General features: G+C 50.0%; 2 protein-coding genes, 2 long non-coding RNA genes, 1 other non-coding gene and 1 pseudogene across 8 annotated transcripts in view; 4 read left to right on the forward strand and 2 right to left on the reverse strand.

The window, feature by feature from the left end:
* The first annotated feature begins 17,289 nt into the window (after positions 1–17,289).
* Positions 17,290–450,547, forward strand: GRIK4 (glutamate ionotropic receptor kainate type subunit 4). 3 transcript variants are annotated; one of them, XM_058687070.1, is made up of 21 exons: positions 17,290–17,413; positions 143,025–143,130; positions 148,678–148,809; positions 271,262–271,426; positions 283,531–283,628; positions 288,201–288,366; positions 298,356–298,534; positions 303,120–303,173; positions 331,058–331,219; positions 341,341–341,493; positions 342,184–342,288; positions 365,662–365,769; positions 372,116–372,319; positions 404,442–404,555; positions 416,994–417,103; positions 421,048–421,221; positions 424,792–424,957; positions 426,491–426,716; positions 430,615–430,743; positions 445,125–445,243; positions 449,749–450,547. In XM_058687070.1, the coding sequence occupies exons 3-21, from the start codon at positions 148,728–148,730 to the stop codon at positions 450,103–450,105; spliced, it is 2,871 nt and encodes a 956-aa protein (XP_058543053.1). In that variant the 5' UTR covers positions 17,290–17,413; positions 143,025–143,130; positions 148,678–148,727; the 3' UTR covers positions 450,106–450,547. The 3 variants fall into 3 exon arrangements, with proteins under 3 accessions (XP_058543053.1, XP_058543055.1, XP_058543054.1); XM_058687072.1 differs by lacking the exon at positions 372,116–372,319 and having other exon boundaries at positions 17,291–17,413; XM_058687071.1 differs by lacking the exon at positions 271,262–271,426 and having other exon boundaries at positions 17,291–17,413.
* On the forward strand, positions 59,562–59,646 carry TRNAR-UCG (transfer RNA arginine (anticodon UCG)). Its single transcript has one exon. It is a non-coding gene; the product is annotated as a tRNA-Arg (tRNA).
* On the reverse strand, positions 414,851–419,500 carry LOC131486947 (uncharacterized). The gene is made up of 3 exons (XR_009249532.1): positions 419,026–419,500; positions 417,004–417,162; positions 414,851–415,051 (listed from the first exon to the last, which is right to left on the reverse strand). It is a non-coding gene; the product is annotated as an uncharacterized LOC131486947 (long non-coding RNA).
* Positions 450,548–480,932: 30,385 nt separating the features above from the next.
* Positions 480,933–506,156, forward strand: part of LOC131486949 (TAR DNA-binding protein 43-like) — a 172,203-nt pseudogene continuing 146,979 nt past the window's right edge.
* LOC131486951 (uncharacterized) lies at positions 489,538–493,211 on the reverse strand. The gene is made up of 3 exons (XR_009249533.1): positions 493,054–493,211; positions 491,889–491,989; positions 489,538–489,580 (listed from the first exon to the last, which is right to left on the reverse strand). It is a non-coding gene; the product is annotated as an uncharacterized LOC131486951 (long non-coding RNA).
* Positions 493,353–506,156, forward strand: part of TBCEL (tubulin folding cofactor E like) — a 77,522-nt gene continuing 64,718 nt past the window's right edge. Inside the window, exon 1 of one of the 2 annotated variants that reach the window (XM_058687076.1) lies at positions 493,353–493,485. The gene's annotated coding sequence lies outside the window, so the exon portion shown is untranslated. The remainder of the gene's footprint in view (positions 493,486–506,156) is intronic. The other variant, XM_058687075.1, reaches the window with a different exon arrangement.

Raw genomic sequence — 506,156 nt, forward strand, 5'->3', positions numbered from 1 at the left:
CGAGTCGTGAGATCATGACCTGAGCCAAGTCAGACACTCAACCGACTGAGCCACCCAGGCCTCTCTAGTTTTTCAAGTGCTTTCAGCCTGTCCTGGTGGAAAACAACCAGATCCCCATTTCTGTTCTTGCATGCAGTCTGGTGTGCCATGTTGTTTTGGTTGAAGTCTATGAAGACAATCCGGCTTCACACATCTATTTTAAAAAGGGGAAAAGTATTTTAATAGCTTTCTTCAGATGATTGTGGATCTTCTTGGATACCACACTGAAACTTTTGACAGGTAGTAGTTTCTTAAAAGAGCTGCAGTGTGGAATCTGAAGCCCCATCAGTAACATTTTTGTCCTTTGTCACACTAAAATCCATCAGTCCATTTCATACTTTAAATGGGTGAAGGATGGAATCTTTTACCTATGCATAATTTTGTAATATCCTGTATCAGTAATTTGGGAAACAGTGATTTGCCGAATTATGTAGGCCTTCAAATGTTGACCCTTTTTTTTTTTTTAATGTTTATTTTTGAGAGAGAACATGAGCAGGAGAGGGGCAGAAAAGAGCGAGACACAGAATCAAGAGCAGACTCCAGGCTCTGGGCAGACAGCACAGTGCCCGACCCCGGGCTCAAACCCACGAACCTGAGATCATGATCTGAGCTGAAGTTGGACACTTAACCGACTGAGCCACCCAGGCGCCCCCGTTTCTTTATATGGTATCCAAAGCTCACATTTATTGACCTCAATGACTGATCTCATCAGAAAGCTTCATGGTGCTGGACACAAATTTCCAAATCAGTAGTTCAGTGAAAATAGTTATGACTCTTTATGTCCCTGAAAGAGTCTCGGGGACTGCCAGGGGTTTGGAGACCATACTTGGAAAACTGATGGTGTGGTGAAAAGACCCTGAACTAAGACAATCCAGATTCACTTCTGCTTACTTGCTGTGTGACCATAAGCAGGTTCCCTCTAGATTCCATTTCCTCAGCCGTAAATGAGAGTCAATAATACTTAACGGAGTTGTTGCGAGGAGGGAATGAGAAATTTCCAGGCATGCGATTGGTGTCCAAAGATGGTGGTGGTGGTGGTGGTGTTTTATTCTAGGAGTTGAATGCGTAAAGCAGGGACGGTGAAAAATGATTAATGAATTTAGAATATGTAAATATCTCTCTTAGTAATGCAGCCATATTTCATGTTTTATAATGGTTTTGTATGTCCAAACTCTAGGCTCGTGTGTGTGTGTGTGTGTGTGTGTGTGTGTGTGTGTGTGTGAGAGAGAGAGAGAGAGAGAGAGAGAGAGAGAGAGAGAGAGAGAGAAGGAGGAAGGGGAGGAGAGAGTGTATGTTCATTTTTTCAAAATTCGTTGCTAGCCTCTATAATATACTCTTTTAACCTAATTGTTCTTTTAAATGTAAAGAAAGAAAGAAAAAACTTGATTTAGTAAGAACCTTGGTTTTTAAGAAACCTGTATGTTGGATGTGTGCTGCTTTGGTGTTACTGTCATAATGGGGCGGAGTGTGGTTGATAGTCGATGTTCCAGAAACTTCGAAATCATGTGTATGCAATGTGCTAGTAACTCCTTGGGTTTATCTTCCAGTTAAAGCTAGATCTTGGCTGTTTTGAAACCTCTTTATTTCCTTAAAATATATGAGCTGCTTATTTTTTTTTAACTTTTTTGTTTATTTTTGAGAGAGAGCGCACAAGTGGGGGAAAGGGCAGAGAGAGAGGGAGACACGGAATCTGAAGCAGGCTCCAGGCTCTGAGCTGTCACCACAGAGCCCAACTCGGGGCTCGAACCCACGAACCGTGAGATCATGACCTGAGCTGAAGTTGGACGCTTGACCGACAGAGCCATCCAGGCGTCCTGTGCTGCTTATATTTTTAACTAATGGGAAACTGAGTTATATTGTGGTTATTTAATGAGACTTCGTGTTTTATCTTCCTGAAAATGCATATGTTGCCATATCTACTGTAGTGAAGACCATAAACAATTTTCAAATTCATATGAGTATGAATTTCATATACTTTGAGACCTTTTCTAGAGAACCCAAACCCTGTAGCCCAGACATAGTGGCCTGGAGTCCCATTTGTGGCAGGGTTTCTGGGGTTTCTCCCTGCCTTCTCCTCCAATCCTTAGGGAGAGCCATGATAAGACCAAGGAAGCAAGACCAAAGTAAAGTTCTTTCTACTCTCTGCTCTTATATTATTAGTTCATTGTCTAACCTAGAACAAGTTATTTACCCAATCTGGACCTCTGTTTTCTCATCTTATACTGAGGAAGTTAGATGATTGTTCTCTTAGGTCCCTCCAGTGCTGATAGTCCTGTGAAATTGATAGCACAGGAACACAGAGGTAGAGCTTTGCTCTCTCGCTGGGTAGTCTCAGGTAAGCTCTATCCTTTCCTGACCTCATGTGTTTCTCCAAATAAGAATATAATTTTAACATCACTCACTGAAGTCTGTCCTTAGCAATGTTTTTCTCCCGTTCTTTGGAATCTCTTCTGATAGATGTCTCTAGTTCAGTATTATCTACAGTCTGATGAAGCATTATTTACATTTCTTCTTTTGTCCCAATCTCACTGCTGGTTTGTAAGAATCTTGGGGGCTTTGGTGGAAGCAAATCTGACATTCCCCGTTAGAGGAGACTTTTTGAGCATTGGCTGAGGAGAGACTGACAGATCTTACCTCTGTTCCCACTCGTGTCCTGAGTGATGGCCTCTTCTGAAAGGTTTATGAAATTTGGCAAATTCACAAAAGCTGAGTGCCCGGAACCTGAGGTAGCTGGATTGATTATTTAGCAAGCAAATGCACCATCAGAAAAACTGGTCCAGCCAGCAAAAATAAGTCTTAGAGAACTTGGAAGCTTTCATGCAATCAAATGTCTGTGAACTAACAGCTCAAGTGAAAGGAAAAGAGACACAACAAAACTGTCCCTATGTCTTGCCACCTATTGAAAGTAAAAGCCTCAAATTTTCTCCACTTTTTTTCTTTTCCTTTTAGAAAGTGGCCTCTTCAAGATAAATTCTAACTCCATTGGGCAGTCAGTGACATTTGGCTCAAAGACACAGAGAGCCTAACGTTTGCTTCCTGTGGGGGTATTTGCACCGTAAGAGGAGTATGCAGGGAAGGTTCTGGATCTTTAAATGTGAGTTATGATTGACTGGCTTATATTCTCAGCTTTTTTTTTTCCTGTCTCTTCAGAGAAGTTCTGAGCAGATTGCAGTTAAGACCGGGCACATGTAGGCAGATTAAAATCAGCAGGGATCTTTCTATCTTGGGTCAGAGTATCTTGGCAGCCATGACTTGTGGGTTGACTGATTAATTGGTCAGTGTATTCCTAGCTTTGTTTCAGAAAACAAAGAGTTGGAGGAGCAAGGTGTTTGAAATATTTGGGGGGGGGGGGAATAAAATATGGGCCTTAGAGGAAAGAGGCAAAACACCAGGATCCTTTACAGTATTTGTTACGAGGGCCTGTGATTTTTTTTTTTTTTTTTTTTTCTCTCAAAGTGCCTTCCTGATTTACCCCTGGCTCTGTTCCCACCACGACCAGGTCATTCCGCTCCTCTGTCTGTCATGCACATGGCTCCCTATCCCGTTTTCCAAAAAGCCGCTAGTTTCCTCGTGTCACTGGCCTGCCCAAGAACCATGGTGGCTTCATGGTGACTGCTGTGTGGAGACTGAACTCTGCTCAGTTTCTGAGACGGTCATAATTTATCTGGGCGACTCGATTTCCCTCTCCCAGCCATTGTGACCCTTCCCCTCCAGGAAGGCTCAGCCTCCTCCCCGCCTCCCTCACCCTGCCTCCCAGGTCCTGCCTCGACCTCGGCTTTTACACCAGCCTGAAACCTACCTGGCCATGTATGTCTGGCTTATCTTTTCGAGCTCACTTTTTTCATTTTTATGCAACTGCCAGTTGCTGTTCGCTTTGCCTCATTTTTTTCTGCAGTTGTGCTTTTCTGCTGCATTCCACCAGACCCCCCCTTTTCCACTTAGCAATACGAGTGTAGGCGAGTAGCCACTCTGCAGAGTAGTGTGCTACGTCTTGGGAGGATGAAAAGCAGGAGCTACAGCGCACTGTGTGCGAACCGCATGTCAGGTCCTACCCCTAAGTGCGTTACCTCTCATCTCCATGGGCACCCCAAGAGGTAAGGGGTCCCCCCCCCTTTTTTTAAATACAAATGAGGTAACTGAAGTTAGTAATGACTCTGATGATCCTCATGGAATAGTTAGAATTCAAGAGAAAGTCTGGCTTCCACCAAAGCCTTGTCTTTACAACCCTGCTGTGGAAATAGTTTCTTCCCTTAGAGGTGCCTACGACCGAATAGCGAAGACAGGTGCACGACTGTCACTCCTCTGTCGTTCTCCCTGACTGAATTAGAAGTCACTTATGCCGGACCAAGGGGCAGAAATTTACATTTCATTTCAGCTGCTTGATCTTGGGACAGGTTTGGACACAGCTGAATTCAAAAAAAAAAAAAAAAAACAAGGACAATTCCAGCAACTGAGTCAGAGTAGAGTGGAAAGGGGAGAGTTAGTACCTAGGGAGGCTGGCGGAAAGCTGTGGTAATAGCCAACGGGAGGCTCGAAGTCGCTCGGGACGGAGTAGGGGAAAATGGTGTCACTGAGGTACGATTTACAGATGTCGGCGTGTAAGTCACCGTGCGGGGGAAGGAGGAGTTAAAAGAAAAGACGGTCTCGTGGACCTGAGAGACTGGTGTTGCCATTAACAGAAGTGAGGAAGCGTGAAGGAGAGAGGCCGTGGGGAGAAGTTAGTTTCATTTGACACGTTGAGTTTAGACAGCAGCCTGTCAACAGAGACGTCCCCCAAGAAGCTGCAAGTGGGCTCTGGAGCGTCACTGTATTGGGTCATACCTGCTAGTGTCCTGGCTGGATATAGAACCGGAACACTGTGTCCACAAGACCTCGGAGTGCAAAGTACTTCAGAGTCCCATCAGCTGATGAACAGGTCAACGAAAGGTGCATCCACACGATGGAATATCATCCGGCCCCGAAAAGGAACGAAGGACGGGCACGTGCTACAACAGGATGGTCCCTGAAAACTCCACGCCGAGTGAAGAAGCCGGTTACAAAATACCACAGGGTGTAGGATTTGTTTACACGAAGTGTCTAAAATAGGCAATTCCATAGAAACAGAAAGCAGATGACCGGTTGCCAGAGGCCGGGACATGGGAGAATACGAATGGGTATGGAGGGATCAAAATGTTCTGGAATTCGACAGTGGTGATAGTTACACAACCTCGCAAATACACAAGCACTGAATCGTACGCTTTAAAAAGGGTGAGTTCTATGGCATGTGAATCATACCTTTTGAAAACTGGAAGAGAGGGGCGCTCAGTCGGTTGGGCGTCCGACTTCGGCTCGGGTCACGATCTCGCGGTTTGTGGGTTCGAGCCCCGTGTCGGGCTCTGTGCTGACAGCTCGGAGCCTGGAGCCTGCTTCGGATCGTGTGTCTCCCTCTCTTTCTGCCCCTCCCCTACTCGCGCTCTGTCTCTCTCTCAAAAATAAATACACATTAAAAAAATTTTTTTTAAATGGAAGAGAAAACAGTACCTCAAAGATCACATACTTTGTTCCCATACGGGGTGACTCAGCGCCTTCTTCCATCTCTGCTCCCACTCGTTCTCCGTGCTTAAAGAGCTCCTGTCACAGGGACCTGGCTGTCTCACACACCTCATGGGCTTGTGTGGATGAAAACAAAGCAATAAATGAATGTAAAGCGTGTAGTACCCAGCACGTAGTCAACACTTGATAAATGGCAACAATTTTTTCTTGCTTCTCGCCTGCCCTTTACAACACTAAGTACCTAGTAAGAGCTCAATTACCACACGTGTTTGGTCATCGGACGGCCTACAAAGCCCGTTGAAGCAATGACATTATTGGAATAATCTGTGAAAATGTGAAGGTTGGTGAGTGGTTTTATTTTTTAAAAAAGGCCACAGGGCTCCCGGGTGGCTTAGGCAGTTGAGCGGCCGACTTTTGCCTCAGGTCAAGATCTCACGGTTTGTGGGTTCGAGCCCCATGTCGGGCTCTGTGCCAATAGCTCAGAGCCTGGAGCCTGCTTCGGATTCTGCCTCTCTTTCTCTCTGCCCCTCCCCCTCTCACACTGTCTCTTTCTCTCAAAAATAAGTGAACATTAAAAAAAAAAAAAAAAAAACAAGATTTGAAAGAATCTCGATGGGATCTACCCTGAGGTGCTTTCGGATCTGGACCGCTGCATGACGGCCCAGCAAGATGCCAGGCGGGCTTTGTGTTTAGTTTCAGGCCCTCCCCCAAAGATCCAATGATATTAAGAGCTGGGGGCTGTCTTTGTTTAACCTAGACCCCCCCCCAAGCCTTCCTAATATCCCTATGTTTCTTGGTAACTGAAAGACAGAAAGGAAGATAGTTTGGAAAGTGAACGAGAGTAATGACGAGTCGTGTCGTAGATTCTTGTCCTAATCTCGGAATTTTTAATCGTGGTTTTGGCTACGGTCAGGCAAGAGCTAGGAAATGATGCGGCTCTAAAATCCTAGACAGGAGACAATCTATGTAGGTTCCACCATCTGGAAGATCTGGTGACCTTTTACAAGCCACTTGGTAACGTTACATTAGTCCAGCGTGGGCCTGTGTTGGCTGGAGATGTCTGGGTGACCTGTCGCACGGCTTCATAAAACACTGTAATAAACCCAAGCAGAGAAGCCTTCAGTAGCTCTGCCCCCGGGGAGCGTCCCTCCCACCTCTCATTTCCCCTGCTTCCTGCTGCCCACCCCGTACCCGCTCCCCACACGGGGCAGCTAGAACCTCGAAACACCGGTGTGCCTTTCAGGGGCTCAATACAACTGAAATGTCCCCACCTGCTCCCTGAACTGGCTGGTTTGTTTCCAGATGTCGCTGGTGTGAAACATTTCCCCTAATCGATGTCTGAACCTCCTCGAAATTCATGCGGCTAGGTGGCACACACCCTATTCAACGGAACTCCGCGGATGGGAAAGTAAACTTGACTTCTCTCGCCTCTGGAGACAGCATGGTATTTCTTATTATCCGAGGTTATTGTTCTGCTAGGACATTATTAATGAGCAGAGTGCCTGCTGGAGATGTCATTGCTCCTTCCTTCCTTCAGCTGCCAAACAGTTTGGAAGTAACTTGGAAACCAAACTTAATTTCTTGAGTCATCTCCTCTGGCTTCGCGTCTCTTTCTCCGTTGCATGCCACTGTAGATAATTTGGTGCCCTTATCTGTCCATTTCCTCTGACCCTCGCCACCGATAACATGATTAAACCCTCCACTCTGGTGCTTTCCATTTGCTTCAAATTATTTCTGATTACGTGTGCTGTATTTTCTTTATTTAGACCCAAGGTATAATTAGGGAAGAGAGCTGGACAAAAGAGTCCATTTTTTTCTTTCTCTCACCATGGTGTCGGGGTGAAAAATGCCGTCCGGCACGTCGGGTGAGATCCCAGCTGGCCCATGTCTTTTGTAGCAGCCAGAGGGGGGAAGCTGCCTATCTACACAAATCCAGATGTGCGACGGTAGCTTGTTTATCTTACTTTGTGTTTAATGAGATTCTTCAGATATTGCTACTTTGAAGCATTGCTTCTATTTTTATTATCTAACATTTATTAAATGGCAACCATGTGCTCTGTTAAACACAAAGAATAGTCTGGTTCTGCCTGAATTAAGAATCTAGAATGCATATGAGATCAGTTTCAATGCCGGCGACTAAAAATACACAGAGTGGACAGTGTATGTCGTCCTAGGGTATGTTTTCCAAATATTTTCTGTGCAATTAATAAACATTAGACCCTGCCCCTGGGCGAGACAGATACAAAACAAGGCACGAGATAAGAGAGATATAAATAAAATACACTGGAACTTACTTTAAAAGTAAGAGATGGATCTAAAAGTAAGATTTAGGGGCACCTGGGTGGCGCAGTTAAGCATCCGACTTCAGCTCAGGTCGGGATCTCGCAGTCGGCGAGTTCGAGCCCCGCATCGGGCTCTGTGCTGACAGCTCAGAGCCTGGAGCCGACTTCGGATTCTGTGTCTCCCTCTCTTTCTGCCCCTCCCCTTCTCTCTCTCTCTCTCTCTCTCTCTCTCTCTCTCTCTCTCTCTCAAATAAACATTTAAAATAAAATAAAATAAAATAAAATAAAATAAAATAAAGATTTAATTTTTGCTCTTGTCTCAAGTGATAGGTTGATTTTTCTAGCTACTTTGGGTTTTGGTCTTACCAATGTTTTCCATTCTCTCAAGAACGTTTTGATCTTTTCATTTGGCCCAAGGCAAAATTGGCTTGGCTCAGTTACAAGGCAAAAGCCTGGAACTTTAAGGAGCAGGAATTTGGACTGCAGCTCACTTAACCAAGAAGTGGCAGAGATTTGTTCAATTAAACACTTTGTTCCACAGGTTCTGTATGTATTACATCATGGGGGCGCCTGGCTGGCTCAGTCGGTAGAGTGTGTGACTTTTTTTTTTTTTTTTCATGTTTATTTATTTACTTTGAGAAAGAGAGGGTGCGCCGGCTAGAGAGAGAGAGAGAAAGGGAGAGAGGGGGAGAAGCCCAAGCAGGCTCCACACCGTCAGTACAGAGCCTGAAGCAGGGCTCGATCCCACAAACTGTGGGATCATGGCCTGAGCTGAAATCAAGAGCTGAACGCTCAACAGACTGAGCCACCTAAGCGCCCCACATGTGACTCTTGATCTCAGGGTCATGAATTCAAGCCCCATGGGCATGGAGCCCGCTCAAAATAAAAATTTTAAAACTGAACAAATAAAAAAAAAAAATGTATGTCTTACATCAGGACTGCAGAGCAGCGGAAGGGGAATTTTCTGGTTTAAAATCGGAAGATACAACTTGAAGGCTCATAACTTACTACTAAATGGCTTACTCTCCCATCTTTGAGATGCGGATGACAAGTGATGAACAACAGATACGATCGATGGTGCCTTGTGAGAGAGAGCGTGTTATAAACTGTGAGGTGTTGTGCCAGTTGTTAGTTCCTGCTGTGTCAGAGCAGGTGGGCCAGGTGCCCACGTGATAGAATCGAAAGGTATTTCTCTTGAGAATGCCTGCTATCTATTTGCATATATATGCAAGAGATTTATTTTGTTTTTAGTGAGTAGGGTGCATGGGCGGCAGTGTTGAGCTGAGGGCTGAAACTGACAGGGGCCAACTCCTAAAGAGATGCCTCTCCATGCCTCTCAGGAGTGAGGGAGCTTCTGGAGGGCAGGGACCGCGTCTACTCATGCGTGCGTCCCCAGCACCTAGGACAGGACCGGGCACGGAGCAGCCAGTGAGAAGAAATTGTTCACTAAAGCCAGCTGAGCCCTGAAAACCACGCCCCGCGGTAACTGTTATTTGACAAACTTTCTCCCCTCTGCCCCCACCCACTTCTTCATCCAACCATGTCACGAAGCAGATCTTATCTGTGAACGTGAAAAAAATAAAAATAAAAAAATCTTGTCTCTGCGGGTTGGGAGAGAGGAGACTCTCATTCTATTTTGGTTATTAAATGTCTACCGATCTGTGTGTAGGTATTTTACGCTCAGGGCTGCTTTTGCCTTTTTTTTTTTTTCTTTCCCCAATTTCATTTCTCTATTTTTCTTACCCCGCCAAGAATCTTTTTTTTTTTTTTTTTTTTTAATTTATTTTCAATGCTTCTTAACAGAATCTGAAGCGGGCTCCAGGCTGTCAGCACAGAGCCCATCGTGAGGCTCAAACTCACGGACCGTGGGATCATGACCTGAGTGGAAGTCAGACGCTTCACTCCTTAACCGATTGAACCGCCCAGGCGCCCCTTAACCCGCCCAATTTTTAAGTCGACCGTCTCACCTCTACTGCCGGCCTAATTAGCGTTCGAAAAGCAGTGCATTCCATCAGACTGGGGTGGGGGGGGGGGAGCGGAGGAGACCTCGGAGTCGATTTGTATTCCGAGGAACAAGGTGTTATTGTGCAGGCTAAGATTCACCAAAGTGCTTAATGCTTGAAAATGCAGGAAGAAAACCGTCCTTCCTGCAGCAGGTGCCTGACTCCAAGGCATAAAAGCAGTAGATATATTGAGATACGTGTTCATTTTCCTCCACTCACTGTTTTCCTTCCTGAGTGTGTATGCATGTGTGCGTGTTGTAAGAAGTCATTTAAAAAACAAGCACGACGTTCATCTACTCAGATTGGTCTTATTTTGGAACTGCCGTCCTTTCTTGTAAACAGATTTCCTTTTTTAACAAGGCCATTAGTGCTATTTACCTAATAACGCTTGAGTGTATCAATCATATTAATTTTGTCGATGAAGCATTTAAGAGATTATTGCATTTTCTAATATTAAGTATCTTCGCTACATTTAAAGGAAAGTGCCCATGCATCTAAACAGAAAAAAATGCATACGGCATGTTTTTACTTTTGACAATAGGAGTTACATTTCTCCCAAGATTGAATTTTATTTTATTTATTTATTTTTTTAGCCTTGGGCCAAGGAGACAGACTGAGAATCAAGGAATTTAGAGATGGAGGAAACCTCATTCAACCTCCTAATCCAATGCTGGAATCCCTTCTCTGGCAATCCTGGCAGATGGCCATCCATCTGCTTGTATACTTCCAATGCTGGGGAGCTCATTATCTCCTGAGGCGACTCATAAATTCTTTCTTATTTGAGCTAAAATTGGCCTGTAATTTCTATCCGTTTGTCCTGGTTATGGAGCAAATAGGAAAGGTCTTAAGTGTCACATCTTCCTTTAGTCTTTTTTCAATTAAGGTAACTGGATTCTTCTAAATTAAGACTCTTGCCTGGAATCTGGAAGAACAATAGTGGAAACAGCTGAGGGTTAAGCCATCGCAGAACACAATACTTGTCACAACTGTGGCTGGCTGGTAAGCACCCCCTCTAGGGGCGCCTGGGTGGCTCAGTAGGTTAAGTGTCTGACTTCGGCTCAGGCCATGACTTCACAGTCTGTGAGTTCGAGCCCCGTGTTGGGATCTGCGCTGATGGCTCAGAGCCTGGAGCCTGCTTCTGATTCTGTGTCTCCCTCTCTCTCTGCCCCTCCCCAGCTCTCTCTCTCTCTCTCTCTCTCAGAAATAAACATAAAAGAAAAAAGCGCCTCTTCTATATTCAAACTTGGGCATAGCCCACTACGTAGTACAGTTCTTGGATGTAACTCATCCCTCATTTAGCTAGGAGTCGTAAGAAATCTGTCCTGGGTGAAGAGAAATCCTACTATCTCATTCTTTTTACTATTCTGAATTCCTTCAGAGGGCACAGGCTCCTAAAACTCACTATGAGCGAAAATGTAAAGGTTTTCCTTTACAAGGGAAAATTAAGGGCACCGGAACATAAATTTTTGAAAGTAGGAACCATGTCCAGTTTTTCTTTCTGTCCCCCTTAGTGCCCGATATCATTCCTGGCAGATAGAAGCTGCTTGCTGATTTACTGGTTTGTTGAGCTCAAAAAGAGAACTGGCCAACCTTATGTTGAAATATACACGTATTTGGGAATGCACATTCACATGCATCTATCTATCATGTATCTTCCTACCTATCTGTAGAGAGACACATATATACACATACACATTTTTTTTTTTTTTTTACCTTTATACTATCCTGGGGTCATTTCATAATAGTTCATAGGAAGACTTAATGCCACAGTACAGACAAAACCGTTCTCTGGGTCAACTGCAGACCCTAAACACCTGGGGTAATGTGACATGTGGCATCTTATTCATTTATTTACTTATCTTGGCATCTTGGTATCCTGAGGTGGCTGGCTTGGGAAGGTAGACCCTCTCCTGTGTGCCCTCCCTTGCTAACGTGCTTGTGCTTTGCCCCCAGGTAGAATGTGCCCCCCTAGGCACCCCTATTCCTCATCTTCCCACCTCTCCCTCCTGCTCAACTGGATTGCCTTTTGTTATTCAAGTTACTCTTGTTATTGGAGATTGAGAAGGACAACAGTGGAAGGGGGAGAGAAAGCATAACTTCTTTTTTCCTATAATTTTAAAATTTTTATGTATTTATTGAGAGAGAGGCAGAGGAAGAGAGATTTTTTTCTTTTTAATATTTATTTTTTATTTTGGAGCGAGCCAGTGTGAGTGGGGGAGGGGCAGTGAGAGAGGGGGACCGAGGATCCCAGCGGGCTATGCGCTGACAGCAGCGAGCCCGATGGGAAGGGCTGGGGAGGGTGGGAGGGGGATGAGCGCGGGTGGGGGGGGGGGACTCAAACTCACCAACCGTGAGATCGTGACCTGAGTCACACACACAGCCGCCTGAGCTACCCAGGAGCCCCAAAAGTACAGCTTCTTTAGTCTTTGCCTAGTCTTCACCCAGTTTCACTTAGGTGGGCTTACCCCTTCCTTCCTCACAGTGATCTTTGTCCGATGTCCTTCACGCAGCTCCCTCCTGGAGCCAGAAGCCCTGAGTTTTAACTCAGCTTTGCTAGATAGAAACCACTTCACTGGTTTCTATCGATACCGTGGTATAATGGAACCTGCCTATACTGAGCGTGGGAGCAAATGAGGAAGGGTGGGTATGGAAGCGTAAAGCCCACCGCAAGTAAAATGCATTTTATCCTACGACCTTGGTACCGGTTACCAGCCTTCATGGTGCAGGTGAATGCCACTGCCCCTTTCCCACGCAGGATGCAGGTACAGTCGAGCGGCGGGCCTCCCGCAGCAGTATAGGTCTGTAGAGGCTCCAGGCAGAGCATTCTGGGTGCCCACCCAAGCCCGAGTGTGCTGAGGAACCTCGGTCCCAACGCTGGAATTGCCATAAGCCGCATGCCCCTGCCACCACCCCCACCCAGTCTGCCAGCCTAGACTGCGACCCTGCACCTGAGTTAACTGTATGGGAAATATCATACAGAAAACGACCTGGTCTCAGAATTGGGCCATAAGCACTAGGAGATGTACTACCTCTACGAACCCCAAGAGGCCAAGCCCTGGATTCACCTCATTTTTCTATTTCGTCTCCAGTGCCTGGCACGTAACAGGCACCAAAGATTTCCTGAAGAAGAACTGACTGCCATGGCAGCTGATCTCCTCTGCAGAGCAGTAAATGGAAACCGAGACACAGGGTGGGAACGAATCTGGTTCTTACATTAGGATAAGGAGCAGGACCACAGAAGGAGAGGCAGGTTGTATTCTGAGCGAGGAGGATCCAAGTTTTCGCTGCAATTTCAGTGTGAGCGGTATTCTGTATGTCTAGACTAAGCGAATGGAGATAAGAGAGGTTGGGGGAAGGGAGCTGCAGGATAACATAGTTGTCGAGCGGAGGTGGGGCTTCTTCCCCGTTCGACAGAGTCTTCTTCCGAGCAGGCTTGGGGGCTATGTACATCGAAACCCACATGCATACAACCCTTGGCCATAATGTCATTATGCAAAACCAACACTCAGCGCATCCTTTAAGGCATGAGTAAAAACTCGAAGTAAAATCAAAGAACAATTCTCTCTCTAATTTCAATTCTGCTTCTAAAGTGGTTCTGTTAGACATTATCCCTCAGGAATGAACCATTTATCCCCCACACAGGTGACGAGAAGGACACAGAATTATTTTCATGTAATCTGGAGTCTGAGCGTAGTATGCTAGCGGGGGTTGCTGCATTTTTAACACCGCGTGGCGATAAGGATATTCCGTCAGGCTCTTGCTGGCTTCACCCTCAAGCCCCTCAAGTCGAACCCCACCTTCAGCTTACGTTCGTAAAGGCTTCAAGCTTAGCAGGGACCCGTGGTTCCATACCGCCGGTCAGGTAATCCCATCTGGCTCATTTAGACCAGCGACAGAAGCAAATTTGATTTTCCAGAATGGCAGTCCTCCCTAGCCCTTACTTCATGTTGCTTCATTCATTCAACACAGTTACCAAGCACCTACTATCCCAGGCATTATGCTGTTCATATGGATTTTTTAAGTCCATACTCTCATTAGGAACTTGTGATCAACCTTCAAAGGGATCTTTGGAAAAGAGACGGTAGGCAAATTTAAGAACAGCTATTCTGCTTTGTGGATATACCTGAGGCTAACACAAAGAAGGGAGAAGCTAAAAATAAATCCAGGAGAACAAGTCTGTAGTCTTTTAGTGAACACAGACATGAAACAAGTAAGCAACCGTAAGCTCTAATAAGTGCAGGAGAATTCTAGAGAGGGGAGTAATTAATTCTGCTGGGAAGAGACCAGACAGCAGGGTAGGAGAAACTTCTTGTAGGAGGAGAGTCCTAAACTGGGTTTTGTGTATGTGTGTGTGCATGGGGGTGGGGGTGTCTCCAGGCAGAAACCAATGTGTTAAAGCAGAGAGACATAGACTAGGAGAACCAGAGAACTAACTGCGGGCAGCTTGGCCTTGATGGGTTATGAGACGGGCAGTGGTGGACGATGGGCGAGGCCGGAGAAGTCAGCAGGGAGCACATATGCTGAGGCGTGTTGGACTCAGTTTTACTCTATAGGTCATAGGGGGTCGTGGAAGGGTTTTGAGCTGGGGGCTCATTTTAGGTCCATCCCTCGGGCAGCCATTTGTGGGGCGTTAGGAAGCCAGTCTAAAGGCGGGGGCATCAGTTCGAGACTGCACTGGTTTCTGAGAGACAGTGGCACACTGATGGCATGTCCCATGAAGTCAAGCGTGCACAAGTCACTTGGTCACTGTGGTCCTCAGTTGGCCCTACCGATGCAGTGGGCTCGTTACGCACTAGTGATAAACCTCCAAAGGCACCTTTGGAAAAGACAGGGTAGGTAAATTTCTGATCGAGTGTTCTTCGTGGATATACCTGAGGCACTTTCAAAGAAGGAAGAAGCTATAAATAAATCCAGGAGCACAGACTCCTTCCTCAGATCCACTAGAACTCAGATCCACTAGACTTCCCCATGACGCCCAGGCTGTGAGGGATGCTTTACTCTGCTTTTTCATTCAAGACATCAGGAGCACCCGGGTGGCTCAGTCGGTTAAGCGTCCGACTCTTGATTTTGGCTCAGGTCCTGATCTCACAGTTTGTGAGCTCGAGCCCCGCGTCCAGCTCTGCACTGACGGTGCACAGCCTGCTTGGGATTGTCTCTAAGTAAATAAATAAGCTAAAAAAAAGAGAGAGAGAGAGAGAGAGAGACAGAGGAGAGCATCCTTGAAGGTAGCTGAGCTGGACCAGCCTCATTCCCCTTTGACATAGCCCCCTGTGGAATCTCCAAAATGGTCTGGGCTAACCTCCCCACCCCATCCCCACCCCCCAGCGGAGCTGGGGAACTTAGCTTGTCTGGAATCAAATTCTGATGGGCAAGTGGCACTGAGGTCGAGAAGTAAAGGAAGTAGAGAGCAAGCTGTGAGCACTCAGCAGCCAGAAGTAGAAAGAAGGCAGAGCCGGGGCGGGGCTGGCGCCAGGGTGGGGCTGACCCCGGCTCTCAACCATCCGACTTGGAAAGGGGCAGAGGCCTGAAGGGAAAGAAAGTCAGAATCACCCCCGCAGGGAGGGGAGCGACTGGGGTCCTCAGTAGGTCACTGCCCAGGCCACCTCAGACCTGTTAGCAATCTCTCTGACCTTGTCAAAAGCTCCTTCCCGCCTCCTTGGTTAATAGGCTGGAGCTCACCAGGCAAAAGAACAAGATGAAGCATTGCACTTCGTGTTTTTCCTCCCCCACCCGACAGCTTCTATCCTCTTGCTGATCTTGCACCCTTCCGGTTTAGGGCCCTGGATCCACGCTTGGCATTTCGGAGTTTGAAGTCACTTTAGAGATTATTTAGTCTGCTTCTCTCCGGTTTAGAGATGTGGAAACGGAAGCCGAGGGACGTGACGTCCCCTGCCCAGGAAGGATCCCAGGGATGCCCCTCTAATGTACTTGCTGCTTAGCCCAGGGCCGTCCTTCTGCCCATTTCGCCAAATGAGGCGCCAGCCCCAGGGACTAAGGCTGGAATTAGAACTGGATTCTGTGTAGCCTGTTCGCCCCCGGCGTGGCTGGTTTGCGGGGCTTCCTCCCCTGCGAAGTGGGGTTAGTGTCACCTTGCAAAGTTGAGGCCAAGGTTGTCGAAAACGACACTGCTAAGTGCGGCAGTCACGGCACACAGTAGGAGCTAAATAATGTCTTCCCCGAAGAGCATGCACCGCGCCAGCGTGTGGGGTGGGGGATGGGAAGTCAAGTCGGGAGCCACATTCCGGCCTGCGGCCTGGGTGGTAGGGGAGTGGGAAGAGCAGGACGGCTGGCCTTCCCTGGGGAATGCACTGACCACGAGAGTATCCCGTCCCTTCAAGCCCAACCGGTGGGGCTGGGGACAAGCGGCCCCCGGAGGGTCTGGTTAGGCTGTGGGTGTGCGGATAGTGGGTGTGGGGGCCCGGGCCGCCGAAGACGGGAGGGCTCTGCGATCAGTTCGCTCGTCTCCTCCCCAAGGCCCACGTGCGGGGTGGGAAAGAGGAATAACGTTTGAGGAGGTCACGTGGCCTCGGGCCTCCTTCCTCGGGATCGGGGCCCGGGTCCCCAGCCTCCTCCTGAGGGCACCCGCGCCGTAGTAAAACGCGCACCGCCCGCGTGTCAGACAGTTGGGTTGCCCTCCCGGTCCCCGCCCCTCGCTCCCTTGCTCCCTTGGGGCCCCGCGCTCCGGGCTGGACCGTGCGCCTCTCCCAGCCTCGGGGTCCTCATCCGTAACCCGAGGAGACGGCTCCTCCCCAGACGTTTGTACTCAGAAAGCAGCGCCCGGGACCTCCTAGACGCACGCTGTGCCTGTCTCTCCAGCCCCCTGGTTACCATTCGCTCTTCTGCCTCCGCCAGCGAAACCTCCCGCTCTCCATCTTCGCCGCCGCGGGGCCGCAGTCTCCGGCCCCCGGGCACGCTCGTCCCCCGTGCGCTTCCCACGCGCCCCACCAGGGGGCGCCCTTCGCCCGCCGAAGCCGGCCGGGCCCTAACTCCGGGGGCCGGGGCGGGCCGCCCCCCTCGCGCCGGGCGGTGCAGGGCGCGGGCCGCGCCGGGGTCCCGCCCTCGAGGTCGCAACACCGCAGCGCCCGCTCTCCCGTCCCGCGGCCGCCCGGCCGCGCGCGCCCCTCGCGCCCGGGCCCCGCGCCTCCCGCTCGGCCTCGGTACCCGCCCCCCCCCACCGCCCCCCGGGGCGGCGGCAAGTTTGCCCGCGGCCGCCCGCTCCTCCTGCGCCTCGGCTTCGGGGCGCGCCGGGCGAGGCTCGGAGCGGGCGCCCGGGGCGTGCGGGCCGCCCGGCCGCCGGGCCCCGAAGGGGCGCCCCCCCGGCCGGCGTGCGCGGGCCGCCGCAGTTCCGGCGCTGGCCGCCGGGCGGCGCCCCGCGCCTCGGCCGCGCTCCTCCCGCGCTGCCCGCTCCCCGCTCGCTCGCGGCCGGACACAGACTGCCTTCAGCTGCCGGCGGATCGCGCTGGGGCCGCCGCGGCGGCTGCGGAAGCAGGGAAAACCGGAAAACAACAGCCCGGCGGCCCGGCCCCAGCTCAACCCCCGGAGTGCGGAGCCGCCCAGGTAAGGGCAGGGCCCTCCGCGGCGTCCCCCCAGCCTGCCCCTTACGCTGCCCCCCGCGTCCCGGCAGCGCGGGCCCCGCGCGCGCCCCCTCCCGCGCCCGTCCCCCCTACTTCTGACGTCTCCGCCTCTCCGTCCCCCCGGGGCCGCTGCCCCGCACCCTTCCCTGCCCCCCGCCCCCACCGTCTCCCCGGCGCCCTGCCTCCCCTCTCCCGCCTTCAGCCCGCCGGTCCCCTGCGCTCGGATCCCTGCGTCTCCCGGGCTCTGGACCCCCCATCGCTCCGCTCCGTAGTTCCTCCAGTCTCCATCCCCGTTTCCCTCCCTCCGCAGCCCTCCTCCGGGCTCGCGGTGCTCCCGCTCTGGTCCTCCCCTTCCCCTGTGCAACTCCCAGCCCAGCGTCTGCCCCCCTGCAGGGCTGCCGGCCCCTGCCCGCCACCGGCGCGCTCCCCCAGCCCTCGTCACCCCCGCTTCCCGCCCGACCCCGGCTTCACTGCCCCATCCCAGCGCAGCCCCGGAGCCCACGGGGCCCCCCTCCCCCTTTCCTCGCTGCCATCTGCCTCCGCTGCCCCCTGCCCCTGCGCTGGACTCCGGCCACCACCACACCCCCACCCGACACGCCGGCTCGCTTCGGGGGACCGGCGTCCTATCAGGAATGACCCTCTTTTCCCTGGACTAATGAGGCTCCCACCCATCTCACCCTAGTTCACCCGAGTGGGAAGTGAGGGAGAAACTCTGGAGACCTGCATTTGGGCGTGTGATGGGGGAGGGGGCTGGAGGAGGAGGGGGGGGAGGGGAGCTGATTGAGATTCTCTCCAGTGAGGACTGGCAGAGCGGTGAGCTGCTCAGACCTGGCCAGGGTGGAGGGCCGGCTTGTGACAGCTGGGACAGGGGTTTCAAGGCACTGAGAGCACCTGTGTCTCTTTCCCTGGCTCCCTTGAGCTGAAGAAAGTGAGAGAGGAGGAGCTGGAGCCCGGGGAGAGTTGGCCAGCCGGCCGGGGAGGGGGAGGCCGCGGTGGGGGGCTGGGCCAGGGCCCCGGGGCCTGCCTGCCTGGCAGTGGTGGGGCACTGCGGCCAGAGCTTCTCCCCCGCTGGACCTTTGGCTGCACGGCTCTTGGCTGCCATCTTCCTCCTGGTGCTGTTGTCTGGTGATGCCACGAGGTGCCACCTCCCTGCCTCCCTCCAGTGGCTCTCCTGGGCATGTCTCCCAAGGGCCTGGGTTGTCTGGAAAGAGGAGGGGAGCTCTGGGCACGGCTGGGGCCCTTCGAGACCAGACCAAGTGGTCCCGGGACTGGCCAGGAGTACGGAGTCCTGCCAGGAACAGAGAGAAGTACCTCCACTTAAGCTCCCTATGGTCACCTGGGAGACGGGGACACTTCCCGGAGCATCTGCAAACAGCAGGCTGTCCCCTGGGATAGAGGCGGTCTGGGCCGGCAGTGGGCAGCTGAGAGAGCAGTGTGGTCCCACTTTGCTCCCTGAGTGTCTGTGCTCATGTGATCGGGGCGAGGGGTCTGGAGAGGTCAGCCGTGTTCCGCTCCCACCTGGGACGGAAGCCCCAGGAACTCCACCGGGCATCATCAGGCTGGTTGTATTTGCTGAAGCTGCAGCCCATGTCTCATCATTAATCAGGTTTATTATTTTCCACACTGGCTGGATGTGTTCCTCAAGGTCGCGACCCTTTGGAGAGTTAATCTAATATGCACACATTACAGTGTCTGGGTTTGTTTAATTTTCCGTATTTTGTTCATTTCTTTCGGAACGAACCTTCCGTGGGGAGCCATGGCCCGGGCTTGCCCACCAGCTTCCTGCCTGCGTGGCCAGCCCCGTCCCGCAGTCCTCCTGTGGGCCTGCCACCAGAGACCAGAGGCCAGGCTGGTCCCCGGAGCTCTTGGCAGTGCTGGGTGGGGAAGAGGTGGGGTGCAGCGGAGGGGTCCTGGGGAGGACATTCTGGTTTCTCTTTGTTTTCCCCCTCCCCAACCCCCCCCCCCTCCCCAGGCGTCTCGATCATTGGCTGACATTTTCTCCAGCACCAAAAGTTCTTCGTAGACACTGGGTCTGCATCTTGGTCTGGCTTTCCAGTCTGCTTTTCCCCGGGGATGGAGAGGGAGGGAACTTTGGTGGAGTGGGAGAAAAGTGGGGACCCTGGAGAAGAGGTCCCAGCCGCTGGGCCGCAGGGGCTCCTGGAAAGAGATGGAAGGAAGGGAGAAGGGCAGGAAGACCTGTCCTGGGTGAGGGAGGGTAAAGCTTGCTGGAAAGCAAGAGGAGCAGCAAGTAGGAAGTGGCGGTTGTGTGGCTGGGGTGGGGGGGCAGTGGCAGTGAGCGTGTGGGAAGAAAGCACCTTCTGTTACTTCTGCGTAGTACGAATCCCTTATGCGTGGAGCGAGTGCCACGGGTTTCCAAATGCTTCATCTGATCTCTACTAGGGCCCTACAAGCATTTCATCTGTACTGTCACCCTCAAGGAGGTATCGTTGAGCCCCCAGAAACCGAGGCTCGGAGAGGTCAGATGACCTGTCCGACGCCCCGCAGCCACTCCCGAGGCCGCCGGACTCCCGGCCCGGTGCTCTTGTGCCGCAACTTGTCTCCGCTCTTCAGCCCTCTCTCCCCCCATCCCATGTTTCGGTTCATCTTTACGTTCTCCGGTGTCTGCGCAACATTCTCTCCTCCCCGTGGGGTGGGCCGGTCGTTCGTCCCCACTTCCGCCCCAGGTCTCGGATCTGGCTGATTCTTGGTTCTGCACCCTCAGCCCCTCGCCTGGCTGCTCCAGCACCCCGGATGTCCGGCCATCCCCACCCCAGGCAAGCTCTTCCTCTTGACGGCCTCCTGCAGAGAGTTCCTGCTCCTCCCAGGCACTGGTCTGGACACCTCGGACCCCTTGGTTCTGTGTCCTTCTGCCTCCCCCACTCCACTCCTCTGCGCCTTACCCTCTTGGCCCTCGGTTCTAGACAGCGGTGCCCAGCCTGACCTTTCCTTGCCCACTGCCACTGTCCCGCTTGGGGCTAGCAGCTCACCCCCGGGTTATGCCAACACAGCCTCCTCCCTGGGCAGCCTACAGGCTCCGCTTCCCAGCACCTGCTGCCACACCCCCTTTCCTACGAAAGATGGTGCTTGTAACATGTGAGCACGTCTCGGGAGTCTCAGTGCCCCGCCCCACCCCCCAGGGTTCCTGGTGTCACTGTCTGAGTGCCCTTGAACAAATTGCTTAACCTCTCTGAGCCTCACTGGCCTCACCCATATAATGCTGAGAGCACCTGCAGCTGGGCTCCTCTTACGCTGCCAGCTCCTGCCTGCTACTGCTGCTTTATCCGTCTCTGTTTGTCGCCCACCCAGAAGGCAAGTCCCTTGAGGAGCCAGGCCTTGGCCTCGTGCCTTTTCGGTCCCCGGTTCCTCACCAAGCGTGCGCGGTCATTCAACACCCATAGATTGGCCCCTTGCTTAGAGTGGGAACGTAAGAAGTAGCTGTTGGTTGGTTGGAACGTTCGGTTACAGAAAGCAGGGTATGCCTTACGTTTAACACGTCCACCATGAGAAAACAATTTATGCCACAGTACCGGGCAAGGTAACCCGTGGGAAGGATGGAGGGCATCGGTTTGAGCACTGTATTGACCGCACGCTCTGCTCATTTCACGGAGTCGCCCCAGCTACCTGGTGAGTTACACGTGAGCACCTCCAGTTCTCCAGATGGGGGAGGGGCGCCCATCGGAGCCACGTCATAGTTCAGGGAGCGCTCCAGAACCCCACCACTCCCTTCCCCTCTCCCTGGGCCTCAAACTGGGAGGGAGCGGCTCTCTGCGAAAAGATTCGACACAGGTTTTCTTCGGACAGCTCAACGCTTCCGCCATTTACACACCTCCGCGAGGCAGGGCCCAGCGAAGCAGGTCTGGGGTTTGGGTGGGGAGCACAGGAGGACACACATGAGGGCTGTGTGGCCGCGCTCGGGCCACCGTGGTAGCTGGCGGCCGCATGGGGCTGGAGCTCGGTGAGGAGGAGGAAGGACTCGGTGGGCAAGGCTGGCTGCCCGGGCAGAGTGGGGGCCAGGGACATCCTGAGGGCCGGGGAAGAAGGGGCCTGGCTGGGCAGGGGCAGGGCAGAACTGACTCAGAGGTAGCCAGCCTTGAGAGCCGGAAGGAAAAGGTTCAGGTTGGTGCATCGGGTTCGCGGAGGAACCCTGGGCAGAGGCGTGAGGGCCCCGTCAGGGGTCTGAGGGCTCCGGGGGGGGGGGGGGGGGGGAGGAGGTGGCGGGAGAAGGGTGCATCTGAGTGGCGTTTCCAAACTACAGCAGAACGCACGGACAGATTGGGAACAGCAGCTGAGGGAGGGGCAAGTGTCGCCGAGAACTTTGAGATTTACAGCCCCCGAGGATGGTGATGCCGCATCAGAAATAGGGAAGCCAGAAGGGGAAGCCGGCCTGAGGGAGAGCTGACGAGTGTGTGTGTTCCCAGACATGCTGTGAGGCAGGCGGCGGGAGCATTTGGGGATGGAGCCTGGGTGGCCTGGGGACTCTGAGCAGCCCTGAGCGAGGCGGGCGCCTCCGACCTGGCACCGGGCTGCTGTGCGGGAAGTGACTCCTGTGTGTGTCACTCCGGGGGGGGGTGGGGGGCCCGAGCCCAGCTTCGCTGTGAGCATCGCTCACAGGAGTGTGTCCCCAGTGCCTGGCACTGGGCAGGTGCTACATGAGTATTTGTCTTATTAAGTGGCCCCAAGTCCTGTTTCACAAGTATTGGTTCCAGAGAGAAATTCCTGGTGGAACGCGGTGGGTGAGGAGAGGGGAGGAGGGCCGTGTGGGCCTTGGGCTTCCAGGAGTGGGGTGTGCCGGGGCTCCCCCGGCTGCCTCAGTTTACTCTTTGCGATCTCGGGCACATAACACACCTGACGTCACGGGGCGCCTGGCTCATGATGATCATCCTCTGCTGGCTCTCTGGAGGGGGGAGGTGGAGGGGGCACGACTCCCAGGATGGGGGTGGGGGGGTGGTGGGCACAGCCGGTGGTCTGGGAGAGCGGCTGCGGAGTGAACACAAGTTGAGAATGGGCGTTTAAGGGCCAGAGTTAAAGAGGAGGATTTAATAGAATGAGAAATCAATAGCCCAGAGGAGGCTAAGATGCAAAAGTGAGAGGCTGCCTACAAGGGACACTTAATGAAAAAGAAAGATTTTAAGAAGCCGTGGAGGATGGCAACCCCTGTCGGGGCGGCCGGGGTAGTTGCCGTTCTCCAGCCCGGAGGCTCCTGAGCAGGGAGACGGGGTCTCGGGAGTGGATAGTGCTGCCCTCACCTTTTGGGGGCAGCTCTCTGCTGCTCTCGGTCTTTCCGAGACACCCTTTTCCCTGCGCCAGAGGCTGTGTGGTACAGCGGTCGGCCACGCCTGGCCCCGATGGCACGGGATTCAAATCCGGGCCTTTCCAGCTGCAGCAGCGCGCCGTTGGGCGGGAGCGAAGGAGCCTAGGAGCAACCCAGCAGGTGCCCCGAAGGCCAGCGAATGGTTGCGGTCGTGGCTGTTACAAGTATGGTTACGTTTCCATCTTTAAGAGTTTCTCATAGCCCGGCTCGGCTCATGAGCCGCCACGGAATCCCGTCCCTGGCGAGGCTGGTGACGGGATGGGAGATGGGGCATGGCCCTTTGGGACTTGTTTTTGGTGAAGTCACTTGGTCCAAGTTATAAGGTGGGTAGTGACGGAGCTGGGGTGTCAGCCCAGGGCTCCAGGCTCCCCGGCCTGCGTCCTTTCCGGGGGGCTCTGTGGCCCTCCGCACAGGAGCGAGAGGGGAGGCAGTGAGCGACATCAGTAAACCATTTGGCCCCATCTTGGCATCCAAACCCAAGTGGATTGGCACCAACCAGGGGAATGATCTTAATTCTCGAAGGCTCTTAGATTGTGAACTCCTTGGGGGCAGAGATATGGCCTGTGTTTTTGTCTCTAGCAGAAGGTTCAAGTAGTAGGGACAAAGTGTAATAATAATAACAGCTAGTGCTTTTCAAATGCCTAGTATATATCAAGCACAATACAAAGCTCTTTCCATATCTTAGTTCATCCTCTTAAGAACTTTAACCTTGAAGATACTCTTTATGGTTCTATTATTATTTTAGGTACTATTTAGGGTACTGTTGTACCCATTTTATAGGTGAGGAGGCTGAGAGTCAGTGTAGATGATTAATTAGCCCAAAGTCCCCTAGCTAGTAAGTAGCAGAGTTGGAATTTGTACCCAGACGGTGTGATTTAAAAAAAAAAAAAAAAAAAAAAAAAAGGTGTTTTTTGTTTTTTTTTTTCATTAAGTAAACTTTACCCCCAACATGGGGCTCCAACTCACGACCCTGAGATCAACAGTTGCATGTTTTACCAAAGGAGCCAGCCAGGCGCCCCTCAGGTGGTCTGATTTCAAACTAGGTGTCAGAAATTTCTTTGTGCCTGTGTGGGTGCACGCACGTGTACGTGACACATGTACTGGGTTTCCCCTCACCTCCTGGAGTCCCCCTGTGGCTGCTTCACTGTCTTGTCCCCCATCTTGTAGGCAAGGAGGCCAGCTTGGAGGGGCATAAATCTTCCCTACACTCTGGTGCTTTGCTTGTCTTTCCTTGGCCTGATTTCGTTGACCCCCAAGCGAGAGGTCACTGGCAATGTGGGGGAATCGGTTAAAGACCACCCTCATCAGAGCTCCTGAGTGGGCCCTGAATCCTGTGTCAGTCTTTTCCATCCGGGCCAGGAGGGCCTGGGGTGGAAGCCAGACCAGGGCAGCGCCATGAACCGTTGACGAGACTCTCTCGTCGAGATGAGAAGTTTGAGTGTTGATGGAGCTCAGGTGACCCTTGGCTCCTCGAGGTCACAGCCGCCCCACCCCGCCCACACCAACCAGCATCAGTTTACCAACCATCCCCTTTAGGGCCCTGGGGCCCAGCTGGCTGGCGTGGCTACCTGCATCATCAGGAGGGAGGTCTCGCTGGGGTCTTGGACTCTCAGAGACGTGACGGGGTGTCTCTGGAAGAAATCTGATGGAGCACCCCTGTCACACTTGAGCTTGGTGATCTTTCCAGCATCTCCCCTAGCCTAGTTTAGTTCGTCAGATCATGATAGAAGAACGTCCCCCGCAAGATGGAGACAGGGTAGGAATTTGGGCATCTCTTTCTGGAGGCAGCTACCTCTCTCAGAGGCGGAGAAGACTAGAGGGAGGGCCAGAAGACCCCTGGGGAGTCATTTCCTGGGGGTGGTTGCGGAGCTTCTCCCCAGCTGCTCTCTGCTCCTGAGCTCCTGTCAGACAATCAGCCCTTATGCGGAAGCTGCCAGTGCAGCTTCCTGGTGGGGATCCCATAGTCAAAGGCTTCCAGTGTTCTTCTTGGTGATTTCTGCCCCTGCCCCAAGAATCTCTCTCAGAGGTAGATGGGGCACCTAGGGAGTATCGTCCCAGACTCTCCGAATTTCAGTAACTAGCTGAAAACCAGTGTTAATTTGGTGGAGAGGTTGGATCAGGTTCCAGGACTCCCGTCCCCCGCTCAGGGCTCTGTCTGCACACCCAGTGCCTTCCGAAGGTCGCCCGCACTCCGGGCAAATAGTGGAGGCAGTGGTCCTTGGGCGTACCTGCTCTGCCCAAGGTTGAGACTATTGCACAGAATCAAGCAGCATTGGTCCAGAAATGCCTATTTTCCTGCTCGGAAAACTGAAACCCAGGGTAATGAAAAATAGAGCCTCGTTCCTGGAAGGAACCTGATCATTTGTTCAGCATCCTACCTGATGCTGTCCTCTCATCTGCAGACAGGACGTCCGCTGGCTAGTTATCCAGCCTCGGCTGCCTCCTTTTCCTCCTGTTCCTCCTCTTCCTCCCCGTCTTCTGAACGCTGACATTACTGAGCACTTATTATGTTCTAGATGCTTTATGTATGCTAAGTTGACCTACCAACAACCAACCCTGTGAGTAAACTGAGGCCCAGAGAGATCCTATAGCTTGCTCAAGGTGATATACTAGTGAGTGGTATAAATTTGGCTGGCGGGGCCATGCTCTTGACCACTTGTGCGGCAGCTGGAAACGAGGGGTCGTGTGAGAACACCCAGCATGCAGTCTGGCATACAGAAGGCGCTCAGGAAATGCTAGCGATTTTCTTCAAAAAATACCAGAAGGTTTTACCTGATACTGAGCCAAGTCTACTTCCCATGGGTCCTTGTTCTGCACCCCTCCTGGGAACCCCAGAAGGCACTTCTACCCTTCTTCCTGTTCCAGTCCTCGGGCTGTGAAGATACCTCATGAGCAAGCGGCAAAGCCAGCATTCAGTCTCTTCCTCACTGGGTTGCTTTCCAAGACTCTTTTCCCCACACGGAGTCCCCTGCCTGGGAAGATCAGATGGCTTGGTGGAGCTCAGAGAGATGGCTAAGGCCAGGACGCGTGGGCGGGTAGGTGCCTGACCTTTGGCCACAGGGCTCTGCGGGTAGTGGCCACACATCCATTCCCAGTGATCGTCTCCTGAGCGCCTCTGGTGTGCCAGGCACGGCCACAGAGTGGCACTGACCGGGCGTGCCCCAGGACCGGGCCCTTATATGACGCGTGCGCAGACCCCTTCTGAATCTGTCCGGTGCTACGCTGGGCCTTGTGTCCTGGGGACAGGTGGCTGAGGACCGAGGTGGCCCCCTGCTCCTTTGAGCTCCTACGAGGCTAGGTGATGCTGCAGATACCCCGCCCCCTCCCCGAAAGGGCCAAAAAGTTCAGATGACCAAATCTAGTAGTACAGAGTGGGCAACTAGGTGGAGAAAGCTCACCAGTTTGAGCTGAAATAGCACCGTCCCATTCTCCTTTGAAAAGTGAGAGTCCTGCCAGAGTCCAAAGTAAATAGGCTGGAACATGCGATCTGCCAGGTGGGGTGCAGATTGGAAGTAACAAGGCCACCGGGCTGTGTGGATAGTGGAGAGTCGGGTGAGAAAGTGCATTTCCATCAGCGCGAGGCTGGCCAGGCAGGCGGCTGGCCGGCCGTCCCTCTGACCCTCTGCTCCTCTTTGGAGAGGGGGTTAGCCAAGGGGGATACTTGACCTGGGGCCTCGGGAGCTGGGACGGAGCCGCCCTTTGTCCCATGTTCCTAAGCCGATAACCGCTGCTGATCTTGTTGTGTCTTGTTGTGTCCATTGTCCCGCGTCATCACTGGAGCCCCGGCTGGGCACTGTAGGGGTTATTAGCTCCATCTGACCCAGGAGAGAAGGGGTGCTCCAGGAGCCGGAGTTACTTGCTTGCCTTGGGTCATGCAGCTGAACCACAGCACTGCCCTTTTTCCGCATCCATGGCTTCTCCACGGTGGCCTGTGCTTCTCCAAGGAGCCAGTAGGTGTCTCTGTTCAGCCCTCCAGCCTCCGCTGAGGAGGGACTTCCATTGGAGCAGCTCTCTTGGGGGAGGGTCAGGCCACACTCTGATGCCTCCAGGAGGTCAGCAGGGGTCATGGTCTGTCTGCCCTATGAGACGCAAGCTCCGCTGGCCCAGGGCCTGGGTCTGTTTCTCAGCATTGCCTCCCCAATAACTAGGACAGTCCCACCATATAGTAGGTGCTCAATAAATATTTGCAGAATGGTCGGCTGCTTTTGTGAGCCCCTTGTCTGCAGAGGCCGTGGATGTGGCATCCCTAAGCTAGGGATGAGCGTTAGTTCTGGAAAGCTTGGATGGGCTGCTTCAACTCAGACTTGTTCAGTTGTGAGGATCTCAAAATACATTTTCTCCTTGCATTGCGGGGTTAGCGTGACCCATAATGAACAGAACCAGTACAAACAGCAACTGTGCATGGCGGGGGGGTGGGGAGGTGCCAGGATGGCTCAGTTGGTTGGGCATCCAACTTTGGCTCAGGTCATGATCTCGTGGTTTGTGAGTTTGAGCCCCGTGTCAGGCTCTGTGCTGACAGCTCAGAGCCTGGAGGCTGCTTCGGATTCTGTGTCTCCCTCTCTCTCTGCCCCTCCCCTTCTCACACTCTGTCCATCTGTCTTTCAAAAATAAAAAAAGCGTTAAAAAAAAAAAAAAAAAGAGCAACCGTGGGTCTTCCTGGACCTTGGCCCTGAGCACTTCACGCCGTCCTTCAACCCAGCCGAGCCTGGCACGAAGGGCTCGGGGGACTGGACAGGGGTGTCTAGTGAGAACAGAGGCGGCCCATGCATGGGTGAGGGGCTCTGACTTGAGATCAGAGGGGTGGCTCGGGGAGCAGAGGCCTGAGCCCCGTGGATGCTCCTCCAGACACGCAGGGTGAGCTGGGACCGTGTGTGCCCTGAACTTCGTTCACTTCCACGTGGAATTAGCTGTGTCGGAGGGCGGTGGGCAGGGCGGGGCGTGGCTAGGAAGAGGGACCCAGGATGTAGGGGAAGAGAGGAGGTCCTGCTTGACCTCTCACCCCCTGGATTCTGGGGCGTGATCAGGAGCTACATGTGGAAACGGGCTCAGTGGCTCCGGCCACCTGCTGCTGGCCATGGTCAGCCGTGTCAGCCTGGTTTCCTCCTGTGCCCATTTCTGCTGATGGGTGGTCGTGGGCTGAGAGGGGTCTGGGGCCGGGCCTGGGGTGACTTGTATCCGCCGCAGGGGACTTAGGGATCAAGGGAGATTTAGGCCGACCATCTCGTTTTACAGTTGAGGGAACTGCTCGCAGAGGGGAGGTGACTTTGCCCAAGGTCACTCGGCTTGCAGAATCGGGGTTCCCCTGACCCCTGGTTTGCTCTTGTCTCGCGCCCCCTCCGACTCACAGGGAGCCTCCTTTCGAGCCAGGGGAGCCAGTGCCCTGCTCCACTGCCCCGCCCCTCCCTGGCCGGGACCCTCCCCAGCTTCTAGCCATCCATCCTGGACAGGGTGCCGAATGAGCCACAGATGCAGGCCCTGCTCTCTGGGACTTGTGATCCCAAGAGACGTGGGGAGAAGAGGCGGGGAGAGGCATCACACGGACCCACGGCAGGCAGTACCCATGGGCCTGTCGGGTACGTGCCCGGGTTAGCTGTGCGTTGAGATCCAGGGTCCGGGTTGAAACGCACAGAGCAGGACAGGCCGACGACTCTCCTCGGAGCGATCCACAGAAGCTTCTTAGAAGAGGGGACTTCCTGGCAGCATGAGTCCCTGTCTCTATTTACTGTGTAGCCTTAGTCATCTCAGTTACCATATCCGAAGCCTCTGCTCAGCAACAAAATGGGGACAATAAAGAGCCTCTTTTCCTAGGGCTTGGGGAAGAACAAATCAGGTAGCATCTGTGAACGGGCAGCTTAAATCATAAGGTGCTTTCAGTACATACTGTGTGACTTTATTTACATAAGATTCAAGAACAGGCAAGGCAATCTTCGGTAACGGAAGTCAGGATAGTAGTTACCCTTGCAAGGGGGCGGGGGGCTCCCTCTAGAGACTGAGACCTGCTCCGTGTCTTGATGTGAGAACCGATCATATGGGAAATTCACTGAGTGCTACGTGTACGTGCACTTTTCTGTACATACATTATACTTCTGTGTTATTTTGTTTTATTTTAAATGTTTATTTTTGAGAGAGAGACAGACAGAGCATGAGTGGGAGAGCGGCAGAGAAAGAGGGAGACACAGAATCCGAAGCAGGCTCCAGGCTCCAAGCTGTCAGCACAGAGCCTGACGCGGGGCTCGAACTCACGAACTGCGAGATCACGACCTGAGCCGAAGTCGGACGCTTAACCGGCTGAGCCAAGTATACGAGCCATATACTTCTGTTTTAAAAGTTTTTAAAAGTGGTTATAATGGCTAAAGTCTGGTCGCTTGAAGGGGAGGCCTGGAATGGCATTAATAGGAAATAGAAGGTGATATTTGTTGAACACATTTTAGGCAGGGTGCCGCCCCTTTCCTGTGCATTTTCTCATTTGATCCCTTACAACAAACCCCATTTTGCAAGTGGGGAAACTGAGGCTCGGAGAGGTGACGTAAACTGCCCCGTGTCACCCAGCCAGCCCGTGGCGGAGGGGGGCCCAGGTCAGGCGTGACTCCGGGGCCGGCGTTCTCGGCAGAGTGTGAAGGACGGAAGCGTTGCCCTGACCGCCTCCTCCGCTAACCGGGGGCGAGACTCCTGGCCTGTGCTGTCGTCGCAAATCCGACTGTGCCAGGCTCCTGCTGGGCCCGGCAGCTTGTGGTGGAATGTGCGGAGCGGCCACTGTTGCCGTGCTGGTCCCAATCTGGAGACGCCTCTAGAATGCGAGTCAGTGGGAAGCAGGAGCCAGAAGGAGCGCGTTTGTCTGGAGAGGAGCGAGCCGTGCCTGAGCTCAGTGCGAGGGTCTCCGGGGTCGCGGTGGGGAGGGGGCGGCGTGGAGCCCTCCGGGGTGGATCCCTGCCAGGTGAGAGAGGGGGAACGCAGTAGGAGGGAGCCGCTCTTCCTAATGTATTTGCATCTTCATAGACACCTTCCTGCTCAGAAGCCAAGGCACACGCTGGCATCTTCCAGCGGGCTGGGGGCTGGGGGGAAGATGGGAAGTCAGGTGCTTTTGTTGCCCGTATTATGTGGCTAAGTAAGTCAGCCAAACTCAGACTAAGCCACCCTGACGTGTGGCCTTGTCTGCCGGGAGAGAGGTGGCATTGTGTTTGTGTTTATATGCAACTGGCAAAACGGAGGAAGCCTCATTGTTGTCCAAGGTTTCCAATCAGATGGTGAAAAAGAGGGCCTGGTGGCTTCATTCAGGGTGCCGGAGGGCAGACAGCTCCTTTACCGGATGAGCCTGCTCACCTCCTCTGGGGGGCCTGCCCTGATTTAACCCCTTTCAGGCCTTTCCCGTCACATCGCGGCCCTCAGCAAGGACATATACACTGTGAATAGAGTAAATACATTTAGCAAGTTCTGGTTGTTTATGATTTACTTTGTCTGAGGTCTATCTCTGGGACACTGATCCTGTTACCCCCCCATTTGACTGGAGGCTGACTGAGGGCAGGGAGTATGAGGACCCTTCCTTTGAGCCTGTCTTGGGGATTCCATCTACTTACCCATCTGCAGTGCTCACTCTAGCTGCCCAGTGTAGCCTTGGCTCTCTGCCCCAGGATGTTTGCACATGCTGTTTACCTTGCTTGGAACCCCTTCCTCTACCTCCTTTCCTTCTCTTGCTTCACTCCTGTATATGGATTCCTCTTCCAGGCAGCCCTTTCCTGCTGCCTCCTCCAGCCTGAACGAGGTCTGTCTTGTGTGCTCCATAGCCTCCAGCACTCCATCCCTTTGGAGTCTCCTTGACTGGGCCGTGAACTCTGGGGAACCAGGGATTGGATTGGGCTGTCCTGGCCACTTCTGTGCCCCAGACTCCAACCCAGTGCCTGGCAGCTCGCAGCATGTTTGTTGAAAGAGGTGAGACCGTGGAGCGCCCAAGAAGGGAGCAAGGTTCCAGAGCTGCTTCTTCGCGAGCCCGGTTGCTGTGCCTGCCTGTGCCGGAAGGCTGCCCTTGTCTGTGACTCCTTCCAGCTGAGTATGAGCCCCCGAAACAGCTGCTAGAGGCAGGGGTCGAAAGCCCAGCCTGGGCGCCAGTGACCGCATTTTTTGCTCAACGCTGAGTTCCTGGCAGCTGCACACAGGTGTGTGTTCTGTGGGATGACGGTGTTCCACAAATATGCCTCGATAGCGAATGTGTGAGACCCCTGCAGGGAGTGGGGAGGGGACCGGGAAAGGGTCTGGCCATCATTTATCCTTCCATGGAAGCGGGTGAGGGTGGTACCCGTATCCTACGCTTCTTGGTAGAGAGAAGCCTTCCTCCCACGTGTCCCCCCCTCGGCCACCATCTCCGCTGCGGGCGTGCTTGCTTTTGGGTGCTCTCGTATCCAGCTTCTCCAGTTGATGCAACCAGCAACCCCGGGAGGTGCGTGTTACTGGCCCACTTCACAGATGAGGAAAGGGAAGTTCCGGGTGGTTTCGCAGGCGTGCTTGCACCGTGTCAACTTGACTGGTAAGCGGGAGAGCTGGGATCCTGAGATCCAGTTCGTCTGGCAGAACAGCCCTACCATAGCTGCCCTTCCTTCCAGGCAGCTCGGTGCCCTGCTTGGGAATCGGGGAGCCCCAAGGGTGAGTCCTCAGAGCACCTTCCGGTTCTTGCTTGGTGCCCGAGAGTCTGTGACCTTGGAAGGGCCTGTGTCCCAACCACAAAGTGTGGGTGGGAGGGGGAAGTCTGGCTTTGACGAATGGCCCTGTGGTCCCAGGACAGGCAGGGCTAATTCAAGTGCAAACAGTGTATTGGTATTTATTACTCATGCTCCACTGCTAATAAAATTTGAGTTTTAAAAATAATGGTGAGCAAATGAATTGGTCGATGGCCTGTGGGAAGAGGATGCAGAGAAGGATATTTCATGGAGCGGAGTGACAGGGGGACCTAGCTCCTGCAGGTTCCTTACGGGCTAGGGGATGGGAGGGACCGTTACTGGGGGCAGCTCTCCACTCCTGGTCTGCTTCGGGGAGTCGTTAATCTGCATGTTAACGTTTGTCAGAGAGCATTTGTCAATGGTGGCAGTGCCACCCTCCGGGCTGGGTGGATACCTCCCAGGTATCTATTTCAGTTACCTGTGCTTAAAATGCGTACTTTGGAAAGTCACTTCCTGCAGTGACCCATGCCTGCGATCAGTGGGCACCTCTGCCTTTGACGCCGGAGTTGGGACAGCAGGCTGGTTTCTGCCAGGCAGGGCAGGGACCTAAGGAGTTTCTCAGACAAACCGAGGGACAGACCGTAGGCTCCGCGATGTCAGAGTGTAGGAAGAGGGAGAGAGGGCCCTGGGGTGTTGAGGGGACTTGGAGCCGGAGAGCATTTTGGGGGTGAGGACAGCTCTGATCGTTAGACCCCTCTCCCCTCTCCCCTGCAGTAGACCGCACCTCTAACCCCTGTAATTCATCGGTCCTGCTTGCGTCTCAGGAGCAGCGTGGGCTGGAAGGAGTATACTTTAAGAAAGACAAGGCCTGCTACTCTGTGACTTTGAGCAAGCCATTGACTGATTGATTGATTGATTGATATTTAATAAATCATTTAATATTTATATATTATTTATTTAATGTTTATTTTTGAGCGAGAGAGAGAGAGTGTGAGCGGGGGAGGGGCAGAGGGAGAGAGGAGACAGAGAATCCAAAGCAGGCTCCAGGCTCTGAGCTGTCAGCACAGAGCCCGATGTGGGGCTTGAACCCACAAACCGTGAGATCATGACCTGAGCCAAAGTCGGGCGCTTAACTGACTGAGCCACCCAGGTGCCCCCTGAGCAAGCCATTTAACCTCTTTGTGACTTGGTTTCCTTCATCTGTAGAACGGGAATGATGAGACCTGGCCCGTCATAGATCAAGAGGGAAAACGGGGCCGCGTGAGCAGAAGGGAGGTGCCGGGCCTTCCGATATCTGGAGACCGCGCTCACACTTTCCTCAAGAAATTGCTTCGCTTCAAGCTGGGCTTCTGGAGGGCTTAGAAAATGGGAGGGGACTTGGGATTTGTGTGTGTAGGTAGTACGAGACAGCTTTCAGCATGTAGCTGTCGGGAACAATGGAAGGAGGAAGGGCATCTTCCTCTTCTCGCCCTCCCTGCCCCCACCATGCACCTGCTCCATAATGCTGCCCAAAATAGTGCTCGGACACTGGGCGTCACCAGTGCGCCGGACTGGGCGCTCTACACGCCTGCTGTCCAGCTCTCACCCGGCCTTGAGGTGGGCACCCGTATGATCCCCTCTTCCTGCAGCAGGAAACTGAGGCCTCGAGCTGTGAGGGGCCTCCCCAAGGTCACAGTTAGAATTGGGCTCTGCCTGGCTCCTTCAGCACCCTGTTGCCTCGAGGTTCCGGCCCAAGGATGTCATGCCCAGGGTCTTGTCAGTGACCTTGGGGTGTCCCCGTGAAGTGGCTGCCCTCCGTTTTCTCCCCTTGACTCCAAAACGGAGGCCTCCGTCCTGCCCTGTGTCTGGATGCCCTGAACGTGAAGAAGGATGTCAGTGCCCCTGGCATGTATGTTGCCTCCGAAGTGCCATGGTTTTCAGGGAGCTGGACTTCCAAAGGCTGAGCCAGGGTCTGTGCCCACTCGCCCGGTTGCTTGATTCTGATTTTGGCCTCTTTGAGTCTGTGGTTGTTTCTCCCGAGTCCTCAAGTGAGCTGGCCACCTGCTCTGAACATCCTTGCCCCAGCCCCAGGCCCGGCTCTCTGCATCTGCCCAGGCCCACCCTGCACCCCAGGGTCTCTTGATCTGTGTGTCCCATTGGGGTCTACCTGAGCAGGGGCACAGGGACCCTGCTGGGCTATCGGGGAATGTCCCAACAACTGGGAGGCATTGACTCAAGATCTTCCCTGAGGGGGAAAGGGTATTGTTTAGACATTGCGTGTAAATGAGTAATTTTGTAACTGTTAATTGAATGTCCATTGATTGCCTGTCAGAGGTTTGATTTAATCTGTCCTTCCCTTCTGAATCTCAGTAGACTGCTTAAACAGTTTGCTTGCTTGGTCCTCGTTTTTCTTTCCCTAATGCGGACTCCTCCCCTGCACCCCCCAACCTTGGTTTCATTTCACTGGCTTCATCATGAGCATCTTTTGTTTTCTGGTACCAGCCTTGGCCTCCCTGTAGCCACTAGTCTCTCCCAAGTGGATTCGCATGACTCATTTCCCAACTGGAGTTTTCTAAAGTATCTGGAGACCCAGGTGAGGACAGAGTCGGCCTGGTACATTTCTTTGGGGATTTAAATGCTTTGAGATGTTCTTTGGAAGACAGAGAAAAGGGGTCTGGAAACTTACAGGATGAGGCCTGGTTTTGCTCGTTCGTTTATTCGTTCGTTCGTTCATTCATTCATTCATTCATTCATTCGTTCATTCATTATTTTGGGGGCATCAGCTTTATAGCAGGCCCAAATTGCAGATCCCACATGTCCTTGGTAGAGGACCAGAGATAGGAACACAGGCAGCTGACCCAGGGATGCTGGTTCCTTCGGCACCCTTCTATCTCATACCTGTTGTCTGGCCCCAGGATGGCGGGCCAAGGGTTGGGTCAGTGACCTTGGGGTATTCCCTGCGGAGCCAGATTATGGAAGGTCTTATGTGTGTGCGCTAAAAAAGTTTAAACTTTATCCTGAAAGCTACAGAGAGCCGCTGAGAAATCTTAAATAGAGGAATAGATAGATTAGCTTTACTTTTAGAAATAATTGCTCTAGGGGCACCTGGGTGGCTTAGTTGGTTAAGCGTCTAGCTTAACCAGGTCATGGTCTCATGGTTTGTGAGTTCAAGTCCCACATCGGGCTCTGTGCTGACAGTGTGGAGACTGCTTGGGATTCTCTCTCCTTTTCTGTTCTCCCCCACCCCCTCTCTCAAAGTGAATAAATAAACTTAGAAAGAAAGAGAGAGAGAGAGAGGGAGGGAGGAAGAAAGAAAGAAAGAAAAAGAAAGGAAGGAAGGAAGGAAGGAAGGAAGGAAGGAAGGAAGGAAGGAAGAAAACCACTCTGGCTGCAGTATGGAGGATGGGTGGGACTTGACCCAGACCAGAGGCATAGAGAGCAGTAACCTAGTTTGGCAATGACCCTATGCAAAAGCTAGGTATTGACTAAGGCAGGGGGAGTGGGGGCTTTGGCGGCAAGGAGGAGGCAGGATACCTAGGGGTTGACTGCGTATGGGTGAAGGGTGGTGGGTAAAAGTCAAGTGTTTAGATGATTCTCAGATTCTTATTTTAAATTGTTTAAAATTTAATTCATTTTTAAAATTTACATCCAAGTTAGTTAGCATATAGTACAACAATGATTTCAGGAGCAGATTCCTTAGTGCCCCTTACCCATTTAGCCCATCCCCCCTCCCACAACCCCTCCAGCAACGCTCTGTTTGTTCTCCGTATTTAAGAATCTCTTATGTTTTGTCCCCCTCCCTGTTTTTACATTTTTGCTTCCCTTCCCTTATGTTCATCTGTTTTGTCTCTTAAAGTCCTCATATGAGTAAAGTCATATGATATTTGTCTTTCTCTGACTAATTTCACTTAGCATCATACCCTCCAGTTCCATCCACGTAGTTGCAAATGGCAAGGTTTCATTCTTTTTGATTGCCCAGTAATACTCCATTGTATATATATACCACATCTTCTTTATCCATTCATCCATCGATGGACATTTGGGCTCTTTCCATACTTTGGCTGTTGTTGATAGTGCTGCTATAAACATTGGGGTGCATGTGTCCCTTCGAAACAGCACACCTGTATCCCTTGGATAAATGCCTAGTAGTGCAATTGCTGGGTAGTAGGGTAGTTCTATGTTTAATTTTTTGAGGAACCTCCATACTGTTTTCCAGAGTGGCTGCACCAGCTTGCATTCCCACCAGCGGTGCAAAAGGGATCCTCTTTCTCCGCGTCCTCGCCAACATCTGTTGTTGCCTGAGTTGTTCATGTGAGACATTCTGACAGGTGTCAGGTGGTATCTCATTGTGGTTCGATTTGTATTTCCCTGATGCTGAGTGATGTTGAGCATTTTTTCATGTGTCGGTTGGCCACGTGGATGTTTTCTTTTATTTTTTTTATTTTTTTTATTTTTAAAAATTTTTTTTTTTTCCCAACGGTTTTTATTTATTTTTGGGACAGAGAGAGACAGACAGAACATGAACGGGGGAGGGGCAGAGAGAGGGAGACACAGAATCAGAAACAGGCTCCAGGCTCCGAGCCATCAGCCCAAAGCCTGACGCGGGGCTCAAACTCACGGACCGCGAGATCGTGACCTGGCTGAAGTCGGACGCTTAACCGACTGCGCCACCCAGGCGCCCCTCACGTGGATGTTTTCTTTGGAGAAGTGTCTATTCATGTCTTTCGCCCGTTTCTTCTCTGGATTATTTGGTTTTTGGGCATTGAGTTTGATAAGTTCTTTATAGATTTTGGATACCAACCCTTTATCTGATATGTTGTTTGCAAATATCTTCTCCCATTCCATCGGTTGCCTTTTAGTTTTGCTGATTGTTTCCTTTGCTGTACAGAAGCTTTTTATTTTGATGAGGTCCCAATAGTTCATTTTTGTTTTGGTTTCCTTGCCTCTGGAGATGTGTTAAGAAGTTGCTGCGGCCGAGGTCAAAGAGGTTTTTGCCTGCTTTCTCCTCGAGGATTTTGATGGCTTCCTGTCTTGCATTTAGGTCTTTCATCCATTTTGAGTTTATTTTTGTGTCTGGTGTTAAGAAAGTGGTCCGGGTTCATTCTTCTGCATGTCGCTGTCCAGTTTTCCCAGCACCGCTTGCTGAAGAGACTGTCTTGATTCCATCGGCTATTCTTTCCTGCTCTGTCAAAGATTAGTTGGCCATACGTTTGTGGGTCCATTTCTGGGTTCTCTGTTCTGCTCCATTGATCTGAGTGTCTGTTCTTGTGCCACCTTTTTTTAGTTTTTTAGCCAAAGGTTACAAAAATGTATTTTTTGAAAAATACACGGATAAATCTCATCAAAATACAGTCTGGTCAGAAGTCAACTTATCGTTATGATTCCCAAATCAATGAGAAATATCTTTGTTGATATTCCCTAAAAATGAGAAGGGAATGCCTGTAGCTGCTGCAGGGCTGGGTCTGGCTGCTGATGAGGAGACTCACTTACTGCACGGACCTTACACTGAAGACTGTTAGTTGATATACCATCCACTCACCAGCGTTATTTAATAGCATGTTTCCCCAAACACGGAAGAGACGCGTATCGAAACTCCACAGGGTGAAAAAGAAAGCATTCCTAGTACTTGGTAGCGTCTAGATGGGACTGCGAGGCTCATTAGCTACAGAATTCCTCACCGCGGTTTCCCCATCCAGGACAGGGTGCTTTCTTCTCCCCAGTTTTACTGAGATACAATTGACGTGTGTGTCTCCCTATGTAGGTTTAAGGCGTCCAGCCTGATGGTTCGACTTTACGTATATTGTGGAATTGATCAAGGAATTTAGGCAGCATCCATCAGCTGGTAGATAGATAAAAAGAGAAAGCAAAAAAGAAAAAGAGAAAGGATTTGCTTCCTTGTGATGAGAACTTAGGATCAACTCTCTTAATGGCTTTCTTGTGTAGCCTACACCCGTGTTAATGACAGTTGGCACATACAGGGCACCCTCTAGGACTTCTATTTATTTTATAATTGGAAGTTTGTACCTTTTGACCACCTTCCTCCGATTCCCCCTCTCTCTCCCTGCTCCCCATCCCTGGTGACCGCGAGTCTGATCTCTTTTTCTAGGCGTTTGGATATTTGCTTTTGGCTTTCTTTCTTTCTTTTTTTTTTAGATTCCACATATAAGCAACATCATAGGGTGTCTGTCTTTTTCTGCGTGACTTATTTCACTTAGCCTAATGCCCTCGCTCTATCCACGTTGTTGCAAAGGGCAGGATTTCCTTGTTTTTCGTAGCTGAGTAATACTCCACTTACGCCGTTTTCGTGTCTTTTCTCTTGCGAATAAGGCTGCAGCGAACACTGGGGTGCAGATACGGCTCCGGCATCGTGTTTTCATCGTCCTTGGCTGAATACCCCGAAGTGGGATGGCTGGATCATGTGGTGGCTCACGTTTTAATGTTTTGGGGCAGCCTCCATAGTGCTTTCCGCAGCGGCTGCACCAGTTTGCATGCCCACCAGCGGCGCACGAGGGTTCCCTTTTCTCATCACCATTTGCTGTCTCAGACTCTTCTTTTGGGGCAGCTGGGAGTCACTCACCACGGCCGGGCTGGGAGGAGAGGGGAGACCAGGAAAGGCCTCAGGCAGGGGCACAGGTTCCGCCAGGGGTTCCTCAGCCCGAGAGGCCTGAGCACGGTTTACTGGCTGAGGAAGATCAGCAGAGGTAAAGGGCTGAGGGTGCCTTCAGTTGCCAGAACTGAGGGGTTTCCTGGCACCTGGGACTAAACCTGGGATGTTCCTGGGCACACTGGAACGGCTGGTCATCCTGGGAGGGTTTACTTCCGCTGGCGAGCTGGTCAGTGTTTGACAAGGAGCTCTTCTGGAGGAAGCCCTGATGTGTGGTGTTTACCGAATGCCGTGGTGTGAACGCTCTTGCCGTGGTGTGAACGCTCTCGTCACAGTGTGAGCACCCGTGCATGGGGGGAACGGTCTTGCCACAGTCCATTTTAAACTACCAAGATGATGTCGCTGAAGGCACAGTTGGGAAGAAGTATCACACCTAGTCTTGTGAGCTGGTTTGGGCTTGCTCTGGCTCACATCAGGAGAGAACCAGAGGGGGGGGACCTGGGAGACCTGGTCCCTCGATGGGGACCAGAGCGAGGAGGAGGGGCTCTGGGTCACGGTTAATGCAGCGATTGGGCATGGATTTCAGACCAGTCCCGGAAGTGAGACCCCCGCCTGGAGGGGGTGCGATGGGCCAGGGACCAGGGCCGGGAGAGCGAAGAGATCAGCCTGGGAGGGCGCGTGACCCCCAAGGGCAGATGTGGCCAGGAGTGCAGGTGAAAATATTGCAGTTGGTTCTGGTTTGGGGAAAGAAGAAACAGTGACCAGGAGCCCTGCAGCCCCGGGGAGCCGGGTTTGGCAGGAGGGAGAAGCCCCATGGGGGCAGCCAAGGGCATATTTGGACGACCATGTCTGCGCTGTGACTTGGCTGCTAAAGGGGGCAGTGGTGAAACCCTCTTACCAAGCGGGCAAGGTCGGGGTGTGGATCAGCAGCGCTGGGCGGGCCTGAGGAGGCAGGGGAGACGTTGGCGGGGGCCCACCTGCAGGTTTTGGAGCCTCTTTCCTCAGCCAAGCCCCCCTCATTCTGATTGCAAAATTGAACGCCCAGCCTGGGAGCCGGCCCTCCCCCCAGGACTGTCCAGGCCCCCCGTTTGGAATAAGGCTCAGCTTGGAGAATCCCTCTCTCTCTGTGCTGCGCTTTGTGTCTGCTCTTGGGCATGTGTCGGGGGTGACCCAGACAACAGGAGCTGGTGCAGCTCTAGACTAATGACTTCTGGGGCTTAGGGAGGCAGCATAGTGGCCTCGGCATCGGAAAGACCTGAGTTTAAGTCCCCTCCTCATCATTTAAACTCCAAGAGACCTTAGTCAGGATGTTTAACTTCTCCAGTCCTCAGTTTTCTCCTCCACTAAAGGGGAATAACAGTAGCCCTCACCGTATAGACCTGTGAGGATTCGATGAAATAATCCATGGAAAGTGTTGGGCACCATGTGCCCGTGCGCACAGACATCGCTCAGTTCATGTTAGATGTGATCGCTGTGGACACGTGTCCCTTCCGGCTGTGCCCTCAGATGTTCTTTCGCATCCGCATCTACCTCCTTGGGTGAGTGGGGTGGTTTGACTCCCTGTCTCCACCGCTAGAGGTGGAAGGGAGGCAGCTGAGGGGCCCTGCAGTTTCTCCGAAGCCCTGTCCAAGTTCAGGGTCTTCTTAAAGGAACACCTGCTGGTTGGCATTCTGGTTGGCACCTTCCAGTGGCAGCTGAGAATGAGTCTTGGACTAGGATCCAAAGGGAAAACATCCCTGTCTGTCCCTCCTGCTCTCTATTCCCTCCCTTCTGTATTCCTCCCCACAGCACTTCCTATCTGCTAGTATGCTGTATATTTTACTTTTGTTCATTGTCTGTTTCCCCTCGCTAGAATGTAAGCTCCGTGAAAGCAGGAATATCTGTGTTGTATTCACTGCTCTATCTCCAGCATCAAAAACAGCCAGGGGCACCTACGTGGCTCAGTCGGTTGAGCGTCTGACCTCGGCTCAGGTCATGATCTCGCGGTTCGTGAGTTCGAGCCCCGCATCAGGCTTACTGCTGTCAGCACAGAGCCCATTTCAGATTCTCTGTCCCCCCCAGTCGCGCTCTGTCTCTCAAAAATAAATAAAACGTTAAAAAAAAAAAAAAGAACAGTCAGTGCCTGGTATACAGTAGGTATCAAGTAAATATTTATTGAATGAATTAGTAAGTGAAAGCCCCAGACAACCTGCAGACTTATCCTTGCTATTTTTGTCAGCTCTTACATCCCCGTTCCAGAATCTTTCACTGTTTATAAAGCCTGATCTAGACGGGCTTGCCATAGCGTAGTACAGACAGCTTGCTGGAGGCCCAGGAGGGAGGGAACAGATCATTCTACCTAGGGGGACCCTAGGGCACGATTCACAGAGAAGACGGTATTCAACTGGGCTTTGAAGGATGAATAGGAGTTTTCTGAGTGGGCAAGAGGACAAAGGCTGTTCCAGGCAGAGCCGGTGGTGTGAACAGAGGGCACAGTGGTAGAAAACGTGGTTCACGCAGTGGTGGGAATGGCATGTTCCCAGAGTAGTGGGGGGTCTAGATGTAAAGACGCTGTGGTCTAGAGGAGATGAAGTGTAAGGCTTGGGACGGGGTCTTGCCGATGTCTGTAATCATGCCTAGGGGGAGGCAGCCGTCGTTGAGAGCCCAGCGTCTGAGTCCGGGCTGCTTGGGTGCCCATCCCAAGAGAGCTCTCTCCCCCGCTTACAGCTGCAGGCTTCTGTTTGCTGCAAAGCGGGGATAATGGCCGTACTCACCTACAGGACTGTAGTGAGGATTAAGTGCGTTAAATCTATGAAGCACTTAGTACCTGAGCGAAGTGATATAAAATATTAACTATTATTATTACAGCAGGAGCTCAGTGAATACCGAGTTTTTATATCCACACCCTTGCACATATGCTCACATTTGCATTGCCACGCCTATTCACCCCTCGCTCGTGCACAACGAGCCGTCCTTAAGATAGGAAAACGAAGCCGTCACCTGCCTTCAAGTCAGCGGGCCTGGTGTTAATTTTTCGGCAGGAGGCACGATTTGTATGTGCATCAGGTATTTGTAAACTCAGCGGGCTCCTGCTGGCCGCCTGGCTGCATTTATACCTCGGTGGGACAAAGCCAGGGTTGCATTGGGAACCAGGACCAACAAGAGGTGACTGTAAACTCATTCTCCGGGGAGCAGTGGGAAAGCGTAGAGGCGGTTCTGGAAGCATCGCGCTGAGACATCGTGGAGAGGGTGAGAGGTGCTGGAAGTCTGCAGACAAGCAAATGTTTTCACAAAGAAGGAAAAGGTAGGTTAAAAAATATGATAAAACAATAAGTATGGTGCCCTCTTCCGCCAATATTTTGAAAGAGTCTGTGAAGCAGCTGGTTTTGGAGCTTTGGGAAGACAAGAGAGGCACTCACCAGGGCTGGGAGCAGTTCAGGAAGAACACGCCGGGTCAAAGCCCCCTCCCTTTCTTTTTCAAAAGCTTACCACGTTTGAGTATCTTAGACATGGGTGTCTTAATCTCAGAGGGTCTTAAGCCATGTCTTGATGGTGTCTTTAGGGATAAGATGGAAAACTGTAAAAAAAAGAAGGTGGAAGAGGAAGAGGAGGAGGAGGAGAAGGAAGGAAGGAAGGAAGGAAGGAAGGAAGGAAGGAAGGGAAGGCTATAAACTCCCCTGCGGTACAGACAGGTGGATTCATAGCTGGCTGAACAGTCGGACCCAGGGCATTGATTAAGGATGGGGGTAGACCTAGCAAGAACTCATATTTGTGTGACGAATGTTAACTGAGCCCTTTCTGTAGGTCTCTAGTGCCAAGGGCGTCATCCTTGGGTCCGTCCCGGGTGACATATTTATCGAGGTCTTGGATGGGGAGAGAGAAGGCAGACTGTCAAATTCACACGTGGCACCAGGCCGGCCAGGAAAGGGCTACCCCACTGGCTGACCTAATCAGCGTGTAGAACGATCGATAGGCAGAAAGATGGGCCCAAACCAAAGACGATGGAATTAGCCCTGAGCGAATGGGAAGTCTTGCGTGTAGATTTTCTAAAAAATCAATTACATGGTCGCAGGATGGGGAGGCCGGACCTCGCACATCCTTAGCAGTGGGGCTGACCACGAGCTCTGGCTGCCCAGTGCGTGCTGAGGACCACCGCGTGCTCAGCCGAGGGGCCTGTTCTCCACCCTGCACCCTCATGAGAGCGTGCTCACGGTGCTCTGTGCTCCGTGCCAAGAGTCTCGCTCTGAGACATGCTGACAAGTGCCGCAGTGCATTCCAGAGCAGGCTGGCAAGGTGGCAAGGGGCTGCAGGAAGGTGGGAGAGAAGATTCCCCGTGGCTGCTTCAGACGTTTGAAGGTTTGCAGTGTGGCTAAAGGAGAGAGCCTAACTTCTCTGTGTCACTGTCCCTTACTCTTTGCCCCACGAGTGGACATATAGGGCTCCTCCTTTTCTTTCCCACAGCCCCATCATCCTCTCCTTACCTGGCTACTGGATTGTTTAAAATTGAGGGAATGGAAAGCAGGGGGAAATGTGGGTTGCGGTCAGTGGGGAAAGCACCTAGCTGGAGAAGTGTAAATACACTACAGTCCCAGCTGCATAGCAAGCTTCAGAATAGTCAGGGTCACCTGGGTGGCTCAGTCGGTTAAGCGTCCTGCTTGGGCTCGGGTCACGATCTCACGGTTCGTGAGTTCGAGCCCTGCGTCGGGCTCTGTGCTGACAGCTGGGAGCCTGGAGCCTGCTTCAGATTCCGTGTCTCCCTCCCTCTCTCTGTTCCTCCCCCCTGCACATGCTCTGTCTCTCTCTTTCTCTCTCAAAAATAAATAAACATTAAAAAAATTTTTTTTAAACAAAATAGTCACTGTCCTTAATAGGGATGTTGCATTGCTACTTATTGGGCACAAAGACAAGGCAGATGCATGTGTATGAATGCGACCTCGGGGACCTCGCCAGAGCAGCTTCTGTACTGCCTAGGGGAGTCCTCCCTGGAACCAGACGCAAATGCCCCCTGGAAGTTCTTTCCAAACCCCACCCCCGTCCCCCGGACAGAATTAAGCCTTCCTTCTCTTCTGGTCTCCAAACACTTTCTACCCACGTCTGCCAGGTGTATGTGCATGTGTACATTATGGCCGTGCGTTTGCAAAGCTGCCCCCCCACCCCCACCACACCGTGGAACTGCCTTCCCCTCGTTGTCGCTTCCGTCTTGGCCCCACGCCACGCACAAAGTAGTTGCTCAATAATGAATGAGTGAATCTGTTGTAGAATAAATACACATTCTTCTGTGCACAGGTTGGAACGTATACTCATTTGTTCCTAAAAACCGCCCAAACAAACAAGCCTTTTCCTTGCTAAGAGGATGCAGCCAGGGTGGAGGGCAGGGATGTATAGATACTCGTATGTCATACAGCAAGGAAAACTACAGAGCAAGTTTGTGATTTATTGCCAAGGCCAGTGTTTAAATAAGAACCTCGGCCTAATTACTTAGCTTTAATAAACAAAAGTGTGTTTTGATGTCACAGCCACCGACTTTCATACATTACACAGCCGTAATGAGGGCAGAAGGCTTTCTTTGGAGACAGGAAGAAACAGGCATCTGACAGCACCCACCGTGTCTGAAGCTCCGCACATCCCTCCGGGTCTGTGCTTGTCTCCAGGTGGGTCTCCTTTCTCAGACGGGTTTGGTACCAGGTCAGTGGGGAGGGGGATGTTTGTGGAGATGCTGTCCCTTCCTGGGAAGGAAAACGGAGCACAGCAGTTGGTGACAGGCAGGTGCTTGTATAGGGAGGTAGCCAGTGTCCGGGGCCACCCCTGCCCCCACCCCCGTCCATACCAGGCAGGTGTCTGATTCCCCACCACGAGGTCTACCTTGCAGAAGCCTCCCTCTCCCAGGGCAGGCACATCCAGCCATTCCAGATCCTTGGGACTTAACATTCCAAGCATATTTCCCCTTTCTTTCTCCGTGAGTTAGAATCAATTTTCACATTAGTAATGAAATTGTCTGTATTGCATTAGCCATTATCATTGGCTTCCTTGCCTCTTAGGGCTGGCCGGGCACACTGCCTCAGGTTCTCCTTCTCCTTCTGAAGTGCCGAGATAGGCCAGGGGCTGGAGTTTGCTGCTTGTCTGAGACCTTTAAACAGGCAGCCTACTTGGTCAGTCACCTAGAGCTCATCCTAGCGAAGGAGGAAGTCAGGAGAAAAAGAAGGGCTCGTTTCTCCATGGGAGAGTCAGTGCGATTCATTGACAAGTTGAGTCTGCACAATGACAGTGGTGACTCCAGGCCAGGACTCAGGGCTCCGACTGTATCCCAGGATGGGCGAGGAGCCTCCCGGCAGAGGGAAGGCCAGTGTCCTCGCTGGGCCAGGGGCCAGGTTAGAGGTTTCTTTTCTCCTGACTCTCTGTGCTGGGAAATTCTGTGCAAGGGAAGGGAACTGGCCCTGACTACCTGCCCCCAAAGCTCCCGGGGAATCCCCAAGGCCAAAGCCACTTCCAGATCAGTTGAGAGGACTCAGGCTCTGGTTGGGAGAGGGCTCCCTAAGGTAGGAGGTTAGCACTGGGGCACTCTGCTGAGGGGAAGGTGCCCTTAGAGGGATCATCTCCCTGTAGGACGAGAGCACAGCCCCCCTTGCTGGGGTGCTGGGGTAGCTTCATGGGATGGTCCTGGGCCTTGCGTCACTATGGTCTTGAAGAGGTTCTAGGTAAGAGGTCCAGAAAATCACAGGGTGGACCCCTGTGGATGAACCGTGAGCATGTTAAACTCGCAGTGGTAATGGTCCCTTACCTTCATATCCGTGTCACAATGGGTCACCAAAGGAAGCCGTTTTGCAAACACAGTCTCCTTTGCTTTTTACAACGACACCATGGGAAAGAGTACTATTCGCCCCTCTTTACAGCTGGACTCCCAAGTCCAGTGCTCTGCCTGGGATACACAGTTGCCCCTTGTGGCCATTTACCGTGAGGGAAGCTGGCCAGGGATCTAACTGGAAGTATTTTAGGTCCCACAAATCCTATTTGATCCGGAGCTTAATTCGAGCTGCCATCGGCAAAGTTATTATCATTATCCAAGGTATTTAAAGTGGTTAAATATTCAGAGCCATGTCAGCCTCTCCCAGCTGAACAGGGTCGCCAGACACAGAAGGCAGATGCCTCCACTGGGAGCCGGACAGTGGGTCTCTGCAGAGGGCGTGTGTGCTGGGGCGGTTCAGTGGATCCCTTTGGGGGGTAAGGAGGCAGCCAGGTAAAGGGAACCGGCAGCTGTAGGCTGTTTGGCTCTTGAAGGCCTTCCAAGGTTGCTCACCAAAAGGAATTTAAAAATACTTGAGTTACTGTTGGGATGGGGGGGAGGCTGGCTATGACTTTGTCACAGGTGCAGAAAGTGTTTGGCAACAGACGGCATAGGGTAGGGCAGATGGGGATGAGAACAGAGCCCGTTGTGAGCTGGCCTGGCCTCGGTTCATTGAGCCCCTGTCCGTGATGGTGACCCCGGGTTTGTCAGAGGGTCTGGCAAGAGATCACCGAGGTCCCACAGAGCTGGGCATCCAGCCGGGAGAGAGCAGGGTGGCTTTATCATGAGAAAGTATGGCATGTTGCTTTAAGGGGGGGAAATAACCCAAACCACACAGTGCAGGCTCTCAGCAAAGAGGTGTGGTCATATTACCAAGTTTCTTCCTGAGGATGCTCACCCGGGGTTTGTAACCTGGGGTTTATTAGCACGTAGGGGTCACTGATAGGGTTCAGGGTTGGGGTACAATGTTGACAGCATTCATCAGGTTCTCAAAGAGGGCTGTAACCTCAAAAATACAAAGAACAGGGGCGCCTGGGTGGCTCAGTCGGTTGAGCGTCCGACTTCGGCTCAGGTCACGATCTCGCGGTCCGTGAGTCCGAGCCCCGCGTCGGGCTCTGGGCTGATGGCTCAGAGCCTGGAGCCTGCTTCCGATTCTGTGTCTCCCTCTCTCTCTGCCCCTCCCCTGTTCATGCTTTGTCTCTCTCTGTCTCAAAACTAAATAAACGTTAAAAAAAAAAATTAAAAATAAATAAATAAATAAATAAAAATACAAAGAACCACTTGTTTGTTGTATAAGGCCCGCCCCAACTGGCCCTGCTCATCACTTCAGTGTATTCCCCCTTACAACACCCCACTCCCCGCCCCCCCCCCCCGAAGGTTGGGGTCCAGGCACAGGGTTTAGGTATAATTTCTTTCTTTCTTTCTTTTCTTTCTTTCTTTCTTTCTTTCTTTCTTTCTTTCTTTCTTTCTTTCTTTCTTTCTTTCTTTTCTTTCTTTCCTCTTTTTAAATGTTTATTTATTTTTTTTTTTAATTTTTTTTTTTAATGTTTTTAATTTTTATTTTTGGGACAGAGAGAGACAGAGCATGAACGGGGGAGGGGCAGAGAGAGAGGGAGACACAGAATCGGAAACAGGCTCCAGGCTCCGAGCCATCAGCCCAGAGCCTGACGCGGGGCTCGAACTCACGGACCGCGAGATCGTGACCTGGCTGAAGTCGGACGCTTAACCGACTGCGCCACCCAGGCGCCCCTTAAATGTTTATTTTTAAGAGAGACAGGGAGACACAGAACCCAAAACAGGTTCCAGGCTCTAAGCTGTCAGCATAGAGTCTGATGCAGGGCTTGAACCTGTGAGCTGTGAGATCATGACCTGAGCTGAAGTTGGATGCTTAACTGACTGAGCCACCCAGGTGCCCCTAGGTATAATTTCTTGAATGTGCTGTGCTAGCTCAGGTTTCAGGGACTTTGCTGGTGTTATTCTGTCTTTGCCTTCTTCCCCAGCTACCGAATTCCTACTCATTCTCTAAAACCCAGTGTAAGCCTTTGCTGGGCTGTTCCCTCTGGGCAGAGCTGACTGCCCCTCCTTTGAGCCGCCACTAAACCTTAACCAACTTTCCTGGAGCACCTGTCACTCAGGGTGTTGACACTGTTTATTCCTGGGTCTGTTTCCCCAGATGACTAGGCACTTCCTCAGGGCAGGGCTGGTCCTACTCACTTTTTTTTTTAAGTTTTATTTATTGTGAGATAAAGAATGTGCACAAGTAGGGAAGGGGCGGAGAGAGAAGGAGACAGAAAGAATTTCCAAGCAGGCTCCACACTGTCTGCGTAGAGCCCGATGCAGGATTCGAACTCACGAACCATGAGGTCATGACCTGAGCCAAGGTCAGACGCTTAACCGACTGAGCCACCCAGGTGCCCCTGAGAGCACATTGGTGTGTTTGGGAGTCAACCCGAGCATGGAGCTCTGCTCACTCAAAACCACCTTGTCTTCTAGTCTTTAGACTGTTCTTTTGGCTGAAACTATATTAAGTCAATTTAATGGAAGGTTATTTTCCTAAGATACTTTGTTTCTAATTATAAAATGATAGATGCTCGTTGAAGATCGTTTAAAAATACAGCGAGGCAAATGTGAGAGGGTGGGAGTCTTCAATCATCCTACCATGGAGAGTAAAATTAATAACAGTAATAATGAGTGACATGTGTTGAAGAATTGTGACGTAGTAAGCAACCATTCTGAGGGCTTTAAGACATTATTATTATTAACCCTTATTCATGATTTCTTAGTTTTTACTCAAAAAAAAATTTTTTTAATGTTCATTTATTTTCGAGAGAGAGAGAGACAGAGCATGAGCTGGGGGCAGGGGGGGTTGCACAGCGAGAGAGGGAGACACAGAATCCGAAGCGGGCTCCAGGCTCTGAGGTGTTCAGCACGGAGCCCGACGCGGGGCTCGAACTCACAAACTGCCAGATCATGACTTGAACCAAAGTTGGTTGCTTAGCTGACTGAGCCACCGTGGCACCCCACCCTTCTTTATATGTGAGGAAAACAGATTCAGAGATGTCAAGTAACTGAGCAAAGGTCACACAGCCAGAAAATGAGGACATTTTAATGTACACAGTTTGGCTCCAGGACCCCTGCTCTCAGACTCCCTGTCTCTTATACGAAATAGCAACAGGGGCACCTGGGTGGCTCAGTCGGTTGAGCGTCCGACTTCGGCTCAGGCCATGATCTCGCGGCTCGTGAGTTCGAGCCCCACGTCGGACTCTGTGATGACAGCTCAGAGCCTGGAGCCTGCCTCAGATTCTGTGTCTCCCTCTCTCTCTGCTCCTCCCCCACTCACACTCTGCCTCTCTCTCTCTCACAAATAAATAAAAACATTAAAAAAAAATAAACATCACTCTCTAAAAAAAAAAAAAAAGAAAAGAAATAGCAACAGCTATACATTTTGAAAGGGAGGAGTTGAAGCTGTTTACTAGGTTTTAACTACTCAGGACTCCAGAAATCTTGATTATAATTGTCAGGTAGGGACCACCAATTCCAAGAATCTTTAGATAACAACACCTAGAGGTTCTTTAATTCAGGCTTTATGAAGACAGAGCAAGAGTTATTGAGAACCATTGAGCTGCACTCCATAATGAGAAGTTCATTCCGTTGATGCTGTGTGATGAGCCGTGGATGGAACAGGGTCCTTCCCGCCTCAGCGAGGGGCGTGGCTCAGGGCCTGAGGGCTTCACACTTCACCTGTGGGCCCCACGTTGTGGCCAGGTGCCCCACAGTGTGGCCTGGGTACCCTCACTTTCTCCCTGAGGCACCTCTGTGGCCAGCGACCAAGAATCCTTGGTCTTTGTGGTTGGTCCAGGTGTTGGCCCTGAGACACAGCAGGTTCTGTGTCCCCCGACCCCCCCCCCCCCCCAAAGGGTTCCTTGGGACGACATCCTCCCTCGCTGAAAACCACCCCTTACAGCATTAATTTAGCCATTTCAGACTCGTCGATTCATCCCCCGTTGATGGGGGTTTGCTTGTGGATTTCTCAGGGCTGCACCTCAAGAAAACTGGCCTAAAACTAGATGTGGTCCAGAGAAGTGATCAGGGGTGTGTTCCAAGGAGGCGGAGAGAGGGTAGGGAGGGTGACCCTGTGAGAACAGACCAAACAGTTTGGAACGATTCCCTCTGGAATAGCAAGGGACTTCCTGAGGGACCGTGGCCGCCCGCTTCCTGCCAGGCTGTGGGTGTGTGGCTTCTGCACCTGCTGTTCCAATCGCCCGGTTCCTTCTCCCCAGAGATCCACTCTGAGGAGGGGGGCTGCAGTCTGGGCCGCAGTGCAGCACCTTGAGGGGGCTGGGCACAGCATGACCCCGTGGGAGTCCTGCCACACAGAGTGTGTGGAAGGCGAAGACTGGAGTCTCTGGTGTGCACAAGCATGGTGCCTGGGGCCGTGGACACTTCCACGTGTCCCTGCCCCTTCTGAGTCACAGACACCCTCCCATCTACCTCCAGCTCCTTACTGTGTGGTTCCTAGGACTAAGGAGGGAATTTGGGGGTGCTTTAGGCCTCCACGGACAGGCTCCAAAACGGAAACCTAAGAAGTCTTATATTTCCAAGATTCAGAATCTTGCTGGAGAAACCAATTAGGACTTCGATCTCTAATCCCAGGTTCTGGGACCGAGCACAGCTTCCGAACGGTGAGGGGGCTCTGCCATCACTTTGGCCGTCCAGCTTAAACCTCCTGCGTGCAGAGGCTCCCCCCGGGAACCTCCCCCCCGGGCTCCAGCAGCTTTCCCTCTCCACGCTGGCGCCTGGTCTGCTACAGGCCCTTGCCTGGGCCGCCCCACTACGGAGTGCTCCCTCCTCTGTCTCCCCTCCTCCCCTCGTCCTCCTCCTCAGGCGCCGGTGCGGTGCTCTCCACCAGGAAGCCTCACTTGGAAGCTTTTCCTAGAAAACACTCCTCTTCTCTTGCCCCCTCAGCACCCCGGGCAGACCTCCACCGTGGCCTTTAGTGTCTTTGCTAGTTTGTTTTGACATCTCTCTTTGCAGCTAGACCCTGGGTTCCCGGAGGTCGGAGACCTTGCCTCGGGCATCTCTGCGTGTCTAGCTCCTAGCACCCGGGGACCTCAGCGGGCGGCTGGATGGCTGCAGGGACAGACAGACGAATGTGGTGAAGCAGAGCGGGACTCCCTCAGGCTGGTCACACCGGCGTGAGGTCTCACACACGCTTTCAAGACAGTAATCGGATGAGCGAGGGGAGAAGGTACCCGAGTGGGGCCTGGAGCTGGTGAGCCCAAAGCACGGAAGACTTCTTCCTGTTTCCAGCCACTCAGAGGTCGTTTTTAGTCCTAACAAAAACATGCGGGTTCTCTGCACGGAACATCAGAAAATCTTTCTGAGGGAGAGACCAGAAATTACATGAGCTCATCATTATTTTTTAATTAAAAGACAGCAACTGCTCGGTATTTGGTACATTCGGGCCCCTCCCTGTGGGTCCACTAGTGCGCTGAATTTATTTTTTATAAGAATCTGCTGTGAACCTGCTCGGTGGAGAGAGCCTTGTTAGAGCTTTAAGAAACTTCTCATTAGCGGGATAAATGTGCTGGGTGCGAGGGGAATGTGCAACGCACGGCTGCTGGGCTCCTGCCAGGGTGAGCAGGCTGCCTGGCCTTCTGTCGGGGGGACTCCCGAGTGTTCCTGAAGGAGCACACACGGGGGAAGGACGCCGGGGAGACGCATGCGCAGGCATCCAGCTGAGAGTCTTTACCTGGTGCCAGGATGCAACTCAGCCTGCCGCTCCTTCAGGCGTGCCAGACTCTCCAGAGGCCCCTGCTCGCCCCCCCCCCCCCCCCCCCCCCCCCGCCCTGCCTGCACCGGGCCTCGGGCCATGTTACAAGTGCTGGCTGTGGTAGGCGTGTAGATAAGTAAAAGGCCCGGGACACAGATGTCCAGGTGATGGGCCTTTAATTCTGACTGTGCGGCAGGGGTGGGTGAGGACGCACAGAGGACATTGAAGCGGAGCCTTGATCGTCAGGTAGAATTGCATGAAGTTGAGGAAAAGGCGTGGAGGCCGGGAAGGGATTCCAAGCAGAGGGAACACCCGAGCCAAGGCATGGTGGCCTGGGAATAGGAGGGGTGGTCAGAGAAGGGCGCACCACCTCGCTCTGCTGGACGTCAGGCTTGCGGGAGGGAGGAGAGGAGTAGCGGCTGGAGGCGGCGTGGTTCCCGATTGCCTTGCTGGGGGGGATCAGAACGTTCTTTTTGAGGTAGGAGGGTCTAAGGGGAATGACGGGACCCTGTTGGGGTTTTGGGAAGCGTATTGTGATGGCAGTATGGAGGGCCAACAGGTGGAGAGTGGGGGTCTCCAGAGAGACCTGAAGGGCACACGCCCTAAAGTGGAGGCACGTCCCTGGGCCGCCTACCCCAACCCCGAGACCCCTTATGTTGCATCAGCAAACTTCTTTGGGGTCAGACATTTTGTGCGGATGCACGACTCCAGACTCACGTTCTAGGCCAGAGAAGCGTTTTGCATGTCAGAGCCGGAATAGGCCCGAAGGTCACTCTCCCAGCCCCTTCATTTTACAGACAGGACACCAGAGTCCTGAGGGGTTGAGATTCATCGAAAGTCGCTCAGCAGAGGAGGCGGAATTTGCAGGGAAGAAAGGGCAAAGAACACCTGCGCCCATACGATGCCCGTCAGACACGCAGGCCCAGGCGCCGTACGTGGCCTGTGGTCTTGTGCGGGGCCGGGTCTTCCCTCTTCCCTGCTTCACCGTGGCAGGCAGCTGAGCGATCGTGGGCTCTGAAGGATGCTCTCTTCCCTGGCTGGTCCTCCCGTAAGAGACATGCCCCCTGGAGGCCCAGTTAGTGGCAGTTGTGGACAGATGCAAAGTGTAGCAAAGAAAGAGTGATAACATCCGGCCAGATGTGAGCGGTAGTAGCAGGTGTTGAAAGGGCTCTTTCCTTTAAAAGGATTTAGAGAAGGAGAGAGCAAGGGGAGGTACAGCCAGCATCCCGGCCCTGAGCCTGGAAAGGTGACGTGTCCGGAAATGCCGCTCAGCTCACAGCAGGAGCCTGGGACAAAAAAGAGCGGAGGCTGAGAAGGGCTGGCTTGGGGGCAGCCAGTGGAGTGGGGGGGGGGGTGGTCAGTCTCTGAGCAGACAGAGCCCCTTGGGCCTGAGCACCCCCCCCCCCCGACCCCTGACCCCCAGCTGCCCGGGGTGCCATCTGGAAAAGGCACCCGTGGATATCGAGGTATGAAGACGTAAGCTCTGCAACACCTCCAGCCACTCTGCTATCAATAAATTAGCTTTTATCATTTAAGCCAGTTTGAGTTGGGTTTTTTGTCACTTGCGTGGATTTGATTCCAAGTGCAATGAAAAGCCGTTAAAGGATTTTGAGCTGAGGGGTGACAGGATCTGATTTATATTTGAAAAATACCACTCTGGCAGCCATGGGGAGAAGGGACTGTGGCGGGGTGAGAGTGGGAGCTGGAGACCACTCAGGAGGTGGGAGAAGTGGCTTAAACACGGGGGCTGGTGGTGGCCGAGCGGGCAGATGCCACGGTCACGGTGCACGCTGGCATAAAATCAGCGGGACCGCCACCCACCAGTGATCTGGAGGGATGTGGGGCGCCTAGGAGGAGGACCAGGCTGCAAAGTGACATCTGACAGGTTTGAGGAGGAAGGGGCTGGGGTTTCTCCATCTGAGATGCTGATTATATGACCGAGTACAGAGATAACAGGTCAGCAGTCGGATGTGGGTCTCTTACTCAGGCTAGAGGTCCAGGTTGGGGAGTCGCCAGTGATTAGGAGGAAAGACGGTAATGTGCGGAGAAAATAGAGATGGGTGGGGACAGAGCCCTGGGGGCTGAGAGCCAGGCAGAAGTGGAGAGAGCATCATGGAGATAGGGAGCGAGGAGGCCAGGGCAGTGTGGTACCCAGCATCTCACGGTGGGGGAGGGCCTGGAGAATGGGGAGGGGAGGGAGCAGTCAACGGCGTCCATGGTGCTGAGGGGTCACACGGGAAGGAGACAAGTCCAGAAGTGTCTGCAGGGTTTGGCAATAGGGGGGTCCTTGGGGACCTTGATCAGAAGCCAGACAGGAGCTACGGAAGAGCAGACAGGAGGAAGGGACTGGGGGAAAGAGCGTGGGAAGGTCTTTGAGGGATGCTGTGAGCAGACGCAGGGACAGGAGTCGTGGCTAGGGGTTGGAATGGAAGGTGCCAGTGAGCGCGTTTTATTTTTATTTTTTTTATTTCTATTTTTTTTAAGTTTATTTACTTATTGAGAGAGAGAGAGAGAGAGAGAGAGAATCCCAAGCAGGCTCTGCATTGTCAGTGCAGAGCCCAATGCGGGGCTTGAACTTCCAAACTATGAAATCGTGACCTGAGCTGAAACCAAGAGTCGGATGCCTAATAACTGACTGAGCCACCCAGGTGCTCTGAGCGCATTTTATTTTTAAAGTCTGGAGACGCTAGAGCGCATGTGTATAGTGATGGAAATGACAAGGGGTACGGTGACCAAACTGATAATAGGGGAGAGGAGGTGACTTCCAGAATGAAGACCTTGAAAGAGGGAGGGGTTGGAAAACAAATGGGTTGGCATATAGTCGGACGGATGACAGAGAATGTGACAAAAGACGGAGGCAAGTCTGTAGACCAGGTGGTGGGAAGTTTAGGGGGCTCCCGTTGACTTGTGTTCTCAGTGGACTGGGGGTCAAGGCCATGAGCTACACGTGATGGGCAAAGGCGTAAAATGCCAGTCTGAGGGAGTTGGGGTCGCTCTCCCAGGGATCTGTGGGGGGAATTGCAGACAGGACAATGATGAGCGCCTATTGGAAGCTTCTGGTTATACACTAAGGTGCTAGTAGCCAGCTGGTCGTGTGGGTTTGTCCAGAAATGTTCGGGTGCTGAGGTGCAGGCATGGAGAAGATGTGTAGTTGAGGGCAGGGGGACTTGGGATTTAGCTAGGTGAGAAAAGGTGGGGAGGAAGGCGCGAAGGATTAGGGGTAATTTGCAAGGGGGATATGCATCATTATAACGCGGTATAATGATGCATATCCCCCAACTCTCTAGATAGAAGAGACACTGGAAATAAAGGTTTGGGGTCATCAGCTAACAGGCAGCAGTGAGGGTTTAGACAGATCGCCACGGGAGAGTGTGGGGTGAGGAGGAGGAAGGTCACTGACCAAACCTGAGAGTCAACACTTATGGGGTGAGTGGGGCAGCCTTTCGGGGAGACTGAGGGAGGAAAACCAGGCGAGGCGGTGCCATGGAAACCACAAGGGATGAGGAGATGCTGTGGCCAACCGTGTGGCTTGCTTCCAGGCAGTCCCCGAGGCTAGAATTGTCTACGTGGAGGCCACCCGGGAGAGAGGAGAAGGTTTCCAGGAGAGAGGTGGAGGGGCCAGCTGGAGCGGTGAAGGAAAGGGAGGAGGCAGCAACAGGGAGTGGGGTCAGAGGATCAACAGTGTTAGATACGGAGGGAACCAGACCCAGGTCTAGAGAAATGAGAAATCAGTTAATTTTCCAAGAAGCTGTAGGAAAAAGAAGTTATGATCTGAACTCGGGGGTTATATTTGGAACCAGAAAGCAGCACTTGTCTTCCTCAGGGCCTGGAGCTGTGAGTGAGAGAGTCCTCTGGGCCTGGAGAGGCGGGGAGAAGTTAAAAGGGGTCAGAGAACAGGCCAGGAGTGAGGACTGGTACTGTTGACTCTGAACAGGCCGAGTAACTGCGCGTTGCCTGCCCGTCTGTCACCTGTGCCCCGAGATTTCTCACCCTGTACAGAAGCTGACTGTGGGCTCCCAACAGATTGTGGGCTCTCAACACTGGCAGAGTAGGGGAGGAGCCGGGGGAGGGTCCAGGCCCCAGGGTCAAGGTCAGGCTGTAAACCCAAGAAACCACTTTGGAGGGAGGTGCTGCTGTGATGGGTTCCATGCAGGGACACTTACGTTAAGGCGGATGTTGTAGATTTCGCCACCCCCCCACCTACCTCCACAGCGCCCCCCTGGTACCTGTCCCATGCTATCAGCAGCCACAAAGCTCCCTGAATGAAAGAAAGGTGGATGAATATCTGACATTAAAAAACTAAGGTCAGGCCCAGACGGGATTAGCAAAAATATCCGTGGATTGCTCCAGTGTTTTGAACCCAGGCTATCACTGGCAGGGACAAGTTTCTGCTCTGAATAGTCGGCGGGGGCAATTCATTATTCTTTGCCATGAAAGCCTTTGCATGTGTCCTAGCTTGTTCTGCCCTCTGTTTTGGTGTCAGGGCGGTGGTCACATCTCCGTGTGGGACCACAGTGTCTCTCAGTCTTATAGCCCCCCCCCAACCCCCGCCCCGCACGGGCTCCTGCCTCCCCCTGGGTTTTCTTTTTCTCCAAGTTTCTCTTCCCTCTCCCCATGCTGGTGTGTGGCATAAAGTCAAGGGGGGAGGTCCGGGGCCCTGATCCCTTCCAGTCTCCTGTGAGGGGCTCCGTTGGAGAGCTCCTGGGCATCTTTCCGCCTCCTGCCAGATGAGGAATGTGCTCAGCTTGGGGGTGTGGGGAGGCCATCCCTGGAGGAGGTCTGGGGAGGAGACTGCAGCCACACTGTAATGCCGGCATCCTGGAAGGGTGGCCCACGGGAGCCCACTGGCAGGGCGGCTGCTCCAGCTGCCTGGGAGACCAGACCACAAGCTGCTGCCCACGTGCCCTCCGGGCTCTGCACGCTTGGGTCAAAGTGCAGGTGTCGTGGGGCGCCTGGGTGGCGCAGTCGGTTAAGCGTCCGACTTCAGCCAGGTCACGATCTCGCGGTCCGTGAGTTCGAGCCCCGCGTCAGGCTCTGGGCTGATGGCTCGGAGCCTGGAGCCTGTTTCCGATTCTGTGTCTCCCTCTCTCTCTGCCCCTCCCCCGTTCATGCTCTGTCTCTCTCTGTCCCAAAAATAAATTAAAAACGTTGAAAAAAAAAAATTTAAAAAAAAAAAAAAAAAAAAAAAAAAGTGCAGGTGTCGCTGTGCCGTTGACCCATCCTTATCATGACTTCATGCTTCGCTCCCACAAATGGAGACGTGAAGCCCCAGAAAGCATGGTGTTTCTGTGCTCTTCGCAGGCTGGGATTCCGAACGCAGAGCCCAGCTAGCGGCTTCCTGTTTATTCATTAGGTGTGGGAGCTCTCATTACTGAGTGGTGAACCAGAAGCCACGGTGAGGCAGCGGGGCCAGAGGAGGAGTGGAGAAGCATCTCCGCAGCTGACACAGCACTCAGAGGTCTGGCTTTTGTTTCTCTGAGTCGGATTTGCACCGAGGTTGCTAAGAAAGCTTTCTACCGGGTCTGCTATGTGCTCGGCTAGCCTAGCCAGCACTCCCAGACTTGCTCATCTTCCCTCAGTAGAATTCACAGTGGGGCTGAGGCTGCTGCCAGATGCACACAGCAGGCATCCCTCCCTCTCCCGGCCCACCTGCCTTTCCTGACCTACCCACTTCTAGGCAGTTTCTTTGGCAGATAGAATTGAGAAGCGTCCAGTGTCTCCATAGGGAGGTGGGAGGAGGGGCAGAGGCTTTGCCCTCCACCTGCAGTTCTGTCGCCTCCCAGGAGAACTGTGAGTGGCACAAAGTATGCAAGTTCCTTTTATGTCTGTCCCCAGCCACTCTGTCATCATGAGAGGCCTTGGGGCTTGTTCCCACCGTCACCGTTACAGATGCCCCTGCCCACTGAGAATCATGGCCGGGCTCAGGCCATTAGTCTCAGGGGCAACAGAAATTGCTTTGCCTTGGATTTGACGATTTAGGCAATGACAGCGTTTATACGGGCCCTTCCTACTTATGTAGAGGTCATATTTCTAGTGGTTTATTTACAAATTGGCTGTTGGCGACTTGAAACCGGTTCTTAGAGAAATACACTTTCCGGTGGTGATTAGGTTTCCATGCCGGCATACAAAGGGCTGTTGAACTTGGATGAAAGCCGGGGATCAGATAGTTGGAAGGGGTGGGCTATAGGTCAAGGTTTAAACTGAAGAGAAGATTGCCAGGGGTGGGGGTAAGCCTGGGTAAGGAAAAGGTTACTGCCCCTGGGTCCACATAATAATGCAGTCAGACTGGGGCATGCATTCATTCATTCATGATTCCTTTCATCTCATACCCATATGCAATTCCTGTTTTCTCCATCCTCAAAATACGCCCCAAATCTAACCCCTTCTCTTGGCTACCACCACCCCAGTCCCATTTGCTTTCCCTCTCCACCTCCCTGCTTCCATTCTCCCCCTCCCCATGCATCCTACCTGCCCCCCCCCCCCCGCCACGCCTATTCTTAATATCACAGCCAGAGTGAGCCGTTTACAATGTAAGTCAGCTCAAGTCATTTTGCCAGGATGACACAGGGTGCGTCCAGGAGGCAGCACCTACCCCTCCACCCCCTATCCGATCAATTCCGCTTACCTCCTGCCAACGCCACGGAGAGACGGGGATGAGGGTTTCTCTGGCACCTGCTTTCTTTTGGATCTGCCTAGTTTCCTTTCGTCCCTAGGTTCTTGCTTACTTCCTCAACATCCTGGGTGACATCTGTCTTTGGAGCGGGCTTAACACCTAGCCTTTGCTTTAGGACAACAAAAATGGCACCTCTTTCCTCTTACCTACTATGTATGCACACGAGAGGACAGGAGAACACTTCCTTCTTTCTTTCTTTCCTTTTTCTTTTCTTTTTTTTTTTCCTGCTGTGCTCCATAGGTTCATAATTGCAGTAATTCATCTCTTCTCCACTCTGTCCTTAATTGTGAGTGGCAGTCACGTTCCCGCCCCTGTGTCAGTCTAGCGCCTCTGATTCCTCCTCCTCAGTCACTCCCCCCTGCTCCATCTTGCCACCCTTCCCTCCTGGGCCTCCAGCCTCCCCTTCCTGGGGTGGGCTGACATCCCCCCACTCGGCTGACCCCTCCGGGCAGCCTCCTGCCCCTGGAAGGCACCCGCCTCCCGTTCCCGCTGCAAAGTTGGCCTGATAGGCTTAGATCACCCTGACTCTCAGGCAGGCAGCTGCCTCTTGGAGCTGCCCCGTGTCAGCCTCCGAGGCTGACTGTTTTCTCCTCTGCCTCCATCAGTGCGTTTCTGGGCCCTGTGTGATGACCACATAGAATTAAGGACTGCAGGAGCCCCTGGGGGTCATTTTGCTCTTCCCTTGCCCCCTGCCACTGGCAAGCACCGAGGACGAACCCTCTTCCCCGGCCAGGGCCTCTCACGTCCAGCTCATCTTCCATTCCCTGCACACCTCTTGCAGGCACCTGTCCTCGCGTTAGGGGAAAGAACGCTGTACTTCCTGCTGCTGGAGTCACCTGCCTCTGATGCTGCACTCCTGCCGTCCCAGCCTCTTCTCTTGACCACTTGTTTACGGTGTCTCAGCCTCTCCGCCGTCTGGGTGACGGGAGCACCCAGCCAAGACAATCTGAATTAATTTTGCAAGTAAAATTTCATCAGACGACCTATCAAGCGCTTCACTAAATCAAGACATATTACGTCTCGTGTGTGCCCTGGGCCCATTTATCATGAAAGTCAGCCTCTGAAATGCCAGACGAGCTTGGGCCAGAAAGGGAGAACATTCTTATGTGAAGTGAGAGGGGTCTTCCTCGTCTCCAGACCCGTGACCCCAGAGGCCTTTCTCTGCTCTTTTGTCGAGAAGGCATTGTTGGCGGTACTTGGGATTCAGGGTTAGATGGTCCGGAAACAGAACCCCTGCTTTGATGCTTTCTAGCTCTGCAGCTCTGAACAAGTTGCTTAACCTCTCTGAGCCTCAGTTTTCTTAAACGCATAAAATGGAAATAATATCTACCTTAGAGGGCTATTACGAGATTAAATGAGATGAGCCTACATGAAGTGTCTGTATTAGAGTAAGTGCTCGGGAAATATTAGCTCCTTTCCCCCTTATGAAGTAAGTAAAAAGCCTCATGGTTGTTTTTGGTTCATTCAGTCGTGCTGACGTAGAGGTATGAACAAGTGAGTCAATGAACAATGAACAAGTGAGTCGATGATGTGCCCGTGACGGTTCAACGTATTCAGTTGACAGAGGGGAGCGAGATGGCTTCAGGGGACGTTTTAGGTTCACGTAGAAAGAAAGCAGGCAGACGTTTTCACCTTTCGGACATGGTATGGGTTCCATCGGTGGGTCCCTGTCTTGTGTCTTATTTTTCTTCTTGCTCTGGCTCATCACCTGTGAGTGGGTGGTTTTACAGAGACTTCTGAGGTCCTTGATAGGGCCTCACCATAGTGATGAGCTTTGCTCACCAAAGGGACGCTCACCTTTTTGCTTTGTTGTTTGGCTTTGTTTCTGTCACCTTTCCAGGCAGCAGTTGACTAGATCCATTTAGGAGCAGGCAAAGGGAGGTAGAGGCACCTCCTTTCTTATGTGCTGACAACCTATGTTAGGATTCCTTCCAGAGAAGGAATGGTGGTGGTGACTCCGTGGGGGGTAGCAAAGACCCCCTTGGGCCAGGGAGGGGCAATTCTGCTCTAAGCTCGGCCTCCTGGGAGCTGGGAAAGTGAGGTCCTGGGCTCCCCAGGCCTGGTTTTGGAGGGGGCCCGGGCTCCCCAGCTTCCTCTATCTTCTCAGCTGTGAATGCATGAGGCATGTGGGCACCAGCACCCCTGTGAAGGCCGGTCATGTTTTGTCGGGTGCTTACCAGTGCTGCGTCCTGAGCAGAGAGGGCCAGACAGAATCTTTCCACCGGGAGCTCCCAGTCCTAGTCAGGCTGTGCTGCTTCACTACAGAATGAGTTACAGGGTATAACTTCCTTCTTTAAGTGCCAAAATGTGAAAAAATATATATATTTTGGCCACTTTAAACATTGCCATCCAAATGGCCACGAGATAAGTGTCACTAAGGGGCGCCTGGGTGGCTCAGTCGGTTGAGTGTCTGACTTCGGCTCAGGTCGTGATCACGCGGTCTGTGGGTTCGAGCCCCGCGTCAGGCTCTGCGCTGACAGCTCGGAGCCTGGAGCCCACTTTGGATCCTGTGTCTTCCTCTCTCTCCGCCCCACCCCTGCTCATGCTCTGTCTCTCTCTGACTCTCAAAAATGAATAAACGTTAAAAAAAAAAAAGTTTCACTAACAGGCATCTTTTTTTTTTTTTTTTTAAGTTTATTTATTTATTTTGAGAGAGAGAGGCAGGGGAGAGGGACAGAGAGAGAAGGAGAGCGAGAATCCCCAGCAGGTTCTGCACTGTCAGCACAGAGCCCGACGTGGGGCTCGAACTCACGCACCGTGAGATCATGACCTAAGCGGAAATCAAGAGGCATTCATTCGCTTAACCGACTGAGCCACCTGGGCGCTCCCTGTACACAGAACACAGTTTGATCATTTTTCTCATTACTCAGGGTCATTATGATAAACATGAGCTATCCCCCGGATATTCTGTGGCCCACATCACGTGGCCCCAAACCCCTAACTTCTTGGGTCCTTTGTCTGTTTCATGATCTTCTCCTCTCTCCTCTTTACCAGTTGCTTCTTGTCGCCCTTGCCAGCCTGCCTGCCTCCCTGGTCTTCATGTCCGTTTTTGCATTTAGTGTGAATAAACTCTGTCTGCATTAGGCATAGAGTGGAGTCTGGGAGGGTCTCTTATTTATTTTGAAGTCTTGTTTCTTCTTTGATCTCAGAGTTGAGTCCCCTGGGTAGGTGGTGTTATCAGACTGCTTTGTTTTGTTGCTGCATTGTTTGCACACATGTCCAGTTTGGGTTTTTTTGTTTTTGTTTTGTTTTTTTTGTTTGTTTGTTTGCATACATGCCCGGTGTTTAAGTTCATTTATTCAGACATAATTGACATTTAGCATGATATTAGTGTCAGGTGCACGACATAATGATTCGATATCTGTATAGATTGCGCAGGGATCATATATGACCAGTTTTCCAGATGGATTTTCAGATCATGGTAGACAAGAGACCTCACCTTCCGTGTGTTATGCTCTCCCCACAGCAGTGCTCCGTGTGTGACAGGGACCTCAGACATATGTGCACACTGAATTTATCAGTGAATCTACTTAATGAGATAGGAGATGAAATTGAATATAGCATAGAAGTACTACTTACTAGAAAAAGAGTATTTCTATCATGTGTACAAAAGAGACAGTATGATGGTGGGTAAGACTCGGTAAAAATTGGGGCTTTAATTTCAGCCCTTCCCTTTACTGGTTGGGTGATTTTAGATTACTCTGTGCCTCAGTTTCCTCATCTCAGAAATGGGATAGTGACAGTGGCTGCCTCACAGAGTTGTGAATTAAATGACAAGATAGCTGTTAAAATCGCTTAGCACGTACCTGGCATGTAGTAACCACTCGGGGATGTTAATAACAACGATAAAAAGCCTAAACGTTTGATTTGGTTTAGGAGAGTGGTGTGAGCTTCGTGGGTGGTTTTCTAGGGGTCATTCCTCTCTGCCCAGGATTTCCCCCTCCTCCTCTTCCCCTCTCCCATGCCTCTGGGAAGATCTTTCTTTGGCCTCGGCGCTAGATGGATATTAATGCAGAAATATGAGGGCTGGAGATTTCCACAGCCTTTGAATAATAGGCATTTGGAAAATTAAATATTTCTGTCAAGTATGCTATCAATCTTGGCTGTTTAGGAAGGTGAGAAATTAAAATTGCAAAACAGCCCGGGAGGGGAGCGAGTTGGCCAGCCCCCTGTGTGTGGTCTCCATAGGAGGGTGGCTCTCAGCGGCAGCAGCTTTGGAACAGGAACGCGAGCGTTCCCAGTTCCCCGGGGGGTTGAGGCAGGCAGGAGAGGGTAGCTTGCGGCAGGCTTTGAAGTTCAGCTCGTTTTGATGGAGACTTCCAGCCTTGTGTTCTAGATCTGCATCTGGGGGCAGCTCCTGCTGGGCTTGAAGCCGCCTTCTCTTCTTTCCCTCCTACTTTGGCCCTACTGCCCACCCACCAGCCCTGCCCACCCACCAGCGAGGCCCCCTGCCCTCCTGCCTCAGAGGAAGCGGGGGTGCTGCTGACCAGAGCCGTTCCGTTCCATTAGTTCCTTCTGCTGCTGGAGAGCCACTCTGGGCGTCCTCTGCCCCGTCAAAGGCAAAAGCTGTGAGAGGGTCTTGTGGAGAGGAAGGGCCTCCCAGACCGCACAGAGGAGCAGCACACATATTCCCCAGGGGTCAGGACACAGCAAAGACAAGGAGACGCGGGGGAGGCCTCTTTACATAGGACACTGTCTGTCTTCCAGAAGAACACGACCATTCCCGCAGCTGCTTCTCTCCTCCCCAAGCCCCAGGGTGGCCCAGAGACCCTCCGATTTATCTGTGTTTCTCTTTCCTGCTGCTTACCCATCCACGTATCGGGGTTTGACTCTTGTCTACACTGCATACATCTGATGTTAGGAGTGTGAACCAGCCCCCAGGTTTTGTGGACCCACATGAAACAGGCTACCAACAAACCAAAGCCCATCTGGGGGAGAAAGGCCAGGGCTGGTGAAGATACTCTAAGCCACGTGCTGTTCTTCCCTTCATGCAGTCACTTACTCAGCAAGCGTGGATAAGTGGTTGAAACATGCCCTATGTGCTGGATACCGAGGAAATACACGTAGCGGCAAGAACAGACTGCTTACCTTGTGCTGGGCATTGTGCGACATCCTTTAAACACATTAATTCGTTTAGCCCCAAGTCTTACGATAATATTGTTATCTGTTTTAGTTGCTTTTTTAATATTTATTTTTGAGAGAGAGAGAGACAGCATGTGTGCGTGGGAGAGGCGGGGGTGGTGGTGAGGAACAGAGGATCCAAAGCGGGCTCTGTGCTGATAGCAGAAAGCCTGATGCGGGGCTTGAACCCACGAACTGTGAGATCATGACCTGAGCCCAAGTCGGAAGCTTAACCAACTGAACCGCCCAGGCGCCCCCGTTATCCGTTTTAATAAGGAAGTGGTTGTGATTCAGAGAAATGAAATGACCTTCCCAGATGGAAGAGCTGAGAATCAAACCCATATCTGACTTCTGATCACTTTTGATCATTTGCCAGTAAGGCCTTGTTGAAAAGTCAGGAGGGAGCCGGGCTCTGCTCCTGAGAAGCTCAGTGGAGAAGGAGAACAGGTGAGTATATTCGAGGGGCAAACTCAGGGAATGGGGAGGGCTTGCTGTAGGAGGTGACACCTAAGCTGAGTCCAGAAGGATGTACAGGAGGCAGCCAAGGGAAGAAACAGAGGTGGTGCTGTTATGCCCAGAATTCGTGATCCCCAAAGACCACCAGGGAGCCGAGTCCAATGCAAAAGCAAAAGAGCCTTTATTTGAGCTAGCTCGAGCTCAATCCCCTACCTGCACCGACGCAGCGGTGAGATACCGGGGGAGAGAGAGCGAGTTTCAAAAGCACAAAGGTTTTATTGGGGTCTAGGGGCAGTTGGTGAGGTAATGGCTGTGGCCTCAGCTGATTGGCTGGGGAAGGGTCGGAGTCCTGTTACGCAGGTCACCGGGCGGGCGTGTTTTGATTAGGAAGTTTGAACAGGTGAGCGGGAGGTTACTCAAGGGGAGGAGGCGTGGTCAAGGTGAAGAACACAGAACAAGATGGAGTCGGCCGGCGTAGGCCCGCCCTTTCAGTGCATAGTAAGGCTGAGGGAAGAGCTTCAACAGACACCCAGAACTGAGTGAGAATTTGTGTCTGGGCAACGGCTGGCAGGCTGGAGCCAAGGTGCAAGAGAGAGAGAAGCCAGAGAGGTGGCAGAGATCAGACGTGAAGGGCCTTGTGTCAGGCTAAGGGCACCAGAAAGCCACCGGCAAGGATTTATCCATAAGGGAACAGGTTGAGATCCTCTGGGGATGGTAGGGTGGCTAGACGACAGGAGGTGGAAAAATCATGAGGCTGCGACAGATATTCACGAGAAATGTAAGCTGAAACTAAGGCTGCAAGTCGACAAACTTGAGAGATCTCTAGAAGGCAGAATCCACAGGACTTAGTGCTGATTAGATATTGGGCTGTCATGTGGAGAAAAGGGAGAAACTGGGTCTGAGGGACCAGGGTGGGCAGGCTGTCCCCAAAGACGTGTGGCCCACCTGCTTGGTGGCAGTGGGGATCCTCACCATGGACACGAGCCCTGTGCTGGCCTTATGTGGCTGAACTAGATGCATTCTGACCACTGGGCTGTGGGAAGCATGTGATTATTGAGATGTCAGTCATTCAGGCAGGGGCCCAGCTGGCTCAGCGCCTACCCCACCCTCCCCTCCCTGAGGCAAACCCCTTCTTTGTCCCTTACAAACGAAGTAGGCTCTTTCTGTATTGGACATATGGACGGAGTCTATTATTGGCCTCTTTTCCTGTATGGCCTAGGGGGTGCTTGGCCAGTGAGTACTGTGTTTGGACCTAGCTTCTCCTAGGTTACTAGCATATGGCCATGGGGAAGGCAGCTGTCGGGAAGCCTTCAGTGCAGGAGGGCCAAGTTCCAAGTTCTCCTATCCTCCAGCCTCTCTGGGCTCTAGGGGACACTTTCTAGGGCCTGGATGAACTAGTGTCCAAGGAAAAGCTTGTAAAAAAGAGATAAGACAACCCCTATATTTCCGGGTTCCGGGGAAGAAACCAGGGTGGGTGGGTGACAACCTGAACTTTCTGGAGTAAAATGTGAACTTCTATGAACTGAGGACCAAAAACTAAGTTCAGTCTGAGGCCAAGCTAGGCCAGCGGCTGGCAGGGAGCGGCAGCAGCCATCTGGTGGTTAAGGGTGGGATGGGTGCCCTTTGTTCACCATCCAGCAGGCTTCTTCTCTGGCTTAGCTGACCTAAGCACTCATGGAACTCTGGCCTTTGGTCCTCCATCCAAGGAAATTCCATGTGGCACTCCTGGTTATTGGCTCTGAATTCCCTGCCACCCTTCGTAGAGCTTCATAGAAGCCCACCTCTTGTTCAGGGAGTTTATGAATCCCCATCTGCCTGTTCTGGGATCGGTTGTGCCTCCCGGGCCTACCTTGAGCACCAGCCACCAGTCTCGTTTGACTCCTGACTGATGCCCGAGGGCCTGGTACATTATCTGTCCCTCCCGGAGTAATTGTGCCAGCTGTGTCTCATGAATTCAATACAGACTTCCAGGGAGCCTGTGGAAGCCTTTGGAAGTTGGGGGTTGGCGCGGGGTGGGAGTGCGGGGCGGGGGGAGGGGGTCGTCGTCGCCATCGTGGTGAGAACATATGCAGTGGGGAAGCTGGGGAGTGGGGCTTGGTGACGTCCGGGAGGAATGGATTGGTGGCCCGAAGGAAGAGCCCCGGGGCCTGGGTGTGGACGGCGCGGTGACCGGCCGAGCCTGGAGCCCCCGCCCGGCTCCCTCTCACCACGTGTGCGCTAGGCTTTCGTTACTCTGGCAACTCGTCCAGCTCAGACGGCGGCAGGCAGCTGAATCCAGCCCCTTGTTAGGGGGGAAAATGCTCTCATTGAAGCGCCCGAGCGGAGCTTCTGCCTTTTATTGCAACCGGCGCCACCGGCTTCCATTTGTAAACTTATTAGTGTGCGCGCGCGGCGAGAGGGCCCGGGAATCCGGGCTGCCGCGCGCGGGGCGACGGAAGGGGGCGACGGCCGCCGCATGCTAATCAGGGGGCCGGGCTGAGCCGAGGGGCGAGCAGGGGCAGCCGGCTGTGAGCGCCCCTGCCCCTGCCCCTGCGTTGCCCTTGGCCCTGTCTGCTCCGATTCTCCGACGTTACGCTACGCCAGGAGTGGGGTCCCAGCGACTCACGGTTGGGAAGGGTCTTAGGACCCAGAGAGGAGACAGGTGCTTCCTGGGGCAGGATTCCACCCCCCCCCCCCCCAACTCGCCCACCCATCAGACGCAAGAGACTGAGAGGCTTCCTGCCCTGGGGGGGTGGGGGTTCCCCAGGCCCTGGGCTCCCTGCAGACGCAGCCCGTGGGCGCTTGCCCACCCCGCGTGGGGAGGCAGCCTGCGCCCGGAATGACGATGCGCCCGCGCCTCCTTATTCTGAAAGGGCAGCGGCCCGGCTGCGGTAGCAGGTAATCAGCCGGACAGATGGGGCCGGGCGCGGAAGTAGATGTTCTCAGTGGAGACGGCCGCCCTTCTCCCCGCCTCGCGCCCTGAAGCCTCCCGAGTGGGATGACGAACAAAGCGTGGGCCTTCCGGAAGTCGGCTGCTTTGGACCCATCTCAGGACTTCGCACAAGGGCAGCTCTTTGTTTATAGCGCCTCTCTCCCCACCCCCGCCCCCCCCATTTCCTTCTCTCCCACCTCCTCCCCCTTTCCGGTGATCTGCTCCACGCGGGGGCGGGGCGAGGGGGGGGCCTGTCTGACACCCCCTCCCCCCTTCCCTCCGCCCCAGTCCTGCTTATCCTGCTGGGGACCCTTCACCAGGGAGGTGACACACGCTTGGGGCCGAGGCAGTGATGCTGGGGCAGGCGTGGGAGGACGGACTGCGGAGCCCGCGTCATCCGGCCCGTGGGGAGCGCTGTGCTGCTCTCCTGCCAGCGGGCGGAGGTGCCCGGCCACCACCGCCACAGCGCGCGCGGCTCTGCCGGCTTTGTCGCCACCAGCTGCTGACCTCATTAGGGCTCGTATCATGTAGGAGCGGGTGGTTAAAGGACCATAAGAACCAGAGCTAAGTGGCTGCGAAGATATTGACAGCCTCCCCGGAAACTCGCTTTCCAATGAGCTGCTGTATCCCCTCCTTTAATTAGCAGGAGGGAGCTGGACAAGTTGTTACAACTGCAGGGAAAACGATAAAAGATGGCTTTGTATTAGTGTGGCAAATTTTATTAAACTGAGAGAAAGGGTAACTGAAACATGACAGCCGTGTGTGTACTGCCTCCTGAATTTGTAATAACCCAATCTTGTTCTGAATCATCCCTGCGTTGGCAAACGGAATATAAAGCATTTAACAGATCCAATATTGTAGGAGGTACAACAGAGAACAGCCGAGTGGGGAGGGACAGGTAAGGGAAGAGGGCCTCCAACCCAGGGCAGCCTTCGCTGGTTAATGAGACCCGAGCAGAAATAGGGGGTCTGGCTCACGGCTTTGTCTCATTAATTACTCCTGTCTCCCCTGGCTCTTTCTTACATCTCGGCGTTTCCGCTTATAATTCAGAGGTAATATCTGGCCATAAGAGAAAACTTAACTAATAGCACATTAGTTGGTAGGGAATGGACAAAGCCATCTTTTCCTAAAGGGAGTAAAGTAAGACAGGAAATCAAGGGGAAAGAGCTGAGCTATGCGGCTGTTCTGGGCTTGGAGGGTGACTTTGGTACTTAAGCTGGAAGGGGGATGATGCCACGTTTAGTGAGCATTAGCTGTGGTGCCAGTGACTGTCATCTTGATGGACACGTGGGTGAGGCCCAGAGAGGTTAAGTCCTATATCCAAGGTTTGGTAACATTGCAGCTTTTGGTCTTGCACTTTGGGCCTTCAGACTCTAGGTCTCAGATTTTAGCTGAAAAATGAAAAGGGGGAAAAAAAAGTATTCATTGGTAGAGACCCTTCAGTGAGGAATTGTAGTTCTTGAACCCTAGGGGATTTCAGGATCTTCCGGTGGAGGTAAGATATTATTTACTTTCTGCTCTTTGGGGAAGTGACTGGTCCAGAGATGTTAAGCAACCTGTTGGGGGTCATCCAGCCTGGAGTTGACTGTGGAGAAAGGCGATCAGATCCCACATTCCTTCCTACTGAATAAGGCCTCAGACGTGAGATAAATCCATGCTTTTTAAAAATAGGGTCTAGGGGCGCCTGGGTGGTGCAGTCGGTTAAGCGTCCGACTCCAGCCAGGTCACGATCTCGCGGTCCGTGAGTTCGAGCCCCGCGTCAGGCTCTGGGCTGATGGCTCGGAGCCTGGAGCCTGTTTCCGATTCTGTGTCTCCCTCTCTCTCTGCCCCTCCCCCGTTCATGCTCTGTCTCTCTCTGTCCCAAAAAATGAATAAAAAACGTTGAAAAAAAAAATAAAAAAATAAAAAAAAAAAATAAAAATAGGGTCTATTTAAGATGATCGAAAGCTACATCTGTAGACTAAGCTTAACAGCGTCTTCCTGCCATTTTCTTCTCTCCTGTCCTCAGTGGAGACAGACGTGCAGATGTGGAGACATTCTTACTTGTCCCTCTTCCTAGATCTGAAGGCTGGCCTTTAAGGCTGACCTCTCCCCTCGCTCAAATTTTTCCTGCCGAAGACTGAGCTAGACCCTCTGAAGGGTTTTGCTTCCCATTCAGGAGTGATTAACATGTCCCTTTTCCCAGCACGGAGAGGAAATGAGCAAAACAGTTCTGTTAAAAAAAAAAAAAAAGACAAAAATATGTAATACAACCCCAGGCTCCAGTTTGGGTTTGCAAAGTGGAAAACAAAACAGAACCATTTTCCAGGTACTTTTATGTTATTGCCTCTATAATGTGCCCAAAAATATTTTCCAAGTGATTCATCTACAATCCAATAAGAACAACGGCTGTTGCCATTCGTATGAAAGGAGCCGGAGAGCATTAGTGAGCAATTTTATTTTATGAAGGGGAAGTGGCACAGGTGTTTGGAGCCATTTGCCTCAGGCATCAAGGACTGTGCCCGGGGCGTCTGTAGCTCCAGGCAGGGCAGCTGGCACTGTTGCAGGTTGGATAACAGACCAACCAGACAAGAATACCCCATGGTTAACTTTGGGACAGGGCTCCCCAGTGGTGGAGGCTTTTAACTTCAGTGCTCTGGTCTCCCGCCACTCAAAGATCTCTTTGTAGTCTGCTAATTTTCAAAAAGTATTGTTAACAGTAATAATTCACAGTTGCGAGGGACTTTGGAGTTCACCGCGCTGCCTTTTATCCATCATCTGACGGGATCTTGAGAACCACCCGGAGATTGAAACAGATACTTTCACCCACATTTTACAGATGAGAAAACTGAGGCTTCGGAAAGTTTACTACTTTGTCCACAGTAAGAGCCCCCCCTTTTTTGTCCCCCCCTTCTCATTTCCATATGTGAGTGTCCCCTCGTAAATTATTGGGGATTTTATGTTGAATTCTGGCTTGGAGCAGGAGGTGTGGGCTTCCCTAAAGGGTAACGCTGCACAGTGGCGGTCACCGGGACAAGAGGAAGGCTGTTAACTAGGAAACACGAATGGTCAAGAGCACGTCAGGGTGGCGGAGGAGAAACTTTGGGCCTTACTCTGGCGAATACAGACGTGGAGGAAGCCGGACTGTCTCCGTACAGATGGGCAGGGGCTAGGAAGGGTAAAGCGAGAGCCCCGGAGAGGGTCTAAGTGGACCGACAAAGGGCAGATTGGGTAGATGAGTGTCCCTCTTGCTCCTTTCCCCTTTGTATTTCTAGGCTGTTAGAAAAGTCTTATCGAATCATTCTAGTCTCATTAGTTGTGCTTTGGGGATTAAGGCAAAGGAACTGTGTCCACAGCAGAGCATTATTTGAAAGGGATGGTGGCTGTTTTCTGAGTCCATCCTGTTGGTGTCTGCAGTAATGAGTGGGACAAGATGCCGCTTAGGGGACAAGGGTAGGGGAAGAAAGAGCCTGCTGTCCGTCTCACTGGAAAGCCTCCCTCTACTGCCAACCGTAGAAGGTCAGGGTTTGAGGATTTTGAAACCTCATGGTACACCATGACACGAATATACTTGCAACTATACTGAACTGCACACTTAAGTGATTGAGATGGTAAACTTCATTTTGGGTATTTTACGAATAAGAAAAATCACTGATTGTAATACTTGCTCATAGTTATAAGTCAAAAGGCTTATAAGGGTTCTAACAACAGCCAGTATTTCTCTGCCTTACCCTTCCCTTACCTCTCAGCCTCCCTCCTTAGAAGCGATGGCTTTCAACTTGGTATGTTTCTTCTGACATTTACATACATACATAGGTCTAAATAATACGTATAGTGCGGTTTAATGCATTAATTATATTATCTGTTGACTTTCTCTTTATGGTAATGAGGATTTAGTTCTCTTACATTGCCGTCTCCTCTGACTCTTACCCTCTATATAGAATATTTAAATTTTAGTTAAATCAATACTCAGGATTTACATTGTGCCTATTTGAGTATTATTCACAGCAGAGTATTATATTGTGGTTATGTTTCTTTTTGTTTTTTTCTTTCCCTGAAGTTAATAACTGCTTTGTTTGGCTTAATTTTTTTGCTTTCATTTTCTTGGTACTTACCAGTAGCCTCTCAGGAGAATTTTCCTCGGGGCACCTGGATGGCTCAGTCAGTTATGTGTCCACCTCTTGATCTTGGCTCAGGTCATGATCTCACGGTTCATGGGATCGAGACCCACGATGGGCTCTGTGCTGGCAGCACAGAGCCTGCTTGGGAGTCTCCCTTTCTCCCTGTGCTCTTTCTCTCTCTTGCTCTCTCTTGAAATAAATAAGAAACTTAAAAAAAAAAAAAAAAGAAGAAGAAGAATTTTCTTCTAGGTCAGTCTCATCAGACACTTAGCTCCAACCTGCTCCCTGGAGACTTTGCCTCCACCCCGCTGTTGTGGCTGGATGACCAGTAAGGCTGTTATCCTGGGACTTTTCCTGGGACTTTTCCTCTTCTCTGGTCCCAGGGATTCCCTTTGCCTTCCTGCATACATTCCTTATTTCTAGGGCCTCACATCTTCTTCTTTTTTGGCTTGGAGTTTACTAGGAGTTTTCTCTGGTTCAGAAAGTGTGCAGTGGCCAAAGGCCTGGTGAGGACAGTTCGCAGTGTGGTGCTATGTGCCCTGGGCTGGTGCCTTCCGCACCAGGTGCACAGCACTCTCCTCCTCCACCCCCCCATCCCCCCGCCCCCCCACCAGCCTCCTGGGTAGGATCTCCTGCTTTCTATAGCCCCTGTGACCCTATTTCTTATCCCTTCCCCCTGCTGAAGCATTTTGATTTTTAGGAAGGCAGGGCCCCCAGACATGTCACGCTAGTGAGGATCAGAACTGTCTTGAACCCAGATCCACAGGGTCAAGTCCAGTGCTCTTCTTCCCTCTGAGCTGTGATCTGTGCTCCTCCTACCATGACCAGGACCAGTGCTCCCTGGTCCTTGCCACTGATCATCCCTCTGGTCTCACTCAACATCCCTCCCTTCTTCTCCCCTTCCTCCCTAGCCAGTCCCATTGTTGATGTGTGTCTTTCCAACACCCTGCGCTCTGGCCCGGTCCCTGTCCAGGGCATGGTGTCCCCCGGGGGAAACCCCAGAGTCTGCGAGATGACCCGGCATCTTATCCTTTTCTGGGTGGCCGGTCTGCTTGGTGCCTCCTCCCTTTGTCTGCCACAGAGCCCGCTCCCTCTGAATTAGCAGGAAGTCAGTGGAGGGGATTCCCTCTACAACAGGCCTGGTTGCCTTTGCCTGAAGAATTCGGGTCTGGATCAAGCAAGGGAAGGAGGAGCGCATCAGGGAGAGAGTCAGGCTCCTCTCCATCAAGTCCCTTGTAACTCAGTAGGTAGGCACGTGTTGTGGTGGCAAACAGGGTGGGAGAGGCTGTCTTCTTCACAGGCCGGCTCTGGGAGGACTTGCCTGGCCCTGCTGGAGGAGGCTGCCTCCTATCCTCTCCTTTTTCATCCTCTCCTAAAGCATCACCTTTCCTGGGAAGGTTTCCAGGCAGAGTGGAAGCAAGACGGCCATTCATGCTGGAAGTCCTGCACAAATACCATCCACAGATAATTCCCGCTCTGCCGTAGCTGTTAGTTTTCATCTGCCTCTCCACAAAACCTTTCTCCGAAGTGCTGAAGGGAACATCACTGATTGATTTGTGTCTTTCTCCTTTACATTTCCTCTGCTCCCTCCCTCTCCTTCTGATTGAGCTAGAAATTAGCAATGAAATGACCCAAGTAAGGCCATTAAATATTCTGCAAGGAGAGAGAAAATCAAGAGTGTACACCATTCATTCATTCATTCATTCACTCACTCACTCTATGGTATCTTACTGATCGAAGAAAGCTCTAGGCTCCGGTGTCATAAAAATCACAGCATCTTGCTGTTTGAGGTATTAAGTGTATTTAAAGCAGTGTGACCACTTGTGGACTGTAGTCACCCCAAGGCCACGAGCCCGGTTGGTTTTGCTCACTCGGTATGGGGCCCTCAGGATCCAACTTGAGCAGCAGGACAGACAGTTTGCTCAGAGTGAGAGCCCCATAAATGTTTGTTGTTGATGGTGATGCTTGATCAATAAAGCTAATCCTGCCATTGTCATCAGGGGATAAATCAGTACTCGCGTGTGTGAGAATTTCCCCTTGAACGTGTTTCTGAGGGTGCTTAATCAGGCTCTTTATGGTTTCCAAGAGCTGGGGCATGATGAAAAGGGCCTTGGCAATTTGCTGCTATGGAGAAGTTGAGCAGAAAACAGGGACTCAGTGAATTAGTCCGGGCCCCACCGCCCACCCATGCTACCCCACAGCTTCAGGGGACCCTGGGCTTCAGCTCAGCAACCTTCAGCTCAAGCTTGCAGGTTCTTTGATGTCAGCTCAAATCTTGTCTCCCAAGGAGGGGGGAGGAGGAGGTGGATGTCAGGATGGAAAGTTGGAACCGGAGCATTTGGGACTCAGATGGTGGGGAGCCGGTGTATGAGAGAGCAGAGTGGGAGGGGGCAGGGGGAGCGGGTGGGGCTAGACTTGCAGTCAGCAGGCTGTGGTCCTGGCCACCACAGACAGTGTGTGCATGGGCCTGAGCCAGGAGCCAGGGAGCCACAGAGGTCCAGGGCTTGGGGTTCAGGACCCGCTGCCAGCCCCTTCTGGGTAGGGGCGGCCTGGACCAACAGCTAAGCCTTTGCTCTCACTGTACTGGCTCTTCTGTACCTCAGAGGCCTGGACAGAAGTTGGCTGAAGCGTGGCTAATGGCAAGGCCTCGGGACTCCTGCTGACTCCTCTCCACCGGCTCAGTCCTGAGAGCCTCTCCTGGCACATCCTCTCGCCTCCGGGACCAACCCAGGGCCTCCAGGACAGACTCTCTGATGCGAGATTTAGTTCTTCATCACGTGCCTTCTCTGCAGCCTTATCGTAGGCTTCCTGAGAGCAAGTTGGGAACCCCTTCCATAGTCCCAACATGCCCTAGCATGTGTCAGGGTGTGGCAGGGGCTCCATACGTGGTGGGCGAATGGAGCAGTGGGCCACATGCGATATGGCTATGCCAGAATGGGCAGGGAACCGGGCAGAGAGCACCTATCCAAGATGGAGTCTCTGGGCAGGATGGACCGCCATGGTTATGGTGTTCCCTCAAGGCGAGAATGATGGCGGGATGGTAATAGTAATGACAGCAAACACTTGAACGGTGCGTGCTCTGCCCCAGGACCTGTTGGAGCACCTTACGCAGATATTTTTCATTTAATTCCTTTTTTTTTTTTCTCGTTGAGTTCTTAGTACAGCCCTATGAGGCAGGTGTTATTACTCCCACTTCACAGATGGGGAAATGAAGGCACCTGGCTTCCTCCTTGGCATTCTTCACGTCTCTCTCCTTCTGGAAGGCTCTAATGCCCTCCACCTCCCCATCACTGCGTTTCTTGCTCCTCCTGGCTGTTGGCTTGTCCCCCTTCCCTAGGACTGACCGTGTCTGGGCAGGGATCAGGCCTGTCTTGCTCATATTGCAGCCCCTGGTGCCTGGCGTGCAGTGGATATGGAGTAGATGCCCAGTAAATGGGTTTGAAGGAGTGAATGAACAGACCGAGAGCATCCTTTGCTGTCCCTCTGCTGAAGCACCCCTCGATCAGTCCACAGGGGGGGAGCTCTTTCTTCTGTATTTCCCCACATTGCCCACTGAGCAGAGGAGTGGCCCAGAACCAGGCATCTCTGTTCAATCCGTGTCTGTTGAGCACCTGTCGTGTGCCCGGGTCCATAGTGAGTGACAGGGAAGGGGTCCCTGCCATCGAGGGGTTTCCCACATCTTCTGCAAAAGAATCCCTTCCCTTGAATTTCTCCTGAAGCTCTCCTGTGCTTTTTTGAGTCCCCCCCCCCTCCACTTTGCCTTCCGTGAGTTCTAGGAAAGGGCACATGAGGGCTGTTCCCAGTAGCCTTCAGAGGACCCTGCCATACCCGCCCCCGCCCCTTCCCTCAGGTAGACAAGCTGAGATGATTCAGTTATGCACATTCGTGCCACGACCCTTTGCTTGCTCCGTTTGAGGACATGCGTATTTTTGGCAAAATCTGCAGCGTGGTAAGTTTTCTGCTCAGCCTGGGGCGGGCCGGGGGTGTCTTTCCATTTGTTGTCTCACGCCTCTCCTCCCCTCTCCTGGCCCAGCCACTGCCTTTTACCTGATTTAGTTTTCGCACCTGATTGGGTGGCTCCTCAAGAAACCCACCTGCATCACTTCCCTCGGGCATGTGGGTCTTAGCACCACCCTCCAAGCCCTCCTTCCCCACCGTGATGTTTTGGCAGGAGATGCCAAGGGTTTCCCGAATGGGGTGTGCTTGTGAGAGTGAGTGTGCTGGGGGCACGTGCCTCACACACTGACCCGGGTACCACTGTATGTACAACTCCTGCTCTTAGCTGGTTCTCTGCCACTCTCCCTCCAGAAACCGCCAGCCCCTCTGACCTCCTGCTCGGCATCGCTACGGATGCCGGCAGAATCCGGTGTGGGCATCCAGCACCCTCCACCCTTACCTTGTGCTGATGAACTGATCAGCAGAAAGCTACTGAGGGGGGCCCTGAGCAGACTGGCTCAAAGGGGGTCCAGACGACATTCAGCCATCACTGGAAGATACAGCCCCTTTTGTTTTCTAGGAGGCGACCATAGGAAAACAGAGTATGAATGGTCATAATTTACTGGGCTCCTGAGTGAATTTGTATATCATTCTGATTATTGAATGTGTTGCCTAATTGTAGCTATAAAAAGGAATGGTCCGTCTTCCCCATGAAAGCCTGGTGCTGGCTAATTGTTGTTTAATTAGTTGATTCCAGTGGTCGAGGGGTGAGTTTGGAATTATAATTACAACTCCTATTATTTCAGGGAGATTGCTGAATTAATTAGTGGGACAATAGGATTCTTCATTGTTGACATCTTAAGAATCCATAATAATAACTTTAAACTGGGTTGCGATAATGGAAGTTGGTAATAGATTTGTCTTCTCTGCTGGGAGAGGCTGGACTTCGGGAGGACCAGGGCCTCCCTTTCTGCCCCCCCTCCCAGGAGAGGGATGGGAGTGTGGAGAGGCAGGGGTTCTTGACTTGGTGAGTTTTGACTGGCCAGGGGTGGTGGAGGAAGTAGGGAGAGATCACACAACTGTGCTTGGCTTTCTCATGACCTGAGCAGGTGGAGGCCAAAGGTAATGGGAGATGAGAGAGAAGAGGAAGGGAAGGGTCCAGCCAAGAATGTGTAGGGTTTAATTCAAGGGTCGATGAAGAACCTTGCTTGTAGCTCTGGTGATCATGGACAGCCATGCTGGCCAGGAGCAAGTGGCAGTGTCTCTGGAGAGGCAGGCCCAAATGGTGACATGGCCAAGGTCATGCAGGGAGCTGTTGGAGCTGGATGGGTCCTCGTGAGCCTGTGTTCCCAAATCCCCTCTGTGACTACCAGCCTGTGCCGTGCCAGGGACAAGGTTGGCTGCTGTTTGGTTCCAGGTGACCTTCTGCTTAAGATCTTACCGTAGCTCCCGCTGGGCATGCCCATGTTGGGGTGGGGAGCTGGGAGGATTCTGCTCCCTCTTCTCCTAAGCTTTGCCCTCTCCTTCCCTCGTCATTTTCCTCCTCTCCCCAGGAGTCACCAGAAGCATCTTCCATTCTGGATATAAAAGAGAAATACTGCACTGTTGCTTCAGCAAGAGAGGTGATAATGAGAATATAGGAGAAACTGTTTATCCAGGTAGTTAATATATGAATCATCTGAAGGTCACGTGGCATCTTTCTTTCAAAGAGAGATTCTTGTCCCAGCCTCAGCTGCGCACGTGGAGAAGTAGGGTGGGGTACGGTTTAGTCCCAGATTCTGTATCTTGTGGAGTCGAGCCGTTAAGCAAATGCCTGAGATGGAGGGCGGCCAGGTGGTTTTCTGGGTGGGTGAGTGGGTGGTGGCCTCAGAGTCTGAGTGTGGGAGGGGGTGAAGTCCTGTGGAAAGCACAGGATGGGATGACAGACATCTCTTGGTTTGGAAGGACCTTCTTCCTTTAGTTTCTGAAGACAGTTGCCCAATGAAAGCTGCATGGGACCCCATTCCAGGCAGCATGTCTTGGGTGCTCATTTTCCCCTTTTCCCCACCCGTGTCCCACTCTGCTCTTCCAGGGCCAGGTATCCACTAAGGGAGTAGGAGGCCCCGGGGAGCTTCTCAGAAGGCAGATCATTAAGATTTAACGGGACATTTCCTGCCGGACAGGGGGCTCTTAAGATGCAACTAATTTAGATAGCTAGGGGATCACAGAGTCGTTTCACCTGTCGGCTAGCAAAGGCCAGGCGTGAAATTATGCCAGTCCGTGCTGTTCTGTCTCCAGCCCTGCACAGCCTCACCCCTGGGCTGCAGCTGTCCTGGCCCAAAGCAGCTGCTGGGCAGCATCTCTCCACCCTGGCGGCCAGGTGTTGCAGCACAGCCACACTGCGGGTAGTTAACAGTGCCGAGAGCTTCACGAGGATTGGTGATGCCGAGCAGGGCCCAGCAGCCACGAGCCCCTGTGCAGTGCACAGACTCCTTGGCTCTGGCCCTGGGGACCACAGCCGCAGCCCAGACATCCTTTTGATCCCCTTGATCCCCTGCAGCGGGTTTTCCAGAGCCTTGATCTGTCAGGATCCTACCCTTTTGGCAGAGTGAGCCGAACAGCTGAAGGGAGTGAGTTAGAGAAGGGGGTGCAGTGTGCGAATGCGTGCATGCGCGTGCATGCGCGTGTGTGAGACAAAGAATCAGACGGGCAGACAAAGGGAGAGAGACAGGGCAGACCGGGAGAAGGAAAGAAACAAGGCTGGGGGGGCAGGGAAAGAGTAGGCCGGTGCTTGCCTTCCCCAGAGCAGGGACGTGTGGTCAAGGCTGGTCTCCGCCGTGAGTCTATACCCACAGGAACCTGGAAATAAGAACATGGAGGGGCCCAGGTGGGCACAGTCCACAGTCCTCTGGGGCTCTCTGGTCTGCGTCTCCACTCTTGGGCTGAGAATGTGCTGGACTAAAGACCTCCAAGAAGCCAGAGAGAGGAGGGGGGTTTAGAGCTGCCCGTAGGCACGCGATGGAACCAGCTGTAGGTGTGGACCCCAGAAGGCTCTGCCACTTACAGTGGGGGCGCCCTCTCTGAGGTCGCGTAAAAGTGAGGATGCTGTTGCCAACCGCACGGGGTTGTCACGAGTGTTAATGAGACAACACAGCAAAAACTTCTGGGACATACCGGGCAGCGGGCGAGCTGCTGTTAGCCACCTTCCCTTCCTTCTGTAAACAAGCTGCCTAGTCACACACATGCTTGGCTCTTAGTCCAACACGGTATAATCAGACTCTGGAACCCGAGAACCATTTTGGAGCTGCACAGCAGGATGGGGGAAGGGGGCTGGGCGCCCCCTACAGTGCCCTGTCATGTATTCCTCCGTCTTGTGTGGCCCACCTCCACAGGTACTCAGAGTGAGAGGTGGAGAGGGTTGCTCATGCCAATAACCCCCCAGCGGCCGGGTTTGAGCCCTGGCTCTGCCCCTCACTGGCTGTTGCAAGTTCTGGGTTAGGTGCTCCCACCTGGGGGGGTGGGGGGTGGGGGGTTGGACATCCCGCAGGCAGCGCTGTGCCTTCCCCGTGCCTGAGTCACGTCTCACCCCAAGGCGAGTGCCCTGGAAGGCTCGGAGGCAGATTCCTTCCTGAAGATACCAGGAAGTCCATGCAGACTTTGTGCCTGCCCTGGCACCGAGGATTCTGGAGAGGCTAAGGCTGGCATGATGGCATGTAGGGGGAACTGGCGGGGCACCTTTCCAAGGAGGTGACACTTTACTCTTAGACCTGGAAGGTCAGAAGGAACCCCACACACGGAGGTCAGGGCAGAGCCTTCCGGGGGAGGGGGATTAGGCTGGAGCAAAATCCCCCACGTAGGTCATGCTTGGTGTCCTTGAGAGACAGAAAGATGGCCAGAGTGGCTGGCTCGCGGCACACAAAGGGGAGGGTGTGCGGCCAGAGCTCCAGGCGTGGCCTTGGGGGCCCGGAAGGAATTTTGGATTTTGCTCTCAAATGAGACGAGGAGACAGGGGAGTCTTAAGTAGGGGGTGACATAATCTGATTTATATTTGAAAGTAATTCTGACTGCTCTTTAAGAGTGGACTATAGGGAGGAAAAGTCAAGAAGTGACTGAGTAGCAGGCTGGCTGAAAGCTGACAGAGGCTTGGGCAGAGGGCGGCCCTGGTAACAACGACACAAGCCTATCGGGCAGGATTCAGATACGTGTGCTTTCCTTTTTTTTTTTTTTTTTTCTTTTTTATTAAGGCCCACTTTACATGCACTAAAATTCACCATTTAGCGTGAAGTTCTGTGAATTTTGACAAATGCCCACATTGTGTGACCATCGCCAGTCAAGATATGCAGCGTTTCCCATCGCCCTGCAGATTCCCCTGGGCCCGTTTCAGCCCCTCCCCTGCCACCACCCCTGCCAGCCACTTGTCTGGTTTTGTCCCTATGGGTTTGCCTTTTCTTTTTTTTTTATTTTTTTAAAAAAAAATTTTTTTTAACATTTATTTATTTTTGAGACAGAGAGAGACAGAGCATGAATGGGGGAGGGGCAGAGAGAGAGGGAGACACAGAATCGGAAGCAGGCTCCAGGCTCTGAGCCATCAGCCCAGAGCCTGACGCGGGGCTCGAACTCACAGACCGCGAGATCGTGACCTGAGCTGAAGTCGGATGCTCAACCAACTGAGCCACCCAGGCGCCCCTGGGTTTGCCTTTTCTAAAAAGTCATGCAAACGGAATCATACAGGATGTAGCTTTTGGAGTCTTAGCACCATGCGTTCCTTCACTTAGTGTCACGTATTTGAGAGTCAGCCATGCTGCTCATAAATGAATAGTTCACTCCTTTTTACTGCTGGGTAGTATTCCATCTATGAAAGTTCTGGTTTATTCATTCACCACTTAAAGGACATTTGGGCCGTTTTTCATTTTTGGCAGTTTCAAGTAAAGCTGCTGTGAACTATCGCATACAGATTTTTATGTGAACGTAAGCTTTCATTTCACCCGGCTCAATACCAAGAGTGGAAATCCTGGGTCATCCGGTGAGCGCGTGTTTAACTAACCACTGACCTGTTTTCCAGAGTGGCTGTGCCGTTTTGCATCCCCGCTAGCGATGTAGGAGAGTTCTATTTGCTCTGAATCCTCGCCAACACTTGGTGGTGTTCTTTTTTTTTTTTTTTTTTTTAAAGTTTATTTATTTTTGAGAGAGAGAGAGAAAGAGAGCTGGCGAGCACAAGGCGGGGAGATCATTACTTGAGCCAAAATCTAGAGTCAGACACTTAACCAGCTTAGCCACCCAGTTGTCCTTTTTTGAAAAAAATTTTTTTTTCAATTTTAAAAATATCTTTCTCTATTCTAATGGATAGGTAGCGATACCTCATTGTGGTTTTAATTAGCTTGTCCCCAGGGACTAATGATGTAAGTATCTTTTCATCTGCTTATTTGCGGTCCGTCTGTCTTCTTAGGTGAGGTGTCTGTTTAAGTCTTTTGCACATTTTTGTATTGCTTGTTCGTTTTCTTATTGTTGAATTTTGAGAGTTCTTTATATATTCTGGATATAAGTTCTTCATCAGGGATGTGATTTGCACATATTTTCTCCCGGTCTGTGGTTTGTCCTTTTCTGGTCTCCCACACCTGCTGTCTCTTCCTCTCTCTTAAATCATAAGACCCCAGGATATTTATGAAAATAGAAGGAAGACTAAAACCTCCTTTTATCTTTTATAATATTCTTTTATCACAAAATTTTATCATAAAATAATTCTTTTATCACAGCCCACTCCTCTGTTGTCATTCAGACAATGGTTTCAGAAGACAGCCTCTATGAGGCTTTTATCTTGATGGTCCAGATTTTGTAGTTTCTATTTTTTTTTTTATTGTAGTAAAAATAACACAAATTTAGTATCGTGACCATTTTTACCTGTAAAGTACCAGAGCACTAAATACGTGTATACTGTTGTGTAACCAATCTCTAGAACTCTTTTCATCTTTCACACCTGAAATCTTACACCCATTAAGTAACAGCTCACTACTTTCTGCTACCCCAGCCGCTGGCAATGACCGTTCTTTCTGACTGTCTGAATTTGGCTACTCGTTAAGTGGCATCATTCCGTATTTATACTTTAGTGACTGGCTTAGTTCACTGAACACCGTGTCCTCAAGGTATATAATCCATGCTATAGTATGGGACAGATTTTCCTTCGTTTTTAAGTCTGAATGATATATTCCATTGTATACACATACTACTCTTCAAATGTCAGTGGACATTTGGATTGCTTATACTTTTGGATTATTATGCCTCTATAAAATTGGGTGTAAAAATATCTCTTTGAGACCCTGTTTTCAACTCTTTTGGATTCTTTTCATATCTCTTAACAGTGCCTTTGGAAGAGCAGAAACTCTTAATTTGATAACGTCTAATTTGTCATTTTTTTTCTTTTATGGCATGTAGTTTGGTATTGTATCTAAGTACTCATTGCCCAATGCAAAGTCACACATATTTCCTCCTATGTTTTCTTCTAGAAAGTTTATAATTTTAGATTTTTTTGGTTTGGTCCATGATTCATTTTGAGCTATTTTTATATATGGTGAGGGGTATGGTATGGGTTAAGGTGTTTTGTTTTGTTTTGTTTTTTTGATTGTGTGTGTGTCTGTGTGTGTGTGCACAAATGGATATCCACGTGTTTCAGAACCATTTCTGTTTTTAAAAAATTTTTTTTCATGTTTATTTTTGAGAGAGAGAGAGAGAGAGACAGAGCATGAGTGGGGGAGGAGCAGAGAAGAGAGGGAGACACAGAATCCGAAGCAGGCTCCAGGCTCCGAGCTGTTGGCACAGAGCCTGACATGGGGCTTGAACCCACAAATCGCAAGATCATGACCTGAGCCCAAGTTGGACACTTAACCAACTGAGCCATTGGGCCCCCCTCAGAACCAATTCTTGAGAAGATTATCTTTCCTCCACTGAGTTTCTTTTACTTTAGATATGTTTTTGAGATGGGATTGTTAGGATTTGTGTTTGGCTGTGGAACACGAGGGAAAAAAGAGAGGAATTCAGAGTGACTGAGTGTTGGCTCAAGCATCAGGTTGGATTATGGTGCGATTTTCTAAGATGGGGGAACATAGGGGAGAACAAGTTTGGGAGCTGGGAGTTTGGAGTGATGTTTTGGAAAAGCCCATGAGGCAGAAGAACATTTGGCAAGGAGACAGCTGACAAAGGAGTCTGGAGTTCAGGACAGAGGTAAAGGCTGGAGATATACGTTTTGCAAGTCACTGGTGCATAGAAGCAGGTCAGCCAACACGTAGAGTGCCATGCGCCCAGCGCAGCAATAGAATTGTGTGCAGGGGGTGGTGGGGCTCTGGGGCAAGGCATAAGGTGGGGAGCACGGAAGGACCTTAGGGGAGGTCACGTGAGTGGGTCTCAGTGAGTGAGTAGGAGTTTGCCAAGAGAGGGCTGGGGAATGGCATTTCAGGGGAGGGATTAGAACGTGCACAGGTGGAGGGGCGTAAAGCGTACGTTCTTCAGGAAACTACAAAGAGTTTGGAGAAGCCAGAGGAAAGACGCATGGGCAGGAGGATGGGGAGGGGATGAGTCTGGAAGAAGACAAGGCCGATTCAGGAAGAGCCATTAGTTAGAGAGCAGAGTTTAAACTTTCTCATGTGGACATTGGGTGAATGAGTGACAAACTTTCTGTGACGTCTTGACCATCCCTCTGTCGTCACGTGTTTGTTTCAGGTAAAGAACCAGGGCCATAGGGACCAGGAGACAGGAAGCAGGAAGGTCAGGGAGGAGGAGTTTGTTCATTGTGAGAAGCAGAGTGTCTGCACTTGACAGGGGTTGGAAGGATGGAAGGTTGGAGATGACGGTGAGGACATTTAGGACAAGTACCCTCCTCTTTTAGTGTCCCCTCTTTCTGCCCCACACCAGCAAGACTTATCCTTCTGAGTTGTAGAGTGTGTTTGTCCCTAGGGATCCCTGATTAGCTGAATCTCTCTGTGCTTTGGCCTTCCCCAAACCTAATGTGCCGTTGAAATCAAGACACCTGCTCGTTTCTCCTGTGCCCGGGCATGGCAGTGAGGGGGGGACCAGACAGGCCTTCCGTGGATGGGTGATGGGTCTGATCTTCATCTGTTGGCCTAATCAGACCCTGTCTGTCCTGACAGGAATACAGATGCGATGCTTCTTCTTCACTCTGTCTGAAATTGCTTTGTAATAACAGTAGGAGTTAGAGAGGCATTTTTATTGATTAAACAATCGAGGCGATTTGTCTTTACAAAACTGAAAATATAGAGGTGTCTCTTTCTCCCTCTGTATACATTACGCATGCTTATTTATTAGAGGCAACAGTCTCTGCTTATAATCAAGCTGATGTTTATGATGGGGCTGCTTTACAATGCCAGGCTGAGATGATATAATGGGAGCTGGGGTGAAAAGAAGCCTCATGTAATGACACTGACAATCAGGGGTGAGAGGCCCCCAGGGAAGGCGGCGCTGGCGGGGATGAGTGGTTGCAGGGAATCGTGGAGCCATTTTGATATGGAAAAGGGATTCTTCTAATGTCGCATGGGGAGAACAACATGGCTTTGGATCGGATGGCTCAAGGTTGGAATCCTAGCCCTGCCGTTTATTGCCTGTGTCACCTCGGAGACGTTACTTACAGTCTCTGACACCCCAAATAGGGATAAGGACATCTAATAGGATGGCCTATGTGAATCGCTTAGCACCGCATGAGACATAGGGACAGAAGGGAGTTACGCTCTTTCTTGATCTCTCCAGAATGGGGTTCCGGGTCGGGGTGGGCGTGTTAAGGTGCTTGGGACGGCAGCTTGTGTACCGGGCAAGTCGGAGCTGCTCAGGATTGAAGTTCGGGCCCAGCGCATTCGTCCCAGATCCTGCTTGCGAGGCCAGCCTGCTGGCTCACGCAGCAGGCACGCCTGGTGTTGGGCCCGGATTCCCGGGCCAGGTACCGGTTAGCTGCGGTGCTGGGTGTGTTTTCACGGGGAGGCAGCAGGCGGCTGGAGGTTGGTGAGCTGCCTTTCCCACTGGGTGGGTGGATCATGGCCTTGTTGGACAAGGATGCCGTGCTGGAGCAGCCGGCTGCATTATTAAGAGATCTTTCTAATTCCAAACTGATATGGCGTAATTGTTCCAGCCCTGCAGGGCTCTGTATGAAAACCGCTGGCAGTCACTTGGCTCCCGGGTTTGCTAAATCGTATTCATGAATTCAGTTTATCACCCTGGATTGTGAGCCTCGGCCCACAGACAGTGGGCATGCAGACTCAAGAGGGCGGGCGGCTGGAGGTGAGCAAGACAGATGTCCGGAGCACTCATCTCTGCTGTTTTGTGGCTGGACTTGGCCTGCCTTTGGGGACGCCCAGAATCCAGAGGGAGGCGAAAGAGCTTAGGTGGGGCTCTCTTCATGCTTCTGTCCTCAGGTTTCGCGGTGCCTGGATTTGGGGTCCGTGGGGGCAGAAGTTTCTTGGAGTATGGTGTTCTTGGTGTTGGGAGTGTTAGGGTGAGGTGACCACCCTGCCAATCAACTCTCCCTCTTACTGCCTGGCAACTGATCAGTAAGTACATATCTGGTACTTACTGTGTGAAAGCACAGAAGGGGATAGGGTTTCACCGGGAGGAGGAGGCAGCAAGTAATACAGAGTCTTTACTGGCTAATCTCGAGTAGGTTTTCAGAGGGCAGGGAGTTACTGTGAGCTAGATGAGTGAGGAAAGTCTTACAGCAGGAGTGGGGTCTGTAGGATTCAGTTGGTGGGGTGGCCTGAGAGGCATCCCAGGAGTCAAGGGTGTAAGCCAAGGACAAAGTGTTTGGAATAATGAATGGAAGAGTTTGGTGTCAGGGAATAGTGCGGGACAGTGTTCTCAACATTGTAGGATACGAAGTGGCATCTCTGGCCTCTACCCACGAGGTGCCAGTTATATCCAAGCCTTACAGCCCTGACTTGTGACAACCAACTGTGTCTCTAGACTTGCCAGACATCTGCATGCAGAGTTGCCCCCCAGTTGAGAACTGTGGTGTAGGGGATAATCAGAGATAAGAAGAAAGGTTGGCTGGGCCATGTCTGGAAGGGCCTTGAGTTTCACAGTAAGAAGATTGGGACTGTATATAACCCAACAACAGAAAAAAAATCAACCTGATTGAAAAATGGGCAAAAGACTTGAACCGGCATTTCTCCAAAGATCAAAAAAGGGCCAATGAGCATATGAAAGGATGCTTGATATCATTAATCATCAGAAGTGCGAATCAACATCGCAGTGAGATATCACTTCACACTCAATGGGAAGGCTACTGCCAAAAAAAAAAAAAAAAAAAAAAAAAAAAAGAAATACTAAGTATCGACAGGGGTGTAGAGTTGTGCACCGTTGGTGGGCCACAGTGGAAAACAGTAATAGGATTCCCCCCAAAATTAAAAGGACAATTACTGTATGATCTAGAAATCCCACTTCTGGGTATATAGCCAAAAATAATTGAAAGCAGGATCTGAAGAAATATCTGCACATCCATGTTCATAGTGGCACTATTCACAATAGCCAAGAGGCGGAGACAACCCAGATACCTAGTGATGGATCGGTGGATAAACAAAATGTAGCACATACATAGAATGGAATATTATTCAGCCTTACAAAAGGAAGGGAATTCTATCACAGGCTACAACATGAGGACATTATGCTAAGCGCTATAAGCCAGTCACAAAAGGATGAATATGGCTTGATTTCACTCATACAAGGTATATGGTCAAGTTCATAGATAGATGAAGTAGAATGGTGGTTGCAGAGCTGTGGAGACGGGACAAAAGGAAATTGTTGTTTAATGGGTACAGTCTCACTTCTACAAGAAGAAAAGTTCTGGAGATCTGTTTCACAACAGTGTAAATAAACTTCACACGACTGACCTGTGTGCCTAAAATGGTTAAGAGGGCAGGTTTTATGATATGTGCTTTTTACTATAATAAAAAAAAAAAAGAATCAAACAAAGAAAAGACTTAATTCTGGAAATAACGGGGAGATATGGGCAGGTGATTCAGAGGTACTACTGTGCAGCCATCACCACCATCCATTTCCAGAACTTTTCCAACTTTGCAATCTGAAGCTCTGTACCCATTAAATACTAACTCTCCATTCCTTCCTTCCCCAGCCCCTGGGTCACCATTCTTCTCTTTGTCTCTATAAATTTGACTACTCTAGCTCTCTCATAGAGAGCCCCTCCCTTTTGTTTTTTGTTTGCCTTTCTTTTAAACATTTATTTATTTTTGAGAGACAGAGCCCAGGCAGGGAGGGGCAGAGAGAGAAGGAGACACAGAATCTGAAGCAGGCTCCAGGCTCTGAGCCGTCAGCACTGAGCCCCATGTGGGGCAGGAACCCACGACCTGTGGAAAACAGTGGAAGGATCATGACCTGAGCTGAAGTTGGATGCTTAACTGACTGAGCCACCCAGGCGCCCCAGAATGTTTGTCCTTTTGTATCTGGCTTATTTCACTTAGCTTAATGTCTTCAAGCTCTACCTTTTCATTAAATGTTTTTATTTATTTTTGAGAGAGAGAGAGAGAGAGCGAGCACAAGTGGGGGCGGGGCAGAGAGAGAGGGAGACACAGAATCTGAAGCAGGCTCCAGGCTCTGAACTGTCAGCACAGAACCTGGCATGGGGCTCGAACTCACAAGCCATGAGATCATGACCAGAGCTAAAGTAGGACACTTAACCGGCTGAGCCACCCAGGCGCCCCACGCTCCACCTTTTTAAAAGCTGAACAATATTCCATTGTGTGTGCATACCCCGTTTGTTTACCCTTTCATTCATCGAAGATTCCCCCCCTCCCCGGTTCTTTCGTCATCAAGAGCTTTTGCTCAGTTTGGAACTACCTTCTCTGCCAGGGGTCACCAAAGTCAGATGCAGTATGGCACCCGGCTGGCTGGTAACATAAATGTCACAAGCAGGCCAAGTGGAAGGCAGTTGTTCAACAGCTTGTATTGGGCCCAAGAATGACCCCTATCTAGTTATACTAGCTAAGTGGTTCTCAAGTTTTACCGGGCATCCGCATCATGTGGAGAGCTAGTGAAAACACAGATTGGGTCCCACCCCCAGAGTTTCTGAATCAGTAGAGAGTCAGGAATTCTGATGAATAATTCTGATGCTCCCGGTAATTCTGATGCTGCTGGTCTGGGAGGGCCATTCTACTTTGTAATTTTAACTCACTGCCCAGGCCAAACAAGACAGCTTGCAGGCTGTAGGCCTCTTCCTAGCAGAGGTCAACATCCTACCCTGGCCACCTTCTGAATGGTGAAGACCTACCTTGGGAGGGCTTGACAGTTTGGAGGCTCCTACTTTTGGCCCAAGATAGTGTCAGGAACTCCTCTTGGCTCAGCCACTGGAACCTCCTCCGTGTTGGTTACCATGTTTCGTTCTACTGGGCCTCTTGAATAAGATGAAGCTACTGGGCTGGAGGGCAGAGCTCAGAGTGTTGGGAAAATGCACAAAGACACTGAGCCTTTGACCCTTTAGCTTTGGGAGCATTTCCTGTTTGCACTCTGTGCCTGCCGGCGGGGGGGACTCAGGCAACAAAACATGACCCTTCCCACAGAGGATCCCCTTGGGCCTCTCACCACCCCCTGCCTGCATTGCCCGTCTGTCCGTGATAATGGCTGTCCTCGGCAGGGCAGAGCACATTTGTCTCTTTTAATATATATTTAAAAGGTATTGATAGCCAAAAGGGCCGGGGGGACCCATGCACAGCCCTGCCTCGGCAGCTGGCATTTTCCCATGTAAAGGCTTCTCTCTCCTTCGCTCCCAGAAGGCCAGAACAGGAAAGGGCCTTAAAGGTCATTCGACCCAAACCCTTGAGGCCAGAGAGGGAGGTAAGGGTCACAGGGTCACTACATCAAGCAGGGGCAGAGTCAACCCTGGGACCCTGGTCTTTCTTACTGGTGCATCTTGCCAATTCAAGGACATACCCATGGAGACCTGGAGGTCTCAGTACCTTGGCTCTTTCTTCTTTCTCTTTAGTGTTTTCACCTCCACCCCAGCGCCTGCCCCTGACGCTCCCTCTGCTTCCTCTCAGCTGCCCCGCCCTTCCCCCCAGGCCCTCGTGCCTCACTTCTTGAGTTCATCCTGCCTGAGCAGGACATTTCCTCACGGCCTCTGACTCGGTCTTTCCTAGGGCAATAGAGTGAAACTGTCACGCAGGCCCTGACGTCCTACCTGGAACAAACACTTGGCTTTGTGTATCAGCCTGGTGGCCTGGGTCTGTGGTCCCAGACGAATCCTTAGTTATTAATCCCCTGCACCCTGCGCTCCAGCCACCTGCTGCTGGCCTGTTGTCTCCCTCACTGCTGTACCTCTAGGCTGTGCACAGGGCCTGAGATGTAATTGGGACTCCGTGCGATTGTGGAGTCATTAAGTGGGTGCATAGATATGCTTTGTTCCTTCCCTTGATTTGGATTTGGGTGTCTTCTTGGGAACTCCAAATCCGACCTTACAGGGACTCATGCTTGAGCGAGTGACCCATGTCAGTGGGATCTTAGGCCCTTAGGAGGCAGCCTGTGCCACAGGGTCCCTTTCTCCAGGCCCCACCTAACCTTCATTTGTGGCACACTGACTAATGCCAGGCACCTGCTAAGTGATTCACACCCATTGTTGATTCTCTCAGCAGCCCCTGAGATGGGTAGGGCCATCTTTATTGGTGCTGAGAGGTTGAGGAACTTTTAAGGGTCTTGCCTTAACTAGTCCTCGGCTCCCTCCCTTCCTTGGCTTTCTGGAGGCTGTTCTTGAACCGAGGCTTGAGACAGTCACTTCCTTCTGGTCTGGAGGGGTGAACAGAGGCAAATCACCCCACGTGGAAGGATCTGGCCCTATCTGGGGACTGGGCTGTCTCACCCCTCTTCCCGGGCCTACAGCCGGCCTCTCGCGGGCGGGCCTGGGCATGACGGTGCCCCTGCTTGGCAGGGGAGCGAATCCATCACCGGGGCCATCCTACAGCCACCTTCCCTGAACAAATCTGTGCCATTCCATGTCACCTCACGCTCCTCCTCCTGAGGTCTTCTCATCGTAGCCAGAGTTCTCATGTCGTCAGTTTAGCCTAACAGCGTGTTGGAAAGGTGAACCCCAGATGACTCAGGGTGCACCCCTGCTCCCTTCTGCCCTTCCCACCCTCCCCTCTCCTGCCGCCTCTCCTCGGAAACTTCTCTAGGTCAGGGCAGTCACACACAGCTGTCCCCTGTCTTTGTCCGGGGGCTCTGGTGTTTGTTTGAGGCTCTGGATTGATGCTCACAGACCAATGTTTTTGGTGCCAGGGAAGTGCTGATACTTCCGCTTTGCTGAGTTGCACGGTCCTTGTTCCGGGCCCCCCTTCGAGCTCCCCCTCCTCATCTGTGTTTGCCGGCACAGGAGCTTGGCCCATCAGATGAGTCAGGGGAGAGATCTTGGAAGAGTAATTAATTTGAGCAGACGCGTGTCAGTGTCCTAGGAAATAACAAGATGTCGGTACAAATCACCTGTGCTTGCTCTGACCACACAGCTCCAGGAATGCAGGTGGGGCCCTCTTTAGGAAAACCCACTAGGTCAAGGCCGTTTGCATCATCATCAAAAAAAAAAAAAAAAAAAAGTCACTTTACAGAAGGATTTGCTGCTAGGTTCCTTAAAATCGGAGCTCTGTTAGTTTATGTAACTGGTTTACAGGTCATTAAGTACTTGACAGAGAGGCTTTAGGGACCGGAAAACTTTATGTTCGAGCTGAAGAACCAGTGCCAATTACAGATTCTTCAGAAATGAAGCATCTCAGAGATTGTGTGTAAGCCCTTGGGGACATGCTGTCTGGCTTGCCAAAACATGGCCGCACTCACCCTTTTAGAGATGGTTGCCGGGGATTCCTACAGAAATGTACCTGTTTTTCTTTAATGATGGACCCTGCGCTACTTTCCCGATTGATCCCCCCACTCAGCGCTACATCCCCTGGAGGCCGTTAGGGGTGGGAATGCCCCGCTGAAAATCAGGGTTCAGTTCCTGACCTTAGAAGATTTTCCTGTAGTCTGCTGCTTCTCTAGTAGACTCCCGCTCTGCTCCCCAAGGCTCCCTTGCTTACCTTCTCTCACTTCGGACCTCCCTGCTCCCCTCCTACCCCCTCTCGGGCCGAGCTCAGCATCTCTCCGCAGAGGATGCGGACCAGAGCCTGCTCCAGCTCTGCCCCTCTTCCTGGCCATGAGCGGAGTCGTTGGCACACTGGGCCCAGCTCCCTCACCTCCCAGTCACTCTCCTGCCCGCTTCAGTCTGACCTCTGTCCCCACCTCCCCTCCCCCCTGGGCAGGTCACCGGTAGCTTTCATGTGGCCCGGTCCCACGGACCCTTTGCCCATCTTGGCTTCTCAACAGCATTCGGCACCCTCTTCTGCTTGGAGACACTTTTTCCAGGCTCTGGACACTGCACTCCCCTGGCTCCCTTCCCACCCCGCCTTGTGCTTGTTCCTCCTTTCCTCTCGTCTAGATATCGGATGTCCCAAGTGTCGGCCCCAGGCCGCCTTCTCTTTCGCTTCTGCGCTCTCTGTTCTTGCTAGGTGAGCGCACCTGTTCCCAGGCGCTAAATACCATCTATACAGATGACTTCCAGATTCCTCTCTTGAGCTCTGATCTTGCAGTTCCTTCCGTGTACTTGGATTTCTCATTCAAATGTCCTACAGGTATCGCAAATGTGTGTATATATACGTATATATATATACGTATATATATACGTATATATATATATATATATATATATATATATATGTATATATATAATCCCCCAACAACCCAAATGCTTGATTTCTTTCCCCAAATCTGTTTCTCCTTCAATCTTCCCCTGTCTCACGAAATGGCGTCCAGCAGTTTGCAAGGCCAGAAACATGGGTGTCATCTCTGACTTCTCCCATCTCTCACCTCCCATCTCCTATCCCATCACGTCCAGCCGGGGTACCTCCCGCATGTGTCTCGAATTTATGCCAACCCCCCTACCACCCATCAGTCCAGGCCACCGTGTTCTTTCCTGACCTAGGACAGTAGCCTCCTCCTTGGTCTCTCTACTTCCGCGTTGGCTTCCTGTCCTTCCCTTAGCACGGCATTTTCAAAACATAGGCCATTTCATGTTACTCCTCTGCTTAAAACCCTTCAGTGGTTTTAAGGATAATGAATAAAATCCTGACTCCTTGCTGTGCCTTATGAGGCTCTGTATGACCTGGCCCATCCTTGTAATTATCCAGCCTCAGCTTGTGCCCTCTTCTTGATTTGGTTGTCCTCCAAACAGCCATTTCCTCTTTCCTCCCATCTTCCATTGTAGCAGAAGCCTGATTGTGTTCACACAGAGGGGATTTTTTCCATGAAAGTGGTGGTGGTATTTTCAGGGGAGATGAGCCCTTCCCTCCACCTCCGTGCCAGGAGGGTGATCATGGTAATGCCATGACTTCAGTGCCAGTGATTGGTTTCATGGCGGGTGTGTGATTGGTTCTGTGCCTTGGGACTCAGGGAAATGTCTACCGGCAGCTTGTAGGAAAGGTGGGAGATTTGTGCATGGAGTTGTTGGCTCCATGGCACCCTTCCTGCTTCTCAGATGCTGGGTGAGGATGTGGTCCTGGACACCATGAGGCGAGTCACTGCCAATGCCGAAAGGGTACAGATGGGGGAGCAGGTCCCCAAAGACATGATTAAACTGCAGAATCCAGCCTGTAATCGACAGTCTCCTCTTGAGTGGGATAATAAATATCTTTACGGTTCCGGCCACTTATCGGAAGGCTTTCTGTTGCTTACAACTGAACCCATCCTCACTGATACTCTTCCTCCACTAGCTGTGTCAGCCCTTGGGCAGGCCACGCTCTTTCCTGCCCCAGGAGGTTTGCACATACTGTCCCCTCTGTTTGGATCCTCTCTACCTGGTCGTGGCCAGCGCGTTGGGTCCCACGTTGCCTCCCCATCAAGAGATTTTCCTGCCCCTGTTGTTTCTTTGTCTCTGCTCTGATGAGTTTCGTTGGTAGCCTCTAGCACATTTTGATAGTATTTCTTGTGTTGTATTCTTTTCTTCCCGTCTAGACTGTGAGCTCCACATGGGCGGAGACCGCGTCTCTTGCACACTACTTTGGCCCAGTCGCCATATACAGTACGTCACGGAGAGAAGGTCCTCAGCTCCTGTGTTCACTGATCGCGTGAATGGAGGAACAGTCTGATCCATGCTAACTCTCCCACCTTTGTCCTCTGCTACTCAGTGACATCTCACACTTTGTACCCTAGCTGTGCTGCCCTATGATATTATAGTTTCTAGAATGTTCTCTAGTCTCTTTCTCTCTAGACCTCTGCATGTGCCTGGCACAGATCTTTCTTCTTCTCACAGATACTCCCAACACTTCCGTAGGTCTTGGCTGAGATGCAACCTCTTCCCAGAGCTTCCCTCCCCAGACCGTGTTCTTCCAGGATGTTGTTCTGACCCAGCAGAGCCCTTCCTGGGCTGTAGCATAGGTCCCTAATTGTCTGCCCCCTCCTCTGACTCTGAGCTCCTTGAGGGGCTGCCTGTTTATCCCTTTGTTATCACTGTACCCCTAACACCCAGCTCATAGTAAGTATTCGAAACTCGGTTGCTGAATTGATTTCCTCTAATGTTTCTGAGTGCTCCCTGTGTGTCCTACGTTGTGCTCAGTGTTCGGGATACAAAGATGAATAAGAAATTGTCTCTCTTCTGACATTCTAGAAAGGGACACCACCCTGGTAACCAGTAGACATAATACAGTGTGGTGAGTGTGGGCAAAGGGGCTGTGGGGACACGGATGAGGGAACAGTGAGTTATGCCTGGATAGTAGGATATGGGGAGCCAGGGAGAGCTTCAGAGATGAAGTGGGGAAACAGCCGGAGTAGGATTCCAGCCCACAAAGTTATTTCCAAAGAGGAAGGATGAATATCTGTATTTATGTATCTTTGTTTATGTCTGGGTATCTGTGTCTCTAGAATGTATAGAAGAAGGGGCCAGGGTAGGGAGGTAAGTGGATGGGGGGGGTGGAGTCTGAAAAGGGGCTTCAGCAGCTAGACATGTGTTCCATCCAGTTTCCTCCTCACCTGGTGCTTCTTTATGTGTAAATACTGGGACGGGGCATCGGAGGGCGGTGGGGGGGCGGGGGTTGGGGGGGGTGGTTGCTTCAGGACCTTGGCTTGGTCAGTGGCTACTCTCACACAGCTGGGAACACACCAGCCCCACGCCAGTCCAGCCTCAGGTGACTTTGTTCCTACAGTCCCTGGTCGCCAGAAGCATCTCCATTCACCTTGGAAGGCTGACCTCTTTCCTCCTGGGTTCCAATCTGGTTCTGCTCCTTAGCTGCTGGGTGACAGGGTGCAAAGCCCCTCCCGCTGTGACAGGGTGATGATGCTTCCCAAGTGGGGTTCTTGAGAGGACTCAGGGGGATGCTGAAGCATGCAAAGCACTCTGGGAGCTCCGTGATTGCTAGATCCCTCCTTGCTCATCCCCTTCTTGGCTGGCTCTACCCGACAGGTGTTGCCCTCTCCCCTGCTCTTGCCTCAGCCCTCCAACTCCCTCAGCTGAACCCCATGGCGGACAGCAGAGTCTCGGTGTAACGTGAAGGCAATTTCTTTCGCTGCTTCTTTTTAAACAACAAAAATCAAATTGCCTCTCCGTCGTACTTGGCTGCCTCAGCCGAGCGCCTTGCCAACATTTTACATTAAGGGATCTGCGGGGGTCCTCCAGGTTGTGGGCTGTGTGTGTTTTGCCTATTTGGTGCGGCTCCCACTTTGTCTAATTTCCTGGTACAGTGCAGCATGCTAATTTTTTTCTCCTCAGGTATGAGAGGAAAAGGGAAATTGCGGCTCTGGATGAGTCCCTCCTCAGCGGCCTCCTTGCGATGCCCCCAAAGTCGTGCTGTAGCCCAATTAGAAACCTGCTTGGCTTTTAGGAGCCAGAGTGCCTGCCGACGAAGATTCCTATTCTGGGCCCTAATTACCGCTTGATGGAATGAATAAAGACATTGTGTTTTCTGCATTTTACTTACAGAGTTGCTGATGCAGTGAATGTTGGATGAAACGTCTCTTTCCTCCAAAGAGATTAAAAACCAAGCGCCTCAGCGACTGATCCAAGTGGCTGTCTTGGCGACAGATTCCCTCCTGCCCCTGTGTGGCCCTGCAGTTTAAGCTGATCTGAGGTCAGGGAGCGTGGGTCCTAAGAGGGACCTGCACTTGATACTCTTGTGTGCATCAAGGTGGAAGGACCCCTTGGCCGTCTAGTGTGGCTGAGTACAAAGGAGACGAGGACTTATGGAGCGTTTGCTGTGTTGTCCAGGGTTTTCCCATCCATTCTGTCGTTTCCTTCTCACAACGACATTTTGCAAGAGGTTGCCAGCCCCATTGTGAGGGTGAGAAGCTCGGAGTCAGGATCCTGCCTGAGGCCACACACAGCTAGCAGGTGGCAGAATGGTAGTTTGAATTCAGCCTTCTGGTGCTGACTTTATGGTCTTTCCTCACTGGCCCCCGGACGCTTCCTGGCCTGCTTGGTCCAGTCCGCCTTAACCCTGAGGGAACCAACCAATTCTTTTTCTGAAGAGTGGATGGCAAAGCGTGGTGGTTAACGTCCACTGTGTAACAAACCTCCCCCCAATTTAGTGGCTTAATGCAACAAACATGGGGCGCCTGGGAGGCTCAGTGGGTTGAGCGTCCGACTTCAGCTCGGGTCACGATCTCACGGTTCGTGAGTTCGAGCCCCGTGTCGGGCTCTGTGCTGTCAGCTCAGGGCCTGCTTCGGATCCTCCGTCTCCCCAACTCTCTCTGCCCCTCCCTTGCTCATGCCCTCTCTCCCAAAAAACGAACAAACATTAAAAAACAAACAAACATTATTGTTTTTCACAGCTCTGTGTTAGCACAGTTGTTCTTTTGGTTTGGACTGACTTGACTAAGGCAGGGTCTGGGATGGCCTCACTCAGTCTCTGCTGGGGCAAACACCATGGAGTCTCCCCCTTTCCCAAAAGGCTATTCTAGGCCTCTTTTTCCATATATATTATAGGTGGATGTAGACAGAGACACAGGTACAGATATCCATCCTTCCTCTTTGCCCGTAACTGTCAGTGTGAACCCTATATTTACTCGTTCACGTGGCAGTAGAAGGTTCCTCGGAGCAGAAGAGGGAAATCCTAATGGACAACCACTTTTAGAGCTTCTGTTATTTTATGTCAGCTCATATCTGGTTGGCCAAAGGAGGTCACATGTCCATGCTCAGATTCAAGAGGTGGAGAAGAGACGCCTCTTAACTGGAAGGGCTAGAGAGCCCCATGACAAAGGGCATACGTCCAGCGGTGGGAAAGCTGTGAGCATTTTGCGATCTCCCATAAAGAGTAATGTTCTTCAGAAGGCTGTGTCTCGATTCCTGGTCCTGTAAACTAAGGGCTTGGAGAGGGGGGCCTTATGGACCCTCTGTATCTGGACAGGATGTCACCAAGGCTGTGCCAGACAGATGTTTCTTTTCTTTTTGTAACGTGCAGAGAGTGAGAAAACAGCACCTCCCTTTGGTGGTTTTTCCACAGCCTCATAACTGGCCATTATCTTCCATTATTTTTTTCTTTCTCTGGACCAGACGCTTGAGAGTCCATGTTTGGACTTGGTGGTAGGGCCCGTTCCTGCTCCGTGGCTTGTGGCTGCAGGCATGATGGAGGGGACAGCTCGGTGCTCCATGCCTCATCCTTTTTCTGGGGCTCACGCCTGCTCTCATTTCTCCGTCTGAATTTTACATATTTCCACCCCCATGATCTGGGAGATGCAGACCGGAGAGTTTTAGGCTCATTGAGGGAGGGAGAGGTTCAGAGGAATCAGTGTAGTGATTGAGTCTCTATCTATCTTGCCAGCTCCATCTCAGATCCTGTATTCCTGGCCCACCAGCTCTCTCCTCCAAGGCCTCCAAGGCCATAGTGACCTGTTTTGTGAGTAGAAACCGCTCTCATCGGAGATTTGTGGCCACCAGTTCCAAGGCAGCCTGCCTTCGGCACTTTTGGGGCGTGGGCTTCATTTCAGGGTTGCTTCTGAAGCTCTCCTTCCAATAGGGAGAGAACAGGGCAGTAGGAGGTATAAGCACCTTGGGCCTTTCCCAAGCTGCACCTTCTTGGGATCTGTCACTCTGAGAGCAAGTCAAACACAGCAAGGCCCCGAAGGCCTGTGACCCAAAGGTGAAAGGCTTTGGGGCTGCTTAAAACTGTTGTCTGGTTTTTGGTTTTATCCTTTCTGGCCTTGGCTTGAGCACCTAGCACAGGGCCCAGGAGAAAAGCTCCAGAAGGGAACTGGAATTCACCCCTCGACCCCTGTGCTGGTGGCTGAAGCCCTCTGGCGGAAGGTTCTAGGGAGGACGGTGTTGGCAGCTCCCATTTAGCTGGAAATGTAACTGGTGGAAGGGGGGGCGGGGAGGTGAGGCCCTCGGTGTGGGGGCCCTGAGGCTATCTCACCAAAGGCTACACTGTTTGCTCTCAGAGGACGCAGCCTCTGGGGGGGGTGGGGGGAGGGGGAGGGAGGCACCCAGCCCCTCCTGGCCCCAGGCTGACTCCTTAGGCACCTGTACTGTCAGACTTTATGGGTTGCTCAGAGCCTAGAGAGTTTTGAAAAGGTGTTATGAGGGTGGGGTTTTTTTTTTTCCCCCTTTGTCTTAAAAAAAAAAAAAAAAAAGATAAAGTGTTTTCCTGCAAATGAAATGTCAGATCAGCTTTGTTGGCCCAAATGGCAGCCTTCCAGAAGCAGTGCCTCAGGCTAACCCCGGGAAGGTGGGGTTCCCACTCTCAGGGCCTCCCCACAAGGCCTGCCTGGTTCTTGTCTGTTCCTTCAAGAGGGCTGAGGAGCGACGTGGGTCTTCATTTTGCTCCTCCACTCGGGGCTGTGTGGAGATCCCCTTCGGGAACATTTTGTATTATGTATTAAAAGTGAAATCGGGGGAGGGGTAAATCTGTCGCTTGCTTCACATACCCAGAGAGGTCGGGGACCTGGAAAAATAAAAAAAAGATCGAGGACTCACGAGAACTCACCCAGCTCCCTCATTTTGGGCCGGAAGGGCCTCGGGCAAGTGACCCCCGATTCGAATCACACAGAACATCCGTGGCACTTTGTTTAAAGATCAGATCCCCATGTTCAAGGGGGAGGGAGGCCATAGCGAGGAGGGGAGGCTTTTTCTCCTTTGCTGGCGATTTGCAAGCAGCTTGTTTCTTAATTGATTGTGTGTGTGGTGGTGCCTTGTTGTTGTTGTTGCTGTTGTTGGAATCACTCCCAGAAGTAAAGGGGCTGAGATGAGCAAAATAAATAAGGGATAAACAGGCCCATCACGTGGGGGAAGCGGAAAGTAAAAAGCCACTGAGAGTTTGGGGTAAAACTGACTCAAAGCTGAATGGGGCACAACTGAAGCTGGCCCGGATGTGTTCTTCATCCAGAGTTAATGAGACGGAAAAATAGCAGCATAAATGATGCAAACCTAGGGCGCGTTTCCATATTTTGTTTTCTGCTACCGTGGGGCTAAGGGGTTGGTGTTTTCTTTAAACGTGGAGCCCCGGGCTTGGGGTGGGCCCCGACTTTTGCAGGCCCCTGCGGGCCCAGAGGACTGAAGTGGAACTCTAGCCTTCTGGGCCATTGATCCTCGCCTTTGATTTTGCCTGGGTCCCTGCCACCCAGCTCAGGCACCCGCCAGGTACCCTGGGGCCGGCTTCCGTCTGCTCTCATCCTTCTCTTTCATCTGGGCATCTCCTTAAATTTCCAGCTTGCACCACTTATGGTATTGATGCCAGAGCTCCTGAGGGCCAGCTCCATGCAGATTGGCCCCTCCTCTTCGGTTGTTACCTTTGACAGGCCTTGGACCCCCCACTTCTGGTTTCTCTGTAATGATGAGGGTGTAGGAAACATCCTTTTGCGATTCTCAACTGGTAAGCATTTTTGCTTCCTGGGGCCAGTCTCCATTTAGTGGATAAAATAGAACTCTGTAGGAATTGATTGCCACCCTGCTGACTTCTCACAGGCCGGCAGCCCCATTCAGAGACTGCTAGGCCCTTTCTGGGACTGGGTGAATGGCCCTAATGGGGACTGCCTGAAGAGGAAGGAAGGGACCGGCTTGGCATCACAGCCCTTTGGGGCGGGCATTGATAGCCCATTTTGAAGATGAGAAAATAACGGCCCAGAGAAGTGATAGAGCACACACCGGTCTTTTTTTTTTTTTTTTTTAATGTTTATTTTTGAGAGAGAGACAGAGCATGAGCAGGGGAGGGGCAGAGGGAGAGAGAGGGAGAGAGAGAGAGAGAGAGAGAGAGAGAGAGAGAGAGAGAGAGAATCCCAAGCAGGCTCCGCACTGTCAGCACAGAGCCCAACATGGGGCTCGATCCCACGATCCATGAGATCCTGACCTGAACTGAAACCGAGAGTCAGATGCTCAACTGACTGAGCCACCGAGGCACCCCCTTACTGTGTTTTCATTAGTATTTCGTTAATACTAGAAACATGTCCACCGTGTTCAGTGCTAACTCTGATAAGAGAGGTTGAAGGCAGAAGAGAAGGAGGAAGAAGGCTGAGGAATGATTTTTGACTGGGGGCTCTCCAGAGCTGAGATCACAAATTGGGGGCAGGGGGGTTGGGTCCCATGGGCAGACGTGCTTTGTCCAGAAATGCCGTTCCTTTGAAATGACTTTGAACATCTTTGGGCAGGGAGGCACTTTCCACTGAGGCCACAGGCCCACCTTTTCCCACTGCCACCTGCCTGCCCAGGTCACACTTAACTTTATTGGCTTGGCTGGCTCAAGAGAGTGATTCTACACATCTCTCCCCAATTCCGCGTTCAGTGACATCAGGTTGGTAGCTTGAAATTGGCCATTTTGGGCCTACTCACAGCATAGATATCAGCAAACACTACACATCAGAGCTTTTTATTTATTTGAGTTAGTTTATCACTTGAAAGCTGGTGTACCTGCACCCCACTATGGATGGGCTTTCATCACTTGCTCTAAAAACCTCTCCCAATTTGTTCTAGCATGTTCACCTAAGTTAGTTTATTTAATTCGGTCTCATTTTCTTCTCTCAAAAACTCTGCATGGGGGATGTCATTGATCCTATCTTGAAGACAAAGAAATGCATGTAGGGTAGGGCCAGAGCTGGCATTCAAAGATAAGTCCTTTGCCCCCTTACCGGCTTAGCTCCTTAGTTCTCAGCTGGGGGCAGTTGTGCCCGTCAGGGACATTTGGCGATGTCTGAAGACATTTTCGGTTTTCACAGGTGGAGGTGGCACTCTTGGCATAAGTAGACGGAGCCCAGGGGTGCTGCCGCCCCTGCTACAGTGCACAGGGCAGCCTCCGCAGGAGTCATCCAGCCCCACGTGTCAGTGGGGTCAAGGTCAAGGCGCGCTGGCATAGCTGATGGTGCCCCATCGAATATTTCCCTTCTTTTCCTGTCTCAGGGAGAGAGGAACTAAATGAAGATAACTTTCATTTTGGCCGGGAAGGGGGAGCACTGTCTGGGAAGAGCTGATGGTCCAGCCACGGCAGATTTCAGAATGGGGCTGGTTCAGCCCTGACTGGTGTAGGCGCAGACCAGGGAGTCCAAATAAGCTCATAGTCACCACCAAGCAGTGGGAGCTGTGCCCTGAATGGAGAGACATGGGAGGATTTCACAAGTAAAAGAAGTAGGGGGAAGGTGATAATAAGCAGAAAGAGTTCCTGTCCTAAGAAGGACAGCCAGCCAGCTGGATTCTGTTAGCCCTAAAATCTGAGCTGGAGAAAAACGTAGTCACAATTCAAATGAGAGGTTTAGAGGGGCCACATTGGTGGTTCCCAAATCTGCCTCATTGTCAGAATAGGCCAGGGAATGTTAATAAGGAAAAAAAGGGGCGCCTGAGTGGCTCATTCCGTTAAGCGTCCGACTTCAGCTCAGGTCATGATCTCATGGTCCATGAGTTCGAGCCCCGTGTCGGGCTCTGTGCTGATAGCTCAGAGCCTGGAGCCTGCTTCTGATTCTGTGTCTCCCTCTGTCTCGGCCCCTCCCCCACTCATGCTCTGTCTCCCTCTCTCTCTCAAAAATAAATGTTAAAAAACATTTATAAGGAAAGAAAATTTTTTTAAGTTTATTTATTTATTTTGAAAGAGAGAGAGCGTGCACACACACACGTGGGGGAGGGGCAGAAGAGCAGGGAGAGAATCCCAAGCCGGTTCCGCACTGTCAGCACAGAGCCGGATGCGGGATTTGAACCCATGAACTGTGAGATCATGACCTGAACTGAGGTCAAGAGCTAGATTCTTAACCTACTGAGCCACCCAGGTGCGCCATTGTAAGGAAAAAAAACTTTACATGGCCAGCCCCCACCCCAGGCTTAACTGGAAATACCAAGAGCGAGGCCCAGAACTCATGAGTTTTCAAAAATTTCCAAAGTGATCGTGATGATCCACCGGGTTGGAGGTCCCCTGGGATAGATGGATGTGAGGGCCACTCAACATCCAAATGAGTATTTGAGGGAGGCTAGGAATCAGTAGTCATTCATGCACCAAATGTTTGAAGACTCGCCCCAGGCAAGGCTCTGGGCTTGCTGCAGGAGGGCACATAAGCCGGCTGTCCTCTAGGTGAGCACGGGATAGTGTTAGGCACGGGTGACAGTCGCTCTGAGCCTTGTTTTTCTCACCCGTTGGACAGGACAGGTACTACTTAGAGCATAGGGTCTCCATGAAGTTGACTTCAAAGAACAATGAGAAAACCATCAGCAAGTTCCTAGCTGAGCCTCTGGGCCGTCATGGTGTGTCCAGACTGTTCCAGGCGCTGAAGGATATTGAAGTGAGGGAGACCTGGTCTCGATCACCAGAGAGCTTAGAGTGTGGTAGGGAGGTGGGTGTGTAAGTCCCCAGCTGTCACGTACAGAACACCAGGCCGCACTGTACACAGAGTAACACGTGCCCTGCTTCCCGTGGGTCTGGGGCAAGAGCATACAAGGCCAGGGGAAGCCGCTTAGAGAGAATTCCCAAGGAAGTTGCCGGATTTTGCAGGATGAATAAAGTTCTTTAGACAAGTAAGGTGCAGAAGGCTTGTAGACAGCCAGCGCGGAACGTGCAAAGGGGCAGGGGTTTAAACAAGCTGTGTCCCGGGGCCTCTGGATCTCACCTTCCAGAGTCTCTAGGCCCTTCATTGTTGCCCTCTTTTTCCCTCTTTCTTCCGTCTTTTCCTCCTGGGGAGTGGCACATATCAGGTGCAGACACTCGAAAAAGTTCATCTGCTCGGTGCTTGATTTATCGTTCAAACCTTCGGTAACCGATTTCCAGTCTCATAAAATATTAAATACATCCATATATTGAATATCACATTTTGATATGTTTTCACGCCTCATTTGCCACTGAAGTCAAGGACAGACTCACATTTTTCATGGCATGGGGCCCAGATTTGTCCTCGTACGGTATTTTATTATATCCCCTTCCCCACCCCTCTGGTGCAGACCCACATTCCTCGGTGTCTCACTTGAACAGCCACCCTGACAGCCACTTGGCATGGACCTGTGAAGGCCCAGGGCAGGGAGGCCACATATATCATCTCCAGGAAAGGTTAGTTACATAGCACTGTAAACATTTGCAGAAGGGCAAGGTCTCTGCCAAGCATCTCCAGATCCCACATCAGACGGTGGCCAAGCCAGTGGCAGAGGGTGAGGGGAAGAGGCTGTATGGTCGTTCTTTCCATCCAGTCCTGCTCTTATGCTTTCAGCCGACATGTAATGAGCACCTCGTGAGTGTCGGGTCCTGGGCTAGGCCTTGGGGATTTTAAGATGCTAAACCATTCGCCTCACCTTCAAAGAGAAAGGTATGTACGCCATTCAGGGCACAAGAGTGCCCCAGGGGTCCAGACAGAAGCATAGGGGCTGTGAGTGTGGAGAGGAGGGCATGGAATTCTCTCGTGGGGGGTCTGGGGGGGGGAGGCTGATGGGCAGCAGGAAAGACTTCATAGAAGGAGTGATCCTTGAGCTCGGGGACTAAGAGTAAGTGTGCAGAAGGAACAGGGAGGATGAGGACGTACCATGAGGGAGTGTGTGCTGTGGAGGGGTGTCCGGGCACTCGCCAGGGGCTGCGGGCAGGGAACTGCCAGCATCTGTGCGGTGGGTAAGCGAGAGGGGCATGTGGAGAGTGATTCCCAGGATAACGGGGTGGTGACGCCATTCAGAGAGAGAATTTAGGAGGAATAATCATTTGGGAGCAGAAAGGGGGTTGGCTAGTTCAGCTTGGGCGTGTTGAGTTTGGGGTGTCACAGGGAAGCATCCAGCAAGCGGCTAATTGATGGGATCTGCAATTTACGAGAGGGATGTGGGCTCGAGACACAGATTTGAGCTTCATTTGGGTAGAGACGCGGCCAACGCCATGGGCTCAGATGAAGTCACTTACAGTCATGTAAGGGGTGAGAGGAGCTGGTGACTGAGGAAAGAGCTGGGGAACACGAGAAATTATGGCACGAGCTAAGGAAGAAAAGCCACCTGAGGAGTGACCAGAGAGGACAAACAAAAGCCAAGTGAGACCGCAGGAACCCAGGGAGGCAGTTTCCAGGAAGGAGGTGGGAGGAGGTAACAGGGGCTACCAAGAGACAATGAGATGGGACTGACAGCATCTGTCGGGCAGTGAGGAGGTCAGTGAGGGGACTCTAGGCTGGGGGCGGGGGGCGTTCTCAGTTGAGTGGGGGGAGCAGAAGCTAAGAGCAGAGGCAGTTGTGTGACGTTTATGAGCAAGGAAGTGTCAAGGTCAGTGTGGCATTTCAGAAGATGTTTCTGGAGCTGGCGTGCACGATCGGAGAGAGGAGAGGCAGCGAGGAGGCTGCTTCAGGCATCCCGGGTCCTGGCCTGGAATGTGGCAGTGGGCTTAGAAGAGAGGAGACAGATGGGCGGCAGCTTGTGTGGAAGACTTGATAGGGCTCAGAATCGCTAGGCTGAGCGGGGCGCTTTTATGGTGGCTCTCGGGCCGGCCCCGCTGGTCACACTCTGCTGGGGGCTTTGCAGACTCTGCTGTATCATGAGTGTGTGTGTGTGTGTGTGTGTGTGTGTGTGTGCGCAGAGGGGCGGGGGGTGGGGATGGTTTCAGGGCTGAATGCTGTTGTCATTGGCACACATAGTTGCTGCCCAACCCCTACCGAGAGGGTGACCTTGGCCGCGCTCCTAACCCCTCTGAAGCTTTTCCTCATTGTGGGGAAAACAGTGATGCTCACCTCCCAAGTTGTGAGGCTCCAACGGCTGGTATTTTCAAAGCGCCGCATGGGTTGTGATGACCTGTGTGGGTTTTTAACTATCATCAGGACCCGCGTCTTTGGGAGGCCCAGGACGGTACCTGCCGGAGCTGATCCTGCTCTCCTGCCCTGCTTCTCTGCTCGCTGGGCCCCGAGCACCCCCCAGTCGCACCCTTTTGGAAGCGCCGTCGCGTGCTGACCTTGGATGCTTCCCCCTCAAGGTGGACAGGCCTGGCTGGATGGCAGCCTGTGGATAAAAAAGTGACCTAGCAGCAGAAGCCTTTTCTTCTCTTCCCTCTTCCATTCAGGGCTGGTCGGCAACCCACTAGCAGGGAGCTTATTGAATCTGATTTGCTGAAGTACAATAGCAAATTGATTTTGTAGCCACCAGCGCCTGTAACAAATTCCGAGTGAAGTTTGGATAGCACCATTGTGGGGTAATGACATTTTAATTGCGTGTCATATTTAGTCTGGCTATGTTTTGGAGGCCTGGGGCAGAGGCCCAGCCCCAGCCTCTCCCTCCCCCGCAAGCCCAGTCTGTGTGTCCCCTATCAGAGGTGTTAACCCCCCTTGCCCAGCTGCCTCCTGCCTGGGGGGCTGGGCAGTTGGGGGTGACGCTGGAGACCGCTCTGGGCTCAGATTTCCCCCCCTTTCTCGCTCGTCCTTTGTTCTTCCCTCACTGCTGCTGCTTCCTCTCCCTCTTTGTACTGTTTTACAGACCTGCCTCCTGCCACTTTGTCCTCCTATTGCCTTTTCCTCTTCCACACTCAGTTTTTCTACCCCTTCTTTTTCTGATCTTCCCTCTAACCTGCTGTGTGATCTTGGGCATGTCACTTACCCTCTCTGAGCCACAGTCCTCTCATTTATGAAACCAGGCAGTTAGGCTCGTTGGCCTCTGTGATCCTTTGGTGTGGATTCGATTCCTCCACGTCCCTCTCTCCCTCCCCCGTGCCTTTTGCTCCCTCTTTGGATTTCTCCCCCTCGCTTCTTGGCTTCAGTTGTGCTTTTTATGACCAGCCTGCATTTGGGCCAGGCAGGGAGCAGGACCTTCCGCTCTCCATGGTACGGGCCTAGGCTGCCTTTTATGGCCTCTGAACCATCCACAGGAGACGGATTTAGGAGACAGCCGACTGCTCCCCTCCCCCAGAACAGCCGAGTAATTGAAGAAAACATGAATGTTAATGATGCATTTAGCATTTGGAAGTTAGAGGGGTGATTAATATGTTGTAAGTTGTATATTAACACCTTCACTGTGGCATAATGAAGACAAAATATACACTCTGAGATGAGATTGTTTATTCTCTTGTGCAGCACTCCTGGATCCCGGCCCCTTAAGCCTGAGAAAACACCGTGTTGCTGTGTGTGTGCAGGAGGGAGTGGGTGGGAGGGACAGCTTTCTGGCATCATGGGTCCTGCTAGTGAGCTACCCCTCCCACCTGTCTCTCACCTGGCCCAGGAGCTGGGAGCGGAGGGCGGGGGAGCATGGCAGGTGGAGAGCTGGGGTCAGCGGGGGACCAGACGGTGGAGAACGCTGTTCTCCAGAAGCAGCGTGCCCGGAAGACGATGTGGCATGTTCTTCGTGGCTCGTGGAGCAGACTCTAGGCGTTGCAAGGAGCAAACGGGGTGCATCTTCAGACAGCCCCACTTCAGAGAGGGTGAAGTGAGGAAAAACAGGGAGATAGGAACCCCTGGGGCGTCTTGAACTTCAGGGACTTTGGGGATTCACCCTCCTGCTCTGGGGAGATCTCCCCTCCTGGATGGGAGGTCCTTGCTAAGTCATAGGCTGGCCCACATGAAACATGTTGATGGGACACTCTGACTACATTCTTTTTCCCTGTTGGTGCCTTGGTCAGGCCTTTTAGACTAGAGCCAGGGGCGCCTGGGTGGCTCAGTTGGTTGAGCGCCTGCCTCTTGGTTTCAGTTCAGGTCATGATCTCATGGTTCGTGAGTTCAAGCCCCGCGTCGGGCTCCGTGCTGACCGTGTGGAGCCTCCTTGGGATTCTCTCTCTCCCCCCCCCCCCTCTCTGTTCCTCCCCCTACTTGTGTGCTCTCTCGCTCTCAAAATAAATAAATAAACTTAAAAAAAAAAAAAAAAGACTAGAGCCAGAGTTGGAGAATGTCAGAGCAGGGAGTCTTGAAAGAGCCTGCCATAGTTGATTGATGGAAGTGGGGCACAGCTTGAGGCAGAACCAGGGATGCCAGACCGGAGAGCTAAGGCTGGGGATGGGTCCCCCCCCCCCCGCCCCCCGATGGCATCGCTCCTTTGGCTGCGTGGACCTGTGGATGGCTCAGTTGTGCAGGGTGGCCAGGGAGGAATTCACGTGTGACCGTCCCCTGCAAGTTCCAAAGTACAGAACAGTAGATAGTATGGGCACAGTGGGCACAGATTTGAATCTCAGCGCTGCCGCCTATGGGCTGCACGGCCATGAGAAAGTCATTGTTTTATCCAACGAGGCACTAATACTTCAGATGTCATGCTGCTACGAGGACCGCCTGTATCCCCAAACAGACCTACTCCACCGTGATCGGAAGTGGTGTGTGCGTGCACGAGGGGGTGTGTGAAATACCAAGCACGGTTTCTGCCACCAAAAGGAGGCACTCCAAAACTGAGGCTACCAGTGGTGCATTGTAATTCTTGTAATTCTTGTACTCTTGTCATCATCGTCTGCTTGCGTGGCTGCAGCCTGCCCACCCACCTCCCGCCTGCCCTTCAGGATTGAACTGATCGCCTCCTCTGGGGCTGCTGCCTTACTGCCCCCCGCCCGCGTCTGGATGTCCCCCCTCGTGTGTGTGTGTGTGTGTGTGTGTGTGTGTGTGGTACAAGCATTTATCCCTCTGCATTGTCGCCAGACTGTGCTTGCCTCTCTTCCCCACCTGACCGGGAGCTCAGTGAGGGCAGAGACCGGGCCTCGCCCTCTCTGGCATCCTCGGTACCAGCCTTTGGTAAATGTTCAGGCAAAAGAATGACTGATCTAACTGCAGGCCTGGTGAGCACAGCGTGGAACGGTGCCAGCAGGCCTGAACGTACCAGCTTCTCATTTTCCAAGATTAATCATCAGTTTTTTCATGCTTGGCGGGGAACGCTGTGCTTTTGGGGCTCAGGGTCCCCTCGTAGGGACGGGGAGCCCGAGACCCAGCTTACCTCTTTACAAGGCCAGTGGTACCTTCGGTCCTGCTGCTTCCACAAAACCATCCCGGCTAATTCCATCTTTTCTGCTCATTCTTTTGGCTTCCTTGTCATCTTACCTTGTCCACCGCTCACTTTGCTTACATAGCCTATTTCCTGCAGGCTCTTTGGGGATATACCTTATCTCTATCCCTGTTGGACACCTCTTGCCACTTTGAACTTTCAGGGTATGTCTGTAATAGACTCTACTATTAATATCGTCTAAATGGTGTTTCATTGAATAAATGAATGAATGAATGAATGAATGATTCCTTCCTATATTTCTAGTACAGGAACCTATCAACCTGTTATCTCATTTTTTGTTATGCTAATTTTCTTACTCCTCCAGGGTTCTAAGCTCTCAGAAAGTGAGGATCTTTTGAAATACTTCTGTGTCCTCAGAGTACTGGACAAATAGTGTTTGTGTTTTGTTTTGTTTTCTTATTATTTTTTTTTTTTAATTTTTGAGAAAGAGAGAGTGAGATCAGGGGAGGGGCAGAGAGAGGGGGAGAATCCCAAGCTGGCTCTGAGTTGTTAGCACAGAGCCCAACATGGGGCTTAAACTCACGAACCATGAGATCACGACCTGAGCCAAAATCAAGAGTCAGATGCTTAACTGACTGAGTCACCCAGGCTCCCTTGGGCAAATAATGTTTAATGGGTAATTAGTTACTCATTGATTTCTTCAAATTCTCTATCCTATTAAGACTTTTGAAGAAAAAAAAAAAAAAACCTTATTAGCCTTGCTAAGGGGTGACAGCATTCGAAAGAATTGACTGAGCCTGAGTCCCAGCGATGAAACATATGGCATGTAGGATTCAACATGATGGGTAGAAATCCTAAGAGTTTTTCTGATCATGCCCTGATAGGCACCGACTACATTAATGAAGGCAAAAGATTTCAGTTGAAGGGAATTATTAGACTTGACAATGGAAGTTGTAAATGTATCCCTCATTAACAGCTTGGTTAATTGAGCTGCCTCCTGGTGGCTAGTGACTGGCACTGGGGCTATCTCTGTGACATCTGTGGAAGGAAGAGGGGACCTCTGCTTGCTCTGCTCCAGGCTGAGACCACGCCATGGCTCTGAGCTGCCATCACGGGTGGAGTCCTGGGCTAGGGGCTCTTGTGGGCATGGGGTAGGGAGCATGGGGCAAGGGAAATGACCTCTGAGTCCAGGGAGGCGAGCGGGGCCGTGATCACGTGATGTGAACCTGAGCGTGCGTGAAAAAAACACTCCAAACAGTCACGCACCTAGGAAGCGTAGAGCTCTGCGTGTGGGCGGTGGGGATTCTGGGCTAGATAGTCATTTGAGCCGGAAGGGCCGGCCTCTGCCGGGTCATCTTGGGGTGTGAGGATAATGGGAATGATCACCACTATCTGTATGTAGTCGTGGGTGAGAGAGCAGGGGTTCTGGAGGCTGGAGAGACCTACGCTTGCAGCTGAGGCCAGCCACTTCCCAGCTGACTGACCTCGTGTGAGCCACTTAGACCCTTTGTTTCTTCATCTCTTGTGTGGGGTATTCTAGTAACTACCGGCACACCCGTTTTATCGTGCTTCGCTTCACTGCACTTTGCGGATACTGTGCTTTTTACAAGTTGAAGGTCTGTGGCAGCCCTGCCTTGAGCAGGTCTGTTGGTGCCGTTTTTTTCCAACAGCGTTTGCCCACTTTGTGTTTCCATGTCTCATTTTGGTGACTGACAATATTTCGAATTTTTCATGATTACTATGTTTTATTTATGACGATCTGTGTGATCAATGATTACAACTCACTGAAAGCTCAGATGATGGTTGACATTGTTTTAGCAATAAAGTATTTTTTGTTACCATTTTATTTTTTTTTATTTGAGAGAGACAAAGAGTGAGCAGGGGAGAGGGGCAGAGGAAGAGAGTGTGGAGCCCCACATGGGGCTCAATCCCACGACCCTGGGATCATGACCTGAACTGAAATCAAGAGCCGGATGCTTAGCCGACTGAGCCACCCAGGTGCCACTAAAGTATCTGTTTTCATGTTTATTTATTTTTAAGAAAGAGAGACAGAGAGTGCGAGGAGGGGAGGGGGTAGAGAGAGAGGGAGACACAGAATCTGAAGGAGGCTCCAGGCTGTGAGCTGTCAGCACAGAGTCTGATGTGGGGCTTGAACCCACAAATGATGAGATCGTGACCTGAGCTAAAGTTGGATGCTTAAACAACTGAGCCACCCAGGCGCCTCTAAAGTATTTTTTAACTTAGGGACATACATTGTTTTTTAGACATATTGCTATTGGACACTTAGTAGACTATAGTATAGTGTAAATATGACTTCTGTATGGACTGGGAAACCAAAAAGTTCATTTGACTTGCTTTATTGTGATCCTTGATTTACTGAGCTGGTCTGGAACTGAACCTACAACGTCTCTGAGGCTTGCCTGTATTTCTCTGCATCTTGTAGAAGGAGACGTGGCTCCCCAGCTGGGACTAGAACCCGGGTCTTGTTAATTCATGTCTTACACTTTTCCACACGCTACGGCCAAGGGAAAGGGGACCGTGTCTGTTTAATTAGCTAATGTTGGTAAGAGCTTTGGAGATACACAGCTCTCGATAAGAGCTAATCCTCTTAATTCTGCATAGGGCTAAAGTGTGAATGGAATGTACGAGGCAAATAGCACTGAGGGAGTTGGCCAGGAGTGCAGGGCAGTCCAGAAAGAGAGGGAGGGAGAACGCGTTTGTGCATTTGTGTGTGCATACATGTTCCTACGTGTGTCTGTGCGTGTGCGCGCATTATGTATGCTCGCCTTGAGGGTGCTGTGGAAATGATGGAAGGGGAATAATGTATCAGCTCGGATTTGGGGGAGACGCCCTCCATGTCTTTCCATTACGGAACCTGTGTGATTCTATCCTTGGTTGGAAGGTGACCCCAGATTTGGAGACAGGGAAGCTCTTGCGTTCTGAATACACATCTATGTGGTCCAAGGGCATGATCTAAGAGCCTGGCACAGGGTGGGCCTTCTGCAAGCCTACCCACTCATTGTCTCAGGATGTCTGGTAGGATTTAAAAATTGGCCTGATGCATCCTTCTGGCGACGTCAGCAGCCCTGCTGTAACCTGGAATTGGGGAGTGCGTGAACGCTCTGTTCTACTTTGACTCAGTGGTACACGACCTTTTCTCCCAGCGTTCAGTTTTGGTCTTACGGGATTGGTGGGTTCACCCTCTCCTCTGTTCCGTCCTTCTCTCCATGGGAAGGCTCTGCCCACGTCCTTGCCAGTTTCTTTCCTCTTCCCTCCCTCCTGCCCCCCTGCTAGGTGATGAGAGCAGGCCCTCGCCACAGGGCCCGGCCCACACCCTGTGTCAGGCTTGCTCCCCAGAGGCCCATCTGGGAAGAAGACCCTAAGTGCAGGTGGTTACTCGGGAGGTGATCCCGGGGAACCATCATTTGCCTGAAAAACGAGAGCAAAGAGAAAGAAGACAATAGAGCAGGTTCGAGGTTGTCACTGTGGGCAACCAGCACCCAGACCACTGGGGACTGTGAGGGATCCAGCAGAGCAGTGGGCAAGGTATCCCGTTGGCCACTGACTGTACACTGTGCCACGTCTGCCTGTGTACGTGGGCTGCGTGGGCTGCAGAGACCAGAAAGTTCTTGGGTGAGTCGCAGGTGCCTGCAGCTGGAAGTTCTCGGGTCGCTGAGTGCGAGGGGCGGTGGGCGGGGCCCCCTGGCTTCTCCCGGCCACTCTGACCCGTGCTTGGCCCCCTGGGGTAAGGGGAGCTCCTGCGGCCGTCCCCCGCTCGCACTCAGATGCCGGCCACCATCTAGGCTTAGGAGCATTTCTGCAATTTGTATTTCCCGAAGAGCCTGGCAGTGGTGATCTGATTTTTGAAAACCGCAAACAGGCAATCATTTATCTAGGGTTTCCTGTGTGCCCAGACAGCGTCCGAAGTGATTTTCCTGCACACCTCACCTTCGTTCTCGTGCTGTTCCGCTAAAACAGGTCTCATTATGCTTATTTTCCATTTGAGGCGACCGAGAGGCGCGGGGTGCTTAGGTGGTTTGCCCTGGTTCATGCAGCTGGTAGGAGGCAGACCTGGGACTCTAACCAGGCCCTTCGACCCGCCCTGCACAGCTCTCCCGCTTCGTCTCAGGCTCTGGGGCCCTGCTTATGCCGGCGGGCATGTCGAGGTGCTGAACGGGCTGGGTGGGCCTCCTTCTTCATTGACACCCATATGAGATAGAATTGGTCTCAAAAGTCCGTTAATTACCCCCTGGATTATGGATTGATCGGTACCTGCACCTGGATGGATGGAAGCCGCCTTTAAACCAGGCTCTGAGGCATGGCCCAGCCTCCGGCCCTTTGATGAATTTGTCTCTGCCTGGCAGGGTCTGGCAGCTGCCCGGGCCCAGCTCTCTCCTCCATTCCAGGAAGCCCGGCTATGCCAGCTCCTGCTTGTCACTCTCTTTGTCCCAGGGAGCCCCTGGAGATCTCTCAGTAACACACTCTACCTGTTGGGCCTGGCTGGCACTCCCCTTGCCCCCAGGGCCTGCTGCAGTCACTTTGTCATCCGGCTTCCTGATTGTGGCTCATGGACCGAGGGTCCCAGGGCCCTCTTTAACTGGGTGCTCAGTTTTCGTTTTAATCGTACAGCTGAGGAGCCCTGGAGTAGGAGATCTTGATTTAAAAGCCACTAATTGCTTGTGTGTCCTTGTACTTCTCTTCTCCGGCCCCTAGTTTTTTCATGTGATAAGTAATAGAATCCATTATCCCTTGTAGGTCGTAGATCCCAGGGGTCAGGGAGACGTAGGATGTGACTGGGTTACACCAAGGGCAACAGGCTAACGACTGATTTCAGACCCAAGTCTCCCTTGGGTCCTGGCCATCTGCCAGCCCGCAGTTCAAGCACCCAGGGTTCTTATAACAGTCACAGAGACCTGGGGTCCTGCCTGTCCTAGGAGCTTGAAAAAATTGCTGGCCATTGATCTTTTTTTTTTTTTTTTTTTTTTTTTAATATTTATTCACTTTTGAGAGAGCGCAAGCAGGGGAGGGGCAGAGGGAGGGGGACAGAGGGTGTGAAGGGGGCTCTACACTGACAGGCTGACAGCAGCGAGCCTGATGTGGGGCTCGAACTCACGAACCATGAGATCATAACGTGAGCCAAAGTTGGATGCTCAACCGACTGAGCCACCCAGGCGCCCCACTGCTGGCTATGGATCTTTATGGGGGTAAGGGGCAGAGGGAAAATGTGGAGACCCATGCATGCCTAGTGTGGCTGGGGAGAAGGGCTGTGGATGAGGCCAGATGTGAGCCACTGGAGCTTGGGCCAGCCCCGGGAGCGGAGGGGCCAGAGGAACAGACCAGGCCATGATGGATTGTACCCACTGGGCTTTAGGGTCAGTAATCCCTTCACTGAGGGATCCCAAGGTACGGCTTAGCCAGAGCTAAGTCATAAAGATAGCACTGGAGAACAGAGCTTTCATAAGGAGGTCCGGAGGAAGAACCCATTAGATTGTTCTTTCAAATCGGCTATGACAGACATGGCCCTCTAGGAGCCATTAGGAGCTCTCTCTCTCATCAGATGCAAGCTGGCTACTTTGTTCCAGAAGATTTGACCCTAAGCTGTCCAGCCAGGGTGGATGGAATAGGAGGTTGGCCCTACAGTGCCTCAGCCTGAGCTGGGCTCAGCTAGCATGCCCGAGTGTCTTCAGCCTCCCAGCCTGCCCTCAACCCAGCCCTCTCTGGACACCGTCTCTGCTTTCCCAAAGAAGAAAGCAACATTGACCGAGCCACCTGTTAGGTGCCTGGCACTGTGCTAAACTCTAGGGGATTCACCGGTGGGTCAGACAGAGACCCTTCCCTCGAGGGGCTTAGCTCCTCCGATGGGCAGAGACAGGACATGTGCACATGTTCCTGGCATCTGTGGAAGATGAATACAGAAGAGGAGAGAGTGCCGTGGACTGGGATATAGGTGAAAATTCCCCAGGATTCACCAGTGTGGTGGGGAGGGTGGGGAGGGGGTGGGGTTTCTCTCTAGGACGACGGCATAAGCAAAGGCCTGATGGCAGGATCGTGTCCCGGCCCAGCATGGATGAGCCAGGGGAAATGAGGCTAGATCTGTAACAAGCACCTGGGAACAGTGGGCAGCTGTAGCCCATGTGCCAGAAGGGAGGCAGAGCCTTGCGTGGGCGGTAGAAAGCTTGGAGCCGGACAAACGCCAGGTGCCGAACCCCTCCCAAGAATGGTCAGCAAACGCAAGGTCAGCAGGTGAAGCCAAGTTGAGCAGACAGGTTGCAGACATGAGACCAGGCTGCTCAGATTTTAGCAGATACCCCTGTGCATCAGGCAATGAACCGATGAGCTTTTCTCGCTCTGAACAAGCCTGTGATACACCGTGATGGCCTGTGCGAGTGATGCCAGTCTCCACCCCTCCGCATCAAGCTCTTTTTACCGGGCTCGGGGGTTCCTTGAAGGCCCCCCTCAGCCTCTGCTAGATTGGTCAGAGGGGGTTCCGGGAGTGAGAATAGACCAGTGCGGCCGGAGCAAAATTCGCTTAGGTCAGAAATTCTCCTTGCCAACCTTTTCTGAGCCCCCTGAATGTTGGTGAAATGTTACACATACGTAGTGATGTGTATTTTTCTGGAAAAGAGTCTGAAACTTTCAGTCAGATTCTCAACATGGCCTTTCCCCCTCCACCAGACGGCTAAGGTTTAGAACCGCAAGGAGGACCGTCAGAGCAGCGTTCTGTCTGCCTCCCTTTGCATTGTATTCCCGGGTCCAGCCCAGCACCTGACGCTTACTCAGTGCCTGCCTCGGCCCCTTGGGCCACTACAACAAAATACCGCACACTGGGTGGCTCGGTAACAACAGGCCCTTGTTTCTCACACTTCTGGAGGCTGACAGTCCAAGGGCATGGCAAGTTCAGTATAACCATCTTTTCACTCTAACCTCACGTGGCGGAAGGGGTGAGGGAGCTCTCTGGGGCCTCTATTATGGCCCTGATCCCATTCACGAGGGCTCCGCCGCCATGACCTAATCACCTCCAAAGTCTCCCCCTTCCCGATGCCACCACATCGGGGGTGAGGATTTCACCATACGAGTTTGGGGGGCGGGTATATTCAGTTTAAAGCAGTGCTCAATAATTGTTGGATGACTAGATGATTAAAAGGCATAATGGTGCATGTGGATGGGGGAAGCTTTTAATGCAGACGTTTACAGCCCTGTGGAACACTTCTTGTTCAATTTATTTAATAAGCATTTAGTTAGCGCCTGCCATTTGCCGAGTGTTATAGAACTATTACTGCCTCAGCGACTACCACCACTCTGTCTGTGCTTCTTCCAGCCCCTATTTATTAGGCCTGCGTGATGTGCCAGGCATTGTGTTAAGCCCTCTGCAAACACGATCTCGTTAATCCTTACAACAGTCCGGTCGAGTACATATCACTACCACTCTTTTACAGACGAGGCTCAGACAACAGCTAAGTCACTTGCCCGAGATCACACAGCCAGGAAGCGGAAAAGCTCGAATTCCACTTCAGATCTGCCTGACCCCAAAACCTGCATCCTCAGGTTAATTTCAGGGCTGGGTGGCTCAGTGCTGAAAACAAGGACTCCTCTAGCCTCGTCTCTGTTGCTGCATATTGGCTGAGTGATGCCATAGAGCGGTCTACACGGCCTGCTCAGCCCAGAGCCCCTATCAGCTAGGGAAGGAACATCACTCTGAGTCCTGGGTGAGGTCAGGAAAGCTGGGGGCTGCACTGAGTCTGGAGGGTTGGCGGGTGACCCCGAGGGTCCTCTCCCCACTCATGCCTTCTTCGCGGTCCATTTTCTTGTCTCTGATCAGCTGGCTGCTTGGAGGTCTGCAGGCCCCTTGCCAGATGGGATCAGGGGATCGGGCACTTGGAGCTGTCAGGGAGAAATATTGGAATCATTTGAACAGGTAATCGTAGGATATTGTGAGCTTGTTTGGTGCAAAGAAAGCTCATTGGCGCAGAAAGCCTCTCCCAGATAATCAATGGGCATTGCATCTGGGGGATTTCCTGTGGGTTGGACACAAAGGAGGCTTATGTAGGGCCCTGGGATTGGGACAAAGGCCTGGGCTGGAAAGAGGCCACCAGGAGTGGTGGCCGTGCTGTCTTAGGGGGAGTTGGAGTTAGCGTGCCTCTGCCTTAGACTGGCAGTTGAAAGACTAAGATCTAGTCCCATCTTGGTTATTTACTAACCACACGGCCTTGGCCAAGGCATTGTTCTTTGGGCCTCAGTTTCCTCCTCGCTGAAAGGAAGGGGCTTGCTTGCGTGATTTTAGTCCATTCACTCTACACTTCTGTCATCCCTAGATGCTTCTCAGCTGGGGCAGCAAAGGGCCTTTGTAATAATTAACACGGCATGGGGTATAGTTTGTGCTTGTCTTCATGTGTCTATTAGCCACAACAGCAAATATGGAACAACTAACGTTCCTTTAGGACGCAGTACACAGGGACTCTGTGGGACAGGAGGCCTAAAGAGGGTAAGTGACTTGCTCCAGGCCACATAGCCTGCAGGGGGCAGAAGTGAGTTGCTTGTCTGCACTTGGACTCCAACGTCCGGAATCTCAGCCAGAGAGATGGGCCAGCTTTTCCATCTTTCTGATGTGATCCAAGAAATACGTTTCAGAGCCCAACCCGGATTACCCACAGATAGTTGTATTATCAAACTGAAATACTATGTCTGTGTGCTGTGAGGGTTCCTATCTTCATCGCTCTTGGCTTTGTCTTTTCTGGGTGTCGTTATTGTATTAGTGTCTCGTGGCTGCCGTAACAAGTGATCACAAACTGGGTGGCTGAAAACAGCAGATGTTTATTCCATCACAGTTCTAGAGGCCGGACGCCCCCAGTCAAGAATTGTGTGTTGTCAGAATTGTGTGCCTTCCAGAGGCTCTAGGGGAGAATCTGTTCCATGCCTCTTCCAGCTGCTGGGGGCTTCAGGCCTTCGTTGGCTTCTGGCTACATCACTCCAGTCTCTGCTGCCTGGCCACACGGTCCCTTGTGTCTCTGTGTCACGTGGATACGTGTGATCCCATTCAGGGCCCACCTGAAAACCCAGGGTAAGCCTTCCCCCCAAGGTCTTCGGCTGAATCAAACCAGTTGCTATCTAAGGTAATATTCCCAGGTTCCAAGGATTAGGATGTGGACCTAGCTTTTGAGGGACCACCTTTCATCCCACTACAGTTAGGGACTCGTGTATGTTTCAGTGTTTTTCCATCCGTTACCCTCACTATTCTTGCTCATCAGATAGGACCCCAAACTAATAAACACTGTATGTTAACTATACTGGAATTTGAAAAAAAAAAAAAAAATCAATGAAAAAAATACACAAAATTAAAAAAATATTGGATACGCCCTTGTTTTTTTTTTTTTATTTATTTTTGGGACAGAGAGAGACAGAGCATGAACGGGGGAGGGGCAGAGAGAGAGGGAGACACAGAATCGGAAACAGGCTCCAGGCTCCGAGCCATCAGCCCAGAGCCTGACGCGGGGCTCGAACTCACGGACCGCGAGATCGTGACCTGGCTGAAGCCGGACGCTTAACCGACTGCGCCACCCAGGAGCCCCATGGATACGCCCTTGTTAGCCTAGGAGCAATTCCTTGCTAACTGGTGCAAGACGTCACAGGCTTACCTGGGCATTCCTTGCCCTTGCCCTGGAACTTGTCCAGGCTGCCCTGATTTCTCTCAGCGGTGAGCACTGTTTCTTTGTGATACAGTTCATCCTATGTCATTACAAACATATACTGGTTGCAATCTACTTAACTGATTTCAAGGACCCACAGTTTGAAAATTACAGTGCTGGGCTATTCTGCCTTTCCTTGTCCTTCCCCCAAATTTCAGGAACTTCTTTCTCCTCTGGCTGTGAAGCACCGGCAAAGGCAGAGCCATAGCTCCATTCGCTGGCCCTCCCTTGGCCCTAGGACCCCTGGCTGACGGCCTCCCCTTTCTGGGCTTCAGCTGTCTCCTCCCTTCCCCTGCTCCCCCCTCCCCCACGTCCTCGCCTCCCCATTCTGCCCCTCTACATCACTGTCGGGCCTCCGCTTTGCCATTCTAAGAGGCTAATGTGAAAATTGCTCACAGATGGCACAAACAATATGGAAAAGAGCCTCTCTCTTCATTAGAGCAACACAATATAGTGTTTTTAAATGATTAAATTGTTATCGCAATAATTATGCCAAAATCCAAACATCTCCGTGTACTGCTTCAGCCTCTCATCAAGGGCTCCTGAGGCCCCCCGTGGGGGTCCTCAGGCAGCAACACCTACAGACAACCCAAGGACGGGTGGCCCAGTCCTTTCTGTGGCCTTCAGTGTGGCACCTGTGGACAGAGTTCTGGGCTGTGTGGTTGTGCTCACTGCAGCCTCTCACCTGTAACCAGGTACAAAGGCTGGGCCCCAGGCCAGGCTCTAGCAAATTTTTGCCTTTGGTGGCCTCCCTCCCCCAGCAGTCCCCTCCTGGCCCCCCATCCAGGCTCTGCACTCTAAATAGCCCACAGGTGCTCCTGGAGGTCTCGCCTGCCTCTCTGCACTGGCCACCCCAGAATTCCTGGTTGTCTCAGTACCGTCTCTGGAGCCAGCTGGCACAGAGGAGGGAATGCAAACTGAGTGAAGTCCTTCACAGGACAGACCCTTGATCTCTTACCCTTCCCAGAGTATTTTGCATTTTTTGGAATGCCTTGGGAATTGCTGGCATTTCCACCTTCCACCTACCCGTTAGTGCGGACCCTCAAGTCTTTCTTCCAGTACTGTGAACAGGCTCCCGCCTCCCCTCCTGCCCCCCAGCCCTGCCCCGCCTGCTGCCCCAGAAAAAAAGCTCAGAAAACCACACCAGAGAGAGACCGCTTCATGCATCTGGTTATCTGATGGGGAGGCCATGGGGTGGAAGAGAGACTTCGGTAAGGTGAAATGCACCCGTGTTAAATAAAAGTAAAGACCAGCAATCATGAGACTTCATTTTAAACAAATATTTAGAAATAGACTTTAATTTCACAGTGCGATCAGCTGGGAAAGAGATCGAGCGGGAGGGCAATAAGGAAGGGAATGACCAAGGAGCAGCTGGGAGGGAAAATGGAGCTAGAAAGAGAAATGAGTGAATTTTTTTACGCTTATTTAGAGAGAGAAAGAGAGTAGGGGAGGGGCTGAGAGAGAGAGGGAGAGAGAGAATCCCAAGCAGGTTCTGTGTTGTCAGTGCAGAGCCTGACATGGGGCTCGAACCCACGAACTGTGAGATCATGACCTGAGCTGAAATCAGGATTCGGACGCTTACCAGACTGAGCCACCCAGACGCCTGGGTGAATTATTAACAGACTGCTTCATTTTAGGTTAGGCATTCAGTGTTACTGCCTCTTGTCATTAACATTGGAAATGACTGATGGGTCAGCTCTTCGGCTGCTCTTTCTCTTTAGATCTTGGAGTCCCCCCCCCCCTTTTAATAGGGACCGCGCCATCTGTCCAGTAGAGGAAACGTTTTGGTCGGGGTTTCAGTGGACAGAAGTTCCATCTGGCCTGTGTTGTCTTATGTATTCATCCCCGGTTCCAAGCAGAGTGCCAGAGATATGGTGTCAGCAGGGTGTCTGGTGGGAGGTGGTGGGTGGACCGGTGAGTCAGCACTTCCAGGTGGAGCTGACACGTGGGGGGACCCACTGGTCAGCAGGGGGAGACGGGCAGATGAGGGTGTGGGGAGGTGTCCGTGGTGGCCACCCCTGCCCCGCCCCAGGCTCTGATGCACAGACACCGCTCCACACCCCTTGCATTCAGATTCTACCTCCGATTAAGGGCCCTGACACAATATCTGAAGAAATATGAAAAGCCAAGTTCATCTGCCAGGATAGAATTACATTAAGGAGGATGAAATTAAAGGCTTTTCATGGAAAGAGATCTCTAGGATAATTTGATGGAAGACTTTAATTATTTCAGAGTGCCCCCAAAAAAAGATGCTTTAAGAAAGAATTCACTTGGGGGAATCACATAAAAAGGTTATGTATGAGTACCTCTTTGAGTTGTTACAGCTGCTATTGATCTAGAGCCTGTTGGCAGTCCACGAAAGGGGGCCTCAGTTCCCTGCCCGTTCCCCTACATGCTGGTGACATGCCCCCAGGACTCTGCCCCCAGGGGAACAGCGACCAAGTCATGGAATGTGGGTTTGAGTTACTCTCATTAGACACCAGGAAGAACTCTGAAGCCATTTTACCTGTTTGATTGACTTGGTGCAGATACTTTTTTGGAAGGAAACTGGTGAGCATCCCGTGCCACCGGAGGAGGAAGCATGACTTGGTGTTGAGTGGGAAGGCAAGCTGTTCAAAAGGTTGTGCTGTCTCAGGACCACACGGGGTTGCGGTCCTAGGACCCTGTATCCGATGGCCTGACCGTCTTTCCACCACCAGACCAATACTGCCTGCAGATGAGCTCCCTTCTCAAGCTCACCTTGATCCGGGCTTTCCCCGGGGAGCACCGGGCCCCGAGAGACCCCCCCAGGGTTCGCGCCGCCCATCACTCTGTCTGAACCTCCATCTGGATCCAATCTCAAGGATGGCCAAGCTGCTGTCCAGCCCTTGCTCTGCACCTACAAAGTCTGGAAACCCTCTCGCTGTTCTGTCAGCCCATGCCTCCTTGTCCAGGGCTTTTCAGGAGGATGGTAAGGTCACCTAGCCAGAATGTTCTAGGGCAGAACACAATAGAATGTTTGCATGTACCTGATGTGATTGGCAGAGAGCCGGCCTGAGCACTGACCAACACCGATGGTCAGCACACCAGTTCCCGAGTGCCACCTGGTGCCTGGAGGCTCAAGGGTCTCTTCTGCCCGAGGCCCCAGGCACACGAGTCAGTGGCACCCAGGAGCAGACCTGGCCGTGCTGATCTATTCTTGGGAGCCCCTGGGCCGGTACTGGGGGTACAGGTGGGTTTGTATGGTTCACTGGCCATCTGCGTCATAGTCCAATTTATTTACTGTGAATCCCCAAGGATAGAACATAGTAGGTGTTTCACTAATATTGGTTGATGAATGAGCATCATGGAGCTTAAGTTACTCCAGATCTTTATTCATAAGAAGTTACACCACTGGCCGTTTACTCGCAGAACTGACATTAGATGGGAGCCTTCGCTCTCTTGGTCTTCCTTCCCCAGAGGAAAAGGCGCATAGCAGGTGCGGGGAGAGCACCAGACTGAGAGCCGTAAAGCAGAGCTCTAGTCCCCGCTCTGCCGGCGTTGGCTGTGAACATGGGCTCTTCACCCAAGTGTCCATCCGTGCTTCTCTGCAGTGGGGTGGGCGGGCTCCGCTCCCTCCCCCCACCCCGGTTCTGGAGTTTTCTCTCCTTCTGTCTTCCCTGCTCCCTCCTGGGCCCCGTGCCTCTGGTAGCGCCAGGCTGGGCAGTGGGATGAGGCCTGCAGGACCAGCTGTTGCCAAGTCCCCTCCCTGTGGTCCTCACCTCCTGCCTGCTTGCCTTGTATGACCGGGGCCTTGCCATCCTTCTATCAATCTGCTGCACACACACAACCCCGGGGCTGGCCAGAAGCTCCTGAACTCCCAAGTCACCTCCTGGGGAGAAAGGCCACCTGTCCTGAGGGGCAGGCACTGCAAAGCTGTAAGTACAGCTCTTGGCCCCCCGGCTCCTGGGCCCCAGGCAGCGTGAGCACGCGGCCTGGGGGCACCTGCTAGAGCCATGCACAAAGGCCTGACTATCCTTGCCTGGAGCAGCTGAGCCAGACAAGCAGAGAGGAGCCCTTGAGAGAGGCCCCCATCAGTCTGCGCACTCCCCAATTCCAGCAGGATTCCAGCAGAGTGCGAGTTGGGGAGGGGCAGAGAGAGAGGGAGATACAGAATCCCAAGCAAGCTCCAGGCTCTGAACTGTCAGCACAGAGCCCGACGCGGGGCTCGAACTCACGGACCGTGGGATCATGACCTGAGCCGAAGTCGGCTCATTCTTCAGGTCATAACATATCCCCGGCAGAATAAATGGTGAGGCACACTCCAGAGAAAACTCCTGAGCTCAAGTCAAGGTGCTGCCCACAATCCCCGTGCCCCTTCATTCCCCTGAGCCTCAGTCTCCCTATCTGCACGATGGGCGTAGAATGCCCACGATGTGATGATAAGGGGAGAGCTTGTGACAGTGCTTTGAAAAGCGTAGCCTTGGGGGAGAGGGGGCAGCCTGCGGCAGGGGTGCTAAAGGAAGGCTGGGGGAGGGAGGGAGGCCTGCTCCATGGAGGGGGTGCTATAAGGGTGGCTTGGATGCGGGGAGGAACTCCCCACTTGGCCAGCTGGTGGGTAGAGGGAGGAGGGTGAGTGGGCTCCGTCTTTATCCCCTGGGCCTTGATGTGACATCTCTGACCCTGGCTGCTCATGGATTTGAGTGCTGTCTTCTCAGCTTAGAGGAGTTATTTATCTTGCCCTGGAAATATATCTTCAGTCCCTGGCATCAGGAGACCCCAGCCACCCCTGACACCACTCACTGCTTCTTGGCTGCCCGTTCCCTTGGCAGAAATGAGGATTCTGACTCTTGAAAACCTGTTTATTTGGTGTTCACTGGGCCTCTCTGACTGTCACATGCCCCTTTGGGTGAGAGCATCCCTTGGAGACAGTAGGTTCCTAAAGCCAGGAACTGGGTTCCCAGCATCCCCTGGACAACACATAGCCTGTGCGGAGAGCCAAAGCCCGTGAAGCCACAAAGATTGGCAGCTGCATCCCGGCACCGTGCGCTGGTCCATGTTATTGTCAGATGGAGGAGGAGAGGGTCTTGTGGGAGCCTGCCCCGCGGGGCCCAGGCGGGCCCCGAGGCCTTGGCAGTCTCGTCAGCTTTTGGGGTGGGAGGTTTCTCCAGAAAGGGTAAGAAACCCCATGCTCAGTTCTCATTTTTTCCCTCCTACACCATGAAAAATAAATGCGAAGTAAAGAGGGTTTCAGGGAAAAATGCATCCCTCTTCCCTCCTTCCCTCCCTCCGTCCTTCCTTAAATATTTATTGAGCAAGCTGTGTATGCCTTACATTATGCTAGGACATCGGGCGTGAGGAGCGTGTCTCCTGCCCTCTCAGGAACTCACAGCCTAGTCCGGGAGATGAAATAACCACCAAACAAGGTAGTCAAAGCAGGCCTGCACGCACGGATGGCAGTGCTATAGCCATTCTGGCCTGGGCCAGCTTGGGGAAGCCCAGTGGAGTCCGGGAGGGCACCATGGAGGAGGTGGCCAGAGTTGGGCCTTGGACGATAGTGGGGGTTTGGAGAGGTGGGAAGCACGTGGTGAGAACAGAACTGGTTCAGGGTGGTGGTTGATGATCCGAGTTTGTATCCTGTCTCTACCACTGGATGCCCATGTGGTCTTGGACAAATCACCTTGCTACCTGAGCTTCAGTTTCTTCGCTGCAAGAAATGGGGGCAATTACCAGTATCTCCCTCATCGGCTTGTTTGAGGATTACGTGAAATAAAATCCCAACCACGTGGGGCCAGGTTGCTCCAAAGTCAGCACACCTTTAAGAAATGGTAATCACTGTTTTTCCCACCGCTGCCGGTGCTGTCCTCTGCCCTTCCCTTCCAGCTGCTCCCCCTCTATGCTCCTCGTGCTCTCCCAGCCTCCCTGAATCTCTCTTCTGGGCCACACGTGCACCTGGTTATGTGCTCAGGCCTCTGGCCAATCCCCTCTTCCCAAACAGAGGAGGCCAGAGCACCTCTAGCAGGTGTGAATAAACCCAGCTTCCCTCCTGCTCTCCTCCAATCGTCCTCCCCGGCAGAGAGTTTCCCCGCCAGCCCGCTGTTGTTTGTATTGACAGCTCCAGCCACCTTGGCCTCCCTGGCATCCCCCCCATGCTGGGCAGCTGGGGAGCTGGCCTTTCGCTGGGAGAGGCGGGATGCTCTGCCCTCAGAGGCACTGTCTGCCCACCCCCTCTGGAGCCTGACATTTTGTCTGCACCAGGCCAGAGGCCTCCGTGCTGATTGGACCTGGCCCAGCCTTCCTAGTGTTAATCCAATATCGTGAGCCTGCGGTTTGGACTGGCAAAACTCTGGTGCAGAACGCCCGGCCCAGACGCGAAAGGTACTCGGTGGTTGTGCTGGTGGCAGGGGCTCAGTGGGCCCAGGGCGGGGAGCACCCCTTCCCGGCTGGGGTCTAGGAGCCCACTGAGCTCGTTCCGCAAGTCAAGTGGCTGGAGAGTTGCCTCTCTTTCCTCCCAGCCCCAGGCTGCATGGCTGTGCCTCTTCCCTGTCCTTCACAGCCTTGGCCGCCTTTCACCTGTCGGTCTCTGGGGTGAACAGAAGGCCCTTCAGCCCAGACGTGCGAGCCGAGCCCCGCGGGAATGGGCAAGCCAGGCCTCCAGGGGCCCGCTCTTTAGCTCAGACAAAAGGCTGCCTGACCATTTTGTGATAATATTCTGAGAGTGTTTCGGAAACAAACTGAAACATGCTTGAAGGAGAGCAGTGAATCACAATCTTGGGCTGCGTGTGTTCCTGGCAGCCTGCTGGGAGGAGGAGGCAGTCCAGACTTTGAAGCAATACCTGTGCCGTGGTTCTGAGCTAACAGCCGTCTCCACCCGTCCCAGCGCTGCCAAGAAAACGTGACATCCGAAGAGACGCTAGCTCCTGACTCTTCTTCTCAGGGCGCCAGGCTGTGTTCTGGGTGGCTGGGACCCTGTCTCACGAGCTCCCGGTAAGGGAGAAACTCTTGGGGGTGAGCTTCTGTTATGGTTCCTGAGTCCATATCATGTTGAGCTAATGAGGGGCACTTGGGTGGCTCAGTCAGTTAAGCATCTGACTTCAGCTCAGGCCATGATCTCACGGTTCCTGAGTTCGAGCCCTGCGTCGGGCTCTGTGCGGACAGCTCAGAGCCTGGAGCCCGCTTCGGATTCTGTCTCTCCCTCTCTCTGCTCCTCCCCCACTTGCGCTCTGTCTCTCTCAAAAGTAAGTAAATGTTAAAAAAAAAAAAAATTAAAAAAGAGCTAATGATTTAGTTTTGCCAACTTTAAAATTATTCCACGTCCCTTTGTGCATTACTATCAGGTGCTGAGGAAGGGTGGTGTGGGATGCTGGGAAGTACACTGACCAGGTTCTGGAGTCTTGGCTGTGGGATCTTGGGCAAGGCACCTTCTCTTGTTAGACCTGTTTCTTCCTCTGTGAGATGAGAACGTGTGCCCAGGTGACGTCTAAGTTCTTGGAGAAGCCCTCTGGCCAAGGAGATAAGAATGTGCAGGGGCCATAGCGTTGGATGGTTTAGGTCCAGGTCCCTGCTTTGTCCTTGACGAGCTGGCTAGCCCATCTCTGCCTCACTTCTCTTGTTTGTAGAATGGGAGTAATCCTAGCACCGGCCCCTCCCGGGCTTTCGTGAGAATTAGTAGAGATGCACAGAAAGCATGGAGCGCAGCGTTTAGCTCGGAGACAGCACCCCAAACATGTCAGCTGTCACATCTCTCATTGCCAGCATCATTATCATCACCATGCCTTCCATTTCTGACAGTGCTGGCTGCCAGGCTGGTTGGGAGTTCCAGAACACTTCTCAAACTTTAATGTGCTCAGAAATCACTTGGAGACCTTGTCAGAAGGCAGATTCTGGGGCGCCTGGGTGACTCAGTCGGTTAAGCGTCCAACTTTGGCTCAGGTCATGATCTCGCCATCTGTGAGTTCGAGTCCCTCATCCGGCTCTCTGCTGACAGCTCGGCGCCTGCTTCGGATTCTGTCTCTGTCTCTCTCTCTCTCTCTCTCTCTCTCTCTCTCTATGCCTCCCCTGCTAGTGCTCTGTCTCTCTCTCTCTCTCTCTCTCTCTCTCAAAAATAAATAAACATTAAAAACAAACAAACAAAAAGAAGCAGTGGAGCCCAAGGTTCCACATTTCTCACCAGCTCTGGGGTGATGCTGCTGCTGAGGTCTCTAGGCCACGCTCTGAGTAGCCAGGGCACAGGTGCACATCTCGGGCATCGAGGCACAGATTGGGTAGACGTGTCATCCAGGGCCAGGCCTCCGAGCGGGACGGGAGCCTCTTGGGGTCCAGGAAGAGATGTGACAAGTCTCGTAAGTTCAGAAACCCAGTCATCGGAGGAGAGAGAGGATGGAGGCCGGTAGGGGCCATGAGGTCAGGAGAGGTCTTTCCCCGCTGACGTCACGAAAAAGAGTTTGAAGATGATCCTTTCCTTGAACTCTTAATTCTCATAATTTAGGGCTGATTGTTATGACGGCCTTATGAGTCTTGGGCTTGCCTCTCAAATTGCGTTGAAAGCTCTTTGAGGACGAGGGTCTGTGTCCTATCTCTTCTCACCCCAGAGCTCCCCAGAATCTATCTGGATTTGCAGGAGGTGCGCGGGACACATCGGCCCGGAGCCCCAGCCTCGGAGCTTGGTGGGGTGCGGGGTGAGAACGTGGGCTTTGGAACCGGGTGGCCCCGGCTGCAGGCCGGCACGGCCACGTACTGTCACGCAGCAGGCAGGGGCACGCGCCCTTCCCTCCGCAGGCTTCCTCATCTGGAAAACTGGGGACGGGAGCAGCCACCTGTGAGATTCATGGGGATTAGGTGACAAAGCATGTGAAGGGCCCAGGTCATGGCGGGGCTTCCGTACCCGGTTGCTCCCTTTCTGTCCTCCTCATCTCCCTTCTTTATCTTCACCTGCATTCTCAAGCTGCAGCATATGCCTTCTTGGCATCCTGGAGCCACTTAGAGCTCTGTGCTCATCTCTAGGGGCTTTGCTGTGCCGGCCAGGCCTGCCTCCATGTTCGCTCTAGGCCGTGAGTCACGAAGGTCTGAAACTTGTCCCGCTTTTCCTGAGTGCCCCTCCCCTTTCTGCCCGCCCCCAGGTCATCTTGCAGAAAACTTTTAGGAACCGTGCTCAGTGCTCGGTGCGGTGCTCGAGGTGCACTGCCCAGGGAGTCCTGCGGGGGGGGGGGGGGGGGGGGTTAGGGGGAGGGGTGGAGAAGCGCCAGCTGAATTGGGGATTCCCAGTCCCCTGCAGGTGTCTGCACCCAGAGCCTCCAGAGACCTCTGTGTTCGTGGGTGAACAGGCCTTTCTCCCGGAAACCTGGGCACGTTCGTTCTGTGTGCCAAGAATGGGGACACTAAGGTCCATTTCTCTGCGGGGCGTTGCTTCCTAGGGACGCCTGCGTTGGGGGAGTCACCGCTAATGCCTCACCAACTGTCCATGTCTGTCACCCTCCTATTAGAGTTCACACGTGGCTTCCTTCTTCCTCGCTTAGAGCCTGTGAGGCCCGCCACGGCATCATCCTCATTTTATGGACGGGGAGACCTAGTAGTCACCGGTTCACTCAGGGACACAGATGGCAGCACCTCTGCCACCTGGCTCTAAGTTCACTGCCTCTTGCCTTGGGTAACAGCTGCCCTCGGGGCCACTGGTGCCATGGCGAGGACCGGAGTCAAGCAAGAGCGCTGTCTGTGCGGTGACAGTGATTTCCGTGCCTTCTTGGCCTGAACCTTCACTTAGGATGAAATGCCGTTGGCAGGGTAATTATCATCATCGGCATATATTTAAAGCGCTTAAATATTTGAAGGCATGTGAGGCTCGCGCAGCTCTCTGAATCAGAGAGGCAGCTACTCGGGGGCCCATCTCCTAGGAATCCCAGCCCTTCCTGATTAGGAGCAAACGGCAGGCCCTCTTGCGTCCAGCAGGCTCCGGCTCGTCTCTGCACTCCCGAGCACGGGTGTGTTCTCATGTATTGATCTTAAAATCTTTTGGGGGCGCCTGGGTGGCTCGGTCGGTTAAGTGTCCGACTTCGGCTCAGGTCATGATCTCGCGGTCCGTGAGTTCGAGCCCCGCGTCGGGCTCTGTGCCGACGGCTCGGAGCCTGGAGCCTGTTTCGGATTCTCTGTCTCCCTCTCTCTCTGCCCCTCCCCTGTTCACGCTCTGTCTCTCTCTGTCTCAAAAATAAATAAACGTTAAAAAAAAAAAAAATCTTTTGGCTTAGAAGTTTCCAGCACGTTACCCCGCATCTGAAGTGAGACTGCTGCACCTGCCGTTGGTGGTGTTCAATTAGGGACCCGAGAAGCTATTCACTGTTACTATTCTATGATCAATTCTAAGCGCGAAAACGGTACTGATGGAGCTTTTTCAAGTAAAGGGATTAAATGAAGATGAAAAGCTTCCTAGGTGAAAGGGGAAGGGCCGTGTTGGGGTGTGGGGTGGGGGCAGGGCTGGGGCAGGGCATGTGAACCCCTCTCCCCTCTGCCGGGTTTTGGTGGTGGTCGCCGGGAGGAGCCAAGCAGAGGCAGAAAGAAAGCACGGCCGGGTTGGGAGATTTTCATGCGAGTAGCATCCCACTCGCAGAACATCTACCATGAGATGTGCAAAAAAGGCCGCCGCAAACCTCTTAGCTTATGCAGCTGAGTAGCTGTGAGCATGTGGGGGTAGCGTAGCGGTTAGCAGTGTGGACTTTGGGGGGGCCAAACGTGGGTTCAAATCCCACATTGCTTCCACTTGGAACCGTGTAATGTCAGAACAGCAGCGGCACCTTGCCGAACCGCATCTCTAAAATGGGGCCCTTCAGACCTGCTTGCACTTTGTGGGAGGATTAAGAGCGATAATGTACGTAAAGTGCTTGGCGTGGTGCCTGACATGTTGTAAGTCACCTAATAAATGCCAAGAGGTGGACTGTGGTGCCCTGTGCTTGATGGCACTCTCTTTGTCTCTCTCGGAGGTGGTTAGAGTATTTGTTGTTGAACGTGACAGCTAAGATTCGCTGAGACCCCGCTACATGCCAGGGCCGCGTGTGAGGTCGCACAGCCCATGGAAGGTGCGGGAGGGATTCACGCCTCCTTTCTGTCCGTTGCTGCTGCTTCCCAGGTGGGAGCAGAGGTAGCCCGGAGAGGCCTCCACCTGTTACACGCAGTCTTCTGCTCCCTCAGGGGTCCAGCCCTGGTTAGCTCCCTGCAGAGCCTGTCTGTAGGGCCCTGCTCTGGCCTTTCTGGAAGGAGCTCTCCCAGGTGCAAGACTCCCAGCCTGGCAGCTTGCCTTCCCCTAGAGGCACTTCAGAGAAAGTCTTTGTTCCCCTGGGGATCTATTCAGGGCAGAGTCTGTCAGACGGGGGACCTGTTGCTATGTCTGGAAAACCCACTGATCTGGAGACAGCAGGTTTGGGAACAGAGTTGGGAGACCATAGAGGTTCATCTCCAGAGCTCTCATGAGACCCTCACAGGTAGGAGGGGGACGATTCCCAGCTCCCAGGGGTTTTCTCTCTCTTCTCTCTGCCAGTCTCCTTGTCCAGCTCAGGGAGCCAGCGGGCGCATGACTGCCTGGATGCCGGAGCAGATGGCCAGACCGGGTGGCCTTTATCTCCTCCTTCCCCGGGGAAGCTAGAGGCCACCGTCTCCCCCACCCCCTCCTCAGTTGCGCTCAGTCTTGACAGCCAGGGAGCAAAGCCTGGGAGAAAACGGACCACTGGGACCCCGGGACCTTGAACAGTCATGGGATTTATTTCCTTCTCTTTTCCCCTTTCCGGACTGAGAAGATGGGAGGACAGTAGGGGGCAGCTAGGTGTGGCCAGAAATCCCTTTGGAGCCTTAGGTCGTGGGCTCCAGCTCTGGCTACTGTGAATTTTTGTCAGAGGTAATCTGGTGGTGGGGTCACACACCTAGCAATTCCCTCCTGCTCAGGAGCGGAGAAATATTTGGGTAATTCTTAGAAACGACGGAGCTGCCCAGAGCACGCTAAATCAGCTACGTAAACTAAGAGGCAGAGGTCAAAATCCTGTTTGTTCTTTGCCAACCTGCAACTGCAGATTCCCTGGCGAGCTGTGCGTGGACACACCCGTGACCCCCGCCAGCTTCCTTCTGCCCCGAGCATTTGTACGTTTCTTCGTCTACTCCCTCCAGGGCCCCCTGCAAAAGGTGCCTCCCTGTACCGTGCCCCTTTCTCCGGGAAGAAGCGAGAAACTCAGCATGTCATACGGCCTCCAGGTTGAGCAGTGGCTTCAGGTGCTGTAAAGGGCGCTAGGGAGGTGCCCGCCATTGATGTCTCCTTGTTCCTGCCCAGTAGTAGTTACGATTTTGAGTTCAGGCAAATCCACTTTATCAAAAAGGAAATCCCCCAGGGAGGGGTAGTACTGTGGAACTGCTTGTAGTCATGGACAATTTAGTATGACTTAATTAATCTGATGCTTTCGGTGTGGCTACAGAGAGAGAGGTACAGCGTAGAGTGGAAGGGGCATAAGGTCACTTGGGTGGTAGCAGAGGGATAGTGAAAGAAGGGAGCCAAGGGCATTGAAGATGAACAGGATCTCTACTTTGCCAGCTTATCTCTCATTTGTCTAAACTTTAAAAAAAAATTTTTTTTAAATGTTTATTTTTGAGAGAGAGACAGGGTGCGAGTGGGGGAGGGGCAAAGAGACAGGGAGACACAGAATCCGAAGCAGGCTCCAGGCTCCGAGCTGTCAGCACAGAGCCTGACGCCGGGCTTGAACTCATGAACCGTGAGATCGTGACTTGAGCCGAAGTCGGACGCTTAACCGACTGAGCCACCCAGGCGCCCCTTAAAATTTTTTTAGTGTAAACTTTTTCATGGAAGTCTGTCAACTGTATAAACAAGTAAAGAAATCATAAGAGTACGGGTTTGAAATTTTACAAAGTGAACACACCCTTATCCAACACCTGGGTTGAGAAATAGCACAGTTGACTCCCCACAGACGCCCAGCTAGTCCCTGGGACCCCAAGGTCTCCACTGTCCTGACTCCCAGTTTGCCTCTCTTTGAACCGTATGAACTCAGAGTCCTACAATACGCATCTCTTGCGTCTGGCTTTCTTTTGTTCAACCTCCTCTTCATGGGATTCATCCATGTTACGGTTTGTTTTCGTTGCTGTGTTCCATTGTGTGGATATGCTGTAGTTTATTGATTTTGTGCTTGGTCAGCGTTGGGATGTCTAGTTTTTGACTGTCATGAATAATGAGGCCTTGAAGGTTCTTGGACGTGTCTTTCTTGTAAGTTATTTACTTTGAGAGAGAGTGTGCATGCACGCGTGCACATACACACACACGAGCAGGGTGGGGACTGAGGGAGAGGAAGAGAGAGAGAGAATCCCAAGCAGGCTCAGCTCTATCGGCACAGAGCCTGACGTGGGGTTCGAACCCACAAACTTGAGCTGAGCTGAGGTCAGGAGTCAGATGGTTAACCGACTGAGCCACTCAGGTGCCCCAGACATGTCTGTCTGTCTTAGTTCTCTTTTACACCTCAGGGTGGATGGTGTTCTCCTGGGAAGCCTCCTCTGACCTCCATCTCCAGGGGAACTTAGGATCCCCCCCCACCCCCCGCCCGTTGCCCCCTCCATGGCACTCTGTAGTACTCCCCGAGGGCAGGAGTGTTGAACAGCAACATTTTAACTCCTTAGGCCGGTGCGTGGCACTGAATAGATGCTCAGAAGTGTTGGTTGAACAAATGAGTGAACAGATTTGCTTAGGGCTGGTCTTTATACCAGCTGGTCTAAGAAAAGCAGTTTAGGAAAGCTGTATTGGGTCATCTTGGGGACCGGCCAGGATTCCTCCCTGGAGACGGTGTTGATCTCTGCGTCCTGAGTCCCTGAGAATGGGACTGGAGTTTAGGACCGTGGTCAGAGATGTCTGGCTGGGCAGGAGCAACCTTTTCTGGAAGTTTCCCAGAGACCCGGAGACTCAGCTCATACAAAATGAGCTTCTCCCTCCTTTGTGTCTGAGGACCCCGGTGCCCTGGGCTGCCCTGGACGTAGGCCTTTGGTAGCCGGCTGGGAGGGAGGAGTCAGGAACAACAGAAGAGAAAAAGAAGATGCAGGAAGGAAGGGAAAGCGGGGGTGGTGGCAAGAGGGAGAGCAGACACGTGAACAAATATTTTTCCTCTCCTTCCCAGAGGCAAGGCTCGGAGCCTGTGATCTCGGGGGAAGCGAGTGACCTCGTGTTCGGACTGTATTGTTTTCACTAGCAAGTGACAAAGTGGAAGCAGGAACATGAGGCTGTAGAAATACAATGTCAGGGTGCCCTCGAGGGATGGGCTCCTTTGCCCACCCCCCCCCCCCACCCCCCCCCCCCCCCCCCCGCCTCAGCGCTTGGCCGATCCCTGTCGCAGCCCGAGTGAGAAGCTTCTCGGGCTCCCTGGCTGAGCAGTGTTGATTGAGCAGGCTCTTCTTTATTCATACACCTTTCGCTGAGCTGCATAGCAAATACGCTGTAAATTTCAGTGCTTTAGAGAGAGCTTGATGCATAAAACAGGACTACCTCCCCTAATATAACGGAGGCTGGTCAAATTCCACATCATACATCAAAGCTATTTGGGGTGCCACTGCTGTGTTTCCGAAGTAAACATTACTTCTCAAAGAGGATCCACACCCAGAATAATGACTTCTTGGAGTGCTCTGAGGCTAAACCTGGTTTAATCTATTCATTTGGCTCAGCCCAGTTTTTTTCCCCAGCGAGGAGTGTGCTAGAGTGCTTAAAGCCCCCACTGCAGAAGGCTTCTTCCTCCTGAGCCCCTTTGCCTGCAAAACCGCACCTCCCCTGTTCCCCGTTATCTTGTTCCTGGCGCCGGCATCTAAATCCCCATGTTATGCATGTATTTTCATTAATTTAACAATTAGGTCGTGCTCACTATCTGCCGGGCCCTCTTTTAAGCTCTTTAGCAAATACTCACTTCACCTTCACGGCTCTAGGCAAAGGCACCTATCTTGAACCCCATTTTCCAAACAAGGGAAACGAGGCACAGAGAAGTTAAGTAACCTGCACAAGATCGCACAGCTAGTTGGTGGTAGAGTTGCAGTTTGTCCCCAGAGTCCGAGCTCTTCATTACTATGTTCTGCCGTCTCTCAATTACGTCTTCTAAAGTGGCATGATAACCAGGGGCCCACCTTTTTCAGCAGTGAGAAATAGCTTTCTGTGCCTTTCTTAACATCCTTCCTATCCGAGATGGCCCCTTGACCTTAGAAGAGTAGAGGGTCAGCCCCTGGGAAGGAAGTCACACCTGCACAGGGCTCAGCTGAATCCAGAGCACCGCGGACAGGTGCAAGAGTGAACTTGGAGCTTAGGCCCAAACGGTCTGAGCTCTGGATGGGAGAATTCCAAGGGCTCGCTTTTAACTGTCTTCCTGGTTGACAGATGTGCCACAGGTGCTCTTGACCGTCCTGGGGTTCGCTGTCCCTTTCTCCTGATGGTTCGTCCCTCTGTTCTTTGGGGGTGGGGTGTCATTCTCTCCCTGGCCACCCGAGTTTCTCCTCTGGTGGCACCAGCATCCACACAGTTGTTCATTCTAGAAGCCTGGAACTCCTTCCCATTTCTTCACCATCCATGACTTATCACCAGGTATGTTAGTTCCACCTCCTAAAAAGGTCTCCGATGCAAACTTGCCTCTCCCTGTTGCTACCTTAGTTCGGGTCGCCCTTAGATCTCCCCAAGACCTCGGCTCCCATCCAACCGATCGCCCCAGACTCCAGATTTAACCCTCTAACACTGTTTTCAGATTGCAGTCGGAGTGATTTTTCTAGAAGTAATTAATTCTGATTGTGTCACTCGCTTAGTTGTAACCGTTCAATGGCTCACATTACCCTTAGGATAACATTCAAATTTCTAAGTGTGGCTGCCAAAGCCTTAGATGGCAGGGTCCTGCCTCCCTCTGGGCATCATTTCTCGCTGCTTTCAGATCCCCGAAGATCCCTGTTTCCTCTCCCCTTCAGGTCACTCCCCTTCCCTCTGGCTGACTTTAGCTTAAACATGCTTGCTTCTGAGGAGTCCTCCTGATGCCCCGACTGTGGCATGGGGGACCCCTTCCCAGTGTTCCCATGGCAACCAGGCCACACTTCCTCCATGATAACACTGTGCACCTCGTATTTGAATTTGATGGCCGTCTGTATGTTTATCTGTTTTCCGCATTGTCATGTGTCCCCGGCACCTAGTACGGGGCTGGTTTGTGGAAGATAGTAAAAAAAACCAAAACATTTTAGGGGCACCTGGGTAGCTCAGTCGGTTGAGTGTCTGACTCTTCATTTCAGCCCAGGTTGTGAGGCCAGGGTTGTGGGATTGAGTCCCACGTTGGGCTCTGCATTGAGCATGGAGCCTGCTTGAGGCTCTCTCTGTCTCTGTCTCTCTGTCTCTCTCTCTCTCTGTCTCTCTCTCTCTCTGCTTCTCTTTCTCTCTCTCTGCCCCTCTCCCCTGCTTGCGTGCATGTGTGCGTGCTCTCTCTCTCTCTCTCTCTCTCTCTTTAAAATAAAGGAAAAACAAAACCCCAAAACATTTTAGTAGTACTCACTACGTGAAAAGGGTGTTGATCGAGGCAGGAGACTTGGGTTTTAGAGCCTGCTCTGTCTGGCACCAGTTCTCGACCTTGATCAAGTCATTTACCCTCTCTGAGCCTCGGTTTTGTATCTGTGAGGTGAGGACCATGTATTAGGTGATTTCTAAGGTCCCTTGCGGCACTGAGATCCTGGGATCTGTCTTCACCAAGAGTTAGCTTTCCTTCACTCTCTTGATTTTCCAGGCTGTGAGGACCCGCCGTCACCCTGCCCTTCCGTCCGTCTTCCTGTCCCTTCGGGATGTGCTGATAAGCAGAGCCTGGCTTCCTGACTTCAGCTGGGCTCTGACACAGCCTTGGGTTCTCCTTGTATCCAGGACGAGAACGCCTTGAAATTCTCTGATGCCCTTCTCACTTCATCTTGTTTGCTGTCAGAACATTGTAAATAGGAAGCTTCTAATGCTGCCTTTGTGTCTGAATTGTCACAGGAATCGATAGGAAGTCCTCGAATCTTCATGCTCCTGAGGCCTCCCTTCCCCCAGCAGAAAGAAATGGGAGACTCCTGGAGGCCACAGCCCCCGCCCCAGAATACACACAGCCTTATCCGCCCTCTGAGGATAGAGTCTTAATACCCACTTACTGCTCACGTGTTTCTCGTATTGCTTCACTACATTTATTGAGCACCTTCTGTATAGTAGGCGTTGCTCTAGGTACGTTGGACACATAAAGAACCAAGCAGACAAAATTCTTTGTCTTGGGGAGCTTATTACGTTTTGGAAGGTGTGTGTAGGGGCAACCCGTATACATGAGGAACATAAATAAGGCAGTAAATTACATAATAAGCTAGGAAGTGGTAAGTGCTCTGGGAAGAAAGGAAAAATAGAACAGGGAGAATGAAGTTGGGGTCTAGAAGAAGGCGAAGGCATGTGCCAGTCTTCCAGGGAAGGATGTTCGAGGCGAAGGGCAGAACCCATGCAAAGGCCCTGAGGTGGGACTATGCATGGAGTGCACGAGGAACTTGGGGGACTCAGGGTTACACTTCAGAGCGCAATGCCGGGTGCATAGTAGGCCCACCACCAGTATTTATGGGAGGGTCTAAGCACAGACTTCTGGGCCTGCAGCCAGACGGGCCGCAATTCATCAGACCGGTGCCATGTACTAAATCTTCTCTGCTCCCGTGGGAGAAGCTGGCGGGTCTGAGTCAGACATGCTGTTTGCATCCTGGCCCCTTGCATATTAGCTTTGTGATCCTCGACCAATCGCTTGCCCTTGCTGAGTTGCTGTTTCTTCGTCTTTGCAGGAGGGTTCTGACGAGGGCCTCAGAGGGGTTTTGTGGGACCGGATAGCGAAAACACGTGGAAGAGGCTTACTCACCTGCACATGCATGGCGCAGAGTGGATGCCCAGTGATGTTAGTCCCCGGGACACCCTCTCCCTAGTCTTTGGGCCAAACGTTTATTTTCTCTGAGCCTCGGTTTCCTCTTCCAGAAACAGTATAGTCATTACCAGGCTGCCTTCTGCCTAGACTCCAAGTCAAAGGACGTAGATAATAGTACTTCCAACGCAGATGGCCAGTTTCCAGGGGCAGGGGACCGTGTTTATGTGTGTATGCACAAACGTGTGTGCCTATGTGTATAAACGTGTGTAAGATTGTGTGTGTGTGTGTGTATACTTCGGCAGGACCCAGGCGGGTTTCTCTTTTATGATTCGTAAATGCTTCAAGGGCGGGGACCCTGCCATTTCATATAAGACCTTACGCGTCTCACGCACACTAGGTGCTCAGTAAATCCTTATTGAATGAATGAACTTGTGCTAATGGAAATGCTCTTTGCTGGATTAAACGTGTGGACAAAATCAGTAGAGCTGTTTGCTCCCAGGTAATAGGAATGTGGTGCCGTTGCGAATTAGATTTGGAATATATTTACTGGGCACTTAACTATGTGCCAGGCACTGTACTGAGCACTTTATATGCATTTCTCGTTTAAAACTGCCAACGGCCCTGTGGGGTAGGTGCTGTTACGTTGCTGTTTTTTTTTTTTTTTTAATTTTTTTTTAACGTTTTTATTTATTTTTGAGACAGAGAGAGACAGAGCATGAACGGGGGAGGGGCAGAGAGAGAGGGAGACACAGAATCGGAAACAGGCTACAGGCTCCAGGCTCCGAGCCATCAGCCCAGAGCCTGACGCGGGGCTCGAACTCACTGACCGCGAGATCGTGACCTGGCTGAAGTCGGACGCTTAATCGACTGAGCCACCCAGGCGCCCCTCGTTGCTGTTTTATAGATGAGACATCCGAGGCTGAGAGGTCAGTGTCTTGACCACAGCTAGTAAATGGGGGAAGCAGGGATTGGAACCCAGCCTTCCGGAGCTTGCACCTGCCTGAAATGTTACTGCCCCTTTTCATCGTCTGATCTCTCAGGAGGAGGAGGAAGAGGAGGAGGAGGAGGAAGGCTGCCCTTGCAGCGAACCCCGGGAGGAAAGTCCCTTCAGTAAAGGCATTTCTCAGGTCATTGGCAAATGACCCTTTGCAGTAAAAGGGGAAACGAGGAAGGGGTCACCTTGCCAGCAGGAGACCATGAACCATGAAGATGGTCAAAGACAAGGCTTGCATTGTGCTGTGTGCCTGAATTTGTCCTTTTCCTTTCGGCTTCAGAGCATGTTAAGAACTTGGTGGAAATATGAGAGCCTTGGGCCTCATGTTTCCCTGTTAGATGCCTAAAACCTGGCTACACGTATATGTAGATGCACATGTGGTATGCAATGCACGTCTGTATGAAGGGTGTGTGTGTGTGTATCTACAGCCTTCAAGATGGGCATAATGGTCTGTCTCTACAAAGCCTCCTGAGGTGTGCTTGGGTAGCGCTGGAGCTCTCTGCCTTATAGCAGCACTGCTTTGGGCCTTCGCTGAGTGACTGCACAGCCTAGCCTTTGCCCAGTGACCGATGTCTCTGCCTATCTCTCCTTGAAAGCACGTCTGTGTCATATTAGCTTTTCCCCCACTTGCCCCTAATGCCTAATAAATGCATATTGGGTGTATGGATGAGCAGATGAACGGTCTTCGTGCTACCGTGGCCTCCACCAGCTTTGGTGAGCCCGTCGTCTACCCCTGGTCACTCGTGTGGGGGCTGGTATCACGGAGGGTGCCCTCCTGTGGGGTGGAGCCCTTGGCCATGCTGGACATCCTTGGCATCCAAGCTCATGTAGGAGTATCAGGCTGCGTGGAGCTGGATGTTCTTCCCTTGCTCTCGGATCTGTGGAGGTGCTGGCCTGGACAGCCAGCTGTGGTCTGCTGGAAGACCTTTCTTCTGCAGTTCTGGAGTGTTCCCCATCTGGCGCCTGCTGGCTTCGCGTCCCCTTGCCCGCTGGCTTCTCCTTGGGTCTGTATGGAGAAGGAAAGTGTTGGGAAGTCGTTCCTCCCCATGTTTAATGTGTTCCCTGCCTGCTGTGTCCCCCTGTGCTCAAGTTCCGGACAATTACCCTCCTGCCGGGTTTTGTTGCTGAGCACAGCAGGTGGGCCTTGTTTGTAATTCACTTGCACCATTAACGCTGGGTTAGCGCCGCCGTAAGGGCGACTGATCCACTCTGTGCCCCCCAGCCCCAGATGCCACTTGATAGCAGGATGTTAGATTGGCTTGGGGGTTGAGGCATTTCAAAGCTCAACCTGAGGTGCTTTCTCCAGGTGAGAACTACGAGAAGCTTGATGTATTGGCAGTCACAGAGCGCTCCCAGTCCTCCACACTAATGGGAAATCTGTACCCAAATACCAGTCCCCTCAAATCACGGTGATTTGGCTCGGGACGATAACAGCAATAGTCACAATAACATAGTAACAGCTCTCAGGAAGCTCGGTACCAACACTACTAAGATCACAGCGAATCTTTGAAAGCCGCCTTAGGAACGTCTCCCATCTTCTCCATTTTGTGGGCAGGGAAGATGAGGTTTGGGGGAGGCTACCCACTTTCCCAGGGTCGTTGCTAGTAAGAAGCAGAGCCCCGGCTCAGAGAATGGTCTGAAGTGGACACAGAGTTTGTGCTCCTAACCCCTGCCTTGTCCTGCCTTCCTCTGGGAGGAATTATGTAGAGTTTTGTGGATGGAGATGGGGGGCAGGGGGGAGATCTCCCAGCTTGCCATCCTAATTGTTTTTTTTCCCTAGCATTGTTACTAAGATGAGTCACTGAGTGGAGGGTGGTGGTGGGGGCGGTGACGGATAGGATTAAAACATCCTCTATAGGTTCACTTTTATTAATTAATCGTACATTCATTGAGCTCTAACTAGGTGGAAAATCTTGTCTTAGGTGTTTTGGAGGAAACAATGGTAAATCATTCATCTGTTCGATCAATCTGAGAGACGGGGAGTCAAGCGTGTATTCTAGAACAAAAGACCGAGAATAAAACGTTGGGGGTGGGGACGGAGGAGGTAAGGAGAAACCAACCAGAGAGATCAGTTTAGAAGGAGACCTTCCTGACTTTCTGATCACGTGTTATGAAAACGTTTTGGGGCCCCCCTGTGACACAGGGCATGTCGCACTGTCTGCTATTTTATGGGACACTGAGGGGCAGAGAGACTTCGGGACCCGGGACACCACGGTCCTGCAGGGAACAGCGGCAAAGCCAGGTTTGAACACAGGCCTCCTGACCCCAGGTCCTCCTGACCCCGGTCGCTCTCATTTGGGCCCTGTCCAGTCTCTGCCAAATGTTTGATGATCCCATGTCCTGCTGAGGCCGCAACTCTGGAGCTGCCTCGAGCGAGCTCTGCTTTCCTTGGAGATCCGTGAAGTCTGCGTCCCTACCCAAAACTCGGTGGCCCAGAAGCTTTGATTTCCAGTTTGTGGGAAAATCTAGTACCCTAATGTTCAGGCAGTGCGGGGTCAGTTCCCTTCAGGGACGACTCGCCCCCCATTCACAGCCCCTCACATGTGGCTAAGTGCCCACTCACCGACCTCCCTGCTGTCCAGGCCATCTGGCACACCTTGGGCACGTTGATTTCCTTAAAGCGCAACTCCAGTATTGGCCCTCCCTTGCCCAGAAACTTTCGGCGGTTCATTATTGCCTGGAGGATAAAGTCCAAGCTCCTTAACCTTCTAGAATCTGACCCCAACACTTACCTCCCTCGGGATAGCGTGCTTCTGCCAAGTGGGTTAGTCACTGTCCTTTGGACACTGTCCTTTGCTTTTCCTGGCACGTGCTGGAAGGTCTCCTTTCCTAAGCAGCGTGCGCCTCAAGGCTCAGCGTGTGCCCACACTGTCCAAGAATCGTGCTCACCTGTCCAGGCCCAGGGATGCTTTCTGCCTCTGTCTTCCCAGTGCTTCTTTCCCGTTTGGCGGCGAAGGCTGCCCTGCCTTGTGGAAGCCGCTTCGTTACTGCCCTGCGTCCTGCATTTACCAGTGTGCTGCTTATGACCTCCTACTTCTCAGTGAGCTCCTTGAGGACAGACCGCACATCCGAGAGGTCCGATGGCCCGTGACTGCCCAGCACATCACTGAGTGTGCGGCGTTTAGCCCCGCCCAGGGGGCAGCCTCATTGGCTGCCTTTCTCTCCCGTTCTGGCAGCTGGAGCTGGGCTCCCCTGGTTATGTGCCCGTTTTACCACGGTCCCTGGGTGGGGGGTATTGAGTGTGGAGACAGCTCCCCTGCTTAGCTAAGGAAGTCATATTTCCCCGAGGCCGCCCTGAGACTGTGTATGCCCCCGGACTTCCAACCCACAGACTTGCGTCGTGTGCCTGGAGATTCCGTGACTTCTTCTAGGTCATGGCGCAGGGAAGGTGATGGGACATCAGCAGGCTGAATGAGAGCTGTGCTCTCTTCTGTGGCGTGGGACAAAGGCAGAAGCCCAGGGCAGCCGCTGGAGAGGATGCCCTCTGCATTCCTGACCCCCACAGAGACTAGCTGAATACAGCGGCACCCCCAATCAGGGTCTCCTTCAGGGGGAAGGCCCTCCTTTTGCCCAGGGCTTGGGATCCAGCCAAGAACTAGAGCTCGTGCGTGTATGGGGTGCTCAGAGGTGAGCGCTGAGGCCGCAGGTAGGCTGGGATGGTGGGTGGTAGCTGGCAGAAGTGGGGGGAGCAGAGGGGAGGTGAGTGTTTGGCTTGGAGTGTGACTGGGACGGGACTGTGTCCTTGGAGCAGGCTCCAGGGCCAGCTCAGAACAGCCACACCTGCTCTTCTGGCAGCTGGTGACAAGTGGCCCGGAGAGGCCGCGAGGGACCTGGGCAGGCCCAGCAGTCAGTCACTGAGCACTTGAACCTGAGGTGTTCTTAGCCTCACTGTACAGAGGAGGGGACCCAGGCTCAGGGACGTAAGCAACGTGCCCACCTGAGAGCCAGTCGTTGAGAAAGTTGGGATTCTTTATTGTTTTTTAAATTATTCACCAGATTTCTTAATTGAAAAAGCAGTCCAATCTCTTAACACGCACACAGTAGAGAACACTTCAGAATGAAAAGCAAGTCTCCCCTCCTACCCTGACTGCAGTTCTAGAACCCTCTCCAGGGGGCAACTGGCCAGCAGCCGGTGACTCTTCTCTGCCTCTCACGGAGCCTGGTGCCAGGAGAAGGCCATTAATGCTAACGGAGCTGGAGGGCAAGGAAGGGGTAGATGGACCCTGCACGGGCTCTTAGGTGATTCCCAGAGATCGTGCTCAGCTTGCGTGACACCCACACAATAAGCCCAATTGCTTTGCCTCTTGAAGGGGACACCCCTTACTTTTTGGTGCACCTTTATTTTACAATATCTAGCTTCCTTATCCTCCTCACCCTGATTCCTCCTGTACCCCTGGGAGTACAAGGGGGAATGTCCCAGGCTTCCCCGAGGAATGAATACACCTAGGGATAGCTGCTTTGTCCCCTGTTCTGGCTAGGACTTAGGAAAAGATGACAGGACCTTACTTTCTGCCGATGGGGTCAGAGACACCGAAAAGACTGGTATGCACATGACTGTGGACAGGACAGACGCAGTGAGGTCTCTACTTGGACGTGGTGGGGCCAGTCCAAGGGACAGCTCTGTGTCTGGGACCCAGCAGCTCTCAGGTCCGGGCTTTCTTCTTTGTCACGAACATCAGAGCACTTTCCTCTGGCTTTAACCTCGGTGGAGCTGGGACAGTGTCTGCATACCATCACCTGTGAATCTATAATAACCCAGCTCTGGCTTCGGATGGTTAAATTCTGATGCACCTCCCCTCCCCGCGTCAGGCAGCCCCCACCCAGCCTAGCCTTCTCTTCTCCCAGGCTGCACGGCCTGCCCTTTCCAGATCTCAGATCTCCGTATGCAAGGTTGCAGTGGCGACAAGCCTCTCCAGGATAGCCCCTCTCCTCCCAGACACCCAGACAGCAGGAGAGGGAGAGCTGTGTTTATCTGCAGGTAATTAAAATGCTGTCCTGAAAAAGCAGCTTCTCTCTGCAACTGCCTTGTCCCCTGCTCACTCTCTATTCCTCTGTGGACACTCTTGCAAGGTCTCTCTGCTCTAAATGTGTTACCAACGGCTCTGGCTCTGGGCAATTTTATTTCAAAGCCTCGGCTCACGTGGTCTCTGCTAGGAGCTCGTCTCCCCCAGGGCCCAGCCTAGTGGCCTCAGATAAATGCCAGGGACATTTTTCACCATCCAGAGCCAGTCTTGCCCTTCATATCCGACCCCTGGATCCTCTTCCTGGCTCACTAAGGCGGGTGATTAACTCCCCGTCTTCTCCCCGGTAGCCATGTCCTTTGCACCGGGAAAGAGATCCATATGCTGTGGCCTCCTCACCTTGCCTGTGAAGGAAGCTAGGTCCCGTAACGAGGTTCATGGAGGCAGCCGGCATTAGATGCAGAGCCATATCCGGGACCTGGGGGCGCCTGATGAGGGAGACTGGACGTAAACACAACAGATACACGGAGATGTTTCTGTTTTCTAGCCTTACGAATCCCCTGCCATTTCCTTTTTTTTTTTTTTTTTTAATTTTTTTTTTTTGACGTTTATTTATTTTTGAGACAGAGAGAGACAGAGCGTGAATGGAGGAGGGGCAGAGAGAGAGGGAGACACAGAATCTGAGACAGGCTCCAGGCTCTGAGCTGTCAGCACAGAGCCCAATGCGGGGCTTGAACTCACGGACTGCGAGATCATGACCTGAGCCGAAGTTGGTTGCTCAACCGACTGAGCCACCCAGGCACCCCGCCCCTGCCATTTCCTAAATGCACTGCGCTGGCCTCCACCAGCGGTCTGGGTCTCCTCCGTGTCGTTCCTCTGTCTGGGATCTCCTTCTCCCTGCTCCCTCTGTCCCCATTGAGAGACCTGGCCAACTCAGGTCGAACATCCTGTCCTCAGGGAAGCCTTCCCTTCCTGCCACATGAGGTCCTCCTGTCACACACTCTGTAGCGTCCTGCACTTTTCCTTCATTGTCTGCACTTGTGGCACCTGTGCCCTGGCTGTGGGATTAATATCCCTCCCCTGACTGTAAGCCCCAGGGCCTGGACAATGCCTGCTGGTAGACACTCAGTGGAAATATTCTGTTGAATGAATAAAGTATAAATCCTGTGGCGGTATTAAGCGTATTTATACACCTTGGCCAGGCTACCGGAAAGGAACGCTATGCACACCATTTTGCTTAGAAAGCATTTCACTCACCTGCAAAGTAGCGCTCTGCTCATTCACTCATTTGGTCCCCTTGGCAACGCTATAAGGGGGGTGATAGGAGTAGAATTTCCCCACTTTACAGAAGAGAGGTTAAGAGATGGGGCCAAAGTCAGCTCTCCACCGCCAATCCCTGATCTTTTTCCTCTGCTAGGCTGAGTCTGAGCGAGGAAGGAAGACTAACTTCTTCAGGGAAAGCTTGTGGTATGGCGTTGGCTTGGAGTAGCATTTGGCAGGTTCTTACCGCCCCCCCCCCCACCCCGCAGTGGCAAGAGGCGTGGGAGCCCATCTTGTTGGGAGAGGATGCAGGTGTGGTCCAGGGTACCTGTGTACGGGACCGGAGGGAGCCCGGAATGCGGGTGGAGAGAGGAAAGAAGGGAGGTTCACGTTGACTAGTTCAATAGCTTTTCGAGGGAGGTCCGATTGCCCTTGGTTTACGTTTGTGGAAATGAAGCTCTCAGAGGTTGAGTAACCAGCTTAAGGACACGTAGTGGCGTCCGGGAATGGAAGCCAGGGACGTCTGTTCTGGTCCCTGGTAAGAGGCAGTTGTTTAGAAGTGGACTGAGGGCATCAGTCTGATACCTACACAGGAGGCGGCTTGGAGGGGAAAGGAGACTGGCTGTTCACCATGTCTTGCTCATTTGTGTCCAAGAATTGGGGACAGCCGTCCCTTGTCACGTGTCCTGAGTACTAGCAGATACCTGGGGTTGCTGTCCTCCCTAAATGTCCTCCCCTGATATCAGGCCTGGGCTGGGCCAGCCACGGCTCTGTATTTCATCTTGCTGAGTCAGGCCAGGTCCAACTCTCAGGGCGACACAAGCCACCTTTGGCTAACCTGGCACAGTCTCATCACAAAGTCCTGGGAGCATCTCCTGATGGTAAATGGTAAAAACTGAGGACACCTGGACCGATCGTGTTGCCAAGGGACACACTCAGACTCATTTTTCCGTTGCTTGTGTCTCCTGATTTGAAAAATGTGCAGATGGGCCCTAGATCTCCTTGGATTCGACTCCCCTTCTCCAACATCATGATAATCATTATCATCACTTGCAGTATTTCCTCAAGTATCAACTGTGTGCCAGGTTTGGGATAGGAGAGAAGGCACGTGTAGAGGATAGTAGGACTAGGTCCTGGAGCTGGTGGCCTGGGGCTCCCGTTGGCCAGGCGAGTTACCTTAGTAGATCTCACTCAGCCTCCCCCCTTTGGTTTCCATGTCTGCAGGTGGAGAGAACGAGAGTATCTGCCTCACAGGGCTCTTCTGAGGAGCAGTGGATCTGAAATAGTACTTTGCACAGACGAAGTAAATACTCAGCACATATTACCGCAGAGTGTAATTCCTAGAACTGCGGAATGGCACAACTTAAAAGAACTTAGAGATCGTTGACTCCAATTCCCTCATTTTACAGAATGAGAAACTGAGGCCCGGAGAGCTATCTCCCAGAGCCAGTGAGCACCCAGGTCCCTGCCTCCTGGGACAGACCTATGTCCTGGTGTCATGCTACTTGCCAGGGACACAGAATACTTATGCATGCTGCCCAACTGTATCAGGTCTTGAAGGTTGATTCTCCCTTAAGGAGGCCATGGGGCCTGGGGGTGGGGGGGCCTCCACTCCCCTGTCCTGGCCACCCTGCCATCCTGCCTCCCTACACACTCTGTCTACGCTGTTGGCTGCTGCTGGGAGTTTCTCCCAGCCGGGGGGCGGGGGGGGGGGGTCAGAACAGCAGAGAAACTCACATCCATTTGTCTTGAGGAGCCTGGAGCATCATGAGGAGTAATCAAGATCTTGTTGCCCACACATGAGAGGAAACCTGTAATTAATCTGGCTGCCCCTCTGATTTCCTCTGTCCTCCCTGCCACCAAACACCATCTGGTAGCTGTCAGCCTCCTCTCGGACCCACCCTGGAAAATCACGATTAATAGCGTAACCGGCCCGTGAGGACGAGAGAGAGACCAGCAGAGGGACTGCTGACAAATCGGGAGATGAGAGGCCATTTAGCACAACTGGGCCAGGGGGGTCCAGACGGCGTGCTCGCTGCCTGAACACAGTGAGCCATGGGCAGGCTGTGCGGTCTGTGAGTACGAACTGACACTCTTGGGGATCTACAGGCACACCTACTAAGCTTCTCCTTGGTATAGGCAACATGGCATGTGTGTCAGAAGGATACCCAAAAGGGATGTTCCCTTGCATCCCATCACAGTCTGGTGATGGAGAGAGAGGGCACCAGTAAGCGTAGAGTTAAAGAGCCTCTCGCCCATTCGTTCACCCATTTCATGAGGTGTATTTGCAGCCATTGCGCCAGGCGCTGTCCAGGTGCTGGAGGCGTCGCAGTGAATGAGAGGGAGAAGGTGTCGCAGTGAATAAGAGGGAGAAGTCGTCGCAGTGAATAAGAGCGTGCATTCAAAATACAAGCATGGGGGCTCCTGGGTAGCTCAGTCGATTAAGCAACCAACTCTTGACGTCGGCTCAGGTCATGATCTTGCGGCTCCTGAGTTCAAGCCCCGCGTCGGGCTCCGTGCGGACAGTGTGGCGCCTGCTTGGGATTCTCTCTCTCCCTCTCTCTCTCTGCCCCTCTCCCCCCTGCTCGCCCCTCAAATAAACTTAAAAATTAAAAAAAATATATAAGCATAGGGGGCGCCTGGGTGGCTCGTCATTTAAGCAGCCGACATCGGCTCAGGTCAGATCTCACACTCCGTGAGTTCGAGCCCTGCATTGGGCTCTGTGCTGACAGCTCAGAGCCTGGAGCCTGTTTCAGATTCTGTGTCTCCCTCTCTCTGACCCTCCCCCGTTCACGCTCTGTCTCTCTCTGTCTCAAAAATAAACACTTAAAAAAATATATATATATAAGCATGGAAGGGGGGCAGTCAGAGATGTCTGGAGACATCAAGGAATCCTCTGCCTTGAGGAAGCCGACCCGTCCTGAGATTCTAAAAAAAATGGAAATTAGGTTTTCCTTTCAGAAGAAGTGGTGACGTCTGCTTTTTGGTGTTTGGATGAGGAAACATCTTGGGCGGATAAATGGTAGAGCAGAGCTGGGGCTGTACGTAGCACGTCTTCCCAGCACTCGTGGGGCAGTGTGCCTGCCATCAGGTACTACCTGCCACGGTGGACGGTGGGAGCTGGAGGTTCACGGGGGAGCCTGTGCCGTGGAGAAATTGGGTCTAGATTGGGAGTTCCTTGTGGGCAAGGGCTCCAAATGTAAGTCACAAGGGAACACTCCATGCTGACAGAGCTTTTTCCACATGCATTAGCTGACTGGATTCTTTCATTATTTCCACAGGTATTTTTTGAGTGCCTACTATGTGCCAGCCTGTGCGAGGCATTGGAGACACAGGTGGAAAATTCCAACGCGTTCCCTGCTCTCCTGGTGCTCATCACCCTGTGAGGTAGGCATTGCTGCTCCCATGTAAACCGATGAGGAGGTGGGCTTTGAAGGGGGAGTCAACTACTTGGGAGTGTTCCCTCAGTGAGGTTCAGAGCCAAAACCAGCCTGGCTTCCAACCAGGTGTGGCCCGATGGGCAGACTACCCGTGTCTAGAACCGTGCCCTCAGTGACACAGGAAAGGGCTTTGTTTGGATTCTCTGCCTTCTAGGTTCCCAAAAGTACCTTAGTGAGGCCCGGCTCTATTCAGGTGAGGACTGTCAGAGACTCTGGGAGATCCGAATCCATACTTAGATACCTGCTTCGAACTTAAATTCTGCCCGAAAAGAGCAGTGAATGCTTGTTTCCCTCCCCATGCTGTGATTACTCTTTGCCCGGATCTATACCATGATGTCTGCGTAGGTTGTTGGTTTTAACCGCAGCAAATGCACAAAATGGACGAGTCAGACCGGGAATTTGGTTCATGTTGGTGTAAACTCAGCAAATGCCTTTTTACAAAATGCCTCCTTTGTTATTATTTTTTTAAGTAAACTGTCGCCAACGTGAGGCTCGCACTCATGACCCCAAGACCAAGAGTTAGATGCTCTGACTGAGCCAGCCAGCCGCCCGCTCCAGCAAATGCCTTTTTGATGTCATCTGTCCATTTATTCATTTGCCCAATGTTAGTTGAACACCTGCTATGTGCCAGGTAGCATGCTAGGTGCTTGTCACAGTCCCTGCCATCACTGCTGCTGGTTCTGTGGGAAGATAGCATCCTCGTAGCAGGTTGTGTGCCCTGATGAGGAATGTTCCAGGCCTGGTGGCAGCATATGGGGACGGGATCACAGAAGAACGGAGAGGGGAAAGAATGCAGTTTAGCCTATAGAAACCCAGGCCACCACGGGTTGAAGCCATATCCAGTGTGGAAGCTGGCCCAGAGGTGACATGTTTGAGAAGTCGGGGCTCAGGCTCTGCTAGAGTGTCAGGTGCGGGGGGGGGGGGGGCGGTAGGGACAGGTGAGCGGGAGCCAGGTCACGAAGGGCTTGCCTGTTGGAGTGAGGAGTTTGCCCTGGATCCCTGAGGCAGCGGAGAGCTCAGGGAGACTGGGCCTGGAGGTGTCATGATCGTGTTTGGGTTTTAGTAAGAATCCCCACCCCCAGCCGAATGGGGAGCCACCCAGGGAGGGAAAGACCCGAGGGAAGGAGGCCAGGAAGGCTGCTATTGCCAAGGTCTGGGTCCCTGCCGTAGAATACCCAGATGGGGGGAGCATGGGAGTCCGTGGTGATGCAGAGAAGGTCACAGAGGCAGAGTTGTCGGCAAGTAGTGACTGCTCAGAATGGGGTGTGGGGAAGGAGCAATCTGGGGCGTCTCTCAGCTTTCTGGCTTGGGTGATGAGTGGGGTGTGGTGCCGCCTACAAAGAAGGAAGATATAGGAGGAGCAGGTGGCGCGCGTGGTGGAGAGGATACCTTTTGCCTGGGACGGGGAGCGTTTCAAGTGCTGTGCAACACCGGTGAAATTTCAGGAGGCAGCTGTATTGTGCATTCGGCAGAGAGCTGGGCATGGGATGCTGATTTGGAAGCCACACCACGCAGGTGGTAAGGAGCCACAGGAGGAGGAGACATTCCCCAGGGAGGGACAGTGTTAGTGGAAAGCGGGCCTTGGTGCAGTATCCCCGGGATCATGTCTTTTTTATCCCTAAATTATTTAAATGTTTTTGGGGTGCGTGGGTGGCTCAGTCGGTTGAGCATCCGACTTCAGCTCAGGTCATGATCTCGCGGTTTGAGAGTCTGAACCCTGCACTGGGCTCTGTGCTAACAAACGGCTCAGAGCCTGGAGCCTGCTTTGGATTCTGTGTCTCCCTCTCTTTCTCTCTCTCCCCCTCCCCTGCTCATGCCCTCTTTCTCTGTCTCTCAAATGTTAAATAAAAAGTACTAAAATATTTTTAGTTGAGGGGCTACTGGGTGGCTCAGTCAGTTGAGCGTCCGATTTTGGCTCGGGTCATGATCTCGCAGTCCATGAGTTTGAGCCCTGCATCGGGCTCTGTGCTGACAGTGCAGAGCCTGGAGTCTGCTTTGGATTCTGTGTCTCCTTCTGTCTCTGCCTCTCCCCTGCTTGCACTCTTTCTCTCTCTCTCTCTCTCTCTCAAAAATCAATAAACATTTAAAAATGTTTTAAAAATATTTTTAGTTGTTAACGGCTGCCCTCTTTGGTTCTAAGACCAGATTCATCTAAACATTAAAATGAAAACAAGACCTGAAATTTTGTTGTGCTTTTTGGCAAAGAATCTGAAAGCTTCATCTTCTTGTGCTCGTATGTAAGTGGTTAGGCTAGACAAGAAAAGCCAGTGGAGTCAGAGACCTGGCCAGCCCTGGCTTTGCCCCATAGCTGCCATGTGACCTTGAACTGGGCACTTCACCTTTCTGGGGCTCAGCTTCCTCACCTGTAATAGAGTTTGTCCTGTGTGTTAAATAAGAAAGAGACTGTGGAAAGAAGTTTGCAAACCACTGAGCGTTACAGTCATGTAACAAGATGGCTCTCTTTATTCCTGTAAGGTTTGAGAGGAGATTGTTTTCTTTGTGCCCTGGGTTATACAGTCGAGGCTGAAGAGCAGCCTGGGACCTCAGACATTGTGGTCCTCACACGTGGTCTCCAGAATTAGCTAGGCTTCCGCCGCGAACGACAGAAGTCAGGCCCGCACGAACTGGGTGTAGTTGTGTCATCAAATAGAATTTACACAGGCTAATCTGACACCTATTTAGCAGTCTGAATAATAATTACCATGTGGCGTGCTGATCGGGCATAAATGGAAGGCATTTGACATAAATGATTATGGTTAGTATTGCTTTTATATAGCCTAACCAGCTTTTTACAGTTCTTTCCTCTTTGACCGTTTATTTACCCATTCAACAAATATTTATGGCAGCTGTAATATATGCTGGGCCCTGTTCCGGGCCCTGAGGACAGAGGAACGAGATTTCTGCCCCGTCCCCCACCTCCTTTGTTGGAGTTTGCATTGCACTGGGGAGACAATCACCGAACGATCAACTTCATCCATAATGAGTAAGAATGTCAAGCTTTTCTTGAGACGGTATTTGCCATAATCTGTCATTGCACCAATACCCATGAATTAAAGGACAAAGGTTCTGGGCCGGATTGGCCAACAAGTAGAGCTGTCTTTGCCTCTGAACTTTACCTTTGTTTCCCTCTGACTGCCAATAGCAGGGTGATTGCTTGAGGCCTTCCATCGGACAAGTACAAACTGTGCATCTGCTGTGTAAAGTGGACTCTGGGGATATAACCTGGCACGCTGGCAGCTGTCCTTGCCCTTAGGAAGCCCACACTGATCCCATGTGTGTGCACATAAAGGCAGCAGCAATGGGGAGACGTTCTGTCAAAGCCTCTCTAGGCCGCTGCAGGGGTACATAGAGAGGGTCGGGATTCTGGCCAGGGGCAGGGGTGCAGGAGAGGAGAATCAGGCAGAGCGAACAAGGTATGCACAGGAAACTGCCAAGTGCTGGGTGTGGCTGGAACATTGAGTGTGTGTGGGGTGGAGGGGGATGTCGGTAAACAGACTTACCCGAGGTCTGTAACACACACACAGAAAAGTGAACGTAATCGTAAGTATAGAGCTCCGTTTTCACAAACTGAACACCCTTGTGTAACCACCACCTAGAGTAAGAAACGGGACATCGCCAGCACCCCCAAAAGACCCCACCTGTTCCCATCCAGTCACCGCCCACCCTCAAGGGTAACCACTTGCTGGACCTCTAACAGTTGTACTTTAAAAAAAAAAAAAAGTTTATTTTTGAGAGAGAGAGAGAGAGACAGTGCAAGCAGGGGAGGGGTAGAGAGAGGGAGACACAGAATCCGAAGCAGGATCCAGGTTCCGGGCTGTCAGCACAGAGCCCGACGCCGGGCTTGAACTCATGAACCGTGAGCTCATGACCTGAACCAGAGTCGGATGCTTAACCAACCGAGCCACCCGGGCGCCCCTGTTTTCCTACTTTTTATAAAAAGAATCCTATTGTACGTACTGTGCTGTGCCTGGCTTCTTTTGCTCAAATCACGTTCATGAGATTTCATCCGGACGGTTACGTGTGGTTGTTGATTGTTGATTTTCATGTCCACGTTACATTCCATCATGCGAACGTACTCTGTATTTCTCCATTCTGCTACTGGCCATCTGGGTAGTTTCCAGTTTGGAGGAATCCAGAGAGCGCTGCCACGAACATTCTAATCCATCTCTGGCGAGCATATCCATGCATTTTTGTTGAAAAGACACTCCTTGTGGGGCGGCTGGGGCATTAGGGTAAGTGCAAAACTCCGGATTTCAAGAGCATAAAGACCAGTTTTTCTAGAGTCGTATCCACGGGCTCCACATCCCTGCCCGCATTCCGTGTACTGTCCTTTCTTTAGGTCCTTCCACTGGGTGCATAGTGTTAACTTACTGTGGTTTGAAATTGCATTTCCTGATGCCCAGTGAAGCTGAGCGCCTTTTCAAATGTTAAGAGACATTTGGATGTAGTTATTAGTGGGATACCTGCTCTAGTCCTTTGCCCATCTGTCTATTGGGTTGTCTGTCCAGGGGGTGGAGGAAGAATCATTTTAATACTACTTTCCTAACCCAGGGTGACCCGGGATTGGCATAGCCAGGTGTTTCCTGGCCCCACCTTCACCCCACTGATGGGCTGCAGCTGGCAGGCTATCGACTCGGTTCTCAGGGTGTCCGAGAGGTCTCAGGGAGGTCCCCCCCGCCCCAGTCCCCTCTCTAGCTCTGGTTCTGACGTCAGAGGCCCACCTGCCTCTGGAGGCAGAGGGGTTGGCGCAAGAAGGATGGGGAGGGGTTGGTTTTCAGCAGGTAGCAAGAGCAGGTGTGGAAACCAGCCAATGACCTGGTGTGCGTGCTTCTGTCCTCAGCATTTGCTGAGAACGGACCTCTCCCGCGTGTGCCAGGGAGGGACTGTTGTTGTATAGCCTGGCCGCTTGTCCGGCGTTATCTCGATGTGCAGGACACCTCTACCACTTGGCTGTTGTCCTGCTGGTCTTACCCGTGAGGACACGGAGTTGGGTGGCCGAGAGAAGTCCTCAGGAAGGCCACCTAACTAGCATGTGGAGGAGCAGAACTCGAACGCAACGCCGTCCCCACTCCACTCCCCAGCGAGCGGTGTGTGTAGTGTGTCCCAGGGCCGTGGCACCGCCTTGCTACCCCTCCCTCCTCTGCTCGCTCATGGCTTCCTGTGTAAGAGCGGATGAAGGTTTTCATCCCCCGTTAGAGAGATTTAAGAACGGTGGAGCCCCACGCATCATTTAGTCACCTTTACACCCGTGTGCCCCTGATCTGATCAGTGGGATGGAGTTAGGACCTGAGGCTTCCGTGGGCCTGGGGACAGGGAGGAAGGACAGAGGCCCGGAGCTGGCCTGGAGCTCTCCCGCCGGCGGTTCTGGTGGGGCTTGCGGGCCCTCTCCCCGGTGGCCCTCTGGGCACTGCCTCTAGTCACTGGGCTGGGTGGGTGGCTACCTAGCAGGGGCACGGGACTCACCTGCTCCCCACCCCTCCCCATTCTCTCGCAGAGTTATGTCATGCCCAGACCAGCAGAGGGCTCCATGAGGATTCATAGAAGATGCCCCGCGTCTCGGCGCCTTTGGTGCTGCTTCCCGCGTGGCTCGTGATGGTCGCCTGCAGTCCACACTCCTTGAGGATCGGTAAGTGCTGCTCATACGGCCCCCTGGGGACAGCCCAGCCCTGGGGGATGCCTCCTCCTGTTAATCCCAGGTGTCCACCGGGGACATCTGGCCTCACACTCTGCCCTCCTGAGTTTAGCCTGGCTAGGAGGAGTGGTGGCAGGGGGCGGCCGACAGGCGCACAGCTCCGGTCTGGTCAATGTGCCCAGCCCCCTTGTGAGACTAAGGGTGCCAAGTCCCCAGTTGCAGTGTGTGAAAGTCTCGGCCTGGCGCATGAAGGGGCAGCTGTTAGGGGAAGGAGGAGGTTGGGAGGAGCTGTGGGGATTCCAGATCCAGGGCTGGAGATCAGGGAAGAGATCTCCCCTCCCCTCCCCTCCCCGGAGAGTGTGCCTCAGATCAAGTCAGGGAGTGCTCTTAGTGACCCTGGCCAACTCCTTGGCGGGGCCCTTGACTTGGTATCTGGCTTGATTCTGGAGAGGGAAGGCAAGGCCCCTTCAGTGACACATGTTCTCTCCCTGGCCTTGCTGCTGCTGGGATGCCCACTCAAGGCGTGGGCGGGCAATGCTGCCACCTGCCCTGTCAGCGACCTCGTCCCTAGAGCGAGGACTGGGAGTGCCTGGGAAATCAAGTGCCTCTTCTTCCCCAGGACCGAGCAAGGCGCGTTAACTGCAGGCTGAGGTGCTGCGGATCTGGGTCCCGGGGACACAGCGTCAGCCTCAGGGACAAGGAGTTGGTTCGGTCCGGCATATGCTGTGTGGTCGTCTGATGGCCCGGGACTGACGTGGAGTGTCAGGGATTGGGGAATTGTGTGTGTGTGGATGGGGAAGGGGGTCAGTGGGGACAGAAGGGGGCACAGCAGTGAGAAGCCCAGGCATGGTGGGTCGTTGGTCCTAGGAAAGCTGGTTTAACAGCGGGACCCCTGGAGCAAGGCTGGGCAACAGCCCTGGAAGGTAGGTCTCAGACCTAGGCGAGTTATACAGACGGGTACCGATGCCCCTCTTCCCACACTGAGCTGCGGAGGGGGGGAAATGGGGTAGTGTCAACAAGGCAGGATCCTAGATCCTAAACCTGAACCTGAAAGCTTTAGAGGCTGATACGGAAGGAAGCTATCATGACGCCGAGTCCCAGGGAGTTGGCTTTTAAGCTGCAGCGTTTCTCCGGCTGCAATCAGGACTGGTCCACAGTCCCAGAGGTTGGCGTGCTGATGGTGGTTGGGGTGCCCAGGGTGGCCAGAGGTGAGCCAGAAGCCGAGACCTGGCGAGACCATGCACCACGGGCCAGAGGCCGGCCTGCATCTCAGCGAGCTGTCCCGTGTGAACTTGTGGGCTCATTTCGCCATGCATATGCAGCAGTAGCTGATTGGAATCAGAAATGCAGACAGGTGACTTAGTTCTTCCCCTCACCCTGCCCTCGACGCGCCACTCTGCATGCTTAGAGAAAAGGAATTAAAAAAACAAAACCTTCCCTCCCTCTTCCCCATTCGTTTCTACCGAAACTTCAAAACCTAATTTAATTCTGCTTAGCAGCAATGCAAAACGGTTCATCTCCTTAAGATGCTTAATTTATAAGATGCCTACAGTTGTTCAGCATTTGCTGCGAGGTTTTCTCCCCCTCCAAATGAGTGGGTAAAGCGGTAACCCATCAATTTCCATTTGTCGCTAATGGGAAGCGGAAAGGGATTGAGCCAGAAACGGCAGCGCCTCACGGCCTTGGCTCTCCTGACACTTGTTCTCTGGGAGGGAAGCAGAAAGAGGAGCTGACAGAGCCCTCTCTTGGCTGCTACGCTGACAACGGAGGGCTTCAAAGGGACCGTTCGTGCTCCCATACCCACCCCAGCATCGCTGGTCCAGCTCTGTCAAGACTCTGTTGGCCCTCTGTGTTTTGGTTCACGCCAGGCCACTTGCAGCCGGTTTCCAGCCAGGCTGGAAGGTCAAACCGGGCCGATCCCCTGCAGAGGCCAGGAAGCGGAGTTAAGCCAACAAAGAGAAAGAAAAGAAAAGGGAAACCAGAGCCACAGTGCCAGGACCCGTTTTGCCGTCTCCTTGGTTATCCTGGGGGCCGGGAGCTTTTCTAAAAGTCTCCTGAACCTAATGGATGGAAAGGTGCTAATTACTGTGGGCTCCGGAGGGGATCTGGAGTGGGGCAGGGATGGGAAGAGAAGTAGGTCAAGAAAACAAGTAGCTGTGCTTGTCAGCGGGCAGCCCTGTGCACAGGGGGCTGGGCCAGCACGGGTGGTGGGGGGTGCAGGAGTCTCCCCCGACCTGCAGAGGGTGCTGTTCATCCCCTTTCCCGCAGGGTCACGTCTCCCTGCATTTGGTGATCTGGGCTCCTTCCAAACCCCTCCGCCTCAGGATAGATAGCTCGGAGGGTGAGGCTGTGTGAAGGGGTGAGGAATCTCAGAGATGAATTGCCCGTCCTGTTCCATCCTCAGCCCTGCTTGTCCGCCGGTGACAATATGGATGTTTGTAAAGAGGCGGCCAGACCCATTACCGTGCCTGGGGACGGCTGCTTTTCATTCAAGTGAGGCACGGGGCGGGAGATACAGCCAAATTGTCTATTACAGTGCCCGGTGTTTACCCCCCGAATGAGGTTTTGGGTAAGAGAAAGGGATTTTATTTATGACTGTGAGGCTGCCTGCATAAATTCCCCAAACTCTCACACATATGTCAGCCCCCTTCAGTCATCTGTCTTCTGAAAACGTCTTTTGATTTTGCTTCTGTCCCTCTGGGTTCTCTGAGTGATGACTGTGGGAGCCACAAGTTAGTAAGTGCTCAGAGAAGACCCCACCCCATCTCTACAGCCCGTCATTCCTTCGAAGGTTCATCATCCTATCTTAGAGCCATGAAGGATTCTGAGGATCCCATTCTCTAAGCTGCTCACTTTATCCATGAGGAAGATGGCCTAAAGGGGACATCGCGAGTAGGTGGCCGGGCTGATGGCAGCCGGCACTAGAACCCAGTCTCCTGGACTCCTCTTACACTGCTTTCTTTGCCGCCCACTGGCGGGGTCCCCTGGCCACCGGGGAAGCAGGTTCACTGTCAGCAGTGTTGTCTCTGGTGGTTTTCTCCCATCCTGTTCCTGACATGAGCAAAGGTCACCCTTGCCCAGAACACATTGAGTACTCAATGTGCTTAAGTATTGAGTACTTAGCTTTCCAAGTATTCCAATACTCCAAGTATTGAGTATTAGCTTTCCAGACTGTCTCCTGTTACTCCTTCCTCGGCCCCTCTTTCAGCCACACTGATTTGCTGTTCCCCAACTATACCAGGAAGGTTGACTCTGGGCTTTCCCCACCGGCCTCGCGTGCCTGGGACCAGCTCTTCCCATTCCGTCTTCTCTGCCTGGAGAACGACCACCACTACTCTTCTTTCTCCTCTCTCTCTCCTCCCTCTCTCCTCCTCTCCCATCACTGCTCTCCCTGGCTTAAGTAGCTCTTCCTCTGCAGAGTCCTTTCTCGCGATTACCCCGTCCCTCCTGGGGAGAAATCATCTCTTACCTGCCATTTTCCCATTCCCTGGTACTTAACGCCTGTTCCAGCACCTACTGGGTTGTAGCTATTTTGGCCTTTTCCCACCAGACTCTGAACTCCAAGGGCGATCGACCTTGGACACACTTCGCGTATCCAAGTGTATCACTCAGACTCAATGAATGGGATGTGCGGATGAGTCCCTGGCCCCTTGCAAGACCTGCTTCCCCAAGAACATGCTTGGTATTGTCGTTTTAAAGTACTGTCTTCTGGTCTTACGTATATACGATTAAAGGCATAGACCTACTGGAGGATGGGGAAGAGAAAGGAGAGAGAGGAGAAGGAGAAAATGTCCATCTGTCATTGACAATGGAGAAGAGGAGTGGGCTAAGGATCCTGATTGGGTTCCAAAGCAGATTTTGGCTGTAATGATAAGTACGGTGATATAGTTCTCCATTTATTAATTCGCTGGACTGGTGTTTGTTGAGTGCTCTGTGCCAAGCACTGAGGATATGGGAGCAGGATAACAATCACCAGAGTACCTCCTGCTCGGACAGGCTTTTACTCTCTGCCGGGCACCGTGCTAGTATTCACAGATTTAGGGCAATCTTCATGTCAGAATTAACGACCCGATGTTACAGATGAAGACACAAAGGCTCGGAGAGTTTAAAGGACTCGTCCAAGGTCACATAGATACTGAAATTTGAACCTGTCCCCAAAGCTGTCTCTTTCTACTCTCCTTCACTGTGGCTGGGACACCCCCAGGGACGGTAGGGATATCCCATTTTCCGAGCGGTCATACTAACTCTATCGTGTTCTACCTGGTAAAGGATTTGACAGATGGAGCCATTGCTGATGGAGTTCTAGCTTCTGGTCGACTCTTCTACCCGCAAATAAGTTCCTCTGGGCACAGAGAAAGCCCATCTCGCAGATGGGGAAACTGAGGGCTGGGGATTTGAGAGCCTTGCTCGTCGTGGCACAGAAGTCCTAAGGAGTGTGGGTGGCATCAGACCCACCAGCAGGTTTTGGAGCATTTGGATCTCTTTCTTGTTTAAAGTTTCCCTGGGTGGTAAAGTAGCAAGAGTCTGGATTTATTTGACACTCTGCCTTACTAGGACACCCAGGCGCTTTACAACTACCATTTTTTACTTGGTTGGTTTCCCCCAATGAGCTCCAAGTCCTGGAGAGAGAACGTTAAACATAGAACATTCAAATGTTATGAAGATGGAGATAATAAGAGAACTGGGGGAGGTAAGAGGGAAGGATAAAAAAACAGTTTGTTTGTTTGTTTTTTATCCTGTTCTGCCGTGTATTAAATATATCTGACACACGGAGATCCAAATCTGCCAGCTGAATTCTGTGTCTTGCAAAAGATTCACTAGGGGGTGAATCTTAATGTTGCCACGTGATGTGATTTATGGAATTTTGATGGGCACGTAACTTTTCATCGCTTTTCCAAATTGAGTCACCCATATAGGCAATCAATTGGTCTTTCACATTAGTGACAAATAGAAATTGATGACTTTCTCCTTCATCTGTCTCCTAGAAAGATTTCTGAGACACCGCTCTCTCCCCTGCCCATCACCCTAGGGGATTTGTGTCTGCCTTATTACGTCCGTATTCCTGGGTCTAGCACCGTGCCTGCCCCATAGTCATACTTTCTAAATGTTTGCTGGATGCATGAACTGATGGCAAGTTTTGAAACTTGAGCTGACCTGTCAGATTTCTCCCTCCCCAGATATTGGTCAGTGCTCAAAAAAAGCAAGCAGCTTTATTTAACAATAAGTGTATAACATGTAATTGGAAGAGTAAATATCTTACCAAAAAAGTCTGTGTGTGTGTGTGCGCACGTGTGTGTGTGTCTACAGCATGTATGCTTGTCCAAGGCTGTCTCCCCCTGCCTCCTGACTCACCCCTGCTGCTACAGCTCCAGTGGGGAGCAGGGAGCCTCAGCTGTATCTACGCAGGCACCCAGGCCAGTGTTCTGTGTGGAGTCACTCAGCCCACGATGTCATCACCTGCCTTCACCTGCAGCCTGTCTTCTTCCAAGAGCCTCACACAGGATGCCTTCAGGAAGTTTAAATTCTTAGCCTTTCCAGAACGCTTTTGTGAAATACGGCTTCCGGCCACGGTCTCTTCTGCTGACAAGTGGGGATTGAATTTGGTACAGACGGGCTTCATTTTACTGATAAGAAAAACCAAGTTCCCAATCAGGTTAGCAAAGGGCCCCTTTGGCAGGTGTCACAACTCCTGACTCCCAGGTGCCTGGTGGCATTTGTGCCGTGGTTTGCAGTGTTTAACGTGTTCTTACACACGTATGAATTCAAGTTCCCCAACAACCTGCAAGGCAGGTGGGAGGGAGCACATCTAATGGAAGAAGATCCTGAGGTTCCCAGAGTTTGTGACTTGCCCAAGCTCATACGGAGGAGAGTGGTGGCTTCAAAGGGAGGAGAGGAGAGGAGAGGAGAGGAGAGGAGAGGAGAGGAGAGGGCACAGCCCAGGTGGTGGCTGAGCGGTTCTGGTGAGCAGAGGCAGTATAGACAGCCAAAGTGACAGAGTCTTGAATAGCTTGTTGGCAGTATTCTCTTGATGGGTGGGACGGAGAGCCACCAGAGGCCAGCGTGCCGACACCCAGGACCTCATGAAATCAGGCTGAGCTGAAGGAGATAGGCAAGTAAGTAGGAAATGTTGTGTTTTCTTAAATACATCGTGACTGATCTCTGGGACAAAACCGGGAAAGGTCCCAGGAGCAGGGCTATCAGAGCGAAGGGACGGTCTGGTGTTCCCGGATTATGGCTAATTTTGTGTGGCTGCCTCTGTTCACTTGTGCAAGAACAGCCTGCTTCCCCCTGGGCTCTCGTTGTGCCCCTCACAGTGGGAGTGAATCGTTAGCAAGCTCTATTTTTGGGGGGGGGGGTGTAGGGAGAAGGTAGAAATTATGGAAAGAAATTTGGATTTGATGTAAAGAAACGCTTGTTAGATAGATGGAATGACCCGTGCTGGGTACCGAGGCTTGTACAGCTCGAGGTGGCCACAGATAGTTTGGACGGGGATTTCAGCATCCAGGTGGGGGTTGTGCCTGTTACCTCTAAGACCACTTTCAACCTGGGATTCTGGGATAGAATGCTTTGGCCTTTGGTCTGTTCTCCTACTCCCATAGGGAGACAGTCCATTATCATCGTGTTCTTATTAACAGCCATTAATAAGCCTTAGGATGGAGGTGACCATCTACTGAACTTAGGCCATGACCTCATTTGGCCCCAGTTGCATGGTCAAGCCAGATAAGACACAGAGCCTTGCGGATTCTTTTCACTTCGTCAGTGGAAATTTGTCTAGGTGTTTCTTGTCTCCCTGCGGCCGCTGATGGGGGAGTCGGAGAAGCATGGGCACCAGTGGGAGCTGTTGCCAGACCTCAGCCAAGTGCCTGGGTGCGTGTGAGCCTGAGTGGGTGGGAAGCACAGGTGTGCACGAGCAGAGCCCAGACATCCTACTCTCAGCCTTGTGGCTTGGCTCCGGGCAAGACAGCGGCCACACTTACTCTGGCCTGCGGGAGGAGGCATGTGATCCGTACCAGCTTGACGGGGCCTGGGCCTTGGCTGCTGAGGAACGCTGGGCATCGGGAAGGATGCAGACACCTGTCAGGCTGCTCAGCGGCCCCCCCCCCCCCCCCGTGTCGTCTTGTGTGCTTCTTCCCGTGGAGCTGAGTCATGGGGTCCAGCTGTCATGGTGGCTGGGTTGGCGATGCCCACGAAGCCCACACCGCCGAAGAGGGCCGTGGAAAGGGAAGAGAGCCCAGACCAGCTGGGGCACAGCATGTGCCTGTGTTGGCATACCCAAGCCCCTGGCCGGGCAGATGGTGCCACTGTGCTAGATTTGGGAGGCGCTGCAGCCCTGGCTGGGGCTCTCTGGCGTTGAGATTCTCTGTGTGCATTACCCTTCTCGGAGGAGAGGTTCACCATTCTGAAACTCTACCCCGAGGGCAGACATTAGCCACATGCTCTCAGCTCCTCTGGCTCCGTGTGCTCCTACTGAGGAAACCTGCGACTGGGGGGCGAGTGACCATCTGTGGCAACCCATGACAGGGTCCCTGTGGGTCTCTTTCTCTTCATCCCTTCTGCTAGGGCTCACCCAGGTGTCTCCCATGGCTATTCCAAGTTTATCGGCAGCTGGCGGCCAAGGGAGAACGGAGCCAGGTGTGTTGTGGATAGCACTGGGGTTGGCTCTGGAAGGTTCCAGCATCGTGTAGATGTCGATGCCAGAGCATGGGCTCTAGCCAGACTGTCTGGGTTTGAGTCTGAGCTCCACCCTTTACTGGTTGCATGACCTCGGGCAAGCACTTGATAACTCAGTGCTTCTATTTCTTCATCTATAAGGTGGGGCAACAGGAGTCCCACCTCAGGCATTTATGAGAGGCCGGTAAGTTGCCACACAGAAAGCACTCGGAACAGTGTGAGGCAGAGGATCCGAAGCCGGCCCTGCGCCTTCTGCAAGCCCGATGTGGGGCTCGAACTCGTGAACCGTGAGATCATGACCTGAGCCAAAGTGGGATGCTCAACTGATTGAGCCAACCCAGGCGCCCTTCCCCTTTTCCTTTCAGCAGCGTTTTCTTAAAATTAAAAAAAAAAAAAAAAAAAAAAAAAAAAATTATTTTTGAAAGAGAGACAGATACAGAGTGTGAGCAGGGGGAGGACAGAGAGAGGGAGACACAGTCTGGAGCAGGCTCCAGGCACTGAGCTGTCAGCACAGAGCCTGACACGGGGCTCAAACCCACGAACTGTGAGATCATGACCTGAGCCCAAGTTGGATGCTTAACTGATTGAGCCACCCAGCACCCCCTCCCCACTTCCCTTTTTCTAAACCCTGCTTTAAATTCATCTCTTTCTCAGAGCTGAGCATCCTCACCTGGTTGGGAAAGCTCTTGCTTCCAGAATCTTCCATGCAAGTCACACGAATGTTCCCTTGCTTGTGCGTGTGTTGTCATTGATGCGTACCCATCTGTCCCTTATTTGAATTCCATCGACCCCACAAGCCGAAGAGCATCCTGATGAGCTCTGTCGTCCCCCCCCCCCCCCCAACCCAGGTGGGCTTCCCACACTGGGATGATGGTGCCAGGTCCTGGCTAAGGGATCTGAAGGCTCTCCCATCTTAAAAACCACCCTAGTCCCACATCCCTCGTCAGCTAAGCCGCTATTTCCCTCCTTCCCTTTACATGGAAACTCTGCAAGAGAATTGCCTGATCAAAGCTGCCTCCATTCCCTCTTCTCTCTTACCGTCTCAGTAGGACCCCCTCCCAGAACGTTGCCCCCGCCAGGGATGCCCGCCTGGCTACATCCAGTCATCTGTCCCCAGGCCTCATCTTACTAGCAGCACTGACGTAGCTCCTCACTCCCTCTTCCTCAAAACACTTCTTGCTCTTGACTTCTGGTCACACTCCTATCTTGATTCTTGCCCTGCCTTGCCGGCTCTTCCTTCTCAGTGTCCTTTGCCGGTTCCTCCTCAGCTCTCTGACCTCTGAATATGGATGTGCCGTAGGGTTCTAAGACAGCTCCCTCCACACCCGCCCTTTAGACACCTCATTCAGTCTCAGGGCTTTATGGGTTTATGGCTCTCTCCTCTCCTGTCCAGCTCCCACCTCTCCCCCAACTCCAGACTCCTGCCCCTGCTTACCCTCCCCATGTGGATGGCTAAGAGAAACCCAGACTTGACATATCCAGAATCGGGGTGTGGATTCCTCTCCCCGTGCCTGCTGCTCCTCCCATCTCCGCCATGTCCTGAATGGGAGTGCCATTCGATCTGTTTGGACTCAGACCCCAACCTTTGGAGTCACGCTTGACCCTGTCTTTCCCGGACGTCCTCTCCACCAGATAATCCCATTTGCTCTACTTTCCAGCTCTCCCCAGAGCCCAGCCGCTTCTTACCACCTCACAGTTGCTTTCCTGTTCCAAGACGGTATTACCTCTCACCTGGGTCACCGCAAAGGCTTCCTGCTGGTTTCTCTGCTTCCCGCTTTGCCCGGTCACTTTTGTTTCTCAAAATGGCAGCAAGAATGGTTATTTCGGAACGTAAGTTGGATCCTGTCAGTCCTCTGTTGACCTCCCCAGGGCCTTCTCATCTCACGTCAGCGTAAAAGGAAACATCCTTCCAGCGTCCCACAAGGCCCTCCACGATGTGCCCCACCGCTGTGTTACTTTTCCATCCCATCTCTTACCACTCCGTCTCTTGCTCACTCCAGACCAACCCCGACCCCACGGGTTTCCTTGCTTCCTCTCAGACGTGCCAGGTATGCTCTCACCTCAGCGCTTTTGCATTTGCTGGGCTCTCTGCCTAGAACTCTCCTCCCTGGATGTCTGCATGGTCCGCTGTCATCTCCTGCAGGCCACGCCCTGCCCCACAGTACCCCTCTCTCTCTCCCTCTCTCTCTCTCTCTCTCTCTCTCTCTCTCTCTCTCTCTCTCGCGCGCGCGCGCGCGCTCGCTCGCTGGCTTGATTTTTTCTATGGCGCTTATCACCGCCTGACAAACTGGTCCTACTTGCTTATCGTCTGAGTCTTCCCGGCAGGAAAAGCCCTTTGTTTTGTTCTCTGCTACTTCCCCAGCATGTCAGATAGTGCGTGGTGTATAGAAAGTGCTCACTAAATAGCTACTGAACAAATGAATAACGTGGCCCCAAGGGACGCCCCAAAGGAGCTTCACATTTGCCAGCTATTGGAAACCGGGGACGATGGTCCTCTCCCTTGACACAGAAGCAGTTCTGAACAAGTGCCCCTTTCTAAGTGCTGGTTCCCTGTCCCTGTGTTCTCTGATCCCTGCAGCAAACCCCGGGTCCTGGGGCCAATCTTGATCCCATTCCGAGGAAGCCTAAGCCAGCAGTTTAATGACTCAGCATCACGGTGAATCTTGGCTGCTGGTCTTACTTCGTCCCCTCAGATCCAAACACCAGGCTGGTGACTTACAATCATCCCCCACCTGTGCTGCCACTGCGGTGCTCAAGCTTCTGTCCTGTCATCAAGTCTGAGACCTCACTCTGACGTTTTGCCTGTGCGCAAGCTCCCCTGCGCCTGTGGTCGGGCCTTGCTGGTCTCCGTCTTCTGAGGGCCTGGGGACCTGAATCCGGACCCAGCCTCCCGGCTGCGACCCTGCCACCTGCTTCCAGCTCTTTCCTGACGCTTCCGGCATTGGCCAGGGTACCTGCCTGTTGTCTGCCAGCAGATTTTCCCGGTGCTGAACTCCGCCTGTCCACTTGTGCTGAGATTCACAAAATCTTGACGGTGGCAGGAACCCCAGTCTAACCCGTTCCACTTTGAGTAGTGCCGACTATGGGTTTTTCTTTCTACTGAGCCCACATCTGTCTGTCTGTGCCTTCCACCTACTGTCCTAGCACTGCCCGTCCCTCAAGAGCATGCAGAGCCGGTCTCTGTTCTTCCCGGTGATGGCATTTCTGAGATCTGTAACACTGTCATTTCACAGCTCCTCCTGTCTCCCTTTTTTCCAGAGATGCATCATCAGTACCTTTGTTCCTTCCTTCTCAGCATCCTGGTCACCCTCCTCCGAATGGGTTCTTTTTCTTCTTCCCAGTTTGCGTGTGGCCCCCAAATCACAGGCAGGCCCTCCCCTTAACTGCTTCCAGTCGAACGCAAGCACCTGTTCCAGGCTGGTGGGGTCTGGTCTCCAGGTTCAGAGCCCTTGGTGGACCCATTCCCACCAAGCCCTGGCTGACCAGTCTTTGGGCTAAAGGACGTTCATCTAGGTCGCACCTATGCCTGTGAAATGTCCCCCCTCTGGCTCTTCACAGGCTAGGCTTTGCTCTCAACACCCAGAGCCGGTGTCACTCTTGCAGCAAGATGCTCCAGTGTCACCTGGGTAAACACACCTGTGTTAGGGAGCCTGGTGCCGGAGGTTTGCTGAGTTGTCACCCCTGTGGCTTCTTCCAAGATCTGCTTTTCCCATCCTTTCTAGTACATGGTCTTTCAAGCAGGGAGTGACATGGGCAGGGGAGGGAATGCCACTTTGCTGGCAACACTCATATATTCACCCCAGTGGCAGGGATCTAACAACATGAGACTTTGAGCTTTCAGCTCACAGATGAAAGAACAGGGATTTTCCCCGAGATGACAGAAAAGGGAAACATACAGCCCTGGGGGCCTCAGCAGGAAGCTCTGCTAAGGAGTTGTTCCAAAGAGGCACCAGCCATCAGTTTGTGTGGGAGGAGAATTTCACCAGGTGGCCCCCAACCCCATCCCCCGCCCACCTGCCACCAGCAGCCACCTGGAAGTCTCAGACCAACAGACTTTGGGCAAGTGGGCGAGCTTTGCGAAGATCACCAGTAAGGAATTCTCCTTGCACTTTGTGGAGCTCTTGGGGTTTCTGAACCTAAAGGGACCTTTACCTGGAAATGGTGGTTGAATGCTAATTTCCCCGTCAGAGCCAATTTGGAAAAGCCAGAGAGCCAAAGGAATTAAGATTGTTAAGTGGACGTAAGTGGAGTTCGTGGAAATGAGTGAAGGCATCTGTGGATTGCCCCTATTGGAACTCTTCCCGTGTTTAATCAGCTTCTGCCTCATTGGCCCAGAGAGCAATGTTGGCCCCTGGGCAGACGGGGGCCATGCTCTCTTGGAGGGCCGCTGCTGTAGGCTTGGGGTGGTAGCATGGGGTGGGAGGCTCCCTTTTGGGTCATGAGCTAGTGCCTGTCTTACTGGGAAGCCATAAGGGCGGTCCCCTCGGGGAGCTTGGAGTTCACATTTGAGGCTTCATATCCTGGGCACTAGGGAACAAGTCGGCGTTGGATTAAAAATTCATGGTTATGGGGGCGCCTGGGTGGCGCAGTCGGTTAAGCGTCCGACTTCAGCCAGGTCACGATCTCGCAGTCCATGAGTTCGAGCCCCGCGTCAGGCTCTGGGCTGATGGCTCGGAGCCTGGAGCCTGTTTCCGATTCTGTGTCTCCCTCTCTCTCTGCCCCTCCCCCGTTCATGCTCTGTCTCTCTCTGTCCCAAAAATAAATAAAAAACGTTGAAAAAAAAAAAAAATTAAAAAAAAAAAATTCATGGTTATGACTCTCCCTTACTGTCCATATTCCTTTAAGCAAATTACACCACCTTTCCTGCACTCAATTTCCCATCTGTACACAGGAGATAACAGTTTGCCATTGGACGTTATTGCATTAATTGAGAGGAGATGTGTGAAGTGCTGTGCCTGGTGTGTGCATCTAGTAATACGTAAGAAGCGTTAGTTCATTTGTTTTTTGTTTCTTTAAAAATAGCAACAGTTGGCTCAACGTCGTGGCAAACATCATCTTGGGTCTCGTCATGGGGTAGCGGAATGCGGATGGGCTTTACTGACAAAGTCAGAATTGAATTACAGTTTCAGCATGTGACCTTGGACAAATTACTCGGCAGCTGTTTTCCAGTATAAAAGGGGAGTAATATTACTCAACCTGGATGATTGTTGAGGCTTATGTGTGTGATAACACATGCAAAATGGCTAGCACGGTGCCTGATAACTAATAGGTCAATAAATAATAGTTATCAGCAGTTCTATTAATTATTACTATAATCACAATGATTACGACTGTAGTTTTTCTATTGCTGCCATAACAAATTACAATGAATTTAGTGGCTTAACCAAGAAAAATTCATTATCTTCCAGTCTGTAATTCTGCAGTCCAGCATGGCTCTCGCTGGGCTAAAACTAAGATGTCGCCTGAGCTGTATCCTTGTTGGAGGGCTCTAGGGGAAAATCTGTTTCCTGCTCATTTGAGTTTTTGGCAGAATTCAGTGCTTTGCAGTTATAAAATCAAGGTTTCCGTTTTATTGCTGGCTGTCAGCTAAGGCTGCTCCCAGCTTCTGGAGTCTGCCGCATCCCTTGGCTCGTGGCCCCTCTCCTCCATCCTCAGAGCTGGGGGTCAAGTCATTTTCACGTGGCAGCTCAGCCGGGAAAGGCTGTCCGAGTTTAAGAACTCAGGAGATTATATTGAGCCTACTGGGATAATCCAGGATAATCTCCCCATTTCAGGGTCTATAACCTAAATCACATCTGCAACAGTAGATGAAACGTAACATACTGGCAGCTTCCAGGGATTAGGGGGTAGATGTCTTTGGGGGCCATTATTCTGCTCCTCTGTTTGGACAGCCTCCAAGATGGGAGGCTGAGCCACTGGAAAGCCTTCTCATGAGGAGTGCCTTATTCAGGGGACAGTACCCGCACTCGGAAACCGTCCCCAAGTCCAGTCCTCGGCCCACGTTGCCTGACTCCTCTCACGATCAGCCATCTCGCAGGAGAACCCGGCAGTTGAGAGCAGCCAAGCCAGTGCATTTCCTTGCTGGGTGGAGGGAGCTCGATAGGACGGCCAGGTGACTGTGACCGAGATTGTACCACATGGGGAGAGAGAGCCGGGAAGAGACTGTGTAACAGGAAGCCCTTCATCATGTTCATTTAACATGTCAGGGTTCTAAAGGAGTAACCTACAAGCTGAATGTCATTCTGAGGCCATGGTAGGTGGGCTCAGCTGGGCTTGGCTGGGAGGGCTGTGTTTATTTCCTGCTACAGGGCCCGGAGAGAATAACATCCCCCAGGGGCTCGCCTGTCATCCTTCCAGAAAGGGACAGATCCTATAGTGCTTTGAGAAACAACATGATGTAGGAGGTACTGCTCTGGGCAAGGAATTTGGAGACCTAGAAGCTGGTGCAACCTGTCTCTCCATCCCCTGGTACTTACTGAATGCTTTATTGAATGCTGACAGCACCCTGCAGTGGGCCAGCCTCTTCGGAAGTGCAGGACAGAAACTGTTTGGTGAATGTTCTAAATAGGAAAAGGCAGGACTCTCAGACATGAAGGAGTTCGTAGGGCAGTACAAAACAGGGAGGCATCCAGGGCTAGAGGGTCAGCTCTAGAATTAAACATGGTGACAGTGGTGGTCCGGGGGCCATGGGCACATAGGCATTTTGGGCTCGTTTTGCCTTTCCATCTCCCGCTTCCCTCCAGAATGGGCTTCATGGGAGGGTGATGGACCAGCCCTTGAGAAGGCCTTGTCACAGGAGATGGAATGGCATCCATGTTTACCGAGCCCCTAATATGTGCCCATCACTTTCTATAGATGGCATAATTTAAATTTTGCGAGAGTCTCCAGAGGTAGATAATGTTGATAAGAGGTAGATAAGGTTGATAATGTCTGGTATTTAGGTATGGAAACCGAGGCTTGGAGAGGCTACGGTCACTCAAACAGAATCTGGAAGACCGTGGGTTTGAACCCAGGTTTTTGGCGGCATCCCTCTATTCTGTCCGCCACACCAGCTATCTCCCTTTCCTGCTCCCTGCTGTGGTGCCCCCCCCCCCATGGAGCCCCTGGGGGAGGTGCGGGGAGAAGGTGGGCATGAAAAGGTTCACCCAAGACCCCTGGGACACCTCAGTTCTTTAAAGGAGCAGAAGGCAGACACGGTACCTGTGCCCTCCTCCGTGTCCTACCCTTGCAGGCTTCCTGTTCAGACATTTGGGAGAGAGAAATTAACTCAAAATTGAACCATAGGAGTAGCGCTGAAGGCACCTTTAGGCTAAAAATAAGACCAGAGGCTGTACTGCACAGAGGGACGAGTCTGCATGCTGCCTTTATTTATAGCCACTTATTTATTAGATTCCAAATGATGTTTAACCAGGAATCATATGGCAGTGATCTTTGATTACTTATGCGGCTAATGGCTGAACATATATTATTATCGCTATTTATTCAGCCCTGTTAAATGTACCGGGTGCTTCTTTTCCTGGAAGGCACCGAGAAAAAGGGCCTGGAGAATCCTTGAGAAGTACGATCAGCAGGAGACCCCAGGGGAAGGAGAATAGAGGAGGTGGCTTGGCAGGTGGCCCCACAGAGCAGGCAAGGGGTCTCATCGAGAGTTTATATAAAATGGGGCAATCCGTTGAGGTAGAGGGAGTGGTGATGGGGGTGAGAGGGAGTACTCTAAAAGGGAGAGAAAAGTTGGGGGTAAGATTTGGGCCTCTGGGGGCCAGAAATGTCTAGGCTTATAATAATAGCAATGTTTATTGAGTATTGATTACATGCGAGGGACATGTGCTTTTCAAAATTATTTAATCTGGGGCACCTGGGTGGCTCAGTGGGTTAAGCATCTGACTCTTGATTTTGGCTCTGGTCATGACCTCACAGTTTGTGAGTTTGAGACCCGCATCTGGCTCCGTGCCGACAGCGTGGTGCCTGCTTGGGATTCTCTCCCTCTCTCTGCTCCTCTCCTGCTCTTACTCTCTGTCTCTGTCTCTGTCTCTGTCTCTCTCAAGGTAAATAAATAAGACATAAAGATTAAAATTATATAATCCTGTTGTCATATCCATTTTACATAGATGAGAAAGCTGAGGCTCAGAGAAGTTAAATGACTTACCCAAGGTCACACAGCTGGTATGAGGCTGGAGCCCCGTCTGCCTCTGGAGACCCTATGCCCGTTATACCAACCTGCCTGACTTCAAAACCAGTGCCCTTCTCCTCTTTGGACCAAGCTTAACTTTTTGAGTAAACAGCTTAGGAAGAGAATGGAAAGCTTCTTGTCCGTGGAGGCTGGAGTCCTTGGCTTCCCTGTGCTCTCCTGCGGTGCTTGACAAGCCATTCAGGATGAGACGTCTGCGGTCCCCAGGGTACAGACCACTTACCTAACATAGACCTGGGGGGCCCCTTAGGGAGGGGCAGGGAATGTGCCATTCGGGATGCTGAGGAAAGGTTTCTCAGATGGGTGGACCCCATCGTGCCTAAACCACGGAGTGTGGCAGCCAAGACCATGGAAAGTGACAGGTGGCGGGGATCCTGGGCACTTCCAGGCCCCAATGCACCAGGATCCAAAGCCAAGGCTTCCCCACCCGGGTATTGGAGGAGAGCGGGACCTGCCTCATGGGGAGAAATTGGCTCACTGACCTTCTCAACACCCACTGCCACCCCTCCCAGCCCCTGGCGCCCTCCCTGTCACCTCTCACTTACCCACTCTTTCGTAGTCTTGTGTTTCTAGAGGAAAGTGCAAACTTCTTTTCAGGCTATCTGAAGCCTTTGTAGGCAGGCTGCAGACTTTCCAGATGGCATCATCGTTCGGTACCACGCCTTCCTCCCCATGTCTCCCACATGACCACTCACTAGCATGCCTCCCACCCGCTAGACACATGGGAGTCTCCAGAACACCCTTGCCTCTCAGGTGTCTGGGCCTTTGCTCCCTCTGCCTGGAATGCTCACCCTCTCACCTTGCCGGCCGGTGGGATTTTAGTCATCATTCAACGGCTTGCTGACCCGTGAGCTCCTCCTGTAAGACACCTCCCTTTCCACCCTTTCTAGCTCCAGGACTTTTGCCTCTCCTGTGTACCCATTCCACGGTGTGTGTGACTCAAGAGACAACAGCGATGGGAGCTTTTTAGGCATTGGTTTCTCTTATTACCTGCACTCCCCAGGCCTTGCTCATAGCAGGTGGTAAATAAACATCGCTGGAATGAATGAGTAAATGAATGACTCATTCTTATCCTGGGCTGCTGTGGAGGAGGAATTTGTTCCACATGGGACCGTATACCCACTGGCTTTGAAAATGGGGACATTGGGGCAGGAAACAGGGACTAAATGAGCTAAGTTATGCATCTTGAAATAGAACAGCAAAGAGCCTGGAACATTCTGGTTGGGGGAAGGGGGGAAGCTGTTAACTGGCTGTGTCAGAGTTTGGAAGGGAGGAAGAGACCTGGGAGGGGGATTTCAGGTGCGCCCTCCCCATACCTCGTCCTATCTATCTGTCACTACAATGTGCTGTCTCCAGCCTTTCTAGTTATAGTGGAAGACGCTGCGTGAAGCATTTGACCTTTAGAGATTGTATATGCTTGTGACCCGGCATCCCAGGGGCCCCCTGCCCTGCTTGGCTCTGATGCCCGAGCCCCACCCAGGGAGGTGCCACCCCACAATGGAGTGGGTTGGCCTCAGGCTTTGTCACCCTTTTACATCTTCCCTCGGTGGCCTTCCCTTTGTGCAGACGCGGCCAGCGGCTGCCTGGGGGTTTGGCCAGATGCCAGGGGGCCAGGGGACTTGAGGAGAGGCGTCTCACAGGGTCAGATCGGGTTGGAGGGAGGGGTAGAGAGGGGTCGGGGGACAGCCAGGCTGCGGCGGGAACGGTGACTGGAGAAACTCAGGGCTTGGGAGGGAAACCCAGGAGGAGAACGAGTCCCGGGTTGCGGGAACTGCTGACTCTCTGGGCCTCTGTTTCTCAAGCCGTGGTCGCCTCCAGCCTGGGGTTCGGTGTTTCTGTGCAGTTCTCGTCTCTCTCGGGGCTGCAACAGATGCATCGTAACCTCCCTGCTGTCCTCCTCCTCTGCTGTTTTCTCTTCCCTCCCTCTCTTCATTCTGCCCCTCCAAGTATTTACTGTCCACCTGGGTCTGGATTATCCCCTGATTAAGTGCCATTTAGCTGTTGGCTGCCTGTTCGCTCAGTTTTATAGACACATTCAGCGTGGCACAGAGGCCAAGGCCTGATTTTGGAGAGGGAGGGTAATGAGAACAGAGCACAGCGGCGGCCCACTTAGATTGGATTTTAATAAAGTTTCCAGCTAACCTAAATCATCCTCGTCACGGGCCGCTTAGAGACCGCCAACCGTGCCTGTCTGCCCAGTGCTGCCTCCCCAGGCTGGGGCAGGCAGGAGAGTGCAGCACTGGGGCTGGGGGCCTCGAGGTGGGGAGCCCTGTCGGAGAGGACGTGCCCGTCCCCAGCAGAGGACCCTCCTTGCCGGCAAGGGTAGGGCTGTGGTAAAGGCTCTCCGAGGGGAAGCCTGTGGCCTTGCTCTTGGAGCAGCTGTTAATTAGTTGCAGATGATGAGATAATTCATAAAAATTAGCAGTGATTTCCTTCATTGTGTTAATATCACCGGGCAATAAAACTGCTGTTAAGGATGACTTTTCTCTGCATCGAGGAGCAGGACGACGTCAAGGAAAAAAAACAGCCCTCCACAGGGGTGGAGGGGGAAAAAAGGAAAACAGAATCGGGCAGAGAATGGCTGGGGGAGCGATTTCCAAGCTTTGGCTGGAATCATCAGAACGAAGTCAAATTGAAATGCAAATCCTGGTGTCTCTCAGAGCACTGGCTGGGAAGACAATTTGGTGGTGTCACCTTGGCGTTGATGGGCAGACAGTCGGGGCCACGGGGAGGGCTTCCCTGGCTGCCCAGTGGGAGGAAAGATGCCAGCAAGCAACCAGAGGCTGTGGCTGCAGCCTCTGCCCCAAGAAGGCCCTTCCAGTTGGCCTGGAAATTTCCAGGAAAATTCTCCAGAGGGGGGGACACACTTGCCTTTGAGGCCTATGAGGCATGATCTAGCCTTGACCCCCTCCCTCTCTCCCCGAGCTCTGCCCACACCTACCTGACACCAGTTTCTTCCCTGTGCCAAGAGCCTTCCTGTGTCAGGGGCTTACACACACACTGTTCTCTCTGTCTAGACCATTACTTGTCCTGCTGCCTTTTTTTTTTTTTTTTTCCCCCAATCTGGCCGACTCCTATTCATCCCTCAGGTAAGATATCATTTCTGCAGATAAACCTTTGGACCGTACTTCTAGTTCTGGCCCAGTCCCCACATTGGAGATGGGGAGTGAGGGATAGATGGATAGAGAGTCTTTTCTTGGCTTAAACCCTTCCTTGGTTGCCCGTGACCTCCAGGAGAAGGTCCCAACTCAGGTGCATGTGGTAGCAATTTTATAGCAGGATTCATTTGCTATGGCCGCCATGACAGAGTGTCACAGACGGGGTGGCCTGCACAACAGAAATTTCTTTTCTCACAGTTCTGGCAGCTGGAAGTCTAAGATCACTGTGCTGGCAAGTTTGGTTTCTCCTGAGCCCTCTGTCCTTGGCTTGCAGATGGTCACCTTGTCACCATTTCCTCACGTGGTCTTTCCTTCTGTGCAGGTGCACTCCTGGTTTGTCTCTGTGTGTCCAGAATGTCCTCCTCTTATAAGGACACCAGTCAGATCGGATTAGGACCCACCCACCCCAATGAGCTCATTTTAACATTCGTCACCTCTTTAAAGGCCCTCCTTCCAAATACAGTCACACTCTGAGGTATAGGGGGTTAGTTAGGGTTTCAGCATATGAATTTCAGGGGACACAGGTCAGTTCAGAGAGTCCCCCTACTTACCCCCCCCAGTCACATTGCCACTCACTCTCCCAACTCTGGGCTGTGCTTGACACACCCAGAACATGCCACAGTTTTCTACCTGCCACCGCACCCAGAACGCTTTTGTCCAAAATTCTCTAAAATGCAGTTTAGATGTCACAGTCCCCATGCAGTGTTCCCTGATACGTTCTCCCCTCCCTCCTAGTGCTCACACCCTTCCTCAGTGTCATCATGCCTCATAAGTGCCTAGTGTCTAGCAGGTTTGTTTATGGGTCTTTCCTGAGCTTGTCACGCTCTTTTGACTAACGCAGAGTGGGCACTCCCTAAATTGCCGAGGGAACAAATGAACGAGTGAGTTGAAAGATCAAAAAATAGTTTGGGGGTACCATTTAATAATCCAGGCCAGAGATGATGTTGGCTTACAATCTGGGAACAGTAGAAGAAGTGAATCGTTCTTTTTCAAGTGTCATGATCTCATGGTTCGTGGGTTCAAGTCCCATGTCAGGCTCTGTGCTGAGCTCAGAGCCTGGAGCCTGCTTCAGATTCTGTGTCTCCCTCTCTCTCTCTCTGTCCCTACCCGCCTCGTGCTCTGTCTTTCTCTGTCTCTCAAAAATGAATAAGCAATAAAAAAAAAAAAAAACGAAGTCGAATTGACCAGTCTTGGTAGTAGATTGGACGTAGAGCATTAAGGAAAGGTCAAGAATGACCAGGTTTCGGGCTTGAGCAACTAGGTAGCCAGAGGTATTATTTATTAAGAAGGGGAGAATGGAAGAGGAGCAAGCCTGGTTGGGGTGGAGGATAAGGGGAGATCAAGGATTCCATCTGGGAATCCACAGATGTCCGGGTGGAGATGCCAGAGTGTCAAATGGAAATAACATGTTAAACTCAGACGGGAAGTCTTGGACAGATATATAAATCGGGGTGTTGTTGGGAGTCTTCTAGGGAGGGAACCATGTGGAGGGCCTATGACTGAGCTCAGAGAAGAAAGATGAGTCAAGGCTCAGGGGCCACCTTGCACAACAGCCATAGTCTAGTGCAAAACTAAAGGACTTTGGTACGAATCTTAACCAGCCCCAAGTATTTTAACCAGCAAGAAAGAGTGGAAAGTTGTGAATTTTGTGTCTGAGGAGCATATTGGCTGATAATGCTAGGTTAGCCATAGAAAAGAATTGTCTTGAAAAACCAGTATTTCTTTTGATGGGCCAGTTGATACTGTGGTTAGTGCAGCCTGCCGTCCTGCCCTGGATAAAGTAAACGTTAGTCTTGGAGCGTCTATTTGCCAGGCTGGGAGACGTTTTCCCTAGTGATGTGTTGTAAGATTCTCAAGGGATACATCATGAATGCAGACTTGCAGGTAAGTACAGAGCCTTTCCAGACCATTAACAAATTCTGCTAAGCATTCTTCTTTCCTGGGAAGAAAGAGTGAAACAGATAGAATATGCACTTGATTTAATTGACGGCTGATTGATCCAGTCACTCGTTCATACTCAGTGTTATGGGCAAACCACAAGTCAAGGTTGAGAGGAAAGATAGTATTTGATTCCCTGACCTCTAAGAGCTTGGGGAGATAATACTAACACGCATGAAAAATTGAATGAGGACGCAAGACAATTTAATAACTATAGTAAGGCAAAATATTTTAAGTGCCCAGTGGATAGTAGAGACAATATATGGTATAAGAGCCTCGCAGAGGGAGAACTCACCCTCTATCTCTGTTGAAGTAGTCAAGGGAAGCATTTCTGTGCTCACCTGATCCACTTTGGGAAAGTGAATAAAGGGTGCTCTTTAAGGCATCTAGGAAGTCCAGATGGGATGGGATGGAAATCTCGCCTGTGCTTCTGTTGGAAGATGACGTTTAGATCTGCTGCCATCTGTTGGTGAGTGTGGAGAGGAGCCAGGAGTACGGTCCTCAGGTGGTAACAACGAAAGCTGCCAAGAGGAGCCAGGTGCTGTTACCTAGCTGTCTGGGATAAGGTAGCCTTGGTCTGGTCCATCGTCATGAAAAATATGGTTCTCAGACTAGCAGCATTGACATCACCTGGGAATATGTTAAAATGCAGGCTCTCAAGCCCTACCCCAGACCTACAAAACCAGAATCTCCAGTGTAGCCAAAGCCCCAGGTGATTCTCATGTTCATTCAATTTTGGAAAACACCAATCTAGTCCTGGTGACTTAAGAATCTTCTGGGCTGCTTCCCAGACTCTCCTTTCTGGAAATTCTGATTGGTAGGACTGGGACTAGAGTTGGAAATTCATATTTTTGAAAAACATCCCCAGAGGATGCCTGCCACCGGGAAAGTTTTGAAATCTCTCGGTTGTGCCCACATCCTTGGGTCAGGCCAGCTTTCTCACCATGCGTACACCTTGCTGTTGGCTTTCTTCTCTCCATTGAAATCAGAAAGTGCTAAATGGTGCTTTCTTGGTCTTCCTCCTCCCATCCTTCTTTACCTCTTGGTGACTGGTGCCATTTTGACTACGCCTTCCTTTTTGATCTCAATTTCCATTCGAATCTCTGTTGGTAATGGTTTCCATCAGACCAGAGTCTTCCTTCTCACTTTTTCTACTCTTGACTCCTTTTTTGTCTCTCTTCGGGTTATTCTTCTTCCTTGAGTTCTTCCTGCTTCCCTCACCCTTTCTGGGCTGTCTTTTCCACTCTGTGGCTGTAAATACCATCTCTGTGTAAACAACTTCCAGATCATCTGCCACCCTACCCCTCTGCAGCTCCAGCTGTGTGCAGAAGGTCCCACACTTATTGATAGGGCCACTCAGGCCATGGGTCAGTAATGCTACCCTCAGAGGCGGTGAGTGTATAGGCTTCAGAACCAAATCCGGTTGGAATAATTTGTATAAAATGATAATACGTAGCAAATGCTTAATAAATATGAGTTTCTTTTATAAAAAAAGTTATTCATGATTGATAACTCTATCCAACTGAACTCAATTCCTTGTACCCACCCTGCATTTTCTTAGCTCTGTGTCTTTGCTCATCCTCTTTCCTCTGCTGGGATTATTTCCAATTTTGCCGTCTTTCAAGGCCAAACTGTGTTGCTACCTTGGCCAAGTCTGTGATCAACTCAATCCCAAATCAGCTTTCACGCAAACTCCTGTACTTCTTTAACTGTCACTCCGATGGTGCTTGAATCACATTATACCTCGTATGGTCATTACTTGGGTACATGGCATCTTCCCTGGGAGACTGAAATCTCCACTCGGGCCAGCTTAGGACCTTACGATAGTTTTATTCTCTAAAAGGCGTAGCACTGTGCCTGTCCATCCCGTGCCAGGGAAGCTCAAATGTCCTACTGGGAGGGGATGGGCTGTGTTGGCTTTACATGTGAAAGTTAATCCATTACTCTCCATTCCGTATACTAGCAGAGTGTGGAGAATCAAAATACCAGACTGTCCTGATATTACTGCCTTTGGGTTTGGAAGGCATTGAGGTATTTGTGCTTTAGATTTACCTTGCTGATTATGTTTCTTCTGGCATACATTAATATGGGTGTGCATTCCATGAGCATACACCATCTGGAAACCAGAAGGGGATGATCCAGAAGCATGCTGAGCAGGGGGAGAAGCTAGGTTAGGATTTTCAAATGTCCTGTGGGGATAACCCGCAGAGTGAATACTCAACCCCAGCATAACTGAGCATTGGCTGCTTTACTATTATTCCTGTCTTAGCTTTCTCTGGTAAAAACCCTTTATAACACTACGGGCATCAGTCAAGGGCATGCGAATTACTTGTCATAAACAGAAAATACTTTAGGTGATGGAGCTGAAACACTTGCTTTTGAATTGATGTCAGACTATTATATAATATGGTACCTTATATTTGTGTAATGATTGGTCATTTATAAAGAGCTTTCGTGTATGTTATTATATCTTCCTGATGCCCTGAGGTAGATAGAGTAGCTCTCTAGCCTGTTTGACAGATGGGGAAACCAGGGTTCAGGGAAGTAAAGTGACTTCCCAGGCTCTCTTAGTTAGATACAAGCAGAACAGGGACCACAAGCCTTTGTCTTTTTATTCTTGGGTCCCAATGCTTTTCCCACTTTACCGTGTTCCTTTAATGAACTTCCAGTTCTGTAAGATGTTTATTATTATTCACTTGTGACATTTCCAGGTGGTTCCAGGTGTTTCCAATTTTCTGGTGAAATTCATTGTTTTCATCTATCTTGCACATTCACTTTCCATTTTTGAACAAATTCATCAAAAGTCCTTTTAACTCTGATATCTGAATCACCCATGGATCTGTTTCTATCATCTGTTGTTGTTGTTGTTTTTTCCCCTCTTGGATTTTGGTCATATGGTTCTATGTCTAGGTATGCCTAATAATTTTTTTTTTTTTTTTATTGAATGCTAGGCATTGTATAGGCTATAGACACTGTAATCTTCAAGAGAGAGTTCACTCTTTGCTAGGCAGAGTAAAACTAATGATCTTAATCCAATTAAAGACTGAACTGAGTCCAAACTGCGTCGTGTTTTGATATGGCTTAATCTACTTCTGATTCACCCCTTCCCGAGGGAGTAGCCAGCCAGCGTTGAGAGCCTGGCGTGTTCACTGGTTCCCTTCTCTGCTGGGTCCTGATTCTAGTCTTGTCTCTTCAGTACCTTGAAACTACAGGAAAATCTCTGTTTTGATAGATGCTTTGTGCTTAGGTTGTTTGTTTGTTTGTTTGTTTTTTGACCTTCTGCTCCATCAGCTTGAGAATTCTGTAAATGACCTCAGGGGAAAACTGGCCATGCATTTGAAGTCGTTTAGATTTCTAATTTTCTCTTTCTAGTCCTAACTCTGTTGGAAGCTTTGCTGGCTTTTTTTTTTTTTTTTTTTTTTTTTTTTTGGTTCCCTAGCCGCCACCCGATGCCAGTGCAAAGCCTGGCCTTCCAGCCTCTCATCCTGTGCCCAGAAATGGCAAATCCCTCCAGGTTAGAAGCTACTAGAGAACATCATAGGGAACATCAGCTCACCTCCCCTCACTTTCCTCTCTCTGTCATCGTAGCCTCTCTGATCCTCGTTGCTCCAACAGGTCTATGCTGCCTTAAAACAGAAGATTATTGTATTTTATTTATCATTTCTCCTTGTTCTCAGTGGAAGTATTGATCTGCCACATACTATCCCATCCTAGCCGGAAGTAGAAATCAAATGTTTATTATTAACGTCTAAGAGCCACGGAATTTACAAAGGCAATTCTTAGCTGGGAGTCTTGATAGGTGGCCCAGCCTACTGGTGTGAACCTTCCTGGAGGCATTCACTAGAGTGTCTAGGTTGCCCGGCCAGGAAGATGCCGGGAAATGGATGGGTTGTAAGCACGTACCCGGGAGGAAGGCATTCATTAGGCTGAGGAATGAGCTTTCGGCAAGCTCAGGAGGCCTCGCCACTCCATCAGGTCTCTAATGATTTTTGTCAGAGTGTTAATCCCCGGGGTGAGCAGCAGCATTTTGATATCAGCAAACAGATTGTGTTTCAGCCCAGATAACCCAATATGGAGTCCTGCATGAGAGCTGAAACTAATTTGTCATATTTTAATGGGGTGGAGAGAGGCTAGGCGGGATAGCTTACAATGGAAGTAGGGCGATGGGGCTCACTGTGAGGGTGGGATGGCCGAGAGGCACTGGACAAGGGACTGGCCCCTGTGTGGACCCCATTGGAGTGTGCTCATGTGTGTGGGTGTGAAAGAGAAAACGCATGCACAGAGAGTGCTTCCGGGATGTTCCCTTCTATCACAGAACCCTTTATGGGTGCCCAGTCTGGACCAGGTCCCAGGAATACAGAGATAAATAGAAGACCGGAGTCCAACCCTTAAGGACCTCACAGTCTGATGGTAGAGGTTGACAAGTAACCAGATGACTAATAACAGAGGTGCTGGGTTCTGGATGCAAGAATGTCCCTGTGGCATTGGGAGCACAGGGCAGGGACAGGGCTTGGGTGGGCCAAAAAATGCTTGAGCTGACCTCCGAAGTGAGCCGAATGGATGGGGTGCAGAACATTCCAGGCAAAAGGAACAGGTTGAGGATGTTCTGCTCCAGTATTGCTATAACGTGGCCATAATTTTGCAGAAACAGAATTCCCATGGTCACTGCCGTTACCCTGGTCTTTCCGACCTCTTGCCTGGGAGAACATTCTACCTGCCTCCCATCTCCTCTTCTTGAGTCTGTTGTACACCTTGAACCCGTGTTTTCTTTCTAACATGTAGACCTGGCCATTGTTCACAGCTCAAGAACTTCTTGGGGCGCCTGGGTGGCTCCGTCGGTTGGGCGGCCGACTTCGGCTCAGGTCGCGATCTCGCGGTCCGTGAGTTCGAGCCCCGCGTCGGGCTCCGTGCCGACGGCTCAGAGCCTGGAGCCTGTTTCGGATTCTGTGTCTCCCTCTCTCTGACCCTCCCCCGTTCATGCTCTGTCTCTCTCTGTCTCAAAAAAATAAACGTTAAAAAAAAATTTTTTTGGGGCGCCTGGGTGGCGCAGTCGGTTAAGCGTCCGACTTCAGCCAGGTCACGATCTCGCGGTCCGTGAGTTCGAGCCCCGCGTCGGGCTCCGTGCCGACGGCTCAGAGCCTGGAGCCTGTTTCGGATTCTGTGTCTCCCTCTCTCTGACCCTCCCCCGTTCATGCTCTGTCTCTCTCTGTCTCAAAAAAATAAACGTTAAAAAAAAAATTTTTTTTTTAATTAAAAAAAAAAGAGCACTTCTTAGGGTTTATAAAGTAAAGTACCTAATAATTGGTGTGGGTTAAGCTCTTCTGCGATCTGACCAACACGTACTTCCCTTTTACTGTCCTCTTCTGCACCCTCCCCCATCCTACCCTGGGGCCCTGTTCTCTAGTTTTACCGGGCCACTCACCCTTCCTGCAGACATGCAGCTTTCTCCTGACCCGCTGGCTTCGGCTTTGTTCATGGCATTCCGTATAACCGACGAAATTCTACTCTTTCCTCGACACCCAGATCGTATGTCACCTCCTCTCTGAAAACTTCCCTGATCCTCCCCATCAGAATGATTCATTTCTCCTCCGAGCTACCTGATAGTTGGCTCTTCCTTTAACAGACATCCCGTCCTGCCTCTCTTACTGTGTTTTGTGCCGTCTATTGGTAGCAGCCCCGACCTGCACCAAGGCAATCTCCTTGAAGGCAGGGAAAATCCCTTTTTCATCTTGTAGCCTCCATCAGCCTCACAATGCCTGTGCGTTCCTGGTGCTCGATAAATATTTATTGATCGAATGAATAAATGAGTATTGAATGGGCTTTCTATGTGTTTTGCTCCAGGTGTCTCTTATTGTAATTAAAGTTTTTTTTTTTTTTGAGTCAATTTCAGGCAAAAAGCAAGATAAATTTTATGTGAGCTTTGAGAAGCGCTGTAAAAATGATTTATGGTTGGGTGGGAGGATCTGTGCAAACAGGTTGGGGAGATGCTCACAGGCAGCGTCGGCCCGAGCTTGTGCAGAGGCACAGCTGCCCCTCGGCAGCCATAGCCAAGGCCGGAGGCCCTCAGGCAGAATGCCGCGCACCCCCACCCCCCCCCCCCACCCCCGCCCCAGGCCTGGGAGAAGCTTTAGAGTGTGGTGGTCAAGTACTGCATGAAAATGCTCACTCCTGAGAGTGTGTTAGGGTGCTGGTGAGTAGCATTCACATGTAATAATACTCTGCAGCCCCGTGTTTGGGGATGGTCCTTTTGTGTGGGGCTTGTGCTCTTAGGCACATTTGCACCGGTGGGGATAGCTCTTGTCTAGCACGTTCTGTCACTGCAACCCTGGCAAAGCCCACACGGGGCTCAGACTTGTGACCTTGGCCTCCTGGCCTCATGCTCCAGCCAGCCGAACCAACTGCCGCAGCAGGAGCTGGCTGCACCTGTCTCTCTCTATTTCAAGAGCGAAGTTGACGCTGGGCAGCTGGGCACCGGGAGCCAGGGCCCTGCCCGTCATGAGTCGGATGCCTGGAGACAGCAGTTCAGCGTGGAGAGTGAGAACATCTTCTGAGCAGCCGAGATGGGTCCCGAAGGGGCCGTTTCTCCCAAACGGGGACAACAGCCCTGGGACCTGTGGCTTTCACTTTCTGATGACTTGGCATCGGCAGCCAGGTGCCTTGTCCCCTAACTCCCCCCCCCTCCCCCAGAACACACACACCAGCCATTGTTCCCAAGGTCCAGATTTAACTTTCTCTTATTTTAGTTTCAGGCCATTTCTTCTTTTAATGGTGTCCCAAGCTGCCTGAAATAATTCTTGCCCTTCTTTTATGTGGCTCTGTCTCGCATATTTATGGGAAGTTATCATGTCCTCGTAGGGCCCAGTTCTCTGGTTTCCACATATTATGTGCCTTTAACCTCCCTTTATAGGTCAAGCCTCCTAATTCCTTTAATCATTTTTATTACCTTCCGTCGTATTCAGTCTCCCTCCTTAGCTTCTTGTAAAAACAAGAGGGCGCAAACTTCAGAGTGTGTTCCAAGAATGACCCAAATGGGGGGCAGTCGGGGACCCCTGTTTTGGAGGCTTTTTGCTCCTTTCCCCCCGATGATGCTCTTGTGTATTTCTTGTTTTACCTTGGCCTCACTGTTCTCCAGTCATCTACCCTAAACTTTACCTTCCCGTACAATGGGCTTATTCTCACTGTGACCCAATTCCCCGACTTGGGATGGGGATTAGGAGTCTGTAAGTGTGTAGATACTAAGGTCGGGAAGACTGAGAGTGGACGGAGGAGCGAACCAGCAGGTACCAGTGCCTGGGCACTGTGGTGTCACGGGCACAGTGTGAGACTTCCACATGCGTTATCTCTGTGATTCACACATAAGCATATGTTGCTGCCTCCTTTTTGCAGTTAAGGAACCTTGAGCTCAGCATTGTGAAGCTGCTTTCCCTAGAGTATATAGCTAGTGAATGATGCATCTGGGATCTGAACTCAGGCTGTGAGGCGACTCCAAAAAAGTCTGTCTTTCCACTCTATGCAGCCTCTTTTTTATTATTATTATTATTATTATTTTTTAACCTTTATTTACTTTTGAGACAGAGAGAGACAGAGCATGAATGGGGGAGGGGCAGAGAGAGAGAGGGAGATGCAGAATCTGAAGCAATATGCAGCCTCTTTTAAAGAAAGTGGGAGAGAGGGTTTTGCAGAGGGAGTAGCATTAAGTTGAGGACTCTGTTTCCTTTGTCTTCATTGAACCCAGCTTCTGGGGGCTAGTGGCTTTGTTCTGGCATGGTCTGAGAGGAAAAAAAAAAAAAAATCCAAACAACAAACTCACTTGTTTTAGTCCTCATGCCTGTATCCTGAACTCAGGTTATTCCCGCCTCTTGTGCAGTGGGACGCACGTGCCTCCAGCTCCCCTGCCCTTGGCCCGAGGGGCACATTGGAGCCCCCCACGCACTGTAGAGCTGGGTGGAGCACATTCTTTAGCCTAGAGTTTAGGAATTTTCACCATAGGTTGACACTGCACCCAACCTTTCACTGCTCCCCTCTGGGGCTGCTGTGAGGGTACCCTCCTCTGTTGTGTGCATTGGATTGGCCTGAGCATGGCCTCTCTCTGGGTGGCCTCCCATCCCATCCTTTCTGAGACCAGCCAGACAACAGAGGGAAGACAGGATGGCCCAGCATGGACAACTAGCCAAGTTTTAGTGGTACCGGCTATAATGGCTGCCTTCCCTGTTGCACGGTGGGAGGTAGGGAAGGGTCTACCATACCGGTGTACATGGTGGGACGTAGGAAGGGTCAACTGTGCTCGTGTACTTGGTGGGAGCTAAGGAAGGGGCCACTCTACTCGTGTCCCCACACCCAGCCTGTCATAGGAGTAGACCCACAAGAGCAGTGCCCCGTCAGAAAATGTCACGGGAAAGCCTTGGCTCGTCCATGGTGGAGACACCCGTCTGTTCAGAGCACCCTCAGCTCTGGGGAAGGTGTTTGAGGGGGTCTCAGTTCTCAGAAATAACTGCATGGGGGCACATGCACTCACTTCAAAACCCAACTGTGGTCGTCGTGCTGGTCTTTTTGCTGGGCATTGGCAAGACAGATGAGTAAGACACGGGATTGGTGTTCAAGGCGTGTGCAGTCTAGTGGGAGAAATGACACACAGATTATGATAACTCAGTGAGGCAGTTGCAGGGAAGGAGATTTGCACCGTGGAACCGGAGGCAAGGTGCCCACCAGCCTAGAACAGGGGTGGCAGAGGCTGGGATGGCTTCTAAGGGAGATGTCCCCTGAGCTGGGTTTAAAAGAAGATAGAAGGATACTCCAAAGGAGAATAAAAAGTAAGACAGTAAGGGAGTCAGGGATGTGAGGCTGGAGAGGAATCCAGGGCCAAGCCATGGAGACTCAGTGTGCCAGAGAACTTTGGGAGTAACAGCGAACTCTCAGAGAGGGGTTAGGTGAGGAGAGTGCCTTGGAAATTTACATTGTATTTATTTTTTAATTTTTAATGTATATTTATTTTTGAGAGAGAGAGAGAAAGAGAGAGTGAGGGACAGAGCATGATCAAGGGAGGGGCAGAGAGAGGGGAGGACACAGAATCTGAAGCAGGCTCCAGGCTCTGAGTTGTTAGCACAGAGCCTGATGCAGGGCCCGAACCCACGAACCATGAGATCATGACCTGAGCTGAAGTCGTATGCTCAGCTGACTGAGCCACCCAGGCGCCCTAGAAATTTACATTTTAGACAAGTCATCTCAGCGGTAAGCTGGAAGGCATATTTGAGGCTGATAAAACTTTACTTTTTATGTAATTTTTTAAATGTTTATTTATTTTTGAGAGAGAGAGAGGGAGAGAGGGAGAGGGAGGGAGAGAGAGAACGAGCAGGGGGAGAGGCAGAACGAGAGGGAGACAGAGGATCCAAAGCAGGCTCTGCACTGACAGCAGAGAGCCCAATGCGAGGCTTGAACTCATGAACCATGAGATCATGACCTGAGCCAAAGTCAGACTCTTAACTGACTGAACCATCCAGGCGCCCCAGAGGGTGATAAAAAAGACCAATCAAGAGAAGGTTATAGTAGTCCGTCCGTCCTTCCTTCCTTCCTTCCCTCCTTCCTTCTATCCATCCATCTATCTATCCATCTATCCATCCATCCATCCATCCATCCATCCATGCATCCATCCATCCATCCGTCTGTTCATTCATCCTTTGAACAGGTATTTACCCAGTATGCGTCTGGTACTTGGAGAGTGTTGAGTATGCAGAAGAAGGTAAGAAAGGCAGAGTCCCTGCCCTCCAAAGCTGATCTAGGAGAGGTGAGGAGACCTGGACCTGTCTTATAGAGCAAATAGAGGAAGGACCATGAAGTAAGGAGTCGTTCTGGAGGTCCATTTAGTAGGATTTGGTCATCGATTGGGCGGGGAGGTGGTGAACATGAGGGAGGAGGTAAGGATGTCTCCCATTTTCTAGTTAGGATGACTGTAGTGGCTGAGTCAGGAGGACATCTCCCATTACATCCCTAGCACTCCAATTAAGTATATAACCTGAGGAAGAGCAGTATGCCTGTCCTGCAGACTTAGCTGTGAGACAAGTTCACTAGCACCATCCCCTCTTTTCAGCCCGACCGCCTTTTATTCCCAACCATAAAAATCCTGGAGCTGCCACTGGGTGCCTGGGTGGCCAGATGATCCATCCAATGAGGCAGGCATCCAGCAAGGGGCAGGCAGTGAGCGGCAGATGTGGGGGACTGCAGGTGCCCACGGACATCTAAGCAGTACTGGTGCAAACACTGGATGCATAGCTCTGGGACGTGAAGGAGGGGTCTGGATTTGAAGCATCGCTTCGGCATTGTCGGCCAAAGAAACTATGAGAGCAGACAGCATGGCTGGGGGGAGAGTGGCGTGGGAAGAAGGACGCCGGCCTAAATGTCAAGATACCTTGGCTTGAATCTCCGCTTCGCCATTCATTGGCAGTATGACCTGAGCTCTTCCCCCTTGGAGAGCCTTGGACGCCCTCATCTGTAAAATGAGATGATCAGACCAGGTCAGTGTTTTCCAAACTTGTTTTTAGTGGTTCAACCTTTTGTGCAGATAAGATCACACACAGAATCCCAGGAGGTAAAGATGGGACCGCTGTGGTCAAAGCCAGAGCATCAGCGGCTTAGGGATGAGGTTCCCTTCTCCCTGCCTCCCAACACCCCACTGTGGCCCCCAAGGGTATTGTGGGGAGCACACTTTGAGAAATAGAAATTAATGAGGTTTTTGAGGTCCCTTCCATCCAGCACTGGCCTCCTGGAGCCTGATTCATAGGTCACTTGGGTGTGGTTAAATAGACACTTGAATCTCCCGGAGGTCACAGTGGGGCAAGCGGGAGGCTAAGGAGAAAGAGGAGGCCTGGAGTCTATTCCCACTCCCCTCCAACAAACTCAGGATAATTTGTATCTTTCTGTAGCCTCATTAAAATCCAAGCCCTTTAATTTGTTTCCCTTTAAAAAAAAAAAAAAAAAGAGAGAGAGAGAGAGAAGGAAAGAAAAGCAGCACAGACCATAAAACACTGCAGCCTTCCCTGATGTTTCCCCATTCCCTCCTGGAGTTCTTATTCTTCCTAGTTTATCATCCTCAGGCTTGATCACAGGAACCTTATTATTTCCTTTTCCCCTCCAGAGCATTTAGGAAGGTTAAAAAAAAAAAAAAAAAAAGAAAACCAAAAAAAACGATCCTGAGCTTCAGCTGAGGCTACTTTCTGCTTCTCACCCCCTGCCCCCCACCCCCCGTCGGAGGCCTGTACCATCTATGATCACAGTCCCACGGGAGGAGACCCACAGACCCCCTGGCTAAGAGCCCTCCTCCCGCTCCTCCAGGCCCAGGAGAAGGTGGGGGAGGGATCCCTCACACAAGCTAAGCTGCACCTGTAGACAGAAATGGGTGACCTGTGCTCCTAGCTGGGAGTTTACAAACTGTTGCGTGACCCCAGAGGGGCTGTCGATGGGCCGGTGGCCTTCAGCTCTGGTGGCCCTGGGCTTGTGCTTGGAGGCTTTCTGTCTGCCACTACCCAACCACCGCCCCGCCCCGCCCCGCCCCAACTTCCAGCCTGTCATGGCGTCAGTCTGTCCTTCCAGAGAGGCCCTGGCTCTCCCTCCAGCCAGGGTGACGGCCATGACCTGCCAGTGAAGGGCCTCCTGCGGCTTGCCTAGGGATTGTTTGTTTCCAAGGCACATATTTCACCCAGGCCCCCGTGAGAACGACTCACTCTGTTCTCACTGCGAAGTTGGAGGGAGGTTTCTCTGGCCACATCGAGACGTTAGCTCTTCGGTGCCAAGGGTGCTTCAGGCCATGCTTGTCAGAAATTTCATTTATGCAGAAGAGGGAGAGAGGTCAGCCTGCGGGATCTGGCCTGGAAGGCAGCCACGGGTGGGGAGGGTGGAGACGGGCAGAGCCATCCCTGCCTCGTTAGCGCAGCCAAAGCCCCGTCTTGAGCTGAAGCGGCGGCAGGCCGACGCCCTTGGTGACCAGGGTGAGTTGCAGTGTCATTAGCAGAGCAGTCTGGCTGGATGTCGATCGGCCCTGTCGAGGCCTGGCGGGTTGGCAGATGGAGTCACCATGCAGACCACTGCCCGTGGACCCAGCTGTGTGCCGCCCCCAAGGAGCCCTCTGACATGAGAGCACCGGCGTGGGCCCGAGGGACCTCGCACCAGTCACACAAAGCCCTGCTCCGTGGTCTGCCAGGTGGAGGCAAGCACGAAGCTCTCACATGCCTCTCACATGCCTGGGGGCCTGGACACTCTTCTCCTCCCGAGGGGACCTCCCTTCGTGCTCTTCCTGAAGCCCCTGTTCCAACAGCAGACCTCCGGCTCTCCCTCTCCAGCAGAGGGATCTGGGCTACCTTCTTCTGCAAGATGGGAGCGCCTCTGTGACTTGTCCTACAAATGACAATAGAGCTAACGAGATCTAATTGGCTATTAAAGGAGAAAGGAGCCCTATGGATGCTGCAGGCTAATTAACCCTGGGAGTGCAGAGCAAGAGGATGAATCTCCGCAGGGGCTGTGTCTGAGCATGTCTGTGCCGAAGTGTGTCTGCCCCAGTGGCAGCCAGGGAGAGACACGCACCCACGTGGTATCTTACAGTCCTGCTCGGTGGGCAGGGAGGGACAGGGCCCAGAGCATCAGACCAGAATGGAGCCTCAGAATCAGATCCTATGCACTCAGTTCTGCAGATGAGGAAACCGAGGCCCAGGGAGGAGGTGGGACTTCCCAAAGCTACAAAGCCAGCTGGAGCCAAGATTGAACTTGAGGTTTAGGAAGGTCAGTCTTCCCTGCCTCGCGTCTGGGACGATGTGTGCGGGTCCCACACATCTTGAGGTGTTCAGGGTCTAACGAGGGAGGCGGTCTCTACGGATAATTATAACCCAGTACGCACGGCACTGGAGGCACGATCTGAACTGAGTAGCAAACGCTCCGCTCTGCCCAGGTGTACAGGAAGGCCTCCTAGGGAAGGTGAAGTCTAAGCTAAACTTTCAGCAAGGTGGTTCTAGAAAGAAATATCAGGGGAGGAGCCCGGGAAGCTCAAATTCAGTGAGGCCCAAAGTGAGAGACCTGAGGTCAGAGAGGGGCTTTGAAGCCCTGTGTCCAGCATGGAGTCAAGGTGTTGTCCTGGGAGCGGTGGGGACTCGGTGTAGGTGGGGGCTTCCTCATGATTCTATTTGGAAGAGAACCAGGGGCAACCAGATGGACTTGGGATGGCGCTAAGGCAGCACCAGGGAGAGCTGGGATGAAGCCAGTGCTACAGGCCAGGCGAGGGATGTTGAGGCTTTGGCCAAGGAAGACAGTGGCAGCAGGGATGGACGTGAGGGGCAGGAAGACACCCGGGGTGACGCCCAGACCCTGGCACCTTCAGCAGCGACAGCGAGCCTGCTCTGCTCTCTGGACCGTCCTTGCCAATGAACGGACCTCCCCCCGCCCCCCAAGCCTGCCCCCCCCCCCCCCAACCCCAGCTCATAGGCTGTCACACCTGAGCAGAGGCCTTTACAGATCTTCTGGTCCAACTCCTTTGTGTCTCAGAAAAGAAACAGACCCAGGGAGTAGATAAGACGTGTGGAACAGCCCCACCTCTGGACCCCTGATGTGGCCCTTGTCCTGTGTCACCGCTGGACTTCACTGGTGTTTGTGTGTTTCCTCTAATGAAAGAAGCTGCCTTCTGCCTCCACCCACCCAAAGTCACCTTTGTCCCCAACTTTTTCTCTTGGTCCCTCTGGTTGTGGCCCTCCAGTCCCATCCAGGGCCAGCTCTGCCTTGCAGTTCAACTGGGATTAAGCGGCCAGTTCTATTCTCGAAGGGGGGACCGTTCGAGCCCTTGGTTGGCTGTGCTAGTGAAGGGGGATGACAAGGGACAGCCTGAAGCATCAGCTCACTGCAAATCCTAAATGCCTGACAGCACGCTGTCTTCAAACTTGTCTCACAAAAGTCTGACCTTTAGGACAGCATGCGTTCCTTTAGCGCCCGCCAGCTGCCAGAGGGGAGGGAGCTCCGGGGTTCCAGATGAGCTAGGAGCGAGCTGCAAAGCACACAGGGGGACAAGTTCGCCGGCCGCAGAATGGCTTTTGGGAAGGTGTCAGCAGCACGCTCAGGCATGTGGGCCACTGCACACTCCCAGGGTGGGATTTGTATTGGGGTGGTGTGGGGGTGGGGCCCGTCCCTCTGGGAAGGGCTGGTAGCAGTGAGTGGGGGGGCCCAGAGTGGTCTTGACAGGGGGTCTCAGCTCCTGCACTAACTTGTTCTTCTCTTGTTCCAGGGTCCCAGGGGTAGGGGGTGGAGTGATTTGGCCAGAGCCAAAGTGATGCCACTCGCCTCTCTGGCCTTGTGTGGCCTTTTTTCGCAGTTTCAGCCCAATCCATTTTATAATGAGTCTTTTGTAAAAGGCCACTTTGTCCTAAAATGAAATTTAGAGACAGTATATAACCTTTCTGCACACGTGACTTAAAAACACATAATGTCTTAGATATAAAGGATAAGTTAAAAGGAAGTAACAAAACGGATTTCAATACATAAACGCCTAGTCATTACTACACATGGAGGGCAAAAATGTGCCCCAGGTTTCCAGAAAGCCTCGTAGGGGTTGCTGTTAAGAACCGCTGGCTTTGGAGTTAGAGGGACCCCCTACTCACATTCTGTCCCTGGCCGCCGATTGCTGCGTGACCTTGGGCCAGTGAACCTCTTTGAGCCCTGGCTCCTCGTCTGTAAATTGCACATAACCGTGGCCGCCCCCCGGGTGGATGAGACCTTAACAAGATGCAGGATTTCGGAGCTCTTTACATGGGGCTGACTTCCCCCCTGCTTCTGCTCCAGATGCCCATCTCCAGGCAATATGCATAATATCCTTACCCTCATCTTTGTTCTGTACTTCACCTTGGGAAGCGATTTTGCTTGGTCATGCCATGACGCCTGGGTTCCCCCACCCCTCCCCCGCCCCCGCCACTCCTCATCTCTTCGGCTCCCGTCCCACCATCCCAGCGGGCCACTACCTGCTTCTTAGTTGCCCTCCAGCCCCTCAAACCTCCCTGAGCTTCTGATGGTCCTGAGGCTTGTTTGGTTCTGCCACCCTGGGACGGAGGGAGTACAGATCTCAGGAGCCCATTTACCCCACCCTGAGTTTATATGTTTTATATATTGTCAGTGTGTTGTTGTAATCAGGGCAAGTGGGCTCTTGGCTTTCATCTGCCCCCAGTGTGGTGGCGCCCCAGGTAAGAGTTTTTAATTAACACTCCATTACCCTTCTGCTGTATATAATGGGGAGAAACCCTGTCTGGCTCAGGGAATTCTTCCTGCGGGCATCACTGGCAGCCCCCAGCACATATTCTGTCTCCTGCTTTATGGTTCCCATCGCTACTAGGTGTTAATAGAACAGTCACTTCAGTTCGTATGGCTGCGTGTGGCCCTCTGGCCCCGGGTGGCAAGGTGCTGTCCCACTGCCCTGATCCCCTCTTGGTGGCTCATGCTCTCCAGCCCCATTCCTCCAAAGCCTGCGGCAAACTGTACTTTCTGAGGAAAGATCAGGCTGGCTCCTCCAGGGCCCTTGCCCTTGAGCTTCTGGGCTTGGGGCCACTGGTGACCACGGAGGCCTCCATAGCCCCATGAAGTGTAAGGTCTATACCAGGGCCTCTTGGTCCATTTATTCACCAAGCAAATATTTATTTAGTGCCTCCTCTGGACTGAGTACTGTTCTAGGCACTGGGTGTGAAGCGGTGAATTAAAACAGTCATCCCCGCCTCATAAAGAATATAAACAGTGAATTGTGTGCATTGTATGTGCAGGTACAGGTGTGCGTGTATCCAGTCTGTTAGGGGTGAGTATTAGGGAGAAAAATGAAGCAGGGAGGGGGGGCTGGGGAGGGTCCGAGGGAAGGGGTGTGACATGTCAGGGTGGCCGGGGAAAGCCTCACCGAGAAAGTGACATTTGAATAGAGGCTTAAAAGAAGTGGCAGAAGGAGCCATGCGGATGTGAGGGGAAGAGCATGTCAGAGGGGGAACCAAGTCCAAAACCGCAGAGGCCCCCGCCAGGCAGGAGCGGGCCTGGCCCCTTCAGGGCACGGCGCGGGGACCACGTGGCTGGTTGGCCAGGAGCAGTGGCAGAGCTGCAGGAGGTAAGGTCAGAGATGTGGATGGGAGGCTCCGGGGGAGAGATGTGGGCGGCTGGCACAGGCAGCAAGAACGGGTGGCGTTCTGCACAGATTTTCAAGGTAAACCCAGCAGAATTTCCTGATGGCTTAAACAGGAGATGTGAAAGAAAGAGGGGAGGCAAGAGGGACTCCGGGGCTTTTGGCTTGGCTCCGGAAGGGTGGAGTTGGCGTTTGCTGAGACGGGGAAGGGACCTGGGCCGGTTTCAGAAGAAGTTGCTGCCTGAGTTCGGTCTTGGGCTCAGTCTGAGAGGCCGGTCAGTGGACTGGCGGCTGGCATTTGAAATGTGAGTCTGGAGTTCAAGCCCTGGACTGTGCTGGAGATACAGATTTGAAACTTATCAGCCTACAGATAATGCTCAAAGCCGTGACCCTAGGTTTTTGTGGCTAGAGAAGAGGACCAAGGACAAAGCTCTCGGTGCTTTGACAATACGAGATTAAAGAATGGGTGTGCCTGGGTGGCTCAGTCGGCTAAGCCTCTGACTTGATTTTGGCTCAGGTCATGGTCTCATGGTTCGTGAGATCAAGCCCTGCGTTGGACTCTGCCCTGGCAGAGCAGAGCCTGCTTGGAATTCTCTCTCTCTCTTTCTCTCTCTGCTCCTTCCCCCCTTAAAATAAATAAATATTTTTTTAAAAGATGAAAGAAAGAAAGAGAAGGAAGGAAGGAAGGAAGGAAGGAAGGAAGGAAGGAAGGAAGGAAGGAAGGAAGGAAGGAAGGAAGGAAGGAAAAGAGATTAAAGAGATGGGAAGGTGCAGCCAGGATCTAGCAGCAAGAACCAGATGAGTGTGGTCTTCTGGAAGCCAAGGGAAGAGTGATCTGCTTTAACAAATGCTCCCAAGAGATCCAGTAACATGCGGACTGAGAGGTGGGGCTCACTCCTGTGGGTATTTTTGTTTCACTTTGCTTTTTAATGCTCCCCATTGTCTTCGCTCCATGGGTCACAGTCTGGGAAAGAGTAGCTGAGCCAGGGGTAGGGATGTTTCTGAAGGGCTGAGCCCTGCAGAAAGCAGCTTGGGGGGAAGGCCGGGTAGAGGTCAGGGGAGGAAGACCTATTATATCAAAAGGGAAAGAAGAATACATTAGCACACTTGTGAGTTCGTGATCTCATTTTACTCCCGCGGCAAGTCCTGTTAGGGCAGTATTTGTAGTGTTATTCTCCTTTTCAGATGAAGAAAATAAGGTGCAAAGAGGAAACGCAGCTGCCTTTAGGTCTTAGACTCTTTTTTTTAAGGTTATTTATTTATCTTGAGAAAGAGCGCACATGCGAGTGGGGGAAGGAGCAGAGAGAGAGACAGAGAATCCTAAGCAGGCCCCACACTGTCAGTGCAGAGCCAGATGCAGGGCTCAAACCCACAAACTGTGAGATCGCAACCTGAGCCGAAGTCAAGACGCTTAACCAACTGAGCCACCCGGGTGGCCGTGGTCTTGGACTTTTAAATCCGTGTTGGCTGATATAACTTTCGGCAATGATGGAAATATTCTATGGATGCTTTGCCTAATATTGGATCTATGGGCTATGTGTGGCCATCAAGCACTCGAAATGTGTCTAGTACACCTGAGCTGTCTTATCAATTGTGTTTAAGTTAATTTAGATTTAAATTTAAAGAACCAGGGGCGCCTGGGTGGCTCGGTCGGTTAGGCGTCCGACTTCGGCTCAGGTCATGATCTCGCGGTCCGTGAGTTTGAGCCCCGCGTCGGGCTCTGTGCTGACAGCTCGGAGCCTGGAGCCTGCTTCGGATTCTGTGTCTCCCTCTCTCTCTGCCCCTCCCCCGTTCATGCTCTGTCTCTCTCTGTCTCAAAAATAAATAAACGTTAAAAAAAAAAAATGTAAAGAACCACCTGTGGCTAGAGGCCACGTGAACGGACAGTGCGGTGCTAAGTGGGGAAACCTGGATCTCTGACCCAAGGCCTCGGGTCTTCTCAGTCTGCCCTCTGCTTCCCAAGAAGGTAGTAGAATGTTCCAAAGAGGTAGCCTGGCCTGAGCTGATGGATATGTTTTGAAGAGAGCAGAGGGGGAGAAGGAGATAATATATACAACTTAAGGGCTCACCTAGACTTGTTGTGTTTATTGGTCAGTTGATAGGTTCTCCAGCGTGCTCTGAAGCCTTTAGAGCCTACTGCTCAGCTCAGCCCCAGCTCTGTGGGCTGGGTGAACCGGAGAGGAGCACATACCTACTATTTGTGATCATTTGTAAATCCTGCTGTCCGTCCATTTCCTCTCCTTGTTGCAGCTTTCCTTGTCTCTTGTATCTCCCCAAGCAATTCCTTTGAAATACTGTTATTTAAGCCTCTTGGGGGCCACTGAGGATGTACCTGGTGTTCCTGTCACTGTCTCATTAACGTCTGTGTCCTGCTTTCTGAATCACTAATAGATTCCTGCAGGCAGGTGAATTATGCCAGGTCCTGCTTCCGGGTCAGGGTGGATACAGATACAGGATGCTTTGGTGTAAGGAGTACTGGTCTCCATCATCATTGTGTCATTAGAGCCTAGAAAGGTGCTTTGACAATTGGGAGAGCTCTGTGTATCTCTATTTCATAATCGAATGGTTAACCTTAGACTCATACAGTCTCGGTTCAGGTTTCTGGTGTCCATCCGCGAGCTTCGTGGCCAAGTGCAAAATACTGAGCTCTTTGAAACTCGGCCTCCTCACCTATCAAATGTGATAACAGACTTTCTTGTGTTCCCGTGAGGATTGAATGAGGTAATAACTAGAGAAGTTTTTGCATAGTGCCTTGCACCTATCAGGTGCTCGTTAAGTGATAGTGTTTTATGGTGATGTGCGTTTGGTTCATTTTTCACTAGACTGGGATCTTCTGCAATGTAGGGACTGTATTTTACTTACCATTGTCCTCTGTAGCAATGCTGTAACCGTATTAGGATCTTTAAAAGAGCCGTATGATTCATTGCTTGCTAGGCACCTCTGGCCCCCACTCCGGAGATACAGCTGAATGAGACATGGACCAACAAACAGGGAGCATTTAGGTGAGCCCAGGCTTAGGGAATTCATAGCTTCTATCTCAGTTTGGGAGCCTGCTTGTAATTTACAGACAGTCTTACTGCTTCTCCTCCCCAAGGGGCCGTTGAATTTCTTTAGATTGCAGGGCTGTCCTGGATAGTTCACCTACTAGAATGTAAGCTCCAGGAGGATATTTTAGTCTGTTTTATACAGTGTTGTATCTAGAGCAACACCTGCTGTATATGGTAATTGCTCAATAAATGTTTGTTGAATGAAGGAATGCCCCACAGGTAGGTATGAGATGCAATATTTTATACAAGGGTCTGTAAACTTTTTTTTTTCCTAAAGCGCCAAATAATAGATGTTTTAGACTTGTGGGTTATGTTGTCTCCGTTGTGATTTACTCAGTTCTTCCATGATAACATACAAGCAGCCATAGACAAATGAGCAGGGTTATGTTCCAATAACACTTAATTTACTAAAACAGGTAGCATGTGGTATTCCAGTTGTCCCAGCACCATTTGTTGAAGAGACTGTCCTTTCCCCATTGAATAGTTTTGACACTCTTGTTGAAAATAAGTTGGCCATAGATGTTTGGATTCATTCTGGATTCCCAATTCTATTTCATTGGCTTACCTATCTTTATGCTAGTACCAGAATGTTTTGATTACTGTAGCTTTGTAGGTATTTTTGAAATCAGACAGTGTGAGTCCTCCAACTTTTTTTTTCCAATATTGCTTCCAATAGTCAGGGTCCCTTGCAATTCTATATGAACTTAAGGATCAGCTTTTCCATTTCTGTAAAAATGCCATTGGAATTTTGATAGGGATTGCATTGAATCTGTAGAATGCTTTGAGGAATATTTCTACCTTAACAGTATTAAGTCTTCTAATCCATGAACATGGGATGTCTTTCCATTTAATTAGATCGTCTTAATTTCTTTCAGGAATGTTTTTTAGCTTTCAGTGTACAAATCTTTCACCTCCTTAGTTTAATTTATTGTTAGCTATTTAATGCTTCTTTAATATTTTTTTTTTAATGTTTTTTATTTATTTATTTATTTATTTTTGGGACAGAGAGAGACAGAGCATGAACGGGGGAGGGGCAGAGAGAGAGAGGGAGACACAGAATCGGAAACAGGCTCCAGGCTCCGAGCCATCAGCCCAGAGCCTGACGTGGGGCTCGAACTCACGGACCGCGAGATCGTGACCTGGCTGAAGTCGGACGCTTAACCGACTGCGCCACCCAGGCGCCCCTAATGCTTCTTAACATTAACATGAATAGAAATGTTTTCTTAATTTCTTTTTTAGATCATTCATTGCTGATATCTAGAAACACAAGTAATTTTTTAAAGTTTACTTATTTCTGAGAAAGAGAGAGAGAGAGAACGAGCAGGGAAAGGGCAGAGAGAGAGGGGGACAGAGGAACCAAAGTGGGCCCTGTACTGACGGCAGAGAGCCCAATGTGAGGCTTGAATTCACAAACCATGAGATCATGACCTGAGCCGAAGGCAGACACTTAACCGACTGAGCCACCCAGGCATGCCTAGAAACACAACTAATTTTTTTTATGTTGTTCGTGTACCCTGCCACTTTGCTGAATTTGTTTATTAGCTTTAGTAGTGTTTTGGTGGATTCTTCAGGATTTTCTATACATAGGAAAAGGTCATCTGCTAAGAATGTGTTTGGGCCCCTACTTCATTCCACATACAGAATTGAACTCAAAGTGGATCAAAACCCTAAGTATAAGGACTGAAACTACAAAACTATTAAAATAAAACATAGGGGTAAATTTTCAGGACCTTAGATGTGGCAGTGGATTCTTAGATTTTACACTGAAAGCATAAGCAAAAAATAAATAAATTAATTAATTGGATTTCATCAAAATCAAAAGCTTCTGTGGAATCAAAGGACCTTATCAAGAAAGTAAAAAGACAACTTACAGAATGGGGAAAAATATTTGCAAATCATATATTTGATAAGCATTTAGTATCTGGCATACAAAGAACTCAATGACAAAAAGACAACCTAATTTAAAAATGGGCAGTGGATTTGAATAGCCATTTCTTCCAAGAAGATATACAAATGTCTATCACCTGTGCACGAAAAGATATTAAACTTGACTGGTCATTAAGGAAATGCAAATCAAAACCTCAGTGACCTACTACCTCACACCCACTAGGATGGTTCTACCTTAAAAATAGAGAAGCATTAAAAAACACACAGAAAATAACAAGCATTGGCAAGGATGTGTACTGCTGGTGGGAATATAAAATGGCGCAGCCACTGTGGAAACCAGTTTGGCAGTTCCTCAAAAAGTTAGACGTTGAATCGCGATATGGTCCACCAATTCCACTCCCCAGTAGGTACCCAAGAGAAATGAAAACGTGTGTCCACACATATGTTTGTATGGAATATCTTGTATATGATATTCTTGTATCATATGTATATGAATGTCTCGTATATGACTTGTATATGAATATCCATAGCATCAGTAAGAGGTGGAAACCACCTAAATGTCCATCAGCAGATGAACCGATAAGCAAATAGTGGTCTGTCCGTACAGTGGAATATTATTCATCCATAAAAAAAGGAATGAAGTCCTGATACATGCTGCAACATGGATGCATCTTGAAAACACTATGTAAAGAGGTCAGTCACAAAGGGACACATATCTTATGAATCCCTTCATGTGAAATATCTGAAATAGGCAAGTCTCTAGAGACAGAAAGCAGGTTAGTAGTTGCCAGGGGATGGGGGGACGTGGGATGAGGGTGATTACCGAAAGGGAATGGGGCATTCTTTTGCGTGATGAAAACGTTTTGAAACTAGAGAGAGATGGTTGCACGACATTGTAAATGCATATGCACCAAATGCCCCTGAGTTTGGTGCACGTGTATGAAGTCCCTTTGAAGCACGTGTCTGAAATCAGATGAACTGTATGAATTTCACCTCAAGTAAAAACACGCAGGTGGCAGGATTTGGCCCGTGGGCCATCATTAGCCAACCCTTGTTCTAGAGCACTGTTTCCAAACTGCAGGCCAGGACCCATTAGTAGGTTGGGACATCAATTTAGTGGGTTGCAACCAGTAATTTTAGTAAACTAAAAAAGAATGGACTAGAACACACCAGGGGCATCCTAGACAGCGAAGAGTTATTGTCTCATGAAGTAGTCTTTCAGTTTTATACACAGAGGTATGTGGGTCTTGGTTAATGATGTGATAGATATTTTTTTTCCCCGTGGGTCATGGTTAATAAAACTTCAAAGCCACTTTTTACACAGTTCCGCGACCTCTTTTTTTTTGGGGGGGTGGGTCAAGTTCAATGCCAAAGTCCAAAGCCAATCTTCATTTTCCACTCGGCTTCTCCAGAGGCCTAGTGTCTCAGACTACTCTTTGACATCCTCCTGTAGCTGCTGTGAGGCCTCCAGGACCCCCTTACTCCCAGCACTGGGTCCCAGAACTGCTTCCTGCTGTCCAGCCTGGTCTGAGCATTGCACAGTTCCATGGTCATGGACCGTGACCAGGCCCATTTGGTATCCACTCAGGGGAAGCACAGAAACCTCCTCCTGTGCCTGTTTATGGAAGTTTGATGATCCACCCTGAAATCCACGCCTCTCCCAGGAAGGGATGGAAGGCCCAAGGTCCGACCCTGACCTACCCCCAAACCTACCCCTCTAGCCGCTCTGTGTAGGTTTCTTGTCAACATTCAGACCAGGTTTCTTCTGGTCTCCTGTCCGATTCAGCCCCCGTGTTTTGTTCATTTCCTGCTTCCCCACCTCTTCCATTGTGACTGTGTCCATTGCTGGGGCTCTGAGGGAGTGGGTGTGAATGTGCACGTGGGGATGTGTTCATGGGTCTGTACGTGAACCTCTGCTCAAGTCTGCCCTGAGTCCCTCCTCTTCTGCGGAACACGGGAGCACGGAGGCCATTGGATAAGCCACACGGGCGAAGGGACGGCAGCTGGACTCCTGGCTGATAGGCTGTGTGTGGTGGTTTCTGAAGTTTTAGGAGCACAGGGAACCCCTTACAGGTTGATTTCTGGCCCAGGAAATACTCAACCCGCTGGGATCTTAGTCACACCAGACAAACGGGAGCAGGTGGTCTGTTCCATGCCATATCAGAGCACTATGGAAGGTTGAGAGAGGAGGGCTTAAGAGCAAGGCCCTGGGAAGCTGTTGGCTGAATTGATGGCGGCCAGTCCCAGCCCCTCTGTGGGCTGCCTGCCCGGGGGGGTCTCCTGATTTCTCTTCGGGGGCCTTGTCCCTTACAAGCACTGTTCTTGTTGTCATCACCATGTTACCATACCGGATTCTGACACCACATGGCCACGGCCTGACACTATCTCAGGCACCGTGAAAGGAATAAATAGCCAGGGATCCTCTCTGACTCTTGCAAAGATCCTGAGGCTCCTCAGAGTTCTCGTTATAACCAAGCAGGGCTTTTTTGTGTTTATCAACATCGAGCCCCCCACGCCCAGGCTTGGGTGAACCTGCCAGCACTGGGCTCCTCGGGAGGATGCTGCATCGTGCTGCTCATTTACAGAGACCTGGAGACAAGGAGGGGGGTGTGTGTGAGAAAGTATGGAGACAAGAGCTAGCTCTAGAGAGCTACAGGGCGGGGGCTGTGGACCTGAGCTAGAACCACATGCCCTGGGAGCTGGAGCTGGCAGCTCTTAATGTATCACTTCATGGGCTGAGACCCCCTGACTTGGCCACCAGCCTGCCAGGCACAGCCCCTCTGCGCAGGGCAAACCGTCGAGGGGAAGCCTGAGGAGGGACCTGTCCAGGAGGGCAGAATCAACTCTGAACTGTCCCCCTGCAGATTCATTTGTCTCTTTCCAAGAATCCATATGGCGTCATAACCTCAGAAAGCCCTCTCGGTGACAGACTGGCAAAGGTAAGGGAGAGGGACTGATAGGCGGGACAGCCAGAGTGACTTAATACAACTATAGTCATTTATTTCGCTCATGAACCTTCCATGAGGCAAGGCTCAGTGGGAGTGGGTTCAGAAGGCTCGTCTCTGCTCCATGATGCATCGACCGGGGTGGCTGAGAGTAGGGTGTATGTGTGTGAGTGTGTGTGTGGACCTAGACCATCCGCTTCAACATGGCTCACTTAGGTGACTGGGAGGTTGTGCTGGTTGGAGACCCATCCAGAACTGAAGACCAGGGACCTCTCTTCTCCTCCGCACGGACCTCTCCATGTGGGGTCCTCCTCAGGCTGCCTCAGCTTCCTCACAGCACGGCTGCTAGGTCCCAAGACTGAGCAACCCCGGAGAACTGTGCAGAAGCTATATTGCCTTTTATGGTTGACCTCACAGAATCACATAGCATCACTTCCATCATAGCCCAATCCACCCCCCGGCCCCAGACTCCGGAGGAGGGCCACAGACCCCACCTCTCAATGGGAAGTGTGCCAGGGTCTCGTCATGAGACAAGCATACGGAATGGGAGGTGTGACCATTTCTGGAAAATACGGTCTCCCTGTGAGCCATGGAGAAGGAATAGTCATTTGGATGTCATCACATGCTCGGAACCCTAGGGGACTTGGTGATGTAGTAATGGGTATAAAGGCGAGGTGCTGAGGAAGCGAATCTTGGCCACAACCCTCATTTCTGCTCTGGGTTGGGAGGGGGGCACAGGCATGAAGCTTTCGATCTGCTTCTTTGATACATGCGAGAGACCCTTTGTGAGAAAAACGCGAAGTGGGATTTGTGTGTGGTGAGTCTCCCCACCCCCTCCCACCTCTATCTCAGCTCACCAGAAATCCCTGATGAATAATCCTGATCAGGGAGAAACCAGAAATATCTTCCTACTTAACAGCCAGGCAGAGGCGGGGATGAGTGTGGGGCTCGGAGGTATAGCCCGGCAGCTGGCAGATTGGCCAGCTTCTGGTTTTTTGGTTTTTTTTTTTTTCCTCCCCCTTTTGAATCTCTGGGCCCTGGAACGGAGCCACATCCAGGGAGATGCCCTGAGCCCGATGCTCCTTGTGGGAATGTGAACAGGCTCCAGAAGACAGAGGCAGCTGCTCGTTCCAGAAATGAAGCTGCCCCTCCAAAGGTTAATTGCCCTCAGCTGTGTTGGGCCAGAAAACAGTCGCTGAGCCCCCACTGTCCTTCTGATGTTCTCCTCTCTGGCTGCTGCACAGGCTGAGGCTCTGCTGTGAGGCAGTCCAGTGCTCTGTGGCCGACAGCCGAGGACTGCTGTCCGCAGATGCCCCTTTCCCGTCTCTCACCCCCCACCCTCTCCCTCACTGAGGGAGGTTTGCCTGGGTGTTCCTAGGACTCCAGCAAAGCCAGCTGGCTCCTTGCTAATGGCCCAGAGCCTGAGCAAAGTCTGGGTGGTAACTTTTACCTGCTTGGCCTAGGGATATTTATAAAACCCAAGAGCCTGGGGGCAGACTCTATGGATGGGAGATATATTAATAGCCCTCAGGAGGACTGCCAGCTTGGAAACTCAGAGTCCTTTCCGGTCCGTGTTTTTCAAAGGGCGGGTGGGGGCCGAAGATCACCTATTTAGAATCTTCCCTGGAGAACTTCTTTCAAACGCAGACTTGCAGAATCTTCACATCTGGCATTTGCATTTTAACGAGCACCCCAGTGATTCATGAGAATCCTAAAGTTTGAGAGCCAACTGTAGCCCCTCCCCCAAATCTAGAATGCCAGCGTGCCCACTCTGTGACTTTGGTTGTGTTGGGTGCCAGAGACGTGAGGGTAATTAAGACATGGTACCAGCCAGGGAAGGGATACTCCAGAAATAGTTCCAGAGATTTCTGGACTAAGTGTTATCATCTGAAAAGGAGGCTTCATTTCCTTGACCCCTTTCATCACCTTCTACCAGGGTTTTGGAATTATTTCCTAAGGGATTCTCTCCAAATGCTAACTAGCTTATAGAAAACAAAAGGTCAGTTTGATAGGAGTCCTGGGGAATTAATGCCATCTGGTTTTGCAATGTGGGATTTTAATAGTAACCATCCTTACCTTGTATATGACACCTTTGACTATCCCTGCAAATAGACAAATCTAGAAACTGTTTCATACACAGAATGCTTTGGACAGCTGTTCACGCGTTTCCCAAAGCTCCTTCCTTTCTGAGGCTCTTTGAGGTTTTCCGGTTACACCAAAGAGAGTTTTCAGTTTTCCGAAACAAGATAAAATAAAACAAACAAACAGAAAAAAAAAAAAAACAAAAAACAAAAAAATCCAGAGTCGCGTAGAAGAAAGAACCCTGGACAGAGAGTAAGATGACCAGGAAGTCCTCCCTTAGCCACTTATGACCCATGGGACATAGAGTGTGCCTTTCTGTCTGCATTTTCCCATCTGCCACACTGATTACCCCCTCTCCCCACCCGCCCCGCCTCCCTCATAGGGATCAGACGGTGCGGTAGTCACGCGCATGCAGCACGTTCTGATAAGTAAAAGGAACTCTTGAGTTTTGTTTCAGAGATGCCTCTGGTCGCGGCTGAATCGTGGCCAGCGAGAGGCAAGACAAAAACAAAATGAAATGACTGACCCCAAATCTTAAATCCTGATGCCATAAAGTACCAGTGTCCTGTGTGCCGATGAATCCTTACCGCAGCTTTGAGCAGTAAGGAGGCCAGATGTTCTCTGTACAGCGAGGAGATTGGACTAGATATTTTCTGGGGCATCTTCCAGCCCTAAAATTAAATAACGCCGTTACTTGTCAGATGAGAAAACTGAGTTGAACTGAGCCGGGGCATGGGGAGGTGAGGAGGTCTGACTGAGACACCCGGCTTGTGAATGACAAAAGTCAGGATGCAGCTGGGGCCTCTGGCCCTCCACCCACATTCTTCTGGTAGACCGTGCTGTCTCACGCTGACCCCTCACCGGCCAAGCAAATATTGGTTCTGAGTCTGGCCCCAGTTTGGGGTAAACTGGTCCCCGCTTCCGGCTGTGTAAGGCACCAGCTTTGTGGGCCCCTTTCTCCTGATCACTGCCACTCACCACTCACCGTAGAGCATTTCTTAATTGGTTGGAATGAATGGGGGTTTCTGTGAGCAGGGGGCGCCAGGTACCCCTGGTATTTCTCCCAGGAAGAAAGCGCACCTCCAGACTCTGACTCCCCAGTGGGTCTGACCTGCACAGATAGAGACCTGCACACACCGCCCCCCCCCCCAACTCCCCTCCTCTCTCTCAGCCGCTTTGCCAGCTTTGGAAAGCGGGATGAACTGTTGCCGCTTTACTACTTTAAATGTTAATGATTTGTATTATTTTAAAATCTTTTTGGGTGCCCAGAGGCCTCTTTGCCGGAGGCCCAGTGAGTCAGGAAGCAGGTAAATAAATAAACCGGGAGCCTTCAACAGACTCCAAGCCTATCATTCTCTGGAGGGCAGCGTAGAACCTCCCAGCTGTACCCAGGATGCCTGTAGGAGGTGGGGAGGGTGCCCTGGCTGCCGTAGGGCTCAGGGTGGGCCCCGCTAGGTTGTAAGAGGCGGTGAGCACCTCTGTGCCAGAGCCTGTTATGTCCAGGAAGCATGCCTTCCTCGAGAGACATTAAATATTAATAGCAACAGCAGCAAGTAGAGGCAGAAGGTAAACACAAGTGAGGTATAAAATGTTCATTTTAAGAGCAGCCGTGTTCACTCCTCAGAAGGAGCATTTCAGGCATAGGGCAAAGGCATTTATCTTCTTGGGGCTTCACATTTTCAGTGGGCTGGCCAGGTTGGGGTGGGCATCCTGCATTTTATCTGTCGGCCCTAGTTAGAGACCTCCTGGGGACCCTCACCTGTCTCTGCCACAGGCCTAGGTCAAGGCGTGCAGGGGGAAGGAGCATATTAACCCTGGTGTGGTTCATGCCTCTGGGCCTGGCGGTGTTGTGGATCCATTTCAAATACTGCCAAGTCACACCCTGGAGTGGGGCGTGTTTTCACTGAAGGGGCATCTCCCAGGATAGCCCAAGTTCAGGAAGATAGAATCCCAGGGCAGAGATTCCCGTGACAGAAGGGAGACCATCTTTTCTAGTGTCTGGCAAAACCATATCAAACAGATCAGTCTTTCCGGTTTCCCAGGAAAGAACTTCCCCAGATGTTGCTGGCAATGGTACTATCCAGTGATAAGGTGTAGCTAGCTAATGCATCTGGAAGCTGCAGGAGTCCTGTTGGCTTGGAGGGGAGAGGCACTTCCTCACCAGAACTTGAGGTCAGGGCAGAAAAGCCTCAAAGGTGACATACGACCCAGAGGAGACAGGAGGGGTGTTCTGAAGGGATGAGAAGCCTAGAAGTCCTGGGTCCACCCAAACATACTGTACTCTGAGTCCCTTCACTTAGAATCCGGTTCATTCATATACTCATGCATTCAGAAATACTTATTTTGCACCTGCAGTGGGCCATGCACGGTGCCAGGTGCCCCAGAGACGGTAATGGACAGACCTGCCAAGGTCCTGCCTTCCTTCAGCCTTCATGCGGCAGAGACGTTAGATTAGTAGGTGGTAACTGTAAAACGTTTAAGTGCTCTGGTACTGAAAATACTTTGTGCTAAGGGAGCTGGGGTACAGGGGCACCTGACCTGCTCTTGCGGATGCTTTCCGGAAGCCTCCTCAGAAGAGCTGTTGGAGACGCTGAGTCCTGATGTCCAGCCATGTGGTATGCTGGTTTGGGCGCTGAGCGGAGAGGAGGCAGAAGTGGCAGAAACTGTGTCCCGAGAGGCAGGACTTGAGAGAGAAAAAGGAAGGGTGCCTGGGTGGCTCAGTAGGTTTAAGCGTTCGACTCATCGTTTTGGCTCAGGTCATGGTCTCGCGGTTTTGTGAGTTCAAGCCCCGTGTCAGGTTCTGTACCAGCAGCGTGGAGGCTGCTTGGGGTTCTCTGTCTCCCTCTCTCTCCCTGCCCCTTCTGCACTTGGCCTGCTGGTCTCCGGGAGCATCTCAGCCAAAGAGGTCTGTAATCGTTGTTCTGCTCAGTCAGGAACTCTCCAGCACAGTTCTGTGCTTTGCAGAGGCAATATCAGCTGAGGCCACAGATTCTCACATATTTGCCGTCTCCTAAATGCCTCCTCTGCTTAAATCCTGCCAGGGACAGGTTGCTTGCTGCCTCTTGAGCGTCGGTTTTTCCTGATGTCGAGTCCAAATCTGAGCCTGTTGCTTCCCTCTGCAAGCCCTGGTTTGGCCCTCACGGGCCTAGGGAAGCGGGTTCTTAATTCTTGATGGTCCTTTACACCCTGGAAGTCGGTCTCCATGCCCCTTCCAGATCTCCTCTTCCCAGGATGAGTATTTCTTTTTTTTTTTTTTTTTTTTTTTTTTTTTTTTTAACGTTTATTTATTTTTGAGACAGAGAGAGACAGAGCATGAACGGGGGAGGGTCAGAGAGAGGGAGACACAGAATCTGAAACAGGCTCCAGGCTCTGAGCTGTCAGCACAGAGCCCGACGCGGGGCTCGAACTCACGGACCGCGAGATCATGACCTGAGCCGAAGTCGGCCGCTTAACCGACTGAGCCACCCAGGCGCCCCCCAGGATGAGTATTTCTTGCCCCTTCAGCCACTTGTCACGTGGTTTGATTCCTCTCTGTGTCACTAGGTGGACTCTGTCCTCATCTAGTTTGTCATTGTCCTTCTGAGAGTGGTGACCACCCTGGTCACCGTGTTGAGCATTAATCCGGCTAGAGTCGAGATCAGAGAGGCCGTCCCCTCCCTGACCCACACGCTGTGCTATTAACACAACCCAAATTGTGCTTTTTAAAAAATAAGCAGCAATTCGTCACCGTCGGTCCTTATCACGCTTGTGGTTTTAGTAACGAATGAGGAAAGCCCACCTGTTTCTGTAAAAAAAAATTTTTTTTAACACTTATTTGTTTTTGAAAGAGAGAGAGACAGAGCGCAAGCAGGGGAGGGGCAGAGAGAGAAAGGGAAGCACAGAATCTGAAGCAGGCTCCAGTTTTCCAGCTGTCAGTGCACAGAGCTTGAGATGGGGCTCGAACCCACAAACCATGAGATCATGACCTGAGCCGAAGTGGGACATTTAACCGACCGAGCCACCCAGGCGCCCCCACATCTTTTTCTTTTAGTAAACCTACCCAAAGTGTCCCCCTGTTTATAGGCCTGCTATTGAATTCTAGAACCCAAATGTAAGACTTTGCATTTTCCGCCTGAGATTTTATTTTGTCGGGTGCCCTCAGTATTCTTTTCCTCTGGTCCTTCTGAATCTGGGTCCTGTCACCTGACAGGCTGAGTGCACACCCTCCCAGTTTTGTGCCCTCTGCAGATTTGATCGGCAGGCTCGGGGGGTGGTGCTCCTGTGCCGTGAGCCCCCAGACCCTGGCTGGTAAACTCCGTATGGGCTCAGGAAGAAGGCTGCGTGGGCCCCCCGCCCCTCGTGGCTGACACTGGGCTCCTCAGTCACTGTCATGTGGTAACTGGCAAATGCAAAAGCAGCAGCGTGTTTTGTGCTTCGAGCCCTTTCCCAGGCTAGGTTTAATTGCAGTGGGATTTATGGCCGGGGCTTGTAGGAGGTAATAGATGTGGCTGTGTCTCTTTCATCCTTGCTGGCTACAAAGGATTTCTCAGGGAGGAGGGGAGACAATGGGACCAGCTCTGCAAGGTGGCCACAAGTGACTGGATGAGCTGCGGCCGCTAAGGTCGTCCTAGGAGATGTACAACATGAATATTCATGGTTCCGTTTGCCTAGGTGGGACATCGCTAGCCTTATCTCTTCACAGCAGCCTTGGAGAGGAGAGAGAGGAGGGCTCGAGTCTCCATTTTACAGAACGGGAAAGTGAGTCGAGAAGGGATTTGCTGCCGATTCCCGGTCGCACTGAGAGGAACAGAAGGGAGGCTGGGATCTGGGTCTCAGACCCTGATCGTCGTACCCCAGAGCGCACAGCATGCCCAGCATTACTCACAGCATTGCACTTCTGCTCCTCTTCCACCTTTTCCGTGTGAGATAACCGGTGTGACGGGCATGCTTTAAACTGACGCCTGGTGGTGCTGTCCACAGTGTCCGTCGTTAGGACCGAGAACGTGCTGTCTCCAAGACACGGTGCCGCACCCCACACGGGATGCCATGTGCGTGATGCGCTATCCTGGCTTTTCGGTAGGAGTGATGTTTAATGATGTCAGGAACTCACCCGTCCTGGAGGCTCTTCTTGAGTTTATATCCACAATTTGGGGCTTTGGGAGAAAGGAAAGTGCTGGTGCGTGTGTCTGTTGCAAACAGGAGTAAAGACAAGGGGCTCTCAGAAGGAAAAGACTGATATCTTCCTTTCTCCTTCCTTCCCTCCCTCCATTCATTTATTCTCCCAGTTACATTGCCTATCAGCAACTATTTATTGAGCACCTATTGTGTATCAGGCACTGAACCACATGCTGTGGACCCAGTGGTGAGCAGGCAGAAGCAGTCTGTGGCCTCTTAGGACTTAGAATCTAGAGGACGATACAGAGGACTAAGCGCTGATTGAAAAGTGTCAAATACGTCCCTCCCAGGGGAAAGGATGGGGTACCGAAGGGTCACTTAGCAAGGGCCTGTGGCCTGATCAAGCCACTAGAGAAGCCTTCCTAGAAGAAATCGTGACATAAACTGAGAACTGAAGTTTAAATAAAAAGTGGGCGTTGGCACGGGTGTCGAGAGCATGGAAAGGCAGGGCCGTCAAAGGGAAAAGCATGCTCACAGGCTTGAGTGAGAGAGTACCTGATATTCTCATGAAATGTAGGGGTGGGGGAAGGGCAAAGAGATGGGCCTGGAAGGGTAGATAGGGACCAGATCATAAAGGGCCTCAGCAATCCTGTTGAGCAGGGTTGGACTTTAGCCCTAGTACAGGGGAAAGCTACTAAAGAGTGAGAAGCAGGGAAGAGCGTAATCAGATTTCTTTTGAGAGACACTGCCGCAGCTGCAGTGAGGAGAGCGAACTGGAGGTGTTCGGTTTGAGTCCTGCCGATTCTGAAGTGCCTCTGGGCTTCCCAGTGGGGCTGTGCCTCCTGTGGGTAACTTCATATGCACGTGGATCTGGAGCTCAGAAGACTGATGCAGCTGGCGATAGGGATTGACCACGTCTGTGCTCGCACGGGGTCACGAGCGCTGGTCCAGACCAGGTGCTGGGAGTCTGCTTTTCAAACTGTAATTGAGGCCCTGGGGGTGGATGCTCCCACCAGAATGGAGCAGAGGGCCGGGGACAGAATCCTGAAGAGACAGGATTCCCTGCCTCCCGTAGCAGGGCAAGCAGATAATCCAGGAAAAAGAAGCCCTTTTTGGAGTCATAGCCAATGAAAGCTGTGAGTCCTCTCTCAAAACAAACAAAGAGACCAGAAGCTCACTAGCCTCCCAGAGGCTGGCCCAGAAGCTCACGAGCCTCCCAGAGGCTGGCCGGTGAAGTCCATCCCATCAGAAGAACCCGCAGCCCTGGGCACCTCCCAACAGGGGGCACGGATCTCTGCTCCTTCACCCTCCTCTCCCTTTCCCCGATTGTCTGCCCCCGCCCCTTCACATTTCCTCTTCTAGACATTCGTTTTCCCCACCGATGACTTTCCAGTCAGGTATGGAGAATGACATTTGCAAAGGGCTCTAGGATTCTTGAATCCCGGCGGCCCCAAGCCACTGGAAAGGAAGCATCACGCTCCTACAGCGTTTTCTCTCGCGCCAGGCTCCACAGTGACTCGCTGGCTGGCTGCCGTGGGGGCAGTGGACTCGGGCACAGAGAGTCTCACTTTGCAGATAGAACGGGAGAAACTGAAGCAGAAAATACGACACGGCCTCCTCTGGGTTCCAACTTTAATTAAATTCAAATGAATTTAGCCTCCTCTTCCTGAGCCTTTTCTTTGTGGGGAGCGCAGTGGATTCCAGGCGTGGGAAATAAACCAAGCAGAGGCACCCAGTCAGTAACAATCTGAGCAGAGAAGGGGCTTTGGGGTCGCTTAAGAACTGGGTGCATGGGAAGTCACCATGAGGAGAGTGGGGCCAGAGGGTAGGCGGGAGCCTGATGGCAGTGATCTTAGATACAAGGAGGGCAAGGGGTCCAGACTGTTCTGTAGGGCAGTAGGGAGCTGGCCACAGTTTCTGAAATGGGAGTGACCGTGTCAGAGCTGAGGCGGAGGAACCAGAGCCTGATTTGCGGAAGCTCAAACCTGGGTTGGTGCAATTACAGAACTCATTAATTTACCCAACGTGACTCGAGTGCCTGCTATTTGCAGGCTCAGATCGCAAACCAAAGGACGCAAAGAAAGGATGCAGTCAGTGCCTTCAAAGAGTTGGCAGGCTGGCTGGGGAAACAGAAACGCAGTGTGACCAGTAGACAGGGAGGAAGGAAGCTCAGGCCCCTGGCCCGCCCCCACCCCAGCCATCACTCACCCGGCACAGGATCCCTTCCAAGAGGGCGAAGAGAGAGAGAGAATCTTCTCCTCCAGGGGCTCGGAGAGAAAGCATCCCTGAGTAGACCCCTAATGAGGGGTTCACGGGGAGGGGTGGTCTGCTGCATGATAGCTCCCTGAACCACGTTTAGTGGGTTCGGGCCCTGGTACAATGGCCTATTTGCACAACCCTGAGCTGGGATTTTAGCTTGAAGGGTTAGAGATGGAGTCTTGGCAGGGATTAGGGGCCAAATCTTATAAATATTTGCTGTGGGGACCACTTCATACTCAAGAGGGGAGGGGATGGTGAGGAAGCAGCCCCTGGTGCTCAGACTGGCAGTCTGGGGTCCAGCCAGAAGATTGCCACATATGACCGAATGACTTCTAAATGATGGGCGCCTGGGTGGCTCAGTCTGTTAAGCATCCAACCTCAGCTCAGGTCGTGATCTCCCAGCTCGTGGGTTCGAGCCCCGTGTCGGGCTTTGTGCTGACTGCTGAGAGCCTGGAGCCTGCTTTGGATTCTGTGTCTCCCTCTCTCTCTGCCGCTCCCCTGCTCAAGGTCTCGGTCTGTCTCTCTCTCCCTCTCAAAAACAAATAAACATTATTATTTTTTTTTTAACTGGAGGCCAAATGCCCCATGCTTGTGGCAGACCTGGCTGCCTTTCTGGAAGCCAGGGGGCGGGGGGAACTGTCTGGCTGGGCTAAGGCAGCAGCAGGCAGGACTGAGGGCAGAGAAGTAGGAAGGGACTGCAAACACGGGTGGTGAGCAGCCCTGTAGGGCAGGAGCAGATGCTTCCAGAAAAGTGCTCTGGGATCCTGTTGGAAGTGCTCATACTGTCAGCAGGGTGGGGACCCTGCCACCCCTCTGGGTTTCTTCTGCCCTCGTGCAGTCTACTCCTGACTCTGCTCTCAGGTGCTGTGAGCCTGCCAAGGCCCCAGCAATGCTAAGGTGGTGCAGAAGGACAGGGTTCGCCTCCCCTCTCTTCCACCCCCACCCCGACCGCCTAGTCTGTTTACAAGGACCGTCTAGGGCCAGGAAATTCGAGCCCCAAAGCCAAAAAACTGGGTTCCAGAGTTTGGTTTGTGTCTGTGGCTATAGCAGCTGACCTCTTCAGTCCCCATTTCCTTGAAAGAAGGGAAGGAAGAATCATCCTGCTTCCTGTCTCACCAAGATGACGTGAGGAGGCTGAACGAGGTGGTAAAAGAGCTCTTCGGTGGAAAGCACCCTCCCCCCTCCCTGTGTGTGTGTGTGTGTGTGTGTGTGTGTGTGTGTGTGTGTGTGTAGGGGCTTCTAGTGCAGAAACCTAACCCACGGTGACGTTCTGGCTGAATGTGCACGTATGGGGACTGAGCTCCGCGCGGTGCTGGGGCAGAAAATCACCAAGGCGCACCTCTCAGAGCCTCACTGGTGCCAGCTGTGTCCCCTGAACTGAGACCATCGCCTGCTGCAAGAGGGCTTGGGGAAAGTGCAAACAGAATTAAGTCAGTGCGGCTTTTCCCCCTTAAGTGTCTGTCTAGACACACACATGGTTCCGGGAAAGGAAGGTCATAAGTCATGTGCTTGCTGCTCTGGGTGCTGAGAAGCCTGTGGTCTCCCTTCTCTTCCGATGCCTTCCTGCCTTCTGATGCCTTACCAAGAACAAAGACGGGGCTCAGTGCTGGAGCCACGAGACAGCGGCCCCGAGACTGTCACTGGAGTTCCCAAGGTAGCAGCACGCCGTCTCCCAGTGCCTCTGGAAGGCAGTCGGGGCCCCCCGGACCCCTCTCCTCTGCCTTTACCAGGGCATTCTGGAAGGGAATGCAGCGGGGAAACCTCCCTCTTGATAGACTGAGGAGTGATGCGGCTAACGTGTCTAAGTTGCTAAAGCATCCATATTCAGAAGGGGATGCTGGCCAGTTTCCATTTTCCCTGAGGACTGAGCGAGAAGAAATAGACGTAGACAGCCACAAGCCGGATTTAGGCTGAGGTTAAGAAAGAGCTTGGTGTCGTTGAATAGAGCGATTTTGCCCGGCTTCGTGCTCCTGCTTCTCTTTGGTATTCTAAGCTGGGGACACTTAACCTGCAGCTGTAAGTACAGCCTTGTCCCAGCATGAGATTAATCCTGGCCCCAAGACGGAAGAAAGGAGGGAGAGCATCAAGCACGTATTGAGCGCTGCCTGTAGGAGGAAGCTGAGCATAGTGCTTTTTTACCTCCTATGCCGTCCTCAGCTCGGACAGAGAGATGCACGTCCAGGGCTGGAGTCTGATGCTCCGGGAGGGTCAGCCCCCCTGCTGATGCCTGTCTCCCAGCACACGGTCCGTCCACCAGCGCCCTGCCTTGACTCAGTCTTGCCTTGCCTTGGCCTCTTTGCCTTGGGCCCTTACGTCGAGGCCACAGGAAGCTCCTTACTCTGTCTGCGGCCTGCCTCCCTAGCTGGCTGCCTGGACCTTGTTCCCCTTCCCCATCATCCTGGCTGGTTTCCCTTTCATGATAACTCTCCTCTCCATCCTTCATGACTGGCTGAGTCTAGCTTTAACAAGAGTTGCTAAACCCGCCCCCCCACCCCCACCCCCGGTCCTTTCTAGAACGAGGTAGAGCTTTAAAGAAGGAAAACAACGGGTTTTTAACATACAGAAAGAGTATAGCAACTTGCGTAGACACACGTGAGGCAGTGTTTCCTGTCCTCTGGCCTCAGAGGTCATTGGGGTGGGGGGGATTAGTTGCACAGAAGGCCTCCTTCCGGAGACTACCTCGTAGCAGGTGAAGGTTTTAGAGTCAGATCTAAATTCAGATCCCAGCTCAGACACTCCCCTGCCTGTGGGACCTTGGATCCCCTGCCTGACCCCTCGGATCTTGAATGCTGGCTCTTCTGGTAAAGGGAGACTGATAGTGATACCTGTCTCTTAGTTGTGAAGATGGGCTGAGATGTGCAGTCAGGCTCCCAGAGGCCTGGCATCCTCGTACATGTTAGTGCTACCTCCTGCTTGCCCTTCTCGTTTTCCTTCAGGCCTCAGGGGTCCAGAGTTATCTGTAGACACCCCTTCCCATACGAAAAAGGCGTTTCATTTCAGAACCAGACGCATCGGCACGGGAGAGCTAGACACGCCCCTCTCCCACCTCATTTTCAAAATCGGAATTTACGAAACAGAAAACTAATGGGCAATGGCTAGACATAGAGCGGAAGGGACCTTCTTTGTGCATGGAGGTTTTAGCTAGATTCCTTCTGCTACACAGCATCCTTGCCCGTGTGACAGGCCGAGAAGAGAGGCTGAAAGCGAAAGGCGAAAACATGAGGAAATGTTGGGAACCTTTGTTTCCTACGGGATCAGTTAGAGAAAGGGATAAGTAGACCAGAAAAATCAGATTTGGGGAAACTGAGATTTGATTTATAAAAATTCAGGTTCTTTCAGGAAACAAATTTATGTAAAGCAAAGTGCACCTGAGCTGAGGAACAACACTCTGCTGCCCCATATCTAGAAAGTGGAGCACACTGTGTGCGTGTGTGTGTGTGCGCGTGTGTGTGTGTGGAGAGAAGAGAGGAGGGCAGGGGGGAGATTGAGAAGCAAGGGCTCCTGCTGGCATGACCATTAAAATTACTCCTCCTGGTCACAGTCCTAGCACATTAAGGTCTGCCGAGGCAGGATCGGTCATGAAATTGATCAACACCGTGTTTTGTGCTTGACTCTGGTTTATTGTAGACTGTTTTCTCCAGACATCCTCTGATGTGTCTTTGGCCGTGAGCAAATACAGATTTTCCCACCATACTCCAGGTCTCAAGGCTGAGTCCCCTGCAGTTTTACGGCCATGGGGGAGAAGGGGTCATTTGGGGTGGTGCCGGAGAGCGCCCCCCACCCTGATCCCAGGCCTGGACAGTGTGGGGGGCAGGCTGAGTGTGTGTGTGTGCCCTGCCTTGGTCGGGATTCCCTCAGGGAAGGCAGTAAGCTCTCCAATGGGAAGTGATGGTGCATAGCCATGTGTAGTTGGAGGTGGGAGTGGTGGCAGAGTGGGGGGAGGGGGGGAAGAGGGGAGGAGCCAGCACAAGGATGAGCATTTGGGACTTCATATTTATTTGGGGAGGGCAGAGGCCGGGGAGGGGCAGGGATGGATGTAGACTGAAGATTTTAGTTATGTGTTAAGAATTTTACCATGGGGGGTGCCGTATGCGTTGGAGGGGCTGCAATAAAGGAAATGAACAAAGAGGTAACTGCTGTGTTTCTGAGCGTGATGGAAGGACAGAGGAGCCAGTAGGTGGTGGAGGAAGAGGAAAGGAAGAGAAAAGAATGGGGGACAGAAGAGAGAGGGGTGAATAGTTGAGGGCTGCTAAGTTATAAAAACTGGATGAGTTTATGTCCTCGTGCAGTCATTCATTCACTCAAGTAATGGTTACCGAGCACCACGTGTTCGGCTGAGCACCGCAGGGAGGATGCGGCTCAGGCTCTCCTGAGCTGACTTGCTAAGGGCAGGTCCGTAGCCACAAAAATGGGCAATTACAGTCGCTGTGGGCCACCGGTTGGGGAGCTCGGGGAGGTGGTTTAGGAAAACTTTTTGGAATAGGTGACCTCTAAGTTGTGAGCTAGTCAACCAACCCAGATACTAGAGTAAAGGCAAGAGAAATAATGGACACACACGAGGCCACCCACTTGGCAATTAAGACATCGTGGGTGACCGTCAGGAGAGCAGTTTGGGGAGAATAAAAGCTATGACAAAGGCAGTGTTTTAAAAAATACAGTGTGTTACTAGAAAACTTGAGGTATTGGTGAAGCCAACAGATCAGGAGATGACTCACAGGTCCCCCAGGGGCGGGGACATGCCACACCTTGGGGACACATGGGGAAACACCAGGGCCAGTCTGGAGGCAGGGGAGTGAGGCTAACATGTGGGCAAGATCCGTTGTTGTGGTTTTGTGGGAAGGGAGGGGTGAGGCAAGGTGAGCAGGCTTTGGATTGGCTGGTTTGAGTCATTCCTGTGAGTTGTGGAGCAGAGGGGCTGTCCCCCGTTGCCTGGGATGATGAGGGCAGGTGGACGGTGGCCTGGAGTGGAAGAGCCCAATAAAGGAGGTGGTTGGAGGTGTGGGCTCAGGATTGGCTGGTTTGTATTTGAAAAGTAATTATCTATCATCTTTAGGAATTGGCTGACCCTGAGAGAGGGTCAGTCCATCTGTGGCCTGTAAGGCCCCAGAGGTCCAAGCCTCAATCCAGAAAATGACAGACATGGTTAATACAGGCAGTTAAAGGAATCATCATAGATAACATTTTTTTATAAGATTTATTTCTTTTTGAGAGAGAGAGAGGGCGCAAACGAGCGCAAGTGGGGGAGGGGCAGAGAGCCAGGGACAGAAGACAGCAGCGACCTCAATGCAGGGCTCGAACTCACGAGCCATGAGATCATGACCTGAGCTGAAGTTGGACGCTCCACCGACTGAGCTACCCAGGCGCCCCATCATAGATAATATTTAATGACCCTGTCTATGTGTCAGGTACTCTTCTCGGTAATTTACAGGTTTCAGCCCAGTTTTCACAGCATCTTTAGGAATGAAATACTAGTTTACAGATGAGGAAACTGAAGTTAGCTTGAGCTAAGGCACCCAGCTAGGAAGTGGCTGGAGTCCCACCCAGCACTAGGCTTTCGGGCCAGCTCACCCACTGTGCTATGCCGCCACCCTAGTGGATGCCCAGCAGGTTACCGCAGGGCGCAAGTGACATTCAATCAGCCCCAACCATTTTCACTCCAGGGGAGAATTTCTTGCTTTTCTGTGGTGGCATTTTTCTTTTTCAGAACCCTCTGCTTGATCCTACCGCTTCCACCGTGATAGAAGTAATGGCATTTTGCAGCTGGATTAGCTGAGGATCAGAAAGATTGTGAGGCTTTTCCGAGGAGGCATCTTGATTCAGTTGGGAGCCAGCCTCCTCACTTTGTCTGAAAGGAACTGGCGATTCCCACCCTGGGAGGCAGGAACAGGCTTCCCCCAAACATTGCCCTTTCTTCATTTGCATGCACACAAAGTGTCTCCAGGCTTCAAGGAATCTTTTGAAGGGGTAAAGACAGTCAGTACTGAAGCCTTTGGAGCATTGAGTGAACCCAAATGAGATTTACTTGTTAATCATGTTTTCCTTAAGGAAGTTTAAAGGAGGCGGTAACTAGCAGGGCTTTATTCAGAAACACAGCCTTTCAGTAAATGGTGCCTCAGTAGCAGCACCGTAAACAAAAGATTTTGAAGGTTCAAATTCTGAAAGGCTGCGGTGAGCTGAAGAGGGAGAAAGGAAATAGTGAGGACTGGGGTATAGGTTTCCATTTCTGATAACTGGCCTTCCTTCCTGTTTGGGTGGCTAAGGCCCCAGGGTCTGTAACAATCTTCAGTTAGTATTGGCTCTTCTTGAAGGTACCCTAAGCGTTTCGTTTAGAAGCTGGAGCTCAGGCCCCAGCCTGGGCAGACCCTCTAGAGGTCTATGGTGTGAAGTGTCTTCCTTTACCCCTTAAAGGTGATTAGACAGGCAGCCTTCAGGAAAGACTGAGCCGTAAGTGTTCTGTAAATGGGGCAGCAGAGTAAGATGGGGAGAGTTGGCGGAGGGGGGTGGGAAATAGCCCCTGAGAATCCCTGTACTTCTGGTCATCAAAGAGGACCTCAAAGGACCTTGTGGTCCTCAAAGAGGACCTTGTCAAAGTCAGGACAGTTCGCAGCAAGAATGGCCTTGATTTCTGATTTTGTCACAAAGTTGCCTTGCCCAGACTTGCCTGCCACCTTCTGGGCTTCCTATCCCACATGCAAATAGGCACTTGCCTCCAATACCCTTTGCCGGCGATTTCCACCCATTGCTGTGCTTGGGCTTTGTCCCCATCCCTTGGCTTTTGTGCTGACCCTCAGCAGGAGGGGACAGCTGCTGGGTCTCCCTTGTGCATGGCCTGTGAGAAGTCTCCTCGTTATTAGCACAGGGAAGGTAATGGGTAACAATCAGGTCAGGACTTCGAAGCCTGTCATTAACCAGCCTTTAATGAGCTCTACAGCCTAGGGCAAATCATTGAATCAGAGAGTGTCAGGACTAACAGGCCACTGAGGTTCGAGGAGAAATGTTCTTGCCCTGGGTCACACAAATATACCCAAGTGGTCAATTTCAGGTTTTGGAACCAGATCATCAACCTAAATGTTGGTTTTTCCATATAAAGTCCCATATAGTTTCCCACGTGCTCTCCTGCTTATTTCCAGAACTGGGTCAGTAAGTCTTGCCCAGCCTTCCTCACAGTGGGCAGGGCATCTGAAAATGCTTTGAAGCTAAGAAGCTTTGTTACCAGTGTTTCTCAGTGGGGGTGGTACCGATTTTTTTTTAATACTTTAATAATTTGAGGTATAATTACATATAGTAAAATTCACTTCCTATAGTGTACAATTCTGTGAGTTTTGACGAACACATATGAGCATTTAACCCTCCACTGCAATCAAGATATAGGCCAGTGGCATCACCCCCTAGAAACTCCCTTGTGTCATTTTGTTGTCAGACCTTCTCCCCACCCTAGCTCCTGACAGCTATTAAACTGTTTTCTAGCTCTATAGTTTTTTTGTTTGTTGTTTCGTTTTGTTTTTTGCCTTTTCCAAAAGATCATAGAAGTGGAATCAGGCAGTGCTATAGACTGGTAGATGGTTAGGTTCCTGAGGCTGGAGCCCTCATGAATGGGATTAGTTCCCTTATAAAAGAGGCCCCAGAGAACTCCCTCTCCCCTTCCACCATGCTAGGACATAGAGAAGACACGACCGTCTGTGAACCAGGAAGTGAGCCCTCCCCAGAAACTGAATCTGCTGGTGCCTTGATCTTGGGCTTTCCCGCCTCCAGAACTATGAGATACAAATTTCTGTTGTTTACAAGCCATTTAGTCTATGGTATTCTAAGACCTACAGTAGTATAGCCTTTTTTTCAGTCTGGCTTTTTTTCACTTAGCATAATGCATTTGAGAGTCATTTGTGTTGTTGCCTGTAACAGAAGTGTATTTCTCTTTATTGCGACATAGTATTCCATTGTATGGATGGGCCACAGCACGTCTGTCTATCTGTTCACCAGCTGAAGGACTTTTGGGTTGTTTCCAGTTTTTGTGACCATGAGCAAGGCTGGTATTTTACAGTAATATTAACAGAGGAGACATTTTGTCACTGTGTTGGGTCACTTCTGGCTTCACAATGATTGAGGAGGGAGCATTACAGGTGTTTAATGGGCCAGCACTCTACAAGTTTCAGGAGAGTCCACAATGAAGACGTATCCTGCTTCCTGCAAGACTTAGGTGTTCTACTGGACATGTTTGTAAGTGATAAACTTACTGACCTATAAATACCTGAACCTAGACACGAAGTACATTTTATTTATACATACAGAATATTTTTTTGGAAAAGCTGAGCATGCATTGAATTTTCCACTAATGTAACTACTAAGTAATTTTGTTGTGTTCTGAACTTTACCAAAACTTGTTCAACGTTTTGGAAAATTCCATCACTCTTCATTAGTGTAGCCAACTCAGCATGTGGCCTTTGAGTTGCTAACACAATGTTCCCTGTTGGTCTGAATTTATAGTTGCTGTGCTCACGGTGATTCTGCATAAGGTGCAAACATCTACTTCATCGTGTCTTACGGGTTAGTCATACTCAAGTGTTTGCATAATAAAATAGTTCATTATAAATTACCTGTGAAATTATTTCTTTGTATTATACAGAATTATGTGGATTTTCAAACACAATGAGACAGATGTGTGCGGTTATATATAAATTTTATTTCAGAATAGAAAAGGTGTGTTATAAAATACTGGTTTTAGAAAGGGAGTGTTGGTTCTAACAGAGTTCATGACTCTTTACAGGAATTAGGTGGTCCAGACACTTTATCCAGAAGCCTAGGCAGGGCCTTGTCCTGAGTGAAAGGTTGAGGCTGGCAGCTGGCAATTTTAGGAAAATATTCATGTTCTAGAGTTTGCTGTGGCAGAGGGCTTGGTTCCCTTGGCCACATCCAGAGGTATGTGGAAAAATAATTCACTAATATTCATTGAGCACCTAATATGTACCAGGTGGTATCACTGTCCACAAGGAGAATTTTCACGGTGGTGGTGGAAGATCTACATGCTGACAATATTTATATATACGAATGAACGAAAAAGAGAAATACAGGCAAAATGCTAAGAGTAAGATAAAGTAGTGAACAGTTTTGCCTAGGGTATGAGTTCAGACCTATATGATGAGGAAAAGGCAGTGTTAGCAAAAGCATAGGGGAATAGCATTCCAACCAGAGGGAACAGCAGGGGTAAAGGCCCTGAGATGAGATGCATATGAGGCTCTTTGGGGGACAAAAAAAACAAAAACAAAAAACAAGAGCAGGTGTCTGGAACAGAGAGAATATAGAGAAAGTGGAAAGAGATGGAATCCAAGGAAATGCTATGCTCCAAATTAGGCAGGGTCTTACGGGCCATGGTGAGGTGTTGGAATTTGGCGATCTGCAGTGGGAAACCTTTGGGTTGTGTTAAACAAGGGAATGACATAATGTGAGTTATGCTTTAGAAAGACCACCCTGGCTGCCCTGAAGGGAGAGTGGAGGCAGGGAGGCCAAAAGTCTAGAAGAGGAGGCCTTGACCAGGGCAAAGCATGGAGGCGGGACCTAGTAATTGAATCAGGGATGTGTTCTGGAGGGAGAATGGCCAGGGCTGATGGAGATGGTGAATTTGGGGTGTGAGGGTAAGAGGTTTTTGGCCTGAGCAATTGGTGGGGGGGCGGGGGGGGGGAGGAAGTGGTACCATTTATTGAGAGGGGGAAGAATGTTGGAGATGGTAGATTGGAGGGGGGAAATTGGCTTCTTTTGGCCAAGTTAAGTCTGAGGCACCTAGTAGACTTCCATGTGGCCATATCGATTAGTAGTTGGGGTAGATGAGGTCAGGTGAGACATGCGGCCTGGAGATAATATGTGAAAGTTAGCAGGAGAGATTTTGGTGAGATAGTGGTGGCACGGTTTTTGGACCTTCCCAAATCCCCACGTAAAGGAGACAGACAGAACAATGGGAGAGCAAAGCCAAAACCCCGTAGGCAACAGTGACAACGAAACTAGGTGATAGGGTTTCCCCCATGGAGTCCCAAGTTACAATAAGATGGGGAGGGCCCATGAAACAAGTAGAAGACTTGTTGATTGGTTATTGATTATGTCCATACCTGGTTATTGATGTCCATACCTGATGAGCAGGGAGGATAGAGGAGAGATGGACCTGAGATCAGGAGAACCTCCAAGTAGCAACACATGTTCAGTGGAGATTCTGGTGGGGCACTTCGAGAAGAGCAGCTGAAATTGGGGGGCCGCCTTGGTTCTGCTCCCTACAGTAGTAGGTGAGGGCAGGAAGTCCAGCACGCAGGCCGAAGGGGCTGGGATGGTTCCTGCATGTTCTTGAACCTGATCTGCCAGGGCTCCCTGCCAGAGTCCCCACTGGAGAGCAACTGCAGGGGTTGGAATCAAAACCCAAAGCGTTGGGGGAAATCCTAATAAAGTCCAGGTAAGAGATGGGGGAAGAGAACAGGACCAGGAGATCTCAGCAAGCAAGCCTCTGTGTTTTTAACATCACATGAACCGTACAAGAGGGAGCTCTGTGGAGTTAGAGAAGGCACCTGCACGAAGCTTCTTTATCAAAGTTCAGAAAAATTCATTTCACACAAAAATGAACTGGTTGTATCCAAACCCCATAAAAGTTCCTGTAAGAGAGAATGAGAGTAATATCCCTGCAGGCAGTGAAAGCGGGTGTGTCCAAAGCAGGAAGACCTGCTCCAAAACAAAACAAAACAAAACAAAGCAAAACACAACAACCCACTAACATGCTGTTTCCACAATGAGCTTAAATTTAGCAGTGATACCAGACATGAAACCTAACACAAATCGGGATTAGAAAAACTTAGAAATTTAGCGATAGCATTTAAGAATTCAGGGCACCTGGGTGGCTTAGTTGGTTAATCATCCAACTTTGACTCAGGTCATGATCTCCTAGTTCATGCGTTCGAGCCCTGCATTGGGCTCTTTGCCCCGATTCTGTGTCTCCCTCTCTCTCTGTTCCTCCCCTGCTTGCATTCTGTCTCTCTCTCTCAAAAATAAATAAAGACGAAAAAAAAAATAAAATAAAATAAATAAAGACGAAAAAACTTAAAAAAAAAGAATTAGAAATAAGAGAAAAAAATATTGTTTTACAGATAAAGACTAAATGACAAAGAACATGAAAGCAAATAAACATTGTCAATAATGCCTTATGAGAAATAAAAGACGTAAAGGAGGAAAACAAAATTAAAACCAAAAAGAAATCAAGAGGTAACCATGGTTTGAAAGAAAGTGACAAATATTGAAGAAGGCAAAGAAGATTCAATATGTGGGTGATGGGTATCCCTGAAGAAAAAAACAGAAACAAAAAAATTACAGTGAGCCAATGAAACAAATCCTAAAAATTAGAATTCAGGAAAAAAATCTCCTGACATTAAAAATATATGTATATTTAAAGCAGCACATCGGAAAAGCACACTGTACATTTGAAAATACTGACCCAGAAGGACCAAGACATATTCTAGTGAAATTCCTGAGCTTTAAAGGAAAAGAAAAAAAAATCCTTAGGGCATCTAAGCAGAAAAGTAAGTGACTGATACGGGGAAGAAAATGATACTGTCATCAGACTTTTCTGCAGCCACATGTTATGACAGAAGAAAATGGAGTGACATATTAAAGGTGCTCCAGAAAGAAAATGTGAATGTGAGAGCCAAGGATTTTATACTCCACAAGATTGACCTTCAAGTATTAAGAGCACAAACTATTGTCAGAATAGCGTGTAAGAACTCAGAGAATTTTGTTCCCACAAGTCCTTCCTCAGGAACCTGCTAGAGAATGAGTTCCGATAACCAAATGACCAGAGACACATTGACACGAGCCCGGGAGTGAGCATTAAACATGCAGTTCCTTGTATCACCAGAACTATGTGAGGGTTGGAAGGGCTGTAGTATACGATGCAATGTCAACATGATCTGACAGTATAGACATAGTCTTAAGAGAGGCAGGGGGCACCTTGGTGGCCCAGTCGGTTAAGCGTCTGACTTCGGCTCAGGTCACGATCTCGCCATTTGTGAGTTCACGCCCCATGTTGGGCTTTGTGGTGACATCTTGGAGCCTGGACAGAGCTTCAGATTCTCTGTCTGCCTCTCCCCTACCTGGGCTCTCTCTCTGTCTCACTCAAAAATAAATAAACGTTAAAAAAAAAAAAGGTGGAAATAGAGATAACATTTCCAAAAACATTCTAAGACTTTTTAATAATCATAATTGCACATAGTAATGTTTGTATTGATACTGTTAGTCTGAGACTGTTGTATGTATGGTGTGGGATAAAGCAAATGAGTCATTCTGGGTTGTTCTAATTCCATCATTGCTGTCTCCTTGTAAGCCAGGATTGTCAGTGTAAAAAGAATGGAAATACAGATCATCAATAGTGTAGAAGGGGCTGATAGTATAGTATAGAAGTAGTAGAGAAGGTAAAAACCCTGTTGACCTGAATTGCATTTTTTATTTTATAAATTTCGCGTGCATGTTTTATAGACATTGTATTTATATGTCATACATAATATATGCAATATCATAGCTCTATTTTATTTTGCCGCCCCTGGCTCCGTCCACTGAAAAAGGCATAGAAACTGACCAAAAGATGCAACCAGATTATGGTCTTGCTGCACCATTTCCCACTAAAAAACCAGGGCTGCCCGGAGAAATGGCATATTCCCCAGGTCTGGGCAGGAAATATACAAAATAAGACTGGAACAGGTGATGTCAAAGGCCAACTTAAAGAGATTCCCGTTGGTCAAGGTGACAATGTGAGCTTTAATAAAGATAATAATTGCAGTGAATTGAAACCCATGTTTAAGCACGGGCTTAATATGTGTCTATCCGTGAGTCCATAATGACATTTTTTAGGTTTATTTTTGTTAGTAATCTTTATACCCGACGTGAGGCTCGGAGCTGTGACCCCGAGATCAAGAGTCACATGCTCCACCGATTGAACCAGCCAGGTGCCCCCTCATAACGACATTTTAAAACTTACCTAATTGGTCATTATCTGAGGATGACAGGGAGCTAATCTGTTACCTTGAAAACCAGGTAAATAAAAGGCAATGAGCACGTCTGCTATCTTTCCTCTATGAACTGTGACCCTGGGTAACCAACTACTAGGTGGACGTAGCGTCTCTGTGTAAAATGATCCAGGCTGATATATGAAAACTAAAGGAAATATGAATTAATGGATCTAGGTTTAGATTTCAGACACTGAGCAACAACAGTTGCTCATACTGAAAAAAGAACAAAAGGCAGACATTATATGCCTCGTGACGAAAGGGCATAGCAGCATTGCTTATAGTCTCGGCTAAAGGTTTGGACTTGAGCTTGATGCAGCCTCTGGATGGGAACACAGACAGTTGCATGCTGAATTGCATTAGGAGTGTGCAGGCTTCAGATTCCAGACTGTGGGAAACCCCACGGGCAAACGAACGGGTAGGTTGTAAAGAAAAGGAGGAGACGAAGGAGAAATTCTGTAAGTTGAAGAATATTGAAAGAATTTCGAGAAATGGGCAAGACTAAACTACAGTGTCACGTGGGTGACAAAACCATAAAAGAAAAAAAGGAACCCAAGAGATTACTATAAAAGTCAGGAAAGCGGCTATGCTCAGAGGAGAGGATGGGGCTCTGGTTGGGTTGGAGACCAGCAGGCCTTCTGGATGGCCAAGAGAGTTCTAGATCTTCACCTGTGTAGTTATTATGAGGGCATCCACCTTGTAATAACTCACCAAGCTGTTTACTTGTTTTGTGTGCTTTTCTGCGTTTCTCTTTTATTTTACAATAAGCAGGTAGAACAATATATATTTAATGTTTATTCATTTATTTTGAGAGAGAGAGAATCCCAAGCAGGCTCTGTGCTGTTAGCATGGAGCCCGATGAGGGGCTCAAATTCATGAACCATGAGATCATGACCTGAGCCAAAACCAAGAGTCGGACACCCAGGCGCCCCAGAACGATATTTTTAAGTCATGAATCTGTAAGTGGAATTTAAAGCCACGGGAATGGTGAGGTCACCTGAGAGAGTGTAGAGAGGAAAGACAACCCAGGGCTGAATCTTGGGGGCACCCCAATATTTGGAAGTCTGGGATGAAGGAGGGATTGAGAGGGAACAGCCATTGAGGCAGGAAAGCGAAACCACAGCTAAGAAGAAACAGATGAGTGAGCTCTCAGGGAAGCTTCAGGAAGAAGGTATTTCACTGATGGATGTATCTGAGAGGCTAAGCAGAGTGATTACCCATGGGCTTCAGAGCGTTGGAGGTGATCGGTGACTTTGGCCAGGGCCATCTCAGAGTGGAGGAGATGAGCCCAGAGGGTTGTGTTGAGGTGAGAATGGAAAGTGAGATGGAGACTATGAAGACCATGGTTTCAAGGGCACATTGTGTGATATAGAAGAGGGGCTGAGGGATGGGTCAGCAAAGCCCTTGAACAACCTTAGTGCCAGGCAGCAAGGGCATCCTACCCAACTCCATGACATGGGCATTCTGCCCAGAAGATGAGCTACATGGCATATTCTTCTGCCAGAGTCCATCACCTTCCACCCCACAGCCCACCCCACACCCTGCCCCAGCCAGTGACCTGGAGCAAGCTGGTGGGGGGCCAGCTGGTGTTTTCCATGCTGGGCAAGCGGGGCCTGAAGGGCAGGAGGAACCATGCTTGTTGGCAACAACAGACAACTGTCGGGAGGATGCTACTTGGCTCAACGAGCCATCGGCCCGGATTTCTGATCTCTGGTACCACCTGCTTTGGCAAAGCTGAGAGAGCCGGTTCTCCCCGCGTCTTGTTCTTGTTCATGCCTTCCTTCCGAAGCTCAGCAGTGGCCCTTTCTCATCTCGATGAGACAGGAGGGCCTGGAGCCTGATGACAAGGCAGGCGTGGAGCGGGGGTCTGCTGTTGGAGACGCAGCCAGTGGGGAGCCGGCTCTGACTTGTCCAAATAGAGAAGCACAGTAGCCCTTTGTTCGTTGAAAGATCAGAGCCAAAATGTTGGGGCGGAGAAACTTTAACAGCACGTCCGCCCACCCTGCAGCCACGCACCCTCAATGGTCAGGGGCACTCGAGCAGGATGACATAGTGATACAGAGCCAGACTTGGGGTTCCTCATCCGTATGGAGATAGTGTGGAATACCCACCTCAGAGAACTCCTGTAGGAGTGAAATGGGTTGCTGTCTCAAAAGTACTTAGGACGCAGCTTGCCACACAGGGGGGCCAGCTTAGCTGATCTGGCCCCGTAAGCTTTCCATGGGTGGTCTGGACATTTCTGCGGTGCCTCCCCAGCAAGCCTTGCTGCACCTCCCAGAGCTCTCACGGGGCTGCAAATCTGCACATTCGGCCTGCTCACTGCCCCGGGGAGTCGTAAGGTGCAAGGGCGCCAGAGGAAGGTTTCTGTAAACGAGAAAACTGAGGCCCATAGGAGAGAAATCCTCCTTTTCTCTTTTGCTTCTAGAGTTTTCTCTCCATTCTGATTTTCTGGGAGACAAAATGTTTTGCTATCTCCTCTAAATACATCGGAGCCAGAATCGTACACTGCTTTGTGGATAGATAGCCTTTCGATCCTCAGGTGGCAATGCTCAGCATTAGTTCTACATGATACAGTTGTTGTCTCGTACTTGTGGTGAATTTACACGGAACTGGCCCAGTCCCTGCCTGTCTAATATCTAAAGGGCAGGCCTAGGCTAAAGGTGACTCTTGTGGCTGTAAACAGAATCGCACTAACAGGACCACACGCCCACCAAACCCATTGCCCGTGTCAGAGGACTGTGCTCCAGCCAGCAGACCTCACATGTGCTCCAAGCCTGTCCACCAGAAAAGCCCATCTGGTGGCCAGAGTCTGTATTTGGTAAATGCAGATGGCTGGTTTGCATGACATTGAACAGCTTGGGATCTGGACTCCATGGGCAGTTGGCTGAGCCTGTGCAGATCCAACCAGATGTCTGGCATCACATAGGTCTAGCTTGCTCTCTCTCGCACCCCCACCCCCTCCCCTTCTGAGCCCACTCTCAGCCTCTGGGAATTTTAATAAAATGCCTGAGCCTGGCGGGACTCTAGAATCTACAATCTGTTATACCTGCGCATAGCAGTGGGTTGTAGTTAGGCCACTGGGACAGTCACATGCTGCCCAGGCAGCTGCTTTTGATCTGAAGATCAAGGGGACTGAGGACAATCACAGCTGGTGTCTCACAGAGGCAGTGGCTCTCAGCCCCAGACTCCCCACCTTCACATGAAGGGCAGAGACTCCAGCTAGAGTAAGGGTAAGGGCTGGGGCATCCGCTCAGGAACCTGCCGACCCCACATCATCCACGGCTGCCCCATGGCCCTGTCTCAGCCGGGCCTCTGAGCATCACGACCTGCCGTGCACCCCACCCATAGAGAGTGAGGCCCAGCAGGCGGAGGGCGGGGGAACTGCCAGGGAAGCAATCCAACATTGTCTGGTGACCTGGGTAGCTATCTCGGGTATCTGCCTGAGATCCTGGCTTTCCCGGGTTCCCTGCCACTGTGTTCCCACGGAGCGGGAGGGACTTTTCTCCTCCTTGTGAGCCGGTCCCCTTCCTTGTGAGTGCCTTCGTTAATGCATCTATAAAGTGCGGTGGCCTCCCTCAGCCTTCTCCTGGCCATGTGCTTTGCAAAACGCTCTGATTATGGGCCATCTCCTGTGTCTCTTCCACCTCTCCTGTGCACCTTCACCTTACCAGGGAGACAGCGTCTCCCTTTGGTTTTATATGAACCCAAGGGCTGAGACTGCTTTGAGGGACCCGACCCTCCCCACCCTCCCCACCCTCCCCACCCTCCCCATATCTCTGACCCTTCCAGGTCAGACATAAAATGCCTCTGTTCTCCTGGGTATCCGACACATGCACATGCCCACGTATGCAAATACTCACACATATATATGCATCACAATCATTGTCTTTCCCTCCCTTCCTTCCTTCCTTCCTTCCTTCCTTCCTTCCTTCCTTCCTTCCTTCCTTCCTTCCTTCCTTCCTTCCTTCCTTCCTTCCTGCAGCCAGAACCTGTTGAGTGCCACTGAGCCTTGTGGTAGATGCTGGGGCTTGAGAGAGGAGGAGTAAGATGAGTCCCTACCTGCCTTGGGGGAATGGTCAGGCTGAGAGAACAGGCCTGGAAACACCCACTGGCCCCAAGCAGGTGCAGCAGTAGAGATGTAGAGGAATGTACCTGATCTGGGAATCTGGAGATGGGGATCTCATTCAGGAACTGAGGAAAGGTTGGGTATCATCAGAGTTAGCATAAGGACGGTCCTAGCCCTGCCAATTACTGTGGAGTTGTTGCATAGATGATGTGTCTAAGGAGGCAACACAGGGTTTAACACGGACGAGGTCTCACAAATGTTTTTTTGATTTATATTTTTTGACTTCCTAGCTTTATGCCCTTGAACAAGTTAGCTAATCTCCTTGAGCCTCAATTGTCCCATTTATAAAATGGGACCAATCTTATCTGCCTTTAAAGATTACGGTCAGGACAAAATGATTTACTGCAAATGAAAGAGCTTCAGGGTGTGAACTGGCCCCTTCACTGTAACAAACGACATGGCACTGTGTGGAGGGAAGTCAGGATCTGGGTCTGCTGCAGGGAATGACAGGTTTGGTCCTTTTAGGTGCTCTGCGGAAGGACTCTCGCGACAGCGACTTCAGGAGTGCGATTCTCCCAGCCCCTGGTCTCTCCCATGCAATGGCTGTAAAGCACTTTGCGGTGACAGAGCCTTTCATGAATACTTCCTAATAAATACTTCCTAATAACAACAACCTATTTCCAGAGGGAGTGGGGCTGGAGGGAGCATTAAAGAAACTGTTGGGGGTCTGTTAAAGCCAGGCTCCATCAGACTCCGCGTGGACTCGGGAATGTTCAAGAAGCTGTGTGGGGCTTCAGCCGCCTCCTTTCCCCCCACCAGGCCTGGACATGGGACCGAACCCAGGATATCACTGTCCTCAGCTTATGTCGCTCAGTGTGACTTTTGGTTGTTTATGCATTTTGCTTTGGGGTTTTAATTAGTACCAAATGGGCGGGGAAAAAATGCTGAAAGCCTTGTTCTCTGGCCGGTGCGGGGAGTAGGGCTGCAAATGGTGACAATAATAATGTCAGCCACCATTTACTCGGCGCTGGGTCTCTGGCAAAACAGGTGGCGGCCTCATACCAACTACGGACTGACCACCCAGGGGATGGAGTGTTGTTTCTCCAGCGTGGAGGAAGCAGGAAGAGAGATAGGCGGAGGGAGTGGGGCGGTACGGGGTGGAGGGAATGGTGTTGGTAAAAATAAAGACTCATGAGGAGATGTATGTGGAAGGTAGTGCTGGAAAAAGCAACCGTTCTAAGTGGAATATTAATGGAATCCATTTTCTTGCCGTCTCCTGCAGGAACGCTTTGGAAGTGCAAGGGAAAAAATCACTTTGCAGTAATAACTGTTATTTATATAAGAGAACAGCATTGGATAGATCAAAATGTGAGGTTTCAAGGTAATAACTGGACCCTCACAATCATCATTATCCATTTAAAAGGCAATTTCTGGGCTAGAACATTGATAGAAATAAATGGCCCAATCCTACCATGGTGGTAAATAAATTTGTGTTTCACTTTTATGATTTGATTTTATTCTGAATTGGATGGGCCTTGGGGGCTGAGGGAGTTGGGTAGGGGTGTAACTAGGAATGACCTTGGCCCGAAGCATCTATACTGATGCCCAAATATGACTGTTGGGGAGAAGCCTCGAGATTCTATCTTAGTCCCAGCTGGAGGGCAAACAGTGGAAACAGGAGCAATTCCTGCCAGAGTCTGCTGGACTCTTCTAGAAAGTTTACTCCCAGCCCCTGTGGTTTCCCTTCCCCCACCTGCCAGCTTAACCACCATGGAGGAACATTCCTCCAGATTGTTTCCTATTCATACTAAATCTATATACTTTTCTTCTTTCCAAAACAAACGGGGAATCGTCCTCTATGTATTGTATTGCAATTGGCCTTTCCCACTATATTGTGAACAGCTTTCTATTCAGTTTATATAAATGTACCTACTTCACTTTAAAAGTTACATGCTCTTCCTTTATATGAATATTCTGTTGTTTAAGTAACATTCCCCTTTTGATGGACATGTGGGTTGTTTCCATCCTTGTTCGAGTCTTTGTACACTTACGGGAGCTTTTCTGGAAAGTAATTCTTTGAAGTGAAAGATTGGGGTCAGAGGGTATGAACATTTTAAATTAGAATCAACTAGAGCATTACTGACCTTGAAAAACGGGACCAGACAACCTCTGTCCCATACGTCAAAGGGATTCTTGTGATGTCAGACAGGTGGGCAAAATTGTGAAAGATCTTTCTGGAAATTGGTGCTTTTGCTTATTTAGGGGTCAGGGCAAAGGTTGAGAGGGAGACGAAGCTGGGTTTGGAGTACAGGATGTCGAGCCCCATCCCCACTGATGATGTCAGTGATGTGACCTGGGAGGGATTCGAGGGTAATGGGAGCCCCTTGTGCTACTTCATCTGGTGACAGTAATACCTGCCACTGAACGCTAAGCCTGAATGAAGCCCTCAGGGCTCGCCATCCAGCATCAGGACTCGCCACCCAGCACCAGCACTGGGATTCGAATGGTGCTATTAACTCATGATTTTGAGTGTGGTTTTTAACCCCTCCCTGGGTCAGATGGACACCATCGTACACACAGCTCACAGAGCTACTATATGGATTGAATATTATTTTTTCTTGTAATATTGCTTTGTAAAGTAGAAAGCGCTCCTTAAATGTCAGTGTCTTTATTGATAACGCATCTGGGGTTGATTTAAAGCGGACCAGTGTTCTCCCTCCTCCTCCAGCCTCCCCCACAGTGCCGAGTGTCCTAGGACCTAAAGAGCAAGGATGTCTTTTTGTTCCTCTTTGCTCGCTGACCTTGGGAAAGTTATCAAACTTCTCTAAGCCAGAATGTCATGTCCCCTTCTGAAAACTTGAAGGAAACACAGTCGTTTAAGGAGCTCAAACTTGTGATCCGTGGCGTCTTTTGCCAGAGAACATCCATCTAGTTTGGTACGTGTAAGCAGAGGTGCTCTGCTGACTAGAGTGTGGGTTAGATAGGTAAGGAGGTAGGATGGGTAGGGAGGGAGGACAGGCAGATAAGCAGATAAGACAGAATAGTCAGGTAGGACGAGTAGGGAGGTAGATACATAAGTCATGGGAGCAAGATGAGCCGTGCTAACTGCTGCTTCCTCCAAACCCCTCTTCTGTCCTGCCTAGAGGGGAGGGCTCTGCGCCCTCAGAGACCAAGGACTCAGAACGTGGAGTGCTGGCAGAGAAGACACCCTAGGAGCCAAGGAACTGTCCAAGGTAGCAGACTGGCAGTAGCTTGCTTGCACACATCCCAAAAGGTGGAATGAAGTTGCCATTTGTAATCAGCCGTGCTGTGGGGGAAATCAAGAAATATGCAGGAGTTGCAGGCATCAGATGGAAAGGTCTCTTCCGTCATCATCAGGAAACCCAGATTCCTCAGAAGAGAGGTGGTAGAGCTCAGGCTTTCTCACCTTTTCTTAGCGTATCACTCAGTAGAATTTCAAACACAGACAACTCTTGAATTTATGAAGACAGGATGTATGAAGGCAGGTGTTGGAAGAAGGGGACAGTTCAACCGCGTGGTTGAGGCTCTGGAGTTGGAATTCCTGCTGTACCACTGGTAGGCTGTGTGACCTTATGTAAATCACTTAACCTCTCTGAGCCAGGGTTCCCACATTTCTAAAACAAGGGATAATAATACCTTCCTACCAGGCTTGCTGGGAGAATTACATGAAGTAAAATGCCTGGAACCTAGCAAGCTCTCAGTACCGGTGGCTCTGTGAGGTAGAGTACCCCTGAAGTAACAGCTATGTGTGTGCCGTTGCCCAACTCCCAACAACCAATTAAGGTCCACAAACTCAAGCCTTCCCCAATAGCAGCAGGCACTGCCTTGATGTGCTAACAACCCCTAATGAGTACCATGATCATCAGTTACACAAACAAGCAATTAGTGGGCGAGCGGAAGGCGCTTCTTCAGCGTATCCTTTTCATCTGCTGGTCGTTAGCTCACATTAGCCGGAAGCTGTTTAACTAACTGCATGTCCTAACAGGCGCCCGGCGACTCAGTTCTGAGCAAGACCTGGGCATCCCCGGCCTGTCTCAACACGCCGCAGTCCTGTCTCCTCTGAGGGTTTGTGGCAAACCGAGTCTATGTTAGGGGTGGTGAAGGTGTCTGGAAGGAGGCCAGGGAGTGATGGAAAAAGTCCAAAACCCCCATAAATGGATTACCCTAGATGTAAAGTCAGGAGTGTTAAGGTGGTTTGAGGCTCATGAGAAAGTCAGACAAATAGCTAAGGCTTTAGAAATTGCTTTAGAAATATTCAGAAGAGTCCGGAGGTGTGTGTGAGCGGGGAGAGGAGGCATACAGGCTTCCAGGACTCCTGGTTCCATATGCCATTCGCCATACTTGAGCTTAATGACTTCTTGCGAGCACAGCCCAGTATTACTGTTAATATGTTTTGTATTGTGGTTAATATTGTGCACACTATTGTCAGATAATTTAATCGGCATTTTAACATGGTTTCTAGAAATGGGCACAGGGCCTGGCACAAAATCTTCGTGCACAGACACACACACACACACACACCCACACACCAATTCTGAAGGCTCACCCTCTCCAAGTATGCTTTTCAAATAAGACCCAAGGTGAGGGCCATGTAGGTTTGAATCCTTAACATGATGTGTGAACTTGACTGTTTGCAGCCCAAGCCCATGATCCAGTAACTCAATGGTTTAATTAAGCTTATCACTGCTACCCCGAGCCAGGTGCCTCTGTGGATTAATGTAGCTAATTCAGTATCCTCTCTAAGAAGCACGGTCCGGAATGTGATTCTGTTCTGAGAACCAGCCTTCAGCCTCTCCATTCACCACCGAACCTGGTTGGGGGGTTTGCGGTCGTTTCCGAAGGTGGTCTCGGGAAGCCTGCGGACAGGTGAACCCCCCCCCCCCCGCCCCCTCTGTGGCCCTCCTCAAGCACTTGGCTGCTGAGTCCACCAGACACACTCCTAGCCTCCTCCTTCTTCCTTCCATCTCCCTCCGCCCCTGCTGAGCGCTTTTAATTTGCTTGAAATAATTGATTCTGTCTTCTTCTTGTACCTCATTTTCTGCTCGCTTTTTTTTTCTTTTATCACTTTTAAACCTCTCCTTGATATAAGCAGGCCCCCATGTCTGCAGGGAGAAGAGAGAGTTGGGTATGTGTCCTGGGCTGCTGTGTGGCAAACAGATGCTGTGATGTTCCTCTAGCACTGAAATCCACCATTTCCACTTCCCCAGTTCTCCATTATGCACTCGTGACTGCATGGCTGTGACCCCGGTTTCTTGAAAGCACCCAGCACATGAGAGAGTAATGACTAGCTGGAGAGAATGATGAATGAATGAATGAATGAATGAATGAATGAATGAATGGAACGTGCCTTGTCTTTTTCTGGCTCTAGTTTTTGTACCTGGCTCTCATCTGATGCTGAATGCCCCTCTCACTCCTACTCATCATTCACAATAGGACTCCAAACCTACTTCCTCTGCTGTCCATTGGATGTCATCTCGTTCCAAACTCTCATTTCGAGAAAGAGTAAAGTGACCCCCACCCCCACCCCCACCCTAGAGTCACCTTTCCAGGATTATCTCACAGCACACCTAGGGCAAGACTTCAGATCCTGAGACTCCTCTGGAGCTACCTGCCTCTCTCTCCTGGCAACTCGCCACTTGTTTTCTGTCTTTACTGGTTATTTTCCCCCTACAATTATTTAAGGAGTGGCTGGGGGATTGGCATCAGGTTATTGTTCTTTGAGACCCTTCACAAGATAGATGGCAGTGTTCGCTACCCAGTATTGAGCCCTCCATTAATATTTGTCCGTGCTTATGAGGATGATATTAATATCTTGCCTCTGAGAATTTCGGTGTCTCATAGATGTGCTGTAGCATTTTGCATGTGGAAGATAAGGTTTCTATTGAAACCACTGGACAGTGAATCACCCAGGGTCCTTTGGGAGCAAGAGAGGCTGGGCAAGCTTCAGCCTTCCATCTGCCTAGGATTATTATAGAAATCTGCTTCTCTTCCCCGGCACCTCTTACAAACCATCCCTGTCTTTCTTGGGACAATGGTAATGCCTTTTAGCCAAATTCCAGGCAGTCCATGTCATTGGTATGTGTGTCAGGAGTGGGACTGGGGAATTGAGCCCAGAAGAGCTTGAGAACCTCTTAATCCAATCAGCCTCCTATGGATGGTCTGCTGACCATCCATTGCCTGGATTGAAAACTTAGTGGGTATCTGTTTCTAACTCATTGGCTTGGGCTCAGGGGCTGTTCTTGAGTGTTTTAAGCCACCCTCTCCTCTTTCGTCTTATTGCCCCCCGAGCCTTCAGCCTAGGGTGGGTGTATTTAAGCAGGAGTGAGAGCTGCATGGGTTTGGGGGTTTTGTAGGCAGAGTCACAACTGTACTCGGCCCCCCCTTGTACTGGTTTGTGCTCCCGTGAGTTCTGCGAACACTTCCTCCCTCTTCTCCCTGCCCATCACAGTCTTCTGCTGATCTGGTGTGGCTGGGGAGGACACAGAGCCCTCCCGAACTCCAGATAGCTGTCCTGTGGACCCGGACAACCGTGGTGCCAGCTAGAAGAGAGCCCCCCCTCGCTCCCGTGGCCCCGGGTGCTGTGGGCATGACTTGGGGGAGGGGCTGCAACACGACCAGTGGGCTTCTCTTTGCCCAACTCTCATATGGTGATGAGGAGCTCCAGAGAAGCGAACAGCCCTGCCATTGTCCCCGTGTACCCCCATTTGTGGAAACCATGCTGCCGTGTGGATCAGATCAACCTGCTGTGAGCTTTCCAGGCAGCAAAACAGAGCAGAGGAGCTCCCCAAAAAGAGTCAGACCCCAAAGGTCTGGGTTTGCTCAGCTGAGACTCGGAGGCTTAGCCAAGTGCAGTTAGCACAGCCCCACAAAGGAGAGGCAGCCAAGAGACGGGAAATACCCACCGCCACTCTGCAGAAGGGCAGTCCCACTGAGGCAGCCGCGACATGACTCCCCAGGGGAGGGCTAATGGGCTCTGGCGGGGTGGCGAAAAGTTTCGGAATTACTTGAAAATTTGCTTTTATTATTTTGTTTTGCTGACGGATGAGAAAGAGAAATCAATCTGGCAGTAGGTCCCAAGTTTGATGTTGTGCTGTGTGTGCGAGAGCCATTTGTTAATGGGCTTTCTTGGCAGTGCAGGGGGAGCCGAGGGGAGGCCAAAGTCTGGCGTAGAGCATCCCTAGGTGTTCGCTCTGCGCGGAGCCTCAGAGGTCCTGGTGTGACCTCCGCGTCTTAGAGGTGGAGAAAGTGAGGCAGAGAGAGGCAGTGACTTGCTGGAGTTGACATAGCTACTTTGTAGCAGAGTTGAGACCAGTACCTGAGGCTGTCCCCCCCCACCCCCCCGCCGCCAGCTGATACCACTCTGTGGAGAGACGAGGGATAAGCTACTGAGCACAAAGATGGAGCCTCTTTGTCTCTCCCATGACGACGGTCATTAAAAACATGTTATTGAGGGGCACCTGGGTGGCTCAGTCCGTTGAATGTCTGACTTTCGATTTTGGCTCAGGCCATGATCTCACGGTTTGTGAGTTCAAGCCCCGCATTGGGGTGCGCCCTGACGGTGCAGAGCCTGCTTGGGATTCTCTCTCTCCCTCTCTCTCTGTTCCTCCCTCTCTCATTCTCGTACACAGGCTCCTCAAAGTGAGCTCTTCCATGTGCCATTTTTTAAAAATGGTATAGGAGTCTACTGATGAGCTATTCTGTACTGAGTACTTTAGATAAATTATTCCACGTGATCTTCACCAAGTCAGGAGGTAGGCATTATTATCCTCATCACCGATGAGGGGATGGAAGTTCAGAGAAATGAAGTCATTTGCTCAGAGTCCCGTGGCTGGCTTGTGGTTGTGTTAGGATTTGAACCCGGCTCTGCAAGGCTCAAAGAAACACATGGGCAGTCAAGCCGGGTTGCAACCGCTAAAGTTAAGCAAGAAGTCTCCTTGCAACAATGTTTGCATCAGATGTGACTGGTGCAGAGGAGGCGGGGCGGGGGAAGACTCCAGCAGGAGAATCTCAGGGGGAGAGGAAGCTATGCTTTCACCTTGACAAGACCCCCTCTGGGCTTGCTCATGACCCAGGCCCCCTCCCCATGCACAGTGAACCGGCTCTCCCAAGCACAGAACCCATGCCTGGCAGGAAGGAGCAGAGCCCTGCCTGTGGCTGCCAGCAGGAAGCACGTGGCAAGGAGGCTGCTGAGTGGAGGGCAGAGGACCAGGCAGGGGGTGCTGCAGTGCTATTACAATTAAAAAAGGAAAAAAAAAAAAAAAAAGGAAGGGGGGAAAAAAAAGAAAAAAAAAAACCCTTGGTGGTTCTTTGGCTCGGAATCCCAATTTGCATCTCATCTGGGAGTCATTTGCATAGGAAGCCCTATCGGTAGCTTTATGAAATAAAATAAATAAAATGAATGGGCTGGCGAAGCTGGCAGGCAGACTCCCAAAGCCTGTGCTCTGAGAGGGGAGTTATTGCTTTGTTGGGCTCTCCTTAGAGTTCCCAGGAGCCCTTGCTGCAAGGCTCTTTGTGGGGGCAGGGGAGGGGCGGGATGCAGCTTTGAGGGAGCAGGCAGGTCAGGGTCATGGTAGGGCAGCCACCTGGACCCGGTAAGAGCAGCCCCGCTGTTCCAGCAGAACACAGGTCTGCAGGTTGCTCCCGGGCCCTGCCCCTCCCTTCCCAGCTCCGCGGGCCTTCCGGGCTGGGCTCTGTGCTTTGAGAACGTCGCTTCTCCAAGACAAGGGAGCACAATAGTCCTCGGCAAGCTGGTCGAAACGAAGGTCCCCTGGTCCCAGCCCAGGGACTGACGTGGTGTGTCAGGAGTGGGGCCCGGGGATCTATCTGTACCTCCAGCACATAGCTGGGGGCAGGGAGCTCACCGTTTGAGGACCCCTGCTCCCAGGCACTGGGGTGGGCTCTGATAAGACACCCAGTGTTCCCCACCGGGTGACAGCATCCTCATACCAAGCCCTGCCCTCACAACCTGAGAAGAAGAGATGACTGATGAGGAAAAGACCCTCCCCAGATGGGCCAGGATCTGCCCAGGGCCACTCAGCCAGGGAGCAGGAGAGTTTGACGATCTCGTTCTTGAGGGGCGCCTGGGGGGCTCAGCCGGTTAAGTGTCGGCTCTTGATGTCGGTTCAGGTCATGGCCTCATGGTTCGCGGGATCGAGCCCCGCCTCGGGCTCTGTGCTGGCAGCGTGGAGCCTGCTTGCGATTCCGTCTCTCCCTCTCTCTGCCCCTCCCCTGCTTGTGCCCTGTCTCTGTCTCAAAAGAGATAAATAAATATGAAAACAAACCCTTAAGGTGTCCTTCCTGAGACTTCAGATCCAGCTCTGTCTTAGTAGAAGTCCTTGAAAATGAGGCGGCGGCTCTCCTGGAGGTGGTCCGTGTTAACGAGTGGGGAACAGAGGGCGTCACTGTGCAAGGGGAGTCATCCTCAGCATGGTGGCCCCCTCCCATATTGCCGGATGCTCAGCCCGCCGGAGTGGGGCCAGCCCATCATCGAGGAGTGGCTCAAAGACCAAAGGAGTCCCAGTGGGATGGGGAGTGGGGATCTCCGCTCCCCTCTTGAGTTCCGCGGCTTCTTCTCATGCTCCTGGATAGTCTTACAAAGCTGGCCTTTGAATGAGTCCTAAAAGGTCATCAGTTTAAATTTGTGTTTCCCTTTTAATGTTTTTGTTTTGTTTTTTTTTTTTTTTGAGACAGAGACAGAGCATGAATGGGGGAGGGGCAGAGAGAGAGGGAGACACAGAATCAGAAGCAGGCTCCAGGCTCTGAGCCATCAGCCCAGAGCCCGACGCGGGGCTCGAACTCATGAACTGTGAGATCGTGACCTGAGCCGAAGTCGGACGCTCAACCGACTGAGCCACCCAGGCGCCCTGTGTTTCCCTTTTAAAGGCACCCCACTTTTGTAGATTGACTGTCTCATGGCCCCCTCTATGGCAGCCAGGTGGCAGGGAGCTCATAGCTTCGCTGAGGGGCCAGGCTCCCGTTCAGAGATCTCCTTGTGGGTGCTTCTCTTCTGTTCTGCTCTCTGGTCCTGAAAGCAGGGGAAAGGGCCACCTGTTGCCATTGTTTACGCAGCCAAGGCGCAGAGTGTGACCAAGAATGTGACACAGAGCAGGTTTCGGGGCTCGTTTGCCTTCTCTGCGCAGTGCGGTCGAGGAGCCCCTGTTCCATCCTGGCTTGGAGGCTGCAGGGATGCCGGAATTGGCTGGAAGATGCCCTTTGGGTGCCCCTTCCTGGGCGTGCCCCCCCCCCCTCCATCTTGCAGCCTCCAGGGAAGTCATCCTGAGAGTGTGGGTTGCTCCTCTTACCATGTGCTTGGCGGGGGGTCGGGGGGATGGGGGGAGGCTGAGTGAAGGATGGGTGATTTGGCGACGACAAGAAAGCTCTGGAGCTTTGCCCGGCTTTCCCCAGAGCAGAACAGAGCTGCTTTGCCTGAGCCCTACTCTGCATTCAGCCTGTCTAGGTGAATCTGAGAGGTCTCGAGGGCGTCCGGCCAGAGGCTGGGGAACAGAGGCAGATACCGAACCCTGGGCCAGCAGACAGCAGTGTGGGCTGTGCGTGTGCGTGTCTGTCTGCCTGCCTGCTGGGAGAGACAGAGCGAGAGAAAGTTAGGGTGGCTCTGCCTAGCGATGGGAATAGTAGACAGGCCATCAATACTGGAATCTGTGCCATTGTCATTCACCAACTGCAGCCTCGGACAAGGCGTTTAGTTTCAGTGGCCCTCTGTTTCCTCTTCTGCACAATAGAGATCATAACCGTCCTAGCCAGTTGTGGTCAGACAAAAGTAAAGTAGGTAAGCGTGTCCCCTCTAGATGCCAGGAGATCATGACCCTGATGATACTGAATTCAAACGAGAGTCTCCATACCCCGTTTTCATGTTGGGCTGAAATAGTCGTGACTTTCAACGCAACGAAGATGTACTGTTCTACACCCAGCCCTGTTTTAGATGCTGGAGGGGATTGGATAGGGAAGATACAGCTCAAACTCTTGTTTTCCAGAGTTAAGAGTCTTAAGAGTGAGATGTCAGAAAAATGAAATCGTCCGAATCTGTTTTGTCTTGTTATCTGGAGCAGCTTTGCTGAGATAGGATTCATAAACCTTGCAACTCATCACTTAAAGTAAACCAGTCCGTGGTTTTTAGCATGTGTGCAGATGAGTGCACCCATTAACAGCATCACTTCTAGAACATTTGCATCACCTCAAGAAAGAAACCTGGTACCTTCTTTTTTTTTTTAATTTTTTAATTTTTTTTTTTTTAATTTACTTTTGAGACAGAGAGCATGAATGGGGGAGGGGCAGAGAGAGAGGGAGACACAGAATCGGAAGTAGGCTCCGGGCTCCAAGCACAGGGTCCGACACGGGGCTCGAACTCACGGACCGTGAGATCGTGACCTGAGCCAAAGTTGGATGCTTAACCAACTGAGCCACCCAGGTGCCCCTAAACCCGGTACCTTCTTAGCAGTCATTCCTCAACCCCCTCATCCCTCCCAGCCCCTGGAAAACACCCGTCCAGTTTCCGTTTCTGTGGATTTACCCGTTCCGGATATTTCACGTGAACAGTATCCTACAAAATGTGGCCTTTTGTGTCTGGCTTTGAACGTGTCATGTTTTCAAGACTCACCCTTGTAGCATGTGCGAGGACTTCATTCCTTTTTATGACTGAATAATATTCCATGGTGTGGATGTTCCACGTTTTATTTATCCATTCATCTTAATGGACATTGGAGGGGTTTTTTTTTCCTGCCTTGTGGCTAACGTGAATAACACTGCTCTGAACGTTAGTGTCTAAGTTTTGGGGTGGACACATGTTTTCGTTTCTCTTGGGCCTATTTCTTGGAGTAGCATTTCTGGGTTATATGGTAATTCTGTGTTTAACTTTTTGAGGAATTGCCAAACTGTTTTTTTGAAGGGGCTACACCATTTTACATTCCTGCCAGGATGTGTTTGTCCTCATCCTGTCTCATGTGGTTTTGATTTGCATTTCCCAAATGGCTAAGGATGTTGAACATCTTTTCATGTGCAGATGGGCCATTTGTATATCTTCTTTGGAGAAATATCTATCCAGATCTTTAGCCCATTTTTAATTGGGTGATTTGTCTTTTCATTAAATTATAGGAGTCCTTTATATATTCTAGATACAAGTCCCTTACCATATACATGATTTACAAATCTCCTCTCCTTTTGTGTGGATTGTCTCTTCACTTTTTCAGTGGTGTCCTTTGAAGCAAGATATCAATCTGAATTGCAAAAAACGTGTCCATGTTAATTACATTGAAACCCCATTACTTTGGGCTCTGGTAATTTGGAATTAGTCAGGGCAGAGGTTCAAAGTCCATTTGTTCAACAGACAGTGATTGAGATGGTCTCTGGTCAAGGCCTGGGCTAGGCACGGAGGATAGAGGGGCAAATGGGGTGAATAGGGTAGTGCCTGCCTTCGCAGTCCACAGTCTGTAGTGAGGAGAACATTCACGCGTTATCCAGCCAGTGGGCTGAGCCCTGATGGCAGAGCCCTGGGGAAGGAAGAGCTAACTCTGCTCTTCAGAAAAGGTTTGCTAAGCAAATGAGCAGTGAAAACCATTTAGGAAAACAAAGTGCTTTTGGAGAGCCCCTCAATCCCCGTAATGGCTTTCATGGTGATGCTAACGGAAGACACAGTTGGCCTTGTCCTCCTGTCCTGGGAGGCATCTTGGCCTGGTTGCTTCTGCTGCGTCTTGTGAGGTCCCAGACATTCTATCATCTTGGCTCCTTACGATGACCTGGCGGGTAAACTGTTACTGTCGCTATTTACAGAGGAGGGAACTTACTTGGGGAGGTTAAGTGGCTTGCCCAGGGTGGCGGAGGTTAATTGTTGGGGTTGAGTGCTGGACGTGTGCTTCCCCCAGCGGCATCTGTTTACGGGATTCCAGACCCCACCCGTGGTGCCTTCCCTAAGACAGGAGGGATGCTTCCGGCCTGATGGTAAAGCTGGTCCCCGGCACCACCCGAAACTGATGGATGGCATTGCTCTTGCCACACCGGCCTGAGGAATAACAGTTTAGTGTAGGCGCCCTCTCTGTATCGTGCCTCACACTCCAGCAAATGGCTGGAGCCCGCCCTCAGATCCTCTGTGGGCCCCAGTGTCTCCCGGCACGTCTCTGACTCCTGACCCTGAAGTCCTCTGTGGTGTCCTAATGTGGAGGAAATGTGTCCCCCTCTGCTGCACAGGGAAGGAAACCGCACTGGCTTCTCTGCTCAGTATCCTAAAGAAAACCTCTCTCTTGTTTTTGCTTGTTCTTCACTGCATGCCCTCTAGGATTTGACTCAAAGTGTAGGGTGATATCCATGAGCAATGCTGGACCCCAGATCATTTCTCTTCCTGCCAGTTCTTAAACGCTTAAACCAAGCTTACCATCACTCTCTCTCTCTCAGGGAGAATTTCCTCTCTTGTGTCTTCTCAGTCCCTCATGCAAAATGATCCCAGTAGTCCCACCCTGTAGATCTTCCAGATTTGCTATTGACCTGATGTGAGCACACAGCTCGGATTCTGGCCCCTGGGCGGCTTCATTTCTCCAGAGGCAGGAAGCAGGTTTCGGGGAGCGTTTAGGCCTACCACACCCGGAGGCTGCGACCCGGCTACCTTCTCTGCGGACTTGATGCAGCCTGGATAACTCCTCTCCCCTTCCACTTTGCCTCCCACTGTACAAGGCACCTGCAGCCAGACATCCCAGCCTATGCTCAGCTCATTTCCTGCCTGAAGAACACAGTTCAGTGGAGCTGATTTTTCTGCTCTTGAAGGAGGTACAGAATTCCACCCTTGAGTGAGCCCCATGTACTTGCTAATCAGCTCAATGGCCCGTGAGTGTCTCATCGGTGGCACGGCAGCAGCATCAGGTGGGGCTGCCCCCTCTCCCGGCAGGGGAGAGCCTCCAAGAGTGGACCCAAGAGGCCACTGGTGGCGTGTCCTTGGCCATCAGGAGCCACCAGCCCTGCAGACACCAGCAGACTCCCTGAAAGCAGCCTTTGGGGAGGCAGCTGCTAGGCTGGGCCTGGTGTGTGTTGTGTACTGGGCCATGATACTTGTCTTGGGCCTTTCTGGAAGGTAGGGTGACCTACTGGAAGGAGAATGGGCTTCTTGCCAAATCGTGGCTTGACTTTTCTCAGGCTATGTCTTTGGGTAAGTCCCCTAACTTCTCTGAGCCTCGGGTACCTTATCTGCGAAACGTGGATGATGGTACTGTCTGTCTCCCAGGGGGTTAGGAGGCAGAACTATGTAACGAATGGAACATTCCAGTGGCCCAGGGAGGCCTCAGTAACCATTAGCCTCTCTCTATCCATCATCAGCCTACCTCCTTAGCTATAAAAGGGAGAAAACTTGTGGGGTCAGGGGGCAGCAGTGAAACCTCAGTCCCCCAGCCCTCTCTGTTTTATTTTGGGGGTTGCAAAGTAAGACTTGGTCTCCACAAAAGGGGGAGGGCTACATTCAAACACTGGTTTTCCTTCTCGGGCGTGGAGCCACCGGTCTGCAGTGATCAGAGAGCTGTGACCATGTCTCACGTGTCTGTGGAGGAGAGACTGGATGAGGGGAAATGCTGATTCCATGCGGGTCCTGCCCTCTGGGCTTCTGGGGGTGGGCTTTCCGCACTCCCAGCACTGGATGCTGTCAGAAAACAATAATGAAAGATTTTGCAGATCCCTTGCAGTTGAGAGAACTGACAGGGTGGAGCCCACTCTTGTAGCCAGCAGTGGGGAACCATGCAGAGTAACTGGCCCCCACTTCACCAGAGAGAGGAATTATTTCCAGGACCAACAATGCAAGTGTCAGGGATGGTGGTAGCTCCCCGTGCAGGATAAAGGTCGGGCTGAGCTGCGAGCCAGGGGATTGTCCTTGGCCTCTATGGGACCCCTGAGGACCCATTTGCCTGGACATCCCTTACTCTCAGTGCAACACAATCTGTGCCCCTTAACACTACACTGGGAGCAGGGGCGGCTCGTTGTTCAGCAATAGGACACAACGTGGGTGCAGGACCTCCCCTGCACCACACCCCTGCTTTTAGCTATCTGCCTCGCTTTTCCCATTCTGAGGACCTAGGGGGCCCTGTGCCTAACATCCGTGTTTCCGGAGTGTTTTTGCAGACTAGCTACTTTATTCTGGAGACTTCTGAGGACCTCTTAGTGCTTTGCCTCTATATTTGTCTTTTCCCCAAAGGCTATAAACCAGCATTCCACAAGCTTTAGGTTTAGTCTAGTAGGGTATGACTTGCCTTTTTTTAAGTTTTTTTTATTTTTTTTTAATGTTTTATTTATTTTTGAGACAGAGACAGAGCATAAGCAGGGGAGGGGCAGAGAGAGAGGGAGACACAGAACCCGAAGCAGGCTCCAGGCTCTGAGCTGTCAGCCCAGAGCCCGACGCGGGGCTTGAACTCACTGACCTTGAGGTCACGATCTGAGCCGAAGTCGGAGGCTGAACCGACTGAGCCACCCAGGCGCCCCATGGGTATGACTTGCTTTAGAGAAAAGGGTACCATTGGCAGATAAGTTTGGAAAATGGCGCATATTACATTCCACTCTTAGCAGCGCCGAATCAGGGCCTCAGCGATGCCCAGCAGTGTAACGAGGTCTCTGAGAAATCCTGCGGTGAAGACAATGGCTTAGCTTTGTTCCTTGGAATTATTTAAATCTCAGACCTTGCACACTTAATAACAGTTGAGTGTCTCTTGACTATATAGGTCGTATATGACACGGAGTGAAACATTGCAGAAGACAAAAGGGAGTAGCTGAAGATAATCACCGGATGTTAATTGGTCTACACAGGCACGAATAAATGAGAATGTCTCGGGTGTCTTACCTAATGACATCTCATGGGACACTGCTATTCCACAAAATATAGGCAGGGAAATGCTGCTTATATGCCGTTTAGATAACACCTAGTTACCAGGCACCGCGTTGGGCACTTAGGACACAGCGGAGAACAAGACAAACATGGTCTGGGCTATAACGGAGCGAGAAGACTAGCAAGGAGGCAGGGACAAACACTTAATGGTAGATGCATGGTGTGTGTTACAGAAGGGTGAGTCCAGGGCTCTGTGGATGGGGACAGTGTATAGCCCTGGGACATTACCTAGTCTAGGACATCACAGATGGCCTTCCTAAGATGTTGTTATTTATCGTGAAACTCGAGGGATGAGCAGGGCTGACGGGACAAGGGACAGGGAGAGGAGAACCTTCTGGACAAAGGGAATAGCATGTGCAAATGGCCAGAAAATTGAGGGTTGCTTTAGTTTGCAAGTAGCAGAAAACCAAACCCAGTGCAGCTTAATGGATAAGATAATGAATCGGCTTCCACAGCAGGAAGTGGAGGGGGGGGGGGCGGGCGGGAGCCATTGTTGTTTGTTTCTGGTGATTCAGTAATGGCAGCAGGGATTTGGGTTGCTCCCACCTCTTGAGTGCGCTGGCCGTGGCATTGGCTTTATCCTGAGATTGGCCTCCCCCTGATACTGTGGGCTTTCAGTAGCAATGTTTTCAGGTCTAGCACGAGAATGAGCACCAGACAGAGTTCTCTCTCCACGAGTCTTAATGGGCCAATTTGGAGCAAGCTAACCACCCTGAACCAATTATTGTCATGGGGGAATGCCTGGCTCTGAATGGCTTAGTCTGGGTTCTTACAAGAGAAACACTGGTAAGAGAGTACTGTGATTGACTTAGACCAGGAATCACCAAACCTTTTTATTTCCATAAAGGGCTGCATAGTAAATATTTTAGGCTCTGTGGGCCATACAGTCTTTGCATATGGTGCTTTGCAGCACAAAAAGCCACAAAGACAGAAGCACATGAACATAGCTGTGCTCCAATGAAACTTTATTTATGGGTATCGATATTTTAATGTCGCATCATTTTCACGTGTCACGAAATAGTCTTCTTTTGGTTTTTTTTTTTTCCCCCCAACCATTTTAAAATGTCACAGTTCTCAGCCTGCAGGCCGTCCAAAAACCCTCACAAAAGATGGGTGGCAGGCTAGATTCGGCTCACGGGCCACATAGCACGCTGACTTCTGATTTAAACTAATCCCAGGGCAGGGTTCAGTCCCTAAACCATGTTGCTGTCATACAGTGTGCGAGGCGGGTAGAATGGATGGGGAGACAACCTCAGTGTCCTTCACTGGGACTCTTGAGGGGCTGCAGGAAGTGGCTTGACTGTGAATATGGGACATTATAACATCTGGGCAGTGCTTCGTGGTGCACAAAGGCTTCGTCAACAGCGCGCAGGCAGCTCTTCCCCTTCTCCCTGCCTGGGTACTGCCATGACACCCTCCCAGCTTAACTAACATACCATTTAAAGCGTGAGTTTTGGAAATCGGTGCCTGGGCCGTCTCCCTGACATTTCCCAGTAACATCAAAATGCGTGCATGTTAGCAGGGCCTTCGTGAGCGCGGGACCCCCACTTTTGTTGCCAGACCCTAAGGAGCGCCTGCAATTAGTAAGAAGTCCCCGGAAGACTCACCAGGTTTGCAGCCCCCCTGGGTGCAGTCGGGGAAGCAGGAAGGTTGAATGATTCTCCTTTATAGCGAAGGCGTGGCGTACAAAACAAACACACACAAATCTTTCCAAACTCTGCGGTGCAGAGCCACTCGGGTGGCAGTGGCATGATAAAACGACCTCAACTCCCAGCATCTGTTTATGCCACACAGTGAAAGTTAATGAGGGCTGACCCTCAGCAAAACTGGGAAGTCAACCAAAGTGCAGTTTCTGACCCCAGCTAGCTTTTCTGAAGACGCGTTCCTGCCGTCAGAGGCAAACTCTTCCCCGGCCCCATCACCCCATCAGGCTCTGTGTCCTCTCTGACCTCGCTCTGTCCTTTATAAAGAAGGATCTGCCATTGGCCAGTCCCACTGGAGACTGGCTGGCAGGGTGTGCTTTGCTTTGAATGAATTTCAGGGTTTTTTTTTTCCTCACCCTGTGTATACATTTTGGTATTTTAGGCTTAATTTTGTATTTCATGCGATGAGACTTTGTCTCTGGGGCAGATAATTTCTGGCCAAAGCAAGCACGTGGTGGGGATCGATGCTGGGAGAGAAAGGGCAGACGTCACAGCAACATCCGAGAATGTTTGGGTTTTATTCTATTGTTTACAGGGTGCGTATGCATGCCTGCACGCACACCCACTGTTTCTCACAAAACTCTGGGAGATAGTAAGGCAATGATAGTGTTGTTGCCATTATGCCCATTTTCTAGGTGAAGAAACTGAGGTTCAGAGAGACTAGAAGCCCAGAGTTGCTCCATAGCTAGTGTATTGGTGGGACAGAGAGTTGAACCTAGAAGTTCAGACTGTGTCAAAATGTGTGAGATGCCGCTTCTTTCCTAGCCCCTGACCATCATTTCTTCCAGGCCTGTTCATCAGGACAGCCATAAAGATAAATCTCATTAGGAACTTTCACAGCTAATGGAGTCACCTAGCTAATCCCAAGGCTGATGGGGCTGCAGCTATTGAAGGTTCATCCGTCCTTCTTCCTTCCCTTTTTCTTTTTTCTCTTTTAGCTCATGGGAGTAGGAATAATAAATATTATGTCATCATGGGGCACCTGGGTGACTCAGTTGGTTAAGCGTCTGACTCTTGGTTTCAGCTCAGGTCATAATCTCACGGTTTCGTGAGTTCAACCCCCGTTTCGGGCTCTGTGCTGGCAGCACGGAGCCTGTTTGGGATTCTCTCTCTTTCCCTCTGTCTCTGCCCCTCCCCCACTCACACTATCTCTGTCTCTCTCAAAGTAAATAAATAAACTTAAAAAACTTTTTGCAAAAATATTGTGTCATCACTGGCTTGTAGTCATTCATTTATTGTGTCAGCATTTATTGGGCACCTGCCACATGCTGGGCTCTGTGCTGGGCACTGGGGATGCCAAGAGGAGAGCTGTATGCCCTAGCCTCTAGCATATGGACAATTACCATGCCGTGCTTAAGCATTGGGATGGAAATTTGGGCAGGGAACAGTGGCTCATGGGGAAGGACATCTGCCCCAGGCTCAGAAGGTCAAGAAAGGAGTTGGTCCCGAAGCTGAATTTGGTGAATAGCCAAGGATATGCAATAAAGAGACCTCTAGTCAAAGAAGGTGTGTGTGTGTGTGTGTGTGTGTGTGTGTGTGTGTGTGTGTGTGGTGTATGTGCGTTTTACATGGGACAAATGAGAGCGTGTTATATTCTAAGGGGAAAGAGGGGTGGGAAGGTGGAGTTAGGAGACAAAGCATGTGAAAAGGTGGAGAAGGGCAGGAGCTAAGATATTGCTGGAAGTCTTGGTCTTACACAGGTGAGGGGTGTCTCTTCCCCTGGGACGGTAAAGAGAATATGCATAAATATTGATGCATTCATTCACTCATATCATCATATTAACTCATCAAATATGTATTTGCTGTGATGGGCCAGCATTACTAGGCTAGGTAATGAGGATATAAAGTTGAAAATAATGAATTCAATACATATTTGCTCAGCCTCTATCTGCTGTGTGCTACCCTGACAATAATAGCAATATGTATTAAGTGTTCTGGTTTTCATTTGAAGATTTTTGCACGTGTTCATTTAATCATCAGCACAGTAGATGCTAATGTTATTACTGTTTTTAGATGGCTAAACTGAGGCATAGAGATTAGGCGACCTGCCCAGTGTTATATAGTTGTAGATGGCAAGAATAGGCTTTGACCCTGGTCAGCCTGTGCTCTGACGCCCATGCTTGATGCTTGTAACCACTGAGAGTACCGTCTCGAGGAGCTTGCAGACCCGGGGGCGGGGGGGTGGTAGACAGATGTTCAGGCAAACAATTAAAGTACGGCAGATGTTTATTTCTGGCAATATGGCTGGCTAGATAAACCGAAAACCCCTCTCCTAGAAAATACCAAGAAATGCTGGATAAAATACAGTAACAAACCTTTGAGCTGTAACAGAACAAGAAGGAAAGTAAGAAACCCACCAGGGACCGAAAATGAAGAGAAAGCAGAAAAGTGAAGTGGTAAGCATGTAAATTGATGCTGTGGCAGCCTGGAAAGGGGAAGTAGGGGCATTGCTAGGATTCAAGAAGTTTGGATTTCATTGGCCATGAAGAGGTAAGAGGCAAGACCTTGGAACTGTGTAAGACAGAGTGTTAGAATTGAGAATCCCACATAAAGACGCCCTCAGTGAAATGGGACTTATAAAATAGTCCACTCCTAAGCACAGGGTGATAACTTGGGCACTGAGTGAGAATAAATAGTCTCTCTGAGACTTTATAACCAGGGGGTACCCTTAATGGGCTTGAGGTTTGAATTTATACTGCCGGCCCAAGAATTAGCAAGTTGCAACATCAGTATAAAAAGTGGTAGCAGGCTGGTAATGATCCCAAAGCTCCTGACCGCAAAGCAGAGCCCCACAAGTGGATAAATCTCTCAGCCCTGGCTGCAAAGGATTTCCACAGATAAAGCCCATGAACGAGAGTTCGCAAGTGTAGCAGACATCAGGATCAGACCCTCAAGAAGTACAACTTGAAAACATTGGACTTCAACAAGACATTAGACCAGGTGGACTTATTAGACATAGAACAGTCCGTCCAGCAGCAACAGGATACACATTCTTCTAAAGTGCGCAGAGGACATTCCCCAGGATAGATCACATGTTAAGCTCAAAACAAGTCTTAATAAAGTTGAGAAGATCGAAGTCATATCAAGCATATTTTTTTAACCCATAATGGTATGAAACTAGAAATCAATTATAAGAACAAAACCGGAAAATTCACGAATATGTGGAGGTGAAACAACATACTACTAGATGATGAATGGGGCAAAGAAGAACATTAAAGAGAAATTCAATATCTTGGGATAAAGAAAACTGGAACATACTAGAACCTATAGGGTGCAACAAAAGCAGCTCAAAGAGGAAAGTTTATAGTGATAAACCCCTACATTGAGAAAAAAGAAAGATCTCAAATAAACAATCAAATTTAACAACTCAAGGAACTAGAAAAAGAGGAACCGACTGAGCCCAAAGTTAGTAGAAGGAAGGAAATAACAAAGATCAGAGCAGAAGTCAATGAAATAGAGACTAAAAAGACAACCGAGAAGAAATGAATAAATTCTTAGAAACATACAACTTACAAGATTGAATCATGGAGAACTAGAAACTCTGAACAGACCAAGTACTGCTAAGGAGGTTGAATCCGTAATCAAAACCCTCCCAGTAGGCAAAAGCCAGGACCAGATGGCTTCACTGGTAAATTTTCCCAAACCTTTAAAGAATTAATACCAACCCTTCATAAAGTTTTCTAAAAAGTAGAAGAACAGGGAACACTTCCAATCTCATTTTATGAGACTTTACTTCTTTACCTGAGATCAAAATCGGACAAGCACACTACAAGAAAAAAAAAATATTACAAGCCAATATCCCCAATTAACATAGATGCAAAAATCTTCAACAGAATAGTAACAAACCAAATTCAGCAGGACATTAAAAGGTTTATACATCACGATCAAGTCGGATTTATTCCAGGGATGCAAGGATGGTTCAACGTTAGCAAATTAGTCACTATGATACATCACATTACTGCAATGAAAGGCTGAAAATCATAAGATCATTTCAGTAGATGCAGACATCCTTTCGTGATTAAAAACTCTCTGAGTATAGAGGAAACATACCTCAACACAATAAAACCGCATGAGACAAACCCACAGCTAACATCAAACTCATTGGTGAAAAGCTGGAAGCTTTTCTTCTAAGATCAGGAATACAACACGCATGTCCACTACTCTTATTCAACGTGGTACTGAAGTCCTAGCCAGGGCGATTAGGCAAGAAAAAGAAAAGAATATCCAAATCAGAGAGGAAGAAATAAAATTGTCTCTCTTTTCAGATGACAAGATATTATATATTGAAAACCCTAAAGACTTCACCAACAAACTGTTAAAACTACAAACAAATGCAGTAAAGTTGCAGGATACAAAATCAGCATACAGAAACTGGTTGCATTTCTATACACTAACAGTGAACTATCAAAAAGCAAAACTAAGAAAACAATTTCCTTTATAATAGTATCCGAAAGAATAAAATACGTAGGAATAAATTTAGCAAAGGTGGTGAAAAATCTGTACGCTGAAAACTATAATTTATGAAAGGAATTAAGGCAAATGGAAAGATATTCTGAGCTTGTGGATTGGAGGAATTAATATTGGTGTAAATCCATACTACCCAAAGCAATCTATAGATTCGGTTAATCTCTATCAAAATCCCATGCCAATTTTTACAAAAATAGAAAAAAACAACCCTAGAATTTGTATGCAACTAAAAAAGACCCCTACTAGCCAAAGTAAAAGCTGGAGGCATCATACTCTTGATTGCAAACTGTATCACAAAGCTAGAGTAGCCAAAACAGTGTGTACTGACTTAAAAACAGCCACATAGATCAATGGAACATCATAGTCCAAAAATAAACCCGTGTGTGTATGGTCAATTAATTTATGAGAAAGGAGCCAAGAATATATAATAGAGAAAAGAAGGTCTGTTCAAGAAATGGTGTTGAGCAAACTACAGCCACATGCAAAAGAATGAAACTGGACTTCTGTATTACACCATACATAAAATTACGTCAAAATGGATTAAAGACTTAAATTTAAGCATTGAAACTGTAAAACTCTTAGAAGAAAAAATCGAGGGTAAGTTCCTTGACATCGATCTTGGAAGTAATTTTTTGGGTATGAGACCCAAAGCAAAGGCAACAAAAATAAAATAAGTGGGACTATATCCAACTAAAAACCTTCTGCACAGCAAAGGAAACAAAAGGAAAAGACAACCTATGGAATAGGAGAAAATATTTTCAAATTATATATGAAACATATGAAATCATATGTGAAACAAAAAACAAAAGAACTCAATCTGATGAAAGTTGGGCAGAGGAACTGAATAAACATCTTTCCAAAGAGGTCATACAAATGGCCAACAAGCAGTCTGAAGGCAGAATTTCTTCTTCCTTGGGAATCTTAGCCTTTTTCTTTTCTTTTTTTTTAAGTTTATTTGTTTAAGAGAGCAAACAGGAGCAGGGGAAGGGCAGAGAGAGAGGGAGAGAGAATCCCACACAGGCTCCACACTGTCAGCGTGCAGAGCCCGATGTGGGGCTCGAACCCACAAACTGCAAGGTCATGACCTGAGCCAAAATCCTAAGTTAGACGCTTAATCGACTGAGCCACCCTGGCACCCCTTTAGTTTTTTTCTTATAAGGCCTTCAACTGATTGGATGAGACCCATCCACATGATGGAGAATAGTCTGCTTTATTCACGGTCTACTGATTTAAATGGAAATCACATCCTAGAAAATGCTTTCACAGTGACATCGACTTGTATTCGACCATGTATCTGGGTACCATCACCAACCTGACACACAGAATTAACCATGGCAAAGTGGGACCTGATAGCCTGTGTTCTCTCTGTCATCTGTAAGGCAAGGTAGGAGAGTGGGGGGTCAGAGATACAATGGTAGGATCATGGCATGGGGTTGCTGAGCCATGTGGTGGCCCAGCTGAGGGTAGGTGAATGAGGGAATGGATGAATGAATGGATGAAAATCTAAGTGACCGCGGAAGGACTAGATGATGCTAGCATGTGTGGCCCCTCTGCCATTGAGGTGGGACAGGAGATAAAGACAGAGGTAGGTGCAGCTAGGTGTTGGGGGTGGGGAGGAAAATGAGGGAGCCCAGCATTTCTTCCTTCCCACCCCTTTCTCTGCCCTGGGCACCCTGGGTTGCTTTATGATTTCAATACTTTTAGCTTCATTTGAGTTGGTATTGGATGAGAGCCTTGTGACATGACACACCTTATCCCATGTTCTGGAACGCCCCTGGGCCTCTGCCTGTTCGCACCTGGTCTGTTGACAAGCCTGGGGCCCCAGCTTCCCAGAATGTGACGTGGATTGAAGAATCTGGACTCTCACGTGTGAAACCGCATGCAAACCACACAAGAGGAACCCCTAAGGGGGAAAGGCTGGGGATGTGCATAGAGGTGCGACAGGGGTTAGGTGGCTAAGAGGCCTGGAAGTTAGTCCCCACTTTTCCTTTTGCCACCTGTTTGACTTGTGCAGACCTAGGCTACCAATACTGGCCCCTTAGACCTCAGCAGGTTACCTAAGGATCTAACGAGGTCACTTCGCAAATTATAAAACATGACAGTAGTGACAGGAACTGTTTGCGGATATTTCATGGGTGCACGGAGCGCAGAAAAGGGGAATTTCCAGTGCGTCGGTGGAGTGGCATGGGGTAGAATAGGTCTCTGACGTATCATCCGGGAGAAGACCTTTACCGTGCACCTGCTGTATTCCAGACCCCATGGGGGCCGCTTGATATGCGGCTTATTTAAACCGCATGGAGACTCTAATGGCAAACCCTTGGGTCAGACAAACCATGCGCATTGCCCAAGGGCCAACACGAAATGGTAGAGCGGAAAGTGGAGTTTGAGAGTACGTGACTGTCTCCCCATCACACAGTGCACCCCTCTTGGGTTGTTTGCGAGGTATTTTTATTATTGTCGTTAGGGCTTGGAGATGTAATGCACAGCATAGTGATTATAGTCAACAATACTATACTGTAAACTTCAGAGTTGCTAAGAGACTGGATTTTCATTGTTCTCACCACAGAAAGAAATGTTAAGTGATCCTAATGTTAGCTCAGTGGTAATCATATTGCAGTACATAAATGTATTACACCAGCGTGCCTACACCTGAAAGTAACACAGTGTTATATGGTAATGATATCTCAATAACAAAGAAAATAAAATATGGTCACTGGGGTCAGGCCGAGCCTCTTTTGCCACTCGGTGGTCCCTAGGTAGACAGTTGACCCTGTGGTGCCATGGCAGGCTGGGAGAACTTCCCTGAAAAAGCGTCTGGCGTGACTGAGAACCTGGGCACCGAAGCCTTCTTATGAAGAGTATTAACGAGGGGGCGCCTTGGCGGCTCAGTCAGCTGAGCGTCTGACTCTTGGTTTAGGCTCAGATCATGATCTCACAGTTCACGAGTTTGAGCCCCACGTCAGGCTCTGTACTGACAGCACAGAGCATGCTTAGAATTCTCTCTCTCCCTCTGTCTCTGCCTCTCACTTTCTCTCTCTCTTTCAATGTAAAATAAACTTTAAAAGGGGGGTGGTGGTGTTAACGACGCTTAATAGACCTGTCAGAGAAAGGCCAGCCTCTAAGCCAAGTCTGATCTGCCCTGAATCATCTGCTCTGTTACTGCCATGCAGACGCTACTTAACGGTGCCCTCTGACGAGTTCATGAATTAAATGTTGTGGGATGGCAGTAAAACGGCCCCGTGCTCTTCTCTCTTCCTGCACCTCTGGCACCCATGTGGGCCACAGTGGCAGGTGGCCAGCGCCCCAGAGTCCTGGTGCATTAGGGGGCCAGGCATTCTCCCACCCGCTGGGCTTTGCATCCCCTTCCTCTTTGCCTGACCTCATTAGGAATCTCGGATTGGTGGCCTTTACAGAAGGGACAGCCTCCATCTCTATCTACTCCAGTCTCTGTCCCCAAGGCATGGGGTGGAGGGGGGGGTGTTGGTGGTCACTGGATGTTCTTGAACAGGATTTAGGCTCTATTAGTGATCTGCCACTGCATAACAAATCATCCCAAAACTTAGTGACGGAAGCAGTGTTTATCGTCTCATGCGGTTCTTGGGGTCAGGAATCCAGGGGCTGCTTACCTGGGTGGATGGGCTCAGGGTCTCTCACAAGGCTGCAGCTGTGCTGTTGACTATGGCCGCTGTCAACTCTAAGCTCACACACGTGGCTGTTGGCAGACCTAGGTTCCTCGGTGCCTATTGGCTGGAGGCTTCAGCACCTGACCTTATGGGTCTCTCCATAGGGTTGGTCGATGCACAGCAGCTTGCTGTCCCCAGAGCAGAGCCTGGGTGGTGGTGATTGGGGGGGGGGGGGGGGTGGTGTGTGTGTCCCTAAGATGGAACATGGTGTCAGAAGTGACATCCCATCACTCCTATTGTCTGCTGCAGGGCAGACCAACCCTGGTAAGGTGTGAGGGCTGTGAATCCCAGGAGGCTGACGTCATAGGGGCCACCTTGGGGGCTGACTAGCAGAGACCTGTACTGGGACAGCAGCTAGGGACCTAGAAACTTTGCCTGGAGGTCTGCCCCAAGTACTGTTAACAGGTTGCTCAACTAGCACCTTTGAGATAAAGTTCAGATTCCCTCATTTATTTAAAAAAATTTTTTTTGTTTATTTTTGAGAGAGAGAGAGAGAGTGAGAGACAGAGCGTGGGTGGGGGAGGGTTAGAAAGAGACCAAGATCCAGAATCGAAAACAGGCTCCAGGCTCCCGGCTGTCAGCACAGAGTCCGACGGGGCTCAAACTCAGAAATTGTGGGATCATGACCTGAGCCAAAGTCGGCGCTTGACCAAATGAGCCACCCAGGTGCCCCGAGTTCAGATCCCTTTAAATGGCCTAAAAGGTCCTTCACAGCCCACCCCCCTCACCGCCACCACCACCAGCTTCGTTTTCTCCCTTCTCTCCATTTACCCCCGGTCCCTGCTGGATGAACAGGGTGCTTTCATGTCTCTGCCTGTGGACTAGGCAACTTCCCTTCCCCAGCCAGTAAGTGTATATTTCACGACCCGGTGTAACTGCCTCCTGCTCTGTGAAACCTTCCTGGATGACCCCCCACAGAAAGTGGAGGTCTCTCCCCAGCACCCCAGAGTCCCTGTATATGTACCTCTACTACAGCATCGACTCCTTCCTCACTGACAAGTATGGCTCCAGGGCCTGCTGTGTGTCCACTGCTCTGCCGGGGCTGGAGACCTAGCGGGAAACACAACAGACAAAATCCCCACCCCTCCCACAACCCTCTCCCCACAGGTTTACGTGGCAGTGGGGACCAGCCCGCCACATATAAGGAAACACACGGTGTGCCGGATGTTGATAAGTGCTGGGGACAAAACCGATGCACAGCAGGGTGAGGGGAAGCGTCGGAGACAGTGGAGACAAGGGGCTATTTCCTACTCGGTGTTCTACTGCCACGCGGAGCAGAGACCCGAAGGAAGTGAGGATTGACTTGGGGAGATAGCTGGAGAAAGAGTGTTCTGAACCTGTCACGTTGGAAAACGTGCTTTCATTTCATTTCTGGATGCTCCTCGATGGCAGGGACCGGGAGCACGTCGACTCGGCATCCCCACTGCTTAGCACAGTGTTGCCTTGTAGAAGCTTGAGGAACAATGAGTGTCCTTTTGATGAGTGGGGGGCTGAAAAGTGTGAGAGACGGGATCAGACACCCAGCGAACTCCCACAGACTCCAGGACGACTGATGTGGGGAGAAAACCGAGCGAGAGAAATTTGTTTTGAGGATTGAGGGCTTGCTCCGTTGTACATCCCTATGTTTTATAGACAGAGGTGAAATGAACGTGAATTTAAATAAAGACTTTAGTCTGTATTTAATGATGCAGTTATTAGACTGCATTTGGCAATGCGTCCCCTGACATAAAGTTTTAAAATCAGCCTTTTCAAACACTAAATTACCCTTTGGGTCTGCCAGCTCTAATGATAAATAAAAGCGCAAGTCGACCTCATTACCCTCAGATTCATGGAGTGGGGTAACGTTTGGGAGATTAACCGGTTCTGGGTGCTGAGGAAGGAAAGTACTAAATGATAGATTCTGATGGCGAATCAGGGGCTGGAGCCACATTTGCAACCAAGTTCATTACGCAGAGGTCGATGAGCCTTTGTTTCTAATCAGTGGGAACTCAGATCCCTCCACATTCTTGTAACAGAGTAGCCTGTGGATGCCTTTGGCTCAGGCAGCTCGGTATAGCAGACTACTTGGAGGCAAGGGTGGGAGAAAGCACTGACTCAGAAGAGGTGGTCTGAGATGTCTTTGTGAGTCCAGAGAGTGGGTTCCCTGGGAACCTGTCCAGCCTTGGATGGGACACACCCCTGCTGCTCATCTGTCAGCCTGGGGAGGGGTGAGTGCTGGCTCGGTAGAAGAGGTGCACCAGAACCAGTTGTACCTTCCTTCAGGAGGGAGGGGAAGGTCTTTGAGAAAGGCGTGGTTGGCTGAGTGTGATTCTTCTCTGCCCCCTGTGAAGTCCCTGGGAGGTGTGTGTCCAGTGACACAGAGGAGGGAACAATGGCTGTTGGAGGAGATGGTCCGTAGGCCTGTGTGGGCCAGGAGGAAAGCAGAGGAGAAGAGAAGCTCCCATAGGCCCTGTCTTTCCTCATCCTGAAGCCTAGACAGAGTGGGTGGTCAGGATGGGGCAAAATACAGCTGGTGGGTGAGTCCATGAGGAGGGGAGAAAATTTCAGGAAAGCGTCCCCTTTCAGTTCGAGTTACTCCGGTGGGTGGGTGGTGAAGGAAGAGAGAGAGTTGGGTTAATTGCCAGCCAAAGGCAAGAAGACATGGATGCCTCATGCTGGCAACCAAACATTCTAGAACATTCTAGAACTCTGTGTCTCCTGGGAGTGAGAGCCTGAGCCCAGAGTCACACAGATCTGGATTCAAAGTCATAGTGAAAGAGGTCAGACCCCTGATTTCAGGGGTCTCTTTTCTTTATCATCATCTGTAAAATGGTAACCGTAATGCCCACCATATAGGGTTGTGGTAAGTGAAAGTTAAGAGGAAAAACATATACAAACTTCTGGGCACATGGTAACATCCAGTAAATAGTGCTTTTTCCTCCTTTCCCTAAATCATGAGAGAGGAAGCCTCCTCAAGTCAAATAATTCTTTCTGTCCCCTCCTCCCTTCCCTGCCTTCTTTCCTTCCTCTCAACTAGCCAGCTACTATTTATGCATCACTTAGCACATTAAAGGTGATTTACTACACAGAACATTCTAGGAGAAGCATTGTGATATACTGGGCAGCGTATTGTAGTGGAGCAGAGGATCTGATGTTTGCTTCTAATCCCTCGACACGTCAGCTGCGTGTTCTCGAGTGGGCTTAATCTTTCTGGGCTTCTTCGTACTCATCTATGAAAGGGGGACTGGTGGGATTTTACTGTTATCTCCTGGATTAGCACAAGATAGATACACGTGAGATTTGATGGCTGGAAGTGCTTTGTAAGCTATAAAAGAACACATAATTTTTTTGTGTTTTTTAAAAAAATCATTTCTAGGTGTGGTAACATATACATAACCCAAAACCACCTTCATCATTTTTGCGTGCACAGTTTGGTGGTATTACGTCCATTCACACTGTTTTGCAACCATTGCCACCAGCCAGTCTCCAGAACTCTCTTCCTCTTGCAAAACTCCGTACCCGTGAAATAATAACTCCTCGTTCCCCGCATCCTCCAGCCTCTGGCAACTACCTTTCTACTTTCTGTCTTTATGAAGCTGAACACTGTTAGGTATCTCATATCGTGGAATGGTACAGTATTTGTCTTTCTGTGTCTGGCTTTTCACTTAGCAGAATGTGCTCGGGGTTCATCCATATCGTAGCACGTGTCAGAATGTCACTCCTTTTTAAGGGCGAATAATATTCCATTATATTTATATGCCACATTCTGTTTATCCGGCCATCTATTGACGGATACTTGGATTGCTTCCATGTTTTGGCAATTGTGAGTAATGCTGCTATAAACATGGCTGTACAAACATCTCTTTGATATACACCCATATACATCAAACTCTTTTGGATATATACCCGGGGGTGGAATTGCTGGATTAATTCCAAGGTACAAATACCTCCTTGATATATACCCGTATAGATCAACTTTTTTGGATATATACCCAGAGGTGGAATTGCTGGATTAATTCCAAGGTACAAATATCTCCTTGATATATGCCTGTATAGATCAACTGTTTTGGATATATACCCAGAGGTGGAATTGCTGGATCACATGGTAATTCTGTTTTTAATTTTTTTGAGGAAACCCTGTACTGCTTTCCCTAGCGGCTGTACTGTTTTACGTTGCCACCAATGGTGCACCAAGGGATCCACTTTCTCCACATCCTCACCAGTACTTGTTGTTTTCTGGTTTTTTGTTTTGTTTTATTTTTTGTGTGTGTGTGTTTTTTTTTTTTATAATAGGCATCCGAATGGGTGCGAGGTGGAAAGAGGACACGATACTAGTCATTCCTATAAGCAATAGATTTAATTGTAACTTACCTCCTTCAAAACAAAAAATAGAGAGGGATTGGAAACAGATTGATGAAGATGGGGTCCCTCCCTGGTTAGAGGTCATGGTTTAGAAGGGATCTGAGATTCTCTGATGAGTGTGTATATTACAGGTCACTTGTAAACAAAATCTGTATGATGGCTGGGCAGTGGGGAGTGGCCCCTTTGCCTGGGGTGACCACTGAAGGTGCGTGTGAGAGTTCGTTTTGGAGCCAGACCTTGAGAACAACCCGGTTTTCAATGCATCGAGATTGCAGAGGAGGGATGGAGTGGTGCATAGTCTCCAAATGGAAATGGCGTGGATCGAAGACATATCTCGGAAAAGAGTCAAGTTTGTTCAGGGTGTGGTCCCTGGAGTAGCGATGTCTGCAGCTCCTGGTAAGCTGTTAGAAATGAAGGTGCGGGGGTGCTTCCCACACCGATACTGAATCAGAAACTCTGGGAGCAGGACCTGGCAGTCTTTGCTTTCATACCCCTCCAGGGGCTCCTAATGCAAAGCTCAAGTTTGTACAGAGGAGTAGAAGCTGATGAAGCTGGGCGTGGGTTAGAGGCTAGTTTATGAAGCGTAGAGCTGGGCCAGGGAGTTCTGGCTCTGCTTATAACCCTCCAGTGCCTGCCCGTTGCAGCCAGAATACGATTCAACTTCTCACCATGGCCCATGAGGCAATATGATCCCCTCTGTCTCCCTCTTCACCTTCTTCCATTCTTCCCCTCATTCACTAAGCCACTGAGCTCCAGCACCTGCTGAGGCCTTTCTTGTCGGGCTCCTTTGGCTCGGAATGGCCTTGCCCTCTTCCCCATGGATGGCTTCCTCCTCCTCCTCATTTACCTCTCAGCTCAGGTGACGCCTTTTCAGAGATGTTCCTTCCCTGACCCCTTCCATCGTGGTGTACCCTAGTTTTTTATGGCACTTCCTGCTCTCTGCAGTTATCCTGTACGTCTTTCTTTACATGCTCGTTGTCTGCGTTCTCCAACAAGGGCGTGACATCTTGAGTCTGGGTCTCAGTCCAGCTCACCGGTCTCTTTCACAACCTGGCACCGAGTGGATATCCATTATTATTTTCTTCATTCCGTAGACCCTGGGATGCTTTTAGGTGCTTCTGAATAGTGAAGGTGACACCCTCAAAATGCTGGCTGGGGGTGTGGAGCAGGAAAGGAGGGGAGCTGCTGAGGCTAGAGTGGAGTTGTGAGGTGACAGGGGTCTAAGCTGGTGGTTCTCCCCGGGGGGCAGCCTGCCTCCCCCTGCCCCAGGCCAACGGCAGTATCCAGGGGCGTTGGGTGGGGGAGGGGGGGCTGTGACAACTGGGGAAGGTGCTACGGGCATCTAGTCATGGTGGCCAGGGTGCTGTTAAACTTACTACGTGCCCCCCACCCCACCCCCGGAAACCCCCTATAGCAAGAACATTCCTGGTCCAGGTATCCGCAGTGCTGAGGCTGAGAAACCCCGCGCCAAGCGGGCTGGTGGTTGCAGGAGTAGAAAGAAAAAAAAAGTGAATATTTTCTATTCAACAGGGTACGATTTTGTCCTCATCTGTGCCTGCAGTTGTGACTTTACATCTTTCTGGCAACAGAATCAGCAGACCCCAAGCACAGAAAATTCCCCTGGGAACGTGCGTGTGTCATACTTTCGCCCTGTTTGACTTGGCGCCTGTCTCACACTCTTGTTGATCCTGCTTTTCTCCTTCTTGTCCTCCTCCTCTTCCTTCTCTCCCTTCCTCCTCCCTTCCTCTTCCCTTCACCCTTTCTCTTTCCTCTTGCTTTTTCTTCCTTCCTCTCTCTGCTTCTTCTCTCTCTCTCCTCTCTCTCTCTCACTTAACTGCTCATTATGAAGATTCGGAGTTTAGTGGGTTTATGGTCTCAGTCCTTAATTTTTAAAGCAGGTAATTGCATAGTCTATACTAAGTTAAATTTACTAGCTTTTTCCTTCTGTGGCATATGGCATCTGAATGGGGGCTGCTTTTTATCTCCTGCAGGTTAGTGCTATTTCTTTTCCCTTGTCCCTCTGTACGTTTGAATATTCTGATGATGGCCACAGCATTGTCTTCAGGAAACTCAGCCAGTCAGGCGTGAGGTTGCCAAGACCCAGATGTGGTCTGCCGAGTCCCGCCACAGAACCTGGGCAGATGCCCCTGTCAGCGTGTCTCACTCCCGTGTCTTGGGCTGCTCGTCCGGACCCTAGGTGGCAAAGGCTGTTGATCTCCCCTGACGGGGCCACCCAGCCCCTCCTCACCATCCCCTCCACCAAGCACTGCCTCCATGATTCCCCAGGGATACCCTGAGGTGCCCAGGGACACCAGCTAAAACGGAAGTTAGTCTCAAGGAGAAATATGGCACACGTAATGAGTTTTTGAGGGAGGATAGACCTGAGAGGTATTTGTTCTGGTGAGGTGCTACGGAAGATGTTTGAGACGTCCGTGGACTATGTGGGAGGTGCCAGCCTCTGGGAGGCTGATGGGGAGTGAGACAGAGTTCCTACCTACGTTCTAGACGGAGGCTCCACGGGAACACTGCTTTCCAGCACAGCGAACAGTGACTGTCCTCCCCAATCACAAACAGGAATTACAATGTGAGTCAGAAGTTTGACACATTTTGTTGATATGAAGCTCCTCTCTTCCCACATTAGGAAGAAGGCAACAGAGCAGCTGACATTATCTGAATTTTTTTTTTTTTTTTTTGAATGAATGAGCAAATGAACATTCTGTTCTTCTCCCTTTGTGAGGCCCTAGCTTACTCTCTCAACCCCACTGTCCTCCTGGACAAATGTTCCCTGTCCGGGTCTCACTCCCAGGGGGGATGAGGACAATGAATAGGATCCATTATTTGTGCTTTGACCTCCTGGGAAAAGAGACAGGTAACCATAAGGCGGAAACAGTCAAAGTCATGGCCTTTTGGATTTTTCTGGCCATATTCTTACAGAGAACTCAAAGCTGTTCTAATCGGTCATTATCTCTTACTTGCCCTCTTTGAGCGGAGAGACGTCAGCATCATCCACAGGTGCCAGACTTCTAGTTCCCCTTGTAATTGTCATTTCTGATTGGAGGTGACGAGGTCCTGCGCTATAAGCTTTAGGAGGCATGACCCTCCTTTCTTCACACTCTTGGGGAAAATGCAGAGACAAACACAAGAGCCCCTCAGTCCTCTAATGGCTTAGGGTCTCTCCATAGACTCAGGGAGGGGGATGAGGTAATGATGATGTAACCAGATGAAGACTGATGGGGGAGAGTCACAGACCATGTGGAGCGCCGGTGACTCAGAGGTGGAGGGATTCTGGGGGTGGCACCTGCCCGCCTCCCCGCCGAGCTCACCTGGAAGAGTCTGCCTGGCACATTGCCTGTGCTGTCGGCCTCGCTCCCCACTTTTGTCTCCCCAGCCAGTCCCTGAGTCTTGGAGATCAGGGGCCCGTGTTGCTTCGTGTCTCCACCTCCTGTGTTCTCAACTGCGTCTGCTCTGCTAGCTCATCGACTTGAACTCCCCCGGACAGTGAAGCTGACCCGGGCTCAGCGTCCTCTGGACGCAAGGCAGACCTCCCTGGCATCCTTGGATGCGCTAGACCCGTGAGGGCTCCCACCAGCCCCCATCACTCCCTGAGCCTCTGTCTTCCTTCTGCTTTAGCCCATAACTCGGCCAGAAGGCTGTTACCGGCAGCTATTAGAAAAGACAAACAGGCAACTCCAGCACCCACTAATTCTCTCCCCTGCCTGGCTCTGTGCGCAGGGAGCCTCGAGCGTGGGTATGCCAGGCACTGCCCTGCCACCATCGTGCGTCTGGTCCAGCCAAAGCCGGCCAGGGGAGCTGCCACGGGCGAAGCCGGTGGCTCCCTCTGTGACCATGAGAACACTTGGGGCCTGTCCTCCCCCAGAGAGAACCCAGAGGGAGACGGCACAATCCAGACGGAGAAAGGAACGGCTTCGGGTTAACTGGGAATATCAATGGGGTATGCAGAGACCTTACCGAGTGGCCGTATTAATAAGGCACTAAATGCAGATGTAATTGCTGGTTATGGCGGGGACTTTATTCATAAATTTCGTCCTTGTGTTAACTATGGGAGCATGAAGGATTAAGGGATGAAGTTAAAGGTGAACCGTGCTGTGAAAGTCCAACAGTCAACACACATCAGGCCCAGGTCTCTTGACAAGTCTGGAAGGCACGCGTGTTTCGTGTCTGCCTGGATCTGTGCTGAGTCCAGTGGAGGACACAGGAGACGATGGGACGTGGTTCCTGCGCTCGAGGTGTTCGCCGTCCAGAGAGCCACTCGTGGCGCCAGGAAATGGCACTGTGCCCCCCTCTCGTGTGCTGGCCCCCACCGCCCGTCCTCCCTGGGCTCACATCCCCCTGCCGCTCTGTGCTTTCTCCCCAGTTCGTACCCCCTCTCCGGACCTCCCTGTGGGCCCTCTTCAGCTTGACACGGAGCTCCATTCTGTGGGGAACCCAAATCTGTCCCATGGAATGCTTCCCTTTCACCTGTTTCCGGGGACAGCTGTTCACCCGAGAGAGTGGCAGATGTATTTCCCTGCTTCCCAGTGCAGCCCACAGACCTTCCGCCCGTCCTGCGGTGTCCCCCAGGACGTGTCTCCATTCACCTTGCACCTGCCGTTGTCGTGCACGGCTGTGATCCCTGGCTCACCGCCTCCTCTCTTCTCTACCTCTCTGTTCTCGCTGGATCATCTGTGTCCATGAGTCCATCCCTCTAGTCCCATTACCTTGAGGATACTTAAGGGACACCTCCAGCGGCCTTCTCCTGTCCACATCACTGTCTAATCCACCCCCTGGATTGTGGCAACGCTTGACCCTCTTCTGCCTCCGAAACCCTAAATTTCAAACCCCACAGTCTTCCTATCTACTCCCCCCTTTTCCATCTTGCTCCCACTGGTAACGCTCTTGCCATATCCACATGTCCAAGTCCTATGCAGCCTCTCAGCCCCGCAGGGTCTGTTCATTTGGATAACCTTTTGTGGGTTTCACCAAACCCTTTCCTGGTAGTGCCTTCACCTCCTTTGTCCCCTCGTCCTGCCCTCCCTCCCAGTAACTCCCACTGTTGATACTTCTGGCATCTGCCTGCCCTGAGGCTGCTTGCAGAGAGACACCAACTTCTCTGCCTTTCCACCTGGCCGACACAAAGACATTTATTTACACGTTGGAGCGCCTCTTCTAAGCCTGAGCCTGAAACCGTCTCCCCCATCTGTGCAGTGACTGCTCAGAAGGTGACAGTCTTGCCTCTTTTCAGAGAAAATAAAGCTCCCAAGCTCAGTCTGTCTCAGCCCCCCTTCCCCCAAATGGTTATTTAGAGTCGTATCAATTAGTGTTACGTTTGCATGGTCTAGGATGAGAGGCACTATCTCCTGAGCGCTTGAAATGCGGCTTGTCTGAATTCAGATGTACTGTTGGGTACAAAAGATACATTGGATTTTACAGTTTTAGTATGAAAACGGTGCAAAATATCTCAACGATTTTATACGTCTATATATATTCGATGTTATTTATGTGTCTTGAGAGAGTGCGTGAGTCGGTGGGGGAGGGGCAGAGGGAAAGGGAGAGAGAAAATCCCAAGCAGGCTTCATGCTGTCAGTGCAGAGCCCATCATGGGGCTCGAACTCCCACATGGTGAGATCGTGACCCGAGCCGAAATCAAGAGTCGGATGCTTAACCGACTGAGCCACCCAGGTGCCCCTCAACAATTTTATATTGATTAGGTATAGAAATAGTAATACTTGGAAATTTTGGTTAAATAAAATGTATTACTTAATTTCATAATTTCACCTGTTTATTTTTAGGGTTTTTTTTTTTTTTTTTTTTTTTTTTTTTAGTTTTTATTTCTTTCTTTAATTTATATCCAAGTTAGTTAGCATATAGTGCAACAGTGATTTCAGGAGTAGATTCCTTAATGCCCCTTACCCATTTAGCCCATCCCCCCTCCCGCAACCCCTCCAGTAATCCTCTGTTTGTTCTCCATATTTAAGAATCTCTTATGTTTTTGCCCCCCTCCCTGTTTTTGTATTGTTTTTGCTTCCCTTCCCTTAAATATCTTTTTACTTTTTTATTTTTTTCAACGTTTTTTATTTATTTTTGGGACAGAGAGAGACAGAGCACGAACGGGGGAGGGGCAGAGAGAGAGGGAGACACAGAATCGGAAACAGGCTCCAGGCTCCGAGCCATCAGCCCAGAGCCTGACGCGGGGCTCGAACTCACGGACCGCGAGATCGTGACCTGGCTGAAGTCGGACGCTTAACCGACTGCGCCACCCAGGCGCCCCTCTTTTTACTTTTTTAAATGTGGCTCCTGGAAAACCCTAAGTTACAAACATAGCTTGCGTTGTATTTCTGTGGGACAGCACCGAGCTGGAGCATAGGCTAAGTAAGCTTCAGTAGCAAAGAGACCGAACGTGTCGAATTTCAAAGATCGAAGGGTATGGCTCAGGAGTGTGAGTGAGTCTATAGGTCACTCATGATTCAGGGCTGGCTGGAGGGGAGCCAAGAAGCCGTGTTGCCATTATCAGTCTATAGTTCCCCTCCACTCCATTCCTACTGTCACCATTTCCAGTTGGCAAAAAAAAAAAAAGAGAAGGAGCGTCTAGGGCATGGGGATGGCCCGATGGTCCGTGGTTACTTCGACTCAAACTCACGGGCCCACTTCAGCTCCAGACCTCCCCCAGCTGCAGAGGACACTGGGAAATGTGGTTTGTAGCTGGGCAGTCACGTGTCCAGGTAACACTGAGGGTGTTTTATTGTTAAAAGGAAAAGAAAAAAGGAACCCCTGGTGGCCAGCGAGCAGTCTCTGCCATGGCTTTTCCCTTCCCTCAGCCTGCATGAACCTGTACCCTGTGCTCTAGGCTCTTTCTTACTGGCCTTTTTGCAGGACTTGCTTCCAAAAGTGCCCCCTTGCTGCTGACATTATCCGCTTCTCCCTCCCCTCGGGCTCCTTCTTCTGAGCCCCTGTCCTGTGAATTTATAGCCCCTTCCCTTGGGCAATGTGACTCACTCCACCTCCGCCCTAATCACGCTCCTTCCCCAGAAGAGAGCTATACCTGACTCGTTGGCCTTCTTAGCCCCTTCTCAAGCAGCTGGGTCTGCGTGCTGCCCCCACCCCTCCCCTCAAATGGCTCTCACCGGGGTCCCTGGTGACCTCCTAGTTGCCAAATCTCATGGAAAATTCCCAGTCCTTATTTCGTTTGACTTCCAGCCGGCCTCACCACTGCGTCCAGCCTCTCGCATCAGATTCCCTTTTTCCACATTCTCCCCAGGTGTCGAGTCCCCAGGGTCTTTGACTCGACCCTCCTCTCTCCTCACTGGCAGATCCAAATTGTCATTGCCAGCCTCGTCCTGCGCTCTCCCAGGTCTGCGTGTCCAGCCTGGATGGTTCTCTGGGAGCCAGGCCAGTGACTGTCCGCTGCTAAACGGTGTGCCCCAAACTTAAACAAGTACCACCCCAATCTCATCATCTGCGCCCTTCTCCAGAAGCAAAACAGAGCAGCCTTCATCGTTACCCCGCTGTGTTCTTGATGTTGGTCAGTGACGTCACCATCTAAGTAGTCAGGCCAGAAGCCCTTTGTGTCTCCTCCTACCCCTCCACAGCCGGCCACCCTTGCCTTACACCTCGTGAATCTTGCTCGGCTCTGCCCCCCCTTCTTTGATCCTCATTGTCCTGCCCCTCAATACCTGCCTCACCTCTTTTTCCTGGGCTATTAAAGTCACCCCCAAACTCACCTTCCCTATTCAAATTTCAGTTACCACCCCCCTGTATCTTCAGTGCTGTGAGTGATGGCGCTAAAATGCAAATCTGATGATGTCACCGTCTGTCACAGGTCCTTCTGTTGTTAACCTTCCGGGTCCCTGGCAGGACAAAGATCCTTCCTGCTCGGGCTTCTGTCCTCCCTTCCAGCCAGTCCCGCATCCACTGAACCAGCCATGCCTTTGGGGGCTCTGCACACTGGAACACGCCTCAGTTCCCTGCCTTTCTAGGGAGCTCACAGGCCTACTTTGAGGCTGCCTCTTCTGTGAAGCCTGGTGCGTAGGAGGCACTGAACACGTGTGTGCGTGAGGCCTTCCCTAAAACGTCTCTCTCTTTCCCAGAAAAGCTGGGGGCTTTGTGATTTTTCTCCGTTACACCGCTGAGTGTCTCCACCCCTTCCCGGAAATGTCTTTGAGAGCCAAAGACCCAGTCATAGTTTTCTGCCAGTTCCCAGTGCACCTGGATGGCTCATGGATGGATCATAACGGGGTTCTGTCCTATTACTTACCATATTGGGTTGTGGCCATTTGATTTGATGGCCCTATCTGGACGCTTTGAAAGCAGAAATACATCTCACCCGTCTCTGTGTACATAGTGCCCTGCTTAAGATTGATGCTTAATAGGTATTTGATGAATTAATAAACAAAGGAACGATTAAGTAGATGGATGCATTGCCTCTGTCACTTACAAAGCACCGGGTTAAGTGCTAAATGAATGGCACGGACCGTGAGCACGCTAGGGGATTGGAAGAGGGCAGAATCAGCATGGGCCAGAGCAGTCCAGCACGTGCCTGGGTCAGGGCGCCGGACTGTGGAGGACGGGGGCACCAGGCAGGTGAATCTGCAAATGCGGAGACGCTGGGTTAGCGCAGGAGAGCCTGGAGGCGGGAAACAGGTAAAGGGTATTGCGGGAGAGAGGCAGGGCTGGTGGCAGGGGAGGCAGAAAGAGAGCAGGGGTCCTCGGTGAGCAAGTGGAGTGGCCAAAGGGCCAGAGAGAGTGCAGGACGGCTGTGCCGTGGACCACGTGTAAGAGAAGGGCCATTCACTGAAACTGGGAAGGCAGAAGGAGCCGCCCGTTCTCTGAAAAGATAATGGGTTACCTTTGGGACATGGAGTTTGGCGGGACCTCCAAGGAGACATTTCCCTTTAGCACCCAGAGATAGGAGTCTGGCGTGGAGATTGGGCAGCGGGGCAGGGGATAGGGGTTTTGGAATTACCTACCTGCGTAGAGCTGTTAGTTGAGAATGAATCCTTCAAGGGAGAAAGTACACAATGAAGAAAATGTGAACCGAGGACTGAATGCGGAGGGTGAGGTCTGGGGAACACTGCCAGCTAGGGCTGTATGAAAGAGGGAGGAGGGGCGCCTGGGTGGCTCAGTCAGGTAAGCATCTGACTCTTGGTTTCGGCTCAGGTCATGATGTCGTGGTTTCGTGGGTTCGAGCCCCGTGGTGGGCTCTGTGCTGGTAACACGAAGCCTGCTTGGGATTCTCTCTCTCTCTCTCTCTCTCTCTCTCTCTCTCCCTGCCCCTCCCCACTTGCACTCTCTCTCAAAAGCAAATACATAAACTTAAATGAATGAATGAATGAATGAATGAATGAATGAATGAATGAGGGAAGGGAGTTGGAGGCAGAGCAGGGTTGGAGCAAAGGTGACCAGAATGAAAATCAGACTAGTGTCATAGCACGGATGTGAAAACACGGCAACCCCAAAAAAGCCTCCAGTCGCATATGACTCAGAGCCTCAAAACCCTAAAAGGCCACAGAAAGACCTTTGGATCTGGAGGGAAAGAGAACCTTGGTGATTTCTGGGAATGAGTTCAGCGATGGCGGAGGCTCAGGACAGAGAAGATGCAGAGGAATTGGAGGCAGTAGGTATAGACCACAGAGTTTTTTTTTTTTTTTTAATTTTTTTTTTTCAACATTTTTTTATTTATTTTTGGGACAGAGAGAGACAGAGCATGAACGGGGGAGGGGCAGAGAGAGAGGGAGACACAGAATCGGAAACAGGCTCCAGGGTCCGAGCCATCAGCCCAGAGCCCGACGCGGGGCTCGAACTCACGGACCGCGAGATCGTGACCTGGCTGAAGTCGGACGCTTAACCGACTGCGCCACCCAGGCGCCCCATAGACCACAGAGTTTAAAATGTCTCATTTGCTGAGGGTGAGGAGAGAGAGTGGGGAGAAAGTGGGAAGGAGTCAGAAGAGCAGTAACTTTTTTCTCATCACGGCATGTTTTTTGAAGTTGAAGTATAATTTGCCTACAGTAAACTGCCTGTATTTTGAAGTATACAATTTGGTAAGTTTTGCCATACGTACACCCTTCACACCATCACCACGGTCAAAGTAGTGAAAGCTTTCTATTTTCAAATGTTTATTTTGAGAGGGACAGAGAACAGGGGAGGGGCAGAGAGAGAGAATCCCAGGTAGGGCCCCACGCTGTCAGCACGGAGCCCCTGTCTGGCTTCCTAAATTCCGTTTTGTCACTGAGTAGTCTTTTGTTGTATGGATATACCACAGTGTATTTACCCACTTCCCTCTTGATGCTTGTTTCCATCTTTGACTATCACAGAGCCAGCTGCTGTGAACATTTATGCACGAGTCTCTGTTTAAACCCAAGCTTTCCTTTCTTTTGGATAAATACCTCGGAGTGGAATGGCTGCGTCATATGGTTGGGGCATGTTTCACCTCTTAACGAACGATCAAACTGTTGGGGCTCCTGGGTGGCTCAGTCGGTGGAGCGTCCCACTTCAGCTGACGTCATGATCTCACGGTTTATGAGTTCAAGCCCCGCGTCGGGCTCTCTGCTGACAGCTTAGAGCCTGGAGCCTGCTCCGGATTCTGTGTCTCCCCCTCTCTCTCTCTGCCCCTCCCCCACTCACACTCTGTCTCTCTCTCAAAAATAAGTAATAAAAATAAAAATAAACGATCAAAGTGTTTCCCAAGTGGTTACACCATTTTACATTCCCGCCCGTAGCTTATGAAAGTCCCAATTCTTCCACATCGTCGCCAGCTTGATGTGGTTGAGCTTTTTAATTTTAGCCATTCTAAAAAGATTTATGGTGACATCTTGTTATGACTCATGATGTGGAGCAGTATATCTTTATATGTTATTCACCACCCATGTAACTTCTTTGGTGAACTGTCTATTCAAATCTTTGCCCGTGTTTTAAAAAGTTGGATTGCTTGATTTCTTATTATTGAGTTTTTGAGAGTTCTTTGTATATACTGGATGTAAGTCCTTCATCACATATATGCTTTCTGTGTAATATTTTCTCCAAGTCTGTGGCCTGTCTTTTCTCCCATTCATGGTGTCTTTGGAAGAGCAGACACTTTAAATCTTGATGAATTCCAGTTTGTCAGTTGTTTATTTTATGGGTTTTGCTCTTGGTGTCATGTCTAAGAAGTCTTTTCTAATTAAAAGCCACAAATATTTTCTTCTAGAAGTTTTATGGCATTAGGTTTTACATTTAGGGCTAGGATCCATTCTGTGTTAATTTTTATACATAGCACAAGGCAGGGTTGGGAGTTCTTTTTTTTTTTTTTTTTTTTTTTTTTAAACGTATGGATATCCAACTGTTCCAGTACAATTTGTTGAAAATACCGTTTTTTTTTCTAACTGTGCTTTTGTCAACATCAGCTGGCCATATACGTATGGGTCAGAGTAGTAATTTTGAAGGAAGGATTAGAAGTTGGCATAACATCCCTCAAAAGCCAAGACAGATTTGGCTTAAACATTTACGGAGTGCCTCCTGTTGTCAGGCAGGATGCCAGGCACTGGGGATAGAAAAGATTCAAGAGGGGAAGTTAAAGATGAAACTGATCATTGAAATAGAGTATAAGATGCATGGGATTCTATGGGGATGCATGCTTGCCGCCCTTGATCAACTTCTGTGTTCAGGGAAAGCTTCTGGAAGGAGGGGGCGTCTGAGTGGAGGACTCATTCTGAATAAGAGTGATCTGTGAGCAAAGGTGGGAAGTCAGAAGGAAGAGCCTGAGTAAAAACGTGCAGGCACTCAACGGCATGTGTGTGGGTTTAGGTGGTGCTAGGGTAGTTTGGTATTTCCAGAAGGTAGAGAGGGATGAGCAGAGAAGCGGAACATAAGGTTCGAGAAGGAGAGCCAGGTCTTGTCTGCCATGCCAAGGAGTTCCATTTATTTTGAGACTCAAAGCTAAAAGCAGGGGTTTGCACCTTCGAGTGACGGGCAGCTGTGTGTGGGCATGATGGGGGACTGCCAGGTGGTGGCGGCAAGTTTGGTGGGAAAACCAGAGTCAAGAGGTTGCAGTTGAGTAGCCGACATGAAAGGACTGAACTTGGACCGTGGTGTTGAGAGGGAGAGCAGGGGACTGATTCGGGATACAGTGAGGGGCAAAGCCGGGGCCTTTGGAGGTAAGGAGTTGGGGTGAGGCCATGATGCTTGTGTGGCTGGTGCTGCCATTAGCTAAACCCAAGGAGAACATAAGAGGGAAGAGGATGAGTTTGCCTTGAGTCTTAATAAATTTGAGATGCTTATCAGACATTTACGTGGAGATGTCATCAGGCAGGTGACCTAGGACATCCTCCTGGAGGGGGCTGTGAACAAGATCACTTAGGAAGCTTCTGAGGGAGGCAACAAGAAGGCTCTGCACAGACCCTGGGGCCTCACCAGTATTAAAGGGTAGGCAAGAGACTGGACGTTGAGAGAATGGTCAGAGGAGCAGCAAGAAAACGCCAGGGACTTCTTGTCATGGAAGCCAAGGAAATTGAGGGTTTCAGACAAAAGACTCAGAACTTGGGACTCGAACACTCAGCACCCTCAGGTTCAGAGGAAACTGAGACGCAGCTTAACCAAGTGGTCTGGCAGCTCACAGGCTGTGGACCCAGGCTGCCATCAAGAGCTGTGTGACCTCGGGCAAGTTGTTTCCACCTGCCCCTGTCTCTGTTTTCTCACCTGTAAAACGGGACCGTAAGCTGTGAGGTTGTGTGGAACTAAGCGGAGCAATCATACGATGTCCTTGGAACAGCACCCGTCAGATACTAAACAACACTGCCAGCTAGTGATGCGGTTAGACGGAGAATCAAAAGCGTGCCCTGGCTTTGCACACATGGTTGTTGACAGTGACTTTGTGCATACAGTCCGAGTGGGGTGGTGGGGGCACAAGGCGGATTACAGCAGTTTAAGGGAAAATGAGATGAAGTGAAGTTAGCAACAGTTGAGTAATCACTTGAGAAGTCTGGCTCGAATTGGAGGTAAGATGGAAGGGACAGTCAGAGGGTCACACATGGTCACAGTGGTCCATGGAGGGTCCCTGTGGGAGGGGAGGGCCTGAGCACGTTTTAGCAAAAGGGAATGAGCTGGTCTGGGGAGAGACTGAAGGTAAAGGAGGGAAGGGAAGTGTGGTGAGAGGCAGAGGGTCAGGAGAGGACAGCTGGGCATGGTGAGGTGGTGGGGCGGGCGGGGAGGCTCTCCTAGAACCAGAGACCTCATTATCTGAGCCTATTGGAAAGGGGCACCTGGCTGGCTCAATTGGAAGAGCATGTGACTCTTGATCCCGGTGTCATGAATTCAAGCCCCACATTGGGTGTAGAGATTACTTACTTACTTACTCACATACTTACATGAAAAAAAAAAAGGTGGGGGCACAAAGTGAAGGCAGTTCCAGAAAGTGGCCTCGGATTAATCTCTCTGAGGACTGGGAGAGGGGGTGGGAGCTGGGCAATGGCTGGAGGTGAAGTTCCAGGTTATGGGCTCACTAGTGTGCCCCCCCCCCCCATTCATATGCTTCTTCTTTTTCTTTAATGTTTCTTTATTTTGGAGAGAGAGACCGAGTGTGAGCAGGGGAGGGGCAGAGAGAGAGGGAGACACAGAATCTGAAGCAGGCTCCGGGTTCCGAGCTGTCAGCACAGAGCCCGATGCGGGGCTCGAACCCAAGAATCCTCAGGTCATGACCTGAGCCCAAGTCCAACATACTTCAAGACTGACCCGCCCCCCTGCAATTCATATGTTAAAGTCCTACTAACTAAGAGACTGCCTTTGGAGATGATGTCTTTGAAGAGGTAATTAAATTAAAATGAAGTCATTAGGGTGGGCCCTAATCCAAAATGACAAGTGTCCTCATAAGAAGAGGAGATTAGGATACAGATGCAGCTGTGGAAAGACCACGTGAGGACACAGGGAGATGAACTGAGGAGAGAAGCCTCCCGAGAAGCCAGTTCTGCTGACATCTTGATCCTGGACTCCTAGCTTGCAGAACCGTGAGAAAAGAAATTTCTGTTATTTAAGCCCCCCCGCCCCCACCCCCCACGTCTGCCCCAGGAAACAAATACAGTCCAGAATGTGAGGGGGAGCTGGCCGGGCGAGGCCAGGGGCAGACGGCAGTCCTGTGTTGCACCCCAGGTGAGGAAGAAGGGTGTGGGTTTCTGGCGGAGCGACCCACACGGCGATGTGACCTCCTCCAACAGGAAGGATGACAGGGACCATCAGGGGTAAGAAGAGAGCCGCGAGAAGTCAGAGGTGAGCATGGGAAGCTGGTGTCAGGTGAATGGTGATCCCGGGGCTGGGGCTCAGCCTGGGAGCAAAGCTGACTGGTTCCCTGGAGGCTCCAAGCATCTCTTTCTCTGAGCACAGGGCTCGAACAGCTGCGGGCGGTGTTACAGATACTGCCTGTAAAGGCTCTCCCGTAATTCTCTGCAACACCCCCCCCCCCCCCACCTTACAGAGATAAAAGTTATCAAAGTGCTTGGAAATCAAATCTTGAGTAGAGAGATTCTAGAAGACCCAAGGGATTAAAGGAGGCTGATTTTTCCAACCTGAGGGGTGATTTCCAGGCTGTTGAGAATTCGAGGAGGGAGAGCTGGTGGACCGGCCCCCAGGTGCCCTAGAGGCCCCCACGCGGGCCCTGCACCCTGCAGTGCTGGTTCCGAGGGACTGTTCTCAGTCTGAGCGATATCTCATGCTTCTGCACCCCCTCCTATTATTCACTCACTCAATAACCATTCATTAAGGGCCTCCGGCATACGTGTCTGGAATCGTGAGGGTACAGAGATGAATTTGGCTTGGCCCTCACCCTCAAGGAGCCAGCCGCCTCCGGGAGAGAAGACGGATAAACAGATAGGCATAATAAAAAAGTCAAAAGTGATGAGTGTCTCATGAGAGGTACAGAGAAATTTCTGTGGGAGTTTTAAGGAAGAGGGAATTAATTTGGGATGGGGAACCTGGGAGTTTCAAAGGAAGGAGATCACTCTGAGCTTTTAAGGTTCAATCTAGTTGAGGGAAGTTACAGAAAGACCTCGATGTTAAGGTAAGCACCCTTCCAGGGCAATGAGTGGTCGCTGGGGAAATCTCAGGAGAGTACTGGGCTGGGGAAGTCAAGGAGGGCTTCTTGGAAGAGGTGGGTCTGAGGAGGAAGAAGGAGGGTCCTTATAAGGAAAGGAGGAATAGGGGTGGGGCCAGTGTCAGCAGAGGCAATGAAGGAAAGAACGTAGGCCAGTCCTGGTCCTGATATAGGGGCGCTGCCACTATGGGGGTGAAAGGGAGTGCTCTGTGGAAGCCAGAGTGCAGAGGCCCCGATGCCATCTTAGAAACTCAAATGGGACCAACCATTGGATAATGGGGAGGCCTGAGAACTTTGAGCAGGTCAGTGATAATCATGGCCACACTCATTGGGTGAACCAGAAGGGAGTAGAGTGGGCAGAGCCAGGCCAGCCAGCCCCAGGGGAGGTGTCCTCTCTGGAGTAGACCTCGGTCTGGGTCTGGAACATGGAGGAGACCTTGGAGGGGAGGTGGGCACAGAGTCGGGAGGCCACCCTTTCCTTCGCATGAGCCTGAAAGGAACTCTGAGAGAACTGGGCAGAGGTAAAGCTCTTGGCTTGTGGGGAGAAAGGCCCAATGTAAGGGGTCACCAGCTCCCTGGGCATGAAAGAGGCATGTTGAGGGCTTATTGTGGAAGAGTCCCTGGGCACAGAGTCCCCATGGCCGGAAGCATGAGAAAGACCCTGGCCCCTGATTGCATCTCTCCATCTCAGCCTTGTCCTTGCTGTAGCCCCCGATCTCCCAGCCGTAATTACCATGCTTCCTCGTTGACTTCTCTGGAGAACCATCCCCGGGGCTGGACGATGTGCCAGATGATACTGTTCTTCCTTAGGCAGGCGGCTAGGAACTCTGAGCAGCATCCTGGAGTAACCGGACAGCCAGGCCTGGGGGACAGGAGCGTCAGCTGCTCACTCAGTCCTGAGTACGCTGCTCTCCAGACACACACGGGGCCCCTCTCCAGGGACTGCCAAACAGCAAGCCTGCTCTTGGTGACTGCCTGTTGGGGACATGTTCCTCTGGTGTCCTAAGAGCCTGAGCCTGTACCTCATCCTTTGTGCCCACAGCACCGGAATCTGGGTTCTGACCTCAATATGGCCGAGGCCAACCAGCCACCCAGTTGAGGCTGTTCCCAGACAGGAGTTGATCATTGTCAAAAACCTAAAACCTGAATTGAAAAGTGGTGCCCAGAACAGCATGGAGGTTGGAGAGAGTTGCAGAGTCCCTTCGTTGAACCCAGTGGGGAGGAAAAGAAGAAAGAGGTGCTCAGGGGACCTCATATGCCCCTTAATATAACATTGCCACATTCCCTCTTCCTCACCTGGTCATGATCCCTCTGTCTCCGGGTGTGTCCAGTGATGCTCTGTGAGTTGATTATGTGGTGTTCCATGGCTGGCGGCTGTCCTGTACATCTGGGTTGGTGTTGGCACATTTTCCTTGTCATCTCGGGCCACCATAACGGAACACCACAGAGTGGGTGGCATCCACAACGGACATTTATTTCTCACAGTTCTGGAGGCTAGACGTCCAAGGTCAAGGTGCCAGCAGACTCATTTTCTGGGGGGAGCCTGCTCCCTGGCTTGCCTTCCTGCCACACCCTCACACCGGGGGAGAGAAAGAGAGAGCTCTCTGGTGTCCCTCCTTGCAGGGACACTAATCCTCTCAGAGCAGGGACTTAGCCTCATGACTTCATTTAACTTTCATTACCTCTGAAAGGCCCTGTCTCTAAACACAGTCACTTTGGAAGCTGAGGGTTCAACATGTGAATGTGGGGGGGGGGGGGGGGGGGGGGGGACACATTCAGTTCCCAGCATGTGTCCTGAAGGTGTGCTGTCGAGGAGAAGAGACCCGGAACAGGCGATCATATGTGTGTTGCCTCCTGTTGGTCCAGGTGGGATTGTGTCCTTCGTGTACTGACGTGACAGAGACAAGTGAGGCGTCGATAGCATGAGCCTGATCCAAACATCGCTGAGGGAGCTCCCCCCCGCCCCCCGCCCCCCTAGAGGGCTGAGCTCCTTCCCAGACTTACAGGGGACGTGGGCATTTTCCGAGAGATTGTTTTAGTAATTTACTTGGTTACAAGTGATTTACTAATATTTACAAGGTGATCGATGGAAAAGTTGGGGAGAGCGAGGTCATATGGCCCAAAGAGAAAAAGGCTCCCAGTTTAGAAATTTACTAGGGGTTGGGAGCATTAGCTAGGGGAATTTCCAGAGGCCCAGGGTCCTGTCTATTAGTGTTTCAGAGTTGATTTGCCTTGATGAGACTTTCTTTTTTTAATGTTTTTTTTTTTTTTTTTAACTTATATTTTGAGAGAGAGCGGGAGCAGGGGAGGGGCAGAGAGAGAAGAGGACAGAGGATCCAGAGCAGGCTTCGTGCTGTCAGCCTGTCAGCAGCAAGACAGCAGCGAGCCCGATGCGGGGCTCGAACTCATGAACCTCGAGATCTTGACCTAAGCCGAAGTCGGACACTCAACCGACTGAACCACCCAGGGGCCCCAAGACTTTCTTTATGGTGTGTGAAAGTCTCGTGCACCCTGTTGCGATGGACTGAATTGTGTCCTCCCGAGATGCATGTGTTAAATCCTAACCCCCAAGATGACGGTATTAGGAGGTGGGACCTTGGGGAGGGGATTTGATTTTGATGAGGTCACAAGGGTGGGGGGGGGGGCACTTACTTCCGTGATGGGATTAGTGCCCTTCTGAGAAGAGTCCAGAGAACGTTGGACTCTTCGCCATCTGAGGACCATGTAAGAAGGCAGGTGTCCGCGATAGATCCCAACCATGCTAGCTGATCTCAGATCCCCCACCTCCACGACTGTGAGGAAAAAATGTTTGCTAGATAAGCCACCTAGTCTGTGGTTGTTTGTGACAGCAGCCTGAGCTGATTGAGACGCACCTACCTGGTACACCCCCTTCTCGGCAGCAAATTCCCCTGAAGACGAATTGCACCGAAGGAAGATGAGCCTTGGTTCAGGGCCCAGGGTCTACGTGAGGTTGACCTGGGGTTACCTTTTGCCTCTACCGCTCACCAGCCCTGTGAATTGGGGCAGGTCCCTCGACCTCTCTGACCTCTGTTTTCTCATCCTCAAATGAGAATAACACACAGAACACACACTTCTCACAGAGGTGTTGCAGAGATTGAGTGAGATCGTGTCTACTAAGCACTTACGCTAATGTTGTCACTGAATAAATGCGTGCCTGCTAACGTAAAGCTCGCGTGCCATGGATCTAGTCCCTCTTTCCCGTGACTTGTGTGGGATGGCTCTGCCCATTCCTGGCATTTCAGATGTCTCTTTTCCATGCTTTAAGGCTAGACTAGTGATTTCTAATTCTATTTTATTTTATTTTATTTTATTTTATTTTATTTTATTTATTTATTTATTTATTTATTTATTTATTTTTTTACTTTATTTTACTTTATTTTATATTATTGTGTTTTATTTTTTTTTTTAATGTTTACTTATTTTTAAGAGAGAGAGAGAGAGAGCATGAGAAGGGTAGGGGCAGAGAGAGAGGAAGACAGAGGTTCTACAGCAGGCTCTACACTGTTAGCCCCGAGCCCGATGCAGGGCTCGAACCCACAACCTGTGACATCATGACCTGAGTGCCCCCTATTTTGTTTTTAATGGTGCGACTTTTTTTTTCTCCATATCGAGTCTTACGTGGAACCCCAAATATCCAAAACTGATGGGGAGGTGTGCTGGTTGAAGCTGGCGTGGGCTGGAGACCTCCATGTGGCCTCCCCCTCTGCTTCCTAATGGGACCCAGGGCCCTCCAAGGAACACCTTTTGAGAATCATTTCTGTAGGTTGCCCTTCTTTTCTCTTCCCAGGGTCCTCCTCCTGGGCCAGCCCCGTACAATCGTTTAGATTTTTGCTTCCCAAGTAGTAGTCTCATCCTGGTCTCGCTTTTCTGAGGCCACCTGGGCAGGTGTTGTGGGTGTCCTCAGGCTCTTCAAACACACCTTTCTAGCCCTTTGGCCACTCAGGCAGGTGGTGATCACGCCAGGTGTGTGAGGACTTTGCTACTTAATTCACGGAAGCCCACTTAAATGCCTACGTCTTTGGACGCACCTCCGTTGCCCAATGTATGGCCCAACCTGTGTCAATGAATCTGATTTTCATCATTCAACAAGGCAATGCGTATAAATACATCCACAAATCAGAAAAAAAAAAGCTTTGTAATATTCTGTGTCCTGGTTTTTGGTTTGGAAAATGGGTCACAGTAGGTATGGGAGCAGGATCCAGAGAAGACAGCATGGGACCTGGGTCTCTTCAGTCCACACCAGCCACAGAGATTCAAGGGCCACGAGTCAGTGAAATCTACTTGGCGCGATTCCCCATGATGCTTTTCTGAGCCTTCAAACCTCTGAAAGATAAACTTCATATTTCTCCTTTTTTTTTTCTGTAACAGCTTTATTAAAATATAACTCAGATACCACACGATTCACCCACTAAAAGTATACGACTCAGTGGTTTTTAGTATAGTCACAGCATCATGCATCTATCACCATAATCAATTTTAGAACATTTTCATCACCCCGAAAAGAAATGTTGTGTGTGCATTAGCAATTACTCCCCCATGCCATCCAGCTTTTCCACCACTGCCGCTAGGCAACCACTAATCTACCTTCCACCTCTGTGGATTTACCCATTCTGGAAATTCCATATAAACGAATCATCCAATGTGCAGTATTTTGCGTCTGGCTTCTTTCACTTAGCATCATGCTCGCGAGGGTCATGCATGTGTTGTGGCATGTGTGAGAACTTCCTTCCTTTTTATTGTCACGTACCGTTCCATTGCGTGGATGTACCACATTTAGCTTATTCGCTCGTCAGTTGATGGGCATTTGGAGTTTTCCACTTTGGGGTTATTATGAATAGTGCTGCTCTGAGCATTCACATACGAGCTTTGTAGAGATGCTCGATTTTGTAACTTCCTCTGCCAAGAGAATGAGCGATATCCCGAGCTCGATTTGTTGAGTGTTTATACCATGTGCCAGGTACTATGTTGAGCACTTTGCATACACTCTTCCCGTAATCTTCACAGAAGCCCAAGGACTGGGCGCTCTCCCCATTTTCCAAGTGAGGAAACTGAGGTCTCGTAGCTAATTCAGGATGGAGCTGGGATTCGAACCTAGGCCTCTGTGCTACCTGAATAGTACTTCCGGAAGTTGGGCAGCTATCGGTACCACCTCCCTCCAACCATTCCTATTAAGTCACACCGATGAAATCCGTGTGATGTGTCACCCACGTACGTTATCTTACTGAAGTCACACACCAACCCCCGGAGGTTCTCTTACTACTCGTAACACTCAGTGAGGAAAGGAAGTTCAGAGAAACTGCCTTGCTCACCGGCTGCCATGGTTCGTCAGTGTCTGAGCCGGGAGCACCCGGGTTCGGCAGGACCCTGACCCTGCTCCTTCGTGCCACAGCTCTCCCTCTCATGCCTGGCTTCCTTTAACCCTCTCATCTCAGGGAGAGTTTCGCAGAGGCCCAGAATGCCATTTTCACAGGACAGCCACTGTCTCCCTTCCTTTGCACACGCGGGCCGGTGTGCACATGTACATCCAAGCGTATCACCACGCCTGGGTCTCAGGACCTGGTACACATTGGCCCCCGGGGCCCTGCTATGACGTGATGGGGTTCCTGAGGTAGAGATGCACATTAGAATTCATGGCTGCACCTGGCTACGAACCACGACCCTTAGCACGTAGAGAGCTGGCTTTGGGAATAGTTCCGAGGACGGCAGGGTGGAGGGGGACGCGGGGAGCTGCCTGGAAGAGGAAGGTGGCAGTGGGGGGAGACTGGAGAAAGAGGAGGGTGACGGGAGAGGGTACCAACTGTCTCCGTGTGGTTGCCTGCCCACAGCTGCTATCTTGGATGACCCCATGGAGTGCAGCAGAGGGGAGCGGCTCTCCATCACCCTGGCCAAGAACCGCATCAACCGCGCTCCTGAGAGGCTGGGCAAGGCCAAGGTCGAAGTGGACATCTTTGAGCTTCTCAGAGACAGCGAGTACGAGACTGCAGAAACCAGTACGTAGAATGGGCAGGGCTGCCCTCTGCTTTCCTTGCTGGCAGAGGAGGGGCTGATAGTGTGAGCTGTACCCAACACCAGGCCTGCGATCAGCCGTTCCCGAGAGAGGGAGAGAAACATGCACCAGGAGGCCCCACAGGGCTTAGTCTGAGTGAGGTCCCCAGGTTTCGTTGCCAGTTATGTGTGGAGTAGAATTAAGACAGGATACTTATTCGTGCATTCACCCACCCATTCATTCCTTCATCTATTGATTCATCCAACTCCTGGACGTATCGTACGCAAACCGCTGAATGAAACCTTGTGTGTGATTAAGAGAGGTATGGCCAGCCCAGGGCCAGCTTAATCCAGGCACATCTGATCACCCGTCTTGCAATTTTGTGGTGAGGGCAGCACCGTGGGACTTGGGATGGAGTTTGGCTGTTGTGTGGGTGACCTTGGACAAGTTACTTTTCCCGTTTAACTCAGTTTCTTCATCTGCAAAATGTGAGTGCTAGCCTCTACTTTGCAAATCTTGCAGGTTGGTGTGAGATTTAAATCACTTAAAATAACACACAACCCTCTGCAACAGGTCGCTCGAGTCACATGCGTGGAGCCCCTACTATGTGCTAGGCACTGATTTTGACGCTACTACCCTGAGAGCTAGGTGTTATTGGCCCCACTTTATAAGAGAAACAGAGGCTCAACGTTGAGTATCTTAACGTTGAATATCTTGCCCATCCACAGAGCTAGCTGAGGGCTGAGCGGGTCCGGAAGCCTGCATTCACGTGGTCACCCTGCAAGGCCGGCACCCCGTCTGCTATGCCCTCCCTGGAATTCTCTGGTGTGTTGCTGGTATCCCCTTGACGAGTTTACAGGATGAGCTTCCCACTCGGTGTGCTGGTGCTCGTAGCTGAGCTGGAAATGAACAACCCCAGTGCAGAGGGAAGGAGAGGAGCCTCTCAGCCCAGAGAGGTGATAATGTCTCTTCCCCAAGACTTTGCCCCGTCTCCTCCCTTTGTAACACACGTCAGCCTTTGGTTACGCTCACTGGCAAAACCGGACTAAAATAAAAGAGCCACCTGCTCAGGTGTACATGTGAGACACCTGGTCTTCTGTGTGTGGACTCAGCACTGCTCTGATCTGGACCATTAGTGTTGCAAGAGAAGAGACACATCACACTGGCCCACGTGTGGTAGGGAGGACGTTGTGTGGCTCCGGAGAGGGCAGGAAGGGAGGAAGCCTAGGATCTTTGTCTCATAGCTCCTTTATGGCTCTTGTGATATCGAATCTGTGCTGTTCCCTCTCTGGCTTATTGCTTTCCCTGGCTCATTCATCATGCACCTGTTCCATAATGGCCATGCAGGCCCAATGTCTATTTATTCAGGAAACTTTTAGTGAGCATTTACTCATTTTCAGGCATGATTCGGAATATCATGCATTGGGAACGATGCAGAAAACAAGGTAGACACGGTCCCTGCCATCAGGGGTTTACAGTCTCTGCTCAGCGTGCACGTCAGTGGCAACTTCCCTCGGCACCTCTTGGTTTGAATTTGCAAGGTAGAGGATCTGATGGGTCCAGCTCATCTTGCCATGGCAGATGTCACAAGTCACAGGTGTTGGCCAGATGGCCTGATAACGACCCTTGGGGAGAGTGAACACTCTTAGGGACCATACAGAACAGGACTGTTGAGTCCAGCAGGATCTATTGACACAGATTCCTACGGACAGGGGAATGAGGGAACAGGTACCGGAAATAGTCCTTTGCTTATTCACTAGTTCAGTCAATAAATATTTAGTGAGTGCCTCTTGGACTCTCTTCTCGGCAATGGGGATCCAGCAAGGAGCAGATGGAAATCCTAGCTGTCAAAGAGATGAAATTCTAGTACAATGAAAGGAAGATTCCAAATGTCTCTACACCTTTTGAATGAAATCAGAAATAGCAGCAACGTCTTGTGAGATCTCCTAGTCCAGTCTGTCGTGGATCTTTGTCTAGGAGGTTGGGTCCCAGACAAGGATCTAGGTTCCTAAATAGCTTTGCGGTGCGTACTTTGAAAAGCCAGCTTCTCCCTCCTTCCCTTTGGTTTCTTGGGGCAGAACAGAGAGCACAGATTGCCCGTTGTGGTTGGGGGTCATTAGCAGATGTAAATTTCCTCTCCCAGTGACCCATGCAGCCTGTCTTAGTAAAGTCAATACATCTAAAATATTTAGCCAGATGAATCAGGGGAATGAAGGAAACGGATACTTTTATTCCACGTTACAGAGCTTTGGGGCGTCTTTTTCATGCCCTTCTTTTAGGCGCAAGTATTTTATTAGCTAGTAACCCATGGTTCAGCTTTTACATCTCACTGTGTTTGAGGCATGATTAGCATTTGTTAGAAACAGCGTTTCTGGATCTTTCTACCCCAAAGGCCTTTCATCTGAAGCCAGAGCTGCTTCCCCACAATGGATTTTAAACACCACCCAGATAGTTCATAGGAATGTTCCAGCCCAGCTGTTTCCCTCCCGAAGTAAGGGAGAGAACAGGCGGTGGGTTAGTGCTCTCGGCTGATTCCAGGCAGGGACTGGACTTCAGTGGCCGTGTTGGGGGAAGGACATAGGAGGGAGATGGGGTCCCCGGATCAAGGAGGGACGGTAGATCTGCAATCCCTACTTTGGGGAGTCTGTGTTATAAAGAGTGAAACATAGATATTAGGATCAGACCGGTCAGTTTTAAATCCTGGCTCTACTGTTTATTAGCTATGTGTGCATAGGATGTACTATAGTTTCCTTGTTTTTTTTGTGTTTTTTTTTTTTAAGTTTATTTTGAGGGAGAACATGAGCAGGGGAAGGACAGAGAGAGAGAGGGAGAAGAGGAGAATCCCCAGCAGGCACCGCAATGATGTGGGGCTCAAACTCATAAACCAGGAAATCATTACCTGAACAGAAATCAAGAGTCAGATGCTTAACTGCCTGAACCACCCAGTCACCTCTACAGTTTCCTCGTTTGTAAAATGAGGGTGATGGTAATATCACCTCCTAGGGTCGCTCAGGGCACAGCATGAGTCGGTGGAGGTGAGATGTTTAGTACCGTGCGTGTTACTGGTACTCGGTAAACGGCCCCTGTGGACTTTGTTGTTGGCTTTCTTTCCTCGTCTCCTTTGAGCAGGCTTCCTTCCTGTCTTATCATCCTCTCCCTCTCTCCCGTGTTCAGACTCCAGCCACCTGGAGGTGACAGCACCGTCTGCCTCCCAGCTCTTCTCGAGTGGCCTGTCTTAATGTCAGCACGCCTCACGGGGCGTCCGCCGTAACTGGACATTCCCTTTCCCTTTCCAGTTTTCCGGACTTGATGCACCTGACAGCGTGGAGCCTTTGGAAGTTGTGATGGGCCACCCAAAGCCAGCTGCTGCTCAGTGTCATGGGCTGTGTTTTCCCCAGGCTGGTGGCCCAGGGCTAATTTGCATGATTAACTTAAAACTATCTGAGTCAGTCTGGGGCCCTGAGCAATGCCCCCAGACTCACACCTGTCACCCAGGAGCTCTGGGAACGGCCAGGAGCTCTGTTCCAAGGGGACGAAGGAGACGCCAGCGGTTCTTGGTTATGGGAAGCAGAGGCCAGCTCGAAGTTTGCGGTAGCAATCCAGCAACGTACCATGTTGTCCACTTTCAGGAGCAGTAGGTGGGTTTCAGAAAGTTCTGGATAGATCACGCTTTAATGAATTATGTTCGGGGCGGGACTATCCATTGAGGAGAACAACGACTCTTTCAAGAATCTAAGATCTCAAAGTGTCAAGAAACCGAAGATGCTGACGTCCAGGGTTCCACTTCCTCATCTGATGGTTGAAAACCAGGCTGGGAGATGGGAAGGACCAGACGGGGCATTAATTAACAACAACCCCAGACGCTGGAAAGTTACAAGTGCAAAATCACCTCCTCTTGTCTCTGGTTCACTTAGATTTTCAGATAGTGGGTTTATTTAAAGTGAGGGTCGCCCGTAAGGCTTCCTCAAGCCCACGTGGGGTTCCCTTCACCCCTGCCCTGTCACCGTCATTGCCTCGGGCTTCTTGATGTTTGGCTTCCCGACTCCCTCCGCGCAGCCCGCAGATCTGAAATGAGAGGGATGGACGAGACCTGCTAGGTCATCTCTTTCCCGCCTGGCCCTTTCCCTCCCTGCTTCTGTATCTTATCTGCACCTCAGCCTTTCTCGTGCAGGGAGGTTCCCACAGGCCTTGCCCGGCTCTGTTCCACAGATCAGCGCGTCTCCCGCGGCTGGCGTATCCGAGCTTAACTGAGCGCCCGCCCCCTTATCACCCAGACGCCCGGAGGCACTGTCCCTGCTGCTGCCAGAGCCAGTTTGAAGTTTAATTTACTGCAGAGCCAGAAGCAGGGGCCTCCCTGTCAACCCCTCGCCTCTGCCTTGGCTTGTCTCAGTGAGGCCAAGCGTGCTATCAGCTGTCCACACTGTTTCCCCTGGAGACCCAGAGGCGCACTGGTTATCCGGCCCCACGCGGCCCCTGTGCCCGTGGAGAGGAGCACGGCGTGGGGTGCTCGGGCCGCAGGGTTTTGCTCTTCCTCCATGAGCTCCCGAGCTCCTCACAGGCTCCAGCGGCATGACCTCGGGTGATGCAAAGCTGCCTCCAGTAAGTGAGGGCAAGCGTTCCTCCCATCAGTTCAGTAGACCAAATCCAAGTCCGCGTCAGGGGAGAAAGTGAGAAGCCAAGAGAAAGTCTTATGAACGGCGATGAGTCACTCAACAAACATCCCTCGCTGCCCCCTCTCTGAGCTCCCCACATCCCATGTGTGTACCGTGGACTCAGAAACGCATTGAAATCATCTGGTCCAACCTCCTCATGGCTGGGGGGCAGGGGGGGAGACGGAGGCTCACAGTCTTTCCCAGGAGGCAGTTAAAACCCAGAAACGTCTGAAACGTGACATAAAGTTCAGTAGCTGTGCCGCGTGGCTCAGACGTGGGCAGAGGGCGGGTGGGAATACGTAGTGTTTAGCTGCAGCTGGTGGTCAGATCGTGCCTCTGGGCTGGACTTGGGAATGTTTGGTGGGCAAAGAGAAGAGAAGGCACCCATGCGGACTGCGCGGTGGCACGGGCCAGCGCTCGAGGCAGGAAGCCACACTGGCTGGGGGCACAGTGACAGTTGGGCGTGGCTAAAGCAGAGAGTTTCTGTGGGGCAGAGTGAGGGCCGGGGTTGGAGAGCGGTGTAGACTCGGGGTCAGGTTCTGGAGTCGGACGGGCCAGGATCCTAATCCTGGGCTCTGCCAGCACCTTGGGCTTAGCTCCTGTGCCTCAGATTCCTCGCCTATAAAATGAAGATAATAAAAGTTCTTACTTTAAGAGGGGTTGTGTGTGTGTGTGTGTGTGTGTGTGTGTGTGTGTGTATTAAATGAGGCGATGGGCTGACAGGACTGAGAGCAGTGCCCAATATAGGGTGAACTCTCGATAAATTTTACGAAGCAGCAGCAGAAGTAGGAGTAGAAGGAGAATTCGTATACCAACTTCTCCCTCGCAGGGTGACTGTAAGAATTCAGGGCGCCGGCCCATCTGCCAGCCCGGCGCCTGGCACGTGGAATGTCCCAGTAAATGGTGGTGCTGTTCAGGACCAGGCTGAGGGCTTTCAAGAGACGCCCTGGGTGGGGGGAGCCAGCGGCACTTCTGAGTTCTCTGACCAGGGAGAACCCTCCCCCCACAGCGCAGGACGGTTCAGAGGCCTGGTGCTGTCACCGTCACGTGCCCCCTTCGTCAGCTCGGGGGTCAGCAAGGCCCCCCATTCAGCCCTTGTCCGCTCTCGGAGGGTTAAGGATGGAGCACACTCCCGCAGGCTCTGGCACAGGCTGGTTCTTCCAGGGTGATGGAGGCCGTTGTTTGCTTTGCTCCGGGACAGTCAGGCTTCGCTTTGCACTGGGTTTGCCGCGTAACCAGACCCAGAGACCCTGTCCTCCCGCCCGACTTGGGCTTTAGCATCGCGAGGTGTTTTGACCGGAAGGGGGCTCGGAGTTCTCCCAGCCCCCGCTGGTCCACCTCACTGTCACCTCCCCGTGGCCAGGCCTGTTCACCAAGGGGCTCAGGGAGCCACTGAGTGACTCATCGAGTGCCAGGCTGTGAGTGAGGAGGACCCTGCCCCACCCAGGAAGCTGCCCCTGCCCTGGAGGGCCTTGTAATCAGCGATGCCTACATTTAACCCCTCTTAAGCCGTCTGCATCACAGACAGACCCTTCCTCTCCCTGTAAAGACTCAAGAGAAGGACTCGGGGTCAAGGCCAGAACTGGCATCTTGAGGGGAAGAACCACCCCATTCTCCCCTTACAACACCCCATCATGGTCTTTTTTTTTTTTTTTTTAATTTTTTTTTTCAACGTTTTTTATTTATTTTTGGGACAGAGAGAGACAGAGCATGAACGGGGGAGGGGCAGAGAGAGAGGGAGACACACAGAATTGGAAACAGGCTCCAGGCTCCGAGCCATCAGCCCAGAGCCTGACGCAGGGCTCTAACTCACAGACCGCGAGATCGTGACCTGGCTGAAGTCGGACGCTTAACCGACTGCGCCACCCAGGCGCCCCATGGTCTTTTATTCCAGCAGCTTCTCTGACCCTGGTCTTCCGATGCCTCTCTGCTGGCTGGGAAACTTTGTTGCCATGGCAATGTCATTCACGTCTCCATTCCCTCTCTTCCCTGCCCCCCTGGGAGGCAGAGGTAAGGTGCACCTCCCTCCCCAGCGGTCCCTCTCACAAACTGCCCAGGGCTGTCACGCAGCTGGCCCGGGCCCATCGAGTCAGCGTTCCAGAGGTTTCAGAGCTGAGGCCCTTTATAAAGTTTCCATTTTTCTTGAGCAAGGCATCCTTCGTAAGGAACGAAAGAACGATTCCCAGACCCCAGGAGGTCCCCAGGCCATGGGGATTATTGGATCATTTTGGATCATTTCAATTCAGTTGAGCAAACATCTTTTGGACAGTTCCTTTTTGTCAGAACCGAACTAATGTGACCCAAGCCCTCAAGGGATTCCCAGTCTATTGTGGGAGATGGACAATGGATGGTCAGAACGGCACAGGTCCACAGACCTCTAAGGCTGGATGTTTTTAGAATCTAGAACTTTCCAGCTACGGGAAAAGTCATGAGGTGCACGCACCATGCATCAAGTAACCTCTCTAGCGGGGCTTCGGGCAGAACCCCAGACTCAAATAAATGCATACTTACGTTCAAATATTCGCATACTATAAATAACCTCACATCTGTCTGTTTCGATCAGATTTTGCCACCAAATGAGCTTGATGAAAACCATCCAGTTTCAGAGCCTTTTGGATTTTTGGAATTGGGAATAAGGGATTGTAGCCTTCTAAAAGAATTTATTTTTAGGAGAAGCTTCTCTCTATTGAGGCCCAACATAATGAACCAGCTTGGGGCAGAAGCTGGCCAGGAATTCAGAGAACAGGGAAGGATCTGTCTCAGCAGCTCCAGGGCAGGACTGACTCAGAGCCACAGTGTGATGTGGTAGAAGGAGGGGGAAGTGTGTTCTTGCCTGGGGGCAAGGTCTGAGCTGGGCACTGGAGGATCAGTAGGAGTTTGCCAAGCCGAAGGGCAAGAGAGGGCCTAGACCACGGTCACCTGGGGGCGCGAATAGTGCTAATGGACTCCTTCTCAGAAAAGTGTTTTTAAATGAATAAGATAGAAAGGATGACCAAGGAAACCAGTTATATGGCAATGAGTTAAAAATATTTGTATAACGATATATTAACAAATGTGCTTCTTCATTAAGGTATTAAATGGCCACACCTAGCAACAGGTGCAACTGCTGGCCTGATTTTGAAATAATGATATAAATGTTATCTTGAGATTATCTGAAGCACTGCAACGTGGCAGGAAAAGATTTGGGGTGTCCGTTGGTGACAAAGTCACACGTACTGTTGAGATACTGTGGTTATCGCCTGTGTTCACAATTGAAGGAAATGCCAAGTTTTACTTAGGAGAGAAATTAATGATGTCGCTTCCCCCCCCAAAGTGTTCGCAGACCACTGACTTCTACCCCCCAGATCTGAGGCAGCAGGTTAAGAATCCCAGGTCCGGTCAGGGAGAACTACTTGGGACCAGGCTCGAGTAGGAAAATTGGAAGTATGTTCCTGGTGGGCTGGTGTGGAATAGTCAGTTGTGCGATGGGAGGAAGGGCTGGGAAGGTAGTATCCTTTTTTTTTTTTTTTAATGTTTATTTCTGAGAGACAGAGTGTAAGCAGGGGTAGGGGCAGAGAGAGAGGGAGACACAGAATCCCAAGCAGGCTCCAGGCTCTGAGCTGTCAGCACAGAGCCTGATGTGGGGCTCGAACTCACAACCTGAGATCGTGACCTGAGCCGAAGTCGGACGCTTAACCGCCTGAGCCACCCAGGCGCCCCAGGAAAGGTAGTATCTTGAGGAAATCACACACATTTGAATTTTACTTCCTCCTTGGAAGAAACTTTTTTTTTTATGGCTTCTGTATTTTATAATGACATGTTATAAAATGCGTAGATGCTCATTATAGAAAGTAACAGAAAAGAAGAGGGGGAAGAAAATCATTCAATGTCGAACTGGCCAAAGCGATCCCCATTAACGTCCCAGTTAATCACCGTGGGACGGTGGGAGGCTGCAGGGTGCCAAGGTGAAGGTGCCGACCTGGGTTCAGGGACTGAGGGTGTGAATCCCGACTCTGCCCTTTAATTTTTCTGTCCCACTCTCTCATCTGTAAAATGAAGTTGACAGTCATAGTTCCTATCTCATCGGGTCGTTATGAGAATTAAATACGTCCGTTCATATAAAGTGCATAATTAGCTCTGAGTAAATGCGGGCTTTTATAACATCTTACAGTTGTTCCTGAGTGCCTGTTTTTTGTATTTGCTTGGTTGTAGCCTTCATGTAGATATATGTATAATTTCATATCCTGCTTCTTTCTCTTAATATTATTTCATAAATATTTTTAATACTGTCATAAACTGTTCCTAAGCATTTTAAATACCTAAATAATACTCCATGTGGGTATATGACCGACATTTAAGGTAAGTGTTCCCTTATGACTGGACCTGTAGCTTATTTCCAGTTTTCCATGGAACGTGTTGAGCAGGCAGCAGGGTGGTTCAGCAACTATTTATTGAGCACATAACTATGAAGCACAGGCCCTGTGTTAAGTATGGAGGATACAGAGGTAAATAAGACAGGCTTTCCTCTCTGCCATGGACATGATGGGTGCGTGATACCAGAGCGAAGTCCCCGTGGCAATGTCTGGCAGGTGGTTGGAACTTGACCTTTAACCCAGGACATAGGTCGGAGTACGGGATCACCTGGGCAGGGAGGAGAGTAGAGGTCAAGGCAAGGGTGAGATTGCCCGGGGAGAGGGAGGCACAGATCAAACCTGGATTTAGCAGGTGGAGAAAGGAAGAGGAATCAGCAAAGGAAGTGAAGAAGACTGACCAGAATCAGGGTTGGACGGTTATGAAATTCAAAAGAACACAGCAGTCAGCCACATCAGGTGCTGCAGAAAGAGAATGGGATGGGAAAACTGCTAAGAGGTCACTGGTGACCTCGGAAAGCAGATTCAGTAGAAAGAGATGGGATGGGGGTCTGGACTGGAGGGGTGGGTAGGGAGGGGTGGGGTGGCTGCAGGGAGCTGGGGGGGCTTCGAGATAGCAAAATGGGCACCGAACAGGATGGGGTCAACACACTTGAATTCCGGTGCTGGCTCTGACCTTTGTTAGATGCCTGACTCCTCTAAGGAGGAGTCACTGAACATCCCTCGGGTGGTGTTTCCTTATCGGTAAAATCAGGAACTAAGACCCACTAAGGTGCAGGAGTCTGACGGCCGACGAACTTAGAGCGTCTAGTGGCCAGTAAGAGTTAAGCTGGCTGAGATCACCTGGCCTAACTTACATGCCAACTGCTTCAACTTGGAAGAGCAGTCTTCAGAGATGAAGCCGGCTTGTGGCTACTTTGTCACTGGGAATGTTTCAGAAACAGTACAGATGAGCTCCGCTCGGGTACCCACGGCCTGCAGCTGAGATGCCCGGTGTGGCGGGATCCCTGCGTGAGCCTCAGGCTGGGAGGACAGCCTGTGGTTTGTGTGTGAAACGGCAACACTGGGATTTGGACTCTGGTGCTCCCCCCGTGAGGGCCCATGAGGGCCATCACGTGGCTGTGTGGACCAATGTTTAGGACCCTACCCTAGGAGAAAGAACGTCTAGGTTGCAGGTGTGGCTTTGCAGCCGCCTCCTCAGTAAGGAACCTTGGACTGATCCCTTAAGCTCAGTTTACTGGCCTTGGAAATGGCTCAGCCTGACTCTTGACGTGAGTAGGAAGAAAATGTGTCCAGAGTCAAGTTTCGAGTTTTGCAGTGAAGAATGCCTTGCAGAGTGTCCGGGAACCTCAGTGCATATTCCAGCGGGCGACTCTTGGGTTCTGGTACCACGGTCAGGTTCTCTCTGTCACCTCCTTTTTCTCCCATCCTTTGGTGCTCAGTCTGTAGCGTTTTAAAATCTGAGATTCTCTCCTCCTCCTCGAATTGCATAGTCATCCATCCCTCCACTCATTCGTTCAATGACTGTGAGCTGGGCACCTAGAAAACCTTGTGCTGGACACCGAGGAGGTGAGAAGCGGGGTCTTAGAGACAAGTATGGCTCAGCTGCTGCCCTTACAGGGTTTGAAATCTAGTGAGAGCAGAAAGACATCTAAGCAACAAGCTGAATTCGGCACATTTACAAGCGTCTCAGTACAGAGGGATCCACGAGGGGCCTCAGGGGCCCTGGGGGAGATGGGGAAGATTAATTCCACACAAAGGAGCCGGGGAAGGTGTAAGGAGGAGGGCATTTGAGGTGCTCTTTGACAGGGTGAGTGTCCAGAGTAGAGGAAGGAAGGGCTCCTTCTCCGTGGGGAAGCCCAAGATCACAAAGGGCCCAACACACTCAGGGAAGCAGGTGCACCAAGCTGGGGTCTAGGTGAGCAAGAGTGACAGAGGATGCCATCGAGACATGAGACTCCTCCTTGCCTCTCTCTCTCTCTCCCTCCCTCCCTCTCCCTCCCTCCCTCCCTCCCTCTCCCTCCCTCCCTCCCTCCCTCCCTCTTGTTTTCTCTTTCTGCTTATCTCCCTCCTGCTCCCTTGGCTTTAGCTGAGTCTGATTTCTTCTCTCTGTATCCTCTCTACCACCCTTTGTCCCACTGCTTGTCTGCCTTTCTTCCTCCCCTTCCTCTTTAAATTTTTTTTTATTTATTTTTGAGAGAGAGAGAGAAACAGAGCATGAATGGGGGAGGGTCACAGAGAGAGGGAGACACAGAATCCGAAACAGGCTCCAGGCTCTGAGCGGTCAGCACAGAGCCCGACGCAGGGCTCAAACTCACGGACCGTGAGATCATGACCTGAGCCGAAGTCGGACGCTTAACCGACCAAGCCACCCAGGCGCCCCTCCCCTTCCTCTTTATTTATTTATTTATTTTTTTAAAATTTTTAACGTTTATTTATTTTTGAGACAGAGAGAGACAGAGCATGAATGGGGGAGGGTCAGAGAGAGGGAGACACAGAATCCGAAACAGGCTCCAGGCTCTGAGCTGTCAGCACAGGGGCCCGATGCGGGGCTCAAACTCACGGACCGCGAGATCGTGACCTGAGCCGAAGTCGGCGCTCAACCGACTGAGCCACCCAGGCGCCCCTCCCCTTCCTCTTTAGATTTGAGGGGCTGACAGACTGCACGGCAGGTGACCGTTCTGTGAGCTGGGCCCTCAGCCCCCGAGGCAGCCATGCTGAGGCTCCCAGCACCCTCGCTGCAGGTCTGGCAGGATGGAATCCGCAGGTTTCCGCTGTTAGCCCCCGTCCTTCAGTGACAGCCAAGACAATTTACACACCCTGTTGGCTGTGGCCGTATGTTGTCATAACCTGGGTCATTTCCTCATTTAATACCTTCCATAAACTCCAATAAAGCTGTCCTGGAGCCCCATAGTCCAGAAGAGGAGAGGCACTGAGTTTGGAAAGGTGGGAGGAGGCTGGGGGGAGAGTGGCGGACGGTGAGGGTCCTGCAGGTGAAGGTTGGGCGTGAGCCTGAACCCCAGGCAGGGGAGCCGGCCCCCATCCCGCCTGATGAGTGCCTTGTTTCCTTTCCTGCTGCCCACGCTCCGTCCTGTTGCTGGCCGCAGTGTGTCAGATCCTCCCCAAGGGGGTGGTCGCTGTCCTGGGACCCTCCTCCAGTCCGGCCTCCAGCTCTATCATCAGCAACATCTGTGGGGAGAAGGAGGTGAGTGCTACGCCAACCTGGGGACTGTCTCTGGGCTGGCAACCTGTGCCCTGGGCCCAAAGATGTCATGGATTCTCAAGGTCTGGAGGAGCCCATCGGGGCCTGGTTGGTGTTACCAACAACAGCAATAGCAAAACAGTGAAAAGAAGTGGTCCTTTGTTGGGTACTTACTTTTCTCCAGGCTGTTTGGGTGGAGGGGACACGGAGGGGAGATTTCACAACAGGACTTTTAAACTGAGCTGCTCTGGGTCTTTGCGTCCCCGGGCGGGGCGTTGCGGGGGTGGGGGGTGCCTTGGAGGTGATGGGTGGAGGGAGAGGCTGTGGACACCAAGAAGACAGAAGTCTGAGCTCCCCAGGAATTGCTTCATGATTCTGTTTAGATACGGCGATTCTGGCAAAGAATGCCTTTGCGGGGGAGGCACTGCTACGTTTTATTGCTAAAATAAAGTTTGAAACTCTTGCTGTCTAAGTTCTCTAGGAAAAGGTTGTCTTTGGTTTTCTTCCCCATTCACCAATTCCAGTGTTTACTTCTTCAATCAGTGAATTCTTCCTCAGGTGTCACCTCGAACTTGAGCTTCCGTCGTTTCAGTGTTGAGATCATTTCCACTGGTTCCAGTTCCATGGGGGATAAAGACAGTTGGGGATGAGTTTCTGAGTAATAGCCTGCTCTCTGTTCCATCAACTCTCTCCCTCCTTTTCCCCTGGAGAAAACGAACTCGAAACTTTGTTGTTTCGCTTATTGCTGGAACCCTTCCTAGTTTCTCCAGGAATCTGTCAGTCTTCCCTTTCACATACATCCCTGGGAGACAGTGGCAAAGTACCCCCTCAGCCCTTCTCTGCCCCGAAGAGCCTTCTAGCCAGGGTCCTTCGAGAACAGACAGAGCTTGGTGACGGGAGGTGCAAGGTCAGGAGCCGGGGAGAGGGCAGGGCAGAGGGACAGAGGAAGGAAGGATCAGTCTTGCACCTTTTCTGGGGCCTGGAGGCTCAGCCTTCCAGGAGCAGTAGCTTTGGGAGGATCTGATTCTAGAAATAGGAGAAAATCCACCACGGGACAGATACTGCCTCAGCAAGCCACCCCTGCTGCCTATCCTCCATCCTCTGGAGCCTAACCCCCTCCCCCCCGGTCCCCTGGAGCCTACCACCACCCCCCTACTGTCCCCTGGAGCCTACGCCCTTAATGTCACCCACTTTTCTCATGGTCAGAAGAACGCCCGGCGAATCCCTGAGTCTTTGCCCAGATATCTATCTTGCCTCTTCATGAACCCACTCTCAGAATTGTTACCTGCACTTTATTTTTTTATTAATTTTTTAAATTTAGTTTTGAGAGAGAGCATGTACAAGTGGGGGAGGTGCAGAGAGAGAGTGGGACAGAGGATCCAAAGCGGGCTCCACGCTGACAGCAGAGGGCCCGATGTGGGGCTCCAACTCACAAGATCCACGATCATGACCTGAGCCGAAGTTGGACGCTTAACCGACTGAGCCACCCAGGCGCCCCGTTACCTGCACTTTAAAGTGTTTTGCCGTCCTAGCTCTAGTCCTGTGGCTGGTCTTGTCCCCCCACCCCCGCCTCCCCAGCCCTGGGCCACTGCCCTATAGGCTAAGCCCCCTGAGCCTTCTTGCCACAGGCCAGGTCTCTGTGGAGAGCTCCCCATCCCTACCCCCTCAGATGTCCTGAAAGATGACTCTTGACTCATCCTAGGCCAAAAAAGGTGCTTCTGTCTTCACTGCATTCCCCCGCCACCCCTGTACTCAGCCCCCCCCCTCCCCGATCTGACAGGCCTTGGCCCCAGGAAGTTAGAGCTGATGTTTAATTTAAATCTTTCTTGCCGTGCTCCAAGTAACAGCTCAGATCTCTGGCAGGCTGTTATTCCAGCAGTCCCTGTGATCTTCACCAAGTGAGGTTGCCAAGACTTCAGCTCCCCGTTTCCTCTTTTCTCCTCTCACCCCCCTCCCCATCACACTGCCTCACTGTCCCTTACAGTCACCCCCCAATCCCCACTCCAAAATGGCCTCCTCATGGGGTTCAGTGGATTTTTTTTTTCTCTCCGCTAACACATATCCCTTAACCCTGTTTGGCATTTCAGGCCAGAGGCAGAGACCCTGATTTATAACCGTGTTCCCCACCCTGCCACCCTGGCCCCTGTGCCACTGACCAGCCAGACAGGTTGTGCTGCCCAGGGAACAGCCAGCCGGTTACCCCTCCTTTGTCTGGTCATGTCCCTTCCAGAGCATCCTTTCCTTTCCGTTCAGATTATGCATTTCTTTTCATATTTTATGAGGCTGAACTGCCTCACACTGATTCCCCTCCGCTCCAGGGAAAAGAAATGGAGTTCTCACCGAGGAGTTCGCTTTCTGCCTCACCTCTCCTTCCCCCACACACCTCCACAATGACTTGCTGGGATGCATTTGCAATTGGAAATCAATTACGGATTGATCTTTGTCCTAGAGAGAGAATCAGCTGGATTGGCCCGGGCCATCCCTGCCTGGGCCCATCAGAGCAGCTGGCTGGTTTTCCAGCCGCCTGCAAGATGGCCGGGCTGTGCGGGAGACTTCCCACCGACTCCACTTCCTGGGGAGGCCCCTCCAGCCTCACCCCTGCACGGAAGAGTTTCAAGAGCTTTTTCAGGAGCCCCTAGATTTGGGGAGAAAAGGGGAAGGGAAGCAAGTAGGCATTACTGGAACGCTTACTTCATGTTAGGTACTGGGCCATTGTGTCCTCCATACACAGGCTCTCATTTCATCCTCCCCAAAATCCTAGAGGCACATATCATTCTCTCCATCCTAAGGGAGCATAGATAGGTTACGTAGTTTGCCCCGAATCACACAGCAGAACCTGGCTGCAAACGCAAGTCTATAACGTGGAAAACCCATTTGTCCTTCACTTTCCTGAATATCCAGAGTATTTTTCCTGATCCATCCATCCATCCATCCATCTCTAGGGTGTCTCTAAGGTTCCACTCTGTTGGGGGTGAGTTAGCTGGAACCGCGTAGGCTGGGTGGCCACACAGGAAGCGGCTAGCCAGCCTGGCCACCCTGCCCCTGCCTGGCCTTGGCGTCCATCTTGCTCCTTGGTGAACGGTTTCTCCTTTTAAGGTGCATTTGTTCTTTTTAGATTGTATGGGATGCAAAATACAAGCTGGGAAGAAGGACCCCTTGTGACACCCCTTAGATCCACCTCACTCTTCTGAGTCTTGTCTCATAACTCGCCAGGGTTTCTCCAGGTGTGCATTTTTCAGTCTCTGCTAGAAAATATTGGGTGCCCTCCCTGTGGTTCAAGGGCTAATCCTAGTTGAATTCAGGAGTTTCCTGATTTCTGCTAAATCTTCGCTCTCCCCTGCCCCCAGTCTCAGAGGAGCTCTGGTCTCTGGCTGACCTCTCCCAGAATCTTAAAAGGACAAGGTAGCAGACCCCTATAAACACCGTCTCAACATTATCCCAGACTTCAGACTGGCCCAGGCAAAGAAAACGTCTGCAGTCATTTCTGAATAACCCACTCTAGGAGCCGGTGAACTCACCACCAGGAAGTCCTTTCTGCTGTCTACCCCCAGTCCCGCTTGCTTTAACATCATTCCAAACCATGCTGGCTGTACCTTGGCCCTCCCATAGTGCACTGGTCCTAAGGAAGGACACGGGTTGAGGTTTCCTGAGTCCGTCTCTGATAGACGCAAGTAGCCTTCAGCTCTCCTGGCTCTGGCTACCAGGGATGAGGGTGACAAAAGCAAATCAAGGTGGATGGCAGCTTATTACGCTTTAACTTTCCTATTACCCACCCAATAGCCTAAGCTGCCAATAAAGCAGCATCACAGCCTGTTAATATCTCTTCCCAGGAGAAGAGAGGCAGCAGGCAGGGGCAGTGCCTGCCGGAAAGATCAGTAATAGACGCGGAGAGAAGCTGACACGGTCCTAATGAAGCCAGAGCAGGTTTTTATTTACCTGGCTCTGTTCAGAGGCTCTCTGGATGGCTCCTTAGCCTGCGGCAGGCGCTCCCTACTCCATGTGTATGTCTGTGCAGGCACCCGGTCCAGGCTGTCACATAGGAAGTTTGTTGGGAGCTGGTGTATACACTTGTCGGCCAGGCTGGTCTGATGGGGCTCCTTGCTTAGTCCCCAGGGCAGTGTTTTTCTCTTTCTGTCGTCTCTGCTCTGATTTATTAACTGCAAATAAAATACCATAAGGATTACGCCTCCACGAGCCTTTTGTCTGGCTGCCTTGCAGTGGGCAGTTGTTCTGAGAATAAAGACCTATTGTTTTGGCCTCTCAGGGCCACAGACCCCAGCTCCAAGGCCCACAGTATGTTTATACGGGTCTCTGGTGGAAGGGGTTCTCATCCTGGGTGGTCCTGTTTTAAGCACTGTCAAGTCCAACATCAAGGATGTCATCTTGTCTTCTTCCTCCGGTGAGGGTCCCGAAACCCGCAAGCTGCGCCTCCACCGACGTGCGTCAAAGGTCTCCCGTAGGCCTTCTTCTTACGCGGAAGAATCCACCGTCCACAGCCTCGCCTCACTCAGGCTTGCTGGCTTTTTCACTCATCCTGGATCCTCCCTGCTGCCTATTCTTTGCTCCTCCTCCCAGGTCCCCCATTTCAAAGTGGCCCCAGAGGAATTTATCAAGTTCCAGTCCCAGAGATTCACAACCCTGAACCTCCACCCCAGCAACACCGACATCAGCGTGGCTGTAGCTGGGATCCTGAACTTCTTCAACTGCACCACGGCCTGCCTCATCTGTGCCAGAGCAGAATGTAAGTTTCCCCAGCCGGGCTCCACCCTACACAGTCCTGGCTTGTGCATTTCAGCCTGATCGATTTGCCCCTGGCTGGGAGTAAGCCAGGTTGGGGAGGGCTCCCTCAGATGGCGGGGATGATTCCCATGTGTCCTTGGCTGTTTGTCTATATGGTGGCGGGGAGGGAGGGAGAGAGAGACATCCAGGAACACCCTTTGCCAGGCATGGGCGGAACAGAGAGAACTGGGTTACAGGGAGACTGGCCAACCTCCAAGCCTTTTTGCATCCACAAATTCCCACATTTTCAGCCTCATTGTTAAGGAGCTACAAAAAAGAGAGAGAGAGGGAAAATATAAAATTGGATGCATTTTGTACTTGATGGGTTGCAAAGCTTCTTCCCCTGGAGAGCGGGTTTTGCTGATGGAACGAGGTCCAAGGGCAATTCCTGATAAAGCATTTTTTTGCAAATGCAGGTTTTAGAAATACGGTGTCTCTGACTGTCAGACGATTTGTAACATAAATTTAGTGTTTATGAGATTTAGCTAATTTAAGCCAGCACTTTGCAGCAAATCTGTGCATCTGTGTGCTCCCAGTGACAGCTGTGTACCCACATGTGGTCAGGCAGGTGCTGGCCACTACCTGCCCCTGGGGCCCAGTGCCCGAGCCCCAGGCATCTGTGTCCTGTGCACCTCGCCTATGTAGGCCTCACCCTGCAGGGCTGGGTGGGCTCTGTTGGCAAAGGTTTGTCACCTCCCATCGTGGCTCCTTTTTTTTTTATGGGTTCCCCGGACTGCTCTGCATGCTTAAGTCTTTTCTCTACCCCGAATCGCTACAGCATCTGTAAACAAAGGCCCTTTCCCTGTCAAGGGTCAAAACCACCTTCTTTATCAGGCACTTGCACCCCACGGCCTCCCCGTGATGTGTATTCATTCCCTTATTCGCATAAACACAGATGTATGATTTACTCGGTGCTACCCAAGAAACAAAGTAACAGTCCCAACCCTGTGTGCGTTCTATATAGTTTCTTTAATTATTACAAGGACCCAGTGGGTTTGGAGGTGTTGGAATTCCCCCATGTGGAAGGTAAATAAAAGTCAAAATCCAGTTCCTCAGGCTCGTTGGCTGCCTGTGGACAGTGCAAACACAGAACATGTCGGGCATCCCAGAGAGCTCTATCGGACAGCACTGCTTTAGACGAGAAGTGTTTTGTGGCCAAAATAAAAAATGAAAAGGAGAAACGTTTGGATAAACACTTCATTCTGTTTCCCCCTCGTGGAGATTCACAGCACACATTAGCACGGATGCTCTGAGTTGTCCTGTGGCCAAAGCAACCACTTACCTCTTCCCTTCCAAATAGTTTTGACCATGAGTCCCAAAAGGCTGCTGATAGAAAAGCCCACCGGATGCTAGTAGTTGATAGAAGGGAGTTGGGCAACGTCGCATTCCACCAGCTGGCCCTCCTCGTACGGCATCCTCGAATCGCTGAATGGTGTCGCAAACTCAAGGATTCTCCCCTAGAAATGTTTGCCAGAGACCCACTCGGGCAGGACCGAACTGGTGCCCTCCATGCATATGGCAGGAATGTTAAGAGACAGAGGGCAGGCCGTAAATCTCTCCTGGCAGAGATCCTCCTGCAGCCCTTCCCTAGTGCCGAGTCCAATGTCTCACCAGCCTGATGGGAAGTTCTTTCTTACGTCTAGCCTCAGTCCTTCTTGTGCGTAGGGTGAGCCCTGCTCTCTCTGCTTCAGCTCTTCCTGGGAAGGAAGTTACTCCTCTGTCATTTAAGCACCTACTGTGCACTGAGCACTGTGCTAGAGTCTGTTGCCTCCTAGACCAAGGTTCTTTCCCTTAGAATCACAATATTCCTTGACATTCATACGAGTCCTTGCAGATGGCAAAGCACTTTCAATTACGATTTTGCCATTCCATTTCCCTCCTCCCCGGTTGTTCCAGAGCCAAGAAAACAGAGTCTTGAAGCTGCTCGGGGACCTGCTTGAGGTCGCACAGCTGGTGCGAGACTCTAACTCAGGTCCTCTGACTCTGAGCCGGAATGTCCTCCTCCACGGCCCCTCCCGCCCTCCTGGTCTGCACAGACAGACTCAGAGCCCCAGCTCAGGGTGGGCACGTTGTCCTTTGAGGGGGCAGAGCTCTCTCTGGAGCAGCGTGTCCCCTCGCTCCCTTGAGCGGGATGCAGGATGGCCGTGCCCAGACCCCGTCCTGAGAAGGATGAGCCTGCCCAAGTCCCAGAGAGGCCGGGCCACAGCCCAGGAGGGACTCATCGACCACACAGTGCTGCCTCTGCTTGAAGAACTCATCCATTGAGGCTTGCTGAGTGACTCCGGTCCCACCCACCAGGGCCCAGGGAAGGGCGGGCAGCGCAGGAGAAGTTCAAGGGCAAGGAGGATTAAAATCTAATCAAAGGGTGAAGAAATCAGGGACTGAAGGGAAATGTAGCTCAGAGCTTCGGAGGAGAAACTCTGCCATACTTCCTTATTAATGCAGGTCCAGGAGACACTGCAATTTGAATTAGGAACAGGCATCTAATTCTATTTTCCAGCCATCAGAATTAGGCATAACAGAGATCATTCCATGGGGAATCATACCACTCACTCTCCTTCTCTCCAAAAGTAGATTTTTAATAAGCGGGTTTTGGACCAAGTAGAGTTGTATTGTGTTTTACATTTTTTTTTTTTCTTGAATCGGGGGAGAAAGAACACCCACAAGTGCTTAGTTGTAATGAGGCTGGGGGAGAGGCAAGGGGCCTGGGCATGCCATATTGGTCATCACCATTGAGCGTAGGGGACGTGGCTGTTTGGGGGCTTCCAAGGAGAGTTGGGGTTCCCACCATGGCCCCTGAGGCCCCATTGGTGAGATCACCCAGCCTTGACACACAGTAAGCTTTTGAGACGCTCGGGATGGACCCAGAGCCTTAGACTCCCTTTGGTCACAGGCATTACGTATCTTCCTGGTACCTTTGTGTGAAGTTCAAATCACATGTATATTTCTTACGTTCGCCTTGGCGTTCTTTCTAAGTATTTACGCTCTCTGTGGCCATGTCGTGTGCCGCTATGCCTTCTGCCACCTGTTTACTTCCTGTGTGACCTTGGGAAGGTGACTTAGGAACTCTCTAGCCTCCTGTTGTCTTGCCTATAGAGTGGGGACAACGACACGTCCCTGGAAGGATGGCCGAGGGCATTCAATAGGATGACATACACCGAGCATGACACGGCAGCCACACTTAGGAAACAAGAGGCACACGCCAGTTTTCCTTCCCTTCCTTCTTGGAGCCCGTTTTTTTTTTTTTTTTTTTTTTTTTCTAATGTTTATTTGTTTTTGAGAGAGAGAGAGAGAGAGAGAGAGAGACTGAGTGCGTGCGGGGGAGGGGCAGAGAGCGAGGGAGACAAAGAATCTGAAGCAGGCTCCAGGCTCCGAGCTGTCAGCCCAGAGCCCGACGCGGGGCTTGAACCCGCGAGCTGTGAGGTCGTGACCTGAGCCGAAGTGGGTCGCTTAACCGACTGAGCTGCCCGGGCGCCCCCGTTGGAGCCCTTGTGAACAACGCCAAGTCAGGACCTGGAGCACAGCCACCAGAGTTCAGCTCTGTCCTCCTACTGTCCCTGTGCTTGCGAAACTCAGTCCAGGTGGTGGGAGAGGAGCAGACTCCGATCCTGGGGAGGAGGCACAGCTGGAGAGAAGTGCAGAATGTGCAGTAAAAGAGAACCGTCTTTGGAGTCAAACCAAGCTGCTCCGCCACTCAGGAGCTGTGTGATATCACGCACATCACTGTGCCTCTCTGAGCCTTAGTTCCCTCCTATGTAAAGTGGGAATAATACTGCTTTTCAGGGCATTCGGGTGGAAGGTATGGGGGCCCAGAACATAATAAACATTTACTCACTGTTACTTTATCCTGTAATTGAGGTCATGGCAGCAAGGAGTGGAGGAGACCCAGGGCCCCTTGTGAAAATACTGGGGCACTAGTGGACCTCTCCATGCCAGCCCCAGGAGGCACTCACTGTGGGAGGCCTTATCCTCATAGTGAGAAAAAAATTAACCATTTGTTGAGCACTCACTATGTGCCCAAAACCCTGCTAAGGCTTTTTAAAGTATCCCATTTAAATCTCACAATAATGGGGGTGCCTGGGTGGCTCAGTGGGTTAAACATTCAACTTTGGCTCGGGTCATGATCTCACGGTTCGTGGGTTTGAGTCCCGCATCAGGCTGTGTGCTGACAGCTCAGAGCCTGGAGCCTGCTTTGGATTCTGTGTCTCCCTCTCTCTCTGCCCCTCCCCTGCTCACACACTCTCTCTCACTCTCTCTCAAAAATAAATAAACGTTAAAAATAAATAAACAAACTTCGTGATAACCACAGAAGATGAACTCCATAAACATTCCTATTAGATGCATGAGGAAAAGAGAGATTAAGTGTTTTAACACACATGGTTCTTATTACCTCCTCCCCCTGCTTCTCCAAGTACTGTGGAAAAGGCAGAAGAGAGAGACCTTTTCTTTCCTCCTTCCAGGAGACAGCAGGAGTGCAGAGGCCAGGCTCTTCCCACACCCACCCTTACCATCAGAGGAGATGGCCCACAGAGCCAGGCAGGGCAGAGGACAGCCCTCCTGTGAGCAGGAAGCCTCACCTCGTCCCCCAGGCCCTGTCTCTCTCCTCCTCTGGCTCCTGTAGCCTGGTCTCCCCTGCCTGGCCTCAGGGCCAAGCCCAGCTGTGGGATGAGACAAAAACCAAGAAGCAGGTGAAATGCACCATTCAGGCCCTTGAACTTGTTCTGTGCCTTTTCCCTACTGGCAACACCGTAGACTCTCATTCCCATCTCTCCGTCAGGATCTGCTGCCAAGGAAAGGTCTGAAAACTGAAAATGACACACCCTGAGGCCTGTGCGGCCGGCACGGGGAGAAGGGAATGGAGCCTTTCCAGGTTCAGGGCAGTGGGTGCAATGGTGAACCATGTTATCTCCCTAAATCCTTGCTCCAGACCTCTGAGGTCACTATTATATCAGCTGCCTCCCACAAGATGTCAAAGTGCTGTCTGTTCTGGGAGTATTAGCATTTTTCTAGAACCAAAGCCCGTAGCCAAGGGAATCAGCCTGTGGAGAGAGAGGGATGCCAGTCGAAATGGGTGTTTATTCTTTTTTTTTTTTTTTTTTTTTTTGATACAAGGGTCCTCTGTGCCCCTGTAGACCCATCACTTAGGTATTTGTGTCCTTGTCCTACGGCCCTGTCCAACCCCGGCTGTGCCTTTCACAGCTCTTCTCTCCTCCTCCCGCCCTGCCTGGCCCCCTGCCTTCCGGTTGCAGAAGCCAGCCTCCCTCCTTCTTCCCAGAACAGCCGGCCTGCTGAGGCTCTCATCGATCCATCCCGTTGCATCCTGAGCGAGACTAATGGGTTCCCCAGGTCCCTCTCAGCCCTGGACTTGGCAGGCAGACCTGCTGCTGGGCCAAGGGCCCCGCAGGAGAAGAGGGCTGGGGTAGAGGTGGAGGGGAAGCTGGGAAGAGAACAGCTCTTAACCCCTCTGGTGGCAGCAGCAGCCTTCGGCGAATCCCTTAGTGCCATTAAACAGATCGCGGGGAAGAGAATGACGATTGGAAAATGCCACACTGCGCTGAAAAACTCCTAATGTTCCTAGTGTAACTAAACCACACTTTCCCTTCTGCAAATTCCTTCCACTGCCCGGAATAAAAAAGAAAAAGGGATCCCTTTCTGATTCATAGAACTGAAGAATCCCTAGACTGGAAAAACATCAGTGTTCTTCTAGAGCAACTTACCATTCCCTGGGTTAATTCACTCTCTGACAGTCATCAAGAGGGGCTTCAGGCTTTCCTTGATTACCTCCAGTGACGGGGAACTCACTACCTTATGATGCAGCCCACTGCATCTTTAGACAGCTCAGACAGAGGTTCTTCCTTAGGTTAAGCTAAATCTGTCTCCCTGTGACCTCCATCCACCCTGTTCTAGGGTGTCGTCCTTCAGGCTGCCAAGAGCAAGTCTGTCTCTTCTTAAGCCAGGCACCCCCTTCCTTCAGCTGCTCCTCAAGTGGCATGGTGTCTGTTCCCCACTTGGCACCGCTGCTCCCCTGCTCTATTGAGATGTAGGGTCTCTCTCTGCGCCCCCCCCCCGCCACAGTCTCCCAGGGAGTCTTCCCTGGGAGTCTTCCTTGGGAGTCTCTAGTTCAGCCCACCAGCCAGCACTGTGCCCCCTGCCTCACGCTGGGTGTGTGCAGAAGAGTTTGAAGTGGGATTCCTACCCACCACCATGAAATACTGAGTGCTTATGCATATACTATAATGTATATACCTATATGCATGCGTATACGCTACCAAATATTTTACATAGTTTCTAACCAAGAGCCGTATTTTGCGGATTGGATAATAAATCTGGGAAGAGGAGGAGATGGGATGAAAGGACAGTTAGGATGTGAATGGGTGGGGGAGGGGTCGAATGGAAACCAGAGTTGTGAAGCATCTTCTAGGGGACCGGATACTGCTCTGCTTTACTTGACATCCTCTTACTAACCCTGTAAGGTAGTTGTTATCCTTACTTTACAGGTAAGGACACTGAGGCGCTGGGGGTGGCAGGGGCGGGGGGGGGGGTGGTGGGTAGAGAGCCACCAGAACTAACCAATCCCAGCAGCACCGGAGCCGGAACTCACCTGCCACCCTGTTCCCTGTCTGCTGCTTCCAGCCTGGGAAAGGGGTGACGGATCAGAGATCCTGGGTGGGATGCAGAGCCCTCCGAGCACTCGCTGCCCTTCTCCCCTCCCTGTCCCCACCCTGCTTCTCACTCAGCATGTGCACAGTATGCTGGAGGAGATGGGTGGGGGGGTGCTACTTCCTTGTTGAAAGGGCAGCAAAGCACCCCAGGGGCAGTCGGGTGAGGCACGCTGGGCATTAATTGAAGCAGGGTCCCCAGTTTATCTCACGTCTAGGAGGTCTTCCCTGGAAGCTCAGGGCACCTGCCAGTTTTAAAAGGATGAACTGCCCCTATGCTGCCCTGGCCAAGCGTCTCCATGCTCTGCCTAATCCCCGTGGCATCCTCCAAGCTTCCCCGTCTCGTCCCGCTGAACTGCACCGCCACTCCGAGGAATCCCAGGGGATTTGGCCTCTTTCCCAGCCTGACTCTAGAGACTCTACAGACCCTCCCTGCTACATTCCAGGACCAGTAGCCTTGCCCTCTGTCTCCACTCCCTTACTCACCCCTCCAGCTGCCCTCTCCCCCATAGCATGCCCAGGCAGATCTTTTCTTGAGCCAAAGAGATGGCCAGCATTCCAGGAGCACCGGCTGTGGCCTCCCCTGCCCCCCTTGTATAGGGTCTTTGGGGTCAGGTGCTCTGACCTTTGTGCAGGTGGGGTTTTGCTTTTCATGACCTCTGAGGAAGGCGTGAATATTCTCCGGGAAGGTGAATATTCTCTCCATTTTACACACAGAACTAAAAGAGGCTGCCCCGTGGAAACCCAGATGATTTAGCCCATCAAACAAAATATGGGTATGGTGGGAACCTTGTTATAGACTTAGTTGCAAGTCCCTGCGCTCTAAGCTCCCAGAGGGCAGGGCCTGTATGATACCTCTTCTCTGCTGACGTCCTATGGGCCCAGTGCCTGGCTTCTTGGGACACACAGATGTTGGTTGAACAGGCTTGGACTTTAGTCCCTTTTTATTCGGCCTCACTGAGCCACACCTGCCTTTGAGCTGTTGTGGGGATGAGTAAATGCGGAAGGAACAGTGAAACCACACATTCCAGCATCTCAGTGAGTTCTCCCCTGTTACACCCATTTTGCAGATGAGGAACGGAGCCTCAGAGAGGTTAGACGACTTCTCAAGATCACACAGCTGGTGAGGGTCAAGCCCCTCCTGATGGGGGTGGTGGTGAGGGGCTGCAGGGGGCACAGACAGCAGTGGGAGTAGAGGTTCACAAGTCTCCTTCGAGACCCTGTGGGGGAAGGAAGGAGAGGCCCACTGGTTCTGGAACCTCTTTTTTTTTTTTTTTTAATTTTTTTTTTTAACGTTTATTTCTTTTTGAGACAGAGAGAGACAGAGCATGAATGGGGGAGGGGCAGAGAGAGAGGGAGACACAGAATCGGAAGCAGCCTCCAGGCTCTGAGCCATCAGCCCAGAGCCCGACGCGGGGCTCGAACTCGCGGACCGCGAGATCGTGACCTGAGCTGAAGTCGGACGCTTAACCGCTGAGCCACCCAGGTGCCCCATGGAGCCTCTTTTGAATGACCGCCCGCCCCTCCCAGAGTTTTCCCTTCCTGCTACAGCTGCCGGCTTGCCGGACCGCCTTGTTGGGACCCATGGTGGGAGGATGGGGGTTGGCACTACCTTCCCAGAGCCCCTGGCTTCATTGCCGGGCCCTTGGGCTCCACCCTGCCACCTCATCCTTGTCAGATAACATGCCGGGTGTGGGGCTTTCGTCCCCGAGTCCAGAGATGTAAGACACACGCCCCCGAGCCCCTCCTAGGTTCTGTGTGTGCTGCTGCTTATGCGTATGTCCTGAGAGGCACCCGGTCTCATGGGAAGAGGGCTGGCTGGAGATGACAAAGTAGGGACTCTGGTCCCAGCTGCGTCCCTGTGTGACTAGGCAAGTTTCGTCATCTCTACAAATCAAGGGAGGTCGAAGAGATGCCCTTCAGAGCCCTCCCCGCGCCGCCCTCCCAGTCTCTCTCTCTCCTTTTGATCTTTGAGGGTCGGGAGGGTGAGGAATCTGCACCAGGGGAGTCTGGGGTCATGTTCAAGACAGGCCTGCAATGAACATCCTGTAGCTGGGGCAGAGAGCGGAGCCCAGGGGCCTTTGGTTAGAAAGCCAGTCCTTCCTTGCCATCCAGGGTATGGAGCCGGGTCCAAGAGCCTCATGTTTCCCTCTGTGTGTGGGATTAAAATGCATCGTAGGATTGTGGTGAGGACTTAGAAAAGCCACGTAGAATATTTAGCCCATTTTCTGGAACAGAATAGAAACAGAATCAGGATCCAATAACTGTTACTCTTGTCGTTGCTTTTGGGAACGAATGCCTTTGCTTCTCTTTCCGTTGGAGTTGAGACCAGTGTCTTCCCGGGAGACCCCACCCTCCACCCCTCACACACACCTTCTTCCTGGCCTGCCTTTTCAGAGGCAAAGCTGAATTGAGACCCTTGTGTCGCAGTGATAACATTCCAGAAACCCTCCTCCCACCCCTGCTCCTAGACAGCAGACAGCTGGGGGGAGGGGGGGGAGGTGGTGGTGGGGAGAGTCCTTCGCTCACAATCCTGTATTTTCGCTTTGTTCTGGGCCCACGTTATTGCCTGCTGGAGTGCAGTTCAAAGCCTGTCCTCTTATCATCATAATGTTACCTGGTCTTAATGCAGCCACCCTGCTCTGAGGAATTCAAAGGGTTTTGTTAGGCCTGTTAACTGGGCCTTATGATCTTGAGGAAACGCCTCCCCCACATCTACATGAAAACAAAGGCTGGGCTCTTGTAGGGCTAGATGGAACATCTGTGAACATCCATGGGCGTTCATGATGGGTGAGGCGTGGGCCTGAGCACTTTACAGATTATCTCAGTTAGTCCTCGCCACCGTCCTGGGAGCCGGCTGCTGTTACTTTCGTTTTTCAGATGAGGAAACTGAGGCCAAGAGCCCCGGCCACATGAAAAGGTCACTTCATGAGTGGGTGGCCAAGTTAGGGGGAGACACCAAGCCCGCTGGTCTCTGAACCCTGGTCTCGGCCGCTCCCGAGCGCTGTGGGAAGGAGAGTGGGCCCTCAACCCACTCGAGGGACCTCCGTCTCTCTTTAGAAGAGCCTTGCTGAGGGCTTTGGGGGAGGCCATAGGGGCTCGGGAGCATTCTTTTTACTTTAGAAGGACTGTCGAAGCCCACAGAGGTTGAGACGCCTGCTCGGCACCCGGCCGTAGGGCCGGACCCACGACCCCGCCTCCAGCCCCGGTCTTTGCTTGTCTCGCTTTTGCTCCAGTGTCTCCCCAGGCAGCACGGCGGACCCTCAGGGGCTTCATCCTCTCTCCCCTCCAGGCCTTTTAAACCTGGAGAGGCTGCTGCGGCAATTCCTTATCTCCAAGGACACACTCTCCGTCCGGATGCTGGATGACACCCGGGACCCCACCCCGCTCCTCAAGGAGATCCGGGACGACAAGACAGCCACCATCATCATCCATGCCAACGCCTCCATGTCCCACACCATCCTCCTGAAGGTGGGAGCCGGGCCGGGTGCGGTGGGCGGGGAGCATCCTTCTCCCTCCTCCCTCTCTCCTCCTGAGCTGGTGCCCTGCTCCCTCTTTGCCTTGGGTGTTCTCCCTGGGTCATGGCCTCCGAACCCTGGCAGACTTCTCTGTGCTTCACTTGCAATGGATGGCTCCTGCCAGCTGAAAGAAAAAGCAGATTGAGGATGATGTTATAAAAATATTAACTCCTGGTGCAGCCGGGCGGGCAGCCCCCAGCTAAGACCCTGCCAGGGTTGGTGGGTTCCCAGGAGGGGCCGGGGCAGTGGGGGCAGGGCACTTGGGGCAGAGGCTATGTGCCAAGTGGTTCAAAAGTACTTCCATATTTTGACAAGCTGGGCAGTCCCGTGAGTGTGTACCATCCTCTGTAATCCCCGTACGGTGTACTAGTTTGCAGACTGCTGCTGTGTCATATCCCAGCATAATCCTCTCGATGACTGTGTGGGGCCGGTATCCTGTCTTCCCTCGACAGATGAAGACACTGAGACTCTGGGAGAGGAACGGCTTTGTCCGAGGCTCCACCAGTGAGGAGCAGAGCCGGGCCGGTACCCGTTGTCTCTGACAGCTGATCAGTTTCTTCTACCTACCCCTCCTCAGAATACAAGGGGCAGGGTGGCGGTCCCTGGATCAGAACTCACAGTAAGAGAACCTGGAGCTCTGTGAGTGAGGCCCATCTGAGAACGAGAGAGAGACAGAGGAAGACCAAGAGAGAAGTCAGGTGCCAGGGGAACAGCTGGAAACATCTGGGCAGCCTCAGAGTCCCCTGCCACCAGTTCCTGGGCTGGTGGCTGGGCTAGCCATGTAACCCCAGACAGACAGACCCTGCTGCGGGCTCCTCTGTGGCTCCCAGCAGCTCCCCCAGGCACACTGGCCTCTTCCAGGGCCCCTCTAATTGCACATTTAAACTCAACCTGCCATCTTCCACTGGGGGAGCGAGGCTCCTTGTTAACCTCTGCCAAGCTGTGAGGAGCCCGCCAGACACTCAGCTGATTGTCTCTTCCTCCCCTTCCCCCTCTCCCTCTCCTACCCACCCCTCCTCAGCTAGTTTTGGTCTCAGAGTTAATAAGAGATTTGAATGAGTTCTCTGAGTACTGAGTTTCTCTGAAACTCCCTTCAGCCCGTTGCTATAGTAATTTTGCACAGCTCCAAACCCACGTCTGTCTGGGAGCATATACTCCAACTCTCACACATACACACACACACACACACACACACACACACACTCAAACAGAATTTTTTTCTGTATTTCTTTTCTTATGTCTGGGCCTATGATCAATGAAGTTATCAAGGATGGAAAAAATCCTCTAGGTTTTAGGGGAAGCTGGGGGCAGGGAGTAAGATAATTGTCCCCTCCCTTGCAGAGAGCAGTCAGGACAATGCACAGTCCCTGCTGCAGTAGCCAGAGCCCATCCCTGGACAGCCTCCAGGCTGAAGCCTTTTGGGGGCATCCCTTATAATGATAGTGTAATAACCTCCGGAATGCTTTATGGCTCCCCGCATGCGTGATCGGGCTCTTTTATTTTCTAATAATATGTCTATCGTTGAAATTTTAGAAAGTACAGGGGCGCCTGGGTGGCTTGGTCGGTTAAGCATCCGACTTCGGCTCAGGTCATGATCTCACGGTCCATGAGTTCGAGCCCCGCGTCGGGCTCTGTGTTGACAGCTCAGAGCCTGGAGCCTGTTTCCGATTCTGTGTCTCCCTCTCTGTCTGCCCCTCCCCTGTTCATGCTCTGTCTCTCTCTGTCTCAGAAATAAATAAACGTTAAAAAAATTTTTTTAAAAACCATATAACCGTTCTCACCTCTATTCAGTTCAACTTTAAAAAAAAAAAAGAAACTTTAGAAAGTACAGAAAAGCACATAGAAGCAAATAGAAATCATCATAGCTGCTTCTTTCTTTCTTGAAGCCTTGACTTTGAGGTCTGATAGAGAAATCTTACAGGGACACATGGAAAAGTAAGACATTCCGTCACCCAGAGACAGCCACTATGAAATTTTGTGGTCTATCCTATCTACCTTTGTAGACACATTTGTTTGTTTTCAAAATGATCGTCGCACGGCCCATGTACTTCTGTAACCTGCTTTTTTTCCCACTCAACGATGTGCCATGCGTTTTGCTTTGTGTCGTTACGTATTTGTCTGCAAATATTTTAATGGCGCATCATTTCTTATCATGTGGGCATACCATAATTTATTTAACCATCCCTTTATTGTTGGAGGTACAGGTTGTTTTCAATCTTTTGCTGTAATAAACAATGTGGGATGCGCATCTTTGTACATAAATCTTTATGCACGTTCACGAATATTTTCTTATCATAAATTTCCAGAAGTGAAATTACCGAGTTAAAGATATGCATGCTTTTAAGGGTTTTGATATGATTTGCCAGATTGCCTTTTAAAAAGGCCATAACAATTTATACTCCCATAAGTGTATAGGTATCTTATGGCACCCTTGCCAATACTGGGTATTTTCATTCACGACACTTTTTTGTCAATGGCTGTGCTTTTGAAGAAAACTCTCCCCGTAGTGACGATTATTGGCAAAGGGTTCTGCTGGGTGACCAGTGGCAGGCTTTCCTGGGACCACTTGTTGCCCTCAGCCCCTGTGACCTTAGAACCAAGCCCGTCAATGACGAGCGAGGCTTCGGAAACCAGTTCCCTTTGTTTCCGTTTGACTTCCTAGTGCCCCCAGCAGGGATGCCCTGCATCGGGTCTGGGCTGGGGCTGCAGGCAGCTCCTCTCCAGGGTTACAGCACAGCCCTGGGGGCTGGGGGGTGGGGCTCCATGAAGGATGGATTCAGTGTGGGAAGCAGTGTGAGCAGAGAGCCCAGGGAGCTTCCGGAAGGCTCGGTGTGCACACGCAAGCCTGGCCCTGGAGCTTGGCAACACTCTGCTTGCTGTCTCTCGATTTCAGAAGGATTTGCAGAGTAATCCCCTACTTTATTGAGCAGCTGTTCCGGCAACAAACTTCGTGTTTACCCAGAATTCCGGTCTTAAAAACCAAGGATCTCTTGTCTTTTATCTTTGGGTAGCAGACTTCACAAATGGGTTTTAACTATCTGACGGTGCCCCCTCCCCGTCCCCTGGCCCTGCCCATCCCTGCAACCAGGGGGCTCCCACCCATCTAGGCAGTGATGAACCCGCAACGGCACTTTTATATGGACTGTTGCGGGGGGTGGGGGGGGCGGGGATGGGCATCAGGCCATACCAGCCTCTTGGGAGTTGAGGAGGAAGCAAGGCCTCGAGCCCCATGTGACCGACCCCAGCACCGTCTTGCCCTGGTGTAGAGCCCTTCTGTACTTCGGTCTCCAGTGGAATCGTGGCAATAGAAGGACTCCAGCCTGCTCTTAAAGGAGTCTGTGGGGGCTCCTATAAGAACGTTCACAAAGTTACCAGAGTTCCTCAAGAGAAAAACACTTTGTAAGAGGAAAATGTAATCACCCTGGCCCTTGTTTTCCCCTCACGCACCTCCATAGTCACGACAGAAGCGGTTTCCCAGTGGCCCTGGGGCTGCAAGATACATGATGAAAATCTGTCAGAAGGCATGAGGACCCTGGGGAGAGCCGGGCTCATTACTTACCTGATCTACTTGTCGGCTTCTGTGGCACCTGTCATGCTCAAAGCCGGGCACACTGACGGGGGGAGGTTGGTGTGGGGGACCTGTGATGGCTACAAAGATCAGACAAAAGGGAGGCTGTTCTGGAGTCGCAGCCTCCCAACTCTGGGACGATAACACGCGGGTGTGCTCTGATCAAGGGTGAGGCATGTCACAAGCAGCTTGTTCCTTACTACTAATAAAGGACCAAAGTTTGCAAATGATTCACTTGTTTCCTACATTACTGCAGATTCAAAGACTCTTAGGAGCCTGGCTCGCTCGCATTTGTCGGGTTGAGTTAATTTGGGAATTGCCTACAACCCACAGACTCTCCCGACTCTGCCTCGGCCCCTGAGAGTTGTCAGTACCTCCATCAATATCACGGTCCTCTGGGGGAGAGTATAGTTTGGTTAAAAGGACTGAAATTAGGCTGCCTGGCTTTAATTTCATCTTTTTCCACTTATGAGATGTATGATCTTGTACCAGTTCCATAGCCCTTTGGTGTTTTGATGTCCCTGGCTGTCAACGTGGGGGGTGGGGGAGGAGTCATAGTGCCTACCTCATCGACTTAACCCAAGCGAAATGCTTTCTAGTGCTTGGCCCATAGTAAGGAGTGGGTACGTATTAGCCATTGTTATTGCTAATAGTTTGGGAGATAATTATTTTAGTCTGTTTTATTATTTGCTTCATTTCCCTTAAAGTCATTTTGGTTTCCATAATATCTGGTTATATCCGTGGGAATGTGTTGTGCATGAGAACATCAGCTGCTGTGAGTGTCACTGCAGGGGTGGAGAGCAGGGTGGCAGGGGAGAGACCCTCCACCAAGTCATCCTCCAAGTCAAGGGCAATGTAAGAACCGAAGGGAAGGGGGTCAGACAAATGGCGGACACTTGGAGCCCTTACTGCTCATTCACTTCTAGTGGGTTTTTGTTTTCTCTCTAATCTCCTTCTCTTCCCTTTGCAGGCAGCTGAACTCGGGATGGTGTCGGCCTATTACACATACATCTTCACTAATCTGGTAAGACATTTTCACAGCTCACCTCCTTGGCACAGAGTATCAATAATTAGAGTCAGCGGGGTGTGACGGAATGAAGCCCAGGAGATGGGGAATGGGGGAAATTAAAGCAGAGGAACAGAAGCCAACCAGAGAGGCAGGGCATTCTAGAAACATGGAAGTCCAGGAGCTACTGGGATTCTCATCTCAACAACTCTTAGCCTTGGGAGGGTGGGAATTGGGGGAGTCTAATGCCTCCATCCAAATGCCACCAGCTACCTAGCATCGAGTCCTCTGGTGGATGTGTCTTCTCTGTAGGTCCAGTTACTGGCCTGCAGTCCAACCATGGATTGTCAGACCCTTAATGCTCAAAGGTAGGACAGCCGGGCCACAAAAGTACACATCGTACGAGGTTAGAACCGGATGCACCTACTGAGGCTGCCTTTGCCGAATCCCCTTATTTTGCAGATGAGAAAAACAGGTCTATAGAAATTTTATTGACTCAGGTTGGAGAACTAGCTTTTGCCACACACTGTGTGCTCTTCAACAAGCATGGAGCCTTGGTTTCCTTATCTGTAAAATGGGGATAAGAACAGATATGTCAGAGTTGCATGATTTAATCTACACGGAGGCATTTTGAAACTGTAAAATACTAAGAAATATGCAAGGTTGTGGTGAAGGATGGACACTCAGTAGAAGGAACCTCAGAGAACTGGTTTTTAAAAAAATGTTATAACTTTACTTTGAAATGATTATAGATTCACAGGAGTTGCAAAGATAGTACAGAGAGGTACTGAGAGGTACCATGTACCTTCAACTGAGTTTCCTCCATTTAGTTACATCTGACATAATTGCGGTATGATTATCAAAACAAGGATATCAAAATATCCAGTCTATCAAACCTGTGTAGATATATGTAAATCCCACTGTAACCAAAACGACCCCATCTCATCACCCAAAGATCTCCCTCATGCCGCCATTTTGTCTCACCCGCCACCCTCCCTCCCACCACCTCTAACCCTTCACAACCCCTAATCTGTTCTCCATTTCTACAGTTTTATAATTTTGAGAGTGTTACATAAATGGAATCATGCAGTGTATGACCTTTTTCACTCAGTGTGATGCCCTTGAGACCATCCAAGTTGCATGAATCAATAGTTCGTTCTTTTTTATTGCTGAATCGTATTTCTCGGTGTCGATGTACCACGGTTTGCTTAACCATCCACCTACTGAGAGACATTTTGGTTGTTTCCACTTTCTGACTGTTACAAACAGAGCTGTCATAAACAATCATTCAGAGAAGAGGTTTATTTTATTTCATAAATGCGTGGATGTCGAGATCACTTAGCTCGGTGGCCCCTTCATGCAGATGTGCTTTTGACCACCTCTTGTGTAACAGGGACCGGGCCAGGCATTAGGGAGGAAAATGAGAATAAGAAACCAAGCCTGCCTTGGGAAAACTCAAAGTACCTACTGCAGTGCAAAGGGGTAACTTCTAGTAGATGTGTAGACAAAGCACTCTAGATCCTGGAACAGGGGCCACTTGCTCAGTGTGGGACAGGCAGGACATGCTTCACCGAAGAAGAGGCCTTTAGGCTATGCCTTAAAGGGGGTTAAGGGTTTTTTCTAGATTAAAAAAGGAAGAGCGTTCTGCCTAAGAAACAGCATATCCACGTCTCTGGAGGTTTGAAAGGACATGGCAAGTCCAGGAAACAGTGAGTCACTTCAGACTTACTGCCTGCTCCAGGATGGGCATGTTAGCTAATTACTGTTCATTTATCTATTTACCTCCATCCTTGAAAGTTACTTATTGAGAGGATTTAAGGCCGATGTCAATGAATTTTAAGATCCCTGCTAGGTTGGGGAGCAGAACACGACATCTACAGGTTTGACTCTTAAATCTTAAAGTGAAAAAGGCTCTGGAGAAGTTACAACCTTCTCAGCCAACATATGTGATGGGCGATCTAGGGGATCATGCAGTGTCCCTCCTGGATTTAGGGACCTGCTTTCCTGAAATGTCCTGCACGGTTGAGGAGATGCCTGCTCACAGAGACAGGCTGGGACTCTGTGATCTGTATTCTTTTCCAGCTGTATGTAGGTTCTTATGAAGAGCCCTTTCTCGGGGCTGCTGTGGAATTGCTATCCCTGAAGCGTGCGGAGGCCTTTGCTCTCAGAGTCGAGACATTTTGGAGGAATCGAGTGTGGCTTCTTTTCTGGTATAGGGACTCCCTCAACACAGGCTTGCCAGAAAGCCATTCAGCGTTTCCCAGTTCACCACCCCCACCCAACTGCCTACTCTGTTGTTGGAATTTTTTTTTTTTCAATGCTTAATTCTTTATTTAAAGAGAGAGCACAGTGGGGGAGGGACAGACAGAGAGACAGAGACTCAGAATCCGAAACAGGCTCCAGGCTCTGAGCTGTCAGCGCAGGGCCTGACGCAGGGCTCGAACTCTCGAACCGCAAGATCTTGACCAAAACCAAAGTTGGACGCTTAACTGACAGAGCCACCCAGGCGCCCCCTGTGGTTGGGATTTTTAATGGAGTCCTAGCATACATATGGAAGACCACACGAATCATAGGTGCACAGATTAGTGAATGTTTTTCAGGTGATTGCACCTGTGTAAGCAGCACCCAGATCCAGCATTAGAACACGGCCAGCACCCCAGTCCCTCTCATGCCCCCTCCCAGTGACTACCGGGCAAAATGTAGAACAGGAAGAATTTCTTTGTTTGCTTATTTATTTTTTTCCTATCCAGCACTGCTGCTGTAAATCATGGCATTAACATGTAAAAAGGGAGAAAAGGATTAGACTATTCCCAGAGCAATGCAGAAGTATTTGCTTAAAGTAAGGAGGCATCTGGGGGAGCCCGGGGAAGTTGGCAGCAGAGTAAAGGGAGATGGAAGTACAGTCGGGTTCCATCTGGGGAGCTGGGAAGTGGAGGGAAGAAGAGGGAAGAGGCAAGCCAGGGGCTGCCTCATGCACCCCCGCCAGGGGTGCCCCCCACATTGGGCAGCCACGTCAGCAAAGGAGGACAAAGTTAAGTAGCAAGTCATAGCTGTGACTTAGCAGATGGAAGGAGGCCAGTCATTTGGAATATGAGTTCCCAGGACAGTCACCAGAACGAGGTGGAGTTGCTTGGCTTGGAGATTTTTAAGAACACATCACCCACGCTATGTACTGCCACTGCTGCTTTTCAGGACTGATAATAATGAGTGTGACGATTTATCTCGTGGAGAAAAAGCACAGGCCTGTGAAGTCAGGAGACCCAGGTCTCTGCCCCACTCTGCTTTATACGCTGTGTGGCGTTGGCGGGGGGAGTCACGCTGACTCTCTGAGCCTGTTTTCTCCTTTGTAAAAAAAAAAAAATGAGGATGATAAAACCTCACAAGTTTGTTGTGAGGATAAGTCAAAACTGCATTGTCAATTGAAAAGTACTGTGTGTTTTTAAGGCATTGTATTTGTTTTATATATAACACTGTGATACTTGCAGCTTTCAAAGAGCTTTCTTTTCTTCGGGGGGCCCGAAACTGAACGTGATGAGCTCTGGGAACATGCCTCAGTCAGAGAGTTCTTTGAACCTGGAATTAACAGGACTCACACAGTTTGTAAGTTTGCAAGGAAAAATTAAAAAAAAAATTATATCTGTATGAGTGATGATGGCTGAATAACATTCAAGAAAATAGGAGCAGAGCCATTGCAAGAATCAGTGGGAGAATATTCTGGAAGCCTCTCGTTAGTGCTTTGGCTTTCTAGAAAGGACAGGCCCCTATCAAGAGTAAAGAAACTATTTGTAAGTCCGTTCTTCCTGCCTGGTTGCAGTTGAAGCCTTGGAACAGAGAGGGAGGGGCTTCGTACAGAGGGAATGAGTTCCCTCCATGTTTCTCACATCCCTTTCCCCCACATACACATGCCGCCTGGACTTTAATAGTTATATATTCCTTCTCTGAATTCCTCGGGGGTAACCATCATGGCCCAGCTCTCTGAATTCTGCCACAGTGATGCAGCGGGTGCTCAGATTAGCTTTTTGAAAGCTACCACCGTGAGCTGGAAAAGCACGGGCCTTGACATTAGGCAGATGTGATTTAGCACTCTAGCTTGACCAGCTACCGGCTGTGTGATCCTGTGCAGGTAACTTAACCTCTCTGAGCCTCAGACACCTCATCTGGAAGTGGACGCTCCTAATACCTGCCTCTGGAGACGATAACCACATAGCAACCGCCTCACCATACGAGTTTCGTAAAGAGAAGGTATTATTTTTAGAAGTCCTATTTATGCTTCCCATGTGTTAAAAAGAACAGGCGATACTTATCTGCTACCCAGCCTCTAATGGCCTGTAATAGTGACTCCTGTAATGCCATCTTATTTATTTCCAAGGGATGAATAGAACTCGGTTAGTTACTATACATGGCTGAACTGACCAGAGTAGGGTTTGTTTGTGTTGGTAATTACTGAGTAATTGATCAGGTTCTCATACTTCATTCCCTTCCAGGCATTAAGAAGGCTGATGGATACTTCCATTTTTAGTTTTTTGAGGAACTGCCATACTGTTTTCCAGATGGCTACACCAGTTACGTTCCCGCCAACAGTGCGTGAGGGTTCCAATTTCTCCATATCCTCACCACCACTTATTCTTACCTTTTTTTGTTTCTAGCCATTCTGACAGGTGTGAGTTGGTACCTCACTGTGGTTCTGCTTTCGCATTTCCCTGGTGATCAGTGATGATTGAGCATCTTTTCATGTGTCTGTTGCCTATCTAAATACCGTATGGTGCAATAATTCCACTTCTGTCCATATTTACCCAACAAAAGTGAAAACTCCAGTTCAAAAAGATATACACACCCTCTATGTTTATTGCAGCATTATTCCCAACAGCTAAGATATGGAAGTAACCCAGTGTCCATCGATGGATAAATAGATAAAGAAGATTGTGTGTGTGTGTGTGTGTGTGTGTGTGTGTGTGTGTGTGTGTGTGTGATGGAATATTACTCAGCCATAAAAATGATGAGGTCTTGCCATTTGTGAGAGCACAGATAGGCCTAGAGGCTATGATGCTAAATGAAATAAGTCAGACAGAAACAAATACTACGCGATTTTATTCATATGTGGAATCTAAAAAACAAATCAACAACAAAAACAGAGACTCACATAGAGCAGAAACTCATGGTTGCCAGAGGAGACGAGGGTGGGGGGATGGGTGAAATGTGTGAAGGGGATTAAGAGGTACAAACTTCCAGTTACAAAAAAAATTTACATCATAGGGATGAAAAGTACAGCATGGGGAATATAGTCAATAATATTATAATAACTTTTTATGGTGACAGATGGTGACTACCCTTCTCGTGGTGAGCATTTCATAAAATATATTATTGTCAAATCACTGTGCTATACACTTGAAACTAATGTAATATTATATGTCAACTACATTTCCATGAAAAAATCAATGGAAATTAAAATTTTTTTTAATTTAAAAAAAGAAGGCTGGTTGATTTAGGGCTTCTGTAATAAATGAATTCGATTGACTGCTCTAGATTTGATCAGTTGATTGCCCATCATAAGAGCTGGGAGAAAAATATCCATCATGAATCAAACTTCTAACCCATCAATTTAGTTGACCCTATAGAAAGCCGTTTTTTCCCTCTGTCGGGGTCTGGGCAGCAGGAGACTGAGTGTGCCAGTCCCGAGCTTTGGGGGCCAGGGGTGACTGACACAGGGAAGGAAGTGAGCCAGAGCTCGCTGGCCAGGAGGACCATGCAGCTACCATAGACAGAGCCAGGGAGGCCTGGACAGGTCCAGGGAAGAGCCAGGTCTGGTGGTACAGCAGAGGCCGAGGCTCAGTGAAGGAGTGACAGTGAGATGTCAGGCAATGAGAGAGACACTTCAGCGAGATGGGAGAGACCAGGGTATAGGGACAGACCCTCTCCTGACCAGAGGAGGGTGTCATTGGTGGGAAATTTATAGATGTTGGAGGCACACAGTTGTAGCAAACAGCAAAACAGATGTCCAGGGCTTTTATTTACACATCTATTTCAGAATGAGATTTGGGATAGTTTGTACTGGGGTCAGAGGTTTGGTGAAACAGCTTCTTGCCCTGGTTCTGGTTCTGATGGGTCGCGATTTAGTCCCAACAAAGCAAATCTCTAATGAACAGGTGGGAACAGGCCTCTGCAGGTACCTGGCTAACGTGGGAGCCCAGGGCAGAGGAGTGGTAACTTCATAACTTTTAAAACTTTAATGGAAAACTACGAGCCAGGATGTTCATTTGGCCAGAGATCAGGACAGGAACCAGAAGGAAGCAAGTCCTGGCAGGTAGACCAGAGGGAGGGTGAGAGTCCAGACCCAAACAGGGAGCAGAGCAGGGCAAACAAGAAAATTACTTGGCATTAATTACATTCATAATGTCATACAACCATCATCACTGTTTCTAAAACTTTTTTTTTTTATCACCCCAGACAGGAACTCTGTACCCATTATGTAGTAACTTTGTCTCTGTGCCTTAGCCTTTCCTCGATATTTCATACAAGTGGAATCATACAATATTTGTCCTTTTGTGTCTGGCTCATTTCACCAGCACACTGTTTTCTAGGTTCATCCATGTTATGGCAGGCATCACAGCTTTATTTTTTTTTTTACTTTTTTTATCTGGGAAAATACACAAAACATAAAATTTACCATTTTAGCCCCTTTTAAGTATACCACTTAGTAGAAATAAGTACACTCACATTGACGTCGTCACTATCTGTCTCCAGAACTGTTTTCAGCTTCCTGAACTGAAAGTTCACACACCTACTGCACAATAACTCCCCGTCCTTTCTTCCCCCCACCACCCTGCCCTGACCGCTGGCAACCATTGTTCTTTCTGTTGCTATGAATGTGCCTGTTCTAAGTACCTCTCCAAGTGGAATTATACAATATTTGTCCTTTTGTGTATGACTTACTTCACTTGGTGTAACGTCTTCAAGGTTCATTCATGTGTCAGAATTTCCTTCCTTTTTAAGACTGAATAACGTTCCATTGTATGTGTAGACCATTCTGTTTATCCATTCATCCATCAGCCGATACTAGGGTTCCTCAATTTTCTGGCTATTGGAGATAATACTGCTATGAACGTGAGTATATAAATATCTGTTTGAGTCCCTGCATTCAGTCGTGTTGGGTATAAGCCGAGGAATGGAATTGCCGGATCAAATGGAAATTCTATGCTTCATTTTTGAGGAGCCCCCCAAATATTTTCCAGAGTGGCTGCACCATTTTTCATCCGTACCAGCAATGTGTGAGAGTTCCAGTTCCTCCACATCCTTACCAACACTTGTTATTTATTCATTCATTCATTTATTTATTTATTTATTTATTTATTTACTTACTTACTTACTTTTTAATAATCACCATCCTCATGGGTGTGAAGTGGTCAGATGTGTTTCTTATTTGTCTCTGGAGTTTGCAAATCAAAAGAAGCAAGGCTTCTTTGTTGAAGAATGGCTGAAGTTGAGAGTCCTACTGATTAAGAAGCTTTGTGAGGAGAGAAAGTAGCCAGTGTGTTAAAAACCCAGTCAGAACTGGTGAAAACCCCCAGGTCAGGAGCTTCCTGGCTGTGTGCCCCTTGAAGCTCTTGGGGACCTCAGTTTCTTCATGTGTAAAGCGGGAATAATAATATCCATCTCAAAAATTTCGGGTGAGATTAAAAATCAGCTATTGATAACACTTTGCATCTGGTAGGTCATACCAACTGCCATAACAGATAAACCCTTAAATCTCCTGGCTTTACACAACCGAACTATATTTCTCATTCAACTCAAGCCCCCAGAGGGTGTTCCTGATAAGTGGGCAGCCTTCCATAATGTTGTTTGAGGGCCTAGGCTTCTTCCGGCTCTTAAAAATGTCCTCCTAGTGGCCCGGAATGGGAGAAAAACATGGCGGATCAGACACAGGAGGCTGTGAGAGCGACACACAGTATTTCTCCTCATGATTCCATTGGCTAGCACCCAGTCACATGCCTGCACCTACCTGCCTACCTGCCAGCAGGGTACTGTGCACCCAAGCAGATGAGGAAACGGGTTTGGTGATCCGTTAGCCACACCGCCACATTATTAAATTATTAATCATTGTCACACATATCTTTCACGTGTGCTGGAAAAACGATTAGCGTGCGAAGCCCTGGCAAGTCTGTTTACGGGACAACTGATCGTGCACGTGGAAGTCTGACTAGCACCTAGTCATAAGGGTGTCCGCTCCCTTAGAACTAAAAGGGTCGGCCCCTGGAGTGCGTGTCCAGGATGGCGGTCCCGTCTGGCACCTCCAGGTGGGGGCACACTCAGGACTGTTATGGATTCGCCGAGCTCGTTCCCCTCTGGAGTCTGGAAGGAGTCTCTGTCCTCCACTCGGCCTCGGGCTTTGGCAGAGGAACCACTGTTCGGCAAGACTGATGGAAATTCGGACAGAGGACGCGAGGAATTAAGGGCCTTTGGGCAAAGCCCAGCTGGCCGCTGAGACAGCAGAGATGTCGTCTGAAGAGAGAAGGTGAAGGAGGAGGCACAGTTTGAGCTAATAAATCTGGAGGGATTACCAGCTACTAATGAACCCAGGGAGATTTGCAATCACCGCCTAATAGAAAAGATAAAATCACCCTAATCTGTTGCCAGAGACTACAGATGGGCCCGGTGCCAAAGGAAGGAGCTGCAGCCTCTGGGGAGAAGCGTAGAGAGTTAAGGTTAAGGGTCACGAGTGGTGAAATGTCAGCGAAAGGCAGGAAATAGTTGGGCCCTGGGCTGGCAGGTGTCGGTGGCATGGCTAGCTGGGTGCCGTGATCACCGATGCACTGTGGTGCCCCAGGCCGGGCCTACACCTTGGTGCTCCTGGTCCCACCATTGTGCCGGAGGGCAGACTGCCATTTGTGGGGTGTAGAGAGAGGCCACGGCCACCGCAGAGTTCTTCCCTTGGGGAATCTAGAGAGAAGGGGCTGGGTGCTGGCCGTGCCATGTTGGGAGACATGGGGAGGGTTTGCAGCGGCAGGAGCCCTCGTCAGATAGAGGACAGGCCAGAGAAGCAGCTATGACTTCTAGTTATAGCCCTGCTGTGAACTAGCTGAGTGACACAGCAGTAATGATGGTTGACTTAGTGAATACCTTCCACACTCAAGGCTCTGTCGTTAGTGCTTCTCGGTTATTCTCTCACATGAACCTCAAGACCATCCAAGCGGAAGGCACTGCTTTATTCCCATTTTAGGGATGAGCTAGTGGAGGCTCCTAAAACTCAAGGTAGTAGAGCCAGGTCATGATCCCAGGTGGTTCTAGCTCTTAACCACTTCATTCTATCACATTTGTGCCCCCCGTCGGGCTTCACTTCCTCATCTATAAAATGATGAGGTTGTGGGCACCTGGGTGGCTCCGTGCTTGAGCGGCCGACTTCGGCTCAGGTCATGACCTCACAGTTGGTGGGTTCGAGCCCCGCGTCGGGCTCTGTGCTGACAGCTGGGAGCCTGGAGCCTGCTTTGGATTCTGTGTCTCCCTCTCTCTCTGCCCCTTCCCCACTCACGCTCTGTCTGTCTGTCTCTCAACATAAATAAATAAGTAAACATTAAAAAACATTTTTTTTTAAATGATGAAGTTGTATTAGGTGATCTCTCGGGGTCTTTCCAGCTCTGAACTTGTTTTATCCTACACCCTGCCAGGGGCATTCCACATCACAGCACCCTCAGACTGAGAATGTTTCCTGGAGGTGAGGGAGAATGACCATGAACTTGGAGGGCCTGCATGGCCCACGAGAGCAGTTTCTGTTCAGCCAACAGCTCCTCGGCTTCCCAAAGAGTAGCCAGGTCCCAGTGAGTCCTTGCAAGGAATAACCCTTCTAAGCCCCTGTCTCTGTCTTGTTTGGGCAGAATGAATATATGCAGCCAGTTTTTCTCCTCCGAGTTCATTTTTACTGTCAAGCAGACCAAGCCTATGTTTATTCTTCTAAAGGTCTATCAGAGAGATTAAGGAACTGGAATTGCTGAAATGATTACAGAAAGGGGAGCCAGGGCAGACAGGGAGGAAGAAAACCATTGATTCCAGAGGAAGTGCTCACCGTCCGTCCCTTCCGATCCTTGCTTTGGTGAGCCAACCTTCCCTGTCTTTTTTCAGATCTTACTTAAATGTCACTTCCTCAGGGGGGTCTCCCCTGATACCTTCCCAGCACCCTGTGTTCCGTTCACAGAACATATTTGTGAAGGACGTGGAACTCCTCAGTGGGCTGCCAGTAAACATTATTCCCTTCCCTTCCTTCTTTTCCGCTTCTCTGTTGGGTATGTCCATCCTTAAACCTGTTTCCCAATTTATTGCCTTTAGTTTTATCAGAGCTAATATCAGAAACATTTCACAATTGGCTTCTCACCTAGTTAGAATGACAGTTCCCACGGTGCTCAAACGTCTTCTGTATCTTAGTCTTTTACCAAAAGCACACACCATACAGGTACACACTCCTGCACACACACACATGCACACACAGAGCTAGCCAGCAGCTAACAATCCATCAGTCAGACAACTTTCTAGTGCCAGAGCAATTGATTCTAAAGTGTAGTTCATTGCAAAATTATTAAGTCAATCTACATACTTCACCTTTATTGAGCCTTCTAGAAGAACTACCCTGCATAATACAGTACACTTTGGTGGATAAATATGTTTTTAGTGTAACTAGGAAAGGAGTAATGGAGTGGAAGCTCCCCATGTGTCTGTCTGAACCTCCATGGTACCACCCCCCTCCAAGGCCAACCCTATGACGTAGCGGGTCCGGCAGTATCGAATGTCTCCTGGGCACACACGTGGGTATGCCAGCATCTTAAGGAGAAGCTCTTAACTCCAAAATTGTGCTCTCTGGCTGCTGACCCCCCTGTGCCTGCGCTCTGAGCTAGGTCGCTGGTACGGAGGGGGTGTATTCAGAAAGAGGAATGGCAGGGAGAATTGGAAGGAGATTTAGGAGGTATTGACTGAAGAATTATTCGTTGCAATTGCACTTGGGGAGACTGTGGCTGACTGCTGGAAGCCCCTTGGCCCGAGTTATAGGATTATAAAGTGGTTAGTCAGCCGTGATTTAGCGACTTACCTTTGGAAAATGCTAAAATCGACTATACTTATTCAGCAGAGATTTATTAAGTGCCTACTGTATGCTGGGGAATCCAAGCAGCCGCGTGGTGGGGCTTGAAGAGCTCTGTTTGTAATTGTGAGGTATGGAAGGCCAGAGGAGGGGAGCATTTGGTGCTTCTTCGGGAGCGTGAAGAAAGGTTTACAGATATGGCTTCCTTTCATCGTGTTTTAAAGGATGGTGAGAAATGAGAGTGGCTGAGGGATACGTAGGCAGAGGTAAGGCATGAGTCTGAGCAAGGGTGTGGTGGCAGTAATGCGGCCGGAGCGAGGGAGTGGGGTGGAGACAGATGGAACCAGAGCCGGCAAAGCCAGGTTTGGGTCAGATGACGTCCCATCTGCCCCGCAGAGTTGATGGACTTTTTAGCATTGGCGTTGGCATTGGCAGGCCCAGGATCTTGTCTTGGCTGTCCCACCAACTGACCATGCGTGTACCCTTGAACAAGTCCTTCCTCCCCTGGCAATAAACTAGAGGGTCTTCAGAGATCTCTCGACTCTGAAATGCTGTTGACTTCATGAATTGGACTCCATTTATATGATAATGGCTGAGTGACTTCTCCTGGGCAGCATGTTTACCACGTGAAGTAGGTGATTTTCCTCCACACGGCTTTTCAGTGTCTCTGTCCACCTTGCATATCTCTCCTGTGGCCCCCACAGGCCAGGTCCCCACAGTGGGACCGAGCACCCCTGACTCTTGAGCTGTGTGGCTCTCTTACTTTCCCTTGCCCGGAAGTAGCCATCCTGTCCCCTGTGCCCAGCCTGCTTCCCCAATGGATGACGGGCCTCCCCGGTCTCAAAACTCAGTTTGTGCCAATATGGTAATGGATGAGGATAGCATCGAATTTGGGGACCTTTGAGAGCATCTAGCTAAATCTTGTCATTTCACAGTTGTGGACATAACTGAGGAGGGAGTTACGACTCACCTGAGCTCTCCTAGTGAGAGCCAGGAGTGGGGACCGGAGGTCCCCCAGCCCGCAGGCCCACACGTTCACTGGATCAGCACTGACGGAGGACTCACTGTGTCAGGGATGCAACAATGAATAAAGTTCTGTCGTCGAGGAGGTCACACTAGATGGGGAGATAAACCCAAGTAAATTATTGTAAGTTAACAGGTTAAATAAAGTGAGGAAGATATTCCCAGGGCGTTATGGGACCATCAAACAAGGCGCCCTTGGCCTAGCCCGACAGGTTCAGGGAAAGCTTCCTGGAGGAGGCTGCACCCCAGGGGCCTTTAAAGAATCTCTGGGGATTAGCCAGGTGGAGAAGGGGGATGGGCAGGACGTTCTATCTAAATGAAGGATACACACAGTTTAATGCCTTAGACAACATTTGCTTTTTAACCAAGGCCTTAACCAAGGAAGCAGATAATGTGGAAAATTGTGAAGTTGGTGAGGAAGGTATTTTGGGGTGGGGAGAACCTTTCAGAGCCTTCATTCCTCACACAGGCAGCCAGCTTTGCTGTCCTGTGTAAGGCGGGCGGAGAGGGGAGGTTGAGTCCCAAGTGGACCCGAGTTAACACCTCGAGTGTGGACGTAGCTTGTCACAAATGCCTGAGACACTTGAGGCTCACGTGGATAGCTGTCAACAGTTGTCCCCCTGCAAGGTGATGGGCACTGCTGACCTAAGGAGAGAAGTGAAGCCAGGGCTGCCTGGGGAAAAGTAGGGAGATTGGGCCGGTCCTATAGTGGGGTGGCCCTGATGTGCTCATGAAGCCAGCTACTAGGAAGTATCTGACGGACGAACGATTCTGCCCCGTTCCTTGTCGTGAAGCAGGCTCAGCCTGGACTGGCAGAGTGGCCCGTCCTCTGCTCTTCTTTATTGGCAGGACCTTCAAAGCCCGAGCCCTGGGGAAGGAAAGCCGCAGGCGGCTGTGGTGGCCGTCAAGGGGGCAGATGACAGAAGGCACGGGTCCAGACCCGACTCAAGGTACCAGGTGGTGTAGATTAACTTCAGCTGGAGCTCCAGCAGCCCTGGGGCGGCAGGACTCGTGTCTAATAGTCAGTCCTCCTGTGTTACTGCTGCTCTTCAGATGGCCACCCCTGCCTCGGAGCTTCTGAAACTTCCTCTCTCCTCACTCTTGACCATACCCGGTAGGGGGCTACGGACCAGGAGGCGTTTGAATCGAGCCACGGCCTGCCTGGGCTGGCAGATGTGTGGCTATGTTCACCAAGTCACGTTGGGCGAGGACCTTCCCCTTGGCCAGCCCGGGTGACCGAGAGAGTCATCCCGAGCTGCCTAGGAGGCTTCTCCAAAAACTACCATATTTGAGATATGCCGCTCGTGTTTCTTCATCTGCTGTCTACCCAAAGCAAGAGTTGGTCTCAGCCGGGGCTGATTAATCAGTATATCTGAGGGGGCGGTGGGGGAATGAGGCACTGTGGTCAATTATCCTGGAAGAACCAGGCACCGGTAGCAGGGATGCGGGATCATTGAAACTGGAAATGACCCAGTTAGGCCTTTATCCCAGAGCTTGGGTTGGGGGAGGAGCCCGGCATCTGGGCTTCGCGCTGGGGTCTGGTTTTTAAAGCTGAGTCAGGAGCTTCCAGATGCACTTGAATCCTTACCACGTGGGGCAGGGGATGCAAGAGTGGAATGAATATTGCCAGGAAAATCGATGGAAACCGGAGAAGCATTCGATAGGGGGTTTTGAGACCCTAGCGGAGGCGGAAAAAACTGCTTCACATCGGAGGAGCCAATTATCAGACAACCCCTTTGCTGATGTTTGACAAACAGCATGACAGTGAACGTGGGTCCCGCGGGGCTCCCAGAACTAAGGTTGAGATATTTGTGTATCATCCGTTTAATAGTAATTGAAAGTTGTTCCCTCTGTCTGCTCCAACACGCGTACCCACACACGCGCACACGCTCATCTACGCCTGTGTGTGTCGCCGACCGGGTGCACCAGACTGTGCATATGAAATCAATCAAATTGAAATAAGAAGTAGACCCTGGGGACTCCTCTGGTTTAGAATCTCTGGAAACGTAATGGAAATGGACCCCTGTGACTGCCCAGGCCTTCTGTGCAATAGAGCTTTGGGAGAAAGGAAGACTTGCCTTGCCCTCTGTCACAAATTTGTTAACGATTCAGAAGTGCCATTAATTCAGTGAGAGAGGAATCGGTCTCCCCTTCTGTCCGGTGACCCAGTAGTCCCCGGTCATGTCCAATCACGGGTCTGATCGTAAAAATCTACCCATTTACAGGGCAGCCTGGGTGGCTCAGTCGGTTAAGCATCCAACTGTTGATATTGGCTCAGGTCATGATGTCACATGGTTGTGACATGGAACCCTGAGTCGATCTGTGCACTGACAGCGGGGAGCCTTCTTGGGATTCTCTCTTTGCCTCTTTCCCCCCCCCCCCGCCCCCCCCCCCCACGCGCAGGCACTTTCTCTCTCTCTCTCTCTCTCTCAAAATAAGTAAATATTTAAAAAAGAATCTACCCACTTCCATAGCTGGCAATGGAATAGTGATCGCTTCCTGATTCTGAGTACCACCCATGTGCAGACACCGTCCTAAGCATTACGTCCAGGATCTTGAGTCCTCAGAATATCACCACCAGATAGGTGTTCCAGTTCTACGAAGCAGGAAAGTGAGAACCAGAGAAGTTTGAGAGCCCGGTCTGGGGTCCTTCAGTCAACATGTGCTGAGCTTGTGGAGCTGAGAATTTGCCCGTGACCTCCCAGCCCACACCTTGTCCTTATCACACTGATCTTTATTGCTTTTTCCGTGCTGTGTTAATTTTCTGTTGCTGTGCAACAAATAACTCCAAAGCAGCTTAAAATAACCCCGGTTATTAGCTCACAGTTCTGTAGGTCACATGTCCAGCATGGCGTGGCTGGGCTCTCTGCTCGGGCTGAAATCGAGATGGTGGCTGGCCGTTTTCTCATCCGCAGTTCGGGGGCCTCTTCCAGGCTCATTTCTGTTGTCAGGATTCATGTCCTTGTGGTTACAGGACTGAAATCTCTGTTTTCTTCCCAGCTCTTGGCTGGGGATTGCTCTCAGCATTCAGAGGCCACTCTCTGGTCCTCTGTGACATCCCGATCTCATCTCACTAACAGAACCTCCTTCTATGTCAGCCTTTCTCACACTTGGAATCTCTGTGACTTCCTCGTCTGTAACCAGCCAGAGAAAACTGTTTTGTTTTTTTTTTTTAATTTTTTTTTTAACGTTTTATTTATTTTTGAGACAGAGAGACAGAGCATGAACGGGGGAGGGGCAGAGAGAGAGGGAGACACAGAATCGGAAGCAGGCTCCAGGCTCCGAGCCATCAGCCCAGAGCCCGACGCGGGGCTCGAACTCACGGACCGCGAGATCGTGACCTGGCTGAAGTCGGATGCTTAACCGACTGCGCCACCCAGGCGCCCCAAGAGAAAACTGTTTTTAAAGCGCTCAAGTGCTTAGGTCAGAACCACCTGGATAATCTGTGCCTTATAACATAACATAATCTTGGAAGTAGAACCCATCATAGCCCCAGTCCTGACGAGAGAGAGAGTGAGTTGTGGGATGGGGGGGACTCTTGGGGGGCCACCTTCCAATCCTCCCTACCACGCTGCCAACCTTGTATGTTGGTTTATTTCTTTTGCCATCTGTCCCCGCCATTACCTGCTGAAAGGATAGACGAGATACAGCCGTGGAACCAGGAAGAAGGGACTGGAGAGTCTTGGGACAGGAAATGACATATCTCCTGAGATGTGATACAGCCAGGTTCTCCTTGCTGGCCCGCTGCAGGGCTCTGGGCAGGGAGCACCCCAGTTCCTGCTGGTGGTCCGTAAACCAGCCCCAGAGAGAAGATTGAGAGCCGGAGAGGGAAACTGAGGCCACTTGGCACTGCATTCGCACCACAGAAGCTCCTGGTCCTGAGGAATTTGGGCCCTGCTGAGAAGAATGTTTGGGGTTTACTGAATGTTTGGAAAGCATAGGGAGTCTGAGAATAAAAGATGTTATGGCAAATCGTATTATTATTATTATTATTATTACATTATAAGTGCTATTGTATTACAAGCACCATTAGGAGTATCAAGTAATGTTATTATTAAGCAATCCAGCTTCTCTGTCACCAGCATCAGGCTCCACTCAGTGTCAGAGGCATCAGCAGCTCAATTAATCACCATCCGAGGCTCCCCCCAGCCCCGTCTTTGCGGTTCTGACACCTCACGTTCCCAGCCCAGCAGTGAACGTGACATCTGCCCAACCGGGTGAAGCCTCCGGCAATAACCCCCATGGATTTCAAAACTGGATTTATCTTGCCCAGGAGTTAAGATCTTCTGGAAACCATTCCAGATGCTCTCTCTTGCTTGCAATCCTTCAGTAGCTCCCCATTACCCTCAGGATAAAGTCCAAAGCAGCCTCTTACGAACCTCCCTCTCTGGGCTTTACCCTGCCCTGTTCCCCACCACCCATAGCCCGCCCCAGCCAGACTGAGAGACGTACAGTTCCCTGAATTTATCACACACCCTCGCTCCTGGGGCTCCGGGCTCCTCCTCCCACCTCTCCATCCGGGTGGCTCCTGCTCTTCTGTCAGGCCTTGTCTTGCAACCAGCCCTCAGCTTAGGAAAATCCACAGAAATTCTGATACAAGGGACCCCCTTGATCCGTACCCCTAGCACTTGTACTGACCAACTGTCTGGGACTCGCCTCCGGCTTGCCACCGAGTAGGTATATATAGACCTTGAAGACAGCGACAGGCTTTGTTGTGTATCTAGTGCCTAGTGGGATGTGTCATCTATAGGAGATGCTCATATCTTTTGTGCAACGAATGAGGTAAAAATGGCCAAGATCTGAAAGTCTCCTGGTATTACAGTTCCCTCCCCTGTGGGAAACAGTCTGAGAGCCCGGTGGCCTGGGTTCTGGTCCTGCCTTAGTCACATTCGTCCTGACTGATCTTGAGCATGTCAGAGACAGCGAGAGTCCCAGCCGCTGCGGGAGCCCGTCGTTTTGGTCCTGCTGCAGAGATGCCGAGGGGCAGAGTCAGTAGGAGGCCAGGGCTACGGATTGACTGCATCACTCACCTTCCTCAGAATCTCCTTATGTCCCTTGTGAAAGGGATGCCTCGAGTCTCTACGTGCCTGAGGCTAATGAGTTGGGACCTGGGAAGAGGGAGGTTTAGCGCCTGATGTGGAGATGGGAGGCCTGATCAATGGATCCTGAGTGCAGGGGACCTCAGAAGTAAGGAATCGATGTCTGAAAAAGAAAGCAGACCTGCAGAGAAGCAGTAGCAATCCCCAGCCTAAGGGGAGAGCACAGTGTCCACTATTTCTCATGTCAGTTTGACCCACAGAGGTTTCAGCTTCACAGTTGATAACCACTTATTGAGTCCCAGAGGCACAGAACAGATTTCTAAGTGCAAAACGAAGACGGTCACGGCTGCTGGGGTGGAAATAGGAAGGTCTTTCCCCCTAGCCTCTGCCTTCCTCTTCCTGGGAGCAAATGACCAAAGGCTTTGGAAAGGCGATCCCACCCTGACGGGTGTTTACAGGTGAACGTTAATTCATTTAACGAGTGTATATTGAGCATTTGCTAAGCACAGGCATGGGGTAAGGTACAGGGAACAGATCAATAAACGAGACGGAATATGGTCTGCATTTGAAGTCCTGTTTGTGGATTCGTGTTGGGAAAGAGAAGCGGAGAAGGGACTGGGTCCCTGGGAGGAACAGATACGCGTGTTTAGGTCACGGGGAGAAATGAATAGGAGGCATATAGGGAGAAGAATCCAGGAGATCTGGGGGCTGAGAGGTTTAGGACCAAATCTCCCATTAAATGGAATTCACTGACAGGTATGAATTAGCCTCCCAGCTGCTACTTTCTTCAAAGCCCTATTCCACAAAAGCGATTGCCCAGCCTGCAGAGAGCAGAGGCTTTGATGCAGATTAACAGACAGACAGAAACCGGGTGTGGGGAGGGAGGGGATGCACGGGTACCCACCGCTCTGGACTCCTCATGGCTGGAGCCATCAGGGCTTTCCTGAGACAAGCTGAGAGGGCACTTATGAGACGGGGGTCTGGGACCTGGCCTCCGCCATGCCTTGGGTCCCCGGAAAAAATGAATGGATATAGCCATAAAGAAGAGCCTCGGGAAGTTGAAAGGTCCATGCTGTCCATGGGGTAAGGTGAGGGACAAGCGGCCAGGCACTCTCTTCTTAGGTTCGTTCAACCAAAAGTGTTGGCTTCTTTCTCTATGTCATGCACCAGTGTAAGTGCTGGTGATAGGAGCGCATTTGTCTCCAGGGCACCCAGTCCTTGGAAGGCAGCTTTGGACAAACTCACGTGATATAAAGTTCTGATATATGTAGATCTACAGTGGTGGCCGGGTTGAGGCAAGGGCTCGTCCCGCCTGTCTTGGGGGATGGAGGAGGTCAAGGTGAAGAACGAACAGAGGAGTAGACAGGGTTCACAGCATGAAAAGACGTGTGCGTAAACCTATGTTTGTTCTTGCCCTGTTTGCGGTCAAGAGCATTGGGAAGTTGAGGGGGACTCGTGATCAAAAGTATAGTTTAGGAAGATCCTTCCAGCAGTAGCCCCGAGAAGGAGCTCGGAGAGATGTAAACGGCTTAGTTGGTAGTCCAAGAACAAGCTGGTGAAGATCTGAATTGAGGCAGAGGTGGTGGGGATGGTGGGCAGGCGAAAGATGCAAGAGATGTGGAGGATGTAAAATGTTCTCGGTGACCAGGAATAAATGCGTGCACAACTGAATGAGATGGGCAACGTGAGAGAATGGAAGAAACAGAGAAGGAGTTACAAATTCTAAACTGAACGGCAGGTGGATGATGGTCACGTTCACCAGTAGGCAACCAAGGGCGGGAATCAGATGGGGGAGGAAGGATCAGGAGTTCAAGTATGGGAATGATAAAGTCTTTTTTTTTTTTTTAATTTTTTTTTCAACGTTTTTTATTTATTTTTGGGACAGAGAGAGACAGAGCATGAACGGGGGGAGGGGCAGAGAGAGAGAGGGAGACACAGAATCGGAAACAGGCTCCAGGCTCCGAGCCATCGGCCCAGAGCCTGACGCGGGGCTCGAACTCACGGACCGCGAGATCGTGACCTGGCTGAAGTCGGACGCTTAACCGACTGCGCCACCCAGGCGCCCCTGGGAATGATGAAGTCTTAAGGATATCTTGCATTAGTCCAGCTTCATCATAACAGCCTAGGAAGTTGGAATCTTTTGGTGTTCTCAGTACTCCTGGGGTGAGAACATAAAAGGCCGTCGGTCATGGGGGCACCTGGGTGGCTCAGTCAGTTGAGCGTCCGATTTCGGCTCAGGTCATGATCTCGTGGTTTGGGAGTTGGAGCCCCGTGTCGGGCTCTGTGCTGACAGTTTGGAGCCTGGAGCCGACTTTGGATTCTGTGTCTCGCTCTCTCTCTGCCCCTCCTCTATTTGCGCTCTCTCTCTCTCTCTCTCTCAAAAATAAAACATAAAAAAAGTTCTTAAAAAAAGGTTGTCAATCGTGAGCAACCTCAGGGAAGGGCACATGTATTTAGTTTATCCTGTGCCTCTTGGTGACCTGGTTCTGGGTGCACAGTCGGGAGAAATGGGATAATAAGCACTGATCTTCTATGCCAGTACCCGGGTCTTAATCCTGTGTCTGTCTTTTGGGTAAGACACTTAACTCCCAGGCACCTTGGTTTCTTCTTCCCGCAAATGGGAATATGAATGGCCTTGTGGGGACCAGAAGTGATCTATGGAAGTGCCTTGTGATCTATGCAGAGCCGTGACGACAGAAGCAGTGAATGTTATTAACTCAGTAATAAATAGATGTTTAATAAATGACTTGGGCTTTAGGTGAGGTAGGCTGCTGGCCTCCCCTCTCAGGCAGTGAGAGGCCAGGGCTGGGCATGGAGGTGAAGGGATCAAAGGCAGAGTATTGGGCAAAAGCAGCCACAAAGCAAGGGTGTGTTTGAAGACACCACTGTTAAGAATAGAAACCAGGGGCACCTGGGTGGGTCAGTCGGTTAAGCGGCCGACTTCAGTTCGGATCACGATCTCATGGTCCGTGAGTTCGAGCCCCGCGTCGGGCTCTGGGCTGACAGCTCAGAGCCTGGAGCCTGTTTCGGATTCTGTGTCTCCCTCTCTCTGACCCTCCCCTGTTCATGCTCTGTCTCTCCCTGTCTCAAAAATAAATAAAACGTTAAAAAAAAAAATTAAAAAAAAAAAAAAGAATAGAAACCAAAGAAAGACAGAACCCAACTAGGTCTGGGTGGCAGAATTCAGGGAGATTCCAGAGGCCATCAGGCATCAGAATGGCACGTTTTAGGGGTTGTCCATGGGCGTGGCAGGAAGGGAGCTGTTCAGGTTCTTGGGCCACTGCCACGGACCACCAGGAGCTGAGGGTTTCACGCAGGAACAGAGAGGCTCGCCTTTGTGGCACAATCTGGGAGCCTCCGCCCCATGCTGCCTCCTCGCTGCCTGTTAACGATGCCTGAAAGTGCACGCAAAATGCATTCCTTGAGTGATTTTATTGTTACTATTACTAATGCTAATCACTCAAGGAGTTTGTATCTTCCTTTGAGTTTGTATAGTGCTTTTCCTGTACATGATCTCTTTTAAGCCTCACTGTGAAGTGTTTTTTTCCCCTCACTTTGTAACGAGAAAACTTGTCTAATTAAAAGAGATAAAAATAAAGAGATTAAAAAATGTAAAAAGCAAAGATTGGTTTCGGAATATGGGATTTCAGTGAGGAAAATCGAGGACAAAGTACCAATAGATAGTATGTGCCTTAAAACGTTATAACTCTACATTTATGCCTGCTCTGTCCAGAACAATTATTCTCCTAATCGTTTAATTAAACCAATGAGGCAGCTTTGGCTTTCACTGCCTTTCTCTAGGCACTAGGGACGCAGCAATGAGCGAGAGAGCCGACAAGCCAGCAGGGAAGCGTTTGTGGCGCAAACGATGGTGAGCGCAGAGGCGTCTTAGGGATGGCTAAGGGTCCTGAGCAACTCACGCAAGACGGCCAAGTTCACGAAGCTGCGTTCACTGCCCGCTTCTCGATGCACCTCAGCCACACACATCTTCAATCATACCGCCTTTCTTTCCACTTCCTTCCCACCTGCTGCACCCTGGGGTCCGCTCACTTTCCTTCTCTGGGCTCTTCATGCTGAGCATACGTGGTGTGGCACAAACCTTGGCTCGCCCGTGCTCTCGAGGCCGTCGTTTAGTTGCTCGGTCTGGGACCCCCATCAAGCCCCAGACCCCTTCCCTTTGTGATTACAATCCTTCTCGTGCCGAGATTTAGTTGATGTGTGGTAATCCCTTTACTCAGTCTATCATTGTCCGTTTTGTAGCTGCAAATCTCATCGGTCTTACGAGTCGTGTGTTCTGAAATCAGTTTTAACTCCATTTTGCTGGCAATTCTACCGCCTTATCCCAGTGAACTCATAGCACCCCTGACCCTTGGTGGCTCTCCCCACCGCGGCCGCACAGTGGTGAGTAGTAGGTGGTATGAGAACACGGAGCCCTGGCTTCGAAGTCAGCTGGGCCTGGGTTTGAATCCAAACCCCTTTGTTGACAGCTGTATGGCCTCAGAGGAGCCACATCACGACTCTGGGCCTCAGTTCCTTCAGCTACATGATGACTGTGGTAGCTTCTATGTCATGGGGCTGCTGTAAGGATGGATTGAAATCCTGCGTGTGAAGTGCTTAATTCGGCCAGGCACATAGTAGGCGCTCAATTAATTGTAGCAGTTGTTATTATTGTGAATATTGCTTTGTCGTAATTATTTATGGTTGGAAGATCTGGAACGCCAAGCCTTCTGTCTTGACACAAATAGCCACACCAAGCAATTAACACCTTATGGCAACTTATTTAGCAAAACTTTTCTCATTTGACGAGTAGCTAAGAAAAGCTTCCTGAAGAGTGAGGGGGAAGAGAGGGAGAGAGGAGAAACCCCCAAGCCCGATATTTCCCTTTGTCAGGATCCAGCTGTAGCGTGGGGAGCAGGAAGAGGAAAGAGAAGGGGGCAGCGTGGAGGAGGGACGGCATTTGGAGGGAAGAGAACTCACATGTTACGAATGCCTACTCTGCGCCAGCCACATGCCATGGATTATCCCTGCAGGGCAGGTATTCTCTGCATTTTACAGGTGACCAGGCAGCAATTCAGAGACGTTACTGACCTGCCCGAGATCACTCAACTAGTTTGTGGCCAGTCAGGATTAGAACCCAGGATTGTCTTATTTCAAACCCTGTGTTCTTTCTGCTGCACCCTAATGTCTCCTGATGGGACTGCCACACGGCACAACTCCAGCGGCCACCCCTCACACTGCCATCGATGTAAATGGCCCCTGGGGGTTGTGCAGTGGAGTGGCCACGTCTCCTGAGATCGGATGTGTGGCCTTGGTTAACAGGCTGTTAGAAAGGGGAAATGATGAAGGCCTGACCTGGTGGGATTGGAAAGGGAGGGGTGGGGGCGCCTGGTGACTCTTGATCTCAGGGTTGTGAGTTGGAGCCCTACATTGGGTGTAGAGATTATTTAAAGGTACAGTTTTTGGGGTGCCTGGGTGGCTCAGTTGGTTAAGCGTCCAACTCTTGTTTTTGGTTCGGGTCATGATCTCACGGTTCATGAGTTCGAGCCCCGTGTCGGGCTCTGTGCTGACACTGCAGAGTCTGCTTGGGATTCTCTGTCTCCCTGTCTCTCTGCCCCTCCCCTTCTCTTACTGTCTCCCTCAAGATAAAAAATAAATAAATAAAAATAAATAAAAAGAACTTAAAAAAATAAAATCTTTAAAAAAATGGGAAGGGAGGGACAGACTTAAGAGACATTCGAGGGACGTTCAAGAGACAGATTTGACAAAGTTGGCAATGGACTGGATGGGGAGTTAAAAGATGAAGGAAAATTTGGAATTTCTAGCTTATGTAGCTGGGGGAAGAGTAATATGCTACTGGGTTAGAAATACAAGGGAGAAGGGGCTGTAGGGCAAATAGAACATCATAGAATGCCATTTCCGCTACTTCCCCGTTTGACGCGGGCCCAGGCCCAGGTGATGTAGGATGAGGTAATAGACTGCACCCGGGGGCCTCTGTTTGGCTTTCTGCATTTCTCCTTAGAGAACTGAATCTGGACCATTCAAACCTCTTGCGCTTTGTGCTCTAGTCGCCCGACCTTGTCCCCGGGCTCACAGCCTGCCTTTGCTCCAAGCTTGGCGGCTGGAGAGCCATGAAGTCTCTGCAGCTGGCACGTGAGCAGATGCCCGTTGGTAGACCAGGACCCTGGAAACGTCCCACCGGCTGGAGAAAGTGAGGGGACACTCAGACGGGTTGTGCCACTCGTGATGATGACCTCTCCATGGTGTTCTCAAGCCCTGCTCCACGCCTGTTCAAAATACCCCCCATCCAAGGGTAACCCTGAATTCGTTCACGACATGATCTTCAGCTGTAGCTATCGAGTTCCCTGCAAATCATTGCATACTCAAGAATGCGCACACACGCCCTCACCCGTACGTGCGTGCATGCGTACACATTTAAGAATGTCCTGATGCGAAAGCCAAGTGGTAAGAAAACAAGCTGTCAAGAATGTGTCTTTTGAAGTACGATAACGTGACGCGACGTCCAGAGGACAGGCGGGGGGTGGCGCAAATTTTACTCGTGTTCTTACGCCTGCTTTAGGAGCAAGACTGTGGATTAGTGGTAAGAGTTAGGCGCGCTGAGGACCCCAGGGTCCTCAGTCAATGAGAAACATCTTCAATCAACAGTCCTCAGCCAACATTTACCAAAGAGCCTCTGGGTATCAGGCCCTGCTCTAGGTGCAGTACAGAGCCTGTCACAAATTCATTCAGACTTGGAGTAACGGAAGATTTGGTCTTGGCGTCCTCTGCCATTCGGCTTTACCATTTGCTCTTCCCCCTGCTTTCCCGCGGTGTCACAACGATGGAATCCACTCCCATTGGGAGTGGGGACCCTTAGGATTTCCCTTCCTGAAGCACTTACAAGAAGAGAATGAAGGCTCCTGTAAGAATCTGCCCCACCCCACGGCTTCCAGTCCTTCCTCTCCTTTCAAGGAAGGTTGCAGCCAGCCAGGCTGTGTGGTTAGGGGAACATAGGGAACCCAAGGGAGCCAGGTGTGCATTCTTAGAGCCTGTGGTGGGCAGCAGGAACCAGATGGCTTTTAATCCCCTCCAATCCTCAAATGTGGGAACTTTAGGAAATATCCCTCTCAGCAAAATGTTCCCACCGCTTGATTTGGGGTTTATAATCCATGTTTGCTTGAATGCGTTTAGAGTAGCGTTTCCCTGAGTACATTTTGTAGAGCACTACTGTGAGACACTCAGGTTTTGGAGGGGAAAAGCGTTCCATGGTCAATATGTTTGGAAGGTTCTGGGTTGAACAAAACGTAAAGGAGCTGCTTTGCTGGAGGACGTCTTTAAGCCTTTAACATGCTAGCGTGTGTTACGAATCGTGAAAAGGCAGGTGTCCTAAGCAGTCTGTTCTTACCGTAACGTGGAACCTTGCTGTGGTGCAATTCCTGTTAACATCCTGGAAAAGCTAGTGTCCTGAGGAACACACTTTGGGAAACGCTGGCTTAGAAGATGTTCATTGTATAGAAACTGGCGGTTTTGCATATTCATTTAGAAATCAGCCTTCAACAGCGGCAGGAGAGGCCAGGTTTAGACATAAAGAGGCACTTCCTAACCGAGAGGGCACTCAGGGAGCAGAGTCTAAGAGTGTCCCGGGAAATTTTGATAAGAGAACACACCGCCCCCTTTCTTGTCCTTCCACAAGCTCTCCCGTGAGTCATTATAAATAGATTGAGTTATCAAGGAAGCTGCTGGATCTTTTTATCTTAAGGGGGCCTTTGAAAAAGGATATAACTGAGGGATGAGAAGGTAGGAATTAAAAGCAAAAAGACACCCTGGCTGACTTCTGGAGGGGCTGTCTCTAAGTGTCGGTAATTAACTCATTCATTCTTCCTCTGCCCAGAACACAGAGTTGAAGGAAACGCCTTTCCAACTCAGGTTTCCACAGCAAGTGGAACTCAGGTAGAGGGTCAGAAGCTGCCTGAGATCTCAGGGTCGGACTTTGGTCAGTGTCATACGTTGAGCGCTTCTGTGTGCCCAAGACGATGCCAAGCCTTTTGCACGCATTCGCGGAACCTGGATTTGAACACCAAAGCCCTAGTCACTCTATGCTCTTATGGCCTCTGTGAGTCTGCAGACACCTGAGACGTCAGGGCTCCCTTGAGATGAGCCTCCTTCTGTCAGCCTGCGTGGGGGAGAGGAGGAAGAGGGGGAGAGATGATCTGTGGCCACATTGACAAGGAAACCAAGGGAGAGGGGACATCTTCCAGCTGGTGAGGCCCCTCAGTTGCCTGACAGCAGCCTGGCTCTTTGTCCCGCCACACCCCTCCCCTGCCAGATGCATCCCTCCTTAGCCACCTGTGCCTTGTGCTGCTGGGAGCCCACGGTGCATGGACAGCTGCCCTGTTTGAGAGCTCGGAGATCGTATCGGTTTATGAATCAATACGTTCTCTGAGGTGTCTGTGTTCCCCTAACGGGAATGTGGCAGGATCTAACATCTACCTAATCCTCATCCGACTCCACGCTGTCAGGGATGAGAGGCTCCAAAGGAATCTTTGTAGCTTCGGTCTGTAAGCTGCAGTTTATCAGGCTAGACTCTGGGCACGGGAGATCAGACCTGTGGCCTTGGCAGTGGCTCTAGATGTGAGAGGACAGGCCAGGGGCCTGGAGGAGCTAAGTCTTAAGGAAGGGAGTCTCCTGAAGGAAAGCAATGTTTCTGCCCAGCCGGAAAGTAAGCCCCTGGCACCTCCCATCTGTCATGTCAGGCAGAGTGGCCGATGGGTTAGTCCTGGGGTCCATAACTACTGTGTGCCCACGGGGTGTGGAGCCGTGTGTGAGGTACTCAGAGCGAACGGGTGACGAATGTGACTTCAGTGTGTGAAAGTGACCTGACTTGCATTCGGAGAATTCTTCCAGGAGCAGGATTGGTGAGCTAAACCAATCCACACCCTCTTGCCTGGTTTCCTTGCCTAGAGCCTTAGAGGTCCTGGACGCTGAGCTCAGCCCTGCCTGAGGAGGGCGATTCTTCTCCCTCTGACACGGACTAGCCTTGATGGGACTCATGCCCGCAGGTTCTAGCTTGCTGAGGGATCGGCTGGCTCCGGCCCAGGGATTGCAAGAGGGCCACGGGTCCTGGGAGAATTCCCTTGAGTTTCTAAACGTCACTGCTGCGCATGGGGTTTCTCTGACTGCCTCTTCTAAAGTAGCAGCACCCCGCCCCCCACTACGGCCTCCCATAGATGACCAAAATTATATCTATTTATTTACGGGCTTACAATCTGCCTCTTCCATTAGCCCACAGGCTCCTTGAGGGCAAGACACGTGTCTCTCTTGTTCGTATCTTCTGTACCCAGAACATCCTTTGTGCCTGTGTCTAGCTCATGATAAACACTTGAATGTCTGTTAAATGAATGGAAAAAAAATATAACAAGTGAAGGCACAACCCTCCGTGCAGACCGGCAGGTTGAGATTCTTCCACAGCAAACTTGGTTTGGCCACTCTTCTGTTGACAGTCCCCTTGGGTCCCATCACCTACAGGAAAAAGCCCCTGTGCTCTGGCCTCTGCTGACCTCTCCGGCCTTATTTCTCACCATCCCCCACGCCCCTGCATCCCACGTGCTCACCCAGTGACTCCCAGACATTCGTGTGCAAACAGCCTTGGCACCTGCTAAAAACGTAGACTCCTGGGCCTCAGCTCAGGTGATTCAGATGGTGTTGGGTGGGGCCCAGGGACTGTCACTTTTTTTTTTTTTCCTTTACCCCGTTACCTGGGAGGGGTGCCTGGGTGGCTCAGTCAGTTAAGCATCTGACTTCAGCTCAGGTCACGATCTCACGGTTCGTGGGTTCGAGCCCCGCGTCGGGCTCTGTGCTGACACCTCAGAGCCTGGAGCCTGTTTCGGATTCTGTGTCTCCCCCTCTCTCTCTGCCCCTTCCCCGCTCACACTCCGTGTCTCTCTCCTTCAAAAAATAAACAAACATGAAAAAAAAATTTAAAATAAATAGTTACCCGCGAGACTGGGGCACCTGGGTGGCTCTCAGCTGGTTAAGCATCCAACTCTTGATTTCCGCTCAGGTCATGATCTCATGGTTCGCGAGTTTGAGCCCCACATCATCGCGCTCTGTGCTGACAGCACTGGGCCTGCCTGGGGTTTTCTGTCTCCCTCCACTGCTCATGCTCTCTCTCGCTCGATTTCAAAACTAAATAAATAAACAAACCAAAAAAAAAAGACAGCCGGGAGAATTCCGATGGCAGGTGCTCTGGAGACCACACTTTGAGGAGCCATGCCCGGTCAAAGTACATCGCAGGCAGCTGGCTGGGGGGGGGGGGGGGGTCACACTTCCTCACCTCCATGCCTTTGTATCACGGCCACTTCTGTGTGGCATCGCTTTTGCCCGTCTACATTCCCCACCCAGAAAATGCCTCTGCCTCCTTCAAGACTCAGCTCAGGGGTCGCGTCTTCTTTGGACACAGCCCTGCTTCCACCAGGCACGTTAGTTTTGTTGTTTTCTTTCCTCTCTCCGTACAGCACGTGTCGCACACACCTCTCTTAGAGATCATTCCGCTTTTTTCGCTTCTTTTCTCCTCCCCTCCCTCAACACCGTGAGCCCTCTGAGAACAACTCGTGGTTCTCTCTGGACCCTGAGTACCGAGCAGGGTGCCCACCCGCAAGTGTCCGTTGGACCAGAAGTCCTCCTGGTCCCCCAGATGTGCCCCCCACATGCGCCCCAGCCAAGTGCGTCCCCACACCTCTTCCCTGGCTAACCTAACCCTCTTCTCTGACTGCCGGGTCTTCCAGGAGTTCTCGCTCCAGAGAATGGACAGCCTCGTGGATGATCGTGTCAACATCCTGGGATTTTCCATTTTCAACCAGTCGCATGCTTTCTTCCAAGAGTTTGCCCAGAGCCTCAACCAGTCCTGGCAGGAGAACTGCGACCACGTGCCCTTCACTGGCCCTGCGGTAAGTACCTGCTGGAGCCCCCGGTGCCCCTTCACCTGCACACACACACACTCCCTCCTAGAGCCCTGCCCTGCCCGGCCCCACCCAGCTCAAAGAGAAGTGTGTACGGGTGCTGGGAAGTGGTTACGAGAGAGGTTTGACGGGGATGAGCTGTAAACGGAGAGGTTGGTGGAGGGGAGCAGGCCGACCGCCCTGCAGGGCCACGGAGCCGTCGTTTAGTGATGTCTGCGCGTCCCCTATGGCCAGACTCCCGGTCGTGCTGTTGCTGGGGCCTGCCTGAGTTTAGGATCCAAGAATCCTCTGATTGTGGGCACCTGGGTGGCTCAGTCGGTTAGGCGGCTGACTCTTGATTTTGACTCACGTCATGGTCTCGTGGTTTGTGAGATCGAGCCCCACGTCAGGCTCTTTGCTGACAGTGTGGAGGCTGCGTGGGATTCTCTCTCTCCCTCTCTCTCTGCCCCTCCCCTGATCGTGGGCACTCGCTCTCTCTCAATAAATAAACATTAAAAAAAAAAAAAAAAGAATCCTCTGAGTGGAAGGCACTTTTGGTTCATCTGCTTCCTCATTTTTCGATAAAGGAAACTGAAGCCCAGACTGGGAATGGGGGTAAGGGTGGGGCCGTGGAGGTCTTGTTCAAAGTCTAACGCCAGGGCTTTTGCAGGGCAAAATTCGAGTCGGAGACTCCTGATTCCGGGTCCACGGTTCTCTCCATCACACTGGACCACCGCCCTGAGTAGGTCCTCATCCGGGGAGGCTTCCTTTATGCCCTCACCCACGCTCTTCCTCTCTGTACTCCCTTCCCCTGCGGCGTATGTGATGGAAGGGAAGCCGTCCCTGGCATACTCCGCTGGGTTCGATGTCCTTACTCTGTGAGGACAGGTCAAGTATGTGTGCTCGTGTCCGTCTGGTAAAAGGCAAGTTCTCAGGGGACTGGGATTGCCTGGCTTTCTAGGTCCCGTCCCAGCCGTGTGACGTGTCACTCCCGCGAAGCCCCATAAGACAGCTCAGGTGATGCTCACATAACTTTCTGAAGGAGCTGCCGTCAGTATCTCCACTTCACAGCTGATGAAACTGAGGCCCAGAAAGGTTAAGTGAACGGCCCAGGGTCACACGGCTAGTGAACAAAGGAACGAGCATCAGAACCCAGTTCAGAGTTTTAACTCCTCGGCCATCTTACCTCTTTCTAGGGCCATCATTCTCCTGCCTCTGTCAGTCGGCCTGGCGAAGTGAAAGTAGTCAGTGGGTATTTGTCATACGAGTGAGTAAGTGAGGCAGGTGGAACAGTGAGCTAGAGATAGAAAGAACCGGAAAAGAAGTAGGCCTGAGAGATGCAGGGGAATTGGGCACCCCACTGGAATGGGACATTCTGTGGCTTTTAAAATGGGAGCCATATGGGGCACCTGGATGTCTCAGTCAGTTGAGCATCCAACTCTTGATTTCGGCTCAGGTCATGATCTCATGGTTTGTGGGATCGAGCTCCATGTTGGGCTCTCTGCTGATGGCATGGAGCCTGCTTGGGATTCTGTCTGTCCATCTCCCTCTCCCTCTCTCTCTCTCTCTCTCTCTCTCTGCCCCTCCCCCACTTGTGCACATACTCTCTCTCTGAAAGTAAGTAAAAAATGTAAAAAACATGTAAAAAATAGGAGCACGCCTGCCTCTGATACACGTCCGGGGCAAGGACATTTCTGAACATCTGCACGATGGACACCTAAGGGGTTGGCCAAGGCGGTCATCCAGTGGCAGACTTGCTGAAGGCAAGGGCATGGACAGAGTGACCTCCCAGCAAACACTGTACTTCTTTGATTGCATAGCCTGGTAGAAATCTTAGGGAGGAAGAGGTAACTAAAGGGTCAGAGCTCATGCAAAGCTCAGGGGGCTTTGATCAAGGAGCAGGTGGGAGAAGGGCACTTGAGAACTGAGTTTCAGGAAAGGCTTAAGGAGCACATCCCAACAACGTATGTTAGACCCAAAAGAAGTGAGAGTCCGTAGAAAGGAGTTGGCAGGGGTGAAACATCTGAAGAAGGGGGATTCTCACTGCCAGTAGATGCGTTAGGGACAGCGCGGGATGTCTTCAAGCACAGTGTCGCGGTAGGACCAGGTACATCCCTCCCAGCCGGATGCAGGCCTGTCTTCCCGGTCCTGCCACCGTGGCTCCGGTATTTGAATGAGGCTGACGGACCGGAAGGACTCACAGCATAACATCAGGAAAGGAAACTGCTGCCTGCTCTCCAACCCAGGCTGTCCCACGTTTGGCATCTGGCCCTCGTGAAATAAAAGTTCCGTGTGACGTATTTCCAGTTACTCTCTGAGGGTCTCAGCCCTTCCATCAGCACTCACGGTGACCACAAGCAGGCAGGCGAGAGGCCTTCCCTGGGACCCAGTGGGGGAATTTGTAAGGACCCAACGAGGAAGCCAGCCCCGTGCCTCTCACGGGTCTCTAGGGCTGGCCGTGCTCACACGTGCCGAAGAGAGTACTGGCCTCGGAGGCACAGGATCTGGATTTAAATACCAGCCTTGCCGTTTTCTTGCTCTGTGATCTTGGGTCGCAGTTTTGTAACGCTTCGGGGCCTCAGATTCTTCTTCATCTGTAATTTGGGGCTGATTATGCTAGACCACTTTAGAAGATTCTCGGGAAGATAAAGTGGGCTATAATGCTGTCTTCAAGTGACAGTTACTCATTGAATGGGCTTATTCAACATGCTATCTGCCAGCCACTGGGATAGGCATCAGTAAATACATCAGGTAGCTTTTGCTAGAAATGCTGTGTAACGACCAGCCCCTAAATCTCACTAAGCGTGTAACGCGAGGCATTTGTGCCGCTCGTGCATCGGAGCACCTGGGGGGAGGGGGGAGGGATTAGCTCCGGATTCCTAATCTGGCCGGGGATCAGCTCGTCTAAACAACTCATTCAGTGAATCTGGGCTAGGGCAGTTCTGCTCCACATTATCTCTCCTGCTTCCCCTGGCCCAGCAGGGAGGCCAGCCTGGCATAGTCTCCTGGTAGTGGTGGCAGGACAGTAACAGATCGAGTGGTAACACACCAGACCTCTTAATCAGTTTCCCAGAATGTCCCCTGAGAGGGATGCTGCTCCCCCTGTGGAAGCAGAGTGAAGCCCCTCAGTTCCGCCTGGAATGATCAGGGAGGGCATCCCAGAGGAGGAGGAAGCCAAGACTGCCCTGCTGCTCACTTAGTGTGTGAGACGCTGTGCCGGGTGGAGCCGGGGCCGCGTGTCCTGTCACATGGAAGCAACCCTCCTGACCTCATTTTTCTCCTTCCCAGTCCCAGTCTCAGACCTCCCGAAGCCTCAGCACCTTATGTTCCTCAAGAATGTTGGGGGGGCATTCAGGGAGGGGGCGTGTCCAGAGGCTCCCTCCATGCTGGGGGTGGAGAACAAGAGTACAAGCCTATTTCAGAGGGGAGGTGTGAGGAGCTTAAGGGCAAGCCTGAGACCTAGCCCCGGTCACCGGGAGGGGACAGCCGGTCCTGGGTCCCAGATTGTGGTTGTACCTCAGTCGGCTTTCTCTTGGCCAAACCCTGTGGTTTTCTTGCCAGCAAAATCGGGACATGTGTTCTTTCTAGCTCAGGGGACCGGGGCACTCCCTTCCATTTGTTTCATCCGTGCACAGAGCCGAAGACTACGGCAGCACTTCCCACGAAAGTATCCCACCCCCACCTCCTTTTCCTCCTTACGACATCCCAATAGCCAGCGAGAGTGGTCACACACCCCTCCGTGGCAAATGAGGAAACTGAGGCACGGAAGAGTGAGATTAGAGCCTAAGTCTGCCTCTCGGTGCCAGGAGCCTTGCACCCATGGTCTCGGTGCAACCCCTCCCACCCCCCAGAGAGGGAAGGGAAAGTGTTACAGAAACCCCTCACCTGGAAGAATGTGGAAAGAAAGGGTGAACAGCTTCAAACAGCAACAAATCCTTCTCAAGGATTCTCACTTAGCAACTGCCTTTTGAAAAGCGGTGCTTCTTCCTGTCTCTTTGGGGGCTGAAATTCCCAGCACAAACAGCCCAGCCCTTTCATTTGCCGGGGAGCTGGAAGGCGAGAAGTAATCATGTTCCAGGAAGGCACAGGCTGGTTCTGTCTCCCCTTCGAGCTTTCTAAAAAGGCTGCAGCCAGCAATTCCATGGGGACCTGCTCTCTGCTGCCTCCAGGGCCCTCTTCTTTCCCCCCTTCTCCTCTGCCCTCAGTCTCAGTTCCAATCTCTCTTCCTTCTCGTGTCTTCTCCCCGCAACTCTTCCCTTCCCCCCCTTGACATCCCCCATGACTCCTTTCCCTCCCTTTCTCTTCCGCCGCCTCCCCTACGCCCCATGTGCCTTCTGCACTCGTCGCATTTCCGAGCTGCTGGACTCAGGGGTTCAAGCTGGGTGTGGCCACCCGGGCCCGGGCGGCACCACCAGCTGGCTGACCGCAAGCCACACCCGTGCCCCCTGCCCAACACTGTGCAAGCTGCAGGCGGGAGAGCCGAGGATGGAGACACAGAACCGCCACTTCCCCACGCCGGCCCCATTAATCACGCTGCAAAGAACAAAAATCGCGGAAAATCATTAAAACTACAGATGGCTAGGTTAAGTAATTAGAATTTAGGCTCAAACAGATGTTTGTCATTAAGTGTTTATTTCAATGAATAAAACCCAGATTGTACGGACTACTCGATGAGATTTTAATGGTTCCTGTCCTGGTCTGATATTGAGGGGTAGAGAGTAAGCTGCAGAGGTTCAGAGACAAACGGGTATCCAAGAGAATGGGCATCGGGAGAACTAGGGCGAGAACATCGGGGGAGGTGAGGGTTACAGGTGTGTGCTTGGGAGATACTCTTAGTTTTTCCTTCAGGGGAAGGGGAAGAAACTCAAGCCACAACTCCCTGAGTCGGATTGATTCGTCTTAATATATACTAAGCCTTGCACTCCCCTAAACAATTTACAAACAGCTCAAAAGAAAATAACAATGAAGAACCAAATAAAAATATTAAAAAGCAAGAGAATCGAGAGTTCCTTGCCAAGCACCATTTTGGTGCCAAGAAAGAAGAGAGGATTTTAAACAAGGATTGAGCCGTTTGGCGGATTTAATATTTAGAAGACACAGGAACAGGGAAGAGCCGAGACAAGACAAGAGAGACACGCTCACAGATGGGGCACGGAAGCCACAGGAAGAGGCCGGGCGATGGAGGGAAGGGTGGTGAATGGGATGGAAGAGAGAAGGAGCGAAGACAGAGGGGACTGGGGCCTCAGAGTGGAGCGTTGGACAGAGTGCTGTTTTGGTACCAGAGCCACTTGTCCCCCCAACCGCAATCCCAAATGCTTGCCAGAGCTAAATTAGTAAATAATAGCAGAGGAAGGAAACAAGCAGAAAAGCAGCGAGCTGCTTGGGGATGGAGATCTGCGGCGCGATGGGACAGTTGACGAGGCAGACATTACGGGCTGTCGCGCCGGAGGTGAAATGGGCTGAGTGGAGGAGATTGGCATCTGGGGGCAGATGAGCAGGAGGAGTTCAGGATGGGCGGCCGGGGCTCAGAGCAGCCGCTGGAAGATCCAGGTGAGAGACCAGGGCGGGCTGCCAAGAGCCTGCGAGAGAGGGGCGGTCGGGTTCTGTACGGAGCGCCCTGAGGAGACGGGAGTCTGGAGGGATGGTGTTTGGGGCTTGGGAGGTCTTCAGCTCAGATCGGCCCAGGCTGAGCCGCGGAGAGGACCGTGAAGCCCCGAGCGCACCGGGGACTGTCACCGTGTCGCCTCTCTGAAGGAAGTATGCAGATGGAGAGGAGACAGGAGCCTTGAGGCTGACCCTTCCACCGGCCCCTGCCCCCAGCATCCCCCTGTGGGGTGTCATTACTAGAAGCCCTGGAAGAATCTTGAAGGCCCCAGAGATGTCAAGGAACACGGCAAACAGCCACACGCCAGTCTCCCGGCATCCGGATCATTTGCTAATAAGAGGACATCAGCCAAGAAAACCGCATCCCAGACGAGTGGGAACAACAGCAAGCATGTGGCAGGAAGGAGCGTGGGGCCTGGTGGGAGGGTGTGAGAAATGGCGTGGTGAGCTGCGTCTGCCGGTCTATGGGGACTGGGGTCTCTTGGGGACCAGCATGCCACCTCCTGAGAAGAAGGGCCTCTGGAGGGGTGCGGCCCAGGCCTCTCTGGGGGGCCTGGGGCAGCTGTGTCCTGGGAGGAAGGGTATCCCTGTGGCCTCGGTACTGGTTAAAGTACATCCAGCTTCCAGCAGGGAGAATCCTGTATTAAATCGCTTTATGCAGAGAAAGGAAATGTGTCACCTCAAGTCACAGCAGGTCGAGAGTCGAGACTCGGGACTGGTGTGTTTGGAAATCGGGTTTCCTTCCGTTCCCGTTGGTGTCAACTCCTACCTCAGGCTGGAGCTAGGCTGGCTGCTATCGGCCCAGGCATCATGTCCCAACACAGTAATGCCCAGTGGAAGAAGAAGGGCTGCCTCTGTCAGAGACAGGAAGCTCTTCTGAGGAGGGGCCCCTTGCTCTGGGCCTCAGTTCATGTCTCCTTGGACAGACTTGGGCCACTTTCCCCGTCCTGAATCACTTATTGGTAGGCGGATGGGATGACTCTTGGACCATTCAGCGTCACTGGAGGGCTAGGGCTGGGTCAGCCACCCCTGAAGCACATGGCTGCTTGGGGGATGGAGCGTCCCGGGACAAAATGGGGGTTCTTATAGGAAAAAGGGGAGAAGGGCGCTATCTAAGCAACTGATAGTAACCTCCCACTGCCCCTCTGTCCTGCTTATAAGTCCTGTCCCAACAGAATTTCCAGATGGCTCTTAATGGAGAGGCTAGCGTGAAAACAAACAACCCATCAGAACAGGAGGCGCAGTGGGTGATGGCTGAACCCAGGACAAGAGAGAGGCCTGCCCACTCTCCTTCCCCTGCTGACTCTCTGGCCCAAGAGTCTCTCCTTGTCTGCTGTTGAGAAGGTGACCACATCTAGAAGATTGCCCATGTAGTCCCGTGAGGCCGGGCACAAGAATAAATCTGACAGAGTGAGGATTCACCACCAGCTTCTCAAGAGGAGACCGGGGGGGGGGGGGGGGGGGTTGGTGGTGGTGGCAGGGAGCAGGGTGGAAAGACCATGCCGCAGACACAGGAGGAAAAACCAGACTGAGGAGAGGATCCCGGGCATCTGGTCCCGGTCCTGCCACTGCCTTGCTTGGTGACTTTGGGCAGGAGATGATTTCTTTGAGCCTTGGTTTTGTCATCAATAAAAGGAGAGAGTTGGACTATTTGATTTCTAGGATCCTTTCCAACCTAACAGGCTGAGATTTTGAGACTTTGCGGACGGAGAGATTAGCTGGGAGACAAAGGAGAAGGCGGGACAGAAATTAGCCTACCGTACCATTTAAATAGCCAAACAGAAGGGTCTAGGGGCCAATGTCAGTAGGGGTAGCCAACCCCCCCCCCCCCTCACCTCGGGTCCACGTTTGTCTAAGCTGGAAGGGGAGAGTCTGTGGCATTGATCATTTCCATATGTCCTCTTGGCAAGGAAATGTGAGAGGTGCATTAATAAAGGAGCCACATGTGCGCAGGGGAAAATGAATTATGTGCAAAGGACAAGGACAGTTGTAGGCCCGCTGCGAAGCCTCAAGTACCAGCAGGTGACCCTCGAATCAATGAAGAAGGAGCTGAGCTGCAGAGGGGAAGGGCAGCGGCTAGAGGAGAGAGAGCGGAAGGTGACCGGTGGGAGGGACTCGGGGGAGGTGGCTGGTCACCAGGACTGCAGAGGATTCTGTTGGTCCTGGCCACAGGGTGCTTTGGGACCAGGGGACAGAAAAGATGGCACTGAGAGGGAAGAAGGCCCAGTGCAGACACCGGGGACCCGGTGCTCCTGCCTGTGTGGATGTCCCAGAGGAGAATGGGAGATGTTGAGGTCTACAGTGCTGCCAGACGGTAGAAGCTGAATAAATGTGGGAAGAAAGAAAAGAAGGAGCGAGAGAAGGCGGGGGGGGGGGGGGTGGGCTAAGAAGGGGGAGGAATGAATACACGCGCGAGGCTGTTTTACAGTACAAGTGAGCTTGGATCAGGGTAGAGAAACTCTATTGGGCTGTTCTCCCCTGTAATTGCCTTTTAGAAAGATTATCCCGAGTCAGCCTCCCCAGCTGCCGTCACAGGCACGTGGCAGAAGTGCAAAGGGAATAAGTCCTTCTTCTTCCCAGCCTGTTTCCTGCCTCGCAGCTCCCCGTTCTCGCTACTCCCCATAGCCTTAGTTCAGCCAGCTCCTGCTTCCTCAGCTGACACCTGCCCGCACCTGGGGGTGCGCGGCCCCCCCCCCCCCCGCCTCAGGAACGGTGGCACCTGACCTTTGCAGTTTGCAGAGCACCTCGCGGATCTGTGAGGCAGGATGCTGCCAGCCGTTTGCAGAAACCGTCGTTCTCTCCGAGGTTCCACGGCGTGTTTGGGATCGCTCAGCACCTGCGCGAGGGCTGGGATCCAGACTCTGGGTTTAGTCTTCCCGCTTTCAAGCTCTTTCTTCTGCACCTCCAGCCTCAAGATGCTTACGCTCTGTCTTGAGGGCTTGAAAAAGATCCCAGCGGTCCCAAGGTGGCCTCCCTGCCCCCGCCCTCGGAGGGGTGTCTCTCCCAGGGCCTGGCCAGGTAGGAGGAGGCTGTAAGAAGTCACAGCAGGGGACCGTCCAGGGGGGCAGTATTGAATTGCCCATGGCAATGTCGCTCTTCAGTGGAGGGGCTTGCTTGGTAAATCGGATGGTGTGTGGGCCTCCGGACCCCAATCTCACTGCTCCCCCGGGGCCTCCCCTCAGGGCTCCTGTATGGTTTGACGCTATCATCATTTACTGCCCGTAGGTTTTTCTTGTCGGGGACACTGTGTGCCCAGCGTGGTGTCATTGCCTCCTGAGAGGGCCCACCCCTCAAGGACGGGCATCTTCTGTTTTTCTGCACCTCCCCAAAGCTGCGGACATCCAAGTGACCTCATCGAGTAGTGCTCTGGCTGAGTCTTGTGGGCAGATTTCACTCCCAAGCTTCATCTGGTTCAAGAAACATGTCTTGGGGGGTCCTGCCACATACCAGGTCCTGGTGCTAGATGCTGTGAGGGATACAGAGTTATGACCTCGGTTGGTCCTGCCCGAAGAGCTTGCAATTTAATAGGGAGATGGTAATATGAACAGACTGCACTAGCTTCTTCCTCCGGCTCTCATTCTCTCTGCAGCGCGACCCCTGTCTGCATTTCTGGTTTATTGCTTCTTCCCCTCCCAGCTCCCCCCCCCCCCCAAGTGCACACCACACTCTCCACCTCTCCATTTTCTGGAGTGCCTTTCTCCCTTTCCCAGCCGCTCCCCCTCCCAGATCCAATGACAGTCCTACCAAAATCCTTCAGCGCTCAGTTCCAACGCCGTGTCCTCCGAGAAACATTTTCTTCATCACCCCACGGGATCCTCCTCTATGGACCCCACAGACCTTTGTGCGCCCCCTCACTCAGTTTCACGTTACTCTTATTTGGGTCCCGCCTCCCCACACGCCTCCTCCATCCTGCTGTAATCTGTCACAAGAATAGGGTCCTGCTCATCTTCGGGCTTTGAACTCAACCCTGTGCTTCAACAGTACCCGTTACACGGAGTGGCACAAAGTAGACTGAGGGTAGGATGGTGTCTCCAGGAAGAAAGGACATCGTGGGGTCTTCTAGGGGTCAAGGACCTTCCGCTGAGTGTTGTGGCACGGGCATATCCGAACGTAGTGTCCCGGGTCCTTCCCTGTCCTGAGGTAGGCAGCTCCATCCCCTTCTTGGGGATTCTGAGAGCAATGGAAGTTGCTACACCCCTGGAGCGGAGAGAGAAAGGGATAGCCTTGAAGTCGTTTGGGGTCCAAAGGGATAGCTTGATGATCTAATCCCAGAGAAGCCTTTGCCACCCCTGTCTGCCTTGGGTAAGCACCTGGACTCGTAGGTGAGGAGCAGAGCGGGTCCAGACACAGGAGGTGAGCCAAGGGCGACCAAGAAGTGCCCTTATTTCTTCTGTTTCTCTTTTCCCTTGTCTTCCTCTCCTCTTTTCTTCCTCCTTTCCCTTCCCTCCCCCTCCCCCTTTACACCGATCCCTTCCTCTCTCTCTGCCCCCCCCCCCCCCCCGGGCCCGCTGTCTGCCCTCTCCCAGCTCTCCTCGGCCCTGCTGTTTGACGCCGTCTATGCTGTGGTGACTGCGGTGCAGGAGCTGAACCGGAGCCAGGAGATCGGCGTGAAGCCCCTGTCCTGTGGCTCGGCCCAGATCTGGCAGCACGGCACGAGCCTCATGAACTACCTGCGCATGGTGAGGGGCGGCCGGGGCCCTGCGGGGCGTGGCGGGGGGGGGGGATCCCTGGTTCGAGGCCCTGCTCCTCCGGGCCTCCGCCGTACATCACAGTCCCAGAGACAACAGCCATCTGCGGTGACCCCGTTCGGTGCACCGCGGATCACATTTGTCCTCTGATCCCGGAAGTCCCACCCAGGGGGCCGGGCTTGGTGCTGTGCTGCCCACGTGTCCTCTAGCGGGATGGAAATGGGTCTCTAGCCCACGAAGAAGACCTCTCCCGGCAGAGAAGCCTGGTGCACCGTAGCTTGCGTTTTGCATTGAGAGTCAGGTCTCCCTGACTTCTTGCAGGCCTGAAGGTGGGTGTCCTCCAAAGAGGACAGATTCTACTAGCAGCCATCAGCCTGGAGGAGGGACACGGGAGGATGTGAGTTCAGGCTCCCGTCTCGGCATTGTGTTGGTTTATACGGCAGCTGCGAGGTCCCTGGGTGTGGGGCGTCCTTCTCCTCCTCCAGCCCCAGCCAAGTCTGAATTGGTTCCAGAGACATCGCATTTGTAGTCACCAGCTCCTGTGGCTGAGAGACAGGCAGGAGAATGGACCTTGATGGCCTCATTTCTCTTGGGCATCCTGAACAGCACACGGGTGGAATGCTTGGAGCCAAGTGGCACACGGGGCCTGTTTGGTGCTGTAACTCACTCTCTCTTGGACAGGTAGAATTGGAAGGTCTCACCGGCCACATCGAATTCAACAGCAAAGGCCAGAGGTCCAACTATGCCTTGAAAATCTTACAGTTCACCAGGAACGGTTTCCGGCAGGTAAGTCCTGGTCTGCCGCCACGGTGGCACATCCTTCCTCGTTGTTCCTTTCCGTGTCCCCAGCCTTCCCGTTTCTCCCGTCATCAGGATGGCCCCTGCTCTCCCTTGTCCCCAGGAGCTACAGGCCGCATCCTGGGCACAGATGCTGGCATGCACAGGCCTCCCCGCTTCCTGCCACCGCATCCGCTGGCGTGAGTCAGGGACTGCTGTTCTAGCAGATTAGCTAGAGGGAGCAGTCAGTCATGCTCTGTAGGGGACGCTGGTGGCGGGGGGGGGGGGGGGGGGGGGGGGGGCGGGGTGAGAGGGAATCACATAAGGAAGGAATTCCCAGGCCTGGCCCGCTATTTTGGGTTCCTCTACTCCCTGAATTTCGCCCTAACCCTGAAGTAGTGTCAGGTTCCAGAGCTTGCAGGGAAGGAACCGACTGGATCCCTTTAGCATCGGAGTGGATGGCCGGTCCTCTTCCGCCAGCTCTTTCCTGACTGACCCACGCCCGGCTGATGCTGGTCACAGCCCTCCTCTCCCATCTGCTACCTGTCTTCTCCCGTCTGTCCAGGACGTCTCCGGCCTCCGAGGCCCCTTCCAACTCCCCACTCCTTTCCGCATTCTCTTCCATCAACTCCTCCCTTTCTCCCGTCCTCTCGCACCAGAGGAAACAGGGATTCTGACAGCCATCCCAGGTGCCTCTGAAGGTCTCCCAGCCTCTCCATCGCCCGGATAATCAACCTTCTATTCTTAGGCTAGCCCTTCTCCAGCCTTAGAAAAGCCAGAGAAATAGGAAATGATGCACTGATTAGAGCGGGAGACAGACGTACTGGAGAACATCTGGCTGTCAGCGTAGCTGAACGGGGCCTCTGAAGGGTCTCACCTTTCCGGGAGATCATTAAGATTCTTCTTCCAATTCTTCCTCCTCCTCCTCCTCTCCCTCCTCCTCTTCCCTTCTTTTTCTCTTTCTCTCCTTCTCCATGGTCACCATCATCACATAGCAGCTTTCATTTCTTAAGTTCTTGCCACAGGCCATACACCATGCTAGGCGTGTCATAGGTATTTTCTCATTTAACCTTACAAACTAAGTACTTTCAGTTTCTTTGTATTTTAATTCTTTGTTACCTGCGCATAGAGACGATCTTATTTCTTCCTTTCCAATCTGGATGCCATGCATTCCCTTTTCTTGCCTTATTCAGTGGCTAGAACTTCAACGTTAATACTGTTAAGTTGTTTCCGACCTTAGGGGGAATGCATTCGGCCTTTCACCATGAAACTTAAAAACACGCTGCTAGTTGTAGGTGATGTGTAGATGTTCTTTATCAAGTTGGGGGTGTTCCCTTTCCTAACTTCTCGAGAATTTTTACCATGAACGGGTGTTGAATTTTGTCAAGTGCTTTGGGTCAACAGATACAATCATATTTTTTTCTTCTTTAGCTGGATTGTATGGTGGATTATATTAATTGATTTTCAAATGTTTAACCAACCTCACACACCCGGAATAAATCCCACTTGGACATAGTGTATAATTTTTAGACATTGCTGGATTTGGTTTGCTAATATTTTGTTGGGGATTTAGCATCTAACTTCTGAGTGATACTGGCCTGCCGTGAGCGTAGGGGGTTTTTTGCTTTGTTTTTACCCGCTTTGTGTGGTGTAGGTAACAGGGTAATACTGGCTTCACAAAATGAATAGGGAAGTTTTCCTTTCTCTTCTGTTTTCTGGAAAAAGTTGTATATAAATGCTGTTAATTCTTCTCTAAATGTCTGGTAAAAGACTCCAGGGAAGCCATCTGGGCCTGGGGATTTCTTTTGCGGGGACTCGTAAATTACAAATTCAATTTCTTTAATGGTTATAGGACTATTCAGGTTATTTGTCTCATCCTCATTAGGGTTTGTTCGTCTTAGTTGGTAGTTTGTGATAGGTACTTTTATTAATCCCCATTTTATAAGTGAAGAAACCCAGGCTCAAGGAGATGGACTGACCTGGTCTTGAATGGTTAGTAATGCCAGTTGGTTTGGAACCCAGAGATCTCTGACTCTGACGCTGAAGTTCTTAGCCATTATGACAGACAAATCATGCATCAAAATCACCTGGGTAATTTGTTAAAAATACAGATTTTTAGACTCCACCCTATAAAGGTCTGATTGGGTAAGCCTTGATTAGGACCCAGGAACTGATATGGTCATTGAGCACCCAAGGTGGCCCCAATGAAACCCTAGGCTACGCTGTGGAGTCCCTGCCACATCTCGGTCCCACCATCCTGTCCCCATGTCTGAGAGGCTGCAGTTCAGCCCTTCTCATGACATTGAGTGCAGTGCCTTCCAGAACGACAGCGATTATGCTAGGCCACAAGGCAAGGTCACCCTTCTTGGAAAACAAGATAAAAGGAGAGTCCAGGTTTAGGTAGATAGCCAGAAACTCTGGGATAGAATATTACCAAATGGTCATCGCATTTAGCTAACCAATAAATGAGGATGTGCTATGTGTCAGGCACTGTGCTGGGCACAGAGGGAACCAGGCTGCAGAAGGCACAGTCCCTGCACTGAGAAAGAGCTCACAGTCTGGTGACACAGGGCCAAAATAAGTGCAATTTGGGGTTATTAAGCTCAGATCTTGCCCTCGAGCTCATAATTCCCTGAACAAATGAAGCCTCCAGCGTGGAGGGAAATTGCTAGGTTGACTCTTCCGTGAGCCCCCACTGTGCTCAGGGATGTGAAGTGAAGAACGCTCATTCATTTTTTTCAATAAATACCTGTTGAGTGCCTACTATGTTCCAGACTTTTTTCTAAGCACAGGTTTTAAAAAATGGGCAAAGTGTCTGCTTTTGTGGGGCCTATATCGTAGTATGGGACAAACACTAGGCAAGCAAATACATGTATAATATAGCGTCAGTAGTGATAAGTGCTATAGAAAAAAAATTAAATAGGGTAAGGAAATGAAGTGCGTGCAGATAATCATGGTGGGGAAGCAGTAGTTAGAAGAACATAACGTTCATACCAAGCCCCAGACTTACTCCACAGAAAGCCCAATTCTAGGCTCTGAAATATTCCCCATTAGACCTCAGGCCTGCTTTCTGCCCCCCGGAAAGAGCCCCCTTCCATCACCCAAGCAACACCTGCGGTGGCAGTTGGCTGGTGACCCCGATCCCACCCTCTGCTTGAATGACAGCTGATTAGGCTCAAAGGACCTCTTCTTAACTCTGCTTCTCTAGCAGCTGCCACTCAGCCTGGCTTTTCCCAGCTGCCAGGCTGCAGGACTGCCTGGGTCATTAAGAAACAGCATCACCAGCCCCCGGCCCCCAGGTCCTAGCCCAGCTCAGCCCAGCCCAGCAAAGGGTTCTGCTCTGGGACATCCCAAACAGCAGCTACTGGTCCTTCTTCGGCGGCACATGCTGTCGGTGTAGATAGATCTACATCTAGATAGACCTCCAACCTAGATGTGCACGGGAGTGACCAATGGTGCTTGCTATAATTGTGCATTCCCAAGCCCCACAGCTATAAATTCTGAGTCGGAAGAACTGAGTGCCTTTCAGGAATCTGCATATTCTTGATAGCGCCCAGATAGATGATTACAGTGCAGGTGGGCCACGGGCTGTGTTTTGACAAATAGTGTTCTCTGTGCATAGAATTTCCTCTCGACCTCCCCACGTCCCATCCCCATCTTTCTGAGCCAGTGTGACCGTCAGAGAAGATGGTATTTTTGACCTTCGGCTCCCCTAAGTTTTTAAGTTTTTATATAAATTCCAGTTGTTTAACGTAAAGTGTTATATTCGTTTCAGGGGTACAATATAGTGACTCAACCCTTCCGTACATCACCCGGCGCTCATCACAAGTGCCCTCCTTAATCCCCATCACCTATTTAACCCTCTTCCTCTGGTAACCATCAGTTTGCTCCCTGTAGTTGAGTGTCTGTTTCTTGATTTGTCTTTCTCTCTCTTTTTCCCTTTGCTCCCGTTTATTTTGTTTCTTAAATTCCACACATGAGTGAAATCATTTGGTATCAACAGTACGATTGTTGGAGCACAGGGTAATTCTCTTTTTAACTTTTTTGAGGAACCTCCACACTGTCTTCCCGAGTGGCTGCACCAGTTTGCGTTCCCACCAGCAGTGCAAGAGGGCTCCTTTTTCTCCAGGGACACGACTCTTGACTGGATTTATTAAGTGGCTTGTGATAATCCTCTTTCATTACCCATTTTTCTTCAACAGATCTAGTGACTGTCCTGCTGCTTTCCTGTCTAGCTCAGGTTCTGTGAATATCAGTGAACACTGTATCATGGGCATGGAGGCAGCTTTGCAGTTCTGGTCCCCAGGTCCCATCTCAATCACCAGCTGAATCTTTGCCTCTTGATAGGTGTCCTTCCCCTGATTATTATAGGATGAAGAAGTGGTTTGGGGAGTGATGATTAATTGGGTTTCTTTTCCAGGGTGGGAGGAATGTCAGTATCTCTGCTCTAACATTCTTCCAATGCCATCCAAGGTGGTGCTGACAGAGGAAGGGAGAGTGACCAGGAACAAGGGAATTAACATCTCTTGAGGACCTGTCGTGTACCAGACATCACGCAGACACTTTGCACAGATCACTTCTGACCTGGCGAACAGCCCTTGAAGGCAGATAAACTCCCACTTCACAAATGAGGAAACCGAGGCTCAGGAAAGACCAGGAACTTGACCAAAGCCCACTATTAGCAAGCATTTCGGGCAGAGCTGAAATTCACGCTCAGGCCTGTCCAGCTCCAAAGCCCATGTTCCTGGCTTTCCCTCACTTCCCCGGAATCAATCCCTAAGCCCCCAAATCAAAACACTGTACCCAGGCCTGTGGCTTGTCTGCCACCTGCTCCCAGTGACCTGCTGGGCTGGGCTTTCTTCAGTAATGGTGTCTTCTCATCGGGCTTTGGTTTCGTTCTTTCTCTTCCTGTCTGGGCGAGTGACTATTAAGAGCTGGTTTTGATTATTTAGAAAGCACCACACAGGGACCCAGTGGGTTGTAATTGGTAAAATGTCTGAACCAAATGCCATATTCCCTGCTGGTGGCTGATTAAGGGATTATTACCATTTTAAAAATAGTCTTCCAGAATCCAGGGTTATTTTTTTTTACCATTTAAAAAAAATTACTATTTTGATTCTGTTTAGAGAGTGTTTTCCATCTTGGAATTCTGTTGGGAGGGGGGGAAATGTTCCCCAGAGTATCCTCTAAGTGACATTTCTGAACCTGGACCAGCTCCATATTGCTTATTTATGGCCATAGAGGTCAAGGCAATTGCTTCTAGGTTCCCTAAGCCCATCCTCCAGTGCTGCCGACGTGAGATCTCCCTTCTCCATCCCACAGTCTCCCTTCTCATTTCCCAGAAGATGCCCTGGATGGCATTGGAATAGTATAATCTCCCTACTTCATTCGGGATGAATCAGATTTGAAAGAGACAAGGGAAAAATAGAAGTACAGCATTAGCGGGCCCTTGATTTCCTTCATTTCACTTAGTCTAACGATCAGAGATTCTGAGCAGCCCCCAAGTGACTATGGGAGGGCTGTAATAAGATGAGCACACCTTTCATCTAAGGATCGGAAGTGACTTAACAGGCTCTAATTAAGCCTTTGGGAGAGGGAGGGCTAAGACATGGGGGCCGGACCTCCCTAGCCAAAGATGCAGATCTCACTTTTCCTGTTAGACTGTATTATCACCAGAGGAGTACCTCCATTTTCTTCCTCTGTGGGATGTGGATGATTTGGCCCCTCGACGTTTGTCCTCGTTAAACCCAAGGATGATTGACACTAGATTTGCTTGGCACTGTCTTCTGCTTGCCTACGGTTGGGTAGCAAGCTGGCTCTACTGACGTATGACAGTATTAGCTCACGGTATTATTGGGTGTCTCCTTCATGGCACCCCATACTGGGTGGTATACAGAGATGTTTAAGATTTGTCATCTTGTATCAGCCGTACCTGAAGGCCGCTCTCTGTCTTGCAGGTGAAGAAACTGAGACAGAGAGAGATAAAGTAATGTGTCCACATCCGCACAGCTAGTACGTTCCAGGCTTAACTGAGTGCAGGTCTAGCTATCTTCAACGTCCACATCTTTCTTTTTTTTTTTTTTTTAATTTTTTTTTTCAACGTTTTTTATTTATTTTTGGGACAGAGAGAGACAGAGCATGAACGGGGGAGGGGCAGAGAGAGAGGGAGACACAGAATCGGAAACAGGCTCCAGGCTCCGAGCCATCGGCCCAGAGCCAGACGCGGGGCTCGAACTCACGGACCGCGAGATCGTGACCTGGCTGAAGTCGGACGCTTAACCGACTGCGCCACCCAGGCGCCCCAATGTCCACATCTTTCTACTTTGCAGCTTGGCCCCAGAATGTGTTGGGGGAGACCTCCAAGGCGTCTAGTCTAACGTCCCATCCCAATGCAAGAATGTTTTCCGTGGGGACCCCGAGAGAAGCAGCCACCTAGCTTCTCCTTGAGTCTGTCCTGGGCTGGGGGACTCACTACCTCCCCAAGGACACATTCCCAAGTCTTCCAGGTACTAGATCAAAGTCTGCCTCTTCATTCTGCCCTCAGAAGCAGCCGGAATGGCTCGCTTTCTCTTTCACCCTCTTTCTTTCTTTTTCTTTCTTTCTTTCTTTCTTTCTTTCTTTCTTTCTTTCTTTCTTTCTTTCTTTCTTTCTTTTTTCTTTTTACCAACTCTTCATATATTTGAAGATAGTTCGATTTCTCTTCATTCATTCTCTTCTTCCTAAGATTTAGCATTAGCACTGTTTGAGCACCTCCTCTGTGTCAAGGGCTGGGAATGCAAGATAAAGGAGTCATGGTTTCTTCAAGGCCTCATGGTCTTTGGGGAAAGGCAGAAATTGTGGTCAACAGTTACTGTAGTGGCCTCTCTGCTTTCTTTCCTTCGGCAAACAGTGGCCCATAACCGTTCCCAATGCAACGTGGCTTCCAAATCTGGTGCCACTGACGCTTCTGGGTTTGTTTGGGTCTCTCTTAAAACACGAGGCCCCAATTGAGGACCACACTCCAGATGGGGCCAAATGGCACAGAGCTGAGAGCACCACCCTCACAAACACTAACTTTCCATTCCCTGCATTAGCTTCCTTTCCGGAATTAGCCTTCAAATTTTTGATTCACTTTGAAATCGGGACCTTGGGGTCAATTCATTGTTCCACGTGCCCCCCTGCCCCCAAAATACCCGGGGTTATTTTCACATGAACTTTTCATAGAAACCATCCCTGAGCCACCCTTTCCTTGGACCACTTATCTACTTAAGTCTGTTCCTATGGAGATGGAGAGATTTGCAGATCTGGCCAAGAGTGGGCGAGTAAAAAGCCTTGGGAACTGATGGCCATGTTTCGTTTTCCAAAGCTGATATAAACTCAGCTTTTTGAGGGGCTGGTTCTCTGGAATGACTTGCGTGTAGTTCTAACGAGGCAGGAGGATGGGCCAGATGGCTTTTGTGAGTCACCCTTGCAAACCAAGAACTCAGGGGTCCCGTGTCCTCCAGAAGCTTCAGGCTATCCAGCCCCAGCTTCCTGAGTCCCTACAGGTCCCACCGCTTGCTAGGAGGACAGGCTGCCTCTCTTGACTTTCCTCTCCTGCTGCCTTCCCTGCAGGCCCACATACAGGCACGCCTGCCCCTTTGGCGGGGACGTCTGGGATGGTCCAGTGTTTGTGGCTTGTTTTGATGGCACCCCTGAGTCGTGTAAAGGCAGCCAGCCACATTTCTTATCATGGCCGGGGACGCGGGAAATATCTTCCGCTGCTTCGATGGCAGTTTTAACAGACGTGCTGGTGGCGTCCCCCCCACCCCGTCCCCACCTCCGGACCCGCTCCCCACTTCAGAAGCAAACAAACCAGGAACACCAGAAACCCCTAAAAATACTGTCAGATGAGAGCCTACGCTACCATTGTCTGCCGGTGGCCCTGGGAGAAGAGTGAGGGCCGGGGTTGGGGGGGTGGGGGTGTCTCCGGTCCATGCGGGAGGCGCTGCCCCACATCTGTGCCCTTTCCCCCCGGCCCCTGCCTCACGAGCCTCGGTGACAGCCCAGGTCCCATCTGCGCTAACGAGAACAGCCATCACGGCTCAGACAGGTCGCCAGGGGGAGACGCTGCTCGGAGAGTGTCATGCCTGCTACCGTCTAATACATTTTCAGTCTGGGGAAGGAGTTTACCATAAATATGCAGATCCTTTGAAGCTGCCTGTGCGGAACCTGGCTCAGAGCGCTGGAGCGGGGGTTTGATTGCTGGAAATCAGCGGCCTCGTGTGCCAGCTCCCCGGCTGGGGGACAGACCTGAAAAGAGGGGGCCGGCTGGGGAGGCCACTCGGCGGGCCGTTCCCCGCGAGCCAGCGACGTTGCCTTTGATGAGGAAATTCTGAGGCGGCCTGTCTCGGGGAGAGAGGGGGGCCTGCTTTGAAGGTTACTCAGAAGTCACTTACGGCTTCCTTTTAGTTAAGGAGTCAGGAGAAGGGAATTGGCGTGAGGTTTGAAATAGCCGACGTCTCCTAGAACATCATAAATTCTTAGAGCTGGCGGAGACCCGAAAGGCCATCTGGTCCAGCTTTCCCGCCGGAGAATGTGGATGGGCCTGTGTGTCGCCCGGGGCTTCAGACCCCTCAGTGGCCCCGTTGGCTCTCAGAGAGAAATGGCCGCTCCCCAGCGAGGCGGTCACACTCTGGGCCCTGCTCACCTTGAGACCCCCCTGGTGCCACGCTGCCCAGATGCTCTGCCTCTCCTGTGGTGTTCTCGGTCACCCACCAGGGCTGGGCACCCCTTCGGGGCAGACCCGGCCCTCCCCTGCCGAGAGTGGGGCTCAGCACAGGCCTGGAGAAAGGGATGAGCCAGCGACCGGGGGTCTGGTGTGTGCCAGGGTCCGGGGACTGTGTGGGGAACATTCGGGATGTGCCGTTCGGCTCTGAGGAGCCCTCCCATCCCGTAGGGACGCCAGAGCCCTGGGGACCTAGGATGCTGTCACGAGAGCTCTCTAAAGCTACTGTTCCCCAGTCTGTTCAGAGTTCATATGACAAGCCTCCCCGCTGACAGCTGGAATTCGAAGCCGTGACATGAAAAGGCCTGCAAATCACCATCCATGTGTCCTTTCTCATTTCATTCGATGCCCCCAGAGCAGCACCTCTCTAGTTAATTAAAGGGCTCTTCAGTACCTCCTCCTGTGAGGGCATCTGGCTTTCCCGGCCACCCCCAGATGACAGCCAAGGGGCAGATGAGCTGGCTTTGGAAGGCCGTGACCTGAAGGGCCCTCTCTTCCCCCTGTCTCCCTGGCCCACATACATCTGGTTCTTTCTCCCAGAGCCCTGGCACTTCCTGCTTATCAGCTTTGATGGGAAATTCACTGACTGCAGAAGCTTATTCACACATCAGCCGGCAAACAAATTAGAGCTACTTAAATTTTCAAATGGGGGGCCGCGTTTGGGTAGACAAGCGGGGCTTCAAAGTGCCGCAGTTTAAATATATTTCTTGTACTGTGCCCCATCACGCGTCCCGCCTGAGCCCAGCCTGGGGAAGTTTGCCAGTACAGAGTGACTCTTTTCTGCGCCTCTTCAGCCAGCTCATGCCTGGGAGAGCTGGAAGAGGCTGACTGCTAATTTGGTCTCATGAAGCAGCCCGCGTCATCCGCTCTGATGCGAGATGGGCACGCCACAGACCAGAGGTGTGGGGAGTGAAGGCGGGGGGGTGGGGAAGGAAAACCCAGGGAGGTGACGGGGAGCCGTGTGCAGGGGCCCCGGCTCTCACGGTCCCCAGAGTTCTGTTCCTCAGCGGCTCCCCCGGTAAAATAGGGTTGATGGTCGTAATAATATCTGCTTTGCGGGCTTTATAGAATTACTGTGAGAACAAAATGAGATGCTGTTTATAGATGTGTTTGGGGGATTCTCCTTTACGGTGCAAAATTGAGTCCTGTCATCTCTCATGAAGATGTCTGTGTAGATAGTTCTCTGTATCTTGGAACGCGGCATTCCCAGACCCTTGCTTGTCGGCTGGTTCATGGCAGAGAGAAGGACAAAGCAGGGCTGAGCCATGTGCCCTCATCACTCCCGCTGCCAAGTCCGGAGCTTGCAAGCATGCTGCGAAGGCCAGCCCGTGCTTGAGGGAAATAAGTTCTGCCGTCCAGCCCTCCCTCCTTCAGGGTAGGCTCCTCACTGCCTTCCTCTCCCCTTCTCTTCTTCTCCATCCCTGACCTCTGTCCTTCCTCTGCTCCTTAATGTGACAGCGTCCCATGTACCACCACTTTGCAGTGGCTCTGGGAGGGGCGAAGACAAGAGCCGGAAGTCAAGGCTCCATTCCTTGGGGGAAATCTGGACCATCTAGGGCCTCTCTAACACCACACCCCCACGCTAGAAACTCCCCATCTGCCCGGAGTACAGTGAGGCCCAGCCGCCGCCCTGTGGGCCCACATCCCTCCCGGGGCAGCGATGGGCCATTCTCAGCCCTTCCCTGAGAGCTGAGCATTTTACCAGGTCTTGAAGGACAGGGAACAACCAGCCTCCTTCAAGCGCAGGCACTTCATTAGAACCATTAGCTCAATTGGCATCTGCCGCTCAGAGCCCAGAGTCGTGTGTTATTAGTACAACTGCTTTCCCAAGACACTTCTCCACCTGGTGAGTTGGACAAATGAAGCCAGGCTCTCTCCTTGCCCTGACTGTGGCATGTTCATTGGCAGTAATTTCCTTGGAAGATGAAAAATCTCAAGCGTTCCTGAGCTCCCTGATAAATTCTCTCCTTGGCAGCTAATTTGCAATACCTTCCACCTTCTGGGAGGTGAGAGGGGGATGTGCGGCTGGCCCTTCATATTTACAGGCTCTGCCGTGCACCCACCCCGTGCCAGTCTGAGCCAGACCGGTTTGGTCATCCCCCCGGACGTTCGGAAGAGAGTCGGTGAGATGTTGGACCACACGAGGGAAAAGGAGGGCCTGATAAAGAAAATTATTCAACTCCCAAAGCACTTCTGTCCAACAAAGAGAAACAAAACCACAAAAATGAAAGGCAGTCTGGGCACTGTCACTGCCCTGAGCAGGGAAATTTAACTGCTGAAGTCCTGAGCTGGTCAGAGAGCCTAGTAAGTCCCCGAGCGCATCTTTGGAGGGTGGCGTTTTTAGTCCGAGCTGCTGTGCACTGAGCTCCACTTCTGTCCTGGATGGTATTTATCTGTCGCTAGAGTCCCCGAAAATGGCCGCTGTGGGTTTGTTCTGTTGGGCAGAAGTGGTGAGGGCCGGGGCAAACGCCACTTCGCATCCCAAAGGTTCGGGATTCGGGATGGAGGTCTGGGCACATCTTGGCAAAAGCCCAACGTTTGAGCACACACAGAGTGCATCCGATCCTCATTATTGGTGGATTCCATTTCTGCAAACTTGTCCACTCCCTAAAATTTACCTTATCCCAGAGTCTGGGCTCATGGTGCTTCCTCAGACGGGCAAAGAACAGTGAGGGGGCGCCCGGGTGGCTCAGTCGGTCAAGAGTCCCACTTTCGCTCAGGTCATGATCTCGCGGTCCGTGAGTTCGAGCCCTGCATCGGGCTCCGTGCTGACAGCTCAGAGCCTGGAGCCTGCTTCCGATTCTGTGACTCCCTCTCTCTGCCCCTCCCCTGCTCACTCTGTCTCTCGAAAATAAACAAACATTTAAAAAAAAAAAAAATAAGACGTGCAAAGAACAGTGAAAAATGTGAGTCAGCCGACAGGCACGTTCCCAGCTGAGGTCGAACAGGCAGTGTCTGCCTTCTTGTTTCAGCCCTGGTATGGTAAACACGTGGCCTTTCTTGTGGCCTACTTAGTGTCATGTCTTTCACACCGGTGTGTTTTTTCCTGGTCACTTTGCTGTTGCAAATGACCCCCCAGCTTAGTGCAGACATGCTGTCTAGTGGAGCTAAGCTCAAGAAAGATGTGATGTGCCTTACAGACAAAATACAGGTTTTCAGAAAGCATCATTCAGGCGTGAGTTATAGTCTGTTGTTTAATATTAATGAACTGACAATATATATTCAATAAGGTGGTGGTAAGCAGAAACACGCATAAAGCGAGGTTATGTGTGGTCTGGTTGATGAAAATGTTGTAAACAGCGGCTCCTGGGAACCTAATCCCGCATCTCCCTAGGAGCAGTGAATCGTATTCCCTAGTTCAGTGTTTGTGGCAACTTTAGTGAATGTCATTCAGTGCAAATGATGAGAATCGACTGTGATCAGATACAGCCAGGAGAGAAGACCAGGAATGTGTGAACTTGTCCTACGGTGGCCTTTTCTCTCTGTATTCACCACCCCAGACCCCTCCTCTCTTGTTATCTTATCATGCCAGAGGGCCTCATCTGCTCCTTGATGCCCTGGCCTTTCTTCTGGTTCCCTTGATATAGGAAGTAGAATCTAGGTCTTACAATCCTGGGGCCAAAAAGGAATCATAAAGGTCCTCTAGACCAATACTCTCATCAGATGTTTGGATTCTTGCAAATGTGTTTTCCTGAAATAGAGTGTGTGCTTGAATGCCCCCAGTGTCGCGGAACTCACTGCCTATAGGAAGTAGAAAGCTCTTGTTAGAAAGATTTTCTATCTATGGGGCAAAATTACTTCTTTCTGCAGCCTCTTCCTTTTGTCCTTATTTCTGTTTCCTGGGTCCACACATGTATCCTTCCCATGTCTGCCTTTCCTTTTTCCTTATATAATATGATTTTAATATCTTTACCTGCCTGCTCAGTTTCCTTGGAAAACACTCACTAGTGTGTTCCACTTAAAGAAGGTGCTCCACTTAAGCTCCACTTAAAGAGGGTGCCTGGAACAACAGTATGCAGTTTTTCAGGTGTGGTCTGAGTAGAAGACTACTTTCTTCCCTCGCATCAAACCAGTCATCCCTTCGTAAATGGTATCCACAAGGGAGAAATGCTAACGCTTCCAATTTATTTTCATGTTAACCAAACACAGGGTCTTAGCCCCAAGACCAAGCTCTAGTGGAGAAATGCCAGGCATCCGCCACGGGGCTCAGAGAGAGCTACTTCATGGCAGGAAGGAAAGGGCCCTTCCTTACACCCTTTTCTTGATGGCCACCTTCATGGTGCTTCTTCTACATGCCTGGGTAGCCGAGCTTCCAGTCACCTGCCCAAGGCCTCTGTGTTGTCCCTCTCGGAGCTCTCTCTCCCTGGCTTTGCCCCCAAGGCACTGAGAAACACTATACCACATCATAAAATATACCCAGCATTTTTAGGAATTCAGGTTAGAACTGGATAGGACTAGACGATATCTTTCTTTTATAGGCTAAAAAAGAAGTGACTTTCCCAAAGGAATTTCATAATGCAATTAATCAGATCTTTATTGAGCACCCGTTATACATTACGGGCCAAGCACTGTCCTGGGAGCTAGAACTACGAAGAATTTATTAATGCAATCACCAACTACTTACTAAGCCCTGATTCCATGCTAGGCATTAGGGATATGATAGGGAATGAGACAGGGCCTCATCATTCATGGAGTGTATTGTCTAGTAGGGGAGATGGGCTTGAAACAGATAATACCTAAAATAATTGTGTGATTACAAGTGTGATGCATGCTGCAAAGGAGAGGTTCGGGGCACTCTGCGTGAGTCTTTATGATGGGGACTTGACTGAGTTGGGGGTGGGGGGCATCCCCAAGTGAAGGGGAGCGTGACGAGCCCAAACAAGGGCCTCCCAGAGCGGGTAGTCTGGTGCGGGCCTCTGAGACCAGAGCCGGTTGATGGCACAGCCAGGTTGGGAGGCTGGAATTCTGAAGCTTCCCTTCCTCGAGTTTTATTTAAATATCCTCTTCTAGGTTGGAATCAAAGAGAGGGAAAAGCAAAGGCTGACTTCAGGGATGCAGACTCTCAGGAACCTTACGGCAAATACCAGTGGATAAAGAATAGCAATTCAGATGTCCCCTAACTGTTTAACTACACATCCACAGCCCAGGAGAATTAATATGTTGGGGACAGTGTAGTCCTGTGGACCTGCCCGGGTCTGACTCTGTCCTAACTGTGGAACTTTAGGCGAGAAACCTAATCTTCCCGAGCCTGAGCCTCAGTTTTCTAGTCTGTAAAACGGGATGATAGAAGCATCCACCCTAGTCATGTGGTGGGGAAGATTAAGTTAATGAATATAAAGCATTTAGTCCAGTATCTGGCATGCGGTAAATAAATGTTCAAAAGCAATAGCTTGTATGATTTTCCTATAGTTAGTCTTTATAAGTGACTAGGACTAGGAGTTTATTGAGGCCAAAAAAGTATTTATTGAGCATCAGCTTTGTTCCAGGGACTCTGCTAGGGGCTGATGATAGTGAACAGGCAAGGTATCCGATACTTTTTCCTACTTTGAGAGCACGAACCGCATGTAGGTTGCGATCCAAGATGCACGTTAACAGCACGGCTGCGCATAATCGAAACAAAAGCTTATGAAACGATGGTTGCCCCTGTCACGCGCGTTGTGCTCTGATATAGTCCGGATATATATTTCACTTTTAAGGTTCAGGTCTTGACCCCACCAAATTGATTTCATAGCCCACTAATGGGGGGCAGCCACAATTGAACAAAACACTGCTTTAGACCAACTGGGTCGTGGCTTCATAGAAATTACCCATGAAATTCCTTTGATATACCACTGTCTTCCCAGTTTCCTCCGGGCTTGTTTCTGATCTCTTATCTTTGGCATTTGCCATTGTGGTCCTTTGATCCTGAATTTTCACAGCATTCTGCATGGAAACACATATTTTGTATTGAAAGAATATTTTGGCTAAGGGAATGGGGTCTTTGGCCGACCTCAGCAACACCCTTTGTTCCCCAAATCACCCCTCAGGCAATCAACTGGGTCCTTAGTTCTGACCCAGTCTCCCACCTCCCACTGAAACTAAACTTTTATGGTTGGAGATATTGGATTTAAACTCAGTAAACATTTAATTCCTTCATGCCCGGGGTGTTTACTGTAGCGGCTTACATTACAAGCCTTTTAACTGGCCTTCAATCAAACGAGGTACAGACCTCTACTATGGAGACTCTGAATCTGTAAGCCCGTCTCAATTCATTCCTGGGGTCTCTAGCTATAGTGTCTCACACCTGACTGTCATTTTTCCAGCCTATATGTCACACAGTTCTGTGCGCTCAACGAGATGCCAATATATATTATTACATGCATCCTTCCTAATGAGCATTTCGATTTTGAACCCTGAACCTGAGGTTTAAAAAAAAAAAAAAATGAGTCCGTGGTTATGGTTTATCCAATTTTGGATGGTCCCAGAGAACAAGGATCTGGAATGAAAAGAGCTTCCATGTGGATAGGACTTTAAGCTTTTGTCACACATGTGATCGTCTCAGATCATCCCAGTAAGTAGAGAAGGGAAGGAAGATTCCCTTTATCTTATCGGTAGCAAAATGGACTTCCCAAGCCACATGGCAAGGGCAGGATGAAACTTGAAGTCAAATCTCCTGACTTCTGGTCAGCTGCATTGCCACCAGACTGTACTACTGTTATCTCACATTCGTGGCCCATCAAAAGCCATCATAACACTATCTCAGTTGATTATCAAGTCATGCTGTGCCATATGGACAAGTAGGTTCATTTGTTTCCATTTTATGGATGAAAAAGATTTAGGGAGGTTAAGTGACTTGCCCAAGACCACACAGCTTAGGCATGGCAGACTAGGAAAGAAAATGTGGATCTTCTGGGACATCCCTCCCCCACCCCCCCACCCGAACCCTGCATTCCCTTGTGTCAAGTCCCTAAGCAAGCACCCTGCACCTTGACCAGGATCACTTTTGTGGGGTCTTCAGGGCTGTATTCACCAACAAACTAGTTTATAGTGATCAGAGAGGTATGTGGGAAGACCCAGGTCTTAAGGTCAAGATGGCCTACACCTGCCCCAACTTGACCAGACAGTAGAGTAGTAAATAGAACATGGGCTCAAATCCCAGTTTAACCTCCTGTTAACTGGAACCCACAGCAAGTTGCCTGACATCTCTGAGTCTCGGTTTCTTTTCTTTCACGAATTTGCTCATTCACCCAATAATAACTTGTATGAAGTGCCTGTGTTAAGCATTATTATTGTCGTCTGAAGTGTCTACATCTCTCAGGTGGGAAGAATAACAGGGCTGTTATGCAGAATTTGGGAAATTTATGGAAGCCAACCAGTGGCTGAGTGCCCAGCACGCAAGGGTGATCGATAAGTATTTGCAAACTCTGACTGTGGAGCAAAAGGACTCACCTGGCCTTGGAGTTACGTCAGCTTCTGTAGAAGCTGGATCCCGACAGCGCTAAGTGCAAAGAACAATCATCTAAATGTCCATAAAGTATTAAATGTTGCAGAGTGCACACGCACAGACACAAGCAGGGATGTGAGGAAATCCCTCGGGGCTTTCACAGCGAATCCCTATTTTACCTACTTGGGACAGAGCAAATGGGCAAAATGACAGCCCGGAGTGATTCTAGGCGGGAGGGAGAGGGCTGTGAGGGAGAGGCAGGTGTGGCTGCTCCGGGCAGGACCACCCTCCTCGGGTGACAGCAGAGGGCTCTCCCTTGATGACAGAGCAAAAGAAGACAAGCAGTGAGCAATGGTCTCGTTGCTAAGTGCGCAATTACAGCCTAGTCAAATGTTCTGAAAGGAAAGAGAATATGGTTTGGGGACAAGTTTGACTTTGGGAGAAAAAGGAAAGGCTTCCTGGGGGGTCGGGGTGGGGGGGAAGTGACTCTCAAACTGAGGCCTGAAGGATTAACTGTTAGGAACTAGGTCTGGGTTTGGAAAACGTCTGCAAAGGTCCAGATAGCAAATATTTAGACTTTGTGGGCGCCTGGGTGGCTCAGTCGGTTGACTGTCCAACTCTTGATTTCAGCCCACAGTTCAGGGGCTCAAGCCCTGCGCCAGGGCTTTGAGCTGACAGCGTGGGGCCTGCTTGGGATTCTCTCTCTCTGCCCCTTCCCTACTCACGCTGTCTCTCAAAATTAATAAATAAACATTTTTTTTTTTAATTTTTTTTTTTCAACGTTTTTTATTTATTTTTGGGACAGAGAGAGACAGAGCATGAACGGGGGAGGGGCAGAGAGAGAGGGAGACACAGAATCGGAAACAGGCTCCAGGCTCCGAGCCATCAGCCCAGAGCCTGACGCGGGGCTCGAACTCACGGACCGCGAGATCGTGACCTGGCTGAAGTCGGACGCTTAACCGACTGCGCCACCCAGGCGCCCCTAATAAATAAACATTTAAAAAACATATATTTAGACTTTGCAACTTTACCCTTGTAGATGAAAGCAATCATGGATACTACATAAGTGAATGGGGGTAGTTAGCTGTGTTCTAATAAAACTTTACTTCCTAAAACAGGCAATGGACCAGATCTAGCCTGTAGGCTGATTTGCCAACCCCCGAAGAGCTGAGAGAAGGCTAGGGCTCAGGGGTGGTATGCAGCAAAGAAAGTTCTAGAGGGGTCTGCGTGCACACAGACCCTGGCAACAGGAGCTTGTTGCACTTGAACACGTAGGTGTGGCTGGAACGTAGAGAAAGCTGGAGCGAATCGTGTGAGGTGAGCGTGGAGAGTGGGCAGAGGCCCGCTTTGCAGGGCCTGCTGGGCCGTGTGAAGGATCTCTGTCCTTAAAAAGCAAAAGGGGGACAATTGAAAGGTTTTAAGCAGGGGCTAATGCGATCATATTTGAGATTTTGTAGGGATGACCGCCCAGGGCTATGTGGAGAGCAGAACAGAGGCCCAGAGTGTAACCTCGTCCAGGGGAAATTCCATGGGGACCAGGACTAGAGTGGAGGCCAGGGAAGGGGGAGAGTCCGGGAAGTTTGCCCACTTGCTCAGGGCCACCAGGCCCTGTGGTTACAGTGCTAGATGCTAATGCGGGACTCCAGACTCCACGTGACACGCTACCAGCTCTTTCGGGAAGCAGCAGGGGACCCCTGTGGTCATGGCCCTGGATAGGCATTTCCCGAGGCATATTGCTGAAGGACTGAACAGCTTGCTTACACTGCCCCAGGGTCACACACCAATTAAATGCCGGTCCCAGACACTCATTCAGTTGTACAGCCAGTGGCCTTCCCAAAGGACTGTGGGTATTCTGTATCGATGCCACGGATTCCATTCACCAGAGCCCCGGCGCCCCGGCCAGCCTTATCTGTGTTCTCCTTACCACGGTTCCTTCCAGCCCGGTCCCTTGGTTGCTCGCCCTGGGGTCAAAGGCAGCTGTCCCGACAGCACTACCAAGTGACAATTCTTAAGGAGAGCAGACGCTGTGAAAAGTGGACAAATTAACTTCTCAAAGCACAGAAATGAAGTGGCCGTCTACATTTCAGCAATCCATAGCAACGTTATCTCACAGCACAGTGTAATAGTAACTGGCTTTGTAACAATGACACCGTACCAAGGTCAAGACGCTCACTCTGTTTAAGAGGACAGTGGAAAGTAGAATTCTCTTTCACAGAATTTTCGGGTAAATAATTGAAATCTCCAAACTGTTAGTGCTTAAGGAGCAAGACGCTAATTAATGTATATGGACCCAAATTAGCATAAGTCGTGTGTCCTTTAGGAATGTTGGGTAAATGATACTTTCTGTGCCCGTGCAAACACATCCCGTATCATTTATTTTCAGAAATGCTCATATGCGACTGAGCACTCCAATCATGAGATATTTCTTGTAGGAGCAGCAGAATGGGTTGTGAGACAAAGTACACATTCATTTTCAAAATTATGATCTCCGTTAAGCAGCACATTGGCCTTGTTTTGAATCCTGTTTTTTTTCTACTCACCAGCTCTGTGACTTGGGTTGGTTATGATCTTACATGGACTTTCCTTTCCTTCCTTCCCTTTTTTTTTTTAATTTATTTATTTTGAGAGAGAGAGAGAATGAATGGGGGACAGGCAGAGAGAGAAAGGGACAGATAATCCAAAGCGGGCTGTGTGCTGACAGCATAGAGCCCAATGTGGGGCTCAAACTCACAAACCGTGAGATCGTGACCGAGCCAAAATCGGACACTTAACCAACGGAGCCACCCAGGCGCCCCTACTTTCCTTCCTAATAAAGTGAAGTGGCAATGAGAGTTGTAAGCATCTACTTCGAGCATCCAACACAGAGCCTGTGAGGGCAGGTGGGCCTCAGTGTGGTGATGGAGCCAGCTTGCCCCAGCTAGCGAGGGCTGCTAACCACATCTCTTCCCGACTCTGTTCCGTGACATCACGGTAGCCTGCACTCAACCTTAGCCAGGAGTGTTTACTCCCCAGCGTTACAAATCGGAGCCTTTTTTTCCTGCAGAGCTGGATTTTAAACATTTCGTGGCCCACCACCGAATCGCTGTTAACCTCTACACCTTCGCCTTTCCCTGTCATCATGTTTGTCGTCTGAGCTGCTCTTCCTGTGATGCTCTCCTTCATCCTGCATTGCAATCCCCTGGAGGGCTTGCTACGATGCACATGGCTGGACCCTTCTCCTAAGTCAGAATTTCTGACTTAGTCTGTAGTGGGGCCGAGGAATTTGTACTTCTGTCCCTGGTACTGCTGATCCCGGAACCAGACTTTGAGACGCTGGTCTCATCGGTCTAATAAACTCAAGTCTACGGTGCAAAGCCCTCTGTGGGGCACAGAAGAGATCCACCTTCCGCCTCAGACCGCGGCGTTAAAAATTAATGAACGCTTGCATAGTACTTGCCCATACACTGTCTCATTTAATCTCCCTAAGTACTCTATGAAGTAATAATCACTATTTTAACCCCCACTTGGTAGACGGAGGAAGCAGGCTCAGAGGGACTGAGTAACTTACCCAAGGCCACACAGCTCATAAGCAGAGAAACCAAGTTCAACTCAGGTCCTCCCACTCCGGGGCCACTGCATTCGTGATGCACACAGCGATGCACAAGTGATGCACAGTGATGCACAAGGGCGAGCGGAGGCTGAAATCCGGCCTGCCCAGCTGTGCACCTGCAGGGCGGGGCCACATCAGCCCAGGAGGAGGGGGCCTTTTCCTTACCTGCATTAAGGCTCCTGCCTATACAGGCTAACGGTGTTGCCCGAGTCCACGGACACGGAGGAAAGGCAGAACAAGTGGCAGAGACAGAAAGTGCAGAGGGAGGCCTGTGGAAAGACATTATTTGAACATAATCAGGCCTACACATGTGGGCATGTGGAAGAGGCTTACAAAACAGCTGTTCCTGCAGGAGGTTTTGAGGGCAGGCGTCAGCACGGTGGAGCGAGGGAATCTGGCTAGAGGCAGAGTCACAGATTGTCAGCGATGAGAGCCGGATCTCCTGCCCACCGCTGGCATGTGTGTGGCATGGAAGGTGCCCGGTGGGTGGGGCAATTAGCCTGTATCCCAGGGCGCCTGGCTCTGTCTCTCGCTTTCCCTCCCACCGCCTTTCTGCAATTAGATTGCTCTGAGGAATCACTGCCAAGCCGCTTTGTTGCATCTGATGAGTTTATTAATTTCTTGGGGGCTAATGGGAGGGTGGGTGGGAGATGCATTTCCTGACTAGCGCTTAGGGGCTAATTAGTCTCTTTGCTGTGTCCCCAGAGGTGGGGGGTGGGGGCAGTACACTGCTCAGGCTTGTCAGATCTGGCTCCGGGTAAATCATTTCTATCCCTGGCTTTTGTGGGAACTTATCTCGTGGCTTGGGTAAGATCGGGGAGGCCGGGGCCGGGGCAGGCGGTTCGTGCAGATTGGGTCCCCTGAGCGCAGCCGAGGTGGGAAGGTGAGGCTGGGGGGAGCTGTGTCTCGCGGGCCCTTTGGGTGTGAAGTATACTTCGGTGACTGTAGATAGGACTCTGAGAAGTTCACTCCTGTGTCAGACATCCAAATGCTGACATCCAGCCCAAGCATTCTTTATGTCCTTCTGTCTAAATCTGGCCCTTCCCACCCTCAGAGACCATGGGGAACCATTTCTCGCCATCTTGCAGACGGGCCGGATCTATCTTCAAATGAGCCTCCTCCGAGAGGATAGTCGTTTCCGCCTGACTTTGTGCAGGGTCCAAACCCAGGAGAGAAAAGCTCTGTCCGGGGTTCTTGCCCAATGGCTGAGGCTCCTTTCTCTGGTTTGCTGGGCCCGCTTTCATGAAGCACGTCTCGGCGTCCCTACCCAGGGCCCAGCAGCAGAGACAGGAGAGTCTCGTTCTGGGTGTCGGACAGCTCTGGGTTCACTACCGAGTGGATGAGCTTCGGCGAGGCACTAAACCTCTCCAAGCCCCAGTTTCCTTATAAATCAAAACACCACCATTATCCGCAAAGTTGCGGGGAGAGTTCAGAGAGATGATAGAACACATCTAGCCCAGCAGGTGTCTGGTCTCTGTTTTTCCCCTTCCCCTTTGTGCTTGAAAAGCCAGAAGCTCATCCCTCATTCTCCCCACCCATTTCGCCTGCAGAGAGAGGCAGAAGGGAAGCGCAGCAAGAACCTGATGTGGCTGGTCCCTTTGAGAGGCAGTTAGGTGCTCCAGAGACCCAGACGAGGCTCCCTCGCCTTCTGTCCATGTTTCACCAGCAGCAGCAACCTGCTGACATGAGATGATGGCTTCCCCTGCTTCCAAGTACCAGCCCCTAAGCGAGATGCTGGGGCGTGAGTGTAAACTGGCCAAGCCCCACACGGGCTGGTGGGGAAGACAGGCAAGCAGAAACGTGCAGTAGGGCATTGGAAGAGCCAGGCAGGACGGCCGCGGAGGCTTCCTTGGGAAGACGCGCCTGGGGCTGAAGCTCAGGCCTTTCAGCCAGTGGGTGAGGTGGCCCCAGGACAAGTTGGGGAGGCTCTTTTATTTCAATGTCAGTTTCTTTATCTGTCAAATGGGACCTCCCGTGTGGACGTGCACGAGACGCTGCTTATAAACTAGAAATGAATATGCGTATGTCCAGGACCCTTCTGCCCGTGCGGAGGCGGAGAAAGCTGCCCACCCCCTCTTCAAGTGGCATCCTCACAGAGTCTTGGAGAGGAGTTTTGGGGTCATCTGGGTCATCTCCCCTTCGGCAGGTGGAAGGCTCACCCGTGGACACCGTCGGTCCTGTGGCTTGGCCTTCCCCTCTTCGAGCTCCAGGCCAGGATGTCAGAGGGGTGATTACTGTTCCCCAAGACCCTCAACCCTCTGGCCCTACGGAGGGGGAGGGGGTGGGGACCAAGGGTGAGATGCGTCTTCGTTGTTGTTCAGTTTTCCCCAAGGGGAACCCAGAGCCCAGCTCTGGTGAGCAGAGCCACATGGCATCCATGGAACTTGTGACGGTTTTCCAGGGAGGCTGCTGCTGGTGCCTGGAGGTGCCTGGCAGAGATGGAAGTGTGCGTTTCATTGGGTTTCCAGCCAGCTGTCAGCCACGTCTCCTGGCCGCCCACTTCGGACACTCAGCAACAGACATGATTTGCCAGGGGCTTCAGCTAGTAGAAATATATTGGTATTTACACACATGCGTGTGCACACACGCACACATACGTATTTATAAAAGGGGTTCCGCTGAGAAAACAAACCATCTGAAAACCCAGTGATGTTGAGCTTAGGTGTAGATGACTTTCTAGAACGGAGAGCTGGGCAAGTTGTGTACTTTTCCCCCTAGAAGTGAAGGCAACGGGGAAGAGGGAGGAAAATAGTGTCAGGCTGAATACGTTCTGATTATGACCCAGGGAAGGTTTGCTATTATTCCCGTTTTGTAGATGAGGAGACATGCTCAGAGAGGTTCAGTAATTTTGGGGGGAGGTTACGCATTTGAGGTGCATGCTCCTGGGCCTGGCTGAATAACCTAGCCTCAAACTGGAGCATCCGTGGTCTTGGTTGGCTCGGAGAAGAAGGCAAGGCACACGTTACCACCCCCGTTGATAGCTGGGGAAACTGAGGCTCAGAAAGACCTAAGCAGCTTGCCCGGGTTCTCACAGCCAGCAAGTGAACCGACCAGGGCAAGAACCCAGCTCTTTCCTCTTCGGGTTCGTTCACTCGTTGAACCCTCAGCGACGTTCACTGAAGGACCTAGTGCGATGTCACTTCTGTCCGGTGTACCATTCTGATTCTTATCTGGATAATCAGAATCACGGAAAGGAAAGGCTGAAGCGAAGGAGCTTTGTGGCTCATGCCTGCCACAAGATAATGTGATCCACTTGTTCCCTTCCCTTCTGTCTGAGAGAATGTCGCCAAACTGCATTCGGTTCCTGATTTGTTTCTCTGCTTTCCTCCTCTACCTCTCCTAGGTCTTTGCCCCTATCTTCCTGTCCCCTCTCAGATCCCTCCTCCACCTTCCCTGACCCCCTCAATCCTATGGAACGGTAACCCTGCCCTAATCCCGCCCCTCTTGTCCATGTTCCATATCCCTGCCTCCTTCTGTGCCTTACATATAGCCCAGCCGAAGGCAGGAGACTGGCCTCTCTGCTGCTTCTCAACCCTGGAGGCCTGCGTGACCTCAGCAACCCCGCTCTCCCCAGCCGCCTCCTTTCCCCATTTCTTCCCAGCCCTCTCTCCTTTGTCTCCTCAGATTGGCCAGTGGCACGTGGCTGATGGCCTCAGCATGGACAGCCGCCTCTACGCCTCCAACATCTCCGACAGTCTCTTCAACACCACCCTGGTTGTCACCACCATCCTGGTAAGCGGGGTGGTCCTGGGCCTCCCAGCTGCAGCTCCCCACGGTGCCTCTTCCAGCCCCAGGAGCTCCCGGGGTCCCAGTGAACACAAGACGGGTGCTCTAATCACAGCACCGAGGCCAATTTATGACAGTGTAATTAAACTCGAGTTGCTGTTTCATATGGAAATGATATTTGATGAGTTCCAGAGCAGCTGGGGAAGAGCGATGGGGTGAAGAGACACCACAGTTTGTGCATACCTCTTCCAGGGGCACCCTGACAGTCAGGGTGCTGTGCATGGCCCGGGGAAGGGAACCTTATGACAGAGAAGCCCAGCAGGGGGCTGGATCCGGTCCACCGGGGTGGCCCCTACTCTTTCACGGCAGCCTACTTTGCTTGGTGCCTACTGTGTACCAGATGCCCCCCTGCAGTGGACATCTGAATTCCAGTGGGTTTTTATGGCCTGTTTCTTCATTTCCAGATGGTCAAAAGAAAGTTCTCAATCTATAGAGCAAGGGACCATCTGCCTTTTTTATTTGATTCAATTCTCCTCAACAATTACCAAACCCTTCTCCCCATGGATCAGGCACTGTGTTCATTCCTGGAGACACGAAGATGAAGAAGACTCGGTCTCTAGCCTCAAAGAGGTCATAATTTAGTAGGTGGCCTGGGTCAAGTGCATTCACGGCCAAGGTCGGCCTCTTCCCCCGTGACGATCTCGTGTTTTAAAAGATGTATCCGTTAAACCAACTGCATATATTAAGCAATAATTAGTTTGTTTCTCTCCCCTCACTCTCCGCTTTTGACTAATCAAAAGCATATTTCCCTGCCTGGCACAGTATCTTATCAGCAGGAGATAACCAATGCTGCCACACTGATGTAAGTCCAGCCCAAAGCAGAGACTCAATGCGCTGGGTAGTCTGCTCAGCCTTATCACTGCTACATGCGCAAGGTCTGCAAATGCGTCTGTTTCTTTAGGCTTTCTGAGATAATGAAACAGCTCAGGGACCTCCATCACTTCATTCATGAACTCCTGGGGCACAGGAACCCTAGACTAGAATTCTTGATCTGTGGGTAGACTGGGGTAAAAGTCAGGAAAGAGGTGCACAGCTAGCCCTATGGGGGTTGAAGGAGGAAGGGGTTCCCATGCCATCAGGAAGGTTAGCAAAGCCTTCCGGAGAAGAAGGGACACAGAAGAAAGACAGGCTCCAAAAGACAGGGAGAGATGAGGAGGGAGAGGTGAATGAAGGACAGCACTGTGGGCATTTAGGAAATGCTGAAAAGGGCCGGTTTTCCAGGAAATGGGCATTGGTGGAGGAGGGAACAGGAGGCCAGAAAACGGGCTATGGTGCTTAGGAACTTGAATGCCACACTGTTGAGTGTTCCCTTCATGTGAGACACGGAGTCACTGAATATTTTCATTCGCTTTTTCAGTGAATATTTGGGGGACACTATGCTGGGTGCTGTTGTGGGTACCCAGGAATAGACAGAGCTGAGATCACAGGCGTCAGTTTGGACCCACTGAGCCAGGGAAATCTGAGCAGAGACCTGACGGGGAGAGGTGAGAGCCAGGTGGCTGTCCGGGAAGGAATATTCCAGGCGGAAGGAGGAAACGATTGGAGCGAAGGATGGAGAGAGCAGTTCCAGCTCCCAGACTGTTGGTCACTCCCCACTGTCAGCTCCAGCTTTAGCCTCTCTGAACCAACCTGGAAATGCCAGAAAGATTGGAGAGTGGTGGTATCACCACAGCCCCTGAGGGCTCCTAGAGCCTGGCTGAGCTGGGCAGTGGTGAGCCGCGGTCCTGGCCAAGGGGGGGGGGGGGGGGTCAGCACACAGCATCACTGTTGGGACCTCCCGCCCGCAGGCTTCTGGAGTCCCATGCTGTCCGTCCCCAAAGCCCGTGCTCTCACTGAGGCCCATTTACCTCTTTGACCTGAGCACGACCTCCCGAGAGTCTCCCTTCTCAATTTCTCAGTCTACCCCCGCATACTCCCTACCCCTCTGTCAGCGTGGTCTTTCTGAAATCAGAATTATGCTGTTATTTCGTCACTTACAATCCTTCAGCACTGCCCAGGACCCTCCACCCCTGCACTCGGAGTAGAAACCCCTCATAATCAAGCCCAGCCTGCCCTAGCTGCTTCCTCTCCACGCAACTTGGGATCTGGCAGTACCAGACTGCACGACACTTCCTCACTGTATCATGCCCTTCCCTGCCTCTGCCCCTGCTGTTCCCTCAGCCCAGAATACCCTTCCCCCGAAATCCCATTTCCAGCTGGAAATGCCTCTGCACCCACCCTTCGGACCTCTCTTCAAGATGTCACTTCCTCCGTGAAATCTTCCCTAACCTGACTCCTGCCCTCCCCTGTCTCTGGCATTTTGCCCACACCTCCGTGGTGGCATTTCTCCTATCAGACGTTGTTGTTTACATTCTATATCCCCTTCTAGAATGGGAACTCCTCAAAGATTGGGGTTCCTGACGCAAAGTAGGAGCTCGACGATTAGAATTTGAATAAAGGAGTTCCTTCCTACAGGGTAGAAGGATGTCCCTTAAAAGCCAACGCGAGTTTGAGAGGGAGATGGGGACATTGCTGGGTTGTACTTCCTGCCTCTCAGGGGCTGGAATTGGACGGTGCTGAGAGCTTTGGCACAGACCCACGGGGACACGGAGACCACAGGGGTGTATTTCCAGATGGGGAAAGTCAATCTGACTCTGTGTGTGTGCGCACGCGCGCATGTGGTTCACATATGCACACGTGTGTTCATCAACTGTGACAGCAGGGCACTTTGGTGTCGGGTGACGTTTAACAACATGGTAAGTATGATCCGGACACACTTCTTTTCTTGTGCCTGTGTGTCTAAGATGGCTGCTACAACTCTCACGAGGAATGATTATCTTAATTTAGTCCCCGGTGACCATTTGTGGGTTATCCTTGGCAAACAGTAATCCTGAATGACTCACCCCTTAACACTCAGCACATATCCCTGTCTGGGTACACTTGGGACATGTGAATGATTTATTGGTTAATAGCAAACACACAGAATTAGCCGTAGCTCTTAACTCCTTGAGCGCTTACCCCGAGTTGAACATTTTGCCTGTGTTCCCCTTTCCCTTCTCCCAACCCTTCTGCCAGCACAGAGGGGCTCCGGCTCCAAGCCAGCACTCGGCCCCTACATTTTTCAAAGTGCTGGGGAGCCCCAACCTTCCTGACAGTTTGGCTTTCCCACGTTTCCTCCCTCCAAGATCGGCTTTTTTTTTTTGGATGTTTATTTTGTTTTCGAGAGAGAGAGAGAGAGTGCGCACAAGCAGGGGAGGGACAGAGAGACAAAGAAGGAAAGACAGAATCCCAAGCAGGATCTGCACCATCTATGTAGAGCCCAATGCAGGGCTCGAACTCACAAACCATGAGATCGTGACCTGAGTTGAAGTGGGATGCTTAATTGACTGAGCCATCCAGGCGCCCCCAAGATTGGCCTTTTGTATGTTTACTATGAACGTGCCCGTGAGTGTTAAGTTAATTTGAGAGTAGAATGTTTCTGGGAAAAGAATTTCATGGTACTCCCTGGGATAAGTAAAGGTAGCCTGGGATGTTGCCAACCCAGGGCTGGAACCCCCAGCCAAGCCCTGTCCTGGCATTGTGCATTCACTCAGTCCACAAGGGCCTGGTGCCGGAGACAGAGAGGGGTACCAGAGAAGGGGAAGAGTCCGTCCAGGCCCCACTTACATTTTACCTGGGAGCATGGCCTAGAGGATGACTGGGCCATGTGAGGCAGTGAGAGTTCTGAGAAATGAGTTGGCATCAGAGGAGGCGATGGGACCCCCAAGGACAGAGGTGAGTTAGGTTAGGCGGGAGAAAGGGAGGGAGAGCAGCTGGGGCAGAGAGAAACCCTTGAGTGGAGGACAGCAGGTGTGGAAGACAGGAGACTGGCCCACCTCATGGACATGGCAGTGAACTTGGCCATGAAACAGAACCAGGCCACCTTCGACACAGAGCTCCCTCTCCCTGACAAACAGCCTTCTGCCTACTTCTCTCCTACTTCACACTCACAAAATCACCCTCCTGTACCCTCCCCTCATGACTTCTGGGCTGTCTGACTCTCTGTCCTCCCCAACCCTGAAGCCCCTTCTGACTTGAGCTCAGCAAACCAGTGTCTCAGCACTTGTGTCTCTTAGCTTCCAGCACGATCTCCACCTTGATGCTCAGCCATCTCATCTCGTGCGGGTCCCAAGCCCGGTCGTCCTCACCATCCCCACTCACAGCTACCCATCAACGGTCAGCCTCCCGACTTCCTCTGGGCCTTGGTACTCCCTGGGCCCACGTCTTACCCCTTCCTTGTCATATCTCCTGAGCAGTTCTGCTAAGCCCTTTGCACACCAAGCCTTCAGTCCCGCCCCCAACGTGACTCTGGGGCCTGGCACGGATTCCCTCACCTCTGTCCCTTCCCCTCCTCTCTGTGTCCACGTCCATGTCTCCACCTCACCTACAGGCCTCCTTCCCAGCTTCTTTGCCGCCTTGGCCCTGTCTCTTTCCACTTGGCCCCAGGACCTCACTGCACCAGCTAGCGCCTCTCTTCCTTCTCTGATCTCTCCTTCTCATGGGATTCTTCCTTTCTACCTGCAAATACACCCTGGCCTCTCCCATCCTCAGATACCATCGCCACCCCCTTGCCCACACCCTGCTGCCCCTCCAGCTGCCTCCAGCTTGGGGGATTGTAAGTCGTGGTGTTGGTGGGCCCTCGGGGAATCCTCCAGCCCAGTGGTTTGCAGTTGGGGCAACCGAGGCTGGAGGAGAGACGAGGCCAGTAGAAGGTGGGTGGAGAGGCCGTGTGCCTGCCTGCCTTTATCTCCTGACTTCTCAAAGTTCTGGTACCTTCTTTCTCATGCACCTTGCATTCACTCCCCATTCCTATGGAGTCCTGCCGCCCCGCTGCACCTGCCGTGGGAGGGTTGCCAGCAACACCTGGCCAGGGGCCCCCTTCACAGCCCTGCTTCATCTCTGTAGGGGAACGTGTGCACCCTCCTTCCTGAACCTCCTTGCTCCTTGGCTCTCATGGCCCCATTCTCCTGATCTTCAACTTTTCTGGTTGCTTCTGCTTTATCTTCTATGGCTGCTCTTCATTTTCCCACTGTCTAAGATCAGGGCCTTGTCCTCTTGTCCCCCTTCTGTCCTCCCTCATTTCTTCCCCCGCCGATGGCCTCACATTTCCTGCAGCTTCAGCCGTCCATTCTGTACAGAGGCCTCCCAATCCCTGCCCCGGTCTTGCCCTCAGTCCACATTTTAAGCATTCGGTCAGGGGTTTCCTCCGGGATAGCCTGCCGGTACCCCAAATTCAACAGGTCCCCAATCGTCTTCCCTTCCAGACCATCCATGCCCGTGATGACACCTTCCTCTGGACATCCACCCAGGCTCCAACAGTCTGAGGACCCCTACCCTCTGTACCCCACACCCCACCTGCCCTCAAGCCTGGCCCTCTCTGTGTTTCTTCCAGCTCTCTGCGCTCTATCCTGAGCCAAACTATGGCTCAGGACTCAGTATCTCACATCAGGAGAGAGTCTGCCCTAGCCCCAAGATGCTCTCTCTTATTATTTAATATTCTTAATCCTTAAGTCTTTCAAACCATCCGTGTTCCCCTACTATGTATGTAGGCTGTGCACCCACCTTGCCCTGGCACCCAAGGCCCCTCTGACCCTAATTTATCCTCCGGGCACACAAGCCATGCTCCAACTGAATGGAGGGTCCGTTGTCCCCTAAAGAGGCCATGCTCCTTCGTGCTCAAGATTATGCCCTTGATCTTGCCTTTCCCCTGCCTCTGATGCCTTCCATTAACACCATTCCATCTGTATTCCATCCCCCTCTGGAACCCAGCTTGGGTTTTACCTCCCCCATGGAAACTTCTCTGGACGTTTTCCCCAGAGAGACCCACCCCTCTTCCCAGAGCTCTCGTGGCTGGACCTGCTCTGCCTTGGGTTGCATTTGGTCAGTACATGTTCTTACCTCACCCGCTATATTGTCAGTATCCTAGTATCTCATAATGCCCTGCGACAGGTCCATGTGGAATAAACAAACAGAAGGGAAAGAAAGAAGGGATGGGAAGGGGGTGAGGTCAAATGATGACCTTGCACCAGAGGGAGGAGCTTCAGCTTGACCCTCTGTGCACTGAGACCCTTGTGTGTTCCTGGTAAGAGAAGTGTCTTGAGGCCGGGAGGGGAGCTAATTGCCACCTCCAGAGCAGCCCATCGCCCCAGTCACTTCCGTCCCTCTACCTCGTCTCCTCCCCGACCTCCGCCCCTGCCGGGGCACCCACCCCCATCCCTCGTGGCTGAGACACCAGGGCTAAGATGAGAATGACAGCTGCCCAGTTTTGCTGCAGGAAAACCCGTATTTAATGCTGAAGGGGAACCACCAGGAGATGGAGGGCAATGACCGCTACGAGGGCTTCTGTGTGGACATGCTCGAGGAGCTGGCAGAGATCCTCCGGTTCAACTACAAGATCCGCCTGGTCGGGGATGGTGTGTACGGCGTTCCTGAGGCCAACGGCACCTGGACGGGAATGGTCGGGGAGCTGATCGCTAGGGTAAGGAAAGAACAGGTGGTCTAGACTTGGGGGTGGGCTGGGGAGGGGGAATTGAAGGGCATGAGGTTTGCCGAATGCTCATGAACCATCCACGTGTTCAGGCAGTCATGCCTTTTTCATGTATTTGTCCATTTTTTTTGCACAAATCTTTTTCCGTGCCGGCGCTGAGCCAGGCACTGGCGGTAAGCGTTAGTGATGCAGACCGCCATGATCCCTGCCCTGTGGCCCTCCCAGTTCAGCACCTGTAACAGGTAATGGAGGTCTTGACCAATTAATACGGATTTGAGGTTTGGGTTCGGGGTCCGTTTTCTGGATACGCCTGGGTGCTTTCTGTTCGTTCCGACGATTTTACGGCTCGGTAGCACCCCCTGGCAGAGCTTGGGTGGGCCCGGGAGACTAGAACACGCCACATCAGTTGACTTTGACACTGGACAAGTGCCGGTCAAGGGAGACATGGTAAAATAACAGGGGGAAAAGGTTCAACCGTCAGAGGAGATGGTCACGGTTACGGCTATTTCGTTATTACTTCTCGTACTACTCTCTGCTGTCGTTAACGCGCTTCTACGGACCCGAGCCAAGGTGCACTTGGACAGGCTGTAGATTTTCAGGGTGAATGTGGGGAGTTGGTTAAAATGCAGGTGAGCATCGTAGAATGTCAGTCATCTGTTTGGTTAGAGCAAGGATATAGAAAGTTCTTCCTGGGGGACATCTCTTGTTTTCTTGGCACACGCTATTAACAGCTGTACAAATCAATTAAGTCGTTACTGTTTCACGGCCCCTATTTCCGTAACCGAGTTTTTGTGGCCGGGTCCTGGTGATGGGCACTCAGTGCAGAGAGCACAGACCTGGGTTCCTAGCACGACGTTGAACCAAGCCCTTTCCCTCTCTGTGCTTTCCATGTGCAGAAGGAGCCCCTGCAGCCTCCCAGTGAATGCCAACGTGCAAGGGTTTTACATACATTATCTTGAATCCTCTTTAAACACACCCTTTAGCTCGATGTTATCCTCACTTTACAAACGAGCCATCTGAAGCTCAGAGGGCTTGAATGACTTGTCTGAAGCCACATAGTTAGTATGAGACAGGGCTGGGATTTGAACCCAGATCTGTGTAACAGCCGGGCCTGCGCTGTTCTCACCGCCGCACCCCACCGCAGCTGGACTTTGATGTCACCAAGAAAGGTACCCTTCCAACTGGGCCCCGCCTTCTCTCCTTCCTTTTCATGCTCCCTCCCTCCACACTGCTCTTCCCTTCTGCCTGGCTTTCTTCTTTTCTTCCCTTCCTTCTTTTTTCTCTGCCCTTTATCTCTTGAGTTAATACGATTTTAACCCTTTATATGTACCAGGCTTGGGGTACGAGACACATTTTTGCCGTGATCGTCTTCAAGGATAAAAATGTCTGTTGGGTATTAAATAAGCAGTCGTTGATGCCTCATGGTGAGATGGTTTGTATAGACAGGAGCATGAAAAGCTATTTAAGAGCTGAGGAGAAGGGGTGCTTAGGAGATTGCCTGGCTGTATAGACAGCATTTGCAGTGACCCGGCAGGGTACATAGCAAGACTCTGAACCCTCCAGTGTGAGCTGTTTCAGAAGTGAGGCCTTGCTGGCAAGGAGAGGCTCTCATACAGAGGACTGACCAGTCAACAGAAGGCCACAGAAGGCCTAGGGAGCCCAGGGAGCATTTCACAGGGGCAGGGCATAGGGGTGAAGATTTCCTCAGAGAGCTGTCTGCTATCTTGATTTTTTTTAATGTTTTTATTTAGTTTTGAGAGAGAGACAGACAGAGTGTGAGTGGGAAAGGGGCAGAGAGAGAGAGGGAGACACAGAATCCGAAGCAGGCTCCAGGCTCTGAGCTGTCAGCACAGAGCCTGACATGGGGCTCGGACTCACATGCCGTGAGATCATGACCTGAGCTGAAGTCGGATGCTTAACCGACTGAGCCACCAAGGTGACCCTGTCTGCTATCTTTGAGATTCGAGCCCACCCTGCTGATGGTGCCCATGCTTCAACCCCTCATCCCCCCCCCCAAAAAAAAAAAACAAAACCAGATTTTTTATTTGCATTTCACTGCAGAGGTGGAGCCCGGTGGTTAAACCCCAGGAAGCTGAACTGCCATGCCTTTTCCTTCTCTTACCGGCAAACTTGGTCACCTTGAGTCCGTTTCTTCAGCCCTCCTTGGCCTACCTGGTGACTGGTAGGGCGACTTCAGGGATGTCAGAGTTAGTATATAGCTAGTCCCCTTGTCAGCCCCCTAATGAGCTATGACATGGACCGGCAGGGAGAGGGGAGGAGCCTGGGACTCAAGGACACGCGGCTACACACTGAATGACTTCGGCAATCAGCCAGGGATCTTCAACTTCACCCCAGATTGGCTTTCAAGCCCAAACCCTTGCTGCTTTGGTCTCATCTAGACATAGCTAGTCATATCAACTAATTAATTACTTAAACCATTAATTCAATAAATATTTGTTGAATGCCTTCTGCTATTCCAGATGTTGGAGATACAGTGGGGGGGACCCCATAAACGCAGACACTGCCCTCATGAAACTTACCAGCGAGAGACAGATGTTAATGAAGGATCACATGCATATAGAATTTCAAACCGTTAGCGCAAGGGAAGAAAAGTAGAAGGAGCCGTGAGGACGTATCAGAGGGCAGTGGGATCCAGTCTCAAGAGGCGAGAGGGCAGGGGAGGGAAGTCTTCCCTCGGGAAGTGACGTTGGAGCTGGTATCTGAAGGATGGGAAGAGCATTCCAGCCCAGAGGCTGTCTGGATGCCACTGGGATTGATTCTGGGCTGGAACGGGTGATGCTGGGACCACCACCTTCCCCAGGTTCAACAATTAGATGTGTCTGCCAAGATGTTCCCTAGGTTTCCATTAGTCCTAAAGCCAAGATCATCCTGTCGTACAGAAACATTGCAGAGGCTGGAACGGCAGGGCTTTGAATGTCCCAGCTGAAGGAAACCTCAGAGCTCACCACATCTAAATCTGTCACTTTTGCAGACGAAGCAAGGGAGGGTCAGAGAGGTCAAGTAACCTGCCAGAGATCACATAGCTAATAAGTACCGAGTCCACATTGAAGCCCTGGGCTCTCTGGCTTCAGCGCTCATGGTCTGAGAGAGCACAGATCCCGATGTTAGACCTAAGCTAAAGTATCAGTCCATGCGCTTACTGGCTGTGTGTTCTTTGACAAGTTATTTTATCCTTTCTGTCCCTTCTGCAAGCCTTCAGTGTTCATTGGGAAGAATTTTAAGGATCTAAAATAACACACACACATGGGGGCGCCTGGGATGGCTCAGCCAGTTAAGCGTCTGACTCTTGATTTCAGCTCAGGTCATGAGCTCACGGTTCGTGGGTTCGAGCCCCGTGTCGGGCTCTGTGCTGTGTTGAGCCTGCTTGAGATTCTCTCTCTTTCCCTCTCTCTCTGCCCCTCCCCTGCTCAGTCTCTCTCTCAAAAAGTAAATTAACTAAAAATAATAATAAAATAACACACACATACAGAGGGTTTGACATACAGGAGGCATAGGAGTTGCCTTAAGTCAGGGCTCCCTAGACAACTGAGCCCAAGGGGGAAGTTCCCATGCTAATTGAGGGTGTGCACTTCCAAGGCAGCAGAAGTGAGGGGGAGGGGAGGGGAGTGGCAGGCCAAGAGGACATCTGTCCGTCCTTCTAAAGGAGTACGTCCCTGGGCTGGCCATAGCTCTGCTCCAAGCCCAGCTGAGTGTTCGCTCTTCAGAGAGACCCAGGAGAGTGTCGCCTCACCGGACAGCCCGTAGCGATGGGGAGGAGAATGCACCTGCTGAGTCTCCTCGGCTGAGGTTCACCCCGCAGGGTGTCACCTCCCCATGTGCCCCAAACCCTGTGGCCGCCTTCAGACAAGTCAGATCCTGAATCAACAGTGACAGCTCCCCTAATGCAAGCGGCAGCCGACGGGTGTGAGCAGCTGACCCCCTTCCTGCCTGCGGCCTTGTCCAGTGACAGAATGTGCTACGGATTGTTAGGACACAGCTGCTGTCGCGCCATCCGTCCAGGGGCCACGGGTAAAACTGAGCATGACTCCATCCCCCTCCTCGCTGGGGGAGCCCGGAGGCGAGCCTTAGCTGGTTTGGACCAGGAGTGATTTTTTTTTTTTTTTAAGTAAGCTCAAAGCCCATCGTGGGGCTTGAACTCACGACCCTGAGATCAAGAGTCACATGCTCTACGGACTGAGGCAGGCAGGCACCCCTCAGGAATGATTATTATTAGGCTCCTGGAGGTACACCAGGTTGTGTCTCCGTGACCCCCTCTTGTTCAAGGAGAATGCCTTCCCCCATAGGAAAAAAAAAAAAAGGAAACTAAGCCCGTCATCTGTTAACAGCTGCAAGTGAAAACAGTTGTTCACAACATCACACTGGGGTAAGCCTGAGATTCCGTCATGGGGGCGCAGCATTCCTGGGCCAGTGCGTCCGTGCACACTGTCCACGCCTGTGGCTTTGGGGGCTGCTCACCCACGTGGCACATGTGACATCTGGGGGAAGAGACCGTGTAAAGGGTGAGGCCCCCGGGGTGTGCATGGACAAGGCTGCCCACCCGCTTCCCCTGGACAGCCAGCAAGATGAGGCCTGGTTGGCCTGCAGTAAGAGAGACAGAGGCTAGATATAAAGGGGAATCACACCCCACACACAAGGGGCCGATAGCCCTTGGGTAAGGAATCTCTTTCTGTAGACAGTCTGAAGAGCACAACAGCTTCCCGCATGTCTGAGTGACACGGAGTGAAGTACAGAGGCGTGGGCCATCTCCAGCGGGTGTTCGAGAGCCTCAGAGTTCACGTCCATTATCACCTGCTTATCCAAGGCTCTCGGGCTTGGACACATGGCCTATTAGTTGTAGAAGAGCATTCAAGCATGTGTTCTGCATCTGTTTGGAAATCATCGGAATATGTCTTTTGGCACAAATCCCATTACAGGTGGGAATGTGCTTGGAGTGACAAGTAGATTCACGTAAACTGGACCAGGTGGGTGGCCTCTCCCCCCGGTCCTGTGGTTGAGCCGCAGAGGTGAGCGGGATGAATCTGTTTGGGGAGGCTCTCGGATCTGGATTCGTTTGGCCCCAGTCAGATCCTTCCCGGATGAGCCCGTAGCAGGCCTGCCCACAGTGATGGTTTGTCTTGACGGAGGGGAACTTGGAGGGGAAGGGGTGGAGTGAAGTAGTGTGAAGAAGGAGGTACCCCAGGAACAGGCTCAGGGATCCTCCTGTGTCACTCCAGTAAACTTACTTACAGTGTTAATTGAAATTGTTCAAGGTATTCAGATACAAAGATGAGTGGATGGCTCCCGGGTCTCTCTTTGATGGGAGATAGTTGGGTGAAAGTTGGGTAAAAGTGAGAAAGGCATTGATGGGGAAGAGCAGGGTATGGACCGAGGGCTGAAGGACCGGCTCCTGATTCTGCTGGTGACGTGTAGGAGAGACGCCTGCAGGGGGTCATGTTTGACCAGAGTCTTTAAGGACGAAGAGAGGTTGGCCAGGCACAGGAGGGACATGGAGAGCAAAGAGTGTGCCGGGAGGGAAGGAGCATGAGCTGCCAGGCTGAAGATGCATGGATATTTCCATTTTAGGTTAGGATGCCTGAAACAGAGCATGGTGGGAAATGAGGCTAGGAAGCAGGCAGCGGTCATTGATGAAGGTCCCACGTGACGAAGGGCCCCCAGTGTGGAGTGTGGATGGCTGGAGGAGTGGGACAAGACAGAGGCAGGGGAGCCTGCCTGTGCAACAAAGGTCTTGGCTTTCTTAGACTCATTTTAGGAGTAAACTTTTGGATCGTGGGGCTACCTCATTTATGCCTTGTCTGGATGCCTCTTGCTTCTTTGGTTAAGCCATTAAAAGGCTTATAATAGATGCTACTTGTCAGTGGTCAGATGGTGAATCCTTTAAATTGGCTTTCTTTTAAAAATAATTTTATTTTAGAGAGCAAGAGAGCACGCACAAGTGGGGGAGAGGAGCAGAGGGGGGAGGGGAGAGAGAGAGAGAGAGAGAGAGAGAGAGAGAGAGAGAGAGAGAGAGAGAGAGAGAGAATCTTAAGCAGGCTCCACACTCAGTGTGGAGTCCAGTGCGGGGCTCGATCCCACAACCCCGGGATCATGACCTGAGCCAAAATCAAGAGTCAGATATTCAACTGATTGAGTCACAGGTGCCCCTTCCCTTCTGATTTCTTAATGAATATGTATTTTACACAAGTGAAAATGGGGTCATGGTATATGTTAATACAGAAGTCACCAGGACACAGGGACCAAATGAGAGTGGACCACGAGAGACAGGTATTTCAGTAAGAAGACTCCTAGATTTCTAACTTGGACATCGGGGTGGATGGTAATGCCAGTCGTTGAGGTGGAAAATTCAAAAGGAAATCAGGTCTGCGAGGAAAAGGGAGGACGAAGTTAGCTTCGGAATGGGGAACTGTGAAATGCCTTTCGGACATCCAGGTAGAGGCATTCACCAAGGAGTTGGCTACAGTGGGCCCGGCACCCTGATGCTGTGGGTGCTAGGGTGCGCGGTGAATCGGAGGTGGCTGCTGAAGCCACGAGTGGGGAAGGAATCACCCAGGAGGAAAACACAGGCTCGGGAGGCTGCCGAAGGCCCCGGAAAGAAAACGGGTAAAGACGTTTTCCACCCCTTGAAAGGAAGTACAGAAAGTTAGCGATACAGAAGTCACTGGCAAGAGCAGTTTCGTGGGTGGCCGGATTGAGATACGATGGCAGTGGTCGAACCTGGGAGGAATGGATGGTCTGTAAAGAAGCCTTGCTTTTATGGGAAAGCAGGAGAAGGGGTTGTCGCTAGAGGGAGCTGTGGAGCAGAACGGTTGGCTGTTGTTCAAAATGAACTCCCTATAGACAAGAGCTGCCCAGAGTTGAGAATGGGGGCGAGGACGGGGGGAGGACGCAGAGCCCGCCACGAGGCTGGAGCAGTGTCAGGGTTGGGTGACCGTCAGGACCGGGCCGAGCGCGGGGTGGGGGGTGGAGCATTTGTGAAAGGGTTTTGGAGTCCTGGCCAAGACGTGAGAACTTCTTCCCAAGGCGGATAACTGGGAAGCAGAGCCATCAGGGGCATATCCGTCCGGGCTGTTGTCTCCGTAACGCTTCACAAGATTCTGCAGTGATTTCCCATCCGAAACTGCTTTCACCAGTATTCACTCCTTACCCGTTTCACAACAGCACCGTGAAGTAGATGTCGTTTATCCCCATCGTAGAGATAAGCCACCGGAGACTTAGAAGTACAAAATGATTCTACAGTGTCCCACAGCCAGCAAGCGGAGAAGCAGGGTCAAGCCCAGGCACCAGTCCGCGGCAGGACACGATCTCACCTGCTGCAATGGCAGCCTCGGGTCCCCGCAGCCACCATTGGCATTCACTTTGGAGATGTCCTCCTAGGCAGAGGATTTGGAGGATGCCCAGGACTTGGTACCCAGATCTGGCTCTGGCCTATGAAGGGTTTGCACTCCATCTGTGAAGGGCAAGAGCCGGGCAGATGGCTTCTGTGACCCCTTCCTCTCTCCCCCAGTGTGGGTGAGGCGTTCTTGTCGGTTAAGCCCAGAGGACTGGTAACCAGGAAGGGGAGAGACTGCATTTCACATCCTCGGGACCCAGCTGCAAATCACATTTGGGAAGAGGAAGAGTCCTCCTCTGGCTTCAAAGTTCAGAACCAACCACCCTGTTGGCATTCAACACCGTGTTGGCAGAATGGCACATTTAGGTTCAAAGAGAAAAGGGCTTTGGAAGGCTTAGAACCAAGGCTCGTAAGCCTTTGACATCAAATCGCTCTTTCCAGTGACATTTTGATGAGTTAAGTGTAAATGAAGCCGAAATGCCTCCTTCCATCTCCCCTGCCGGGCCCCTTTGAGAGAGGATTGGGGAGCGAGTTTGCCAGAGGCCTGGTATTGTGGGCTGTCCGTGGCCTCAATCCACTTGGGAAGGTTGTCCAGAGACATTTTGCTGAACTAAAAAAATACCACAACTAGTCCCCCTGGGATTACTTTTCACCATGAAGCCAGACTATTTTAACTGCAAATAGGTCAGAGAATTCTATTCTTTAAAAGAAAGATACCGATCCAAGGGCTAAAACTGAGTGTTCAGTGCATTCCCCCATGTGATATCCAAGCTCAGGGAGAATTTTACTCTATCTTCCCCTTGGTTTCTGAATTTACTCAAATCAGGAAGAGATGGGGTTCAGTGATCACTCATTCATTCATCAAAGTACCCACTCCCTGACAAGCACTATGTGGATGTGGGGAATGGCCAGTAAGGAGTCCAGGGTCTACTCTAAGAGCCAGAAAGGTAAAGCAAGAATTATAGTACCATGTGATATGCGCTGTATTAATAGTGATAATAATCATGGCTGACATTTATTGAGTGTTTCCTATGAGACAGGTGCTGTTCTAGGCACTTGACTGTATTAACTCATTTAGTCCACACAGCGATCAAATGTTGCAGATGAGGAACCTGTTCACGGTCAGGTGGGTAGTGAGGGGCAAGGACAGGTCTGGCAGAAGGACGGGCAAGGTGGTACAGGTGTGAACGGGGAAGGGCTCACCAAGGAAAGGGAAGTATTGAGGATGGAGAAGGATCCTCTTGGTAGGAGAGAATACTCTAGATGCGGCAAACGCCAAGATACGTACTGAGCAGCGTGAGTGGTTCTGTGTGGCTGAAGTCAGACATGGGAAGGAGCAGAGGAGAGTAGGGCTGTAGACAGGGGCCCGTTGTGATAGGACTCGTGTGTTTGGATATTTAAACTCTGTCTGGGAGGCTAACGGGGAGCTGTTGAAGAGCAAGATGGTCTGTTTTGTTGGAAGAAGGGAGCGGCATTATTGGCTCTGGCTTGGTCGCCAAGGTTCCTCTGGCAGGAGAGAGGGGAATGGACTGGATTTGGGGAGACCAGATGCAGGCGTATTCACTAGACAGCTGTCCCAGGATCAGGTGGATGGGATGGGCCTCGAATCAAGGCAGTGGCAGTGAAGGTGCCCAGAAAAAGATGGCGACATGTGGGGATCTCACCATTTAATTCTAGGGCCCATTGAGTGGGGGTGAACGTCCCTCTTGTGTAAGCCTTTAAGTGTGGGTTTGGGCACCTGCCTCTCAGGGAAAGAGGGATGGCTGTTTGACTCTGGGAATGGCCCTTTCCAGAAGAGCATTGTGAGGGATGCAGGTCAAGTCGCAGTGCTGGCCTGCGACTCCCCGAGACCCGGACGGGAGAAAATCCATCCTGTCTGGCTCATTATTCACAGACCATTGTCCTTGAGAAGAAAAGGGCCAGAGCCCTGGACTGCATGTTGGGCCACGGCCGCCTCCGCCCTCCCTCTCAGCAGTCCCTGCCTTTACACGACTCTGTCTCATTTCTAGTTCTCAAAGCTTCTGTTCTGCCACGCACCTCCTTTTACCTACCCGATAAAAAGCCAATAAAAGCAGTGTTGAGACTGCAGCCACACTCCCATTCTTCTGAGATGACTGTGACGGCGGCCACCAATACAGCTGGGCTGTCCCATCTACCTCTGGGGACTGCTTCCCTCTCCCCATCCAGAGGCGACCTGCACGCACCCCGCAAGATTGGGACGAGCCCCCAGATCCACCAGAGGGTTCTGCTAAGGCCTTCAGGTTTTTTTTTTTTCTTCCTCTTACTTCCCTTGGCTTTGTGGTGAATCAGGATGGGGGTCTCCTGTGCTCCAGACATTTGGTCACGTCTCTCCTGAGTTCCAAGCTGAGCCCCCAGGAAAGCACGTAGGAGGAGAGGGGGCTGATCACTCCTGACAAGGGCCAGGCACTTTATAGGAACTCCATGCGTGGCATTTCATCTAACCCTCATATGACCCGAGAGGCAGGAATTCTTGTTCCAGCGTGCACAGATGAGGATATGGAGGCTCAGAGTTGAGTGATTAACGCAAGCGCAGATACACCCCGGGTGGCCAGAGCCCGGACTCCTGCCCCCTCCAGACCCCAATCTTGTGCTCTCCTCACTGCGCTGCAAAGAGCACGTGTGAACTGCTGACTGGCACACAGAACGCTTGCGGCCGAACCTTCCTGACCTGCTGGAGCAACGGGGAGGAAGGAATAGGCTGCAGGTGGCTCTGAGTGGCCAGCTTGAGAGGGACACCCGGATGACACTTCTGTCCTCCCTGCCGTTAATCCTGGGGGTGGGGGCTTTTGTAACTGCTTCCTTCTTAGAGGCTAAGAAGGCACAGCCCCCGAGAGGCCAACACCTGGAAGTGCTCGGATTTGAACCCAGGTTCCTTCCCTCTAGGAGCCCTCCAGCTAGAAGGGCAGGCAGACAAGCAGAAATTTCTAGAACACAGCAAAGCATTAAGAAACAGTTCCTTCGAATCCTACGGAACGAGGCGCCATACGATAAGCGTTCTTTGCATAAACTTAGAAAGGTCACCCATCAGCGAGTTTATGTCAATGCAGATGTCAACCCAAGGCTTAGAAAACCAGGCTATCAATTGAATAATCAATCAGCAGAAGGTAATTTAACACGTACTATGTGTAGGTCACTGTGCCCTTTTACCCTCGGTGGGGGTAAGAGGACAGATCAGATTTGGTTCTGCCTTTGAAAGGTTACAGACGAGGTGGTGTGGAGGTAGGGGGAGTACAGACCCATCAGAGAAATGTTTGCTCCGGTGTGGCCACGACGGATGTGAGTTCAGCCCTGAGCAAGGCGGGGCCAAGTAAGGGCATTGTGCATCACCTGTGAAGGTACACAACCTCAATCCTTATCTCCCTTAAAGTGGCCTTGTAGAGTGTGAGGTCCAGAGAAGGTCGGCCCAGATTCAGGAAAAGACCTCGACAGGAATTGACATGGGACTCTCGGGGGGATTGGGCTTCAGCCGTGTTCAGAGTTATATCAGCAGCTTCAGACTGGGAATTCCTCCAAACCCCATGGGTGTCTAGAAGCACGCTGGAAAATTGTCAGAGGCTTACTTCTTGGGAATTATTTCCTCCTTCCCCACTGAGTGCCAGCTGTTAAGGGGAGCGAGGGGTCTGCAAAAGAAATGGAAATGTATTAATTAAGGCATCTGAAAGCCTTCTAAGAGATTGGCTTGCTGTTCGACAGAAGAGACGGGCAGTAAGGAATTGATGTGGGGCAGGGGTGGGGAAGGAAGCTATAGAAAATGGTATGTTCATATCTTCTAAGGGTACTCTGGTCCTGATTGCCCACCCCATATGGCAGAGGTAAGATGTTATCTGCAGGCTCGTTCATATTCTGGGCTCTAAGAGCTCTTTCTCGAACTCCAGTTCAACACCTGGGCACTTAACCTCTGTCTCAGTCCCCAAAGTACGTTCTTGTCCACCATCTAGTTTTAGCAATTCGGCCCCTGATTATTCCTCAAGCCTGAGTCTACCCCTGGTCCTTGGGCTCCCTTTCTCCACAGGAGTAAGGATCCTACCCCTGCACCTGAGGCCAGAGCCCTAACTAACCCTGCTGATGTATTTCCCATCCTCAGCCAATATTACCTGCCCGTGGGTACATTGATTCAACATCAGTTGTGGACTCAGGTAGATAAGACACGGTTCTTACTTGCCCTGAACTCACATGCTATATACATAGAACCTCCAAATACAGTTGTACAGGTGGTATATTGTACAAGGAGTGAACAGGGCCTGAAACCTAACACTCGCACTGCTCACCAAGCATGTGCAGTGGTGGGGGCATGGATCCACCTGTAGATTGTCTTCCTACAGAGAAGCCTTTAGTTTGCCAAAGCATGTGCCCACTACGCCTGCTGAGAGGATCGATTTTTTTCTAAGTCATACAGTGGCCCCAGCTATACTTGGAATGAGGTCCAATGTATAAAAATAATGAGACCACAGTATGTGATGTACGCAAAATGGAATCATACAAAACTCTGTGGGAACACAGAGGAAAAAGGAAACTGCTCGTCTCCAGGAAGCCAGGCAGAACTTTCGAACAGAGCTAATGATAATAATAGCTATTGTTTGTTGACTACCTACTACCTGTCAGACATTTATCGTACATCATTTCCTCTCCAACAACAATCTTAAAAGATAACTATTATGATTCACATTTTATAATGAAGACGCTGAGGTTAACCCCAGCTTAACGGAGAGGCTAATTCAAGGTCACACGGCTAACAAGGGATTGATCTGGAATTCAAAGCCAAGCCTGGCTGACATCAAAGTCCACAGCCCTTCTAACACACTATGATGCCTGAAAGGCAGGTACAGTCAAGTTGGGCCTTGATGGACAAGTAGGAAGTGGACAAGCTCCAGGGGGGAAAGAGTTGCAGGCCGGGAACTGTGTGGGCAGACGCAGAGTCTGAAATATTTGACAGCCTTAAGGAACGTGAGTAGTGCGATGTAGGCTCATTACAGGTTGAAGGGAGGTCAGTAGCTTGAGGTGATGAGGGAAAGGCATGGCTAGGCCAGGTGGTGAGGATCACTGTAAGCAGTTTGGGCTTGATTTTATTTTTTTAAGATGTTTTTTTTTTTTTAATTTTTGAGAGGTGGGGAAGGGGCAGAGAGAGAGGGAGTACAGAGGATCTCCTGTCTGCACAGAGCCTGATGCGAGGCTCGAACCCATGAACTCTGAGACCATGACCCGAGCCCAAGTTGGGTGCTTAACCAACTGAGCCACCCAGGTGCCGCAGGAGTTTGGGCTCAATTTTAAAGATTTCAAAGATAGTAGGGAGTTTCTGGGTTGGTTGTTTGTTTTTTAAGCAGAGGACTGACCTGAGTAGGTCCTTGGTGTAGAAACAGACCCCAAGGAAGTGGTTCTCAAATTGTGTACCTTGAACCAGCAGCATCAGCATCATCCGGGACTTGTGCAAAATCCAAACTCGGGGGCCCCATCCCGACCTACTGAATCAGAAACTCTGGAGTGGGGCCCAGCAGTTTGCATTTTAACAGGTTTTTCAGGTGGTTGTGATGCACGTTCAAGTTCGAGAGCACTGGTTGGTGCCCGTGATCTCCAGTTCGGGAACCGCTGGTGCCTATGACTCTCGACTTTGAGAACCGCTGGTGCCCGTGCAGTTCAGTAGATGGATAGAGTGGGAAGGAACTGGAAGCAAGGAGACCAGTGCAGAGACTACTGAATAATTCAAATGAAGACTTGAATGATGGCAGCAGCAGTGAGAGTCGAGTTGCGGTAATGGATTAAGCAGGCATTGCAGAAGTAAAATGGATGGGGCCTGGTTATTGAATGGGGAGAGAGCAAGGGAGGGAGGGCAAGGGCAGACTCCGGGCTGACTCCTGCTCTCTGTTTTGGATGACAGGTGGCTGGTAAAGTCATGAACTGAGAAATAGTACATAGAAAAAGAGTAGCTTTAGGAGACGAAGACATACACGGAGTACATGACATGGGTCTGAAGTGCCAGCAGGACTCTGAGGGCGAGAAGGACAGGAGGTCGTGGGTGAGGGAGGCCAGTGGGAGGGCAGAGCTGGGCCTGCTCTCCAGTTGGGAGTCATCAGGATACACGCGGTGCAGAAATGGAAGGAGTGGCTGTGCTCACCCCTGTCCCCACACCCCTTTCCTGCCCCCTGGGCCACCTGTGCAGATCTCTGCTCTTCCAGGTGAAAGCTGTGAGGGCAAGTCACCCAGCGTTTCTGACCCCCGGGTCTTCATTCTCCAAATGGAAATAATGGCAGCCACCTCCGGGTTAGAAATCAGTGAACTACAGTCTCCATAGTGTGCCTGTCATGTGGTAACTCGCAGGGAGTGCAAGCCCTCTCCTGTCCCTGCCGCCTGTTACCCCTCTCTCTCTGCAGGAGGCTGTCCTTGTACTTCGTCTCTGGGCCTAAAGCTCAGGTCCTCAGCCTCCCTGCCATCCATCCCCCTCTACACAGACACACACACTCAGGGATGTGCACCTGCTCCCTTGAGATGTAGGCACCCGGGGCTGGTCCTTCCCTCTCCCAGGCTGACCTGGGTTGATTCCTCTTTGCCACACCATACCTGGACACTACCTAAGTTTACCAGATCAACAGAGCAAGCAGCCCATAACCAGTCCTGCTCTCACAGTGGGGAGGTCCAGCAGCTTTCCAGATGCTACATGCAATAGTGGTGGCCTGCTGTACTGTTCTGAGCCCCCCTCTTTTCTTGCCCTTTTCTTGTGGGAAAAGGGGGCACAAGGAGCAGAAATTGGAGGGAAGGTTCTCCGGGCCATCTCTTGGGGGAAGAGGCACCTGTGTTAGGTGACAAGGTGCTAGGCAGTCCACATGTCCTCTTAGGCTTAGAGAAAAATACCTTGAGTTGCAAGTCAAGGTCTGTCCCTGAATCGTAAATTAGCAGCTGAATCTTCCTGGGCTACTGTTGCTCACATGTTAAATGAGCATATCTCTTCCCCCTGTGCCCTGTTTTGCATCAGCCACAATTTCACCAATATCCCTAGGATCTGAAGGACTGATCAAGAGCCCCCAGGGCCCTGTATCTCCCGTCACTTGGCTCTCGCTCTCTCTGCTGCATCACTACTGGCCTTGCCTTGGTTCCTTGGACACAGCATGCTTCATGCCAACATACAACCCGTACGTTTGCTCTTCGTTCTACCAAAAATCTGTTTTCCCCAAGTCTCCAATCTACTATTTCCCTCTCATTATTAAGGTCTAAACCAGGTGTCACCTCCTCCAAGATACATTCTTTCTCTGCCACCCTAAGGAACCCCCATCCTTTCTCTTAGTTACATTCTACCACATTACCTTGTTGTATTATCTTCAAAGAGATCATCACCATCTGAAATCGTCTTGCTTATAATGGGATTATTTGATTCTTGTGCATCTCCCTTCACTAGAATGTGAGTTCTCTGAGATCAGGGACTACATCTGTCTTATTTGTGTATTGGTAGCACCTGGAATAGGCCCAGCATACACTAGCACTCAGCAATTATGGGATGGATGGATGGATGGATGGATGGATGGATGGATGGATGGATGGATGGATGAGTGGGTGGGTGGATGGGTAGATGGATGAGTGGATGGTTGGGTGGGTGGGTGGATGGATGGACGGATGGACAGATGGATGAGTGGATGGATGGGTGGGTGGATGGATGGATGGACAGAGGGATAGATGGATAGACGGATGGATAGATGGATGGATGGGATGCTGTGAAGGCATGTGCAAAAGAACGGACCATTACATCCCTGGCCCCAAGAAAGTTCAGGCCTGGACAGAACAGCCTGATGCTAAGAACCAGGTACAAGTTTTCAGATGATCCCTTTGACTAGCAACAGGGAAAGCACACAACTGGCCTAGATATGCTGGTGCGTTCAGCAGGTTGGTGCTGTAGGAGTTGATGTCTTCTCTGGGGCTGCCCTTTCACAGCAGCCATTGGGCCTACACAGGCTTCCTATAAATCTCTGCCTTCCCCACAACACACAGCTGGGCCACCAGCTCACCCTCCTGCATAAGCAACCTCACCCCTCTTTCCTCTCGCCAAGGTATAGGGATGTCCAGGGCTGGCTGTCTGGCTTTAAATTGACCACCACCCCCCGACCCCCATCTCCTAATTTGTTCCCCGAATCACAGCTCACCTCTGTCCTCTCTTGAATCTTCAGTTAGCCTAACTGGGTATCCTCTCAGCCCCCATCACATACATTTATCTTCCAACTGCCCTTGGAGTAAACCTTGTCCCATTGTACTTGCTGGCTTTGTTTCCTGAGTCTGTGTGTTGAGGGGTAGCAGTGGCCTGAGCATCATGGAGCAGCCTCCCGGATCACCTGCCCAGATGTCTGAGTTACCTTACCTGAGACTCATGTGCCGTGCTCAAGCCCTTGTGGCTCCCTGTGCTGACCTTCCGCCTGTCCCTTGGCTGGAAAGTACTCTAAAGATAATTAACGGGCGCTTTTGACCGAGCACTCACTACATACTAACAATCGTTTTGCAAATATTATCTCATCTAATCGTTAAAGAACCTTACAAGGCAATGTCTTCTTACCCCCGTCTTGTAGATCCGCACACAGGCCCTGAGGCGAACTCATCCAAGCCACGTGGTGGCTGCAAAGTGGCGGACTCCAAGCTCAGATGGGTCCACAGTGTGTTCTTTTAATTACCACACAGAGCCGCCCCGAACACATACCAGGCTTTGCTTACCTAGCGGTACCTCAGTCATCAGATCCTGCTGCTGTGGCTCCCTGCCCTGCCCCAGCAGGCAGGCCCCGCTCATCTCTTGTCTTCCTGTGAATAAATAGGCCTGCTTCAAAGAATCTGAATGTGACAGCTCCCTCTGTCCTCTGGCCATCTCTCACTCACAGAAATGAATTTGCACCAGAAGGTCTTGTGGTGTTCAACTTGCTTGTTGCCATGGCTTGGCCTCCCCGTCTCACAGTTCTCGGCCAGAATCATTATATGCTTTGAGGGGCTTATTCACAGGCTATTTTTCTTGCCATCCCATAGCTTGTCAGGAGCAGCTGACATCCCGCCATTTGTCAGCATGAGAACCAGGCCTGTCTTGATCGTGCCAATGGTGGTGTTTTGGCAGCTCTCGAAGCAGCCGGGAGCCCTGTTCTGCTCCACCCTTTCTAGAACCTGTGGAATGATTCCTTATCTTCTGCAGCCCTCAGATATGCTCCCCTGCTTGGTGACACATTCCTGCTCCAACTGCGTCCACATTTGCAATTGAGGCAACAGAACAAAGGCCCACCTCTTTTAAAATGGCAGCCTGGGGTCCATTCAATGAATTTGGACTGCTCGGAAAGATGCTGTCGACTCTTGCCAAATGGATCCCCTATCCAAATCCGGGAGACACCCTGAGCAGGCCCACCACATCCTGGATGGCAGTGGAACAGTGGACTGGGGCCCTGGGTGGCAGCTGGGGAGTGGCGAACAGTGGGGCCACAGGCAAGAGATCAAAACAAGGTGGATGGTGGGGCGCCTGGGTGGCTCAGTCGGTTGGGCGTCCGACTTCGGCTCAGGTCATGATCTCGCGGTCCGTGAGTTCAAGCCCCGCGTCGGGCTCTGTGCTGACAGCTCAGATCCTGGAGCCTGTTTCAGATTCTGTGTCTCCCTCTCTCTGACCCTCCCCTGTTCCTGCTCTGTCTCTCTCTGTCTCAAAAAAAAAAAAAAAAAAAAAAGACGTTAAAAAAAAAAGGTGGATGGCGTCAGGTAACAGCACGCGTGTATGTTGGTGTCCGTCGAAAGAGAAGGGGACTCGCATAGGAACAAATCGGGTAGAAGGGCTTAGCCTTCAGAGGACCCCCCCCCATCCCGCCCCAGGCAGGATGGCGCAGCCCAGAGTAGAGGCCAGGTCCTGGGGGCTTCAAAGAGAACAGACAGAGGATAGAGGCAGGATGCCAGGATCAGGAAGAGTGTGACAATGGCAGTGAGCATTTGTTGATCAATGAACATTTCCTCTGCATCAGGCCCTGTACATTAGCTCATTTTACCCTCACAGCCCAGTGAAATAGAAGCCGTTACCCTTCCTACTTTGCTCATGAGACAACAAGTTAAGAGAGGCTAAGTGAGTTGCCCAAGGTCACACAGCTACCAAGAGGCAGACTTAAACCCGGGGCCCTCTGACAACTCTCTGTCACAAAGCACTACGAGAGCATTGCTGTCGAATCTGTGACAGGCTGAATTTCCCCTCTCCTCTAGGTTTCAAGACCCACCTAGAATGGGAACCACTCAGTGCTGGAGGGTGATTGCAGCTCCCAGCAGGCTTCCCCAGGGGAAAGCCAGGCTTCCCCGGGGCTTTGCCCGGTGTTCACTGGACAAAGAGTTGGCTCGTCCAGAAGTTTCAGTCTGTTCAGCTGTTTGGACCAGACTAGGGAGCTAGACTTTTCTCCATCCAGATGCGAATGCAAATCGCGTTAAAACATCCAGCTGTCCCTTCCCGTCCTTCTTGAATTAGCCATCACTCAGGCGTTTAAACAGAGATCCACAGTAGTGTCCCTTTCTTGGGTGTGTGAAGTTCCCAGACTGTGGCACAGTTAATGCAGCCGCTGCAGCCCCTGTGGGTTTCGGAGTCAGCAAGGTGCTCAGTGTCAGGCGTGAAGGCAGCCATTCGTTCTTCTACTCGGGCAAATCACTTAACTTTTTGAAAAACATTTTAATTTAAATACACGGATAGAAAAGCACATAAATCTTAAGTGCCAGCTTGATGAATTGTCACCAAGGGGACATACTTATGGAATCACTATCTGGGTCAAGAAATAGCACCATGACCAGCACGCTGAGGGCCCCTTGTCCCACCCCGCCAACACGCCTCCTTTCTCTCTATACACCCCTCCTTCCCAAAGGCAACCATTACCCCCAATTTAATACCACATAACTCTGCTGAGCCTCATTCCCCAGTCTCTAAATTGGCTACTGCTGACCTTGTAGTTGTTGTGGAGCCAAATGCAGCCTTGTGAAAAGCACTTTGAGGATGTTATTATTGGTAGGCACATGGGCCACGTGAACAAGGGGCGACACCTCTCTGAAGTCGACCAGGTGGACTTTGCCACCCAAGAAGAGTGGCCAGAGGTTTATGACGACGTCTCTAGCTCTCTCCTCAAAAAACTACAGGGATCCCTGAGAAAATGCCCTCCCCTCCTGCCCTTTGCAACGGTTTTGACTTGTGCCTATATTGATAAGAGACGAGAACAAAGCTGGGGCTACCCAGTTCTTGGATCTGACTGGTCAGATCACTGCTCACCCTTGCTCGTGCCGTGGGGCAGCTCAGTGGCCAGTCTGAAGCAGAGCTGGGGGCTCCCTCCTGTCCAACAGGACAGTGAGGGGTGAGTGAGACAGTGGAGGGGACTTGTCGGCTTGGAGTAGAGATGGGGGAGGAGGGGAAGCTTCTGTAACTTCAGCAACGCTTCCAACACCTGGTGCTACTTGATTTCATCGCACCGAAACAGTCCTAATAACAGGCCTGTGAGTGGCACCATTTTTCATTACAAGACTGACAGGTGGGAAGGGAAATAAAAGAAAGACAGCATCGTGGGCTAGTGGTGCTGTCAGATTCCTCCAGCAGCAGAAGCCACTTGCCTGAGCCTGTCTGAACCTGAACGTGCTCTCACAGCGTAGGCCTGGAACCTTGTAGAGCTGGCGTGGTCAGTGCAAGCCCCCTGCTTATGAAGTCAGGGCTGCGAGTTTGATCCCCCCCGTGGGCCAGTTAGCGGCGCTCAGTGGCGGGACCCCACACCGTGCCCCAGATCCCACCTGGCTTTTTTGGCAGCTGGCGGGAGTGGGAGACGGGCAGAAGTATGAAAGCTTGCCAGTAGAGATCTAGTGCCTCTTAACACACGGCCTGCTGATGACTTTATTGTCACGTGGCCTGGGGGATTTATCAGTTTGGGGGAAATGGGGTATTCATAAGGCTGTAGCAAAAAAAACACATTACAGGTTCCTGCCTCCTGGAGCTTGCATTCTAGACAATAAACAGCGAAATGAACGCATAAATAAGACAGCTTTGCATTGTAATGTTTGCTGTGAAGAAGACACAACAGGACAATAAGACAGAGCGTCAGAGAGAGGGGTCCGTTAGATGGGCACACGAGGAAAACCACTTGGAGATCTGGACGGTGGGAAGAAGCCAGCCTAGCCAAGGCCAAGGCCAAGGCAGAGCCCTGCAGCCGGAGAAGAGCGTAGATGTGCAGATGCAAATGAACTTGCCCTGTCGGAGGAGCAAGACGAAGGCCAGCATGGCCGGAGTGTGGTGAGTAGGCTGCGGGCCCTGACGCCCGTGGGCCGTGGTCAACGATTACAGCTGACCCTTGATCAACTTGGGTTTGAGTGGCCGGGATCCACTTAGACACAGATTTATTTTCTATACATACAGTACAGTAGTGTAATACAGTACAACGTATTTTCTGAATAGCATTTTCTTTTCTCTACTCGCTTCATTGTGAGAATATGATATTTAATGCATATGACCTGCAAAATACGAATTAATCAACTGTTTGTTATCGGTTCGGCTTCCGGTCAACAGTAGGCTATTAGTAGTTAAGTTTTGGGTGAGCCAAACGTTTTACGTAGATTTTCGACTGGGCAGGGGGTCAGCGCCCCTCCCCCTGCATTGTTCAAGGATCAGCCTGTACTGTTTGTAAGCTGAGAAGTTTCTGTGGGTTCTTTGCCTGCCCGCCCAAGGGTCTGAGGATAGATAGCATCAGGAGAGTCCATAAACTTAGAAGAGAAAAATTTACATCTATTTGGTTTCTAAATTTAAACTGAAATGTGTTATTTCTTTTAATTACGAATGTGGGCAACAAAGCATACTGATATGAACCATACCTGTGACTTTGTCACCAGTCGTGTCAGTATAGTGCTGGTCTTAGACCTACCTGTAGCTCCAAGGTCACTGTAACACAAAGATGTAAAAATATTTTACAACTGGATTTCTTTTTTTTCCCCCCCCCAGTGCTTATTTATTTTTGAGAGACAGTGCGCAAGCAAGGGAGGGGCAGACAGAGAGAAAGAGAGGGAGACACAGAATCTGAAGCAGACTCCATCCAGGCTCCAAGCTGTCAGCACGGAGCCCGATGCAGGGCTCGAACCCACGAACCGTGAGATCATGACCTAAGCCAAAGTCACACGCTAAAGTGACTGAGCCACCCAGACAGCCTGACAACTGTATTTCTGTGTAATACAGTTATGCAATACCGTAAATAGAATAATCATTTTTTAGTTTTTTTTTAAATTTTATTTATTTTTGAGAGAGACTGAGTGCTAACGGGGGAGGGGCAGAGAAAGAGGGGGGACACAGAAGTCAAAGCAGGCTCCAGGCTCCAAGCTACCAGCACAGACCCCGATGCGGGGCTTGAACCCACAAACCGTGAGATCATGACCTGAGCCGAAGTCGGACGCCTAACCGACTGAGCCACCCAGGCAGAATAATCATTTTTAAACATTTCTAAAGAAGGGGTTCACAGACCTCACCAGAGTGCTGAAAGGGGCCACGGGCATAAAAAAGATTAAGTCAATACAGACTAGAACAGCATAATCTGCTTTAGTTTTTCAAGAGACCCTTGAAAAACTACATTTGGAAGAGGGGAGAGGAAGAGGCAGGACCGCACCTGAGCTCCGTTTACATAGGTTATTACATTTAATCCTCACAGCAAACATAAAAGACATTATTTCACCCATTTTAGAGAGGAGGAGACTGAAGCCCGGACTGGAGGTAATTTGCTCAGCTGGCGAATGGCAGGGCTGGGATTTAAACAGACATCTGTCTGTCCCCAAAAGGCAAGAAGGCCCATGGCCCGTGAACGGGAGACTATGACAAGAGGTCAAAGGTCAACATTTGCTCAGACCCTCCGGCGCTCCACCACTTCACCGGTGGCTGACCTGCCAACCCCTTCTTACCTTCAGCCTGGTTCTTAACTGAAATCTGCCCGCATAGGCCAATAATACAGCCCTGAGCTGAGCCAACTAAATATTTCATGGGGATTTTAATTTAACTCTAAAGAAATTCATCCAACCCTGAGAGCAGACTGTCACCTCGAGAAATAGCACCGGGGAGCCCTCGGACCTGCGAATGACATCGCCGCTTCCCCAGGAATACTAACGCTGCTCTGGCCCTCTGCGCCCCGAGCATTACTGAGGACGGACCCAGCCCAGTGAGCACGGATAAATCCCACACATTTGGGCTGAGACCGGTTCGCGAAAGCTCTGATCAGAGCCTCCCCCTCGATAGGGGCGGGCAGCCTCAGGGGCCCGGGTGCTGGATGGTCGGTGCGTGCAGGCGTGCGTGCTAACTGGGTGCTCTTGTCTTTGCCCTTACCCCTGTTCCCATGTCCTGAAAGCAGAAGGGGTGGGGCTGGCATCCAGTGTCCCCAGTGGACGAGGACGCCGGACGTCGTGCAGATGGCATGTGAGCCCTGAGAGTGAGTTCGTGCTCGGCCCCAGTGCCCTCGGGGAGGAGGGGGAAGACAGCCTGCCTCCTGTGGCAGGAGAGCAGATGTGCGCCCTTCTCAGGCATGTTATTAGGAAGGCCTAAATGATGACTTCTGCAGAAGCTCGCGCCAGGAGTGGGAGTGAGCTTCCCCCGTCTCCTTCAGAATCCACTGCCGCTCTGCCTGGTGACCTCAGTGAGTCATGCCAGGTCCCTGGGCATCTCACTAGGCGGGGGGTGGCGGGGAGGGGGGGTGGAGGAAGACACCCAGCAGGTAAATCGATCAAAAGACAGGAAGTAAGCAGATAATCTAATTTCAAATGGGCTGAGCTGCAGATGTTAATCTGTTCCACTGCACAGCAGGGACTGAGGGCCGGCCAGAGTCTAGAAACTGGCTCCATGGAGCCAGTCCTTCCTCTTCTCTCTGGCCACCGGGCCCGGCGAGGACGTGACTGTCCTCACCATCCCTAGACTTTCCTGGGGGGAGAACGAACACCTCTCCCCTGACAGCCGCCTGTAAGCACAGAGCCTGGGCAAGCTCTCTCCTGAGCGGGCTTACGGGGGGGACTGGGCCTGGGAGGGTATAAGGGGAAAAGGGAGCCCTCTGGCCGGGATCCAGGGCCCCGAATCTGCCTTAGGCTGGAGGATGAGGATTGTATCTGACCGCATCCGGGTCATGACCTGAATCCGGTTGTAACATTCTGACTTCCTGATAAAATCCCCCCTGCTTACAGGCACGTGTCAGACATCTGCCTGATTCTGCTGTCAGCGCGAAGGGACTCGAGGGCAGGCCACGTTTGGTGGCTTGTCCTCCCGTGTCCTGCACCGTGGGCCGTTCTGGTTGTTCATTAGGGACTCGCCGTGTGCCCACTTTGGGAAAATCACTGTGCCCAGTGCAGCCATCAGAAAGCCACATAAATGGTCCTAATACTCCATATGGGTCTGAAGCTCACTTTCTCCTTGTCCTAGCTCTGTGTACTTGAGCAAATTACTAACCTCTCCGGGCCTCGGTTTCTTTGTAAAATGAGACCAATAGCAACTTTGAAATGCTATATGCATTAAATATTTTAAAATCCTTGTCCCTGCTTCTTATAATCCAATGAGGAGCTAAGGTATGAATGTCTACAACGACACTAAGAATAATCAGAAGGGCTAATATCTTCTGAGTTATTCTGTGCCAGGCAGAGCCTTTGCACGGCTTCCTCATTTAATTCCCACAGAGGCCCCATGAAGGTAGGAACTGCTGTTATGCCCACTTGATGGAAGAAGAAACTGAGGCACAGAGAAGGTAAGTCCTTTCCCAAGGTCACACAGCTAGTAAGTACCGAGTTCGAGTACGAGCCCTGGCCCCCTGTTCGAATCCAGGGCATTATATGGCCTATGCCACGTGAGCGGTATAAGCAGTGTCTTATCACCTTTGGTGATATGAGGACGGGCTCATTCCTGGGGAGGCCATAGAAGTTTTTGCAGAGGAGATCAGCTGTGAATGGGCCTCGGAGGGTAGGTGGCGATGTGGGTTGGACATTCTAGGTGGAAGAAGCAACACCTTGGGAGCCACTGCTGTCAGGAAGTACAAGGTGTTTGGAGTCAGCCGAGCCAGACTGGTGCAGGGTGGGGGAGCCCAAGGGGTCCTGGGAAGTGAGGCTGAAGTCACAGGAGTTCATGAGGGCGGACTTCAGGGGAGTGAGGATCGTGGATAATTTTTTAAGAGGGAGGAAGGGTAGAGTTGTCGTGGTGTCAGAGTTCATCTTTGCAGAAAAAGAATATTAATAGCCACTACGTATCGAGCATCTGTATATGCCGGGCCCCGTGCTTTGCGCGTTACGTGTCATTTGTCCTCACAACAGCCCTGAGCTGGTGATTATCGTCGCCGTTTACAGAAGCGAGAAGGGAGTTTGGAGGGGATGTAAAACCTACCCACTGTCACACAGTCGGTGACTGGCAGGGCTGGAACGTGAGCCCGATTTGGCCTGGTGCCGGTGATGCGTGGCAATGGAGTCAGAGACGTGGAGGGAGGGCTGTGTGTCCTTGACATTGACCTCATTCGGGAGGGCCGGGCAAGGGGCTGAGAAGAATGGCTGGCTGGGAGGTTCAGCAGGATAAGGGCTGGAAAAGCATCTCTGGGACGTGGTACCATGTCCAGCTGGCTGATGTTGATGGAGCAGGGGCATGGACATCAGGTTGCCCTGTGTGGAGTGGTATAAAGGGCAAACAGGCGGGGCGCCTGGGTGGTTCAGTCAGTTAAGCGTCCAACTTCGGCTCAGGTCATGATCTCGCACTCCTCGAGTTTGAGCCCCGCGTCGGGCTCTGTGCGGACGGCTCAGACCCTGGAGCCCGCTTTGGATTCTGTGTCTCCCTCTGTCTCTGCCCGTCCCCCACTCATGCTCGGCCTCTCTCTGGTTCTCAAAAATAAATAAATGTTAAAAAAAATTTTTTTTAAATAGCGAACATGGGAAAATAATAATGAGGATGGTCCTTTCTTGCCTCTCTTTAATCTTTTTTTCTTCACTAGAGCCGATTGAATTTGGTGCAGGTTCACGATACAGCCTCTGAAATGAAACTGCCCAGGTTGGAATCCTGGCTCTGCCCTTTATTTGCTGTGCAACCTTGGGCAAGTTCCCTAACCTCTCTATGCCTCACTGTGCCCTGTAAAATGGGGATAATAATAGTAACTTACCTCCTAGGGGTTTTGTGAGCAGTAAGTGAGATGACACACATACTGTGCTCGGTCCAGCTCCTGACACACAGGAAGGGCTATAGGTGTTAGCGAGGTTAGTATTCCAAACTGTATCTTGTAGGCCATCCACTGCTTAAAATACTCAGGGCCATCCAAGTGCTTTTCAAGCTGTCGCCTCTTCTGCCTGCCTCTCCAGGCTCATCTTATAGCAGGCTCCTCAGTCCTGTGTCCTCCAGCCACTCTGGCTTTCTTCCAATCTCTGGAATGCACCAAGTACCTTTCTGCCTCGGGGCCTTGGCACATGCGGTCCTTCCACTGGGCGTGCTCACCCCAGGCCTTCTCACAGGTAGCTCCTATTCAGGCAACTGCATCTCCTCTGGGGGAAGCCCCCATAGACCTCCCAGACTCTATCAACCCCCTCTTGTACCTTCTCATGGTGCCTTATATGACCCTTTTATAAAACCTGTTGCAGCTGTCACTTTACAAATAGTTCGACTGTCTCATGACTGTCCACCTCCCCTCCGGACTGCAAGCCCTCTGCTGCACGGGGCCACGCCTGTATCTCAGCACCTTGCACGCTGCCTACAGCAAGGTGGAGAGTCCGTAAAGAGGGGTGAGGGAATGCTGAGCGTTGCAGAGGAGGAGGGGACAGTGGGGGCTGTGCAGGCTGTCGCTGCCTACCCCGAGAGCCCACACTCAAGGGGGGGAACCCGGGACACAGCGCCTGCTCCGTGGCCCCATATCATCCTCAGCCAGGGCCTAATGTGCGTTAGTTATCCTTCCCTGGCAAGCCTCCCTGATGGACTCGGACGGAGCTCCTCCCTATCTGGGTATTTATATGCGTTATGCCAGCTCCCATCTTGCAGCCTCAGACCGGCCTTGCTTGGAATTCTGTAAGCCTCTTCGATATACAAGCGATCTCCAGACACAATTACCTTGGAGTGAAGGTTTCCAGGAATGCTCAGTACAACCTCATTCTGTGTAGCATTTGCTCATTCCAACTGTGGCCTCCCAAAGCTTTCCAGAGTTAAGTAACGCAATTACAGAGTTAAATAAATGGCAGCAAAGAATGGGAGGCACTATGGGGCCTGAGTAGCAGGTGACATAAGGGATGTGCAGATGTGACTGGCAAAGGGGCGGAAAGGGGCTGGCGTGGAAAAACAGCCGGGCCCCCCGCCGCCCAGGGGGCAGGAAACTGAGGACTTGGCGGGGGGGGGGGGGGGGGGGGGGAGGGGGACCCGGTCAAAAAAAAAAAAGCCAGAGAAAAAAGATCTAGAAGCCCATCGGAGATAGCACAGCGGATCTGAGAATTCAAAGGAAGCTGGGGAGGTCATTTCATCTGCTGTCCCCAGAGGAGGATCACATAACAAGGAAGACACTGTGGGAAATGACTGAGTTTGGTTTCCAAGCTGAGTGTCCATGTTTTCCCTGAGTTTTCTAAGCATGGGGACAGCATGAGGCCTCAGGGGGTCCTTAGGCGAATCTTCAGAGACAGGCAGCCACACCAGAGAAGCACGTCCTGTCAGCACAGCTCTGTGCATGTCCCAGGTCACCCGGGAAAGACCACCAGGGGCCAAGTGTCCAGAGGCCTCCGCCCTACCTGGAAGTAGAACGGCCTGGCTGCCCCCAGCACCCCCGCCCAGACGTTCCTACTCATCCCGGGTTAAGATACCGTCTCCAGAGGCCCTTGTTGAGATTATCATCCTAAAGGCAAACATTTACCGAGTACTTACTTTGAACCATTCGCTTTCTCAGCAACTCTAGGAGGTAGGCACTGTGATGACCCCTGCTTTGCATACGAGCAGACTGGGGCTTAGAGAGGTTCAGTGTCTCGCCTAAAGTCACACAGCAAACAAGTGCGTACTAACAGAGTCAGGACAGGTCTGCCCCACACAGAAGGTTGAGTCTCAGCCCTGTGTCAACGGCCACTCCAGACATAGGTCCAGCATCTCTCTGGACTCTCCCAGGCATTGTCCACACTGTATAGCCCGGCAAAATGAGTCCCAGAGAGGCCGAGTTGCTCTGGGCACATGGCCTTCCGCCCTGTCCCACCTCTCTTTAGCTTGGTTCTCTGGGAGGTGGGAGGGGGAGGCTGGGCTGAGGCCACCGGAGGCCATCGGCCAGTACTGCTGGGGCACTGCTGAGGGGGTGGGAGCGCATGTTGCCCGAAAGAGGGCAGCAGCTCTCTGAAAGAGGAGAAGGACACAGAAGAGTGTTTGTTCCCTTCGGGCTGTCCGGGATCTGCGGCCATCAGACGCCTTCCCGCCTTCCCGGCGGTAGTGGTGTTCTCAGGGAGGCGCAGGGTGGCGGCAGCAGGTTCAGGCGACCCGGGAGCCCTGCTGGGAACCTGCCGCCTTCTTCCCAGCCAAGCCCCAGCTCCCGGGAGGAGAGCGGCAGCCACACTGGGCCTCCAGGCTTTGATAGCAATGGAGGCAGTTGCATGACCCCTATTAAACTCCACGAGGCAAAGGATAGTCTGTTTTGGAAGTCACCTCCAGGCTGGCTCCAGCCTGCCCTCCCCTTGTAAATTCTACAAACATCCAGGAGATAAAAGAGGGGGATCTCTCAGAGGCAGAACATGAAGCTCTTCAAAGAACACTTTCAATTGAAAATGGGGAGGAGAGCGGGTTTTCGGAGGGAATGTATTTATACGCCCCTGTGTGCGCGCGCGCGCGCGCACACACACACACACACACACACACACACACACTCAACACCCCAAGATCAGGAACACCATGCTGCATACAGAACTCTCTACCAGTTCTCTTTTGTCAGCCCTCCCTCTCTTCCTCTGGCTCTGGGGGTCCCAGCCTTTGCTGGTTTCCCTGCCCGTGGGACCGCTCCCGGACCTGCTCTCCAGACGGTGGTGCACTTTCCCGACCTCTCTGGATTTCCTTCCCCTGCCTGGGGTCCCTGTCGGCTGCTGCTCTTGGCCCGACATGTCTGGCAGTTTCCTCCTCCGAGCTCATTCTCCCCAGCTGCTCCACAGCATCCGATTCTGCCGACCGCCGTCATCTCCTTGAGCAAAAGGAGTCGGTTAAACTAAGCTCCGCCTCTTCTAGCAAAGCGAAATGCCAAGTGTGAGGTCTGGGAGCTGGAAGAAGAGTTTAGAGGGCATTTGGTTGAACCCTTTCATTTTACAGTGGCTACAACTTTGGCCCAGAAAAGGGAATGACTTGCCCACGGGCACCATGAGTTTGTGGCCCAGCTGTAACAAGAGCCGGGTCTTGAGATGTCCTGCCTACTGCTTTTTCCACGGGAGAGCACAGCCCTCCTGCTCTGAGCGGCCAAGAGACCCGGCAGGGCTGGCCTGAGCTATGGGCATGCCCGTACTTCCTTCCTTCCCCCACACTGACAGTTGCTAACAGTTTAACATTCCCACCTCCCTTTGGCTGTCCATTGGGTTTCGTGGCATATCGTCTCATCGAAGATGGCTGTGTAGCATAATGTCTTTTTTTTTAAGGTTCACTTATTTATTTTGAGAGAGACAGAGACAGCGTGAGTGGGGGAAGGGCAGAGAGAGAGAGAGGAAGAGAGAGAGAGAATCCCAGGCAGGCTCTGTGCTGACAGCGCAGAGCCCGATGCGGGGCTCCAACACAAGGGAGTGTGAGATGGTGACTTAAGCCGAAACCAAGAGTAAGACGCTTAACCGACTGAGCCACCCAGGTGCTCCTGTAGCAGAATGTCTTTTTAACTCAGATGAAATAAAATGCAGGCACATCTTTTGGAATAACCTGACCCTGAGAGGTTGTTGCTGATACTTCAGGATGCACGGAAGCCAGGGTAGACAATTACTATTCTATACTAAGTTGATTAAGTGTAAGAAACAGCCACGAGCACACCTCCGTGGTTTCTTTTAGCTTTTTCCCACCCCACCCCTCCTTTCCTGCCTCCCCTGCCCCCAACTAGTTTGGGAAGCGTCTCTTTGTGAGTGGACAGAAATGCCCTGTCTGAGCCTGGGGGCACACACCCCCTCTGGGAATGTGGTAGTTCTGTAAGCACCCAGGAAAGTATCACTCCTGTGACACCGTCCATTTCCACCTTTCTCTCCATATGGGATTGTTTTACCATAATGTCATTGTTGGCCAACTTTTATAAACCGGTGCCATGATTTCCAAATTTCAATTCAAAGTTTGCCCTTTTTGGAGGAAAGCTGTGTGAGGAAAAGAAACTTGGGGATAGAGGGGCGCCTAGGTGGCTCGGCGGCTGAGCGTCCGACTTCGGCTCGGGTCATGATCTCACAGTCCGTGGGTTCGAGCCCCGCGTCGGTCTCTGTGCTGACGGCTCAGAGCCTGGAGCCTGTTTCAGATTCTGTCTCCCTCTCTCTCTGCCCCTCCCCCGCTCATGCTCTGTCTCTCTCTCTCTCTCTCTCTCTCTCTCAAAAATAAGCATCAAAAAATTAAAAACCTTCGGGATAGAGTTGTTGAATTTGGTTAATTTGGGGGGGGGTGGATGGAATATGTGCTCTTAAATAACCAGAGGAGGGACCGGAAGCTGTGTACCTTTGCCCGTTTTATGAGTTTTGGTTTTCCTGATCTTTTCTTCAGTTCCTTCAATCCAACCCACTTAACTCGTCTCCTCCGAAGGTTCATGCAGGGCTTGGGCTGCCAATTGGCTGGAAACCCACACTCATGAGTCTGACATCGCACCTGCTGGGCCTTTGTGTTTGGTTGATTTCTGTTGCTGTACACCTGTGCTCTCGAGTGGGCCTCCAGCCAGTGCCGCTGTCATCGGGGGGCTGAGGTTCTGAAAGGCCCCAGCAGCCCTCCAAAGTGTCCCAAATGAAGGTGTTAACACTCTTCTCATCAAACTTCATTTTTTAATCTCAAGGATTGATTCACTTGATAGCAGCAATCAGCGCTCTCTTGGAGAAACGCAGAATGAGCACAATGAGGCATTCACATGTTTATTTTTTATTAAAAATCTCTTACGTCTTCACCCTTGTTTCTTTTATTTAAGCCCGGTCTCACTTTATAAGGCCCTGAGTTTGTTAACCTACGCCAGGATCAAGTGGCTGCTCTGGCAGACGGAACACGGACCAGGAGTGGAGACTCAAGGTTGAAATGCAGAAGAGACTGACCTTTGCCAATGGATTTATCCTTCTTGTACACAAATCTCAGATTCTCTTGTGTGCACAATGAGGGCCAGCGTGTTTATCTCTCTATTTTCTTTGCAGTGATTTAGGAAGAATCATGTACGTGCATGTGTGTGTGTGTGTGTGTGTATGTGTGTGCACTCGTTCAGAACAGCCCGGCCTGTTTGTGATGGTCGGACACTTCCCTTTCTTATTTCTCTCTACCTCTTCTCCATCAGCTGATCCACCAGAATTAGAAGAAGGAGTTAAGCTGAAATGGAAACCAGTGGAGGCCAGTCTGAGATACACGCCCCGGTTATAAAACATGGCTCTTCAATATTTGTGGTAGTCAGGATCACGTGGGCAACTTGTTACAAATACAGATGCTGGTGACCCGCCAGCACAGTCTGATTCAGGGGTCTGGGATGTGACTCAGAAATTTGCATTTTAAGGGCACCTGGGTGGCTCAGTTGGTTAACTATCTGACTTCGACTCAGGTCATGATCTCACGGTTCGTAAGCTCAAGCCCCATGTCAGGCTTTCTGCTGTCAGCACAGAGCCCGCTTCAGATCCTCTGCCCCCTCCCCATCTCTCTCTCAAAAAAAAATAAACATTTTAAAAGATCTCTCTGCCCCTCCCTCCCCCTCAAAAATAAATAAACATTAAGAAAATTTAGAAATTTGCATTTTTGTAAGGCCTGCAGGTGATTCTGATGCTGGTGGTCAGAGACTAGATGTGGAGAATCCCTGTTAGAGAATTTCTGGGAAGGGTCCTCGCCCTGTCTTCACCTCACATCCTTGGCTTAAGGATGAGGTCAAGGACATCTAGAGACATGAAGTGACTAGGCTAAGTTAGTTGATGAGGGCAGTATGCAGACCAGAACTGTGTACCAGTTCTGGGCTTGTCCCCTCCATAGCATGTGCAAAGGGAGCCGACCCAATAGGAAGAAATTGAATTTGCTTTGCCACAGGATGGGTTTCAGTTAGGTTCAAGGAAGGACTTTGTGGCCAAGAGGAGCATCGAGGAAGCCTATAGCATCTCCTTACCCAGAGGGCTTGAATTCAGGACAGACTGTTATCCAAATTGGGCACCTGAGGTGCAAGTAGAAGAAAGAAAGAAAGAAAGAGAGAGAGAGAGAGAGAGAGAGAGAGAGAGAGAGAGAGAGAGAAAGAGAAAGGAACGAAGGAAGGAAGGAAGGAAGGAAGGAAGGAAGGAAGGAAGAAAGAAAGAAAGAAAGAAAGAAAGAAAGAAAGAAAGAAAGAGGAAGGAAGGAAGGAAGGAAGGAAGGAAGGAAGGAAGGAAGGAAGGAAGGAAGGAAGGAAGGAAAGGAAGGAAGGAGAAGAAGAAGAAGAAGAAGGAGAAGGAAGGAAGGAAGAAGGAGGGAGAGAGAAAGAGAGAAAGAGAAAGAAAGAAAGAAAGAAAGAAAGAAAGAAAGAAAGAAAGAAAGAAAGAAAGAAAGAAAGAAAGAAAGAAAGAGGGAGAGAGAGAGAAGAAGGAAGGAAGGAAAGGAAGGAAGGAAGAAAGGAAGGAAGGAAGGAAGGAAGGAAGGAAGGAAGGAAGGAAAGGAAGGAAGGAAGGAAGAAGAAGAAAGGAAGGAAGAAGGAGAGAGAAAGAGAAAGAGAGAAAGAAAGAAAGAAAGAAGGAGGGAGAGAGAGAGAGAAGAAGGAAGGAAAGGAAGGAAAGGAAGGAAGGAAGGAAGGAAGGAAGGAAGGAAGAAAGAAAGAAAGAAAGAAAGAAAGAAAGAAAGAAAGAAAGAAAGAAAAAGAAAGAGAGAGAGAGAGAAAGAAAGAAAGAAAGAAAGAGAAAGAAAGAAAGAAAGAAAGAAAGAAAGAAAGAAAGAAAGAAAGAAAGAAAGAAAGAAAGAAAGAAAGAAAGAAAGAAAGAAAATAAATAAATGTCCTTGGAACAGATTCTGGTGGTTTTGCATGAAGGGCCAGAGACCCTTCTTTTAGTTCTATGGCACCTGAATTTTAACCTTAACAGCAACGTAAGTGGCCAGTGGTCCCGGAGGCCCCAGGTCCAGCCCCAGCTCTGACAAGGACAGACTCTGTGACGTGGGGCCACCAGCTCAATTTGAGCCTCCGTGTCCTCACCATGAAATGAGTGGGGTTGCATTAGATTGTTTCTCATTTCCGTGGTTACATCATTTTTGTTTTTCACTGTAACTGCCTCCCACCACGCGTCCTCTACAACCTGGCAACTCCATCAAGTTCTGTTGACAGAGCAAATTAAGAAGTTGAATTTAAAAACTACTTGATGTTGAGAATCCAGCAGCCTATGTACCAGTTTTCCCTCGCCTAGGGCGTTTCGAGACTATCTCTGAACGGTCTGTAGTGATGCCCCCGGCTCTTTATACTTACTGATGTATTTAGAGGGGTCTGACCTCAAATGACCATAAGCTATAGCTTCAATACCCATGTCCTGTTATGTTCAGGCCTGGGATGTACTGTGACTATCTAGAGTCACTTCCCACACAGAGAAACCAGACTAGAGTGACATCTCCCCAGTAGTGATGACCTCTGGTCACAAGTCCCCATACCTGCATCTAACATGGCCACCCCACTGATGGGCTTTCTCTGTCCCTTTCAGAAAGCAGACCTGGCTGTGGCAGGCCTCACCATTACTGCTGAACGGGAGAAGGTGATTGATTTCTCCAAGCCATTCATGACTCTGGGAATTAGCATTCTTTACCGAGTTCATATGGTAAGAGACTTATTTTATAAGCATTTATGTCATTAAAGTTATTTGCATGCAAACACTGAGTTATATGGTAATAATGAATGACTCACGGAAATATTTAGATTTCAAGACTTAAATGCAAATGAGCTGGGCTATTTTTTCCCCCATCAGCTGCACGGACTTGCAAACAGGAAGAATGGAAAAGTCACACTTGTGGGCTTTCCAGTAAAAATTGCTTCTGCCTCACTGAATAGAGATGACCAAGAGTGATTGCTCATCCCTTGGGGCACAGGGTGTGGGACCAGAGAGTGGTCACTCTGCTTCTGCCTAGGGACAGGGTCCCCAGTCCCGATAAGTTATCCCAGCCTTTTCAAGGATCTCACCGACTCCCCGGTGCACCTTGGTTCACGCCAAGCATTGCGTCTGGTGAGGGAATATGGACTCTTTCCTCTCTGGGTTATCCATACTGGTGAATAGATAACATCGCTTATCTCTGGTCTGTCCCCTCTTCTGCGTCCTCGAAAAAAAAAAGAAAAAAGAAAAGAAAGGCTTCTCTGGTTAGGTTGGCTGGCGCGAGTGCAGTGAGCGTCTACAGGAGTTTGCGAAAGCACACCAATGGGCAGCGGAGGACGGGCCTGCCAGGGTACCCTGGCTGTACCCCATCCGCAAAGTGGATAATAGTTACGCTGCCCGTGCAGAGTTGACTTTCCGTAGTTTTCTTACCGAACCAGAAGAAACTTGTTCTCATCCTTTCATCCAAACTGTCTCTAAGCGCACAGCTATTACGTGGATCCCCCCCCCCCCCAATACTCGAGTCATTATAGGTGTCCAAGGTCACGTTAACATGGTGTCTTCCAGTGTGTTACCTGCCACCACCAAAGCTTGCCCTACAGGGGAGGGATCAAGAGCTCATCCCACGGGCCAGCTGAAGAAGTGACCCTCTGGCTTCTGACTCCTTCCCAGGCCCCAAATCCCAGCCCTGCAGAAAGGGGATTGCCTGTATTCACAGTCCCAGCCTGGGCGCACGGAGCTGGTAGCCGCTACGGCCCACTTCTGCAGGAGGAAAGGTCCCCTCATCACAGAGCCCATTCAAGCAGCTCGGAAGAGCGCTGTCTTGTGCTGGGCCTCAGCATCCGTCACGATCACGGCCCGTCTTAGGAGAGGAGGCCGATCCTCTGAGAGGGGAGGCAGCATCGAAATCCCAAGCCCACTAGGCTAAAACAGAAAAAATGTGAGCAGTTGGTCTCTGTAGACGCTGTCACTGATGTGTGTGTCTTGTGAATTAAGGGGGATTCTGATTCCCCCTCCTCTCTTTCACGACGAAGAGAACTCCGGTTCATGGAGCGCCTCCCATGTGCCAGACACCTGTAATGTTATGGACTCTTGTTATGGGTTGAATTGTATCCCCTCAAAAGACATGTTGAGGTCCTAAGCCCCAGGACCTGTGACTGTGACCTAATTTAGAAACAGGGTCTCTGCAGATACAATCAAGTTAAGATGAGGTCATACTGGATTAGGGTGAGTCCTAATCCAACGAGAGGTGTCTGTATAAAAAGAGAGAAATGGGGACACAGGGGAGAAGACCGTGTGAATTTGGAGACAGGTTGGGATGATGTATCTACAAGCCAAGAAACGCCAAGGACCACCTGAAGCTTCAGGTGACAAGGAGGGAGTCCTCCCCTAACGTCTAAGGGGCGCCTGGGTGGCTCAGTCAGTAGAGCGTCCGACTTTGGCTCAGGTCATGATCTCACAGTTTGTGAGTTCCAGCCCCGCGTGGGGCTCTGGGCTGACAGCTCGGAGCCTGGAGCCTGCTTCACTTCTGTGTCTCCCTCTCTCTCTGCCCCTACCCTGCTTGTGCTCTCTGTCTCTCATAAATGAATAAACGTTTAAAAAAAATTTTATAAAGCCTTCAGAGGGAGCACGGCCCCACTGACACCTTGATTTTGAACTTCTAGCCTCCAAACTCTGAGACAATACATTTCTGTTTTTTTTAAGCCACCCAATTTTTGCAACTTTGTCATAGCAGGCCCTAGGACACCAGTATACTCGGGTTATTCTTATAATAGTGAAAGAGCAGAGTTCAAACCCAGGAATGGTGTGATTTGAGCTTGCTCTCTCTGTGACACCAGGCTTGCCACCCCCTCATCTGTGTGATCTTTTTTGGATAACGTGTTCTGGAAAACATTCTTGTGTGCCTTCTCTCATTCGGTCCTTCGGACTGTTCTTTGAGAAGAGAGGGAAGGTATTATAATTCCAAAGTGACAGGTGAGGAAGCTAAAGTCACATTTGCAACTAATACAGGGCTGGGCCTGGAAGCCAAGTCTCCTAATTCTGGGGACAGTGTTCTTGTCACCCTTACACCTGTCACTACTCCCTCAGCTATTGTCCAGCCAGCACAGTCTCTTGAACCCACCCCAATCTTGCTACCGAGCCCTGAGGGAGCATCCCAAAGTAATGGGGACATAGAAGCTTTCTCCACGCCACATTGCTGTGGCCAGGCTGTACAACTAGGCTCTGGCCTTGATCTCTTGATGAATGCCAAGGATTCTAGAGCCTCGCTCATGACCCGATGGACTGTGTGGGTGAAGGCACCTGACACCAAGTGTTTCCACTCACTGCCCGGGGACATCTGCTGTTAGGCTGCCCTCACCACCCAGGCCACCACTGCCTGGAATATCAGCTCTGGCCAGAACAAAATTCCCATTCACCAACCCTCTGGACACCCTTAATTGGATTGTTGGCCAAGTGTTTCCTACCACCACAAACCCATGACCGCATTAGTTCTTGAGTTGTGAAGTTTTATGTGTCAGCTTGCCTTGGCTGTGATGCCTAGATTTCTGTGAAGATATTTTGTAGAGGTGATTAACCGCTATCATCAGTAGAGGAGATTACCCTTGCTAAGGTGGGTGGGCCTCATCCAATCAGTTGAAGGCCTTAAGCGCAAAAACAGGTTTCCTGAAGTGGAAGGAATTCTGCCTCAAGACTGTCGCTTAGAAATCCTGCCTGAGGGGCGCCTGGGTGGCGCAGTCGGTTAAGCGTCCGGCTTCAGCCAGGTCACAATCTCGCGGTCCGTGAGTTCGAGCCCCGCGTCAGGCTCTGGGCTGATGGCTCGGAGCCTGGAGCCTGTTTCCGATTCTGTGTCTCCCTCTCTCTCTGCCCCTCCCCCGTTCATGCTCTGTCTTTCTCTGTCCCAAAAATAAATAAAAAACGTTGGAAAAAAAAAAAAAAAGAAATCCTGCCTGAATTTCCAGCCTGCCCTATATATTTGGGCTTAACTGCTCCCACAATGGCATGAACCAATTCCTTAAAGTAAATCTCTTCACACACACACACACACACACACACACACACACACACACCCTGTTGGTTCTGTCTCTCTGGGAACCCTAACTGATACGGTTTCCCTTTCTGTTCAGGACCCCTCCCCTTTTCCAGCCTAGTACGCCACATGGCTGCTCAGATCTGATTTATAACGGGGGGCCGAGCTGGGTAAAAACTGAGTACTGGCGTGAACAGCTTACACTAAGCAGAACTGACAGTTTATGCATTCATTCAACAAATATTTATTGAATGCATTCTGAGTGTGAGGCAGTTTGCTCAGAAAGTACCAAAAAGTCAGCTGGGGAGAGAACAATCCTGAATCAATGAAACCAGGGGAGACCTGGTGAGAACAAATTGGAGATGAACTTGGCCGCATCTGAAACATCTGTACCCTGAACTGGCAGGAACAGCGGATGCCGAAGGATAGCCCAGCCGAGTTCACCACAAAAGCCTAGATCTAAAATTACACAGAGAAGCTATCTTTCATAAAATGGTGTTAACAAAATTAAAGTTGAATACTGAGTATTTATTATTTTGTGAATTTTCTCTAATCGATAGTTACCTGTGAACAACTATACGGTAATTTAATTTCACTTATAATCTATTCATGACCTAGAATCTCTATCTTTATTCTATGTCTGAGGTCACCTGAGTCATGAGTGATTATTACCAAAAAGTGAGCATCTGGCGATAGTCGAACCTGTGTGCAAAGGTTAAAATAATTAACCCGGAGTATAAATGCCTATTTAGAAAATATCGCAGAACCCTCCAAAAATAATAAGGACTAGCAGGAATGTCTGTGAAGTCGAAAGGCAATCAGAAATAATTTGGGAATTTCCGGCAATCTGAGATTACCTAGGGTTTTTCTTGAACATGGGATCACCAAGAGGTAATTATGTGGTCCTCTCCTTCTTCTCACTGTTGGGGTATAACGTCTGTTTCTGCCCAGGCATCTCTAGGACCAAAATCAGAAGAATGTTTTGCTCTCTGGACCACCTACTTGCTGCCGCTCAGAGGCCAGCTGAGCATTCTGGCTTTGGCATTTGTTGTTGTTGGTCCCTCCCCCGCTTTTGAACACTCTCTCCATTCCTGGGATCCAGGTCGCGGTTTCTTCCTGCTGTTCTGATCGTTGCCTCTCCTGCATTTCTGTGGACCCCTCTTTCTCTGTCTGTCGACCCCATGAATGTCCCTGACCCATTTTCCTTCTCACTCTGACAACTCTCTGCTTGGGTAATCTCACCCGCCACCAAATCTGTGAATCTGGCCCTGACCGCCCCCCTGAATTCTAGAAGCGTATTTTGAACACACGACTAGACATCACCTGGGTGTCTCACGTTCTGCCTGCTTCTCCTCTGTCCCATCTCAGATCATCGCATCTCTGCCCAGTGAGCTGAGCTGCCCTTCACTTCTCTTACCCCTCCACCTTCACTTGGTCAGCTCACCTCCTAAACAGTTCTCAAGTATGCTGTCCATCCCCCAGTGACTCCACCTGGTTCAGGCTCTCTCTGTCCCTAACCTGCTGCTCTCTGTCTCTAACCTGCCATTATGGTGGCCTGTGTTCTCCTTGAGGTTAGAGTGTTTCTTGTGCAGTGCAGTATCTTCATCAAAGGAGCCCAGGGGCGCCCGGGTGGCTCAGTCAGTTAAGTGTCTGACTTTGGCTCAGGTCATGATCCCGCGGTCCATGAGTTCGAGCCCCACGTTGGACTCTGGGCTGACAGCTCGGAGCCTGGAGTCTGCTTCGGATTCTGGGTCTCCCTCTCTCTCTGCCTCTCCCCCACTCATGCTCTGTCTCTGTCTCTGTCTCTCTCTGTCAAAAATAAATAAACATTAAAAAAATTTTTTTAAAGGGGGGTCAAGGGCATTGCCAGCATTCACTAAGACACAGTGGAGTGAAAGTCCTGGAACCAGATCAAACACGTACGAGCTGCATATCACCCGTGTCTCAGTTTTTTCATCTGCGAAAATGGGTTGTCATGCAAATTTGATGAGGATACAGCAATACATAAGTAATGCACTTACAGCAGTGCCCGACATATACACAAGAAAGTGTTAGCTGTTACATTTTGTAAATGTATGTGACTTGCTGAGGATTGTAGTTTTTTAGTTTACCGTTATTTTTTTTAATAAATGCAATCGTATCAGCCTCCTACTTCAAATCATTCACTGGCTGCCCATCATTTGCAAGACAAAGTCCATCCTTCTCAGCCTGGAGAATAAAGCTGATCTTTCCTGTTCCGCGCCTCACCGCAGGCATCTGTACCCCATACTGCTCGCCGCTTCACCATCGAGCTGGCCTCTTCCTGTCCCCTACTTGGATTCATGCCCATCTGCTTGCCTCTCAACCATGTAACAGACTCCTCCCTAGCCTTCAATACCCAGCTCAAATGGCACTTGCTCTTCAGTGTGAGTCCCCCGGATGGAGCCGATTGCTTCTTTCCCCGAGCAGCTGCCCCCTGCCCACACCTCTAGCATAGCATTCATATGCTGTGTTGCACTATTCTTCATCTCTCCTCAAGTGGATCCTAGTGGGAGATACGTTGAGGAGAAGGTACCCTCTTGTCAGGCCATACATTTCTATGATCTGATTTTTGGTATGGAAACGTGATCATCCCAAACAGGCAACATTAGCTTTGTGATTATGGAGAGAAGAAAGGCAGGAAGGAGGATGAGGGAAGTACCCTGTGGTCCTGTGGGCAGTGAGCACCACCTTCCTTTGTGGCTCCTGATGGCGCAGGACAGAGCCCTAGGAGCCTGACTTCCGTTAGGAGGCCTAGTATCCCAAGGAGCAGAACGAATGCCCTAAATAGATTTCTTTTTTTTTTTTCCTTCCTGACCTTGACTCCAGTGGTCTTGAGAACAGGAAGAGATGGGAGGCAGATATCACAAGCATCCTGGGGGCATCTTCTGCTCCAGGCCTACATGGCTACCACCAGGACTCACTTCTCCCTCCCGCCCTGAGCCCACGTATCCTACATGCAGCATCGTACCCACCTGACGGGGCATCGGAATCCCTGGCCGGGGCCAGATGATCTCCCAAGCCATCCATACAGAGTCCAGCCATTAGAATCTGAGGTGTCCCCTGGTACTCTACGGATGGGAATCAAGTGACAGGACATCTGAAGTTCAAGACTGTCTCGATTTCCTTGGCATATCGGCTCCTTCATTCTTACTGAGAAGTTCTGCATATACTGTAACAGTAGAACCCCTAGGCCATCTGCAGTGCCGGGTTTAATGAAATTGACGCACACCATAAGCTCTCAAAGATCTGTGTGAATGGAGGGGAGAAGAGCCCAGAAAAACGAAAACATTCCTATTTAACATTAGAGCGTCTCATGCAGTTTCTGCTCTCTTTCTGCAGCTGTAATTTGCCTAATGATGTTTTGCTCAGATTAATATTAAAGTAAGTTTGTATTCCTCAAGCACGCACTGACTGTCGTAGCAAGGCATCATCAGAGCGTGCCGGAAGCCAACCTGAGATTTGACGTTTGGCATAGATAGCCCCCAGATGCATAATTACATTTAAAAAATTCAGAGTTGACATATTCAGCGAGGTTGGGTGTACGTCCAGGATACTTGTGTGTTGACTAACATCTGCCTGGCACCTCTTTATTTATGGAGCTCTTTCGCCTATAGTCTCTGGTTTCATACAGCAATCCCCTGAGGCAGGTAGAGGGATTCCCGTTTTCCATGGAAGGACTCTAAGGCTAGCGGTGGCTAGCGGTGCCATGGAAAGAGGAAAGAGCACAACGGTGGAAGTTGTATTGAACCGAGTTTCTGGTCTGCAAGTTCATACACTCCCAACTACCCATCTTTATGGTATAGTTGGGTGTATTTCTCTGCGTCAAGGCCTTGTGTCAGCGGAATTTTCAAAATCCTTTCTTTTTCGACTTAGAAAAAGGAGGGAGGCACCTGGGCGGGGGGGGCTCCGTTGGTTAAGCGTCTGACTTTGGCTCAGGTCATGATCTCACGGTTCATGGGTTCGAGCCCCATGTGGAGTTCTGTGCTGACAGCTCCGAGCCTGGAGCCTGCTTCGGATTCTGTGTTGCCCTCTCTCTCTGCCCCTTCCCCACTCATGCTCTGTGTCTCTCCCTCTCTCTCTCTCAAAAATAAACGAACATTAAAAAAAGGGGGGGGGGGGTTGGAAGTTCTCCACGTCCAGTGTGGAGCTCAGTGAGGGGCCTGAGCTCATGACCCTGAGATCAAGAGTCAGACACTTAACCAACTGAGCCACCTAGGCTACCCTCAAAATCCTTTCTAATCTGAGGATACTATCTATACTATGCCATACTATACTCTATCGTACTCTGTTATCCTATATAGTGTCCCAAGCCAGCCAGAGCACCTTGGACTACCTTGAAAACGTAACTTTACTGTTTTCTCCCTGTACTGTCCCGCTCTACCTCTGATTAACAAATGGGAAAGTTTTATACTCTGTTCTTTTCCCTTAACTCCTAGCTAGAGTCTTCTCTGTCAAGAAAAGTAAAAAAAAAAAAAAAAAAAAAAAAAAAAAAAAAAAAAAAAAAAAAAAAAAAAAAAAAGACAGTAATTAAAAAGTGAGAGAGAAATAAATGCCAACATTAAATTAATGCCCAGCGTTTTTGCTGGATATATTACCCATGTTTTCAAGAAGGTCGGTTTCATTTTGGAAAGACTGCCTAGAAAAATGGAGAACAATGCTAAGTAAACCAGTGAGTCATTTCTAATACTGCTTAATACACTGCTGTAAGAAAACAGAAAATGAATCGAGTTCTGTTCCTTAAAGCTAAGCAACATGATAACCCATATAATGGAAATATGGTTTCCTGAGCATATGATCATTTTAATCTGGGTTATTTATTGAGCGTTCCTATCCCAAGAAGCTCAAGGTGTTTTATCAACATTGCTGTAGTAATTCTCACATTCCCCCTTCATGTTGATTGTTGGGTCCCATCTTCTGGAAGAAGGAAATCGCACCCAGAGATGTTGAGCAGCTTGTGTAGAATCGCTCAGCAAGTCAAGGTCAGTGCCAGGATTAGAACTCAGGTCTCCTCATACTAGACTTCCAATCAGCAGAGTGAAAATAGATAAGCTAGTATGTGGGTTACATAGGCAGCAAACCCACGTGGGTAGTTTTTGTGAGGAGGGATGAATTGCTTGCTTTTTTTTTTTCTTCTTGGCTTCAGGGGTGGGAAGTGCATGACAGACCCAACTATGATCAAGGCAGCCCATTGCAGACACACTGAGGAAAGCTGTCCATGGGTTCCCAGGGTGGGACAAGAGGAAATCATCTTCTTCTGCCTCTTCCAGGAGACATGGAGACTTTGTTCTTTTATCGCTTCAGCCCTAAAGAGTTTTTATTGACCACTGACCACGGCCAGTAGTTGAAAGAAGACTCTGAATATGCTGCCATTTAGTTCTAAAGACTGGCAAAACCACATGGAGGGCATGGGGAGAGCAGAGGGGGCAGGAAGAGAGTCAGCGTCACTAATTTGTGTGATGTCACCTCTAAGGAAATGGTGACTAGGATACACAGCCCTTCCAGAAACACGGAAGAACCCGCCACACGTCTGACCCACTCCGTGACTTTGGCGGAAAGGCTGAGGCGGAACTGAGTTCCAAAGGTTGGAATCGCTGGCTTCTAAAAGCCATGTTTCCAGAAGAGAGCCTGGTATTGCGCTAATGGCTTCCCTGGAGAGCCCTGGCGAATCCTCACGATTCGTGTATCATAACACACAGGAATGCTAGTAGGAGTTACGGAAAGTGACTGTGGCCACGTGGCGTTCTCCCCCCAAGCATCTTTAGCGTGTGTCACTACAAGACAGAAAAAGGGATTTCTTGTCCGCTGAGCAAGAATCAATATAAAAAGAAGTTCCATCCTTTGTCACTTACTGCCTCCTCCCTCCCCCTTCCCTCATGGCTACCATTAGAGGGAAGCCAACACGTATGTAGCCCTCACTGTGTGTTAACTCATCTAGCTCTCAAAACCACCCCCTGAGGTAGGTTTTATTGTTACCTTCATGCTACAAAAGAGGAAACGGAGGCCCAGAGAGGTTAAGTCACCTGTCCAAGGTCACTCGATTGTAAGTGGCAAAGCCGGGATTCAGTCCTGGGCAAGCTAGCTCTAGAGTCTGTGTCTCAATTCACTGCCTGTCCTGAGTCACCTGGCTCTGGTGTCCTTACGCCTCTGGCTCCGGACCCTGGGAGAGCAGCAGCATTCTGACTATAATTCATTTCTTCTAGTACGCATAGAATTCAGTATCACGCATCAGGTTGTTTTTGTGGATAAGAGGGATTTTCTTTATTTTTAAAATTATTTTTTTAATGTTTTTATTTATTTTTGAGACAGAGAGAGACCAAGCATGAACAGGGGAGGGGCAGAGAGAGAGAGGGAGACACAGAATCCGAAGCAGGCTCCAGGCCCCGAGCTGTCAGCACAGAGCCCGATGCGGGGCTCGAACTCACAGACTGTGAGATCATGACCTGAGCTGAAGTCGGATGCTTAACCGACTGAGCCACCCAGGCGCCCCGATAAGAGGGATTTTCAACATGCAAGGGGAGTTTAGGGCCACTTTGCAGGTCCGGTGCTAACATTCAAAGGGCCTTACCATGCTGGGATTGCCATCATTTGGTGACCACCCCCTTGAATCTTTCCCACCATCAGACAGCATCATGAATGCTGGCGCTGGTGTGGTCAGTCTGAAGTACGGTACAAAAGTCAAGGAACTAGTTAAATTTTGGTGCCATCTGATTTTCAGCTCCGTCCGTGGGGCTTGGCCTGTCCTAGATGGTTGGGGCATAGACTGGATATAATCAGTCATCTGCCTCCAAAGTGGCTATCGTCCCCAGAAGCAACCGGCCCAACTCGCAGTCAACAGAGACAGGTATAAATCAATACAAATGCCTATCAATATGACAGAGTCAAAATAAATGATGATGGGTATAAATAAATAATGCGTCAGCGCACTTTCAGGGGTTGAGATGGAGTAGGTTGGGATCCTGCTGGCATTGGGGAGCAGGCGTGAGATTAATTAGGGAGTTTATTGGAGCAAGTTGCAAAGATAAAGGAGGAAGAGGGAGACGCGGTACAGCTGCCATCTGAACAAAAGAGGAGTGGCATCTCTATGGCGCAGCTTGACGAACGAGCACCGGAGAAATAAATGGAAGGCATCACCACTGATTTGAGCAAGGCACTTAACCTCCCCGGGTCTCAGTTCTTCCATCTGTCAATAGAGAGGACCGGGTATTGAAATCAAGGGAACGTCGCGAAACATTTTGAGTTCTCCAGAAGGAAAGTATCACCATCATATATCTCTGGGTTAAGGAAAAGCTGTTATTCGGAAGAAATGCCTGTGGCATATAACACCTGATTTGCCCCCAAGCACCAGTAACTCAGATGTCTTCGGGGAAGGAAGTGTTCTGATGCATCCGCATAGGAAAAAAAAAAAAAAAACAATAGCAGGTGTTCAGAGCCTGCAAGGAACGTACTTCTCTTTGGCATCACCTAAACAGCTTGGGCTCAGCCCCGACCAAGGCGGTAGACGCCCAGACCCACATCTCAAATAACTGCCCCCTCCTTGCTCTTTTGGTTGGCGTCAGTCAATCGCAGGAAGAATCAGATGTTCCCTTGCCAGCATGACTGATACATTTCCAGTGGAGCTATGTTTATGTCTTGATCCTCGTTTGTGTGGTGTTCTGTGTTTTATAACTTGAGTCTCCAGGAGTTTTTCCCATGACTGTGTGTCATTCCTTATCACCCATAACCAAATATGGCAGCTTTAAATAGTGCTGTCATTTTTCTCGATTCACTCGTTGTGATATAATCAGGTATAGATTTCTGACACTGAGCATCTAATGGGGTTTCAGATTCAGAAAGCAACAATGAAAGATTTTTCCCCCCTGGGTATTTCTCAATTGAGAGACACAGAAGGAAGAAGTCATGAGCGACAGGGCACTAGAATTCATGTCTGTTTGCCCAGAGAAACCGCAGCAGTATGGAAGGACAGAGAGAAAGACGAGCTGGCGAGAGCAGGCCATATGTAGAGGGGGCAACCACCACTGAGCTCCAGCCAGTTGACAAGGTGGGCCCAGTGTTTCTAGAAAGCCCCATTTTGCTGGAAAAAAAACAAAGGAAGAAAAAGCCGGAAACCTGGATTTTTACATGACATCTCCCAATCATGTAATGTTAGCAACGGATACAGAATAGGTAAACATTGCAGGGTAGACAGATTAGGGGAGGGCTGTCTGTGGTAAGTCACCAGTCTGTCACCTTTGATCTAAGGTACCTCCAACCAAGACCAGAGAAAGGTGTGCCCTCATCCAAGACCACACAGCTGCAGACAGCTCATTCCAGTTTGCTCTCCTCCAGAAAAATGTCTGGGAGCTTGGTGGCCAGGTATCTGTTCCTGGCTCCATCCACTGTCACCTCTGACTCTGTCCAGACACATCCCTGGGCTGGGGACAGCCCACATTTCCCCACAGCATTACGCTAAGAACCCTGAGCTGTGTGTCAGAAGGCATGCATTTGAGACTCCACTCTTCCACTCCTCAGCTGTGTAACCTTGGACACATCTCTTGACTGCCCTTGGCTTTTGGTTTCTTCGCTAGTAAAATGAACATAATAATCTGCCTCATGGCACCGTCCTGAGGTTTACAGGAGAAATCTCACTCGGTGTGAGATCAGCCCGCAAACAAAAACATCAAGGGGCCTGTCACGTTAGCATCCTCATGAGAAAGACGTGAGAGTCCGAGAGGGGTGCCGTTGTACTCCAGCACTGCAGACACCAGTGGCTCTAAGGTGCCCCTGAGCCCGCCATGCCGTCCCCGGGGGCGGGGGCGGGGGGGACACAGGGCAGTATGTAGGGGGCGCTGAGCGCTGTTCCACTTGCCCAGCACAAAGCCTTCCTCAACCTAGGAAGTGACATGCCTCCAGCTGTTCCTTTGTTTCATCTGCTGAGGTCAGGGCTGAATAGGTCTTGGAGCAGCCCCTCTGCATCTTAGGTCCCAGTGCCATTGAAACCGGTCACCCAGAACCCGACGCAATGCCATCTGGGGCCAGACCCGCACTCCCCATACCCTCCGCCCTGCCCTGCCCTGCCCTACCCTCCCCAAGGGCCATCCTGACTGAATGTGTATGGTGAATCTTGGTTTTGTCTCCATTTCTAGGGGCGCAAACCTGGCTATTTCTCCTTCCTGGACCCATTTTCTCCAGGCGTCTGGCTCTTCATGCTTCTAGCCTATCTGGCCGTCAGCTGCGTCCTCTTCCTGGTGGCTCGGTAACGCTCCTCTCCCCGTCCCTGTCCTCACACCGCCACCTCGCGCCCGCTGCGGAGAACTGCATGGGAGGGGTGGGGAGCAGGACACCTTGGCACCACATTGGAGGGAGTAGGAGAGGGACTCAGGACCCCACCTGCCCTCTGCCCTGCTGTCCACCTGGCACTACCCGTTCCCCCACCTACGTGCACATGTTCCCCAAGGTGCATGGTGAAGACAGGTGAGCTTGTCTGAATTTGCTTCTGCATCCCTCCTCTTCCCCTTCCTCTTCCCCCCATCTCTGGGCCCCCTGTTTGGTGGGGGGAGGGCTTGGGGAGAGAGAGTGGTGGGGAGGAGGGAGACAGGATTGATCACTATGCATTTGGCTGTCCTGGCATCAGACCTCGCCAGGATCTGCTGCAGAGTGCTAAGTGACAAGAAACAGAGGCTGTGAATCCAGAGTGAGGGGACCAGAGGCCTCGTGGCATGGGCGAAGGAGGAGGTTCCCTCTGGAGAGGGTCTGGCCCATCCCCTAGCCTGGATCTGCCAGTGAAAACACAGCTGCCTTGGTGAATGGGAGCCATGGAGGGTGGTACACGACAGGAGGACGGGTTGGAGAGAGGCATTTGCAAGTTGTGTTGAGTTGAGACAATTGGTCCAGATCGGGGGTTGGCGACAATTAATCCCTCCCCTCTCGCTAGAAATAGAAACTATCCCTGGGCCTACAGAAGAACCTGAGAGCATCCCATGGCTAAGGCCGCCCATGAATGTGCACAGAGAGGGTTGTTTCTCTCCGGGGCTGGGCCATTGGGTCAGCCTGGTCTTCAGGAGAGCCAGCTTACCTATCTGGAAACAGAACAAGCCCTTGGGGTTCACAGGTCACTCATTCAGAATCCCAGCTCCCTGCTCAGTGCTCAGCTGACCATAGTGGGGGACCAGAAAGGGCTGTTACCTGGGAGCAGAGAACCACAGAATGAGCTTCAAGGGAACTGGCAGTGACTCTGTTCCAGCTGCCTCCATAGCAGTCTCCTTTGCCTCGGGGCCACAGTGGCAGGGCCAGATGATTCTAGCGTATGTCCCAACTCTGCCTGGCAGGGTCTTCCCCAAGGACATGTCTGCTCAGTGGCTCAGGGAGAGCATGTGCTCTCTCCAGTTGGAACACGGAGCCCCAAGGGACAGCGGAGTGCTTAACCCTCAGGGCAGCCCCCAGCCTGCCCAGGGAGTATTCTATCACCCAGCCTGTGCCTCTTCCAGTGGAGATCAAAGCCAAGTTGAGGAAAGTCATCCTGAACCCGTGAGATCCAGCCAGACAGAGGAAGGCCTTGCTTACAAGCCAGTAGTCTTCAAAGGCTGCTGTGTACCACTCATCTACCCCCTTGGGCCTGTAGGCATTGCCACTATCAAGGATCTGTTGTCAGTGACAACGGACGAGACACGCAGGAGGTTGGCACGCTGCGTGACACTTTCTCTCTCCACTCCACCGCACTGTGTGCTGCAGCTTTTAGGAAGCTGTCTGCCTGAGCCCTGGCTCCACCTCTCTGAAATCCACTCTTGCCTCCTTTGATTGAGCCCCTGCGGGTAGACAGCCACAGCTCTCGAGGGACCCCGAAGGCCCTGGAAATAGTCTTAGGGCTTGGTTCCTAGATATACAGACATATAAACCCGCTTCACCATGCCCACTGCAGCCTAAAGCTTTTCAACCAGCCCCAGGGGCTTCAACAACCCTTCTTCCCTGCCCTAGACGCAGCACGCACACATGCGTACACACACACACACACACACACACACACACACACACTCTCACTCACTACCCCCAGGATCCAGCATTAACAAAAAGATTAACCAAAAAAATGTACTAAAGGTCTGATTACACCACTTTGTGTGTGTGTGTGTGTGTGTGTGTGTGTGTGTGTGTGTGTACATGAACATAGGATAATTTACCGACCTGAGGTAGGTACTGGTTTTCAAATAGGGTTCCATAGGTCAGGAAGGCTCTTGGGAGGCACCAGAGACTCTGGAGGTGAGAAGAAGCCTGAGCTCTGGAGCCTCAACTCCTCTTCATCCAAACCAGTTCCGCTTTTATCTCTTGAGCTACTGTACTGCTGGGTAAGATTTTAGAGGTGAAAAGAAATGTTTGGAAACCACTGATCTAAGACAGCCGTTCCCAAGCCAGCTGATATCCGAGTCAGACAGGGAGCTTTTAAAAAGTTTGATTCCCAGGTCCGGTCATCTCAGCACCTCTAGGGACGGGGCCGGGGAATCTGTATTTTTGGAGCTCACTTCCAGTGGCCTGTAGGCTTGGGAACCACCGAGCGCAAGCCAGCTCCGTAGGCCACAGAGAGAAGGAGCACATGTCAGGACGCGGGCCAACGATGACACGCTGGCATCATATTCAGGAACAAGAGGCGGCAGTGGAAATGTGGGCGAGCCACTGTAGAGTGAGTGCCGACGAGGCTGGGGGAGGGACAGGAAGACCAGTGATGCGAATAGTACCCTGTGAGCACACAGTGCCTGCCCTGCTCGGCACACGCCCAGACACGTCTCTCTCTTCAGAGCTGGGATGCTTTGCGTGGGCGACCGGCCAGGGCCACTGAGCAGAGGAGGGAAGGCGTGTGTCTGGTGGGCAGGAAGACGGGGTGTTCTGGGCATCAGGGAGGGAAGGTGGGGGCAGGGAGCTTAGAGCAGCCCTTCTCAACCCCGTGTGCCCATCACACTGACCTGGGGGGCTTTAAAAAATCCTGATGCTCAGGCTCCACCTGGACAAAGTAAATCAGAACCTCTGGGAGCAGAATCTCGTCTTTGACGTTTCTTTCAACGCCCCCAGGTGAGTCTGAAACAGAAACAGGGTGGAGACCCTCGCCCCAAGGGATGGTCTAGGCCAGTGTTTCTCAGCGTGGTCCCTGGACCAGTGGCATCTACATCACGGAAGAACTTGCATATTCTTAGGCCTCACCCAGACTTACTGAATCAGGAGCATCAGGGGCCCAGCCCAGCAGTCTGTGTTTGTTTGTTTTTGTTTTTAAATTTTTTTTAATGTTTGTTTATTTCTGAGACTGAGACAGAGCATGAGTTGGGGAGGGGCAAAGAGAGAGGGGGACGCAGAATCCGAAGCAGGCTCCAGGCTCTGAGCTGTCAGCGCAGAGCCCGACGCGGGGCTCGAACTCACAGACCACGAGATCATGACCTGAGCCGAAGCCGGACTTTCAACCAACTGAGCCACCCAGGCACCCCATCAGCAGTCTGTGTTTTAACAAGCCTTCTCGGTGATTCCGATGTAGGCTAAAGTTCAAGAACCGCTGTTCTAGGCTGAGAGTTTTCTTTTTTTTTTTTTAATTTTTTTTTTTAACGTTTATTTATTTTTGAGACAGAGAGAGACAGAGCATGAATGGGGGAGGGTCAGAGAGAGGGAGACACAGAATCTGAAACAGGCTCCAGGCTCTGAGCTGTCAGCACAGAGCCCGACGCGGGGCTCGAACTCACGGACCGCGAGATCATGACCTGAGCGGAAGCCGGCCGCTTAACTGACTGAGCCACCCAGGCGCCCCTAGGCTGAGAGTTTTCTAACTGGCTCTGTGGGGCCCTGGGATCCCTCTGTGACCACTTTGGGGACTAGGGGGTGCAGAAAACGGAGCTTCCCCGCTGTCCACCCCTGACACTCCCAGCTTCCAGTCACTTTATTCTAGATTTGGAGTTCCACATCATAATTTATGTGGGAAAAAAAAACAAACCATTTTTTTTTTTTTGATGAAAGAAAAACAGTTTGAAAACTGCCAACATACTCCAACCCCCTCAATTTGGGGGTTGGGAAAATCCAAGTCCAGCAGAGGGAAGTGGCTTACCCAAGGCCACAGGCCAGGTCCTGAAGCACAGAGGCGAGGCCAGAAAGAAGAGCCGCTCCCACTGACTCCAGCACTTTCCATCATGCCCACCCTCCGTGGCACTAGTCTATGTTCCTTTTCTCCCACAGGTTGACCCCCTACGAGTGGTACAGCCCACACCCCTGTGCCCAAGGCCGGTGCAACCTCCTGGTGAATCAATACTCCCTTGGCAACAGCCTCTGGTTTCCCGTTGGGGGATTCATGCAGCAAGGGTCCACCATCGCCCCCCGAGCCTTATCCACCCGCTGTGTCAGTGGCGTCTGGTAAGATCCGGGGCAGAGAAGGGGCCAGGCCCAGTGGGGTGGGGACACCAAGGGAGTCGTCAGATAAGCCCTGCTCTGGCTGCGGGTAGGCAGGAACCTCACAGAGAGCTCTGCCTTTCAAAACAGATTAGCAGGGAGCTGGGTTGCATTCCGCCAGCTCAAAAGGCCCGGGAGCACCGGGTTGGGCACACTTTGTGCCATCTTATCTGGTTCCTCTTTCCCTCTGCCTCAGAGGTCTGGATACAGAGGGGAGCCAGGGCAGGAAAGGAGATGCAGAAAACAGCCTTGTAAGGCCCACGGCAAAGCGGCAAAGCGATTGTAACTTGCTGACCTGAAAATGACCTGAGGTTGGGTGGCTGGGCCTGCCAAGGCGTATGCAGATTTATGCAAATGTAAGTGTGAAACAGGACTTGGCTGCTGGAAGAATTCAAACCTGGGTGTCACGTCTCTCCTCCTCTACCAGCTTTCTCCAACTTTGTCCCTCTGCGCCCGGCTCTGGGGCCTTGCCTGACCTGTCCACCTCGGCAGGTGTGGGGAAAGGCAAATTCTTAGTGGCTCAGAGCCGGACAGGACCTCAGGAGCTGTCCACACGGGCAGTCCGCCAGCCTCAGCTTGAAACTCCCTTCTCCTCTTGGCTCGTTCAGGGCGAAAAGAATACGGTCGAATGATTCGATGCATGGAAATGCAATTTGCAAACTTGAAAATGATACATAAATGTGTGGACTCATAGTTGCTATTTGAGCATTATGGGGGGGAATGAAACAGACATACATATGTGTGTGTGTGTGTGTGTGTGTGTGTGTGTGTGTGCGCGCGCGCGTGCGTGTGCGTGTAGCACAGAGAGGCACATTTGCAGAGTACCGGTCCCCACCCTCATGTAAAAACCCGCTGTCAGGTTTGGCTGTCACAGCCTATAGGACTTCCAACCCTGGTTCTCTCCCCTCCTTCTCAGCCTGTGTAAACCAAAGGAAAAGTGGCGTTTTCACCCTTGGACACCAGTGTCTGGACATTTACCAGAACCACTGGACTAGAGCTGATGGAGAGGTGAAAACGCAGCTGGGATTTTTGTTTTCTCTGCTAAATGATGAATACTGTAGGATTTAAAACATCTGGGCAAGGTGCTCACCCGTTCCCAGATTGTGCCCAGAAATCACCAAGTGGATCAACTGGGACAACCCGGTTTAACTTTCCACCGGGAAAAAGGGACGGTCTTGGCAGGGAAAATCACAGAGTTCCCTCAAAATCCTGGAAATCTGGACAGAAGCCCTGCAGAAGTCAGCTGCAGACTCTGATCTCTTTCTACCTGGGGCTTTGCCTTCCAGAGGGGGGTGTTCCCATGCACTGCACGTAGGGCCCCATTGTCAGGTTCATCCACCTGTCAGATCCCTGACTCCCAGGACTTCCCTCCTGCAGACAACGTCTGCCTGAGCGCTTGGGAGGGCCACTAGTCTTGCAGGCTGTGCCGCCCTGGCCCACAGAGTCGCCAGTACTTTAAATAGCTGTCCTAGGGGAGCTCCATTACGCCACTCCTGAGGGTGTGTGGGAAGGGGGGGGTGCCTGAGTTGTTAGGGAGCCCCTCTGCCTCTCGGAGTTCTGAGTTACCAAATCAAGGTCTCAGTTTGGTCAGCTCCCTGCAGGAGTGTGAGGTCAGAAGACAGGGCCATCGCCGCCTCCCTTAGAGTCCTCGCCCAGAGCAAGTGACGGAAAATACCACGTTGCTAACAAGAATGCCAACTTTGCAACCAGTGATGCCCCTTTCACAAGGGAGCAGGGCTCCCCTGACCCCTCTGGAGAGAGTGTGTGATTTGCTTCCTCAGCAGAGAAGATAGGCTTGCCCTGAGCTACTTTGTTCTCTGACCCATTCCCTTGTGACCAGTGGCATAAAGAGACACATGGCCATCCAGGGTGGAACAGATGCTGGAATGTAGCCGTGGGGCTGAGGGAACTTCCCCAGCCAACTCTGAGGTCAAGGCCACACCCAGGGCTCACTAACTCACGGCACTAGCCAGGGCACAAACAGCTTCAGAATGCTAGCCTCCACCTAGGGATGGATCACCCTACCTCCCTGGCCTCCTCTGGGGGATGGTCACGAGAAAGAACTTCCAGCAGCGTGTATGAGCTGAGGCAGCAGCAAAGAAGGCAGGTCTTAGGAATGGATGGACACCGGGCACTTATAGGTCACAAATAGGGAAGCTGACCAGATGGTCGTCATCCCATGTTCCGTGTAACGGTCTATCCCTGCATTTCTCTGTATCTCACATTCATCTGGTCCTTTACAGATTATTAGTCACCAATCGTTTGATCTCACAGTTCTCCAAAGACACGCAGAGCAGGCGTTATTCTCGCTGAGCGGGCAAGCTCAGAGGAGGAATGTGGCTTTTCCCCTAAGGTCTCACAGGGGGAGGGGAACAAGGCCAGAACTAAACCAGCTCACCTCACTGGTGGTCTGGCATACGGATGCACCCATTGAGTCGGTAGATGCCCCTGTCACTTCACATCTGGGAGGCCGCCAGCAGGGGTCCTTGGACACAGAGGCCAAGGAGACAATGGGACTTCCCACTCTTAAAAGTCTCCTGGAAGCTGCTGGCCTCTGAATCCTGTGGCAAACGCTACGCTTTAGTTGGCAATGTCTTCATAATGACTAAAGCCTCATTAATTCAGACTCCACTAATTCCGAATTTGTGATTATCCAGCCTCACTTGTGCTTGGATATGTCTTTGAATTCCCATAAACAAATGGATTGGGATGCAGATCCACACTGCTGACCAGATGGCAGAGGGCTTATTTAACCTACTTAAGTGAACAAACTAGTTTTAACGCCTTTAACATGTATACCGCCTGACTTGCAAAATTATTCTAATTTTAAATGAGTTTGCTCTACCCAATAAAACACTCTTCTGTTTTGAAATAGCTTGCCCATTGTAAGGGTAGTTTCTAATTCCAGCTTCTTAGCACTTCAAAGGTGCCTGTCACCAGTTAATCTCAAAGGGTTTCTGGTTTTGTAGGACTGGTTTTAAAATATGGATGTATCACTGTGTTACTTGGCAAGTTTCTCATCAGCAAAATTGGGATAAGAATTTTGCCTCCCTTCGTTGTAGGGGTTACATGAGATTGTGTCTTTGGCTCAGGGCAGGTGCTCAGTACACGGTTGATGCTCATCTGATGGTGGACCGCATCATGAGAGGACAGGGGCAGCTGACCCAGCTCGGGTTCTAAACAGAGCCCCCAGAGCCGGCACCCTTAGCTCATTCCCTATCTCATTTCTCACGGTCTTCCGGACAGTCTCATGTGCATGGACACACCTCTTTTGAATAGCAACCCAAGAACCACCTCCTTTTGGAAACAAGAAAAAAAAAAATTAATGGTCTCCCAAGCAACCTCACACACCTGATTCATTTCTGTTGACATCATATGCCCTGCCTCCTTTCTCTTCCCCCCACCGACTGAGCTGGGAGCTCCTTCCAAAGAGGGACACCTGGTCTCCCCTATGTCGCAGCAGGACTGGGGACGGGGGCTAAGACTCCTGGGCGTGCCTGGGCAACGATGACTTCCTGGTCTTTTCCTACATAGGTGGGCATTCACGCTGATCATCATCTCATCCTACACGGCCAACCTAGCAGCCTTCCTGACTGTGCAACGTATGGATGTGCCCATTGAGTCAGTGGATGACCTGGCTGACCAGACCGCCATTGAGTATGGCACAATTCACGGAGGCTCCAGCATGACCTTCTTCCAAGTAAACCCATTTGGTTGCTCACCAACATGGGGAATTGGGCAGGATAAAGTTGAGATGTTTGTCCTCTGCAGATGAAAACATCAATCCTCATCCCCTTATCTCTTTTGAACATCTAGTCTGGAGATTCACTTGGGGCTCGTTTTTCTCCCCCTTCTGCAAAATACCCCTGGAATGAGGTCCCCAAAGCACTTTGGGGTTAATTTCAGCCTCCCAAAGTGTTGTGCAAGAACCGTTAGTGGGAGTCGAGATGCTTTTAAGTATGATGTGTTAAAACTATCTTTGAATGGCAATAGTTTCGTATTTGTTTTAGTGGCGATTAGAAAAATACACGTAAATGCAGCGAATCTAACCTGTACTTTTATTTCTACTACTGCATAGGTTGAGGCTAATGTATACATTTAAGTTTGGTTAAGTGGGTTAAATTTTATCGGCAGTACTCACATAAAGCAAGTTTAGAACACTACACAAATGTCTGAAGTATAAGGAACACGAAGATGAGTATGAACTGATTGCACATATCCCAAACTAGACAGGTGTCAGATCGGGACCCTGTTGACTTTGAGGTTTCCTTGCAAGGCTCTGGAGAAGACCTTGCCGCAGTTGTGTATTAGCCAACAAACCAGGTGGCTGATCACCAAGACTGGCACATCTGGGCCAGACAAGAGGGGCAGTTTTCATATGCTTCGGGGTCTCTAAGAAAGCAGACTTACCCTGCAGTTAATAGGTGTCTAACCAACCTACCGCCCAAGAAGTCCATTGTCACAGGACACAGGTCCAAGGCCTTCAGTTTTCTGTTTCCTAGACAGTCTCAGTGTCTCTTGGCCCCATAACCACTGAAGGCATCGTGCAAACCCAGGTGTGGATAGACCCCCAGAATTCTCTCGGCCTTGTTCTTATTTGTAAGAGAGAAGCCGGTGCTGGATATGTGATTGACAAGTTGGTTTAGGATCAACAGAAAATAGCCGGCACTCTTCCTTCAGATGGTGTCTTTAGACGTCCTGATGAACCTGAATCCACCACCTCCAGCCTGAAGGACAGCAAAGGATAGTTCCAGAATTTCCGTTCTTAATTCTGTCAGAACATGGAGGTTGGCAGTGGTAGACCTCTCAAGGGTAGATGGGGCAAAACCAATGATCAAACCAGTAGACAGAGTTTATAGTGCCTTAGGACCCTGTTCTTTCCTTGCTTTACTGTAAAAGTTTATCGTAGGCACAATCCCCGCCTCCTGCCGTGATGCGGTGGCAGTTGAGAGATGAAAAGGGAAAAGGTTATTGAATATAATGAGGGGGGTGAGTAATAGAGGGGCCAGGATTTTAAGGTCTACTTTGATTCCCTCCCTTTTAAAACCACCATTTCCTGGGGTGACTGGGTGGCTCAGGTGGTCAAGTGTCCAACTCTGGATTTTGGCTCAGGTCATGATCTCACAGTCTGTGAGCGCGAGCCCCACATCAGGCTCCACGCTGACAACGTGCCCATTAGGAAAACATTTCCTTCCTCTTTTCCTAAGCCTGCTTCCGTGTGTTCTTTTCCCAGAATTCCCGCTATCAGACCTACCAGCGCATGTGGAATTACATGTATTCTAAGCAGCCAAGCGTGTTTGTGAAGAGCACAGAGGAGGGGATCGCCAGGGTGTTGAATTCCAACTACGCCTTCCTTCTGGAATCTACCATGAATGAGTACTACCGGCAGCGAAACTGCAACCTCACTCAGATTGGGGGCCTGCTGGACACCAAGGGCTATGGGATTGGCATGCCAGTCGGTATGCGGGAGAGGACCAGCCTCTTTGGGTGGCTCCATCCAGGCAGGGTCAGAGTAGCTAGGATCACTGAATGCAACATTGAATTTGACAACCCCGTTCTAGAACCACTTAACAGGGACTTTAGGTGGGCATTTTCCAGGTTAAAAAAATAATAAGCAAACCCCATACTTCCACTAATCAGTGATCAGTTCTCAATCTTTAGTTATCGAAGGGCTAGCCATCGGTTTGTTAGTAGTTGATTAATTACTAAAGGGCAGGTTGATGCCCTCGGTGGACTCTTTAGGGCTTTTGTTCTCCCTCCTCCTGCTCCCTGCCCTTTGGCCATATCCCTTTTGAGGGTCTCTCTACTAGCAGTGGGAAGGAGAAGGAGGAAATGGCGAAGCTCCATGAATTTTGCTGCTAGTGTCCCTGGTGAAAGGCTTATTACAGAAGGAGACTGACATGATTGATGGGGTAGCTTTCAATTCATTTGTGGGTCTCGTGGACCCATCTACTCCAAATCAGCGTAGGTAATTGAGAATAGGTAGTGGAACTCTGTATTTAGCTGTGTACCTTCCGGTGTTTTATACCAAGGTAGGGATGTTTGGCTTCCAGAAAGGTATCCCAGCTGTGCTTTCTAAAGGATATTCACGCCTTGATAGTACCTCAACCGGAAGATGAGAGGGAACACGTTGACCGGCTTTTTGGATTGAAGAGGGAATCTGAAAATGTTCCCCAGATGCTTGGGACATGGACCCTTCCCCCACCCAACTGCTGAGAGCCATGCTGTATAGGGCTGTCCTCGCCCAACACTCTTCTTATAGGAGGTTGTCCTGTACAAGGCAGCAGGGGGAAAGGCAGGAACTGAGGCCGTCAGACCAATGTGGGGAGATCAATATACAGTATACACAACTTTGCTGTTACCTTACACATGCCTTCTCTTGATCTTTACCTAACTCAGAACTCTGTAGGCTTCACTATATACCTGTGGAGTGTGAAAAGCATGGTTTTGGAGTCAGGCAGACCTGGGAATGCACCTGGCTCCGGCCTGTGGGACCTCAGATAGGTTATTTAAGCTCTCTGAATCTCAGTTATTCTGTAAATTGGGGCAACTGAAGGATAAGCCTAATAATCCAGTCAGGTGCCTTACTACAGTGTCTCATACTTAGCCTGTTCAGGAGGAACACTGGTGCCCTCCCCATTTTTTCCATAGTCCCTTGTGTTATTTGATAAAAGCAGATGACTCCTTAAACACCGATCAGAAACCACACCAGTGACCGTAGGCAATGATACGGTTCATCTTCGAACTCTGTGAATTCTGATGCTACGAATTCTATAAACTAGACGCCTCACTTGGGGCCCTTGAAAACCCACGTATTCCCTTCTTACCGTCACATTTCATTGATGTTCATTAATATGCAAATCATGGGCCCCTTTGAGAAATGTATTGGCTTACATTTTATTTCAAGATGGTGGAGTAAACCGCAAAACAAATGTAAGATGCACCTTGATAATACTCCAGCAATTTAAGAAATTTAACCGAAATGTCAAATGCTTCCAAAGTTTTCGTGGAACACACCTATTAGAGAGTTGACCTAAAGCGGACCAACTCTAGAAATTTTTATCAATGACGAAGGAAAAAGGGAAGGAAACGCATTTATTCTATGTCTGACGTGATGCTATTTTCTTTTTTTTCTTTTTATTTATTTTTATTATTATTTTTTTTTAATGTTTATTGACTTCTTGAGAGACAGAGACAGAGTGTGAGCAGGACAGGGGCAGAGATTGAGGGAGACACAGAATCTAAAGCAGGCTCCAGGCTCTTGAGTTGCCAGCACAGAGCCCGATGCGGGACTTGAACTCACAAACCTTGAAATCATGACCTGAGCCGAAGTCGGATGCTTAACCGACTGAGCCACCCAAGCACCCCTAACGTGATGCTATTTTCACATGTCATCCCACCTGTGAGTTAGATGTGGTCCTTCCCACTCTAGAGGAGAGAACTGAGATTCAGAGCTGGCAAGTTTCTTGTCCAAGGTCACACAGTCAGTAGAGGAGCTGGCTTTGAGCCTGTCTCCAAATTCAGTGCTTCACTTACTGGACCATGTTGCCGGAGGGGTCCCACCAGCTCGACAAGACAGGATAGGTGGGGAAGTGAGGTATGGGCTTGTCCGGGTTCTCAGATCAGGCTGAGAAGGGCACTGAACCACCCACTGATGAGCCAGAATTTATCTGAGTTGAGGTCACGTCCAAGAAAGCATGTGTGTCATTCTTATGCGGGAAGTAAGGGCATAACCAGAGAATAAGCAATGTGGTGGGATGGAGGGAAATGAAGAGAAACAGTACAAGGAATGAGATGGACAGTTAGTCAAGTGGTTTAGGAGCAAAGTAGGCAAATGTGGAATAAACAGAATAATCCTTTCTCAAGGCCCCTGGTGTGCCACTGAGGTTGGGTTGGAAATGCTAAAAATGCCTGGCTGGGCTGGACAGTCGTCTGTAAACCTGGAATGTTCATTAGTCTCACCACCTACCACCATCTGTTAGTTCGAGTAGCCATCCACTGCACGAGTGTATTAAGTACCTACTATACATGGGCCCACATGAGTTGCGTAGACATGTTCTGTGCTGCGGGCTTGGGGTTCACCCGCCCAAGCGTGGTTGTATCTCCAGTAGGGAAGGTTCCATCTGTGGTGTCATGGGCTGTCAGAGTCCAAAGAGATCTGGGAGCTGATCTAGTTCCTTGCCTGTCAAAGCGCAGTCTGTGGCCCAGCAGCGGGGCATCCCCTTGGAGCTTGTTAGAAATGCGCAATCTCAGGCCCCACCCCAGGCCCACAGAATGAGAGTCGGCGGGTCAGTCAGATCCCCAGGTCATTCACGTGCCTGTGACGGTTTGAGAGCACAAATCTACTTGTTCTGAGCTTTTGCCTCCATCCTTCATCATAGCCCTCCCTCACCACCCCCCGCCCCGAGGCCTCTGTCCACATCAGGCCTTCACAGAGCTTGAGCAAGAAAACTGAGCAGCTTAGTTGGTTTCCAGCCTCTTGGCAGCCTTTTCTCTATGATCTCCGGCCTCAGCTTGTGCGGGGACATTGAGCTTTCCACGGTCTCATTTAAGCCTATTTTTGTGATTAAAGCCAAATTCCAGAACCAAAGCTCCTTGACCATATTCCATTAGAAAAATTAAAAAGGAATTGCACTGAACAGAAGCCTTCTGTTTGAGGACAGAGGGAGGAGCGGTGTGCACAGAGTGATGGATGGGGACGGGGGGTTGTCGGCCACTCAGCAGGCAGGTGGGAAGTTTGGGGTGGCTGGTGACCGGATTCTGCACACAGATGAGAGGTGGCTTCCGTCACACTCTGGGGTGATGCTTCTCTCACTGGAGGCTGCTCTGGGTAAACAGTTGTCAGGGGTAATGTGGCAAGAGTTGCAAGTGCCTGAGAAATTAATTTAGATAAAATAGAAGACAACTGACCAAGGGAGAGATTTATGGCACAGATTTCCCACCTGGAGGAGGCAGACGGGATGCCTTGCAGCCAGCTTCCTGAGTGTCAGTGGGCAGGCTGGGTAACCTTAGTAGAAAGTGGTGGGTGAGTAGGGCCACAATGCTGTCTGAAAAGCTTCAACTTGACCCACACTGGGTTCTTGGCCATGGGCTGAACAGACCAGTCAGCATAGAGAGAAGGAAAGTAGGAAGGCCCAAGTGCCCTGCATGAAGCCAGAACTCCCTCCTCCGCATGGAGGGTCCTCAGAACAAGCAGAGGGGAGAGCCATGCTCCTGCAGGGACCCCCGCCACCTCTGTTTCTCTTCTCCTGATGTTAGGTGGGGAAACTGGTGAGGAGGTCTACTGGGGAAAGGAGCAGAGTGATGCCTGAGAGGGCACTCACGCCCTGTGTTCTGGGCTCTCCTGTGACCCCACAGGTTCGGTTTTCCGGGATGAGTTCGACCTGGCCATTCTCCAGCTGCAGGAGAACAACCGCCTCGAAATTCTGAAGCGTAAATGGTGGGAAGGCGGCAAGTGCCCCAAGGAGGAAGATCACAGAGCCAAAGGTGAGTGCGTTCAGTGGCTTCCCCCTCCTGTTCTAGAGGCGCGCTTGTCCCTTGTTTCTGGCGTCCGAAGTCCAGGTGATGATTGCTGGAACACACGGACAACAAGCCTTGCAAGCTACGGAGGGCTGGGCTGGGCCGGGCTGGGCTGGGCTGAGGGCCAGTCCTGGCCCAGAGTCTGGGCTGGTTGGAGGCATCCAGTGCCCATCGGCTCCCTAGTCCCAGAGCCGATCGACTGCTGGTCTCCCTTTCCCATTCTTGCCCCCCGACAGCATCTTCTCCATCAGTAATCAGAGTGAAGCTTTTCATGATGCGAGGAAATCCCAGCATTCCCCTGCACAAACCTTCCCTTCTCAGAGTAAAACACAAGCCTTCCGTGGCCTCCTCCTGGCCTCCCTGGGGAGGGTCCCCGAGATGGGTCTTCCCTCCCCTCCCCACACATCCCTCCCATCACGTGAGCTCTGCTGTGGTTTTCTTTTCAGACCTCATCATTCCCTCATGTTCTGTTCTCTATGCATTTCTTTGTTTACTGCCCACCTCTTCTACTCGAATGCAAATTTCGTGAGGACAAGGACTGTCTTCTTCATAGGGTGGTCCACAGGGCCTGGCAGGTGGATATTTGAATGAATGAATGAATGAATGAATGAATGAATGAATGAATGAAGTTTAAATCACGCTGGATAGAAAGCAGTCGCTGACTGATATGTGTGGTTGAGGAGTTTGAGGGTCCCTGAGCATCCGGGATATTTTGTAGGGGGGTTGCCCAGGATAGTCCCATGCTACATCTGTTATAGATCCGTTAATGTCTGTTAGTTATCTTTAGAACTCCCTTTAAGTCTCACAATGTCCTGGTTGGGGCAATAAATCCTGTGGCCACCCTCGCAATCTCCTGCAGCCTTGCTAAAATCCACAACAAATTTACCTCTACACGCTGTCCCCCAGGAAGGCAGCTCAGGAATAAAATGAATAATACCACGTGTTTCCATCTCTGCTCAGCGTGAATGATTATCCGTGATGAGACAGTGAATGAGTGACTTTGTGTTTCCAAGTGTCTGTCTGTGGATCTCTCTCCTGCAAGGAAGGAGCTCAGGAATACAGACGTAGGGGGGGCAGGCCCTTTGTAATTTAGACACTCTGCCCCTCCCCTCACAGGAACCCACTGAGACCACACATGTCTTGGCTCTCCACTCCCCAAAGATCAAGTGGGGAGGAGGCTATAACTCTGTTCAGAAGAAAAAACAGGAAGAAAGAAATGAGGTTGTTACAGAGAGAAGTTTCCGGAAACTTTTGTGGATTTGATAGAATCCATAGAAGTAGGTGTTGAAGATACTCAGGACCTGAACAGGGAGGGAGGGGCGGAGGGGGTATTGCAGGCAATAAGCACCCTGAGGAGAGACGCAGCAGCTGACATTTGTGCTGTGGGCGAGGGCTCTGTGTGCTGCACGTGGAACAGAGCCAGAGTCCCACGAGTAGCTCTGAGGTGGACAGCGGGTCGGTCCTTAGGGAAGACAGGGTAGCAAAATGCTCCTGCACCACCCCCTCCCCATCCAAAGACACACGGACTGAAAATAATCTAAAGCGGTCTGGGCTTGGAATAGTCAAAATAAGAGGCGATCCTTGATAAGCTAACTTACGCCAATGTTGTTCTGTGGTAACAGTGAACTTCAGAGTGGTAGCGAAGGGCCCTGTCTTACCAAGCAGATGGAGGGAAACAGTCGTGGCTTTTGGTCTCCCACAGGGACTTGGGCGCTTCTGTGACTTTGGACAGAGAACTCAACACTCTGCATTGCAGCTCTCAATCTCCTCTGCTTGGTAGACGGCACCTTAGATGTGGACCCAGACTTGTTTGTTTCTGTGTCCCTAGCGCCCCCTACAGAGCCTGGCACATAGTAGGTACCCAATACATATTTGTGAGATGTGTGATTAAAGCTACCGGCTGCTAGTTGTCCAAAGCTACCAGTGGCCGTGTTCTCCTTGGTCACGTTAGTAAAGCAACCAATGAAATGGTGCCTCAGTGACTTCCCTGAGCAACCTTCAGACCCAGAGCTGTCCCCTAGGTCCAGTCCTTCCTGCCTCTGAGCAGCCAACCAAACTTACGGGTTAACGCAGAGACACTCTCGATGAGGGAGGCTAGAACTCAATGGGAGGTGGCCAGGAGCAAGGGCTCAGAGCAGTGCAGGGACCCCCACAGAATCCTGCATGCCCCCTCACCCCCCGCTCCCCTGCCACCCAGGCCTGCACTGGCTCTTCCAACTCCAGATCTCCCTCCCCTCCTGCTTCCCACTAGTTAGTTGCAGTCTTCCCCAGCTCCCCTGCCTTTTTAAACATGACCCCCATTTGATCTACATGTCCCCTTGAGGCTCACTGCTGAGCTGACCCCATGTCTCCAGTTTCCCTTTTCATCCCTGACCCCTGAACTCAGCCACCGGTCCTTCCATTTTGTGCACATATTTCTTTGTGTTTATTTATGCATCCTGCTAATCCTACAGAGGAACAGTTGGAAGGCAGCAAAATTGGCAAGTATAGGAATGATGACACAGGATCTGGGTGCCTTAGAGTTGTCACTCACAGTCCCCAGTCTGGATCATCTCTCTCCCTCTCTAGGTATTACCTAAAGTCTAGTGGACTTTCCCCAACCCTCCTTCTTTTTTTTTTTTTTTTTTAATTTTTTTTTTTAACGTTTATTTATTTTTGAGACAGAGAGAGACAGAGCATGAACGGGGGAGGGCCAGAGAGAGAGGGAGACACAGAATCAGAAGCAGGCTCCAGGCTCTGAGCCATCAACCCAGAGCCTGACGCGGGGCTCGAACTCACGGACCGCGAGATGGTGACCTGAGCTGAAGTCGGACGCTTAACCGACTGAGCCACCCAGGCGCCCCTCCCCAACCCTCCTTCTGATGAGTAAAAGCTCATCAGACTTTTACTCTCCTGCTTACGTGTTGGTTCTACTGTCTGCACGAGGCTAGGTCTCTTCCCTCAGGCAGTTTTCATAAGGGTTCAGGATCATGGACATTGGGTCAAATGGACTCCACTCCATAAATGGCCTCGTTATAATCACTATGAAACATCTTTGAGCCTCAGTTTCCTTCTCTAGAAAATAGGGATGATAATAATAATAATGTCACTTCCCGGGGCTATTGTGAGGAGTGAATGACACAAATCGTGTTAAACCCTCCACAAAACCGACTGTCACAAAGGAAATGAGAACTAATTTTATCCCAGAATCTAGGCCTAAGGGAGCAATTAAGGCACAGTGAGAGGTCTGAACAGTGTCCACAGCCACAAGTATGGCTGTGCTCCTCGAGGCTAGATAGCTCTTCTAAAATCAACACTTGTGACATCTATTTTGTTTCCATTGACATTTGTCCCCCATGGAGTATGAAAAACTCAAAGGCAGGGACTGTGTCTTATTTATTTTTGTATCTCAGTGACCAGCATGATCATCTGACATCAGTATTTGATGAAAGGATGAGCAATGAATGAATGAATGAATGAATATGAATGAATATGAATAAATGAATATGAGTGAATGAGTGAATATGAGTGAATGAATGAATGAATGAGTGGGTGAGCAATCATCTCATGGACCTCCAGACTGGTACCACTTCCTATGTCTGCTGGCTCCCAAACAGGAACCTTGACACCCCAGGTGTCGGCGTAGAAAGTGTTCACATAGCCCCCACTGCATCCAGCACACATCGTAAACCACAGCACATCAGGCACTGTGCTAGGCTCCGAGATTATGAAAAGGAGTAAGACATGGCCCTGTCCTCAAGAGGTTTGAAACCTAGAGAGAGGCACAGATGATCACTCTAATGGTTGCACTGTAGGAATGCTTTATGAGAACTATAAAAAAAAAAAAAAAGTGTTTATGAAGCCCAGGGGAGGAAGTGATTAATTCTGAGCAATGGTCAGGGAAGGCTTTAGGGACATTTGGCCTGAACCTTGCAGCCTCTATCAGGAGTCACTGCTTTTGGAATGTTGTAGAGCACAGTCACCACACTCAGAAGTTGGTTTCGATAAGTAAGATGGGGTTGGAGTTAAGAGAGCATTGAAAACTAGATAAAGGCATTTGTACTGCAAACCAGCATGTCCCAGGATTTTCCATGGAAGGAATTGGTAGCAGCAGAGACTGAACATAACACTCCGGGGGGCTGGGGCCATAGTCTAAAACGGCTCACCATGCTTGGAATATCCTGAGTCCTGTGTTTTATCCTAAAAACATACAGGAATTCTGCAACTTACAACAAAACATAGGCACGTTTATTTAATGTGAAAATGCTTTTTGTACCTCAACTCTGAGTGAAATTAGTGTTCCAGGACGATGCCCCATAAACATCCTGAGCATTGCTTATGATAGCACGATGGACTGGGTTTGAGAGTGTTAGTTACAGATCTCAGAGGTGCTGGGGTAAGATGTGGCATGATGAAAGCAGGTGCTGTGGGGTGGAATTCTGAGCTCTCTGTGGCATACATGGTCTCAGGGGACAGTCATTACCTCGGGAGGAAGAAAGAATCAACTTACTGACTTTAAGTTTCAACAGTTCTTGCAACTCGGCAGAGACACTGTTCTTGGAAGTCAAGGTTTTTGATTTGCCAGAAGAATATTTTGCCATACAGAAGGCTAATAACTAAAGGAAGCTTGGCATGAAGTTAGAGAGTGGAAAAATAATAGAAAACCCAGGCCACCCAGTCTGCACACCAGACAGAAAACACCCTGGCCGGGACAGGGAGCTTCTGAGCAGGAAAAGGATATTTTAGAATCGGGAGGGTCCCTGAGAAGGAGCCTTGTGCCCTGCTGAGACACAAGACAGTAGTAGATGGAACCAGTTGGGGATTCTAAGGGGTAAAGAGACTTTTGCTGACTTCTGGAGTTTGGAAAGCCCCAGAAATATGTGTCATGCCACGGTGAGGAAGGGACATGAGGGATGGGACATGGGGACCTAGGGCAGGGAGGGTCCTGTGGCAGGCTTGCATTTTCCTAGGCTCCGAAGATACTAGAAATCTAAGTGGAATCCTGCGTTAAGACCAGATACCTAACCCACCCCCATGGCACATCACCTCCTTCTTATCCTCGGACCTGAAATATATCCGGGGTGAAGCGGGAACAGAGACAACACTGCCTTTAGCTAAATTTAAACCTGGAATGACTGAGAAATCTACATTTGTGGCAATCAGGTGGAAATGGGGGCTTGAGGTAGACATTCGGTAACTTAGAGAAAACTTGTTAGAATTTTTGCCGAGGGACTGGCTTTGGAAATCCTTCCCCAGTCCACAGAGGTTGAGGAGGACCCATCTGACAGCAGAGTTCAGGAGGGTTGGAGAAGGGAGGCAGACAGGGAGATCGGCTCCCAGGGAAGTTAGGACATAGTGACAGGAGGCTCCCAGCTGCACTTGGGGACCAAATGTTCTCTGGCACAGAGAAGAGAATGGAACAGATGAAAAGGAAAAATAAATAGCACAAGTCCTCCTGCCCGGGTCCCAAATGCCCCAGAAGATGCTAGGGTTCTATCAACTGGCCGGGGTTAACTTGCTTCTGTGCCGCCGTCCTTTGGAAGAAAAGGATGTGAGCTGTATTAATACGCAGTCTTGTCCAAAGGGTGCTGTCTGGGAGACGCGGTGCAAATCATCATAAGAGCTGGGGCTTCGGCTCCCTTCCCAGCCACGGCAGCTAGTGCCCGTTTAATGCAGCGGCCCCATTTCTGCCATGGCTGAAGCCCAGACAAACGTTACTCAGTGAGGCGACAAGGCTTCCTAAGCCAAGCGAAAGTCCGTGTGACCTCCTCCAAGCCAAGCAAGAAGCACCAGCCTGGAACGGAAGCCACCATTGCATTGCTTGGCCTCTCTCTGGCAAATTAGCCATCAGACTTATGGAATATAAGCTACTGCTCAAGGGAGCCCCTCCTGCGGCAGAAGAACAGGACCGGTGTAACCCGAAGGATCTCTTCCTTTAAGTCTTTAAGTGGTTGCCCGGAGTGGAGCCACGGGAACATTTTTTTTTTCCCCTTGTGTCTCAGACTGAACAAAGGGCAGTCGCTTTAATTTGCTTTCCAGAGTAGCTCGTAGGTGATCTTTCTTTTCGTGATGTGAGTCAGTGGGCTCTCACGTGTGCCTAAGGGAAGGGGGAGAACGTGGAGCACGCGGACAGGGACGGCAATGAAGTGAACTGTGAAGAAGGTCCTTTTTGCAGAGACTTCTGAAGCTGACAGTGGCTGTAGGCACTTTGCTTTCAAGTACAGACGGTCCCTGACTTACGATGGTTTGGCAGTGTTTCGATTTTACGATGGTGCGTAAGCTATACACGTTTTAATGTACCGCGTGCTTGGAAGTTTGAATTTGGATCTTTTCCCAGGCTAGCGATATACAGGGTGATTCCTCTCCTGTGACGTTGGACAGCAGCTCCCCGTCACCCCGAGATCACCCCGATCAGCAGTCGATACACCGACCACCCGCCGGTGCCCGTTCTGTCGTTCTAGTTTTCGCTTTGGTCAGCACTCTGTTACAGAACAGGCTTTGTGTGAGATGATGTTGCCCAACCATAGGCTAACATCCTGAGCCCGTCTCAGGTAGGCTAGGCTAAGCCATCCCGTTGGGTAGGTTAGGTGTATTAAATGCACTTTCCACTTAACGATACTTTCAACTTACAATGGGTTTTTACCGGGGACGTGACGCCGTCGTAAGTCGAGGACGATCTGTCGAAGGTAGCAGGCAGTGTGCAGTAGCTAATGTAATCCGTCTTTACTCCATCATCCTATTAAAATGCGAGCAATTTCAAAGAAAAGGATCTGGTGCTACCCTGCTTCTAATCCAATATTACAGTTCAAACATCGCTGCCAAATTTCGGAGAAGAACCCTAACACTGGGATGGAGCCCACTGCTCCTGAGTCTTTTTGCCAGGCCTCCCTTGGCTCTGGTGGCAACCACAACATTACCCCTTCGCTCTATCTCCCCAATTTCTTTCCCTGCCTATGGCTCAGTGACCATCTGCCTTCGTCTGCAGCTGAAAAATGAAATGGTGGAGCGTGTGGAAGGCTACATGGGAATTTACAAAAAGCAGCAGGCTTCATTCCAAGCTCTTGCATTTTCTTCTGCCTTTTCTTTTCAGCAACACTTGTTTATTCTCTCACTCCGCCCCTATAAAAAGAAATCTCGTTAGCCACTCACAGAATGCCGGCACCCCAATTCAAGGGGATTGGGTTACTGAAGGCTTTGCAGAACAATTGTCAGACAAAAAGGTAGTCGGTAAATTCCAAGGAAATTAAATACCTTTATCTTGAAAAACACAGGCTCACAATCGGGCTTCAAAGGAACATAAATACACCACCAGGCTGTGAAAATCAGGGTCCCCTTTCAAGGATGGAAAAGAGGCCAGTGGTATTGACTCACAAAATCCTTAGAGAGCAGGAAGTTTGCTGTCTGGCACGGTGGGAATGAAAGTGTGAGACATCTCAGCAAGAGGAGGGTAAGGGGTGGATGGGGGATGGAACCTGGGGCTGTTATCCTCTCTCTCTCTTCTCAGGGGGCCCAGCCTGATTATCCCGGGTCTCCGGTTTCTCTGGAGAGAGCCAAGACGGGAAATCTGAATATGGGAGTTTAGATAGTGTCTCAGAGAGATGCTCGCAGAGGAAGCCTCTCCCTCATCCAATCAGATTGATTGCTGAGAGACGGAGAAACTCCCGGGGGGTGCCAGAAAGCACGACCAGGAACAGAGGTAGACGGTGGTCCAGTGTGTCTGCATCAGAGGAGGTCAGCCACTCCGAAGGCTGCAGCCCAACTTTGGATACTGAGCCAAGGTTAAGTCGATAAAGCATCGATTCAAACATTCGATGTAACATTGTCAAGGAGAGCAGGGAATTTTATAAGCGGAACTAATAGGACCCTCTTTCTGGTCACGCGAGGTTGGGGGAGGGGTCCCAGGAATGAATTCAGTCATCAAAGTGTCAGGGTGAGTTCTGTATCCCCTCTCCCTGTAGCATCAGGAACGCTGGTTCCAGGGAGAGGCAGTGTGGGCTGGGGGTAAGGACTCAGGCTCTGGCTTCAGTTTGGATCTGACACTTCCTACTGGCCACAGGACCACGGACAAGTTAGCTGACTCCAGTACCTCACTTGCCTTGTCGGAAAAATGGACGTAAACACAGTGCCAATTTCACAGGGCAACTGTTAGGATGAAATTAGAATGTTTAGCCTGGTAACCTTGCTCATAGTAAACAGTCATGAAGGTCGGCCCTATTTTTATAAAGAACACTATCTGGGTAGTCAGATTTATGTAGATTTCACACCTCTGCCCTGAAAACGTGGGCAACTTAGCTTAAGTTCCTTGAATTCCTGTTTCTTTAACTGGAAAATGCCGACAGTGAGCCTTCTTCACAGCGTTTTTAATGATAATTGAATGAGATAGCACATGTTTTTAAAACCGAGGCGCTCGCGCTCATATTTTGATAAATTGTAAAGTGCCTCCCCCAGGCTTATGTTTTGATAAATTGCAAAATTTATCAGATGCCTCTGCCATCCCTCTTCTATCTCGTGTCCATTCGCCTGCTCTCCTTCCATCACTGTCTCCAGACTCAGCCAGTTCTAGTCAATGAATGTCACAGTAAGAGTCAGTGGGATGCCTACTGTCTCACAGTCCTCAGTCGTGCAAACCTGACGAATTGTTCTGTGTTCTCTGGGAAGGTCATAGAGGTCAGCTCCCACATGGACTCGTGAAGTTGCTATTTACAATCAATAAGTCCGTGGAGATGAGACCACGGAAGCTATTTGCATGGATGTAGGTGAAGGTGATTCTGAAATAGAAAGTGCTGGAAAGTCATATTGGTCAAGGAATTCATGTTCTCGTCAAGCGTTTTCAGTGTGGAACTTTGCACAGCACTTCAGCACACAGCGGAGGGCTCAGGTCAGGGAGGTTTCTCAAGAAAGGTGTGTTGACTGTTGTTCAAGAGTAATTATACTCTCCCTTGCTGGGATCCTGATGCTAGTCTCTTTTGTACCTACCTCTGTGGCTCTTGTGGCCTCTGCCTTCTTGCCTCCCAGGCTAGCCCTGCCCCTTCCTTGTTCAAAAGGAACTTCCCTGCGTCTCAGTCGCAAATTTCCCCGGTGCCATCTGGAGGTATTAGAGGGTGTTAAGGCCTGAGACGCATGTGCCCCTGAATCCAAAAGGTGATTATTTCCGGGTCAGAGCTGATGGCAGAACAGTTGGGTGGAGATTCCAGTGTATCACCGGCACTCCCTTCCAGGTTGCCATTTCCCTCTGTTAGTTCTAGAGACACGGAATGCCGTTTGTTGGCATTTGTCAACTGTAATTTGTATTTGTGGACAAGCTATGAGTGACACCGGTGTTAGGATTGAATCAACCAAGACTTTGCAGGGGGAGTTCGATTCTATGTCAGTTAATGCAGTCTCGTGGCTGGGGCATAGCTGAGGCTCCGAGACTTACGTGTCAAGAGAGGCTCTGTCTGAAAGCCATCTGTCTAGGTGGCGTCTGTGTGGGCCGTGTGAAGAAGGGAAGGGAGGGGTGATTAGCGGGCCGTCCCCTCGCAAGGGCCGAGGCGCCTATGAGCACAACGAGGGCCTGTGGTCAGACTGGAGGGCGCCCATGCCAGCGTAGAGGCTGTGTGCTGCGGAAGGCATTTGACTTTAGCAGAATGACTGATGACAGTGTTAAGTGGAACCACTGTGTTCTCCTAGAGCTCGCTGCCTGCTCCCGCTCCATCTGTTTCTTTACTCAGGCTCTGCCAACAGTCTATTCTTGCTTCCACTTTCCAGTAAGTTCCTAAAGGCACCGGCGGCATACAAGCCTCGCTCCTGGGTGGGGAGGCCGCTCAGCCAGGAATCGGCACTCTTGAGCCAACAGCCATGATTGACACGCTGGCCCTGAAACACGAGAAGCTGAGAAAGAAGGACCGTGGGGTGTTTTGGTGACTCATGCTTTCTACCCGCATCCTGTTAAAACCTCAGCTCCTCCAAGAGGCTTTCCCTAATCTGATCAGACTTCTCCCAGCACAGATCACCTTTCTGTTTATAACCCTCCCCAGTTCCCTTGCACCTGCCTGGGACCCGGTACCATTGGTCCACGTGGTAGGTTCACCGTCAGTGTTCAGTCCCACCTTGGCCAGCCACTCTGTGCAGTCTGGGCCTTCTGCCTCTGTGATCAGGCTGCGAGCACGTGACAAGGGCTGTCGCACTTTACTATTATTTCAAACTAAAATGAATTAGGAATGAATACATTTCACAGTATGGATTCAAAGCTTTTGATAACGCAGGATTCCACATATGAGATGTCTTTATCCTCTTGCTTTCTGTTCATTCTTTCTGCAGACATTTACTGGGCTCTTATTATGGGCCAGGCCCCATGATGGTGGAGTTACAGAGTTGATCCAGACCTGGATCGTCCCCTTATGGAACTCACAGCCTAGCGGGAAATCCAGATTTATCAGGTTAAACTAGGGTACTATTTTATGCAACGTTAGAATGATTCACGGTGCATTGTCAATGAAACACCAAAGCGGTATAACTCACAGAGCCAGGTGAGATGAGCTAAGTCTTGAAGGAAAGGTTAAGGTTAGCCTGGTGCGTGTCTGGGGGCTGAGGGGGGGGGGGGGTAGGCTCCAGGGAGAGGTGCCAGTGGGAGTAAAGGTACAGAAGGTAGGGTGCTGGGAACAGAATGCTGTGCGCTGGGAACTGGGAACAGTTACTAGAGATGTTATTACGGTTGGATTTTAGCATCTTGGAAAGATCACTCAGGCAAACTTAGTGGAGGGTAGAGTTGAGTTATAGGACTACAAGCAGGGAATCATTTTGGAGGCCTCATGCAACAGTCCCAGCAAGAAACAGTGGGAGCCTGAGCTAGGGAAGTACTAGCAGGGTAAGAAGTTGAAAAGCATGTAGGAGGTAAAATCACCAGGACTTGGTACGAGCCAGTGCGGGAAGGAGAGACAAGAGACCAAATTCAGGAAAATGGGAGAATGTGCCTCAGAACAAGCGGAGGCACCGAGGAGGTTGCAAGAGAGCGATGTCTTTATAAAAAGCCAAGAAGGGAGAGTGCTTGGCAATCCCAAGTGCCCCAAGAGGTCACTTAAGATCAGGACTGGAAAACTTCCAGTAGGCTCGAAACACACTGTTCGTTGGTGACCTTGGTAGGGGGTTGGTTTCGGTGATGCGAGACAAAATCACATGGGGTGATGAGTGAACAGGAAAAACAAAAAGTGAATTCAGAACAGAACCGCTTTCTTCTTCAGATACCCAGGGCCTAAAAGCTTTTCAAGAATCCAAAATTATGTTTGAGGTCTGAAAAAATGTATTAGCTCTAACACGCAAAAAGAAACGGCAAAATTAAATTAAGACATGTTTAATTAAATATCCCCAAAATGTAACATTGTTTCGACTTCATTAATTTTTAAATTTAATATTCATAAAAACTTCATTACATTTAGAGACAATTTTTTTGCTTGGATTTTTTTTTTCTCGTTTTGCAAATATTCCCTGGTATGCGCGATGATTGCTGAGAAATCACAGCCCATTAGAAATTAACTGTTGCCTGCTACTCAGCCACGTCACGAGCAAAATTTTTAAAACGCATTTAACAGGAGATGTGGGTGCATTTTCTTCTTCTCGCTTTTATGTGAGACGGGGCCTCCAAAGGTACATGGTTTTAAGGGCTTGAAAATGTCTTAAAACAGTTCTGATATAGACAACTGTTTCAGAAAGCTTGGCCAGGGAAGGAAGGAGAGAGAATGGGTGTTCACTAGACGGAGTTGGAAGGGGAAGAAAGGCTTCTTATTTTTCTTTGGGGATTTTTCCTGTATCAGGCAGAGCTATCGCAAAGTGATCAGAGAGTCTTCTATACCTCAATGGTCGCTTGGGGACTCCGTTTACCTGAACAGGTGGATATCCTTGGGATCACTGTGGTCACCTTCCCCTTCACTGAGGCCCTCATCCAGCCTTCTCCACAGGGGCCAGCTGGAGGCTCTGGTTCATCCATGAGGCTCAGATGCACATCTGAACACCTGGCTCTCACCACCCCTTAACCTGCTGCTGGAGCATGTGCCAGAACGCCCCAGCCAGGCCCCTCTGTTGCCCTCTTTCTCCAGTGTCCCCCTGTCCCTGCCCCGTTCACCTGGATCCTCTTGTTCCCATGGTCAAGAACTTTCTGCCCAAATGGTCCCAGTAACCTGGGGCTGGTGTTCAAAGGAACCCCAAGCATCTTCCTCCTGGAAAGTAGAAATCTACTCCAAACCCTCTATGCCTTCCCTTATAATTGATTTTTTAACTACCCCCCTGTTTTTGATTATTCGAAATAGAGGATTCATATCTGCACTGGTTTCCAAAAGTCAACTGCATAGACCTGCAGACCAAAGTATAGGGTCCTTGCGATGCATTCATGGTGTAAGCCGTGGTAGCAAATTACCAGTGTGGGCGGGCACTGCACCCAGCCGGGCTGTTGTAAAAACAAAACAAAAAAAGCAACACTTGAGGCTTCCTGAGAGGAAAGCCAGGGAGTCTTGAAATGACTAGGTGGGGCTATTTTTCCAGCTTTCCAAGGTGCAGAACGTGGTGTCGGATTTCTGCTCCTGAACTAGGCTCATTTCTTAGTGTTGCCTGAGGCTGGCTTTCCCTGACACTGACATAGCTCCCTATCCCCTCACTGATTAAACAAACACTCAAACATGCAAGCATTCTAGACCAGCCCAGGGTGTAAGCTACCCTCCTGACATTTTCCTGGATAAAAGATGCTTTTTGATTTATGAATGTGGCCCCTGGGGAATCAGGGTCTCCTGTGCTTATGACCCTGCCCCTAAAGTTTGGGTTTCTCTGAGACCAAACAAAGCATCCAGTTACGTAGCTAAACACAGTGTTTGACACTGTGGAAATGAAACAACCTACAGATATTTACTGAGTACGTGCTGTATATCATGCTAGGCAGCGAGGAGGCAACTGGGAACTGCCTGACTTCAAGGAACTTAGTCACGTACCTTGCTTCTGAAAATACCAATCTGCACACTCATTTTAGGCCTGGCTAGAAAAGAGTCACTGGTGAAATGTATTTTAAAATGCAGATTCCGGGGCTCCTGGGCGGCTCAGTCGGTTGAGTGTCTGGCTTCCGCTCAGGTCATGATCTTGCGGTTTGTGGGTTCAAGCCCCACGTTGGGCTCTATGCTAACAGCTCAGAGCCTGGAACCTGCTTTGGATTCTGCAGCTCCCTTTCGCTCTGCCCCTCCCCCACTCATGCTCGCTCGCTCGCGCTCTCTCTCTCTCTCTCAAAAATGAGTAAAAACATTTAAAACATTTAAAATGCAGATTCCTAGGCCCCATCTTCAGAGACATGGATTCCATAGGTCTGGTGTAAGGACTAGAAATCTATATTTTGAACAAGCTTCCCAGGTGGTTCTGTTGGGTAGCCCAGTTTGACAAACACTGGTCTGGAGGGATAAAAAGTTTTATTGTCTAACTAACATGTTGACGCAGATAATGTAAATGGAATTTTTTCTACCAACAGTTCAGTTAAAACAACTGCTTTATATCCAATAAACCCAGTGTTACAGAGATTCACTAAATTTTTTATGAAACGTCTAGACTTTATAGGTATTTTACTATCATGTCTCTGTAGGCTAAGTCAAATTTTCACTAATCCGTTTTGTTTTCTTTTCTTTTCATAAAAAAAAAACTTTTTAATGTTTTTTTTAAATTTTTTTTTAAATGTTTATTTTTGGGAGACAGAGTGTGGGTGGAGGAGGGGCAGAGAGAGAGAGGGAGACTGAGAATCTGAAGCAGGCTCCAGGCTCAGAGCTATCAGCACAGAGCCTGACACGGGGCTCGAACTCAAAGACCATGAGATCATGACCTGAGCTGAAGTCTTGAGCTGCCCAGGGCACACCCCTCATGTTTATTTATTTTTAAGAGAGAGAGAGAGAGAGAGAGAGAGAGAGAGCAGGAGCCGGGGAGGGTCAGAGAGCGAGAAGCAGACAGAGGATCCGAAGAGGGCTCTACACTGCCACCCAGATGCAGGGCTCAAACTCACGAACCATGAGATCACGACCTGAGCTGAAGTCAGTCACTTAACCGACTGAACCACCTAGGTGCCCCTCAATGGCCCTTTTCTTAAAATGACCTTCCCCTCCCACCCCCAGATGGCTTTTTGAAGGCTTCTCTCTAGTCTCCTCTTTTTGCAACCAGATCCCTTCTCCCCTCTTTTACTCCATCAATGCCGCTCGTTTGTTTGTTTGTTTGTTTGTTTGTTTCAAAAGAATAACTCTATCAAGGAATATGTGTGTAAAGTATTTACACGACTCAAGTTCTGGCTATGTAAATGACCTTCAGCATCTTTTGTAGAACAATAATGTCTTCCAGCCCTCTTACGTTACCTTGCGTTTGTTCTCACTTTCTTACAGGACTGGGAATGGAGAATATTGGTGGAATCTTTGTGGTTCTTATTTGTGGCTTAATCGTGGCCATTTTTATGGCTATGTTGGAGTTTTTATGGACCCTCCGACACTCGGAAGCTACTGAGGTAAACCTTCAAAGGGGTACGACCTGGAGTGTTGGCAGATGGGCTCGGGCATGTACAAAAATCATTTTTTGAGACCCCATAAAAGGGTAGAGCGCCCACGAGACAGTGCAGGGGAAAGAATCTCAATCCTGAGGGCAAGAGATCTGAGTTCATGCTTTATCACTTACTAATGATGCAGCCACAGAAAGCACACTTAACCTCTGAGCTGCAGATTCTTTTCCGAAACGGCCAAAATACATAGGGGATGAATGTTTTATGCACAACGAAGCCTTCTACAACTACAATTTAAGATGTGGTATGGCAGAAAAAAACAAGCAAAAGTACCAGGCTGCCAGTGGAAACCGTTGACGTTAGTTCTTGGATCTTTAGGGTGTTTTTCACTTCCCGGCAAAGGTGTTTAGAGATACCCCAATTTACGTGAGCCCAAGAATTACGTCTTTTCTCCCCCGGGGATTTTGAGTAGCTTTAATTCCCGAACCTGTGGCTTCGCAACTGGGTTAATGTAGATTTCCCACAGACGGAAGGGTCTGGTTAGAAGGAAGAAGACTGTGTCCTTTTCTGCCTCAGAGAAGGGGCACAAATCCTTATGTGCTGATTGCATCATTCGGCTTTTAAAGTACAGTCGCTTGGGGCGCCTGGGTGGCGCAGTCGGTTAGGCGTCCGACTTCAGCCAGGTCACGATCTCGCGGTCCGTGAGTTCGAGCCCCGCGTCAGGCTCTGGGCTGATGGCTCGGAGCCTGGAGCCTGTTTCTGATTCTGTGTCTCCCTCTCTCTCTGCCCCTCCCCCGTTCATGCTCTGTCTCTCTCTGTCCCAAAAATAAATAAAAAATGTTAAAAAAAAAAAAAAAAAAATTAAAGTACAGTCGCTTCTCTCTCGGTTTCTCAACCCTGGATCTCCCCGAGCCTCCTGGCTTCACTGATGCTGGAGAAACAGCTCCTAGCAGGACATGAGTGTACGTGTGCCCGTGCATCAGTGGAGTCCAGCCTCAGGCAGGGGTGGGGGTGGGGGTGGGGGGAGGGCCGTCAGTACAGCACTGCCTGCCCGTCCTTTTACTTTTCTGTGCTCAGCCTCTTCCCCATACCCACTAATACTTCCAGACCGTCGCCCACTCTTCACATCTCTTGGCCCCTCCGTGCACAGAGGTTGATTTTATCTCCCATCTCCCCAGGAAATCAGGAGTGGGCAGCCCCGAGTTACAACTCCCGCTTAAAACTCTACCCACAGCTAAAACCACCCCTGCGGCCCACCGCAGATGCTCCCGGGCATCCCTCTCTCTCTCCCTTGATCCCATCTTTCCTTGGCTATTCTAGGGTCCTCCTCGTTCTCCCCTTTATTTTTGCTGCCTGCTGACTCCCCAAAATCTAAAATTATGCACAAGTTTATCCTCTGTTTTAAAATAATAACAGGATGACTGTTGCTCTTGTGCTGTCTTTTCCCTCTGGCCGACCAAGGTGATCCGACTATCTCAGTCTCCATTTCCGGACCTCCCACCCAGTCCTTAATGCAAGGCAGTCTGGCTCCTCCCCATCCCTGCACTGAAAGGTCATTGCTAAGAGGTCTAACCCCTCCCAGTGGGCAAAACCAGAGAACCCATTGGGCCTTACTGGACCTCAGTGTGCCCCTTGATGAAGTGGACAGTTCCTTCCAGGAGCTCTCTCCTCCCTTGCCTTTCCCGGCACCAAGCTTTGTTGGTTCCCCTCCTATCTCTCCCTCCAGCTTTCCTGGCTTTCTCTCTTTGTCCACTGCTAAAATGGTGGTGCTACTTACTTGGTAAGACTTAGTTCAACCTAAGTGTTCTTCTCCCTGTGAAGCTTTTTCTCGTGCCTTCTGCCCTGGATGAGAGGAGTTGATCATTTCTCCTCCTTTCCGTCACCACTATAACCTGTGCACGGAGCACTCCTACACTGTGTTGCAATTATTTTTGGATCTGCCTTCCTGCTAAACACTGCCTGAAAGAAAGCACCATGTCCTCTGTCTCTATATTTCCCCCCAAAGCACGGTGCTTGATACCTAATTGGCATCCAACAAATGAGTGTCTCGCCACATAAAATAGAGTAGGCAGGTGGTATTGTTTTAGCTGTTACAGTCATTGTTAGAAGCACAGAGATGTTAAGGGGCTTGCCCAGAACCTCTGATATTTAGTAACAGTAGGAGGTCCAGAACCCAGGTCTTCATTCTTGATGCCGGCCGTATCCCATCAGGTGATACTACTTCTCTGTAGCTGCTTTAAGTAGAGGATCTGTGCGCATTTGGTTATTCTCCCAAGAGTTCACCCATGGTCTGGATGTACCTTAAAAAATTCAGCGAGAGGGGCGCCTGGGTGGCGCAGTCGGTTGAGCGTCCGACTTCAGCCAGGTCATGATCTCGCGGTCCGTGAGTTCGAGCCCCGCGTCAGGCTCTGGGCTGATGGCTCGGAGCCTGGAGCCTGTTTCCGATTCTGTGTCTCCCTCTCTCTCTGCCCCTCCCCCGTTCATGCTCTGTCTCTCTCTGTCCCAAAAATAAATTAAAAACGTTGAAAAAATAAATAAATAAAATAAAAAATAAAAAAAAAAAATAAAAAATAAAAAATTCAGCGAGGACTTCCGAGAACCAAAATGAAGAGTAAAGTCTCCGTTAGCTATCTGGCCATGGTAGAACAACTGTCCTGTTGACAGAACCGGAAGATTGGAAGAAAGACCATGAAAGAGCGGGTTTCTTCTTCCATCAGAGTCCAGGAAAGCATCCCTTCCAGCACAGAGTAGAGAACTAAACTGAGCATACATGTGCTGTGGAGTAGGTGGGTTTAGGTTCAAAATCCGGGTCAGCCATCGATGAGTCAAGTAATTTTTCACAAGGTAAATAACTTCTCGGAGCCTCTGTTTCCACATCTGTGAAATGGGTATCATAGACGTAGCAGCGGGAGTAGTAGACGTAGAAGTGGTAGCAGCAGTAACACGGGCTTGTGATTCTTCACCCACAATTCTGAAGCCTAAAAAGCTTAGAAAGTGCCAAGTTCTGTTTATAAATTTGATGCAAGACGCATTTGGTGACAACATTCGAACGGGTGCGAGGCTAATGTTAGTATTTATGGTCTTTATCTCACTCGGTGTAAGGTACATAGGCTTTGCTACCTAAATAGCTAATGTGCTTTTTCCAGTTTTATTGCCAAATAATTGACGTACATCATTGTGTAAGTTTCAGGCATACGGGATAATGATTTGATTTCCACCTATTGTGAAATGATTACCACAATGGGTTCAGCTAACATGTGTCATCTCACACAGATACAATAAGAAGAAAAGAAGGAAAAAAGGAAAACCAGTTTTCTCCTTATGATGAGAACTGTCAGACTTTACTCTCTTAACAACTTAAAAAAAATTTTTTTTTCTTGACGTTTGTTTATTATTGAGAGACAGAGAGAGACAAAGCATGAGCATGGGGTGGGGTGGGGGGGTGGGGGGGGGGCGCAGAGAGAGGAGGAGACACAGAATCCGAAGCAGGCTCCAGGCTCTGAGCTGTCAGCACAGAGCTGGACCCGGGGCTCGAACCCACAAACAGCGAGATCATGACCCGAGCCCAAGTCAGACGTTCAACCGACTGAGCCACCCAGGCGCCCCACTCTTAACAACTTTTAATGTGCTTGAATATATAGAGTCTGCCCTAGACCCCACGGGGTATGACGTGCAATATATTCTATGTATGCTTTATTACCTCTCTAAAATCTAAATCATTCTCTTTTTTTTTTTAATGTTTATTTATTTGTTTTCAGCGGGGGATGGGCAGAGAGAAAGGAGAGAGAGAATCCCGAGTAGAATGCAACGTGGGGCTCAATCCCACCAATTGTCAGATCATGACCTGAGCCGAAATCAAGCGTCAGTCGCTTAACCAACCCACTGAGCCACCCAGGCGCCCCTAAAATCTAAAACGTTCCGAAACATAGATGGACCAAGGGTTTCCTATCAGGAGACTATGAACATGGAGAGGTGGTGATTGTTGTTGCTTTTGTTACAGTGATTATCATCTCCAGCTATACCCAGTTGATCAAAAGAATGAGTCTTTAGCTTGAGAACAGAGCGTTCCTGGAGACATGGCTTTTTTCAAATACTTGACAGACCTGCAGAAGAGGGGATATTCATTTATTAGGCTTCAAGTTACAAATTTAATTGGGATCGATGGACGACAATTTCACGCAGAGGGATTGTGAGCTCAGTAGAAGGAAGCACCATTTCAGGGGCTATCTCCCAACATGGTGAGGACGTTATCTTTGGAGGCCTCCAAACAAAGACAGGACAACCAGCTGGCAGGGCTGTTGACCTCTAGGGTATGGAGGGCGTTGGAATGTTTAGTGGCAGGTGGAAGGAGGGGATGGGTTGCAAGGCCTTCATGTTATCTTCATCCCTAGATCATGTGATTCTGAGACACGGGCCCCCCAGTCCCCCTCCTGCAGAGACACGCAGGGGACGCTCAAGAGACCCACAGGGGCTCTTTCTGAGAGGTTAGGCTGTGACCTCCTCCTTCCCTCCAGGTGTCCGTCTGCCAGGAGATGGTGACCGAGCTCCGCAGCATCATCCTGTGTCAGGACAGTGTCCACCCCCGCCGGCGGCGCGCTGGGGTGCCTCAACCCCGGCCCCCCGTTCCCGAGGAGCGCCGGCCGCGGGGCACCGCCACGCTCAGCAACGGCAAGCTGTGCGGGGCCGGGGAGCCGGACCAGCTGGCGCAGAGACTGGCCCAGGAGGCCGCCCTGGTGGCCCGCGGCTGCACACACATCCGCGTCTGCCCCGAGTGCCGCAGGTTCCAGGGCCTGCGGGCGCGTCCGTCGCCTGCCCGCAGTGAGGAGAGCCTGGAGTGGGAAAAGACCACCAACAGCAGCGAGCCCGAGTAGCCTCGGGGGTCGCCGGACACGCGGAGGCCAGGTGGGGAGGCGGGAGGGCCGGAGGGCAGATGCTGCGCTCCGCAGGGAGCCCGGACTTGTACAGCGTCCACGCTTCTCTCCGGAGCCTGGATCCAGGAACTTGACACACAGGTCGGAGAGCCTGACGCCCCAGCCAGAGCCAGCGCCCTGGTCCGGGAGCTGGGTCCACCCAGAGACGTTGCACCCCGAGTGGCGAGGGGACGCCCGCCCTCCCGACCGCAAGGACCCACCTTCTCCCAGTGGGCCTTTCCCTCCCGCCAAAATTACAGAGTCTGGGGTGGGGGGCCTTGCCCAGACCTGTCCAATGAATTGGTGGAACCATCAGTGGAATTCTCCCCTAGGAAGGGGCCATTGTACCTTGGGTCTAGTTCTTACAGGAAAAGAAACAAATTAAACTAAACAGGGAAGTTTTTCTTTTCTGGATTTGTATATTTTTGTTAATGCTCTCTTATTTTCCTTTTCTTTCCCCTCCCTTGCACCGCGCCCCCCCCCCCCCCCCGCCCCTGCCTTTTCTTCTTTGTTGTCTTCTCCGTTCTATTCATTTGTTTGGGATTTTTTTTGTTTTTTTGTTTTTGTTTTTGGAGGGGGAGGCTGGGTTAGGGAATGGAATTCTAAATAATCCCTGTTTCTTTTTCCTAGATTTTAGGATTTCGAGCAGCCAAGTGCGTCTGATTTCAGGTGCTGACCTCTCTCTTCTGAGTGGGGATTGGGGATAATGGGGAGTATAGGAGAAGAGTCTTGGGAAGAAGGAGGTGGAGAGTCTCAAAAGTCCATTAAAGTAATTTTTTAAATGCCAAAATCCAACCCACTCATAGTTTACTCAGAGAGACCTTGAAATGCCTGAGATTTCAGGGGTTAATATGTCTTCTCTTTCTCTTTCTCTTTCTGACTTTCACTATGACCGGTTCGATTTGGTCTTTTGTCAATGTGATCTCTAAAGAAGAGAGACAGGGGAGGAGAACAGAATGTACAAGGTGCCCTGGGGCCTTGCTTAAGGAGCAGGGGCAGGTGATACACTTTTCCCACACCCTGGCCTTGGCTTCCCCCGGAGCATGCTGTTCACAGGGAAGGAAGGATGGGGCTGCCCTGTCAGTATGGTGCACACTCTGTCAACGCTAACCCTTTAACCAAACCCAGTAGCTGCCTGTGAAGCCAGATCCCCTAGGCTGTCACGGATCGGGTGATTTCTTAGATGTGAGACCTGGGTGCAAATGTGTGTGTGTGTGTGTGTGTGTGTGTGTGTGTGTGTGTGTGTGTGCGCGCGCGCGCTGTGTGTATTAAATGGAAAGACCTTAAGTACTCAAGAATTTGCCAACTTCTTCGGAGACAGGTGGGGTCTCACAGCTCATACACCGGCCTGGGAACTCTTGAGTCCTACCCTCAGCTTGGGCAAAAGTCCCCTTGCGTGACTTTAAGTAAAGCATTTAACTTCTCTTCCATCTGCAAGATCTGAGTTACTGATGCTTTCCAGGCTAGCAGATGGCTGCTAGTTACTGCTGTACTTGTGAGATGTTCGCAGGGTACGTAGGGAGCGCTCATCTGATGGGCGGGGTGAGGCTCCCCAGACACTGCTTCACCTTGACCTTGACCTTGACCTTTGCTTGGCTTCACCAGTTGGGAGTTTCACGCAGAGAGTCTTCACTTTCTGATGGAAAACAAATTCTATGCAATTTCTGATTGTCAACTTTGAAAATCCAGAGGGAGAGAGAAGTAATCAGCCGCTCCCAGCCCCACCCCCCATCACCGCCACCACCTTGAATCAAACTGTCCTCACATTTCTGTTCTGAATGTACTAAAATAAAGACATCTTTGGAAGATGATGAGCTTAATTCCATGGGTTTTTTTTGTTTTTTGTTTTTGTTTTTTTTACCATTTGGGTAGGTTGACATCCACCCAAACTTGGGGGGAGGAGGGGGGGCGCAAATGGTCTCCTGGTTATTCCTGTAAGGGATGCCAGTGTTGTCCTAGGCTGACCTTCTCTGTCATGAATCTCAATTTTTTTTTCCTTTTCCTCTTTGACCATCAAATAAGGACAAGCTACAAGAGGACACGAGTATTTTTTTCCACCTTGCCTCAAGTCCCACGGATTTGGTGGGGAGGACACCGCAGGCCCCCTGACCGCAGACCCCAATGGTGCCACACTGCTCCAACCCGCAGCTTCATCGCTTGCTTCTCACAATGTGGTCCCTACTGTTAGATCACATTTGGGGCAGGAAGCATTGGGTATTTTTTTTTTTTAAACAACAACAAAAAAACCAACCTCATTTTTATGAGCAGGATATCTTGATCAATAGCAAACCTTTTTTAATGGATTAGGGAAATAAATGTCCCCATGAATCATTTATAAAGTCTGTTTCTTTCACTGCGTGGAATAAAGATAAGACTGACAGCACTAGACAGTTTCTATTAGCTGCTGGACTATCGCTGCACCTCACTCCAGCTGGTGAGTGAACCTGCCCCCAACTAGTTGTCTTCCTTGGTATGTCTCCGCTTTTTATCTGTTCGTCGTTGGCTTTCTTTTCCATTCTGTATTTTCTATCTGACTCTGTATACTGTACAAAGCAGTTTTTTCTTGTCTGTTTATCTTTCTTCAACTGGAATATTTACAATAAAACAGAAACAAACCCTGAAGTGCTAGTGATGGATGAAAGCTGTTTGGGTTTGGGGAGAATAGTTTGGTGTGTCTGACATCCAGGTACCCTAAAAGCAAATAAAAATATAAACCCACTTGGTGTCTTCCCCTCCACCTGCCCTTCTCTCTCTCTCTTTCTATCTCTCTCTCTTCCTCCCCTTCTCCCCTCTCCACTCCCCCACCCCCTTGAGCTCTTTGTTCAGATCCCAGGAAAGTCTAGGTGGCTTCTTTCAATTTGTAGTCCTGGGAGTCTGAGCCAACCACTGCCCCCCCCCCCCCCAAAACGGATACACATGTTAATGAAGTTCAGGATTCATAGGGTTTTGTCTTCCTAAATGCACTTTCACAGAATAGCCATCTATTGCTACCTAGGGTAACTCTAGTCAGATATCACCCCAGATTCCACTGGGAGCTTGAAGATTACATCAATTAAAATATAATACTTTGCTTTATTTCTTTTAATTGCCTTGCAGGGCCCCAACCGTCACAAGATCTCTACCCCAGAACCCAGGTGGGGTGTAAATTGAGCATGTAGATGGCCGAAAATCTTTTGGCTTCCTCTAATCCAATGCTCATATGAGAATATTCATCCTGGGAACTTGCCAGCCGGCCGTCTTATTGGTTAGGTGAGACTGACATATCATGATAACCAATCCACCTGGGGCCACTCTGTGAAAGTTTATTAGTTTTGGATTCCAAGGAGTTGAATTTTCTTTTGGAATCCAAGGGGGACTTCCCCATGGTGTAGGAGTCAAATACATGAGGCCAGAAAGGGCTGGGGCATTTCAGACACGGCAGATTGGTGGTTGGAGTGAAGCTTGAGAGAACCGTTTGTGCCTTTCCCGCCAATGGGGTGTGAGCAGCAAGGTAAAATAGTCTGGAAACGATAAGGGAGATTTAATTCCCTGACTGGTTGTTCACTCTCTTGGGGGAGTAACAAAGAGGCCTGTTTGGAAAATTCAGAGAAGGAATCCTTTCATAAAGATTTTGCTTAAAGCTGGTGCTTCCTATGGGGCCTTCTGAAGACAGAAATTAAACCTTTAGTTGCCTTGAGCTATGAGTTATTCCCAGCCTTTCTACGAAAGGGGACTTTCTCCCCACAGGCAAGTCCCCACCATTACCCAAAGAGTGTCCCCAGGGTCTGTTAATCTGGTCATCCAACAGTGTCCCTCAAAGATTGGTGATGTCATACCTTCAAAAAGCTCTTCTCCTAGAGAAAAAATAAATATTTTATTAAAATATCTTTTTATATAAATATGAATGTAAATTTATATGTATCTCTCTATAAAAAGATATAGGTATATTTCACAACTTGGTGTGGCTTCCAGAGGAAAAAAAGGCTCCCAAGTTTTAGAACTAAAGGGGTCAACAAACCTGTTACATATTAAGGACAACCAGGCACGAGAAGTTGTCACTCTGGATAGAACGTAATTGTTCAAATTTTTATTAATGTCTTACTCCTCAATCAAAAATGAATGAGGGGCACCTGGGTGGCTCAGTCAGTTAAGCGTCTAACTATGGCTCAGGTCATGATCTCACAGTTTGCGAGTTCAAGCCCTGTGTTGGGCACTGTGCTGACAGCTCAGAGCCTGGAGCCTGGTTTGGAATCTGTGTCTCTCTCTGTCTCTGGCCTTCCCCCACTCACGCTCTCTCTCTCTCTCAAAAATAAATAAACATTAAAAATTTTTTTAATGAGTGAAAAAATCCTAATTTTACCATGACACAAATAGCATTGGTGTCGAGAGAGAAAGAAGTCTACAAAGGCAATAAAGTAGAAAACCACCTCTCTGGTTGGAAATGGCAGACTTGAGGCCCTAAGAAGGAAGGGGCATAAAGCAATTGAGCATATAAGCTGTCCTGATATTAGCTAAGAGCATGCATATAAATATTTCCCTGGCTGGAACGTACTGAAGCGTGTTGAGGGGTATCAATGCACTGTGACTGCAGTTGTGTCTGGGGATTTGACCCTAGTAGTGGGTTAGCGTGTGCAGAGCTCATATCATGGAGGATGGAGATCAAACACGTAAGCACAATGATCTGCTAGAGAATTAGCTGAAAGATCCTGCCAGCTTTCATATTCTTGTGCCTAATCTGATGTTCTCTTTGGACTATGCCAGAGAAGTCAGAGGGACCAAAGGACCTCTCGCCCTGCTGGCCCTTTTTCAGGTTGGGGAGTGATCTTGAGAGGGTATTTCTTTAACACACAGTGCCACTTTCGATTCTGTGGCCAAGTAGTGAAGAAGTGGAAGAAATTATCTGTACTCTGCCTGGATAGACAAAACTCACCTAGGGAGTAAAGCATGAAATATCAAAGTGATCTGGACTATAAACCATGTAGAAACTCAGAAGGGCGAAGGACTCTGGGTAGTTGAGATGGGCTTAGTGGAGGAAGCAGGAGTGTTTGTGACTTGGGGTGTTGAAAACCTTTCTGATGGCTAGCAAAATGAGACTGTGCTTCATCTCGCTTGGAGTGCAATATGGTTAATTCGTGTTGACGAATGGGGCGCTCTTCTGATAAGAGATAGCTTGTCGTTGCTATTGTTTTGTTTGTCACCCACGGTGTTCCTTTTGGTGAGATTCCAGCTCTCCTATTATGTTTCTTCGTGTTTGCTGCCGACACTGTGACACTGTTTAGAGATCTTTTACCTGTATCTCATTCCAGGGCTTCTTTAAATTATATTAATGGGATTAGCTGCAGAAACAAACAGCCTAGCCCTATAGAATACAGAAAGACTAACTGAAATAAGCAGTGGAATGGTCTGAAGTGGATGATGAGCTCTTTAAATATATGTGTGTGTGTGTGTGTGTGTGTGTGTGTGTGTGTGTGTGTGTGTGTGTAAAATATTTTTAAATTGCAGGGGTGGGGGGGGGGAGGGAGTGTGAATACAGAACCGAAGGTGCGGAACCAATGTGAAAAATCAATACAGAACCAAACCCCCCAATTTGTGATGTACAGGAACATTTTAGAACAATTTTCCTTTTCAGCCCATTAAACCGTCCTGTTATCCACAGCACACGGAGTCCGCCTGGAAAGTTATTCTACTTGGATTGTTCTGATTAGATTCTTGGTAGCTTTTCCATTAAGAATAACAGATATGTGACTTCCATTTCCACATCATCTGTAATCCTGTAGCACCAAGTGAGCATAGGCAAGCATTTCGAAATCACCAAAGCTTGGTCAAATGTGAAGGTCAAGGAGAGAAGTCACAAGTAGGTAAACAGCCCCAGGCGGCATTACCACGAGATGGTGCATGCCGGCTAGCTCAGATGCAGTGACAGGACTTGAGGAACCAGTTTAAAGAGGACCAGATGAAAAACAGTTCAATACAGAGAGATTTCAGTTATTTTTTTTCTTTGCGGCTCCCCTCTCCCCTTAACGCAAGGTAAACCGAGCGTGCGTGCGCATGCGCGCACATGCGCATGCAGCGGTTTAGCCCAGACCTTGTCTCCGTGCTCCTTGTGCCCATTTCAAAAGAGAGAGGATGCTCTACGTGACCACCTCAGCATGCCACTAGATAATATTGCTGGGTTTGATCCTCTGGCTTAGTTCTCACCGAGTGCTCTTTGATGTAATTTATTTCTAAGCCAACCGTATATGTAGATGCATGAAGTAAAAAGTTGTTTTTCCCCCAATTCCCCAGCTGAGTGTCAAGATGCCTGAGCTGACTTCTTAAAATCTCTTCCCTCCACCCCTGTCAGCTGCAAAGCAAAGTTCCTCTAGCGTTAAGAAGTGACCAGACAAAAGGCGAAGCCACTGTTGTTACTGAACACAACCAGAACAAAGTAGAGCAATGCAGGTCAACTTCCATTATACACTCCATACTTCCATCAATAGCCTTGTCCATGTTAGGCAGAAAACAATGTTCAGAAAGGTCAGACAATGAAATTGTTAACATTTGAGTGGGTAGGTTGGCCAGTAAAGTACAGAGTTCAGAAGTAATATCTTTATTCAGCTAGCACATCTTTTGTTTCAAATAAAGCAGCAGATTTGCTGAGGCTGCCATTACTTCCAGAGGATTTAAGGGCCTCCCTGATCTGGCCCAGGCCGATCTTTCAAACTTCTCCTGACACTTTTGTCACCTGCCTTCCATCTCTACCCTGCAATAAAACCATACCAGTTCCCAGTCTGTATTTATCCCATTTCTTCCAGGCTTTCCTTCTAGGTCTTTGCTTTGGCCATTCTCACCTCCTGGAAAGCCCTTCCCCAGGCATGTCTATATTGCCAACGCCTACCTGTTGAAGAGCTAGCTTATGGACCACCTCCACTGTGAAGTCCTCAATGATCCCCATCCCCCAAAGACGGAGAAATAACCTCTCCCTCTCCTGAACATTCTCAAACTTTTTCCGTGGCCCTTAGCGCTTCCATCATTGAAGTATCTGTGCTTGACGCATATGTTGTTCTTACCCCCACTCACCAGAGGAAGGTACTTAAAGAGCAGAGCAAATGCCTTTTTCATTTTTTATTCTTTCACAGGGTGTAGGATTCCTTGCACATCCTGAGTTCCCATGAATGAATGCATGAATGAATGAGGCAAATTCACCCGAGACCAAATGTACATGAAAATGCTGCAGGTAGGACATTGAGTGGCAGGAATATGCTAATACACCCTTGATTTAAAGCAATCGTGCATAGAACAACTTAATAATTTATGCCAGACAAAAGTATGACTTCATTTATTTTACTGGGCATGAACCCAGTGGGGAGAGCAGCTTGATAATATTCAGAGGCTGGTGGAGAGTTGGTCCAGTTAGTAGGTACCAGGGAATGATTTCTTCCAGCAGTCTACAAGCTTTCTCTACAGGTTAGAGGGATTCAGCCTCCCAACTCCCACACCAGCTTTGGAAAAATCAATCAGCCTTCTCCCTTCTCTCCTCATTATCCTCAAAAAGTGATTTCCGTCCAAAATAATATTACCAAAACTTGGTTCATGGGTTATCCATTTCAGTGTAAGTCCACCAAGGTGGTATTTTCTCAGAACAAGTGGGATTGATCTGCTTTACCAAAATAATTGAAATCAGCTTTAGTTTCCTCATACTTGCCAGGAAAACCAAATAGTTCCCCCTTGGTGGTTTGCTTTTAAAATGTGAAAACAGGGGCGCCTGGGTGGCGCAGTCGGTTAAGCGTCCGACTTCAGCCAGGTCACGATCTCGCGGTCCGTGAGTTCGAGCCCCGCGTCGGGCTCCGGGCTGATGGCTCGGAGCCTGGAGCCTGTTTCCGATTCTGTGTCTCCCTCTCTCTCTGCCCCTCCCCCGTTCATGCTCTGTCTCTCTCTGTCCCAAAAATAAATAAAAAATGTTGAAAAAAAAAATTTTTAAATGTGAAAACATCGTAACAGTTTGAAGGTCAACAAATTACAACTCTAGCGGGTAGACTGATCACCATACTGACAAGTCTGGCTAGTTTTGATGAGTTTGGAAAAATGTCCTTTCCCTTAACGGATTCTTTAAGGTTTCATTTTTATGATTAATAAAGTAATGCATATGCATTATAGAAAATCTGGAAAATCCAAAAAGTAGAAGGGGAAAAAAAGAACCCAAATGGTAGTAACTAAAGAAACTCGGTATTAAAGTTTTGTCTTGTAGCGATTTTTACGTTTTTGAACCATTGTGATCTCACTGTATGTGACTCCATTAGTATCTTTCCATACACAGTGAGTTTAGCCAACAACATTGTGAGCTGCCTGGAGGCAGAAATCTCTAGGGTCTCTGCAGTAGCAAAAACTTAGCGTTGCTCAGTGCTCTCAGCCATCGTGGGTGCTGGCAAAATGAGTGGCTTAATCACTGATTTGTTCATCAATGAATGAATAAAAATTATAAACCAAGATTTTTGCCCTTGAGGCATTTACAATCTGTGTTAAAAGGCAAGTACATGAAGCACTCTAACCTAAAACAATATATGATTAAGGGTTAAATGAAGAACCGGACACTCGTAGGAGACTTCTTAGAGGTGATTTGTGGTAAGGAAAGTGGCCTGGGGCATAGCCGCAGGGGGTAACTAACATGGAAGAATCTGAGGTTATTTTTTTCCAATAAGCCCCCCATAGAGACAGGTCGATGTGTCTCCAGCTGGTGCCCATTCTTCTACCCAGTGCCAGGCAGCCTTTCCATCCACTGTCTCAGACGACCGGCTGCTATATTCTCTACCGCAGAGGAAACTCCCCTCTCCGCACAAGGCGAACCACCCAGCTGGTGTTCCCTCTCAGCTCCGGGACAAGGAGGGAATTCTAGGCTACACAGCCATGCGGTGGATGCCTTTCTCCACTGGTAAACCTATGAGAAAGGGAGTTTTCAAGCTTTTTATAGTTCTTCTCTTAAGTTTGTCAGCTCGGATGGAAGTGCTGAAACCCTATTTTCTCCCCCCTGGCTCTCAGATCCCTGTGGTCTCGGGCCCCCCCCCCCCCCCCCCCCCCCGTTATACGACTTGTACCAAAGCAGGCTGGAGCTGGGTAACCTGGCTTAGCTCTGATGGGTAGCACGTGAGGGGACAGCCCAGGGACGCGCCTGAGTTCAATGACTAGTTCGCAGTTTAATCAATAGGGGCATAGCAATCAGGTGGATGTAAGTGAGACTGGAGCTCAGTCTCACTTGAGACTGAAGGATTTCCAAGTAATCGTATTGGAGGGTTGCCCTGGGTATAAAGAACGGTAGAATATCAAGCCACATTGGGCACACTCCACCGAAGGTTGTGGCATCTTGTCTGCCAGGGCACCTGCCTCTTGAACAGCTCTTTGAATTCCAGATGAAATGAAAATTCCCCCCTTAGTAGTCATTAAGGCTCCAATTTTATGTCTCATTATTAAACCATGAAGTTGGCCAAAACATTTAAATTAGGCAAAATGAAGAGATTTATGGGCAAATTGGGAGTCTAGGTGAAAAATTGAAGCTTAATCTCCAAAGATTAAGAAAAACGCAATAGCACACTATTGGAGACCAAAAAAAAAAAAGAAAAGAAAAGAAAAAAAGCAAATCTCAGGGTAAACAGGGGGAAACGTTCTTTCTTATTTTTCCCAAAGTACCAGCTCTTTAAAATTGAGTTTTTAGATGATGATTTCATGCTTGGTAATACCCACATGATTCGAGAAATGTTGGAATAAGACTTAAATGGTATTTTAGTCTCCGTGTAGAACGAGAGAAGTATGTCAGATTGATAGCCCTAAACCGCCGACAGCCTCCTGCAGAGAAAGAACACTGTATGAGGGCAACATGAATTATTTCAGATCCCCCTTGCCCTGAAGACACAATCCTGCTAGGTGGCCAGTGTGGGGGTCAGAGATTAAACTTGTTCTTCAGTTTCTCCACTGAGAGTGTCCGTAAAGGGGCTGTGGTGCCACAGGGAAAGATGTTTCCAGCCAGCTGAGTGTCCATGGGTTAGCGAGGGGCTGGGGCCCCATTCGGATTCCTTATCAGTGGCTGCCTTCTTCCCAGAGGAGAATGCAACTAACTGCAGGGGCAAATCTGAAAGGCTAACTGAGAGATGGAAGGTTCCAGAGGCAGTCACCTGAGCCAGCCACCAACCATTGAAAGCATTTTAAGACCAAAGAGTGTCACGGACCATCATAATCTCATCTGTTGGTCCTAAATCTCTCCCGCAGTGAGGAGAGGCAGTTACCCTAAGGGCAGTGAGGACAATAATGGTTCCCTCGGGGCATTCAGAGAAAAATCCATTTACTTCAAAACTGAAGAGCTAAGACTTGGCCTGAAGGTAAGTAGTATGATCTGGAGGTTAGTGTTAATTATTGCCAGATTCCTGCTGTCCCCAGATACTGCAACTCCCCCATGAATCTGTGGTAACTGAAATTGTCCACAGAGTATATGGCATGGAGATAATCATTGTAAGTCAGTTGTTGCCCAATAGCAGAGACAAGGTCTGGGAGAGATCAACTTCTATGAGGGTACAGAAGCTCGCGCAAGGTCCTGGGCCAGCACACCTGCCTCCGAGGATCCTGGGGGCTGGGAGTTGTGGGGGGGCCAAAGGGGGAATGGATGTGTGGGAAGGCTGGTCCCAGAAACAGAGGGGTGGGGTGGGGAAGGAAGGGAATTAATGTTTCTTCCATGTCTGTGGTGTTCCAGACATTACACTAGGTGCTTCTACCTAAGTGATCATCGATGAGGTTTGGGGAGTGATAGTGGGGTTCGTGGGGTCCGGAGCCGATGACCAGGAAAGAATTCTTGAAGATGTCTTTGGTGCGAAAAGATGATTTTATTAAAGCGTAGGGACAGGACCCATGGGCAGGAAAAGCTGCCCCAGGACCATGAGGAGAGACTGGTTATACACTATGGGTTTGGGGGAGGTAAAGTCCAGGGAAGTTTCCACTGAGATCTGCATATGCTAAAGAAGACTCCAGGGCGCCTGGGTGACTCAGTTGGTTAAGCTTCCGACTTGGGCTCAGGTCATGATCTCACGGTTCGCGAGTTCGAGCCCCACATCGGGCGCTGCGCTGACAGCTCAGAGCCCGGGGCCTGTTTCCGATTCTGTGTCTCCCTCTCTCTCTGCCCCTCCCTCACTCGTGTTCGGTCTCTCTCTGTCTCAAAAATAAATAAACATTAAAAAAAAAAAAAGACTCCCAGGATACTGGAGGCCTAGCTATTGTCAGGCCAAGGTTGTTTTTCCCTCTAGCAAAACATTAGCATTAAGACAGTAGGGAGTCCCGGAGACACGTTTTGCTCTGCCTGCCTCACTTATTTGCCAACCGGCCGCAGGTTATACAGAAATTTCATTTTATCTGCCATTTCCTTCTGCCTTTGTTTTCCACATCAATCATATTTAATCCTCAAAGTAACTCTCAGGCGGTCACTCTTACCCTCACTGTAGAGCTGAGGAACTGGAGGCTCAGGATGTTAAAGTGATTTGCCCAAGTTCACAAACCTTTCCCAGCACGGATGCGAACTCAAGTTTGCCAGCTTCAAAGGGCATGTTCTTTCTGCCACATCACGCCGACTCCCTGGAAATGAAGGAACAGGGGGGCTGATTTCACAAAGGAGTCAGCCAGGATTCACCTGCCTAGCAGCGCGTGAGGGAAACTGTCTCCTTTAACAACCCTTCTGAGATCGGAACAGAGGTAGAATCTCCTGGATTGATCATCAGATTTCGGTCCCCTCAAGATTCACCTTTGCCTTGGAGTCTTGTCCCCCATCACTGTTGCTGCTGCGTTTGTCTCCAGGGCCACTTCTGCTCTTTTATAAATCGGACTCAAGTGGACTTAAGACTCTTTCCTGCATTTCCTGTAGCAGGTCTCAATAAGACTAAAATGATGACATAAGACTTAATTAAAGGCTCCGAGATAACAAAGGGAAAATAGGCATGGATTATCAGGTAACTAACTAATGAGGCCAAGGAGTTGCGGCTGCCCTCCAGAGCGTGGCCCAGACTCACAGGGCACCGTCACAGGCACCTGCCCGCTCTGCAGGGCCGAGGCCAACTCCTCCACCCGGCCCTGCTGCACCCTAAGCATCTGAGAGCATCTTCAAGCCCATCCAAGGAAGTGCAGCACACTGTTTAAAGCCAGGCTTCACATGTCTAAGCACCTGCTTTCCTCATGCAGACGGATGCCAATCTTGACTTGTTCCTTTATTGCTAGCACCAAATTCATAACCCAATCTGAACAGAAAGAGGTAAGTAGCATAGGAAAAGGGGAAGAACTTTTTCCAGCTTGTTACAATATGAATACCAGTGACATTTTTATTTCTTAACACAACCGCTCGAAGCCCTGGCGGCAACTTGTTTCCTTGACCACAGTCACTGGACCTCGTTGAATAAATTCTTCTCATGCATTATCGATTTCAGTTGGAACAAGCTGCATTTTCACAGAGCTACCGAGTCGGCTATTTTTCAAACACTTGAAGACCTTCAAAACAGCAATGAAATATTTCACCCCCATCAGGTAGGCAAAAAGAAAGAAAGAAAAATCTGATAAAACCAAGGGCTGATGAAGACGTGTGGTCAAAGAAAGTCTCATACGTCTACCGCTGAGAGGAATGTAAAATGGAGAATAATTTGGCAATGGCTAATAAAGGTAAAGATGAGGAACACCCAGCGAATCATCAGTTCCATAGCTTATCAGGCACTCTAGAAAAATTCTTGCAAACGTGCAACAAGTAGACATGGGCAAGAGTATTCGCCACAGCGGTTTGTCACGTCAAAACAAACAGACTTGTTTTTTTAAGAACAAGTCAAGGGATAGATTTTTTTTTTTTAATTGTGATTTAATCGATATGCTGCAACAATTCACAGTTGTAAAAGTGAATGAACCGGTTCTACGTATTTCCATATGGATAAGCCTTGACGCTATAATATTGAGCGGAAACCCTACATCTCGAGTGAACTAGGCAGTCTCTCAAGTTTCATCAGTGACCAAGAAGAATGCTTGCTCAACTCTTCGTTCAAACCAGTATTCTTCATTATATGGACGTGGCCGCAGCTAGGTGTTGGGGGAGGTTGAACAATTGATCTCATGCCGACAAAGAAGGTTTTCCTTAAGGAAACTGCTCATGGTTGGCGTATATCTGTAATACATGAAGGGTCATTGTGCAGCGCTAGAAAGGACCTGATGCCAGGACGTAGACCCCCAGAGCAACTCCCCATCACAGAGGCACAGAAAGGGCAGCAACCCCAGTAAAGGAATGCAGATAAGTGGTTTTTAATGAGACTGTGTTAGCCAACAGGAATCTGGACTAGACTATTCGAGAACTCAGGTTGCACGGTTGCTACCAATGGAGTAAAAGAATAAAGAAGTGCTTTCTCTCTCTCTAAGGGTATTAACTCTACTCAAAAGATCAACAGAGTGACTTCGTCTTTCAAATGATGTTCAGTCCTATGCACCACTGGGGAGAAAGTCACACAAAATGGAAAGGGATTGTGAGACACCAGGGGAGGGGAGAACCTTCTAATTAAATGGTAGGAATTTGGAGGTGGCATGGTATGATGGGTAGTCAGACTGGGGTCACAATCTGCTCCACCGCTTCTGAGCTGGTGGCCCTCTGGGCAATTCATTTCATGGCTCGACAGGCATACCTTGCAGATATTGTGGGTTCAGTTCCAGACCACCCCAACCAAGCATGTCAAATGAATGCTTTGGTTTCTCAGTGCATGTCAAAGTTATGTTTATACTTTACTGCAGTCTATCAATTGCATAATAGCATTATACCTAAAAATAACCCTGTACATACCTTAATTTAAGAATGCTTTATTGCTAAAAAAAAAAAAAAAAAAATGCCAACCATCATCTAAGCTCTCAGCAACCCTCTGCTGGTGGAGGGTCCTGCCTCGATTTCATGGCTGCCGACTGACAGGCGTGGTGGCTGCTGAAGGTTAGGGTGGCTGTGGCAATTTCTTAAGATAGGACAGCAATGAAGTCTGCTGCCTCGATGGAGTCCTCCTCTCCCGAACGATTTCTCTGTAGCAGGCGATGCTGTTTGACGGCATTTACCCACAGTAGAACTTCTTTCCGAATTGGAGTCCATTCTCTGAAACCCTCCCACCGCTCTATCTGCTAAGTTCGTGTCACGTTCTAAATCCTTGGTTGCCACTTCAACGGCCTTCACAGCATCTCCCCCAGGAGTAGATTCCATCTCAAGAAACCACTTCCTTTGCTCCTCCCTGAGAGGCAACTCCTCATCCGTTCGGGTTTGATCCTGAGACGGCAGCCGTGCAGTCTCATCTTTAGGCTCCGCTTCTGGTTCTAGTTGCCGTCTTATTTCCACCACACCTGCAGGCACTTCCTCCCCCGAGGCCTGGAACCCCTCAAAGTCGACATGAGGGTTGCAGCCAACTTCTTCCAGACTTCTGTTAATGTTGACGTTCTCTTCCCGTGAATCACGAATGGCTTCTAGAACGGTGAATCCTTTCCAGAGGTTTTCAGTGAGCTTTGCTCAGATTCGTAGAGGAATGGCAGCTAGAGCCTCACGAAATGTCTTTCTTGAATAATAAGACCGGAAAGTCAAAATGACTCCTTGATCCATGGGCTGCGGAATGGATGCTGTGTTAGCAGGCGTGAAAACAACATTAACCTCGTCCATTTCTGGCAGAGCCCTTGGTTGACCAGGTGTATTGCATGAGCAGTAATATTTTGAAAGAAATATTTTTTTCTTAACAGTAGGTCTCAACAGTGGGCTTAAAATATTCAGTAAACCGTGTTATAAACAGCTGTGCTGCCGTTCAGGCTTTGTTGCTCCATTTATACAGCTCTGGCAGAGTCGATTTAGTATATTTCTTAAGCGCCCTAGGATTTTTGGAGTGGTACATGAGTATTGGCTTCAACTTAAAGTCACCAGCTGTATTAGCTTCTCACAAGAGAGTCAGCCTGAACTTTGAAGCTTTGAAAGCAGACATTGACTTCTCTCTAGCTATAAAAGTCCTCGATGACATCTTCTTCCAATAAGCTGTTTCGTCTATATTGAAAACCTGTTGGGGCACCTGGGTGGCTCAGTCGGTTGAACGTCCGGCTTCGGCTCAGGTCATGATCTCACGGTTTCTGGGTTCGAGCCCCGCGTCGGGCTCTGTGCTGACAGCTCAGAGCCTGGAACCTGTTTCGGATTCTGTGTCTCCCTCTCTCTCTGCTCCTCCCCCGCTCGTGCTCTGTCTCTCTCTCTCTCAAAAATAAATAAGCATTAAAAAAAAAAAAAATCTGTTGTGTAGTGTAGCCACCTTCATTGACTATCTCAGCTCGATCTTCTCTGCAGCTTCTTCTACACCAGCACTTGCCGCTTCAACTTGCACTTTTCTGTTATGGAGATGGCTTCTTTCCTTAAACCTTAGGAACCAGCCTCTTCAAGCTTTAAACTTTTCTTGTCTCAGCCTTCACAGAATGGAGGAGAGTCAGAACCTTGCTCTGGATTAGGCTTTGGCTTAAGGGAATGTTGGGGCTGGTGTGGTCTTCTATCCAGACCACTCAAACCCTCTCCACATGAGCAGTACGGCTGTTTTGCTTTCTTGTCATTCATGCGTTCACTGGAGTACCGCTTTTAATTTCCTTTAAGAGCTTTGCCTTGGCATTCACAACTCGCCTAACTGTGTGGCTCAAGAGGCCTAGTTTTCTGCCTATCTCGCTTTCAATGTGCCTTCCTCACGAAGCTTAATCATGTCTAGCTTTTGATTTGAAGTGAGGGATGTGTGACCCTTCCTTTCAGGTGAACACTTACGAGGCCATCGTGGGGTCACTAATTGGCCTAACTTCGATATTGTGTCTCAGGGAATAGGGGGTCCTGATGACAGCGAGAGAGATGGAGGTGTGGCTGATCGGTGGAGCGGTCACAACGCGCACAACACTTACAGATTAAATTTGCCATCTTATGTGAACGCCCTAAAATAATTACAGTGGTAACATCAAAGACCACTGATCACAGGTCGTCATAAAGAAATATCATAAAGAAGCAGTGTGAAATATCCAGGAATTATCAAAACGTGCCACTGAGACACGAAGTGAGCAGAGGCTGTTGGGAAATGCCATGATAGTCTTGCTCAGTGCAGGATTTGCCACAAACCTTCAGCGTGAGGAAAGAAAAATGCGATCTCTGCAAAGCACAATAAAGCGAGGCTCGGTAAAGTGAGGTGTGCCTGTAACCTCCAATGTCTTATTTTGTAAAATAGGACCTCTTGCAGCATCCCTGGGAGGATTACAGAGGTAATGCATGTAAAGTGCATGTGCACAGGGCTTCGGAAATAAGCAGGGCCCAAGAAATGGTAGAGCTTGTGATGATGATTATTATCCTCGTTCAATCTGTGACTACTCAGTGCTATCAACTGAACCCTCCTGATCGTTTTGCTGCTGCTGAGAAAGACATAGGAAATTGACAGACTGATCAAAATGTAAGTCAGTAAAGCATCTACTAGCAAAATGTTACTTTTTTGTTCTCAGATGATAACCAGCCAGGCCATTTTATTAACAGAGTGTTTTCTGGTTTCACTTTGCTTTATTGTTTGCACATCATTGATCAGCAGAGGGCTGGTTATATGGACTAGACCGGGCCTCTGTAGAATTATTCTCACGGAATTACCCTTTGGTGAGGATGCTTCTGGCTGAGCTGGAGGATCTTTATGAGAAACAGCCTGATGAACCTCACTGACTCCACTGTAAAAGAATGTTTGGGTATGATGTTCACTCATCATATGGTGTCCCATTTTACCAGGCCTCTAGGAAACCCCCCCCCCCCACCTGATTTTGGTGCCAAAAATAGCTAAAAATCCCTTGAGCAATTGGTTTTATCCTGTGGATACTATAAACAGATGAGGTTCCTTCCCTTCTCTGAACCCATATCTGGAAAGCTCAGCGTGAGGTCTCCAAGCTGTTGTCACGGTACACTTGTTTTAAGCCTCAACTTGGAGTCATCTTTGTTCCTGCCTTTGTTTTTTCGTCTTCTTTCACCCTGCTTTTAGCTGGGAGAATACACCTAGATATATACATGTATACAATATAGTGTTCCCTACTAATCTATAAGAGAAATTATGTAGGATTGTCTAAGGCTAGATTAGCATAAAGCAGACTAGTCTTAAGTTTTGCTTCTCCCATAGACCCTCCCTACACGCATGTCAAAATGCAGCTCTTAAAAAGGCAGTTAAATCGTTAACTCCCAACTAGACCCTAAGTAAGTGTTTTCCCAGTATATCATTTATAATATAGTATTGCACCTCAGGGGATGAGGTATTGAAGTGTGCTTGAGACATGCTGGGAAAACTCTGGAAAATAACTTGCTAAAAGAAAAACAGTTCAGGAAAGCAATTTTATGTTGCATTTCCTGGTGGGATACTCTCTGGGATGGGTTGCCATTGTTTATGTGTGAGCAACAGTCTCTTCCATATGCTGAAAGAGCGGGCAGAGCAGTGCCAACATGAGACATTAAGAAGCAGCACTCAGCAGATAATTTATGGGGCAGAGAGTCAAGGACTCAAGCACTTCCGCAATCATTGTCATTGTTATGCATGAAGGACCGTCATTACACTTTCTGACTTTTGCTCTCTGGTGTTTCTGCTTAAAAAAATTATATAGATTAACATTTGCCATAGGTTCAAAGGTATATCTTAACTCATTCAAATCAGATGCCTTGTCCCTGACTGAGAAGAGGGCACATAATTCAGCATGATGACCAACGGTGCAGTGACAGGTCTCAGTTCTGAACCAGGCATACTCCCCTCTTTTAGGAGAGCTACAGTGACACTTCCCTCCTGCCAGACTATCTTGCGTCATAACTCTGTCCTTCCTTTCTTCCCCAATTCTTTTTGAGCCAAATCCCGGTGAACTACTGGGGAGATGGATGGGATTTCACGGGGGAAACGTGTGAGGAAAGGTCCCTTCTTTCACATCTTCATTTTCCTCAAAATGCTGGACTGCATTCTCTTTTTAAATATTGAAATTAATGGAGAAAAAGGGAGAGTGTGGTCTTGTGGAGGAGAGGGGCACGGAGACGTTCCTCAGGAACATGTAGGAACAGAATGGCTGCCGTGAAACAGGACACAAAAACCTCCATTCTTACCTGAAAAAGCTCAGACACATGGCTTGTGCTCCATTCCCTTCAGGACAGGTTGCCCTGATGAGGGCCACATAGCCTAACAGTTAAGCTATATAGGCTCTGGAGTCAGGCTCCTGGGTTCAAATCCCAACTCCACCACTTTATATTGTGTGGCCTTCAACAGATTGTGGCACTTAATGTCACTAAACCTCACTTTTCTCCATGAGGATGGTAATAACAGTACCTGCTTCATAGGATTGCGGTAAGGATTAAATGAGACGATCTCGAGAAAGTACTTAGTATAGTCCCTGAGCATATTAAGCACCAAAATATGTTAGCCATTATTATCTATAGGATCAAAGTCATTTTAAGGATGGTTGACCCACAAATTTTTACTTATAAAGATCCCTTAAAAATTTTTTTTAATGTTTATTTTTGAGAGAGAGAGAGAGAGAGAGAGAGAGAGAGAGAGACAGAGTGCAAGCTGGGGAGGGGCAGAGAGAAAGGGAGACACAGAATCTGAAGCAGGCTCCAGGCTCTGAGCCATCAGCACAGAGCCTGGCACAGGGCTCAAACTCACAAACCGTGAGATCATGACCTGAGCCAAAGTCGGACGCTTAACCGACTGAGCCACCCAGGCACCCCTAAAGATCCCTTTTTAATGAGAAATTATTCTTCATACTCCCACATATAGGATCACAGTTATAGGTTTAGCATTGAGTGATTAGGAATTAGTATTTTTTAAATTACAGATATTGACTTAATTTTTTTTAAGTAGCCATGTGTGTTTAGGTACTGTTATTGATTCAGGGTTTGGTGCACACAGGGATTTGCAGACCCCTTGTAGATAACTCTCTGGGACTCCCTGAGTCTAAGTCCACAGCTAAGGAAACATGTCCTCCCTGCCATCAATCCTCTGTTCGTGGAACAGTAGGGGGCAGTGACATTAGGTATTCCATGACAAAGGGCTCTGAGACCAAACATGTTTGGAACATGCTGCATGAAATAAAGTTTCACCATTTTCTCTACTGCAGGACATCTTGGAGTATTTATAATACAAATATGTGTAATGACTCCCCAAAAGGGTGATAGAAGATGCTGCTTTTCCCATTTTTGACAAAAGCTGTGTGTGTGTGTGTGTGTGTGTGTGTGTGTGTGTGTGTAAGAGCGCCTATTGCAACTTGAGAACGTGGTCACCTTCGCCTCCTTTCCCTGGCAGGAATGCTCAGTAGCTTCTAAATCTCCCCTGCTGCTTTGTTACTGCCACTGACTCTGCTGTTGACTTCCATGCTACCTACTTCAGAGCACCTCTCTTCTTAAGATGCTATAGCCCTTTAAGTAGTACCCCCAAAGGGTTGCTTTGCTCTCTGAGTTTACAAAGTCTTCCATGAGGAAAGTTGGGAAAAGTTCTCAAGGAGTGCCCTCCAAGAGTTTCTTGCCTATTCTGTGTGAGTGTTCCTTCCTGCACACCACAGCATAGGGACTCAAAATGGTCTAGCCACCTGGACTCTTATCTACCCCCAGGCAAGTTTCCTTTCTCTCCCAGAAGCTGGAGAAATATTTTTCCCACTTCTTTCCAGTGTGCTTTAACTCCAGTGTGTTCTTATCCTGTTGACAACAGGAACACTGACTTCTCATCCCATAAGACTCCCAGGAACCTGTTCCATGTTTCTCTGGTGGGCAAACATAAACCTCTTTCCTCTTAGTTTGTTCATTAAACAAATATTTATAGAGTGCCTATCTGAGTCAGGCATCTGTGGAGATAGACATAAGTATATTTTGGAAGGAGACGGCATTTGGTAGAGTCAAGAATGAATTTCATGTTATTGGCTTTGGCAGCTGGTGTGGAAAGTGGTGCTGTTTACTAAGATGGGGAAGATGAGATTGGGAGGGGAAGCAGGGAGGGGGCTGAGATTCCTTTGGCGCATGTTAAACTTGAGATGTCTAAGGACTATCTACATGGAAATATTAGAAAGGCAGTTGGGAGATGCAAGTCTGGGGACTCAGAGATGTCTGGGCTGGTGATTTAGAATTCATTAGTATAAAGATGTTCTTTAAACCCAGGACAATAGATGACATGACCTAGGGACAAATGAGAAAGGACAAGTAAAGAAGAGGTCTATGGAACCTTAGGAAACTCTAATACTTGGAGGTAGGGCAGGGAAGTTAGGCTAGCCACGGACACTGAAGAGGAGCAGTCAGCATGACAGAGGAAAACCAGGAACAAGTAATGTCCCAGAAGCCAAAAAGAAGGAAGATCTTGAGGGAACCAAATGCTATTGTGAATTTTAAATGAAAACAGAAGCATCCATTGGTCAACCTCACAAGAATGGTCAGTGAAGAGCATGCAAAGAGAATCCAGATTGGAGTCAACCCAGGAAGGAGTGGTGAGAGAAGCAACAGAGACAACAAATATAGCAACTATTTTGAAGACACTTTCCTGAGAAGGGAGCCGAAAAATAAGGCAGTAGAAGAAAGGGTATAGAATGTGAAGTCAAGAAGATGGGAAATACTGGAGCATGGTTATGTTGTCATGGGAATGATCCAATGGACGAAGAGATTGGGGAAGCATGAAAAGAAAGGGGAAACCAGAAGGTAGAAGACTCTAGGTGGATCCAGGACACAGTGGGAAGAACTGGCCTTTGATAGGTGGAAGGATACACCTTGCATGTTAACAGAGGAGGAAACAGGGGCAAGTGCTGGTCTTTGGGGAGAGGTGTAGAAAGACAAGTAAATCCCCACTGCTGTTATTTATATTTACTAATGAAATCTGAAGTGAGGTCATCTGCTTAGCAGGAAGGAAGGCCAGGGATATAGGAGGTCTGAGGAAAGAGAAAGTCACTTTAAGGAGTGGGAAGCTAGAAAAAGTGAGATAGGTGAGCGGTAGTGAATGCCCACTTGCAGTTAGAGATGAAATTAAAGTGCATCCGGTCAGCTCAGTTGCGTGATATTCTCTAGCAGCACTCAACTCCTCTAGTCCTGGCACAGTTAGGTTCATCCTTGGGCACTGCAGTTGTGGGTATTTGCAAGGGGGTACGTATTTTGATGGACCATGGAGTCTAAGCAGTATAGCACCCACTACCGTGGCTGGTACACAGTGGGCAATTATGAACTAATGAAGAATGTACATTTCCCCTTACATGGCTTTCACAATTCATTTATATGTCCTCAACAAAGTGGGAAAATTTAAGTCTTGTGAGTGGAGAGAGTTCCCTGGCAGGGACCCAAATTCTAGAAATTCTTGAGTCTTGTCCTATAGTCATGTATTTATTCTTCACTTTCCTTTCCTCATTATGGTATTTGATGTACATATATATCAAATACACACACACATACACACATATACTTACACAAGAGACAAGGATATTCTTTATTTTTGTGAGGTCTTTGCCTTAAACATTTCCCTTGAGGAATGTGGAGTCTAAGGTGGGGGGGGGGGTTCACATATACAATAAGTTACTTGTCAAAGTCAAAAGAGAAGAATGTGAAGAGTACTGGGAAGCATAATGGAAGGAGCAATTTAGTTTTTTCTGGTAAATGGGGATGTCTTTACAGAGGAATTGACATATGAGCTCAGACTTAAAAGACAAAAGTTTCATTTAAGTCTTAACTGTTCAATAGAAAACTCACTTAACAAGAATAGGAAGAACGTATAATAAGAGCTAACGCTTACTGAGTGTTTACTATGTGTCAGGAACTAAGCACTTTATATACTTTAGCCATTTCATCTATAAATACGTTCTATTTTGATTCCTATTTTTCTGATAAAGGTTAGAGGGATTGATTACTCTGCTACTGAGAAGCCCAAATGGGACTTGAACCAGGTCTTAGTAGTGCTGAAGCCCAGGAAGGGGAAACAGCATTAGCAAAACACCCTGGGGAAGGTGAAAGCGCGTGAGATGGCCTTGTAAAGAAGAGCAGACTGGGCAGGGGCAGAGTGAGGAGAGAATAAAGGACTATGGCACACGTGAGGATAGGAAGAACAATGGAAGATGAGCCAGGAAAAGTAGGCGGTGCCCAGTTTCTAGTCCTCGACTATGAGTGAGTTCTACTTATCTATTGCTGTACAGCCTACTTCCCCAAACTTAGTGGCATAAAACAATCATTTTATTATAGTCACAGATTTGGCAGGTCCGGAATCCAGAGAGAACACAGTGGGATGGCTTGTGTCTGCTCCATAACGTCTGGGGCCTCTGCTAGGACTACTCAATGCTGAGGGCTGGAAATATAGGAAGGCTCACTTACATGTCTGGTTGTTGATGTTAGCTGTGGGCTGAGAGCTTAACCAAGGTTGTTGGCTGGGGTCGTTGCAACACCTTCCATGACCTCTCCATGTGGCTACATTGGCTTCCTCACAACATGGTGGCTGAGTTCTAAGCACAATTGGCCCAAGAGAACGAGAGCAGTAGTACATGGCGTTTTGCTCCACTGATGGAGGCGGTCCAAAGGCCCACCCAGGTTCAAGGAGAGAAGACACAGACTGCACCACTCAGTGGAAGGAGTGTCCAAGAATTTGTGACATGCTTTAAAATTACCAGAGTCAGTAAATGAGGTCATTAAATAGAGATCTTTAATTTTATGAAAAGCTAGTCTGCTACCACCAAGGTGATGGCTATTGCTATATAACTTTCTTTGTGTATAATGTATGGATGAGTGCACACTGTTCTTCCAAAGTCCCTCCTGAACCTTCCTTTTTCTCATTTCCTTTTTTTCTCCTTTCCCCTTTTTGCCATACTTCCCTCATTTACAACTTTACATGAGAAGAGACACATTTAAAAGAGTCCTATGGGAGTACCTTGAAGATTTTTAGAGAAAAATAGCTATAAAATTCTAACAAAAAAATAATGAAATAACATGTAACAGGAGAATTTTATGTTGGAGAGGATTGTCTTCCCAATACCTCAGCAGTTGGCTGAATCTTTTGGGCTAAACTTATGTACAATATTTTTCATTGTACACAGTGTTATTTCGAAATTGGGACAGTTTTTCAAATGACATATTCACATTGCTCCCTGGAACCTCCTGAGGTAGGTGAACAGCTAACCCTTCCAAGACAGATGGATACTTATGAGCAATATTTAATCTTAATTGCAAGCCAGGTTTATGTGTGACAAGTTCCTGGCTTAGAAGCAATGCGTACTGTGACACAACTTTGCTGAGCTAAATGGTTACAGAGAATAGAGAATAAACAGCTGCATTATTGTGAGCCGGCATTTAAATCATGCCTAAGAACACCCCTGATTAGATGCGTCTATGCATCTTCAATTGTGCCTACAAATGCTTCTTTAAAGTGTAACTCAATAATAGTTCAATAGTTCAATTACATCCCAACGTTCTTTATTAATTCATTTATTCCACAAATTTTGTGGCCTAACTACCATGACCAAGTCTTGAGCTAGTCACTGAATGCGATCAACAAACTATAGATCAAGAACTGTGCCATTTTTAGAGAGATTCCCACTTCAATGATTACTCTTTACTGGAGAAAATACCTTGGCTTTGCATAAAATTTCTCTCTAGAAGCTAAAGGCATAAGTGCATGAAAAACTAAGAATAATATCTGGTTCTAGCAAGAGCTCAATGCATGTTTAACTGCTATTATTATTAAGCCTTAAATGCGCACTAAAATTCTCTCCAGTTCCCATATCCATTCTCACTGTACTTCTTGAATAAGGTCAGAGATTAGCAACAATTGCAAAAAAATATATATATATATATTGTGGTAGAAACGAATTGGCAACTTCCATTTCTAGCATGAACTAGAAACTAGTCTCCCTTTGAAAGTAAGTCTCCTTTTGAAGACAACTAGAAAAACTGGACACAAATTTTTGTTTGTTTGGAGGCATCAGATAGCTAGGAAAGAGGCAAGGAAAGAGGTCAAGATTCAAGGGAAGACAAAAACCGGAGAGACACAGAGGCTTGTTTTCTCCTGGTAGTGTCTGCTGATTCAGGAAGAGACACCTGAGAGGCTTATAAACTGAGCAGTGTTTTTGACAGCCTCACAAGACCAGGAATACAAAACCGAAGACAACAGTTTTTCCAAGACCTGATAAGGAAGGTCTTGATAATCCACCATGTTTTGATTAGGTCTCCAAAGGACTACTTCTCAGAAGAAAGGATGAACGGGAAGTAGGCTGGCTCACAGATATTTTGAAGCCTAAATTCAAGTAATGCCCGAAATGGGATTAGAGTGTTCAGAGATTACTGGGACCCCGGTTTCCCGCCCACAGCTAGTCTAAATTCTTTCTGGAGAAACACGGTCATTTTCTGAGGCCCTAAATTATTGCCACAATGTTTAACCTACATATATATCCTGTAATTCAAATTAATCAGGCATGTGAGGAGACAAAAAAAAAAAAAAAACATGACAGAAAACCAATGTGCAGGTGAATCACGCCCACAAGGGCTTCAAATAATAAGGTGTGAGACACAGACTTTCAAATAGCTGTGATATATTCAAAAGAGATAAAAGATTGAGAATTTGTGCAGAGAACTTATAAACTATAAAACTAAAAAATTAAGAACTCAATAGACAGGTGATATATCTGATTGCAGAAAACTGAAGAGAGAGTTAATGAACTAGAAGATAGGTTAGAAGAAAATATCCATATTAGATTGTAGAGAGATAAATAGAAAATTCCTAAGTGAGCATAAAAGACATAGAAGATAGACCAAGAAAGTACAACATACATGTAACCAGAGTCTCAGATGGAAAGAACAAATGTGTCAGATGGAATATCTGAAAAAACCGTTGGTAAAGTTTTTCCAAAATAGACGACCTTTCAAAAGAAACAATGGAAGCTAGAAGAAAAGGGAGTGATATTTTCAAATGCTGGTTGAAAATATCTGTCAATCCTCAAGTCAAAACTAACAAAATATCTTTTTGGAATACAAATGTTAAATAAAGACCTTTACTTAAGACAAAAGTGAGAGGGGCACCTGAGTGGATCAGTTGGTTAAGCATCTGACTTCGGTTCAGGTCATGATCTCGCAGTGTGTGAGTTCAAGCCTCGCGTCGGGTTCTGCGCTGACGGCTCAGAGCCTGGAGCCTGCTTTGGATTCTGTGTGTGTCTCTCTCTCTCTGCTCCTCCCCCACTCACACTCCGTCTCAGTCTCTGTCTGTCTCTCTTTCAAAAATAAAACACGTTAAAAAAAAAGACCAAGGTGAGAGAATTAATAACCTCTGGTCCATTGCAGTAAGAAATACTAAAAGGTTGGGGCGCCTGGGTGGCGCAGTCGGCTGAGCGTCCGACTTCAGCTCAGGTCACGATCTCGCGGTCCGTGAGTTCGAGCCCCGCGTCGGGCTCTGGGCCGACGGCTCGGAGCCTGGAGCCTGTTTCCGATTCTGTGTCTCCCTCTCTCTCTGCCCCTCCCCCGTTCATGCTCTGTCTCTCTCTGTCCCCAAAATAAATAAAAAACGTTGAAAAAAAAAATTAAAAAAAAAAAAAGAAATACTAAAAGGCATTTGTCACACACACAGACACAAAATGATTCCAGAAAGAAGGTTGTAGATCACAGGAGGAATAAAAACCAATACAATTGGAGTTATGTCAGAAAAACAGAAGACTCGGAAGCTCCGTCATTTTGTTTGTCCACAAACCATAAAAAAAAAAAAAGCTATTTGAATAAACTTTGTAGGAGCTTTGAAAACAATTAAACCAAGCATGCCTAATCAAGAAAAAAAATCTTCAAAACTATAGGAAAGCACTGTGGTACTATTGTGGTATCCTTGTCCCACCACCTCCCTGATGCAGTGATGACAGTCTGGGTTTTCAGCACTCAGAAACCTAGTTCACCATCTTGAACCAAAGGGAGCAGAACAGACCTTACCTGAAAATTATTATGTATTCAGTTCTGATATGACTGACACACTCCTTTCTGTCTTATATACTTTGGACTGTGGTTGCAGAAACCGGTGAGCCCTGCTAGTAAAGGTTATAAAGGGACTTTAAGCCCACAGACACCCCTCCCGACCCCACCCCCCTACCCCCAGCCTGGGCAAGAGATTCTAGGTGGAGACATACAATACAGCATCGAAAGCCCTGAGAACAGACTGAGGTGAGACCCTGGGAAATGAGGACATTCAAAAGCAACCATATATACGGAGGAATTTAGAAGTCACCTGCATGCCCAGAAAAATCCGTTCTCAGGAAAGTCTTGACAAGACTTTAAATTTTCACCATAGGCTGATCCCTCGGCTCAGAGCAAGTATAGCTAATCTGTAAAAACTGCCTCAGTACAGATCCAGTCTTCAAAGACTGGGAAACATGGCTGTTGTCTCCCTGTCGATCCCTCTATCTCCGTCTCTGTCTCTTCTCTTCTTCTTTCTCTCTCTGCGTGTGTGTGTATTTGTGTGTGTATATGTGTGTGTTGTTTATTTGTTTGTTCCTGGCTTTCAAGGGAACCTCCATCAAAACATTAGCCGAACATGAATTTTAAAAACAGAGACTTAAATGAGCTCATCCTTCCAAAAATAGTCTGTAAAAGTCTCAAAACAAGCTATTATAGCTTTCAACAATTACAAAACAACAAAATAGAATGTGAATCCTGGGGAAGGGAATCTGAAACACCATTTCCAGAGTTACCAGATTGTAATAATCAAATATCCAATTTTCAACAACAAAAATTCACGAGGCACGCAAAGAAACAGAGAAATATGACTCATTCAAAGGAATAAAAAAAATTGACAGAAACCATCCCCATGGAAGCCCAGACATCAGGCTTCCCAAACAAAGACTTTAAAACATCTGTTTTAAATATGCTCAAAGGCCCAGGGGAAAAAATGGACAAAGAACTAAAGGAAATCAGGAAAACAATATATGAGCAAAATGAGAATATCAACAAAGAGATAGAAAACATAAAAAGGAACCAAACAGAAATCTAGAGCTGAATAGTACAATAACTGATATTAAAAAAAAAATCACTGCAGGATTCAACAGCGGATACGAATCAATAGAAGAAAACAGAAAACTTGAATTTAGGACAACTGAGATTCTTATGATGAGCAGAAAGAAAAAAAGAATGAAGAAAAATGAACAGGGCTTAAGGGACTTGTGAGGCAACATCAGTGTACCAACGTATGCATGATGAGAGTCCCAGAAAAAGAAGAAAGGAAGGAGAAGAAAGATTTTTTGAAGAAAAACCTTGGGACAAAACTCCCCTAATATGATAAAAGATATGAACTTACAAATCCAACAATCTCAACAAACTCCAAGTAAGAGAAACACAAATATGCCACCCTGAAACACATTATAATCAAACTTTTGAGGTCAAAGACAAAGAGAGAATCTTGAAAGCAGAGAGAAGCAACACATCACATATAAGGAATACTCAGTAAGATTATCAACCAATTTTTCATCAGAAACCTTGAAGGCCAGAAGGTGGTAGGAATATATTAAGGGTATGTGCTGAAAGGAAAAAAAAAACTTGTCAGCCAAGAATTCTATATCTGCAAAACCGTCCTTCAAAAATGAGGGAGGAAGTAGGGTGGTTGAGTGTCTGACTTAGGCTCAGGTCATGATCCAGCTCATGGTTCAAGAGTTCAAGCCCCATGTCAGGCTAGCTGCTGTCAGCACAAAGCCTGCTTTGGATCCTCTGTCTCCCTCTCTCTCTTCCCCCTGCCCCCACTTGTGCTCACTCTCTCTAAAATAAATAAACAATTTAAGAAAATGAGGGAGGAAGTAACACATTCCCAGATAAACAAAAGCTGAGAGAGTTCATTACTACCAGATCTGGCCTAAAAGAAATGCTAAGGGGAGTTCTTCAGTATGAAATGAAATACTGTAACTTGAAGCTGTATGAATATACAAATTCATGGGCAGATATAAAAGTTAGTATTATTGTTATCTTAGTTTGTAACTTCAATTTTCATTTTGTACAAGATTTGAAAGACAAATGCATAAAATAATTATAAATCTATGTTAATACACAGTATATAGAGATGTCATTTGTGACACTGATAACATCAAATGGGGAGGAAGAGCTATAAAAGAATACAGCCTTTGTATGCAATTAAAGTTGAGTATCAGTTTAAAATAGATCGTTATAACTTTAAGATGTTATATGTAAGCCCACAGTAACCACAAAGAAAATATCTATAGAATATACACAAAAGGACACGATAAGGGAATCAAAACATGTTGCTACAAAAAAAAAAAAAACTAAACACAAAAGAAAGCAGTAATGGAGGAAATGACGGACAAAAATTCTAAAGGCATATAGAAAACAAATAATATCATGGCGAACTTAAGTCCTTTCTTGTCAGTAAGTACTTTAAATATAAGTGGACTAAACTCCCCAAGAAAAGGACATAGTTTGGAAGAATGGATAAAAAAAAAACAAAGCAGAATTCAAGGACAGTCTCTAAAGAGACTCCCTTTATATCTAAAGACACACTTAGGTTGAAAGTGAAATGATGGAAAAAGGTATTCTGAACAAAGAGTCAAAAAGAGAGCAGGGGTGGCTAGACTAATATCAGACAAAGTAGACTTTAAGTCAAAAACTGTTATAAGGGATAAGGGCATTATATATTGAGAAAAGGGTCAATTCACCAAGAAGATATAACAATTATAAATAAGCACAAGACAACAGAGTTCCAAAACACATGAATCAAATATTGACAGCATTGAAGGGAGAAACAGATAGCTCTACAAGAATACTAGGAGACCTTAATACCCTAGTGTCAAGACTGAACAGAAAAGCAGTAAGGAAACTGTCTCCATCCATTTGGGCTGGTATAACAGAGTACCATAGACTGGATGGCTTATAAACAATAGAAATTTATTTGTCACAGTTCTAAAGGCTGAAAGTTCAAGATCAAGGTACTGACAGATTTAGTGTCTGGGGAGCATGCTTCTTGATTGGTAGATGGCCATCTTCTCACAACATCCAAGGTAGAAAGAGAAAGGGAGCTCTCTGGGGTTTCTTTTATAAGGATACTAATCCCATTTTTGAGGACTCCAACCCCATGACCTAATCACATCCCTAAGGCCCCACCTCCTAATACCATCACATTGGGATTAGGACTTCAATATATGAATTTGAGGGGGTCATAAATATTCTGTTGCAGAAACAGAGGACTCAACACTGTGGACCTAATTGACATATAAAGAATATTCCACCCAACAATATCAGAATACACAATTTTCTCAAGCACACATGGAACATTCTCCAGGTTAGATCAATTGTTAGGCCATAAAACAATTTTTAATAAATTTTAAAAGACTGAAATTGTACAAAGTATCTTTCCTTAGCATAATGGAATGAAATGAAACCAATGACAAAAGGAAATTTTACAAATATGTAGAAATTAAACAACACACTGACACAAGCAAATGGGTCAAGGAAGAAGTGACAAGGTAAATCAGAAAATATGTTGAGATAAATTAAAATGAAAATACAACAGACAAAAAATTGAAGCATAGCCAAAGTAGTGCCAAGAAGGAAACATATAGCTGTAGATGCTTCCATTAAAAAGATTCCAAATCACCAACCTAACTTTATACCTTAGAGAACTAGAGAAAGAAGAATAAACTATACGTACATCTATTAGATGGAAGGAAATGATAAAGATTAGAGCAAAGGTAAATAAAAGAGAGTATCAAAAAATAATAGAGAAAATGAAGTGAAACGAAGAGTTGTTTCTTGGAAGAGATTGACAACTTTGACAAACCTTTAGCTAGTTTGGTGAAGAAAAAAATGAGTGAAGGCTCAAAAAACTAAATTCAGAAATGAAAGCGGGGATATTTATACTGATTTTACAGAACTAAGAAGGATTATAAAAGAGTATGAGAAACTATGGTATGGCAACAGTGGATAGCCTGGATAGAATGAACAAACTCATAGAAACAACAGCCTACGAAGACTAAACCTTCATTAAAGAAATAGAAGATCTGTATAGGCTTCTAACTAGCAAGGGATGGAATCAGCAATCAAAAACCTGACAGCAAAGAAAAGTCCAGACAAAATAGTCTTTAAGGTAATAAGCATTACTAGAAATAAGTGGGATATTTCACAGTGAGGAAGTTTAACTTACCAGCAAGAGAATCAATTTTAAACTGGTTATTTATCCTACAACACGTTGTCGAAAGACCCAGATCAAAAATGTTCAGAACTACAAGGAAAAACAAATTCATCCATAGTCATAGTCGGAAATTTAACATACCTCTGTGGCAACTAATAAAACAAGGAATGAATCTGCTTTAACAATTGTTACAAAAATCAATTTCTAACAAAAAGTCAATAAGAATGCAAGAAGTTTGACTAACACAATTAACAAGCTTGATCTAATTGCTTATGTAGAACACCGAACTCCACAACTGTTGTATAACATATTTTCAGGCCCTCAAAAAAGTTTCTCTCAAGGTTATCACATGCTTAGCCACAAAGCAAAGCTTGATAATTTCCAAAAGATTGAAATCCTATGGCATGTGTTCTCTGACCACAGTTTCATTGGACTAGAAATTGATTTAAATATCCCTTAAAAATCTCCATACGTTTAGAAGTTAAGAAATATACTTCTAAATAACACAGAGGTCAAAAGAAGAAATCACAAGGGTAACGGACTGCCTATTTGTGTCCCACCAAAATTCATATGTTGAAATCCTAACCGCCAAAAGAATGGTATTAGGTGGGCCTTTGGGAGGTTTGGGAGGTAAAGTTGAAATGAGGTCTTGAGGCTGGAGACCACATGATAGGATTAATTTACTAACAAGAAGATAAAGAGACTACCTTTTGTGGGAGCAAAGTGGTAGCTGGGCTGCTCCTGGAACTGTCGCTGCTTCGGGTTCTCTGTCAGGCTTCCTAGCAATGGCCTAACGGAAAACTAAGAAAAGATGTCTGAATGTATTCGGGGAACAAAAGATGAGAATGACAAGCCCATTGAAATACCATCAGAAGACGATGGGACAGTGCTGCTGTCCACAATTACAGCCCAGTTTCTGGGGGCCTGTGGATTGAGCTACAGGAGTCCAGTGTCTCAGTGTATGAGAGGTATCTGGCTGGTAGAAGGAATTCTGCACGCCCCCGAAGCTGGCTGGGGAAATCTGGTATATGTTGTCAACGATCACAAACTATCTTTTTGTCAACAAAAGAAAAATGGATGAGACGGATGCTTCTTCACCAGTGAAAGTGAAAAGAGCTGTCCAGAAAACATCGGATTTAATAGTGTTGGGTCTCCCGTGGAAAACGACTGAACAGGATCTAAGAGAATATTTTAGTACCTTTGGAGAGGTTCTTATGGTTCAGGTCAAGAAAGATCTTAAAACTGGTCATTCAGAGGGGTTTGGTTTTGTTCATTTTACGGAATACGAAACCCAGGTGAAGGTAATGTCGCGGCGACATATGATAGACGCACCACGGTGTGACCGTAAACTTCCTAATTCTAAGCAAAGCCCAGATGAGCCTTTGAGAAGCAGGGAGGTGTTTGTTGGGCGCTGTACAGAGGACATGACCGCCGATGAGTGGCGGCAGGTTTTTTTGCCAGTACGGAGAAGTGGCAGGCGTCTTCATTCCCAAACCGTTCAGGGCGTTTGCCTTTGTTACATTTGCAGATGATCAGGTGGCCCAGTCTCTTGTGGAGAGGACTTGATCATTAAAGGAATCAGCATCCATATAGCCAATGCTGAACCTAAGCACAATAGCAATAGACGGAAAGAAGTGGAAGAATTGGTGGTAATCCAGGTGGCTTTGGGAATGGGGTGGATTTGGTAACAGCAGAGGGGGTGGAGCTGGTGTGGGAAACAATCAAGGTGGTAATACGAGTGGGGGGATGAACTTGGGCACTTTTAGCATTAATCGGCAATGAAGGCAGCTGCCCAGGGGGCACTGCAGAGCAGCTGGGGCATGGTGGGCATGTTAGCCAGTCAGCAGAACCAGTCAGGCCCGTCGGGTAATAACCAAAGCCAAGGCAACATGCAGAGGGAGCCAAATCGGGCCTTTGGTTCTGGAAATAACTCCTACAGTGGTTCTGATTCAGGTGCAGAGACTGGTTGGGGATCCGCATCAGATGCGGGGTCAGGCAGCGGTTTTAATGGAGGCTTTGGCTCCAGCACGGATTCTAAATCTTCTGGCTGGGGAATGTAGACGGTGGGGTTGGTACAGACTGGTGGGAATTCAGATTTTTCTAAACACATGGTAAGTATGTTGTAAAATACATATGCACCGAGAATTTTCAGAATTGGTCTGTTCAGCGTGGAGTATATTCAGCAGTATTTTTGACATTTTTCTTTAGAAAAAGAGGACAAGCTAAAGGAATTTTGTAAGTTTTGTTACATAAAGGGTTGAAATATTGAGTGTTTGAAAGTGAACTGCTGTTTGCCTGATTGGTAAAAAACCCAACACACTGCAAATGATATCAAAAGGTTTCTCCTGGAATATTTTATCCCTGGACTTGTCAAGTGAATTCTTTGCACGTTCAAAATAGAAACCATTGATTAGAACTACACTGTTTTCTCCTTGTTTTAATTTGAACCCCACCATATGAATTTTTTCCATAGGAAAATCTCCTCTTTTGGAGATCATGGTGTCACAGTGTTTGGTTCTTTTGTTTTCATTTTTGTTTTTTGTTAACATTTGTCTCCCTTTGTGTGCAAAAGTACAATACGAAGGCTTCATTTAATCTCTGTAGTTCAGCTCATTTCAAATGTTTATGGAAGAAGCACTTCACTGAAAGCAGTGCTGTAAATATTCTGCCATACGAATACTTCCGTCTACAGGCTCTCTCGTTCAAGACTTCGTCATCACGCTGCACAGGCTGCGTTTTTGATGGTGGGTGTCCCATTTTTACCCACTACTCTTTATTTCATGGAGTCGTATCAACGCTATGAACACAAGGCTGTGATATGGAACCAGAAGGCTGTTTGAACTTTTGAAACTTCGTGTGGGATTGATGGTGGTGCCGAGGCATGAAAGGCTAGCGTGAGCGAGAAAAGGAGAGAACGCGTGCAGAGACTTGGTGGTGCATAATGGATGTTTTTTAACTTGGCGAGATGTGACTCTCAATCCTGTGGCTTTGGTGTGAGAGTGTGCAGAGAGCAGTAATAGCAGACAACGTATGAATGTGTTTCACATTCAAAGGACATCCACATCTGTCGGAAGACTTTAAGTGAGTTTTGTTCTTAGATAACCCCGTTAGTTGGATGTGTTGAGTGAAACGATACTCGTATTTCCCCTCCCCTTTTGTCAACTGCTGTGAATGCTGTATGGTGCGTGTTCTCTTCTGTTCCTGATCTGTAAGTGTGGTCCTGTGAACTGAAGGTGGTGGGGTTGAGAAGATGGACTGAGCTTGTGGTGTGCTTTGCAGGAGTACTGGGAAGCAGAGTTCACCAGTGAGCTCGGGGTGTCGCCACGAAGGGTGGAAGTTCTAATGTCTGTGAGCTACCCATAAGAATGCCGTTTGATGCAGTTCTGTGTCCTGTGCTTGGATGCTTTTTATAAGAGTTGTCAACGTTGGAAATTCTTATACAAAACTGATTTAAATTAACAAAAGAGTGTGAGTGTACAAAAGAGTAAAAACTTGAAAAAGAGTGTAAATTAACAAAAGGTAAAGAGACTATAGTTTGCTCTCTGTCATGAGGATACAGGGAGGGAAGATATCTATAAGCCAGGATGTGAGTCCTTACCAAACACCAACCTACTAGTGCCTTGATCTCTTGACTTCTTAGCCTCCAGAGCTGTGAGAGATAAATGTTTGCTGTTTAGGCCACTCGGTCCATGGTATTTTTGTTACAGCAGCTTGAAGTGACTGAGACCACAAGTGAAATGTGAACTAGGTGGGAAAAAAAATACAACGTATCAAATTTTATGGGATGCAGTGAAATAGTGCTTAGTGGGAAATTTATAGCATTGAATGCCTGTATTAGGCAAAGAAGTAAGATGTAAAATCAGTCATCCAAGCTTCCACCATAGGAAACTAGAAAAAAGAAGTACAAATCAAATCCAAACTAAGCAAAAGAAAAAACAAATTAAAACAGAAATCAATGCAATTGAAAACAGGGAATTAATAGAGAAAATCAATAAAATCAAAAGATGTTTCTTTTAAAAGCTCAATATAACTGATAAGCCCTTAGCCAGTCTATCTAGATAGAAAAGAAAGGCAGAACAAATTACAGTGATCAAAAATGAAAGAGAGGGCATCACTATGGACCCCATGGCATGAAAAGGATAATAGGAGAATGCAATGAACAACCCTACACCCAGAAATGTGATGACCCAGATGAAATGGACCAATTCAGTGAGACACAATTTGTCAAAACTCTTATAGGAAGAAAGAATCTGAATAGCCCTACACCCAGAAATGTGATGACCCAGATGAAATGGACCAATTCAGTGAGACACAATTTGTCAAAACTCTTATAGGAAGAAAGAATCTGAATAGCCCTATGTCTAAAAAAGAAACTGATTCAAGAATTCATAAACTTTCGGGGCACCTGTGTGGCTCGGTTGGATGAGCGTCCAACTTTGGCTCAGGTCATGATCTCCCGGTTTGAGAGTTTGGGCCCCACGTGGCTCTGTGTTGACAGCTCAGAGCCTGGAGCCCGCTTTGGATTCTGTGCCTCCCTTTCTCTCTGCTCCTCCCCTGCTCACGCTCTGTCTCTCTCTCCCTCAAAAATAAATAAACATTAAAAAAAAAGAATTAATAAACTTTCAAAACATAAAACACCAGGCCCAGAATTCACTAGTTAATTCTACCAAACATTTAAGGAAGAAATTATATAAATTCTCTATAATCTTTTCCAGAAGATAGAAGCAAGAGTACTTCCTAGTCTATGAGGCCAGGATTACCCTAATACCAAAACTGAACAATGAGATTACAAAACAAGCAAACTAAAGACCAATATCTCTCATGAACATAGATGCAAAAATCCTCAAAAAAAAAAAAATCACAATAAATTGAATCCAGCAATGTATAAAAATAATTCTACACCATGACCACTAGGGGTTTATTCCAAGTAGGCAGGGCTGGCTCACTATTCAAAAATCAATTAAGGTAATGCACGCTACCAAAAGACCAAAGAAATGAGGAAATATTTAAAACTGAATGATAACAAAAATGCTATATATCAGAACTAGGAGACACAACTAAAGTTCTACTTAGAGGCAGAAATGTAGTTCTAAATGTATATTTTAGAAAAGAAGAAAGTTTGGGGCGCCTGGGTGGCTCAATCGGTTAAGCATCTGACTTTGGCTCAGGTCACGATCTCACAGCTCGTGGGTTCGAGCCCCGCATTGGGCTCTGTGCTGACAGCTCAGAGCCTGGAGCCTGCTTCGGATTCTGTGTCCCTCTCTTGCTCTGCCCCTCCCTCAGTCATGCTCGCGCTCTCTCTCTCTCTCTCTCTCTCTCTCTCACTCTATCAAGAATGAATACACGTTAAGAAAAATTAAAAAAAAGAAAGTTAGAAAAAGTATTGTAAATTATATTTAATAAGAAAGAGCAGAAGGAAGGAAGCAATAAGTAGAAAATAATGAAACAAGAAAAAATAAAATAGATTTCACAGAACTGATCATTGATTCTTTCAGAAGACCAACAAAATTTGGAGACTAATAAAGGAAAAAAACATGGAGTAATTAACCAGTATCTAAAATAAAAATGAAAAATGAACTATTGGGACCTCATCAACATAAAAATCTTCCGCACAGCAAAGGAAATAATCAGCAAAACTAAAAGGCAACTGACAGAATGGCAGAAGATATTTGCAAATGACATGTCAGATAAAGGGTTAGTATGCAAAATCTATAAAGTACTTGTCAAACTCAACACCCGAAAAACAAATAATCCAGTGAAGAAATGGGCAAAAGACATGAATAGACATTTCTCCAAAGACATCCAGATGGCCAAACGACACATGAAAAAATGCTCAACATCACTCAGCCTCAGGGAAATACAAATCAAAACCACAATGAGATACCACCTCACACCTGTCAGAATGACTCACATTAACAACTCAGGCAACAAAAGTCATTGGCCAGGATGTGGAGAAAGAGGATCTCTTTTGTACTCCTGGTGGGAATGCAAACTGGTGCAGCCACTCTGGAAAACAGTATGGAGGTTCCTCAAAAAATTAAAAATAGAACTACCCTACGCCCCAGCAATTGCACTACTAGGTATTTATCCAAGGGATACAGGTGTGCTGTTTCGAAGGGACACATGCACCCCAATGTTTCTAACAGCACTATCAACAATAGCCAAAGTATGGAAAGAGCCCAAATGTCCATTGATGGATGAATGGAGAAAGAAGATGTGGTATGTATGTATATATATACACACACAACAGAGTATTACTCAGCAATCAAAAAGAATGAAATCCTGACATTTGCAACTACATGGATGGAACTGAAGGTATTATGCTAAGTGAAATTAGTCAGAGAAAGACAAATATCATATGACTTCACTCATATGAGGACTTTAAGAGACAAAGCAGATGAACATAAGGGCAGGGAAGCAAAAATAATATAAAAACAGGCAGGGGACAAAACACAAGAGACTCTTTAAATATAGAGAACAAACAGAGGGTTACTGGAGGGGTTGTGGGAGCGGGGGTGGGCTAAATTGGTAGGGGGCATTAGGGAATCTACTCCTGAAATCATTGTTGCACTATATGCTAACTAACTTGTATATAAATAAAAAAAAATAAATTAAATAAAAATGAGTTATCACTGCAGACACTGCAGCTCTGATAAATATAATAGGATATATTATACACATCTCTATACTAATACATTTGAAAATTTATATGGAGTGGACAAATTCCTGGAAAAATACAACTTACTGAAACTGATACAAGAAGAAATAGGAAAATCTGAATAGTGCTATAATTAAAAAATAAATTGACAAAAAAGAGAAAGAAATTGAATCTATAATTTAACACGTTCCATATAGAAAACATCTAGGTCAAACAGCTTTGTTGGAGAACTTTAACAATCAGCTAAGGAGTTAATAATGCTAATATTACACAAGATTTTCCAGAGAATAAAAAAAAATAACTTTCAAATAATCTTATGAGACCAATAAGAAAAAGACCAATTCAATAGAAAAAAGGACCCAGACTCTTTATGAAAGAGAATATCAATTTGCCAATAAACAGAGAAAAAGAGACTCAACCTCTTTGTCATTAAGGAACCACAAATTAATCCAAAATAAGATACCATTAAAGAATCATCAGAATGGCTAAAATTAAAAAGGCTTCCAGTACCAACTTTGATGAAGATGTGGAACAATTGTAACTTTCTTTTCTTTTCTTTTTTATTTTTTTTAACATTTATTTATTTTTGAGAGAGAGAGAGAGACAGAGCATGAGCAGGGGAGGAGCAGAGAGAGAGGGAGACCCAGAATCCGAAGCAGGCTCCAGGCTCTGAGGTGTCAGCACAGAGCCTGACGCGGGGCTGGAACTCACAAACCGTGAGATCACAACCTGAGCCAAAGTCGGACACTCTACCGACTGAGCCACCCAGGCACCCCCCCCCTTTTTTTTTTTTAATGTTTATCTATTTTTGAGAGAGAGAAAGACACACACACAGAGTGTGAGCAGGGCAGGGGCAGAGAGAGAGGGAGACACAGAATCCCATGCAAGCTCCAGGCTCTGACCTGTCAGCATATAGCCTGATATGGGGCTCGAACCTGGGAGCTGTGAGATCATGAGCTGAGCCAAAGTCAGACGCCCAACTGACTGAGCCACCCAGGCACTCCAACAATTGTCTAACTTTCATAACACTGTTTGTCAGGAAGGTAACCTGGCACAACCACTTTGGAATACTGTTTGTTAGTATTACCTAGAGCTGCACTGGCCAGTGTAGCAGTTCATAACCACATTAGCTATTGGACACTTGAAATGTGGCTGGTCCAATTGCTATAAATGTAAAACACACATTGAACTTTGAAGATTTAATATGTAAAAAACAATGTAAAAATATCTGAGTAATAATTTTCATACTGAGGACATGCTGAAATGATAATATTTTGGATGTGCTGGATTCATAAAATGCACGCTTAATATTAATGTAACTTTTATTTATTTATTTATTTATTTTTTCAACGTTTTTTATTTATTTTTGGGACAGAGAGAGACAGAGCATGAACGGGGGAGGGGCAGAGAGAGAGAGGGAGACACAGAATCAGAAACAGGCTCCAGGCTCCGAGCCATCAGCCCAGAGCCTGACGCGGGGCTCGAACTCACGGACCGCGAGATCGTGACCTGGCTGAAGTCGGACGCTTAACCGACTGCGCCACCCAGGCGCCCCTTAATTTAACTTTTAAAAAACCTTTTTGATGTGGCTACTAGAAAATTCTAAATTACATATATGACTTGACTTGTACTATATTTCTAGCATGGTGCTGATTTAAAGCTAAGATTCATTCACTTTTTATTTCTGGGTATATTCCCAACAGAGATGTGTATATACACGCAGTAAAAGTTAAGCACAAGAATGTTTATAGCAGCATTATGCGCAATAACTAAAAACCGGAAATAACCCAAATGCCCTTCAACAGTGGAATGGATAAATAAATAAGGGGTAATTACAATAATGAAATACTATTTAGCAACAAAAATCAGTAAACTATAACTGTATTCAACCACCTGGATGACTCTCACAGTGTTAAATCATCTCATTTGATTCCATATATAAAGTTTAAATGGGAAATTAAGCTGCCGTATTAGAAGTCGGGATACTAGTTTGGGGAGAATACTAGCTGTAGTGACTGGGAGGAGGCTTTGGGAAACTGGCAAAGTTCTGTGACTTGGTAGGGTGGTGTTATGTGGGTTTTTGCTTTATGATAATTCATTGGGCTGTACATTTATGTACACTCGTATGTGCAGTAATCTGTATGTTGTTATCCCTTCATAATAAAAAAAAAACTAAGAGGGGTTAGTGAGGCTTATGTCAATTTGTTGCAAATATTTTTAATAAATGCAAGGCCTCTTTGAAAATAAAGGTCTTCATGACTGATCCATTTATGTAAATTGCAGAAAAGCAAATTAAGAGTTGTTTTTTGAAGATCATATTTTTCCCAGTAAGGAAATCTGGATACTTTCTAAATAAATCGTTCTAGGTATGACTCTCTAGTTTAAAATAAAAATATCTCTGCCCTTTGCTTGGTCAGGAAGCTTGGCATGACAGTCCATTTCCTGACAGATATGTCAATAGTGTTGACAAAAATAAAATAAAGAATCTCAGAATTGCAGAATTTAAGGGGACATTGAAGCCTAACCTTTTTTTCTGAGTTGTGATTTCTTTGTGAAATCGATGGAATCGAGGGCACTTCCTCTTGAAAATGCATATGTGTACAATATAGGTATATATATAATATTTTACACATAATTTCAGTTGGCTCACCATGGTAGTTTGTCCAGTCCAGGTTATTTGGTAGATAAAGCTCTAAAGCAGAAAGAGATCAAGTGACATGGCTGGTTAGTGGAAAAACCAGTTCCAATATTGCAGACTCTTAATTTCCAAACCAGTCATTATTCTTTCAAGTAAAGCAGTTTCCTTCTCCTGTGTACCCATATATGTATTATATGTAAAATATATATATATATATATATATATATATATATATATATGTTGTATATAATGTTGCATGTAATAGATATATATGTGTTATATGTAATATATATATGTAATATATATATGTCGTTGTTCTCATATAATTCTCATATATGATTGATTTCTCATGTAATTCTGTCCTTATCCTTTTGCTTACTTGAGAGATGCTTTCACCTAAGATGACTCCCCTTTTTATTTATTTATTTTTTTAAAATGTTTATTTATCTTTGAGGGATAGAGAGAGAGAGAGGGCAAACAGGCAAGGGCAGAGAGAGAGGGAGACACAGAATCCCAAGCAGGCTCCAGGCTCTGAGCCATCAGCACAGAGCCCGACGCGGGGCTCGAACCCACGAACCGTGAGATCATGACCCAAGCCAAAGTCGGACGTTTTACCAACTGAGCCACTCAGGTGCCCCTGCTCTTTTTAAAATAATATCCTATAAATTGTTCTGTATCACTGTATTTGAGGCTATGCATTGTCTTCCGGACCACACTGTAGGAACCATGCCTTATCTGTCTTTGTTTTCCCCAAACCACCTAGCTAAGTACAAGAAATATATCCATTATAAAACCAACATGTGTTGCATTAAAAGGACATGCAAATATGTGACTGAAACTTCATGATAGAATGATATCCTGTAATTACAGCGTTATTAGGAGCTTAGATTCTGGTGTCAGACTGACCTAAATATGAATTCAGCCTCTGCTATGTACTAGCTCTATGTTTTGGGTGTATTACTTAACCTGGGTCTCACTTGGTAAATCCGATGGTACCAAACTGAATTTATACGATCATTATGAGGATTAGGGAGATAATCTACGTGAAATCTCTTGAGCAGTATCTGGTACATAGATTTTAGTTAGCTGTGATTGTTGTTATGACATACTCAACCCTTGAATTAAAGACTCAGTTGGAGCACAACAGATTTAGATTCTTAGAATTATACTGGTCAACCAGTCTACCCAATCCTGGAATTATTCACAGATGGTTCTAACAGATTCTGCTTCTGCTTAATACATTCCAGCGACAGGGAACTCATTAGAACCAACTGAAGCAGCTCCAATTCTTCCAAAGTTCTTCCTTACTATTGGGTTGAGTCATATGAAATTGCTATTTCTGGGTCAAAACAATTAAGTTATCAACAATGTATTTAAAAAGACCAGAAATTTGTCTTTCTATCCTTGCCTCTTGCTTTGACATCTTCTCTCTCCTTCTACAGGACAATCCTTTAGAGACAATGGAGAGTCAATGGGGAACAAGACAGACCTAGCTCCTGCCTTCACTGAGGTTTACATGCTTATTAAGGAGACAACAAAATAAGCAATTGTGTATCATTTTCAGATTCAAGGAGCTGGAAGAATAACGTTGCAAGCAAAGGGCTTAACTGAGCGAATTCCCACGGAATGTATCACACATGAGGAACTGAGAGTATAGAGCAGCACTGCCGGAAGAATTTTCTGTGATGATAAAAATACTCTGTATCGGCACAGTCCCTTATGATAGCCACCAGTCACCTAGGGCTACTGAGCACTTGAGATGTGGCTAGTGTCATGTCACTCAGGAAATGCAATTTTAATTTAACTTAATTTTAATTAATTTAAATTTAAATAGCCATCTGTGGCTAGCGGCTACCAGGCTGAACAGAGAGTATAAAGGAAGAGGATAAAAGGACAAAAAGATGAGACTGGAGAAGTCAGCAGGGTTCCAGACCATGAAAAGCCTTGAGGAGCATGTTAATAACTATGATTTTCACCTCAGAAGGATTTTACATTCCAGGGTATAACATGATGAGATAGGAGTTTTAGAAACATAGGATTGGCTGCCTTATGGAGATAGACAGGAGAAGGGTAGAGAAATGGATCTTGTCTTTAGGAGTTGGCTCTATAAGGGAAGAGATGGGAACAAAGGCAAAATGACTCAAAGATATCTCAAGGAGACAAAGACATATATAACGAATCACACCCAGTCAAAGGCATCACTCATGTATATGTTTATATACATTGTGCACTCATGATCCACATTTCTTGCCTTTTTCTGGTTGCTCACAGGACATCTACTCTCCCAAGTATTTCTGTGTGTCCCCAGTGGTACCTGAGCTCACAAGGAAGTCTATTAACAAAATATCCACGCAGCATTCACCTTGTTCTTCCTCCTCTGTGCATTGCATTTATCACTTTGTTCTTCTCTGGTCCTTGCCACTGACGGTACTTTGAGGTACTCTGAGGGCACTGCTCTGTTCTCTGCAGAAGGAGGAGGAATGTCCCCATCTCAGCAACCTAAGCCACACTGCTTGGCTCACCCTCCCCTTGATCCTCAAAGTATTTTCTTTAACCAGCTCTTTTGGGCTCCCTCCCTCAACTTCTCTAAGCTCTACATACGGGGTAAGACAAAATAAAACAAAACGAGAGAAGTACCTAATTGCTGATGGTAATAAGCCGCCATTGGGTCCTTACCCCCCACTCTAGGAACCAATATACATATATATACACATACATACATATATACATATCACAACTCCTCCCCAGCTCCCTGACACACGCCACATTAAAAGCACACACATCTTATGTGTGTAGCACATAGAACCTTGCAACTCCTAGCACGTCAGCTGACACATCCATACAAGGCTGAATTCTCTTCAAGATCAGCCAACACCATCCCTATTCCATATACGCCCTTGCAAAAGAAAGGGACAAAAAAGTACATAAGCAATCACAGCCCAACAGCCACAGATAAGGTGTATGGGGCTGAAGCAATAGCATGTCATAATGTGAAGTGCATGGACTTTTACTCTGGCACCAGACTGACCTGGATTCAAATCTCAGCCGGATCACTTTTCCTAACTGGGCGGTCTTGGGCAGATCGCTTAATGTCTGTGAACTTCAGTTCTCGGTTCTACAAAATGTCTACGTTTGCGAGTTGTGAACATTAGAAACAGCCCATGTACAGTGTGCCTAGAAGGTGCCCAATGAATGGAAAGCGGGGGTCTCTCCATCGGTGCTGGGAGCATTTGAAAACTCAGGATGCCAGAGGCCCTTGCAAAGGGGACGCAGAATCAAGGCCAGAGTGAGTGCGACCACATCCCGATGCAAAAGCATCCTGGGACTTTATTAGATTACAGCCGTGAACTCGCCTAGTGAGGAAACTGAAGCCAGAGGCAGGAAGTGAGTTAATCAGGGTCACGTAGCAAACCGGTGCCAAGGCCGGGACAAAATTCCAGGTCAGTCCGGAAAGGTTCAGCCCAAGGCTCCTTTCTGCAAGGCAGCAGCCTCCCAGCTGCCCAGGTTCTGCTCTGACCCGCCCCTACCTCACTCTGATGTGACAATTCACTCTTCCTTGGCACCTGAGGTGTCTCCTCACCAGGGCCAAGAGAAAGAGCAGGTGCAGTGTGTTTGTAGAGACTACCAGGCCCTTAAAGACCTCCCCGTCGCCATGGCAACCCGAGCTCGGTTGCCGAGGACCCGCTCCGCCGGCGCCCCCTCCCCTTCACGCAGCGGACGTGACACGTGCGGCGGGGTCACGTGTTGTTGTTGGGCCGCGAAAGCTGCTTCCGGGTCAATGCAGGACACTGGGCTCCGGCGGCCAGAGTGGGGGACGAGGTGAAGCGGAGCCGGGCCGGGGCCGGCCGGGACCAGGCCGGAGGCCGAGCGGCGGCGGCGACGGCGGTGGCCGGGAGGGGGGAGGAGAGGCGCAGCCCGAGGAGCCGCCGCAGCAGCTCCCCCGCCTCCCGGGCTGAGGGGTGAGTGGAGCCCGGGCCCGCCGGCAGTGCCGGCTTCTCGAGGCCCCGGGAGCTCCCCTCCGGAGCCGAGGCGCGGAGGGCCGTTCCTGCTGGGGCGCAGTATTGGGGGGGGGGGGGGACGCCGGGAAGAACTCGGAGCCGGACGAGGCCTGCCTGGGAGGAGGGGAGGGCTGGGCCACCTGCCCGCGGCTGGAGGGAGGACGGGGCCAGGCCTGGCTGGGGAGGCGCGGGGAGGGCCCTGGGCTGGGAGGAGGCGGAGGGCTGGGTTGTGGGGGGAGCCTGAGTTCCTGGGAGGCTCCGGGCTTCTTGCCGTGCCCTAGGGGCGTGGGGGTTGGAAAGATGCCCTCTGGCTGGTAGGAGATGGAGACGGGTCTGGGGCTGCGGGGGAAATAGGAAACTTTGTCTTCGAACCAGTGTATGGGGTGGAGGGGGAGTAGAGGACGTGTCCCCCGGGAGGTTTGGTGGGGAACGGGGCGGGCGGGCATTTCCAGGCCGCTGGGACGCTAGGCCTGCTCCTTCCAGGGGCTGATGAAAGGACGCGGTAGTTTAACAAGGGCCCTGGGGAGAATCGTTTTGCCCTCACATTGGGAGACTTTGAGAAGGAGGGAATTGGAGTAAGATGGGGCCTGAGAGGAGGGTACCCGGCCCTGGGATCTGGGAGGGGGGCCAATGTAAGGATCTCCGTGGAGCTTCATTCTTTGTTGGGGATGGGGAGCATTGAGTTCTAGATCCTCGCCTAGGAGGACATTCTGGGAATTGGTGAAACGAGAAGATTTCATCCCGTCTTCTCTTGGCACAGTGATCCTAGAAGTTGCAGTTGAGGAAAGTTGGTTGGAAGAGTTGAACGGTTGACAGCTAGTGGAAGAAGGAGGAGCTGTCGTCTGAAGGTTGCTAAGTTACTGGGAGTTTGTAGGCAACCGCCTAGGGTTGTCGTTCAGGCAAGTTAGCGGTCCTTTCAGGTCCAGATACTGGCTTAGCTGGGGCTGTCCCCGTTCTGTGTATGCTTCCCTGGAGCTCTGAAATTGGTTTCCAAGAGTCCCTTCAGAGCGAAGAGATTATATGTAGGTGCTGAGGACTAATGAAAACACTCAGCCTTTGGGTCCTGAGGCATTAGAGCTAGATCTCTAGGGTAAGAGCTTGCAAACTTTTTTTTTTTTTTTTTTTTTTTTACACATCATGCCCCATATGAAGAAACACTTTTTACATTATGATCTAGTACATACTATATAATGAGTGAAAAGTTTCGCAGAGCACTGTTTACCCTTAGGACATGTGTTACATTCTGATAAGTTCTATTCCGTTGCATTCACTTTTATTAAAAAATGCTGACTGAAATCCACCAAATTGATTTGTGGGTCACAAGCTGCTGCTTGAAAAACACTGTCCCAAGGCACAGTTCTTTGGCTTCAGTTAGTGTCCTAACTGACAAGTTACAATGGTGTTGTATGGTTCTACAGAGCTACGATGATTATAAGGAGATGAGATTATAAGTAGATGGGGGGGGGCGGGGGGGGGGGTCAAGCCAGCCAGGTGCAACTGACCGCTTCATTTGTTTACATATTTATAACATGTAGCATATTTGGTGTTTTGGACCATAATCTTAACCTTTGGTATCTTAATGTGGCCTGATCATTTTATAAAACTTCTGAAGTACGTGCATGCTTTAATTTTCTCCATCCTTTGCTGTGTCAAAGAAAATGAGAGGCCTAATCCTGTTGAGTTGATTTATCCCTACAACATACTTAAGGTAATGTTAATGTTATGGTGTTGTAAATATACATTGGTTTGCTTTTCTGCCATATTTAGAAAAAAATCTCAAGCTGAAACCTAAACTCTTCTTATCCAATAATACATGGTATAAGAGTTATACATAATTAAAGATACAGGTACATGGTTTTAGTATATACTTTAAACTTAAATCGTAAGTCTGAGTATAACTTTGAATGAGTTAACATCTTAATTCCCCCCACGAAAATGTTTTTATCTGTTTGTAAAATAGATGAGGTCTTCATATGAACAGTATTATAATGAATATTGGTGAGTATTGGTGAACAGAGACACCTTCATGTGTTGCTATGTTTAAGTCTTTTTAAAGGTTGTCACCCAGCCTGTTGTTACGTGATGTTGAGTGTCAAATAATGTCGCCTGATTTCAGGAGGTAAATGTATAGGGTTTGTATTTAAGACCAGTTTATTGGTGTTAATTTTCGTTGAGGATGCCTTCATATTATTTGGAACTTGGAATTCCAAGCCATAGCCATCAGAAAAGAATTGCCCAAATTAAACTTCATCACTGGAGCCATATTCTTGATGAGAAGCCTTATGAAAGCATTCTTAATCATCTTCAAACTTCGTGTGTTGTAAATTATATCTTGATTGATTGATTGATTGATTGATTATATCCTGGGTACTGGTGAGAGGGTCTGTGTTGGCATGTATCAGTCATCCTTTAAAAATGATCTTTTTTTTAATCAGGTAAATATTTGTTTTTGAAATCCTTGGCTTTAAAGAATGTTTAAAAGCTTTCTTTTTGTGGTAGTTGCTTGAAACATGAAGGAAGAGTCTCATTAATTTCGTTTTCCTGGGAATCATGTGTACCGGTCAATAAACAGTTGTGGAGAATTTACCCTGAGTGATTGTGTGTGCTTTTTTTATAGTTTTCATTTTTTTCTCTTGAACCTCAGACTCTTAGGTCTGTCTACCTATAGTAGGCTCTGTTCCCCTTCCCCTTTTTGCTTCCAAACTTCTCTGGGTTTGGAAATTAGATGCTTATATTTGTTAGAACTTTGTGTAAAATAAGATTGTGCAGCTCTGAATAATGTTCTTTCAATTATATATGTATGTATATTATATGTATACTAATACTTTTTTTTAGTGTATGAGCTATGTGACATGTATTTTGGCTAGTCAGAGGCCTATTTATTGACCTCTTAACTGTGGGCTATCTTTAAAGTAAGTGAACTCTTTATATATTTAGTCTAGTTAGGCATATAAGAAGAATTTCTAAAAAGAAACCAGAAACTGACAGTGATAAAGGACCTAAGGAGTGAAGCGATCAGCTGTGATTGTTGCCTTTGCCCTACATGCAATGAGTCATTAAGAGTTGCTGTTCCTCCCTTTTTAATCTTTTTCGTTACCCTCTCTTGACTTGGATTTCTTTGCAATTAGAATGCTAACAGCCTCACTGTTCCCATTGTCTGTTACTCTCATTCTACTTGATCTCACACAGCTTCATCAGAGTACTCTTCCCAAGAACAATGCCCTAATTTATCATTTCTCTTCTCCAAAACCATTAACTTCCTAGTGCCAGCACTGGATAAAGTCTACACTGTTTAAGTTGACATTGACGGTATTCTGGAGCGTCTACTTTTATCCTGACCCTGTTTTTCCATTCCTAAATGCCGATCCTCTGTTCCCGCCAAGCTGTCTACTCATTGTACTTTCTTTTTTAACTTGATTCCTAAAAATCTGGGAAATGTGTTCTTCGTGAATTCCGACTCATCATTTTATTACATCATTTTATCATCTTCTTCCTTGAAGTCTTTCTTGCCTGTATTGCCAATACTACTTTTCCTACATTGCTTTGTGATATTTGTGTGTTTTCTTTTTTTTTTTTTTTTTTTTTTTTTTTTTACCCCTTTTGGATTATAAATTCATAGAGGACAGGAGGCCCAAATGTCCTCGAACCTCTAGGACACCTAGCACAGGGTTTGTCAGAGTTCATGGACCAAGTGAATCAGAATTGACTGAATTTATGGTTAAAATTGCAGGTCTCCAAAAATTCCACCTTAGACTTACTGAATCAGAATCTTAGAATTTGCCTAGGCGAGTCTTCTGTACGGTAAAATTTGAGAATCACTTACCTAGCATGATGCTTTAAATTACAGTAGGTGGGGCGCCTGGGTGGCTCAGTCGGTTGAGCCTCCGACTTCAGCTCAGGTCACGATCTCACGGTCCGTGAGTTCGAGCCCCGCATCGGGCTCTGGGCTGATGGCTTAGAGCCTGGAGCCTGCTTCCGATTCTGTGTCTCCCTCTCTCTCTGACCCTCCCCTGTTCATGCTCTGTCTCTCTCTGTCTCAAAAATAAACGTTAAAAAAAAAATTAAAAAAAAATAAATTACAGTAGGTACACACGTAATTTTGGTGCAAATGATGTAAATGAGCTGAGTAATACCAGTTCAGCAGATTGGCTTAATTTTAGGGCTTAGCAGTCAGGCAGCCTAGATTTGAATTCTGTTACCTTTACTCATTAGCCATCTGACATTAACTTTGCTTTTCTGATATATAAAGTGGCAGTAATAATAGTATCATTCATAAGGGAAAGTGACAGTTGAATGAGGTAATATGTGTAAAACAACAGAGTGCAAAGCACGTGGTAAGCTCAATAAATTTTATCTGCTGTGGTCATAATGATCAGCATGATAGCAGTGGTTATGGAAGTAACGAAAAGTGGTGAGAATAGGTTTCACGTCAGTCATTGTTAATTGCTCATGGTTTCAAGGATTCAGGCTTAACATTTATTTTCCATTTTAGACTAACAGTGGACCTGTATGGTGCTTAAATTCAATTAGCATGTTAAAATTGCCCCCTTTAACCTCCCCTTTGCCTAAAGAAAACTGCAGACTTTTAAACGGAGGGCCTTCGCCTCATTCCATCTGGTCCTGCCCGCCCAGCATCATCTTCTAGCCCTGCTTACACACACCACACCAGCCAGTTTCTCACTTTGACTTACTTGGGCCTTTGCACGTGCTTTCCCCCTTTTTCATCTAGGGGATTCCTGTGACTCTTTTAAGACTCAGTTTCGTGTGTGGCCAAGCTCGGTGAAGGGAGTCATTCCTTTGGTGTTCTCAGAGTGCTTTTCCCATCCTTACATACTACCTGTGTGTACATTGGACTTCTTTTTGGCAGGGAACGGATTTGGTCCTGGCATGTGTTCTAGGTACATGGTAGGTAGTTAGTCCACCTCTGCTAGAGGCAGAGGATGTCTGGTGGTTGACTCTTCTAAGCTGTCCCATTTGTCTGGACTTTCCCCAGCACGATCTGTTGACCACTTAACTGCATGCCAGACACAACCAAATGCTTTAAAAACTTCCATTTAATCTTCACGGTGACTCTAATGACTACGGAATAGCTATTAATAGTTCCATTTTACAAATGAGAAAACAGGCGTAAAGAGGTAAGTAACTTGCTCGAAGTCCAGTGCAGATTCGTAATTGAACTCAGGCTGAACTGAAGCCCCGAGCTCTTAATCACAGGGCTCTTCTAGAAACAGAGGTAAACAAGATGACACATTTCCAAAACTGGCTATGTGAAATTTTTACTAATAACTCATTCGTGGTCCTTAGGAATGTGATCTATTACTAGCACTGTTAAGAAAAGATTATTTAAAGTAAAGGTCATCTGAGGTTAATGCTTTTCTAGTGATTTTCAAAATTTCTCTTTTAATTCTGTCATACTCATCACTGGTATACTTGATTTTCATCTCATTGCTAGAAGATACTACATCATGTTTAATCAAAGTAAAATTCACTTTTTTATTCATTCAACAAATATTTGTTGCCCTTTGCCAGATACTCCTCTCCATAACACTGAGCCGGACTGACAAATCTCAGCTTTTGTGGGACTTAGGAGAGGGACTCAAGCACTAAACATGTAGTAGTAAGTGGTGTAAAGAACGAAAGTGGCTGAGGTAATGGTGATTAATGGTAGTAATGGGGCTCTTTTTGATGGGCTGGCCAGAGGCAGCTCATCGAGAAGGTAACATTTGTGTTTGAATTTGTTTGAGGCTTGGATGCTGAGATGAAGCCAGCAAAACCATGAGCCAGGTAAAAGGCATTCCTGGGAATGCCTTAAGAGGGAATCAGCTTGGCAGTTCTGAGAAGTAGAAAGCCAGGCTGGCTGAAATCTAGTGGGTGGGAGGAGGTTCGGTGAGCAAGGTGAGCAGAGAACAGATTCAAGGAAGCCCTGAAGACCATGATAAAGAGATTGGATTTCATTCTAAGTGTGAAGGGAAGCCTTTGGTGAATTTAAGGGACATGATTTGACTCAAATTTTGAAAAGACCACTTGGCTTCTGTTGTGGAGAAGGGATTGTATAGTCATGAAAGATCACGAAGGAAACTATTGGAGCAGTCCCAGTGAGCAGTTCATGAAGGCTTAAACCAGAGTAAAGTAATGCGGACAGAAAGAATTGAGTGGAGTCAGGGTGTTTGGACTGTTGATAGACCTTGCTGATTAATTACATGGGACTGTGAGAGGAAGAGGAAATAGGGGACTGGTAGAGGAAGAGAAGGTTTGAAAGAGAGACCTGAGAGTTCTGTTTTTGCCCCCTTTGTGCCCCTCGCTGATGATACATCCCCACCCTCCAAGGATGCCACAACCCTGAATTTTGTGTTTGTTATTCTTTAACTTCTTTACAGTTTTTATTACATATATATGTGACCGTAAACAATATGATTAATTCTGTTTTTGAATTTTGTAGAAGTGGAATTTACTGTAAATATTTTTACAATTATTTTATCCTTTCAACAGTGTTTTTTTTATTGAGTATCTTTTAATTTATTTTTTTTTAAATTTACATCCAAGTTAGTTAGCATATAGTGCAACAGTGATTTCAGGGGTAGATTCCTTAATGCCACTTACCCATTTGGCCCATCTCCCCTCCTACAACCCCTCCCATAACCCTCTGTTCTCCATATTTAAGACTCTCATATGTTTTGTCCCCCTCCCTGTTTTTATATTATTTTTGCTTCCCTTCCCTTAGGTTTCATCTGTTCTGTGTCTTAAAGTCCTCATATGAGTGAAGTCATATGATATTTGTCTTTCTCTGACTAATTTCGCTTAGCATAATACCGTCTAGTTCCATCCACGTAGTTGCAAATGGCAAGATTTCATTCTTTTTGATTGCCAAGTAATACTGCATTGTGTATATATACCACATCTTCTTTATCCATTCATCTGTTGATGGACATTTGGGCTCTTTCCATACTTTGGCTATTGTTGATAGTATTGCTATAAACATGGGGGTGCATGTGTCCCTTCGAAATAGCACACCTGTATCCCTTGGATAAATACCTAGTAGTGTAATTGCTGGGTCGTAGGGCAGTTCTATTTTTAATTTTTTGAGGAACCTCCATATTGCTTTCCAGAGTGGCTGCACCAGTTTGCATTTCCACCAGCAGTACAAAAGAGATCCTCTTTCTCCACATCCTTGCCAATATCTGTTGTTGCCTGGGTTGTTAGTGTTAGCCATTCTGACAGGTGTAAGGTGGTATCTCATTGTGGTTTTGATTTGTATTTCCCTGATGAATGATGTTGAGCTTGTTACCATGTGTCGGTTGGCCATCTGGATGTCTTCCTTGGAGAAGTGTCTATTCGTGTCTTTTGCCCATCTCTTCATTGGATTATTTGTTTTTTGGGTGTTGAGTTTGATAGTTCTTTATAGATTTTGGATACTAACTCTGTATCTGATATGTGGTTTGTAAATATCTTCTCCCATTCTGTCAGTTGCCTTTTAGTTTTGCTGATGGTTTCCTTTGCTGTGCAATTTTGATGAGGTCCCAATAGTTCATTTTTGCTTTTGTTTCCCTTGCCTCTGAAGGTGTGTTGAGTAAGAAGTTGCCGTGACCAAGGTCAAAGAGGTTTTTGCCTGCTTTCTCTTTGAGGATTTTGATGGCTTCCTGTCTTACATTTAGGTCTTTCATCCATTTTGAGTTTCTTTTTGTGTATGGTGTAAGAAACTGGTCCAGGCTCATTTCTCTGCGTGTCGCTGTCCAGTTTTCCCAGCACCATTTGCTGAAGAGACTGTCTTTATTCCATTGGATGTTCTTTCCTGCTTTGTCAAAGATTAGCTGGCCATATGTTTGTGGGTCCATTTCTGGGTTCTCTATTCTGTTCCATTGATCTGAGTGTCTGTTTTTGTGCCAGAACCATACTGTCTTGATGATTACAGCTTTGTAATACAGCTTGAAATACAGTGTTTTTTTTTTTTTTTTTTAATATAAATTTCCGGTATACAGCTTTGTAATTCACATCTGCATACGCTACAGAGTGGTTACTACCACAGGTCTAGTTACCATCCATCACCAATCAGTTGACCCCCTTCACCCATTTCCCACCCCCGTAACCACAATCCTCTCTATCTATGAGTTTATTTTTGTTTTGTTTGGGCATTTGTTTTGTTTTTTAGATTCCACATTTGAGTGACATCATGCAGTGTTTGATTTATTTCACTTAGTGTAATACCCTGAAGTCTATCCATGTTGTCCCAAATGGCAAGATTTCATTCTTTTTTGTGCTAAATAGTATTCCATTGTATAAATATACTACATCTTATTTATCCATTTATCTATCAGTGGACACTTAGGTTGTTCCCATATATTGGCTATTGTAAATAATGCTGCAGTGAACATAAGGGTGCATATATTTTTGAATTAGTATATTTGTATTCTTTGGATAAATATCCACAAGTAGGATCGCTGGATCATATGGTGGTTCTTTTCTTAATATTTTGAGGAATCTCCATATTGTTTTCCATGTGGCTGCCCTAATTTACAATCCCACCAACAGCGTTATGAGGGTTCCCTCTTCTCCATATCCTCTCCAACACTTGCTGTTTCTTTTTGTTTTGATAATAGTCATTGTAACAGGTGTTAAATGATATCTCATTGTGGTTTTGATTTGTTTACATTTGTCTAATAGTAATGATGAGCATTCATGTGCCTGTTGGCCATATGGTGTGTCTTCTTTGGAGAAATGTTTATTTAGATCCTCTGCCCATTTTTTAATTGGGTTGTTTGGATTTTTTGTTGTTGTTGTTGAATTGTGTGAGTTCTTTGTATATTTTGGGTATTAACCCCTCGTCACATACATGTTTGCAAATCTCTTCGCCCATTCAGTAGGCTGCCTTTTCGTTTTGATGATGATATCCTTGACTGTGCATAAGCTTCTTAGTTTGACATAGTCCCATTTGTTTATTTTTGCTTTTGTTTCCCTTGCCTTTGGAGTCAGATCCACAAAGACATTGCTAAGACTGAGTCAAGGAGCTTACCATCTATGTTTTCTTCCAGGAATTTTGTGGTTTCAGGTCTTACATTCAAGCCTTTAATCCATTTTGAGTTGTAAAATAGTGATATAGTTTCATGCTTCTGCATGTAGCTGTCCAGTTTTCCCAGCACTGTTTATTGAAGACTGTCCTCATTGTATACTTCTTTGTCAGAGATTAATTGTCCATATATGTGTGAGTTTATTTCTGGGCTCTCAGTTCTGTCCCACTGATCTGTGTATCTGTTTTTATACCAAATTCAAATCAATTGTTTAAAAATTGAAGTATAATTAACATGCAGTGTTAGGATAGTTTCAGATGTACGATATAACGATTCTACAATTCTGTACATTTCTCAGTGCTCATTAGGATATGTGTACTCTTAATCCCCTTTGTCTGTACCATACTGTTTTGATTGTTGTAGCTTTATAGTCTAGTTTGAAATCAGGTAGCATGATATTTCCAGCTTTCTTCTTCTTTCTCAAGATTGCTTTGGCTATTCCAGGTCTTTTGTAGTTCTATACAAATTTTAGAATTATTTGTTCTAGTTCTGTGAAGCATGCCTTTGGAATTTGATAGGTAGTGCATTGAATCTGTATTACTTTGAGTAGCATGAACATTTAACTATTAATTCTTTTAATCCATGAGCATGGAATATGTTTCCATTTATTTGTGTCTTAGATTTCTTGATTTTAAAAGTCATTTATGTTGATGAGAAAACCAGAGAACTATTAGTTTCCATTGCTGTGTAACATTGCATTTTATGAATATAGCATAATTTATTCAAGCCTGTTCTTGGATGTAAAGGCCTTTATTTGGTCAGGATTTTCATAATTTAACACAGTATTGTTGTTGTGAACATTCTTACGCTTGTCTCCTTGTACACTTGTACAAGTTCCTATACAGTTTACACTGAGAAGTAGAATTGCCATATCACAGGATATGTGCATCTTCAACTTAACTAGACAGTGATAAAGTGTTTTCCAAGGTATTTTTACCAGTTTTTATTAAGGTATTTGTACTCCCAGTATCAGTGGAAGAGTTTGTGTTCTTCCACATTTTCTCCAGTACTTTGGTAGTGTCAGAGTTTTTAAGTTTTGCTAATTTATATAAAATAATATTCCATTGATATTTTAATTTTTGTTTCTGAATATTATTAAGCTTGAACATCTTTTACATATATGTATTAGTCATTGGAATTTTATCTTCTGTTAAATAATGTGTTCATATCTTTTGTCATTTTCTATTGGATTGTTTTTCTTTTTCTCACTATTTTTAGGAATTCTCTGTATTAGTTACATGTGTTGGAAGCATCTTTTTCCAGTTTCTGTCTTATGTGTTTTCATGTTTAATGTCTTTTGATCAAAAGTTTTTTTTTTATTTTACTGGCCAACCTTTCCTTTATGGTTCTTTATGTTTATGAAATATTTCCCTAAATCAAGATTTTAAAGTTCTTCTCCTGTTAGAAAAAAATAACTGTTTTCTTTTCATAAGGATAAGGCTTGAGTTGAGTTTTTCTATGTTGTGAGGGAAGTTTTCACTTTTCCCTTTCTCATATTGATAATCACGTGTCCCAGGATCAGTTACTGAAGTTTCATGTTTTCCTACTGATCTCTTTGCCATTTCCTGCCATATTTACATGGGCCTGTTTCTGGACCGTCTTTTCTATTCCATTGATCTCCACCCCTCTCTTCCCAGCCACTCCCAACCCCCCGAGTTGTTTTTTTTAACAAAGTACACTTTGTACTTATGGTACTTATATAGAGTTGCCGTGAACACTGAATGAGTGAATGTGGAACCATTGCTCCTGTGGGAGATACAAGGTTAGGTTCCTGCCAGTTCTGGTCACATTTTTGTCAACTGATCAATACATAACCTTGTTTTATATGTGTGTCTGTTTAAAGACATTTTATTCAACATATATTGTTGATCTCTTAACTTTGAGTTCAGAGTGCATAGCAGTACAGTTCGTGTTTGAGTAAATCGTATCTAACAGTCTTTTCTCCATAAGGCACATCACAGGCTTCTTGTGTGTAAGAACACTAGACAGCACTTCTGCAGGACACTTCAGAGCCATCGTAATAATGAAAACAGAAGAATATGAAAAACATGGTGCTAAATCGCAAAAAGGGTGCTTGCTTACAGTGTGAGAGCTGAAGCAGGATGGCAGAGTGCTACCTTGTTCTATCTCAGCTGGATACGTGCACGGTGGGCGATTCAACTTAATATCTGCACGTGCCTGTGAGCTGCAAGTATGGATTTGCGGGCCACAAACAAACTTTATTGAATAGGTGAATTTGCAAATAACGAATTCTATAATAATGACACTCGACTACGCTGTGAAGTCTTGTGAGAGACGCAGTGTTTCAGGAAACCCTTGTCTTCAGTACTTTTTCTTTTCTTCCATGCTTGCACATGTCTTCATAACATTTTAAGAGAATAAGTTAATACCGAGGATGTCTCAGATGCTAAGTTCTGATTGTCAGATGCCATCATCTCAGTAAAAACACTTCTTATTTGAGAAGGTTTTTACTTATTATCACAGTATTGTTATTTAGTTCATAGTTAAGTGGGCAAAGAATTTTAGGAAAGAATTATAACTCTTCAAATGTTGAAAACAAATGTAAATTATTAAATCCTATTCTTGTGACTCTTGTGTGATGAACACAATTTCTCATAGGTACTATTAGTAATTTAAGGCATGAGTTTTGTAAAGTCAAGTGCCCTTTGGAAGTTTGGGGTTTTTTTTTTCTTTTCTTTTCTTCTTTTTCCTTTTCTTCTGGAAGTTTTAAAAATGCTGACTCTGTTAGCCCCTTATCAGTTAGTGCTGTTTGTCCACATGAACACTGTTAGTAAAGGAGTCCAAGAAAGCGATTAATGAAGATTGTATACTTTATAAATCAAACCTCTCGCAAAATGGATTTATTGAGACTTGGCTAGTTTATCCTTTACTCACTGTTTCACATTCTTAAGTGAATTGTTGGCACTAATTTGGTAAGTGTGCTGGCGGAGTAATAACCAGAATTTTGGGACTTGCTCTATGTTCATCTTATATATATATAAATATACATATATATAAATATAAATTTATAATATATAAATATAAACTTATATAAATATATATAAGTATATTTATAATATTATAAATATATAATATATATACATATATAATACATATATATTAATAATATGTAATATGTAAATATATAAAAATATAAATATATACACACTGTGTGTATGTATGGCATATGTTCCATAATTTTTTGAAATATTTTATATCGTGGTAAAATATAAGATAAAATGCAGTTTTAACCATTAAAAAATTTTTTTTAAACATTTATTTATCTTTGAGAGACAAAGCAAGACAGAACGTGAGTGGGGGAGGGGCAGAGAGAGGTGGGTACACAGAATCCAAAGCAGGCTCCAGGCTCTGATCTGTCAGCACAGAGCCTGACGCGGGGCTCGAACCCACGAACCGTGAGATCATGATCTGAGCCAAAGTCGGATGCTCAACCCACTGAGCCACCCAGGCACCCCGTTAACCATTTTAAAGTATATGGTTCAGTGGCATTAAGTATATTCACGTTATTCTACAACTATCAACACCATCCATCTCCAGGACTTTTTCACG

Source organism: Neofelis nebulosa, chromosome 10 (genome assembly GCF_028018385.1).
Source record: "Neofelis nebulosa isolate mNeoNeb1 chromosome 10, mNeoNeb1.pri, whole genome shotgun sequence".
NCBI classification, from domain to species: Eukaryota; Metazoa; Chordata; class Mammalia; order Carnivora; family Felidae; genus Neofelis; species Neofelis nebulosa.

Excerpts from the sequence above, each read along its gene's own strand:
- GRIK4 (XM_058687070.1), top strand. The coding sequence starts at position 148,728 with ATGCCCCGCGTCTCGGCGCCTTTGGTGCTGCTTCCCGCGTGGCTCGTG. Across the intron at positions 271,427-283,530 it reads GTACGAGACTGCAGAAACCA|TGTGTCAGATCCTCCCCAAG; the intron begins GTACGTAGAATG and ends TGCTGGCCGCAG. Across the intron at positions 283,629-288,200 it reads ACATCTGTGGGGAGAAGGAG|GTCCCCCATTTCAAAGTGGC; the intron begins GTGAGTGCTACG and ends TCCTCCTCCCAG.